The following is a 576,716-nucleotide window of genomic DNA, read 5'->3' on the forward strand; positions in this document are numbered from 1 at the left end:
CTCTGCTTGTTAGTGGTGGTTTTATGGTTTCATTTTGCTGGGCACATAAATATGTTATAATATAAACAACCAATGGTGTAATGAATCATTGCAGTCTTATTGTGTGTATGTTTTTACTACAAATCTTTGGGGGAAAAAGCTACTCATGCTTTGCATTTTTAAATTATGCTAATGTGATTAGTCATTATGATCCTACTTACTCTTCGTGATGGATGAATGACGTCTAAGAATCCAATGTACTTGTGAGGGACCTGATTAGTGTGCTTGAGACCCAATCAAGAAGCTGATGATGGATTCACATAACACATTAAAAAGTTACTTAAGACAGAGAATTTGATAATTGCTTATATAAGATTGTATAGAGGAATAAAATAAGTATAAATTGTCCAAACATACATTTTTTAATTTAAAAAAATTTTATGAAGTATATCTGATTTTCTTTTTTAAATTTTTTAATTTATTTTTTATATAAATTTATTTCTTTTCATTAGAGGTTACTTACTTTACAATATTGTATTGGTTTTGCCATACATCAGCATGAATCCACCACAGGTATACACGTGTTCCCCATCCTGAACCCCCCTCCCTCCTCCCTCCCTGTACCATCCCTCTGGGTCATCTCAGTGCACCAGCCTCAGGCATCCAGTATCATGATTTTCAATGTTCAGGTATACAGCAAAGTGCTTCAGATACACACACACATACACACACATTCTTTTTCAGAATTTTCCACTCTAGTTTATTACAAGATATTGAATTTAGTTCCTTGTTCTATACACTGGGCCCTTGTTGCTTATCTGTTTTATATATAGTAGTGTGTATCTGTTAATCTGAAACTAATTTATCCCCCAGCCTTTGCCCTTTGGTAGCTATAAGTTCTAATGTACATTTTTGTTCTTCCTTGAAAATATCAGCTGCTGCCATAACCTTTGAATATATTTTGCCAAGATATGTCCAGGCCACCTTTTTTTTTTTTTTTTGCAATCAAAGTGTGAAAATGACAGTAAGCTACTGCTATTGTTTAGTAGGAAAATTCACACATTCACATCTGTAAACAGGTGTTTGCAAAGCCCAGACTTAAAAATAATTCACCCATTCTTGCATTTTGATGTTGCAGTCAAGCAAAATGAAAAACAGAAGGGACACATTTTGGTTGATTATTATCCTGCCAAATCAGATTGTTTCTGTTATTGTTTTAACACAAATACAAAGCTCAGAGAGCAAAGTGGGGAACAGGGAGAAAAATATGGATGTGTGTGAGGAGAGAGAAATGGTGGGGTTAGAATTTTAAATGAGTCCAACACATTGAAGACTTGCTTAATGCTCTCAGAAATAAAAGTCACTAGAAAAAGAAGTAGTTTAGAAAAATAGAAAAGAAGCACTTTACTTTCAGTTTTTTAAAAGACTATTTTAGAAGTAGAACCCTCTTTTCAGAAGAAATCTTACGAAGAGTCACACAAATATATAAAATAGATAGGAAGAATATTTTTAGTAAATGTGTTAGTTCATATTTATCACATTTTTTTGAATTCACTGAAAAAACAAGACTGTTTTGATAATACCTAAAATTAAAATTAGGGGATTAGTAAAAATTATCATCTTACATGAACTTCAGCAACAAACTTATTTCTGTGATTTCTTCTTGTGTATTATCAAGATTCTTCTTGATCACAATGCTGAACTGTGGGAAACAGAGTTCTTAAACAAGTTACCTGGTGATCTCAGGTCGTCATTCCATTTCTGTAACAAGAAGGAGCTTCATATGTTCTGAGGGCTGCACCAAGAGATTTAACCTGAGGAGGCCATGAAGCATGTTTCTGGCCTCTATTGGGCTACCATTTTGTATGTGACACTTGAATGTGCCTATTTTTCAAAATATTGTTTTATGGAGGTTAAAAATTAAGTAAAATTCCAATGGAATGTTCGCTGACCCCTTGAGTCTCCTCAGGGCTTCCCTGGTTGCTCAAACAGTAAAGAATCCGCCTGCAATACAGGAGACCTGGGTTTGATCCCTGAGTTGGGAAGATCCTCTGGAGGAGGGCATGGCAACCCACTCCACTATTCTTGCCTGGAGAATCCCATGGACAGAGGAGCCTGACGGGCTGTAGTCCATGGGGTCGCAAAGAGCTGGACACGACTGAGAGTCTCCTCAAGGACATAGAGGGGTGGGGCGTGTGAGGACACTTCTGGCTGACTCTCTCTGAGTTGGAGACATTTCCACTCTACAAGGAGGATTTTAACAACAGATTTGCTGGCCTCACCTGCTACAGGCATAAATGCTGTAATCTTTTTCCAGTGTTTTCTCTCTCAGTCAATGGCATCACCATTTTAGGAGCTGAGGCCCCTTCAACTTTCCCTCTTCCTCATCCCTAACATTTAATACCTCATGAAAGTCTATTCATACCATCTCCAAAGTGTCTATGAAATCCATCCTCTCGTCTCCTTGCTCTCCTACGGCAATGACCTAAGACTTGAGCTTTACCCTACCTCTCACAGCCAGAGCTTCTGTTCTGAGACACAATTAGATCCGGTCATCCCCCTGGTTCAAAGCTCGTAATGCTGTCTTTCTCTTACCTGGTTGAGACCAAACCCCTCAGCATAGTACAGGAGGCCCTTCACTGTCTGACCCCACCATTCTCCAACCTCACAGGCCCTGAATGCATCACACTAGATGCACCTTATTCTTTGCATCTGTTTTCTTTGGGCCCAGAGAACTCTTGGTCACCCTTCAAGTTCCAATCCCAACATTACCCCTTTCCAAAGCATTTCTTGAGGCTTCCCAAGTGGCTCAGTGGTAAAGAATGTGCCTGCAAATGCAGGAGTTTCAGGAGATGTGGGTTTGATCCCTGGGTTGGGAAGATCCCCTGGAGTAGGAATGGCAACCCACTCCAGTATTCTTGCCTGGAAAATTCCAATGGCAGAGGATCCTGGTAGGCCACAGTGCAAGCGGTCATAAAGAGTTAGACGTGACTAGCGACTGAGTGCACACAGAACATTTCTTGATTTCTTCAGGCAAAGCAAATTGTCCCTCTTCAGCTTCCTTTACACTACTCACGCTTGTAGCATTTGCTCCATTTTCTATTATCTGTTTATGTCTCTCATTTCTCTGATATATGGTGAACTCTTAATGAGCAGACTGTCTCTCATCCATGTTTTTATCCCAAACACCTACCATCACACTTGACATGTGCCTGAGATACGGGAAACTCTCAGTGTGTATTTTCGAACTTTTCATTGCAGCGCTTCACATGGAGTTTGTTCCTGATCTGTCCAGTGATAAACTAGCAGAAACCACAGCGCATCCTGTAGACTCCCTCTGGTCGAAATTGTCAGTTTCTTTTCTCCTTCAAGCTCTCCATGCCTTTGGACACCTAAATCTTTATCTTCCTCCAAATGTATTAGCATATTTCCAACTTGAATTTCAGTTCAATTGAACTAAATTTCAAAACATCTTTTCTCGATGGTGTTTGCTTTCCCAAATTTATTTATTCTACTCTGTCCCACCTGATGTGATACTTCCCTGGTGTTTGGAATTTCAAAAAAGAACTGGTCTTTTAGCAGGTCAGACTTTTGGGGAAGGATCATTTATCCTGCTCCAGGTAACTTTGGTGTACAGACTCATTTTGTTTCCCCACTACATTTTATAATCCTTCCCAAGAGAGCTCACATGCAAGCTATCGCTGATTTGCAAATATTAGGTCCCCTGCCCGCATATTTCTTAGGCCTTGAAGATGCGGAAATGAGGTTGCGATCTGAATCAGTTTTTATATTCATGTGGATACGCACCTGTTAGATTCTTTTCCTTGTCTGTCTTCACAATTTAATAAAAATTCATCCCATGATATCGTTACTGCTTACAAACTCAGTTGTTATTCCTGGTCACTTGGATATTTTATAGGTTTTTTAAATCATCTTTTATTTGCTTCATGATTTTACTTGAAGAGAATTCAATAACACCTACCAGGATGGGTATTCTTTCTCAGACACTCAGTGGTATCTACCCCTTTTCAAGGCATAACATTTCCTATTTCCAATCCTCTCTGGGTTTGAAAAAAATAGCCTGGCAATGGTTGACTAAGAATTGTAATTTAATCCTTCGGAATAACAGCCTTTTCATCTGTGCTCCCTGCAATGATCCGAGATCTGCCACACAATCAGTTCCTTAGAAAAGAACGATGCTACTCAGAAGAAAAAAAAGTACTGGCAACATGGGAAAAAAAATATATAGCTGGTAAATATATATATATATATATAAGGCCATTTATAAAATTTATAAATTTAAATTAACCTTGAGAGTGAATGACATCAAATTATGAACTATCACTATTTTTCAGAAGAGGAATCAGAACATTTCTGACAGCAAATGAACTTGAATGAATGTCTATGCTTTTGATCCGGACTGTGTAAACACAGGCTCATAGCTAGGTAGTTTTGTGTTTATGTTGGTGGAGTCTCTAAAGTTATGCTTACAGTTCCAGGAACAATGTAATATTTAAGAAAAGACAAACACAGACCTAATTCTTACCTCTCATGGTCCTCGACCTCAAGAGTGTTTGTCCAGGTTGTTTGGTGTCCCTGTGTTTTCGGGAGCAGGTTACAGTAAAAAAAAAACAAACAAAAAACACAAAAACTGCACAGGTACAACCCTGTGCATCTATAACATTACATGTATATTTGTTTAAATGGGATAGGGCTGATGCCGTATCCTTTTGAGACAATCATAGGTCATCAGCAGTCTGCATAGTAATATATCACCTCGTTTTCAGTCATTATCACTGTTAGTCAACTGTGTGTTCTACAGCCTTCACATAACAGATAGTTCACTGGAATTAGATGTTTTAAGATTCATTAGCATCACCGTTATTACTACAAATCACACCATTTGTTTAGCACCAACAATGTGCTGAAGAAAGCAAGTTGGCACAATCTAAAGTGGATAAGAAACAATCCCGAGTGTAAAAGGAGCCTGGGCCTTGAGCTCTGGGCAAGGGTGAGGGAGGGCAGATGACTAGCAGACTCTCAGGAAAAAGGCTATTGGGTGTCACATTTTCATACCCAGAATGCAGCCTCCTAGAAGGACAAATACTTTGTAAAAATCCTTTTCTTTCTCCCAGTGGCCTGATAATCTATGGAAAGTAAAGACAGCTGACCAGAAGGCATATTTAAGATGAATTTGGGCAAACTGGTCATGTTTATGGCACATTATTATTTTTTTTCTGCAAAGCCTATTGGAACTAGAACTCTCTTGAGTCTTTCTGAGCTGAAGTTGGTGTCCGAATTCATGTGTCTCAGGCTCCCTCCTCTATCAACACAGGCTACCTGTGTGATGTCCAGAGAAGAAATCCACTCAGTTAGTTGAGGTGGGTTGTGAGAAGTTGAGTCTGAGTTTAACCCGCAGAATACCATATAATACAAAAGGAGGCATTTCCTTCTGATCTAATTATTATTGCAATCAATTTAAGGTTCTACTATGCCTTATTTGGCATATAAAGGACAAGTCTAATACTCATTTTCCTTTCTATAAAATATAAACATTCAGAGTTCGGTGACCCTAAATGTGATTATAAAGTTTGGCTTGGAAACTAAGTTAAAGAAAAAGCACAGAAAGAATTTTTTCTTGTCTTTCCTGGTATCAGCCCAAGCTTTGAACAATGCTTAAGAGTGAAAGAAATCACTTAGAGAGAATGTTTGTGTTCCTCTTTTATACATTTATTTAATACTTTTATAAACTTTGAGAGTGAAACTGTTAATTGCTCAGTCGAGTCTGACCCCTGGGCCCCCCATGAATTGTAGCCCACCAAGCTCCTTGATCCTTGGGATTTCCCAGGCAAGAATATGGAGTGGGTGGCCATTCCCTTCTCCAGGAGATCTTCCCAACCCAGGCATCGCACCCAGGGTTCCTGCATTGCAGGCAGATTCTTTACCATCTAAGCCACCAGGGAAGCCCCTAGTAAAATAATAATTCATATCAATAAAAATTCACTTTATTTTTATTGAGAATCAGCACATTTAAAGCCATCTTATATTTGATGAGTAAATCTGAATTATTAATGAAATTTTCAGTTTGTGTGAAAAATCATACATTTTTCTTTATAAGAGATGTGATATAATTTTTAACATTTTATAAAAAGTTATGGGATAAACTATTATTTCTATTTGATCTTTCATATATCCTTTTGACTTCTGGTTATAAAATTAAGGCTAAAGACACTCCATATTTTAATAGGCCCAGGTTTTCTATAATGTCTAAATGTTCATACTGCTGCTGCACATTTACTATACTCCAGTTAGCATCTGTGCACATAAGTGTAACTGAGAAAGAAGAAAAAATATCCTTTTCCACCTGAGTATTTCAGTTTGGTATTCTTGGTATGAGATGAGTACATTTTTATAGAAAATGACTGCAGAAGAAAAAATAATATTTGAGAAGATAGAGTCCAAGAATTCTTAAGTACCTGGGAAGATTTTTTTAAGTAAATAAAAAAGAAAAGAAAATGATGGGCTCTTTCAGAAAACAAAGTGAACCAATATATTTTACCACTTATGTATTGTTTTGGGGAAAAAAAAAAATCTACAAACCTGGACCAGCTAAAACACCCTTCCCACAATGACTGATGCCATTGGCAAGGTTGCTATGTGCAGAAAGAAGACTGAAAAAGATAGAGTACAAATATTGTGGGTTTTCATTGTCATGGTGAGAAACTAATGTTTTTAGACCTTGGATCTGAGAGGTAATTTACATGGCCGATTATGAGAACTCTCATGGAATGATTGTGCACCTGCATTTGGTCAAACAGAAAGAAAACTCTCTCACTGAGTAATGTACCATATGCAAATTGAGGGATCAAAGGATCACAACAGCTGGCATGCAAAGAATATTTTACAGATTCTTAGGGAGCACTAGTCTGGAGGCACTCAGACTTTCCACCAAGCTGGCAAAAGTGTAGCTTCGGTAACCTTAACTGGAGTCTGAATGAAAACGGCCTTTGGAGAAAGGGAGAAATGTTACGGCCAAAGTCCCAAACTCACTAGCATTGATAATAGCATCCAGAAAAGTGAGAAGAGCCGTTAACAAAGTCATTAATTAGAATGTTTTTTACATTCCTTCCATCAACTGAAAACATGTTTAATATGCACTTTCCTTAATTTTCTTTTTAGTCTTTTCTTTCCTATTTTTTAAAATTTATTTTAGTTGATTTACAGTGTTGTGTTAATTGCTGCTGTATAGCAAAGTGATTCAGTTATATGCATATATACATTCTTCTCAAATTATTCTTTTCCATTAGGGTTTATTACTGGATACTGAATACAATTCCCTGTGCTATAAGACCTTATTTTTATCCATTCTGTATATAATAGCTTTATCTGCTAGTCTCAAACTTCCCATCCCTCTCCCCCATGGCAACCAGAAGTCTGTTTTCTACGTGTTTTGTAGGTAAGTTCATTTTTGTCATATTTAAATTCCACATATAAGTGATATTATATGGTTTTTGTCTTTCTCTTTCTGACTTACTTCACTTAGTGTAATAATTTTTAGGTCTGTCCATGTTGCTGCAAATAGCATTATTTCATTCTTTTTTGTGGTTGAGTAGTATTCTGCTGTGTATGTGTATATTACATCTTCATTATCCATTCATGTGCAAATGGACATTTAGGTTGTTTCCATGTCCTGGCTCTTGTTAAAATATTGCTGCTATATTTCAATATTTATTGCTAGAAAAAGATAACCTGCCTGAATTTCATAAAGACACATTGGTGAATTTCATAAAGACATATTGATGAATATAATAAAGATATATCAGCACACTACTTATGTTTCCAGGGCAGAGTGGGCACATCTTGGGTCAACACATAGATTAAATGACAGTCGTGCTTGAAGGCTCAGCTGTTACTTTAGCAAAGAAGTTATTATTCATCAGAAACAGACTGCTATCAGGACTTGAGAGATGGTGTGGTCTATGGAAAGAGTTCTGGACCATCTGAAGCTTCAACTTGCTCATCTGTTAAGTGGGGATAATAACACTTGCCCTGTCCAGGTCATATTTGTTGTGAACATCAAACAAAGTCTTAAGAGGTGAACATACTCTGTGATGTATAATATGTAATGTACATAATGCAAGGGATTATTCTTAATGAATGAATTCACTAATAGCTATTTTATAGGGATTAGAGAAGTCCTAAATCTCCAAAGAGATTGATGCAATTATATCAATAATTATTTGACCCTTGTATTTATTTAGTTAATAATCACACGCATCTCTTATTTAGGGAAGAAAGCTGAATTTCCTGTGTGAGCCACCCTTCTGCCTATATTCCAATCTGCTTTCTTTGTGTTTGCATAACTCAGTGAACTCAGCCAAGATGTCAACAGGGAAGTCCTCTTTTTGATTCAAATGGGTTATTTTGGCATGTATGTCCTAACGCTAATCACTAAGACAAGACCAGCAAAAACCCCAATGTCCCATTCCATGTGATTCCAGAACCCTGGGCTTCCCTCATTCTTGGTCCACTGACCAAAAAAAGCTACCATTTTAGCAAAATTTACACACACCACTGCTCTTCTATGTAAGTTTTAGAACAGCACATTCATAATACTATATTAAGAAGCATCATCAGAAATAATCAAGGTTCAATTGTGCTCACAGAGCAGCCCTTTATTTTTCTCTTTCTAGAAAATTCACAACTTGGCATCTGGTCACAAAATTTTAGAAGCCCTTGGCCATGCCGGTAAGCTTTAAGTGCAGATGTGGATAAGCCCTGGGGATAGAACTTTCTGGACCTAAATTTTACATGCTTATCGTTTGGTAACTAATTTTTCTTGCTTTTTGTTGTTGTTGTTGTTTCCTTTGAAAGAGGAGAAGGCCTTGTAACTGAATGTATATTTTGCAAAGGATTGATAGCCTTTTTAATAATAAGCCTGAGTTATAATAGGGACTATGTATAATACTCTTTCTCTACCTCTCTGGAAGTGCCTCTAGACTTGCAGTTCTGGGAGGGCCCTCTTCTTTGCTGTTGTTCAGTCACTAAGTTGTGTCTGACTTTGCGACCCCATGGACTACAGCACATCAGGCTTCCCTGTCCTTCACTAACTGTTGGAGTTTGCTCAAATTCCTGTCCGCTGAGTCAATGAAGCCATCCAGCCATTTCATCCTCTGTCCCCCTTTTCTTCCTGCGCTCAATCATTCCCAGCATCAGGTCTTTTCCAATGAATCAGCTCTCCTTATCAGGTGGCCAAAGTATTGGGAGCTTCAGCATCAGTCCTCCCAATGAAACTTCAGGGTTGATTTCCTTTAGGATGGACTGGTTTCCTTGTTGCCTTCGGGTAGCTCGGCTCTCTTATTTCGTAACCTTAAGGCTCAAGGGCAACTCTGGGACCATTTTTTTCATTTGTAAAAAGCATTCCTGAGTTGAGGATCTCAAAGCCCCTTTCAGCTCTGAGCTACATCTTCAAAGATGACCCAGTTTAGTCAGTGTATAAGCCTGAAAAATGCACTCTTAATATTTGGGACCTACCCTCAACATCTCTCATGAAGACAATTCTTATCTCCTATATTAACTTGAGTTTTCATTCAGACTTCTACAACTGAGACCATCCATCAACAACAAAACCCCACAACTAAAATAATGTTGTTGTTTTCAAAAGACCATTCAATTTCAACTTATTGGATTCATTTGTCTACTCGATGGGGAAAACTGTATGGAGTATTTCACTGTGAACAATTATACTTTGAGTGACAAACATTTACTGTGAAGATCCCTGGAAAAGCAATGCTAATTATTGGTTAACCACCTTAGCTGGCTAATATCTAATCTACGCTCTGTCATTAACGGGCTAAGTGGCCTAGAATAAACTTCAGTTTCCTTATCTGCAAAGTGGGAACTGAGCCAGTGACCCAACTCTTGAAAAGTACTTGTAATCACTCTTGAGTCTCAGAGGGCAAACGATCATGGGCACCATCTGACACTCTTTGGAGGGTGCATTTACTCTTTGAGGCCATTAAGGGAACCATTTAGTACCGTAGCAGTGACTTACTGATGTTGCCCCAGTGGTCCCGAAGGCATAATGCACTGTCCGTATACCTCTTGCTTTCTTTGTGTGTATCAACTAATCTATCAGATGGTCCCTTTGATAGATCAATTTGCTAGACACAAGTGGGTGGGCATTTTACTCCCAAACAGTACTTGCCTCTCCCCTGCTCTTAAAAGAATCAGAGGCAAACCCAGACAGGCATCTACACAACACTCCTACAGAGAACTTCGGGGCTATTTATGAAACAGAGTTGCTAACTGCTGTAACCTCCCTGTGGCACTACTGTATTCTCTGGTGTTAAGAAGAACTACACTGAGTGGAAGCGTTGGAGGTACTTTTTTGATTTTAACATTATTAATGTTCTAGGGCATGAATGTCGCTCCACTCACATGTCCTCTTCTCTTTCCATCTGGATTCAGAGAAACAGGGACTTTGAAGAAGATAAATCTACTTAATTTCCAGATCCCTTCCTATCTGCTCTCTCTTCAAGTAGCATTTTGGTCAAATATTCATAGTCTCTCCTGAGTCATTAATTTTTCTTTGGCTACTCTTTTCTTTCAAACTCTGTAAAAAATCTCTAATTTAACTTATGTATACCCATGGCGGATTCATGTTGATGTATGGCAAAACCAATACAGTATTGTAAAGTAAAAAAATAAATAAATAAAAATTTTTTATTGGAGTATGGTTGATTTATAATATTGTGTTAGTTTCAGATGTACAACAAAGTAGCTCAGTTATACATATACTCACTCTTTTTCAGATTCTTTACTCACATAGGTTACTACAGAATATAGAATAAAGTTCCTTGTGCTACACAGTAGGTCATTGTTGGTTATCCATTTTATATACAGCAGTGTGTATATTAATCCCAAACTCCTGATTTATCCCTCCCCTCAGTGTTTCTCCTCTGGTAGCCATAAATTTGTGTTTTCAAAACCTGTGAGTCTCTTCCTGTTTTGTAAATAAGATCATTTATATCATTTTAAAAATCAGATCCCACATCTAAGTGATATGATATGATAAATTCGTCTTTCTCTTTCAGACTTACTTCACTTGGCATGGTAATCTCCAGGTCCATCCATGTTGCTGCAGATGGCACTACTTTGTTCTTTATGGCTGAGTAATGCTTGATTGTATATGTGTATCATATCTTCCTTATGCATTCTTCTGCCAATGGACATTGGCTTGCTTCTATAATTTGACTATTGTAAACAATGCTACATGAACATTGTGGTGCATGTATCTTTTCAAACTATGGTTTCTCTGGCAATATACTCAGGAGTGGTATTACCAGAGCAAATGGTAGTTCTACTTTTAGTTTTTTAAGGACCCTCCATACTGTTCTCCATAGTGGTTGTACTAATTTACATTTCCACCAACAGCATAGGTTGGTTCCTTTTCCTCCACATCAATTTCCAGCATTTACTATTGGTAGACTTTTTGATGATGCTTTTCTGATTGGGGTGATGTGATACCTTGTTGTAGTCTTGATTTGCATTTCTCTGATAATAAGTGATGTTGAGCAGAAAAGCTCTAATCTTCAATAAATCAGACCCTCCCTGGACTTTATACCCTTGTTTGCCTCTCGCCTGCTCTTTCGTTTCATTCCTAGTTATGCCTGTGAAAAGGAAATCCATTCACAGTACCCTCACTTCATCACTCACTCCATAACCCACCATAGCCTGTGAATGTGGTCATCACTGATAATGGTCTAGGTCCTCTGGGTTTTCAAGAACCTGTAAAATGTTTGTGATCTACAAAAAAGTTGATTGGCTTAAATACAAAAAAAAATTAACTAGTACTAACTTCAAAGGGAAAATTTTTATGAGAAGAATTTAATGTGGAATTTGGCATTTGATGGTGGCTCAAATGGTAAAGAATCTGCCCGCAATGCGGGAGACCTGGCCTTGGTCCCTGGGCCATGAAGATTTCCTGGAGAAGGAAATGGCAACCCACTCCAGTATCCTTGCCTGGAGAATTCCTTGGACAGAGGAGTTCATGGGGTCGCAAAGAGCCAGATACAACTGAGTAACACACTTACACTTTCACGCCAGAAATGAGTGTGTTTAGGATCTGGGAGAATTGTAAATGATGCGTCTGCTTTTTCTTTCATGTCCCTAGCTAAGTAAAGAGTACATATCCCTTCAACAGCTCAATCCAGAAATCTGGGAGATGTGTTATACCTTTTTTCCCTCACATCTTACATCCAGTCAGTCACCAGTTCATTCAGTTCCTTTACTTTCTTGCATATGTCCACTTCTCTACGTCTTTTAAAAACACAGTTCTGGTTTTGCTACCCTCATGCTTCATCCTTTCAGTGATTCCCATTAACTTGGGATGAAGCCCCCAATGCCACCACGACTCCTAAAGCCCACCATACTGGCCTCTGCCTGCTTCTCCAGCTCAATTCCAGTCGCGCCCCTCTTCCCTCTCAGTACATTAGCTGTAGCCAGAATGGTGTGCATCTTAAATCACTCTGGCAAGAATCCTCCCCCTTTTACAAGGTGTTTCTTATTTTAAAACATCTTTCTACCCAGTCCCTGAGCCTCCCGATTGTGTCAGCTGCTCCTGTGCCTGCCACCATCCACCACAATCACATTGTCATTGCAGTCTGGGCCTCACCTTCTGTAGCTCTCCAACACACTTTATTTTTTTTAATTTTATTGGTATATAGTTGATTTATAATATTGTGTTAGTTTCAGGTGTACAGCTTAGTAATTCAGTTATACACATATTCATTCTTTTTCAGATTCTTTTTCCATATAGGCTACTACAGAATATTGAGTTCTCTGTGCTATATAGTAGGTCCTTGTTGGTTATCTATTTTATATATATGGTGTGTGTGTATATTAATCCCAAGCTCTTAATGTTATCCCCTGCCCATGTTTCCCCTTTGGTAACCATAAGTTTGTTTTTGAATCTGTGAGTCTGTTTCAGGTTTTGTAAATAAGATCACTTTTATCATTTTTAAAAAAGTAGTTTCCACATATGAGTGCTATCATATGATATGTCTTTGTCTGACTTACTTCACTTATGATAATCTCTCAGTTCATCCGTGTTGCTGCAGATGACATTATTTTGTTCTTTCTTTATGGCTATATATTCCCTCATATATATGTACTACGTCTTCTTTGTCCATGCCTCTATTGATGGACATTTAGGTGGCTTTCACGCCCTGGCTATTGCAAATAGTGCTTCAGTGAACACTGGGGTGTGGGTGTGTGTATCTTTTTGAATTACGGTTCCAATAGACTTTAAATTCTTTGTTCAATGTGTTCAATGTTTTCTTTTTTTTCCCTAATACAAGTGCCTAGTATTTGTTAAGTACTTCCTATGTGTGAGGCATTTTTATATACACTATCTCACTTTAATCATGACAACAACTATGTGAAAGTGCTAGTCGCTCCGCTGCATCTTGATTCTTTGCAACCCCGTGGTCTGTCCGTGGAATTCTGCAGGCACGAATACTGGAGTGTGTAGCCATTCCATTCTCCAGGGGATCTTCCCAACCCAGGGATCGAACCTGGGTCTCCTGCACTGCAGGCAATTCTTTACCATCTGAGCCTATTCCCTGGTATATATGTACCACATTGTCCTTACCCATTCATGGGCATTTTGGGTGCTTCCATGTCCTGGCTTTTGCTAACAGTGCTGAAATGAGCATTGGGGAGTACATGTATCTATTTGAATTATGGTTTCAACACACTTTAAATTCTTTGTTCAATGTCTGTTTTCCCAATAAGAGTGCCTAATATTTATTAAGTACTTCCTATGTGTGAGGCCTCTTTATGTATACTATTTCATTTTAATCTTTACAACAACTATGAGGCAGGTTCTATTATTACTCTAGCTTTGTAAGTAAAGAAACAGAAGTTCTAAGAAGCTGAAGGCCACATAGCTAGTGAAGGATAAATTAAAACTGGAACCTAAGCAGTCTGTATCCAGAGCCCATGTGTGACCACGATTAATATGCTTCAGTGAAGCAATAAACTCCATAAGGGCAGAGGCCAGATCTTATACCCCCAGAGCCTAACACAGGATTGGCATATAGTAGGGGCCAGCAAGGACTTGTTGATATACTTATTGCAGTGCCAGCTCCTAGAGTGGTCTATGGTCCACCACATTCTTCCCCTCATCTACCTCGCTAGACTTTTCTCCCAGGGGGCCTGTCCCCTTTTCCCCATGCCCCATCTCCTAGCCATATAAGCAGTTCCCTGTACAGGCCATAGTGGTTCACACTTCTGCTTTTTGTCTGTTCATTATGTCATTTCCCTCGTTTGCTCATCCATTCGTTCACTCACTCACCATGCATCTGTTTACTGAATACCTCCTGAAGGCTCTGTGTGTGTGTGTTTGCACGTGTGTGTGTTTGTGCGTGTGTGTATTCAGTCACTTCAGTCCTGTCAGACTCTTTGCAACCCTATGGCCTGTAGCCCACCAGGCTCCTCTCTCCATGGCGATTCTCCAGGCAAGAATACTGGAGTGGGGTGCCATGCCCTCCTCCAGGGGATCTTCCGGACCCAGGGATCAAACCTGAGTTTCTTATGTCTCCTGCACTGGCAAATGGGTTCTTTATCACTAGCACCACCTGGGAAGCCCTAGGCAGCGAGAAAAGTCCTGCGATAGGCTATGGAACACTAAAAAGGATGTCTAAATAAGACTGGGGAGTCAAGAAAGGCTCCCAAGAGAGGTAACATTGATTGTGTAAAGGCTGCACGGCAGAGCTGCTCGGCAGGCTCCTGTTCACCTGTCAGGACTCTGCTCTCTCTATTCCATCGCTCTCTCCGTGGCAGAGCATTCAGGGATATTGTACCGCATGTCTTTAGAGGACTGCTTCTCCTGTCAGTGAGGTCCTTTACTCTCTTTGTGTATCATCTCAACACATGAGTTCCTGACACAGACGAGACCCCCAATAAAGCACTGATGAATGAGCAAGTAACATCATGGTTCTTTTAGTGACAACATTCCTCTGAGATTCATTGTACAACTCTGTGCATTTACCTGAAACCATAGAATCTGGGTTCATACAAAGCTATGATTTTTCCAGTAGTCATGTATGGATATGAGAGTTGTACCATAAAGAAGGCTGAGCGCCAAAGAACTGATGCTTTTGAACTGTGGTGTTGGAGAAGACTGTTGAGGGTCCCTTGGACAACAAGGAGATCAAACCAATCAATCCTAAAGGAAATTAACCCTGAATATTCATTGGAAGGACTGATGCTGAAACTGAAGCTCCAGTACTTTGGCCACCTGATGCAAAGAGCTGATTCATTGGAAAAGACCTTGATGCTGGGAAAGATTGAGGACAAGAGGATAAGGGGGCAACAGAGGATGAAATGGTTAGAAGGCACCCTTGACTCAATGGGCATGAGTTTGAGCAAGCTCTGGGAGATAGTGAAGGACAGGGAAGCCTGGCATGTTGCAGTCCACGGGGTGGCAACGCCACTGAACAACATGACTGAGCAACTGAACAACAGCAACAATAGAATAGATATTTTCTTAACAAACAAATAAAAGGGGTTTGGGGACCACTGACACCTAGCAACATGGTATCATTTTAGACACAGATAGGTGAACTCCATAAAAACACTTCGGTAAATTCACATATACACAGAGCCATACGGTTTTGTCAAATTTGTGAGTCTAATACCTTGAGGAGAGAATTCACACCGTCAGGCACACTCTCCTGAAAGCTCTGGATACTCGAGAATATTACATGACAGAATGTTAGTACATTTTATGGAAGGCAAGATGATCCTCATGATTCTCCCATGAACGAGAAGGACTTTCTCATTATTGAAATGGGCCTTAAATGTTAGGAAGTTAATGTGTTCTGTGCACGTGTGAAAAAAAAAACGATGCCATTATACATCCTGGACTAACATCAAAGCACACATATGTCACACTGTTCTTTTTGGGTTTGTGATATACAGGGCTCTTTAAACATTGTAATGAGATGCAAACTTACCCCAGTGTCCCCTTCTCTACTTAATGTATGAAGGACTGCTATGACTCTCTGGGGACAAAGCTCTTACAGGAACTGTTGAGGATGATGCCTGGCATTCTGCAGTCCTGTGTCTCTTTGAATGTATTACATTGAGCTACCACTTTCTCTCTCAGGACGAGCTATCTCACCTGCCAAATCAGTAGGCTGGACTAGAGCAGGGGTCAGCAAACCTTTTTGGAAAAGGGTGAAATAGTAAATATTTTTGCCCCTGAATCACATGGTCTGTGTTGCAACCCCTTAACTCCATCACTGTAGAGTGGAAGCAGTCATCCAAATATGTAAACAAGCAAGCATGCCCACTCGCCAATAAAATTTTATTTTAATGGTGGGCCAGAGTTGGCCAGCGGGTCAGAGTCACAGATGCCTGGACTAGTTGAATTCTAGCATCCCTTTTAAGCTTTTTTTCTGCCATGGTGTTTGGTTTCAGTCATCCTGGGAGAGATCAGAATTCAGGGACAGCTGAGAAAAAAAGAGAAGCACACTTTAAGAAATCATTGGCTGGATGAGATGACTCTATTTGACTTATCTTTTCACTTGAAATCTTTTAACTTTGTAGCATAATGCCCCTATTATATTTAGCAATTAGAGTGCCATCACAAAGTAAAATGTAAAACCATTATTCCTTGAAAAGAGAAAAGGCTTGTGGTATGAAATGATGCATGCAAGGAGTGTGGGTGATAATTTACTCATATAATCATTTCTATTTCAGTTCTATGGCAAGTATTTCTGGAGATGGCTCACACAGCAAGGAGATCTTTAAAGATGTGCACACCATAATTAACCTTTTTATATACTCTGATAGAAATATCAATAGTCTTTTCTCTGGTAGCACTTTTAACTTTACTTATGGTCTACGGAATGGTTTGAATTAAAGAATGATGATTATAAGGAAAAAAAAAAAACCTTTATATACTTTGAGCTTAAAACAAAACATGCATATTCTTCCCATTACTTTTATTTCATAGTAAAGTTCTAGACAATGAAAACTCTGTTTCCTTTTTCTCCCTGGCAGAGGAGATTAGACAACTTACTGGCTAGTACTTCTGAAGCACATAGATCAGTGATTCCCTAAGCATGGTCTCTGGACCAGCAGCAGCCTCACTAGGGACTTAGGAATGCAAATCCTCCAGCCCTCCCCCAGACCTACTGAGCGAGAAACTCTGAGGTTGGAGCCCAGGAGTCTGTATTTTAACAGACCCTCTAAGTGATTCTGATGCCCAATCAAGTTTAAGAACCACTGGCATAGATGATCACTTTCTAGAAACAAAAATTAAAGGGAAGACTTGACCTCAGGCAAACAGCAGAATGACCCTAGAGTAGGCACACTCAAAAAGTGCAGAATAAGGACAATAAGGCTAGCCTATATTACAGGCTTTCCCCCATGGCTCAGTGGGTAAAGAATTTGCCTGCAATGCAGGAGACACAAGAGACGCAGGTTTGATCCCGGGTCAGGAAGATCCCCTGGAGAAGGAAATGGCAACCCACTCCAGTATTCTTGCCTGGAGAATCCCATGGACAGAGGAGCCTGGCGGGCTACAGTCCATGGGGTCACAAAGAGTTAGACATGACTGAGTGAATAAGCACATATACAAATAAATTACAGAAAGAAAGAGGCTGGGAAAGAAAAACAATAGGTAAGAAGAGAGAACTTGGATGAGTAAGAACTAGAAAAATCTGAGGTTTCATTTGCAGCTGAGGCTGAGCTCATAGACATCACCATCCCTTCTGGTCTCACAGTCACCCATTCAACAACCCAGCCCATGATTGATGGGGGAGGACTATGCTAGGTGATGGGGACATGGGGATGAAGAAGATAACTGTTCCTGTCTGCAAAGAGGTCATGGTCTTAGAGTGAAAATGAAAAGCAGCAGCTCCCCCGAGAATTTACAAGTACCTAATAGTCAAAGTCAAAGGAGAAGCAGGATGGCAGGAGAGTAGAGACAAGGTGAAGAGAACGAAGATGAAAGAGGATAAATAAGAGGATGAAAAGAATGAGCATCAGATAGTTTTCTTTGTGTTAGGGCACTGAGGAAGCTGTCCTTCCAATCCCTCCCGTGACTCAATGGCAAGTTCTGCTGTGACTTGCAGATACGGATCTCTAACAATGCTTGATGCCTCACTGGTCCACTGATCAGAACTGCAAAACTGCAACCAAGAGCCTTCCCTTCTCTTCCTTTATGATGCTCACGTCTGGCAAAAAGCAAAAGTAACACAGACATGTAGGACATTAAGGTCATATGTCAAAAACAATATGATCTTATTGCAACATTACCTGGTCATTCTTCTAGTTCTGTGGCACAGTGTTGATAAACTTAGAGCCTCATCTTAATGTCACCTTTAGGTTCACGAGGCATGTTATTAGAAACTAACACCAAATCAAACATCATAGTGCTTTTAGATTTGGATAATTTCTAAACATCCCTTTGTCAAACAGACTCACATGTTCTAGAGAATGACTTTAGTGTTTTATAGAATAATGTCTATTATTGTTTTAAAAAATTCATGAAATACAGAAAGGTACAAAGGAAGAAGTAAATAATTTCCCAAAGTAAAGATTACTAAGTTTGGTGAACAAATATAAATGCAAATAGAATGACAGGTAATTTTAGATATGGTTTGAGAAAGAGGGATCACACAATACCTGTTATCATTTGAAACCAAGTTTTTACTTTGGTATAATTGTAGATTTACAGAAACGTTACAAGAATACTACAGAGTATTACCAGCTTCCTCTCCTTTTAGCATATTACGTTACTGTGGTACATTTAACACATTTAAAAACCAACACCGATACCTTATGATTACCTAAATTCAAGACTTGGTTTGAATTTTGCAGTTTTTCCACTAATCTCTCCTTCCTGTTCCAAGTTTCACATTGCAGTTACTTGTCAGGTATTCTATTAGTCAAGACTCTCCAGAGAAGCAGAACCAACAGGATGTGTGCACATGTTGTATAAGAAATAAATAATAATTAATTATTTTTTTAAGGAATTGGCTTGCTTGATTTTTTATTAATTTTTATTGGAGTACAGCTGCTTTACAATGTTGTGTTAGTTTTTGCTGTACAACAAAGTGAATCAGTTAGATGTTTACATATATCCCCCCTTTTGTGGATTTCCTTCCCATTTAGGTCACCACTGAGCACTGAGTAGAGTTCCCTGTGCTATACAGTAAGTTCTCGTTAGTTAGCTATTTTATACATATTAACAAGATCAGTAGGGTATACACATCAATCCCAATCTCCCAATTCATCCCATAGCCCCCTTCCTCCTTTGTTCTCTACATCTGTGTCTTCGTTTCTGCTTTATAAATAAGATCATCTATACCATTTTTCTAGGTTCTACAAATATGCATTAATATACAATATTTGTGTTTCCCTTTGACTTACTTCACCCTGTATGACAGTCTCAAGGTCCATCCACATCTCTGCAAATGGCACAATTTCATTCCTTTTTATGGCTGAGTAATAGGGACTGCAAGGAGATCCAACCAGTCCATTCTGAAGGAGATCAGCCCTGGGATTTCTTTGGAAGGAATGATGCTAAAGCTGAAACTCCAGTACTTTGGCCACCTCATGTGAAGAGTTGACTCATTGGAAAAGACTCTGATGCTGGGAGGGATTGGGGGCAGGAGGAGAAGGGGACGACAGAGGATGAGATGGCTGGATGGCATCACGGACTCGATGGACGTGAGTCTGAGTGAACTCCGGGAGTTGGTGATGGACAGGGAGGCCTGGCGTGCTGGGATTCATGGGGTCGCAAAGAGTCGGACAGGACTGAGTGACTGAACGGACCTGAACTGAATATTCCATTCCAGTGTATAGGTACCACATCTTCTTTATCCATTCATCTGTCGATGGACACTTAGATTATTTCCATATCATGGTTACTGTAAATAATGCCCCAGTGAACACTGGGGTGCATGAATCTTTTTGAATTATGGTTTTCTCTGGATATATGCCCAGGAGTGGATTGTTAGGTCATATGGTAGTTCTATTTTTAGTTTTTTACGGAACTTCCTTACTATTCTCCATGGAGACTTTATCAATGTACATTCCCACCAACAGGGTCAGAGGGTTCTTTTTTTCTCACAGTGTCTCCAGCATTTACTGTTTGTTCATTTTTTGATAATGGTCATTCTGACTGGTGTGACATAATACCTCATGTAGTTTTGGTTTGCATTTCCCTAACAATTAGTGATATCGAGCATCTTTTCATGCATTTGTTGGCCATCTGTGTGTCTTCTTTGAATAAATGTCTATTTAGGTCTTCCGCCCATTTTTTGATTGGATTGTTTTTTTCTTGATATTGAGCTCCATGAACTATTTATATATTTTGGAGATTAATCCCTTGTCAATTGCTTTTCTTTGCAAATATTATCTCCCATTCTGAGGGCTGTCCTTTCATCTTGTTTATGGTTTCCTTTATTGTGTAAAAGCTTTTAAACTTAAGTAGTTCAATTTGTTTATTTTTGTTTTATTTTCATTTCTCCAGGAATTGGGTTAAAAAATATCTTGCCATTATTTATATCAAAGAGTTTTCTGCCTGTAAATTTTCCTCTTTGAATTTTATAATGTCTGGCCTTACAGTTAGGTCTTTAATCCATTTTGAGTTTATTTTTCTGTATAATGTTGGGCAGTGTCCTAATTTCATTCTTTTAGATGTCCAGTTTTCCCAGTACCACTTATTGAATCTCTTGAATTTTTTATTCTAATTCTGTGAAAAATGCCATTGGTAATTTGATAGGGATTGCATTGAATCTGTAGATTGCTTTGGATTAGTATAGTCATTTTTACAATATTGATTCTTCCAATACAAGAATGTGGTACTGATATGAACATGGTACTGACATATCTCTTTATCTATTTGTGTCATCCTTGATTTCTATAGTTTTCTGAATACAGATTTTTTTGCTCCTTCAGTTCAGTTCAGTGCAGTTCAGTCACTCAGTTGTGTCTGATTCTTTGCACCCAGTGGGCTGCAGCATGCCAGGCTTCCCTGTCCATCACCAATTCTCGGAGCTTGCTCAAACTCATGTCCATTGAGTCAGTGATGCCATCCAACCATCTTACCCTCTGTCATCCCCCTTCCTCCTGCCTTCAATCTTTCCCAGCATCAGGATCTTTTTCAAAGAGTCAGTTCTTCACATCAAGTGGCCAAAGTATCGGAGTTTCAGCTTCAGCATCAGTCCTTCCAATGAATATTCAGGGCTGATTTCCTTTAGGATGGACTGGTTGGATCTCCTTGCAGTCCAAGGGACTCTCAAGAGTCTTCTCCAACACCACAGTTCAAAAGCATCAGTTCTTTGGCACTCAGCCTTCTTTATGACCCAACTCTCACAACCATACATAGTGACTGGATAAGCCATAGCCTTGACTAGACAGACCTTTGTTGGCAAAGTAATGTCTCTGCTTTTTAATATGATGTCTAGGTTGGTCATAAATTATCTTCCAAGGAGCAAGTGTCTTTTAATTTCATGGCTGCAGTCACCATCTGCAGTGATTTTGAAGCCACAAAAAATAAAGTCTCTCACTGTTCCATTGTTTCCCCATCTATTTGCCATGAAGTGATGGGACCAGATGCCATGATCTTAGTTTTCTGAATGTTGAGCTTTAAGCCAACTTTTCATCCTCCTCTTTCACTTTCATTGAGAGGCTCTTTAGTTCTTCGCTTTCTGCCATAAGGGTGGTGTCATCTGTGTATCCAAGGTTATTGATATTTCTCCTGGTAATCTTGATTCCAGCTTGTGCTTCATCCAGCCCAGCATTTCTCCTGATGTACTCTGCATATAAGTTAAATAAGAGGGTGAAAATATGCAGCCTTCACGTACTCCTTTTCCAATTTGGAACCATTCTGTTGTTCCATGTCCAGTTCTAACTGTTGCTTCTTGACCTGCATATAGGTTTCTCAGGAAGCAGGTAAGGTGGTCTGGTATTCCCATCTCTTTCAGAATTTCCCACAGTTTATTGTGATCCACACAAGTCAAGGCTTTGGCATAGTCCTCCTTAGGTGGGTTTATTCCTAGGTATTTTATTACTTTTGTTAGAAACAGTCCCAATGGTAAATGGGATTGTTTCCTTAATATCTCTTTCTGATCTTCTGTTGTTAGTGTATAGGAATGCAAGAGATTTCAGAGTATTAATTTTGTATCCTGCAACTTTACTAAATTCATTTGTCAGCTCTAGGAGTTTTCCAGTGGCCTCTTTAGGATTTTCTATGTGTAATATCATGTCATCTGAAAACAGTGACAGTTTTACTTCTTTTCCAACTTGGATTCCTTTTATTTCTTTTTCTTCTCTAATTGCCATGGCCAGTACTTCCAAAACTATGTTGAAAATTCAGGTGAGAGTAGATACACCCTTGTCTTGTTCCTGATCTTAGAGGAAATGCTTTCAGTTTTTCACTATTGAGAATGATGTTTGCTATGGGTTTCTCATGTGGCAGTAGTTTCCCTCATGCTTACTTTATGGAGAATTTTTATCTTGAATGGGTGCTGAATTTTTCAAAAGCATTTTTGCATCTATTGAGAAGGTTGTATGGTTTTTATTCTTCAATTTGTTAATATGGTGTATCACATTGATTTGCATGTATTGAAGAATCCTGCATCACTGAGATAAATCCTACTTGATTGCAATGTATTTAATGTGTTGTTGGATTCAGTTTGATAGTATTTTGTTGATTTCTACATCTATGTTCATCAGTGATACTAGTCTACAATTTTCTTTTTTTGTGATATCTTTGTCTAATTTTGGTATCAGGGTGATGGTGGCCTTGTAGAATGTTAAGACTGTTATTTCCTTTGCAATTTCTTGAAAAAATTTGAGAAGGATAGATGTTATATCTTCTCTAAATGTTTGATAGAATTTGCCTGGTCATTTGATAGAATGGTCAGAAGTCATCTGGTTCTGGACTTTTGTTTGTTCGAAGATTTTTAATCACAGTTTCAATTTTATTGCTTGTGATTTTCTATTTCTTCCTGGTTCAGTATTGGAAAAGTTTTATTTTTCTAAGAGTTTATCCATTTCTTACAATTTGTCGATGTTATTGGCACACAGTGGTTTGTAGTAGTATCTTAGGATCTTTTGTATTACTGTGGTGTCAGTTGTAACTTCTTTTTCATTTCTAATTTTATTGATCTGAGTTCTCTCCTTTTTTTCTTGATGAGTCTAGGTAAATGTTTCATCACTTTGTTTATCTTCTCAAAGAACCAGTTTTTAGTTTCATTGATGTTTGGTATTTTTCACTTCTTTCTGTTTCATTTATTTCTGCCCTGATCTTTCTTTCTTTCCTTCTAGTAACTTTGGGTTTGTTTACTCTTCTTTGTCGGGTTACTTTCTATGTACAGTTAGCTTGTTCATTTGAGAATTTTCTTGTTTCTTGAAGTAGGATTTTACTGCTCTGAACTGTCCTCTGAGAACTGCTTTTGCTGCGTCCGACAGGTTTTGTTTTCATTATCATTTGTTTCCAAGTTATTTTTTTAAATTTCCTTTTTGATTTCTTTAGTGACTCTTTGATATTTAGTAGCAATATTGTTTAGCCTCCATGTGTTTGCTTTTTTTTTTTTAAGTTTTTTTTTCCTGTAATTGATTTCAAATCTCATAGCATTTTGGTCAGAAAATAGGCTTGATATGATTTCAATTTCCTTAAATTTAGATGTTATCTGTCCTGGAGAATGTTCTGTGTACACTTGAAGAAAGTGTATTCTATTTTTTGCTTTTTTTTTTCTTTTTTTGGATGAAATGTCCTATAAATACCTACTAAGTCTATCTGGTATAATGTGTAATTAAAAGTTTGTGTTTCTTTATTAATTTTCCGTCTGGATGATCTATGCATTGGCTCACCCGTAAGTATGTAAGTAGTGTTCAAGTACCTCACTGTTATTGTGTTACTGTCAATTTCCCCTTTTATGGCTATTAGCATTTATGTTATGTATTGAGGTCCTCTTATGTTGGGTGCATAAATATTTACAATTTTTATATATTCTTGGATTGAATCTTTGATCATTATGTAGTGTCCTTCTCTGTCTCTCATAATAGTCTTTACTTTAAAGTTTAGTTTGTCTATGGCTCACTTGATTTTGGAGGCTAAGAAGTCCTAAGATTTGCATTTAGCTAGCTAGAGACTTAGGGTAACCAATGTGTAGTCTCACTCTGAAACCAATAAGCTGAAGCCCCAGGACAACCTGATGTTTCAGTTCAAGTCCAAAGGCTAGAGAACACAAAAACAAAAACGATGTTCCAGAGCTCAAATCAGTTAGGCAAAAGGAGTTCCTCCTTACTCAACTTTTTCGTTCTGTCGTGTTTTCAATTTATTGGATGAGGCCCTTCCACATTAGGAAGGGCAGGCTGCTTTGCTCAGTCTCACCATTGAAATGTTAATCACATTCAGTAATACCTTCACAAACATACCCAGAATAACGTTTGATCAAAAGTCTGGGCATCCTGTGACCCAGTCAAGTTGACACACATTAGCCATCACAGGTACACATACTATTGGTAATATATTAATTTTTATTATTAAAATTATTTAAACTTACTGTTAGATCATTTCTTAAAATGCTTATGGTAAACAGACAGCTCTCTAGCTTCCCCTACTCATTAGTTCAACTGGATACTTTCCTAGAGTCAACTGTATTTGAACCCAAACCTTTAAAATCATATAACTTCATTGAATTTTAAGAAAAAAATGATAAAAATACCAATGCAAAAAAGAATGAATCATTGTTTCATAAAGACTAGACTGAGCATTAAGAAGACTAGGTAAATGTAAGGTTATTCAAAACTTGCTTTAAGTTTAGCTGGTAACCTATTGGGAGGTAGCAGAGGACCTCAGGGGGGAGGACGCAGCGCTCAGATTCTCTCCCAATGTTTTTCGGTTCTTGTTTCATTTTAAAGAAATCGAAACTGAAAATCCTGGAGAGTTTGTTATTAGTGTAGTTCATGCAAAAAAGATGGCCAGGGGGAATTCCGATCAGGCAACTGCACTCAAAGATCTTGGCCCCAAATCAAAAGATTGGCAAATGGCTATATATATATGTTCTATAAATATGTTAAAATATGCATTTAGGGAAGATGAAATAGTTCCAAAGATGAAGAGTGTGATAGTTGTACAATGAATATGTTTGTGTCATAGAATTGTACACTTAAAAATGCATAATACATTAAATTTTATGTTATCCATATTTTATCACACTCAAATATTAAATATGAAAATTAGGTTTATTTTTTCATATTCTGTGTTTCAACAAGTTTTTTTAAACTTATAAATGATTATATTTGATAAGAGGGCTTATTCTGTATTAAGCTGACTTTTATTTTAATTCAGTAGAAGAAAAGGATAACAATATGAAATTGAATGATTTGACGTAAAGAATCCCTTCTGTGATTTTTCAGTAAGGAGACATTAAATCTCCAACATTGCTCTAAATCTGAAGAAAAAAGTGCTATTAAAAAACCTATATGAGGTGAGAGTAGTGTTTCTCAATCTAATGCAGTGCCAAGTTCTTAGGATACTTTTAGAAATGCAAGGACATGTTTTTGGCAGTCACGGTAACTGGCATTTAGTGACTGGGCTGCAGAGATGCCAAACATCTTACAGCGCACAGAACCTTCATAATATCAAAGACATGCCCCTCCCAAAAGTCCCTAGTTACGAGGTACAGTCAATGTAGTTTTAAAATTATGCTTCAGTTTTGCATCAAATCTGTTGACTTTCTTATGAAATTTGAAGAAAGAGACACTCATTTACTTTCTCTCACCTCGCTCCTTCTAACCTTACTTTTGATTAGTTTTACTATTCTGTACAGTGCTTGGGTTTATAACACTCATCTCCTGTTCTGAAACCATCATTCAAACAGTTGTTTACTCTTGATCCTCTTCTAAATAATTTGGTGCTCAACACCAGATCTTTCCATGCCCTGGCTTTTCTATTTCTGCACTCTTTACTTTGCTTCATCTACTAGGTTGCCTTGAGTCTGTCATACAATATATATTTTCTTTAATTGGAGTATCATTGATTTTTAATGTTGTGTTTCAGGTTACATATCATACAATAGTTTTAAATTTTTATTCCAAGAAAAGCTCATGGATTTTTATTTCTTTATGTTCTTTCATCTTATTATCTATTTGCATTTATTTTAGGAGGTAACTTGATTGGGTTTAAAACTTTCAAGTCATGCATTCATTTCCTCAGAGTTTTATAGACACTGCTGCACTGTCTTTGGTTTTCAGAGTCGGGTGGAAAAGCAAAATTTGAAATTTAGTCACTCAGTCACATCTGACTCTTTGCAACCCCGTGCACTGTAGCCCTTCAGGCTCCCCTGTTCATGGAATTCACCAGCCAAGAACACTGGAGTTGGTTGCCATTTCCTTCTCCAATACCTGTATTATCATTTTAAAGATTTTTAAATTTTCTTATAAATAGAACATTAGATTCAAATATTAAATATAAAATATGTAAATTATAAATAACCAAAATTAAACACTTCTAAATAGTCAGTCAAGAGCCAAAAGAATCACCAATATGCATCTGCCTATGGATTCCTTCTCTGTTCCATCTCCTTCTCTTCCCCCTGAGGGAGCAACTTTCCTGTATGTTTATCCTGCCTTTGCAATATTCCAAATAGTTTCATCATGGATGGGCATATCCATAAATAATAAGGGCTTCCCAGGTGGCCCTGGTGGTAAAGAACATGCCTGCCAATGCAGGAAATGCAAGAGGCTCGAGTTTGATCCCTGAGTTGGGAGATCCCCTGGAGGAGGAAATGGCAATCCACTCCAGCATTCTTGCCTGGAGAATCCCATGGACAGAGGAGCCTGGCGGGCTACAGACCATAGGGTCACAAAGAGTTGGAAGCGACTTAGCATGCATGCATAAATGATATATTATTTCACTATGCCTTTTAAAATTTCACATAATATTTCTAAAGATTCAGCTCTGTCACTTTGTGTTACTATAGAGCACTCTTTAATAGCATTATTGACAATTAATGTACACACTATAAAGTTCACCCATTTAAAGTTTATAGTTCAACAACTGGCAGTATATATACAGACTTGTACAACCATCATCATTTTCTAATTTTAGAGTCATCACTTCCCCAAAACACTTTATGCCCATTAGCGATCATCCCTAATCTCTTCCTTCCTTTTTCTTCCATACCCTGTCTCACCACCACTGATCTGTTATACCGTCTGTATTACATATAAAGTGTCCATGTAGTTTTGGGTTACTCTCTGCTTCATCCTGTCACTCTCCATTTGTCGACCTTTCTAACTCTCTGCCAAAATCACACTGTTTTCATTATTACAGCTTTACAGAGGATCTTCATAGCTGGTACAAATTGTTACACTCAAATTCTTTAGGAGATTCAGTTTGTCTTAGGTTTCTGTCTTTCCTTATATATTTTAGAATTAGCTTGCCCATTGCATGAAAAATTCTGCTAAGATTTTAAAACGATAGGCCAATTTGAGGGAGTACCCATCTTTAAAATATTAAGTATTGCTATCCATAATGTGGTACATCTTTTCATTTATTTAGGTCTCTAATGACTTTCAAGTTTTATTCTTTTCTCTAGGTAAACCTTGTATGCCTTTTGTTAGATTTATTCCTAGAGACCTTATGTTTTTGCTGGAATTATAAATTGTACCTTTTAATTATTACATTTTAAAATGTTGATGGCCACTGTTTGGAAAGGCAATGAACTTTTGCATGTTGGTCTTAGAGCTGTATACAATAGGAGTAACGTTGCTAAACTCTTCTTTTATTGCTAATACGTTGTTTTTAGATTCTCTGTGGTTTTCTGTGTATGTAATCATAGTAACTGCAACTAGTGTTGGGTTTGTTCCTTTCTAGCCTTTGAAGTCTTTATTTGCTTTTCTTATTGTCTGGCTAGAGTCTTCAGCTTTAGTGATGATCAAAATATGATAGCAAGCAAATGTCCTTTTTCTGATTTTAAATGGGATGCTTCTAACTTATCATCATTAAGAATGATGTTTACTGAAGCTTTAGTAGATATCTTCATTCAAGTAAAGTAAAAATCCTCTTCCACTCAAAGTCTGCAAAGACTTTTCATGCTGAATCAAAGCTTAACTTTATCCAATTTTTTGAGGGGGGGTGGTTTCTATTGAGATTATATATTGGTTTTTCTTTTTAATCTATTATGGTGGGTCACAATTCTAGATTTTCTAATGTTAAACTACTCTAGCATTTCTGGGATAAACCCAACTAAGTCATGATAAATAAACTAAAAAAAACCAACAAAACAGTAGATTTGATATTTTGTTTAGCTTGTTGAGTGAGATTGGTCTATAATTTCTATTCTCAGATTGTACTTGTCTATTTTGGGTACTCAGATTATGTAGAATGATTTATAGGGTAGTTCTTATTTTTCTACTTGCTGAGTAAATCCATAAAAGATAGAAATTACTGTTGAATGTTTAGTGATTTCCTAAATCCTATAAAATTTCCTGGAGCTGGTCTTTCCTTGTAGGAATATTTTAAATTATTGATTCAATTGCTTTAATGGTTTTAGGACTATTCAAGTTTTGTAATTCTTAAGTCAGTCTTTAAGTTATGTTTTTCTAAGAATTGTTTTATCTAGGTTTTTAAATTATTGGCATAAAATCGCTCATGGTATTTTCTTTCTGCACTCTATCTATATTTACATTCCCCTTTTAGTCCTTTTGTACTCTCTTTTTTCTTAATTGGTCTTGCAAAAGGATTGTCTCTTTCATTAGTCTTTTCAAAAATTTAAATTGTAACTTTAATGATGTTTCTATTATACTTTTGTTTTCAATTTCATGGAATTCTCTTATTTTCATTGTTTCTTTTGTTCTCTTTGTTTATTTCTTGTTCCTTGCTATTTTTTTTTAATTTTTATTTTTACTTTATTTTGCTTTACAATACTGTATTGGTTTTGCCATACATTGACATGAATCCACCACGGGTGTACATGCGTTCCCAAACATGAACCCCCCTCCCACCTCCCTCCCCATAACATCCCTCTGGGTCATCCCCGTGCACCAGCCCCAAGCATGCTGTATCCTGCATTGGACATAGACTGGCGATTCGATTCTTACATGATAGTATACATGTTTCAATGCCATTCTCCCAAATCATCCCAGCCTCTCCCTCTCCCTCTGAGTCCAAAAGTCCGCTATACACATCTGTGTCTTTTTTGCTGTCTTGCATACAGGGTCGTCATTGCCATCTTTCTAAATTCCATATATATGTGTTAGTATACTGTATTGGTGTTTTTCTTTCTGGCTTACTTCACTCTGTATAATCGGCTCCAGTTTCATCCATCTCATCAGAACTGATTCAAATGTATTCTTTTTAATGGCTGAGTAATACTCCATTGTGTATATGTACCACTGCTTTCTTATCCATTCATCTGCTGAGGGACATCTAGGCTGTTCCCATGTCCTGGCTATTATAAACAGTGCTGCGATGATCTTCTTCCTTTCTAAATACTTAATATGGATGCTTGGTTCATTTTCAGATTTTCCTATTGTAAGCATTATGGCTGACAGATATCACTCAAAAATAGTAGTCTTGACATGTTAATTTTCATTATAATTTAGCTATACTTAAAAAATTTTATCGGAGTACAGTTGATTTACAAAGTTGTGCTAGTTTCTGCTGTACAGCAAAGTGAATCAGTTATACATGTACATATATCCACTCTTTTTTAGATTCTTTTCCCATATGGGTCATTATAGAGTACTGAGTGGAGTTTCCTGTGCTTTATAACAGGTCTTTATTAGTTATCTATTATATATAGAAGTACGTATATGTCAATCCCAGTCTTCCAAATTATCCCTCCTCCACCTTCGTCTTTCTCTACTGGTAATCGTAAGATCGTTTTCTACATCTCTGACCCTAAATAAGTTCATTTGTACCATTTTACAAGATTCTACATATAAGCGATAATCACGTATTTGTCTTTCTCTGTCTGACTTCACTCAGTGTGGCAATCTCTAGATCCATGCATGTTGGTGCAAATGGCATTATTTCATTCTTTTTTAATGGCTGAGTAATATTCCATTGTATATATGTACTACATCTCTATTCATTCTTTGTCAGTGGATATTTAGGTTGCTTCTATTTCCTGGCTGTTGTAAACAACGCTGCAATGCATGCCTGGTGCATGTATCTTTTTGAATTATAGTTCTCTCTGGCGTGCTGAGGTTCATGGGGTCACAAAGAGTCGGACATGACTGAGTGCCTGAACTGAACTGAACTGGATATATGCCCAAGAGTGAGATTGCTGGATCACATGGTAACTTTTTTTCTTTCTTAAGGAAAATTTCACTGTTCTCCATAGTTGCTGTACCAATTTACATTCCCACCAACAGTGTAAGAGGGTTCCCTTTTCTTCACACCCTCTCCAGCATTTATTGTTTGTAGAATTTTTGACAATGGCCATTCTGACTAGTGTGAGGTGATACCTCATTGTAGTTGTAATTTGCATTTCTCTAATAATTAATGATATTGAGCATCTTTTCATGTGCTTTTTGGCTATCTAAAAAATGTCTTTGTTTCACTCTAAGATTTGATAATACCTATTTCCTCTCAACACTGAAAATATATACATATATATATGTATATATATGATTCTATTGCCTTCTATTTCCTGTTGTTATAGTGGAACAGTCTGCTGTCTATGAAATAATCATTTCTTTGTGATATCTGTTGGCTTTGGCCACTTTAAAAAAGTTTGTCTTTGTTGTTCTACAGAGTCACTAAGAGGTAACATCTAGGCATTGATTTTCTTGTCATTTCTCCTGCTTGGGAAACTGCTTTCCAAAAATGTAGATTAATAGCTTTCAGTATTTCTGGAACTCCTTAATTAGCTTTATTCTCTCTTGTTGTGACTCTTACTGACATATGTTTTACTCATTTTATCCTCAGTATTTTAAATTATTCTCTTATATTCCAGGCCTTTTTCTTTCTGAATTTTATTTTGATTAAATTATTAACTTCTTCCTTCAAGTTGATTAATTATTTCAAATGTGACTAATCTGCTCTTTAAAATACTTTGTTTGTTCTTTCACCATTCACATATTTTTGTTTAAATATTCCATTTAGTTATTTTTCAGAACTGCCTGATCATTCCTGATAGTTTTATGCTGCTTGTTCAGGCTTCTGATTCTATGCTTTATTTCTTGAAGTACTTCATAAGCAGCTATTCTGTATCTGACAGCTGTAACATAGATGGCTTACTTCCTTGTGTGCTTGGCGGCCTTAGCTGTGAACCAATATTTGCCCACTTATAAACTGTGGGAATCTGATGGGTTATTCTGTAGGATGTATCCCTAAGGAAATCTGGTTTGTTTCTGCTGGGACTGGGGCCATTTAAGCTCTCCTGGAGAGTCCTGGACTAATGCAGAATCTCAGGTTTAGTGCCCTTTCTTTGCTGTTAACTCTAGATTTAGTGTCAAAACTGCAGTATAAATAACTGGCATTTTCTCTCAGCATAACCCAGTTTCTCTCCTTTGCTTTTTGTTCAGCATATTTATCTGTTCATTGCTCCAAGCTCCACTTTTAACTCAGCTTTGTTCATTTGGGATGAGGGAGAGAGGAGGACTGGCCTTGGAGATGATTTTACCTATTTCTATGGAGTACAGCAGTGAACCAAAATGTCCTATTTAGGATCTAGTTGGTTTCCACCACACAGTAGCTTGTCTGTCATTGCTGCTGGATGTGGCAATTCTATTCTGAATCTAAGTTCAATAAATAAAACTCGTGTCCTGATCATTCTGTCTTCATTTTCCCAGCACAAGCTTCCCTATTATGACTTAAAGGATGGTATAATTATTTTTAAATTTTCAATTTACAAATAAGGGAATTGGGTAAGTAACCCAATTCATGATAAAGGGGGACTAGAAACTATTTTATGCCCAATCCAGTAGCCTTTTCAATAACTCCTACTACTCTTTAGACCTGATTTTAGAAGACATGTTTAATTAAATTCCACCTGTAAGTGTTTATATTATAACCTGGTCTATAACTTTATTTTTTATGTAGATACACATGTCCGTGTTTAATTTCATACATATATAAATCAAGCCTAAATAGAAACTATTATAAATACAATTTAATCTGTACAGAGGCATGACTATAAGGGAAACACCTTGGAGACCCAAAAGGAAACTACAGAATCCCAATCTTGTCTATCTGTAATAAGCATGGCCTTTAAGATCAAAATAATTGTACACACAGAACATTTGCTTTTACTTATGCACAAAAGCAAACAATTGCTGGTGAAGATGAGAATGACTTGGATTAACTATGTTAATCCACATTATGCTATGTCTCAAGTAGTTTTTTGAAATAATCTTTCCACTAATTCATAGGGTGAAATTATAAATTATATGAATACACCAATGAAGAAAAAAATGTGGGATTCCTTGTGGATACATCGTCTGTCCTCAGGAAATCTGTCAACATAAACAGTTGCTAGCATAGCACACAATTAATAATGATTAATAATCCCTCTCCCAGCCCAGGGAGAGCAAGGGTGAAACCCGGAGGCAATCAGTGAAGCAGTCCTTTCAATTTAGGGCAGTCTGCTATCAGAGAACCTGGGAGGAAAGGATTAGAAATACACCCTCTGATCTACCAGCATTCCAACAAAGTTATGAATAGCTGCCACAAGTGACCTTGGGATTTTTTAAATTCCATCCGATAGTTTCTATTTTACTAATTTTGTTTAGAAGTATTTTAAAAGTTAAAATAATAATGAGTTAATATCCTAAACTTCATCTTAGATATTTCGAGGATTAAGGGTGGAGAGATAATATTTTTTTAAGTACTTTTCAGGTGACTTGGCCATATTACTTATCCCTTTTCAAAAGTTTTCGGAGACTCTCCCTACCCCCCTGCCCCAGAGGTATTTAAGTGAATTATTTTTTATGTCCTTGTTGATAATGTACCTACAAGTCCCCCCCACCCCTGGCCCGCCGCCCCGCCAGCCTTTGGACTTTTCCATTCAAGTTTTAATTCTCCATCCCCTGCCCCCTACCAAAAAAAAAAAAAAAAAAAAGACGAATAAACCAACACCACCCTCTGGCATGTAGCTCCACTTGTCAAAACCAGGTATTGTTTTAGTCAAATGTGATACTAGTTTGAATATAGTTAGGCCGAGGCATTTTCTTTGGGGGTGGGACTGAAAACCTTTTAAAATCTGTGTTGCTAAGATTGTTCACAGCACAGTGCACATCTGCTATTACTCTTGAAAAACACTAACAGATGAAGATGTTTATTAATTCAATGGGTGGGAACTGAGGGATGGAGCTTGGAGTGGCAGGGCCTGTATCACCCCTTGAACGGTGGGAGGCACTGAGAGAAGTCAGTTTGGAGGGAAGGGGACACAGAAGAAGGTGGTTTCAACAAACCAAGTCTGTAACTGGCATCTCCAGAGTCAACTTCTAGTTTTTTTTCCTTCCAGTTTGAGATTTAATTGACCTACAGCACTGTATAAGGTGTAGAGGATAATGAATCAACTTACATGTACGTCACGAAATGATGACCACAATAAGTGTAGAGAACAGTCATCATCTCATATACATACATAATTTTGTATGCATATAAATAAATATACAAAATATTAAAAAATATTTTCCTTGTGATGGTAACTCACAGGATTTACTCTGTTAACAACTCTACTTCTAATGATTATTAATTGATTAATAATCTGTAAAGGATTATTAATTTAGTGAATTTTTCAGGGCTTTTGTTTCTTCTTTTCAACTTCTACCTTATATAGTAGCATGGAACTTCATAGGAGATACGTTTTTTCCCTACACCAGGGGATCTTCCCCACTCAGGGCTCAAACCTGTGTCTCTTTGCCTCTTGGATTGGCAGGCGTGTTCTTTACCACTAGCGCCACCTGGGAAGTCCATTTATATTACACATACTTTCAAATACAGGCTTCCAGGGTGGCTCAGTGGTAAAGAATGCCTACAATGCAGGAGACTCTGGGTCAGGAAGATCCCCTGGAGAAGGAAATGGCAACCCACTCCAGTATTCTTGCCTGGGAAATCCCATGGACAGAGGAGCCTAGCGGGCTGCTGTCCATGGGGTCACAAAACAGTGTAACAGGACTTAGTGACTAAATAACAACAATATCTTTCAAATCTGCTCTAAAGCTTAAGTGTGAAATTACTGATTTATTTTTACCTGAAAAATCTAACAAGCCCTCCCCGCTCCCAGGGGAGTGGTCCTTGTATGTGGGTGTGAAAGAGTACTCCAACCAATTCGCTGTGCCCGGAGGGTTTTAAAATGAGATACCATCAACTTAAACATCCTGTGTGTTATAAGTTGCCTTGTGTTACTATTATTTTTAATAGCAATGATAGTTTCACTTGTTAAGGAAATCAGCCAATTCTGACTTAACAATGAGAGTAGTTGGTATCTCGTAACACAAGTTGGAGAAGGAAATGGCAACCACTCCAGTATTCTTGCCTGGAGAATCCCAGGGACAGCGGAGCCTGGTGGGCTGCCATCTATGGGGTCGCATAGAGTCAGATTGAAGCAACTTAGCAGCAGCAGCATAGCACAATCATTTCTGATTGCCTGAGGAGATGTTAAATCCCTGGAGTCAGAAGTTAGGGCAGTGAGAGAAGCTGGTTACCCCTGGAGCCCAGTGGGAAGCAGGTGACAGTTGGCATTTTCTCAGGAGAGCCAGTTTACTCATTATTTCAGTGTTTGTGTGTGTGAACACCTTCAAGGCAAAATTAATTTCCCTTTTGGATTACTTAGGATATTATTTTTAATGCTGAAGTTTTCCACATCATCCTGAGCACCTTTTTTCCCCTCAGAATGATTAAGTAAAGAAAAAAGTCACATGATTGTTTCTAGCAGCACATAAAAAGTAAGATTTTGAGACATTTTATTTATTATTTCCTGTGATTTTGTGTAGATATTCTGTGATGCATGTTCTCCAGGGAGGACAAAAAATGAAACAAAAACATTTAGTGTTATGTACTAAAATGAAATTTGTTTTATTGGAATGAGGTGGTGAAGCTCTGCTCAAAATCTCCAAAAATGAAATTCCACCTACTTCTGTCTATAGCCGAGCTCTCCAGCCTCCGAGTGGCAGACCCATAAGTCCTGTCAAATCAGCAGTGACATTAGATCAGAAAGAAAGCGTGCAATAAATGGAAAGTACTTGAATCATTCCAAAACCATTCCCCGCCCCCACTCCTGGTCCATGGGAAAAATATCTCCCGAGAAATCAGTTCGTGGTGCCCAAAAGGTTGGGAACCACTGGTCTAAAAAAAAAATCCCAAACCACTAAAACCTAAATCTTGCTAATCAAGAATAAGCTCAGAATATCAAGGCCTCTCTGGACCTGCCTGAAGTCCTGTCTATTTCACGTCTGTCACCCCGTCTCTGGTCTGTGAACGGAATGGAGGGACGAAAGGCCTTTCTTCATCTATCCAGCCGCTCCCACTCCTGCCAGGGCATCTCTGGGCTGTGCCTAGGGGACAAGAGGCAGGTCAGAGGAGCATGAAATCAGCCCTGGTTTCCACTCCCTCTTCTTACCACCCCGCACCTATCCCATCAAGACCTCCAATTCCCAGTGGCTGGAGGAGCTTCATACCTGTCTAGGTCCCCTCGGCCAACTGCACATGGGCAGCCTCTCGAGAAGAACACATTCCGAGCTTCCAGACAGTTAGGGTCACTTCCTTTGCACTAAACTTTCAGATGATTTGCCAAGCTTTAGGCATGTTTGGGGAGAATTTTGCTGTCCCTTCCTTAGGAAGGGCTTACTAGAAATGGGCTTTTAATATCCTTACAAGCAGCTGTGTTTAAGATGAGCTTAATAAGTTATTATTAATACATAATTATTAAGTAATTAAATAAATTATTCAGTAACTCTAGATACGATGCACCATGACAGTAAAGGGTGGAAAATAATCTAATATTTCAACTTTATTTTTTTAATTTTATATTGGAGTATACTTAACAATGTTGTGTTTCAGGTGTACAGCAAAGTGATTTATTCATACATATACATGTATCTATTCCTTTTCAAGTTATTTTCCCATTTATGTTATTATAGAGTATTGAGCAGAGTTCCCTGTGCTATACAGGCGGTCCTTGTTGGTTATCTATTTTAAACATAGCAGAGTGTACATGTCAATCCCAACCTCCCAATCTATCCCTGACCCCAACCTTTCCCACCTGGTAACTATAAGTTCGTTCTCAAAGTCTGTGAGTCTGTTTCTGTTTTGTAAATAAGTTCGATTGTCTAATTTTTTAAATATTCCACACATAAGTGATATTACATGATATGTCATTCTGCGTCTGACTTCATGCAGTATGATAATCTCCAGGTATGTTGCTGCGAACGGCATTATCTCATTCTTTTTAATAGCTGGGTAATATTCCATTGTATATAGGTACCACATCTTCTTTATCCATTCAGCTGCTGATGGACATTTCAGTTGTTTTCATGTCTTAGGTATTGTAAATAGCACTGCTATGAACAAGAATGTATCCTTTTTAACCATGTTTTTCTCTGGATATATGCCCAGGAGTGGGATTGCTGGATCATACTGCTGTATTTTTAGTTTCTGAAGGAGCCTCCATACTAATATTTCAATACTATGTAAGGTTGTGTACGAGTGAATTCAAGAGAAAGGTTCTGATGAAACAGATTAATCTTAAAAATAAGGCACACTAAGGGCAAAGTACATACAGGGAAGTGGTATGGATTTGAGAAGGAGCAGTGAAATTCCTTTTGATGAGGTTTAGTGGTATGAGCTTCTTTTGAAATGTCTATGTTTTTAGGTTAGATGAGAAAGTAGCAACTTAGGAAAGCAAATGGATCTTTGCTCTTCAGTTCAGTTCAGTCGCCCAGTCATATCCAGCTCTTTGCGACCCCATGGACTGCGGCACGCCAGGCTTCCCTGTCCATCACCAACTCCGAGAGCTCTTAGAATGGCAAATAAGCTTTGCTCTTGGAATGGCAAATAAGCTTCTCCCCTCTTTTAAAGTGAGAACCAGCAGGCAAAGATCATTGTTCAGTTCAGTTCAGTTCAGTCGCTCAGTCATGTCTGACTCTTTGCGACCCCATGAATCGCGGCACGCCAGGCCTCCCTGTCCGTCACCAACTCCCGGAGTTCACTCAGACTCACGTCCATCAAGTCAGTGATGCCATCCGGCCATCTCATCCTCTGTCGTCCCCTTCTCCTCCTGCCCCCAATCCCTCCCAGCATCAGAGTATTTTCCGATGAGTCAACTCTTCGCATAAGGTGGCCAAAGTATTGGAGTTTCAGCTTTAACATCAGTCCTTCCAATGGACACCCAGGACTGATCTCCTTTAGGATGGACTGGTTGGATCTCCTTGCAGTCCAAGGGACTCTCAAGAGTCTTCTCCAACACCACGCTTCAAAAGCATCAATTCTTCGGCACTCAGCTTTCTTCACAGTCCAACTCTCACATCTATACATGACCACAGGAAAAATCATAGCCTTGACTAGATGGACCTTTGTTGGCAAAGTAATGTCTCTGCTTTTTAATGTGCTATCTAGGTTGGTCATAACTTTCCTTCCAAGGAGTAAGTGTCTTTTAATTTCATGGCTGCAATCACCATCTGCAGTGATTTTGGAGCCCCCCAGAATAAAGTCTGACATTGTTTCCACTGTTTCCCCATCTATTTCCCATGAAGTGATGGGACCAGATACCATGATCTTCGTTTTTGAATGTTGCGCTTTAAGCCAACTTTTCTACTCTCCTCTTTCACTTTCATCAAGAAGCTTTTTAGTTCCTCCTAAGTGCTACATGCAATATGCCAGCAAATTTGGAAAACTCAGCAGTGGCCACAGGACTGGAAAAGGTCAGCTTTCATTCCAATCCCAAAGAAAGGAAATGCCAAAGAATGCTCAAACTACTACACAATTGCACTCATCTCACACGCTAGTAAAGTAATGCTCAAAATTCTCCAAGCCAGACTTCAGCAATACGTGAATCGTGAACTTCCAGATGTCCAAGCTGGTTTTAGAAAAGGCAGAGGAACCAGAGATCAAATTGCCAACATCCGCTGAATCATAGAAAAAGCAAGAGAGTTCCAGAAAAACATCTATTTCTGCTTTATGGACTATGCCAAAGCCTTTGATTGTGTGGATCACAATAAGCTGTGGAAAATTCTGAAAGAGATGGGAATACCAGACCACCAGACCTGCCTCTTGATGAACCTATATGCAGGTCAGGAAGCAACAGTTAGAACTGGACATGGAACAATGGACTGGTTCCAAATAGGAAAAGGAGTACGTCAAGGCTGGATATTGTCACCCTGCTTGTTTAACTTCTATGCAGAGTACATCATGAGAAACGCTGGGCTGGAAGAAGCACAAGCTGGAATCAAGATTGCTGGGAGAAATATCAATAACCTCAGATATGCAGATGACACCACCCTTATGGCAGAAAGATCACTGTTACTAGAGAAAAACATAAGGTTTTATAGAAACTTCCGCAGAGAGCTTTGACGGACAAGTCCTGGAAAGCTCCATATTCAAACTGGGACCTACATATGCCCAGTGTGTGTGTGTGTGCTGTTACTTCAGGTGTGTCCTGCTCTGTGTGACCCTATGGACTGTAGCCCTCCAGGCTCCTCTGTCCATGGGATTCTCCAGGCAAGAGTACTAGAGAGGGTTGCCATGCCCTCCTCTGGGGGATCTTCCCGCACCGGGGATAGAACTCACGTCTTTTACATCTCCTGCCCTGGCAGGTGGATTCTTTACTGCTGAGCTACTGGGAAAGCCCCAGAGAGAGACTCAGTGACTGAGAAGAGCTAAATGTTAGTGAGGTACTTGTCTGTACCTGGACACATGTATTTCTTGAGTCCTAGCTTTATTAAAAGTATACTTAAAATGCAGTGTATGTTTTATTATATGGCTTTTAATAAAAGCGTGCTCCTTTATGTTTGTATTTACATGATACAATTAGGTTTTATTTTATAGGAGAAAATAATAATTGTTCTTTGGCGAGGTTCAAACATGCCATAAGAAGTCCTAACCAGAATCATACCACCCAGCATGGGCATCTACCAAGCAGAACTCAAACTTCCTGGTGTGTCAAATGATACAAGACATGGGAATAAAGTGAACAGTTTAAGGAGCATTTATTATTATATTTACTTAGGAGATATTTTCTGAGCATCTCTATTCATTCTGCTCCATCTCAAAGGCCAAGATTCCTTACCACATCCCAGAAACCAAAGGGGATGAATAAATCTAGACAAAACATTTCATCTAAGTCTAAAGAAATCCACCTCAAATGTTATGAAATTTTTGTGTGGGGCCCTGTATTTTTCTTCTTCAATATAAATCATTCTCAACCCCACTGAGACTTAGAATAAAGGAGATAAGGTAGAAAGAAAACAAAGAATCAGAAATTCCAAAGTAAAAGAATTGCTTGAAGACAATCAGGCAAAAACCAGGGAGCCAAAAATTAATGTTTTCCCATAAAGGATGTAGGATGACTTGTTGGGCTATTAAACGCATACAGGAGGATGCAGAAAGGGCCATAAGAAGGATTTATTGTTGTTGGGAGAGTTTTCACCTAGCATTTCCTGACTGTTGTGCTTTCAACTTTATAGTCAGATATTCCACTCTGGCAGTTAAAAAAAAAAGCTTATGTGATAAAAAGTTATGTGATAAAATTAATGCTATGAAGAAATGAGTTGTTCAGGCACTAAGTCACGTCTAACTCTTTGAAGCCCCATGAACTGCAGCATACTAGGCTTCCCTGTCCTTCTCTATCTCCCACAGTTTGCTCAAACTTATGTCCATTGAGTCGGTGATGCCATCCAACCATCTCATCCTCTGTCGTCCCCTTTTCCTCTTGTCCTCAAGCTCTACCAGCATCAGGGTCTTTTCCAGTGAGTTGGCTCTTCGCATCAGGTGGCCAAAGTACTGGAGTTTCAGCTTCACCATCAGATCTTCTAATGAATAGTCAGGGTTGATTTCCCTTAGGATTGACTTGTTTGATCTCCTTGCTGCCCAAGGACTCTCAAGAGTCTTCTCCAGCACCACAGTTTGAAAGCATCAATTCTTCAGCGCTCAGCCTTTTTAATGGTCCAACTCTCACATCTGCACATGACTACTGGAAAAACCATAGCTTTGACTATGTGGACCTTTCTCAGCAAAGTGATGTCTCTGTTTTTTAATATACTGTCTAGGTTTGTCATGGCGATTATTCCACGGAGCAAGTGTCTATTTTAATTTTGTGGCTGCAATCACCATCTACAGTTATTCTGGAGCCCAAGAAAATAAAAGGTCACTGTTTCCACTTTTCCCCCCATTTATTTGCCATGAAGTGATGGGACCAGATGCCATGATCTTTGTTTTTGAAATATTGAGTTTTAAGCCAGCATTTTCACTCTCCTCTTTAACTTTCATCAAGAGGCTCTTTAGTTCCTCTTTGCTTTCTGCCATAAGGGTAGTGTCATCCACATATCTGAGGTTGTTGATATTTCTCCCAGCAATCTTGATTCAAGCTTGTGAGTCTTCCAGCCCAATATTTCACATGATATACTCTGCATGTAAGTTAAATAAGCACAGTGACAATATACAGCCTTGATGTACTCCTTTCCTGATTTGGAACCAGTCTGTTGTTCCACGTCCAGGTCTAACAGTTGCTTCTTGTCCTGCTTACAGGTTTCTCAGAAGACAGGTAAGGTTGTCTGGTATTCCCATCTCTTTAAGAATTTTCCAGTTTGTTGTGATCCACGTAGTCAAAGACTTAGTGTAGTTAATAATGCAGATATAGATGTTTTTTGGAACTCTCTTGGTTTTTTTATGATCCAGTAGATGTTGGCAATTTGATCTCTGTTTCCTTTGCCTTTTCTAAATCTCGCTTGTACATCTGGAAGTTCTCGGTTCATGTACTCTTGAAGCCTAGCTTGAAGGTTTTTGAGCATAGCCTTACTAGCATGAAAGTGAAGTTGCTCAGTCATGTCTGACTCTTTGCGACCCCATGGACTGCAGCCTGCCAGGTTCCTCCATACATGAGATTTTCCAGACAAGAATACTGGCGTGGGTTGCCACTTCCTTCCCCAACTAGCATGTGAAATGAGTGCAATTGTGCGGTAGTTTGAACATTCTTTGGCATTGCCTTTCTTTGGGATTAGAATGAAAACTGACCTTTTCCGGTCCTGTGGCCACTGCTGAGTTTTCCAAATTTGCTGGCATATTGAGTGCAGTACTTTCACAGCACCATCTTTTAGGATTTGAAATAGCTTAGCTGGTTCCATCACCTCCACTAGCTTTCTTCATAGTAATGCTTTCTAAGGCCCAATTAGCTTCACACTCTAGGATGTCTGGCATGAGGAAATGAGAGAAGAGGTGAGTTAGGTTGATTTGAAGGAAAATGTTTCAGAAGAAAGGAATAAATACATTCAACTATGTTTTTGAGATGATGGCTAAAAGGCAGTAAGAGTTCCAAGCCCAATGGTTGGGACCAGCAATGATTTCAAGTCAGATACTGGGATGATTTATAACAGTAATCTCTAGGCAAGAGAATTTCTTGAAGGAATCTAGCACAGTGTCAAAGAAGATAAATCCAGTGCTTAGCTATTACCCTATGATTCATGTGATGGAATTAATAGCAGTTCCCTAAGCCAAGATTTAGTCTAGAATATGTGCCTCTCTAGCAAATAGAGTGGTTAGCAGTTGTTATAGTGATTCTAACTCTAAACTAGTGTGGTCAGTATAAAAAGTGACTGCTACAATCTGTGAGCCATTTGCTTTATAGTCAGATGAAGTCACAAACATAAAAGAAAGCTCTGGATTATTTCTTGTATCTTCTTCACATTAATATCTCACATATATTTTAACAACTTGAAAAAAGTGTCAGAAATATAGGGTTTAGAAAGAACTGCACAGAATCTCTCTCCCAACCCCGTCTACAGCTTTAGTAACCCTAAGAAGACATCCTGACTAAATAGTGAACTTATTTTCAGAAAAGAAATTTAAAAGATAGAAGCAATAGCTACTTTCCCAAGTCATCCTGTTTCCACCTCTACCTGCCCCATTATAAAAAGCATCTATCCTCTGAACACTTTATTATCCAAAGTCAATAGACAACTGAATTATGAACCCAGGAGCATTAGCCAGGTCTTCATACAAACCACCTACTTCAGACACGCAGGTAACAGTGAGCACCCATTTCCTTCAGGTCATCAGTCAGCATAATACTGCTAAGGTGCGTTTTAAATTGATAATGTTTTAGAGAATAACAAAACAGCAAATTTTTTTTTTTTTTTACGTTTTCCTATGTGTTAAACATTAAGTAAAGGGTTTATTTTTATTTGAAGGATAATAAGGATATTTATTTTATTTGAAGGATAATTTGAAGGCTTTACATTTTTACATTGGTTTCTGCCATACAATACCCTGGATGAGTCATAACCATATATATATATATATATATATATGTATGTATGTATGTATGTATGTATGTATGTGTGTATATATATATATATATATATATATATCCCCTCCCTCTTGGGCTCCCCCCATCCTGCCCCTCTAGGTTGTCACAGAGCACCAGGCTGGGTTCCTTGCCTACTTGCTAGCTGTTTTGCACATGGTAGTAGATACATGTCAATGCTCAATTTGCCCCTCTCCTCTTCTCCCGCTGTATCTACAAGTCCATTCTCTACATCTGTTTCCATTCATTCCCTGAAAATAGATTCATCAGTCCACTTTTCTAGATTCCATATATATGCTTTAATATATGATATTTGTTTTTCTCTTTCAACTTACTTCACTCTGTATAACAGGCTCTAGGCTCATCCACCTCACTAGAACTGATTCAAATGTGTTCCTTTTTATGGCTAATATTCCATTGTATATACATATCACAACTTCTTTATCCATTTATCTGTTGATGGACATCTGGGTTGCTTTCATGTCCTGCTTATTGTAAATATAAGCAAAGGGGTTTTAAAGAAATAAGACAACAAATGTAAAGTCTGAACAGGGACTGTGCCTTATGCTATCTTACAGGGAACAGATATGCATGAATGAGCTCGTTTACTCTCCACCATCTTATGAGGAAAGAAGGGCAGGTACCTTCCTCTTAATCATTAAAGGAGGATGCCGATAAACAGATATTACGTGACTTGCTGAGAGCGGTGGACAGCATCAGCTCTAGGGAGGTGTACCAGGGAGACAGGGTCCAGTGTGGCCCTTCTCCTGAGTGAACACTTGGCAGCTTGTCTTTATGCTTAGCAGGAACCATGATTAAGTTCAGAACAGGTAGACTCAACCCTGGCCGACTCTCCTGAGCCAACTACTGAGTGATGAGGAATCTCTTAGGTCACTTTGATCTGAATCAGTCCATTCTCATACTACCATCTATTTTTTCTGCCAGAAAGAATTGCTTTACTCAATATTATTTACAGACACTATTGCCAGTAGTTGCCACATATTTGCTATTCACTACTGGCTAGGCTCTCTGCTAAGCGGTTGACATATAATAGCTCCTTTAATTCTTATCTCAACACTATCTCAAACATCATGCCCATCTCAAAGATAAGAAAATGGAGGTTCAATGAGGTCATGTAACTTGTCTAACATCAAGGAATTAAAGCTAGAGCTGCCAAATTTCATGGTTCGTAAATGTGTCTTCCCCGCTATATTTACTAGCTATTCTATGATGTGAGTAATCAGCTGATGGTGCAGACACGTTTTAATACTGTGAGTGTATTTCTAGACACTTTTATTTCTTAAAGGAAACAGATGCCTCTTTGAATAATGGAGACTGAAGAAAAGGGAGGAAATCCACTTGTTGGGAGGCATGTTCCATCCAAACTAATGTGATAAAAAAGGGAGAAGATAAAAATGTATCACATTCATGAATAGAGAGCCACGAAACTGAATTAACTGGGATGACTACTGACTGAACCAGTAAAAGGACGTATCTAATGAAAACACCCAGCAGGACTCCTAAAATTCACTCACCGTTCACATTCTAGACATCCTATGTTATCTCATTTTAGGTAGTGATATTTCTCACCTTTTCAGAAAAAAACTGCTTGCTCCACCTAGTTCCTTAGGCTACAGCAATGTTTCTCAACCTTATTTATTAATTTTTTCATTATTGCTCCCTCAAAAAGAAGAAAATAATTTAAATATTCCTTTATAGAGAAATGAAATACTGGGATAAGATCTGTTGGGTAGGGCTGAGTTTTAATATCTAAGACATTTTTGCGCTGTTGAAAATGTTTGGGTTATAAAGCTACTTGAACCTTTCTCCATCATAAATACGTGCTATGACTTCTAAACTGCAAGGGATTATGTCTAAATAACAAGCACTCAGGAAATGCATGTGGATGGTTGGCAAAGCATTTCATGGGTGTCTCATTAACTCAGTGTACAGCAAGTTAGCCCACTTGATCTATAGCTCCTGTTAACTATAAGGCCGTTTGTTCAGTGGCACAGGCTGCTCAGATGGTGGCCATGAGGAATATAAATTCAGGTGTCTGGATTGAAATCTCAGCTCCACCACTTCTCAGCAATGAGACTTCATATTTTTTTAAAAAAAATTATTTATTTATTTATTTGGCTGTGCTGGGCCTTAGTTGTGGCATGTGGGATCTAGTTCCCTGATTAAGGAACAAACTCAGGCCTCCTACATTAGAAGGGCAGAGTCTTAGCCACGGGACCACCCGGGAAGTCCCAGCAATGAGATTCTGGCCAATCATCTAACCCAGTGGTCCTCAATTAGGGACAATGTCTGGAGACATTTTTGATGATCACAACTGGGGGCGGGGTGCAGGGTGGAAGACTGCTGTTATCTGATGGGTAGAGGCAAGGGATGGGGCTAAGCATCCCATAAAGTACATACCAACCCCTCACAACGGAGAATTATCCAGTCCAAAATGTCACCTGTCAGGTTTGTTTCCAGCAGAGGAAACTCTGCTTTAACCTCTCTGTTGCTCATTTTTGTCACTGTGCCAGGTGGTGTTCATTCCCTAACAGACATTTCCGTTCCATCTCCTTGCTGCCTCCTGGAAGAGGCTTGCGTGCTCTGTTGTGTCTGAGTCTTTGTGACCCCCAAGTACTACACAGCCCTCGGGGCTCCTCTGTTCATGGGACTGCCCAGGCAGGAATACTGGGCTGGGTTGCCATTTCCTCCTCCAGGGGATCTTTCTGACCCAGGGATCAAACCCACATCTCCTGCATTGGCAGGCCAATTCTTTACCACTGAGCCATCTGGGAAGCCCAGCGGAAGAGGCTGGAAACACTAATCACTTATTTAGCCAGGCTTCCTTGCCTTGCATCTAAGGACAGCCTGGGGGCACAGTTCTGCCCAGTCAGGTTCAAGTGGAAATGTATTAGAGGCAAAGGAAAAGCTTCTGTTTTTTCCTGATACAAGAAAAAGATTAGACAAGTGTCATCCCCTTCTTTCCACTTCCTACCTCAAACACGGAAGCAATATATAGAGTTGTAGCCATTTTCTTGCTATCATCAGGAAAAGGCAAGAGACTCAAAGTGGGGATGACCTCAATATCATTGAGGCCATGAACCAATGCTGTATCACCTCTTGTACTTCTTGTTTTTGTCAGAATATATAACTCATATTTGTTTAAACATTCCTGTTATATTCAAACTTAAAATTAGGCTAATAATAGGATTTTTTCTACTAATTTTTATTGAGGGGCTTTCCTCGTGGCTCAGACAGTAAAGAATTTGCCTGCAATGCAGGAGACCTGGGTATGATCCCTGGGTTGGAAAGACCCCCTGGGGAAGGGAATGGCACCCCACTACAGTATTCTTGCCTGGAGAATCCCATGGAAAGAGGAGCCTGGCAGGCTACAGTCCATGGGGTCAAAAAGAGTCGGACATGACTGAGTAACAAACTTGAATAACAGGGTTTTTCCCCACTAACATTTATTGAGGTAAAATATATAATAAAATATGTTGTTTTGACCATTTTAAATGTACAGTGGCGTGGCATCAGCTACATTCACAACATTATGGAACTGTCACATCTAGTTACAGTCTGTATCAACACCCCAGACAAAAACTCTGCTCACTAAGCAAGAACTGCCAGCCACCTTCTCCCCAGCCTCAAATACCTGCTAACCTCTCAGCCACTTGCTGTTTTTACGAAAGAATCTATTCTGGACAGTTCATATACGTGTAATAGTGCGATATTGTTCCACAAGGCTCATTTCACCTCAGATAAGGTTTACCCCGTTCATTCATGTTGTAGCAGATACCAGCACTTCATTCCTTTCACGGCTGGATGATATTCCAATGTTTTCATCATTTTGTTCAGCCATTCATCTGTTGATAGGAGCCTGAGTTGTTTCCATCTTTTGGCAATGATAAGGTTTTCAAAGATTCAATAAAATAATATACCTAAAGCACTTAGAACAGTGCTTGATACCTAAGAAGAACTTAGCAAATGTAAGCTAAAATTATATCTGCTATTTACCATATGCCATCAGGTTACATCCATTCTGTCAACTGTCTTTTTTCCAAGGGGGAATGGACAAGTATATATGCGCACTGGCATGAAACAATGATCAGAACCTACTGTACAATTCGAAGCAAATGATACTCTCATGGATCTATGACCATGTGCAGGTGTGATGGACAACAACCCACTTTCATTGATCCAGTCATCCTTCCCTTGTTATTCAGTCGATCAGTCGTGTCCAACTCTTTACAACCCAATAGACTGCAGCACACCAGGCTTCGCTGACCTTCACCATCTCCTGGAGCTTGCTCAAACTCATGTGCATTGAGTCAGTGATGCCATTCAACCATCTTGTCCTCTGTTGTCCCCTTTTCCTCCTGTCTTCAATCTTTCCCAGCATCAGGGTCTTTTTAAGTGAGTCATCTCTTTGCATCAGGTGGCCAAAGTATTGGAGTTTCAGCATCAATCCCTCCAATGAATATTGAGGATTGATTTCCTTTAGGATTGACTGGTTGGATCTCCTTGCAGTCCAAGGGACTCTCAAGAGTCTTCTCCAACACTACAGTTCAAAAGCACCAGTTCTTTGCTGTTCAGCTTTACTTATACTCCAACTCTCACATCCATCCAGTGGTAACTGGAAAAAACACAGCTTTTGACTATACAGACCTTTTTGGCAAAGCAATGTCTCTGCTTTTTAATATGCTGGGTAGGTTTGTCATAGCTTTTCTTCCAAGGAGCCAGCTTCTTAATTTCATGGCTGCAGTCATGCATCTGTCCATTCAGAATTTACTGAGCATCTCTTATGGGAGAAATTCTATGCTTCAAACCTAAGCTGAAGTGACGCATAATTGATTTATTTAAAAATACAAAGAAGAAAAAGACGTGCTTAATAAACATTTCTGGTAATGATAGAAGAGTTCTACACTCAATCATGAGCTTCAAAAACATCTCTAGGACTGGAATGTGTTATTTCTCTGGAGTTATCAATGAAATAGACACCTGCCTTATGAAGTCCTCATCCTGCTAAATACATTTTTTTAATGGATCTTATAACTTGTTGACTTTCATCCTTTGCACCTAATGTCTCATTTGAGAAGGTACAAAACAAAAACTCCATACAGTTACTGTCATGGGTGGTACCAGGGAGAGTGTTATTTCTTAAGTGAGAAAAACAAATTTCTGTCTCCAAGTAACATGGATAGGTAGGGAGCAGAGATGTGTGCAGAGCAGGCCAATGTTTTAGCTGGTGGGAGATATAGTTTGGGAAGAGGATCTGGGGTCAGGAGGGGGCTTACACTGAAGAGCACATGAAAACGAGGAGGAAAAAGTGCGGAGGAAGAAATGACAATCGGATGACAGTGGTGATAGCAGATCTTACTTGGGCAAAGCAGGGCTTTTGGATGACTGTGGATGGTTGACATTTGAGATGACCTACTGGAATGTTTGGAAGTGAGGCATTCAAGGAGCTCCTACTGTGTGTAATGTGTCCTATAAAGTGATTATCAGCCCTGGTGTAATTTACAATGTATTTAAGAGAGTCAGGATTCACCCCCACAATATCATCACAAAGCAAGTGGAAGAAATAGAAAATAAGAATGCCACTGAGGTTCTGAGATGTACGTGAACTCCATGCATAGAGAACGTTCAGGAGGGGGCTAGAAACTGAGCTGCACTGAGTAGCTGGGTTTTGTTTTTTTTTTTAATTATTTATTTTATATTGGCATATAGCTGATGAACAGTGTTGTGATAGTTTCAGGTCAACAGCAAAGGGAATCGGCTATACATATACGTGGATGCATTCTCCCCTCCCATTCAGGTGGCCACATAATACTGAGCAGAGTTCCCTGTGCTAGGTCCTTATTGGTTATCCATTTTAAAGATAGCAGGACATCCCAAACTCCCTGACTATCCCTTCCTCTCATCTTCCCCAACTGGGAACCGTGAGTTTGTTCTCTAAGTGTGTGAGTCTGCTTCTGTTTTGTAAATAAGTTCATTTGTATCATTTCGTTTTATTTATTTATTTTTTATTTTTTTAAATTTTTTTTTATTTTTTAAATTTTAAAATCTTTAATTCTTACATGCGTTCCCAAACATGAACAGATTCTGAATGTAAAGGGTGTCATATGATATTGCTCCTCCCTCTCGCCTTCTTCACTCACTATGATGCTCTCTAGGCCCACCCATGTTGCTGAAATGGCATTATCAGTGGGTGGCATGCTTACAGGCAGAAGAGAAGATGGAAAGGGAATGGCATCGATAGAGGACCGACAGGGCACTGGAGAGGAGGTGGGAGGCTGAACAGGCAGTGAAGAGGGAGGTCGGCCTTGCTGGACCCCCACAGGAAAGAGAGTGGTGCCCAGGAAGAGAGAGGCAGTGAAACTGGTTATTGTTAGGTCCCTCACGAGAGATCCAGGGGCCTCCCCGGTGGCTCAGACAGTAAAGAATCTGCCTGCAATGCCGAAGACACAGAAGATGTGGGTTGGATTGATCCCTGAGTTGGGAAGATCCCCTGGAGGAGGGCATGGCAACCCACTCCGGTACTCTTTCCTGGAGAACCCGCAAGGACAGAGGAGCCTGGTGGGCTACAATCTATAGGGTGGCAAAGAGTCACAACTGAGCGACTAAACACAGCACAAGAGAACGCAGCTTCATTTCTGCATGCTGGACACTCTCATTCTGTTCCACTACCCCCTTCCCTGCCTACTTCTCTCATGTCTTGTTGTGTTTCATCTTACACACTCTAGGCAAGGGGAAAATAAAAATAGCTCCCACCAAATTTTCCGGGGTTCCTCTGAATAACTCCCACACACCCTCCCAGTCGCTCTTTCCAGGAGTTCCACTTAAACTGGCTTACTTACCCGTCATTTGCTGATGACCTAACCTGTCACCGGCTCTTGAGGAGATGCTGCGGTTGCTGTCAGCTATGTTGCGTTCTGGAATGGAAAGTGGTGGCCTTCCAACCTCTTCTGTCTTTTGTTCTGTCGAGTGCTGGGTACATTTCTTGCACTTGGTGCCTAACAAGTGTGACAAAGCAGGCCTGGGCTGAGGGATCTGGCGTCAGATCCACAACAAAGGCAGCAAGCCCAGCGGTCTCCACCTGCGGGGTGGAGAGACTGCCCTGGGAAATGAGGCTCTTATCACAATCTATGTGAAAAAAGAAATTGTGCCTCCAGTGTACCTACATGAACACTCGAAAACCCAAATGGAAATAACCTACACCCTGGAGACTAGTGCTTTGCTTAATCAGGATTTTATTCCTACAAGCACTCTCCAATAGGTGTACACTGCTAAGCATAGAAACTTAAAGTCACGTAAAATTACTAGGGTGGTAAACCTAAGATGAGCAGAGAGAGTTTCGGGAGATAGTCTTTCAATTAGAGGGAAAAAAGAAACTGTTGACCCTTGATACTCATTTAACACAAGTTTTAGTCAAGAATAGGAAGGTAATAAAGATTAAGGACTTTGTTTCAAATTGAATTTGGGAGACTATTTTTGCCCAAAAGCTTGTCTAATGGAAGATTTTATTACTTCCTGATGTTATAAAGTTTTGCAAGTTGTTATTTAGACAACAGAAACATAGAATTGTGTTAACCAACATAACAGGGATTTTTGCCTTTTGCTTTTTATAAACTAAATGTAAGTTTTAAGAGATTGGCTACTATTATTTTCTCCATCTGTTGGAAATGATGTATGTCTTCATCTTTGCATCTAGGGAGAAGGGAGTATCCATAAAAATGAGGAACTTTAGAGACTGTAATAATTAATGTGGTGACCAGACTGGTTAGAAATGTAATTGATTAATAACATACAGTCATTATAATCCATTATAGAAATTAAGAAGGTGAATTTATGCAGTAAACTGGCTACCAAGTGAATGGACCAGTTGAAGAATATTTTAGAATTTGCTTTGATTACATGAAAAATCAACATAATGGTCTTTCCTCAGATAATCGTTTCTCTTCAAAACTAAAATGAGCTTGTCCTTCAAGAATGTGTAAGGGTTAATATTTCCAAAGTCTTCAGTGAGGTTAGGTTACATAAAAACAAAATGCCACAACCCATTAAAAAAGCAGGCATTCAATTTTTATGGTGTATGTTTCAATCTACACAGATCTATGATTTAAGAAGAGCCATGTAATTTAATTAGCAGTAATCAATGTTGATTTAATGGAAGACAGAAGAAAGTTCCAGCTCTGTGTACATTAAGGGAAACTGAAATATAAAACCCGAGTTATGACAGATGGACTCACAGTCACTTAAACTCCCCAAATTTAATCTAAAGACTTAATCAACAATGTCTAAAACAGGTGATAATAAACACAAAAAAATTCTTTTGGTATTTATTACAGTTTGTATCCAATACTAAGAAGTATTAGTACTCCTGATACAGCTAACCAAACCAAAGGTAGATTTCTACTTTCAAAAAATTTAAGAGCTAAATTACGTAGGATACAAGATAAGCTTAAGGCCATTAAGAAATTCAGCATATTCTAGTACAAACATCTAGAAGGATGCGCAAAGGCTTCCAAAAGACGCTCAAAGGCGAATTCTACTGTAGATGAAAACTAACATCATACATTTCCCTGGATCAATGGCGATTCCATCATGTGTCCATTCAACCAGCTTGCACTGACGGCACACACTATGTCAGCATCACGTTAGCCATGGTAGTACACGAATGCTAGCGTCCGCTCACAGAGCTATGCAGCAGACAGCGAAGAAACAATTATAATACTGTGGCTCAGGAACCTTGAGAGAAGGGTACACAGGAGAGGATGCTGTGATACGATCCATGGCAGGGCCGTGTCAGGAAATCCAGTCCCGCTTAGGAAGAATAAGGAAAGGCTCCCAGAGGAGGTGCTACCTGGTTGAAACCTTGTAAAAACATTTATCACATGCTGGGACACTTGAGATCATGGAATGAATACTTTCTGCAGGGTGCATAATACTTTAAAAAAATGTCTTCTTGTCCTCCATTACAGTGTGCTTTTCAAGGACAGGTTCTTTCTTTAACCCATTTTGTCAGCCCTCTTGTGCTTTTTTCTGGTGTTTTCTGAAGCTGACCACTAGTGACTAATGAAAGCAGCATGAATGCACTGTTGCTGCGTAAGTGTAATGTGATGTGGTTGGCACTTAACAGATACTCTTGTGAATGTTCACAAGCAGCCTCCTCTGTGACAAAGTGCTTTTAGTGAGTCTCACCAGTGGCTTTACATCTGCAGAGCATTGAGGGGCTGGGCTGAGTTTTGAGAGGAATGAAATTGCTTCATCTTGTGATCCTAAATTTTGTATTCTCTATATTCCATAAAGGAGAAGGCAATGGCACCCCACTCCAGTACTCTTGCCTGGAAAAGCCCATGGACGGAGGAGCCTGGTGGGCTGCAGTCCATGGGGTCGCCAAGACTCGGGCACGACTGAGAGACCACTTTCACTTTTCACTTTCATGCATTGGAGAAGGAAATGGCAACCCACTCCAGTGTTCTTGCCTGGAGAATATTCCATAAAGCATCACCTAAGAAATATTTTTGACTGGAAAACAAACAACAACAAAAAAAGAAGAAGGAAGGTCAGGGTGGTACCAGCAAAAAAGAAGGAAATGCAAGGATGGTGAGAGAAGGTAGGGCATGCCTGGGGACAGGGCATCGCTTACCAGGGCAAGGACGCAGAGGAGCTGAGTGAGAATAGCATTGGGTGAGGCTGGAAAGGCAGGGTTGGCTTCAGGAACCTGGAATTAATCAACAGTGATAAATCGCCACTAGGGAATTGAGATAAGGCCTTTGGCAGGTTGGAGGTGGCTCTCTTTTGAATCAGCTCTCTGGAAGTTCTAAACAGGGATGGGAAATCAGATTAATCAGAGGGTCAATGAAAGACCAGAAAGGAAGTGGAGGCACAAACTACTCTCTCAAGAAGCTGGACACTAAAGAGAAGGAAAAGGAGTTTATAGCTGGAGGTGGGGTGGAGAGATCTGAACATGTTTATATGAAGAGGGAAGAGCTGGCTGAGTAGGAAATGTCAGACAGACACTGACGAATCCCAAAAGAACGTGCAGTACTGCTTCTAGAAAACTGTTTTCCCCTAAAACTTGGTCGTTTAAAGAGACACAGATGTGTATAATGGACTTTTAGACTCAGAGGGAGGGAGAGGGTGGGATGATTTGGGAGAATGACATTCTAACATGTATACTATCATGTAAGAATTGAATCGCCAGTCTATGTCTGATGCAGGATACAGCATGCTTGGAGCTGGTGCATGGGGATGACCCAGAGAGATGTTATGGGGAGGGAGGTGGGAGGGGGGTTCATGTTTGGGAACGCATGTAAGAATTAAAGATTTTAAAATTTAAAAAATAAAAAAGTAAATTAAAAAAAAATAAAAAATAAAGAGAGATAAATGTTAAAAAAAAATAAATAAAATAAAATATCCAAGTGTGCTCAAAGGAAAATATATGAAAAAGGAAACCATTTCGAAGAACAGGTCAGACAGGATTAATAAACTCTGTGACATGAACACACACAAACAAAACCAAAAACACACAAGGGAAAGTAGGCTGCCAGAGAAAACCTCCAACGCGAATCCACAGCACCAAAATACACTGTGTTGTCTAGAATCAGGCCTCACTCATCGAGAGGATGTACACAGTTATTATGGGCAGAGGAAAACACAACCTGGAAAACAAGGAGAGCCCCCGAAACAGACAAAAGGCACAATTTGTAGACGCTTGGTAAACTCAGCATTACTTTCAGCTGTGTGAACACAGCATGATAATTTGGGGAACTTACTGGGGCCTGAAAAATGACAAAAGTTTTGAAATTCTATTCCTTTGCTTCTGGGAAGTCTCCCGTATAGATAATGTGGTGATTTATTATACTGGTTGACTCAGCCATTCAACAAATCCTGATCGAGGATGTATTGATGTGCTAAGCATAGACTGATAGAAAATCAACAAGAGCACATAGGTTCTTAAGGAAAATGGGAGTGGTGGCTGTGCTTGGAAAAAGCATATTCAACGGACCTGCTGTTTTTGGAATAGAAAATACACAATAAAACCTGTTAAAAATTTTCGTGGCTGGTGAAATACTTAGAAGACAGCATGGAAAACACTGTAGGGCACATTGGTTTTAAAAGATGGAGAACCCCTGGCCTTAGGATACAAGCATTTCTCTTTAGAAAAGACTCAGTAAGATGAAATCTGAAGGTTCATTCCTCCTCCATTAAATTCAGTGTCTAAATACAAGCTCCGAAGCAGGCAAACCAAGGGGAAAGTGTATGTTTAATTATGGAAATACAGATATAAATGCTCTTGACTATCAGCTCTTCATAGTTCTTACCAGTTTAGTTCCCTTCTCTTAATCATCCATTTCTGCCACTGCCTACATCATCTTTAGGGTTAGGACCTCAAATACCTAAGACAGAAACTTCTAGATTTACCTCAGAAACAGGAGCAAGGGGAAGAGGAGAGCTTGGTTTTACAGCTTTAAGTGTGTTAAGTGATGGGTATAGCTCATGCAGTGTGAAATTAAACCTGGATGCAGTCTGTCCCAGACTCAAAAACACATTGATGAGTACAAATTCTCATGAAGATCCAGAACAAGGATGGCAGGGGGATATAGGAAGAAAATAAATATTTAGGTTCTGTGTTTGCCTGTTGGCATTTCTGCATCCATTTCTGTTTTTTTTTTTTTTTTTTTTTTTTCTCCTGAGAAGACCTATTCAAAAGACTAAGCCAGCAACGCCACACACAGCCTGTCCGTGTTCGGCCTAACCTGTAGGTTTAAGAACTCGGCTTTGTTTTGCCCTTGTTCTTGAACAAAAGCTTCTAGGTTTCCCAATTCTTCCTTGCCATAATGCAGAACGACATTAATTTTGAAACAAACAAAAAATCATGTGCCTTTTGGAAAGCAAAATGAATGCACACACACTTACAAACACACGTCTGCGTGGTGAAGCTGACATTACTCCCTTACTCCTTCCATGGGTCTGAGAGTTACAGCCAACACCTGTGGCCACATAAGGGCAGGCTTGGCAGCTGCAGAACCCAGATGTCAGACACTGGACTGTAGGTCCCTGGCAGCAGTCCTAAGTGGGAGGCTGTCTCCTTAACTGACCTCTGAAACGGTCTATTGTCTGTCCCCCTCTCTGGCCTGGGTGGTAACTAACAAGCTGTCTGTGGGCCTGGGTCAGAGTTAACTTACTGATGGGTTGTTCTGGATGCAATTATCCTTGGCCTTACCTTTGATTATAAGGAATTTATTTCCTTTGTGGGGGTGAAAATTGGGACTGAGCAAATTCTTGACAAGGAACTATATTCAGCTTTCTCCCAAGGACAAATAAGATGCTTTTTTGCTTTGATTGATATTTTTCCTCGCAGAAATTGGATGAGATTAACCTTGTTTTCGCACACAGTGTTTTGATTAAGCAGAAGCAAAAATAAGAGTTTCTTGGGCACCTCCTCCCTCTGATAAAAGACTGAGTTTCCTTATACTGTTTCTTAAAATTATTTCCCAAAGGTTGAAAATGAACCATTTCTTTCTTTAGAAACTTAAGGAGCTATAACTTGTCTTTGCTGTGACTAACACAAACAAACAGACAAAAAATAGTATATACTAAAGAGAAGAGATCATGAATTCTCTTGGTTCTATAAAGAGGAAAATGGTTACACTATAACCTTGCCTCCACATCACTTGCGGAAGAAGGTCATTATGTGTGAGAAGCAATCGTCATGGGAATGAGGTGGGGAAAAGCCAAGTATCTTAGAGGGCTCCACTCAGAAGGCAACACTTACAGCCTTCAGGGAATGTCTAGGGTGAACATGGAGTCATGGCAAGTTAAGGAGAAATACATCTGATATTTATAGGAAGATGAAGTTGGAGAAATTATAGAATATATTATCATACCCAATGTCAAACAGTATTCATCAGCACCATGAAAAATGTTCCAACTTATCTTTATTAACTTTTATAAAAATGTAAACATGTCTCTTGGTCACCACTGATTTGTATTTGGGGGGAAAAGGGATTGAATACTCATGAGTTCCAACATAAAAAACAAAGTGATGGAGAAATAAATAGGAGAGAAAAGACATTTCTCTCATAAGCAAGAACTTAAGTTATGTGGGTCCTCACCCCACAAGGAGATGAAGCTTACTTCCTTGTCCCCTGAGTGTGGGCTGTGCTTTGTGATTTAACTCCAAAGAGTAGAGTGTGAAAAGTACAGGGAGAGAGTTCCTTTACCGTGGAGAAAACTGGCAAACACAACCTGGGCCAGAAGATAGTGGTTAACATCAGGCTGTCATGTGGATAGCAGGCATCCTTGCTATGACACGATCTCATCAAAGGGCACTTCACCTTTGCAGTCTTCCCCCCAAAGCCCATAACCATAGTCTCACCATTTGAACATATTAGATTAAATCCCAGTTGAGGCACATTCCACAAAACACCTGACCAGTACTCCACAAAACTGTCACGGCCACTGTAAACAAGAAACGTCTGAGAAGCTGTCACAGCCTAAAGGAGGCTCAGGAGACATGATAACTAAATGTAATGGCTTATGCTGGATGGAAAGCTGGAAGGGCAAAAAAACATTAGAAGAAAACAAGTCTGAGTAGAGTGGGGACTTTAGCTAATAGTAATATCTCAATAATTTAGTTACAGCAAATGTATCATAGTGATGTAAGATATTCAAAACAGTGAAACCTGGGTAAGAGGAATATAAGAATTCTGCATTATTTGTGTAGCTTTTTAATGAATCTGTAAATAAAACATTTCTTTAAAAATGATGATTAACACATAACTACATTGACTAGCAAGACTAGTAGCAGAGTTCCAATGCATCAATCATTACATGTTTCTTTTTTTCTTTTTCACCCCACCTATCCACTGAACTATATGGCATAAAGAGTCATTTTCCTGACACATAAGGGTTTTCTGTGTTTCAGACCAATGTACAAATGGTGTCAAACCTATTCTGAGAATTTTAGGTTTTCCAATAATATTTAGGTCATACCCTTAGTAACATGACACAAATACTCAAAAGATAATATCCACAAACCCATATTTCTCAGCAGCTTTAAAGGTGTAACATCCTTCAACCATGTATCCAATACACTGCATGGGAATGTTATTAATGACATTACTAAGACAAGGTATTAACCTCTGAAGGTAACATATTGTTAGACCATGGTGTTCATTTGTCAGTTGTTACCATGAGAGGTAAGAGGGTAGGCTCCTTATGCCGGTTTTAGAACATGGATGAGATTATTTCTTTGCTACTCCATTCTGTACTTTAGAATGAAAATAAGTCAGGTCTCTAGGAGTTTTAGAAGGCATTGCTTTCATTCTGTTTTCTTTCTATTCTTTTCTCCTGACTTTGCAAGACTGAAGTTGCATCAGCCAAATAGTTACTATCATAAGATGTTATAAGGGAGTGTTTTTTTTTTTTTTTTGGATGGTTAGCATTTTTTTAAGCAAGGTAGTATTTTTAATTATTTGGAAGGACTGATGCTAAAGCTGAAACTCCAATACTTTGGCCACCTCATGTGAAGAGTTGACTCATCGGAAAAGACTCTGATGCTGGGAGGAATTGGGGGCAGGAGGAGAAGGGGACGACAGAGAATGAGATGGCTGGATGGCATCACCGACTCGATGGACATGAGTTTGGGTGAACTCCAGGAGTTGGTGATGGACAGGGAGGCCTGGCGTGCTGCAATTCATGGGGTTGCAAAGAGCTGGACATGACTGAGCGACTGAACTGAACTTTCATTTTATATTGGAGAACAGTTGATTAACAATGTTGTGTTAGTTTCAGGTATATAGCAAAGTGATTCAGTTACAGATGTATCTATTCATTTTCAGATTCTTTTCCCAGTTAGATGACAATACTGAGTAGCGGTCTGTGTGCTAGGCAGTAGGTCCTTACTGTCTGTTGTATACACAGTAGTGTGTGCATGGTGATCCCAGTGTCCCGTTTACCCCTCTCCCCTCCCCTCCTGGTAACTGTAATTTGTTGTCTACATCTGTAACTCTATTTCTGTTTTGTAGGTAAGTTGATGTGGACCATTTTTCTTTAGATTCTACATATAAGTGCTATCACATATTTGTCTTTCTGTGTCTCCACTTAATACGATAATCTCTAGGTCCATCCATAGTACTACAAATGGCATTATGTCATTCTTTCTGAAACAGCTGAGTAATATTCCGTTACACACCCACACCCCCAGACCCTCCCCAACACAACTTCCTTATCTATTCCTCTGTTGAGGACATTTAGTTTGCTCCCACGTTTTGGCTGTTGTAAACACTGCTGCTATGAAAACTGGGGTACATGTGTCTTTTTGAATTAGTTTTCCATTTATACTGTTCCCAATTTATCATTTTACTTTGATAGAGAGAAAAAAAGTAGTATCAATGAATGTTTACTTAAAAAACTACTTGTGTTTCTAGAAATGTTAACAAAAAATGCTTTTTTGTTACATTTAATGGTACAATTTTTAAAGTTCAATCACAATTTAATTAACCACATTAATAAATTGGTCAGAATCACCTCTCTAAAGAATACAAATGTCAGTAAAGAAGCTGAAAAAGAAATATGCAACTTCCTGAATATATTTTAGGGTTAAAAATTCACTAAAGTTTCTTGTACATTCTGTATCAACAGTATTTTATAATGATTACTTATATTGAGGAAAGGGACCATGATGCATGATAAAGAGAGGAATAAAGAAAATGTTCCCTGTGGAAGTCTTAACTAAGGAATTACAGAGGAGTCAACCAACCTATTTCAGCAATGTTTTCCTTAGTGAGATATTTAATAGAAAAAAATAATGGGGTGGGAAGGCTCTACAATAAATGTAGGTAGCTATTTTTATAATACACTTTAAGCAGGTCAGTTAGTATGTATTTTGCATTTAATCAGACTGCTGTGTGTGTGTGGTTAGTAATAAGAATTATAAGAGCTCTGTTTCCGGAACACCTATGTTGTTTTCAAGCTTTCTGTTGTTAGGCATTTAACATACAGCATCTAAAACCCTAACACAACCCTGTAAAGTGGATACCATTATTATGGACTCTAGAAATTGGGGCACTAACTAACTCCAAATCTCACAGCTGTTTAAGTGTAAATCATTACAACCTCTGGCTGCCTCAAATAAACCAGAGCATACAAACTTTGTTATAATTTATATCAAAATTATTAACACTATTCAAGTAAATATTTATCACTAATGAGGTGACTTAAATCACTTCATCTTTCTAGGCTTCAAGTTTCTCTTGGGTAAAACGAAGTTGGATAGTTGATTTCTAATGTTTTTTCAGTTTTAGAAGAGTAACAATTGATTTATATATAGAGTAAGAAAATTAAAATGGCCATGTTTACAATGTTTTGTTAAAAACAGGACAGTAACACTGGCCTTTACTGAATTTTGTGATGATGGAGATCTACCTTGAGCTGTTAATGTGATTTCTCCCAAATCCCTGTAGTCTTAAGGATCGAGGACTAGTCATTTTACCTACATATCAGAGGAAATTTCATTTTTCTCTGCACTACAATAACTATGTACTTAAATCTTGGCCTCTCAAAGAATCAGTAACTTGCACTCAGATATGAATAACACAAAGAAAACTATTATTTCTGGATCTGAAAATATTAAAAAAAAATCAGTTTTTAAAATTAATGTTTATTTATCTTTTATAGACAAATTAAAATACTTGTAAGAATAATTAAACATGGTAGACATACATATAAATGAAATGTATAAGTACTTCAGACAAAATTTAACACATATCAGACAAATTGATGACATGCTTACCATTTGGTGTTAAGGTATATTCACATGAATATTGAAAAAAATGTTTTCACAAAAACTGCTATAAAATATTCACATTTGTCTTAGTAATAAATTAGATTTCCTAGACTGATGTTTTATGAAAACTATGTAAAGATCTGATTTAATCATTCACCTCAGATGGTACCATTATTTGTAAATAAAGCAAACTTTTATCAATATAAATGTACATTTAACTCTTAAATCATGTAACAGTTTATCAAGACCATGCCACATTTATTAAACAAACATGCATGCCACAGTAAAACTTAATTCATGTATTATTATGCACAGTGTTTAGTTTTGCTATGGCACTCTATCTTCATGAAAAATATAAGATTTGGCACAGAGTCAAAAAACTGTATTGCCACTAATCGGAACAGATGTAATTAAAATTTTCCAAGGCATAGAAAATACTCTATCGCATCTCTTCCCTTTATAGTTTATGGGCCAGTGGCAGCAATAATATCAGCAATAATACATATCATCACAAGCTTCTTTTCTCTGGGAGGCAGAGAGGCTGGAAAGGAATGCGGGTCTCTTCATAAACCAGAAATACAGGAGGTAAGGAGAGAAAATGCCAACTGAGGCAGAAGCAGGGGATGTTCTTGTAAAGCTGGTGAGAGAGCAAACCATGAAATAGCAAAAAATAAAGCCAGGAACCTGGGTCTCCATCAAGGTGGAGAAGACTGCCATGGGCTTAAGGAAAAGCTGTCATTCAAAAGAAACAAGTATCCGGAGCATTCTTCATACAGTGTTCTTGTCTCAGCAAACTACTGCTGCTTTCTAGGAAAAGTTGTAAATTTCCACATCAATGTCTCAATTAAGATTGAAGAAATTAAGCTAACTAGCAACTTTTTTTTTTTTTTTTGGTCTGAATTCATTCATAAACACAGTGGAAGGAGAAAGGGGATAACATTAAGTTTTCCTCCAAACCAGAGAAGTCACACTCTAAGTAGAGATTTCAGAGTTGTGCCAAAAAAAAAAAAATGCCTCAGTTCTTTTTCAGTTTTTCTAAGATACATGTGAGGTACTATATTTTGAGAGACTAGTTGACAATATCTTTCAAAAAACCTTGATAAATTAATCTTTGTATTTATTACTAGGGGAAAAGGAAGTAGATCTTAGGTTTAATTTTTATACAAATATGCTTTATTCTAAAAAATAGAGCAATGAATATATTATTATCTGCTTCATGATCCTTGCTTTCTGAGGACCTTTAAGGGCCTTTACAAAAAACATCAGACAAGTTAAATAAAATCGGCAAACTTTTGTTTCAAAGTTTGTTAAGGTGCACACAGACATAAAGATTATGAACCATAAAGTACTGAGTTTTCAAGAGTGAAATCATACCAAAACCTTGACAAGTTTTCGCTGACATCATAGGAGAGTAAGTGGTCAGGAAGATCACTGATGGTGCCCTGCACGGCCAGCACGTGTGGGGCCAAGGTGAAGGGTACGTCGCTCAGGAGCTCGGCCATTAGTGAGCTGTTCTCCAGGGTCTGGCCTGCCTTGTTTTCCGTCTCAGGCCCTGCTACAGTCACACTGGATGAGTTTTCTTTGCCAGTCTAAAAACACATATATATGTAAGTCATTTTGATCTTATGGACTTTGAGGTTATATGGCATTAATATATCAAAGCGTGGCATTAACGTATCAAGGTGATTGGGAAATGTGGAGTATATAAATAGTCCCAGGTTGTCATTGCTTAGCTGCTCAGTCCTGTCTACCTCTTTGTGACCCTATGGACTACAGCCTGTCAGGCTCCTCTGTCCATGAGATTCTCCAGGCAAGAATACTGCAGTGGGTTGTCATTTCTTTCTCGCTAGGATCTTCCCAACCCAGGGATTGAAGCCCCGTCTCCTGGAGCTCTCCTACATTGGCAGGCAGGTTCTTTACCGCTGAGCCACCAGGGAAGCCCATTCTCAGATTGGAGCGCTGCTATTTACTTACTTGAGAAACACATCCATCTATATATCTCCTAGGTGTTAAAATGAATCCGAAGCCCTACCCTTACTCAGATGAACCACCCACAGGCCCCTCTGATACAGATGGGCACTGTTGCCATTTCCCTAGCCCAGATCATGTCCACAAAGTCTCTCTCGCTGCTTTTCCAAGTCTGACGTCAGCTTTCAGGCTCCACAGAATCCCCAGCTTCTTTCTGAAATCTTCTATCAACACAGCCAAAGTGACCTTGCCCGCTTCAGCACGGTTACAGGGCAGCTTGCCCGGGCTAGTATTTGGCGTTTCCTTTATGCATCTTCGCTAGCTGTAGTTTCATGTGCTTACGTCTTAACCCCAAAGAGAATCTAGGGTCCTTGGGGGAACACAATCCATTGTACCCATCTCTGTATTCTCTGCCTTTCATACGTTTCTGCTTTGCCCTCATGTGTACTTGGGAACTGACTTCTAACATGCACCGAACTAGTGACTGATAAGCTGCCTTTGATGAAACTAAAATGCTATGTTATTATGTAAGTTATTCAAATAAGAATTGACATATTTTGTTCGACTTATTTAAAATTGGTGTCTCTTACAAGTTTACCAGAAGACATGCAGCACAAGCTCACAGCAGCACTCCGCGCAAGCCCTGAGCTGGCCCGGCAAGCTGGCATCCGGTCACCAGTAGCAGCATGGCCAATGAGCAGAAGTGGACCACAGCGATGAGAGTGAACAGCCTCTCACTGAAAGCAGCCCACACCTAACCCAAACCAGGTCAGGCAAAAATTTACTCCCCATTTCGCAAGCTCTCATCCAGGACCAAACTCCCGAGCCTTTACAAGGCCCACCACCGTGGGCCACAGGCATCTCCCTGACACCAGCCTGGCTGGTCTGTCCTTGTTCGGACTCCTCTAGTCCCACCACGGCTCTTGCACAGTCAGCCCATTTCTGCCTCAGGCTGGACCCTCCAGACCCTTCTCCCAGATACGCATGGGGCTCCTTCCATCCAATCCTTCCCAGTGTTGGCCCAAACGTCAATGCGGCCTTTCCTGGCTGTCTCATTAGACTGCGCCCTGAGCCCTCACCTCATCCCCTCCAGCATCCTCCACCCGCCTCTCCTGCTTCTGCCCTCCCTTGGCACCTGGTGGTCTGTTCTCTACTTTATTCTGATTATCATCCCTCAGAAGCTTAAGCAGTTTTTTTCTTTAATGTTCACCGCTGTATCCCAAATGCCAGATCCAGTGTCTAGTGCTCAGTAAGTATTTGGTGAATAAAAGAGAGTGGACAAGACTTTTGCCTGAGGAGGCCTTATACTATAATGGCTATAAATGCTGATAAATTCCTCTCTCTTAAGTCTAGAAACAAATGATTTTCTGTGTAAGAAATAACAATTTTATAAAACTTTTTATGGAAGTGCAAACTACAGAAAGGAGTACATCGTAAGTGCACAGCTGGTACATTTTAACCAGCGAAATACCAGAACCCAGATAAATAGAAATGGCCCTCGTGGTGTTCTCTTTCATTCACAGTCAACTGCCTACCCCCTCAGTCACCATCCCGACTTTTACTGTATAGACTGTTCACTTATTTTTTATGTTTTAAATGAGGGTAACCATACAGTATAAACTCTCTACGTTTGTGGCTTTTTTCATCCAGTGTGGTATTATGAGATTCATTTATATTGTTGTATGGGCTTCCCTGGTGCCTCAGAGGTTAAAGCGTCTGCCTCCAATGCGGGAGACCCGGGTTCGATCCCTGGGTCGGAAAGATCACCTGGAGAAGGAAATGGTAACCCACTCCAGTATTCTTGCCTGGAGAAGCCCATGGATGGAGAAGCCTGGTAGGCTACAGTCCACGGGGTCACAAAGAGTCGGACAAGACTCAGCGACTCCACTATACACTATATGTGGGATTATATTTTTTTAAGAACGTATTCTGCAGAGGAGATACTCTGTCAGGCATCTTAAAAGAACTGTTTTGTTTCCGTGTTGATAGCAGACAGTGAGGGGTATAAGGGTTGGGGAAGGAAGTAGGAAGACAAGCTGGGAAAGAGAGATGATGTGATGTAGATTAGGGCTGTGATAGTAAATGCGAGAGAAAGTGGTTGGGCTTTGGAGAGACCTAAAGGAGAAGGCAATGGCACCCCACTCCAGTACTCTTGCCTGGAAAATCCCATGGATGGAGGAGCCTGGTGGGCTGCGGTCCATGGGGGTCGCTATGAGTCAGATACAACTGAGCGTCTTCACTTTCACTTTTCACTTTCATGCACTGGAGAAGGCAATGGCAACCCACTCCAGTGTTCTTGCCTGGAGAATCCCAGGGATGGGGGAGCCTGGTGGGCTGCCGTCTATGGGGTCGCACAGAGTCGGACACGACTGAAGCGACTTAGCAGCAGCAGCAGCAGCAGCAGCAAAGGCTAAAGTCAGTAGGGTGTGCTGATGGAATGGATGGTGGCCTGTGAGAGCAAAAGTGGAGTCTGGGGTGAAACCAGGGTGGGCAGACATCTAAGGGGAGCAGTTAGAAGGCAGGGGGTGTGAGTCAAGCCTGGAGCTCGTGCGATCTGGTGGAGGAAGTCAGCTCGGTGTATGTTTAGAAGACAGAAGGAGGAGAGAAAGTGAAGACCAATACGAGAATAGGCTACTTTCTGAATAGTATGCTGCAAATGGGAAAGAGACATGGCCAGTAGCTGGAAAGGAAAGGAGGGCCAAGACAACTTTCTCTTGATTTTTCTTTTGGTTCTGGAAGTTGGGAGCAATAATGGTAGTTTATATGCTGAAGAGAAGAGGCCCCTAAGAAAGGAAAACTCCGTGGAGACTCTGCAGAGAAGGAACTGCTCTCTTCACTGGCATCCCCCCAACATCTAGAACAGAGGCTCTTAAGAAGTACTTGGGCAGTGAGTGAATGAATGAATGAAGGTACCAGACGCATCCCTATCAGGGTTGTTTCACAGCTTCCTGTGAAAATAAATCACCAGAGTACTTTCATAGGGTGGCAGCTAGAACAAATGTAACGCCACCCAGTGATGAATCCGATTAGACAGGTCCATGTATGCACTGACCGAGCAGAGTCTGCCTCCTGAAACCTAACTGGGACTTAAATAGTACGTGTCCTTGCGTCAGCCAAGAGCACAGGCATTGGTGAGTAACAATGCCAGGACTCTAGCCTCTTTAAAGGGCATCACTATACACTGGTTTCCTCAATATTATGCAAACACCAGGGCTTTGGTTACCATGGAGCAGCATGGCAGAGTGTTTAAGAACACATATTCTAGAGTCAGACTATTTGGGTTGGGTACAAATCCTGCTTAAAAATAAACAAATGGCCCAGGACAAGTTATTTAACTTCTCTGTGTCTTTCTCCTTAGCTGCTAGGAAATCAATATTAGTGCCTATTTTATAGAGTTGTTATGAAAATTGTATGAATAATCGTAAGTAAGTAGAATAATCCTGAGCACATGCTAAAGTGAGTGATAAATAAAAACTTAAGAAACGTCAGACCCCTTTTGGCTTTACGTAAAGTCCAGGATCCATCCAGTCCTTTTGTTTTTGACATTCATGGATGGTTCAAACAATCTTGCCTTCCCCTCTCCTCTCAGAGCTTGTCTTCTCTCTTAATCTCACAGGCAAATGTTCCTTAGGTCTGCTGATCACATCCCATACTTGAGCTTTCCTCTCTTTCTCCCTTGAGTACTGAACGTGTTCTTCAGTTTCATTAGCCGGATCATCTCCTTTCTTAAACAAAAGCATTCCTAAAATCTCACCTTCCCACTAAAAAAGGAGGCATGTGACCCAGAGCACTCTGTTTTCTAAACATACAAGCTTCTAAGGTTTACCTCGGGCAGCGCTATTTTTTCCTTTGTTCATGCTATTATTAATCCTCTTCCCTCTCCTTTACAAATCATTCTTGCTGTCAGAGCATAATTCCTTGAGGACGAGAGCGTATCTAGTATAATAAAGGAACTGAGACATGTGGCTTCTTGTTCAAATTCTTCTGATAAAACTGCCATCTGACCTGACGGAGGCTGCTTCATCCACCTGGGCCTCAGTTCTCTGTCTGTCAAATGAACAGTGAGGGCAAAATGATGGTGGTGGTGACGATGATAGCAACTAGCACGTATTAAACACTTAAGTATATAAGTCTTACAACAGCTCTGTAGGGCGTGTCCTATTACTACCCATATTGCCCTGTATGCACCCAATCTCATCTGATCTTGGAAGCTATGCAGAGTCAGGCCTGGTTAATACTTGGATGGGAGATGAGTTTCAAATTCAGTTACCATGAAAAAACTCTATATTCTAAGCACACTTCAGCCATGCTTTGGTAGACTGGCTAACTGAATGAACAGAGCCTCAAATATTTAGGGGAAAACATGATAGTTACTTGGCTTAGTAGCATCTCAGCTTAATTTAGAAGGAAAAAAAAAAAAGAGACCCTAATATCTCTTACCTTTAGGAAGAAAAGATTGAGAAAATCATTGAGGGGACAGATTTTAGATTGAAGAAGGATGGAAAAGAAAGCATAATTTAAGAAAGATTTCTCCCTGGAAACAAATCTCCCAGTAGCCTGGATAAACCATGGGGAAAACAGCATGCTCAGTGAAACAAGATGGTCTGTGTGTAGATGATGGGTGAAGAGGACAGAGAGAAAGGAACGTGGGCATGTATTACAGTATTCTTTCCTCCTCTGTATATGTTGGAAGGCTTTGCATAGTAAAAAGTTTCCAAAATTTAAATTAAAAAAATGCCATGCACACACTATTCCATTAAATGCCCCCTAGAAAGATCTGAGTATCAGCGGTCTGTATGTCTTGACTCCAGCATCTTGCTCTTAACAGTTGGCTAGAATGCACAGGACAGTCTCCAAGGAGGCTGCCTGCCCTCTTGGCAGCAGGGCAAGTGCCACGATGCAGCTGCTGCTGGCATGCTGAGAGTTGGAAGGGGAGAAATTAGACAGCGAAATAAGAGTAAGTCACAAAGGGAATGGGAGTCAAAACTCAAGGACCCCACACCTACTAACCCTGATCACCAAGTCCCGGACTTGGCAGCCAATGGCAGCAGCGGTGGGGGCTGAGGGCTGAAACAGGTGCATGAGTCCCCCAGCAAAAAGCAGCCTTCTCGCTCCGACACAAAGTCTTTCAGTTTTTTTCCATTTGCATAATAAAATGGGTCTTTAAAGGGAAGAATGAGTATGTCAACCACAATAGAGTGGGAAGAAAAGAATCAATTAACCTTGCGGTTTATAGCCAAATTTTTAAAAAATTACTTCAAATATTATGCTCATAAAGCATAGTCATTATTTTTGTGACTAATCTTGCTCACAGAATTACTGATATGATGATACTCTTGAATATAAGGTCCTTCCTATACTGTAGCTTTCATAATGCTTTTTCAAATTAAGTTTGCCCTTATAAGGGTAAGTGAGAGTATACCATGACAGAATCATTTTTTAATCTCAGGGAGAAAATAAATTTCCTTATCTACATCATTTACAAATAACCAGGTGTTTTCATGTCTGTAAAAAAATTACTTCTTGTTTGTCAGTTAACCTGTTAAAAATGGGCTAGCCAAGTGTATCTTGGGTTCCTTACATTCTCTTATCTTTGCTTTGAATGATTCAGAGTGGTTTATAGGCTCTATTCCTCCCTTTCTTGCAGAAGGGCTGTAAAAATTCATGAGGCTCAATCTGTAAAATCTTCGCAGAGCTTAAGGAAAAACACACTCTGAGAATACGAGGCACGTAACACTTTTTAGTCAAGGCTCAGAAAAATGAAGTCACCTCTCCAGAGCATCAGAAGGTTAGTGGCGTCCTTCTGAACTTCATTCTTGGGTGTGTGGAAGCAAGAAAATGCAGGTTTAAGAGCAGACTACTACTACATTTTTCCTGGCACAAAGGCCCCACTAACCACCAGGAAATCTATAAAGGGTTGCCGACTTTGCAAACCCATTGACAATTTGGAGACTTCATCTGCTTAGCCATACCTGACTTAAGTATAAATAAGTTTACTAATATGAATGGCACCTATATTTGGCATCTTTTAAAACCTCCTGCCTTTTTCAGTAACCTGTGCCTCAGATAAGTACAGATAAAATAGTGTCCTATAAAAGCAAAATACTGAAGCATTAAAATTTAGAAAGCAGCCTTAACCCCAACAGTAATAGAACGTATTAAAAGAACATGCAATCAGGTATAAAACACTCATCTAACACATTCAATTTACATACAAAGAAGGTAGCTATATCAAGTGTATTTCTAGGAAACGAGTTAGAGGAAGAAGAAGTAATACCAAGCTTTGGCTGTCTATGCCTTTAAATTTTATGTCTATAAATAAAAGACATATTCCTTTGAACAATAGCTTGAACAGGGAACACCGTACTCCTGTCGCTTTATCTCCCCAGATAACGATCCATTCTATTTTGGCTTCAGCTGGTATCTGCTTGCATCACATTGGTGTCTTGATTTGAGGGCAGGAAGGGGAGCAACTCTGAGTCAGAAGTATCAGGGGACGAGAGGTTAGAAAAAGGTGATACAAGCAGGGCACACTGCAGACAGGACCCAAACTTCTTATTTCTTCTAAAAAGCTACTTGCCAGTAACTGTCTGGCTAGCTGATAAAAGCCAGAGGATTGGGCTCTTCTACCTACCTGAGTCCTAAGCAGTGGTCTCCCTTCAGCTGGGAGAAATTATACCGCAAATGTAGAGACTACTTCCTATTTTTCTGCAAATCCCCACTACCCAGTACAATTGTACCTGAACATAACAAGCACCCATTAAATATTGTGAATGGCGTGGAATCTGGCCCCCTTGTTTCTCTGATTCCTTCGACCTGATTTTTAAATTAAGGGGTTGGTCCAAAGAAACAAAGAAAAGCCCAGAATACTTCATTGCTGATGCAAATAAATGAGGCAGAAGAGAGCTGAAGGCACGGAAATGGCTGTGTTCCATGCGACTTGGGCTCCCAGATCAAGGATGCTACATATTTTAGGAGCAAACTAAGATGCTGGGTTAGAAAGCAGGTATTTTCTTTGCTCCCTCTTCTCTCTGATCTAGGACATCATTTCAGTTTGCATTTTGGTTTGATACTCTTGTTTCAGTGTTTGCTCCCTTTTTCTTTTCTCCCCCTCAGTGTTTCCACCTGCCTGTGCTTCCTGCTTCTCCCATCTTTAAAAAAGAATAAAATTTTCTTGACTTCCTCTTTTCAGAACTCCAGCTGAACGTATACAAGTGAAGAAGGGGAAGCAAGCTGGCTGGCACTTGCCTCTGTAATCTGTTCCATGTATTCTTGGAAAAGTGGCTTGACTAAAGCCGGAAAATCTTTAGTACCAGCCAACTGGAGTGGGGGAGAAGTGGAAAGAGGGAAGAGGAGCATTTTAGGAAATGAACCAGCAAGAAACACAGTGTGCAGCGGGGGATCCTGTTTTATACTGGTTTTGAAAATATAAAGGGCTGTTTCAGTGATTCTTTTAAAAAAGACATTTAAACACTTCATATATTAAAAAAAATCGTGATCTTTAATCTTAAGCTGTCCAGAGATCTCCGATTTTCCCAGGACGTCCTCCCCACCCCTTGACAGCGTGGATTTCGCCCTTTCTCTTCTCTGGCCCAACATCATCACCTTCCTCCCTGCTGTCAGCACGTGGCCAGCCTCCTTATCATAGAGAAAACAGGAGCCATCTGCTGAGGATCCCCCCTACCTGCTACGTTCACAAGCCTCACCCGCCTTCGCACCCACCTGTGCCCCCCTCCTGCCATCGTGGGCAAGCTGCCCTCCTCCCACCCAAAGAGGACCCTTTCCTGGTGCTGCCCAGCCATTCTGTCCCCACTCTTCCATTAGAAGGTGGCTCCTAATTGCTCATCTTTCATACAGGCAGTTCTCCATTTACAGAAAATTCTCCCCGCGTCTCTACGGCCCCCTGGCACCTCCTCCGCTGACCTCCTCCGCTCCCCTCCCCACCACCGCTATCTTTCTACTTTGCCTCCCAGCCCGGCTGACACCACCGTTGACGCTCGCTATCTGCCTCATTCCTCACCCACTGCCATCTGCCTCTCTCTCTGCCCCTCTACTGCCACTGATTTCAAGGTTACTCATATAATCATTCTGTCACTACGTTCAGAAGATGACGACGTGCTAAAACTTCCAGAACCTCTTTGCTGCACTTAAGGCTGGTGACTCTGAGTTTTTATTTCTTGGCTTCTATAACACTCGTTAGGTTTGCCTTCTGTCTGGTTTTCTTGCCTGTTTCTGAAGTGGTATTTTCCAGGGCCTCATTTCTGTTCCTTTGTTCTTAGCCTCAACACACTTCCCTGGAGGAATTTATCCATACCTAAGGTGCCTCTCGCCCTACTCCTCCACCCAAAGTAAATATGTAGGCACATGCACGTGTACACACACACCCCAATCTCAAACCCAGATTTCTATCAAGACTCCCTAACCTGTATGTGCAAACCCTATTATACATCATTCTTTCGGACACTCAATAGGGATCTTAACTCCGTGTGTTCTAAACCTGGCTTTCAGCTTTCTCCCAAGTCTACCCCAAACCTAATGCTCTCAGGATATGTTCTTTATCGGTGATGGGTGCCAACACGGTTGCCTGACTCAGAAACCTGAATTACCTTTGACTTCTCTCTCCCTTTCACTCCCTCCATCCCGTAAATGACTGACTCCTACTGACTCTGATGTCTTAGATGCCTCCCCGTGTCCATCCCTGGCTCCTCAACTCCACTGTCCTCTCAGTGCAGGCCACCAAGGTCTCCTGGCGCGAATGTCACCAGGGCCTCCTGGGCTGGCGTCACTCCCCCATACTATTGCACATTCTCCCCATCGCTGGTGATGTCTAAGACTCGTGCTTGTCCCCGCTTACAGTGCCTCCACGTCTTCGGAGAAAAGCACAGACGCCTTATCGTAGCACATTCGGCATGAGCTGGCCTTGATCATCCCTAGCTTGCTTTCATTACCACCCTCTAAACTCTTTACTCCGTCTAAACCACTGTTATTATCCGAACACGCCGGGCTCTTTTTAGTGCCGAGCCTCGCCCTCTTCTTTTCAATGACTTTTGCCTACATCAAGACATCTTGCTCTCTTTTTCCACTCCCTTCACCTTGCCCTCGTGCTGCACATCAGGACTCTTTCAGGAGGACTGCCCCACCTAACTGCTCAGACCTCAGCCCCGGCCCTGTCCATGCGCTCCCCTAACAGTCCGTGCATACCCTTGTAAAACTGCGGAAAGCTCACAGCCAGGGCCAATAGAGTCCTCTCCGTTTCCTTAAATGAGAGCAATGTCTGGCTCATGAGAGATGATCATGTTTGTTGCTCTGCAGTGGCTCGGTTGTATCTGACATTTTGTGGCCCCATGGACTGTAGCCTGCCAGGCTCCTCTGTCCATGGGATTCTCCAGGCAAGAATACTAGAGTGGGTTGCCATTTCCTTCTCTAGGAGATCTTCCCGACCCAGGGATCAAAACCACATGTCCTACCAAGAAGTCCAAGTGAGTGACTAAGTAATTTAAATTTCTTCATATTATGTTGATTGTGGATTTCTGCATTTGTTTTTTTCCTAACAAGACTTGACCCACTCTTTTCCACATTATCACTGACATGTATCACATATCAGGTAGAATGTTAAATTCACTTGAGACCCCAGCTACATCTATTTCCTGAAGAAAGAGATGGGTTGTTCTTGACTTGCCAAGTAAACAACTTCACAGATACGTCTCCCAAAGGATGTTCAATGAGGTGCTGCTGCAAACTTTAGAGAGGAAACCTTTCGGGAAATATTTTCACCAGAGACCTACCTACCTACCTACCTTTCTTTCACTGAGAGAGCTACAGAAGCTAACCTCAGCTACTCCAAACTCCCCTTAATCAACTGTCTTAGTCTGCTCAAGCTGCTAGATGAGGCAGCCTATAAACAACCGAAGTTTACTTCACATGGTTCTGGAAGCTGCGAAGTCCAAGATCAAGGTGCTGGCAGAATCAGTGTGTGGTAAAGCCTGCTTTCCGGCTCACAGACTGCCCTCTTTTCACTGTAACATCACGTGGCAGAAGGGGCAGGGAGCTCCCTGGGGCCTCTTTGGTAAGGGCCCTAATCTCGTCCATGAAGTCTTTACCCTCATGACCTAATCACCTCCCAAAGGCCCTACCTCCAAATACTCTCACACTGGAGATCAGTTTCAACATGAGAACCTGGGGGGTGGGGGACACAGTCGGTCTGCAGCAGCAGCCTGCCTTGCCTGGGAGTCAGGATTTGTCTACAGCTATGCGGTCCAGTCTGACGGGGCTACAGGGGACCCTGTGCTTGGGGGTAGGGTTACGGGGTACAGGACGAGCAACAGGGTGACAGGACTAGGGACTCACTGTAAGAGGAGGAAAGCCTCAGAGATAAGAGCTGAGGAAGTGGGTAGGAGAGGGGATGGATAAGTATAAATATATTTATTTAGTTTCTATTCACCTCTGTTCAAGAGAAAAGCCCCTTTCTTCTTTGACTTCCATAAAAAGGGATTTTTCTTTAAGCACCCTGGCCTTCTGCCCACCCCCTACTCCCCACAGGAGGGAGAATGAGTTACCTAGTTGGTGAAAGATAGCCAAGGGTCCATGTTTCTAGATGGGGCACCTGAACTGCCCAAGATCCTGAGGCCTGGGGAGTCTTTCTCCTGACTCTACCTGGACTAGAGGAGACAAGAAACCAGGGTAGGAGTGTGTGCTGTGCTGACTTAACCCACGTCCAGACCAGTGGGGAAAGCTTATTGGAACGAGGAAGTCCATCTTCGCTGCTACTCTGAGCCCCCTCCAACCGAGGCTGTCAGTCTTAAGGGGGAGCACCCGTCTCGTTCCTCTGTCTCTGGGCTCTTCAGCCTTACTTCTCCATGGGCTCAGGATGCAGGTGAGGGAAAGGGGTGCCCTTTGTTAGGAGATTAGAACCCCACCAATTTCTACTTTCCAAAGCAACTCCATTTACAGTTAAAAAAAAAAAAAAAAAAAAGGGACGCATCTTAAACACACCAAAAAATCAAAGCAAATATAGCAAAATCATGCAGACACCACATGATCGGGAAATCTTAAACGTAACAAAGTAATGGTTTTTAAAACATATGTGTCCTACAGTGCTCTCTAAAAAAACTTATTGGATTGGTTTTATCAGTTTCACAATTCAGTTAAATCTAGGAGATCTGAAAAGTTCTGTTTAGAATCTTGGAAAAATGGCAACTACTATTTGTTTCGTGCTTTACAAGGCTTGTGAAGTTGTCTCACGTACGTTACTGCATTTGAATCCCACAACCCACTATATCTGATAGGGAAGCTGTTGTTCTTATTCTCATCTTCTGAGGCTCAAAGGGTAGTGATTATCTAAGGTCACACACTACGTTCCAGCAAAGACTTAGAACCCCAGGCTCCCTCTCTAACATAAAGGCCGTCATCAAGAGAAACAATTTTAAGGCTTACCTGTCTGGGTGTTTTATTTCTTAAAAGAACTTAAATTTAACAGTTTCTCTACAGACAAGTGTTATCTGGGGTAGAGGACGAAGTTCCTAAAATACAGACTGAGTGACTAAAGAAAACAGAGTTTAAACTAACAGTTCAACTAAGCGTCTTATTACCAGGTTAAACCTACCAAGCTGGATGAAATATGTAGCTTAGAAAACGATAGCGTCTGATCACAACCAAGGTTACACAGTAGCTTAGGCTTTTGTGTATGGATTCTTCAAGCTTGTTATGTATACCACAGTTCTGAAGAATCCGATATCCCTTGTTAGTCACACTGGAGTCCACTTCCCATTTACATAGCTTTATTTATTTTAAATATCTATTCAACTTCTTCAGAATGCAGTGCAACAAGATCATATTTTTTCTAGTCAATTTCAAAGGAACACAATGAAAACTGATCTTGCACATTTCCTCAGCACACTGAATATTAATTTCATCCTAATGATTTTTTTCATTTTGTAAAACAATAAAGTACTTCAACCGTCTGCATATATAATCAGAAAGCAAATGAAATACTCATTTATTTTTAAAGCTGATAAGAGAATATATCTGTTTTTATAGGACTAGATGTTTAAATGTATATCATTAGATGTTTATAATTAGATATAACAAATGTTTTATGTGATACTGATTGAATGGAAATACTACTATAATATACTAGTAGGAAATGCCTCCAAAAAAGTAAATCTAAAAATATTAAATGATAGCTATATGCTGGCTTTTTTGGAATGTGCTTTGATGAAATGAACATTTAGTAAATTCATAAACCTAAGATAATATACATTTTTAAGAACTGACATTAGGATTTTAATCAATTCATGTTAAAGTTGTTGTTTGAAGACAGCTAATGTGTTTTGCAGCTCTTTTAATTGCAAAATTTGTATTCTGTCATTGATTTACCATTATTATGTAAAAACATAAATACATAATTTTTAGGATGCACTTCAATTGTTATCTCCATAGTCAGAATTCAAAAACAATTGTCAGTAGGAGCTCATGTTCATACTGCATATAAACATCTTTCTAATCTCAGGAAACAAACAATATTTTGAGAAATAGGAAAATACTAGTTAAGAAAAGCCTTAGTTTCCTTGTAAATTGATGTGTGGAATGGTCCACACACTTGAAAATACTCTAGTTGGTGAATACACAATTGTATGCTTTCACATAAAGATGCAAGTGAGATAGAAACACATCATACCCAGTTGAGCACAGAAGTCATGAAGGCAGGCTAGGTAAATTCCATCAGAGGGCATCTGAGTGATAGTGTTACCTGGGTGCGCTGCACCTAACCAGAACTCCACTAGAACAACAGTAAACAGCGTTTGGAAAACTGAAGAGGGGAGCAGAAAGCTGTGTCACTTGACTTTGGCTCTCGTTTGCGAAAAGGTTGTATTTCAAAACAGAAGATGGGGTTGGAAAAGTAAACACAGCTGCGTTTTCTCTGCCCCAGTGTGAGAATGAAGAGGCTCTTAGGAGTGGCAGGAGGCAGGGTCCCTTCTCGGTGCACACTCAGAACCCCAAATATAGAGCTGTTGTTTCACTTCATGGCAAACTCAGGATAATAGTTTTTATTGTGGTAAAATATACACAACACAATGTTTATGACCCTCATCATTTATAAGTGTACAATTCAGTGGCATTAAATATAGTCACGTCATGCAATTAGCACCATTATCCATCTCTGGAACTTTTCTTGTCATCACAAATAGAAACTCTGTACCCATTAAGGAACTCTCCATTCCTCCCTTCTCCAGCCCCTGGTAACTTCTATCTATCATATCATATTCCATCAACTTGCCTGTTCCAAGTATCTCATATAGATGGAATCATACAGTGTTTGTCCTTCAGTGTTCGGCTTATTTCACTCAACGTAATGTTTTCAGAGGCCATATGCATATATGTTGCGTCATGTATCAGAATTTTTTACGGCTGACTAATACTCTATTGTATGTACATAGCATATTTTGTTTATCCATTCATCCACTGATACACATCTGGGTTGTTTCTACCTATTGCAGTGTACTGCAGCACCATATTTTAAGCTACAGTAAAATCAACCAGTGGAAATCTACAAATTAATGCTAAAAGGATTGTCAGGGGTCAATGAATATACGAATACTATTTAGGAATTTAGAGTTAGAACTTGAAGTAAGGGAAACTATGGTTCCCGCTTATTTTGAATTATAAATCTATTTAGGTATAATAAATTTGTATGCTTTACTATTATACACTTTGCTTGGCTTTAAAAATCATAATCAAAAGGAGCCTTGTCAATTTAATACTTTATGAAATAACATCTGAGTATAACCGATGTTATTTCAATTCTGTTTGAAACAGCTCCATAATTTCTCAAAGACCTTTCACCCACACTGGAACTCTATACTGTAATTCTTTTGTGTATTTTTGTAAGGGTGCAAGATGTCATTACCTGCTCTTGGGAAAAGTTTGCTCAACAAACTTGAGAGTGAGTAATGCTAAGAAATGATTAAAAATGAAAAGCCACAGTTGTATCCAAAAAAATCATCAGAGGAAAATCTGAAATTCATATAGCTTAATAAATTTAAATACAGTTTAAATGCCTCAGCAGAATAACAAACTTTATCCAAGTCATCTTGGAATTTCTCAAAGAACAGTACACTGTGTGGTTGAAAGATGCTTTCAAGATTGACATAAAAGTTGATTAATGTATAATCAATTCTTTGAGACATCCTTTTTTAGGATTCCTAAGTTTTTAAGGAAAATGAAGGTACTTGTCAGAATATACACTGTTTCTGGTACATCAAGTTGAAAATTAATCTGCAAGACTTGGTAGCAGCAGCACTAGGTCAAGTCCCAGTGACTCCTGCTTCTACCTAAACCATGAGACCTTGTGTAAATCATCTAGCCTCTCTGTGTTTCAGCCACCTCCTCTGAAATGAGGGGTAATTGGATCAGATGAGCCAGCTCTGGAGTGCCATGATTCTAAGTAGACTTAGGCCCTAACTCTTCTGTATTAGTAAACGTTCTTAGGGAAACACCACTGAAATCAATATAAATGATAACTGTAGAAAATACTGACAGTATCTTGAGAAGAAACTCAGAACTCCAGTGGTTATGAAAAGGATTCCTACCATGGAAGAATACTTAATTTCATCCTGCTTTTGATAATGAGAAACATTTAGGAATCAAGTACGAAAAATACAGGCAAGTACTAATCTTCTCATAATTCACCATTATTTTAAGAAAGCAGACTGTATTTTCTCAGGCCGGTGAGTCCATAATAGAGAGGAAGTCTTATATATATGAAATAAACAGATGTAGGAAAATTATTATATATTAGTATTGTCATTAGAATAATAATAAATTATTAATAGACAATAGGCTTCCCAGGTGGCTCAGTGGTAAAGAACATACCTACTAATGCAGGAGACATGGGTTTGATCCCTGGGTTGGGAAGATCCCCTGGAGAGAGAAATGGCAACCCACTCAAATGTTCTTGCTTGGGAAATCCCATGGACAGACGAGCCTGGCAAGCTATGGTCCATGGGATCACAAAGAGTCAGACATGACTGAGTGACTAAACAAATTAGATAAAATATATTAAAGTTATCTTAAATGTTAGTACTTGAAAAAGGCAAATTAAATTGTATGAACTGAACTTTGGTAGGAATCTGGAAGGTACTTCAGAGCACTCTCGAGATTGCTAACCTAGATTTGTAGTGGAGTATTTTAATTAGAAATGTCTCTAGGAAATTTGGAGCACTATGGACATTAAGATTTTTTTGTTTTACTCTCCTAAATAGTAAGGTGATGAGGTAGAGTTTCTCCTGAAGTTAAGTGGCAAAATCTGATAGAAGAGGGATAAGAACACTGTATGTGCATGAAAGAAGGTAATTCATTGGAAGTGAGAATGACTGGTCATCAGAGGTGAAAGTGAGCGTCCATTTTCAGAACACAATACAAATTTTCCTTTAGCCGTCTAAAAATAAGTGCTATGGCTTCAGTGCCAAACTGGCCTGGAAATGAACACCTGTAATTTCCAAAAGTGTTCTTAAATGTACAGACTCTACACTCAGAGTTCACCAGAGCTCTCTGTTTCCCTCCTGTGCTTTCTTTGCAGGTGGGATGATGGGAAGTCTCTGAAGAAACTAGATAATTTATGGCCTGCCTATGAGGATGGAAATAAGGGCTTAGATTATGAGTTCTGATAAATACTGAAAAGTAAATTATACTAGTTACTAGTGATTCTAATTGTATTAACTTCATTTTGGTTCAGTCCTAATGTTCTGATAGTGTACGTAAGTCCACTCCCAGAGATCGTGCACATTTCATGAGTGTTTACTTGCGAGTCTCTATTCTAAGATTTTTTTACCTGTATCATCTCAATGTTTCCATTTAAAAGGTGGAATACACTGAAACATAGAGACTTTGATCTAACTCTGGAAGCAGACTCTTAGCTGCTAGACTATTCTGCCTCGCAAATACAACCCAGTCTAAGGAAACTTCATTTTATGCCTTTAAAAATGTGCCGTGATTGCTTCTAATGACCAAAAGAGCATCTTCTCCTTGAGAAAGGGCTGTAGGATACTTTTCTAATAATCATACTTTCTTTTTTTCTCAAAACCAAAGCACAAGGAATGGTAAGATACCAACGTTAAAAAAAAAAAAAGGAAAAAACATTGGATGTTGTATTATGACTCATTTTTATATCCTGCTGGATATTGTTAATTTTATGTGAATTAGAAACTCTAAAATTATAGACTCTTTAGACTATTTTAATCTGTAAAAGCACCATTGTGAAGCCTCAGTGATATATTTTGAAAATAACCTTTTTACCTTAACCAAATATATTCCAGTTAAATTTAAGAACTTAAAGTAACCACATATTGTCTTTTGTTCAATGAAGAGGACTCTTCCTGAAATACACCCTCTGTGGTCAATTTTCCAGAGACACAGACAACTGACTGCATTCAGCTGCTCACATTTCCCAGCTCATGGCACTTGGTGAGCAATGGCAAAAAGGTGCCAAGCGGCTGGAACCTGGGTTGCAGTTTATTTTTAGGAAACCAAGAAGATACGTTGCCTTTAACAGGCCCAAACCACATGATCTGGGTCTACTTAACATTATTCCTGAACCAGCTATAAGAGGATATAAGAGGATTATATCACTGGCAAGACAAGAGAATGAGAACATTTCCGGGACTCAATATAGTTGCAAGCTTCTGGGTGGACTCTTACATGTAGGAAAAAAAGGGAAGTACATCATCACTGTTTATGCCCAAAGTAGCACAAACAAAAGTGGTGCTTTCATGCTCAAAGTGTATAGCTGATTTTAAAAAGGCTCACAAGTGCATTTTTACTTCCTATTTATTTAACGGCTTTGAACCAAAACCTAAACAAAAATTGATTAAAAGGACACTAAGCTTCAAAGCATACTATCATGAAAGTAAAACGGCAACCTGCAGAATGGGAGAAAATATTTGCAAATCATATCTGATAAGGGCTATGAATCTAGAATATATATACTCTTGTAACTCAGTAATAAAAAAGATAACCTATATGAAAAACAGGAGAAGGATTTGAATAGACATTTCTTCAAAGAAGATAAATGGCCAATACACACTGAAAAGATGCTTGACATCATTAGCTGTGAAGGAAATGCAAAAAGGGGAAAAAAACCCTTAAGATACCTACAATGAGATACTACACATCCATTAGGATGGCTATAATCAAAAAGTCAGACAACAACTGCTGGCTAAGATGTGGAGAAACTGGAACCATCACACATGGCTGGTGGGACTATCAAATGGTGCAAATACTCTGGGAAAACAGCTTGGCAGTTTCTCAGACATTTAAACAGAGAATTATCATAGTGCCAGCAATTTCACACCTAGATACATATTTTAAGAAAATTAAAAACAGGTATTCAAAAAAATACTTCTGTATTTATATAGTAGGGTTATTCACAATAGCCAAAAGGTAGAAACAACCCAACTGATGAATGGATAAACAAAATGTGGTATATCCATGTAATGGAATATTATTTAACAATTAAAACTATAAAAAGAAACGAAGTACTGATACATGTTTCAAATGCTTGAAAACATTATGCTAAGTGAAAAAAGTAAGTCACGAAGTGAAGTGAAGTGAAAGTCACTCAGTCGTGCCCGACTCTTTGTGACCCCATGGACTATACAGTCCATGGAATTCTCCAGGCCAGAATACTGGAGTGGGTAGCCTTTCCCTTCTTCAGGGGATCTTCCCAACCCAGGAATTGAACTCAGGTCTTCCGCACTGTAGGTGGATTCTTTACCAGCTGAACCACAAGGGAAGCCCAAGAATACCGGAGTGGGTAGCCTATCTCTTCCCTAGCAGATCTTCCCGACCCAGGAACCAAACCCGGGTCTCTTGCATTGCAGGCAGATTCTTTACCAATTGGAGCTATCAGGGAAGCCTGCATGTAATTCTACTTATACGAAATATTCAGGAGAGGCAAATCCATTGAGACAGAAAGTAGATTAATAGTGAAAAGTTCACCTTTACTTCCAATAGGTCAAAGCTACCTCTTCAAGTAAAAGGACGATGTATTGATCATAGTGTTTTTTATTTTCTTAAACACTCAACCAGACTCATAGAAGAAACATTTTCATTCTTTTGCCAACATATTTTTGAAAATCATAAATCTATGATGATTTTTAAATTTCATCTACACAGTATATAATATTTAGATAAACTTCAGAGGAACACTGTAGATTCTACTATACTAATGTGCTTAAAAAACACATATCTTTATAAGCTCTTCCCCTCCACTGTAATTACCATGGCCCAATCCTTCTCTTCATTTTACTGTTAGCTTTATTGCAGTAATAATCATCCTCAGACACATGAATTTACTGTAGGAAAAATTAAGCTCTTCTATTAAGAGATACCCTTCTACAAAAATTTTTAAGTAATTATAAAAATGTGTAATATATTTATATTGTTTTGGTTGATTATCTACTACAAATAAATAATTCAGAAGAAATTTCTAACACTTGGCCTGTGGTCATAGTGTGTGTGTATATATATAGAGAGAGGGCTTCCCTGGTGGCTCAGACGGTAAAAGCGTCTGCCTGCAATGCAGGAGAATGGGGTTCGATCCCTGGGTCAGGAAGATCCTCTGGAAAAGGAAATGGCAATCCACTCCAGTATTCTTGCCTGGAAAATCTCATGGATGGAGCCTGCTAGGCTACAGTCCACAGGGTCGCAAAGAGTTGGACATGACTGAGCGACTTCATACACACACATACATATGCATATATGCTGCTAAGTTGCTTTAGTCATTTCTGACTCTGTGTGACCCCATAGATGGAAGCCCACCAGGCTCCCCTGTCCCTGGGATTCTCCAGGCAAGAACACTGGAGCGGGTTGCCATTTCCTGCTCCAATGCATGAAAGTGAAAAGTGAAAGTGAAGTTGCTCACTCGTGTCCGACTCTTAGCAGCCCCCAGGACTGCAGCCTACCAGGCTCCTCCGTCCATGGGATTATATATATATATATATATATATATATATAATTCATACTAATATTTTTTTGTTGCCAAGAAATATGGTACAGTGATCAATAAAAGATCTTCATGGATAGAAATCTGAGTTCAAGTAGAAAAAGGAATGATGCAAAATTTCTGATTGGTAAGATGGCACCCCACTCCAGTACTCTTGCCTGGAAAATCCCATGGACAGAGAAGCCTGGTAGGCTGCAGTCCATGGGGTCGCTAGGAGTCAGACACGACTGAGCGACTTCACTTTCACTATTCACTTTCACTTTTCACTTTCATCCACTGGAGAAGGAAATGGCAACCCACTCCAGTGTTCTTGCCTGGAGAATCCCAGGGACGGCAGAGGAGCCTGGTGGGCTGCCGTCTCTGGGGTAGCACAGAGTCGGACACGACTGAAGCGACTTAGCAGCAGCAGCAGCAAAGAGCTTGTTCATGTATTTTTTTAGACAGATGATGTCATGTGTCAAACTGCTATGGGATTTCAATTTCATTGGATAAATATGAAAGAATGATGTCATAGTTTTATGTTTAAATGTCAATATTTACAATATGTGGGAAACTCCATCCTTTTAAACTGTTCAAGTTGTGACAGAAAATTTCCTATGACATCTTAGTATAAGAGGATACATTACTGGAGCATATATACACAATTGTCTACACATTTGAGAGATAATGCCAAATTGCTCGCTAGAGTACTTGTTTCTACTTATACTGGTTCTGAGGGCTTTCTTTTTCTCACATCACCACCAAAACTTGGTGATTTTCAGGTTTTTTAATCTTTCCCAATCCGAATGTGAAAAGGTATCATAGTTTAACTTCCTTTGATTCTCAGTTCTAACACTCTGCTTCAATTCAATGTCTCATCTTAAATACCATTTCCTCAGAGAGACTTACTCTGTTCACCCCATCTTAAAGTACATCCTCCCAAGTAAATTTACTTGCTCTCTATCTCATTCCATGTGTTATTTCCTTTACTAAACTTACCACACGGAGAAGGCAATGGCACCCCACTCCAGTTCTCCTGCCTGGGAAATCCCATGGGCAGAGGAGCCTGGTGGGCTGCAGTCCATGGGGTTGCAAAGAGTCAGACATGACTGAGCGCCTTCACTTTCACTTTTCACTTTCAGGCATTGGAGAAGGAAATGGCAACCCACTCCAGTGTTCTTGCCTGGAGAATCCCAGGGACGGGGGAGCCTGGTGGGCTGCCGTCTATGGGGTCGCACAGAGTCAGACATGACTGAAGCGACTTAGCAGCAAACTTACCACAACTTGATATAATTTTATATGTTTGTCTGTTTTATTTTAGACTTAGTTTTCAGTCTTTATCTCCTACTAAAATTCAAACTCTGTGAGGCAGGGTCCCTGTGTAGTAAATTGCACATGCAGTATGTAGCAGACACACAATGGACACAACACAACACTGAATGAACAAACGTGCTGAGCTGAGTAATCAAGTAGTCTTCATTTTCTAGTTTTCTTTTCTCTTTTGTTAGGTTTGATGACTGGATAATAAAAGAGCCAGTAGTAATTTTTTATAATTATTCCCTTGCTTCCAAACGCAAGTGGTATGGATCAAGGCAGCATTCCTGTCAAGATTTCACCAGTTTCTCCCCTTCCTTTCCTGTAACAATGCTCAGAGAAATAACTTCTAGCAAGCATTTCACTAATAGTAACTTTTATTCAGCATATTATCTATTGTCATTGTTGAGACCACCAGAAGTGTCACTTGACTCTGCCTTTCTTGATGAAAGTACTGCATTTGGTACTGAGTATAATTTTAACAAAACTGTGAACATTTTAGACACCAGACTAACTGCTGATGTTAGGATCAGAGACTTCCCGGAGGGAAAGCACACATTCAACCCAATTACCAAATTCATTGGGATGCATTAAAAATTGCCAAAATGCATTCTCTTTTTGAAAACATTAATTACTTGTCACTCTATCTTGAGATGGAAAACTGAAACACAGACTGGCCATGAGGTGTATTGTGATACATTTAGTAGCAAAACAGATTCTGTTAAATTCAGTTAAAGTCACTGTGGAGAAATAAATGACACCAAGACTTGTCAAGTTGCAAGAGGCATCAATTTATAATAATATTTTTAAAATGTTAAAAACAATCATTAAAAATTATATGCCAGATTGTATATCATTGATTTCAAACAGCTTTGAATGGTGCCTGAAATGTTTCAGAATTCTTTCCCTCATTTAGTAATATGTTAAAAAAAATTTCTAATTGGCTTAATTCATATTGGCTCGAATAGTCAAAGCATCAAAAGATGATTACCAATTAAAAACAGTTTAAGAATTTTGTAACTACATGTAAAGAAACCAAATGGCTTTAAGGAACTTGGCCAAAAGAATCTAAATAATGACCTGTACTTTTTCCATTAAAAATGCACATCCTAATTATAAAAATGACAAAGGTAATATAATACAGAAGAAAGAAATGAATTAGGAATCAGAAAATCAATTGCATTCATCTATTTAAAAAAAGTATTTGGGTCCCTATAGTGTGTCTGGCACAAGACTGGGCAACAGATAAAGTGGGGGATAAACAGCTGTGGTGCTACTTTGGTGAGGATTATAGTGCAGAGGGGAAATTGGGCAAAATGCAAGAAAAGCAACTGTGGGAGGTACTGGTTGCAAGGAAGGAACAGCTGGGAATGAAAAGAAATAGCATGGGTAGTGGGCACGAAGAAGGGCAAGATAACAAGTGCTGACTATACATACAAAGAACTAATTTTAAGTGAAAAACCTTTAAACTTATATTTGCCAAACTTTGCCAACCTTCAATGTTAAAATATTTGAAATTTGGGAACAATTATTATTGAATATTATTTGTTCCAATATTCTAACTCAATACATATCAAATTTTAAAATCGATTTCAATGTTATGACAGTGTCTGGTGTGGTTACTAAAACATAAACAAAGATTATAAACATTCCACCATGATTCTGAAAAGCCAGTTTTAGAAACCTCCACTATTTGGATGAGTGTTTTTTTGGGGAATAGATCAGTAGACAAATAAGTAGTGACCAGTAAGAGAAGGATATTGGCATGTCTGGTGCCTTTTTAAAAACTGAGATACAATTGACATATAATATTGTATTAATTTCAAGTATATAAGGAGTATTTGTATGTATTGCAAAATGGTCACCACAATAAGTCTAGTTAACATCCATTACCACAGAGTTGCAAAAATAACTTTTTTCTTATAAGATCTATTCTCTTAGCAACTTTCATACATACAGATAGAGCCTTATTAACTATATTCTCCATCCTGTACATCACCTCCCCAGGACTTACTTGTTTTATAACATAAAGTTTCTATCTTTTGACCACCTCCACTCATTTCTCCTGTTTGTGGCAACCCCCACACCTCTGGCAACCACCAATCTGTTTTTGTTTTAGATGCCACATGTACGTGAAATCATATGGTATTTGTCTTTCTCTGCCTGACTTATTCCCCTCAGCATAACACCCTCACGGTCCATCCATGTTGTTGCAAATAACATTTGATACATACATGAATACACACATATTGCACACACGCACACCTCTATATATAGATACAAATATGTCTCACTGTGGCTCTACCCATTCATTCACTGATGGACACTTAGTTGCTTCCATTTTTGGCTGTTAAAAATAATCCCACAATAAACACGGGGGCACATAAAACCTTCTGAGCTAGTGTTTTCATTTCCTTTAGATAAATAACCAAAAGTAGAATTGCTGGGTCACATGGTAGTTCTATTTTTAGTTTTTTGAGGAACCTCTAGACTGTTTTCCATAGTGGGTGCACCTACTTACACTCCCACCAAAAGGGCACAAGCGTTTCCTTTTCTCCATATTCTTACCGACACTTATCTCTTGTCTTTTTGATAATAGCCATTCTTTGGGTTTTAGGTGATATCTCATTGTGATTTTGACTTGCATTTCGCTGATGATAAGTAATGTTAAGCAGATTTTAATATATCTGTTGGCCATCTGTATGTCTTCTCTGGAAGAATATCTATTCAGGTTTCTGCCCATTTTTTAATCACATTGTTTTTGTGCCATTTAGTTGCATAAATTCTTCATATACTTTGGATATTAGCCCTTTATCAGATAAAAGGTTTGCAAACATTTTCTCCTACCCTGTAGGTTACTTTTTATTTTTGTTGAAGATTTCGTTTGCTGTTCAGGAGCATTTTAGTTTGGTCCCACATATTTATTTTCGCTTCTGTTGCCTTTGCTTTTTGGTGTCAAATCCTAAAATCATCACCATGACCCATGTCCATGAGCTTATCATCATCTATGTCTTCTTCTAGAGTTTTATGGTTTCTGGTTTGAGGTTCAAGTCTTTAATACACTTGGGCTTAATTCTTACATATTGTGTCAGATGGTGGTCCAGTTTCATTCTTTTGCATGTGGCTGTCTAGTTTCCCCAATACCATTTATTGAAAAGACTGTCCTTACCCTATAGTATGGTCTTGCCTCCTTGTCGAAAGTTAACTGACCTAAGTGTATGGGTTCACTTCTGAGCTCTCTATTCTGTTCCATTGGTCTACATGTCTGTTTTTGTGCCAATATCATACTCTTTTGATTTACTACAGATTTGTAAATTAGTTTGAAATCAGGGGGCATGATGCCTCCAGCTTTGTTCTTCTTTCTCAAGGCTGCCGTAATTATTCACAGTCTTGTGATTTCATACAATTTTTAGGATTTTTTTTTTTTTCTGTGTCTGTGGAAAATGCCACTGGAATTTTGGCAGGGGCTGTACTGAGTTTATAGACTGCTTTGGAAAAAGTTAATTCTTCCAGTCCACGAACACAGAATACCTTTCCATTTATTTGTGTCTTCAACATCCTATACTTTTCAGGGTACAAGACTTTTACCTCCTTAGTTAAATTTATTCCTAGGTATTTTATTATTTTGGTAAAGTTGGAAAAATATCACTATTTTTAAAAAATTTCCCTGGTGGCCTAGGGGCTAGACTCTGCACTCCCAATGCAGGGCACCTGGGTTCTATCCCTCCTCAGGGAACTAGATCCTGCATCCTACAGACTAAGACCCAAGCACAGTCAAATAATAATCTATATATGTGTGTGTGTGTTACTGTTTAGATAAGCTTTTTAATAAGGCTCATCTGGTTATATTTTGTATTCTGACTGTGATATTCTATGCCTATTGTATTTTCAATGGGAGTGTCTCCAGCTGTAAGTGTCGTGTGGAGTGTGATATCTATCAGAAATAACAATTAAAAATCTTTCTGTGAAAAAGAAGATGTCCCTGATAAGTAGGTTTGACCAAGAACGCTTACTTCAATGGGAAAGAGGAGGAAGAAGCTAAAGATTTTACAGATAAGAGCGAACACGTGCTCTTTCATCTTCCCTGTGTACTAAAGTAACATGGACAGTGTGAGGCATCATGGGACACCTTGCCGGGCGCGTGCGTCATCCGGACCTGCGCGGCCACCCCGTGGATGAGCAGTAGCGTCCCTAACGTACAGACAAGCAAAGTGAGGCAGAAACAGTAAAGAATGGGTCTGAGGCCACAGTGCACACGCTACAGAACACCACTCTACGCTGCTCTTCAAAACTGAACTCTGGATGACTTTCCTACACATGAGCAATTCTTTAGCTCAAATAAAGGCCGTTCTCACAATACTAACACAGAGAGTCCTAAAGCTTAGCAAGAGAAAGTAACTAGTTGCCTAGCAATGTACCAAGGAAATATATAGCGTGGAGGCCTCACTCTTACTAGCATCATTTCCCAGTAATATGCTTACATGATAGTGTGACTAGAGCATACCCAATAAAAATGTGAAATTTATGACGTATCTATATTACAAAAGTGCAATGAAAATTCTAGAGACTGAAAATTCTAATATGGTATTTACCGGCTCTTTTAAAATAACATTTCCAATGCCTAACGTGTTCTGTTTGTAAGATTTTCATAGGGAAAACTACCTCCATCTTAAGAAAAGCTAATAACTGAACATATTCATTTAAAAAAAAAACTAAAAGACTTTTTTACTTGCACTATAGGCAAAAATGAAAAAAAATCTTTGCTCTAACTAAAGGGTTCAGTGAAAAATTCTGAAAGGTAGACGTTTTCTCCTATATAAAAAGTATCAGTCTCAAAGTGCTGATATCACTGAAAAGGACACTGGCCTTAAGATTTGAGAGGAATTTCTAGTCACAAGCTTTACTACTATACTAAGATGCTTTGTGACTTACATAAAGTGAGTCATTTAACTTCTCTGAATTCTACTTGGCCTTCTTATCTCTAAAATGAAGGGGTGGGACTACAGGATCTTTATAGATCAGTCCTATTAAATAGAAATTAATAAGAACAGCCTGTGTAATTTAAAATTTTCCACTTGCCACAATAAAAGAAAAAAAAAAAGGAAAAGGTATAAATAATTTTATTGTTGTTGCTGTTCAGTTGCTAAATTGTGTCCAACTCTTTGGCAACCCCATGGATTGCAAGCAAGCCAGGCCTCCCTGTCCCTCGCTATCTCCCAGAGTTTATCCAAGGTCATGTCCATTGAATCGGTGATTCTATCCAACCATCTCATCCAAATAAGTAGTTTTAACAACATAGTTTTGTTTAACCCGTTATATCTAAAACATCAGTTCAAAAAAACAATATAATAAATTATGATTCTTCTTTCCAGACTAAGCCTAGTATGTATTTTACTAAATCTGGTATGTATTTTACTCTTAGAGTACACAACTCAGATTCAGTAGAATGCACATTTAACGTGCCCAAAAGCCACATGTGTGTAGAAGCAGTTACACAAATTCATTCTCCAATAATTCATGTAAAATGTTTCAGGAGTATTCTATTATTAAAAGTAAGGCACACTAGCAGAAATTAGGCTTAATGAAACTAGCTGTCCACACAGTGTGGTTGAACAGCAGCACCGTGAAGGTCCTCAACTACAGAGGCTCGAGAAGCTACCTAAAAAAAAAAAAAGAAAGAAAAAAGAAAAGAAAAGAAAAGCTACCTCAAGTGGGCACTGCTTTGGGGTAAACAGAAATCATCTGTGGTTTTCAGTGTTTTTAAAATATAAATCACAGAAGGACAACAAATTGACAAATTAAGTTTTTATGTAGTACAACTGAAAAACCTTTTTTAGAAGCAGATGGGTGGTAAACAGCACACTAAAGGGTCCTTACTACCTGATGTGGATGTGAGTTTTTCCTATCAGCTGGATCATCAGCATCTAACAGGACTTTGGGGGAGTAAGAATCAGAGACCTGCAGAAGGTAGACACCTAAGAAAAATTTTACCTACTTACAACTTAGCATTGCACTCTTGTAGTCTAACTTTAATGGGAACTTACAGTTCGAACTAAAATAGGGTAAAGACCAAAAGAAAATCTAGATCGTCATGTGCTAGACAGAATCATGCCCAAAGGAAGGCTGCTGTTTAAGCCTGCACATCAGTTAACGACAGCTGTGACTGAGTGACATCGGTGAAGAATTAACACCAGCAGTGTCGGAAAATGTCCCCAGGCTCCTCTAAGAAGATGTATTAACAAGACACACGAAAAGTTATTGATAGAAGCATAGTTAGGCAAGCCACTTTAAAACAAACGGGTGCTAAATGACAGATGAAATCTAAACCTCGAGTTGCACCTTGAGAGGAGAAATGGGAAGACTGTGGCACAGAGCTTGTTGAAGGCAAAAATCTAGACTATGTATAACCTGTGTCCTCTCATCAACCAGTTCCCAATTTGAGATTCACACGGAGATGCTACAGAAATCACATCTGCAGGATGACCACACAATAAATACGTGAGAAGGTCGTGCCAGCCTCCTGTGAAGAGGAAGAAGGAGAAGGAACCAGGGTGGTTACCAGCGCAACTTCAGCCATACATTTTTATTCAGTCAAGTGCATGGAGGCTCTGAATTTAGGACAAGGGTTCATGCATTACAAGAAATGTTTACTCCCTCTCACTAGCAAGGAGGAAAGTATGGCTTGATCATAAACCAAGAATTAGTGTCTCAGTTTATTCTTGTAAGCAAACCTCAATGCTGAACTTATGTTCATCATGTGTGACATTATGTGTGAGGGAGGAAGAGACTCCCTGTTAATTCTTGAGACTGGAGACACGAAGACTTTGGGGGGGGGATTACATAAGTGGGATGGTAACCTAGCTAAGACTGGCTCCAAACCTACAACTTCTTTCCTAGATAGAAAAGATTTTTAACTGAGAATCACAGGTGGCAAGAAATCCCCACTGCAGAAAATATAGCAAACAAGATGTATTAAATCGTCCTTCCATAGGCTCTTAAGTTTATCTCCAGCCTAGTCGTGTCATGCTTATGAACAGGTTTAAACTCAACTCAAATATACGGCACAGTACAAAGCTGGGTAATAGTAAACACCACAACTATCGGCAGTTTGCTCGATTCTCTTTTCGTTTGTTCTCTAAGAATAAGAAAATGACTCTTCATTGCCAGTCCATGCAGAGACTGGCTAAATGAAACTGGGGTGTGCACAAAGTTCTAGGAGCAATCAGAAGAAACGTCCGCTACATTTTGAGAAACTTTCATTTTAAAATAAGGTTTACCGTTCCTCATAGAAGACTCTGCCAGTTTTTAAGCAATCACTTTAGTTAGTTCTAGAAGCACCCAAGGAACAATTGACTGGGCCCAGAAAGAGGCTCATCTTGGCAGTGATCTCAGGAACAGACCAACTGTGAGCTGTGACAGGCACACCTCCATGCCAAAGCCACTGACCTTTGACAGACTTCGCAGTCAAGTGCTCAGAGCTTTAAAAGGGGCTTAATACAGCATCTTGTGTTTTTCTTTCTTAAAGTGGAAAAGGAGACTTTAATTTCTGCAAAGTAAGTGCACTAAATAGATTTTTAAATCTGTGCATCTGGACTGCTGTTTGGCGGGCTGGCAGTATGGGATGGGCCATCTTAGATAGAATCATATTTAAGAAATGGTGAGATTCCCCAGTTGGCAGGGATGGCTCATGGCGCCCACCCACCCCACCCCCTGCCTGCCTGCACTATCACAGAACAGACTGTGCAAGGTTTTTTGTGACTGCCTTCATACCCTAGGCTCTGGGAGGACATGGACCATGCATATCTGTTCATAATTGTACTCTATCTCCAACCCTGAGAAGCATGCCTGGCATGAGACAGGGGCTTAGGAAATATTTGTTGAATGGGGAAAACAAAAATTTTCTCAAGGAGGCTAAAAGAAACGACAGTGAAACTCCAGTGACCAAGATTTCTGAAGAGTATGTATCAAGTTAGAGATGTACTCTTTATTTTTTCCCCTAGGGTAATATTATTTTCTTCAGAGAGTGAACTTTGATCTCAATAAAATATTAATGGAATAGTAGTCCAAAATATCAAAAGGCAGTTAGATTTGCTTTGCTATAATTTACTCAGCACCGTCAGGAAAATGTCCACAGGTCATCAGAAAACATAAAACTATTTTTCTTTTAGACCGTAAGAAAGCATTCTAAATTTCTGATGGCTTACAATCAATGCTCTAAGTTCTTATGCTCATAATGGTGATGCCGAGTCAGGTTTTAAACCTCTTTAGGTCCTGGTCATGCTTATCAAAGTAACTTAAGGTCCATTTTTTAGATCAGAAATACAGCAGTGACAACAACAAGAACTGAATGACAATAATGACAAAAACCATTGTACGTAGCAATTTCTAACGTACAAAGTGGTCCACACTCATACCCTCGTTTGCTTTTAACAGCACCCCTGTGCAGAAGCCAGAAAGAGAGTTACCCTTGTTTTTACAGAGGAAGAAATGGCGCTCACAGAGCTAAGGCAGTGTCACACAGTCAGTAAATGAATAGTTGGGAATTTCAGGTGCGAGAGTCGGACAGAAACACAGGTGAAATATTTAAAAGATGACTATATTTAAAAGATGACTGATTTATAAAACAAACTTTACTGTCTTTTTTTTTTTAAATGTGGACCATTTTTAAAGTTTTTATTGAATTTGCTACAACATCGCTTCTTTGGATTTTCGGCGGTGAGGCATGTGGGATCTTGGCCCCCAACCAGGGACTGAACCCATGCCCCTGCACTGGGAGGTGAAGTCTTAGCCACTGGCCTGCCAAGGAAGTACCTGGTTTAACTATTTTTGCCTACCTAACATACCCAACAGAGACACTGCACAGAAATGACATTCTTTACTGAAAAGGATCATGATCCAGCCATGCCATCATTATTTTTGCTTTATACAGGGCCACAGAGGAAAGCGGATGTCTTCCTGTATCAAGTGATGGGCTTTAAATTAGCTCTTTCATTCACTTAGAACACAAGCTGATCAGAGCTGTCATGGAGGACAGAGAGCATGGGGGATAAAACATAAGAGGTTATGTCTCTTTACAGCAAACTAAAATCTGGTTGGGTATAAAGGGACAGATGTATCTTATTCTTCCTCAAACTAGAATAGAACGAATCTGGAATGTTCCAGTTGGGAGTATTTCCCAATCCTTTCTCTGACATTATCTTTTCTAACGTGTTTGCACGCCAGCTTTCCCGATGAGCCAGTGAATCTACATGAAAACATGCTTTCATGTGCAAACCTACAAAAATAAGATTATTTCTGTCACATTGTTCGTTTGTACCTAGCGGAATTCTTTGCATTCTTTACCGAGACTGCATCTTGAAGAGGCCCTAAAATGCCTGCAATACACACGGGCTGTAACAGTACTGCTCACGCTGGCTGGAAACACTCTTTCTTTGTGGGGGAAAGGACAAGATTGCAAAAGATACCCAGAAAGCAATCTGAAAATATAAAATATTAGTGTTAGGTGTTTAATGTCTGTCTCCTCTCCCCACTCTGTACTCTGCGGCAGGAGCCCTGGAACACAGCTAAGGCTTATAGGTCCCTGTCAGTAATCGGCTGTCTCAGCCTTTAGGTCTGACAAGAGAAAAGAAGGTCTACTAGGCAACTGTTTGGCTCCCAGGGCAGGAAGCTGCATCCAACTCCTGACCAGCTGGCTTTGGATGCCTGCAGACTGCCAAGTCAGCAGTGATGGGATGGAGTGCCTTCTTGCTTTAGTATTACTCTGGAAGATCAATTAACAATACTGCCAGCCTCCAAGGTTCTTTTTCCAAACTCTGTTAGGAACTCTCCTAGATGATCATCTAAAAATAAGTGGGCTTTAACCTTTGGAAGGACCCTTTGAGACTTTTAAGATCTGGACTCTTTTCCCTGGATAACACCATTGCTGTTGCCACTGTCAGTAATGATGAGGACTGTGGTAAGTAATAACAACAAAAATACCAGCAGATCCCATTTACTGAGTGCAAACACTACAAGAAATGACTTGAGCTCAATGCCTTTCAAGGAGATTCTTACCCTTGGAATCATCCTTCGTTCCTTCCCCAGCTCACAATTCTTTCCCCTCCCACTTCTCTTATGATCATTCTTGGCCAACATTCATACTCGTGGTTCTCAACCCTGAATGCCCATTATAATCATAAGAGGAGCTCTTAGGAAACGGCAGTTCAGTTCCCAAGAAACTACACATAGAGATGCTGATTTAATTCATCTGGGGAAGGGTCTGGGCATTGATTTTCTTTGAAAGCTCCTCAGATTATGTGGAGCCAGGACCGAAAACCATGAGTCCACAACCCAACCAATACTCCACTGTTTCCGTTCTATGACCTCCAAAATCCTTTCTGTTCAACCACAACAGCCAGGTACACGTCCACGGTCATCTTAGACCTTGAGGTTAATAATGAGCCAGAACTTTATTTCATGAATCACACACATTCACGTCCACCTCCTGACAATCTGCTTCACACACTCTGGAAGCTGTACTCTGGCAATTCAGTGACCCACGAAGATGGCCAAGCCACTTTCTCATTGTCCACGGTATCACTGTATCTTTTCCTTCTCTCTCCAGCCTGGATTCTGTGTTTCATCACTGTAATTATTTCACTGCACACACCTTCAGCTCCAGCGCCTTGTTTGGTCTATGTGGTGTTTTCATTCAGTAAATCCTCAAGCCCAGGAAAACTCAATTCTATGCCAACCGCAAACCTGCACGCACTTGAGTTGTTACCTGGGTGCGGGTTGAAGCAAAGCACAGAATCACGCTGACTAGTTTTATTTTACATTTGTGACCAAACATCTCTAGAGGTCATCTTTGTTTCCCACCAACAAGTTTACCAACCTACTTTTAAGTGCACCGTATAATTTCCCTCACTCCCCATTAAACTGGATAAACTGTCCCAAAGACCAAACCATCTGTACACCGCGTCATTTCTCAAGGACTTGGTACTTGAAATTACCCTGTCTTCCTCATTTTGATATTTCATCTCTTTTCCAGATCACTCCTATTAGTTTCCAACATGGTATAGCATCTGCTTGTTTCTTTCTTTCTCTTTTTTTTTTTTAATTCATTTCTCTCCTCCTATCATTCCATTGCTCTGTTCTGTGTGGTAGAATGCCTGGAAGAAGTCTCCATCCTCGTTGTTTGCACACTTCCTTCCCCCATATTCCTCTGTGTATTGTATTTCATTTCTTAAACAATGAGGAGATAATACGTTAAAAGTATCTGTCAGGCACAGAGGATTTGTATTTTATCACTTAGTTTAAGGAACAGAACATTACTAGGAACTCTGAAACCTACTGTCTCTCCTGCCCACCCGCATTCTTTCCCCTCCCTCACCATGAAGTAAAGGCTATTCCTATTTTTCCAGCTGTATTAAAATATAACTGACATATACCATTATGTAAGTTTAAGGTATACAATGTGATCATTTGATATATATTGTGAAATGATTATCAGAATGATACGTCGCTCAGTCGTGTCCGACTCTTTGCGGCCCCATGAACAGCAGCACGCCAGGCCTCCCTGTCCATCACCAACTCCCGGAGTTTACCCAAACCCATGTCCACTGAGTTGGTGATGCCATCCAGCCATCTCATCCTCTGTCGTCCCCTTCTCCTCCTGCCCCCAATCCCTCCCAGCATCAGAGTCTTCTCCAACGAGTCAGCTCTTCCCAACAGGTGCCCAAAGTACTTGAGTTTCATCTTCAGCATCAGTCTTTCCAATGAACACCCAGGACTGATCTCCTTTAGGATGGACTGGCTGGATCTCCTCGCAGTCCAAGGGACTCTCAAGAGTCTTCTCCAACACCACAGTTCAAAAGTGTCAATTCTTCAGCACTCAGCTTTCTTCACAGTCCAACTCTCACATCCATACATGACTACTGGAAAAACCATAGCCTTGACTAGACGGACCTTTGTTGGCAAAGGAATGTCTCTGCTTTTCAATATGCTATCTAGGTTGGTCATAACTTTCCTCCCAAGGAGTAAGCATCTTTTAATTTCATGGCTGCAGTCACCATCTGCAGTGATTTTGGAGCCCCCCAAAATAAAGTCAGCCACTATTTCCCCATCTATTTGCCATGAGTGAGGTTACATCACCTCACATTATTACTATGTCTGTGTATAGGGTGGGGGATGTGGGTGTGTGTGCTGAGAATATTTAAGATCTACTCTCCTGGTTATGTTAAGGTATGCAATATAGTACTGTTACCTTTAGTCACCACACTATAGTTGAGAGCCCCCAAACTTATTCATCTTCTAACTAGAAGACTGTACCTCCGGATAACATCTCCCCCTTCCCCTACTCCACTGGCAACCACCAATCTACTCTATTTCAGTTCATTTTTTAAGAAGAGTTTTTTAGATTCCACATATACGAGAGATCACAGTATGTTCTTCTCTGACCTACTTTACTTACTATAAATGTCCTCAAGTTTCAGCCACGTTGTTGCCAGTGGCAGGTTTGCCTTCTTTTTTATGGTGGAGTAATCATACATCATCCATAGTGTTGACCCTTGAACAAGATGGGTTTGAACTGCATGGGTCCACTACTAGATTTTTTTCATCAGTAAATACGATAGTGCTACAAGATCCAAGGGTGGCTGCATCACGCACACTGAGGGCCCACTATAGGTTACAAGCAGATTTTTGACTTTGCAGTGGGTCAGCTGTTCAAGGCTCAACGGCATGTGTGTATTTTTATTTACAAAAGTTGTATTTTCTTTATCCATTCCTCCATCAGTAGACAGTTGGGTTGTTTCCATGCCTTGGCTGTTGTAAACAATGCCACAATAAACACAGGGGTGCAAACATGTCTTCAAGATATTGATTTCATTTCCTTCAAGTATATACCCAGAAGTGGGATTGCTGGATCATATGGTAGTTCTGTTTTTAATTAAAAAATAAAAACTCCATAAAGTTTCCTATAATAGCCATGCCAATTTTTATTTTTTATTTTTTTATTTTTTGGAGAATTACCATTCTTTATTTTTAAATTGCCTCTGAAAGACTACACGATCTTATTTTTAAATATATTCCACAGATTATTATAAAATGTAATACAGAGAAGCAACTATTTGTTATGATCTATCCCAATGTTCTTTACTTGGGGATTATTTTGCTCACTGGGACACTTGTTGCAATGTCTAGAGATGTGTTTTATTTTCAGAACTGGTGAGGAAGGCAGGAGCTGCTGATGTTTAGTGGGTAGAGGTCAGGGATGCTACTAAACCCCTCTATAAGGCACAGGACACTGCCACATAACAAAAAACTATGCACCCCAAAATGCCAATAATGCCAAGTTTGAAAAACCCTTATCTAGACAAATAGCCAGTATGACTAAATTATTCCTCTCTGAAAGATTCATCATTTGAATAATTGGACTAATCATTAAAGGTGTCTCTGTATAGAATGCCTTGGCTTCAGACCACTGCATTAATTTCATTGAAGGATAATGTAACAGCAAGATTTTGTTACCTTACACATATTTAATGACTTATCTGCACTTACTCTACTGTCATATGTGTGTCCTTTCTCCTCTTTTACTTTCTCATGGGTTGACTGAATGTTTTTATTCCTTTTAAAATCTCCACTATATTTAGAAGTTACACCATATCTTTTTAGTGATTACCCTAGAAATGTTAACATGCCCTGAGCAGAGAATGTCAGTAATTTTACCATCCTCCTACATAAATCAAGGACCTTAGAATACTTTAATTTCAGCTACTTCCTTCCTACGTTATTTGCTATAAGCCATTACTATTTTGGTGTTATAAATCAATTTTAGCTTAGATTTATTCTCATGTGAACTTTCTGAGTTTATCATTCCTTTCTGCAGCTAAGGTCTTCCATCTGGGATCATTTTCCTTTTGCCTAACGTACATCAATTAGAATTTCCTTTAGAGATGGTCTCTTGGCACATATTCTCCCAGGTTCTATCTATCTGGAAAGAACTTTATCTACACTTATTCTTAAAATTTTGCTGACTCTAGGCTGGCAATTATATGGTCTCCCCACTTTGAAGATATTGTTTCACAGCCTTCTGGTTCCATGGTTGTTACCAGCAGTCAGTTTTGAGTCTGCTTTCCTTTGAAGTGATCTTTTAAGATATCTTATTTGTCTTTGGTGTTGTGTAGGTTCACTATGATATGTCTAATGTGCATTTATTTTTATTCATTCTTTTTGGAACTATGAGAGGCTTGCTAAATCTGAAGATTGATGTCTTTCACCAGTTTGGGAGAGTTATTAGCTCCTATCTTTTCATTCTCCCATTCTCTGATTCTGACTCCTCTACTTCTGGAATTCCAGTTAAGATGCATGTTAGACCTCCTCACTTCATTATATTATAACTTTCTGTATTATATACTAACATAGTATATGTTATGATAATTACTTATAATATTTATATTACTGTTATGTATATATACACTATATATTAGTATATATTATGCTTTAGTATTTAATTACAGCCCTCTCTATGGGCTTTCCAGGTGACTCAGATAGTAAAGAATCCCCCTGCAATGCAGGAGACCCAGGTTCAATCCCTGGGTTGGGAAGATCCCCTGGAGAAGGGTATGGCAGCCCACTCCAGTGTTCTTGCCTGGGTAACGCCATGGACAGAGGAGCCTGGCAGGCTACCACCCACGGGGCCACAAAGAATCGGACGCAACTGAGTGACCAACACTTTCACTTTCTACATAATACTAGCACCTCCCATACAACAGTTATATTTCTGTATCTCTCTGTGGTGCATTATGAGTAACTCCTCTGGATGTCTTTTAACCCATGAGATCGCTCTTCATTTACGTATAGTATGCTAAATGTCAGCCTGTGCGTTGCATGACTATTTTTAATTTAAGTCTCTTGATCCTTATATTTTCAAGCCTGTCCCTTACTCTTTAAATACATAAACATAATTATTTTACATTATGAGATATACCAGTATCTGAAATCTCTAGATATCTGATTCTTCTATTTTTTGTTAACTCTCACTCTTTCAGCCTTGTTTCCTTATGTATTTTATGATTTCTGACTGAAGAATTAACATTCCTTGGAACTCTATCTGTGAGAATCTTTTGGCTTGATGAAAGGGGATTCCTCCAGAAGGGATTTATGTTTGCTTCCACCTGAGCCTGAGGACACTAATAACTCAGCTTAAATTGCCCAAAGTTCTAGACTTGGGGTTCTCTGAACCTTTTATTACCAAGTAACTGAAAAATGTAATGACAAAATTTAAAAAGAGACCAAATGACAAAGAGTAAAAAGGGAAGAGAACTGAGATCTAAACTACTATACTAAAGGATATTTTTGAAAAAGAAATGCTTGAGACCCAGACATTATGCTGCTGCTGCTAAGCTGCTTCAGTCGTGTCCGACTCTGTGCAACCCCATAGATGGCAGCCCACCAGGCTCCTCTGTCCACAGGATTCTCCAGGCAAGAACACTGGAGTGAGTTGCCATTTCCTTCTCCATATATTATACTATATATGATAAACATTTAAATTTCAAAGATAAGGAAAATAAACTGAAGGATGAAACAGAAAAAATTTACCTAAGCAGAAGACAGTGGAGTGATATACATAATCTTGAGCAAATCCTAGATTGTGACACAGGAATTTTATAGTCAGTAAAAGTACTGTTCATGTATAAAAACAGAAAAACAGTATTAAATATGCAACAGCTTAAACCTATATTCAAACCATTCTTAAAGCAATTTTCTAAAGACGCTTAACATCATAATTAAGAAATTTAGGAAGATAAAATTTTGTATAAAGATTGACGGTAAGCATGAAAAACCATTAAATATGGACATGTCACTGTATTTGCTATAGATACGAAACCAAATAGAGAATAGTTTTTTAATACAATTAATAAAATTTAACCCTTAAGATTAAGGGGACGACAGAGGATGAGGTTGGATGGTATCACTGACTCAATGGACATGAGTTTGAGCAGGCTCCAGGAGCTGGTGATGGACAGAGAAGCCTGGAGTGCTGCAGTCCATGGAGTCTCAAAGAGGCAAAATCAACTGGGTGACTGAACTGAACCTTTAGGATTATGTTAATAAAGACTATTAAGTAAGAGTGTGAAAGATTACATTTTACATGTTGCAAAGGGGAAAAGGGACAATTCTTAGATTTGACAGGCAAACTTTAGAGAATGTTCTGAGGGTCAATGAAAATAACCACTTACGTAAGTAAGAACAATAACATCTTCTATATCATTAGAGAAAAAAAACAAAGCCAAGATATTATCCACAGGAATGAAAAAGATATAAACTACAAGGAGGCAAGAAACTCCAGGAAGCCTAAAATAAAATCTAATGAATTTAAGATCAGACATATCAGCTATTTTGATAAATGAGTTTTACATCCCTTTATTGAAGGACAAATATTCCCCTCCATTAACCAAAATATAAGACTTGTACTTTGTCATGCTGCCTATCATGCTAGCACAAAATTCGATTTTATTTTCTTCACAGCACTTACTACAGTTAGAATTATTTCACTTGTTAATTGCCCAGTTCTCTGCACTAGAATATAAGCTGCATAAGGAAGGACCACGGCTGTCATGTCCATGCGTATATTGTTAGGCGGCTCCATAAATATGCGTTGAACCAATCAGTGAATGAGTGAATGACTAGACATCACAAAAAAAGTTAAATATGAAAAGTCAAAGAAAAAGAAAATAGAGGTTACAATTAAAATGTCATGTATAAAGTAATAGCAAAATGCTTTTAAAATAAGTAGAAGAAACATACTGTAGGGAGAAAAGGGTTATTATGGGATTATACAATATGTGTGTAAAACTTCTGAAAATTGTGAAGCACTGTAGAATTCAAAGAATCTTTCATTCAACGGTAAATATATTGTTGAATGAAAAATAAGAAAGATTCTCTCATATATATATATATACACACACACACATATATATATATATAGAGAGAGAGAGAGAAAATATTTTTGTTTTTAATGAAAAACAAAATCAATAAGGAATTTAAGTCCCCAAATCTTGATATTTCAAATTCTCGGATTTACATACATACAAAACAAAATAAAAACAGAGAGATTCAGACAGAAAATGATAGAATTATAATGACTATGAGTGACTAACAGTCACAAATACACTTCTAATAGTCTAAGAGTCTTTGATAGATTCAGTTCAGTTCAGTCGCTCAGTCGTGTCCGACTCTTTGCGACCCCATGAATCACAGCATGCCAGGCCTCCCTGTCCATCACCAACTCCTGGAGTTCACTCAGACTCACATCCATTGACTCGGTGATGCCATCCAGCCATCTCATCCTCTGTCGTCCCCTTCTCCTCCTGCCCCCAATCCCTCCCAGCATCAGGGTCTTTTCCAATGAGTCAACTCTTTGCATGAGGTGGCCAAAGTACTGGAGTTTCAGCTTTAGCATCATTCCTTCCAAAGAAATCCCGGGCTGATCTCCTTCAGAATGGACTGGTTGGATCTCCTTGCAGTCCAAGGGACTCTCAAGAGTCTTCTCCAGCACCACAGTTCAAATAGATTAGGTAGATGAAACATAAAAATATAGTCTATCTGAATAATTTACCCCTATGAATGTATACGTGTGTGTGTACTTTATATGCACATAAATAGTTTTCTAAGTGTACATAAGAACTTCCCTGATAATGCAGTAGTAAAGAATCTACTTGCCAATGCAGGAGACATAGATTCAATCCCTGGGTCGGGAAGATCCCCTAGAGGAGGAACTGGCAACCCACTCCAGGACCCTTCCTGGGAAATCTCATAGACAGAGGAACCTAGTGGGTTATATAGTATGCAGGGTCGCAAACAACTTAGCGACTAAACAACAACAACAAGGATACATATACTATTTAAATTAGCAAATAATCATTACTAAAGTACTCGCTAGATTCCATCCGGAAAGTTTTTGACAAGCTTTTCTTACCCAAAAGCTATTAGAAAAATAATTCATGGGATTTAAATAAACATTTATAATAAATGTAAATTTTTCTAGATGGAAAAAAATTTAAGTCTAAGTGTATGGAAACCATTACTGCAACTGGTCTATCATTTTTGTAAATGTTGTATTAACTAATACTTTCTAAGTAATACGATCTCAAACACATAGGTGCAGGAAGATCTCATAAGCCTGAATGGGTGGAGAGAAAAACTGAAGAAGGCTTTCTAAAGACATGAGTGCAGTACAGTTCTAGAGTCCCAAGTAATGACTTTTCTGCATGAAAACTATGTTAAATTTGGTTTCAGAATGCTGTGTGCGATTCCATATACTATGCCTTGAGAAATGAAAGGGAAAGAGTGAAGGTAACATTTATTGAGCAAGTATGTGTTGTTCTGAGGTATAACTGCATATAATAATTGGTGCCTAAAAGTATGGCTGTTTTCATCCATTCAACAAGTACCTCCATGGATAAGGAAATGGTGACCCATTCCAGTATTCTTGCCTGGAGAATCCCATGGACAGAGGAGCCTGGCGGGCTACAGTCCATGAGGTCGCAGGAGGTGGACAGGACTTAGTGACTAAACTGCCACCAGTGTGACGAGAAGCCTGCACACCACGAGGAAGAGTAGCCCATGCTCACTGCAACTAGAGAAGACCCACACGCAGCAACAAAGACCTAGCATCAGTTCAGTTCAGTTCAGTTCAGTCGCTCAGTCGTGTCCGACTCTTTGCGACCCCGTGAACCGCAGCACGCCAGGCCTCCCTGTCCATCACCAGCTCCCGGAGTTCACTCAGACTCGCGGCCATCCAGTCAGTGACGCCATCCAGCCATCTCATAGCCAAGAATAAAAATTAACTTTTAGAAATCCTGAAAAAAAAAATAGTAAGTGCCTCCTGAGTCCGTCCCTCTGCTACGCACTGGCAGGAACGCAGGATACAATGACGTGAAGCGGGTCAGCCAATAGCAGACGGTCAAACCAACATGAGAAAGACAAAGCAGAAAGGGGAAATGGAGAGACTCGGGGAGTTACAACTTTAAACGGTCAGGAAAGGCTTTCCTGAGAAGATGTTAACTGAACGAACACTTACAGGAGATGAGGGAAGTGTGTTCCAGGCCAGAACAGCCAAAGCCTGGAGACACAAGGCAATGAGGCTGGAGCAGCCTGGAAAAGGACTCTGAGAGTGGGAGAGCAGCTACTGGGAGACCAAACTGTGTGGGCCCTTAAGTTTATGGTCAAAGACTTTGGCCTGTAATTGAAAGTGATCTGCCTTACGCTTGAAAAGAATCACGATGTCCTTTGGATAGCTGAGAACAGAGCACCGAGGATGGAACAGAGAATGAAGAAGCTACAGTAGTAATCTAGATAGCAGATGCTGGTTGCTTGGCCAGAGGTGGCAGGGAAGGGACAAGAAGTATAGATTCTGGATGTAATTGAAGGTGAACCCACAGGAATTTGCCCGTGGGTTAGACGGACGCACGAGCAGTAAGAGGAGTCGACAGAACTCCAAAGATTTAGTCTGAACAGACAGAAGGATAAAGTTTCATCATTTGCATTAGTTATGGAAAAGGCGACTAGCATTACTCCAAAGCTCACAGTCTTTCCATAATGCCTCAGTACTAGAGAAAAAAGGCAACCAAAATTATGTGCATAGAGCATCTACCATATGGATTATAGACTTTTTCATTTTACAAATGAAGGTTGAGAAGACTTTCTCTCAAAATAATTGGTTATTTCTCATAATAATTAGTTTCCTGAATTATGAGATTTCTTGTTCAATGACATGGTGAAACCTGAAAATGTTGAAAGACTGAAAAAGGACAGGAAATTTATGGATGACAGAATCGTATCAGGTTATCCAGGGACGTTAGGGGTATTTGGGTAAATCTCCATATTCTTGAGGCTGATAGTAAGATAAATGATCCACAGGACCTCCTTAAAAACAGTGTTTGACAGAATAAGATGGAGCACAGACTTTCCGAAGATTAGATATGAGAATACTATTTTGCTCTGGCTTCTTCATGCCAAGTGTTTCAAACAGAAACTTGGGAAACTAACCACCAATGTCCTAAGCTGCTTTTCAGCGACTCAAGATATTCTTTGAGCATACACACAGAGCTATGTTTTGGACATTTATCATGTATGTATAGCTTTCCAATTCGTTTTTCATAGGATAAAGGTTAATAGGCTCCAAGAAATGTACTTGTTTAATTTCTTCAAGCTTTCTGTTTATATTCTCTCATTGGCCATGTTCATAGGTTGCCTCAGCAATACAAGCTGATTCTGTTGTTGAGATAAAATATAATTATTTTCCACTAGTCTTAGTGGAAACATTACACTGGATATCTAGAATTAATCTTCTTCTGTCCCGCTATCTTTGTCTATTTGTATAAACATGCCATCCTGTGATAATTCCCAAGAGTGAGTTCTCTTCAATCTCCCCCACTGCTGACATCACTATTTCAATGAAAGCTACTTCCTTCTTTCTTTCCAGTCATCTTGACCTAGCTCCTTCCTGTGTTTCAACTCCGTGTCAGGACAGCTGCCAACATCAAGAAATACTAACCCATGCCTCATGTATATAATAATTGTCTCTTTCAGTCCCAGTGCTAAACCTCCAGAGATGACTCTGGTCTTAATTTTGGCGACACCTCTGAATGCATCTCCTCTCCTTTAGTCTGTCCCAGCTGTGCTTTGTCTAGCATGCTGGGACTGGGTTAATTTTAAACCATGGCTCTAGTAATTTCACTATCAAGACCATGCAATGGCTTCATGTTGACAGCTGAATTCTATGTAACTTTTTGTACCTACCTTTCAGGGCCCTCCACAATATGGCTCCAGCTGTCTTTCCAGTTTGGTATCGTTACTATTTCCCTTACAAGATCACTATAGCTCTAGCAAAATCAACCCTTCTTCCCTGAACCTGGCTCCACTTTACCAGCTTGGTGCTGGGCTTCCCAGATGGCTCAGCAGTAAAAAAACAAAACAAACAAAAAAACCTGCCTGCTGACGCAGGAGATGTGGGTTTGATCCCTGGGTCGGGAAGATCTCCTGAGGGAGGGAATGGCAACTCACTCTAGTATTCTTGCCTGGAAAATCCTATGGAGAGAGCACGCAGGCAGGCTACAGTCCATGGGGTCGCAAAAGAGCCACTAAACAACAACAAATCTCTGTTTATACAAAAACTTCCCCTATTGTCTATCAAAAGTTGACCTGTCCTTCAAGTCCCAGCCCAAATATGGCTCCTAAGAAGCATGTGCTGATGCCCCGGGCCTGATCAGTGTGATCACCACCTCCCTGGCAACTCCATCCCCAAACCCTGTACAGTGCTGACTGCAGTGTGCAGACCTGATCACCTTTCGTATCTTCAACACTTAATTCTAAGCTCCTAGAAGATAGCAAGTGTCTTGCTTATCTCTGAATCTCCCATGGTGGTAGGATCCTGCCTTACATAATTTTGAGTTCAAGGATTATCAGTGACAAGAAGTGTGAAAGAGTAGATATCTTTTTAAAGGCTGTTCTTAAACTTACCGTTAAAAGCTGTGAACACTCCCCTCTCACTTAATAACAGGGGATCAGTGGAGACAAACAGATATAAGAGTATCTCCTTGGTCTCTTGAGTAGTCTTTCTACTCTCCTGTATAAATAGAATTTACATTACAGTGATTAAAAGTCCCCTGTAAAATGCTGTCACGAGGCCATATCTGGGAAGAGAGGATGAGTGCTAATCTGTTCCTAACTCACTCTTTAGTGAGTAGGGACAATATGAGATGATCTGTCTGGATTAAAGACAGAAAAAAAAAAAAAAATTAACCCCCTGACCCCAAAAAAAAGCTGTGTCATAAAATGTAGTCTGTGGAGAATCTTTCAGCTGAATGACAAGATTAAGAAAAATCAATAAAACCTTTGAAACCTGAACTATGTGAAAGGCTTTTTAGGCTTGATGGCAAAAGACAAAGGTATGGCTTCAAGAACACAAAATCTTTCTCTAGCAACCGCAAAAGCAATTCTTCAATATTCAGAAGCCTTCATGGCCCCAAAATATGCTTAGCACAAATTGCTTATTACACAGATAGGGACAGTCGAGATTCAAAGGGCCTGCGTTTCCAAAAGGACTTTTACCAAGGCTGTAATTAGTTGTTCTGGCAAAAACGGCATACAAGTCTAATTGCACACACAATTTGCTAATTGTATCTTCAAAAATAAAGGGTGAAGGGTTAATTGTATCCACATCTGGCCACAAAGAAAGAGATCGTCCTTTGAAAATATGACCCTACACTCAGATGAAAATTTGCATTAAACAACCATCCCCATTACTACTAATAATTATAATAATATCACATGCTTACAAATTGATACCTTTCATCCTGATCCTGAAAACACTTTACAAACATTAATTAATGTCACAATACTCTTATGAGGTACGAAAGGCAATTATCCCAACGGTGTCAAGAAGGAAATACAGGAAAGTTAGGTAATTGTCAGACAGACACAAAGGGAACTGGAATTCTCAGTCTCTGGCTCTGAACACTGACCCTGGTCACCAGGGAGGTTCCATGGGTCACATAAATCAGCAAAACTGAGCCTGAAACCAAAGGCAAAACTAGGTAACCACATTTCAGAATAGTGAAACAGGTCTTTGATTTAGGCTCCACTTTGACCTCTTTTTTAACCAAAGGAAAATAGAGAGCATCTAGAATGGAGCCAACAAGGAGAACTTTTTGGTTTTATAATCATGTATTTCAGATAATCAAAACAGAGCCCAGATAATCATATGATGCGTCCCTAATGAATGATACATTCAAAGCTATGTAAGAGGAAAAAGTTCCCACAGGGGATGGGTACTTAGAATGTTCTGGTTGTAGTAGCTGTGAGATGAGGACATGCTGGACCTAATAAATACATGGGGTGAGGGACTAAAACAGAGTAAAATTAACATTACCTTAATTCTAACTGTTGTGAATTTACATCAAATTACTCGTTAGGAGCATTCAATTTATACCAGCCTGAGTACAAATAAATTTCCTTAAAAATGTGTATCGTTAGTATTTGTGTATCATTAATAATATCTTCTTTAAGAATTAGAGAGATATGAAGATTCATTTTTAACAGCCAGAAAACATATATTTTAAGGACTGATTTATAATTCATAATTATTTTTATAAATAATATAGCACGGGGGATGAAAATACAAGTTTTTCTTTGTTTCCTTTTTATTTTTTAAATATAAAGCTCTGACACTGTGTAAGGAACAGACCAGGAAGGTGAAAATCAGGAGGCAGAAAGATCTGTCAGGAGGCTTTGTAATACATCGGCTGAGGGACGATGAGGGTCTGATCTCTGATCTTGGCATAGGAGAGGTAAAGAGAGGACCAACAAGACATCTCTGACAGCACCTAGTGAAGAATCAAACGTGAGGAAAAGGATGCACTGCACATGACTCAAAACCCTAAATGCTACCGACCAAGGGCAACCAGAAGGCTCATACTGCATATTTGCTCTAATGTCATATTAGCACAAGTATCAACAGGGTTAACATACCATAAATATTGTTCATAAATGTCAATCGTATGTTGCATGTGTGCACGCTCAGTTGCTCAACTGTGTCCGACTCTTTGCGACCCCATGGCTGCTGCTGCTGCTAAGTCGCTTTAGTCGTGTCCGACTCTGTGTGACCCCATAGACGGTAGCCCACCAGGCTCCCCCATCCCTGGGATTCTCCAGGCAAGAACACTGGAGTGGGTTGCCATTTCCTTCTCCAATGCATGAAAGTGAAAAGTGAAAGTGAAGTCGCTCAGTTGTGTCTGACTCTTAGCGACCCCATGGACCGCAGCCCACCAGGCTCCTCCGTCCATGGGATTTGCCAGGCAAGAGTACTAGAGTGGGGTGCCATTGCCTCCTCCAGGGGATCTTCCCAAACCAGGGTTCGAACCCTCATCTCTTGCATGTCCTGCATTGGCAGGTGGGTTGGGGAGCCTAAATATTTTTCATCAGTAAATACTGTATCACAAATATTTTTCATCAATGAAAAGCATAAAACATTGTTTTTTAAAGTAATATCATAACATGAAATGTATCTTTTTTAAAATAAAAATAAAACGTATTTTTTTAGCCAGACTCCGGATATGAGAGTAAGATTATGTCTGTAGCTCAGGTTTCTGCATTCTCTTTGCTCTGTTCATTCACATTTATAAAAAGGAAAACAAGCTTTAGTTTTTTCTTTCCCAGATATTCAAAGGATCTGTACCCACTAAGGTCTTTATATCTCCCTTCCACACTGCCAAAGATAATGTAAAACTCTGACAAAAATAGATGCTTAAAAATTACTGATTAAATGAATAAATTTAAAAATTAAACAAAAATTTAAGTCAAATATAAATCCCCCAAATATGGAGAGAGTTATTGCTGTTAGTATTAGACTGCCTGTTAAATGGTACGTTAGTGATGGCTATTGTTTATTAAATGACAGCTTAAACATTTCACCAGGAAAAATCCATTTCCCAAATAATTTACACTGATCACCACACTTATTATAAAAAATTGCTAGCCACTATATCCAAAGACAAATCCTCATTAGCACTAGCGCTGAGAACTGCTATTGACAGAAAAAAAAAAAAACAAAACAAGAAAATGTTTGGGAGACATTACAATGCACTTAAAATGTTTCCTTAGGAAATGACATGACTATATAGTCAATGGTATATAATTAGAAATTTCTCCCCTTGTAACAATGTTCCATCTTTGTGTTCTGAAGAGAAACCACTGATTTTTATCTACCCTAATTTAAAGATAACATTATTGTTAGTGACATCCTAGTCACATACAAAATTGAGGTCAAGATTTCAGATTTGACATCCAAAGGCCTGGATGATATGGACCAATGGACTTCTACTCATAATTCCCTCTGATATGGTCAGTGATTGCTGAGGAATGAGGATTTGTACCACTGGCTGTGCAAGTGCTAGGAGGAGGGCGCCTAGAGCTGGGGTTCATGGGCAAGAAGACAGGCAGAGTGGAGGGCAGGGCAAGTCAAGGGCTATCTCCTTTGTTTCCTGGATCTAAGCCTTTAGCGGCAGCCCCTGAGCTCCCACCTGTGCGAGCATATGCGTACACACAGGTCAGCATGAGCAGAGTCCCCGGGGAGTGGCCTGGCTGCCGTGAGCTCAGAGCCAGGGGCTCTGGGACAGCTCAGGCAGAGCTGCAGCCCCAGCGGCGACTTAGTGACAGTGACTCGGAACCTAAGTGTTTGACCTGAGTCAATCTGAATTCAAGTTGGAGCCACATACCAGCCACATAAGTGACCTGCATAAGACATTTCACTTTCTTAAGTGTCAGTTTTCTCAACTGTAAAAACAGGGAGAATTAAATGATACATACTGCTCAGCACAGCACCTAAGCATAGGAGAAAAGCAATAAATAAAAGCTTTTACCATTAGGACTGAATGTGAATCTACACCACCAGAGCTCTAGGCAGCAGTCTTCCAATCTCATCCATCCATTTAATCAAACAGCAACTATCAAAAACCCCTATGCTTCTTAAAACACTAGGTTGAAAATTCTAATGTAGAATTCAGTGAAAATATTTTGAATTTGGTAAAGGGTTTTCAAAAGTACTTTCCCCAAAAGATGGCAGTTCAGTTCAGTTCAGTCACTCAGTTGTGTCCCACTCTTTGCAACCCCATGAATCGCAGCACGCCAGGCCTCCCTGTCCATCACCAACTCCCGGAGTTCACTCAGACTCAAGTCCATCGAGTCGGTGATGCCATCCAGCCATCTCATCCTCTGTCGTTCCCTTCTCCTCCTGCCCCCAGTCCCTCCCAGCATCAGAGTCTTTTCCAGTGAGTCAACTCTTCCCATGAGGTGGCCAAAGTACTGGAGTTTCAGCTTCAGCATCATTCCTTCCAAAGAAATCCCAGGGCTGATCTCCTTCAGAATGGACTGGTTGGATCTCCTTGCAGTCCAAGGGACTCTCAAGAGTCTTCTCCAACACCACAGTTCAAAAGCATCAATTCTTCGGTGCTCAGCCTTCTTCACAGTCCAATTCTCACATCCATACATGACCACAGGAAAAACCATAGCCTTGACTAGACGGACCTTTGTTGCCAAAGTAATGTCTCTGCTTTTCAACATGCTATCTAGGTTGGTCATAACTTGTCTTCCAAGGAGTAAGTGTCTTTTAATTTCATGGCTGCAGTCACCATCTGCAGTGATTTTGGAGTGGTGGATGCAAAGAAACACGTTTTTTATTCCACCACTTTCAGAATGTTATTCAATAATCTGACGCATTCAAAAGAAGAGGACAACAGCAGAAATGGCCACACAGCTTCCTGAAACAAATGCTTGTCAGAAGAGTCATCTATACCATTTTGCTTAAAAACTAGTTCTATGTATTTTATATACTTATTTAAATATTTTTAATTTAAATATTTATAGTTTTAAAATTGACCTATGTTTTTAACTTGATACATATACTTGAAGAGAAAATTTCACACCAGTATCATAAATGTAAAACCAACTTTCCTTGCCAGCTAAAAGATAACTTAAGAAAATGGTGATATTAATGTTTTGCGAGCAGTGAGCAGTGAAGGGATATTTGGCTCAATGGATTTGGTGTTTCAGACAGACTGGAGGTTCTACATCCAGTAAGATAATTGGCTTTTAGTTACTAAGTCTGGTTTTTAGTGTTATTGTGAGCAAGCAGGAAAAACTTCAGTCCACATGTGTATCAAGTTCTGATCCCAGAACATTGCATTTTCCCTCTGAAAAACTTAATCTGATTTGGACTTTTCTACTTCATTATGGATTTTAAAATTTTAGTATCACCCTTTCCTTAAGTTACCTTTTAGTTGGCAAGGAAAGCTGGTTTGACATTTATGATACTAGCATGAAATTTTCTCTTTAAATACATATATATATCGAGTTAAAACTTGCATCAATTTAAAAGACTAAAAATATTTTAATATGCATATAAAATAGATTAATGTAAGTGCCCTAAGAACAGCAGGTGGTACGGGTTGGGGGTGGGCAGGTGCTGTCTCCACCATTCTTGTTGGCCTGGCCCATTCTATCCATCTCCCACTTTTTGCAGAAGGTCCTCCTTGGACCCTGCAGCCATGGTCTGGACTCTCTGAAATGTGAACGTCTCTAGAATTTAGTCTGTATGATATGATTTCATCTTTACTGTATGATTAGCACATAATCATAAGCTCTGCTGCTGCTAAGTCACTTCAGTCGTGTCCGACTCTGTGCAACCCCACAGATGGCAGCCCACCAGGCTCCGCCGTCCCTGGGATTCTCCAGGCAACAACACTGGAGTGGGTAATCATAAGCTCTAATACACCATTACTTAATTGCACATGTCTGTGTCCTGGACTATTAGACTGATAAACGACTTGTGGGCAAAAAGCACTCATTCATCTCTGGGGTACTGAGCAAACAGGGGGCATGCTGATAAATATTTCCTGAATAGTCTTATAATTCCTTATGTTTATATTTAAGTACCTGTACTTCAAAGGCAATTCTATTATAATATTAACTAAAATAAACCAATTTTTAGTTCTATGTACCTATCTGAATGATCCTATAAAGGCAAGAACTAACAGATTATCTGCCCTAATCTGGACCAGTGTAAGGTTACTAGTTACATACCTTTCTTCCTTAGTTACAGACAATACATCATGGCAATGTGCCCAGCTTCCAACATTTCCCCACCATTCCTGCTGGTAGAGATGGTCAAGGAGATGCTGTTGGATGAGGCTTTTGGAAAAGCCATTTAAAAGGAGCTCGTGTTTGCTTCAGTCCCCTCCTTCTGTGGTTGGAGATGCATGGCCACACTATAATCAGGAGGCAACCTGGGTTATGGAAGCCACACACTAAAGGTGGTGGAGTAGAAAGAGAGAGAGTCTAGGATACTGACAGTGTCATGCAGTCATTGTATTGGCTCTCAATGGCCTAATTTAGGATCACAGCCCTAGGGAATACTATCTGGTGGTGGGTGGGTGGTTTAGTCGCTAAGCTGTGTCCAACTCTTGTGACCCCACAGTTTGTAGCCTGCCAGGCTCCTCTCCTCTATCCATGGGATTTTCCAGGCAAGAATACTGGAGTGGGATGGCATGTCCTTCTCCAGGGGATCTTCCCAATCCAGGGATTGAACCCGTGTCTCCTGCATTGCAGGTGGACTCTTTTACCACTGAGTCACCAGGGAAGTCCCTGTACTATCTGAGGGGTGATTAGAAGGTCTCCTGCTTTCTCAAAAACACCTTTTCCTTGGTACTATAAAGTACAGACTTCCAATAAAGTATATCATGTCAGTGTTATTCATTCTTTGGTGTTAGGAGCTGAAAGCATCTGTTAAAATGAAAATATTGTCGGACAAGAGTTACTCTTTAGGCTATCAATATAACTGACAATCTCATTGTGAATTAATTTATGAATTAACTTTCATGATTTGTTAGGCCCTGAGGGGACAGAACACAAGATAGGTGAATTTTCCTATAGGGAGACCAGTCAAGAAAGGAGCAACATCTGGCTACTACCTTTAGCATCTCTTCTTCCCTCTCCTGGCCCCTGGAGCCATCCTTATCCTCTGACTGCAGTCGCACCCCAAAGACATGGACAGGCATTGGGGGTGGGGGGTACAAGAAATGAGAGATACAGGACCTAATGGGAAAGGGTCCCAAAGGCAAACTCATGTTTACTACACAAGGCTGCTGATAACCTCCCCTTTCTATGGGAGTACTTTATTTATAAGAAAATTCCATAGCTAGTAAATAGCATTGGTAGATTAGCTATTCATTTGAAAATTAAGAATCACTCTTCTTTTCACCAACTGATGTCAAAGAAAGGACAAAACTGTGGTAGTGAGCAGCTAAAGCACAGACCAGTACATGCGACCAGCTCTACCCATAGCGTTTACCACGCAGGCAGCAGATCCAGTCAGGCGCGCAAACACCCGTCAGGTACCTGCTATTTCCTAGGCACTGTGCGAGAAACTGGAGATTTGGAGATGCTGATGATGATGAGTTATCTTCAAAAAAACTTGCAAACTTCTCCAGGAGACAGACAAGTAAATAAACCATTGCAACACATTGGCACACATCAGTGTACATAAGAGACGAAGTAGGAGGAGAGAATCTACTTTAAGGACAGTGATGCTGGTGAGGGAAAGTCTCACAAAGCAAATGATGTCTGTTCTGGGCTTTCAAGCACGAATGGGGCTTTGCTAGGGAGATAAGAGGGGCTGTGCATTCTAGTCAGAAGGAAGTGTGCATGCAAGGCTGGAATGAATTAGCATGGTACGTTCGAGGACCACAAATATTTGTTACTGCTAGCATCAAGTGCTGAGACAGAGGTAGAAGAAGTGGAAGAAGGTAGAGCCCACGCTCATCAGTGTGGACTTTATATGATGTTAGGCACTGGAGTTAAGCCAGCAGTACGGCAAGATTCATATCTCACAAAAATCACTGCTAGTTGTCAGCTTAGAAAAGAGCAAGGCTGGAGGGAGGAATATCACCTAGGAAACTTTCATAATTATGCAGATGACAAGAGATGAGGTTGTGCCTGGTAAGGGTTCGTCTCTGGTTCTCCAGTGTGGAAGGTGAGGGTGGGGGAAGAGAAGGAAGGGAACACCTTTCACCCGGACCGCAGTGTCCATTCTGGAAGAGTCACTTTTCATCCACCTGCCCACTCTCTTTACAAAGCACAAAGGAAATTATGTTCTCTCTGAATTCACTCTTTTGAAGTTTTTTTTCTTTAGCTGTAATTATACTGCTAGAGATTTCACACTAAATGAACCAAAAATAGAGGCAGGTTAGAAGGAGAATCAAATTCTGCTTTAGGTGTCCTCTTAGCTTTCAGAATTGTATTACCACTTTTTAAGAGACCATTTTCTTCTTTTTAAAAATTAAAAGGAGGAGAGCTGAGAACAGAGGATACCCCTTCCTGTCTTCCCCCAAATATACGGATGAATGAGAAAACAAACTTGAAATACTTTGCGTCTCAAGGAGCCACAGCTTATCCTGATATTGCTAAGGTCCAGGGGGAGCAGGATGACCAGCAAACAGCAAAAGGACCAAGCACAGACAGACCTCACCCAGATCAGAAGGTCTCTGAGTTAATAAGAGAGTTGAGTTATGGTTATAGTTGCCAGAGTAAATATAGGCGATTTCTTTAAAAGTCTAAGTATGATACAAATATTACATAGCACAATTCCCTTTTGCAGAGGATCTTCCCGACCTAGAGACTAAACCTGGGTCTCCTGCACTGCAGGTGGAGTCTTTATGCCGTCTGAGCCCCCAGGGAAATACAAAGGACAAACATACTGAAAATTCTGTTATCTGAAATTCAAATTTATTTCAGCATTAAGTATTGTTATTTGCTAAATCTGGCAGTTCTAGTTATGGTAGTACTTTAAGGGGAGAAAGATGGCTCAGTTATGGTTTATGCATCTTATTTGTGGCATTCTGCTTCCTTTTATGTAACAGGAATAGCTACATGTAAGGGAATTCTGAAATACAACAATATAAAAACGTGAGCATAAATGGCCAACAACTTACAAACACCTGACCAACAATATTGGAATCTCATCTTGGTTGTTTAAAACAGCAAAGGCGGAGGACTTCTAACTAATGAAACAGTACATTACCATTTTTAAAGAGAGAATAAGTAATAGTCACTGACATAAATATTGCAACTTCAAAGACAAGTATTTCTAAAAAGCAAACCCACAAGAATACAGAGGCATAAAAACTTTTCAAAAGAGATAACATTGAGGGGAAAAAAAGTATGCTAACAAAGCATACTTTCATGATAAATGACAGAAAAGAGATCCACCCCCGAAAAAGTTTTTCATGTTCAGGGAGGTCTTACTAATATGTCCTCAATTGACTGCCAGGAAAAGAGTGACAGGGCCATCTTTGGAATCCAGGGCAAGGTGGAGAAGCCCTAAATGTCCAAACTGGGAATCTTGGAGCACTGCACTAAGGCATTGTGGCTTTTTTTTTTTTTTTTTCAATGCACTCTAAGCTCACTTTTATTACTTCCAGACCTCCTTCCTCATTAAGGCACAGATATAAAAACTGGGAGCTACTTATAGAGTAGATACCAAATAGTCTGTCTGCTGGTGAGATACAGACCGCCACCTTGCATGCAGAACAGCTGGAGGAAAAAAGAGCCCTTATTCATCAAATTTAAAAAGCACTCTCTCATTTCATGCTAATTGTATGGCCTTTTGCATGATATACAAAAGATTGCCTCAGATGAAAGGAATTGAAAAGAAAACTACCAGTCTCAGAGGTTTTTTGGGGGAACAAGATTAACTTATTACTTTTTGAGAGAAAGTAAATGACTGAGTAATTTAAGTATTACATTTATTTTCACAGAATGACCTTTACAGGTTTTATTATTATCAACATCTATCCAACTGCCGCTTCCTGCCTAACATAATGTGACTTCACTTTACTAATCTCAGTGCTCCCAAACCCTTCAGGTTAGTATCAAACAGTTCATAAATTAGAGAATTTAAAATAAAATGCATACAGATTTTTTACGATTTTTTTTTCACAAAGGAAAAAGGCTGATTATTCATAAATGTTTGCTTCCCAGATCCTGCAACATGTAGGCTCTGCTTCAACTGGTTTCTTACAAAAGAGTGATCACAAAAACTCATTTGTTGTTATCGATATTTCTGATCAATAATAACATGATAATAAGTGACAATATTACTCAAAGGCTATAAATAAGATGATGGGGTGTGACGATTTATGGCATATCGTAAATTATGGTATAAGGTGATATATGAGCTGGGTCTTTGAAAACCTGCATGAATTTAGATCCATGTTACTATAAATATCAGTCTGTTATGAAAAACCATGTAAAAGCCATCAGGGGAAAAGGTGTAAAGCAGAGAAACAGTAGGTGCAGTTCATTCATTTGGACACAAAGCAGCACTTATTCCTTCTAGAACTATCTACCAATTGCTATCAGTCAACTGAATCAGGGTTGGCAACTGCAAAGAACAGCGGCTTCAATGTGCAGCCCTTGAAAAAAGCAAAAGAAATGATCGGGCTTCCCAGACTTCCAAAAGCATTGACTATTCAAGAGGTTAAAAACTGAACTAAACATACTAATAATTAATATTTACTATACAGACTAAGCCTTTTTTAGTCTATTAGACTGGCACCGTCCAGTAAAACTATAAGGCAAACCACATTTGTATTCTAAACGTTTCTAGTAGCCACAGTAAGAAAGTTAAAAGAAACAGGCGAAATTCCTTTTAATACTTCCCCCCCCCGCCCCCAATGCAATATATCCAGAATGTTATCATGGCAACATGAAATCCACAGAAAATATCATTGAAATATTTAACAATCTTTCTTTCATACCATGTTTCTGAAACCCAGTGTGTAATTTACACTTACAGCACATCTCAGACTACTAGTCACATTTCAAGTGCTCAACAGCTACGTGTGGCAAGTAGAGACCACGTATGGCAGTGCACTTAAAGTTTCACAACTTTGGGGGGGAAAAGGCCGTGTTCTTAATTACTACCTAAAGTTTTCCTGTGAGGCAAATCTCTAGCCACTAGTGAGCTTACTTACCCTTTGTGTTAATGAACACAGCAAAAACACAAAAAAGCTATACCATTAGAAACAGGGATTGTAGTCTAAGAGGCTATGCTTAATTTTCATTAAAAACAAGTATTTCTTAAACTACTCGCTTTCTCTGGCCACATTTCTATTCCTGCCACAAATTTCACGAGTCTGGTTTTTCTCTGAGGATCAGCCATATCACCAAAGATGAAGTGAAAATTTGCCATCTTTACATATGCCACTTGAAGTGTTCCCAAAAGGTAAATTATATAATTCCTAACTGGTTTATGACTAATTGTTAAGAACCATGGAGTTTCCTCATGAAAAGAGTTCCAAAAAATCAAGAAAAGAAAAACTGAAAACAAATAAGTACTAAAACACACTAAATTCCAGACTAACAAGCATTTCAGCTCTTGTGAAACTACAAAGGACCGCTTAAGGGCTTGCACGCAAAACTGAAACTCAACAAGCCATTTTCAAGAGCTGAGGCAGGGATGATCGTTAGTAGAAAAATAAGCGACGGAGAGGTACCAGTATTTAGTCCTCAAAAATGAATATTCAAGATGTAAAATAATTAATATCTTTTTAAAACAATGAATGTCAATTTATACTTTTCTTCTTTTCACTTTTTTTAAACTGATTTACGTTTTATTGAAGGATAATTACAGAATTTTGCTGTTTTCTGTCAAACCTCAACATGAATCAGCCATAGGTATACATATAACCCCTCCCTTTTGAAACTCCCTCCCATCTCCCTCTAGCTTGATACATAGCTCCTGTTTGAGTTTCCTGAGCCATACAACCCTCTAGGTTGATACAGAGCCCCCGAGTTTCCTGAGCCATACAGCAAATGCCCGTCGGCTATCTATTTTACACGTAACTCTTTCCATACCTCTTACCTCCCCTCCCCTCTCCCCATGTCCATAAGTCTATTCTCTCTTTCTCCACTGCTGCTCTGCAAGTAAATTCAATACCATTTTACCAGATTCCATATATATGTGTTAGAATACAGTGTTTATCTTTCTCTTTCTGATTCACTTCACTCTGTACAATAGGTTCAGGGTTCATCCGCCTCATTAGAACTGACTCAAATGTGTTCCTTTTTATGGCTGAGTAATATTTCATGTGTATTTATACCACAACTTCTTTATCCATTCATCTGTTGATAGACATTGAGGTTGCTTCCATGTTCTAACTATTGTAAATAGTGCTACAATGAACAATGGGATACATGTGTCTTTTTCAATTTTGGTTTCCTCGGGGTATATGCTTAGGAGTGGGATTGCTGGGTCATATGGTGCTTTTATTCCTAGGTTTTTAAGGACTCTACATACCGTTCTCCATAGTGGCTGCATCAATTTACATTCCCACTAACAGTGCAAAAGTGTTCCCTTTTTTCCATACCCTCCCCAGCATTTACTGTTTGTAGACTTTTCGATGAGGGCCATTCTGACTGGTGTGAGGTGATATCTCATTGTGTTTTTGATTTGCATTTCTCTACTAATGAGCTATGTTGAGCATCTTTTCATGTGTTTGTTAGCCATCTGTATGTCTTCTTTGGAGAAATGTCTGTTTAGGTCTTTTTCCACTTTTTGATCAGGTTGTTTGTTTTTCTGGTATTGAATTTTATGAGCTGCTTGTATATTTTGGAAATTAATCCTTTGTCAGTTGTTTCACTTGCTATTATTTTCTCCCATTCTGAGGGTTGTCTTATCACCATACTTATAGTTTCCTTTTCTGTGCAAAAGCTTTTAAGTTTAATCAGGTACACTTCTTTACTTTTGTTTTTATTTCTGTTACTCTAGGAGGTGGGTCATAGGGGATCTTACTTGGATTGATGTCATCAAGTGTTCTGCCTATGTTTTCCTCTAAGAATTTTATAGTTTCTGGTCTTACATGTAGGTCTTTAATCCATTTTGAGTTTATCTTTGTGTATGGTGGTAGGAAGTATTCTAATTTCATTCCTTTATATAAATCTGTCCAGTTTTCCCAGCACCATTTATTGAAGAGGCTGTCTATGCCCCATGGTATATTCTTGCCTTCTTTGTCAAAAATAAGGTGCATGGGTTTATTTCTGGGCTCTCTATCTTGTTCCATTGGTCTATATTTCTGTTTTTGTGCCAGTACCATACTGTCTTGATGACTGTAGCTTTGTAGTATAACCTGAAGTCAGGAAGCTTGATTCCTCCAGCTCCATTCTTCTTTCTCAAGACTGCTTTGGCTATTCAGGGTCTTTTGTGTTTCCATATGAATTGTGACATTTTTTTGTTCTAGTTCTGTGAAAAATGTCATTGGTAATTTGATAGGGATCACATTGAATCTGTAGATGGCATTTGATAGTATAGTCATTTTCACAATATTGATTCCTCCTACCCAGGAACGTGGAATAGCTCTCCATCTGTTTATGTCATCTTTGATTTCTTTCATTAGTGTCTTATAATTTTCTGTGTACAGTTCTTTTGTCTCCTTAGGCAAGTATATTCCTATATATTTAATTCTTTTTGTTGCAGTGGTGAATGGGATCGATTCTTTAATTTCTCCTTATTTTTCATTGTTAGTATATAGAAAAGCAAGTGATTTCTCTGTATTGATTTTGTATCCTACAACTTTGTTAAATTTGCTGATTAGCTCTGAACTGAACTGAAAGTCACTCAGTCGTGTCCAACTCTTTGTAACCCCATGGACAGTCCATGGAATTCTCTAGGCCAGAATACTGGTGTGGGTTGCCATTTCCTTCTCCAGAGGATCTTCCCAACCCAGGGACCAAACACAGGTCTCCAGCATTGCAGGCAGATTCTTTACTAGCTGAGCCCCAAGGGAAGCCCTGATTAGCTCTAGTAACTTTCTAATACTATCTTTAGGGTTTTCTATGTACAGTATCATGACATCTGCAAACAGTGAGAGCTTTACTTCATTTCCAAACTGGATTCCTTTTCTTTCTTTTCTTCTCTGACTACTGTAGCTAGGACGTCCAGAACTATGTTTAATAAAAGGGTTTTTTATGTACAATATCATGTCATCTGCAAACAGTGAGAGCTTTACTTCATTTCCAATCTGGATTCCTTTTCTTTCTTTTTCTTCTCTGACTGCTGTAGCTAGCACTTCCAGAACTATGTTTAATAATAGTAGCAAAAGTGGACACCTTTACCTTTTTCCTGATCTTAGGGGGAATGCTTTCAGTTTTTCACCATTGAGAAAACTGTTTGCTGTAGGCTTATTATATATGGCCTTTGCTATGTTGAGGTAGGTTTCCTTCTATGCCCATTTTTTGAAGAGTTTTAATCATAAATAGGTGCTGAATTTTGTCAAAGGCTTTTTCTGCATCTATTGAGATGATCATATGGTTTTTATCTTTCAGTTTGTTAATGTGTATCACATTGATTGATTTCCGTATACTGAAGAATCCTTGTATCCCTGTAATAAACCCAACTTGATCATGGTGTCTGAGCTTTTTGATGTGTTGCTGAATTCTGTCTTCTTTCACATTTACTGTTAGGACATTTTAAGACTGGGTTTTGACTTGACTAATAGTTATAGGCAATGTATTAGAAACCAGAAAGTTACTGGAATTATACATTTTATAACCAAATCCAAATGTTCTGGAAATAGAAATAAAATATTCCTCTTAGTCACTTATAATGAGATTAGGTAAGATATGTCAGAAAAACTAAGCATTCTCATATGTTGCTCTTATCCACAGTTCATCCATAATTTAGCCTATATTTCTCATATTTTCTTCAGATTTCACATTTTCCTGTAGCTCTTTCTTTATTAATAAAACTCCTTAATACTTACTTAAGGAAAGCCATAAGTGGCATGGCTAACTGATTCAATTGGCTACTTGATAGTTAGCTCTGTGATGCCCTGAAATTTGCTTGAGGGAAGACTGTCTCTGAGAGACAGAATTATAGCTTCTAATCCTGGAATTCAACTATGGCCAACCATCTTGCATGATCTTGCAATGATGAGCTTTTAGGTGTGTAACACACGTTCTTTTAACCACAAATCTTCCACAAAATAATATCTCCAACATTTTTAGACATAGAGAATAATGTTTAACAGTGTCTTGCTCCAAATAAATGTTTAAGAAGTATTTAAACAAATAAATAGTTTAAAATGAACTAGGGAATTATCTATTAATCAGGATAACCAGGTTTTAGTTAGACAATGATAAAAATGAAAAGTTACTCACAGGATCTTTTGAGGACTAAAGAGTGTTATACCAGAAACTGAGTCCATTTTTCTTTCAGAGCAAAACTACAACTACTGAAGTTGAAGGCATAGAATCTGATTTTGGTTCTCAGTGTCAACAGGCATGAGGCAGAAGTTGAAAACAATAAGTAACACTCTTGGAGATTTATCCAATTACCAACGGTGCACCTGCTTCTGTTTGATTCACTGGCCCTTTTCACAAGTATGATTTCAGAAGGTCTTCATTGGTCTGGTGTACAAATGTGGAAATTCTCTTTCACTGACTCTGGACTTGGACATTCACCCTAGTGCAGGTTTCCCAGGCACTGGTTAACTGGGATGCTACTGCCACGGCTTCTTTCCTTCCTTCCACAAATATTTGACACTTATTATTTGTAAGTATTGTTTTTAGGCATTAGAGAACAACGGACTGGGTTCAAAACTGGGAAAGGAGTATGTCAAGGCTGTATATTGTCAGCCTGCTTATTTAACTCATATACATCATGTGAAATGCCAGGCTGGATGACTCACAAGCTGGAATCAAGACTGCCTGAAGAAATAACAACCTCAGATATGCAGATGATACTACTCTAAGGCGAAGAGGAACTAGAGCTTCTTGATGAGGGTTAAAGAGAAGAGTGAAAAGCTGGTTTAAAATTCATCATTCAAAAAACTAAGATCATGGCATCTGATCCCATCACTTCATGGCAAATAGATGGGGAAGAAGTGCAAACAGTGACAGGTTTTCTTCTTTGGGGCTTCAAAATCACTGAGAATGGTGACTTCAGCCATGTAATTAATAGACACTTGCTCCTAGGAAGAAAAGCTATGACAAAAATAGATATTACATTAAAAAGCAGACATTACTTCGCTGACAAAGGTCTGTCTAGCCAAAGCTATGGTTTTTCTAGTAGTCCCACATATGGATATGAAAGCTGGACCATAAAGAAGACTGAGTGCCACAGAATTAATGCTTTCAAACTGTGGTGCTGGAAAAGACTCCTGAGAGTCCCTTGGACTGCAAGGAAATCAAACCAGTCAATCCTAAAGGAAATCAACCCTGAATATGCATTGGAAGGACTGATGCTGAAGCTGAAACTCCAATACTTTGGCCACCTGATGCAAAAAGCTGACTCACTGGAAAAGATCCTGATGCTGGGGAAGATTGAGGGCAGGAGGAGAAGGGGACGACAGAAGATGAGATGGTTGGATGGCATCACCGACTCAATGGACATGAGTTTGAGCAAACTCTGGGATACAGTGAAGGACAGGAAGTCTGGTGCGCTGCAGTCCATGGAGTTGCAAAGAGTTGGACACGACTGAGTGGACTGAACAACAACGACAACAATAATAATAAGAGAAGATGCAGCTTTTAACAATCTCAGATTCTTTCCGTTACTATTTGCAACTTGTCAGATATAGCACAATGTAAGGAATTTTTGAATGTTAACAGTATTTGATATATAATATTACAAACTGGGAATTACAATTTTAAGGAGTAGCAATAATACCTATGGTTTGAAGAAAAATTTCAGATGCTTATCACTTACTCATTTTGCTAACTTCTTAATTCCTGTGCAAGAAGGTCCTGTACTATTTTAAATGGCTAAAGAAGGCAACAAACATACCAAAAACCACTTAGGAGTCAGTATTTTAAAAAAATTTTTTAATCATTTTAAAATTACCATTTAAAATGTATCTTCAGTCAGGAATGGATGCTGAAACAGCCAATACAAAGGAGAAACATCCGAAACACAATTGAGTTTTGGGGAAAGAAAGACATAAAACATAACAGAACTGATACCCTCTTCAGGATCTGGGAATCAGAAGCACTGCTGAGCTGGCCTAATGGGATTAAGACAACCTGAAAAACTAACAGAAACTATGGCAGAACCTGATGTATATAATACAATTTGGAGAGATGGAATGCTTTTACACATATACTCCTGTTAATCCAGCATTAAAAAAATAAGGACTTTGTCCAAAGTTAGGCTGTTCCAGTCCTTAGGTAATAAGGTGAACAAGTCATTCTGCCTTTGGTCTAATCCAAGCACTCATTCCTGCAAGCAACTAACATTATACATTTACTGAGTGCCTGACACCTGCCATGCACGATGCCAGGCAGAGAGAACACAATGCAGAAGCAGCCAGGACCCCCCTAGTCAAGATGCTTCCCGTCATGACACAGGGAGCCAGACACTGGCATGGAACGGCGCTGAGCGAGCAGAAGAGGGGTCTTTACACTGCCTAAGAAGAAGAGGGTGACAGAGGATGAGATGGCTGGATGCGCCACCACTGCAATGGACATGAACTTGGGCAAACTCTGGCATGCTGCAGTCTATGGGGCTGTGAAGAATCAGATACCAGTTGGTGACTGAACAACAGCAACAACAAGCAAGAGAGACAAAGATGGCACCCAAGAGGCCAAATATTTGAGCAGGAGTTTGAAGGGTGAATGGCAACACTCTAACTGTTCAAAAGCAGGAAGGGATAAAGAAAGCATTCCAGAGTCCCACTGCTGTCCACCCAAAACTATCACAGCATTGTTAATTAGCTATACTCAAAATAAAAAGTTGAAATTTTTTTTTTTAATGGAAAAAAAGCACTCCAGGAAAAAAGAGAATTGCACATATAAACTCCAGGAGAAAGGAAGATGTTCACAGCATGGTCAGAAACTCTGTGTAGTGACATAGGACAGACCTGGAGGTTTATACACATGGCAGGGCCAGATCATGAAGAGACACACACACCAGACAAAAGTTACTCGATTTTATCCTGCAAGAAGTGAAGAGGCCCAGATGTGATCAAATAAGGCAAGTACATGCTCAGATCTGTGGAGAATGGGCTGAATGAAAGTAAGACTAGGGTGCAGAAGGCTCTTTCAGAAACTCTGCAATAGTCCACATGAGTGGATCGCTCACGGGACCACTGGAGGTGGAGTGGGGAGAGAGAGGACAGGACAGATAAGTGAGGCAAAAACACAGTGACGTGGTGATCAGCTGGGTTGAGCGTGGGTAAAAGGGAAGAAAGCAAAGATGATGCCCTGGCTTCTGACTTGAGAAGATATCTGTCTTCAAGCCAAGCCTTCTGTCCGCTTTTTGGATTCTGATCTCTTGATATTGGTCACTGCTGCTCTACCTCCTGAAGAATGTGCTCCTGACTCCAGAGGCAGAAATCCAGAGATGGCCGCCAGCCCCTCTGAGAGGGAAGCACCACCGCCTGTTCCTCTCCGCCTGGTCTGGGCAACCTTCAGCAGCCACAGCAGAGATCCTTTTTATGGTGCTCATTTTAATTTTGTTCACAAATAATTAGGTCAAAATATAGTTATTGTGGGCCCCAGGAGTATAACGCACTACAGAAAATAAGAGCAATGTGCAATAACAGGTTTCTCCCGAGTTATGCAGGAAAGCAATACAGTGCAAAGCAAAGGTTTTGTGGTCACTCGGGTGCAAGCCTGAATTCCAGCTCCATTACTGTTACGGGTGATAGGACTTTGGGAAATTGATGTTCTTGACCCTTGGTTGCTTGATCTATAAAACCTAGATAGTACAGTCTATCTCACTGGTTAAAGTTAATGAGGTGATAAATGTAAATTTCCTACCAGTACCATGCCTAACTTACTATAGGTTCAAAAAATAATAAGTAAATCCTTATTTTTCCACCCCCCCTTTGACTACTCAAAGGCTTTCTACCTCCAAACAGATCCTGTTATCACCAATGGGTATTTCCCTCTACTTCTCCACGTCTGTTGTTGGAAAAATGAAGCTTCTAAAATCGAAGCAGGATGGTATCTGTATCAAAGACTGCTTGCAGCCTATCCAGTATTCATCTTCCCTTTCTTCCTTATTACTGGACCCTGATTTTGCTGAGGGTACTACACAAAAAACATCTCCCAGGATCCCCTGCCACCAGGGATAGCCTAGTGTGTGACACAACAGAGCCAGTAAAACTCTGTTAGAGACTATTTGGAAAGTTTCTGGATATAGGTATTTTTATTCTCCCTCAGCTATCTTCCTTTTTCCAACTTTCTGGAAGTGAGGTATGATGGCTGGAGTTGCAGTAGCTATGTTGCAACTATGAGGAAAAGATCAAGACTCATAAAACATCAGCCTGGCCATACTTGAGCTCCGGAAACAATGCTCCCACCACCTTCCACCAGTCTTCTCGTCACATGGGAAAAATAAAAGTCCTAAATTTAAGCCACTACCTTCCATGTCTCTGTGACTCTTTTCTGAGCCCAATTCCTAACTGATTCAATCCCTTCAATCCTACTTGGGTATGAGTGGGAATCATCCACCATGATTTCCTTCCAATTTAAAAAGAAACTCTTATTTGAGTATCTGGTATGTCAGATACTGTGTGTACACACTGCAAAGTAGATAGTATCATCATGTTACAGCAAAGGCGCTTGAAGTTCTGAAAGCCTAAGTACTTCATCAGAGGTACCACAGTGATGCACAGAGAGCCAGGACTGGAGCTCCACGTCTGTCTGAGGATGAAGCTCACACCCTGGCAGCTACTGACGCCACTGCAGGGCTTCTGTGAACCGTGACTCCCAAGACAGTGTCTCTCTAGGTCCTCCTACTGACACCTCAAATTCAACAGGGAAACCACCTAAAGCGTATCTAGAGCATGGAAAAGCAGTGTGCGAAGTAGGGGACCTCGGAGCAGGAAACGTGCAAGGCTGAGGGTAGCGTGTGCCCAAGGCACACGGCCTGACTGCAGCTGGACAGAGCTGAGTGTCTCCAGTGAACAAGGACCTGAAGAAACCATGTTAAACTGGAAACCAGCATATGAGCCTGAGGCATGGCAGAGGGAAAGCAAGGTGCCCAGCATCACACACATTCTCGCAGGTAAAAGAGCTCACGCTTTCGGCACATGTAATTTTTTAAAAGAAGAGTGAGAGAATTAACATTGGGAATTGTGTATGTATCTTGCGCTTCCCTGGTGTCGCAGACGGTAAAGAATCTGCTTGCAATATGGGAGACCCAGGTTCGATCCCTGGGTCTGGAAGATTCCCTGGAGAAGGGAATGGCAACCCTCTCCAGTATTCCTGCCTGGAGAATTGCATGGAGAGAGGAGGCTGGTGGGCTACAGTCCATGGGGTCACATACATCTGTGTGTGTGTATATATATATACACACATATATATATCTTGTAACTTGTATCTCTTATAACCTATTAAAAAACAATTTAAATATATACTTGTTTATATAAGTAATACATAAATATACAGAGAAATGTATATGTTAACTCTTTCCTCTTTACAATGAATTTGAAGCAGCCAATAGAAGATTCACAATAAATTTAAAAATCATAACCAGGAAAAATATAGGAGCATCAGATAAGAAAATAAAGAAAGCCAATGTATATTCTACACGGTTCTAAATATTTACTAAAACTGAGCTACAAATTTAGGTCTGAGCTACCTCCTGCCAAAGCACGATGGAAAAAAAGTGACTAGGTACCAAATTCACAGTGGCCATGAGAAAGAGTATTACCACCTCAGGAGAAACAAAATATTTTCTGTTAGCATAAAAGCAGCAAGAAGCCAGAAGACCTAAGTGGGACTTCACACAGGGGCAGCTACAGAAGAGGGCAGACAATGTCTCAGTAATTCCTCCATAATAAATGTCACAGTGTATTCCGCACAACAGTTTCTCACAAAGTTATTCAATCAAGCTGAAAAACAGCTCAGGGAAGGCAATCTGTGCTGCACCGAGGCAATGAGATAGGAATATACAGCTCTCCAATGGGCCAGCTTGATCTAGTAATAAATCCCAGAATATCTACGTGAACAAAGAGACAGCATGTTCTTCAAATTATTCTCCAACCGAAACCAACTTGAGAAGTAGGATTATGCAACAGTTTACTGATTCTTTTCAGTTCAGAAGTTCTGAGAAAGTTTTCAGGGGCATTTTATTATTATGTAAATTGTACTCAGTCCACTGGCATTGGGCTCTTAGGTATAGTACTTATATGCCAATCTTTTCTCCTTCTCCAAGGACAAAAAGGCATAAAAAGGCAGAGAAAAGTTGGGTTGCATTTCCCTAAAAAAAATTATGGCCTTTTGCTTTTATATTAGGAGGCTCTAGTCCACACACTTTCTATTACATAACTAGTATTAGAGAAAATTTAGGAATTCAAACCCATAATGATTTCTTAACTAATTTAAAAGGTAACGTGTGAAAGGCATATACCTAACAATATGACATTCCAAAAGTGGATATTAAACAGTCCTTGAATGGGTAGACATTAATACCAATTATTTAACAAGACAAGATGAACACAGGAGTTCATTTTTTAAAAAACCTGATATACAGTAAGAAATGGGGCCTGTTAGGTCTGGGAAAAAAACGTACCATCTATGTAAACTTAGCTGAGCTTAGTTAAGGTGTGATTTTTTTCCCCCTATGTATTCATGTTGGTGCACTCTCATAAGCATATTCACAAGAATCCTCAGTAAGGTACAAAGTGGAATATTCAGAAAATGCCAATTAGGCCAAGTACATACCTGCAGGCCAGTTTTTCCACTGCATAAAGAGTCAGGTGAAATTTATCCTTCTGAAAAAGAATCTCTAGTTGTGTGTGCAGACAACATAAATAGGGCTGTGCTTTAATCTGAACTCCCTATAGAGTGACCAGGTACAATTGTAACCGGAGCCAGAGGAGGAAAAAATAAGGACCATTTGTTACTAATTAAAAAAACAGGGGATTAGAAAAAAAAGATGGCTCTGGGAAATAGGGAACAGTTGTTCTCGCAACATGGACCTCCCACCCTGCTGATTCTGTGGTTTTTTAAAACTACAAAAGTGAAAACTGGAAAAATGACAACCAAATGACTACCGACAGACAGATACACAGAATAGCCTCTGTGGTTTTGAAAATAATTCCTAAACTGGAGATAGCAAATCTGGTTTTCTCAGCAGAAAGCCAGCATTTCCACATTTCAGTTCCTCCTTCGAAACATACTCAATACAGACACATATTGGATCTGACGTAGCTCTGTGCAATGCAATTACAGGTTCCGGTTCTTTGATTCTAATTGCAATCAATTGTGAAGAATCAACAGAGGAGGCAGGTGGTTACAGTTACATAACGTTTAACAAACTAAGACTGCTCAAGTTGAACAAATAGCACTGTGGTCACTTTAAGCTTACCTTAGCTTCGTCAAGTGGAGCTACAAAAGCAGCAGGTTAGCAGGTTTCTGGCAAGGAGTAACTGGTGCTGAGCAACAGACTGTGTACATGAGCTGAGACGCTGCGTAAAACTCCCATTGCCGGCTTACCCACACCATATGTGCATTCTGGATGGAAGAGGGGCACCGCTCATGCACCTCACATAGTTTGGCCTTTTCTGGCCAGGATGAATGAACATAATGTTTCAGTGCTTGTTAACCCAACGGAAGCCAGAAAGTACCAGAATTATGACCTCTCCATTCTAATTTTTTCCAGCAAAACTGCAACTAGGACTGAGACGCAGTGGTAACAAAAACAAGTCTGAAGTGATGGAAAAGATCTTCACAAACTCCGAGGAGCACGCCTCAAGCTAATTCATCTTGCCAGTGTTTCGAGCAATCAACAACCCATGCTAATCTGGCAAATATGAAAGTACAAAGTTTATAGTTTTAAAGACATAATCATGAGGTATTTTAATTGTTCTTTACCAGTGGCCAAATTTATCATTTTCCCAAACATACTCTGCAAGCAAGAGCAAGGATCTTGGAAATGGTTTTAGCAGTCTGACAATTTACCTGCAAGGACTTTTGGATAATTCCTTCCTAACCAGCACAAAAGCCTGATTAATCAATACCTAAAATCTTCATTATGCAGCAGGTTTCCCCCCACCCCCCTTTCCTCCACCCTCCAATCAAAGAAGCAGTATAAAGGTTGGCATTTGGTGGCAAAATTCCAGTTCACTTTCCAAAGAGGTAAAGAGCCAGGACTTCTGGGGAGGAAAAGATCTCAGACACTGCATCTAATCCCTCGACTTCATTGACTAAGAATTGAAGTTGAAGAGAAGCTTAGCAACTTGTCCAAGATCAAACACTTGGTGAGCAGAGGAATCCAGTAAAAAATGTACTTTCTACTGTATTATATGGCCCACTAATTCAAGTGAAAACAAAGATTGGAGAGATGCACGCTAGAAAATCTTTTCCCAAAAGGTAACTTGCATAGGAGGATAAACACATCAAAGAATTAAATTTACCATTTAAATGACATAAGCACTGCAGTAATCCAACTGTGCTTCATTTCCCAGTAAATAAAAAATGTGAAATAGGTCTATATGAGGAAAACAAAACACAAAGATCCTCTCACTCATCCTGGATAAAGTTATATTCCCAGAAACTGTTATAAAGGGAGAAATTAATATCTTCAAACTAAGAGTCTCAGAGTCATAGATAAGAGGAAAAATCAAGATCTGTAGGTAAATACATGTTCAGACAAGTAACCCACAATCTCTAAGAGGGGGAATATGACTTTATAACCGATACAGCAAATTAGACAGTCAAGTAGATCAGCGAGAAAAGTCTGGGCCCTGTGATTACCAATGATAGGTGAAAAATAACCTTTCAGTCACTCACTCTTCTCCCTGCTGGGAAGACCCCTAGGTGAGAGGACAGGTGTTTTGACAAACCGTGATCAGATGTGATCAACTAACTAAGACTTCGTAAATAGGCCAAGGAAGCAAAGTGCCTACATATCTCCCAAAGGTCATCATCAGTAGACTGCTCCGTAGCCTCAGCTGCCATCCAAAAAGGTTCTTCTGTTAGGCAAAATCCTCACCATCAAACTTACTATCATTTAAAATTAAGATACATTCACAGACAAACAGGAAAATGTGAGCACTGGAGAGTGTGCTTTAACCCATTTATCTAACATTCCCAAGGCAATTACTCTTAATGTTTTTATGTATTACATCATCTTTTTCTGCACCGTTTTAAATATAATTTTGTACCTCAAATTTTCTAACTGATTATGAAACCAAGAGTCTTTCTATTTTATTGAAAACTAAAAAGTATTCCATTAAGTGGATTGCCATCTTTGTGCACATACAACCTCTTGTGGATTTAAGAGTATTTTCTTAGAATCCTAAAAGTGGAATTACTGTCAAAATATGTTAATGTCTTTATGGTTCTTGACACTTGTTGCCAAAATGTTTTCAAAAATGGGTGTACCAATTTAAACTGCCTTCAATACCAATTCCCACTGTACCTGTATTTGGATTATGAATATCTTGTGAGAATAGTTTCATAATCATCATTATAACCCCCATAATGTAAATTTACAAACTTATTAACATGTATCATGTTATACTTAAAAAAATCTTAAAACCAAAATTGTGAGAACCAGGGGATGAATATTTGCTATTCCTGAGAATCACTCAAGTTTCCTTTTTGCTGTAGTACCCAGTCTTAATTTTTTTCTACACAGAATTCAGTCTTTAATAAGATACTCTTATACCCCTTTTTAAAGAGTGGTAACCAAAGTCTACATCATATGGAATTGACAAACGTCAAGGATATTTCCATTCATTTTAATGACTATCTAAAAAAAAAAAAAAAAAGAACAAGAAAATTCATCCCTACAGAATCTGAAGGCCTATAGCTTTGGCAAAAGACATAAAGCAAAATATAAAAACCCATTAAAAAAAGAGTGAACATTTCATTAATACATGTGCATTCTGTGCCTTTTTCAGAAGATCAATTTTTGTTCTCTAAATCACTGAACTATGAATTTCACAGGTAACTCAACAACCTATAAAAATGCAAGTAAGAAAATACAAAAAACTGCACACACTGCACTAGACTGAGATGCCACCTCGAATGACGTGAACCAACAGAGTCCCCCAAGCCCTCACCTTGCTCTCCAGGGAGCCCACTGTTAGGCACGTAACCATCTTAGCAAATGTTTGGCTGTTGTGGTTGCTAATCTTACTGGTTTTACAACTGCTGTCTATTAAATTCCCTAGTACAAACTGGCTGTATGATTAGTTGAGGTCTTCATTAAAAAATTTATATTAAATATGCGGTAAGCTACTTTGGTTAACAGAAGTTGGGGGGATATTAGTGTCACAGTTTATTATTATAAGCAATTTTTGTGTCTTCTGTCAGTATAACCACAGTAGTATCTCAGCACCACCAGCTGATAATAATCTTTATAAATCCTACTCTGCAGCTATACCATCTGTTAGTGATTATTTTATATGTGTCTCCATATGCATATGTGAATTAGTTGTCACTCAAGACAAACACACAAACGGAACTGTGGTTTTGTGGGGACTTTTTATTGGCTTGTTTTTGTATTTTGTTATCTTTAGGTTAGCGAAGTAAATAAATAAACATATTCTTCAGTCTTGGAGACCAAAACGAAATGCAAATTGCAGTTATAGAAATACAGACTCTCAGTTATAAGTCATGAGGATGTAATGTATAGCATGGGGAGTACAGTCAATAATACTGTATTAACTTTGCATAGTGGCAGATGGTAACTAGACTTACTGAGCTGATCATTTTGCAATGCATACAAATGTTGGAGCACTATGTTGTACACATGAAACTAATATAACAGTGTATATCAAATGTACTTCAATAAGATAAAGAGGATAAAGAAGGCAAATTAAAAAATAATATTTGTAGTACAAATAAATTTAAGTTCAACAAACACAATCTAAAAGTTTCTTCTAAAGCTGATTAAAATTAATAGTCACCAAAACTGATGCAATTCTATTTAAAAAACTGATATTTCTATATTCACAGCTCTCAGAATATACCTACAGACCAAAAAACAATCAGTAGTAAATCAGTTACTAATATTGTTCTAGTTTTCACAATATGAAACACTTTCCACAACTGAAGATTAGAAAAGTGACTAATTTCTTACTTATATTGTTAATTCATCAGAGATGAATCATGACAAAAATTCAAAACCAGTTCCCCATTGATCTGTGGGTTTATCCCCCTGAGCTGTAAATACCCTGGCTCCTACAGCAGCAGCAAACCGAAAGCTGTGATGTCATTACAACTCACCACCAAAATTTACCCAGAGAGGCAGCTACAAAAAAAGGAGCAGAAGGAGGCAGATAAACTTCCAACTGGATAATCAGTTCCAAATTATCACTTTTTCCTCGAGTACTACAGTCTAGTGACTTGATTTTAATAAGCTCAAATACGGGTTTACAGGAGCTTATACGCTACACACCAAAAACATGTGAATTCTGTAAAGAGTTACTAACGGGAATTAAGACACAGACTAAAGCACAACCTGGGAGAAACCACATTTGATAACTAGATAGTTCACTGTCTCCTTCAGTTATCCTATTTTAGGGAACAATGCTTTAGGATTATATTAAGCGAAAGCTAAAGTACAAACAGTAGTAAATAAAGTCATAATTAAGAGAAACCTAAAATATTTACACAGGGGGAGTAAAGAAGAGACAAACATACTGGAGAAAGTATGATTTCCTGGAACGAATGCTACATTATTTTCAGTTTCATGAAGTAAAAAATCCCACTAATGATTTAATACAAATAAACATGCTGCTTTTCATAGGATCTTCTGTGCATTAAAATAAGTCCTACTCCAACTTTGTAAAATGTAGCTTATTTGATGCCCAAACCAGATCTCCTTTTTTCAAATATATTTCATCTAGAATTTCCATGATGTCTGTGGGAAAGCTGTACTTGGAGAGGCAACACAGGGTTTGAAGTTTACTTGGGCTATAAAGTGTAAGGGAAAATAACACAGACTACTTAACAAAATATTGTAACTGCCGTTAAAACTACATACGGTATAGCACAGGCCAAGTTCCATTCGTTGTTTTTTTTAAAATACTTTATTATCTGTCATTGAGATCCATGTGTGGAAAGTAGTTTCAACCCATGATTTGCTTCTGTATGTCTAAAATGTTAATGAGGAATTTCATTTCACAGGAATTTGTATTAATATATAAAATTGCATAAACTGTAAAGAAATTTTTTTTTCATAGTTCAAAGCTCACCTAATACATGAAGCCTTTCTTGATTCTCACTAATGATGTTTCTTCCTTCACTGAAATCTCAGTTATCTTTGTAGTTACGGAGTTTAAGACATGTGTTTATTCCACCTTATATTATAATGACTTGTGGAGTTGTCTTACGTTCATGAATAGACTGAGAATTAAGTAAGAATCATGAAGTCTTACACAGTTTTATATCCTCTTTGCCCCATGTCCAACCAAATTCCTTGAGAATAGTAGTCAATCTACATATTTATTTGAATTCACTGAAAAATTCATTTGGGGACACTAAAATATACCTTCTCCAAAGGGTTCTTAGAAAAACATCATATATTTTGGTAACTAAGAGTGTTATTTTTAAGCTCTAGGGAATCTATACTAACTGATCAAATATGTTTTCATTATAAACAATATTTCAACATTTGTTGTATAGCCATTAAAAAGGAAAATAATGAGAATCTTTCTTGCTAGGTACAATAGTTACATTTTAATCAGATGTATATCTTTCAAAAACCCAACTGAAATCATAATACTTCATCCTGCTAATGTAATTGAATGTCAAAAATAATCTAAATTAATAGATTTATGATAACTTCTAGGGCTTCCCAGGTGGCGCCAGTGGTAAAGAATCCACCTGCCAATGCAGGAGACGCAAGAGATGTGGGTTTGATCCCTGGGTTGGGAAAATCCTCTGGAGTAGGAAAGGGCAACCCACTCCAGTATTCTTGCCAGGAGAATCCCATGGACAGAGGTACCTGTAGGCTACAGTCCATGGGGTAGCAAAAAGTTGGATACAACTGAGCAAATGAGTCCACACAGTGGGTTGTCAGTGAGCTTGAAGTCAAGGAGTGATGTGATCTGATTCAATTTCTGTCTGCTGTGAAGAGAACAGACTTAAGGGGGAAGAATGGAAGCAGAGAGTCCAGGTGAAATTGGTAGCTTAGGATTCTAGCAGTGCCCACATTGAGAAGTGGTTAGAGTCTGGATGTACCGGGAAGGAGAGGAAACAGGCCTTAACTGGTGGAAATGCATGTAAAGTGTGAGGGAAACAAAGAAGCCAGGGGTACCCCAGGGGTGTGATTCTAAACCACTCTTCAGAGGGTGACGCTATTTAACACTGATGGTGAAAACTTGAGCAGAGAGAAGCCTCAGGGTGGCAGGACCAGGGATCAATAGTTCTTTGCTTAAGTAAAGGCTGAACTGTTTAGAAACTTGTAAGTGAAGTAGCTTCAATAATGAGCTAGTTTCAAATCTCAGAGGATCTATTCTCAAAAGCTTCTTTCCTTCAAAATTAATCTTGGAATTCTTCCTATCAATAAATTGACTTTTAAAAATAACTGAGTTTGGCAGACATTTCCACTGAGTCACATACATACCTAAGCAGTAAAACTGAAGTAATCATGGATGATTTCTAAACCATTTTGGTGGTTCTTTCCTAAAGCTCAAATACATCAACCTTTATTTCCTATCAAAGACGCTACTACCTAAGGTGGAAGGGAGATCTGAAAGGGAGGGGATATATGTATACATATAACTGATTCACTTCACTGTACAACAGAAACGAACTCGATTAACCCCCAATTAAAAAAACAAAAAGATGCTACTTATGTTCAGTATTCACTAAATATCTGAGTAAACAAAAGAGATCAAGATGCTTCAACACATATACTGCAGATTTTTCTTTGTCCTTCTATCTTTTTTTCCACCACTATATACTCACCCCCTTGCACAGTCATTGCTTAATGAATACCACTTGCATGCATTAATAGAAAAAAAACACATGCACAGTTTTATTGGAAATATGGCTCTTTTTCTTTTTCTACATCAATTTTACTTCCCAAGTAACTGCTTTTAAGTTTCTCTCTTGATTATAAAATATTTACTCACTGTGGAAAATCTAAACCCCAAAACCTTTCTTCTTAAGACGAATATTACTCTCTACTTATAACTCATGATTGTATTCATTCATTTAACAAATACTTTTGACTTCCTTTTCTGTGCTAGGCTTTGTGGATACAGTAATGAATCAAACAGGCCAAGTGCCCTGACCTCACTCCAGTTGTATGCAATGCCCTCACTTCCTACAGAAAGTAGAGGTGTGTCACCATGCAGACCGTTTCAAAACCCATGGATATCTCTTCCACTCCCGTCGTTAGCATTCTCTCAGTCTTAAAAATGATTATTTCAGTGATTCAATAAGGTCAGCATGTTTCCACACAGACTATGAAACATGTAGGAAATAAACTACACTCTCAGTACTCACAAGGAGCAAATAATTTTCTCACGTGGAAAAAGAATAAAAACTATAGTCTTTTTAAAAACTCTAGTCTGAACAATGTCAAGGAGTGTACTATGGTGGTGGAAATGCGAATGTAAGACAGTTCTGAAGAAGTTACGCTCAAATCTTTCTCTCTAGGTTCATATATTACCTATTTATTCAAATGTATTAGAAAATAATCACTCAACAAAAATAATTTCAATGTTTTAACTTCGGTGTTCTATGCCTCTGTTTCCAACAGGAAGCTTCCACTTCCGGCACTAGGGAAAGCTTAGTACTTGGGAAGTCACTGCTGCCCACCATACCTTGACTTCTGGCCGCTCACCTGTTCTCCTGGTACGTGGGCGCCTGTCTGCATGGCCAGAATGGAAGTGACTGTTTATCCTCAGAGGACTGTATTATCACAGGGACTGGTCTGGATTTACTCAAAAGGGCTCACTGAGCCCCACTTACCCCCAAAGGCTGGTTGTCTTCTGCATCTGAAGTTTCGCCTCTTGCTGCCACTCTTTGCTCATGTGCTGTATCTCCTGTTAGACAAAGAAAAAAACACAAAACTTTACCACGCCACTGAGGCCAAACTGTCTATTACTTGTCTGAAATATCTTCTGTTACTTAACAATGAACGCTGGAGAGGGTTTGGAGAAAAAGGAACCTTCTTGCGCTGTGGTGGAAATGTAAATTGGTGCAGCTACTGTGGAGAAGAGCACGGAGGGTCCTTAAAAAGCACTAGGAATAAAACCACCACATGGCCCAGCAACGCCACTAATGGGCATATACCCTGAGAAAACCCTAACTCAAAACGACACGTGTACCCCAGCGTTCACTGCAGCACTATTTACAACAGCCAGGACATGGAAGCAGCCTAGCTGTCCATCAACGGATAGTGGATAAGGAAGCTGCGGTACACATAAACGATGGACGTTACCCATCCACAGAAAGGCCTGTCATACAGAGTGAAGTCAGTCAGGAAGAGAAAAGCAAATACTGTATATTAACACACATATATGGAATCTAGCAAAATGGTACTGATGAACCTATTTGCGGGGCAGGAATAGAGACACAGACATAGAGAATGGGCTTGTGCACATAGCGGGAGAGGGAAGGGGGATGAACTGAGAGAGCAGCACTGCAATACATACAACACTGCGTGTACAGCAAGTAGCTAGCAGGAAGCTGCAGCGTAGCACAGGCAGCTCAGCCTGGGCTCTGTGGTGACCTAGAGGGGTGGGACGGGGTGGGAGGAGGCTTGGGAGGGAGGGGGTGCATGTATACTTATGGCTGATTCATCGTGTTGTACAGCAGAAACCAACACAACATTGTAAAGCAATTATCCTCCAATTAAAAAGAAATTTAAAATAAAGAATTTATAGGTATACAGGTATTTTTACCCATAAATTTTCACTGAAAATTCAGGATTTTCACTGAAGGACTAATTTTAATAGAAGAAGATGGGACATTTTTATTATAATTGAATACAGAATGAAAAATTTTCAAATAACTCAGAAAATGAGATTTAAATAAAATTTTGATGTACCCCCAAAAAATGAGATATCTTCTGCTATTGTATGTTCACACTGTGGAGTAAACAAATTAATATTTAAGAATAGTAATTTTATAGAGGTCACAAAAATCATATACAGAGACATACAATCTGAACCAGAAATGTATCCTGCTTTATACAGGGTTGCTCTGGAAAAATCAAGTGAATTTATATTTTGTAAATCAAGTCATATTTCAAATAAACTAGGAAAGCTTATAACTTAAAGAGATAAAGCAAATTACTTTCAAACATTAGACATCTAACATGAATAACTGTCCTCTAAATGTGTCTTTTAAGAAGTTTTACTCTTTATAAGGGTTTATTTGTGTCTCTGTAGATCTGCCTCAGAGTATGTATGTTTGTATGTAATAATTAACCATATGTCAAACCATTTTTACAACAGGAAAGAACAATGAACAAATTCATAAATTAGCATTTAGTTAATAGCCTAATTCCTAAAGGTGGTGCCTGGGTGGGTTATATTTACTAAACCAAGCTGGTCACTAGATTGCCTCTAAGGACACAGGACAGACAGAAATATAGTTAAGTCAGTACAAGCATAATTTAATGTATTAATAGTCTATGTTAATTTATTGACTAACACTAATCATCTGTGATTAACACATGGTAGGTAAAGAAACAATTAGTCTACTTGTTAAAAGCATAATGAGAAGTTAATCTAGTAATCTGCTCTTCCATAAAGTTAGGCCAGCCCAGGAATGTCCACAAGAGGGAAGATTACAAAATCCACACACGATGACTTGGCTGACACTTAGGAATTTGTTAACATAGGGAAGGTCACAGTCTTCACTGGAGGTAACAAAGTATGGAAGTCTGGGCTGGGTTTAATTTTTCCATAGTGAAACACAGAAGTTTACCAATGGCTATAATCAAGAAAGAGCCCTATAAAACTTTAAAGAATTACTTAAAATTCTGTTAAATTCTAAAACTATTAAGCAAGAATTAAGTTGGTAGTTTACTGACATAAGAGAAAGCAAACCACTAAATGTTTAAAATCCAAGCACATCATGCAATTCCAGCCTACAAGCTGTGTTCTCAAAGCCAAGTATGGCATTCGTACTGTTGGTCAGAACCCAGCATATGGCAGGCGTTCCATAAATACTAGCTGAGTAAATTATTGAACTTCTATCTATAGTCTCTAGTCTATAAAACTGTGATAATACTGTGCATGCGTGCTTAGTCACACAGTCGGGTCCAACTCTGCAACCCCATGGACTATATAGCCCACCAGGCTCCTCTGTTCGTGAATACTAGAGTGGGTTTCCATTTCCTCCTCCAGGGAATTCTCCTGACTCAGGGATCAAACCCACATCTTCTTCACTGACAGGCAGATTTTTTACCACTAAGCCACCTGGGAAGCCCATGACAATACTAACTAGTATGTGATAAAAGCTTTATTTGAGCATATAATTAGTCTTTTTCCTCTAAAACATATTTGTGAAACTTAAAAAGCAAATTTATTAAATACCATTCTGATATATTGTTACCAGTGGTTGGTAATTGGGGCATAACTTGATAGATTTTAAAAAGTTAATGACTTTTTAAAAATCATGCTGGAACAAAAGCATTAGGAACTTAAATTACATCTATAGGATAATAAAGTTAATAGTCATTAAGTGAAAAATTATGTCAACTTACTTTTATTACTAATTTTGATTGATTTTTTAAAAGTTATTATCTAAACTGACCATTTATTTGCACATCGGGAAGAGTCTTATTCTCAGAAATCCACCTTCTCTCTGAAAGTTAGGGATAAGCAAATCAACCCCCAGTTCATGGATGGCAAAACCAGCCACAAGTTGTTTAATTTGCTTGGGTAAAGGGAATGAGACCACGAAGACCCCAGCAGCATAAGCAGCCAAGGTAATGCAAGTCCCTGTACAGAGTCAGGTGTTTAATAACTCACATGCCTGAGGTTTAGAAGAAAGTATATGTCATCCAATATGAAAGGTCATTTACTCTTAAGTTTTTTTTTTTTTTAACCTTTTAAAATGATTATAGGGCCATCTCCTAGCCATACAAAGACTGTATTTGGGTGAAATCATTCAAGTCTATGCTTCCTTTGCCAATTTCTGATTTCAAGGCAAGTATCTGTGAGATGCACTCATCTCACATGCTAGTAAAGTAATGCTCAAAATTCTCCAAGCCAGGCTTCAGCAATACGTGAACAGTGATGTTCCTGATATTCTAGCTGGTTTTAGAAAAGGCAGAGGAACCAGAGATCAAATTGCCAACATCCGCTGGATCATGGAAAAAGCAAGACAGTTTCAGAAAAACATCTATTTCTGCTTTATGGACTATGCCAAAGCCTTTGACTATGTGGATCACAATAAACTGTGGAAAATTCTGAAAGAGATGGGAATACCAGACCACCTAACCTGCCTCTTGAGAAATCTGTATGCAGGTCAGGAAGCAACAGTTAGAACTGGACATGGAACAACAGACTGGTTCCAAATAGGAAAAGGAGGACGTCAAGGCTGTATATTGTCACCCTGCTTATTTAACTTCTATGCAGAGTACATCATGAGAAACGCTAGACTGGAAGAATCATAAGCTGGAATCAAGATTGCTGGGAGACATATCAATAATCTCAGATATGCAGATGACACCACCCTTTTGGCAGAAAGTGAAGAGGAGCTAAAAAGCCTCTTGATGAAAGTGAAAGTGGAGAGTGAAAAAGTTGGCTTAAAGCTCAACATTCAGAAAACGAAGATCATGGCATCTGGTCCCATCACTTCATGGGAAATAGATGGGGAAACAGTGGAAACAGTGTCAGACTTTATTTTTGGGGGCTCCAAAATCACTGCAGATGGTGATTGCAGCCATGAAATTAAAAGATGGTTACTCCTTGGAAGGAAAGTTAGGACCAACCTAGATACCATATTCAAAAGCAGAGACATTACTTTGCTGACTAAGGTCCGTCTAGTCAAGGCTATGGTTTTTCCTGTGGTCATGTATGGATGTGAGAGTTGGACTGTGAGGAAGGCTGAGCGCTGAAGAATTGATGTTTTTGAACTGTGGTGTTGGAGAAGACTCTTGAGAGTCCCTTGGACTGCAAGGAGATCCAACCAGTCCATTCTGAAGGAGATCAGCCCTGGGATTTCTTTGGAAAGAATTATGCTAAAGCTGAAACTCCAGTACTTTGGCCACCTCATGCGAAGAGTTGACTCACTGGAAAAGACTCTAATGCTGGGAGGGATTGGGGGCAGGAGGAGAAGGGGACGACGGAGAATGAGATGGCTGGATGGCATCACTGACTCAATGGACGTGAGTCTGAGTGAACTCCGGGAGATGGTGATGGACAGGGAGGCCTGGCGTGCTGCGATTCATGGGGTCGCGAAGAGTCGGACACGACTGAGCGACTGAACTAAACTGATCTGATCTGCACCAAACATTTTATTTATGTATGTATTTAGTTGTGGTGGCTCTGGGTCTTCACCGCTGTGGGGCTCTTCTCTGGCTGCGGCGGGCAGGGGCCACTCTCCCTCTGTGATGCGTGGGCTCCTTTGCAGTGGCTTCTCTTTTGCAGAGTGCAGGCTCAGCAGTTGTGGTGCGTGGGCTTAGCTGCCCTGGGGTATGTGGAATCTCAGTTCCCGGGGTCCGGGACTGAACCCACATTCCCTGCACTGTCAGGTGGATTCGTAACCACTGGGCTGGCAGGGAAGTCCCAGACCTTCCCAACACCTCCCTACAGCTTGAATAACCAGGAAGGCTGTCAGCCAGCGTTCTTGACACCACACAACACATCTGCTTGGGAGCACCTGTACAATCACCGGTTACTGAAACGCCACATTTGGCGATACCTCAAGACGATAACTGATCACTAGGGAAAATGCGACCTGCAAGGATTTTCTCTATAAACAAAGACACAAAATGAAAACTATACAAACAGCAAACAGAAAAGAACAGGTCACAGTGAAACAGGACCATTTTCTTCTCACTGAAGAAGTATCTTATCATGATAAAAATTCAATTAGTTCCTCTAACTTGTTATAACCCATCTGAAAGTAAGACACTTCAACAATAAAAACAAAGATGCATGAGATGAAAGTGAAATGATGCTTCAGCTTTCAGCCACGAGTTAGTTCTAATTTCTGTGCTGTGTAGACTCAGCAGGGCTTCCCAGGCGGCTCAGTGGTAAAGGATCTATGTGCTAATGTAGGAGACACAGGTTTGATCCCTGGATCTGGAAGCTCCCTTGGAAAAGGAAACAGCATCCCACTCCAGGATTCTTGCCTGGAAAACACCACGGACAGAGAAAGGAGCCTAGCGGGCTCACAGGATCGCAGAGAGTCAGACATGACTGACCGAGCATGCACCCATAGATTCAAAACTTTCATTTGCAACTCAGCTATTTAAAAGGAAAAAGACAACAAAAACAGACCCAAACTATTACATGTAGAATGGATATACGCCAAGGTCCTACTGCATAGCACAGGGAACCATATCTAATCTCCTGGGATAAACCATAATGGAAAAGATTATTGAAGCAGAATGTGTATGTGTATATAACTGGGTCACTTTTCTGTACAGCAGAGACAGGCACAATACTGTAAAGCAACTATACTTCAATAAAAAAAAAGGAAAAAATTCATAGTATTAACATTTCATAGATTTATAACGCCACAATTGATTCTTATCCCCACTTCCCTCCTCCCCGACTTTACACTGTGGGCTTTCCTGACGGCTCAGACGTTTAAGAATCCATCTGCAATGCAAGAGACCCAGGTTCGATCCCTGAGTCAGGAAGATTCCCCTGGAGAAGGGAATGGCTACCCACTCCAGTATTCTTGTCTGGATAATTCCATGGACAGAGGAGCCTGGCAATTTAAAGGAGAAAGGCTTTATGCATATTAACGAAGCTCTTTCAGAACTTAAAGGACTGAAGTGAAATTTCATGTGTATTTCAGCCTAGTGAGGCTAGACAGGAAACATTTTAGGTTTCTCTGTCAAAACTTCTCCAGTCTACCACTGTAGCTGGGAACAGCCACAGATGTATAAACTGCTGAGTGGAGCTGTGTTTCGATGAAATTTTACTTACAAAGGTGGGTTGAGTCAGGCTGTAGTTTCCAGATCTCTATTTTAGAGCCTACCTCTTCCAGGATAAAAAGCTGAATTATGCTATATAAGGAGGTGAGAAAGGGCTGGTGATGAGCATGTCTTCATGAGCTCATTCTACTGGGTGACCCGGGTGGAGGGAGAGGAGAGATGTGATGAAGAATGAGCACCAGGCACAAGGGAAAAGGAAAGAGGAGCCGCTGCCAGCGATGCCAGGGGAACCTGAATGCCTCTCTGGATCACCCAGACGAGCTCTCTTTCGGGGAGGGGGTGGTGGGTGAGTCAGGGAGTACTCTCACTCTTTAGGCCCCCTTCGTGTGGAGGAAACCGTAGTTACTAACATCCCCCCAGTCTCTCCCTGCATTCTTGTCACAGGGCTGGTGATGTGGGAGGGCAAAGCTAACGGGGTTCTTGTCTCACTCCCCTCCCCACTCCCCTCTGCTCTGACCCTGCCCAGGGGCCCTCCCACTGGAGCAGGGCTGCCCCAGCCCAGCACACTCTGTGATAGGGTGGAGGTCAACCTAATGGGGTTCAGAACAGGAAACCCATTTGCTTCTTGACAGAAGCCACGTTCTTCAACACCAGCTTTATAGGCAATAAAGATGAGACTCTGTTCTTCATCTGTCTTTATTTATTTTAACTAAACTGTCCAGATCTTATCTGGGTAAGGAGGGTGGTATTACTGGAACACCCTAGAATCCAGGACAGGGAATGGCCTGGTGTGGACAGCACTGGAGCCTGCCTACAGATGAAAAACTCTGAACACAGAAACCTGTTTTCTCTCTTTCCTTTTATTATAGAGGGATTATCTAGAGCTTCATATCTGAGAATGCAGTCTTCAAAACACTAGTTTCAAGGGGTTCCCATGGAAAACGTGGCTCTCTGATCAAAAGTATGAGGAAAAACCTACCAAATGCATTCCCTTCTGATTGATTTTCAATGTACTCTGACATAGTAAAGGCTCTGAAAAATTCAGTAAAGAAACTAAAAAGAAATTTTCACCATGTTCTTGACTAGAAAACCACTTTATTCACTCTATTAAAATCCTGCAGCGTGTCAACACTACAGGAAATGCTACTATAACATTTCTGAAGTTAAAATTGAATATGAAATATTTTTACTGACTTTTAAGATCCTCCACATTGTCAAATTTGTTATTTAGTTCCTGAGCGTTCATTTTATGCAATGTTAACTCACACTTCTTTTCCTTTAGAGGGTTCTTTTTACAATTCCCTGTTAATTCATTCAGTTGCATTTGGGGCAGACTAGCAGGTTGTGACTGCATTCTACCACATGATTCTGATTCCAGAATAGCTGATCGTCTACAGAGGAGAAAAGGATAGCCAGACACCTTGAAGACACAGGAGAAAGCCCCAGTGCTCAGAAACATCCCCCCCACAATTCTACCAATTAGAGATTCATTAGGGTTAATGAGCTCCTCTTTTAAAATGCAAATACCCTGTGGGAGTGTTTGCTTATTAGTCATTCACAGAGTGAAGTAGTGGAAAGAACAGTGGAATGGCCTCTCCATTAACTCCTTTTCATTCCTCAGTCACACACTCATTACCCAAGGAGGCCTGGCACGGTGGCAACAGAATGGCTTTGGAACTGACAGAACTCAACCCAACGCCTTTGCCAAATCCATGACCTTGGGCACATTACTGAATTTCTCAGAGCCTCAATTTCCTCATCTGAAAAATGGGAATCATGACATATAATAAGGCATTATGGTGACATTAGTGGTAAAGAATCCGTCTGCCAATTCAGGAGATGCAAGACACACAGGTTTCGATCCCTGGGTGGGGAAGGTCTCCTGGAGGAGGGCATGGTAACCCACTCTGGTATTATCACCCAGAGAATTTCATAGACAAGACAGCCTGGCGGGCTACAGTCCATGGGGCTGCAAAGAGTCAGACACAACTGAGTGACTGCATGTGCACACACAGATTAAATGAGGAAACATGCTAAACACTAACGGCAGAGAGGAAGATGGGAGAGGAGCTGGGGCAAAGACAAACGTGAATAGCTGTTGCCATGATCTTCAGCACAGGAGAGGTGAGAGAAGCGCTCTCCTATAAACTCATTTAGTGCCCCCATGCAGTGTGGCGAGGTCCGCTTTGTAATAGCCATTTAAGGATGGCAGACCTGGTGTTGGAATCCAAGTCTGCTGACAGCACCAAGTCATCATGTACCACCACGCAGCTTCTCATTACTCAAGACAAGTTATCCAACTCGGTTTCATACACATTATATTTAAGTCTCCTCCAGTTCCGTTCTGTTTTGAGAATATTGCCCACACGCTCCCTGTTTTCCACTATAATGAAGAAAGGAAGGAAAGAGAGAAAGCAGAGGGACTAACTGCCAAAGCTGTGCCTTGCCCAGGAGCCTGCTGCTGTCAGGCCAGGACTCTTGACGACGACAGTGACCCCACAGGAAGCCCAGAATAAGAGCACCTAAGCCATGGAGAGGGGACCGCAGTCAGCAAACACGCAGAGGGAAAGGTTCAAGCCAGCGAGGAATTAAAGAAAAGCAAATGAAAATGGCACCAAGAATATATTAAATGTGCATACCAAGATTATGACACCCAAATTAGCTACGGATGCTGACAACTAACACACTGGCATCATTCTGATAAATGCAGTTAACACTGTTGATTCAACTGTATGTGAGAGGGGAATAGTTTAAAGAAAATTCTAAACACACACGAAGAGCTCCTGAAAAGAATTATAAATGACTGTTAAAATATGGAGAAAAATTAAAATTAAGGGTTCAGTAGAACACGCAATGCGTTTTATAAGATATTAGTGTGACTCTCAGTGGTAAAGAATCCACCTGCTAATGCAGGAGACTCGGGTATGATCCCTGGGTTAGGAAGATCCCCCAGAGAAGGAAATGGCAACCCACTCCAGTATTATTGTCTGGCAAATTCCATGGACAGAGGAACTAGGCAGGCTACAGTCCATGGGGTCACAAAGAGTCAGACACGACTGAACAACGGAGCATGCACGCACACACACAGTGTGAATCTTAATTTTAACACATATTTATATACAACTTTTAGGCAACATAACGGGTTTTAATATATGACTGCTATTAAAATCATACAGCTAAAATTTTGCTTACTGCACTGCAAGCTGAAGGTCACAATGGACACTTAAGGACATCTATTCAAGGAAGTAAGAATACCCGAAAATCCAACAGAAGTCAGACTCAATGATCAGTCCTCCCGGCCTGCTCTTAATTCATCCTGTGATTACAGATTTCTTTAGTTCTGAGTCTTGTTACTATGTAGCTATGGGTAAAAATTTTTCTGAAAGATTTCAAGCAATCCAAAACATCAATTAAGTATTTAACACTACGTTAAGCACATAAGCCCAGGCATTTCTTTAGATTGGAAGACTAGATACTCAAAAGGCCAAAGTAATTTTGTGCTTCTCCATTTGTAGAATATTGTATCACGCTATACAAATATGCCTTCAAAAGTGGGTTTTTTTTTTTTGATAGCTTTCCTAAATCAGAGTAAATTTATACCCTGCAAGAGTATGTTGGGCGGCTCATCATTCCTGACCCTGGATCCCAAGATGCTGCTGAAAGAACCCACTATACAAAGGTTAGCTCTGAGCAGGCCGCTGACTACACATCTCCAGGCCCCGCTGCAAACAAACAGGACTGATAGAAGGATTTTCAATGTGTAGGGCTTGAAACCTAAATCTATAAACAGAAAAAAAAAAAAAAAAAGGCTCACTCTACCAGTTTATCTGGTATCCTGAAACAAAGACTCAAATGTGCTGCCTGTTGTTGGGGAAAAATGATGGCGCTGATCCATCACCAACAATGCAACCGAGGCAGAGCTCACTGGCACCAAGTCACTCACGCGCGGGAGTGTCTTGCCTCCTTTCCAACCAACAGAATAAACTTGCAGAGTTACTGGCTGGGGTCAGAAGTTCTGCTCAGTCAGTTCTCCACATAGAAATAAGGGATACCATGAGATCAAATGTGTGTTTCCACCTACAGCATCCATTGGTCCAATCAGAGATAGTAGGTAGATAAGCTGTCAGTGTCTTGAAACTGAGTTCTGATAAGGACCAAAGAGTTGTGGTGTAAGAAGTAAAGCTGCTCAGTCGTGTGCAACTTTGCAATCCAACGGACTGTAGCCTACCAGAGTCCTCCGTTCATGGAATTTTCCAGGCAAGATTACTGGGGTGGGTTGCCATTTCCTTCTCCAGGAGATCTTCCCAACCCAGGGATCTAACCCAGGTCTCCCTGTAAGTAGTGTATGAGAACAGTGCAAAGAAAATTTCCAGCAGAAACAATAAAAGCAGTGCATGAAACACACTGCAATCAGCTTCATGTTGTTTCATTCATTCAACAAATATTTGCTGAATACCTATTATGTTAGATAGCATCACTGACTCAGTGGACATGAATCTGGGCAAATTCCAGCAGAGAGTGGAGGGCAGAGGAGTCTGGCGGGCTATAGTCCATGGCAAAGAGTCGGACATGACTCAGTGACTGAACATAACAACAATCTATTACGTGCCACATATCACACTGGGTACCACGTGAACTATAGCGATATCATCCCTGCCCTCAGAGGATTTACGTCCTCAGTTCAGTCACTCAGTCGTGTCCGACTCTTTGTGACCCCATGAATCGCAGCACGCCAGGCTTCCCTGTCCATCACCAACTCCCGGAGCTTACTCAAACTCATGTCCATTGATTCAGTAATGCCATCCAGCCATCTCATCCTCTGTTGTCCCCTTCTCCTCCCACCTTCAATCAGTTTGCATCCTAGAGGAGATTTTTCAGCCAACAAGATGTAATCACAAAAGCTGGTTGTAGAAATTAGCCCCAAACTGAAAATTATGGGAGTATCAAATCAATTAAGGAATAGAAATTTCATTCAAAGCACACCGCGGGAAAAGTGGCCAGTCATAACAAGAGCAAGCTTCGTATTAGGGCTTTGTTTCCACCTCAGCTCCTTTCACCAAAAATAAAGGATATATTTTGTCAGCATCATTACTTTAAAAGGAAGAGAGCATTTCTGAAAATATACCATATTATTTGAAGAAAAGCTGATATTAAAAATGAATCACTTGCAAACCACAGATCACAACTTAGAAGCAAAGCCACATGTGACAGATGCGATGAGGTGGTGTGACGTTATCCCAGATGAAGAACAGGAGTTTGATTTCAAAATGCAAAGAAGCTGGCCTGCTTTACTGAAGACGTCACACTTCTCATTTGATTATATGATATGAGCCTGTGACACTGCTGTCCTGAGGATCACCGCATGTCACATTTAAAATGTTCATGTGGGGGCTCCCCTGGTGGCTTAGTGGTAAAGCAGCGGCCTGACACTGCAGGAGATATGGGTTTGATCCCTGGTCAGGGAAGATCCCACGTAACATGGAGCAACTAAGCCCGTGTGCCCCCACTACTTAGCCTGTGCTCCAGAGTCCGAGAGCTGCAAGTACGGAAGCCTATGTGCCTCAAGCCCAAGCTCTCCAATAGGAAAAGCCCCTGCAATGAGAAACCCACAACTAGAGAGCAGCGCCCGCTCACCAAAGCTAGAGAGAGGCTTGCACAGCAATGAAGACTCAGCACAGCCAAGAAATTAAAAATAGTTTTAATGCTCATAGAAAGAGGGAGGGGACATATGTATACCCATGGCTGATTCATCCTAATGCATGCCAGAAACCAACAACGTATTGTAAAGCAATTATCCTTCCATTAAAAATAAATACTTTTTAAAAAATGCTCATATAAGACAAGTGGTTTGGCCCCTTTAGGAACTCAGGTAAAACTCAACACCACAAGGTCTGAGGGAGAAAGTTCTAACCTGTACACCTATCTGCTAACTAGAAGCAGGTAAAGAGCCACAGTGAATCGCCCATTAGCCTCCTGAGGAAGGAGGAGCCCGACTGGGAGGCGATCAAAGTTTAGGACTGTAAACTCGGGCCTGGCCATCCTCTTATATTTATGGAACTTCTAGTTGGACTATAATATACAGACAGGATGGAAAAGAAAGTGTATCATGGGCGAGCCTGGGACAAACGTGCACTAAGGGAAAGCAGGGGCTAAGAGCAGCAGAGAGCAGGACCTTCAAATGCATCCACATCTCCTACATGGCCTGGTGGGGCACTGCATCTCACATCAGAGTGTGGGACAATCACCAGGGGTACAAATTCCCGAGTCTCATGGGAGATGCAGACTTGCTCAGTTCAGTGAACAGTCAAAGAATCTAAATTTTTAGCTAGCATTCTGCTGCTGCTGCTGCTAAGTTGCTATAGTCGTGTCCAACTCTATGTGACCCCATAGACGGCAGCCCACCAGGCTCCCCCGTCCCTGGGATTCTCCAGGCAAGAACACTGGAGTGGGTTGCCATTTCCTCCTCCAATGCATGAAAGTGAAAAGTGAAAGGGAAGTCACTCAGTCGTGTCCAACTCTTCGCGACCCCATGGACTGCAGCCTACCAGGCTCCTCTGTCCATGGGATTTTCCAGGCAAGAGTGCTGGAGTGGGGTGCCATTGCCTTCTCTGAGCTAGCATTCTAGGAGACTCTAATAGAGCTGACTCACAAACAATACTTCACAGACACAATGAAGCTGAGATAACCTTCCAGGGCTGACAGAGTATCATCTGCCTGATTTTGGGAGTGGCTGTCCCCTCCTTCATTTCTCCTTCCTGCCCATATTGTTTAAATGTTTAGAGAGTACGTACGTAGCTCTGTGCATAGCTGTAAGTCATGGCCCAAAAATTCCCCAAAGAACTGAAAGCAGGGAGGGTCTTGAAGAAATATTTGCATATCCATGTTCACAGCAGCATGATTCATAAGAGTCAAAAAGCTGAAGAAACCCAACTATCCATCAACAGATGAATGGATAGATAAAGTATGGTATATACATAGAAGGAAGTATTATTCAGCCTCTCAGGGAAGAAAATTCTGACATATGTTATGACACGGATAAATCCTGGCGACATCGTGCCAAGTAAAACGTCAGTCATGAAAAGATACATGCTATGTGATTACTCTTATATGCGATGCCTAGAAGAGTCTAATTCATAGAGATAGAAAGTAGAATGGTGGTTGCCAGGGGCTGGAGGAAGGAAGGCAGAAAGCTGCTGTTTGATTGGTAGGTAGAGAGTTTGAGTTTTGCAATATGAGTTCTAGAGACTGATTTACAACTTTGTGAATGTACTTAAGGGAACTGTACATGTAAAACTGGTTAGGACGGTAAAACTTACAGGTACTTTACTACAATTAAATATAAAAATTTAAGATGTGTTATTGTCTATTTAGAATAACATGGTAGAAGTTAAAGGTAAGTCTACTGCTGATCAATACTGTACTTTACAACTTATTTTAGCTTTGTCCTAATAAGTGTTTCCCTAGTGGCTCAGATGGTAAAGAATCTGCCTGCAATACAGGAGACCCGGATTCAATCCCTGGGTTGGGAAGATCCCCTGGAGGAGGGCATGGCAACCCACTCCAGTACTCTTGCCTGCAGAATCCCCATGGACAAAGGAGCTTGGCAGGCTACAGTCCATGGGGTTGCAAAGAATCAGACATGACTGAGCGACTAAGCATAGCACAATAAGTGTTTACATACAAATGCTATAATTGGTATTTATTCTATGTTCATGTTGAGATATATATATATAAAAAGAAAAAAAATGGAGAAGGCAATGGCAACCCACTCCAGTACTCTTGCCTGGAAAATCCCACGGATGGAGGAGCCTGGAAGGCTGCAGTCCATGGTGTCGCTGAGAGTTGGACACAACTTAGTGACTTCACTTTCACTTTTCAGTTTCATGCATTGGAGAAGGAAATGGCAACCCACTCCAGTGTTCTTGCCTGGAGGATCCCAGGGACGGGGGAGCCTGGTGGGCTGCTGTCCATGGGGTCACACAGAGTCGGACATGACTGAAGTGACTTAGCAATAGCAACATGTACCCCAATGTTCATCGCAGCACTGTTTATAATAGCCAGGACATGGAAACAACCTAGATGTCCATCAGCAGATGAATGGATAAGAAAGCTGTGGTACATATACACAATGGAGTATTACTCAGCCATTAAAAAGAATTCATTTGAATCAGTTCTGATGAGATGGATGAAACTGGAGCCGATTATACAGAGTGAAGTAAGCCAGAAAGAAAAACATCAATACAGTATACTAACACATATATATGAAATTTAGAAGGATGGCAATGACGACCCTGTATGCAAGACAGCAAAACAGACACAGATGTGTATAACGGACTTTTGGACTCAGAGGGATAGGGAGAGGGTGGGATGATTTGGGAGAATGGCATTCTAACATGTATACTATCATGTAAGAATTGAATCGCCAGTCTATGTCTGACGCAGGATACAGCATGCTTGGGGCTGGTGCATGGGGATAACCCAGAGAGATGTTATGGGGAGGGAGGTGGGAGAGGGGTTCATGTTTGGGAACGTATGTAAGAATTAAAGATTTTAAAATTTAAAAAATAAAAAACTAAAAAAAAAAAAAGAAAAAAAAGAGGAAAAAAATCAAGTGAAGCAAAATGTGTGTTTTCTTTCTGTTACAGGATTGTTTATGACTCAATTAAAGGGCCAAGCTATAAGAAACAGTTTGCCCAATCAGAGAAGAAAAAGAAATAAAAGGAATACAGATGAGAAAAGAAGAAGTAAAACTCTTACTGTTTGCAGCCAACATGATACTGTACATAGAAAACCTTAAAGACACTATCAGAAAGTTGCTAGAGCTAATCAGTGAATTTAGCAAAATTGCAGGATACAAAATCAATACACAGAAATCACTTGCACTTCTCTACACTAACAATGAAATATCAGAAAGAGAAATTAAGAATCAATCCCATTCATCATTGCAACAAAAGAATAAAATACGTAGGAATAAACCTACCTAAGGAGACAAATGAGCTGTACAGAGAAAACTGTAAGACACTGATGAAAGAAATCAAAGACAACACAAACAGATGGAGAGATATCCCATGATCCTGGGTAGGGAGAATCAATACTGTGAAAATGACAATACCACCAAATGCAATCTACAGATTTAACGTGACCCCTACCAAATTACCAACAGCATTTTCCACAGAATTAGAACCAAAAAACCTCACAATTCATATGGAAACACAAAAGATCCCAAACAGCCAAAGCAATCTTGAGGAAGAAGGATGAAACTGGAGGAATCAGTCTTTCTGACTTCAGACTACACTACAAAGCTACAGCCACCAAGACAGTACTGACACAAAAACAGAAATACAGACCAATGGAAGGAAGCAGAAAGCCCAGAGATATACCCATGCACCGTCAGTACCTTCTATTTGACAAAGGAGGCAAGAATATACAATGGTATAGCGTAATCTCTTTAATAAGTGCTGCTGAGAAAACTGGACAGCTATGTGTAAAAGAAAGAAATTAGAACAACTCCCAACTCCCCACACAGAGATAAACTCAAAATGGATTAAAGAGCTAAATGTAAGACCTGAAACTATAAAACTCTGTGAGGAAAACATAGGCAGAACACTCTATGACATAAATCAAGCAAGATCCTCTATAACCCACCTTCTACACTAATGGAAATAAAAACAAAAAATAAACAAGTGGGACCTAATTAAACTTCAAAAGCTTTTGCACAGCAAAGGAAACTATAAGCAAGGTGACAAGACAAGCCTCAGAATGGAAGAAAATAACAGCAAATGAAACAACTGGCAAAGAATTAATTTCAAACATATATAAGCAACTCATACAAATCAAGACCAGAAAAACAAGCAATCCAATCAAAAGGTGGGCAAAAGACCTAAACAGACATTTCTCCAAAGAAGACATACAGGTGTAATAAACATGTGAAAAGATATTCAACATCACTCATTATTAGAGAAATGCAAATCAAAAGTACAATGAGATATCATCTCACACCAGTCAGAATGGCCATCATCAAAAAATCTACAAACAATAAATCCTGGAGAAGGTGTGGAGACAAGGGAACCCTCTTGCACTATTGGTGGGAATGTAAATTGATACAGCCACTATGGAAGACAGTATGCAGATTCCCTAAAAAACTAGGAATAAAAACACCATACGACTCAGCAATCCCACTCCTAGCACATATGTTGAGGAAACCAAAATTGAAAAAGACACTGTACTTGAAAAAGACATGTATCCCAATGTTCACTGCAGAACTATTTACAATAGCTAGGACATGAAGCAACGCAGATGTACACCAACAGATGAATGGATAAAGAAGTTCTGGTACACGCACACAATGGAATAATACTCGGCCATAAAAAGGAACGCGTCTGAGTCAGTACTAATGAGGTGGATGAACCTAGAACTATTACACAGAGTGAAGTGAGTAAGAGTCATGTACTAAGGTATACATATGGAATGCAGAAAGACAGTGCTGATGAACCTATTTGCAGGGCAGCAAGGAAGACAGAGAACAGCCTTATGGACGTGGCGGGAGGAAGGAGAGGGTGGGATACATGGAGAATAACATGGAGACATACATTAGCATATGTGAAACTGACAGCCAATGGGAATCTGCTGTATAACTCAGGGAACTCAAACGGGGCTCAGTAACAATGCAGAGGGGCGGGATGGGGAGGGAGGGCCCCGAGGGAGGGGACACAAGAATATGACTGATTCATGCTGATGTTTGGCGGAAACCCACACAATACTGTGAAGTAATTCTCCTTCCACTCATATACACCCGTGGCAGACACATGTTGATGTATGGCAAAACCAACACAGTATTGTAAAGTAAAATAAATAAATAAATAAGTTTAATTAAAAAATAAAACAGATAAGCAACAGGGACCTACTGTGCAGCACAGCTGCTCAGCGCTCTTGCTCAGTGGCACATGGCAGCCTGGCTGGGTGAGGAGTCTGCGGGAGATGGACATGTGCACATGCATGATCAAGACCTTTTGCTTTCCACCTGAAACTGTCACACAGTTGTCAACTAGCCATACTATAATACAATAGAAAAAGTTGAATAGAAAAAAGAAATAGCTTGCCCAACTGCACAGTTACAATGCATTGCATTAATTACTAATAACATCAGAACACATTTTGGTCACTTGGTACTAGTATAGTCATGTTGTTATAATGTTTCTGTAGGTGTACATCTCCATACAGGTTTGTAGAAACATAACAAGGTAACAACACAGTGTTAATAATACTGAGCATCAACATGCTATACTTTAAAAACATCTTAATCGCTGGTCATAAAAATTGAAATTTTCTAATAACTTGAACCAAGAAATCTACAATGTAAAGTACTAGATAAATAAAGCACAAGTATAAATCATGTAAAATTTCAGAGCTAATATTCCTATCTTTTCATTATTTAATGCAAAACACCTAAACGTCTTCTTAGGAAGAGAGTTTTCAAGCCCCTAAGCCTTAATGTCACTAGGATGGGGAGAGGAGGTGGCGGACAATGAAATCCAGGTTTGTTGGAAGAGATCACTATCAATAAATTAATTGTAAAGTCCCCAACAAGTGGCTTGAATTTCCCACAGAAATCCCTCCCAATATGAGAGATTAAGGGAAGAAAAAGAAGAAACTAAGAGGGTAGGCGTCAGTGGACAAATCAGACTTGGGGAGCCCACTACTGGTAGGTCCTCAGGTAACAACGAGGGGACACTGACCTCTGGAGCTCCAAGATGGACACAAATCCGAAAGGTGAAAGGGCAGAAACTCCTTAAGGAAGAAGTCCCCGGTTAGAAGGGGAAACTCACACGGCTGAAGTATGAGAATTTACTTGATGACAAGGTAAAAAGTGATGACAGGCAGAGGGCCACTCTTGGCCTGCGGTGCTCCTCAGCCTAGACCCCACCAGCTGAAATGTACGCCCTCCTCCCATCTCAGCCTCCAGACCCAGGAGAGCCCACGCCGCCACCACATGCTCCCATCCATGCCCATCCTCCAAAGTGCTCCCCACGTCCACAGTCACTCAGTGACTTGAGAGCCCACGCCGCCACCACACGCTCCCATTCATGCCCATCCTCCAAAGTGCTCTCCACGTCCACAGTCACTCAGTGACTTGAGAGCCCATGCCGCCACCACACGCTCCCATCCATGCCCATCCTCCAAAGTGCTCTCCATGTCCATAATCACTCAGTGACTTGAGAGCCCATGCCCCCACCACACGCTCTCATCCATGCCCATCCTCCAAAGTGCTCTCCATGTCCATAATCACTCAGTGACTTGAGAGCCCATGCCCCCACCACACGCTCTCATCCATGCCCATCCTCCAAAGGGCTCTCCATGTCCATAATCACTCAGTGACTTGAGAGCCCATGCCCCCACCACACGCTCTCATCCATGCCCATCCTCCAAAGTGCTCTCCACGTCCACAGTCACTCAGTGACTTGAGAGCCCACGCCGCCACCACACGCTCCCATCCATGCCCATCCTCCAAAGTGCTCTCCACGTCCACAGTCACTCAGTGACTTGCACTCACTCGTTTAGTGGCTTTTGTTCCCACTAGTCTGTCAGCTCCACCGGGACAAGGGTGTGTTTCTTCACCACAGTATTTCCAGCACCTACTACAGCAGACGGCAACCAGTATACACCGGGTAGACCCTGATGGGATAACTCTGTTTGTTACATTACAGCAAAAGTGGCCTTGTCATGAGGAGGGTCACACACAGTCTCAGAAACCCAAGTTTCTGATGAAATGATGGGGTAAACAAAGAAAGCTAAAGAGGAGGCACTCTGATTGGTAAAAGGAAATACGTTTATTCAGGGCACTCAGAAGTGAGTGGAGGGCAGAGTCTGGACAAAAAGGCTTTGGGAGAGATCAATAATCACAGCTCTGTCATCAAGTTTGGACAGGATTTCAGCAATAAGGAAGGTCAGCGTAGACCAGCTATAAGACACTTAGAAACACTTCCCAGAAAGTTGTTAAGGGTAGATGAAAAACGCCAAAGAGGCAACAGTGACTCTGAAATCAGAGAAGAGATCTCACTGGGTTCTCTGTCGTTACAGTGAGTTTGAGGTAACTGCATGAAACAGAAGACATGGCTAAGATTGCGAAGGAATTCTGACAAAGTATTTTATTTTATTGAATTTAAGGCTGCATTTTTAAGTTTACTACTAACATCTATTTGGCAAATTTTAAATGCCTTATTTAAAAAACATAGAAACATTAGAAATATGTACTAACATTTGTAATTTTTTCAAAAATTTCTCTTATCACTTAAAGTTATAAAAAGTATATAATGCTTCTGTAGTTAAAATTCCTATTACCACTGAATTCCACAGTATTGCTCCACCTCATGAATTAGATATTTTTGAAATTAGAATTTGTTGCTTAAATCCCTATTATATACTTCATGACACAGCAATTTCAAATAAATTCAGTAGTCTCCTAGGGGCTGGCTCAGTGAAATTAGAATTCATCTAGACATGTGCTAGAACATTAGAACATGTTAAAAAAAAAAAAAAGAATTCCAATCTTCAGTAACATTTTTCCTAAGGCTTAAATCCAATCTTCAGTAACATTTTTCCTAAGGCTTAAAGGATGAGGACAGAAAAGATGCACATATTAAGCCACCAGTTCTGTTACGGTAAGTTTTGTAAGAATAGTTGCTTCATTCAAATCAACCCATCTCAATCAAATGTGTCCTCTTCTCCACTTATCACTTTAACCACCTTCAGACCTCATGAAGCAAACCTGCAGCTACCAGATTCCCCCTCTTCACCCTGAAAGAAAGCACATCAACCTACTGAGGGCAAGGCCTCTGCAACCGAGCCCAGCGGCAATGGGCAGAGCACCTCCATCTAAGAAACGAACAGGTGGCTCTCCCCACGCAGCTTCCTAAGGGAGAAATGCTAAACGCTGACTTCTCTCACAGTGCTGACTGATCCGTAGACCACGCATCTACCAACTCATCTCTTTGCCAAAGAAGCTGGGAAGAAGAGCCTAGAGAATATTTTGTTGTTGTTGTTAAGACTGAGTCTAAGATGACAGCAAATAGTGTGCTTAAGATGTTGTTTCTCAGACTGGGAGACAGTATGTAGGAGTGGGATAAAGAGCTGGAGCACTTAGATTTAGGCCATGAGTTCTCAAAACCATAAACAGACTCACTCATATTCAAATATCAGTAGAAGAGAAAAACATTGTGGCTCAGTTGGTAAAGAATCTGCCTGCAATGCAGGATACCCCAGTTTGATTCCTGGGTCAGAAAGAGGGCAACTCACTCCATTATTCTTGCCTGGAGAATCCCATGGACAGAGGAGCCTGGCGGGCTACAGTCCATGGGGTCACAAAGAGTCAGACACGACTGAAGTGTCTTAGCATGCATGCACACACATTCATTAGCTACTGAGTCTCTGATAATTTGTCATAGCAGGTGCAACGGACTAAGACACATTCTAAAATCAAAATAAATACATTATTTGGGGCTTAGCCATCAATTCTGATTATCCAAATATCTGTTTCCTTACAAGATGGGTGAACTTGTCTTTTTATCCCAAATTTCTACGGGCAGATTTTTAAGTCAGTCATCTAGCTAACTAGCTATCTGGGTCTTTCTTCCTTTTTCTCTCTCTTCTGAAGTAACTGAGTCCCAGAAAGGTAAGCAGTGGCAAGAAGATACAGAGCAAGTGAGGAAAGCAGGATATAGGGGAGGCCAAGGCAGCATGGCCTCGTTCAGGCTGTTGAAGATAGGCCTAGACCATCTCACTGTGACATAAAGCACTCAAAGAACGAGGAGGACATTTGCAGGGGCTCCCACGGGCCAAAACTAGGACATTTCAAGCAGCAAAATAAGTGACACTAACAGATTATAATCCATTAAAATATCCGTAAATAATAAAATCATTTAAAAAATCCATGAACTCACATTAATATACAAAAAAAGAATGAATACATAGAGAGGAGGATGCTTTGCTTTGCACTGGAATGCCAACTGATGAATGGGGGAGGAGTGAAGGAATCAGAAAAATCACCATTTGGCAACTACTATCATAATAATTCAGCCAAAAGACACAGATAGATGCTAAAGCTATCTAAGTTTAGGTGGTTGATAAGGAAAAGTATATTACATAATCTCAAAATGCTGTGCGGTGCTTAGTCATGCCTGACTCTTTGCAACTCCATGGACTGTAGCCCGCCAGGCTCCTCTGTCCATGGAGATTATCCAGGCAAGAATACTGGAGTGGGGTGCCGTGACCTCCTCCAGGGCATCTTCCCAGCCCAGGGATCGAGCCCAGTCTCCCACATCGCAGGTGGATTCTATTCCCAAATACTGATTTTAAAGGGAGAATGAGCAGTTCATGGCGGAGAAATCTGGTAGATACAGCCTTAAGAAATGATGATTAATCGCCCTGGTGGCTCAGTGGTAAAAAATCCACCTGCCAATGCAGGAGATGTGGGTTCCCTGGAGAAGGAAGCGTCCACTCCAGTGCTCTTGCCTGGGAAATATCATGGACAGAGGAGCCTGGCAGGCTGCAGTCCACGTGGTCACAAAGAGTCAGACACGACTGAGTGACTGAACAACAACAAAAATGTAACAAAGGAGAACTGTGTCCTACCCAACATGGTACATCATTTATGTGACATTCCTGAGAAAAATGCACAATCCAAGTCTAATTTTGAGGACATGTCAGCCAAAGCCAAGTGTTAGTCACCCACTCATGTCTGACACTTTCAGACCCCATGGACTATAGCCCACCAGGCTCCTCTGTCTGTGGAATTCCTCAGGCAAGAATACTGGAGTAGGTTGATATGCCCTCCTCCAAGGGAATCTTCCTGACCTGGGGATCAGACTCAGGTCTTCTGCATGGCAGGTGAATTCTTTACTGCCTGAGCCACCAGAGAAGTCCCATCACACAAACTCAAACTGAGGGATATTTTACAAAATAATTGGCCTGTAATCTTCAAAAGCGTCTAGCTATTGAAAGTCAAGGAAAGACCAAGGAGCTATTCCAGACTAAAGGGAATTAAAGAGACAAGACAACTAAATGTAACATGCGATACTGACCTGGATCCTTTTGTTATAAAGCGCATCGTTTGGACAAAACAGAAATGAAGGATCTGTGGCTTTGATGGTTAGTGCCCTGATTTTGATCACTGAGGTAGGATATATCCTTGCACACTCAAGTATTTGGAAGTAATGATACATAATATTGCCAATTTACTATCACGTGGTAAAACAAAGAGATCTCCGTATATTTTTGCAAACTTTCTGTAAATTCAAAATTATTTCAAAATAAACAGAAAATAAAAGAGAGAGGAATAGTTAGGAAGGTTAGAGTACAGAGATATGGTTTAAAGATAAAGACAGAGACTGTGGTAGAGATTTCAAAGGTCCCTTTAACTCATCAACCAAAAGAGAACTAACTAATCCTTTATCCTTTTCACCATTTTTACTCACAAGTGAGTGAATGCAGTATGTGCAGTCACCCAGGGATGTTTTTATGTAGCAACAAAAACTCTTAACACAGTTTAGATGAATGAGGAATCTCTCTAAGGAGGAGGAGCAGGAACAAACTTAAAAATACACTCAGAGAATACAATAATGTGTCACCAGGCTAATCTCGCTTATTTTCTTATATAGAACTTTTCCTCAAAAAATTTTAAGCAAATGTGATTTTCCTACTTTTCAATAAAGCTATGACACTTTCATGAATGGCAAGGCAAACTTCTTCACAACAGCTTTAAGAAGAAGGGATAATTTTGCTTATTTAACAGGAGACAAAAATAATGAAAAAGATATTTCAAAGTTCTGAGCATCACAAAATGCCTAAGTGGTAGGACCAGTATTCAAACTAAACTCTGGGTTCAAGACCCACAACCCTACTCCAGACCAGTATTCCTACTCCAGACCCATGCCCCTTCACACAGAATTATAAAAAGAAAGAGTTAATTCTGAATTCTCTCCATGAACAATATCCACCTTTAGAATGGCGTACTCTCACAGGCAGATAAGATCCATTTATCATCTTAAATTTCTTCTTTATTTAGCCCCCTTTGTGTGAATGTATTGAACGAGGACAGAGTACAATGTCTATTTCTGGCTTCATTCTGCTCAACCAGAAGTCCTGACCGTGTTATAACACTGTGCAAAACAAAGTGAGTACCGCGGGGCGCCTGCCCGTTCGAGCAGTTTTGTTACCAGTTTTTAAGCAGATGTTTGGTGTGACTGTTTCTGGTTCTGATGTTTCATTTCTATTTTCTCCTTCAGGACTGAGAACCAGTTTTACATCTTTCTAATGGAAGCACATCACTTTACTTCTACAATTTACAAGAGTTCATCTTTCAAACTAAGATCTGGTAGTTAAGATGTGAGAGCAACCTTTGGGACTGTCTCGGCTACTGCCTTCCATCTCTGCCTTCGATTCAATTTTATAAGTGGGACCAGGAATATGATGTCCTTATCGTCCACTCTATTCTCACCTCCCAGCCCCAACGCTTAAAAAACACTCACAGAAACACCCCAACAGAATTTTGCCTTTTTAAAAAGATCATTAATTTTTACAAAAGGTCGGGATTCTTACTTCTTCATGTTCCAATTCTACTATCATACAGAGAGGGTGAATTTTTTTTGACAAAGGAAGTATGTCTTCCGATAATAACACCAGCCTTGGCTTACAGGCCACTTAGAGAGTGTTGTAACTATCTGTTTAACCGACCTGACCTAGTTTCATCTTATAAATAAGACAAGATACCACAACCAGCTTCTCTCTTACAAGGGTGAAATGAGACTCTAACATGGTCTCTTCCTACATATCAGCAAAACTACCATCTCAAAAGAGGACAGTTCATTTCTAGATTAGGCTTTGCCCATGAGTCCGTGTCCACACAAGAGATTATACGCCAGATATCCTGCTATTGTTGCTGATACAGGCACAGGAGGACAATAATGTGAATTAACTAGGATTAATGTGTTATTTTCTGATTACATTGTAGCTCAAGTTTCAACTATTCTTAAGAGTAAACAAAAACCCTACAGTTTAAACTAATAAAAAAGAAAATAAAACAAATAAAAAGGTTTTAAAAATTCAAAGTAAACTATTCAACTGAGAAATTTCTATTTTCATTGTATATGCAATAGCTTCTATATAACATGACCTAGACATACTGTCCTACCTCTGAGGAGGAAGTGATACATAAGATCCAGTATTCAGGGGATCTTCCTGACCCAGGGATCAAACCCAGGTCTCTTGCATTGCAGGCAGATTCTTGACTACCTGAGCTCCACTGGAAGCCCAGACATACTGTCTTACCTCTGAGAAGGAAGTGATATAAAAGACAGCCTGGGACATAAATATGTGTGTCACACATGGACACGTGTGAAAGGTGTCAGATAGATAAACGGTATAAGGAGACAGAGGATCGTGAGAATCACCCAGAAGAACAGAAAGGTATTGAGAAAAACACATGGGAAAAATACATGAGAAAAGTACACAGGAAAAATCTGAAAGCGAAACTGAAATTTTTCCTTTTTCCCTTGTTTATGCCCTAGTTTATTTTCCATTAGGGTTAAAAAAGATTTCTTCCCTTCTTCCCAAACTACTATATATCTAAAAAGAAACAGAGAAGCAAAACAAAGAACAGATAAGGGGAAATTCTAAAAATGAAAGAATGGAAATAAATTCAGAGTAACACAAATGGTAAATGATGTGGTTTTCATCATACAAGTAATGTGCCTAAATGAGAGATTTTCATGTTTAAATTTTTTTCATTAATTTTATGTTTAACTTTGTAATCTGCTTCTTCATTCAAAAATGTAAGCTTGAGATAATGGTTTCAATTTGACAAAGACAATACCTCAATGCATGAAAAAAAAAATGGGAGTTTTCCAAATGACCAGAGTTCTACGATTCTATTTTAAAAACAGTTTTCCAGATTACTGTTTCTATTTCTTTATTCCAGGTATCAACTTCTCTTTTTCTGAATTTAGAAATCAAATGGCCCCAATCCCCAAAGCATTTATGGTCCTAAACTCAAACAAAAACTGTTAGTATTAATAAGAGCTCAGTAAAGAGGAAAAAGACAAAATGAATATATAAACTGAATAACTTTCAAATAACTAGTTATAAAATAAAACGTAAAGAAATTATTTAATCCCAGAAAGTCACAAGATATAAAGTATTTGAAAGTAACTTAAGAAAAGAGATCCTGTAAGAATAAACCTATAAATTTTACTGAGTGACATTTAATAAAAATACTTGAATAAATAAAGAATCATTCCTAGGTAGACTATACACACATAAACGTGTCGGTTCTTCCCAGATAAGTGTATAGAAATACCAATGAGGTAATTCCATGAAATATCTACTGAGTTCAGCAACGTATTTTAAAGTTCTACCAGTAAACATTAAAGAAGAAAAATCAGATAATTTCTGGGAAAAAAAAAATAAGAAGGGGAGGAGGATTTGTGCCCTATACACTGTTAAATTGTTAAAATCTAAATTAATTAAAACAACATTGAAATGTAAAGACCAACCAATGACAAAGAAAACTCAGAAATAGATCCTGGGATATAAAAGAATTCAGTGAATTTAGTTCAGGTCAACAAAATTTTATTGAATACCTATGTGTCAATACTGTGTTAGTACGAAAGGAAACCAGTAAAATTTTTCTTGAAAGCTATTTGGCAATATGTATCAAGAACATTTAAAAGAGTTTACATTCTTTTAGGCAGCAAGTGCACTGGTAGAATTTATTCCAAAGAATGGTTATTTATACAAAAATATTTTGTATAAACAGTTATTTATACAAAAATATTCATTATAGACATTTCTAATAGTGAAAAACTAGCCAAAATAATAGAATTTATAAACAATATTCATACAATGGAATAATATATAACTCCAAACATTGTTTTAAAACTTATTAATATATATTCACACAATAGAAAATTTCATAACAAGAATAATGAACTACAACTGTATGTAATATGGATGAATTCACGAACATAGTAATTTTTACTGAAGGAGCAAGACACGAAATGTACACACCGTATGATTCACTGACACACATTTCATACACACGAAACAATCTGTGCTGTTACATGTCAGGATAGTTTGGGGGAGCAGGGTGAAGTGACTGAAAGGAGTTAGTTGGGAGGGGGGAGATTCTAGGACTTCATCATTTCTATTTCTTGATGTGGATGCTAACAGCATTTTATGAAGTCACTGAACTCATCATTTGTATATGTCTCTGTAAGTTATTCATCAATAAGAAACTCTTCAAAATTAATGACATGAGAAAAAGTCTATTAAAGAGGAAAAATCAGGGAACAATACCGTATATAAAATAGTGTCTCAGTTTTGGGAATAAAAGAATAGCAAAGAACAACTGCTAGAAGGAAACCAGGTTGGGGTAAGTTAGGGGCTTGGGAGGATTTGAGGAGCTAGTAAGAGACAGGAAAAGACACCTCCCTGTGGTGTCCTGGTGGCTCAGATGGTGAAGCGTCTGTCTACAATGCAGGAGACCGAGGTTCGATCTCTGGGTTGGGAAGATCCCCTGGAGAAGGAAATGGCAATCTACTCCAGTACTATTGCCTGGAAAATCCCATGGACAGAGGAGCCTGGTAAGCTACAGTCCATGGGGTCGCAAAGAGTCGGACACGACAGAGCGACTTCACTTCACCTTCACTTATAGTGTCTTATAAGAGTCATGTGTTAGGAAAGCCTGGGGTGAAGATATGGTGGGGGGCAGGGTGTATGTGGAGTAAAGGGGAATGAATGGTCTCAAGACAGGAAAAGCCTAAACCTGTTTAATCTCTGATGGAAAAAGAGTCAGTAGAGGGAAAGGTACAGAAAACATACGGAAAACAAGCAGTAATGTCCCTCAGAAGTCTGCTAAGTATACACAGAAGAGGCAAACCCAGAAAAGGAGTGGGAAGGTTTTGACTGCTAATATGTACACAAAGCTCTTCTTTTTCATAGCGCTCTGCAAAGTACTGTGTCAAGAAGGAGCTCAATTTCCCTCTCCATGTTTCCCCATTTGTAGCCTGTCATGAGGCCTTCAGATTATCATGCTATCTGGATCAGTCAACGGTAAGAGTTTCAGCCAGAGGACAACCTATCTCTCACTTCAAAATACTTCAGGCCAAAATAAAGAGCGACTGGGTCAAGGGAGGTCCAGGTCAAGTATAATGATGGCTGGTCTGGTTGCAAGGAGCGTTTCTATCACAGGCTAGCTGTGTGACTGGAGGCAAGTGATTTAATCATACAGGCCCTGAGTGGCCTGATATGAAAAATGAAGAAGATAATAACAGATTGATAAGAGGCTTACATGAGCTGGGCCACATAAAATGCTGGGTCCAACATGAGACACAGAGGAAACCCTCAATAACTATAAACTGCTAATGTCACTATGTTTGAAGTCTAGGGGTGGAGTTTCTAAGACGTTTTCAGATCCAGAAACAGCAAAACAAAAACAGGATGTAACAGGGAATGAAGCAGTCTCTCCTGATTCACAGTAAACAATCTCAGCAAAGAATATGCTTGCTCCCAACTTTTCTATTTTCAAAAATATTAAATCTTCAGAAATTCTGAAAGAACAGCACCACGAACATCTTTGTTTATCCACCTTCATCTGTTTTTACCAGTTGCTAAATTTTGCCATGTTTACTATCTTCTGTCCCCGGGCTACCCTGGTTGCCCAGTCGGTAAAGAATCAGCCTGCCAACGCAGGAGATGTGGGTCAGGAAGATCCCCTGAAGAAGGAAATGGCAACCCACTCCAGTATTCTTGCCTGGGGAATTCCATGGACAGAGGAGCCTGGAGGGCGACAGTCCATGGGGTCCCAAAGAGTCGGACACGACTCAGCAACTAAACCACCACTACCACCATCTCCTGCTCACGCACAAAAACTCACAATCAGTGTCAGAGAATCCAAGACTCTAACTGGCTGACTCACTGTGTAGAAGGACATACTTGCCATGCGTACAAAGAAAACCACCTTTTTTCAGACAACATGATGTCAAAACCTAATGTCATGATACTTAAGCTGCAATAATTACAAAGAACAATGGAGGCTAACTACCACTGATCGCAGATGAAAAGGTATTTTTTGCAGTGCCCCTTAGGGCAAGAAAAAGGGTTTCAGAGCTCTGTTCTTAGGCCATTAGTAAGGAGAGAGCAAAAGCTTTCAGTTAGAGGCAAAGAAGCCTGACACAGCTGGATCAGGGTTAGACATGTTACTTAATGAAGTTACTGCACAGGGCTTACAGAAGTTTTGCCCTTCGGTATACTGAATGACATTTAAGTGAAGGTTCTCCACTCCCTTTTTTAAGCATCCAATAATCATGCATATCTGGCAGTGGATCCAAAAACCAAAAGGACACTAGACACCTCATCTCAAATAATTACACACCTAAGAGTGTATTCGGCAGATTTTAGGTTAAACCACATAAGTTTTTTTTTTTTCCCCCCCCCAGGTAAAGGAGTCAATACTGGAAATTTCATATATTCGTATATATTTGTTCTAGAGGGAAATGACACACATATAAGGATATTCACTATAGTATTGTTTACAAAAGTGGAAGTCTGGGAATAATCTAAAGGTCAACATGCCAACAGGTAGAGGATCAGTACATGAAGTATAGCATGGCCACGTAATGGAATATTATGCAACTGTCAAAAGAAGAAGAAGATATGTACCAAATGGAAACTTTCCAAAGACATGACTGTTAAGCAAAAAAATGTATGGTGCAAAACACTGAGTAAACTTCCTTCTATGTAAAAGCAGGGAGAAAGGTTAAAAAAAGATATATTTACATTTACTTACATGGACAAAAGGAAATTCTGAAAGAATATGCAAGAAGTTAATAGTATACAGTTGTTTAATTTGGGGGGAGCATGAGCTGTGTGGATGGGAGACAGATGTTGGAGAAGACTTCTCAGTGTATCCCTTTTTCTGTATGTTTGAACCATCTGTATTTATTATCTAGTCAGAGAAATATAAATAAGAATCTCTGAGAAAGAAAATTAAGGCATTGAATATTCAGATAGGGAACCAGAAATTGAAAGTGATTCTTGCTATGTCTTCTATCTGCAATGATGCAATGTTAAGCTGCCATCATTTCCATAAAAGCATAGTTTCTAGTGTTTGCATGGTAAACATTATTAAGATCTAAAAAACTGATCACTTTTGGCATGTTATTTTTGTTTTATGTTAGGGAACACAATAATATCCAAAAGATTTTTTCAAAGAAACTCTTTAATTTTCTGATAATTATAGATTCATTAATTATATATTATATAGCAGCAGAAATAGCACTGAAAATTCCTGTGTAACTTGCACCTATCTTCCTCCATGGTTTCCAACCCTAAACCCTGTCAAGCACTAATCTGTCTTCCATCTCTGTAACTTTGTCACTTAAGGATATTATCTACATGGAATCATACAGTATGCAACCTTTCAAGATTAGCTTTTAAAAGTATTTTGCAGCTTTAAATCCCCATATTTCATTTTCCCATATTTTTTTTTTCTTTTTTAAGTCAGGGATACTGAGGGATAATTTACATGCTGTAATATTCATCCTTTTTAGTATGAGGTTCTATTAAATGTGTTATTGTTTTATTGTGATATAAGTAATGTATTACAAACTCACATTTTCAAGCACCAGGTCTGATGAGTTCTGACATATGTATGCATTTGTTAAAGCAGCATCACATTCAGCACCATGAACACATCCTCCACCTCACGGTTCCTCGTGCCCCTCGGTAATCCATTGCTTCCCCACTACACTCCCATCCCCAGACATCACCACAGGTTTCAGTTTTTAGATTTTTATATAAATGGAAACAAACAGCACCTTCTTTCATTTCTCTTGGGTAGAAAACCTAGTCCAATGACTGGGTCATGTAGTAGATGCATGATTAACTTTTTAAGAAACTGACAGAACGGCTGTACCATTTCCCTTCATCACTACCAACACAAGCAATTCCAATTCTTCCACACCCTTGCCACCTCTGGCATCGTAATTTTAGCCATTCTAATGGGTATAGTGGTAGCTCATTGTGGTTTTATTTTCCATTTCCCTATTAACTAATGATATTGAGCATCTTTCATGTGCTTGTCATCCATATATCCCCTTTAATGAATGTCCATTCAAATCTTTTGCTCACTGCTTAAAATGAGGCTGTATCTTACTATTAAACTTGGAGTTCTTTATATTTCAGATACAAGTTCTTTATCAGATAAGTTGTGTAAATATTTCCTCCTAATCTGAGGCTTTTCTAATCTTAACAATACCTTTCTAAAAACAGAATATATAATTTTGATGAAATATAATTTATCAACTTTTTCTTTCATGGAGCATGCTTTTTATATCTAAGAAATCTTCATCCAAGGTCACAAAGACTTTTCCCCTATCTTTTAATTAATCAGTTTTATAGATTTTTATTTTATATTTAGGCCTATCACCCAGCTTGAATTAATTTTTGTATATTGTGAGGATAGCATGGAATCCTAGGGAGTATCTATTCTTAGGGGTGGAAGCAAAAAGGAAAGCAGTCAGTGACAGAGAATGAGCAAGGTACTGACGCACAAGGCCAAAGAGGAAGAGGGCTGCAATTAAAGGAGAGTTAAGGCCATCAACATCTACATGGAACTTTGTACAGAAACCAACAAATACAGAGCAGTGGTCACTGGATTTGACAATGACATCAGTGGCGGCCTTCAAGACAGGAGTTTCAATACAATGAAATAGAAGTCATACTGAAATGGATCAAAAGAAGGTATGGATGGTGAAGAGGGAAAGGGCTCAAATCACTCTTAAAGATTTTAGGAATGAAAATGAAAAGAAAAAAAAAAAAAACACAGGACACTGAACTCCAAGAGTTTCCTAGCCATGGAGAAAGACCAGATAGTGTTAGTTACTCAGTCTCCAACTCTTTGCGATCCCATGGACTTTGCCGACCAGGCTCCTCTGTCCATGGAATTCTCCAGGCAAGAATTACTGCAATGGGTACCATTCCCTTCTCTAGGGGATCTTCCCCGCCCAGGGATTGAACCTGGGTCTCCTGCATTGGGCCACCAGGGAAGGCCTTCTGGCAAAGCAGGGGAGGAGTTTATCTACTGAGACTGAGAAAGGAGGGGCAGAGGCTGGGTCTTGAGAAGGTGAAAGGGTTTGGAACTGGTGTTGCAGGGGGTACTGATTGGTCAAGAATCAAAGAGAGAGAAGTAATAGGATCATCCAGGAGCTCTGAGAACACTCACAGATAAAGGACCCATGTTTGTAATAAGATTTAATCCTTGCTGCATTCCCATTTCTTGGCTGCCAAGATCTCAAAAAAAAAAAAAAAAAAAAGACAAAAATGGGTCTGGGTCAAGTGGTTCCACAACTACACACGGGAGATACAATTCTCACTCTGTTTTTTTTTTCTCTAAGATTCACAACCTGTTGGGTACATAGAACAGGTGTCCCAGTTCCACGTTACACATGAAGAAATAGAAGCTGGGAGAACAACTTTCCCAAAATACTTGGCTAGTTGGGACTTGAATTCAGATCTTTTAATTCCAGTAATTAAGAGATTACAAAAGATTAGAATTTCCAGTAATTCCCTCTCTGCACCATGCTGCTCTCTTTTCTCCGATGCTCTTCATCATCATTCTTGTCTTAAAACTTGGCCCCAGACATTCCTTGATAGCTCTTCTACCTGTCCAGCCCACTCTTCGCCCCTTTGCATTCACTTTCCCCAACTCAGCTTCTCTCAGGTTCATCAGAGGCAGGAGCCGCCAGAAGAGTTCGGTGCACACGAGGGTGCAGGGTGCAAACAGAACCACCAACTCCCAGCTGCAGTCATGGTTTGCCAATATTTAGAATGAACTCACGCCTGGTTCTCAGTGTTTTCTTAGGGCCTCTGGGGAGGAAAGACACAAGGAATCAGGAGAGAGCAGTCACCAGGGAGTGGGGGGAATGACAGTGGGGTTTCTTCTTGAAAACACCCAGTGTAGAGTCCTCCTCTTAAATTAATCCCCACGATGACAGCTGTAAAACCGGAAACAGGCTTTAGGGTAGTAACTCCTTGCCAATCTTGGACTGCAAATAAAGCCCTAGAGTCTCCACTAGAAAATCATCAATACAGGATAAACTCTTAGAGCAAAACCTGATCCTGGCACTCTTGTTTTGTTTAGGGTGAAAATTTTGTTTCAGTATGTTGGGCAATTAGCATAAAAACTTAGAAATGGATGAGTGTCTAGTACAATCTCGGTTATTTGTGAACACAATTGCTTCTTTTTTTTTTTTAATTAATCTCCCTCTGACCTTGCAACAGTTATTTTCCTACTGTAGACTGTGACGCAAATTAAGGCACTTCTATTCTTATTTCAGAGTCTGCTGTATAAAATAAGTGTTTGCTTTTCAAAGCTAACTGACAGTCTAATGTTCCACATTTAACTATAACAAGTCAACATGTTGCCAGATTATTTCATCAGTATAATGACTAATTCATTAAAAAATTTATCAAGAAAAATGTAATTTTCACCTCTCGTAGCTTCTGGTCTTAAAAAAGAGATTTTCTTCCTTACGTTGCAACTTGTATATAAAATGAGTTTTGAAAATGGCCTTAATTTTTTCCTACAAAAGTAAATTACTAACTCTTTTAATGCATTAGGGTTGACATAAATAAAACTGTACAATCTCTTATTAAACATTATTTGAAAAGCAAATCTTTGATGAGCTAAATCATCCCTAAAACCCATACCTTTTAGCTTGTATCTGTTATAAAAACAACTAGCTTATAGTAGAATGCCTTATATTTCCAAGAGCTAAATGATATTGTGAAACAGCAAAATCTTACAGAGCAGTACAGGGACATTTCAGCTTTTAAGCATTGAAGAAAAAAAAAGAATAAATTTAAGGTGAACCCCCCTTTAAAAAAAAAAAAGGCTTCTTCTGTTATATTTAATCCATTTTCACACAGTTTTTCTTAATTACACTACAGCTGTCTGGTACGGCACAACTGACCACTTCCATCATGAAAACAAACTGTACCCCACCATCCAAAGTTCTTGATTAAAAAGCAAATGTTTTTGTGAGCCTGCAGAAAACGGGTGCAGCTGCTGCGTTTCACGAGGCAGGCACCTCTCCTCCATTCAGCTGTGAAGAATGGCGATGACTGTAAATTGTTCTTCCCGATCGGTTCCACAATAAAAACAAACCACCCTACTTTCAATTTTTCAAAGCCAATTTTTGTAAGCCTCTACTACGCTGGAAACAAGAGTTGTGTTCTTCTGATTCATGGCCTTTGATTTCTACAGAAACGTCCCTGTATGCATGTAAAAACAGGTCCCGGCAGGATACTCACGGAGACTGTATAGATTAACTTACCAGATGTACCAGAAGATAGAAACGCCATCAGCCTACCTTTTAAAGCGAGCTACTATTTAACAGCTTCAACTGCCTGTGACTAAAGGGGGACTGTAAAGAACACACTGTATGTGGAAGGGCACTGGGCAGTTTCTGAGAAAGCAGCAATGTGTTCACACAACGTGCAACCAACGGTTTTGAGCTTGCGTTTTCATGTGCTCAGTTAAAATCCAAACAGTGGAAGGGAGGCTTAGTTACACATCTGCATTTGTGCCTCAAACGCTGGGACTCTAGATCACAGCTAGAGTCCTTAACAAATTGTGATAAGAAACCTCTAAATGTTCCTAGTTTACTCATGACGCCCAAACAGTTACCTATGCTTTCAACTTGAGGTCTCCAAAGTATATTCTCAAACAAGCACTTAATCAATTAAAAAATGTTTGCACATGCCTCCCCTGCATATAAAAACAGAATTTACTTACAAACATGGAGCACTGTACTAACACCTAATGCACATTCGAAAACATACACAAAGACAGACCGCTGTTTGTTAAGGAGGGGAATAAACATAATTCATAAATGTAAGTTTTAAAACTGTCTTTGCACATCTCCAAAGGCCCCTGCTGGACAGCTCTCGGGGGAATGTCCACCTCCTCCCCCACCTCCATGGAGACCCTAAGGGGGCCAGGGCTAGTGTGAGGCCAGGCTAACTTGTTAGTAACTTTGGACAAATTAATTGCTGTAAACTTCAACTCCTGTTCCCATGAAGATTCTCCATGGAAACAAAAGTATATACTCTAGAGTTTCCATGTGCAGGCTCAGTAGCTCAGCTGTGTCCACCTCTTTGGGACCCCGTGGACTGTAGCTATCTCTGTGCGTGCAGGCTCCTCTGTGCATGAGATTCCCCAGGCAAGAATACTGGAATGGACTGTCATGACCTCTTCCAGGGGATCTTCCCGACCCGGGGACTGAACCCACATCACCTGCATTACAAGCAAATTCTTCACTGCTGAGCCTCTGGGGATGCGTATGAACTAGTTCAGACAGCTTGAAATTCCGACTCACGACCAGAGGGCTGCAATGGAGCGTTAATGTGACCAGAGAGAAAACAGGAAAATGCTTAGATTCCGGAGCTTCCACTTTGGTGGCAAAGCTGCTGGCATGTTATCAGTGATTCCTAACACAGGACAGCAATCAATACCACCTACACTGACAAATGGTTTCTACTGAAAGTAACACCTTGGGCTGCTGCAATGACTGAATCGCCTAACCATGCTAGTCACCCAACCTCTCCACGTGCCTCCTATCAACGCTTCGCCTTTTCAAACTGTCTGCTTTACAAACCTGGTCCTTCCGAATCCCTAGCAATATGTGATTTCAGGCAAAGGAAGTTCCACCAAGAGATGATTGTTTTCAATGAGCCCTGTCAATAAAAGCATGTCTTAGACTCGACAGTCTACATACTTTTGCCAGGTTTTTCTGGAAGCTGGTAATACAAATATCCTTGTCTTCTTGGAGGTTAAAAAAAAAAAAAGTAACAAAAATTGCATGCACACGCACGCATACACATACACACACACCCCCCTCATGCATGCCTGCCTCCTCTCTGGCCATTTGCTCTCAGTTTCCTTCACAGGTTCTCTATTCTATCTCTTCTGTTATTCCCCAAGGTACTTCTCTTCCCATTCCATTCTTGGGGATCTTATTCCCAGGATACACCAATAATATAACGTGAAGCACACCAAAGTGTCTTTGACTAACAACATTATTTCTAAAGAATGTTTTTCTTGAGCTACAGCCCATACTTCCAACTACTTACTTGACTTCTCCCAACTGAATGCCCCAAGAGCAGTTCACTTCAACACTTCCAATAGGGAGCTCATCACTTTCTCCCTGACACTTGCTCTTCCTCCTGCATTTACTCCCTCAATTCACAGGAATCATTATGGATCTCCCCCTCTCCCTCAAATCTCATATCCATTCAATTTCAAGTCTGGTCAGTTCTACCCCCTCTACGCTTCTCAAACTTGTCTACTCCTCTCCACGGCCACGGCTTCAGCTCAACACACTCCTAACTGATCCTCCCTTCAAACTCCTGTCCTCCTTGACTTCTTCTTCCGCCTCCACACCACAGCCAGTGTAGTCTTTCTAAAAATACTCTGACCATCTTCCTTTCTTATATAAGGAGAAATGAGGGACATCTTAAGGAACAAAAAAAAAAAAAAAAAGAAAGCAAAGAATGAAGTTTTTAGCACACAAGAGATCTGAGGATGCATATTAGCTGAAAAGTAAGCCCCACTCCAGTACTCTTGCCTGGAAAATCCCATGGACAGAGGAGCATGGCAGGCTGCAGTCCATGCGGTCGCTAAGAGTTGGACACGACTGAGTGACTTCACTTTCACTTTTGACTTTCATGCATTGGAGAAGGAAATGGCAACCCACTCCAGTGTTCTTGCCTGGAGAATCCCAGGGACGGGGAACCTGGTGGGCTGCTGTCTATGGGGTCGCACAGAGTCGGACACAACTGAAGTGACTTAGCAGCAGCAGCAAGAGCCTCTATTAAGGAAGAAATGAAAAAGTAGATGATAAATAGATCAAGGTCCCAGAGTGCAAGGTAAGCTTGAGAACCCTGGAGGAGATATACAGGAAGAAAGATTATAAGGATAGCTGGGGATGGAGGTAAGTCTTGGTGTGGAGGGGAGGCAAGCTGAGTGGGTAGATGCCAGGTATTTACTTCTTTGGGAAAATGACCAGGGAGGAAGACCTTTACTTCAAAATGAGACAGTCGTGAGAGGTGAGTTCCTGAGAAAAGCTGTTCTAGTTTAGAACAGTCACTATGGATAATGGGAAATGCAGTTGATTAGGAATAGGTTGGAAAAAACTAGAAAAGAGTGTGCTGATCTAAGACTGGCGATCGTAAATCTGAAAGGAAACCAATAAGAAGAATGCCTGGTGCAAAGGTGATGGGCAGGAGAGGGGGAAGAGTGGGGTTATAGCACTGACAGGTTTTAAAGCACCATCAGCTCTCAGCGTCTACTCTCATCCGTTTAGCTCAGCTCCCCCTGGGCTGATGCCATCTCATTCGTCTTCCTCTCCTGGAGCCTATGTTCCGATTATGATGAGCAAACGCCACCGTTTCTAGAACATGCCCTGTTGTCAGAGCTCTGTCTTCGGACCTGTGCTCCCTCTACATAGACGTACTTCCCACTACCCTTCTTCACCTCCCTCTACTCTTTATGGAACAAGAAAGGAACACTCCAGAATAAATCTGAATGGCCAAGGGTAGCAGGCCGTCAAGCGAGTCAGCTCGGCACTCACGGAGCACTCTACAAGCACTGGGTCGGCTGAAGGCATCATACGATGTGGAGTGAGGCAGCGTTTCTAAGGCATGTAAAGAGAAGGGGAAAATGGGTTCCTCATCATTAGGTATCCCACCCCAAAGGTATAATAAACCTAGATATTACTCCTCAGGCCCATGTTTCTATACTCATTGACTTTTAAACGTAAGGCTTAAATAAAATACATAATAAATACAATAAACAATTTTAGTATTGTTTAAATACAACAAATAAATAATTAAAGTTCTCTATGTCTTAAAAAAAAAAGTTGACAATGGAGGGCACTTTTTTTCTTTTGAGATTTCTGTGGAAGGTAATGCCACTTAAGTCCCCCTAACTGACAGAGTAGATTTATAGAGTTTTCATGCCTATCTCTAGAACTATTTTCCTTACCATTTTACCCTGAAAGACAAATGAGTATCTGGGAATTAATTTTGACTGATATGTCCAAATATGCAAATGACAGACACGAAGAAACTGAACCTCTGGACAGAAGAATAAAAGGGGACATCTGTTCTTGGTGTTTCTGCACCTCCTTTCTTAATTCAGGGTCAAAAATTCTTAATGCACCAGTCCTTTCGGTCAGTACCCATCCTTGCCCCTCTTTAATCATCTCCACCCAGTAGCACAGAGGTGTAAAGATATTAGTCATTCATTCATTCGATAAACGCTTACTGACTACCTATTTTGCAATATAAACATGGAGGAAAATACAAATACAAAATGTGAAGCTTACAGTCAGTTGAAGGAGAAAAATGTATAAAACAATCAAATACAATATAACGAGTGCTATAATAGAGGTATGCATCCATTCAATGCATGAAGTGAAGTGAAGCAAAAGTCACTCAGTCGTGTCCGACTCTGCGACCCCGCTGACTACACAGTCCATGGAATTCTCCAGGCCAGAATACTGGAGTGGGTAGTCTTTCCCTTCTCCAGGGGATCTTCCCAAACCAGGGATCAAACCCAGGTCTCCCGCAACTGCAGGTGGATTCTTTACCAGCTGAGCCACCAGGGAAGAGCATTCAACGCATATCAAATACCTAACATACAACTGGCATGATGATGCTGAGAAGCCAGCATGAAAGAGAGAAAGAACAAACCAAAAACACCTGCTGTCCTCAAGGAGATTAATTAATAAACAAATGAGCAAAGAAAACGAAGGCAACACTCTGAAGAAGACAACTCCTCCAGATCGAGGGGGGAGCACAGCCTTGTCAGAGAGGCTGCCGCCAGCGGACATACGAGGATGAGCAGGAGAGGCTGGTGGAAGAAGCAAACACTGCACGCGTGGAAGAGAACAGAGTGTGCAGTTAGAACGGCAGGAATGCCCGCTCCAGCCAAAACCCACCGGGGGCCAAGCAACTCAAAATACTGCGCAAGAGAAGAGGAAGTTTCTCTCCAAACCTGGGCTCTTTCTCTTCAAGGGAAAACCCAACCTGCTTTTCTGTTTCCATTGTTTTCCAGAGGTGCAAAAAATTTTGTATGCAATGAATTTGACTAAATTTTCATTTTACATCCGATAAATCTGTCAGGGAACCGGGCTTCCCAGGTGGTGCTGGAGGAAATGAACTTGCCTGCCAATGCAGGAGACCCAAGAGGTGGGCGTTCGACCCCTGGGTGGGGAAGATCCTCTGGAATGGGGCATGGCAACCCATTCCAGTATTCTTGCCTGGAGAATCCCACGGACAGAAAAGCCTGGTGGGCTACAGTCTGCAGGGTCGGACACAACTGAAGCGACCTAGCTCACCGCACAGTCAGGGTACTAGGCATCAGGAAAATAAATATTTGAATTAATCAACAGATCAGCAAGCAAACGCAACTAAGAACAAAAACAAATGAACTTCCAGGTTACCATCTGCTGAACTCACAATAAATGATAAACAAAATGATTTCAAGATAGGATGGTGATGAGTATGAGGAAAAAATAATACAGAATGCTCACTTTCATATTCAGAGTACACTGTGTGCGCTAGACAAATTCATATTTACATATTTCAGAGAAAGCAGATCACTAGAACACAAAAAACAGGCAAGAAGGGTCATAAGAAAGCATAGCGTACAAGCTGCAGCAGAGCACAGAGGCTGGGCGCCAGGCTGCCTGGGATTCCTTCTTGGCCTCGCTTCTAGCTAGCTTTGTAACCTTGGCCAAGTTACTCCTCTCTGAGCTTCTGCAGACGCCACACAGAGATTACAGTATGGTATCGACCTCAAATAACTATTTTGAGGGTTAGACTAGTAAATTTATGTAAAATTCTTAAAATGTCACTTGGTACCTAAATATCAACCGTTATCATCAATGTGTGTGTGTGTGTGTGTGTGTGTGTGTGTGTGAGGGTGGGCGGGGGGAGGGTATTTTTATTATGATGACCTGGAGCTGTGCACTTTACTGTAGGATTCATATTAGCCTAACACTGATGAACTCTTGAAAAAATGTTTATCATCTTACTAAACTGTGTGAAATTACTGCTTCATTAATGAAATAATTCCAGTCACTAATACTCTGGAGTTGAAACTTGAATAAACATGCTTAACAATGGAAACTGTTTAGTCTTAATTTTGGTTGAGAGCTTAATTTCTTGAAATGTTCACTATTCACCATGAATAGTTAACGGCTATCTAAAGAAACGTGTTCATGCCATCTTTTTAAGGTGAAAGGGTTTTAAAAGACAGAACTTGAAACAGTTGCCTAGTTTCCACTGGACCAGGGGTGTGAATAAATGGACATGGTTAAACATGAACTGTTCAAGAATGGCTATCATTACAAACTCTATGAATAAAAGCTGGAGAGGATGTGGAGAAAACAGAACCCTCCTACATTGTCGGTGGGAATGTAAGTTGGTACAGTCACGATGGAAAACAGTAAGGAGATTCCTCAGAAAACCAAAAACAGAATTACCAAATGACCCAGCAATTCTAGTCCTGGGCGTGTATGCAGATAAAACTAATTCAAGAAGAGACATGCATCTCTATGTTCGTGGCAGCACGATCACAACAGCCAAGACGTGGGAACAATCTAAAGGCCGCTCGAAAGCTGGAAGGATAAAGAAATTGTGGTGTATGTACACACAATCTTGCCTTGAGAACCCAGGACGGGTATGAAAAGGCAGTGGAATACTGCTTAGCCAAAAAAAGAATGAAACAATACCATTTACAGCAACATGGACTCCCCTAGAGAACACCATCCTAAGTGAAATAAATCAGAGAGAGACAAACACCACATGACATCACTTACACGTGGAATCTAAAACATGACACCAACAAGCCTACCTATGAATCCAAAACAGACACACGGGCCTTGAGAGCGGGGAGGGAGGGAGGCGAGGGATGGAGCGGGAGGCTGGGGCTAGCAGATGTAAGCTACTATTTACAGAACGGATGAACAGCAAGGTCCTACTGTACAGCACAGAGAACTAAATTCAATATCCTATGATAACCCATAATAGAAAAGAATATAAAAAATGTATATATAGATACATATATATATAACTGAATCACTCTGCTATATAGCAGAAATTAACGACACTGTAAATCAACCACAATTAAAAGAATAAAAATAAAAATGAACTGTCCAAATCTTAAGTAAACGATCAATTATACATCTGTAGGAAATTACATCCATATTTAAATCATGAAAAAAGGGAGTACTAGGTAAGCCTTAAAACAATCACACCTTTGAGCTTTAAATGAAGCACTGAGCTTATCCTCACCACTAACCAGTTCACAAGATACAGGAAGAAATTAAGCACCTCAGAGTACCCGTAGTTTGCCTAAAGAGGTTTGTATGTTTTAAACCAAAGCAGCACCTGCACCATTTAGAAGAATAAATTCAACAAGAAGTGGTTATGAATCTATAAATTATAATGTTTTGGTGGTTCTTTTACTATGTGATCAACAGCAAGTGTTTTCTGGACTTGCAGCTGGTACACTATTTTTAAATGGCATGAGACCCTATTTTATTCAGGACAGAGTTTGAGACCAGAGGCAATATCAGTTTATTAATCAGATTAATGTTAAACAGTAAAAGTTTTACTTCTTAGCATAAATTGTTGGCCTGCAGATATAAGTAACAAGTAGTATGTCATTGGATTTGCCTGTGATCAGCTATAACTTGTAGCAAAAAAAAATTAAATTGTATTTAACTACATATGTATTCTGGAAGAATAAATAGAGAAGTAAAGTTCGCTGCTTACAGGCAAGGAGGCACTATTATAACCTGGTGAGCTGGTGTAATCAAAGTTTTATTACAATGAGAAAATTACTACATTTGGGTTCTTGCACATCTGGGTTGTAACATAAGATTCTACGCCGAACAAATGATCAGAGGGCTAATTCTGATTAAAATTATTATTCCATTATTAAAGTAACTTGCAACTGAGGAGAACTGTTCTACCACTTACACACACCCACACACAACACATGCTACCCTGGCTAGGCATTTAACGTAGAAGGAAGATAATTATTTCTAAAATCTTGTATAGGCCATCTTATTTCTACACCTTCAGCTGGACTTGTGTGCTTATTAGATAAGCCTGTAAGAGTCTCAGGTGTTCCTCTAGCTACTGGCCCTCTTCTCTCCTCTAACAGTCAGGCTCACCGGTTCCCAGCTCCATCTACGCTAAATTGACAGCACCCCTCTTCCAATTCTACAAGCCCCTATGCTCTGCAATATTCTTCCCCAGAGTCACCCCCGACCATCCTTCTAGTCCTCCTCAAACACCTGTTATGTTAAGCATGCCTGCGTAGACAGCGCCTCTCAACCTCCCACTGTATTTAACTTTTTGATGGTCTGCCTCCCCAGCTGACTGAAACCCATGCAGGCAGGGATCTTATGTGTCCTGCTTCCTATATTGCATCCTCAGACCCTAGCGGAGGGTCAGAGCTCCATAAATATGTATTAAACATGTGAACTAAACCAATCAACTGAGGCTGGTTCCTCAGTCCACCAACCAAAACTACTGTCCATAACAAGAGTGTGAGCCTTTTAAGACCACAGAGCGCAGATCAGCCACCATCTTCTGTGCACGCCCAACTCAATCCTGACACAGAGATGGAACTCAAGACATGACTGATGGTTTGATGAAAGTTAACAGATTCAACGACCGAACAACCTGCCATTTTGAAAGGCAACTTTTAGGGCTTTAGTACTAAGCTACAAAAATTTTTAAGTTGACTAAAAATTAATTCCCTTTTCATAAGATCTAAAGTAAGAAAATATAGAAACTTAAAAGGTTTTTTATATGTCACCAATAGTTTTTTGAGGCAGTGGTGTAATTTTATTAAATATCATTTATTAAGTATCATATATATATTATCATTATTATTAAGCATTAATATGTTATGCTACAAACAGAAGGAATCTTTTTAGAGAAAGATCTCAAAGCCAGAGTAAGAATTTGGTTATTGGAGGAAAAGGAACGGATACATAGAGAGTAAAGTGGGGAGAGACAGGATATGAGCGAGGGTTAGAAAGAGTTCGAGCGTTTTGAGCACTGAGATGCTGTCCTCACCAGCCTACGTGGAAAGCAGTGTAGCTGCAGGATTTGGGAAGGGAAGACAAGGAACAGGGCTTCAATAACTGAAGTGTGACAAGCCAAGACAACATCTGATTTGATGTGCTTATAATGATAGTAAGAATGAGAGCAAAGAGGTGCCACCAGTGGTAGACAGTGGCGGCTGAAACACACATATGATCAGAGCTAAGACAGGATAGCAGGTATATTTAGGGAAGGAAGTGCTTTCAAAATGGCAGAGATAAAGGTACCCAATCAAAGAAATTCAAAACCAGGATCAAAAAGGGTGCTAAGAGAAAGGACAGGGTACCCTGGCAAGAACATCTGAATGGTCCTACAGCATAAACACTGAACCACAGATTGTAAACAGTGAGGCAGAGTTATCTGACCGGTAGAGACAACTGTAGAAATATGATCTCCCTGTTAAAGCACGCTGCTTCCAGTCGGTCCTGGCACTGTTCCTTAATGGAGTTCTTCGTGAACTCCAAACTCACCTCAAGTGATCCAGCTCCCACCACTGTCTTAAGGTGCATCTTTTAAGATACTGAGAAGTGCCTATAAAAGTGTTCACGTTATTTCCAGATGTCCGTGGGCTCAGACTAATCCAAACACATCTGTCTTCCAGCAAGGTGCTTATATCCATTCTCTCACTTCATATTGTTTTATTACTTGACCAAAGAGAAGGTATTTTATTTTAAAAAGTCATATTTACTAAGCACATTCTTCCCTATCCTAAGCGCTATAGTTTTTATTTTCCAAATTATTTGAAATACTGGGAGCTACTGGCTTGGCTGTTAGTGGGTTGTACTGTAGGTTGGTGGGAGCTTTCTGCTTCCCTTTAATGAGTCTGCAAAATGATTCCAAATGGCAATGGTTCTTTGCGCCTGTCACAGCCCACTGCAACCTCACACCCATTTTGTTGTCTATCACCCAGGCTGCTTCTCAGCATTACTAAGCATTTTCTCCCATTGAGTGTCTATTTCAGATGATCTGCTCTTAGATGTATTAGCTTGCATTTCACTATTTCCTGGGATATTTCCAAACCTTTTCAGGTATCTTGGTGCCACTTCTCTTATTTTGCTATTTGAGATGCTTCCCAATTTACTATCTTATGTAAATTTGGTTGACATAGTATTCATTTATGATTTTATATTTTTAATGAAAATGCACAGGAAAATTAGGCAATATGCCTCCATGAGAAAGCTGTATTTCATCTTTTAAGAAGAGTGAATTTAGGTAAAAGTTGTCAGTCATCATGTTATTAAGGAGAAGGCAATGGCACCCCACTCCAGTACTCTTGCCTGGAAAATCCCATGGACAGAGGAGCCTGGTGGGCTACAGTCCATGGGGTCACGAACAGTTGGACACAACTAAGTGACTTCACTTTCACTTTTCACTTTCATGCATTGCAGAAGGAAATGGCAACCCACTCCAGTGTTCTTGCCTGGAGAATCCCAGGGATGGGGGAGCCTGGTGGGCTGCCGTCTATGGGGTTGCACAGAGTCGGACACGACTGAAGCGACTTAGCAGCAGCAGCAGCAGCATCATGTTATTAAATCAGTAAACCTAAATTGTTTACTTTTACACAAGTCATATACTTAATTTTACGACCAATTAAACAAAAGTTAAAATGATTTTTAGTAGCATTTATTTTTGTACCTTATGTATATGTGGTTCAATTTCACCCAAACATTTTTTTTTTGAGAGTGAAGCAACAATTATTTAAGAGAGAAAAGGAACATTTGTTTAAATTTCAAATCTTAAATGTATTTACATTTAAAAAATCCAAATGTCTTTGGTTCCCTAATAATTATAAAAATGTCCTCACTTTTAATAAAAGACACCTTAAATAGTAATGATCCATTCAATATTTGAAATACTACCTCATTATATTTATGAGAGTTGTATTTATCCTCTTTATTTTATTTATTTATGCTGTTTTATAACTTCTTCCTTGGGTTCAAACCATATTTTAAAATATAACTTGACTAGTGAATTTCAGGATATTTATTTCCTAAATGCTAGGCTTACATAAACACAGAACTCCTGTTTTATATCCTTGTTTATCTGTCTAGTTCTGTCTAGCTTCTTTTGACAGTGCCGACAAATGCATTTAAAAAGTCTTCTAAAATTGTTACTCAAATGTATTTTCAGTTAGCCTAATTATCGTAGTGCAGTTTTGACTCCAGAATCTTCCAAGAAACACATTCCAATCCAACCCAGGAGAGCTAAGAGTTAAATGTGCAGTTTAGAAAAGAAATATGGCAAGTCCGTGTATGTGGCTCGGACTTAGAGCGATGTTTACACAGGGAATCCTGGCTCTGTCTGCACTACATTAAGACCCTTGTCATCATCTGCCCTGGAGCAGTTACACATGCGTCTCCTTCGCCCATTAAGCCAGGCTCTCCTGAAGGGCAGAAGCAATCTGAAACCTCTGTATCTTCTGTGAGGTCGCCCATAGCACTTTGCACAAAGCAGCTCCACAATAAATGTGTGCGAGGCTGTACCAAAAAAAAGGCAAAGTTCTTGGGTTTTCCTTGATACACACACCCTGTGAAAAATGAAAGCAAAAGAAACCCAGGTGAATGGGTGGGGAGAGGTAATGGCGGTGGTGGTAAGAATGTTGGCAAGTAACTGCAAGTGAAAATATTTAAATGTGATCTTACTTAGTGCTTCACTTCTGTACTTAAAAAAAAAAATCTCAATTCATGTTTAAGTAACTTTTTATCCTTCCCAAGCTAAAAGCTGGGAAAGCTTATTTTATTTGAAAGTATAGTCTGAGTTAGACACACCCTTATGAGACAGCCAGTATAAATAATTTGTTCTCCTGGTATGCCACTGCTAAACAATGATGAACAGATCAACAGTACAGGAATTCCCCAATAAAGAGTGACCCATTGTGTAGAAAATGGATCCTAAAACAAGGAAGTATATTTAGGGTAGGTTTCTACATTCCAAATTCTGGCACACCCTTAGTCCCTGGTGCCTATGACTCAGTCCCCTGGTCAACCTGAAACTGAAATTCCAAAGACCATGTAATTCAAGAAATAGCATGCCCCCACTGTACACAAAGGTACAAGAACGGAAACCTGAGAAAAGAGGGCGTGCAAAGGAGGCTGAGGGCTTCCAAGGCAGTGCTAGCGGTAAAGAACCTTCCTGCCAGTGCAGAAGATGCAAGAGACTTGGGCTCGATTCCTGGGGCGGGAAGATCCCCCGGAGGAAGGCATGGCAACCCACTCCAGGATTCTTGCCTGGAGAATCCCATGGACAGAGGAGCCTGGCGGACTACAGTCCATAGAATTGCAAAGAGTCAGACATGACTGAAGCGACTCAGCACAAAGAACAGAGGAAATCTGAGAAAAATCATTGATCAGGGAAGAAGGGAAAGACACAGGAGAGAGGGACTTAACAGAACCCTAAAGGTAAGACAGATAGGAACCCAAAAAGAAAGACGAATTTGTCGACATTCTCAGATGTCACAAAACGTTGGAAAGCTGAGACTCTAGAAGATAATAAAATTCTTACTGAATAAATGCAAAGTACTGGGATCAATGAACAAAATTATTAACATCTTGAATTATTTGTGTTTAGAATAATTTTGCTTTGTGAACATATTTGCTAAGAGTAAGTTTCGGTTCTATTAATTGTATTACCAACTCCCCTAAAATCCAGAGTTGATTTTTTTCTTTTTCCTTCTGGAAAATAATATAATAATTTACCAAGTCCAACTGCTCATGATTGTCATAGGCATGGTTGCACAGGTCGTGTACTGCACAAGAGTGTCACAGCTAGCGGGAGGAGCATTCACACTGGGGATGCACAGACTTCAGTTCCCAGTAGGTGGCAGTCAAGGGTCTTATTCCAACTAAATAAACACATCACAACAATTTTCTACGAGATGGAAATAAAAGGTCTTAAAGAAGGAGCAACTTTTAAATTCCCAGAATGCACTGAGTGGGTCAATGGAAGCCCCAAACGTCTTTCATCTACTTTCCAGGTTTCACAAATCAGACTCACGTAACATCTTGCTACAGTAGCTTCCAAACGGATCCCTAATTTCTCCACATTTGAGTCCAGAAGTTGAGTCCTACTAATACGACTTCTCTTTCCAAAAATTCTTCAGGGGCTCTATGTCATACAGTCTTTTCAACCTCACATCAAAGCCCTTTGTGACCACACCCGAACCTTCTTTCCTACTCTCCCCTAATCCACAAGAGGTCCTCCACACCCAGGGCTGCGCTTGACATACATCCCGTCCTTCCTTCCCTCCCCTGCTATCTCAGCTCATTTCTTCTGCTCGGAATTCTCTCCAAACTCAGTCCTCCTGCTAGAAGTTCTAAATTACACTAAGCATTATATTTGGGGGAGAGGTTTTACATGACTAAGTATTGTCTTCAGCAAGCATCCAAAAAAAAAAGGATTCCCCCTTCTTGGCTTTGGTTGCTTTTCTCTTATTTATTGGTGTATAACAAGCTACCCGAAACTTATGAGTTGAAAAATGACTATTTGTTTTCACACCTCTGGCTCAGCAGATAAAGAATCTGACTGCAATGCGGATCTCAGACCTGGGTTTGATCACTGGGTTGGGAAGATCCCCCGAAGGGAAAGGCTACCCACTCCAGTGCTCTGGCCTGGGGAATTCCATGAACTGTACAGTCCATGGGGTCACAAGAGTTGGACATGATTGAGCGACTTTCACTTTTCCCACCTCACATGCTTGAGGGCCAGAAATCTGGGCAGAGAGGAGTGGTTATTCTGTTCTGTGTGCTCACGTTGGAGGCTTCGGTGTTGGTAACCGGTGATCACTAACTGGGCTAATCCAGAGGGTTCTCATTCCTCCTCCTTGTCACGGACCTTTAAGGTCTTCACTCTTTAAGGCCCAGCTTGAATTCCCCTTCCTTCTAAGAATCCATTCCAGGTCTTTCAGTCATGCTTAATCTCTCACTGTTTCAGATTCTCTGGTACTTTTCTCCTCATTACAGTACTTTACCTACTAATTACCTTACATTAGGCTTTCATTTAAGTAAGACGAAAAAGACAGAGAAAGCCAAAGGGAGCAAGAAAATGCTGTGACCCTATAAATTTCAACCAAACTTAAACAACAGACACAAAATGCTCAATGTGACTGGAACTCTTTGTAGAATAAGTGGAGAAACAGAGTTTTAACCTAGACTGAGGCCAGAAGAGACTGATCGAGCAGAAGTAGACAGCCTACTTCACACAGGTATATAAGTATGCTTATTCTAATTATGGACTTCTCGGGTGGTGCAGTGGTAAAGAATCTGCCTGCAATGCAGGAGACATGGGTTCAATCCCTGGGTTGGGAAGATCCCCTGGAGAAGGAAATGGCAACCCACTTCAGTAGTCTTGCCTGGAGAATCTCATGGACAGAGGAGCCTGGCAGGCTGCAGTCTGTGGGGTGACCGTCAGACAGGCCTGAGAGACTGAGCAAGCACACGCAGTTACTTCTAAGAAAGACAAGCAAAATCAGGGGGAACAAGTTTAGTGTTTTCTGTCATTATACTTAATGAACAGTTCTAATACTGCATGTATTTTTGTCCTCAAAAATGCACAAAATGGGAAAGTAAAATCCACATCTTGCAGAATGACTTGAAGAGATACACTACCGGAACTGTGACATTATCCTAAGAACAAAACCCAGTAATTCATACTACCCAGGTCACACAGCCTATATACAAATGAAATTTTGAGCTAGAAACGATATAAAAGATAAGTCTTCCTCAACTTACAATGGGGCTAATGAAAAACTCTCCTAAGTCATAAATGCATTTAATACACTTAACCTACGGAACATCATAGCTCAGCATAGCCCAACTTAAATGTGCTCAGAACACTTATTTTGCCTACAGTTGGGCAAAATTCTCTAACACAAATTCTATTTGATAATAAAGTGTTGAATATCTTCTGTCATTTACTGAAGACTGTACTGAAAGTTAAAAACAGAATGGTTCTCAGTGCATCAGCTGTTTACCCTAATGATCATAGTGTATATTGCTCGCCCAGGAAAAGATCAAAATTCAATATTCAAAGCATTGTTCCTTTGAATACATATCTCACCATTGTAAAGTTGAAAAATCTTAAGTTGAACCATCATAAGTTAGCAGTTAGTGTCTGTAGTTCAATCTTACTATCTTTATGATGAAAAAACTGAGACCCAAAAATGTGGCTAAAAAGAATTCATCTCTTGTATAAAAATCAACAAAACTAAACTAAAGGTGCAAAGTTCTGTGAAGCAAAACCTGTACAGAAACGTTGATGGCAGCACTGTCTGTGAGAGAGGCTGTAAATACCTGCTGTGAAGAGAAGGGGTAAATGAATTATGGTATCTTCAAGCAAAGAAATACTATACAGTGGTTAAAATGAATGGGTCAAATAAATATCAACAAGGACGAATCTGACAAATACAACACTGACTAGTAAAAGCAAATTGCAGCAGAATACAAATAAAATGACAGTACTTCTATAAACTTTCAAAACAAGCAAAGCAATACAACATATAATTTGGAAGTACATAGCATATGGGTAGAAGTATACGACAGGGGACTGAGTGGTGACTTCTATGGGGGTTGCCAGGTACACAGGCAGCTTTCACAGTAGCCATCCATTATGTTTTGCTTCTAAAAGCTGGTGGCAGACCCATGGATGCTCATATTATGCTTCATAATTTTCGTCAAGCTTCAGTTCAGTTCAGTTCAATTGCTGAGTCATGTCCAACTCTTTGTGACCCCATGGACTGCAGCATGCCAGGCTCCCCTGTCCATCATCAACTCTTGGAGCTTACTCAAACACATGTCCATTGAGTCGGTGATGCCATCCAACCATCTCATCCTCTGTCAGCCCCTTCTCCTCCCGCCTTCAATCCTTCCAAGCATCAGGGTCTTTTCAAATGAGTTAGCTCTTCGCATCAGGTGGCTAAAGTATTGGAGTTTCGGCTTGAACATCAGTCCTTCCAATGAACACCCAGGACTGATCTCCTTTATAACGGACTGGTTGGATCTCCTGGCAGTCCAAGCGACACTCAAGAGTCTTCTCCAACACCACAGTTCAAAAGCATCAATTCTCTGGTGCTCAGCTTTCTTTATCATCTAACTCTCACATCCATACACGACTACTGGTAGAACCAAAGCTTTGACCAGACGGACCTTTGCTTAATTTAACATAATAAAATTTCAAGATAGGAAAAGATGCATTAGGATATCTCTTACACGTTCATCATTTGAGATATTCACTATTAAAATGCAGCACAGAGATATAAAAACTAGGCAGATGTTGAGGAGCTCAAGACCACTGACATAAGCTATGTGAGACCAAGGAAGAGAAGTCATCTCTGGTTCTCAAAATAAGATAACAAAAACCACCACAACAAAAATCCAACGACTCAAACATACTTAAAAAAATTTTTTTTGTACATAATTCACACTCCAGATCCTCCCCTCAACTTTTGTGTGTTGATTTTAGAGTGCCCCTCCCCAATTCTCCCACAGTGAGGGGCCATGAGCAAAGAGGATAAAACATAACAGACTGCTGCAGTCTTTGCAAGGGTGACGGAGGCAGAACCAAGGGAATAATGACGATTTAGTGAGCATGTACTATACCCCAGGCATCGAGAGCTTTGAGCTTCATCTGCATTTTCTACATTTTCTGTTTAACCCACACAATGCCTATGAGGTAAAGATGACCGTCATCTTCATTTCAAAAAGGTTAAAGGACTTTAGCAAGCGGTGGAGGGAGGATTCTAGCCAGAGCCAGACACATAATCACTGTGTTGCTCCCTTCCTGTCAATCCAAAATTAAAATTAGCAAATACCTGTAAAATAAACTGGAGTAGGAAATGGCAACCCACTCCAGTATTCTTGCCTGCAAAGTTCCGTGGACAGGAGAGCCGGGAAGGCTACAATCCATGAGGTCACAAAGAGTCAGACGACTAAGCAACTGAGCACACAGCATCTGTAATTAAAGCACCTTCCAAAAAATGTTACCTAAGTTACATCTGGCTCCAAACCATGTTTCATTCCTTTTAAAGCAGTTTGCTTTGGTAGTGGGTATTTCCCCTTCTCGCACAGTGCAAAGAACTTTAGAGCTCACTCTCACAAAAGCACCTGTACTATGTCCACATGGTTGCCAAGGTTCAGATAGGAATACAAATAATAACAGAAGCAACTCCAAGGGGAATTTTTCTTTGGGGGAAAGGATTAGATGGAAACATTTTAAAAAGTGAATACGGAGCACCATCTGAAATAACTTCTCACGCATCTTGGATACCTCCTTATATGTGCAACGATGTCCAAATCAAAGGCTCAAGGAGTCCTGCAGTGTCTCAAGGTCTCAGAATCCAAGATGGCACACTGAAGAGACCACTGACTGTCCTTTACTTGCTAACCATAGACACATCCCCATCGCCCACGTCTTAGCAAAAGTAGCAACTCACCTCTCAGAGAAAGGCAAAATCCTGTTTGTTTAAAACAAAAAGATTTCATGCATATTTAGGTTGCCACAAAATAGATCAACATGGATGTTCCATCAAACTGGTCATCTCTTCTGGGTGAGCAGGGACCCCACTCTGTGGCTGCATCCAGGAGTTTTGGGAAGACTCTTAGCATCATTCAAGCCAGTGATCCTAAACCCTGGCCACACCGTAGAATCATCCAGAAACTTTAAAAACATTCTGAGCAGACTATTGCTCTGTATTATCATGATTAGTAAAACAACAGTGACTAAAAGAGAACGTAAAGAGAATGCTACTTTGATGTTAAAGGAGGCAAAGATTACTTGCACAGATCCAGAAAGCGTTAAGCAAAAGGGGAAGAGATTGATCAATTCAACACTAACATGAACAATTAGTTCACTAAAAGACACCCTGAGGAGTGGGAAGGCAACCCTTAGGATGGAGATAAGGGTGACCAAAACACGTGTCAGGAAACAGGCGTCAGACAGCTGGGGACATCCTGCCACTAGAGGAGGGACAGCCAGCCAGAAGGCCAGGCTCTGGGTCAGGAAGATCCCCTGGAGAAGGAAATGGCTATCCACTGCAGTATTCTTGCCTGAGAATTCCATGGACAGAGGAGCCTGGCAGGCTATAGTCCATGGGGTTGCAGAGTCACACATGACTGAGCGACTCACACTTTCACACATAAGGGGGACATGCAAAGACAAAGATCCTGGGCCCTCTTTGGCACCTGAATCAGGGCACACCTAAGGTCAGCCTAACTCATCACCATCTGCACAGAAGAGCCGAAGAACGTCCCTTTTCCTGTAAGCCAGGAAAAGCCAGATCTTCTGTCACTTCCTTCATCAACAGTCTCCAATAACACTCACTTCAGATCCATTTTCACTGTGATTCTCAACTTCTCTGAGCAGCTCATTTTTGGGCCATCCACCACAGAGAAGGCCAACAACACCAAATCGGGGTGGTCACCTCCCTAGTCTCGGGCACAAAAGGCCACTGTTCCATTTCTCAGTAATCACCTTCACCCTTTAGTGACTTACTTCAGGGCATCCTCAGTTTTAGAATTTATTAAAGCTTCTCAGCCAGCTCTTCAGATTTTTTTCTTTTTGCTTATTTTGCCCCTGATTTCTTCAGTCCCACGGCCTGGACACAGTGCTCTAACAAACACCACTTATTGAGAGCAACACGGTCCTCCTGTTCACTCACTATGCCCATCCAACACATTTATCAGTGATAAATGTGCGGCAGTCCATGGATTTACAGCCATCACCATACCATGCTTTCTAATCTCTTCAGCTGTCAATGATCACAAGTCCTCCAAAATTTTGCACTCTTAAATGTAAAGTTTAAACCAATCACAGGAGCCTGCCTTATACTAATGGCACTAGAAGACAAACATTATGTACACACAGAACCAACAAGTTTTCACATTTCATTCTTTAATTAAAACAAAAAAGAGTTTCACATTGTACCACTCCACCTTAAAAAAAAAAAAAATCTTACATTTTACTGCAAAACTCTTCCTTTACTTTCCATAAGCTTAGAAACCATTTTGGTGTATCCTTGCCAAGGCAAAAGGCTTTTCCTTAAAGCCTGGCATAGGCTGGACTGTAGTGACAAGCATAGAGACACGGCAGACAGATTTTTCTCTTTTTGCACACTGATTTTTAAAAAGTGCCACCAGATGTGAAAGGGAAAATTTAGACTCTAAATTCTGAAATTTAACCTAACAATAAATAAGCACCCATGTCTGAAGACACAGTGTACGTCAGCTATCTTCCATTGTACCACTTCCTCTTTCAAACTCCATAAAGTGTGCTCTTGATTACAGCGAGCCTGCAATAATTTTTACTTGGTCTAACAAGGCTTCTTTTACTTTAGCAAGTACTACTGGTGCAGCAACACGGGATTTCTTTGCTTTAAAAGGAGATGGTGGTGCTCAGATAAGTGAGAAACTCCGATTTGCAAATAGAGAGCTTTTTACTTTACTAGTGATATTTCTGACGGAATTATTTATTTTTCTATTGAAGGATAATTGCTTTACAGAATTTTGTTGTTTTCTGTCAAACCTCAACCTGAATTAGCCACACATATCCCCTCCTTTTTGAACTTCTCTCCCATCTCCCTCCCCACCCCACCCCTCGCAGTTGATAGTGAGTCCCTGTTTGAGTTTCTTAGCCATATAGGAAATTCCCATTGCCTATCTACTTTACATGTGGTAATGTTAAGTTTCCATGTTACTCTCTCCATACATCGCACCCTCTCCTCTCCTCTCCCATGTCCATAAGTCTATTCTCTATGTCTGCTTCTCGACTGCTGTCCTAAGTAAACTCTTCAGGACCATTTTTCTAGAATCCGTGTATACGTGTTAGAATATGGTATTTAGCTTTCTCTTTCTGACTTATTTCACTCTGTATAATAGGTTCTAGGTTCATCCACCTCATTAGAACTGACTCAAAGGCGTTCCTTTTTACGGCTGAGTAATATTCCATGTGTATATGGGCTACAGCTTCTTTATCCATTCATCTGCTGGTGGACGTCTAGGCTGCTTCCATGTTCCAGCTATTGTCAATAGTGCAGCAGTGAACAATGGAATGCATGTGTCTCTTTCAATTTTGGTTTCCTCAGGGTATATGCCCAGGAGTGGGATTGCTGAGTCACATGGTGGTTTTATTTCTTGCTTTTTAAGGAATCTCATACCATCTCCCACAGTGGCTGTATCAATTTACATTCCCAACAACAGTGCAAGAGTGTTCCCTTTTCTCCACACCTTCTCCAGCATTTATTGTTTGCAGACTTTTTGATGATGGCCATTCTGACTGGTGTGAGATGATATCTCATTGTAGTTTTGATTTGCATTTCTTTAATAATGAGTGATGGTGAGCATCTTTTCATGTGTTTGTTAGCCATCTGTATGTTTTCTTTGGAAAAATGTCTGTTTAGGTCTCTTTCCCACTTTTTGATATGGCTGTTTTTCTGGCCTTGAGTTGTTTGAGCTGCTTGTATATTGTGGAAATCAATCTTTTGTCAGTTGTTTCATTTGCTATTATTTTCTCCCATTCTGAGGGTTGCCTTTTCACCTTGCTTATAGTTTCCTTTGTTGTACAAAAGCTTTTAAGTTTAATCAGGTCCTACTTGTTTACTGTTGGTTTTATTTCCATTAATCTAGGAGGTGGGTCAGAGACGATCTTGCTTTACGTCATCGAGTGTTCTGCCTATGTTTTCCTCTAAGAGTTTTATAGTTTCTAGACTTACATTTAGGTCTTTAATCCATTTTGAGTTTATCTTTGTGTATGGTGTCAGGAAGTGTTCTAATTTCATTCTTTTACATGTAGGTATCCAGTTTTCCCAGCACCATTTATTGAAGAGGCTATCTTTGCCCCATTGTATATTTTTGCCTCATTTGTCAAATATAAGGTAGCCATAGGTGCATGGGTTTATTTCTATCTTTCTATTTTATTTCTAACAAGACTTTCTATCTTGTTCCATTGGTCTGTATTTCTGTTTTTGTGCAAGCACCATACTGTCTTGATGACTGTAGCTTTGTACTATAATCTGAAGTCAGGAAGGTTGATTCCTCCAGCTCCATTCTTCTTTCTCAAGACTGCTTTGGTATTCGGGATCTTTTGTGTTTCCATATGAATTGTGAACTTTTTTGTTCTAGCTCTGTGAAAGATGTCATTGGTAATTTGATGGGGATCACATTGAATCTGAAGATGGCATTTGATAGTATAGTCATCACTTCATGGGAAATAGATGGGGAAACAGTGGAAACAGTGTCAGACTTTATTTTTCTGGGCTCCAAAATCACTGCAGATGGTGACTGCAGCCATGAAATTTAAAGACGCTTACTCCTTGGAAGGAAAGTTATGACCAACCTAGGTAGCATATTCAAAAGCAGAGACATTACTTTGCCAACAAAGGTCCGTCTAGTCAAGGCTATGGTTTTTCCAGTGGTCATGTATGGATGTGAGAGTTGGACTGTGAAGACACCTGAGCACCAAAGAATTGATGCTTTTGAACTGTGGTGTTGGAGAAGACAAGGAGATCCAACCAGTCCATTCTGAAGGAGATCAGCCTTGGGTGTTCTTTGGAAGGAATAATGCTAAAGCTGAAACTCCAGTACTTTGGCCACCTCATGCAAAGAGTTGACTCATTGGAAAAGACTCTGATGCTGGGAGGGATTAGGGCAGGAGGAAAAGGGGACAACAGAGGATGAGATAGCTGGATGGCACCACGGACTCGATGGATGTGAGTCTGAGTGAACTCCAGGAGTTGGTGATGGACAGGGAGGCCTGGCATGCTGAGATTCATGGGGTTGCAAAGAGTCGGACATGACTAAGCGACTGAACTGAACTGAACCCAGAAACATGGACTACGTCTCCATCTGTTTATGTCATCTTTGATTTCTTTCATTAGTGGCTTATAATTTTCTGTACACAGTTCTTTTGTCTCCTTAGGTAAGTATATTCCTAGATATTTAACTCTCTTTGTTGCAATGGTGAATGGGATTGATTCCTTAATTTCTCTAATTTTTTCACTGTTAGTATATAGAAATGCAAGTGATTTCTGTGTATTGATTTGTATCCTGCAACTCTGCTAAATTCACTGACTAGCTCTGGTAATTTTCTGATACTATCTTTAGGGTTTTCTATGTACAGAATCATGTCATCTGAAAACAGTGAGAACTCTACTTATTTTCCAATCTGGATTCCTTTTATTTTTTTCTTCTTCTCTGACTGCTATAGCTAGAACTTCCAGAACTATGCTGAATAACAGTGGGGAAAGTGTTGCTTTCTTGTCTTGCTCCTGATCTTAGAGGGAATGTTGTCAGGTTTTCACCATCAAGAATAATGTTTGCTGTAGTCTTATCTTATATGGCCTTTACTATGTTGAGGTAGGTTCCTTCTATGCCCATTTTTGAAGAGTTTCAATCATACATCGGTGCTGAATTTTGTCAAAGGCTTTTTCTGCATCTGTTGAGATGATCATATGGTTTACATTGATTGATTTGCATATATTGAAAAATCCTTGCATCCCTGGAATAAACCCAACTTGATCATGGTGTATGAGATTTTTGATGTGTTGCTAAATTGTTTGCTAAAATTTTGTTCAGGATTTTTTTCTTCTATGTTCGTCAGTGATACTGGCTTGTAGTTTTCTTTTTCTGTGTTGTCTTTGTCTGGTTTTGGTATCAGGGTGATGGTGGCCCCAAATAATGAGTTTGGAAGTGTTCCTTCCTCCACAATTTTTTCAAAGAGTTTTAGAAGGACAGGCATTCAGTTCAGTTCAGTTCAGTCACTTAGTCATGTCTGACTCTTTGTGACCCCATGAATCGCAGCATGCCAGGCCTCCCTGTCCATCACCAACTCCCAGAGTTCACTGACTCACATCCATCGAGTCCATGATGCCATCCAGCCATCTCATCCTCTGTCGTCCCCTTCTCCTCCTGCCCCCAATCCCTCCCAGCATCAGAGTCTTTTCCAATGAGTCAACTCTTCGTATGAGGTGGCCAAAGTACTGGAGTTTCATTAGCTCTTCTCTAAATGTTTGATAGAATCTGGTCCTGGGCTTTTGTTTTTGGGAGATTTTTGATCACAGCTTCAATGTCAGTGCTTGTAACTGGGTTGTTCATAATTTCTGTGTCTTCCTGGTTCAGTTCTGGAAGAGTGAACTTTTCTAAGAATCTGACCATTTCTTCCAGATTATCCACTTTATTGCCATATAGTTGTTTATAATAGTCTCTTATAATCCTTCGTATTTCTGCATGGTCTGTTGTAACCTCTTTCATTTCTAATTTCATTTGATTCTTCTCTCATTTTTCCTTGATGAGTCTGGCCAAAGGTTTGTCAATGTTGTTGATTGTCTCAAAGAACCAGCTTTTAGTTTTATTAATCTTTTTATTATTGCTTCTTTTCTATAATTTTTAAAAAAATTTTTAAAACTTATTATGTTTTTTCCTACATTTATTCCTTTGTGTGCCTTCCCTACTGTTATTTTCCCCTTGCAGTTAAGCTTTAATGTATATAAATCTCCAGCTACCTCTATTTAATTTGCATATCTGTTCTTTCTTTCTTTCCTTTCCTCTCAACATATTTGTTAGTTTTGTTTTCATTGCTTTATTCTCCACTTGGCACCTTGCTTTAGTGTGTTTTCTAGTTTGTGCTTTAGTTAGTTTTTTTCTTAACTGGTAAATATTATTTTTTACTTCCTTTGTTTGCCAGGTCAATCTACTGTACTTTATTTTAGCTGGACTGTTTTGACTTTGCTTATGGGTATATATGTATATGTGTAGATTCCATTATTTGCCTGATTTAGTAACACCAATTGTCTACGGTTCATTGTTGGTTTTTCATTTTTGGGTATTTGTTTTAATCTTAATACCATAACAAACCACTTGTGGAATCTTCATTCCTGACCAGAGATCAAGCCCTGAGCCTTTGGAGTGGGAGCACTGGCTCCAAGACCCTAGACCACCAGAGAACTAACCCTAGGGAGGATCAGATAGTGAGAACTCACAGAAAGGAAACCACTTGAATACAAGACCTGGCATCACCCGACCACCAGTAGCACCCTGTGCAGGATGCCTCATCTAAACAACAAAGGAAACAAAAATACAAACCCAATCATCAGCAGACAGGATTACCACCTCACTCAGCCTTGCCCCTCAGAGGAGAAACAAGCGGGAAAAAAAACCCTCAGCACAGATCTTGCCTTTTACAAAACATACACACACCACTGGACCAGTCTTAGTAGGGGAGAAACCAAAAAGAAGAAAGAATTCAATCTTGAAGCCTGGGAAAAGGAGGCCTCAAACACAATAAGTTAAAAAATAAAACAAAACCCATATATATAATGAGAAGGCACAGAAATACTACACAAATGAAGGAACAAATCAGAAACACAGAAGTCCAAATAAATGAAGAGGAAATAGGAAAACTACCTGAAAAAGAAGTCAGAATAGTGATAGTAAAGATGATGCGAACCTTGAAAACATCATGGAGAACATGCAAGAATCAATTAACAAGGACCCAGAAGAATTAAAGAATAAACATGCAAACAACACAGTTACTGAGCTTAAAAATGCTCTGGAAGGAATCAATAGCAGAATATCTGAAGCAGAAGAACAAATCAGTGAGCTGGAAGATAAAATGGTGGAGATAACTTCTGAAGAGCAGAATAAAATAAAAAGAATGAAAAGAACTGAGGATAGTCTCAGAGACCTCTGGGACAATATCAGATGCACCAACATTCAAATTATGGGGGTCCCGGTCCATGGGGTCGCTAAGGGTCAGACACAACTGAGCGACTTCACTTTCCCTTTTCACTTGCATGCATTGGAGAAGGAAATGGCAGCCCACTCCAGTGTCCTTGCCTGGAGAATCCCAGGGACGGGGGAGCCTGGTGGGCTGCCGTCTATGCGGTCGCACAGAGTCGGACTCGACTGAAGTGACTTAGCAGCAGCAGCAGTTAAGAACAAAACTAACTAAAGCACAAACTGGAAAACAAAACTAAAGCACGGTGCTAACTGGGGAATAAAGCAATGAAAATAAAACTAAGAAATCTGTTGAGAGGAAAGGAAAGAAAGAAAGAATAGATACGCAAAGTCAAATAGAAGCAGATAAAGAAGGTTTATACATTAAAGGTTAACTGCAAGGGGAAAAGAACAGTGGGAAAAGCAAACTAAGGGAAAATGTAGCAAAAATAATAATAGATGTAAAAAAATGAAAATAAAAAGAGAGAGAGAGAGAAAAGAAAACTCCACAGATCTGCAAAAGCCCAACATAGAAGCAGCGGTTTCTCACAATAAAAAATGTGACTGAATAAAAAAGAAAAGCTAAAAAGCTTAATTAGATTCCATAGTGCCAATAAAAATGACAACTACAACAGAGGGGGTAAAAAAAGGAAAAAAAAGTCTAAAAGAATCAATAGAATAAGTCAAAACATAATAATAATACATGTTTTTCTTGAGTCACTGCTGTTCAAGTCCTTTCCCTCGCTGGGAATCACAGTCCATCTCACCTCCCTCAGATGCCCTTCAGCCCTGGGCTGATCTCTGGACCTGCTGTGGGGGCAGCTCAGATTCTAATCTGGTCCTACTCCTGTGTGGTCTTGCCTCCAATGTCCACAACTATCAGAACTAGTAGTGTTTTGTTTTGTATTGTTTTGTTTTGCGGGAGCTCTCAGTGTCCTTTTTTATATGTTCCATAGACAGAGAGGCTGCCTAGTTGATCATGTGGATTTAATGTGCAGCTTGTACAGCTGGTGGGAAGGCTTTGGGTCTTCTTTCTTAGCCACACTGCCCCTGGGTTTCAATTGTGGCTTTATTCCCACCTCTGCACGTGGGTCGTCCACTGGGGTTTGCTCCTGAGGCTGCCCTGGAGGACTTGGGTTTGCCCCTGTGAGGGCCAGGCGTGGAGGTGGTGCGGCTGCTTGGGTCACAGGGGTTCTGGCACAGGGGAGTTGGTAGCTAGGGCAGCAGGAATTATAGTGCTCTAGAAGGGCATGGCGACCAGTATTGTCTAGTGCGTTCCAGTATTCTTGCATGGAGAGCCCCCCTGACAGAGAAGCCTGGCAGGCCACAGTCTACAGGGCCGCAAAGAGCTGGATGTGACCGAAGTGACCCTGCACGCATAGATGGAAGATTCTTTTTGCCTGTGGCAGCTCTGGCCCCATGAGAGTTGAGTGTGAAGGTGGCACAGCTGCTTGGCTTGCGGAGACCTTGGCGGCACCAAGTGTGCAGGGACACGAACTGCCTCCGCCACAGGAGTTATGACCCCATCAGAGTCTTTTTTTGAGCCTCTTGTAGCTGGCGATCAGAAGGCATCTTTGACCAGACTTTCTCCTTAGCTTCCCCTTCAGGCACTTAAAGGCTCCCTTGCCTGGGGTCCTTCTCTGTTGTTCCGCGCATCAGGCACATAGAGGGGGCCCCCCTGGCTGGGGTCCTACTCTGTAGGTCAGCGCGACAAGTACTTAAAGAGGCACCCTGGATGGGGTTCTACTCTGCAGTTCAGTGCCTCAGGCCTTTGATGGCCCGGCCTCTCTGTTGTTCAGCTGCCCATGCTGGTGTGTGCGGAGAGAGGCGCTATGGTGATGGCTCCACCCCCTACACGTGACTCAGCACTATCGCCTCGCTTCCGTGGCTGCCCAGCTTTCCTCCACAGGCATCTCCCACCACCATCTCCTCCCTCACATTCCCTCGATCCATCTCTCCGCAGTCAACAGCAGCCCTCACCCTGGGATTGCTCCACAATCCCTAAACTCCAGCTCCTGGGCACTGCGCCTTCCAGGGGACCTGCGTCCCTGTCTGAGGTATGTATGGCCGCAGCAAGGACTGTCTGCTGCTCATTCCATTTAGCTGCCACAGATCAGCTGTTTCCCTCTCAGCCTTACATGTTTCTCCTCTGACTCAGCAAGTTGCCCTGATGTGGGGATTGCTTCAGTTCCTGCTTCAGTTGCCTCACCCCTGAGGGCAGGTCCAATCCTACTAACACTCCCGTTTTTCCCCCAGTTCCCTCCTCCCACCGAGTTTTGCGTGCTTCTGTATATTCTTTCCTGCTGGGCAGGTCCTCCTGTCCGTTCTCGGCTGGTGTTCCGCATGCACTTCTGTGTCTGATGTAGCGTGGAGAGAGATGTACTCCACTTCAACCTATTCCTCCACCCTCTTCACTTTTTCTGACGGAAATTTTTAAAAGAAAGAAGTACCTGTGCTTAATCCTCACATTACAGATGCATAGATGGAGAGCCTACATGGGGATGAAGGGAAGAGCAGTGAGGGAACAGGTCAAATCAGGCCGCCTTCAATGCAGACTAAAGATTTCGGATTTTATTTTGAGATGGATTTCAAGCCACTGGGGGTTCTGAACACAGGAGTGATATGATCCCACTTATACTTAAAAAAAAAATCACTTCAGCAACTGGGTAAAAAAGGATTTACAAATAAAACATTAACCTGCTAATAAATGAATGAGATAAGCCTATAAGTTGCTAGGGAAAGATGTGCAAAACATATAGTTCATTTAAAAGTTAAGATGCAGAACCGTATATGCATAGTATGACCCTCTTTACGGAAACGTGTATGTATACACACACACACACACACACACACACACACACACACACACACACACACACACACACACACACACACACACACACACACACAGAAGCATGCATACATGCACCAGATTTTCCCAGATTTAAGCTGAAGTAAATTTTCATACTCAAGTTGTTCTGAACATATTGAAAATTTTTCTAATAAATGAATATCTGTTTTAAATTTAGGTTCACTGAAATCACGTTTTAAAGGAATTAAACAAAATTTAAATGCAGTTAAAAAATTCAGTTCAATTCAGTCACTCAGTCATGTCCGACTCTGTGACCCCATGAACTGCAGCATGCCAGGCTTCCCTGTCCATGACCAACTCTTGGAACTTGCTCAAACTCATCATGTCCATCGAGTTTGTGATGCCATCCAACCATCTCATCCTTTGTCATCCCCTTCTCCTCCTGCCTTCAATCTTTCCCAGCACCAGGGTCTTTTCCAATGAGTCAGTTCTTTGCATCAGGTGGCCAAAATATTGGAGTTTCAACTTCAAGCATCAGTCCTTCCAAATGAATACTCAGGACTAAGTTCCTTTAGGATGGACTGGTTTGATCTCCTTGCAGTCTAAGCGACTCTCGAGTCTTCTCCAACACCACAGTTCAAAAGCATCAATTCTTCAGTGCTCAGCTTTCTTTATAATCCAACTCTCACATCCATACATGACGACTGGAAAAACCATAGCCTTGACTAGACGGACCTTTGCTGGCAAAGTAATGTCTCTGCTTTTTAATATGTTGTCTGGGTTTGTCATAGCTTTTCTTCCAAGGAGCAAACGTCTTTTAATTTCATGGCTGCAGTCACCATCTGCAGTGATCATGGTGCCCAAGAAAATAAAGGCAGCCACTGTTTCCATGGTTTCCCCATCTATTTGCCATGAAGTGATGGGACCAGATGCCATGATCTTCGTTTTTTGAATGCTGAGTTTGAAGCCAATTTTTTCACTCTCCTCTTTCACTTTCATCAAGAGGCTTTTTAGTTCTTCTTCACTTTCTGCCATAAGTGTGGTGTCATCTGCATAGCCAAGGTTATTGATATTTCTCCCTGCAATCTTGATTCCAGCTTGTGCTTCATCCAGCCTGGCATTTTGCATGATGTACTCTGCATATAAGTTAAATAAGCAGGGTGACAATATACAGCCTTGATGTACTCCTTTCCCAATTTGGAACCAGTCTGTTGTTCCATATTTGGTTCTAACTGTTGCTCCTTGACCTGCATATAGATTTCTCAAGAGGCAGGTAAGGTGCTCTGGTATTCCCATCTCTTGAGGAATTTTTCCACAGTTTATTGTGATCCACACAGTCAAAAGCTTTCGTGTAGTCAATAAAGAGGAAGTAAAAATTCAATACCTGCCACATGTCAAGGACTCCATAGCCCCATGTGGCTAGCGACTACCTTATCAGACAAAACTGATCAAAACAAGTCTAGAAAACACACAGGGAAGTTCTGGAACTTAGAACTGAGGGCAAGGGAAGGGCTTTCTACCTCTCATGTGATGCCTTCTGGGATATATATACCAAATATAAACATTTTTTTTTTCAAATTAAGAAGTATTAAGTATGGGGCAGATCCAACCTGTAAGGGATCTATCTGAAGCTTATACAACTTTTAAAGTTCTTCCAAAGAAGTCAAATACAACATTATGAAATATAAAATCATATAAAAAAAGTGAAAATGCATTTAAGAAGTGACCAAATTCACAAATTTTGTAAACACCTGAAAATACTACAAACATGATAAAATCCAGAATATCATCCTATCTTTATTAATCACTTAGCAAAATTCTATAAATCTTTCTCTAAAATTTTTGACTACCACATTGTGACAAATGACAATTTTATAGTTTCCGTATACACATAAAATTAAAGAATGAACTAATCTTCCTTCTAATTATGGTATAGCAACATAGTTGTTTAGAAATATATGTCTAGGAAAGGTTCATTTAACTTCACAACTCATGTTGAGTCAACTTTTAGGATCATTGCTGAGTTTGGGAAAACTTCTACAGACTTTCTTTCATACGTAAGCTGCAAAATGTCAGGGCTTTCCAGTTTCTCATGTGATGACTAACCCCAAATACCTTTCAAACTGCAGGCATTTTTTAACTATAAAGCTCATTGCAGCATCATATTAAGAAGTTCTTTTGTTCTTTCTCCATGTTACTATACTGTGGTCAAACCAGCAAGAAACATAACTTTTTTCCCAACGTATTTCTGTCATTCATCGCTTTTCATTAACTGGATTTTCAAACAATCTCATGCCTATTTATTCTATTTGAAATTTTGCTCTTCTCAAATGAATTACAGCTTTGAGGATAATCTGAAATTTCTTTTACAATACACTTTGTGTCATCAGAATCATTTTTCATCACTTATTTTTATTTCTTTAGTTTTACGCTTCATTATCTGAATTTACTCAGTTCTTTAATAAATACAGGTAGTAGTGGTGAAAAAAGAAGTGACCCTCCATATATGTTTACTTTGGGAATCTAATTTCTCAGTTGTCTTACTGAAATGCTCTTGAAACATCTTTCAAACTGTACTTAAAGCTCTATATTCCCAGCTCAACTTTCCTCTAAGCCAGGTCCTCAAAAAAATGCCTGTCATTAGTCCAGAGCAATCTAACATGTGAGGAAATGTGACGGAAGGAGGGTCAGGGCAGAAAAGAGACAGCAGTCTTAACTAACTGTGGCTTAAATATCTTAAAATTCTTCAAATCTTGTAAAACCATGCAGCCCTGTGAACACTAAGCTGGGGGTCTTCTCAGGGCCTTGGAGGGGGGTCTGTGCAAGGAACAGGCCCTGAAACCTAAACCCCCATCAATTTAGCTCCTGGTAAACTTGCCTCTGATTACAGGTAAACAGAGGAGTCAGAAGACCCAGCTTAAGCCAAAGGTCCTTAGCTTAAGGAGTTAGGCATTTCTCTCCACCTGTTCCTCCACCTTCAGAGCGAATATTCTATTTTAGGCTGAAGTACACTTCTAGGAGGTCAGAGAGCAAATTCTAACCTTCTTCCCCACTTGACACAGCTACAATCACTTCATCTGAGTTTTTGCCAAACTTGAGGTTCATACAAGCTGAAATTTTAAAGGACCAAAATTTTCTATTTTTCAGAACCTTCCTCAGTTTCAGTTTCCCCTATCCATTGTTTGGACAGATGCATTCAGCCTCTCTTTCTGAAAAACTCTGGAAAAGCTCTCTAAAAGGCTCTCTAAAGCCCTATTTTAACATAACAGCTCTGAAAGTCTCATTTGCCCCATAGGTCACTGAAATAAAAACAAAAACAAACTCCATCATAAGGGCTAAAGCCAGGACACAGTACAGTTAGGGTGGGCAAGAGTCATCACAGAGATCAATACTTCATTACTGGAAGTAACGAAACTAGTGGCAGAACACAGGCCACAGTAATGATGGCGCTATAGTCACACTGCTCAGCTACACGCACAGGGCGAAGCCTGCACAACGTCGTGCGTGGACGTGCGCGTTCAGTCGTGTCTGTGACCCCGCAGGCTGTAGCTCGCCAGGCTCCCCGGTCCATGTGATTCTCCAGGCAAGAACACTGGAATGGGTAGCCTTTCCCTTTCTCCAGGGGATCTTTCCAACCTAGGGATCGAACCCCTGTCTCTTATGTCTCCTGCAGTGGCAGGAGGTCCTTCACCACTGCACCTCCCAGGAAGCCCCTTGAACATATCTATAAAGCAGGAATCGCAGCTGGCTTTTAACACAAAAGAAACTGTTTTCAGTTTCTCTTTATGACTCATCTTTTATTTTTAATAAAGAGTCCCAAGGTCTTATTATGTTATGTGAGTCACTCAGTCACGTCTGACTCTTTGTGACCCTGTGGACTGTAGCCCGACAGGCTCCTCTGTTCATGGGATTCTCCAGGCGAGAATACTAGGTGGGTTGCCATTTCCTTCCCCAGGGAATCTTCCCAACTCAAGGATGGAACCCAGGTCTCCCACACTTCAGGCAGATTCTTTACTATCTGAGCCACCAGGGAAGCCCAAGATCTTATTGGGGGTCATTATTTCTTAAATACTTTATTGACATGATTTATTATCTAAATTTACTCTCTCTCTTGGAAATCCAGCAATAGGTTTCAGCTACTGCTTTCATCAAATTCTGTCAAATCTGAAAAATATAAATACTTAAGAGCACAAACTCATAGCCAAACTGAATGTGTTCAAAACCCAGCTTAGCCACTTTCTACTTGTAGTTTTGAGCAAGTCATTTAACTTCCTTGTGCCTCAATTATCTTATCTCTAAAACAGGGATAAAATGAGAGAGAGATGCTATGAACATTAAATGAAAATTTGTGTTTATAAATACTGAGAACAGCATGTGATACACACTAGGGCTGTATACATGTTTGTTAAATATAAGAAAAATATGAACCCATGTGTAATATGAAATGGGAGTGATCAGAGAAGCTAAAATCAAGATATTCATACTAGTCCGAGTGGAGTTTTACTATCTTCCATCATGTTGTAAATTTCAAACTGCCAAAGACAGTTAATTCAAAAGAAAACAAACACAATTCTGAGCCAAATAAACAACTTATACACTATCAGTCCTTTATCTATCCCTGATCACAAGGTAATCAAACATGGATAAGCAGCTTGGGGTAACAGAGTCTGAGGTATATGAAATGGCCTCTAGCTGGGAAGGTGGAAAGTAAAGTGTTAGTCACTCAGTCATGTCTGAACCCCATGGACTGTAGCCTGCTAGGTTTCTCTGTCCATGGAGATTCTCCAGGCAAGAATACTGGAGTGAGTAGCCATTCCCTTCTCCAGTAGATCTTCCCAGTCCAGGAATCAAACCCGGGTCTCCTGCATTACAGGCAGATTTTTTACCATCTGAATCACCAGGGAAGCTGTAGGTACATCATTTAATTTCTTAGAACTTCGTTTTCTGTATTTGGGCAATGGGTATAATGCTGTCTGAATTTAAGATATATGCTAAAATCACATTATATAAAACATACATAAAGAGCTATTATGTAGTCCAGCCATCTAGCAGATGCTCAATAAATAGGTTATTATTACTATTGCAATCAACCATTATGCTGTTCATTAACATACCTCTTTCTATATTATACTATGTATTAAAGATCATTGCCCCTCACCATTCTAGCAATATAATTAAGAAAATCTATCTTCCCTATTCACTTTTGTTAAAACTGTCAAACATAATCAATGTCTGACCTTGTCCTGGACTAAGATTGAATAACATGGGTGAAAGAGATCCTTCATGGGTATTTATGAATGCAAATGGGACACACAAGGTCCTTTCATTAGTACTTAACGTTATTAAAGTTTTTACAGAACTTAGATAAACTATCACAGAAAAGAATAATTGTATCTTAGATTTCTTCATAATAGCAGTTTCAGTTTATGCCACCTTTTGTGAGAACTTTCAGAATCTTAATATATGCCACTCTGAATCTTTTCATTATATCTGCATATTAGATCAGAGCAAATATCAATGCCTGGTTTTATTTTAGAAAAATACGAGGCTAAAGATTTATGACTTGCCCTCCTAAACATACCAAGAAGGGAGTTCACATAATTCCTCACTATTTCTGGAGGAAGTCTTTGCCGCCAGTACTGAGAATGTTATAAAATTAAATATAAAAGGCTCAGATTGCTAAATATTCTGTAAGCTATGAAAAAAATACTTAACCCACTCCCATTTCTGGAAAATGAATTAACTAATGTCCCTCAAATATTTTCCCTTGCATTAGATGGAAACAGTTCAAACCCAAAGAAGACACATAGCTTTGACTTGGAATGTTGGCTGTTAGTGTGTGCACCACTGGAAACTAATTAAATTGCCTTGCATGCTCATTTAAGTGAGATTATAAAAAATCAGAAAAGAGTCCTTCAAGGAAAAAAGAATGTCAGAATAATTTAAATGAATTTAACACATTAAATCTCACTGCATTTATTGTGGAATTGTTAGAGCATGCATGTTAACTTCAGAAAAAGTAACCGATAAATATTTTCCTTGGACTCCCACAAAATTTTGCCTCAAGTCTGTTATAAAACACCAACACCAAGAGTGGAAAAGCTATAGGCTAGAACTTTTAGAAGCACTGGCAAGGGCAATTTTTGAAAAAAAAAAAAAAAAGAAGAAGAAGTGTAAAATGAATGCAATCACGATGAATTAAGGGAAGAGGAGACGAGGGCAGAGGAAAATCCTGCATGATGGGGCTTTTTCAGCACAGCAACAGAACGGGGTGCAGGGCCTTCCCTGGTGCTCCAGGGGCTAAGGACCCGCCTGCCAAGGCAGAGGGTGTGGGTTCCATCCCTGGTCCTGGGACATCCCATGTGCCGTGGGGCCACTAAGCTCTGTGCCACAACTACTGAACCAATGGGTCCTAGAGTCCAAGCTCTACAACAAGATAAGCCACAGCAGCGAGAAGTCTGTGCACCACAAGCAAGAGTAGCCCCTGCTCGCTGCACCTAGAGAACACCCGCGTGCAGCAACGAAGGCCCAGCATCACCAAAGATAATGAACTACATTTTAAAGAGGTTTTAAAAAATGGGATGCAAAGGGCTATCTGGAGTATATGAAGGTGGGGGTTAGACTCATTGATGACCACGTCTGGTTCGAGGCTGACAGAGTTTAATTCCAAAGTATTACTGTACTAAGTGTTACATTCTTTCCCCTACATTTTTCATCTTGAAAATAACAGGAGAAAAAACTTAAAACTTATATATTAAAATGTACTACTATTTTTAGAAGAGCAACATGATATACAGCATTTAAACAGTTTTGAAAAAGTAAAACATATTTCACAAACCTTGGTAAACAGGTGCATCAGCATGATGACTGTTTCAATACACATCACAGCACAATGCTGATTGTGTGTGCGTGCTAAGTTGCTTCAGTCGTGTCTGACTCTTTGAGACCCTATGGACTGCAGCCCACCTGGCTCTGCTGTCCATGGGATTTTCCAGACAAGAATACTGGAGCAGGTTGCCATGCCCTCCTCCAGGGGGTCTTCCCCACCCAGGGATGCAACCAGAGGCTCTTATGTCTCCTGCACTGGCAGGTGGGTTCTAGGGCCACCTGGGAAGCTATAATCAATGCTGATTACTTTGCTGTAAATGTAAATCCAAGGCAAAGATAAGTCCTGTCTCACGTGCTTCTTAAAAAAAAAAAAATTACAGCCTCTCTAATAAGAGGATTGAGTGATTAATTCACATCCTAATTCTGGGATTGGTCATCCAGTTCTGTAGAATCAGCAATTTCAAAATCCCATCATTAGCTCCATAATATTTCTATAAATCTTTATTTTATGAATAGGTACTGAATTTATATTATGCCCTAATCCATGGAACAGAGTTTGGTTTCACCTCATGACAGACAATTTCATATTAAAAGATAAACATTAACAATAAATAAAATATTAATTTTATATGTAAAATAAAACAATGCATACAAGAAAACATATAATGCCCCAGAAGATTATACCTTGTTCCCCTATTTTTTGACCCAGAAACAGCACATTTTCTAGTAATTTAATGGTGCAGATTTAATTTCTGTACTTTCTACCAAGAATTCAGGCAAAGTATCCTTTTCCTTCAAGGGAAGTTACTGGTTAAACTGAAAATAATGACAGCCAAATTTTCAGTTATAGAGAAAAATAGTTACAAAGAGAAACTCGGCAAACAGCAATGAAGATTTTCCCATTTCACAAAACCTTGACCGAGTGGGACTCTGTGTTTCAGATGAAAGGACCAAACCCTTCCATCTCTGCTCTGTTTTGAGTTACTACTCTTACAGACTTTCTGGCAGTTTCAATTGGTTAAAAGATTTTTTTTTTAATTTCTGGGCAAAAATGTATTTCATAATTGTTAACTATCACAATAACCCAAGATTTGAAGATCTCTGAGTAGCACAGCAAAGCAGCGGAGAAACAAAAGAAAACATTCTCTGTTACCTGGTGACCTTCCCAACTCACTGGATATTTCTGAGCCTCAGCTTTCCTCATCTACAAACCGGGATAAAAGCATCTGCTCTGCCTTGTTCTAGAGGTTTCTGAAAGGACTGAATAAAGTAGCAGGCATGAATGCTCTCTAAGACAAAGTGTTCAACAAATGCAGCAGTATTAATAATAGTAGCAAAAAAAAGTGATTATTAATGAAATGAAACATTTAACTGTAATTGGGCTTTCTAGGACTAGGATGTTTTCAAAGAATTTTAAAAATTATAAAGGAAAAAGGGTGAGTGACTTTCTAAAAGGTAACTTCAAAAACAAAAAACACCAAAAATTCTGAGCAAAACAAGCCTAGAGTTGTCCTCTACCCAGGGACAGACATCAAAACATCACTACGTAATATCCTCCCATGGCAGTGCCAAAACAATAGTAGAATTTATCAACCTCTTGCATCTCTATTATTTAGGAAAAAAGTCCTCATGGCCTAGAGGCTAATGAAGGTATCTCATTACTAATTCTCACTGTGCAGTTGAAGGCCACTTTGCCTACTGAACAATCAACAAAGCCATTTCTAATTCAATATATGAAGTATCAAAAACATGGTAATAACTTCCAGTAACAATTTATACACACACAACACACATAAACAGACTCCATTTTTTAAAAGGAATATAAACATCTTAAAGCATTCTTTTAAATCTACAGGACCTTAATCCCTGAAGATAGCAATAAAAAGGGGGATTGTTTGTGTAAATTGTACCAAAATAATGAGAGATTTCCAAGTTTGTGTTTGAAGTTCTTTAAACAAGGTGGTCTTTTTAGGGAGTCGAGAGATAAAGGCTTAAAACACTTTTAGGGACAGAGCATTTGGTTGGCATTCTGCCACTTTCTACACCAGATAATTTCAGTTGCTGCTGTTTGTCTCATATGTTTTTTATTCTCCCTCTAGGGAAGTCAAGGCCTTTTCACTTGCAGGCAAATTTCACTGTACTTCTGCTAACTGCTTTACAAGGTGATAAGCATTCACAAGAGGCTTTTATTAGACCAGTAGCAAAAGAAAAAGCTATGTGCACATATTTAGACAACATCTGTGAAATGGAAAACTTTAAACGTATGAGAGTTCCATGTTAACCTACTAAAACTGCATATCCCATGAAAAATCTGGGGTAGAAAAAAGAAACAATAGCCTCAAATATAAACTGACTGTGTATTTTCCTTGCCTTCAACTCAACATAAGAGCTTGTTTAATTAACCATGTCAACTCCTGCATCTGCTAACCCACTGCCATCTGATTTTGCCCAGAGTATATTCCACCGCCTCTCCCATATCACTTTTCCAAATGAGTTTTACAAAGCTAGAACAGAAACCCTTGCTTTTATCATGTTTCTTCCATTTGGTTCCACAAGTACTGTCCCAAAGAAATAAATGGTCTGAACTCAATGGTACACTCAAACTATAAGGGCAACTAAGCATTCAAATATGAGACCATTAGTTAAGATACAACTAAAGTTCAAAAGTATTATAGCCTATCCCTTCTCCAGCAGATTTTCCCAACCCAGGAATTGAACTGGGGTCTCCTGCATTGCAGGCAGATTCTTTACCAACTGAGCTATGAGTGATGCCCTAATCTAAGAAGGAAAAGAGTTATTATAAAGGCACCAGTCATGAAGGTACCCAGTCATGGAGGTTTTGAGGTAGGCCCTGGATTCCAGATAAGACGAATAAGAGGAGAAAAGAAACGGTCTGGGAAATGACAATACTGATCCAACATGACCAGCTTCCAGGGCTCAAAGGGACTGAAAAAGAGCTCTCTGACAAGGGGCGATGGCAAGTGGGGGGACACAGAGTATCTGTTAGAAATCACTGCACCAGACTAGCTTTCACACGTCATGAAGCCAAATAGACTCAGAGATGTTCAAGTCTGCTTCCTTTACTTGCAAGTTTATATCATAAATCTAAAAAAATAAACTCTGCTTGTTTTGTGAAGATACAGTGCTTTTCCTGACAGTGTAACTTTTCCCGACCTGTCCACTAGACTGTACGCTTACTGAGACTGAGTTCCATGTTATGGCCCCCAGAGGTTGGTTCCAGTGTCCAGGACAACAGCAGGATCCAAAATAAACACTTCCTGAATGCTGTGGCACAGAGTGGAGGACTAGGAAATGGACTTTGTTGGCACAGAGTGATGAATGTATAACCTCTGTCGGCTTGTCACTGACAGGGACATCCCATAAGGAGACCAGAACTTCTCAAAATAACATCACAATGTAATGAGAAATCAGAAAGAAACAACAGACATGAGTCTGAGTAAGCTGCGGGAGTTGGAAGCTGCGGGACAGGGAAGCCTGGTGTGCTGCAGTCCATGGGGTCGCAAAGAGTCGGACACAACTGAGGAACTGAACTGAACTGAAGAAGCAACACACTCTCAAAAAAACAGACTTATGAAAAGCAAGCTGCTGCTGCTGCTAAGTCGCTTCAGTCGTGTCCGACTCTGTGCGACCCCATAGATGGCAGCCCCCCAAGCTCCCCTGTCCCTGGGATTCTCCAGGCAAGAACACTGGAGTAGGTTGCCATTTCCTTCTCCAATGCATGAAAGTGAAAAGTGAAAGTGAAGTTGCTCAGTCATGTCCGACTCTTCGAGACCCCATGGACTGTAGCCCACCAAGCTCCTCCATCCATGGGATTTTCCAGGCAAGAGTACTGGAGTGGGGTGCTGTTGCCTGCTCCGATGAAAGGCAAGCTACAGAATGGGAAGAAATGACTGCAAATCATATATCTGATAGACTTGTATCTAGAATATATAAAGAACTCATAACTCAATAATAAAAAGATAAATACCTACGTTAAAAACAAGGAAAATATCTGAATAATCACTGGTCCAATGAAAAGAATAAACAAATGGTCAATAAGCACATGAAAAAAATGCTCAACATCATTAGCCATCAGTTAAGTGCAAATCAAGCCATAATGAGCTACAACTTCCTATCCACTAGGATGAGTACAATCAAAAGGATGGATATTAACAATTAATACTGACCAGGATAATTGAGAAACTGGAACTTGCACGCTGCAGTTAGAATTGTAAAATGAGCCAGTCCCTTTGCAAAACAGTCTCAGTGAGTGAGTGAAATCGCTCAGTCGTGTCTGACTCTTTGCAACCCCATGGACTGTAGCCGACCAGGCTCCTCCATCCATGGGATTTTCCAGGCAAGAATACTGGAGTGGGTTTCCATTTCCTTCTCCAGGAGATCTTCCCAACCTAGGGATTGAACCCGGGTCTCTGGCATTGTAGGCAGATGCCTGAGCCATCAGGGAAGTCCAGAAACAGTAAAACAACAACAACAACAACAACAACAGTCTGGAGTTTTTTCAAATGGTTAAACACAGAGTTACCATATGACCCAGCAAATCCACTGCTGGGTGTATACCCAAGAGAAATGAAGACATATCTACTCAAAAACCTGTACACAGACATTCAAAGCAGCAGTATTAATATTAGCCAAAAAGTAGAAATAACTCAAATGTCTATCAACTGATGAATGAATAAACAAAATGTGGTATAGTCATAAGATAGAATATTATTCAGTAATAAAAACGAATGGAATCACCATACACGTCCCAACTTGGACGAACCTTGAAAAGTAGAAGCAAAGGAACCAACCATGGTAAAAGAAGCCAGTCAGAACAGATCAGACAGACTGCACGACTTCCCACAAAACAGAACCCTACAGGGACAGAAAGCATGGGGGAAGTGAAAAGCAGCTGCTACTGGGTAGAGAGTTTCTTTTTAGAGTGATGAAAAGTTTCTAGAATTGATTGTGTAACTACACAACAACTGCTCAACTCTGCGACCATATCAGCCAGTTAATGTTATAGTATGTGAATTATATCTCAATAAAGACTTCATTCAAAAAATATAGTTTCTGTTTCAGGTGATGAAAGAGTTCTGGAAATAGTGGTATTGGTTTCACATTATAAATGTAATTAATAACACTAAATTGTACATTTTAAATGGCTAAAATGGAAATTTTTCTGTCATATGTATTTTACCACAATAATTTTAAGAAAACACTGCAGAATGGAAAAAAATAACTTTCTTTCTCCAGTTTTAATTATGAGTAGCTTCTTTCTTCAGTATAATCACTTTGTTCAAAGTAGGAAAATCCCACACATCTAAAATATTTTATCAGCCCATATATAGAGAGAGGGAAACTACTAACATGATTTTGGTGATTTTATTGAAATAAATCAATCAGCGTAACATTAAAATATTGTAAAAGATATCAAAATCAAATGCATTCTTTTCAATTTTATAATTTATGAACTTTTTATTTGTGGTTCTTAAACCTTTAACACTTTTTGACAGATGATGCTTGCTATAACTGCCTTACTATTTTCTGTTATGGGGAAATAACTGACTATTACACTTCAGGTTTTAAAAGACAGGCATTTCTACTAACTATCCTTTGCTAATTATGTTGTGCTGGATTTTGCATATCATTTCACACTACATTTATCCTCCTACTTGGATTTTAGAGCAACTTATTTGTATATATTTCATTTTGACTCACCAGCGAAATCTGATTAAGTTGCTCCTAATCAATTCTATTATAGATAGATAAACAGAAATGCACACTGATGTGAGTAAACTAAAGATAATACTTCAGCACCTCTTTCAGATCTCAACAGGTATGTATCAACACATACACATACATGCAGACAGACTAAGGAAAAACAGCCTAGTGCATCCACTGTAAAAGTCATGTGAAAGGGAAGTGAGAGTCACGTCCGACTCTGCGGCCCCATGGACTATACAGTTCACAGAGTTCTCCAGGACAGAATACTGGAGTGGGTAGCCTTTCCTTTCTCAGGGATCGAACCCAGGTCTCCTGCACTGCAGGTGGATTCTTTACCAGCTGAGCCACCAGGAAAGCCCAAGAAAAATGGAGTGGGTAGCCTATCCCTTCTCCAGGGGATCTTCCTGACCCAGGAATCGAACTGGGGTCACCTGCATTGCAACCAGATTCTTTACCAACTGAGCTATCAGGGAAGCCCTTTACAATAAATATTTCTCTGCAAGTCTTTTCCAATACACTGAGAATTATTGTTTTAACATGACTGATTTTGAATGTAGAGTACTTTGATGGGTTTAGTTTCAAAACAAGCCTATGATGACAGAAAGAAGAGTAAATATTCTATCACCATATCGTTTTAAACAAAATAAAGCATCAATATCAGAGCTGGAAAAATTAAAGCACCAAACAACAGTAACTTTGTCACCAATCAAGCTTATTTTGGATAAATGAATACAGAACTTCAAATTTGTGATCATTCATATCTATATTCTTTTCACCTGACAATCTTGAAAACCACTTTACCTAAAAATTTGGGTCCCTAATGTTTGGCTCATTTATTAAAAGAATTAATCAATTAATCCTTTTTGTAAGTTGCAACTTATAAAAAGCACCTTGAGAAACAGTAAAAATACTGATATAAATTATGCCTTGATTAAAAAATGTCATATTTATGAACATTTAAACAATATTATATATGATTTTTCAAAATCTCAATTTCTGTGATGAAAAAGAAATGCTAGTCTTTTTCAGATAAGGAAAAAAAAGACTGATAAACACTGGATGTAAGGGCCAGGAGACTCTATAAATAACATTTGTAGTAAATTTTTAAGAAATGTATGTATTAAGTGCACACTCTATAAAAGATATTTTCTTAATCATTTTACATACCATTTACATCATTTCATTTAATCCCAACAAAAAATTTGTGCAGCAGGTATTCATTATGTACAGCCATTTCAAACATGGGAAATCTAAGGAAGAAGAGATTAAGGAGCTTGAACAATTGGGCAGGAGTAAGAAATAGAACTGGGACTGAATCCAAGTCCATGCTCTTTCCATTACACCATTCTTTCTTCCACTGGTAACACTCTATCATTTACCAAGATAATTCAGGAGCATCAGCTATTACAACTGCAAACAGGCTCAGGGAATACCGCACATTTTCCTGAAGTCTAATGGGCTCATCTATATTTACCCAGCTAGGAAGGGGAAATCACACTTTGGCACAGCAAGCCTACTGTTTCAAGTTGGACGCATCAGAACAAAGAAGTAAACAAAACTAAATCAAACTCAACCTTTTTAAAATTATTTTATTTTTTTACTTTACAATATTGTATTGGTTTTGCCATACATCAACATGAATCCGCCGCGGGTGTACATGTGTTCCCAGTCCTGTATCCCCCTCCCACCTCCCTCCCCATACCATCCCTCTGGGTCATAATTGGAGGATAATTACTTTACAATATTGTGATGGTTTTTGCCATCATGGTTTTGCCATTCAGCCAACATGAATCAGCCACAGGTATACATAAACTCAACCTTAATATTCACATTTCTTCAGTTCAGTTCAGTCGCTCAGTCGTGTCCAACTCTTTGTGACCCCATGAATCGCAGCACGCCAGGCCTCCCTGTCCACCATCATCTCCAGGAGTTCACTCAAACTCACGTCCATCGAGTCAGTGATGCCATCCAGCCATCTCATCCTCTGTTGTCCCCTTCTCCTCCTGCCCCCAATCCCTCCCAGCATCAGAGTCTTTTCCAATGAGTCAACTCTTTGCATATTTCTTTATGTCCTACTAATCCAACCAGCAGAGGCAACTTAATAACAACACATGGAAAACAGGATGCCAATTTTATAAAAATAATTTCTACTTGGATTTTGCATGTTGTATATTTCCCATTCTGTGTGTATTTTGTACACATTTTTGAACAGGTCTTTTATTAGGTGTTTGTTTAAAAAACTGACTCCAAAAGGTCATCTCATTGGTTAATTTCATTTTTAAGTTATAGTGAGATTTATTTTTTGGATACAATATATTAAGAAGGCATTTTCTAGAGGAAAAAAAATATATGTACATTCATATATAATGGGGCTTCCCAGGTGGCTCTAGTGGTAAAGAACCCACCTGTCGATGCAAGAGACATGGATTCAATCCCTGGGTCAGGAAGATCCCCTGGAGAAGGAAATGGCAATCCACTTCAGTATTCCTGTCTGGAGAATCCCATGGATGGAGGAGCCTGGTGGGCTACAGTCCATGGGGTCACAAAGGGTTGGACATGACTGAAGCAAATTAGCAGGAACACATGCACAAGTGTATACCCCAACTATACAAGCATGGGCCTAATTCTTACTGAAACATTTTTTGCTTTCACAACACCTATTCTCCTCAGTATCTTCTCTTGACGCTGGCTGTTCTTTCTTGGTCCCTTCTGTGAGTGTCTTCTATTATAGTAAAGTGGGAATTATTAGAGCTTGCTCGAGTCAGGCGCTGGGTTCTGTTTCTCAACATTTCCTCTGTAGGTGATCACATTCATTCACAAAGATGTAAACACCATCCAAACCCCGATAATCCCCAGATTTATACTATAAACCCAAACCTCCACCACTATATAAAAGTTACTTTGTCCAAAAGCTGATTTCTTGATCTTTACCCCAAACCTGCTCCTTTCTCTAGACTTCTGTATTCTCTACCCTGAGGCTCATGTCATCAGACACTGGTTTAATCTAGGAACCTCCTGGTCCCCATATATAATTCATCACCCTTTTCCCAGGGCAGTTCAGTCGCTCAGTCATGTCTGACTCTATGCAACCCCATGGACTGCAGCTTGCTAGGCCTCCCTGTCCACCAACTCGCGGAAATTTTGCATTTTCCCAAATACATTCTAAATGTGTCCGCTTCTCTCCGTATCTACTGTCACTGCCCAAGTCACCACTGTCTCTCACTTGGGCCTTTTATTACTCCTCTAGGTTCAGGTGGCAGTAAAGAATCCAAGAATCCGCCTGCCATTGAGAGATGCAAGAGACGGGTTCAATCCCTGGGTCGGGAAGAAACCCCAGAAGAGGAAATAGCAACCCACTCCAGTATTCTAGTCTGGGAATCCCAAGGACAGAGGAGCTTCAAGGGCTACAGTCCACGGGGTCACAAAGAGTCAGACATGACTTAGTGACTGAGCATGCACGCGCACACACATATCCAACGGATTCTCCTCTCCAACAACTATGAGGTCTTTAAGTTAAGGCAAACAAAAAATCAGATACTATCATTCCTCTGATTAAAAATCCTTCAGTGATTTCCCCTTGCACTTTAGAATAAAATTCAAAAGACCAAGCCGTGTATATTCTGACCTGCCTATTCCTCTCCGTCTTCATCCCAGTTCTTTGTTCCTATCTGTCCTCCAGGATATACTAGTCTTCTTTCCGTTCTTCCAGTAAGCCAAAATCCTTCTTGCCTCAGGGCTTTTGTACACACTGGTTCCTCTGCCTGGAACCCTTTCCTCCACTTCTTGCCCAGCTAACTGACTTATCTTTCAAATTTCAGCAAAAATATCACTCTCCCTGAACTGCCTTCCATCCAAATTAAATTAGTTCTCCCTAGTGAATTCTCTCCCATAGCATCCTTTTCTTTTGTATATCATTCATTACAATTTTTAAGTAATAAATCTGTATGTGTATGAAAGTGAAAGTGAAGATGCTCAGTCATGCCCGACTCTTTGTGACCCCATGGACTGTAGCCTACCACGTTCCTCCATCCATGGGATTTTCCAGGCAAGAGTACCGGAGTGGGTGGCCATTTCCTTCTACAGAAGATCTTTCCAACCCAGGAACTGAACCCGGGTCTCTGGCATTGTAGGCAGACGCTTTACTGTCTGAGCCGCCAGGAAAGTATGTGTATGAACATATGTGTCTGAACACATGTGTGTGTGTGTATGTGCATATTAAATGCCTGCCTCTTCCACTAGGTTTCAAAATTCATGAAGGCAGGGACCATGTCTATCTTGGTCACCTCTGCATAGCCAACACTTTGCATGGTACCGGCACATAATGGGTGCTTTATAAATATTTGCCGAATTAATTACTAAGTCTCCTTCTCTGCCAATACTCTGTTCCTGAAAGGAACCATTTTAAGAGTTTCTTTTTTATCTTTCCAGATATGAAAAAGTGAAAGTTACTCAGTCATCCCCAACTCTTTGTGACCCCATGGACTGTACAGTCCATGGAATTCTCCAGACCAGAATACTGCAGTGGGTAGCCGTTCCCTTCACCAGGAGATCTTCCCACCTCAGGTATTGAAACCAGATTTCCTGCATTACAGGCAGATTCTTTACTAGCTGAGCCACCAGGGAAGCCCTCAGATATGAAAACACATGATTAAAGGGCAAAGAGTTCAAACATGAACGCATTTTAGTATGTTTTTCCTAGTACGAATTTTTACACTTGCATTCAGTTCAGTTCAGTCGCTCGGCCGCGTCCAACTCTGTGACCCCGTGAACCGCAGCACACCAGGCCTCCCTGTCCATCACCAACTCCTGGAGTTTACCCAAACCCATGTCCACTGAGTCGGTGATGCCATCCAACCATCTCATCCTCTGTCATCCCGTTCTCCTGCCCTCAATGTTTCCCAGCATCAGGGTCTTTTCAAATGAGTCAGCTCTTTGCATCAGGTCATCAAAGTACTGGAGTTTCAGCTTCAACATCAGTTCTTTCAATGAACACTCAGGACTGATCTCCTTTAGGATGGACTGGTTGGATCTCCTTGTAGTCCAAGGGACTCTCAAGAGTCTTCTCCAACACCACAGTTCAAAAGCATCAATTCTTCAGTGCTCAGCTTTCTTTATAGTCCAACTCTCACATCCATACATGACCACTGGAAAAACCATAGCCTTGATTAGATGGACCTTTGTTGGCAAAGTAATGTCTCTGCTTTTGAATATGCTATCTAGGTTGGTCATAACTTTCCTTCCAAGGAGTAAGCGTCTTTTAATTTCATGGCTGCAATCACCATCTGCAGTGATTTTGGAGCCCAGAAAACACTTGAATTAAATCTAATAAAAATAGTTCTAGAAAGATAATTAAAGAGAAGTCGGAGAAGGCAGTGGCAACCCACTCTAGTGTTCTTGCCTGGAGAATGCCAGGGACGGGGGAGCCTGGTGGGCTGCCGTCTATGGGGTCGCACAGAGTCGGACACACCTGAAGTGACTTAGCAGCAGCAGCAGCAGCAGGGCCTATATAATAATTAAAAGATAGTGTAAAACAAAAAAAAAGAAAAAGTTGAGATTTGAGTACAAAAAGTACATGCTACATAGAAAGAAGCCATTACCATGTAGACGTTCCACACAGCAATAAAATTTTGCTGAGCATCTATTATTATGTACCAGGTCATGTGGCTCGTGTCCATAATGGTTTACCAGCAGCATTTTATCACTAAGTTTTGTTTCTTTAATTTTAAATTTATTCACTTCTTTAATTGAAGGATAAATGCTTTACAGATATCACTAAAAGTTTTAAAAGGAAGGTGGTAAGAAAGATTTCTTCAATAAAACTGTATTATTAAGTGGTTAATTGTATGACAATAAAAAGAAAATATTTTATTTAGGAGTAGAAAAAAATAATTTTGCCATTTCACAAAGGTGTTGAATTTCTAACAAGTTGATTTTACAGCCTTATACGTAGTAGTCCCACTTTCAGAAGAGATGCATGTTTTACTCAGTCCTTATATCAAAGATAATTAACTGAAAAATCCAAAATTGTTTTTTAGCAAGCCAACAGTTTCACATTTATTCAAGTTAGCACGGTCCCACAGGCACAGAGAATCTGAACTGCCATTCTTACGTGTTTTGTTTAATTGAAGTATACTCTAATTGTGTTTTAATTCGCTGCATTAAAGAATCTTTTCAAAAAAAACAGAGGAAAACCTCCCGCTTTATTTGTCCTTGCACTTAAAAGGAATTCAAAGTTCTCCTACCAAGTTCAACACCTGGGGAAACTTCATTAAGCGCTTTTCCCTGAAATTACCACTTCATGGTGCAAAATAGAGGCTTTATAACCTGAAGAAGTTAATGTAATGTGCACCGCTGCTCAGGGACTCACAGTGCACTGGGAAACGCTGCTGTGCTATTAGGTTAATTAATGTTTCCATCAAATGAATGGAGTGCAAAAAAAAAAAGAATCCTGCCCGAAAGTCCGTGTTTAAACGAGGAGAAACAATGAATTCTTGATTCGGTATTACCTGAGGAAGGCTTTTGATTTCTACTTTCAAACTGTCTTTAATTCTGACAGCTACATGTCAAAACACAAATGGGCGCTGGATAACATCCAAAGATACTAAAATGATTAAGAAATCTGTTGGATGCTACATACCGTCAACTGTGAAAACTGTTACGACACTTGAGGGTGGAAGGGAAATGTAAAAGGCAGGCTATAAGAGTATATGATGTCATGAGCTGTCATGAAGGGTATGTCCTACTTGAACTTGGTCACCAAATTTCAAAATTCTAGAATTTAAGATCTTTACAACAAGGAAAATACCAACTTACATTTTGAAATAATTTAAGACACAGTATTATTTTAAGCTGTGGGGAGAAATCATCAATCTTGTAAGAACTGGTATAAAACTATATTTATAATAGTTTGAAGGAAGAGTTGGGTGATTTTTATACATTTTGTGGACTTAAAAGTAATCTTGAACTGTTAAAGGTTGTTATTACAAACAGTAGTCATAAATTCACACAAAACATCCTTTGAGGTGAATGCAAAAATATATAGGTTTGGACCAGGCTCCCCCGTCCCTGGGATTCTCCAGGCAAGAACACTGGAGTGGGTGGCCATTTCCTTCTCCAATGCATGAAAGTGAAAGGTGAAAGTGAAGTCGCTCAGTCGTGTCCGACTCTTAGCGACCCCATGGACTGTAGCCCACCAGGCTCCTCTGCCCATGGGATTTCCCAGGCAAGAGTACTGGAGTGGGGTGCCATTGCCTTCTCCAAGGGGCTGATGACCAATTTTCAAATGAAAGTTTTAGCCTCCTGCTCAGAACTTCAAATCTGCCTTCTGCCTTGAAAGTAGGAGCAATTCTAGGTTTCAAGAATTTTTGGCAATCAAGGGCTTTTTTTTTAAGCAAAAAAGGGGGTTCACTGTATAATAATGAGATGCTAAACAGCCTCGACTTATTTAAGCTGCCGGCCTATTTTTCCCATTGACACAGGAACTAAGAAGTTTACTCAGATTTCTCCTGGGGCAAGTCCTGGCTAACCTTTGCTGCTTCCCTTTGTAGAGAGAAATGTATAGAATATGAACTTAACTAAGTTTCTCCAATCAATCAGTGGCAAGCTGGATCATTTCTTCTACTTTTCATGAATTCACCATCAATCCAGAGTGGCAATTTTAAAAGTTCTATAATTTCTCTGAATATATAGACATATCTTGATTCATACAGAATGACAGTTTTCCTTTGTTAAGTATAATTTTTAAGAAAAACTAAGTGGTTTTTAATCCTACTGTAAATATCTAGGTTTCCTAAAGGTACTGCTTGACTCGCTATGTCATTAGGAATACCAATCTGCTTCTTTGGCAAAACTGATCTTGAAGAGTCTAAGTTTTGACAATATTTCTGACTGTTTTTAGACAGCAAAGCTGCCAAGGTCAAACCACACAGCCTAGGAGTCAATAATCAGTTACTTCAAAGAAGTATTTGTTGAGCTACTGATGCTTGCTAGAAAGAACTGTCTCATTTTTTTGAGCACAATATGAAAGGGCAGGTATTAAGAATGAGGATAAATGCCAAATCTCACTTGGGGTTACAGCAGCTGACTGACAATATGGTGAATGTCACAGGGACCAGGCAAAGCAATGATCATGAGATACAAACTGACTATATGATTTAAACCCTAAATGCCTGCTGAGACAGCAATTTATTGCTAAGTATTTACAGGGTCTCACCTGTGGTCTATAAAATTAGAAGTTTGATATTTTAACAAACCACACTAACTTTATATTTTAAAAACACATTAATCTAAGCTATTACTATAAGTTATTACCTAGGTATTCCTATTAACTATGTAATAACTTTAGGTATGCCTTAATACCTATGTAATAAACAATACCTAATTCATTTTAAAAGTTTATGATTTGCTCAGATATTGTGCCTGAATAATGGTGCTTAGAAGTAAAAATAATTTATTAGCCTTTCCCCTAAAAGTTCTGCCAGTTATTTTAGGAATCCAAACAATAAGATTTTATTTTCTGTACCCTGTCTCCTCCTTTTTAGTTGCTTTCTGTCCTCTATCTCACCTGGGAATGTCGACCCTGAAGCCAACAGCTTGACCTTTGGCAGCTACCACCTAATTCCAAATGCATCATATCAGGGCAACTGCCCACAGCAGGTGTACGAGAAACACCAGCACTGTACATCAAGGGTAAAGACAGAATCATTGTTAAGCATTAGCACCATCCCAGGGTAGATTAAGAGCCAGTGGTTCTGACCTGCAGAAAAATAGGAAAGCAGGAAAAACACATAAAGAAATGCCTATGTGCTTTGTTGCTAAGTAGCTACAGCTCTAAGAGTCACTCAGAAAAAGGGCAATTGATTGCTAAAGCTAAAGCAAGGAAATTTTCTTGATGCAGAGCATTTGGTTACATAACCATAAACCATAGCATATTTGGTTACAAGGACAAACAGAGTTCATTCATATTCAATGCTTAATGGAAGTTTTTATATATCCATATCATTGTGTAATACTTTAATATAGATGCAACAGCCCAGTGTTGATTGACCTTGAACAACAATCCATTAAATATCACCAGGTCCTGCTTGAACCAGTGGTTAGCGTCAAATACTACCCTGGGGTGTCCAAGTCAAACAGAGATGATTTAAACTTTACGGCTTGATGAATACAGCAATGGTTTATTTTTTGGCACTAAGGGCACATGGAGAACAAGCTTCTGTTTTGTTTGTTTCAAATTCAGCAAGTCAGATCCCCTACTGGAAAAGTTTCAAAAAGTGTATTAAATTCTTCCAATGCTTATACTTGGCCTTGGTCAGATGTTAAACATCTTCAAGAAACCAGATTGATCATTTCAATAGCTAACTACTATTTAACATTCTATAGACCCTTTTATCAATTCAGATAACTGTAATCTTGTATGTTGCAAATACATTTTTTCTATTAGTTTGGCTTTAGAATCCATTATCTCAATTGATAACAAGAAAAACTGGGTAACACTGTCGCTGTGTCTTAAAGTGACAAATTAAGACAAACTTTTATTAACACTGGATTTTCCATCACTTAAGTTCCTTAAAGACTCAGTATATGCAAGTGCTAGTCTGTTTTTAACATTTATTATCTCACTCAATCTTTATGACAATCTGATGAACTACGCATTGCTATTTCACTTGACAGACAGGAAAACTGAGGTATAATGATAGTAAGTGACTTGCTTAGCTAAGAACTAATTAATGTTATGTGAACTAGATCTGGACTCAGGTCTAATGAGCTCCAGAGGTCGAGATCCTGGTCATTAGGGTAGACTGTTTTTACTCGGCTCTCCCAACCACAATTCACCACAGAGAACTGCAGGAAATTTCAATTAGCCAAAAGGATTACTCAGGTTAGGTCTCTACCCAGCATGAAGGACCATTCACTAAGGAAAGCCTGGATTGAACCGCAAGATGAGTTCTGTAAGTCAAACTCATAGATGTTTACTGAGCGTGTACAAAAGAGGCAGAACCAAAGAAACAGATCTCATTTCAAGACAAAGAAAATATTCAGGATTAGTTTAAAAACAGCAGATGTACTAATCTTATTAGCATGTTTCTACATTTTATCTTAAAATCTGGCTACTATCAAATGATGCTCCCTGTCCACATTCCTCATTCTAAAGTTACTATATAGAAAGAGACAATGACCAGCTTTAAAGAGACCAATTCAGCAAAAACTTGCAAGTCAACAAAGCGAAAGCAATTATTTTCTGACAGATGAAAATTTAGGCTAATGAAAACTTAATAGATCTGAGTGTGCACATTCAAATAAAGGTACAACCATTGGTGTGTCATCAAAAAAAATAAGTAAAACCGTCACAGGAGAAATCAAATAATACTGAGTATTTCCTACTGATTTTATTTTTCATCTATACTGGGGTGGTGGTTGTTTGCTCCAGGCTTTTGAGCCCACAGCATGACTTGAACATTATTTGCTCTGGAGATTAAGTCATGGACAAAACAAAGGCCAGGTTCAAGAACTGGCAGTGGGCTTGGGCAGAAACCTTGGCTGTTGGCTGGAGGGAAGCAGAAATTGTGACTGAATGAGCACCCATTCTGTGCCCAGTGCTGGGCTTAGTACTTTACATTAAGTTATTGGGTCTAAATATCTCAGCAGCCCTTCTGAGACCACGTCATCCTCCTCCTTTCACAGCCAAGGAAACTGAAGCCCAGAGAGGTTCATTATCTCACCACTGTCCAAGTGGGCAAACAGCTGAGATGCGACTTCAGATGTTTGACTCACTAAAGAATGGGGTTCCCCCCAGGTGAACATACAAAAATTATATATATATTTCAATAGAGTCCCTTGGACAGCAAAGAGATCAAACTAGCCAATCCTAAAGGACATCAACCCTGAATATTCATTGGAAGGGCTGATGCTGAAGCTCTAATACTTTGGCCACCTGATGCAAAGAGCAGACTTATTAGAAAAGACCCTGATGCTGGGAAAGATTGAAAGCAAGAGGAGAAGACGGCGACAGAAGATGAGATGGTTGGATGGCATCAATGACTCAATGGACATGAGTGTGAGCAAACTCAGGGAGACAGTGAAGGACAGGGAAGCCTGGAGTGCTATAGTCCATAGGGCTGCAAAGAGTCAGACACAACTTAGTGACTAAACAACAACAGTATATATATACATTTTGTAAACTTAACTCCTTTTTCTCCAAAAATGAGAAGATTCTGCTTTATAGAAACTAGAGGGCAGGGGCAGGACCCAGCTCACGGAAAGAAACGCCCTCAGGAACGAGGCAGCTACCACGGCTGGATAAGCAGTGGGGTCTGCCGGGAAACTAGCGACCTGACCATCTCCAGCCACCCTAACTGATCTCAGTTAGTTTCCTACCTCCAGGGAATGAAAAGTTACCAGGGCTGTGGGCGGCCACTGAAGCCAGGGTCCAACAGTCCTGGGCGCTCTGGTGGAGGATGACCTTTGCCTTCTGAATTGTGGGACAGCTCAGAGACGCCGTGACTCCCACCTTAACACAACGAGGGATGCGTCTACTGCTTCCCGTTTCGCCCTGTCACTCTACATGAAGACATTAAGAATTTTCGATTCTGAGGAAGAACTCTTCAAAAAATATATATATATATTTGGAAGAGACATTGACAGGAACCAGATTCGATGAGGAAAAGCATCTTCTGTGAAATGAAAACAAGTAAACGAGAGCTATCACGCACATTGATAAGATAATTCGAAAAGCAAAATGGAATAAAATAAAGACAACCAGATGTTTGGAAGTACTGAGTGAATGTATGCCATGTAAATAAGCAGAACTCCTCCATCCAAGGATATTTAGAAACTCAGCAAATCAAGAACCATTTAAATCCACCTCCATCAAACTGGGAGGTGGGAAAACTGGAGGCATAAGCCAGAGACCCATGGTTTAGCACAACAGTTGGAACTTACGAGGAAGAACCGTAGCAATACTACAACTGAACCACAAAATTCCAAAGCGATCGGTCTCAGAAAGAAGATGGAACCAGAAGACATGGCTTCAAAGAGCAAATTTTTCACCTCAGAGTGAGCTGGGTTCACCTGGGAGAGATGACTAACTGATATCAGGACTTAAGTGCAGCCTGAACTACTAACAACACTGAAAACTCCAACTGCAATCAGGAGAACCTTCAGCCCAAGAGAAGGCACTGAAGTCACTGGGACGCAATGCTCAGAAGACAATCCTCTCTCACTCAGGGACAGAGCACTTGGTAATAAGGGTCACAGCTTCACCTTTCCCAGAAGACACAAAGGTTTTATCTGAGGCAGCAATTCTCCAATCATGCAAAGATAATGAGAGAGTTACTCCTAATGACCAGTACAAACTCGCAGGAACATGACTCCTAGGGCAAAAATTCCACGGGAGCTAATTCATGGGCATTACCATGTCGTCCTAAACCAAGTGAGACGAGGCTTTAGGGAGACTAGGAGCAAGACTTCTGGGGTCATCAAAACCAAAACTGACTTTGTAAGAATTAATTCTGAAGACATTCATATACGATTCATATCAGATTCAATTCTGGAGATTCATATCTGCAAGATCTTCCCTACTTGCTCTCTAAGAAACGTGTACAACAAAGTGGACTTGGACTAAAAATGTGTTGAAATCTTTAGTCTTCAGTACAGATTATATATTTTTATTATATATTTTAAGGTACAATAGGTACAAATATATTGTCCCTTGAAAAACTACCTTTACCCTATACTATTCTTTCCTTCCAATCTGATGCCTTGATAGGTTATTTCCAGCTATAACATCTGTGCCCAAGAGTGGTATGCTACCAACCACCCAAAATCAACTCTCCTCTGTGACTGACCCTGCAACAAGATTCATTTAAGGTACAATCTCTCTTCACGGACAAATCATTGTCTATCAAACTGTAATTTATTTGATGTATTCCTGGAAAATTTTTTTTACATTATTGGTCTTATGAAACCCAAGTGTTCTATGAAAGAAACTACAAAAATAACACCACCCTATTCACAACATACTCATTAAGCATACTTTTTATGAATATAAGTACAACATTTCATAATCTTATATTTACTATGTAACACAATTCAAACTAAATTCAAACACTTTTTGATATCAGAGTCTTAGGTCTGGGGGGACAGCATGGGGTAGAGCATTTGACAGTAGATTCTTAGGTCTTAGCTATCTCCTAAACACTGTGGGAGACTGCAAAGCATTTTTAATTCATGCATTTGGGATTCAAACTATTGTTTTTTGGATGAAAAAATAAACTGGCCTATTTTGCTTTAATAACCAAAAGATTTATCATAAGGTGTGTGTGTGCATGCTCAGTTGCTCACGTCATGTATGACTCTTTGTGACCTCATGGACTGTAGCCCACTAGGCTCCTCTGTCCGCGGAATTCTCCAGGCAACAATATTGGAATGCGTTGCATTTTCTTCTCCAGGGGACCCAGGGATTGAAATCGTGTCTCCTACACTGGCAGGTAGATTCTTTTACCACTGAGCTATCTGCTGCTGCTGCTACTAAGTCGCTTCAGTCATGTCCAACTCTGTGTGACCCCACAGACGGCAGCCCTCCAGGCTCCTCTGTCCACAGGAGGCAAGAATACTGGAGTGGGTTGCCATTTCCTTCTCCAACGCATGCATGCATGCTAAGTCGCTTCAGACGTGTCAGACTCTGTGTGACCCTATGGACAGCAGCCCACCAGGCTCCTCTGTCCACGGGATTCTCTAGGCAAGAACACTGGAGTGTGTTGCCACTTCCTTCTCTGACTGGGAAGCCCCATATCATGAGGATTAATGGAAAAACTAAAAAGCCTGACATTGAAGAAGTAATAGGTAACTCTTGTGTTTTTAATGAGGGAGAATGGAAAAATAACAATCATTAAATCCTTTAAGGCTAGGCATTTGGTTTCAGCACGCTGTGGTGCCTGCTAAGTTGCCTCAGTCTCATCCAACTCTGTGTGACCCCATGAATGTAGCCCACCAGGCTCCTCTGTCCATGGGATTCTCCAGGCAAAAACACTGGAATGGGCTGCCATTTCCTTCTCCAGAGGATCTTCCTGACCCAAGGATCGAACCTGTGTCTCTTACGTATCCTGTACTGGGAGGCAGGTTTTTTTTTTTACCAAGAGTGACACCTGGAAGCCCCAATGCTCTGATGAAGAGCTTCAATTTAACCATATTCCTCATGCTTTTGAGTATTTATGCTGAAACTTCAAATATATGGTAATGTTTATATATGTTTAAATATAATGAAGAATAACAAATCTTTTGACTTTTCTTAGATGAAAGCCAATTAGGAGAGAGATTTAACTCTGGAAAGTAAAAGCACAGAAATGTAGCTTAGTTGAATAGGGAAGGTAATTTTCAAAGCATAATCTTCCTACTTTCATGAACTTCTTAAAGGTTCACCTCTAAAGGCCTTAAGTTAAAATTAAAAAAAAAAAATTCTTAATGATAATTAAGGCTACCTACAACTCCAATCTACAGGAACCAGAGAATTTCTTGGAACTGAGAGGAGATTCACATCCACACTTGGGTAAATCTAATGGTTCAGTTTTACTCCACCTTCCCCAGATCTCACAAATGCAGACTTGGCTCAGAGACTCCACGAGCTAACAACAGAGGTACCCTAGGATTACACGGCAGGGGACAGTATCTCAAAAGGAACGCTGTGCTCTGCTCAGTAGTGTCTGACTCTTTGAGACCCCATGGACTATAGCCCACCAGGCTACTGTGTCCATGGGATTTTTCAACCTACTGGAGTAGGTTGCTATGCCCTCCTCCAGGGGATCTTCCTGACCAGGGACTGAACTCATGTCTCCTGCACGGCAGGCAGATTCTTTACCACTGTGCCACCTGGGAAGCCCCTCAAAAAGGGGCTTAACTGTAAGTTAAGCCAACAGTTCTACAGTTACTTTATAATAACGTTGATAATAACAACGTGGATCAAAAGATTTTTTTAAGGTAGAGAAGAACAACCCTATCCTTCAGAAATAAAGCAGAAACTGCAAGATCTTAACTAGTAATATAGCAAAAAAGAAAGAAAGAAAAAGGCAATTATAACTCTTAGAAAATGCAAGGAAATGAAAAGCTCAGAGCTATCTAAAAGAACCAGAAATTACACTCACATTTTCTTTTCTAAAGAGAGATATTCATATTATGGATGATGGAAATTTCTATTTTTATCAAAAAGCGGGAAATCTCCTTGGTCTGTTATATCTGAATTTAAGATAGTTTCAAGCTACTCACACAAATGAAATATATTAAGCACATAAAATACATAAGTATAAACAATTCATATACTTTTATAAAGATTTTTAAGAAAGGTTCAGAGACAGAGTTGAAAATTATGACGGTGTTACAGCAGAATATCTAACTTCAACTGGCATGAATGGCTAGTAGCAAAAACTGCGCTGGGATTAATTCTGCACAGGGGGTGGTGACAATCCAGCCTATGTATGCACAATCACCACACATTGCTCTGTTTTCTGTGTAGCATCTATTTCGTGTGACCACCTTAATCTCAAAACATGAGCAATGTCTATTACGAACCACAACTCTAATTGAGGAATATGAAGTTTAAACTGGTGTGCTCTGTTTTCCATAATAGCAATTGTCATGACTAGGGGAAAGATGTCCTCACTAAACCAATAAATAAAATCAGCAAAGGAAATGCATCAGTGAAGCAACCAAAATGTCATCCCACATATAGCTTAGAAATGTCTTCAAAACTCAACAGCAAGACCAATGACGTTCTTTCTGAGGTTTAACTTGGCATTGGGCTGATTACCCAGGGACTGGAGTTTCCTGCCAGATGAAGGACAAACATACCAACTGGGTATGGTGTGCTACTTGCTGCTGTTTGTTAAAAAACAATGCCGGATTGCAACATTCTTTGTCTCCCCCCACCAAATGCCTGACATTTCTGGCTTAAGACCTTTTGGGTCTAATAAATAACTCCATTTCTAACGACAGAGGTTTCTTTCACTGATGGATTTATTAAATAAATAAGCAGTTCATCGGTTTACAGAATGTGTTATTTCACACAATTTAATATGAAAGAACTGGCAGGTGGTACTATAAGAACCATCAGTAGTAGGAACTGTTTCATAGATGACCAACTTAATCTACATCTGGAACACTGCCACCCTTTATGAGGTTTTTTCCATATAACACATTCAGAGTTTTAGTGATCGTCTACTCAGGGTGTTTATGAAATCCTTGTGCAACTTTCGGCGTGACCTATCCCACTGAACTATATTTTATGGGACTGTGTTAAAACTGCTGTGTATTCATCCGGACCACATTCTTTAAAGGAACTTCAAGCCAGGATCATGAGTGCAATTTATGAAATCACTCAGCAGCAGCTGGAGAATGTTTTCAATGAGGTGGAAAATCAGACTGAAGGTTGATCACCAAAAAATGGTGGCTATGTTGAAGTCTATAAATTTAAACGGCAGAGTTAAAGTCTTATTCACACTGATTTAAGTACTTTTTATTTTTTTTTCTGACACAAATACAACAAAGATAAAAGTTTAATGTTAACGTGGAATTTTTTTTTAAATACCCAATATGGCTATGATGTTATACATTTCTATTAGAAATTTTATTATTTTTCCCATGTCAGAAGACTAACAGCAACTCATTAGAAAATGTTTTACAGCATCCTAAAGAGCTAAAGTATATTTTAGAGATCATTGGTTCTCCAACTGACCTAGACCTTATCTGTAAAAGTGTACTATTTATAAAGATGCAATTTTATAAGCAAACCATTTCCTAATGGGTTGTGAAAGGAGAAAAATCAATGCAAGAGAGAGATTGGTTAACATGTTAAAATATGGCTGGATGCAACTAAGAAAACTGGATTTGATCCTGGAACAAAAAAAGGACATTAGGGGACAAACTGGTAAAATCCAGATAAAGTCTGTGGTTTAGTTACTAGTTTTATACCAATGTTAACTTGGGGCTTCCCTGGTGGGTTAGTCACTAAGGAGACTGCCTGCAGTGCAGGAGACCTGGGTTCAATCCCTGGGTTGGGAAGATCCACTGGAGAAGGAAACGGCAACCCACTCTAGTATTCTTGCCTGAAGAATCCCAAGGACAGAGGAGCCTGGTGGGCTACAGTCCATGGGGTTGAAGAGTCAGACAAATCCAATTTGTATCCACAGTTCAAATCCTTCTACCACACTTTTCCTGATTTTGATATTTTTATCCCTAAGACTTCTTTCATACAGTCTAACAGACCATTAAGAAATATTCTGAATCACTAATCAAATAGTATACTTTAAACTTGGTCTAACATGCCACTCCATAGAAGATAAATAGTCTTAAAAAATTTTTTTCCTGAGAAGTCTTTTTTATATTGGGCCAGTTGCTACAAGCCATGCAGGACAATGGTAATTTTGTTGTAGTGCTAGCATGGACTAAAACAAGTAGCTTATAAACAGGCAATTGAGCAGAATTCTGGGTTCAATTACTATGACCAAATTAAACACAGTACCTATGGGTCTTGACATAATACTCTAAAATGTAAAATGACATGATCCTCTTGGTTCCACCTCTATCAGTATCTCTAGCAGCAGTTTCTTCTCCTTTCACCTTTGTTGTTCCTAGGCTCAGCCTGATTCATCACTGCCTGATTAGATCACTGCAAATGGCTCCCAAAAATCCTTCGTGTCTTGAACCTATTTCCTCTACAGACCATGTCCTATACGGCGACCATAATGCTACCTTAAAACATACTTGGGACTTCCCTGGTAGTCCAGGGGCTAAGACTCCACACTTCCAATGCAGGGGGCCAGGGTTTGATCCCTGGTCAGAGAACTAGATCCCACATGCTACAACTAAGACCTGGGGCATCCAAATAAACTAAAAACAAACAAAAACATGTATTTGATCATTTCACTCTGTGCACACAGGAAGAAAAGACTAAGTATTTGAAAATCAAAAGTTCAACAACGTTAGTAAAATATTCAGAGACCGAACGCCCTCTCCCACTGCTGCCCTTTGTCTGGTCCCAACCACCTTTCAGGTAGCACTTCTCAGTACATTTCATCATTTGCTCTGAAAAGCATCACCTTTCACTTATCTGCTTAATATTTCTTAAGCTTGGAACTGATTGCTTTCTCACCCAGTTTTGTTTTCAAGAGAAAATTCATGCTTGACAGGATGACAATGGTCCCGTCACTTCATGGCAAATAGGTGGGGAAACAGTGACAGACTTTATTTTCCTGGGCTCCAAAATCAGTGCAGATGGTGACTACAGCCATGAAATTAAGACATGCTTGCCCCTTGGAAGAAACGCTATGGCCAATCTAGATAGCACATTAAAAAGCAGAGACATTACATTGCCAACAAAGGTCTGCCTAGTCAAAGCTATGGGTTTTTTAGCAGTCATGTATGGATATGAGAGTTGGACCATAAGGAAAGCTGACAGCTGAAGAATTGATGCTTTTGCATTGTGGTGCTGGAGAAAATGCTTGAGAGTCCCTTGAAATGCAAGGAGATCAAACCATTCAATTATAAAGGAAATCAGTCCTGAAGATTCACTGGAAGGACTGATGCTGAAACTCCAATACTTTGGCCACCTGATGCAAAGAACTGACTCGTGGGAAAAGACCTTGATGCTGGGAAAGACTGAAGGCAGGAGAAGGGGACAACAGAGGATGAGATGGTTGGATGGCGTCACTGACTGGAAGGACATGAGCTTGAGCAAGCTCCGGCAGTTAGTGATGGACAGGGAAGCCTGGTGTCCTGCAGTCCACAGGTCACAAAGCCTTGGACACAACTGAGAGACTGAACTGAACTGATGATGACAGCACGTCTACTTTTTAAGCCCAATCAGAACAGGTTACTCAGCTCTGATCAGGACTGGAGGAGGAGGAGGAGAGAGACTGACATCCAGTGCACCTCTGAAGAGGTCAAATATGACAACGTAGGCAATTTTTTTCTCTATAACAGGAATGAACTAGCTGAGTATGGATGCCATTAAAAATAAGTAGGTCTAAAGGTAGAGAAGGGAAGAGAAGTTGGGATGAGACAAGATCGTCTGCTTAGCAAGAGGGCTAGGAGAAAGCTCAAGAAGAGGTGAATCAGTCCGTCAGTCTCTGAGGGCACATTAGCTCAGTGGTTCTAACCTTGGCTGAACACTGGAATCACCTGGGAAGTGTCTCACCAAGTGAAATGTACTCTAGGACAATCACATCAGAACCTTTAGAGGTGGAATGCCGGTGGGAGCGTTCCCTCCTCTGCAGTTTTTTAGAAGAGTTCCAGAAGGAGAGGTGTCAACTCTTCTCTAAATATTTGATTCAATTCACTGTGAAGTCATCTGGTCCTGGACTTTTGTCGCTGGAGACCATATGGCCAAGTAATCCCAGTCCTGGGCATATATCCAGAGAAAACTAACATGCATGCCAATGTTCACTGCAGATTTCTTTACAACAGCCAAGACAGGGAGGCAACCCAAAGGTCCACTGACAGGTGAATGGATAAAGACGCTGTGGTACATATACATACAATGGAATATTACTCAGCCATATAAAAGAATGCCATTTGCAGCAACATGGATGGACCCAGAGATGATCACACTAAGAGGAGGAGGTCAGACAAAGACAAATGCTATATGATATCACGTATATGTAGAATCTATTTAAAAATGATACAAAAAACATCTACAAAACAGAAACAGAGCCACAAATGTAGAAAATAAACTTACAGTTATCAGAGGAAAACGGAGAAGAGATAAACTGGGAGACTGAGAGTGACATACACACACTGCTATATATAAAACAGACGACTAGGAAGGACGTACTGGATAACACAGGGAACTCCACTCAAGACTCTGTAATGACCTACGTGGGAAAAGAATCTAAAAAAGAGCAGATATATGTGTATGTACAACTGATTCATTTTGCTGCACATCTGAAATTAACACTGTAAATTAACTATATTCTAATAAAAAAGAACATTTATCTTCAAAAAAAAAAAAAAACCCACTCTTTATGGGTGGAACCAAGGCAGTGGTACATTTAAGAACACGTTCAGGTAACTCCAGCATATAGTCAAGGCTGACATACACTCTGTTAACACAAAGCTGATGAGAAAGGACCAAAAAATAGAGATGACATTTCAGACAATTAGAAAGCAACAATGCATTATAGTTCCCATACACGTAGCTAGAATTTTCTTCCAGTACTCTTAGTAGCCTGAGAGTGGGGGCAGATAAAGGGAAAGGTTGACTTTATCCAGAGCTAAAAACAGACAGAGATCAAAATAACTGGGAGACTTAATCTCACAAGACTGCAGTGATTGACCACAGGGTTCAAGCTAGATAAGTCAGGAAGGCACTGAAGCAAAGCTTTCAACCAGTTAGATGAGCAAGCAGGAACAGTGGCGTGAAACAGGGACACACGACATCAAAGAAGAGAATTCCGGGGTTTAAGATTTAAGATTTCTGAGGATGCATCACTCTGAGTAATCATAAAAGAGCAAGGCCACAAGAGAGAACTACTGAAGTAGAAAAGGAAGGTCATCAGCATAAAAAGTCTTTGGAGGACAAGGGACTGAGGTGAGGGTGTTAGCTGGGGCATCACCATGACCATTAGACTTGCCTAAGAGAGGTAATGGCACCCCATTCCAGTACTCTTGCCTGAAGGATCCCATGGGCGGAGGAGCCTGGTGGGCTTCAGCCCATGGGGTCGCTGAGAGTTGGACACAACTGGGCGACTTCACTTTCATTTTTCACTTTCATGCATTGGAGAAGGACATGGCAACCCACTCCAGTGTTCTTGCCTGGAGAATCCCAGGGACGGGGGAGCCTGGTGGGCTGCCGTCTATCGGGTAGCACACAGTCGGACTTGACTGAAGCGACTTAGCAGCAGCAGCAGCAGTGCATTTGATACCACTCTTACGGCAGAAAGCCAAGAACTAAAAAGCCTCCTGATGAAGGTGAAAGAGGAGAGTGAAAAAGCTGACTTAAAACTCAGCATTCAAAAAACAAAGATCATGGCATCCAGTCCCATCACTTAATGGCATATAGATGCGGAAACAATAGAAACAGTAAAAGACTTTATTTTCTTGGGCTCCAAAAATCACTGTGGATGGTGATTGCAGCCATGAAATTAAAAGACCCTTGCTCCTTGGAAGAGAAGCTATGACCAACCTAGACAGCATATTAAAAAGCAGAGATGCTACTTTGCAACAAAGGTCCATATATTCAAAGCTATGGTTTTTCCAGTTGTCATGTATGGATGTAAGAGTTGTACCGTAACAAAGGCTGAGTGTCAAAGAATTGATGTTTTTGAACTGTGGTGTTGGAGAAGACTCTTGAGAGTCCTTTGGAATGCAAGGAGATCCAACCAGTCAATCCTAAAGGAAATCAATCATTTATATTCATTGAGGACTGATGCTGAAGCTCTAATACTCTGACCAAACCTGATGCGATGAGCCAACTCACTGAAAAAGACCCTGATGCTGGGAAAGGTTGAAGGCAGGAGGAGAAGGGGACAAAAGAGGACAAGATGGTTGAATGGCATCAGCGACTTGATGGACATGACTTTGCGCAAACTCTGGGACTTGGTGGAGGACAGGGAAGCCTGGCGTGCTGCGTCCATGGGGTTGCAAAGAGTCAGACATGACTGAGTGACGCAACAGCAACACAGTCTAGAACCCTCCCCAACCAGCTGACCTGTACACATGCTTTCACCTTCTTTGAGGGAAGACTTCCTCAAACTTCCTCACTTGGTCATCTGTTACAGTACTTATTGATGCTATAGTTTTACACTTAATCAGCTGATCATACAATTAACATTTATCTCTCCAACTGCACTGTCCCTTCTGTGAGGGCACAGCCTGTTTTCTATCATAATCACCATTTATTCCTAAAGTCTAGCACTGTGGATGCTATCTATCAAATTAGTAAGTGAATAAATATATGAATGAATACATAAATGAACATAGTGAAAAAGTCGATGGGATTTTGCTACTATTCTTATACAGCCTGAAATATCATTTTTCAAGGGCTTCCTATATGCCGGATATGGCTACTCATTTCATCCATGTGTCAACCTCAAAGATAGGTTTTATCACCTCAGTTTTATAAATAAGGAGATCAACCCTCAAAGAGATTAAATGACTTACCTCCTGTCCCCACCAGAGAAGTACCAGAGCCAAAATATTCTTAGGCAGAGGTACTCTATCTGCATGTAGAGCTGACCTTAGGGGTGGATACCTTCAGTTCAGGCCAAATTATTCTTCAAAAAAAGCAACTTCAGATGTGCACACATATCTGACTATATATCGGTTTGACTGGCTTTGAGCTGGTGCTCTTCACCCTGACATTTTACAACAGAATAAAGGCCCTGAGAGCTGGACACTGGGTTGACAGAAGAGAACAGATTTCAGTGGAGAGCTCGATAAAGATCACAGTGAGGACAGTAACGAAAATGCTGGTGGGCAGTCACAGAAGGTCAGAGAGAGGAGGAAGCAGCGGCACCAAAGGCTGATTCACTCACTCTGCAGAGATCTTCCCTTAAGTGGAAGGGGATTTTCATTCCAGGGGAGACCAGTTCTTGCTAATGATAAAAGTCTTCCTTCTCCTCTGGGAAAAAATTCCTACATTGACATTTAGTACTTAAATACATGGGGCTTCCCAGGTGGCGCTAATGGTAAAGAACCCGTCTACCAATGCAGGAGGTGAAAGATACGCAACTTCGACCCCCGGGTCAGGAAGATCCCCTGGAAGAGGGCATGGCAACCCACTCCAGCATTTTTGTCTGGAGAATCCCATGGACAGAGGAGCCTGGAGGGCTACAGTCACAGAGTCCAACACAACTGAAGCGACTTAGCACACACACACGTTCAAATACATGAGCATCTTTTTAAGGAAAAGCTGGGTTCTAACGACAGGAAGCCCTATGGCTCACAGTCCTGCACGAGCAGAGTGGTTGTTATCTGGTAACGTGACTTGACTATCTCCTTGACCTTGCAAACAGAATCCCAGCTTGCCACAATGGCAGGTTCAAAGCACATGAGCCTCTATATACATGCAGAATACATGAGAAAAGAACTTTCACATTTTTCTTCTATCTACTTTTGATCAAAACTCTAAATAAGAGAAGAGCTATCCATGTGCTATCTTAGTTTCCTAGAGCTGCCATTAAAAAAGTGCCCCAAACTTAGTGGGTCAAAATAATGGAAATTTATTCTCTAACAAGAATCCACTTGCCAGTACCGGAGATATGGGTGTGATCCCTGGGTCAGGAAGATCCCCTGCAGAAGGAGGTGGCAACCCACTCCAGTATTCTTGGCTGGAGAATTCCATGGACAGAGGAGCCTAGTGGGCTATCGTCCATTGGGCTGCAAAGAGTTGGCCGTCATGACTGAGCACGCACACACACACACTTCTCAAACAGTTCTGGAAGTCTGAAGTCTGAAATCAAGTGTCAGCAGGGCCCTGCTCTCTCTGGAGTCTCTAGGGAATGACCCTGTCTTTCTTCTTCCCAGCTTAGAGTAGTTGCTGGCAATCCCTTGGGGTTCCTGCATTGCTCCAATCTCTGCTTTCATCATCACATGACGTTTTTCTCTCTGTGTCTCTGTGTTCAGATTTCCCTCTTTTTTTTTTTTAAGGACACCGGTCACTGGAGGAAGACTCACTCTAATGAGTATGAGCTCATCTTAACTTGATAGCGTGATTACATCTGCAAAGACTCGATTTTCAAATCAGATCACATTCAGAGATACCAGATGTTAGGTCATATCATTTGGGGGGACACTAGAATGAGACTTTATTTTTGGGGGCTCCAAAATCACTGCAGATGGTGACTACAGCCATGAAATTAAAAGACGCTAACTCCTTGGAAGAAAAGTTATGACCAACCTAGACAGCATATTCAAAAGCAGAGACGTTACTTTGCCAACAAAGGTCCGTCTAGTCAAGGCTATGGTTTTTCCAGTGGTCATGTATGGATGTGAGAATTGGACTGTGAAGAAAGCTGAGCACATAAGAATTAATGCTTTTGAACTGTGGTGTTGGAGAAGACTCTTGAGAGTCCCTTGGACTGCAAGGAGATCCAACCAGTCCATTCTAAAGGAGATCAGTCTTGGGATTTCTTTGAAAGGAATGATGCTAAAGCTGAAACTCCAGTACTTTGGCCACCTCATGTGAAGAGTTGACTCATTGGAAAAGACCCTGATGCTGGGAGGGATTGGGGGCCGGAGGAGAAGGGGACGACAGAGGATGAGATGGCTGGATGGCGTCACCGTCTCGATGGACATGAGTTGAGTGAACTCCAGGAGATGGTGATGGACAGGGAGGCCTGGTGTGCTGTGATTCATGGGGTCGCAAAGAGTCGGACACGACTGAGCAACTGAACTGAACTGAGTCAAGCCACAACATATGCTAACCATTAGTTCTTTCAGAGTTTATTTATTTATTTATTTATTTTTATAACATCTCTCTGGATCATCACCGTGCACCAGCCCCAAGCATGCTGTATCCTGCATCAGACATAGACTGGCGATTCAATTCTTACATGATAGTATACCTGTTATAATGCCATTCTCCCAAATCATCCCACCCTCTCCCTCTCCCTCTGAGTCCAAAAGTCCGTTATACACATCTGTGTCTTTTTTGCTGTCTTGCATACAGGGTCATCATTGCCATCTTTCTAAATTCCATATATATGTGTCAGTATACTGTATTGGTGTTTTTCTTTCTGGCTTACTTCACTCTGTATAATCAGCTCCAGTTTCATCCATCTCATTAGAACTGATTCAAATGTATTCTTTTTAATGGCTGAGTAATACTCCATTGTATATGTACCACAGCTTTCTTATCCATTCATCTGCTGATGGACATCTAGGTTGTTTCCATGTCCTGGCTATTATAAACAGTGCTGCAATGAACATTGGGGTACATGTGTCTCTTTCAATTTTGGTTTCCTCGGTGCGTATGCCCAGCAGTGGGATTGCTGGGTCATAAGGTAGTTCTATTTGCAATTTTTTAAGGAATCTCCACACTGTTCTCCAAAGTAGCTGTACCAGTTTGCATTCCCACCAACAGTGTAGGAGGGTTCCCTTTTCTCCACATCCTCTCCAGCATTTATTGCTTGCAGATTTTTGGATCGCAGACATTCTGACTGGTGTGAAGTGGTACCTCATTGTGGTTTTGATTTGCATTTCTCTAACAATGAGTGGTGTTGAGCATCTTTTCATGTGTTTGTTAGCCATCCGTATGTCTTCTTTGGAGAAATGTCTATTTAGTTCTTTGGCCCATTTTTTGACTGGGTCGTTTATTTTTCTGGAATTGAGCTGCATAAGTTGCTTGTATATTTTTGAGATTAGTTGTTTGTCAGTTGCTTCATTTGCTATTATTTTCTCCCATTCAGAAGGCTGTCTTTTCACTTTGCTTATATTTTCCTTTGTTGTGCAGAAGCTTTTAATTTTAATTAGGTCCCATTTGTTTATTTTTGCTTTTATTTCCACTATTCTGGGAGGTGGATCATAGAGGATCCTGCTGTGATTTATGTCAGAGAGTGTTTTGCCTATATTCTCCTCTAGGTCTTGCAGAGTTTAAATGGTATTTTTCCACAAACTGGAGAAGGCAATGGCACCCCACTCCAGTACTCTTGCCTGGAAAATCCCATGGATGGAGAAGCCTGGAAGGCTGCAGTCCATGGGGTCGCTGAGGGTCAGACACGACTAAGCGACTTCACTTTCATTTTTCACTTTCATGCATTGGAGAAGGGAATGGCAACCCACTCCAGTGTTCTTGCCTGGAGAATCCAAGGGACGGGGGAGCCTGGTGGGCTGCCGTCTGTGGGGTCGCACAGAGTCAGACTTGACTGAAGCGACTTAGCAGCAGCAGCAGTTTCCACAAACAGAGATTACTAGAAGGCAGCATACCTGCACCCAATCCACTCAATTTACTTTAGTGAAGGCTTTTAGTCTTTCGGTAAAATTTCCTTTATTTATATCAAAAGTTTAAATAAATACATGAAAAATAACAGCAGCTTCTACAAAATCACAACTGAACACAACAAACATTATATTTTTCCAAAAAACCTTTTAACAATTACCATGAGAACAGTCTATTTCTCCTGATGACAATGAAGAGTTTTCTTTTGTTCGCAAGTTAGGAAGCTTAGCAGTCTGCCTTCTAGCGGTCTGCTTATAATCGGTGTGTGTGTGTGCTTAGTTGCTCAGTCATGTCAGAATACTACTATAGTCTGGGGCAGTATTTCTCAAATATTGCTGTGTGTCAAAAACCACTGGGTGAAAGGGTTAGGGAGGGAGATGAATAAAACCCCAGGTGCCTGGACCCCACTCCAAACCAACAAAATCAGAACTCGTGGGGATGAGACTCAGGCATGTGTGCTGGTGACAAGCGTCCAGAGCGAATCTGAGGGACACTAATCTTGGGTACTACCAGGTAGGGCTTTCACACTCCCTTTCCCCCTTTATTCTCAGGGGTGAGTTCCTGTCCTTTATTGCAAGCTATTATAGATCCTATGTTTGCATTTAAATTTAAGGTTAACAAGCAATTTCTAAGCATTCTACTTTTGAACTACTCATTTTGAAATGGTACGTATGACTAGGTATACGTACCATGGTACGTATTTTAGGTCCTGCAGCACTATTCTCGAAAAAGATGGCTCTATCTATTTCATCCTCGCCATGTCCCTCTGTGGTACACTGGAGGAAGAAACCATTTCTGCATTCAAAGATGAAAAATAAAGGCTCAGGTCCAAGTCAAACTGAGTATTTATTAAACACCTTTAGTATGCAAGATACTGTTAGATGTCACCTCATCAGGACACACTAGGATGCCTGGGAGGTGGATCCCTGAATCCAGAGAGGTGAGGGCAGCACTAGAGCACTTCCCAGCCCACTGATTCACCATCTCCTGTTTGCACAGAATTAAACAGTCTAGACAGCTTAATTATTTTAATTGATCAGTATAAGTTGTCATGAACAATTCTGAAAAGGAGGTCCCAGTTCAAGTACTTTCTTCTTTCCACATTATTTTTCTCATCTTCATTGCATATGTAAAAATTAACTGAAACCTCTCAATTTGAAGATAAGAAGGCATTATAAGGTACTACAGTCACTAAAGGAAAAAAAATTAATATATATTAGTTCCTACGGCCTTCTATAATTGAAACTATCTGAAAAAACCCTAGAGTTGGTTTGAAGCCTTTTGTGAAATCCCTTGTGAGACTCAACTGTTGACTGTGGTTAGAATACATTCAAAAGTATAATCAGATTGCGTCACCAGCATCACCTGCTGGAGGCGCGCTGAAGGCACATGTGCTTGGGAGGCTAAAGCTGGTTCATTGTACTGTACTCTCATGTGGGCTTGCCAGAGAGATTAGTCACCATTTCGCAGCTGGTTTCAAACTCAGTTGCTGCGATACAAGTGCAGATGCAATGGCTCACCCTAATTATGTTGCTCCAGTTTAATCTTTCCATTTGTAGTATACATACTATCTGCTGGATCAAATTCAAGACTCTGAAAATTGGTTTCAAACAGAAGAGGCTTCAAAATCACACATTCGTGACCCTCCCCTCCAGCTTGTTAATCACATTGCATCACCGTATCTTTTGGATCCTCTGAATCCATCCCAAAGGTGTTTTCAGCTAAGCCATTACTGAATCTTGCTAGCAAAAAGGCAGGAAAAACTCTTCTTAAAAAACATTTGTTTTAATAAAAGTTATGTTATCTCCAAAGACACTCTTTGATGTTAAAAAGTTCTCTCTGCTTGGAACTAACATACTAGCAAATCCTAAGGTAGTTCACCTTAATCAGTGGTTTATAAATGTGACTGATAATCAAAGACATCCTACAAGATTTAGGAGAAAAACAGATTTCTCGGCTTCATCAACCTACTGAGTCATGACTTAAAGAGAGTTAAAATTATCTATAAGCTAAATAAAGATTATGCTGGTACTGCTTCTGAGAATCACACTGAAAGAAAGATGAACAAGCTTCTGCCTGTTTCAGGCAGGTCTTTTTGCTGCTTATTACCTATAACTAGTAAATGCCTTGCGTCAAGAATAATATCTAGACACAATATAAACAAATTAGAAATTTGGGAGTAACATTTACACACTACTACATATATAAAACAGATAAACAAGGACCTACTCTATAGAGCAGAGAACTGTGCTCAGCATTTTCTACTGAATATAATAATCTAAATGGAAAAAGAATCTGAAAAAGTATACATACAAACATATGTATAAATGCATGTATGACCAAATCACTTTGCTGTACACCTGAAATTGACAGGCTGTAAATCAACTATACTTCAATTTTTAAAAATTAAAGAATAAAGAATATCTATACAAAGAAATGAGGTCAATTGGAACCTTCAAAACAAAATATTAATAAAATACTAGAATCATTAGATCCACAGAAGATAATCAGACAAGAGGCACCAAGAGGATATTTCTGGAAAGTGAACAATAATGATGAAGAATAAGATACCTATTTCCAAATAGTCTTAATTTCCTAGACATCTGTTCCACTTTGCTGGATGCATATAGTTTTTTATCAAGGTAACTTAAAAGTATGACTTTGAAGGTATACATTTTTAATTTTAGACTATTCATTTCTACTCTCCTGTTTCTTGGTAATTCATTCATTTCACACTAGCACTGTCAAGGAAGTGCTAAACAAGAATAAACAAATTATGTGCATATCATGTGTACCATACCACATATGACATTATAAAAAAATTAAAAGTTTTATAATTAAAATAATAGTTTTAATAGTTATATAATAATAGTTATAATAGTTTTATAATTATTTTATAATTAAAATAAAGTGTAAGAAATTCATATCAATGTATTTCAAAATCCATTAGCAGGCTTTCCCACTGGCTCAGTAATAATGAACCTGCCTGCCAATGCAGGAGACCCTGGTTCAATCCCTGGGTCAGGAAGATTCCCCTGGAGAAGGAAATGGCACCTCACTCTAATATTCTTGCCTGGAGAATCCATAGACAGAGGAGCCTGGCAGGCTAGAGTCCATGGAATGGCAAAAGAGTCAGACAAGACCTAGTAACTAAAACAACAAAATACTATTAGGGATAAAGATAATACACTCAAGTTAGAATGGACACATTATTTGGAAAATTCACTCAAGTTCCATATATTTCTCTTCCCCAAATGAATGATGCCAGTTTTACTTCATTATTTGATCTAAAATTTATAATTATGCAAAAATATGAACTTATTAATAAATGTTCTGCTACAACAGGTTAGTTAACACACTGCTTAAGTAATGAAACAGTGTTAATTCTAAAAACTGGATTTCCCCGAAGACTAAAAGCTATACAACTATGCTAAACAGAACCTATAGTACTTTTAGTTCCTCTGCTTAATTTTCTAAAATTAAATAATTAAACAAGTTTAATTAATACAGTTTTCCTAAACAGACTTTCATATGAATGACAAAATGTTAATCTGATAATTATTTATGACCAGTTATAAATTTATGCATACACAGAAGTGGTAGAATTTTTAAAAAATCCTGAGGTCAAAATTTTAATTCACCCTCTCATCTAGATCACAGTTCCTGATCCATACAACTACAAATTAATATACAAATGTTACTTAACATTTTATTTGTTCAAACTACAAATTATTTTACAAACATGTCATATTGTTTATATCCTATAGTGGGAAAAATAAATGAATTTAATACAGCAGAGGCTGTCTTATCCAGTGATTGGAACTATTTCATTTAATACAAATCTAGATAAATAGGAAATCATTTTTTTTAAAAAAGCACACTTTAGATACTACATTTTTCTTTAAAATAAATAAATTTATAAATAATTTATTTATTTAATTAATTTAACAAAGTGGATAATCTGAATTTCTTTAGAAGAAATACAATTTTCCTGGCACTGATCCTTCCTATATATTAATATTGAATGCTGTTGTTCAATACAACATAGAGCTATGTCTAGGGTCTCTCTATGATATGAGTAATCTTTGGCTATGGATTGCTCATATGTCCTCCTCATCATCATACTGAATACATCCTTCTCCGTCACAACCTTTGTGGTTTCTGCATCATCCACAATTTTATCTAAAATATCTGTGACTACTGGACAATCTGTCTCTTACCAATTGACAAAAGTCTTCAGTTTGAGATAATTAAAAACATACACAGAGCAACTAACTATGTCCTTCAGAATCTCCTTTAATTCAGGATATTATTAGGTTACAGTTTTAACTAAGGTTCTAGAAATGCTTACATGGAAATTTCGCCCTCTATCACTATACTATGTCTCAAATGTTTGATGTCACCTACTTTATATGACTGCTTACTCTGTCTTATACTTTTTTCAAAATTCTTTTTACCATATATACTCTTTAAACAATCCAAAAATCTGATTCAAAGGTCAGAGGAAGAACATTACACTGAATGGCAAAACTATGGTTTTTAGGTCACTTTCTGTAAGGTCCTCCCCAGGACAGGGATGAGAAGTAACTTAATGTGTCATTTCAGGTAAGTTTATTTACAAGTGTTTCTATGCCAATGGTACATATTAATGGGGAAAATTCTATAACTAATTTAGAATCCATCCGGCTGAAAAACTAAAACAAAAGTATAATGCATATTTTTCTAAAGTTTTAGCACTTGTGAACTTGCCTATAAAAAGAAGCTTTAGCTTGTTAATTCTAGTTGCTCCGCCTACAGAACTGTAATTCCCTTTCAATGTTTTTACTCTATTGCCGCATGCTCCGCTTTTTTGTCATTTTGGAGAACGGTTTCAACTATCTGGTACAATGAGCCTGCAATAAAACTGTCCCTATCAATAAGAAGGAAAATAATTTGAAAGGTTTTGAACAACAGATTGATTAGAAGAAAATTTCTCCATGCAAGTGCCCAACACCCCAACAACTGACTTTCCCCCAACTTTCACGTATCTGGTAGTTGACTTAACCTTCCCACAGGGGGAAGATTGGAAGCTAAGGCCTTCATTGCACGAGAGCCACACTTTTGAGTTCTGAGACTTCCTTAGTAAGCCCATCATACAATTCATTACACACAGTATCCAACTGTTTTTAAGCAGCTGAGAACTTAAGAGACATTTGCAAATCAGTCTGATGTAGATTCCTAGACTCTTTTAACTCAGCCACACCTAAGTTGACAGTATCTTTTTTTTTATTTTAGCAATTAAACTATAATGATTATTTTCAAAATATTTAGCAGTGTTTTTGTAGAAACAATTACTCCTTTTTTATACTCACATATTTTTAATTCAATTGTGCAACTGTAGTAACAAACACTCATATTTAGGAGCAAAGAGGGTGACATCTGGACAGGACACCACTCTGAAGGAGTGATGAAGGAGAAAGGAAAAATCATTTCTGAGTTTACAAATCTTTGTTAAGGACCAATCCTATATTTCCGATTCTTATTTCAAAGATATACTTCTATCACAATTTTTTGAAATAAAGGTTTCCAAAGAAATCTGGCAAGTACTGATCTTTTTTGACTTATGATGGGGTTATGGCCCAACAAACTCCTTGCAAATTGAGAACATCATTAAGTCAGAAACACATTTATAATACATCTAACCTACTGAACATCACAGCTTAGCCCAGCCTACCTTAAATGTGCTCAGCACACATTTAGCCTATAGTTGGGCAAAATCACCTAACACAAAGTCTGCTTTATAATAAAGTACTGAATTTCTCATATAATTTATTGAATACTATACTATACTAAAGTAAAAAGCAGACTGGCTGTATGAACACAGGATGGCTGTATGTGGTTGTTCGCCCTCATGATCACTTTGCTGACTGGAAGCTGAACTGCTCACAGTTGCCCAGGATCAAGGAAGAGTATCATGTTGCAGTTCTTAGTCCAAGAAAAGGCAAAAATTCAAAATCTGAAGTTCTGTTTCTACTGATTGCCTATCACTTCCACACCATTGTAAAGTCTAAAAACCCTGTTAGGGACTGAATCTGTGTACGATAAGAAAAGTCAACAATGGAATTTTTAAATATAATTTTTACATAGTGAAACAAAACTCATTTTTCAAATAAGTTATGAATGCAATTTTTTCCATCCAGATACAGATAATATTGTTTCATTAATAATTAAAACCGACAATCTGAGCTCTATCAGTTTAAACTAAAATAACTAATGCTGACCACCCACAAAACTATAAGCAGGGTAGGAGAACCTGGAAATGCTAACATAAACAGGTAAAAAAAAAAATTTCCAGTTTAATTGGATTACTGCTTTTTCTTTGATGACAACAATAGGTTTCATCTAATGTGTTACTTCAATTAATCAACAATGAAGATGGAAAGAATTTAAACAATAAAGTTAAGAATCCCCAATGGAATTTCTAGCAGCATTTATATAACAGGCATATTTAACTCCAGGCTTCACTGAACCACAAGGACTCACTCAAGCAGCCAACCCATAACTGTACAAGGCTGTTCTGAAGACAGAACAATACCAAATAGGTCACTGTGCTCTGAAATCCTTAAAGCACCAAACGTATTAGGCATTCTTACTAATATGTATTAATTCTAATGTAAACCTTCTTCATTAAAGATCTCATAATTTCTATTCCCAGGATTTTTCCCAAATTCTTAATGACCAATGATAACTTTCTGAAAAGTATTCTAAGTAGTATTTCAATAAATGTGGGTTCAATAAAATATTCACTTTTGTAAACTCCTCCATGAAAAAAGGAGTTTTAAGCCAATCTGCTGCTGCTACTGCTGCTAAGTCGCTTCAGTCGTGTCTGACTCTGTGCGACCCCATAGACGGCAGCTCATCAGACTCCGCCGCCCCTGGGATTCTCCAGGCAAGAACACTGGAGTGGGTTGCCATTTCCTTCTCCAATGCATGAAAGTCGTGTCCGACTCTTCGCGACCCCCATGGACGGCAGCCCATCAGGTTCCTCCGTCCATGGGATTTGCCAGGCAAGAGTGCTGGAATGGGGTGCCACTGCCTTCTCCGTTAAGCCAATCTAGAAAACGTTAAAAAGTAGTAATCTAAATTAGATATTTTCTAGACACAGTAATATATTAAAGACTAAAACACTCTTATGAAATGTTCTCAATCATTTAAGCCAAGCATTTCCCATACTTAATTTAAACATGATTCTCCTTTATTACCAACTACTAACATCTAAAAAAATTAGTAAATGCTAATGTTTCCAATTTAACTTAAATACTAAGTTGTCTCTTATGCTGTCCTAACATGAAAATTTTACAACAATTTTACATTTTGTGACCCTTTGTCTTCCATGTTATACGTAACATGCTCTCACTGCTAATTCTGGGTAAACCTATATTAAGCTACATGGTAAACAACCAGCAATGGAGTCATCTAAAAACCAATTAAATAAACACAAGAAGGTAATGCTCAAGTGTCTGAAAGAAATGAAAACCAAACACATCAAAATTAATAGGATTCATAACAATAAAAGTTTTCATACAAAATATTTGAGAAAGGTCACAAAAATGTTAACACAGGATTATGAAACAAAAACAACACAAAGCAATTACTGTGTCCTTGTGTTAAAAACTAATAATTTAGATCTTGAAATGGAAGTATGCAAGACAACAAATGTGGCCAGGACTTACAAAGCTTGAGATGCTGAAAACATAGCTTTTGTAACATAAATGTGGGTTCAGCAAAATATTCACTTTTGTAATAGTGAATACAATAGTGAATCTATTGTGAATTGAATAGTGAATACAATAGTGAATCTGAAAACAGCAGATTTTCTTAACAGCTGCCAATTTTCTAAAGTACAATGAATGTAAGTAGAGTATAGAAATCTACCAAAACAGAATTTATTTTCAAAAAACTTAAAAATTATCTCTCACCTACAAATATTCCAATAGGTCCATCTAGTCAAAGCTATGGTTTTTCCAGTAGTCACGTATGGATGTGAGAGTTGGACTATAAAGAAAGCTGAGCACCGAAGAATTGATGCTTTTGAACTGCAGTGTTGGAGAAGACTCTTGAGAGTCCCTTGGATTGCAAGGAGATCCAACCAGTCCATTCTAAAGGATATCAGTCCTGAATATCCATTGGAACAACTGATGCTGAAGCTGAAACTCCAATACTTTGGCCACTTCATGCAAAGAACCGACTCATTAGAAAAGACCCTGATGCTGGGAAAGATTGAAGGCAGGAGGAGAAGAGGACGACAGAGGATGAGGTAGTTGGATGGCATCACCGACTCAATGAACATGGCTTTGGGTGCACTCCGGGAGTTGTTGATGGACAGGGAGGCCTGGTGTGCTGCGGTTCATGGGGTCGCAAAGAGTCGGACACGACTGAGTGACTGAACTGAACTGAGGCTGTGAATGACATCTCAACAAATGTAAAGATTATCATTTGGGCCATACTCTCTGACCACAAGGTATTAAATTAAAAATCTTCACCAAAAAGATAACCAAATCAAAACATTTCAGAAATCTTAAGATATTTTTAAATAACTCAACAAACGATTACAAATTGAAAAATTTTAAACCAAGAGCTAATGGAAATAACACAAACTAAAAACTGGAAACTGATAATTAGCAGCAAATATGAAATAGAGAAATTTTAATAAATATATTAGAATATTAAGAAGTTTAAAAATTGATGAGCCAAAGTCAACAACCAACTTAAGAATCTAAAGGTGAATGATTAGCAATAAAAACTCTGTAAAGACGGCTGCTACAAAAATCAACTACATGTTTTTATAGTAGCAACAAAATAGAAAATGCAGTCTTTGAAAACATTTTCAGGATGACTGTGCAGTGAACACCTCTGTTCCCACCACTCAATCTAAAAGACAGAATTTACGGTTAACCTTGAAGTCCCTTGATCTCACACTTCCTTACTCCCTCCCCAAAGGTGAATTCCACTCCCTAAATTCCATGTTTCCCATCTCTTTTTAATGTATTATTATAATCATTTTAGCTTAATACATTTTAGAATCATATATATATATGGAATGACAATCACAACATACATACAAATATTCTGCAACAATTTGACTTTTTCATTCGACAACGTGTATCCGGGATATTGCTGCACATACCTTTAGCTCTTTGTTTTTATTTGGCATTCCATTTTGTAAATATACCACAGTTTACATGACGATGAATATCTGGGGCTGTTTTTATGTTTTATCATTAGAAGCAATACTGTTAATACGCTTAAAGGCAGAAAAAGAAAAAACAATAACCTTGACCTAACACTTTGCACAAAACTTACTCAAAATGGGGCTTCCCTGGTGGCTCAGTGGTAAAGAATCCACCTGCCAATGCAGGAGATACGGTCCAGAAATATCCCACATGCCTTGGAGCAACTAAGCCTGTATGCCACAACTACTGAACCTGGGCTCTGAAACCTAGGAGCTGCAACTACTGAACCCACATGCTGCAACCAGCGAAGCCTGTGAGCCTAGAGACTGTGCTCAGTAACAAGAGAAGCCACAGCAATGCGAAGGCCTCGCACATCTAGAGAGCTGCCCCTGCTTGCCGCTACTGGACAAAAGCCCGTGCAGCAGTGAAGACCCAGCAGAGATACAAATCAGTAATTTTTTAAAAATTACTCACAACGGACCACCTAATTTATGGTATTTTTGTTACAGCACCCCAAAGGGGCTAAGACAGCAGCACAGGAAGGGCAGAAACAACATTCGGTAAGACACGTCACTTTTATGACCTAAGCAGGACGTATCAAACAGACCCTTGTTAGGAACAGATGGCTTCTGAGCAAATCCTACTCATCCCACAAGCCTCGCTTAAACCCTGACTTTCCTTTCAATTGCAAGCTTCCCAGCGGTTCACTTTCTCTAGTTTCTTCTGCTTTGTTTTACAGTATTCTGTCCTCCGAGCTGGCACTCCGTCACATGATCACCAACATCTAACCTGTGCGGTTTATCCTCCGGACTCATCCTTACAAAAAATGGTGAGCTAAGAGAGCGTGAGACTTCGTGACTCTTACTGGTGAAGATCCACAACTGAGCAAGTTTCTAATGTCCACATGTGCCAAAACTGACCTAGCATCTCACTTAAATCTACATTGGACATAACCGCGCACATTATATAACCATTCACACACACATACACACACGTGTCTGTGTGTATATATGCGTATATACATATGTATGTAATTCAGATAATTTGAGAATAAAGATGGAAGAAGAGATGAAAGTTCATTTCAGATGAAGAGGAAATAAAATTCCTTAATGGTGACAAGAAATTTGAAAATATGTAAGAAACTATTAATGTGCAAGGCACCAAAAGACTAGGTATTGAATAATTAGCATTTCTGATGGTTAGGACCCCTTCTCCTCCCTTCCCTACCCCTCCTCTCCCTCTTCATTTCCTCCACACACACTCACACACTCTCACACACACAGTTTTTGTTGATAGGCAATTCTTAAAATAAATCCATACAACATAGCTGCTTGTATTTATACAGACACAATACACACATGTGTATTTGCTATTTTGTGCTGTTTTTCCTTTAACTTATAAATTATTGGCAAAAAAAAGTTCTAATATTTACGTCCACTCTATCTGTTCACTTTGTCTCTAGAAACCACAGTGGCTCATTTCAGTCAAACCAGCTTAGTTAATACTGATTATAAAATGTAATTTTAAGGTGGCCAAAACAGGTTAGTTAGAAAAGTACATTAGTGCTTAATTAACAGAATTTGCTTCAATTTTGAATTCTATTCTAACAAAGGACAAATATACTGACTCATTTTAAAAGGTTTCCTTTAAATGTTTCAAGTTATAAAGCACTGCTGCTTTTGTAAAAGATGCTATTAATTTCTTAATAAAGTGTTAAACCTGGTCCCATTTTATCCAAAATGGTAAATGCTGTCTAACAAGTATACGGGTGATTAAATCAGGGTCACTGTCACCTGGCTAACTATTTAATACATAAACAACTCATAATATATATATCTCTACAAAACTAAAACTGAGCAATCAATCATTTTGTCTTCCTTCGTCTCCAAGTAGCTTATCCAACATTAACTAGTAAATTAAGAATGAAAGGGAGGGTTTTAAACCACAAAGAAAAGATTCATTTCATTCTTCATTCCCACTTGAATCTATGTAAAATGTTAAGTTACAGACAGCTAAGGAGACGCTGTTGTTTTGGAATATGTAATTGCTATTTAGATGATAATGGCATGGATGTCGCAGTAGAACCATGATCCAAATTTGAATAAGGTCTTAATGAAGGGGGCTAAAGAGAAGAATGAGGAATGAAACACAACAGTGTCAGCAACAGACCTCAATGAAGCAAATTACTTTCAGCACCTTTGTAATTCAGGAGGAGCTGCATTTTTTTTAAAAAAGTGACAATTAAAGGATGAAAAGCAGGACCTTTGCAAACTAAACATGCTTACAACATGACATCACTGTCTGGGCAACAAGGCATTGTGGAAGGCAGCCTCAATGTTTGGGTTTTACAGTTCACATCACAAAATAACTACATTATAAGATCTGGCGGGGCAACCTAGTTTCCTCAGAAAGCATCTTTATATTTCAAGTTAATGACATTTCGGAACAGAAAAAGAATTTAAATGTCCAAAGATACATTAATGGGCTTTTATAAAGCACTAGATATTAACACTAAGAACAGTTAGAAGGTAAAATTAAGCTAGATTATGGATCAAACAAAACTAAAGGGGTCTTTTTTTAGAAAAAATTCTAAAATAGCATCCATTTTAAAATTGTTATTTATGAAGCATATAATGCATACTACTTAATAAGTGAAATCACTTTACATATTCATATTTTAAAATCAATTTCACTTTTGCAGAGTTGCACTGAGGCAATATGAGAGCATATGGCATTCTCACTGCCAAATGGAACATACGTTTAACATGCTCAAACGATTTACTGGAGGTAACATTGACGACGGTGCTAGAAATGGGACACAAGGCTCCCAGCTTCCTAGGAAGCCATTCAAGGCAAGGAAAAGTGCCATGGTTACAAGTTTAATTTGACGCCCTTAAGGACATTATCTTAAGTCTTCTCAGTCATAATAAAGTAATGGTAAAACTCATTCCTTAATATTTTAGACATGTCAGCAAGCTTACTGCCACGATGGATACACTTTTCGCTGCACACACCAGGCAGTACTCACAACCACAGAAACTGATTCTTGCCGATTTATCTCAACATATAAGTAATTCTATTATCCAAATAATGCTAGTACAATCGTTATGTGTTTATAATGAGGAAATAACTCCTCAACATTAATTAGTGAGGGCCCTGACACACTGCTTCTAGGGACTGACTTCAGCTGTTTTTTGATAAGAATGGGACAAGATTGTAAACCTGGTGTTAAGAAAGATTCATGGGTGGTGGTAAGGAATAGTTTGGGAGTTTGAGATCGACATGCACACACTGCTATATTTAGAATGGATAACCAACAAGGACCTACTGTATAGCACATGAAACTTTGCTCAATGTCATGTGGCAGCCTGGATGGGAGGGGAGTCTTGGGGGAGAATGGATACATGTTTATGTATGGCTGAGTCCCTTCACTGTTCATCTGAAATTATCACAACATTGTTAATCAGTTATACTCTGATATAAAATAAAAAGTTAAAAAAAATTTTGCCATTACCCTTCCAGGTCACTATTAGGATCTTAGGCATCACTGTAAATGTTTTCCTATATTGGATTATTTTTAAAATCTATGTGAAGATGGTCTATCCAAAAATAACAGAAACAACTGATAGAAAGTATAACATACTGGTTAAGAGCACAGACTCCATTCGAGTTTAAAATCCCAGCTCTGGCACTTATTAACTGTGCAATCTTGGACAAGTTATCCAACTTCTCTCACAATTAGCCTCCCCATCTGTGAGCTGGGGATAACAGTGCTAAGTTCTTGGAGCTGCTGTGAGGATTAAATAAGTTAATATTAACTTTCAACACTAATATTTTTCCTACTTACTGGGGTGCATCTTTGAGTGGATTACTTAAGTAATAGTGTACTTCATTTCCCCCAGCTCTAAAAAGATAATAGTATCTGAAGCTTTTAGTCATAATATAAATGGAGCATCATGCTCAGTCATGCCTGACTCCTTGAGGCTCTTTGGACCGTAGCCCACCAGGTTCCTCTGCCTTTGGGTTTTTCCAGGCAAGAATACTGGAGTGGGTTACCATTTCCTCCTCCAGGGGATCTTCCTGACCCAGGGATCAAACCTGTGTCTCCTGTGTCTCCTGCACAGCAGGTGGATTCTTTACCTGCTGAACCATCAGGGATAATTCAAATGAAGCTTTGGAAAGAGCTAAAAAAAAAAGACCGAAAATATTAAATATGCTGTTAGCATATTGTTCATATGCTGTTAGCATAGTGTTCACAATAAACTGTGGAAAATTCTGAAAGAGATGGGAATACCAGACCACCTGACCTGTCTCTTGAGAAACCTATATGCAGGTCAGGAAGCAACAGTTAGAACTGGACATGGAACAACAGACTGGTTCCAAATAGGAAAAGGAGTGCGTCAGGGCCGCATATTGTCACCCTGTTTGTTTAACTTCTATGCAGAGTACATCATGAGAAACGCTGGGCTGGAAGAAACACAAGCTGGAATCAAGACTGCCAGGAGAAATATCAATAACCTCAGATATGCAGATGACACCACCCTTATGGCAGAAAGTGAAGAGGAACTCAAAAACCTCTTGATGAAAGTGAAAGAGGAGAGTGAAAAAGTTGGCTTAAAGCTCAACATTCAGAAAACGAAGATCATGGCATCTGGTCCCATCACTTCATGGGAAATAGAGAAACAGTGGCTGACTTTATTTTTTGGAACTCCAAAATCACTGCTGATGGTGATTGCAGCCATGAAATTAAAAGACGCTTTCTCCTTGAAAGGAAAGTTATGACCAACCTAGATAGCATATTGAAAAGCAGAGATATTACTCTGCCAACCATGGTCCATCTAGTCAAGGCTATGGTTTTTCCAGTGGTCATGTATGGATGTGAGGGTTGGACTGTAAAGAAAGCTGAACACCAAAGAATTTATGCTTTTGAACTGTGGTGTTGGAGAAGACTCTTGAGAGTCCCTTGGACTGCAAGGAGATCCAACCAGTCCATCCTAAAGGAGATCAGTCCTGGATGTTCACTGGAAGGACTGATACTTAAGCTGAAACTCCAATACTTTGACCACCTCATGCGAAGAGTTGACTCATTGGAAAAGACCCTGATGCTGGGACGGACTGGGGGCAGGAGGAGAAGGGGACGACAGAGGATGAGATGGCTGGATGGCATCACCGTCTCGATGGACATGAGTTGAGTGAACTCCGGGAGATGGTGATGGACAGGGAGGCCTGGCGTGCTGCAAAGAGTCGGACACGACTGAGCAACTGAACTGAGCACTGTGGTATTAGTTCCCATTTTCCCTATGAGAATCATTGTGGCTATTTCCTGCCCTTGCCTGCCCTCCTCCTCCAATCACACAGCCTCAGACCAGCAAACACAGACTCATGTGGTAGCACTCACTGTCTACTTCTTTTCCAGGCTTTTCTCAACCCTACACCAAGAACTAATTTTTTTAGGCTTTCTAAATTTTTTTCTTCTCAGAAGGTGATTATCCATTTTGTTCTGCTTGAACACAGATTTCACATATTTTCACTAACCTCTACTCTTTTTCTTCACTAAATAACCCAACATACACAAATACCACTGAGTGTCACCTTGTGTCTTGTCAACAACCAGACTCCATGATAACTTTGAGGACTTTCACAGCTTCTTCTAGAAAACAGTGATTTCATCCACATTTTCCTCCATGCAAAAATACAAACCGTGATTTCTAATAAAGATTTCTAATACAAGGCTGTAGATCACATACACTTTTCTGTTTTTAAATAATTGCAAAATTTCAACCTGAATTATAATTCATTACCTTATAATAGAAATATTCAACTATCAAAATAAAGGATTAAGTAAATTAACACTTAGAGCCAGATGATTATATAAGATATGTACTTTGTGATAAAACAATGAATAGGAAGGCAGGGTGTAGGTTACACAGAGCATGTGACCCAATTCCATTATATTTACTTAATCCTACCTAATTTTAGTATGCGTACATCATGACCTGAGTGAGTACTTTCCAAGACCATTTAAAATTACTTCTGGCTCATTTCATTCTTTGGGATATATGTACTTCAAAACACTCTAATAATGTAAGTGGTTATTATGATTAAAAACTGTGAAAATTCTAGTTTGTATAAGCCAGTTATAACCCTAAACACAATCTCAATAATGACAAAAACTAAACTGCTGTGCATCAGTTATCCAAACTTCATTACAATCATCTCAGAAGTTTATAAGCTCATTTCCAATTCTATGCAGTTAGGCAAGAGTTGATTTAAGCTGAGATCTCTTCTACCACCATTGCATAAAAGGTTTTAAAAAACAAAAACTGGTGTACAACATGTGAGAATAGGAGCTCTGTTCAATTTAGAAGAATAGGCACGTACGAAGGAATATCCACCATCTTCTATTTAATGGATGTAAGCAGCGCCCTGGTTCCTGGGGTGTCATTTCTCTCTGGGACATGCCCCCATGTGCTGAGTTCACTCAGAAGCTCTTTCCATTCAGTAGAGTACTTTTAGGATCTTCCCATCTTCCCTGCCTTTTTCACTTCTACCCCCAAATTTCTTTTTTCAATTCATGACTCTTTTATGATTAAGAACTCTAAGTTAAACAATATTTTGGTACAGAAGCAAGTCTCTAAGGCAGCAAGTCTTAAACTCGGTGACCCCAAGATCTCTTTACACTCTTAAAAATTGAAGACCTCAAAGGATTTTTATTTATGTCACTTATATCTCTTGAGGAGCTTCCTGAGTGGCTACTGGTATAGAATCTGCCTGCCAATGCAGGAGACGCAGAAGATGTGAGTTAGAACCCTGGGATGGGAAGAGCCCCTGGAGGGGAAAATTGCAACCCCTCCAGTATTCTTGCCTGGGAAATCCCATGGACAGAGGAGCCTGGCAGGCTACAGTCCATGGGGTCACCAAGAGTCGGACACAACTGAATAACAAACAGCATGGCAGCACATATCTCTTGAGGTTTTAGCATAAATTGAAAATTTTTTCACTTACTAATTCATGGAAAATTACATTTTACATGTTAACCTACATAACATGCTTTAATAAAAAATAGCTATATGAAAAACACAAAAATGTAGTAAAAAGAGAGACCCTGTCTTGTATTTTTACAAATATCCTTCAGTTTTTGGCTTAAGAATGGGCATCTGGGTTCACCTATCTGCTGCTGCCTTTAGGCTGCTGTGATATATTGCTTCACTGAAGAAAAAAAAAAAAAAAACAAGATCGCACATATATAGTTGGAAAAGGGAACACTTCATGGATCCCGTGAAAGTATTTCTTTGAGGCCTGCCACTCTAAAGTATGTCTGTTTCATCATTAAAACACCTCATTGGCCAAAGAAACAACTAGAAGTGAAAACACTTCCTAGGGCTTCAAGCTCAGCCTCTGAACTGGTTGGACAGTTGACAAATTGATGGCAGCCCTGGGGGTGGTATGCACATGTCCCCTGGGGTAGTTTAAACCTGAATCAGGACCTCTGGGATTCAACACAGGTTAGGAAAGATGTTTTTTAAATTAATGTTTCTGCCATGTGTGTTTTATATCCATATAATGGACAAAGTTTATTTTTCTTTTTATTTATTAAAAGAAAAATTAGACTACTAATACAATGGTATTTCACATTAAAAAGTTAAAAATTCTAAAGGTAAAATAAATTGGAGTGCTGACTTACTAGTCTAAATTTTGATAAAGGATCATTTAAACAGCACCCTGGAAAGAGACAAATTCAATTAATTTGAGGCACTGATGGAAGTCTTATTTCAGAAGCCTCAATTTAAGCATATTTTCAAAATCTTAGCAAAAAGGGTTACAAACATCGAGGAGAGTTTCATCGCCATTTTACTACGTAAAAGGAATTATTTTTGGCAAATAAAATAAATTATAGCGGTACTCAATTATATGAAGAGTCATTCAGTGAAAGTCTGGCAAGCAAGAATTTTAAAAGCAGGCAGTAAATTCAGTGCAGTGCTACTAGAGGACTGGCCGATGGCATTCTCCTGAAATTCTGCTGTGGCCGGTCTCATGGCTTCAAAGAACACATAATAAATTTATATTGCAACAGGGCTGAAGAATGATGTAAGTAAAAATCAAGTGCTCTTCCCCTGCAGCTAGGACTGTGCAGTTGAACAGGTGGACATAGCAACTGTTCATCAATACACAAACTAGTTGGCTTGTATCTCAGCATTTTTTAGAAAAGAGCCAACCAGGTACTCACACTCAGGTCAGAGGAATAGTCTAGTAGCTCTACTATGGATGAAATTTTACTCATGGGAGCGCATTTCAGAGATTACAATAGATATGAGTGGAAAAGTAAGATTCAGTGGCTTAAAAGTCACTGAAAATAATTTATGTGCCCAGTCGTGTCTGACTCTTTGCAGCCCCGTGGACTGCAGACCGCCAGGCTCCTCTGCCTATGAAATTTTCCAGGCAAGAACACTGGAGTGACGTGTCATTCCCTCCCCCAAGGGATCTTCCCTACCCAGGGGCTGAACCCACATCTCTTCCATCTCCTGCAGTGGCAGGAGGATTCTTTACCTAGGAACTGGAAAGCATTTGTTTAATACATTAAGAAACATTTGCATCTTCATCCTTGAGGGTTGTTTTATATATTTATACATACTCTCATATATATATATATAAAAAAGCATCAGGAAAAATATAGGGACTAGGAATTAAAATGGGAATAGCTGTTTCAAGCATAATATTAGAGAAGAATACTCGAGTTATAGATAAGAGCCATTTGAGTGTGGCTGAAACTCAGACCAGAATTCTATCTTACTTCATAAATAAAATACCACATTTTAAAAATAAACTCTAATAAAATATATATAACATTAAAGCTGTCTGAACTATTTTCTATCTTCCTTTAAAAGTCAGTTTGGGAAGCATAGGAACACCAGGCCCTGAAGAAGAATCTGAATTATATTACAAAGTTGTGAAAGAGCTAGTTAACAGAAATTTAGACTTGTAAAATGTGAAACACTCTATTACTATACATTATCAAATGCCATATTTTTAAAGCCAAAGTATGAAATAACTTATCCTGTAAAATTAATCCCTGGTGGGGAAGATCCCCTGGAGGAAGAAATGGCAACCCACTCCAGTATTCTGACCCAGAGAATCCCATGGACAGAGGAGCCTGGAGGGCTATAGTCCACGGTGTTACAAAGAGTTGGACATGACTGAAGCGACTTAATACTCACATTAAATCTAGCTTTCAATCACAAAAATAATGGAAGGAGACGACCAGACATCTCTATATTAATTACTTCTTTCGTTTGAGATCCCTTCCATAAAGCCCAACTGGGTGTAAATCTACTTCTTGCCCACCTTTTCTGCCTGAACTTCAGTGTGAATCTCACTTCTCTGTTTTAAAAATCATGACCTTCTCTTGTTGGAGAAATTCATAAAAGAAGAGAGATCAGAAATAGAAAAGGGAAGCGGAGTGGAGGGCAAAGAAATAGCAGACACGGTTACAGTGGTAACCGTGAGAAGATAAAGGGAGGTGGCAGGCAGGAGAGTGAGGGAGCAGGCACGTGGGTAAGAGGGTCTGTGGTGAAGTAATCCTGGGGACATCAATCCTGGGGACATCAACAGCTGTACCCTAGATACAACCAAGGGGGCTGATAGGCAGACAGGGGGTAAGTACAGGTAAGCACAGACACGGTCCATTATCACCCTAATCAGCCTCTGAATCACGCTTCTCTCAGGCAGGCACTAGAAGGCAGGACACAAAGGCCAACTGTGAACCAGAAAAGCAGGAAGACAAGAACACTTCAGTGGAGGGGAGGCTCAGAAAAATGCTTCCTTTATAAATATTTTATGTTCAGCAAAGCAACACAAATCCACAATCATGGGACATAGCAAGGGAAGTCCTTGGCAAACGAGGGATGGTACATGGAATCGAGCAGTAAAGTGTCTAAAAAATCAAGCAGTGGCCCTAATCCAAGGTATATAAAACATCATGTAGATTGCTGCTAGCATGCTTTACTTTCTTCATTCGGAAAATGTAAAAACTGACACAGATACACCTCCAACTTAAGTTCCCCAACCTAGGTTTCCTTTGAAGGTTTTAAGTTGCTGGCCACAACTTCATTTTCACAAGTTTGGGGGTCCCTGAGTCCTACAGGGAGGAAACTCAATAGTTCCTTTAAAGCTGTATGTGTGTTTTAAAAAGGTACAATAGGTTCCATTCGACCTCACACATTTTTCTCTATAAGAATACAGAACATGTTTATTAAATGCCTGATACACAGGTGATGTTTTTGAACTGTGGTGCTGAAGAAGACTCTTGAGAGTCCCATGGACTGCAAGGAGATCAAATCAGTCAATCCCAAAGGAAATCAACTCTGAATATCCATTGGAAGGACTGATGCTGAAGCTCCAATACTTTGGCCATCTGATGTGAAGAGCCAACTCAATGGAAAAGACCTTGATGCTGGGAAAGACTGAGGGCAGAAGAAGGGAATGACAGAGGATGAGATGGTTGAATGGCATTACTGATTCGATGGACATGAGTTTGAGCAAACTCCAAGAGACAGTGATGGACAGGGAAGCCTGGCTTGCTGTAGTTCATGGGGTTGAGTTGGACACGACTCAGAGACTGAACACCAACAACACAAATTTTAACCAAATCTCTGCAGAGATCCAAGTGTGAATTATATGATTTTTTTTCTTAGTATAAACTTTCAAACTTGGGGGTTTGCCCCCCACCAAAGAATGAGTTAGTTAACTGAGTGAGCACCTTCCAAATATTTAAATGGCTTATTAAGTGGGTAAAATATCACTTTGAGAAAAAATACTTTACTTATATTTGGAACTTTTCCTATCTTTAAATATAGTTTTCTAGATGTAGAAAGCAAACTAGAAGCAAACAAAAGACTGATTTCCACTTATGTAAATCATTTTATTTATAACACAAAGCTCAGTTTAGAGGTTTTGCCATGCAAATTCACCAACTCCCCTTCACTCAACTCAAAATACTTATTGAACACCCAATAACACTTGTAAGGTATTGCACGAGCTCTGGCTTCCCAAGTGACTCAGTGCTAAAGAATCAGCCTGCCAGTGTAGGAGATGCAGGAGACACGGGTTCGAAGCCTGGGAAGGGAAGATCCCCAGGAGCAGGAAATGGCACCCACTCCAGTGTTCTTCTTTCCCCTTCTTTCTTTCTTTTTAACTGAAGGATAATTGCTTTACAATACTGTGTCACCTTCTGCCATTACATCAACATGAATCAGCCCTATGGAGAGAGGAGCCTCGGGGGCTACAGTCCATGGCTTTGCAAAGCATCAGACGCAACTGAGCTCGCACGCATATGAACACGAAGGTCATAGTGACTCACAAGTTATGGTTCTCAAGAAGTGGTGGAATTGAAAAACAGATCTGCCCTCATTCAATACATCTTCTGGGCTAAATGTGAAGAGCCTAGAGGAAGGAAGTAGTCTTTCTGGTCCTAAACTTAGAATTGAATCTATTTCCAAGATGACCTTACAGATGGGAACATCATATCCACTGACCACCCTAGGGATTCAGAGAGTTTCTAAAGTGAAACTTTCCAGTGCTCCTGTTTAGTTCAGCCTGGTGCCACTATTTTTAAACAGTTTAATGATTTCCCTATTTTTATGGAAGTAAAAATAAAACAGATCTGTCCAATTCATAAATTCCTGTAAAATTCTAAGGAAACCAACATTTTGACTTGAGGCGCAACTTTACAAATGGGTAAAGCATAAACAGCTTTAACTTTTAACTCATCACTTGGAGAAAGAATCTAAAGAAACGTAAAAACTCATTCTATTACCTTTTAAAAAAATTAGTTTGATAAGAAGGAAAAACACAAAACCGTTCTAAGAAAGGCTGATGCTCTTGTAAATCGATGGAGCCAGTGCCCCTCAGGGTTTGGGGAACCTGTATGCCCAGAAGCCAGCATTACTTTGCTACAGGAAAAACCAAGGGCTACTTTTCAGCTCCAAATCACCTTGAGATGAGCTGATTTTAAGACAAAATTGCCACTCCCTTTACCACTGAATAACCACAGAGGAAGAGGGGAGCTAACAAAACAGAGGGCTGGAGAAGGAGAGTGAAAGGGGTCACTGCAAAAAAGAACTTGAAATGCTAAGGCCGCAGCGCTCACCCAGAAAACTAGGCTATTTGATAGGCAAAAGAGTGGACTGAACTGCCCAGACAGGATCTCTGGTTATATGATACACCACAAAACAGGAAAAATATTCGGGCAGAATGAAACCTGCAATGGTTCCATCTCAAACACTTTGTAAGTCAGGTGGGTCTGGTTCATGAAGTGATTTCAAAGGAAAAGGCTAAGTTCTAAACACATTGCAAATAGACTTACAGCCACTTCTCACTAAAATTTCTACAAATTGGGTTGAAATTGATAGCAGAGATGGAGTGGGAAATGCACTCACATAATACTTCTAAAAATACACTGAAGAAGTAAGTCTTTGTAGTTGCTTAAAAAATAAAAATTGTTGTATTTTTTTACCTTTTCACAGAAATAGATCTGACCTATCTTTAATTCATTAATTTCACCAAAAGACCTGATAAAGTATATGTAACTCATAATAAATAAAATCTCTTCAGAAACAGAGATAACTGTTTTTCTTCATGCCTACCAGCATGCGGTCTAGACCTTGGGCATAAGTATTTGAGTAGGCACTCAGTGTTTACTGAATTTATTGACTAAATGAGTAACTTACTAGAAATCCATGAACGGTTTACCAGGATTCTATGACTCTCCTGAAACTGTACATGAAATAGTGGGCCCATGGGTACATGGGCGTTTTTCATCCGATTCTCACACAGTTCATACCCATAAAAGGGTAGGACTTATTTTGAGTAATGGAAGAATTATTTCTCTTTCAGGCAATCCACTATTAAGACTGCTTGTTATTGAAGTGTGATAAGAACTTGACAACAAAGAAGATCCAGATAACACACTTCCTGGCTAGAATCTGTAGTGCAGAAATTCTCTACTTCTAATTAAAAGAAGAGTTATATGCTCTGACAGTCAAATGAACAGAGGGTCAGACTGATAAGGAATCCACTCCAAGCAACTCCCCAAAGCAAAGGCCATTTTACAACCCCTTATGACATGGCCTGGAGAAATATCAAAATTTTCCTTCCAAACACTTCTGGTCTCTTTAAACTGAGTCACTCAAGCAACTGAGGAACTCTGATTTATACTTCTCAAAGTGGGAGATGAGTCCCCAGGAAGACACACAATGACAGAGGAGGAACACAGCAAGTCCCTAGCATCTGAGTCACTGCCCGATGCTGCTGCTGCTACGTCGCTCCAGTTGCTAAGGCTCTTAGCGACCCCATGGACTGCAGCCCACCAGGCTCCCCTGTCCCTGGGATTCTCCAGGCAAGAACACCGGAGTGGGTGGCCATTTCCTTCTCCAATGCATGAAAGTGAAAAGTGAAATGGAAGTCGCTCAGTCGTGTCCGACTCTTAGTGACCCCATGGACTGCAGCCCACCAGGCTCCTCCATCCATGGGATTTTCCAGGCAAGACTTCTGTTTTAAAATGCTACACAGTTTTAAAGCATTTTATGTTAAAATAACCGTCGCTATGTTTTGCACTGAGGGCAATATTCACATGAGTTTGAGATAACACTAGCTCGGAGGGGGCACACATTCATGCCCCCCGTCACTGGGGTACTTCTGGAAAAAAAAGTATGAGCAGAACTGCCACAGAGAGAGGCCACAATAAATTTTCAAACTGAATTTTCCATTATTCTTTTAAATCTCTAAAAGTTACCCATAAAATACCTGTTTTAAGCAGATAACTTTAAACTCCTCAAGATGAAATGGGTAAGTTATTTTCTTCTTAAGTCTTTCAGAGATAAGCAAGTTAAATATTGTAAACTGCCTGGAAAACTTGATGACTCTGATGTTAAAGCAATAAATATTAAGCAGTTCTGTTGGACAAAAAATTAGACAGCAAAAGTACTATACAGTGAGAGACCTGTCCAAAATATATATATATATATATATCTGTGTATATATATATTTAAAACCCTATACCATCAGCATTGTTGTAGAAGATGTTACTCTCTCTAGAGCCCAGCAAAGGGTCAAGTACATACTTCATGGAGAAGAGGAATGTGTTCATCAAGATTTCAATGGGTGAAAAAAGTAATTTTTAAAAATAAGAAGAAGAGCAAAACAATCTAATTCACCCTTGCTGAACATTATCTGATCTACCCCCGACCATTCCTCCTGACTCCGCTTGGAACACACACCAAGACTGAAGATCTATCTGCAGAACTTGGAATAGACGGAGGGTGTTTACTGAGCTTGCAAAGCTTAGGTCATAGATGATTCTGCTTCCCATAGTCCAGTGCCCAGGAAAAATCAATAAATCTGTGACGGGTCTTATGTTGTTCTTAACAGATTTCAGAAGGAATGTCTGAAAAGGGCAGTCTTTAAAAAAGAAAAAAAAAGGAAAAAAGGGAGTGTCTACATCTGAGTCTGGGCTGACAGGGCTCTAGCCATGGAGTTATTAAAGGTAAGCCAGTTGGCAAGGATCACTGCCCACTATTCAAAGGCAACTTTGAGCAGTTTGACAGGGAGAAAATCTTTACAGTGTTTCATTTAGCTTGAGCTTGTGAGTCACTTGTTCTGTATGAGGGAGAGTAACTGGCAACAAATGAGGAAGAGCCTTGAGATTGATAAATTTCAAGCAGTTGACACTGGTTAATGGCTGGGGAAAATATGCTTCCCCACGATCAACTGAGATCTGAATTTCCATAATTTAACTTCCAAATTCATACCACAAGTTATTCTATTTCCAAATCAGACCTCGTGGCCATTTCTAGTAGCTAAGCTCATGTCTTCTAATAAGTTTTTCTTTCCTGGAAAATTAAAATTTTATACTAAGACATATCTAAGATTCCACATTGTTTTTCCAAGTTATCTTTATTTTATGTGCCTCACAAATCAAACCATGTTTGTTTAACGTACCCAACTGCACGCAACATACCCAACTCTTCTAATCAATGCTGACTTGAACAGAGTAAGTCTCATAAGAGCTCAAGCAGAAAACAGATCACAGTGGTAACAGTGTTGTCAGAAACCCATGTGTTTAAAGAGCCTAGTATTGATAAGATGGACAATCTACCTCACTCCTTCACACTCTTGCCTTACTAAATCCAACTGTGAGTGCATAAAATGAAATGTGAATAATGCCGCTTAATTTATAGATATCATTTATGATCATGTGAGAAGACAGATGTGGAAAAAATAAAGAACCTAGATACCTGAATGATAATCACAATATACACAGATAAAAGATGCGAGGTCTGCTCAGAAGAAGAGGGGAAGGGCCTTGCTTAGGGACACAGGCCCAGAAGCAAGCCTTCTTTATTCAGGGCCATGGAGCAAGGGGTCAGATTCTGTCTGTGAAAATTCCACTGCCAGAAATTCAAGGGGACAGCCGCTGATGCCAGAGAACATGAAAAGCAGGAGTGTTCTTGCTCTGAGACTAAACACTCAGGAAGTTCTGTGCCTAAAAGCAACAAGGAAGGGCCATGGTTGAGAAACACGTAACCAAAATTAAGTGGGCAAAATCAGGGTGAAAATCCACTTTCTACGTCTAGAAAAAGACGAAGGGACAAAGTTAGCAGATCTTTTTCTCTTTTCACATCCTTTCTCACCTAATAGAACATAACCATTCTTTGTTACAAATAAAACCCTAAATTGGTGAGGTCTGAAAATCCTGCCTGAGACAAACTGTGGTGAAGCAAATGTAGAAGACTAGTAAATAAACTATTGTATGATTACCAGGTGAGAGGCAAGGGGGGTTTCTCTACTTGGAAAATATGCTTAACTCCTTCTTCAGGATGTTGAAATATGACTCAGAGGTCAACCTCCAACTACTTAATAATGCTCCTCTATAGGTATGGAAAAAAGATAAGATTTTTTTTTAATGAAAGGTTCTTATGTATTTGTTCCAAGTGCCTAATGACTCAATTGAAATTTTAAAAAATCCAGTTGCTTTCAGTCAGTGAATCATTAACAAGACATTCCAAATCACCTGAAAATAATGACAACTAAAAAGAAAGATCGTATTCTTCAGAGAGAAAAACCTTTTTAACATCAGTCATGCAATTATTAACTAAACAATCAATACAACAACCCACTGTAAAGAAAAATTATTATATATATATATATTCATGGTATGATTAGAGTTTAAAAGTCTAAACTTCAAATTTCAGAGATATATTATGCAAAATAACATATGAAGATATATATAAAACTTCACATTAATATTATGAAGATTTCCAAGTACAGAAAAATAAAAACAGAATTACAATTATGAATTAGAATTATGATCTGGCAACCCACTCCTGGGCATATAACCAGACCAAATCCTCATTCAAAAAGACACGTGCACCCCTGCAGTCACAGCAAAACTGTTCGCAATACTCAAGACATGGAAACAGTCGGAAAGTCCATCAATAGATGAATGGATAAAGAAAATGTGGTACATATATACAATGGAATATTACTCAGCCAAAAAAAAAACCAGAATGAAATAATGCCATCTGCAGCAACACGGATAAGTCAGAAAGAGAAAGACAAACACCATATGACATTGCTTATATGTGGAATCTAAAATATGGCGCAAATGAATCCATCTACAAAACGGAAAACAGGCTCACAGAACAGACTTGTGGTTGCCAAGGCGGAAGAGGATGGGAGAAGGATGGCGTGGGAGGCTGGGGTTAGCAGACGCAAGCTTTTATATACGGAATGGGTAAACAGCAAGGTCCTACTGTATAACACAGAGAACTACGTTCAATATCCTATGATATACCATAATGGAAAAGAATATTTTTTAAAAAGAATACATATGTGTCTAACTGAACCAGTATGTGGTAGAGCAGAAATTAACACAGCACTGAAAATCAACTATACTTCAATTTTTGGAAAAACTGCCAAGAATCAGACTATACAAAATTAAACAGGGTCCAAGTTTGTGAAATCCACTAAAAATTACATAGTTTACATAAGTTATTTATAAAATACACTGAAATTTCACCTTAAAATTGACTTCAAAGTTTAAAGGATGTCTCTTGATACACTGCAAATTCTGGTTGCATAAAGGTATTTAGGGAATAAAAGGATTATCTACATTCAGGAACAGAGGTGACAGAAATTCAAATAACAAGTGGGTGACTATCTTTTCCCTATATGTTGTTTCCTCTAAGAAATGCAATAAATTATTAAGTTATTGAAAAATAAACACTAAGATAATAATATACTCTGGCCTAAAGTCTGTTAAAATAATATTGATAATTATTTATTTAAATATGTTAATAGAAACTAACAGTATTTGTATTTACTCAACTGATATTTGGTGAACTGGAAACAAGAGGCACAATGAAATTACAGTAGTAACAGGAAAAGGTACTTCTGCTTTTCGGAGAACGTCAGTTTTCATTAAAGAATCCAGGATTCAGGGACATACATCTTTGGGGCTTTCTTTCACTTTGGGGGTTGACAAGTAATATGTTTGTTGCAATAAATGTAAGTAACCAAAATATGCAAAGATAAACAGTCAAAAGGAAGAAAAAATTAAATAACCTGTAATCATAAGGTCCACAGATAAACATTTTTCTTTCCAAAGAATTTTTAATCACACAAAACATGTAATTATATAACAAAAAGGTTATATACATACCATTGTGTAAACTCCATTTGTTTACATGTTGATGACAAATTGGAAAAGAAAATGGCGACTCACTCCAGTATTCTTGCCTGGAGAATCCCCATGGATGGAGAATCCTGGCGGGCTGCAGTCCATGGGGTCACGGGGAGTCGGACACTACTGAAGTGACTTAGTATCAGTTCAGTTCAGTTCAGTCACTCAGTCGTGTCCGACTCTGCGACCCCATGAGTCACAGCACGCCAGGCCTTCCTGTCCATCACCACCTCCCAGAGTTCACTCAAACTCATGTCCATCGAGTCAGTGAGGCCATCCAGCCATCTCATCCTCTGTCGTCCCCTTCTCCTCCTGCCCCTAATCCCTCCCAGCATCAGAGTCAACTCTGATGAGTCAACTCTTCGCATGAGGTGGCCAAAGTACTGGAGTTTCAGCTTTAGCATCATTCCTTTCAAAGAAATCCCAGGGCTGATCTCCTTCAGAAGGGACTGGTTGGATCTCCTTGCAATCCAAGGGACTCTCAAGAGTCTTCTCCAACACCACAGTTCAAAAGCATCAATTCTTTGGCACTCAGCTTTCTTCACAGTCCAACTCTCCCATCCATACATGACCACTGGAAAAACCATAGCCTTGACTAGATGGAGCTTAGTCGGCAAAGTAATGTCTCTGCTTTTCAATATGCTATCTAGGTTGGTCATAACTTTTCTTCCAAGGAGTAAGCGTCTTTTAATTTCATGGCTGCAGCCACCATCTGCAGTGATTTTGGAGCCCAAAAAAATAAAGTCTGACACTGTTTCCACTGTTTCCCCATCTATTTCCCATGAAGTGATTGGACCAGATGCCATGATCTTTGTTTTCTGAATGTTGAGCTGTAAGCCAACTTTTTCACTCTCCTCTTTCACTTTCATCAAGAGGCTTTTGAGTTCCTCTTCACTTTCTGCCATAAGGGTGGTGTCATCTGCATATTTGAGGTTACTGATATTTCTCCTGGCAATCTTGATTCCAGCTTGTGCTTCCTCCAGCCCAGTGTTTCTCATGATGTACTCTGCATAGAAGTTAAATAAGCAGGGTGACAATATACAGCCTTGATGTACTCCTTTTCCTATTTGGAACCAGTCTGTTGTTCCATGTCCAGTTCTAACTGTTGCTTCCTGACTTAGTATAACACAGTATAAAGTAAAGAGAATCTACTTGTTTAAAGCTTCTGATACTGCCGCTGCTGCTGTTCAATTAATAAGTCACGTTCGACTCTTTGCAACTTCATGGACTGTAGCCTGCTAGGTTCCTCTGTCCATGGGATTTTCGACATGAGAATACTGGACTGGGTAACCTTTCCCTTCTCCAGGGGATCTTCCTAACCCAGGGATTGAACCCAGGTCTCCTGCACTGGCATGGGGATTCAGTGGGAGTGTCTGATATACATTGCCAATCTGTCTTCCATAAAGATTGTTCAAAGATAAATTCTCACCAGCTGGAGGCAGGCCAGTACACACATCTATCTGCATCTTTTTCCTAGGCTTTCTCTCAGTGTAACTCTTCTCTCTTGGAATGTCCTTTTCCTCCTATTGCTACCTCTTGGTCCTTATAAGGACATTAAAAGAATAAAAATAAAAATTTCATCTCTGTTCTTGCCTCCGTTGTTTTACTGGTGCAAACTCTACCCCCTGGTAGGTCTCCATCATCACAGTGCCTCTTATGCTTGCTGACCAGCTGTTTTCTGGAATGAAGAAAGACAGTGACGTGTGGGAGGGACGTGCAGAAAAGGAACAAAGTCCTAGCTTCCTTCACAGAACAGAATCCCAGGGATTGAGTAGGATGACCGCCAAGCTCTATGTACTTAAGATGTAGGACTCAACATACTGTGCCATGTGTAGGAGATTAGCTAGTTTTTTCTCAGTCTAACTGCACCCCAGATTCTGGCATTAAGCCGTCACCTTTGCATCTTGGTATGATTATAAGACGTTCCTTCTGTTTTCAGGACTATTTTAATAAAAGATGAGTCAGGCTAAATTGGGGCTATTAGGTACATAAAATTTCAGCCAAAAAAACTTCACACTGACTTTTGATTGGCAGCTGGTGGACTGATTTCTTGCCCTCCCAAGAGAGAACTCAAAGTATCAGAAAACACTTGAGTACCAACAATTTACTCCAACAGAGATGAGAAGAACTTGAGGGATCTGTCAGTCACTTTCAATACAGAGAACCCAGAAGGTATCACTACACTAACAAGCTATTAAAAACAAAACACAACTTCAGAGATAAAAACCTAGTTGCCTTGCTCATTCACCACACGAAGAACCCGTGCCCCAGTAAAGTGATCTGACTTGCATGTGATGAGGAAGAAAATCAGGAGCAGAGTTGCCTTCTCCTTGGAAATCTTTTCCATAGCGAAGGCCATGAAATGTCTGGAAGTCTAAATACTCTTTGGACACAATGAAATATTGATATTTCAAATTCTACCACATAAACTATAATTTTAGACAAAATTTTATACTTAATTAGTCTAAGTTTAAATTGCCATTAGGTGATGCTAGTGGTAAAGTACCCGCCTGCCAGTGCAAGAGACATAAGAGACACGAGTCAGATCCCTGGGTTGGGAAGATCCCCTGGAGGAGGGCACGGCAACCCCCTCCAGTATTCTTGCCTGGAGAATTCCATGGACAGAGCAGCCTGGAGAGCTACAGTCCATGGGGTTGCACAGAGTTGGACATGACTGAAGCGACTTAGCACACACACAGTGTTCAATTTAATTTAGGCTATAAAATAAAATATAAAACCATGACTATGACTACAAATGTTCAAAGAATAAAACAGCTACAGAAGTAAATCAGAGAAGGCAATGGCACCCCACTCCAGTACTCTTGCCTGGAAAATCCATGAATGGAAGAGCCTGGTGGGCTGCAGTCCATGGGGTCGCGAAGAGTCAGACACGACTGAGCGACTTCACTTTCACTTTTTACTTTCATGCATTGGAGAAGGAAATGGCAACCCGCTCCAGGTTCTTGCCTAGAGAATCCCAGGGATGGGGGAGCCTGGTGGGCTGCCGTCTCTGGGGTCGCACAGAGTCGGACATGACTGAAGCGACTCAGCAGCAGCAGCAGCATAAGTAAATATGATTTTTTGTTGGCAAGTCCTTCCTTTAATAACCCTTTGCGCCTTCTTCATACGTGTTACCTGCCCACCTTAATGTTGGCTCTCTCTTGAATTTAAGAAAAATTTCAGAATGAAAAAACTGAAATTCCACCAGCTTCTTTTTTCCCACTAACTGTGAAGAGAACACTCTTATCCAGCGTTGGGGGGGTGGGTGGGTACAGCACCTCTGCCCAGGAAGGTGCACAGGGAACGTAACTTGAGAAATAACAACACACTTGGGCCACATGCTTCAAGGTCCCGTAATTTTGGAGACATAAAAGGAGCTGAAAGAAACTGCTCTCCCTTAGGGAACTGAAACGTTTATCTGAACCCAGAACATTAAAATATATTTGGATGCATTCATTTATTTTTCTAAGAGGTAGAAATCATAACTGAATTTTTGTGGTGGTAAATTTAACCCAACTTTAGCAATAAAAAGATGCCCAGAGGCTAGAAAGGCATTTATATCTCACTGTGAAGGGAATGCTTTTACAATAATTGGTTCCTATGATAATTTGGTATTTTCTATAAGAGAGCTTCTATATACTATTTACCTTTCTATCTCTCCCCCTCACCAAAAAAACGAATGTACATATCTCAAAGTATTCTGAATATACAACTTTTAGTCAAAAATACTTACATATGTGGCTATATAAAACTATCTTTAAGATCTCCTTCCAGCACTAAAAATTATATGCTGCCTCACTCCCACTCTTTAATAGCAGAATGTTATAAATTATAAACCAGAGCTCAATTTATAATTTCAAAATGTAAACATTTAAAAATAAGATTAATGAACGTTCTACCACTGCCTTTAAAAACTCTTCTTTAAAATCTGATGTACTGAACATAATTAATGTGCAACTGAAGTAAAAATATAATAGATATTGGTTTTTAAGCTTTAAAAAATGACTTTAGAATTATTGAAGATGATCAAAGGAAACATATACATTTCAATTTTTCTCCCAATGTTACAAGTTTAAAAAAAGAATTATGACTTCACTTAACATCTTCAGCATTTTTGGAAATAGTACATTCTAAATCTGTAACACACAAAGCTATATGAGTTCTAGAGGTGAGTTGCTTTAAGTTTATATTAAGTTTAAGACCATATTATCAGTAGCAGGACTGTTGACTTAATAAAACAGATGGTTCATATTAGAAAGGAATTGCCTAAGTAATGTCAATAATCCATTCCTGAAAACTGGACACGTAGGAAAGTGCACCAGGGAGCCTATTCCTCATTACTTTAGATGGGACAAATTACAATGTGTTGCACACCAATCTAGACCTCCCAACCAATTTCTTAAAATATAACTAAGACACAGTAGATTGCATATGTATGTTAGCTAGTGATGATGTTAGTATGTTGAACTCCTTTCCTGATCTCCCAACAACTAACATGATTGTTCACCAGTTGCTGTGTAGCAGAGGCCTGGCCTCCCTGGTCACCAGCAAAATCAAGATACAGATCCTTCTGATGCAGACCTTTTGAAATATTTACATGTGACTCCGGCATCCGGTCCCATCACTTCATGGCAAATAGATGGGGAAACAGTGGAAACAGTGGCTGACTTTATTTTGGGGGGCTCCAAAATCACTGCAGATGGTGATTGCAGCCATGAAATTAAAAGATGCTTATTCCTTGGAAGGAAAGTTATGACCAACCTAGACAGCATATTAAAAAGCAGAGACATTACTTTGTCAACAAAGGTCCGTCTAGTCAAGGCTATGGTTTTTCCAGTGGTCATGTATGGATATGAGAGTTGGACTATAAAGAAAGCTGAGCACCGAAGAATTGATGCTTTTGAACTGTGGTGTTGGAGAAGACTCTTGAGAGTCCTTTGGACTGCAAGGAGATCCAACCAGTCCATCCTAAAGGAGATCAGTCCTGGGTGCTCATTGGAAGGATTGATGTTGAAGCTGAAACTCCAATACTTTGGCTGCCTCATGCAAAGAGCTGACTCATTTAAAAAGATCCTGATGCTGGGAAAGATTGAGGGCAGGAGGAGAAGGGGACGACAGAGGATGAGATGGTTGGATGGCATCACCGACTCAATGGACATGCGTTTTGGTGAACTCCAGGAGATGGTGATGGACAGGGAGGCCTGGCGTGCTGCGGTTTACAGGGTCACAAAGAGTCGGACACGACTGAGTGACTAAACTGAACTGAACTGGCAGTCTAGTCCTTTCACTTGAAATATAGCTCAAGATTATTTTCACACACTGGTCTGTTAACAACTGAGTCCTGCAGGACGTAGATACAAACCTTGCCTATATGTAAATCAACTGAATCACCTGAGTGAAACATCCATGCATTCCACAACGTCTGGACAACAAACACTAAGAGGGGCTGTGCCAACAAAGACTGACCCAGGAGGATGCATCATTGCAAGCACACCTGTCAAACATCAGTCCAGACATTTTCAGCTGCAAGTAACAGAAGTCAATCCCAAAGTGGCTTAAACTTTAACCAAGGAACTTATTATCTCATCTAACAAGAAACCCAGAGGTTGACAACTGCCAAGCTGGTAAACAGCAGTGTCATCATGGACCAGGTGAAAGTGTGAAAGTGTTCGTCGCTCAGTCGGGTCCGACTCTTTGCGACTCCATGAACTGTAGCCCACCAGGCTCCTCTGCCCGTGAGATTCTGCCCGTGGCAAGAACACTGGAGTGGGTTGCCATTCCCTTCTCCAGATCTTCCCAACCCAGGGACTGAACCTGGGTCTCCTGCCTTGCTGGCAGATTCTTCACCATCTGAGCCGCAGGGAAGCTCATCAGTGAATAGATTAGTTCAGCAGTGTCACTGCGGACCAGGTGGCTTGCACATTTTATTCTGCCAACATGTTTCCTCTGTCTCAGGCTACCCCTCCTCAGCAAAGATAGCAACAATGGACATAAACGCATCAGGCATTTCATCGAGATAAAACAGCTGCCAGGGGAAGGGTGGCTATCTCTGCAGGGTCTGCCTATGAGCCGTTCAGGTCCAACTAGTGAGAATGGTCACAGGTGCCCAGGCTGGCAAGGTGGACAGGACCACCCTGACTGGCAGAGACAAATCGGAACTGCCCTCCCATGGCTGGAAGGAAGGCCAGACTCTCTTGAAACACATGGCCACACAGAGGAAGGAGCATCCTTTGAGGTGTGGAAGAAGGGGGCATGGATTTGAGGCAGGCGAAACTGCTCTGAATACTTACTTTATTTTGCATTAATAACTAAAATTTGTAAAATTTAAGTCCAGGAGATGGGTGACAGAAGCCAAACAAAGGTATATTTTCGGTGGAAAATACCTTAATAGAAGTCATTACCAAGTTTTCTAACCAAATACTAAGTGATTTAGAAGTTATTCCAAAACCTGTTTTGGGGTTTCCTTGGTGGCAGACAGTAAAGAATCTGCCTGCAATGCAGGAGACCCGCGTGTGATTCCTGGGTTGGGAAGATCCCCTGGAGAAGGTAACGGCAACCCACTCCAGTACTCTTGCCTGGAGAATCCCATGGACAGAGGAGCCTGGTGGGCTACAGTCCATGGGGTCCCAAAGAGTGAGACATGACTGAGCGCCTAATACTTTCAAAACCTGTTAACAAGTTATGGATGGAGGATTTATTTTATGGAAATCCTCATGCTGACTATCATGTAAGATACACAGCAGACAAGGGATCTGTATGGCTACCATCTAAGTGGCAAAACATTAAAAAGTTTAAATAACATTATAAAACAATGATATCGGAGCTGCTATGTGATTAAGAAGCAAATAAATGATGGGAGAAAATGTACACCATGAGATCAAAGACAGAGCTCTCTAGAGACCAAAAGGCAAGATTTCATGTGGGATCTGACTGTAACAGGATACGGACAAAGTGGACCAGGCCGGGCGCTCTGCACAAAGGGGACACTGGGCCCTGAGCCTGGCAGCAGAAAAACATCCTGGTTCAAATAATGAGAGGTCCACGTAGAGGTAAACCAAGAGCAACCTGTCATTACTAGTTATGAATTATATGTTTAAGATAACAAGTAAAAACATTCCCCAACCACAGTTTGGGATCTATACATATCCATTATCATTTGCCTATTTTTTTAGTTCTTTGAATGAGAAAAACCTAATTACAGCACCATGTCCTGGAAGCATCCCTGGAAAAGTAAATATACTCACACTGAGTATAACTGACAGCATAAGGCAGAGAAAGAATGTCAAACTAACGCACTGTCTGAGACCACCATGGTAAAAGCCATTCTATCAGTTTTTTAAGTGTTTGATGTTACTGCTTTGTAATGTTACTTGACTTTCATTTTTGCACCCCTTGTGATATAGATTGTAACCTCCTTACAGACAGCTCTTATCTGCTATATATCTTACTAGTAGTAATTATTCTCTAATTTTTATTTAGCTGCTCAAAACTCATTCTATTTTCTGAACCCAAATTAGTAAAAGCGGCCAATAGGATGTAACCTGTCTCTGACATAAAAAAATCCCCAACATACCACGGCCCAAGTGGCTAGTAAACACTGGTATACCTAGCCATAGATAGAAAAGTCACTATTTAACCTTTTTAGGGTCACAGATCTTTGAGAAACTGGTAATATTCAGAGACCCTTCTCATCCAAAAAATGCAAACACAGTATTCTGCTTGCAATTTCAGGAGGCTTCCAGAGCACTCCACTCAGGCCTTCAAACTCATCATGGCTAAGACCCCCTAACACAGTGATAGCAACAAGGACAATCACTGATTGTCACAGTTATCAATTCCTTTAAGCAATCCATCGAACTATTTTAAGGGTTACAGTTTTCCTCCGGCACTGCCAAGCATATTTTCAGCTTGTGCATCAGGAAATAAAAGATGCCAGAAATAAAAATAAGTCATTTCATAAGTTTAGGTCTGAGCTATTTGACTTTGAATACTAAAAAAATCTCAGAACAATGATGCTTTTAAGTCATTAATACTACCATGTAAAGCTTTAGTACGGCATACTTAATACTTCTCATTAAAAATATCATACACACACATATATGCATGGCCAGAAAAGTACATGCCATTTTTGATGAAAATACTGATAGCAGGGAGTGAGTCCGTTTCTAACTTACTGATAACCAGAGTGTGGCGACATTTCTCAATTCTTTAATAACGTCCCACTAGTTAACGCACACTAAACATTTCGGCGCTTGGTGGATATGAATGGACTACCTGCTGGACTCCTCGCACAAGCGTGCAGTGGCCTTCCAGGCTGAGTGGAGGAGAGAGCTGTGGGTCACAGGGTGCTTACCATTCCCTTGCCTACAATCTACGGTAGTAATGATCACTGCATTCTCTCCAGCTGAGCCCAGAGAGGCTGGCTTGGAATCATTCTCCCTAGCCTGTCGCTGAGCTCATCAGGATTAGCAAGTGAACTTCTTATTCTCACTTCTGTAAGTGAAGAAATCGGCGTGAAGTTTCCTCTCATTCCTCTTCTCTAACAACGTCGTGAGGAAGCCATAATGCTATTAACTTTTTCTACGGAAGGAAAATGAGGCTGAAAGGCTAAGGAGCCTGCTTGATCCACAGCAAGAAAATGATGGAACTTGGAATCTGAATATTATGGTTTCCAGTTCAGTACCTGGGTTTGGTCATCTGCAGATGACAAGATGAAATAGTGACTCACACAGAAGTTTATCCTGCCTCGCATAAAAGCAGTTCAAAGGCAAGCATAATGGGGCTGTTGCGGCTACTCCCTGGTCTTTTTAAGGACCCAGGCTCTCCCCCACTTATTCTTCATTTATCCTCACAATGCACTCTACTCTTCAGGATCCAAGATGGTGGCTTGTCCACCATCAAACCATCATATCCGTACTCCAGGGTGCGAAAAGTTAGGGGCAGGGGAGAGATGGAAGGTACACACCAGCTGTGCTTTTAAAAGGTTCCATAAAACCTGCAGTACAACGTTCCTTCTTATATCACGTGGCCCAGAAATTTCATCAAAATTCCACATCAAACCACAAAATGGCCACGTGGCCAGATAAAACGCCACTAGCAAAGAAGTGGAGAGAAGCAGATACAGAAGGAGAACTAGCAGCTTCTATTCCTATCTATTCCTACACTATGTTGAAACTAACACATGTGGAGAAGGCGCAACTGGAAGTGTCTGAGAGAGTGACTGCAGCGTGGCGGCCCCACACAGTTCACTGGCTTATTCTCTCCTTGTCATATCCTGTCCACCCGGCATGAGCGTGTGTGCACACTGCCTCAGCGATGCATTCAAGAGGTGATCACTCTTTCCATTCAAAAACAATTCTCAACTGGATGAAATTATTAAATTAGCTCCATTTTTTAAAATTAACACATTTCCAATAAAATAGAAACCCAAACAATACTTCACTGTGTTAAAATGGTCAGATATCTGATAGTTCACTACTGACAACAGGAGAGAATTCTAATGTCCCAGAATGGCACACAGGCCCATTGCAAATCCCAGTTCTAGACTCGCTCCTCACCAGTGGCCCTGACATACCCTCTCTCCTGAAGAATTGCTTACTGGCCCTGAATATGTTCCAGATTCTTCTGAATGCACATACGTTACAGCCTTTCCCACCACCTGAAAATGTTCTGCTCTCCTGCCACACTTTATAAAAGAATTATTACAGTGATTCTCAATATTAGCCTGCATAAAAATCACCTGCAATGCTTTTTTTAAAAAAATGCTGATTCTTAGGCTATAGTTACAAAGATTCTGTTTTACCAGCTATGGGTCAAGCCCATAAATCTGCCTTCTTTTTTAAACAAGGAGCAGAGTGTCCAGGACAGAAAAGTGCTCCAGAATGTTCACCTGATGACTACCACAACAAGAAAAGACCATCTTATACTAATTTAAGATATTTTTCTTGTAGTATGAGTTTTAGTAACTTTATCAGATCTCCCAGGCTCCTGGGAGAATCAAAGTGAAGTATATTCTTGAGAGAACTCAATTCAGTGACTGAACAATATATAATGTAATATAGTGTTATTAACCAACAGATACGCTCTAAATTTATGTTCTAAATATGAAAAACAAAAACAACAGTTAAAAAAAAGCTTTTCTTCTGGCTTAGTTTACTAGAGAATTCTATTTTGAGGTCCCACCATAATTCTATCATGATATAATGAAAGAAGACACATTCTCAGAAATTCACGTTTGGAAAGATTAATGTGTGACCTCAATAAGAACTCTTCCTTTCATAATATGCTTTGGCTGCATACAATGGGAAAAAAACAGATACTGAATAAGACAACCACTTAAATATAAAACAATATTGCAGCATTATTAAAATTACTAGCAAGACAATATTTAGGTCTTCCAACCCTATCTAAATTACTAGTACAAATTACAATGCTCATAAGTGTGCATTCTACTTAGATTCTCATCCCCATTATTTCCTTAACAGAATGAAATAAGAATAAACTTGAAGTGAAACTATCAAAGCTATTCATCACAATTTTTCAGTTAAAGCGGTCTCAGATGTGGAAGATATAACATTATGAAAGCCTCTGAGTAAATGCTAGAGGAGACCCATTTATGGACTATGGTGAGCACACATGAATTTTTCTGCCTACTGAAGTTGTGCTGAAAAAGTGTCTTCCAGGAAATAGTACCACAGTAAACCAGTCAACTACCCCAAAGAGTGGACTAAAAATCTGACTGCCTGATGGCTTCAGTTCAAAGATAAACTATATCAGAGTGGCTCTGAAGAGTTCACAGATGTTAATTTGTCAAATAAATTTACCTAAAGTTACTCTAGATTAGATACCCTATGGCCAAAGACAGTTACAAGCCACCTGGAATTCATATTTGTATAATTAAGTTGACAAAATGCTTCTCAACTGTTTTACTGATAAAAAAAGGTTTTAAGTTTCTAAACATATTTAAGAAACCAATTTCATTCCTTAGAAATCTGAATCTTTCTATTCTTTATTTAATGTTTGAAAAGATGTTCTACCTAGAATTTTTGTCATTTTGTTTGTTTATGGCTCAACTACAGTGGAAGAGAAACTGTAACTTTTATATTTTTATGAGGTCTTTTTCAAAGTGTTTTAACACATGATTTGATAGTGTCCATAACTAAATTATGAAGAGTGAACTGCAGCAGTTCTCAGCCTTGCACGCACACAAGAACTATCTGGGGAAACTCTGGAAAAAAAAGTCAGTGTCTGGACCAAACCCCACGTGTGTCTAATCAGAATGGAGGGATGAAGCCCCAGCACCAGGACTTTTGCAAACGGCCCCCTAATTCCAAAGAAGGTTAGACTCACTGAGTTAGGGAGACAGATCCCTAACTCGTATCTGAGTCAGCTGAGTCTTCTGAGCCCTTTCTCACAACTCACAGCCGACTGTGTGCCACAGAGGGGCCTGTGCTGGGTAGACATCTCTGCCCCGCCTTGAAGCCCCCTCTCATCCTGCACCCTTCAGGAGACATGGCAGGGTGGTACATCCCACAGGGGTCAGCCTGGCCCCAACAGTTTCACCTCTGAATGCCACGAGATGAGCCAGAATCAGGAACCAACGAATGTGTAAATTCTGTTCATCCTTATCCATTATACACACGACTCACCATTTCTCAATGGGAAAATAAACAATTGCGTTATGAGTTCAGTTGAAAATCCTGGCATACTTCCTTTAGAATTGAAAGGTCAAGAGAAAAAACCAGAAAGACTGCCAAGTAAATTCACTGCAATTTGACTTTTTCTGAATAGCACAATACGTGGGTAAGCAGATATTAATAGGGTCGGCTGCCTTTTTTACCCATAAACACTTTTTTTGAAGATGTTATACTTCTCTTGGAAGGATGGGGAAACACAGGGTGAAAATCTGTGCAGTTTCCGTCACTGTTGTTTTCATTAAAGCCTTCAGTCCTACACAGAATCGAAGTGACTTACTGTCCCTTATTCTCTGGAATGCCAATTTTTAGCATACACCACTAGACTTCCACTTCTAAATAAAGCCAAGGGTACAGAGAGGAAGACACTACCTAAAAAGTTCCACATAAGAATGTGACAGTTTAACTTTAGTGCGTATACATGGTTTCAGTGATTCCCACCATGGGGAACTCAGTAGGAGACAACCTTAGAACTAACGCACTATTTCCCAAAACCTGATTTACCATTTAAACTGGCAAACAGAGGTGAGACTCAAGTACACACTTCAGTGTCAGTACTTAAAAGATGAAATCCAAGCTGGGGTGAATTACTAAACTGATTCTAAATTCAATCAGTTTTACAAAATAATTAGCTTAATGGAAGCTAGAAGTTCTTCTGCTATAGTTTTAAGAAGCACCTGCATATTCGGAAAAACACGATGAACTTCAGTTTTACTGTAACCCAAGCCCTTTAATCTCTTTAATGGTGTTTGCCCAATTTCATTTTGACTGCTCCAAAGTTACATTCACTATTTGGTCACCAGTGTTGGTGAACAGACAATAATCCTTTCCACTTTATTTTCTGTGACTTTTCTTGGTTGCTGTTATTTTTCTTTTTTTCTAGAATATGATAAGCTAATTCATGCCTCTGTCTTCGTTTTGGAAGGATTTTATGCCAACATCTAGGCAAGAGATACTCTTTTTCTTAATTTAAAATAAGTGGTTGCATACTACAGTGGTAAATTTGTAATCAACCTAAAGATAATGTCTTAAAAGCACAATTAAACATGTCATAACAGAAGAAAACCCTGGTAATTACAAACAGTACCAGGCTTGCTGGGGTTTTAAACAGTAGTGTAAGACTAAGAAAAACCGCCACCCAGTGGTACAAAAGAAAACTGCAGTTTGTTTTGTGTAAAATGAGTACCCTAGAGGATTACTTCGATTTCATTACTGAATGAACGAATAGTTATTACCTCCTTATGAGAAAAGGAACTAGTTAAAGCGAAAGGATGTTTTTCCACCGGGCCTTTTTGTTTTTAATTTCCTTATTATTATTTAGCACACTCGATATTTTACAAAGGCTAAAAGCTTTGGAAACCCTAACAGGGAAAAAGCTTTCTGTCCAAAAGTGAGCTAATTCTGTACAAGCAGCCCAAATATCCCTATTATCAATAACAGAGCGTCAGCTCTGCTTGGACCCTGAGTTTCAAGTCATGGGGTGTTGACTTCAGCAACACCATCTAATAATTGTGACCTCAAACCTATTTGTATTAAGTTGGAAGGCATGTTTAGAGGGAAAGGTATTGTCAAGGGGGGAAATACAGATAACTTATACCCTTAACAACATAATTTACTCTAACCTCTAACCTTTTTAGAAATACGTTATAAAGGCCAAGTAAGATAACAGTCTAACAAATTCTACAGAATCCATACTGATAAGAAGTTGTTGAGAAATCTGTATTCAGATCAAGAAGCAAGAGTTAGAACCAGACATGGAACAACAGACTGATTCCAAATTGGGAAAGGAGCACGTCAAGGTTGTATATTGTCACCCTGCTTATTTAACATATATGCAGAGTACATCATGTGAAATGCTGGGCTGGATGAAGCACAAGCTGGGATCAAGATTGCCTGGAGAAATATCAATAACCTCAGATATGCAGATGACACCACCCTTATGGCAGAAAGTGAAGAAGAACTAAAAAGCCTCTTGATGAAAGTGAAAAAGGAGAGTGAAAAAGTTGGCTTAAAGCTCAACATTCAAAAAACTAAGATCATAGCATCTGGTCCCATCACTTCATGGCAAATAGATGGGGAAACAGTGGAAACAGTGTCAGACTTTATTTTCTTGGGTTCCAAAATCACGGCAGACAGTGCTGCAGCCATGGAATTAAAAGTTGCTTGCTTCTTCGAAGAAAAACTGTGACCAACCTAGACAGCATATTAAAAAGCAGAGACGTTAGTTTGCCAACAAAGGTCTGTCTAGTCAAAGCCATGGTTTTTCCAGTAGTCATGTATAGATGTGAGAGTTGGACTATAAAGAAAGTTGAGCAGCGAAGAATCGATGCTTTTGAACTGTGGTGTTGGAGAAGACTCTTGAGAGTCCCTTGGACTGCAAGCAGATCCAACCAGTCCATCCTAAAGGAGATCAGTCCTGGGTGCTCATTGGAAGGACTGATGTTGAAGCTGAAACTCCAATACTCTGGCCACCCGATGCGAAGAACTGACTCATCTGAAAAGACTCTAATGCTGAGAAAGATTGAGGGCAGGAGAAGGGAACGACAGAGGATGAGATGGTTGGATGGCATCACCGACTCAATGGACATGGGTCTGGGAGTTGGTGATGGACAGGGAGGCCTGGCGTGCTGTGGTTCATGGGGTTGCATAGAGTCGGACACAACTGAGCGACTAAAATGAACTGAAGAAGCTGGTATAGATATAATCTAAGTCTTCACTTAGTTGTATCATTTATAAGTTAATAAACACACAAGAACACGTACATACAATTATTTTCCTGCAATGTATCTACTACACAAAAGGACCAAGAAAGACGTGTGGACACATGATAACCAAAACACATATGCCAAAGGCCAGAGTCATGTTGATAAAAGCAGTTCATAGCTATCATTTGACCTATGTGATATTTTTCAAACTTTTTACACATACATAGAGCAGGCTCTGAGAGTAAAAGTAGATACTATATAAGTTAATGTAGAACCATATGATAAAAAGAACTTAGACCAGTTTCTAAAAACAGTTTTCCATCCTATTTTTTAAGATAATTAACTATATTCCAAATAATCTATCCTGACTTTTACTGGTCAATTCTCAGTTAAGGCTTTAACTGCGGAAGGATATTTCACTAACTCAACAGTGTATAGTTGTCCCTCGGTTTCTGCAGGACCCTTACTAAAATCTGCAGCGGCTCACCAAGTTCCTCAAATAAAACAGTGCGGTATTTGCATATAACCTACGCATACCCTCCCGTATACTTTAAATTACTTATCACACCTGATACAATATAAATGCCATGTAAACAGTTGCTAGACATGTGGCAAATTTAAGTTGTGCTTTTGCTGGATCACTCTGGATTTTTTTCTTTCAATATTTTCAATCTGCAGTTGGTTGAATTCATTGATGCAGAACTTTGTGGACATAGAGGGCTGACTGTATCTTCCAATCTCAACTTCATTAAGGAGAGTATAGTTTACTGTAATATTTTTAAGTATTTACAATATTAAATAGTGGAGAGTCTGAGGCAGCCAAAATTAAAGCCAAATTTATGTATAATACAAGCAACCCTCTTTTACTTAAAAAAAAAAAAAGAAAACAAAAAAGCATAGCACTTTGTCTTTTAAAAATTAATTGTCTAGGGAACTCAGGGAAAGTTAAACTGACAGACATATTTATACTTCTCTGGCATTTAATCCTGTTCTCCTTTGTACTATTTTTTAATCCCATTCAATAATAAAGTTAGTTAAGGAATATTTTAAAATTATTGAACACAATTTAAATTTTTAAAAAGAGCTTAAAATGTCACTACTGTCTGAAAATTTAAAATGATAATAAAACTTAAAAAAAAATAAAGATGGATAGCTTAGTGGTTAAGAGGACAGGCTCTGAAGCTAGAAGGCCTGGGCTAATTCCAGATGTGGCCCATGTAAGCTGGTGAGCTTTTTCAAGTCCTCTTCTGTATATGGGGGCTTCCCAGGTGGCGCTAGTGGTAAAGAACCAGCCTGCCAATGCAGGAGACATAAGAGATACGGGTTTGATCCCTGGGTTTGATCCACCAGAGAAGGCATAGCAACCCACTCCAATATTCTTGCCTGGGAAATCTCATGGACAGAGCGCCTGGCAGGCCACAGTCCATAGCATTGCAGAGAGCTGGACATGACTGAAGCGACTTAGCATGCACTGTATATGGAGATAACATGACCACCTCACTCAAAGTGCTCTCCTAAGCATATTACACACATTAACTCATTTAATCCCCTCAACAACCCTATTGTTATCATGCTCATTTTCTAAATAAGCTAAACGATACCTGGGAGGTTTTGTAACTTCCCCAAATGGTGAAGGGTGGCAGATATACCAGCCCAAAATATGCCACTTTAGCATAAAGATTATTCTGAGCTAAACTTGAACAAACACCAGGTGCAAGAAGAGCACTCTGTCCTCTCCTTTTCTTCCTGAAAGCAGGAGATTAAAAAGAAAACAAACAAAAAAAAAACTTTCTGGAAGATTCTAGGAGGAAAAAAAATCACAGAAGAGTAGTAACCCAAGGATTTTTCATGGAAAATGGTGGAGAAGTTGGAGCTTTACACCTGGGGGAAAAAATGGCACTAAACCGAGATAAGCATCAGTAGACATGGCAGCTGAAGGACCAGGAGGCCTCAGTCAGCATGTGGGGGTCTGCTCTTGCTTGGATCATTTGAACAAGGGTGTGGGGTCCAGCCGCACCTGAAACTAAATTGCAGTCCTGAGCCTGGGGCAGGGTGGTGCCTCCCTGTGACTGCTCAACCATAGGACAAGCGGTACAGGAGCTAAATCCCACTCAGTCCAAGATGGCCCTGCAAAAGCTCCCTCAACATACAGCGTGTCAGCTTATGGGAAAAGGCACCGTGAGAGCTGAGAGGCATCAGATGGGGCAGCTGGTCTGTGAAACCATACTGGGGAAGTAATGGCTGGAGATTCCCTCAAGAAGCAGTAAATCTTGGCATTTCTGTCTTCTGAGCCTCAGTTAAAGGCCACTACTTAAACTACTCTTTCTTAGAAAGGCAGGGTCCACAACAGAAGCTTCACCAGCTGGGGACAGAAACCCCTGCTGGGCTAGTTATAAGACAGGCAGTGAAATATCTTCAAGCTACCAGCTACCAGACACTGGAGGAGATTTTAGAAACAGCAGCCCCAGCAGCTTTTTCAGCTGTGGTTAAATCTTGTCTCGGCGATGCTGCAAGTGGCAGGCCACAGAAGAAGGCAAGACGGATCAAGGTTCTCCAAGCACAGCTGCAGAAGCTGTGTGTGCTCGCAGACACGTCAGCGCACTATTTCTAATCATGAGACAACAGGAAAACACAGCTCTCTGCATGTGCATTAAAGCCGTGTGCTAAGTGACTTCGGTTGTGTCACTCCATGGGACCTCACGGACTGTAGCCCACCAGGCACCTCTGTCCATGGGGGTTCTCCAGGCAAGAATGCTAGAGTGGGTTGCATGCCTTTCTCCGGGCTACAGAAGTGTTCTAAAACAAGAAATACAGAGCAGAGTTTGGAGAACCAGGCATTGCTAGAGCAAAGTTGGAAAGAACTGATTGTGAAACTCCTGAAGAGGCAGAAACATCACAGGAGACCAGAGGCACCCCTGAAGTTTCTTCCGTTACTTGGGCTAATTCGGCAGGTTAGAGAGAAGCAATGCTGGAAGCATTGGAAACAGAAGCGGGGGATGACAGAGCCGGTTCTGTCTTGGAAGACAAAGCACAATTTCCTGACACTGTAAGAAGGGCCAGAGAAGCAGCTGGGTTGGTGGCACCCCACTTCACCCCTGTCAGGAGGCTCCCCAGAAAAACCACCAACCCTGGTCAGACTATGCCCCACTGCTCTGCCTCAGACACAGCGGATCTGGTCAGAGAGAAACCAGCTCTCACCACTCTCACCTACGGCCCCTGTTCCAGGCCCCAGGAAGCAGGTCCAGGAAACCCACAGGCCTATCAGAACATGACTGTGGAAAAGATAGGATATTTTATGGTAGCATTTAACTACAAGGAAAACGCTCCTCTGGTTTCCCACAGATTAAGGCCAAGAAGCAGAAGAGGGCCAGAGGGGTAAAACCCCCGTGTCCTTACTGCAAGAGACCAGGTCCTGAAGAGAAGCGCTGAAGAGGCAGAGATCCACCCACCCATTCTGGATGTGTGGGTCAGAGGCGTGGGGTGAGCCTGGCTCTTAGAAGGCCTAACCTAAAAGTTCAACATAACCTGCAAACCCAAAAAGCCATCTTCCACTTGTCAAGACACACAGAGCCTCTCCCAATGCCAGGGGACCTCGGGCTGACTAGGCCAAGATATAGAGAGAAGAGGTAGGGCTGATAGGGAACCAGGATCTACAGAGGGAGACCCTGAGAAATACTGTCAAGAGCAAACACTCTGAGTTCATGCAAATCCTCAGATACGGAGCTGACTCTGGCAGAAGGAAATCCAGGTAGAAGAGGACGGGTGTCCCAAGGGGACACTGGGTTTTAGCTCCTCCTCAATGCCCTATGAGAAGACAACTACTGGGAAGAATTAGCCAAAGACTGCCAGTCTCTTCTTTGGGATTGGCAAATGACATGAAGGAAATGTCATGTTTCAGAACTCCCCTTGGGAAGAGCATAATATCTGGTTGAAAGGAATATTTTTTGAAGCCACTAAAATGTTAATAACTAGCAGGTATTAATTTTATAATAGAAAATAAACTAGTCTTAAGATTCAGGAGTCACTAGTTAACATATTTAGATTTTAAAGTGTACTTCAAAACTCCTGATGGGAACGTAAACTGGTGTAGCCACTATGCAAAACAGTAAGGAGGTTCCTTAAAACACTGAAAATGAGCTGCCATATGATCCAGCAATCCCACTGCTGGGTATATAGCTGCAAAAAAATGAGAACACTAATTCAGAAAGATACATGTACCCAAGAGAAAACCCAAGTACTTATCAACACACGACTGGATTAAGAAGATGCAATGCGCGTGCGTGGCGCACACACACGCATACACACACACACACACACACAAGATGCAATGCGCGTGCGTGGCGCGCGCACACACACACACACACACACACACACACACCACACACATACACACACACACACACGAATAAAAAGCCATAAAAAAGAATGAAATTCTGCAACAACATGGATGGACCCAGAGAGCATTATGTTTAGTGAAATAAACCACAGAAAGACAAATATTGTACGACATCACTTACATGTGGAATCACAAAAATAATACAAGTGAAGCAGTTGCAAAATAGGAAAAAACTCACAGACACAGAAAACAAACTAGCGGTTACCAAAAGGGAGAGGGAAGGGCAAGTTAGGGGTATGGGATTAAGAGATACAGGCTACAATATATAAAAAGAGATGAGCAACAAGGATGTACTGTACAGCTCAATTATAGCCATTACATTATAATAGTGCTTATTTTATGATAATTTTTATTGGTACTTAATCTATGAAAATATTCAATCACTATGTTGTACCCCTGAAAGTTAATATTGTAAATCAACTCTACTTAAATAAAAAAATAAATGTACCTCATTTGGCAACTATTTACTGGATGCCTAATTTAATTTCAGAAGCTGATTTATAAGCAGCACTAAGCCCTGCTTCTTCAAACAGAATTTGAATTTATCAAGAATTCTTCAAGACTTCTGGCTTTTCATAATTAAAAAGACTGACTCGCTTCTGGATAGAAAAAATGGGATGATTTTATAAATGGAACCTGAAGGACACATCTAAACTGATATACAAGAGAAGTCTGACTTGATGACAATATTTCAAGTGATCAATGGTCCACATTTTTATAGATTTCATATACATCAACTAATTCTGGAATTAGTAGAAAAATATTTTAAAATCAATTGTATAACTTTTCAAGTAATCTTTTAAAGCAAAAGTCATTCATTTAATAATGTGGCTTCAATCCCTGGGCGAGGAAGATCCCCTGGAGAAGGGAACGGCCACCCACTCCAGCATTCTCGCCTGAAGAATCCCATGGACAGAGGAGCCTGGTGGGCTACAGTCCACGGGGTCGCAGGGAGTCAGACACGACTGAGCCACTAAACAACAAAGTCAGAAAACACTCACCTAAAAGGACAAAGCCGTCTGCCTCTGTCTCGGGTACTGACGGCTTCTTAGATTCCAGAGGCTTTCTGAACAAGTTAAACATTGCTGCTTCTGCCGTTACCTGAAAGAGAAGCAAACATCGTATTATGTGAAACTCAGATGAAAATTTCACCCTTCTTACTAAAAAGCCAAATGTAAAGAGATCACAATAAGTACTTTTAGGAATTCTATCCCCAAACTTAAGAACATGAGCCCTCTTTAGGTAACAGAAGTATCAGAAGACAAAACCTGAATATCAGGAGCATGGACTTCCAGTTTGACATCCTGTGTGCCTTGAATCCTGCAACCTCTCTCGACTTCTGAACATGTAGGAAAAAATCCAAGAAATCACTACAAGTAAAACTAAAATCAACAGATAACACCAAGTCTAAAAGGATCCCAGTAACCATTAACTGGACACTGGATTGAGGAAAGAAAAAAAAAACACACCTCTCCAGATTTCTTATCATGCCACGTGACACTGAGGGCAGCTGAAAAAAGAAGGCACTACACACACCCTCCAGAGCTGGTTATCTGATTCAGACACTCAAGGCTCTATTCATGGAAAAACTGCAGCCAGATTTAAATCCCTATCAGGCAAATATCTGTACTGGTGAGATTATTGTACACTGCCCCCTACACACACACACACACGCCCTCTCTCCTCTTTGTCCTTCCATCTTTGGACATTCCAATCCCAAAGAAAGGCAATGCCAAAGAATGCTCAAACTACCACACAATTACACTCATCTCACACGCTAGTAATGTTTAAAATTCTCCAAGCCAGGCTTCACCAATATGTGAACCATGAACTTCCAGATGTCCAAGCTGGTTTTAGAAAAGGCAGAGGAACCAGAGATCAAATTGCCAACATTCGCTGGATCATCCAAAAATCAAGAGAGTTCCAGAAAAACATCTATTTCTGCTTTATGGACTATGCCAAAGCATTTGACTGTGTAGATCACAATAAACTGTGGAAAATTCTGAAAGAGATGGGAATACCAGACCACCTGACCTGCCTCCTGAGAAACCTGTATGCAGGTCAGGATGCAACAGTTAGAACTGGACATGGAACAACAGACTGGTTCCAAATAGGAAAAGGAGTACGTCAAGGCTGTATATTGTCACCCTGCTTATTTAACTTCTATGCAGAGTACATCATGAGAAATGCTGGGCTGGAGGAAGTACAAGCTGGAATCAAGATTGTCGGGAGAAATATTAATAACCTCAGATATGCAGATGACACCACCCTATGGCAGAAAGTAAAGAAGAAATAAAGAGCTTCTTGAAGAAAGTGAAAGAGCAGAGTGAAAAAGTTGGCTTAAAGCTCAACACTCAGAAAACTAAGATCATGGTATCTGGTCCCATCACTTCATGGCAAATAGATGGGGAAACAGTGGCTGACTTTATTTTTCTGGGCTCCAAAATCACTGCAGATGGCAATTGCAGCCATGAAATCAAAAGATGCTTATTGCTTGGAAGGAAAGTTATGACCAACCTAGACAGCATACTTAAAAGCAGAGACATTACTTTGCCAACAAAGGTCCGTCTAGTCAAGGCTATGGTTTTTCCAGTGGTCATGTATGGATGTGAGAGTTGGACTATAAAGAAAGCTGATCACCGAAGAATTGATGCTTTTGAACTGTGGTGTTGGAGAAGACTCTTGAGGGTCCCCTGGACTGCAAGCAGACCCAACCAGTCCATCCTAAAGGAGATTAGTCCTGGGTGTTCACTGGAAGGACTGATGCGAAGAGCTGACTATCTGAAAAGACCCTGATGCTGGGAAAGATTGAAGGCAGGAGGAAAAGGGGATGACAGAGGATGAGATGGTTGGATGGCATCACCGACTCAATGGACATGGGTTTGGGTTAACTCCAGGAGCTGGTGATGGACAGGGAGGACTGGCGTGCTGCGGTTCATGGGGTCGCAAGGAGTTGGACATGGCTGAGTGACTGAACTGAACTGAACTTTGTACATTCAGCTTTATGTATTTGGGTAGGGCAACAACGCCTAGAAAACAACTGGGAAGGAAGCTAAAGGGAGTTGGGGAGAACATGTCCCATTCTGAGGACAGTCCCTACTAGCAAAGCAACACAAGAGACAGCAAAGCAGAATTCCTGGTGGCATCAAGTGCCCCACATTTCAGTTTCGTATATTCTGGCCATATCAGAATATCCTAGTGTAACAGGCAAGGTCGGCTTGGAGTACAAAATGAAGCAGGGCAAAGGCTAACAGAGTTTTGCCAAGAGAATGAACTGGTCATAGCAAACACTCTCTTCCAGTAACACAAGAGATGACTCTACACATAAACATCACCGATGGTCAATACTGAAATCAGATTGATTATATTCTTTGCAGCCAAAGATGGAGAGGCTCTATACAAAGAGCAAAGACAAGACCAGGAACTGACTGTGGCTTGGATCATAAGCTCCTTATTGCCACATTCAGACCTAAATTGAAGAAAGCAGGGAAAACCACTAGGCCATTTAAGTATGACCTAAATCAAATCTCTTATGATTATACACTGGAAGTGACAAATAGATTCAAGGGATTAGATCTGATACAGTGCCTGAAGAACTATATGAGGTTCGTAAGACTGTGCAGGAGACAGTGATCAAAACATTCCCAAAAAAAGAAATGCAAAAAAGCAAAATGGTTGTCTGAGGAGGCCTTACAAATAGCTGAGAAAAGACGAGAAGCGAAAGGCAAAGGAGAAAAAGGAAAAATATACCCACTGAATGCAGAGTTCCAAAGAACAGCAAGGAGAGATAAGAAAGCCTTCCTAAGTGATCAATGCAAAGAAATAGAGGAAAACTATATAATGAAAACAACAGAGGAAAACAATGGGAAAGAATAGAGAGCTCTTCAAGAAGGAGATACTCAGGGAACATTTCATCCAAAGATGGGCACAATAAAGGACAGAATGGACCTAACAGAAGAAGAAGATATTAAGAAGTGGCAAGAATACACAGAAGAACTATACAAAAAAGATCTTAATGACCTGGATAACCACAATGGTGTGCTCACTCACCTAGAGCCAGGCATCCAAGACTGCAAAGCCAAGTGGGCCTTAGGAAGCATCACTATGAACAAAGCTAGTGGAGGTGACGGAATTCCAGTGGAGTTATTTCAACTCAAAGATGATGCTGTGAAAGTGCTGCACTCAATATGCCAGCAAATTTGGAAAACTCAGCAGTGGCCACAGGACTGGAAAAGGTCAGTCTGCATCCTAATCTCTGAGAAGGGCAATACCAAAGAATGTTCAAACTGCTGCACAAATGCACTCATTTCACATGCTAGCAAGACCATGCTCAAAATACTCCAAGCTAGGCTTCAACAGTACATGAACTGAGAACCTCCAGATGTACAAGCTGGATTTAGAAAAGGCAGAGGAAGCAGTGATTAAATTGCCAATATCCTCTGGATTATAGAAAAAGCAAGGGAAATCCAGAGAAACATCTACTTCTGCTTCATTGATTACCCTAAAGCCTTTGACTATGTGGATCACAACAAGCTTTGGAAAATTCTTCAAGAGATGGGAATACCAGAACACTTTACCTGCCTCCTGAGAAACCTGTATGCAGGACAAGAAGCAACATTAGAAGCCGACATGGAACAATGGATTGGTTCAAAATTGTGAAAAGATTACATAGAGGCTGTATACTGTCACTCTGCTTATTAACTTATATGCAGAGTACATCATGAGAAATGCCAGGCTGGATGAAGCACAAGCTGGAATCAAGATTGCTGGGAGAAATATCAATCACTTCACATATGCAGATGACATCACCCTTACGAGAGAAAGCGAAGAACTAAAGAGCCTTTCAATGAAGGTAAAAGAGAGTGAAAAAGCTGGCTTAAAATTCAACATTCAAAAAATGAAGAACGTGGTATCTGATCCCATCACTTCATCATAAATAGATGGGGAAACAGTGACAGACTTTATTTTCTTGGGCTTCAAAATCACTGCAGATGGTGACTGCAGCCATGAAATTAAAAGACACTTGCTCCTTGGAAGAAAAGCTATGACCAACCTAGAAAATGCATTTAAAAGCAGAGACATTACTTTGCCAACAAAGGTCTGTCTTGTCAAAGCTATGGTTTTTCCAGTATTCATGTATGGATGTGAGAGTTGGACCATCAAGAAGGATGAACGCCAAAGAACTGACGCTTTTGAACTGTGGTGTTGGAGACGACTCTTGAGAGACCCTTGGACTGCAAGGAGATTCAACCAGTCCATCCTAAAGGAAATCAGTCCTGAATATTCATTAGAAGGGCTGATGTGGAAGCTCCAATACTTGGGCCACCTGATGTGAAGAACTGACTCCCTGGAAAAGACCCTGATGCTGGGAAAGATTAAAGGTAGGAGGAGACGGGGATGACAGAGGATGAGATGGTTGGATGATACCATTGACTTGAAGGACATGAGTTTGAGCAAACTCAGGGAGACAGTGAAGGGCAGGGCAGCCTGGCGTGCTGCAGTCCATGGGGTCACAGAGACTGGGTGACTGAACAGCAACAAGACCAGAACAGCGAGCAGGGAGGGTAGGTCAAGATTTTGTCTGGTCAAAAGCCTTCTAGAAACGGAGATTGGTTTGGGTACTTCTGAGTTGTAGATCAGAGTAGATGGTAAAGGAGTCAGTTTGTTGGAAACATATCTGGCAGGTTTCACTTTCTAAAATTTAAAAAAAAAATGGAGAAGAAGAACACAAGCTGTGTGAAAAAGAAAATATTTCAGTAAAGGAAAAGGAAGAGCCTATGAAATCTGCAAAGACAGAGCTTACTGGATATAATGATGGAGCGATAAAAGTCTGGAAAAAGTTTGGCATCCTCAAAACAGTATAAGGAGAAATGGCCTTTAAATCTGGCAAAAAGAAAGTGAAGTTGCTCAGTCGTGTCCAACTCTTTGCAAGCCCATGGACTGTATAGCCGACCAGGCTTCTCAGTCCATGGAATTTTCCAGGCAAGAATACTGGAGTGGGTTGCCATTTCCTTCTCCAAGAGATCTTCCCAATCCAGGGATCGAACCAGGGTCTCCCGCACTGCAGGCAGACGCTTTACCGTCTGAGCCACCAGGGAAGCCCCAAAAAGAAAAAACAAGATTAAATGGAAAAGCAACAGGAAAAGATGAAAAGACGAGGAATGAGATAAAAGAAAAAAAAACTGAATAAGATAAAAAAGAAACTGATTCAAGAAAGAAATGATATCAGAAAAGAACTGGCTGGCTTACAGGCAGGAATGTAAGAAAATAAAGTTCATTCAAAGACTTAAAAGGTTGGAAGAAGCAACTAAGTTCTCAACCCTAACAGCTAAGACTGAAACAGAGAACGCCTCTGAAGGAAGAGCAGATAACTAAAACTCAGTCTTGGTAAGTGACAAATCAAGGATATAATCATCAATCTGACACTAAAGCCTCAGCTGGCATGAATATGTGTGCGTGTGTGTTAGCTGCTCGGTTGTGTCTGATTCTGAGACCCCATGGACTGCAGCCCACCAGGCTCCTCTGTCCATGGGATTCTCCAGGCAGAATGCTGGAGTGGATTGCCATGCCCTTCTCCAAGAGATCTTCCCGATGCATGGGTAGAACCCGAGTCTGCTGAACTGGCGGGCTGATTCTTTATCACTGAGCCACAAGGGTAGCCCGTCACTTAGGACACAAAGGGTGAAGGCATAGAGACGAAGCAGGCTGGTGTCCAACTGGAGCCTCACAGAGAAAAGACACCTTTGAATAAATAAAGGGGGGCACATTTAAGGGGGAAAGATGAGAAATGCTGCAGATCTAAGAGTTACAGTTACAGTTATATAACTATAGTCATATTTATATATATTAACTATATAGTTACAGTTAGCCAAAATTGTATATCTAGCTACAGATACATGAAGCTGACTACAATCAAATAGATAAGTAACCAATACGATTTTGGAGAGCTGCGCTGCCAAAGTGACTACCAGTCTGGATTAAAGGAGGGCTATGACTACTGGATACTTACAGCAACGCTGCAGACAGAAAGCTGCCAGAGCAAACTGCTAATCCGCCAAGGACGGTCTCCTCTCCAGGGCTTACTTCAGTGGTAGCCAAGGAAGTTACTGGAAGAGGACGGAACTCCAAGAGGGTGGAGCCAGTGGGGCTGGAGACTGCTGGGGAGGTGGGGTGGCCTCCCGGGAAGCAGAATCGGGGCATAATTAGTTAACATTCTCCAACCCAAGGCGGGGCTCCCCCACGATGCCTGCTCAGTGGGATGCCAGAACTGCCCTCCTCTGCACCTGCCGTCAATCCCCCAGCCCCTCCTTTCTGGGTGGGAGCGGTTTGGGCATTACCTTTCCCAGTTACAGGATGGGACAGGACAGACCGCGGGTCTCTTTGGTTCACAAAGTCGCCACCCAAGAGCGCCACATCTGAACCTGAAGAAGACATACTGACCTTAGAGCATGTTGCTATGAATGAATGGGACAAAAGGTTCAAGCAGCTCCTCGGGACGGGGTGAGTTACTTGGCCTACAGCAGGGAGAGAGACCTGACTACACAGTGACCATAGATGAGAACCATGGAACCATCAGGCTCTCAACGTTCTATCAGGAGCCATATAAGGACTGCAGTCTTCTACCCGCCTTGGAGGCCAATGCGGCAATGTCCCTTGTTAGTAGAGTTCTAGAACAAGGAGCTTTGTGGACAGAGAGAGGTGTTTCAAAAAGTGGTTCCTGATTTTAGCAAACAGAATTCAGCAACACATCAAAAAGCTCATACATCATTATCAAATTGGATTTATTCCAGGGGAGCAAGGATTCTTCAAAATATGCAAATCAATCAATGTGATACACCATATTAACAAATCGAAAGATTAAAACCATATGATCATCTCAATAGGTGCAGAAAAAGCCTTTGACAAAATTCAGCACCCATTTATGATTAAAACTCTTCAAAAAATGGGCATAAAAGGAACCTACCTCAACATAGTAAAGGCCATATAAGATAAGCCTATAGCAAACATTATTCTTGATGGTGAAAAATGGAAAGCATTCCCTCTAAGATCAGGAACAAGACAAGGGTGCCCATTTTCACCACTATTATTCAACATAGTTCTGGAAGTCCAAGCTACAGCAATCAGAGAAGAAAAAGAAAGAAAAGGAACTTAGATCAAAAAAGAAGAAGTAAAGCTCTCACTGTTTGCAGATGACATGATACTGTACATAGAAAACCCTAAAGATAGTATCAGAAAATCACTAGAGCTAATCACTGAATTTAGCAAAGTTTCAGGATACATATCAATACACAGAAATCACTTGCATTTCTATATACTAACAATGAAAAATCAGAAAGAGAAATTAAGGAATCAATCCCATTCCCCATTCCAACAAAAAGAATTAAATATCTAGTAATAAACTTACCTAAAGAGACAAAAGAACCATACACAGAAAACTGTAAGACAGTAATGAAAGAAATCAAAGGTGATATAAATAGATGGAAAGATAGTCCATGTTCCTGGCTAGGAAGGACCAATATTGTGAAAATGACGATACGACCAACTGCCATCCACAGATTCAGTGCGATCCCTATCAAATTACCAATGGCATTTTTCACAGAACTAGAACAAAAAAATTCACAATTCATATAGAAACACAAAAGATCCCCAACAGCCAAAGCAGTCTTGAGAAAGGAGAATGGAGCTGGAGGAATCAACCTTCCTAACTTCAGATTATAGTACAAAACTACAGTCACCAACACAGTATGGTACTGGCACAAAAACAGAAATATAGACCAATGGAATGAGATAGAAAGCCCAGAAATAAACCCATGCATCTATGGGTACCTTATTTTTGACAAAGGAGGCAAGAATATACAATGGGGCAAAGATAGCTTCTTCAATAAATGGTGCTGGAAAAACTGGACAGCTACATGTAAAAGAATGAAATTAGAACGCTTCCTAACACCATACATAAAATGGATTAAATGGATCAAAATGGATTAAAGACCTAAATGTAAGACTAGAAAACTATATAATTCTTAGAGGAACAGAACATTTGATGACATAAATCAAAGCAAAATCTTCTATGATCCACCTCCTAGAGTAATGGAAATAAGAACAAAAGTAAACACGTGGGACCTGATTAAACTTAAAAGGCTTTTGCACAGCAAAGGAAACTATAAGCAAGGTGGAAAGACAACCCTCAGAATGAGAGAAAATAATAGCAAATGAAACAACTGACAAAGGATTAATTTCCAAAATATACAAGCAGCTCATACAACTCAATGCCAGAAAAACAAACAGCCCAATCAAACAGTGGGGAAAAGATCTAAACAGACATTTATCCAAAGAAGACATACAGGTGGCTAACAAACACATGAAAAGATGTTCAACATCGCTCATTATTAGAGAAATGCAAATCAAAACCACAATGAGATATCACCTCACACCAGGCAAGATGGCCTCATCAAAAAGTCTACAAACAATAAATGCTGGAGAGGGTGTGGAGAAAAGGGAACCTTCTTGCACTGTTGGTGGGAGTGTAAATTGATACAACCACTATGGAAGATGGTATGGAGACTCCTTCAAAAACTAGGAATAATACCACCATATGACCCAGCAATCCCACTCCTAGGCATATAACCTGAGGAAATCAAACTTGAAAAAGATACATGTATCCCATCGTTCTTTGCAGCATTGTTTACAATAGCTAGAACAAAGAAGCAACCTAGATGTTCATCCATAGATGAATGGATAAATAAGTTGTGGTACACAGTGGAATATTACTCAGCCATAAAACGGATGCATTTGAGTCAGTTCTAATGAGGTGGATAAACCTAGAGCTTATTCCACAGAGTGACATTAAGTCAGAAAGAGAAAGGTAAATATCATATTCTAATGCATATATACAGAATCTAGAAAAATGGTACTAAAGAATTTATTTACAGGGCAGCAATGAAGTCCTAAATGCAAAACTTGGATGTGATCTCAAAAATGACAGAATGATCTGTTTGTTTCCACAGCAAACCATTCAATATCACGGTAATCCAAGTCTATGCCCCGACCAGTAATGCTGAAGAAGCTGAAGGTGAACGGTCCTATGAAGACCTCCAAGACCTTTAGAACTAACATGCAAAAATGATGTCCTTTTCATTATAGGGGACTGGAATGCTAAAGTACGAAGTCAATAAACACCTGGAGTAACAGGCAAATTTGGCCTTGGAGTACAGAATGAAGCAGAGCAAAGGCTAATAGAGTTTTGCCAAGAGAACACACTGGTCATAGCAAACACCCTCTTCCAACAACACAAGAGAAGACTCTACACGTGGACATCACTAGATAGTCAACACCGAAATCAGATTGATCATATTCTTTTCAGCCAAAGATGGAGAAGCTCTAAACAGACAGCAAAAACAAGACTGGGAGCTGACTGTGGCTCAGATCATGAACTCCTTACTGCCAAATTCAGACTTAAATTGAAAAAAGTCTAGATCATTCAGGTATGAACTAAATCAAATCCCTTATAATTATACAGTTGAAGTAAGAAATAGATTTAAGGGACTAGATCTGATAGATAGAGTGCCTGATGAACAATGGACAGAGGTCGTGATAGTGTACAGGAGACAGGAATCAAGACCATCTCCAAGAAAAAGAAATGCAAAAAAGCAAAATGGCTGTCTGAGGAGGCCTTACAAATAGCTGTGCAAAGAAGAGAAGCAAAAAGCAAAGGAGAAAAGGAAAGATGTACCCACTGAATGCAGCATTCCAAAGAATAGCAAGGAGAGATAAGAAAGCCTTCCTCAGCAATCAAAGCAAAGAAATAGAGGAAAACAACAGAACAGGAAAAACTAGAGATCTCTTCAAGAAAATTAGAGATACCAAGGGAACATTTCATGCAAAGATGGGCTCGATAAAGGACAGAAATGGTATGGACCTAACAGAAGCAGAAGATATTAAGAAGAGGTGGCAAGAATACACAGAAGAACTACACAAAACAGATCTTCATGACCCACATAATCACAATGGTGTGATCACTCACCTAGAACCAGACATTCTGGAATGTGAAGTCAAGAAGGCCTTAGAAAGCATCACTATGAACAAAGCTAGTGGAGGTGATGGAATTCCAGTTGAGCTATTTGAAATCCTGAAAGATGATGCTATGAAAGTGCTGCACTCAATATGCCAGCAAATTTGGAAAACTAAGCAGTGGCAACAGGACTGGAAAAGGTCAGTTTTCATTCCAATCCCAAAGAAAGGCAATGCCAAAGAATGCTCAAACTACCGCACAACTGCACTCATCTCACACGCTAGTAAAGTAATGCTTAAAATTCTCCAAGCCAGGCTTCACCAATACGTGACCCATGAACTTCCAGATGTTCAAGCTGGTTTAAGAAAAGGCAGAGGAACCAGAGATCAAATTTCCAGCATCCGCTGGATCATCAAAAAAGCAAGAGAGTTCCAGAAAAACATCTATTTCTGCTTTATGGACTAGGCCAAAGCCTTTGATTGTGTGGATCACAATAAACTGTGGAAAATTCTGAAAGAGATGGGAATACCAGACTACCTGACCTGCCTCTTGAGAAACCTATATGCAGGTCAGGAAGCAACAGTTAGAACTGGACATGGAACAACAGACTGGTTCCAAATAGGAAAAGGAGTACATCAAGGCTGTATATTGTCACCCTGCTTATTTAACTTCTATGCAGAGTACATCATAAGAAATGCTGGGCTGGAGGAAGTACAAGCTGGAATCAAGATTGTTGGGAGAAATATCAACAACCTCAGATATGCAGATGACACCACTCTTACGGCAGAAAGTGAAGAAGAACTAAAGAGCCTCTTGATGAAAGTGAAAGAGGAGAGTGGAAAAGTTGGCTTTTTCTGAAGCTCAACATTCAGAAAACTAAGATCATGGCATCTGGTCCCATCACTTCATGGGAAATAGATGGGGAAACAGTGGCTTTATTTTTCTGGGCTCCAAAATCACTGTAGATGGTAATCGCAGCCATGAAATTAAAAAATGCTTACTCCTTGGAAGGAAAGTCATGACCAACCTAGACGGCATATTGAAAAGTAGAGACATTACTTTTCCAACTAAGGTTCGTCTAGTCAAGGCTATGGTTTTTCCAGTAGTCATGTATGGATGTGAGAGTTGGACTATAAAGAAAGCTGAACACCGAAGAATTGATGCTTTTGAACTGTGGTGTTGGAGAAGACTCTTGAGAGTCCCTTGGACTGCAAGGAGATCCAACCAGTCCATTCTGAAGGAGATCAGTCCTGGGTGTTCACTGGAAGGACTGATGCTAAAGCTGAAACTCCAGTACTTTGGCCACCTCATGCGAACAGTTGACTCATTGGAAAAGACTCTGATGCTGTGAAAGATTGAAGGCGGGAGGAGAAGGGGACGACAGAGGATGAGATGGTTAGATGGCATCAACAATTCAATGGACATGAGTTTGTGTAAATTCCAGGAGCTAGTGATGGACAGGGAGGCCTGGCGTGCTGCGGTTCATGGGGTCGCAAGGAGTCGGACACGACTGAGCAACTGAACTGAACTGAATGAAGAAACAGAGATAGAGAAAAGACTTATGGACATGGGGAGAGAGGAGGAGAGAGTGAGATATATATATAGAGTAACATGGAAACTTATATTACCATATGTAAAATAGATAGCCAACGGGAATTTGCTTTATGGCTCAGGAAACTCAAACAGGGGCTCTGTATCCACCTAGAGGGATGGCATGGGGAGGAAGATGGGAGGGAGTTTCAAAAGGGAGGGGTTATATGTATACCTATGGCTGGTTCATGTTGAGGTTTGACAGAAAACAGCAAAATTCTGTAAAGCAATTATCCTTCAATAGAAAAATAAATTAATCGTTAAAAAAAAGAAGGTAGGGAACAAAATAAGTAAACTTTAGAGCTAGAAAAGAAAAAAAAAAAAGGAAAGTGGTTCCTGTTCTAACAAACAAAGGAAAAGCCTTTAAGGGAAGGACTCAAACTTCAATACATTTTCATGTCTGGCCATAAGACCAAAATGGAACAAACATAAAAACCAGAAAACCAGTTCTCATGAGTCATACTCAAGCCCCCAAAGTTTAGATACATTGTTATAAAACTCAGAGCAAATTCAGCAGTAGTATAAGAATCTTTTTAAATTCAAGTATTTTGTACAGAACTTATAATTCAAAGAATTAATTGAAGCATTTAAGCTCTCCATAACCTATAAAGAAAAGTTAAAACAATACACAGGCTTAAACAGGCTGCAGCAGGTTGTCAACAGTACGACAACTTCTGCGGCAATGGATAGTATCACAGTTTGTCACTCTAGAACATTAGAAAATCCCAAACATTTCAGAGAAGGAGAGAGAACTTAGCTTCCAAGAAGTCAAGAACCATCCAGGCTTGGAAGAAATAGGTCAGGAAAAGGGTAGTAGAGACAGCATAAAAGAACTCAGAATAGCAGCAAAGTTTGCTACAAACATCCACCGGAAATTGCTCTAAAATTGCTACAAAAGTATCCATCACCCTCACCCCTGTCTTAACTCCTTCAAGATGGGAGGGAGTTTCACACATGACCACGGTCTTAACTCCTTCAAGATGTTTTCCCATGGGAACATGGTGCCAATTTCACAATCCAACTCTTGGGATTCCCTTGTTCCGTCAACGCTGCTGACATTAGTGATTCATTCGTTCCACTAGGTACCTAATTCAGTCTAACTATATAGCTTAACAGCAATCACTCTGTGCATGTAAAGGCTATGTCCTGAGACACTAAAATCTACAACAAATTATCTTTATCCCATGGTATTTTTCGTGTCATTAAAAACACAAAGTGGTATAAAAATTTATCCTAGCAGAGCTGGCAGTACCATTCTGCCATCTTCCCTCTACAGGCTAGTCCCACAGCAGGAAAGTTACACGGCTAGGTCACCACTCCAGCAGCCAGATTTTCTGACCCCCCTAAGACTAGAAACTGGGCAAGAGAAAGGGAGTAACTACTACCCCAGTAACACCTGCCAGGCTTCTACAATGTGTCAAGCACAGTACCAAAATGCCTTAAAGACTCTATCTCCTGTAATCTTACCATCACCCACCAGGCACACATAATTAGGCACATCATGTAAATGAAAGAACTGAAGTTAGTTACATATGGATGCAAATGTATATGGCTGGTCAACAGCAGAGCTAGAATTTTAAACCAAGTCTCTTGGGCACCACAACTGAACGTTTTTCATCAACAAAGCACCAAAGACAAAGCATTTGTGTTGGACTTCAATAGAATATTTCCTAGTATTAGCAAAATACATTTGATCAGTTTCACGCTCGTCCTTCTAAATCCCTACTTTTCTAAACCACGCTCAGCTCTGTGTTCTGAAGACACTTGCTAATTCCACAACATCCATGTTCAAGGCTTTCGCTTGAGAAACAGTCATAAAATATAAAGTAAGTGCTTAGGCCAGATACTAACCGGGCACTAAAAATGCAGCTGCTGCTTCTGCTGCTAAGTCACTTCAGTCATGTCCGACTCTGTGCGACCCCAGAGACGGCAGCCCACCAGGCTCCCCCGTCCCTGGGATTCTCCAGGCAAGAGTACTGGAGTGGGTTGCCATTTCCTTCTCCAATGCATGAAAGTGAAAAGTGAAAGTGAAGTTGATCAGTCATATCCGACCCTTAGCGACCCCATGGACTGCAGCCTACCAGGCTCCTCCATCCATGGGGTTTTCCAGGCAAGAGTACTGGACTGGGGTGCCATTGCCTTCCCCGAAAAATCCAGGTTACAAACAGTAACCTGAACCTACCTGATTTCGAAGGCAATCCTGAGCAAAACTAAGAGGGATTTAGGAGCGCCACCCACAAAGCGCAGAAGGCCTGTAGCAGCCCCGGTGCCCCCGGCTAAGCAGATGGGAAGCCCCAAGCATGCGTGCTTCTGACATACATGGCTTTGACGGTGGCCTTCTTCTGCTTGTTCCAGCATGTTCCAGCCTCATTTCCTTAGACATGATGTCAGCATTATAAAAATTGTCAACAGTGAGCAAATTTTACACTTACAGATGGGAGAAACATCAAAATTTATTCTTAAAAAGCCATTATCCCCGGCAGCAACACTATGGCCTGGCTGAGCTGGGACCCAGCCCAGAAGGCCTCCTAATCCCCAGACGCTGGGATCCTGGAGCTGCCTCCACACAGGGGGGGATGAAGTGTTTGTTCACTGTCCAAGACACAGGTTGGGAGAAAATCCTTGCAAATCACAGATCTGAAATAGGATGCATGTTTAGAACATATAAAGAACTCTTAAAATTCAATCATGAGAAAAAAAAGTCAATAAAAACTGGGCAAGCAGACTTTTTCCCAAAGATGATACATGGTGGCAAAGAACCACATTAAATGATACTCAACATCATTAGTCAACAGGCAAATGCAAATTAAAATCTCAGTGGGTTAACACTATATATCCTTATTAACACTGTAAAAGGCGTGCCATGCCAACTCTTGACAAAACCATGGACCAACGGGAACTCTTGCACACTGTGGTACAGCCTCTCTGGATAACGGTGTGGCAGTTTCTTAAGAAAAAGCTAACATATACACCTACCATATGACCCAGACCTTCTCCTTTAAGTATTTACCTAAGAAAAACAACAGTGTATGTCCATATTTATATGCAAACTTTATATAGCTTTTTAGGTAACAGCTCCAAACTGGAAACAACCCACATGTTCAACAATAAATCAAAGAAGAAACAAACTGCAGCATACCCATCGGAGAAGGCAGTGGCACCCCACTCCAGTACTCTTGCCTGGAGAATCCCATGGACGGGGAGGAGCCTGGTGGGCTGCCGTCTATGGGGTCGCAGAGTCAGGCACGACTGAAGCGACTTAGCAGTAGCAGCAGCAGGAGCACACCCATAATACTATTCAGCAACAAAAAGGCATGAAGGCCTAAGGCATGCTACAACACGCACGAATCTTGGCAGGGGAAAAAGAAAAAAAAACAGGCTGAGTGAAAGAAGCCAGACCACAAAAAAACTTCTAGAAAATGCAAACTAACATCAAGTGACAGAAAGCAGATGAGGGCCTGCCTAGGGAATGGGAGGTACTGGGAGGGAGAGTGGGAGGGAGGAATTACCACGATCACAAGGAAACTTTTGAGGGTGACAGATAGATTCATAACCTCAATTGGAGTGACGGTCTCAGGAGACATGCACATACGCATGCCAAAGCTCACCAACCTGCACACCTGCAACGTGTGCACTTCACCCTACGTTGATAATACCCCAAGAAAGCGATTTTTAAATTATCAGCATGATACTCTAGGCGTTATATAAATGCAGCGTGCTGGGCTTAGTCGCTCAGTTGTGTCCGACTCCTTGAGACCCCATGGACTATAGTCCCCCAGGCCCCTCTGTCCATGGGATTCTCCAGGCCAGGATACTGGAGTGGGCTGCCATGCCCTCCTCCAGGGGACCTTCCCAACCCAGGGATGGAACCCGGGTCTCCCGCATTGCAGGCAGATTCTTTACCATCTGAGCCACCAGGGAAGCCCATGAACACTGTGGTTCACAGTTACCCATTGTCTCAAATCTCTTAAACCACTTTGTGTGGTTACAGGTGCAGCCTTCATATGCAAAGCAAGATGCTCCTTTCTCTATGCATTCACATAAAACTGGAAAATGAAAGGACAGTGTCTTCACTCTTAATGATACACAGACTGCATGTAGAAGGCTACTCTGATCACTACGCAGGGCAGATTTTACTGCTCTGAAGGAAAGCGGGTAGCACAAGTAACGTATTTATTTTTCCTATTATTCTAAGATTTACCTTTTAAATAATATTACCCATGACAAAAGGACTAAAGGTAACCTGATTTTCACAATCTGATCATCTTGTTTCAATAGACTTCTTGATAATGTAAATACATTAAGATAATGTAAATATACTAAGATGCCTATGTAGGACTGATATAAATCAATCCAGGAAATTCTATACTGCTGAAAAACTAAAATCCTGAACCATGTTTAATCTTCCTCTTCTGTAGGATGAGTTGTGAATTGCATGGTTACACAAAAGTAATAAAATCTAAATAACAAGTTTTCTAATTTATTCCAAGAGAGGCCAAAAAAGACAAAAGTCCGTGCTTTGGACAGTTTAATCATAAAAGATTATATTACCCCTAATAGCATTAAACAGTACAAAACATTTCAGAAGGCTCAATGAGAATAAAGAGCCCTGTTACATTTGGCCAACAGGCAGCCTTGAGTTTAACTTCATTTGACGGGCACAGATGTAAACCAGGAAGAAAAGGGAGGACTCTCCTGTGAGAAGGGTCAGCAGGAACAAAGAGCACAGCCTGCTGAAGGGATAGCAGAGGGATCTCAGCTCACTGGAAGCACAGAGGTAAACAACAGAAGACTACAGAAGCAAAGCAGAGGGGCTTCCCTGGTGCTCAGGTGGTTAGGAATTCAACTTCCAAGACTGGCAGTGTGGCTTCAATCCCTGTTCAGGGAGCTAAGACCCCACATGCCATGTAGCCAAAACACCAGAACAAGAAACAGAAGCAACACTGTAACGCATTCAACAAAGTCTTTAAAAATGGTCCACATTCAAAAAAAAAAAAAAATTCTTAAAAACAAAGTATTGAAAGGGCTACAAAATCAAGAAAATGTTAGAATATCCAGAGCGGCTTACCAAGGTTTGTTGAATCCTATTGGCGTGCTGCAGTCCATGGGGTCGCAAAGAGTTGGACACGACGGAGCGACTGAACTGAACTGATTTGTGTAGTCTAGGCTCTTGCAGAAAGTAGTGTTTCAGAAAAACTTAAAATAATAGTCTGGACCTAGAGAGGTTACATACTAAGTGAAGCCAGAGAAACACAAATATTAATATAATATCACTTACATGTATATTGTCACCCTGCTTATTTAACTTATATGCAGAGTACATCATGAGAAACGCTGGACTGGAAGAAACACAAGCTGGAATCAAGAATGCCGGGAGAAATATCAATAACCTCAGATATGCAGATGACACCACCCTTATGGCAGAAAGTGAAAGAGGAGAGTAAAAAAGTTGGCTTAAAGCTCAACATTCAGAAAACAAAGATCATGGCATCCGATCCCATCACTCCATGGGAAGTAGATGGAGAAACAGTGGAAACAGTGTCAGACTATTTTGGGGGGCTCCAAAATCACTGCAGATGGTGACTGCAGCCATGAAATTAAAAGACGCTTACTCCTTGGAAGAAAAGTTATGACCAACCTAGATAGCATATTCATTACTTTGCAGACTAAGGTTCATCTAGTCAAGGCTTTGGTTTTTCCATTAGTCATGTATGGATGTGAGAGTTGGACTGTGAAGAAGGCTGAGCACCAAAGAATTGATGCGTTTGAACTGTGGTGTTGGAGAAGACTCTTGAGAGTCCCTTGGGCTGCAAGGAGATCCAACCAGTCCATTCTGAAGGAGATCAACTCTGGGATTTCTTTGGAAGGAATGATGCTAAAGCTGAAACTCCAGTACTTTGGCCACCTCATGCGAAGAGTTGACTCACTGGAAAAGACTCCGATGCTGGGAGGGACTGGGGGCAGGAGGAGAAGGGGACGACAGAGGATGAGATGGCTGGATGGCATCACTGACTCGATGGCCGCGAGTCTGAGTGAACTCCGGGAGTTGGTGATGGACAGGGAGGCCTGGCGTGCTGCGATTCATGGGGTCACAAAGAGTCAGACACGACTGAGCGACCGAACTGAACTGAAGGTTGCCTCTGTCTGAAGATCCCACCCTTTGGGACCATGGGCCTTGGACTCAGAACTGCTGCTCTGTCACCCAGGCCTCTTGGAGAGACAACCTTTTAGCTGAAGTATCTGTTTTATACTATTTCATCCTTTCTGGTACTTTTTCTAATTTGGCTTTTCAAATTGAAACTAGCAGGCTTTTATTATAAAATTATTTTCTGTTTTATATGTGCAGTTAAGTTTTGTACATTCTTAAGAAAGAAATCAGAGAAGGCAATGGCACCCTACTCCGGTACTCTTGCCTGGAAAACCGCATGAACGGAGGAGCCTGGTGGGCTGCAGTCCATACGGTCGCTAAGAGTCGGACATGACTGAGCGACTTCACTTTCACTTTTTACTTTCATGCACTGGAGAAGGAAATGGCAACCCACTCCAGTGTTCTTGCCTGGAGAATCCCAGCGATGGGAGAGCCTGGTGGGCTGCTATCTATGGGGTTGCACAGAGTCGGACACAACTGAAGCGACTTAGCAGCAGCAGCAGGAAAGAAATACGGAAAGATATACACCAAACCTAACAGCTGTCATTACCAGGAAGCACGAGCAATTTATATTTATGTTATGATTCTTTTATAGTATTTGCTTTTTCCCTAAGCCAAATATCATATGAAATCAAATAAAAACCTTTTTCAATTTTTAATTGAAGTATATCTGATTTATGGTAGAATTCTTCAGAATCTTTTCCACTACAAGACAGTGAATATAGCTCTCTGTGCTATATATACCAGGGCTTCCCTAGTAGCTCAGTCCATAAAGAATCTGCCTAAAGTGCAAAAGACCCGGGTTCAATCCCTGGGTCGGGAAGATCCCCTGGAGAAGGAAATGGTAAACCACTCCAGTATCCTTGCCTGGAAAATCCCATGGACTGAAGCCCACCAGGCTCCTCTGTCCATGGACTGCAAAGAGTCGGGCACTACTGAGCAACTAACACACTGTGCTATATATTGGTCCTTGTTATTTATTTTACATACAGTAGTGTGTATATTAATTTCATACTCCTAATTTATCCCTCATCATCCCTCTTCTAACTTTTAATAAATACTTAATACCTATTACTTAATAATATTAAATAATATTAATTTAATAATAATTGACATTAAATTAATATTAAATAATACTTGTTTACTTAAAACTTAATACTTTTAATTTAAAAGTCCTTTTAACAAATACTTCTCACTGCAGTGGCTTCTCTGCAATGAGAGCTCGGGCTCTAGACACACGGCTCTAGGAACATGGGCCCGAGGTGCACCAACTCAGTAGCTGTGGCATACGGGCTTTGTTTTCCATGGCCTGTGAAATCTTCAAACCCAGGGACTGAACCCATGTCCCCTTCACTGACAGGTGGATTCTTATCCACTGTACCACCAGGGAAGTCCCTCCCTTCCCCTGTGGTACCCATGATTCTTTCCTATGTCTGTGAGTCTTTCTGTTTTGTAAATAAGTTCACTTGTATCATTTTCTTAGATTTCATAAATAAGTGATGTCATATGATATTTGTCTTTCTCTAATTTATTTCATGTAAAGGTATGACAATATTTAGGTCCATCCATGATGCTGCAATGGAGAAGGCAACGGCACCCCACTCCAGTACTCTTGCCTGGAAAATCCCATGGACAGAGGAGCCTGGTAGGCTGCAGTCCATGGGGTCGCTAAGAGTCAGACACGACTGAGTGACTTCACTTGCACTTTTCACTTTCATGCATTGGAGGAGGAAATGGCAACCCACTCCAGTGTTCTTGCCTGGAGAATCCCAGGGACGGGGGAGCCTGGTGGGCTGCCGTCTCTGGGGTCGCACAGAGTCGGACACGACTGAAGCGACTTAGCAGCATGATGCTGCAAATGGCATTATTTTACTTTTTTTTTTTTTTATGGCTGAATACTCCATTGTACCCATATACCACATTTTCTTTATCCACTCATTTAGTTTGCTTCCATGTCTTAACTACTATAAATATCGCTCCTATGAACATTGGAAACCACCTGCAGTGCAGGAGACCCCGGTTCGATTCCTGGGTCGGGAAGATCCCTGGAGGAGGTCATGATAACCCACTCCAGTATTCTTGCCTGGAGACTCCCATGGACGGAGGGGCCTGGTGGGCTACAGTCCACGGGGTCGCAAAGAGTCAGACACGACTGAGTGACTAAGCACAGCACAGCGCTGGTCTGTAAACATCACCCACCAAAGTCTCTATCAGAATTGGAGACTTCTGTCTAGCTTTGCTGCTGCTGTTCAATGTGGGGGCGTGAGGGGTTTTGTTTTCCTTTCAACTCATTACTCTTACTTGATTTTCAGAAGTCACACTTGATTTTCAGAATCAACAATCGCAGCCTTGTCAGCTACAAAGGGGCACTTGCCATCGACCTCCACAAGGGTTAAATCATGCGCTGCTGCACTTGCTGACCTTTAACATTCCCTGAAAGCAGTTCAGGGTAGAGAGCAGAAATGAGGCACTCTGTGCTCTGGAAACACTGGCAGAACAAGTCTTCTGAGAGTTAAATATTCTCAGGAGCTGATTTTACAAGCCCAATTCTTGCATCTCCTCACATCTAGAAAAGCACTAAATTCCTTCATGGTGACCACTACCCCTCATGACTTACAGAAACCTGCAAAAATACATGTTTGATTGCATGTACTCCCCTTTCACCAAGATCACATATACACGGATCCGGCCCCTACCTCTTTGGAGCAGTTTCTCAGAGTATCTGAAATGCCATCTCCTGGGTTCTAGTCCTCATTTTGTCGCAAATAAACCTTAACTTGCAAATCACATTGTGCATTTTTTTTTAAGTCAGCAACCTGACAATGACAAAGATTGACTGCTTTTCTCCTCTACTGTCTCTTACTGATAAAATGAAAAATAGGACAGCATTAAAAAAAAAAAAAAAAAAGCCATCACTGATTCTACTAATTTAGGGGGGAGGGAATCACCCATTACATTAGATTACATTAGACCACAATTTCTCAGTCTTTTCACTGTTAGTATTTTAGACCAGACAGTTCTTTATTGTAATATATTCCTCTGTGGACGGGTGTGATCACTTAGCATGTGATGCATTTTAGCCATAAGATATCTTAATTTAAAGAGGTGTTATTAAAACAAACAAAAACTTTCCTCTTTTTAATGCAGGACATGTAAAAGCCGTATCTTTCTTTTCCTAAGGAAGGATACTAAATAGTGTGAAGAGACACAAAAATTTAAAAGATAAAGTTGCTGCCTTTGAGAGGCTTATAACAAGTTGCACTCAAAATTTGTATCATTTTGGTCTCAGTCATTGACCAAGAATGTAACTGAAGCTTTGGTGTTATCCTGACTCTTGTAAGTTAATTATACAATGATGTACTTTTATGTTTTATAAAAGTTACAAGCATAATTCTAAATAACTAACACAAAAATTTCTGATTTTAGATTAAATAACACCGATACCTACTAAGAAAACACGAATTTCTAACCACTGCATTTGATGGTACAACTCTGAAATGAAAGCACCACCTGGAAAAGACCCCACAACAACTCTAACAAAAGCATCTCTTCACATGAAACAAGTATTTTGGTGATTGATTTAAATAGGTGATTTATTTAATAGTGTCCTAAGGGAGAATGAAGTCGACCAATGTGAGGTCACCCCTCTTTACAACTCTATAGCATAGAAAACTGAGAATGAATGAAATAAATAAAACATTATTCAGTGTGGGTCTTTAAATGTTTCTAATTTGCTTACATCTACCACACAACAGGAATCATTATATACAACTTCCAAAAACTCAACTGCCCATTATAATATCTACATCATTTGACTTCCAATACAATCTAACTGCATTATCATAAGTATTTTCTCCCTAAACAAAAACAAACTTCTAAAATTCAGTCGTTTGTTCATTTGCTCACTTTTCATTCAACCAACAAGTGCTGAAGGCCAGATACTGGCCAGGCACACTGCTGTGAAAGCCCAGTCGCTCAATCATGTCCGACTCTGCGCAACCCCATGGACTGTAGCCCACCAGGCTCCTCTGCCCATGAGATCATCGCAGCAAGAACACTGGAATGGGTTGCCGTTTCCTTCTCCAGGGGATCTTCCCAACCCAGGGATCAAACCCAGGTCTCCTCCTACACTGCAGGCGAATTCCTTACCGTCTGAGAGCCACCAGGGGAGCCCACTGGTGGGCCCTAGAAAATCAAACCAAACAAGGCACTTTCTCCAAATTCAAGGAACTACCCATATATATGCTGTCTCTGGGCTGCCTCTCTACCACCTCTCACAGGACCAGCGGGCACAAAGCATGCTGCCGAGCCCTGTTAAAACCAGCACCAGCCAAGCAAGTGGCTGACAGGTGGCTAACAGTCTAGTCAAACACTGCTATCTGTCTGAAGTCTTGCTTCACACTCCTGAGTACGTAAGAAAGCTGACTGTTTTACCTCCTCCCAGTGTTTCATCAAAATGCACAGAAAGAAACACAAGACAAAATCTGGCAATAACTCTATCAACCATATGCCAAAGTCTATTCACCATATGCCACAGTCTGAGTCAAAGGTCCATGAACTGCACAACCAAGAAGCTCAACTGACCCAAGAGTTCATCACCATACTTACTGTCTTGTGGTACATCTTCCGAAAAGTTATCCACGGATGAATGAGTGAAGAGACAAGCAACAACAAGAGGAGAGTGAATCACAAAGACGGGGAGAACACGCCAACCATCCCCACCGCCTGAACTTAGTTCTGAAACACAGGAGCTCTACCTGCCAGAAAAAGACAGGCTGCCGGACAGGTCACTGCACGGGAACTCCTTCCAAAGTTTGGCAAAGTTGCCCTTTCTTAACCCTCCCCCTCTCCTGGGAGATCTACTTCATTCCAAGATGGTTATTATTGGCCTGGGCAAGCAACAGGGAAAATTAAGGAGGGCAATGGTTCATAACTGCCCAAGGACGACTCTGTAAAACAGGGTCCCAGAGAGAAAAAGCTCCATGAGCAGAACACAGGAAAATAACAGATATTACTTTCATGGCTGAAGCATTATGTGTGTGCATGCTAAGTCGCTTCAGTCATATATGACTCTCTGGGACCCTATGAGCTGTAGCCCGCAGGGCTCCTCTGTCCATGAGATTCTCCAGGCAAACTGCTCCTAATTCTCTAATTCATTCAGAGACCTGGATAGTCTGTGCCATGGAAATTTCCATCTTAGCCTGGCAGAGCCACACGATGATGAGTGCCTGTTAGTCCCTGGGAACAGAACAAGCCAAGGAACACGTGCAACCATATATCTTCCATGACTAGACACAGAAACAAGAAGCTGCCTGCAATAGAAAGTTCAGTGAGGAAGACGGAAGAAGCCGCCCTCACCCACTTCAGTGAAATCAAAAGAAGGAAGGGAAAATACAGACCCAAGGATCAAGAGGAAGAGTATCTTTCTGATGAAAATTCTCTTGAAGCTCTTGAACAGTACAGATAGTATCCTGGCAACCTTCAAAATGTTCTAGCTCCATCCTGGCTGCCGAGCGGAGTTGGGCAAAACATACCATCACCCAGATGGTTCATGATCTCAGCTCTCAGACAAGCCTACATACTTCCCTCCTTTGGGGAAGCCCCCAGGGGTTTTCATCCCCCTTCATTATCTTACTTTTCATCATCATTAAGATGTCCAACAGATACTTTAGGACAATTTGGTCACGCTATTAACACTTAAGTCACAATTTGTTATTTAAATACTTAGTGTAACAAGACACTGTGCTCAGGGCTTTACATATGCAAATCTTACTTAATGCTTAAAATAACCACATGAAGCTTTTTTATCTCCCATGTTTATGTCCACGATTTTATCTCCCATGTTTACAGAAATTGCAGCTCTGGAACGGATGAATAATTTTTCCAAAAGTCACTTAGGTATCAATATCAAGATTTAATCCAGGTCTGTATCCTTCACTCTGTGCTGTATTGCTTCAGTGTTCAAGCCTGAGTCATCTTCCCGGCACACATAGCTCAGCTGGTAAAGAATTCACCTGCAAGGCAGGAGACCCCGGTAGCATAACAGTCAGCCACGACTTGGCCACTAAACAACAGCCTGCCAAAGTCACTGTGTGTCAGTGAAGTATCCTACTTCATTAGATGTTTGCTGAGCACCTGTACGGGTCAAGTGCCATCTTGGGGTAATGGGAAATAAACCTGCTTTGAAATGTTTAGAATCTTAAAACTGTAAAACAGATGTTACTTAGCCTTACTATGATACTACCTCCACAAGCATGTAAGATTTGTAAGGGGGTGGGGGGTTGCTTATTTTTGTTTATTCCACAAATTAACAGCATTCTTGGACCACTGTTGACTATTTTAAAAGTTTACAAGATGTGCACTCCTTAAATATAGTCTCTAGTTTAAAATTAGCAAGAAACAATCTATAACAGCAACTGAGAGGCAATATGTTCATGGCCTTTTAATAATTCACATTAAACATTTATTCTTATGTATCAGTGTATTTACCATTTCAGATAATTGTACACCAAAAATAAGACATGTGAAGTGCACAATCTTTAAGTATAAAGCTTGATAAATTTTTGCAAAATGATCATATATATGTATCAGTCAGGGTCCAGTCAGGAAATAGAAACCACACCAGTTGTTCGAGCAGGGAAAATGTAATACAATGAATTGTTAACTGGTAGGAAGTAAATACTCAAAGAAATAAAAGAAGATTTCAAAGAAAAATAGCAGTGCAAACTCTGCTCCCCCCGCCCCCCCAAAAATTAGCCACTATCTCCAGGCTGAAGAAGAGTGGACGTGAGGTAGTTAAGCACCCCACCCCCACAAGATGAAGATTCAGACCTCCTTGGAGGGACAGAAACTGTATCAGGAGCAGCGGAGGAACTCGCCAGAGAGCAGGCTGGAGCTGGGCCGTGGGCAGGGCGAGGCCTTAGCATCACAGCCTGACCTCTGAATAGGCAGTGGGGCTCCCGCTGAAAGGTCATAAAGGGGGCTGGAGCCTGGGAGGGAGGCGTCTTCCCGACACAACAGCCTTGCAGTGTTCCTTCAGGGCCCTCTGCTGGGAATGCCTAATATTCCAAAGGAAAATGGTTTACGGAGTCCAGCTTCATGCCACACCGCTGGGCAAGCAAGACTCAGTGTGGAGCTGAGAGAGGATCAGTCGGCGCTGGGTTTCGCTGGTGGTCCAGCGGCTACGCACCAACCTGCCACTGCAGGCCACGTGGGCTCAACCCCTGATCCAGGGGGACCCCACGTGGCACAGGGCGACTGAGCCTCAGGCCACAACTCCCGAGGCCTGTGCGCCCTGGAGCCGCGGCCCACGCCATCCCAGTGAGCAGCCGTGCGCCGCAAGTAGAGAGCAGCCCCAGCTCGGCGCAGCATGAGAAGGACTGGGCAGCAACGAAGACCTAGCACAGCCACAGGTCGGTAAATTGATTAAATTTTTTTTAAAAAGAGAAAGAAGACAGCCTGGATTCTGAAAGCTTTCCTACTCATGGTTCCGGTCCTTTGTCAGGCTATTAATTTTAGGCCAGTCAAGCTAACCCGAAAAAGTTCTAATCAGTTTCCTTTTGATAAATGTAGCCCAAAAGAAGACAGGGGAAACAAAATGTAGTATTCACTACATACAATTCAGCATTAAAAGGAATGAAACTCTGATACCTACTACAATATAGAAGAACCTTGAAGACATCAAATGAAATAAGCCAGATAGGAAAGTCCTGTGTCATTCTACTTAAAGGAGGTACCTGGAGTAATCAAATTCACCAGTGGTTAACTGGGCAAGGAACTGCAGTCTGCGATGATGACAAAGTTCAGAAGCTGGATGACAGCAATGGTTGCACACGACGTGAATACACCGAATGCCACTGCGCCATCCAATTAAAAATGGTTAAAATGTAAAATCTGGTTACGTACATTTTACCACAATTAATCAAAGAAAAGAGTTTAAGTATTTACTTCCTACCAGTTAACAATTCATTGTATTACATTTTCCCTGCTCAAACATCTGGTGTGGTTTCTATTTCCTGACTGGACCCTGACTGATACATATATATGATCATTTTGCAAAAATTTATCAAGCTTTATATTTAAAGAGGTCATATTACTTGTACCAAAAGCACCTTGATTACTATATTTCAACCCATTCATCATCATGAACCCAGAATACTCTACCTAAAATGTCAAACTTCACCCCTTGATCCGCCAGCCTCACTACTAAGCTAAACTCCTCCACATGGCATATGAGGAAGACATTCCAAGTTCTTGGTTCTACTTACCTTTGTTAGGTAGTTAAAGTAGGGAAGGAGGAGTCCAAAATGGTGGTTAAAGAAAAATAGTGACTAGAAAAAGCCCCCGAAAGGGTGAGAGAAAGGGAAAGGCCCACAGAAAGGGGAAGCCTCAGACTGGAGCGAGAAAACTCTGGTGAGAAAACACCCTAACATGGCCCCTTCCCTGTCTGGCCTTCAACACTCGCCCTATTTGGTTGCAGATAAAAGCCCTACTTTGCACTGGCAAAACCAATCAGGCTACATGGACTATAAAGGGTCAAAGACAAAAGATATAAAAAAGGAAGCCAAAAGGATTCGAGAACACTCCTATGGGAGTTGGCCCCTCTCACATCTAGAGACGAGAGAGCTCTAACTGAGCTGTAGGTGGTCTGCCCTTCCAAGTCTCTGTTACAAGACAAAAACCTCAAGAAAATAACACTGCTGCCTGCCTAATAAACCATGCCTGTTTGAGCTGTAAGTAGTCTGTCGTTTCAATTCTCTGCAACGACGAGACAAGATCAAGACCGAGGGAGAAAAACCAACCCCAGACCTTCATCCTGAATTCTTGCTGCCCCTTGGCGCACTGCTCTGCTTTCACTAACACTTTGTCATCCTTAACAACTAACAGAATCCCCACAGTGGCTCTCTAAAAGGGCACTTGTGGTAATGTTTCAAATATAAATATCTATTTTTAATGTATGGCTAACCCAAAAAAAGAATAAAGAAAATCTACAGAACCCAGAAAACACAAGAATCTATAAATCCACAAGGTTATATACAAGGACTATAAGTAACATTTTCCTTGCAGGCATTACTGATTGCTAATGGCTAAAAGCCTGGGTTTTAATTATCCAGGTCCCACAGGGAGAATCCCGTGGACAGAGGAGCCTGGTGGGCTACAGTGCACGGAGTCACAAAAGCTGGACACGACTTAGCGACTAAACCACCACTGCCACCACAGGGAACAAGGACAAAGTCTGGGAGCCAACAACCTTGGAAGGAGGAAACACAGAGCTTCTCTGGAGGACAACACCTTCAAACTAAACCTCAAAAAAGTCAACAAAACAGTTCCAAGAAACATGAATTCATAATAAAAAAAAAACTGTAAAAATAAAGATACAAGCCACAGTAAGGAAGAGTCAAACAGAATCAAAAACCTCTACAGAATCAGACCTATAAAGACTGTGGGTATCAAAACTAGACTCTGAACAGACTCGCCTTACACTCTGTGAAATATGAAGAAATAAAGGGAGACCTGAAACTATGACAAATAACAACTAAGATGTGTATAAAGAACCAAACAGAACTTCTAGGGAAAAAATTAGTATTGAAATTATAGCAGATGAGTCACAACTGCATAAAGAATTAGTAAACTGGAAGATCTGAGAAAGTTATCCAGAATTCAAAGAATCAAAACCACTGAATCATAAAACAAAGGTCAAGAGCACACCCTTACTTCTTACTTCTAACTGGAATTACAGAGAGAGTTAGAGAATAAGAGAGAAACAATATTCAAAAATATAATGGTTGAAAATGTCCCAGTGCTGATCAAGACAAGATTATCAGATTCACAAAGCACAACATATTCACCACAAAACTAAAAGAACTCTTCATCAGTACACATTACAAACTGAAGATCAAGCAGATACAGACATGAAAGCTTATAACAAAATCACAATTTAAATGAAAAGTAAATTAACAGTAAAATAGTACCAGAGTAGCCTTAAGAGAAATTAATTGTCCACTTAGAATTTTAAATAGATAATAAACCTGCCTATTGAAAACAAAGATGAAATCAGCATATTCAGAGAAACACAAACTGATGTCCACACTACCAATGATTCTCACTGAAGGAACTTCCAAAGCAGGTACCTCAAAGAAAGGTGGGGGGAAACAACAGAAAGAGAGGTGAGATGTAAAAATAAAAAGTAAAGACAGATTCTTTGTTGTAAAAATAAAAAGAAAATGATATATATGAAAATTCCAAACAAATATTAACTGCATAAGATAATGTGTTCATGCTCAGTTGCTCAGTCATGTCTCTTTGTGACCCCATGGACTGTAGCCCACCAGGCCCCTCTGTCCACCGGATTTCCCAGGCGAGAATACTGGAGAGGGTTGCCATTTCCTTCTCCAGGGGATCTTTTCAAACCAGGGACTGAACCTGCATCTCCTGCATTGCAGGCAGATTCTTTGCCACTATAATAATGCCTAATTTGTGGAGCTAAAAAGAAATTAAAGTAGAATTAAAACTGTAGACAACTGTATGCAATTGAAAAAAGGGCCATGGAGTTACAGGTTCTCATCTTGACACAGAGAAAAGTTTGGGCTTTAATGTGCTTGTTAAAGGGTGACCATGAACAAAGCTTTTTTTAAAGAATGTATAACAATATATAATACAGAGGAATAAAACAGAATTACAGAAAAAATTTTAAAAGTCAAATCTAAAGAAAAGAGGAGAAAACAACAACAAAGAGCAGAACACACAAGAAGTGCAAAAATGACTGCCAAAATGCATCCGAAAACATCAGTGACGACAATCAGTGTAAGCGGACAAAAGACATAAAAACTAAACCTCGAGGCATAGGCACTATCTACAAAAGATACACGTAAAACATAAGGACACGGAAAAGCTGAAAGTTATCAGGCCAATACCGACACAAATACCACAAGGTCACAGAGCATAAATTTATCAGACAAAGTATATTGGAAAAACCATAACAAGCAAAGCGGCAAAGAACTTGTGATCCACCAAACACTAGTGTTCTCAGAAAAAAGGAATCCAGCTTCCACATAACCTCTCTGCCACTGCTGCTGCTAAGTCGCTTCAGTCGTGTCCGACTCTGTGCAACCCCATAGATGGCAGCCCACCAGGTCCCCCCGTCCTTGGGATTCTCCAGGCAAGAACACTGGAGCGGGTTGCCATTTCCTTCGCCAATGCATGAAAGTGAGAAGTGAATGTGAGGTCACTCAGTCGTGTCCAACTCTGTGCGACCCCGTGCGACCCCATGGACTGCAGTCCACCAGCCTCCCCAGTCCCTGGGATTCTCCAGGCAAGAACACTGGAGTGGGTTGCCATTTCCTTTTCCAATGCATGAAAGTGAAGAGTGAAAGCGAAGTCGCTCAGTCGTGTCTGACTCTTAGCGACCCCATGGACTGCAGCCCATCAGGCTCCTCCGTCCATGGGATTTTCCAGGCAAGAGTGCTGGAGTGGGGTGCCATTGCCTTCTCCAACATAACCTTTCTAGACTGTATTATACGACAAAGCTACAGTAATCAAAACAGCATGGTATTGGCACAAAAACAGACATGGAGATCACTGGAACAGAACAGAGCGCCCAGAAATAAACCCACGTCTACAATCAACTCATCTTCAATAAAGGAGGCAAGTCAATGAAATCAGAAAACTCCCTCACACCATATACAAAAATAAGCTCTAAAAGGTTTAAAGACCTTAATATGACATGATACCATAAAACCCCTAGAACAGAACATACGTGAAACATTCTCTTATATAAATTGCACCAGTATTTTCTTAGATCAGTTTTCTAAGGCATAAGAAATAGGGAACGCATGTAAGAATTAAAGATTTTAAAATTTAAAAAATAAAAAAATAAAAAAAAAAAGAAGAGAAGAAATAAAAGCAAAAATAAACAAATGGGGCCTAATCAAACTTAAGAACGTTTGCACAGCAAAGGAAACCATAAACAAAACTACAACATATGGAATAGGAGAAGATATTCACAAACAATCTGACAAACAAGGAGTCAATATCCAAGATATACAAACAGGTCATACAACTCATACTGAAAAGACAAACCTCCCAACCAATAAATGGACAGAAGACCTAAATATATATTTTTCTAAAGAAGACATACAGATGGCCAGAAGACACATGAAAAGATGCTCAACATAGCTAATGTTTAGAGAAATGCAATTCAAAACCACAAGGAGGTATCACCTTACACCAGTCGGAACGGCCATCATCAAAAAATCGACCAAAAAAAAAAAAAAAAAAACGCTGGGGAGGGTGTGGAGAACACAGTTGGTGGGAACGTAAACTGGTGCAGCCACTATGAAAAACAGTACAGAGGGTCCAAATTAAAATTATCGTATGTTCCAGCAATCCCACTCCTGAGCAGATATCCAGAAAAGACGAAAACTTTAATTGGAAAAGATACATGCACAGCAATGTTCACAGCACCACTATTTACAATAGGAAAGGCATGGAAACAACCCCAGGGCCCATCAACAGATGACCGGCTTAAAAAGAGGTGGTGTGCGTACGCACGTGTACACATAGTCGACTATCACTCGGTCATGGAAAAAGAATGAAATATTGCCACTAGAAGCAACAGAGACGGACCTAAAGAATGTCACACTCAGCGAAGTCAGACGGAGAAAGACAAACACTATATGACATCACTCACGTGCCAACTAAAAAATAATCCAAAGTTATATACACAGAACAGAAACAGACTCACAGGCATAGAAATGATCTTACAGTTAACAAGGGGGTGAAGGGAGTGAGTCGGGATAAATTAGAAATATGGGATGAACAGGCGCAACAGAGATTTACTGTATAGCACAGGGAACTATGGGCTTCTCTGGTGGTTCAGACAGTAAAGAATTCGCCTGAAATGCAGGAGAGGGTTTGATCCCTGGGCTGGGAAGATCCCCTGGAGGAGGGAATGGCAACCCACCCCATTTTCTTGCCTGGAGACTCCCATGGACGGAGGAGCCTGGCGGGCTACTATCCATAGCATTGCAGAGTCGGACACAACTGAGTGACTAAGCACACATACACAGAGGGAACTACATTTAATATCTTGCAATAACTTACAACGGAAAAGATTCTGAAAAGAATATAAAACCGAGTCACTTTGTACATCTGAAACTAACTATACTGTAAATCAAGTATACAACCACAATTTGAAAAAAAATAAAAAGAATCCAACCTCCACACATTTGGGAAATTCTGTCCAAAGGAAGCCTACTGGTTAACAAAGCACACTGTTAGGGAGGAACTACTGGAGCTCACAGGCTGGCATCAAGTTATTGACCAGAGACATTAATATGCCTTTTGTTACCTGAATATTATTGACTGGAGATGTTTCAATATTTACTGACATAAATTGCCAGCCACAGACATTAGTTTCTACAAAAATCCCCTTGTCAGTTACATGCAATCAACCTGCTCCCTCTTTGAGCTAAGACTTACCAGGTCAGCACTCCAATAAGCCACCAAAGAGATGAGGAAATGAACACTAAAGTTCAAAAGTCTTGCCTCCCTTAGGTGAAGTATAGGACAGAAAAAGAGACAACAAAGAAAATTTAACCAAAAGAAAGCCAGTGTATCAACAGTATTAGCAACAAAATTAACTTTAAGGCAAAAAGCATGATTGGAAATAGTCACTACTTCGCTGCACCATTTTCCTTCATAATCTTCATCTGTGTGTACTGAAAAACACATCTTCAAAAACATATAACACAAGTTGTCAGAAGTTCAAGCAGAAATTGCCAATGCTACCATCTGCAATTATCTCTAAAATTGAGACATTAATCAAACAAAAGTAGAAACAGCTGAACACTGCAATTAACAAGCTTGATCCAGTAACTGGAAAACACAAATTTTTCCCAAGAATACATGAATCATTTACAAAAAGCTGCCCATATACTTCATAAGTCTTAAAGCAAGCCTCACACTTTCACAGTATCAGACCATACCATTTGAGGATAATGCAATTTACACTATAAATTACCAACAAAGTGACTTTAATAAGTAAAATCTTTATGTGCGTGTTCAACTGTTCAGTTGTGTCGAGCTCTTTGAGACCCTATGGCCTGCAGCCCGGCAGGCTCCTCTGTCCATGGAATTCTTCAGGCAAGAATACTGGAGTGGGTTGCCATTTCCTCCTTCAGGGAACCTTCCCCACCTAGGGATGGAATCCAAGTCTCCCTCACTGGAAGCACATTCTTTACCACTGAGCCACCAAGGAAGCCCAAAATCTATACATTTGGAAACAAAAACAACCCTTGAATCAGAGAGTATGTAAGACACTAGAAAATACTTAGAACTTATTTAAATCTACTTAGGAACATTTGTGGGCTATGCCCAAGGCAGCAGGTACAGTTAATTATGGGCTCCCTGGTGACTCAATGATAAAGAATCCACCTGTCAGCGTTAAGATAACATGGGTTAGATCCCTCGGTCAGGAGATTCCCTGGAGGGGAAATGGCAACCCACTCCAGGATTCTTGCCTGGAAAACCCCATTGACAGAAAAGCCTGGTGGGCTACAGCCCATGGGGTCACAAAAGAGTCAGACATAAAAACTAAGCAATAGAAGATAACTATATGGAAAAGACTCTGATGCTGGGAGGGATTGGGGGCAGGAGGAGAAGGGGACGATAGAGGATGAGAGGGCTGGACGGCATCACTGACTCCATGGACGTGAGTCTGAGTGAACTCCGGGAGTTGGTGATGGACAGGGAGGCCTGGCGTGCTGCGATTCATGGGGTCGCAAAGAGTCGGACACGACTGAGCGACTGAACTGAACTAATACCAAACCCAGGATGTTTTACAGGTGAGTTCTGCCTAACACCAAAAAACAGGTGTCTCCAGTTTTACATAAAACCCTAGAATACAGAAAACATTCCACAACTTATTTCATGAGACTACTGCAATGCTAACATTAAATAATACCAAAATCTCGCAAAGACTACATGAGAAAGAAAAACTACAGGCCAATCTCATTCATGAACATGAATGCAAAAATTGTTTCAAACAAAACAATAGCAAATCAAACCCAAGAATACAGAATAAAAGATAACGTATCATAACCAAGTTATATTTTTTCCAGGAATGTGAATGTTATTCAACACTGAAAATATATTCAATCATCTCAATGCAAAAAAATTCATTTGATCAAATTTCATAACCACTCAATTAAAACTTTTATCAAACTAGGAATAAAAGGGAAAGTCCCTAACCTAGTAAGTAGAAAGTCAAGTTGTGAAGGACTTCCAGGAAGGCTTTTTAAAAGGGAGCTGAGTCCATGAAGACAGACCTTTTGTGTGTCCACTTCTTTGGATTTGGAATGGGGACTACATGGCTGATTTCCCAACATCTACTCTGGCCTATGAGGTGACGTCGATCAACTGGAATTCTCCTACTCTCCTGACAGGAGGATAAATTGGCACCACACCATTTAGAAACAGCTACATATATGTTAAAATTATATAGAAAAAAAGGGTGCTTGATACAAATTTCAAGATAGTGTTTATTTCTAGCTGGGTTGAGAGGACTTCAACTGAGGAAGTGACAACCCCTAACTGGTAAAGTTCCATTTCTTTAGCTAAATGAGAGGTCCAACTGGGTTCATTTCATTTCTCTGGAAACTATACATATCAGTTGGATATACTCTTCTCTGTGCATGAGGTATTACACAATAAATTTTAAGTGAATGAAAAAATATCCAAGAAGCTATTTGAAAATATCTTCTTGCTCATCTCCCTATTTAAAAGAAAAAAAAAAAAAAGCTCTTGGTAGGTAAAAGTGGTTTTTTTCATTGCTATAAAATTGCTATTGAGACCTGGCACTTTAGGGGCTGCTCTTAAAAAAAAAAAAAAATTGCTATTAAAGACATTCACGTGTACTCCTCCCTGTATAACGCAATCAACTTGGTTTCCAAACATCTCTGAAGTGCAAAAGATGTGAAGGCTTTGCACAGACTCTACTGATTTGCAACCGCTTTCTTATATACCAACTGACATTCACCCTATTTCTGCTAATGAAATCCTTTAAACTTGTCTTAGTGACAGCAACATTAAAGGGTAAGAATTTGTACATAGATACTAAGTTGCTAAATAAACAGAGAGGCAACTAAGCTTTAATTAAGATATCCCATTTACATCTTAAAGTGCTGTGTGGTATCTCAAACAGGATCTTCTTAGCTTAAGGCAACTGTGGGACTAAACCCCAGAGGCTAGATAGGTACCCAAATGGTTTTAGGCTAATTTATGGATTTCGTTTCCTAGAAAATAATAATATCCCAATTAAAAAAACTTCTCCAACTTCTGGAGCATCCTTCGCAGGTATTTTTATGAGCACTCATTCTGGAATATCCCTGGCAAGGCAGGTACCAAATCCCGTAGGATAAAGGCCCGAAAATTAACAGCGACATAACCCAACAACAGATTCAAGAATTATCCCGCCCTGTCACCGCCCCCCACATCTCCTGGAAACAGGTTGTCTTTCACATGTGATCTCCCCTCCAGAATCCTGAGGTGTGAAAAGCAATAGGGAAAATTACTGGGAAATGAGAAGGGTCCCTGAATCATATAGACAAAACTTAAATCAGCTGGGACCTTGCAATTAAAGTTACCTGACTTCACTTTCACTTTTCACTTTCCTGCATTGGAGAAGGAAATGGCAACCCACTCCAGTGTTCTTGCCTGGAGAATCCCAGGGACGGGGGAGCCTGGTGGGCTGCCGTCTATGGGGTCGCACAGAGTCGGACACTACTGAAGCGACTTAGCAGCAGCAGCAGCAACCTCATTCCTAGATGTTCTTTGGAAGGAATGATGGTAAAGCTGAAATTCCAGTACTTTGGCCACCTCATGCGAAGAGTTGACTCACTGGAAAAGACTCTGATGCTGGGAGGGATTGGGGCAGGAGAAGGGGACGACCGAGGATGAGATGGCTGGATGGCATCACTGACTCGATGGACCATGAGTATGAGTGAACTCCAGGAGTTGGTGATGGACAGGGAGGCCTGGCGAGCTGCAATTCATGGGGTCGCAAAGAGTCGGACACCACTGAGCGACTGAACTGAACCTCATTCTGCGGAGAAGGCAATAGCAACCCACTCCAGTGCTCTTGCCTGGCAAATCCCTTGGACAGAGGAGCCTGGTAGGCTGCAGTCCATGGGGTCGCTAGGAGTCGGACACTACTGAGCGACTTCAGTTTCACTTTTCACTTTCATGCATTGGAGAGGGAAATGGCAACCCATTCCAGTGTTCTTGCCTGGAGGATCCCAGGGATGGGGGAGCCTGGTGGGCTGCCGTCTACGGGGTCGCACAGAGTCGGACACGACTGAAGCGACTTAGCAGCAGCAGCAGCAACCTCATTCTGCGGAGAGGGAAATCGTGTCTCGGGAAGAAGCGCACCTTCTAAGGATCTAAGAGTCATTTGAATCCATCTCCTCTCTCAGTCCAGTGATCGTTCCCTCACCCACTCCCAAACGCTTCAATTCGCTCCTGACACGGAGGTGAGGTGAGAAAACCCGCACCTCCAGTGTAGCCAGAATGTCGGGACCAGAAAGGGTCGCGGCCCCTCCTCTCACAGGTGGTGAAACTGACGTCGGAAAGTGACGCAGCTAGGGCAGAAAATCAACGACCCTCGGCCACCGAGCTGCAGGAGCTTCCCGAAGGCGATGAAGATCACCGGGGACCCCACTTCCTAGCTCTAGGAGAGAGAGGGTCAAAATGAGACCGGCTCCCTATATTTCAGCATGAACCCCGAGTTTCCCTTGCAGGAGAACTGGGGAAGCACAGACAGCTAGTGGCGCAGGGCCGAAACCGATTCCCGCCTCTCCCGCATACATGTCCGTGGAGAAATGGCAACCGTGAGGATGCGGCGACTCCCGCGAGAAGAGATACCTTATGCTCGCGCCGCAGTCCCCCGTCGTACCGGCACCGGAGCCCGCCACCTTGCTTCCGGGATTCAGCCGCAGCAAGGACCGAGGTCTCAGGAGGAGGGAGCCTCAGCCCCGCCCCATTCAAGCCCCGCCCCTAAGCGCGCCTCGCCGAGGACCCGGGTAACTTCCGGGACGCCGCGCGTCACTAAGCAGCCGGTCCCCACTTCCGGACGCATCCTTGCCTTCCTCGCTGTCCCAGACTGCTCGAGTGCTGTCGAGATATCGGCACGTTTGATTGGCGGAGCGAGAACGCTGGTCTCCGCCGATTGGATCTGGGGGAATCCGCCCCGTAGACGTCAGCTGGGAGACAGTCTCAGTGGTCTGCTGGTTTCCCGCCGGCTGCCTGTCTTGAGTTGCAATCATGGTGGACGTGATGGAGTTGCCCAAGGCGCGTATCAACGCCAGCATGCTAGCTCAGTTCATCGACCAGCCGGTCTGCTTCGTAGGGAGGCTGGAGAAGGTGCGCGCGCTCACCGCCCTGGGCTTTTTGGGTGGACGGGCCCCTTGGCCGTCGGGCTGGCGGAGGGTGGAAGAGAGAAAGCATCACTGCGCCCCGAATTGCTTTATTTTCTCGCAACGGAACTTTTTGCACACTTTTTGACCACTGCAGCCCAATTTTTGGCTCTTAGCGCGCGGAATCCCGAAGTTTTCGAACGCGCTCCGTTCTAGTGTCCCGCCCTCGTTTTTTACTTGAAATTATAAACAAAATTCCATCTGTTTTCTGTTGGCCGGCCTTGACAGCTAGTCCAGTTTTCTTGTTTCCTTTTCTGCTGTTTCCTCTTTTCTCAATCCTCGTTTTATCGTTGAAGTCGCTTTTCTGTGAAACATTGCTTGATTGTATTTTACTGATCCAGTGCCCGTTTGTTACCTTACCCAAGTGTTAAGAGCGCAGCCCCTCATCCTACTGGTGAGAAACAGGCCCAAAGGCTCAGGATCAGGAAACCGAGAAAACTTTTATATGAAAGTTTTTTGCTAGTTTATTTCAGTCACATTATCTTCTTGCAATAGGTGTATTTGGACTTAACAGTTATGGAAATTGGGTAGGAGTGGCATCTGGTTAAAAAGTGCTTAAGGCTACAGCAAGTAGCAAAGCTGGCATTCAAACCAGATCTGACTGCACTCTTTGCAGCTGTCTCGCGGGAGTAGAGCCCAGATGTTATAATAACCAGTTTCTCTTTACTTCCTCATGTCTAATTTTTTAAAACATACCCTCTGTGGGATATACACTGTTTAAATCATGGATGCCAGTAGATCTCACTTTTAGATAATATGAACCCTCCTTAATTTGTTCTTATTTCTAATTTGTTCTTAGATCTTAATTTGTTCTTAGATCTAAATCTGGGTTGCCAGATTTAGCAAATAAAAATAACGGGACACATTTGCTCTAAAAAGGTAATTGGTGTTTATCTAAAGTTCGAATTTAGGCATCGTTTGATCAGGTATAGTAACACCAGACAATGTGAACTAGTTAAACTGCTCAAAAGAATTGCTTTGTGTGCACTGACTGTGGGTCAGTCTGCTCATCTTTTGTCAGACTTCTAGTCTTTTAAAGAGGTTTATATGGACTTTAAAAAAAAATTACGTGTTTCTTTTTCAGATTCATCCCACTGGGAAAATGTTTATTCTTTCAGATGGTGAAGGAAAAAATGGAACTATTGAGTTGATGGAGCCTGTATGTTTAAGTATTAATTCTGTTTATAATTAATTCTTCCATCTTATTTGGTTTATTGCTGATGTTTCTTATTCTCGGAGTGGACATATAAAGGACCAGCTCATCAAACTTCTCTCAAATAAAATTTGTATCCTGCTTTTACATTTGCCTTTACTTTTCTAACCAATGATTTTTGGGGCTCTGTCATTTTTAAATGAATGCTGACAACTCTCATTCCTTATGAAAGACCAGAAAATCACTTAAGAAAAAAATTATGTTTAAATCACTTTTCCCTTCCTCAGTAGTTTCACATTTTTTAAATTCAGTTCTCTATTTTTGTTTACATTTATTTTCAGTTGTCACTTGCTTTTATGGTTTATGTTTGCGGTACACTTTCTTCGTCTTTTATGAAGACAGATGTGTGTGCTGTTTGGTTAATGCATACAGAACTCACTGTACAAATATACATAATAGAAAGTTCCTTTCAATGAGTCCTTTTAAACAAATTACATCTTGTGGAAATACTGGACAGTCTCAGTATCTTTAAGTGATTTTTGTCTTCAACTTAAACATTTAACTGTAGCTTTAGACCTGAAGCCACTACTAAAGGTGACTGGACTGGTGACATGCTGACAGTAATAAGTACTCGAACATTTTTAACAAGTTACAATTCTATTTTTGCATTGATAAATCTTAAAATTATTTTGCTACATGAAATGAAAGATTAGTAAAATCTAGAACAATTTTCCAAGGTAATTTATCAGCTGAAAATGTGATAACACCAAGTTGGCATTTTGTTCTTTGTGTTAGCTTGATGAAGAAATCTCTGGAATCGTGGAAGTAGTTGGAAGAGTAACGGCCAAGGCAACCATTATGTGTGCATCTTATGTCCAGTTTAAAGAAGATAATCATCCTTTTGGTAAATAAAACATTCTGTAATTCATGTAATTAGGAGGAAAACAACTTTATTTTTAACTTGCTATGTCTTGGTCTTGAGTTTCAGTCCTGCTACAGTTTGAATTTCTGTATTACTTTCTGATCCCAAAGGAAAATGCTAGGACATTTTAGCCTACTTATAAATAATACTTCTGTATGTAAGAAACACAATGAAGATGAATATTTGTGGAAAGAGAATTTTTTAAAACAAAGTAAACAAAACAAAAATACTGTTAATAGTTTTTTTATTTGATTTTAATATAGAAAGGCATCAAATAATGTACAAAACCTAAATCACAACCAGGCAAGAATGGTGCCTATACGATGGAAGTCAAAATGGAAGTTATACTCCATGAGTTTTGGAAATCATGGCAGTTCTACTGCATGACTTTTATTTTTGGGAACTGTACTTAAATAAATATGACCCATATCACAGTTTTACCAAATGGATTGTGAAAATAAGTTCTCTCCTCTAAAAGGGAGAAAAAAGAGAAACCGGTAGAACTCCTTAAATAATAATTGATGTTACAGCTTTCCGCTGTAGATTAAATGTTTGCCAACCTATTTCTTTCAGATCTTGGACTTTACAATGAGGCCGTGAAGATCACCCATGAGTTCCCTCAGTTTTTCCCTTTGGGAGTTGTGCAGCATGGTTGAACTATTTTGATGGCTGCCCGTGAGCTACTGAAGACTATTAAAGGAGGCCCCTGATATTTGAAGGAGCAATTCCTGTGATTTTTAATATTTAATTTGTTCTCTGAATTTCATTTACCTAACTTTATTAGATATTCCAGTGTGCCATTTTTGACAGAACTGGCTTATTGACAGTTCTCACCTAAATTCTCATGAAGAATAATTTCTCTGGCATATGGTCAGATTAAATGCACACACAAAAAAATTTGGTTGAACTCAGTTTTCTGCTTTATTAATAAAAGCTTATGTGCTGTTGGTCATATCGTTCTTCTTCTTTCAGTCACCTGTCCAAGCACAAACTTGGAATTTAATAGCTGTCAGGTCAGGACTTAAGATTTCCCAATGGAACCCTGGGCCAACCGTGTTAAGAACGTACTGCCACCTCATGAACTACACCATGTTCATCACTTCCTGGACACTGAAAAAACGATGATATTAAAAGCAAACAGAATCCAACATCTGTAATTTTTGAATACTTGTATTAGGGCAATCTACAGAATCAGAACCAACAGGATATATGTGGATATGTATATGTAAATGAACTGTTACACAAGTTGGTTTACATGGTTATGGAGGTGGAGAAGTCACCTGATCTGCAGTCTAGAGAACCAAGATCTGCAAAACTGGAGAACCAAGAAAGTCGGTGGTGTACAGTGCGAGTCTAAAGCCTGAGTCACATGCAGCCCACGTTCGAAGACCTGAGAACAGAGAAGATGCTGCTGTAAGTCCAACAGTCTAAAGGCCCAAAAACCAGGAGCTCCAGTGTGAGAGGGCAGTTGAAAATAAACATTCCGGCTTAAGAAGAGAGCAAATGTGCCCTACCTCTGCCTTTTTGGTGTATTTTAACTCTATGAACGGATTGAATGATGCCCACCTACTTTGGCAAGGGCCGTCTTTACTCAATCTACTGATTTAGATGCTAATCTGTTCCAGAAGCACCCTCACAGATATACTCAGAAATAATGTTTTACCAGCTATCTGGGTATCCTTTAGCCCAGTCATAACTGACACATAAAAAGTAACCATCATAGCATCTCTTTCTCAGGATTTTATTAATAACAACTGTCCATATTTGAAATTTCTCTCTTCTTGCACTTCATACCACCAACCCGGGTGACATGTTGCAAGTGTACAACAGTAACAGTAATTGGTGACCTATATGGCCACAAGATTTATGGGTTGACCCATTTTCTTCAGTGAGGAAATAAATTCTAAATCTATTCAGGTTGCAGATCATGCCAAGAATATTTAAACTGGTAACATCTTGAATTTCATCCCCAAATATTTTACAAATTACTTAAGCAACGGAGCTACTCATGGTAAAGCATTTTATTACAGTAAGGAAAGACAATTTTGGTCTTCCCAGGTGGTGCCAGTGGTAAAGAATCTGCCTGCCAATGCAGGAGAGGCAGGTTCGATCCCTGGGTCAGGAAGATTCTTTGAGATCCCTTGGAGCAGGAAATAGCAATTCACTCCAGTATTCTTACCAGGAAAATCCCATGGACGGAGCCTGGCAGGCTACAGTCCATGGGGTTGCAAAGAATCAGACACAAGTGAACACACACATACATACATAAAGACAACTGTAACTGAAATTCAGGTGTAGGAGGGACATCAGCCAATCCCAGTAACACAGTGTTGTCTTCAATGCCAGAGAAGGGGTCAGCCTGCAATTGTGTTAACCTCGGAAAACACTAAATGTTAAAGGTGTCCTGTTTGAAACCCCTGAACAACTACGTTTAGTAAACTGGACTAAATGACTAGGGTACTTCTGACAAGTGAGCCCTTTATACTAATGATTTATGGTGCCATTTCTCTAGCCCCAGTGTTACCTATGAACTTTGGCTTGAAAGAGTGTAGTTTGAACAGATGCAGCTCCCCTGCCATGTGTTGCCTGACATTTAGTGATAATTTTTAAATATGATACACCTATTTCAAATGTACAGTTCAGTGACTTTTAGTACACTGAAAGAGTTGTACATCCATGACTACAGTCAATTTTAGAACATTTTCATCATGACTTACCTGTCATGGCCCAATCCCTACACCACCACCTTGCCCTTAAGAAGGAACTAGTCGACTTTTCTGTCTCTGTAGATTTACCTGTCTGGGATATTTCATCTAAATGGAATCATATATGGCCTTTCGTCACTGACTCATTTACCATGTTTTCAAGGTTCATCTGTGCTATCAGTGCTTCATCCCTTTGTATGGACAAAAAATACTCCACTGTATGGATATACCACTTTTTTCATCCATTCATCAGCTGCTCTACATTTGGATGTTTTCCACCATTTAGCTATAACGAACTATGAATATTCGTGTATGAACATTAATAACCTCATTCATGAACTATGAACATTAATTTCTGTGTCAGTTCAGTTCAGTCGCTCAGTCATGTCCGACTTTGCAACCCCATGAATCGCAGCACGCCAGGCCTCCCTGTCCATCACCAACTCCCAGAGTTCACTCAAACTCACGTCCATTGAGTCAGTGATGCCATCCAGCCATCTCATCCTCTGTTGTCCCCTTCTCCTCCTGCCCCCAGTCCTTCCCAGCATCAGAGTCTTTTCCAATGAGTCAATGCTTCACACAAGGTGGCCAAAGTACTGGAGTTTCAGCTTTAGCATCATTCCTTCCAAAGAACACCCAGTGCTGATCTCCTTTAGAATGGACTGGTTGGATCTCCTTGCAGTCCAAGGGACTCTCAAGAGTCTTCTCCAACACCACAGTTCAAAAGCATCAATTCTTCGGTGCTCAGCTTTCTTTATAGTCCAACTCTCACATCCATACATGACCACTGGAAAAACCATAGCCTTGACTAGACGGACCTTAGTCGGCAAAGTAATGTCTCTGCTTTTCAATATGCTATATGCTATCTAGGTTGGTCATAACTTTCCTTCCAAGGAGAAAGCGTCTTTTAATTTCATGGCTGCAGTCACCATCTGCAGTTATTTTGGAGCCCAAAAAATAAAGTCTGACACTGTTTCCACTGTTTATGCTATCTAGGTTGGTCATAACTTTCCTTCTAAGGAGAAAGCGTCTTTTAATTTCATGGCTGCAGTCACCATCTGCAGTTATTTTGGAGCCCAAAAAATAAAGTCTGACACTGTTTCCACTGTTTCCCCATCTATTTGCCATGAAGTGATGGGACCAGATACCATGATCTTCGTTTTCTGAATGTTGAGCTTTAAGCCAACTTTTTCACTCTCCACTTTCACTTTCATCAAGAGGCTTTTTAGTTCCTCTTCACTTTCTGCCATAAGGGTGGTGTCATCTGCATATCTGAGGTTATTGATATTTCTCCCGACAATCTTGATTCCAGCTTGTGCTTCTTCCAGCCCAGCGTTTCTCATGATGTACTCTGCATGTAAGTGTTTTTATTTCTCTTTATATACTTAGGAGAAGAATTGCTGTATCAAATGGTAAGTATGTTTAACTTTCTGAGGAACTGCCAGACTATTCCAAAGTGGCTATACCATTTTACATTCCCAGCAGCAGTGTTTGAGGATTCCAATTTCTCCACATCCTCAACACTTAATATCTAACTTTTTGTTCAGAGTTATCCTAATGGGTGTGAAGTGATCTTGACTTGTCTTCTTTCAAAGGCACCATAAGCCACTCTGTTGGCCAGAAAAGCTTGAACGCCTCTCCTCCTTTTCACTGTCACTGCCCCTGTAAGTTCAGATCGCTGTCATTTCTCACTTTGAGCTACTCCAACAGCCCTAAATACATGACTGGCCTTACTGCTTCCAGTCTCTTCCTATCACCCAGCCAGCAGAGTTGCATTAGACATTAACTATAATCAACATACTACAAAGTTCAACAACCAGAGAAGTGTGAAAACGGGAAAATGTCCTGGGAAGCTTAACAGAGGAGAAACCTGGCCAATATGACCTTAATGAAGTGAACAAGGTTAACATCACCAGTGAGACATGTGGATAATCATGTGCCCACAAATAATGGGAAAACAAAGGCACTTCACCTTTGTGCTATTTTTTCAAAAACGGGTTATGCCAGTCTGACCATGAGTGACTATCAAACATACTCAAATTGAAGGACATTCTACAAACTGATCGGTTCCCCTCAAAACTGTCAAAGTAAGGAGGAAGGAATATCACAGAGCACGAAGGAGACATGACAACTAAGTGCGATGTGGGATCACAGACTGACTCCTGGAACACAGGAAGGATGTTGACGGGCAAACAGGTGAAATCTGAATAAACCTGGAGCTAAAGTATTGGTTTCTTAGTTTGGACGAATGTACCAGGAAACTATAAGGTAACATAAAAGGAGACACCCAGGGTGAGGGGAGGAATTCTTTCTAACTTGTCTATAAATTTAAAATTACTCCAAAATAAAAAATGCACTCAATACAAAATCAACAACCTCCAGAGGCTCCCCAGGGACTAGTCAAGTCCCCAGCTCTAATTAGTAGTCCAGACCTTCCCACATCTCACCTCAGACTCAAATCCTACTCTACCCTGAAGCAAACCCCCAGCACTGCTCTGCTGTTGCCAGAACACACTAGACCCTTTAAGATCCAGATGTTGTTGAGTTTGCTCTTGGCTCTGATTGGAATGTCTGTTCCTATGCCCAAAGGAAAACATTCTCTAAGCTTTCCCAAACATGAGCAAGCAGAGTTAGTTACATTATGTTATATTCCTCTCATCACACTTCACTTTCTCATAATCTATTTTTTTGATTAAAAAGTTATATATATATATATATGTAGTTTTATTATATTTTTAACACTATAAAAATCAGAAAGTAAATTTCCCACTGTCTCCCCAAAGATGCTACTGTGGATTGGTATGCTGCTTTCCAGAACTTCCTCTGCATAAACTGTCTACTGCCCTACAACATGCATTTTTTTTTAATAAGTCTTGGAAATTGAGATATTGAGCTATCTCATCCTTTTTAATGGATGAAAAATATCCACGTGCCAAGTGTTTCTTAATTTATTAAGTCAGTCCTTTACTAGTCACAGAGTCAGATACAACTGAGCAACTAACACACACATTCTACTAGCCTTCCCCACCAAGAGGCACTCACAGATGGAAGAACTGGTAGTTTAAAAACCTGTCTTCTCCGTATTTCCCAATGACTAACATTTGTTGTTATTCAGTCACTAAGTCGTGTCTGACTCTTGCGACCACATGGACTACAGGACACCAGGATCCTCTGTCCTCCACTATTACCTGGACTTTGCTCAAATTCATGTCCATTGAATTGGTGATGCTATCTAGTATATAAATAAATTAGTCCATGAACCCTGGTTTGAGAAGCCACAAAGTTGAGAAGAGAGGTAATGAAGGCCTGAACCATAATTCAGTGAAGTGACAAGGGACAGCAGGCCAAGAGTTGAGGATATATTAGAATGGATTCCACAGGACTCAGTGAGTGATGATGCTAGGGCTTAAACAAGGTAAGAACCAAGGATGAGATCAAAAGGTGAGGAGGCAATATTTTCACTTCAATACAAATTTAAGTATTTAATAGGCCCTTGTGTGAAGATGTCCACAAGATATTTGGAAAAGTAGGACCAGACAGAGATTTGAGTTGCAACCTGCCTAATATTTAGAGTTTAAGAGATCTACCAATCCCTTGGAGAAGGAAATGGCAACCCATCCCAGTACTCTTGCCTGGAAAACCCCATGGGCAGAGAAGCCTGGTAGGCTGCAGTCCATGGGGTCGCTATGAGTCGGACATGACTGAGCGACTTCACTTTCACTTTTCACTTTCCTGCATTGGAGAAGGAAATGGCAACCCACTCCAGTGTTCTTGCCTGGAGACTCCCAGGGATGGAGGAGCCTGGTGGGCTGCTGTCTATGGGGTCTCACAGAGTCCGACACGACTGAAGCGACTTAGCAGCAGCAACCAACCCCTTATCTGCAATTTCAAAATCTCTAACAGTTTGAAACCCCCTTTTCCTAAATTGGGGGCTAAATGCATTTGGCAACAAAACCTGGTAAGAACGGTAGTGAGGCTACTTCATAGTCTTTATCCCACTTCCTGGAAATATTCCTATGCTTCACTGCAGAAATATTACCATGTTTGATTAGAGACTACTGCCGCTCTGGGAAGGATGTTTCATAACATATAGTAAATATACCCTCTTTGACTTTTCTAAAATAAAAAAGCTCTGAATCCTGAAGCACATCTGGCCCCAACAGTTTCAAGTAGGGGAATGTGTTCCTAAATCAGGGACAGCATCCTGAGGAAGAAAATTACAGAACCCGTGACAAAACCTGGAGGGAACGTGCACTTATGGAACAGCACTGTGAGTCAGGAGAAGGACCCCAATAGTGCCTGACACCTAGTAAGCACTCGCGAAATATTTATTCCCTGAAGGAATATCATGGACTGCAAGGAAAGAGAGTTTCAAAGAGAAGTCAATGATGCTGAAAACTCAAAGAACTGAAGATGAAGACTGAGGATAAAAGACTGATATTACTAACATATATCACACATTTCAAAAAAGGACGAGGCTACAAAAATAAAAAGGGAAAACATATCAAAAAAAGGAGGTAACAACTATAAAAACACTCAACAGGAAATAAAATTAGACTTTAAACTTAGCTCCAAGTGTTCCTGAGAAGCCAGGAAGAGTGAGAAATAGGCCACAGAATTTTGATAACCTTAAATTCATCACGACAACCAAACTTTTCTCTAAAAGGAATATCACCCAGAATCTACCGTGAGGAATAATGAGCTATAAAAAGGTTGTCATCAGTTATAATCTTACAGATGTTTTTCAGATGATTTTTTTATTTTCATCCGACAAAGAAAATTAAAACAACTCTGACTTCTCTTCACTGGATGAGCTAAGCACTTTCAGTGATAAACTATTATACTGACTTTAAAGAATTTTGAGGTTGTCTTTTAAGGTATTAACTTAATAAGCATTAAGTCACTCAACAATTAAACTTAATAAGCATTAAGCCACTCAATAATTATTTTAGTCTTGGGCTAATTGCTGGAGATACAAAGTACTTGCCTTCTGAAATTTCAATCCATGGCAGTTTAGCATAATTTCCAAAGATGTCTCAACTCAGAACTATTTAATATTTAACTGGCCTAAGGTTTTAAAGAAATCTACTTACGATTAAGATCAAATTCTGTAGTTTCTATTTAGTGAAACTCCAATTTGGTTTCCTCTTAATTAATTCACATGGAATTTGATTCTGATCAATTCCATGAAAGAAAGAAAATTAAGAATCCCAGTACCACAGGTTCTCATTCATAAAAAGATGCTAAATCTAGAATATTTAATAAAGCATATGTTTTGAGTTACTTTCTAATTGTGATGTTGGTTTAAGTTAAGCCTCTTATGTTATTTATGACCTCAGTTGACCTACAGTATAGGGTTTTGAGATGGCTAATTAAGACCAGAGGTGTAGGCTATGAAAAATTTATGGTGTAATATATTCATCTTGGGGGAAAGGATTAAATTTGTTATTAGCATGCCATTGTTTCTTCTTTACCTATTACCAAGTGTCAGAAGCGGGTCTTATATTCTAGTATTTCCTCATGGTTAAGATTTGGACTGAAGAACCCGCCTGCCAATGCAGGAGACATAAGCAACATGGGTTCGATCCCTGAGCCTGGAAGATCTCCTGGAGGAGGGCATCGCAACCCACTCCAGTGTTCTTGCCTGGAGATTCCTATGGACAGAGGAGCCTGGTGGGTTATAGCCCACGGGGTCAGGTTGCAAAAAGTCAGACATGACTGAAGCAACAGCACACGCGTATGCCGTGCTTTCACATATGGAAAATTATTTTTAAACCAGATTATTTCTGTAGGTGGGTGAGTAAAGAACAACAATCCCTGCGGACTCTATGTAATACATTAGTTAAGATGCAAAACTGAGAAGGCTTTGAGCCAGTTCTCAAACTCTTGAGCACTGTGCTGTGCTTAGTCGCTCAGTCGTACCCAACTCCTTGTGACCCCATGGACTGTGGCCCACCAGGCTCCTCTGTCTATGGGGATTCTCCAGGCAAGAATACTGGAGTGGGTTGCCATTCCCTCCTCCAGGAAATCTTCCCAATCCAGGGATCGAACCCAGGTCTCCCGCATTGTGGGCAGATTCTTTACTGTCTGAGCCACCAGGGAAGGCCAAGTTTCATAAGCTGGAAGGAAAATAAGTAAGCAGTGTAAAAAGTTTTGGGCAATGCCATTGATGACACTGTGACTTAAGTAGCCCCCTTTTTAAAAAGACTCTTCACTTTTCACACAACGTTAAAATATTCCCCAGGAAAATAAGGCAATTATCTTGGCTGGTAAGAAGAATCTCTCACCAGAAAATGTTATATTGAGGCAATAAAATTTAGTAATTATAGGTTTTAAAAAATGGTTTCAATGAAAGATCTTGGTATCTTGTCACCCTGAATCTTGAGGTATAATCAGTAAGGAGAAATTCTTCTACTGAATAAATGCTAGTTAAAAAGCTAGATAATTTAACATTATTTTTACCTTAGATATTCATTTTGGAAATTAATATTATTTAGATCTTAACATTTATTTTCATTAATTCACTTAATATACAATGATTATTTAAAGCCAAACTGCATTAAATGACTTTAGCATATCTCTATAGAAAATCAAAAATACTATTGCATTTCTCTTAAATATTTTAATATTTTTGTTTAGCTTTTGAGGAAGCTTAAGTGTTATGAAAACATTAGACCTGACGAGAAAATATATTTCTTTCAAGAGATTCATCTTTTAAGTGATCAGGGTTCTGGTGAGCCGATTGTTCTTTTCATTTGGCTCAGAGATATTATGCCTTAGTCAGTCATGTATTTGACCATTTATGAAAGGCAGACAGTGGACTAGGAGCTGCCTCATCTTGAAATCTCCTCAGAAATTATTAAATGTTTTCCAGATGAACATATTATGGATCAAGGGAGGACCTAGGAATTAGAATCACGGCCTCCAAGTCAGGGGAATTTGTTGACTTCTCTTTCTTTTAGAACTCAGTGACCTAGTGGAATTGACCCACTGGGCAATTTCCTTCACTCTCAGTGGTATGATTAAGTCACGAAAACAACTCAAGATGAGATATGGTACGTATATATTTTTACCCCACTTGTTTCCAAAAAAAAGAATTTAAGACAACTGCAAAGCCTTCTGTTCTTTCCTGTGTTCTCATCATGAACTTGTACAATGCGACTTTCCTAAATGTAAACCTCAGTGGAGGTAGAATGGGACAGTCATCGATTACCATTATTTGTCACAGGAATATTAACCTGCTAAAAATGGCATTAATATCCTACTTTATCCTTTGCAGAGAAAACGTTAAAATGTCATTTCAAGATGAATAAAATACGTTGTGTTGCTTTCTTCCTTCTGTTTTATAATATAAACCTATTTGACGTACAAATTTAAGAACTTATTTTACGCCAAAAAAAAAAAAAAAAAAAAAAAGAGCAGGGAAAATACAACTGCCAGTACATTTGAACTCAAAAACTGTACCTAAGATAGCTTAAACAAAAATAATGTTTCCCTGTTTGCTTCTTTCAGTGCTTAACATTTGTTAACTTCATCTGCAATAATTGGTAAAAGAACCAGTTATATTTACATCTATGATTCCTTAATCAAGGGGCTAGAAAGGATTATAAAGCACGATATGGTTCTAGGTGTGGACTCCTTACAAAGTCTGTTACCCATGACATTTGGCTTCTATAATTTTAAAAACAGAATCTAGAGATAAGCAGTCTGATAAACTGTCTCACTGGAAGCATTAGGAAACTGCAGAGACTTGGAAAAATAAACTAATGCATAGACAACCATTTGCAACAACAGAACACTGCCGAATTTATTTAAAGTACATTTCAGAAATGAATAATTTGGATTCATGCATTTGAACTTTAAAATTTTTTATGAGTTAAAATCATTAAATCAATGACATTTAGAAGCAGTCATGCCGCCTTCTGTGTTCTCAACAGATTCTAAATTCAGCTACGTGTGTCTTGCGATCACAAGATCTGGTTACAAACAGCAATAACTGTTGCAAAGCAAATTACACGGTGGCACAGAATACATTCCCCTTTCCAGTAAAGGAGAAAGTGGCTGCCTCACTCACAACCTGCAGGTTATATGTGATGCAGATTACAGACTTCAAAACTGACGTGTGCTAAAATAGAAAAACTACGTCATGAAAAAGACAAAGACTGCTTTGTTTAGGGAAAAACTTCTAGAGCACTGATGAGAAATACTTAAGTGTTCATGAGCTACGGAAACTTGTTCCTAGGAAACAAATTTATTCATTTCCATTCATAAGAATGCAGGCATGCAAATAAGAGTTTTATTCATATAGGGTTTGAATATATTACAACGATATTAAAATACACAATGTAAAATAATATTTTATAACAAACACTGTACATTTATACAATATTATTTATTTACAATGTATTACATTTGTGTATTATACATTTAACTAACAACATGCTACAATTATATATACTATGTATAATACTACAACGTGGAAATAGGTAATTTCTACTTAGCTGGACTCAGTACACAGACAAAAATGACTCATGAAATATTTAAAATCATGAATTGTTAGTTTTAACCCACACATTTGAATAAAAATTGGTCAGAGCATACCAAATTTTGGAGCTAAAAATGGCAAACCAGTGAATGACCAGTCCGTAGTTGCTGCCTCCAAAACAAAGCAGAAAAAGTTTCTGAAAAAAAGAGGGTAATTGATGAGCAACTTGTGTCAGGGTGAAGAAGGGTGTGGTCACTCACCAAACTCCAGCTCACTTGAGCCTAATCTGTTCATCTCATGGTAACTGAGAAGTCACTTGTCAATTGTGAATGTTAACATATAAAGGAAGTTTTGTTATTGGTCCACTTGCATAATTCATGTTCCCACGTTTTTTCATATCACAAAATCGCTTCCTCTTATTGTAACCATATTCTGCCCACTTTCCAAAATACAAGTCTCATTTATGTCAATCTCGTTAGGTAAAACTGTCCTCTACTTAGCAGTACTCAAAGCTGTCTTTTCTAGCTTCTTAAAATACACACAAACCAGAAAAAAGATGAAAACCCACAATACCATCACCCACAGCCGAACTAATAGAATCTTAATCAATGCAGGCTGAAGGCAGACGGACTGAGAAAAACCAGTGATGGCTACATTTCATTGTATAGCCAGTTTCAGCTGTAAAGAAAATGGACACTTTGATTGGGTGACCAATATAATTTCAAGAAGTTGTCTTAATCCAGTAGATTAAACAGCTGGTCTCATGAAAATCAGGAGAGAGCAGAGACAGGAAACAGTGGGAAAATATAGGGGAATGACGAGAGTCATGTGCTGGAAGACAAAAGTAGCTGAGGGGGAAGTTTAAATTCAGTAATACGGAGAACTCTCAGGCGGTTATTCCAGGAGTGGGTGGAGACGCTAAACTAGAAGTTCTGAGGTCCAGCTGTTTTCTTTGGGTATCACTTTACCAAAACTATAATCTGTCACTTTTTCTCTAGGCCTCTACAGACCTTCATGCTCTGCCATCTGTTTTAGAAATGAAGACGTCATCAAGACACCTGAATTACGATGCTCTTATCTCCTCATTCTCACATCTGCTTGCTGAAAAATTAGAAAAGTCTCACTTCACTGTATCTGAGTATCATCTGTCTGTCTCAATCCTCCAACTTTTTTCTTTGGACGAATTCTGGCCTTTCAAAAATGTCTTTACCCCCTCACTTCTCTAAACACAATACTTTGGCAAGTTTATTGTTCATCACTGCATGCAAGTTGCATAATTTCATAAATGTTATTTCATACAACATGACAATGACTAATAGAGAGTGAAAAGTGTGGAAATCTTACTGCGATGCACTCAAAACAAGAACAACTCTATGCCTTTTTCCATCCTTCTTTGCTCAATCTAAGGTTTTACGATGGTGGCTGATCACAAAACAGAACCACCTTACCAGGTGTGACAGAGTGACTCTGAAAGGATTCTTTATTTTTAATGCCATAAGTTAATTCTTTATTTAAATGCTAATCTACTGGTCTAGTATAACCCTCTCAAGGCACAGTCAATTTCAGTAATGATGCTGATGGCTGCAATATGATCAAGGGAAGCCTCTACCACTTGGTACAAAGCAGTGGAAATGATAGACAGCTCATTAATCATTCACCCCGGAGATGAACACATTCAGTTCCTGACAGGGGGCTGTAGGTGAATGCTGCCAAAATGAGAAATGTCAATTGTCAGGCCTCATACATAATAACAGGGTAGCTATTTTTAAGCTTTATTGAAAATTAGAGTTGGGCTCTTTTTCCCTACAGTTTCATCACATATGCTTGGCAAGTTTTGTTCTATGAGAATTCATTCTCACTCTGCTCAGACATCTCTGTTTGAGAAAATATACACTCCTCAAACTTTAACGTAAGATATCGGAAAGGTTATTTAGAAATCTGTAGAATCCTGCATATTGGGAGTGAACTCTAAAAGAACTGCGAAATAAAAGAGGCAAAGCAGAAAAGGTATTAATTACTTTTTGGTTCATTTATCTGCACAGTATATGTTTTATCAGCAGTAAGGATAAAACACATTTTAAGCTCCTCAGATCTCTAGAAGGAACAGATGTATTCTATAATTCATGCAAGTATTTTCTGAAGACAGAGGTAAACAGAATTCAATGAAATAGACTTAAAAATATTGTATGTTCACCAAATTAGGTGAACAATGTTACCAAAAGAAATGACCTTCAGAATCTGCCCCAGCTTATCTATAGTTTATGTATTATGTTTCCAGTGGAAAATAATGTTCCCAGCCTGAAGAAATTCTCTTCTGGAAGCTAGCAGTATCTTATAATTCACCGGGAGAATTATATACACTTTTTCAAAAAGAATTCTACGTATTTCAGAAACTATCTTTTAAAAATGGTGTGTTTGTCCTAAGAGTCACAACTGACCTTGCATTCCATTTTTGAAGAATGGAAGGAGAAGATCAGAATATTTAAGATGAGAAAACATACTAACTTCCCCACACTTATCAAGTTGCTGAATATTTTGCTCCATAAATTAAATATCTTCATCGTCCTTGGGGGACATTTATGTGCCATAAAGCTACACGCTCATATTATACAAATATCAAGTATACCTGCTTAATGAATAATACAAATTCCAAAATTGGTAAGGAAAGTACTTCTCCTTTGATATAACTAACACGTGTAGCAGAGGAACTCTGCAGCAAATTTTTACTATAAAATAATCAGCTATCAAATTACTTGATACTAAGAAGGATACTTAGCTTTACCTACCACGTTTGGTAGTGGCAACTTCTTAAACTGTCATCAACCAAGTATCTGGCTGCAATGTAATAAAATGTGAACAAACATGAATTTTGACATTTGCCTTCTCAAGCTCCAGACTTTCTTGCAAACACATCCCCACACACTCCCACTTACCCTCTCTCCCATGTGTGTATATGTAAGTGGAGCTAATATTACTCATGTAAAAAGATGTAAGACTAACAATTTGCATGGTTTCCTATGAAAATGTCTCTTTCAAATTTATGATACATTGCTGCTACTGCTAAGTCGCTTCAGTCGTGTCCAACTCTGTGTGATCCCAGAGACGGCAGCCCACCACGCTCCCCTGTCCCTGGGATTCTCCAGGCAAGAACACTGGAGTGGGTTGCCATTTCCTTCTCCAATGCAGGAAAATGAAAAGTGAAAGTGAAGTCGCTCAGTGGTGTTCGACTCTTCGAGATCCCATGGACTGCAGCCTGCCAGGCTCCTCTGTCCATGGGATTTTCCAGGCAAGAGTACTGGAGTGGGGTGCCATTGCCTTCTCCGTTATGATACATTACTCCCTTCAAATGCTCTTTAGACTACTCTTGTCTTTATGACTTTATATTTTAAGAGTCTAACTAGATTCCTATATCAATTTCCAGTCATGAAATTAAGTTATGGCAACATGCTTTTCACAAATTGAATGATGAAAGAACTGTATTCACTGAATTACTATTATTGCTGCTATTTCTGACATTACATAAATTATCCTTTAATCCTAGTTACCTTCTTAGCAAAACATTTAAAAATACTATACTATTAATAGATCAGCAAGAAAATTGCATTTTTGAAAAATGTAATGGACCTCTACTTCCTCAAATTATTTCTAATTAGAAAATAAGTTTGAAAGTCTAAAATTAGAAAATTAAATAAAATAAACTGACATTTATTTTGGCCTACCGAGAGAGACAAGATGCTATTATGATACTCTTTCTAGCAATTACAAATATTAATCTGAGTGAATTTGAGTCTGCTGAAAACAATGCTCATGTCTACCTCTTCCATTAGACAGCTCCTCCAAGGCAACGGCGGTGCCATCAACCCTTTGAAATCATAACCTTTGAGTGTCCAGCACATTTAAGCATGCTAATGCCTGGTTGTTTGCTGGAAGCACAGACATGCAGGAATGTTCAGAATTCAACACTTAAATATCAGCATCTTCTTAAATTACTGGAAATGAGTTGAGTAAAATGCAGTCTAACCTGGATTGGACAATAATCATCTGATTTCTAAATACAAAGGACAGATGTACAGCCACAGGCCCAGAGCCAAAACACAGGAGTCAGAAAACATCATGAGGAACAATGAGGAGAGAGAAGATTGAAATAAAGTCATTAATGATATAGCACTACCTCAGCAACAGTTACAACAGACTGGTTCCAAACAGGAAAAGGAGTATGTCCAAGCTGTATATCGTCACCCTGCTTATTTTATTTATATGCAGAGTATATCATGAGAAACGCTGGACTGGATGAAGCACAAGCTGGAATCAAGATTGCCAGGAGAAATATCAATAACCTCGGATATGCAGATGACACTACCCTTATGGCAGAAAGGGAAGAACTAAAGAGCCTCTTGATGAAAGTGAAAGAGGAGAGTGACAAAGTTGGCTTAAAGCTCAACATTCAGAAAACGAAGATTAAGGCATCCGGTCCCATGACTTCAGGGGAAATAGATGGGGAAACAGTGGAAACAGTGTCTGACTTTATTTTGGGGGGCTCCAAAATCACTGCAGATAGTGATCGCAGCCATGACATTAAAAGACGCTTACTCCTTGGAAGGAAAGTTATGACCAACCTAGACAGCATATTAAAAAGCAGAGACATTACTTTGTCAACAAAAGTCTAGCCAAGGCTATGGTTTTTCCAGTGGTCATGTATAAATGTGAGAATTGGACTGTAAAGAAAGCTGAGCACCGAAGAATTGATGCTTTTGAACTGTGGTGTTGGAGAAGACTCTTGCGAGTCCCTTGCACTGCAAGGAGATCCAACTAGTCCATCCTGAAGGAAATCAGTCCTGGGTGTTCATTGGAAGGACTGATGCTGAAGCTTAAACTCCCAATACTTTGGCCACCTGATGTGAAGAGCTGACTCATTTGAAAAGACCCTGATGCTGGGAAAGATTGAAGGCAGGAGAAGGAGGTGACAGAGGATGAGATGGTTGGATGGCATCACCGACTCAATGGACAAGTTTGGGTGGACTGCGGGAGTTGGTGATGGACAGGGAGGCCTGGCATGCTGCTATTCATAGGGTCACAAAGGGTCAGACACGACTGAGCGACTGAACCAAACTACCTCAGGAAAGTCAGAATTACCTTATGGATCCATTTTCCAATGTGTTAAATGGAGAACTAAATGCACTTTTTCCAAATGTGATGAAAGAGACGATTAAGAGAAAGAACTGCATCTGTTTATTATTCCTATATATTACTGTAGAATATGAAATCTAGAAAAATGCTTTCTAAACAATTAAATGTTTTGATTTTTCATAATAGCTTATAGCAAGTATCTTTAGGTCAGAGAATAATTTGATTGTTAATTATGGTAAAAACAAGATACCAGGTCATGGGTAATTTTTATAAAAGCCATTAAGGTGTGTGTGATGGGGTTTCCCAGGTGGCACTAGTGGTAAAGAACTGGCCTGCCAACACAGGAGACCCAAGAGATGCGGGCTTGATCCCCGCCTCGAGTCTTCCCAAAGGTGCCCTGATGCAGGGAAGGGTAACCCACTCCAGTATTCTTGCTTGGAAAATTCTATGGACAGAGGAGCCTGGCAGGTACGGTCCATGGGATGGCAATGAGTCAGACATGACTGAGAAACTGCTCACACAAAAGATGCTGTGATATACGTATTTGTTTATATATTCATCCTTATTGCAGAAAAACTAGAAGGTGCAGATAAGAAAAACGCCACTTAAAATCCTACTCTTGAAAGATGACCACTGTTAAAATTTTGTAAATACTCTCCTATAGTGTCCCATGCGAATATATTCTATATAGACTATCCTGTAACTTGCCTTTCCCTCCATTTATAAATATATCATGTCATTCTTTGTCAATAAAAACACCCATACTATTTGAATAGTTTGTGAGTATCCTGCACAAATAGCTTATATGTATGTGACAATTTCTTTACTCTTATTATTGAACACAAATTTCCAATTTATTATAAACGTGATTTCATAAAAACATAAACTTTTGTGCACTTATCCAATTAATCTCCCAGAAACTATTCCCAAATCCATCTGTCAAAGGGTATGAAGCTTTTTAAGACTTTTGTCCTCAGGAAAACGTGTACTAATAATATACTCTTACAAGTTATCTGAGAATGTTCCTTTCCCATAGCCATGAAAACGCATATTATTCTAATCTATACTGGCAAGTGAACAGTATCCTTTTGTCATTTTAATTAACATTACTTTATTACCATCTTAATGTTTATTGGCCATTTTGACTGTACAAATCCTTGAAAATATTATCCACTTGTGTCTTTTCCTTATGGACCTGAAAACACTCTTTGTCAGTTAAGGGTCTTATTCGTATGCATGTTGCAGCTTACCAGTTTGCTCACCTTCTCAGTTTATGGTATTTCTGCTACACCAAACCTTAAGGACTTGGAAAAGAGCAAAGCTGTGCCTTCACCCACTCTCCCCTTCTGCACTGCTGTGTGCAGAACCTGTGGGAACCACGTAATACTTGTTTTATGCTAGGCTGTAACAGGAAGGATTCTAGGATTTCCTCACTATGTTGATATTGGCTATTTGAGACAGACAATAAAATTGGGACAGGGAAAAATGGAGGAAAAATATTTCCTTTTCATGATTAAAAACAGAATGAAAGTACAGATCAGGAACCAATGTTTAGATTTTATCAACTGCCTTTTGTATCCCGAAAGCCACTGACATGTTTGTTTGCTTGCTTTTCTCTTTTGGTGTATAAATAGTAAATATAGTAAACCCTCCTTTGTCGTGGTGGATTATCCTCTGATACACAGCCCACAAAGTAGGACAGAGAAGTATGAAACATGAGAAGCGCAAACTGGGAAGTCACACTACTGGAGTCTAAGTCTTGGCTCTGCTGTAATTAGCTGTATAACCTAGCACAAGTGACCCAACGTCCCTACCCCTTAACCACCTCACGTGTAGAATGGGAACAGTAATAGCGAATCTGCCTCACAGGGCTACCGTGAGGCCTGAAACACGGTAATGTGCATGGTACCCGGCACGTAAGAAGCACCAATAGTAACTACTATTCTCAGTAACATACTGTGGGATTAGATATTCACTTCGTGGTTGCTGCTGTGTCACTGAGTTCTGTCCAACTCTTTAGTGACTCCATGGACGGCAGCCCGCCAGGCTCCTCTGTCCAGCAGATTCCCCAAGCAAGAACACTGGAGTGGGTTGCCATTTCCTTCCCCAGGGATCAAACCCGCATCTCCTGCATTAGTAAGCAGGTTCTTTACGACCGAGCCACCAGCCAAGCAGATATTCACTTTATTTATGAATTTATATAGCTATCCCAAGGGAAAATAGACTTCACAGTGTACTTCCTTTTTTATTACCACCACTACCCCAAAATTTTAACTTAAATGAACATCAAGTATAAAAGAATGGCAGGAAAGGAAGGACTACACTGAGAAAATCCTAGATATTTTCTCCTATGAAGGCCAGGATGTAAGAGTTGCACATAGATATGAAAACAACCTCAAGTTTTCACGAGTTGCCAGTCAGCTGTATACACTGATCCAAATTTTAATTTTCATCCCTGGGTTCCCTCTTCTGTCACACTAAAATCCTAGGTGGTTGTTCAGAGGACTTCTTCATATAGGGAAGAAGTAATAGTCAAAATACAGGATATACAAAAGTAGTGAAGTTTTATCTCAAAAGAAAGATTTGTATTGATTCAGATTTGGGAAAACAAGCCCTTGGGAAATGTTTACTACTGAGAGGAATTTATACTTTGTTTAAAGTATACCACATTTAATTAAAATGTACTGACACATGGGTAACCAATAAAGATTAGGTAACAATGACTGTTAAGCACTACTTTTACAGAGCATTCTGTGACAAAGATATAACACTCCATGTTTATTTCATAACCTAACACTCCCAATTACCCTATGAAGGAGAAACGTATTAGGAAATTGAAGCTCAAAAAGGTTAGGTCACTTAGCCAAGACATTGGGGCTAGGATTATAATTTGAATTTCAAAGCCCATACTTTGAGTATCTGTAAATGAGTGACTGAAATTACATTCAGCCATGCAATTAAACACAGAACTACACTGTTCCTAACTCTAATACTTACTGTGTGTAGCACTGACAATGGAAAGACACTTTTAAAATAAACCATTTTAAAGAATCATCATTCTGGAAAGCTGAAAAACAGAGTCGACAAAAAAAGTTACTTCTAATATTAAGTATCAGATTTGCCACCAAAGTAACAGATATTATCTTAACTGTATTATTTGCAGAGTGGTCATATACAATTTCTAGATTAGGTGTGTTGATGTCAATTTTTTTAATAATAAAAACATCTTTATTAAACACTTCTATTTAACATGTTTACGTAAAATCTCTCATTTTCTAAGCCCAAATATTAGTGAACTAGTAATAAAAATGAAAAATTAACCTATTTTCATGGTCCATATACAATGAGATGCAAAATAAGCATAATAAACATCTTACAGGAATATTTGAGATCACAGAAAATATTAGGAGACTGACACATTGGTTTAAACAATTATTTGTAAAAATGTCACCCTTTGGTTATAAACAAGCATATTATATAACAGACTTTATGTCCTATATAGTATTTCCAAAAATTACATATTTTAGATATAACCCTAACCTAAATGTCAACTCAAAAAATTTACCTTACTTTAGCTAAGGAGAAATAAAAATGTATATGACAGTTTGACCTTAAAGCCAATTTTTCATACAATGGACAGAGTAAATTTGAAAGAAACACTTCACCTGAAGCAACTTTAAGGGAAAAGGTTATATTTTAATAAAGTAAAATCAGGAAGACTTACTTAGAAGACTAGAAAAAGTCCCCTTAGTAACAATCTTTGTTTAAAAAACCCAAATACACACACACACACGACAACTATTTCCAGTTCTTTGATTTAAACAAAAGATCGTCTTGATGAGATGTTTACTGTAGATACGCAATTTTTTCCTAGAAAAGGACCTTTTGTAAAAAGACCTCAAAGCAAAAAATAAATTTAATCTGCCTTTGTTCAGGACTTAGGTCTTATCTCAAATTAATCTAATAGATCTTAGTTTTACCAGGTAAAATGGCTAAAATAAAAGCTTCTGAAATTCTATAAGATATTTCTTCTTCAAAATCTAAGTTTCAGGCTTACTATTTTTCTAAAAGTCAAACTTCAACTATGAAATTCAGTCCTCTGCATATGTCAGATGATGTTATAAATCTTTGTATTTCTCTTTTAACTATTTAGCTGTGAAAAGGGAAAAAATAAAATTTTAAAATGAAATCCCTGTATTGGCCCAGATATACTTATTTTTAGAAATGTAAAAAGATGAAATTGTCTCCAAAGTGACTCTGTTTTCCTCAACATCTCCATCTACCTTTGAAAAAACAGAATATTCTACAAGAGGGGCTCTCACAGTAGGGACATACAGATTATGCTGAATGGTTGGTCACATAAAACCTTGTACAGACTCTGCATTCTGCACAGTGCTTCCAGAAGATGAGCATAAGTTGATGAATTAACAGGGAAAGAAACCCTGGAAGACAAATCAGGACACTGGGAAAGCAAAACGTGGAAATGGAAAATTTTATACACTTTTCCTTAAAATGGTGCATATTTTTCTCTTCATATGAGAAAAAGTCATAAGACACATTCTCAATTTTGACCTTTCTTAGGAAGACAGTAAATGTCAGTGCCAACAGATTTATCTTAAAATCAAAGTGTATGAGAGAAAAGACTCCTTAAAAAATATGTATCAATCATACACTGAGATATAATTCTCCAGTGTAGGGTAGGAGGAGTCTTTCTAATTCTAAAAGTAAAAACCCACAATATTATCTGAAAGGAAACTAACCACGGTTGAGCTTAAACTACTATCTCAACCACTAAATTATTCAAATTATTCTATTTCAAAGTGTGCAGATTTTACTGAAAGATATCCAATTTCAACGTAACAGGTATGGGCTCAAGGTCTGTTCTTAGTGATTCCAGAAGCTGCTTGCAGAGCACTCATAATTTCAACAAAACCCGAGGAAGTTCTTTCCAAAATGAACGTCTTCAACCTACTGAACAGAATTGATGCTCACACTCTGATGTTCATTTCAGCAGCATTTGTCTCTGTCAAGTATATCAAAATCACTCAAACATCAAATTGCTGATTTGATAGAATGATTTATTTTCCCATTATAGGAAAGTCATGAGTGGCTTGTTCTGAGGTACGCTTCTGAGCTACGAAGGACCTCTGTTAGGGAGCTCTGCACTTGAAGGTGCCTCTTCAGGTGACAGCATTTTATGGCTGGACAGTCTCTGCGGGTACCAGATTCCCTGTTGTGTCCAACTGCATACATTTACACGTGCATGCAGACACGGGACACTCGGTGTGATCCCTGAAACACAAGTCAAGTCACAGTTAAAAATCTAAACTACACGTACCTACACACATTTATCATATAGCCTATTCATATTTTTAATGCAAGTTTTCAAGATGGCATTTGGAAAGATACAGGAATTAAAAACCTGAAGACCAAAAGCATTAAACTAGAAATAAGCACCAAGCTGAATATGGGGCAAAGTTACTGAAAAATGAACAGCTTTCCTTTCTAAATGTATCTCATTTACAGTTATGACCATAACAGTCTGTGCTCAGAGTTTAGGTTTATGCCAGTGTGACAAACTGGGTGCAAAAGTTATAGCAATGAAGAGCGCAGGGCCACTGGCAGCACCCAAAGTGAGATGAAAGTCGCTCAGTTGTGTCCGACTCTTTGCGACCCCCACGGACTTTGGACCCCCGTACAGTCCGTGGAATTCTCCAGGACAGAATACTAGAGTGGGTAGCCTTTCCCTTCTCCAGGGGATCGTCCCAACCCAGGGATCTAAACCCAGATCTCCCACACTGCAGTCGGATTCTTTACCAGCTGAGCCACAAGGGAAGCCCAAGAATACTGGAGTGGGTAGCCTATCCCTTCTCCAGGGGGTCTTGCCGACCCACAGATCGAACCTGGATCTCCTGCATTGCAGGCGGATTCTTCACCAACCAAACTATAAGGGAAGCCCTCAAAGTAAGAGTTAAATATGATCTTGAGTCTCCTTTGTATGAAATGTTTATTTTCTACATAACAAGCTTATATAAAAGATAACTATTACAGGAGTTTGACATGAATTCTATCGTTTAACTCAGTTACATACTAGACCTTATATATGATGGGATATTCAGTCAGTTGTAAAAAACTGTAAATATATCCTTTCTCTAAATAAAGTTAAATAATGCTTTTCAAACATTTAACCCATACATTTATTAAAGTTTCTTAAACTGTAAGTATTAATTTTATAGTTTAAGATTATACAAACTAGTGATACAAATGTCTGCATCATCTGTGTTAAGTGGCAGTAAAAATCAAACCCATCCATCCCCTGGCTGTATAAACCTGAAGTGTTCAAAAGGCCCTCCGCTTTATCTCCTGCCACCCCAAGCCTACTAAAGAAGGAAAGTACTGATTACCTGAACCAGCTGAGCATGTGTCCAGCATGTCCACCGTGCCTGCAATTGTGACACCATGTAAACCAGTTGTTAAACTGAGCTAATTTTTTGTCCTTGCTCAAGTCTACTTTTTCATCTGATTTGGATCCTCCTATGGGTTAAAAACAATGATCTTCATTAACTATAGCATAATACTTGATTCAAAATTTCTTAAAAGGTAGATCTGAAATTATGTCAAAATACAAATCACACATCATACTGAAACAGCAGTTTTAATGTTAGAATACAGTTTAGATTGAAAAATAATAACCAGAATTTCTTGTATTTTTAACAGTCAATAATAAGTGGAAAAACAGACATTATCAAACCTACTAAGAAGTAACCCGAATTAACAATTTTAGAGAAATCATCAGTATAGTTTAAAAATCTTCTCATAAAGAAAATACCAAGTTTGGTTTACAGGTGAGTTCTACACAAACTTCAGGGCTTCCCAATTGGCACCAGAGGTAAAGAACCCACCTGCCAACACAGGAGACATAAGAGACGTGGGTTTGATCCCTGGGTTGGGAAGATCCCCTGGAAGATGAAATGGTAACCCACTCCAGTGCCTGGAGAATCCCATGGATGGAGGAAACTGGCAGGGTACAGTCCACAGGGCCGCAAAGAGTCAGACACAACTGAAGCGGCTCAGCACACACACACACTTTTCCAACGTATAGGAAAAGAGGGGAAATTCCCCAATGCCTTTCATAGGCAGGTATAACTTTGCTAACAAAACCAGACAAAGGTAACATAAAAAAGATTACAGGCCAATCTCCCTCCTGAACAGACATAAAATCCTAAATACAACATTAGCAAACAGTATGACTCAGCAACTCTCTGGCGATTTAGTCACTGTGTCGTGTCCGACTCTTAAGACCCCATGGACTATAGTCTGCCAGGCTCCTATACCCATATATTCTCCAGGCAAGAATACCGGGATGAGTTGCCATTTCCTTCTCCAGGGGGTCTTCCCAATCCAGGAACTGAACCCAGGTCTCCTGATCTGCAGGCAGATTCCTTATACTGAGTCATGAGGGAATCCCTTGGCTTCCATGAAAATGAACTAAAGAAACTTCTGTGCAGAAATGTTCATAATAATAAAAATCTGTAAAGAAACAAATGTCCCATGGAAGAATTTGTGTTACAGTCATAAATGGTAAGTAGTAATAAAAATGAATAAATCACAACTACACTCATCAGCACAACTGAAACTAAAATACAAAAACCTCTAAGGCTGAGTAAAAACGGCAAGTCAAAGGACATATGCCATTTGATTCATTTATAGAGTTTAAAACACAGGCAAAAGTAAATGTGTGATAAAACTACAGACAAGCAAGAGACGAAATTAATAGATGGTTTAGGACAGTAGTGACCTTTGAGGAGGAGCCCAAAGAGGTGTGAAGAGGCAGGGAGAAATGACCCAAGGCATTGGTATAGACAGTATTATCTTAAGCAGGATGGGAGACTCACTGACGACTGATTTATCACAGTACGTGATGTGTACATTTCTAGACATTTGTATTAGAGTCCACAAAAAATTGAAGAAAAATGTTATTTATACATTTACATTCACACACACACATTTATGTAACTTGCAATGCTTGAAAAATCCTCATTCTATTAATTTTGGCCACCTGAATATGTTTCATTTCGGTCTAAAACAGCAAATCAAAATATTTTATGACTGTATATAGAGAAAAGGATAGAAAGATAAGTAAAAATATTAAGCTTAAATAAGCAACTGTGTACCTATTAAGACATAATGCTATATTCAAAAGTTCACCTGGGTCATTGCTACACTACTGCTGGGACAGTCTTGCAAAACAGTTTTTTAATATACTTATATCATTTTGTAATGGTATGAAGATGAAAGGATATAAAGGTGGTTCAAGGATTTAAGATATATACACACTGAAACTCTTCCTAAAAGCTTAATAAAAACAATTAATAATGAAAGGAAGGAAAAGAGGGGAGAAAGAAAATATAGACCTTTTAAGGATAAAGCATTTTATACTTTTGTGTATAGTTCTCACTGGTGATTTCCTCTTTGTTTTTGTAACTTCTAATCCATAGAGAAAACAGACTGAATCCAGGACAGATTAAGTCTTAGGCTTCTGATAAAGCTTAAAATAACAACACTACCTCACTGCTATGTGAGAAGGCTTTTAAAGATCAAACAGCTTTAATTTTATTTTTCAATTTTTAAAAATAATTTTTGCTTTTAAATTTTATATATTTGGTCATGCCAAACAGCATGCACGATCTTAAGTCCCCACCAGGGGTGGAGCCTGCACCCCTGGCAGTGGAAGCACAGTCTTAACCACTCAATTGCCAGGAAAGTCCCTCAAACAGCTTTTAAAATTAAAACATTTATAGTGAATCATGAAGGTAAGTGCCACAGAATACGTAAGGGGAAACGAGAGTTTCACTTAGGCACTAACTAGAATAACAAAACAATAATGATGACAGTAAGAAGAAGAATAAACGAATATATAATCTAACTTACAAATCTATCACAGCGAAAAGTTAAGCTCTATAATGGCAGGGATTTTTGTCTGTTTTGTTTACTGCAACATTTCTAGTACTTAGCAAAACAGGCACTGTTAATTAGATAATGTTTATAATTTTTAATGTGAAATATTAGTTTATAATTTGTAAACATAACTAAATATGTATACTTATAAATTCAACGAGACACTTCAAAAGAGGTCCAACTTTGAAAGCACAACTCTGTATAAAAATTTGCAACCCTCAGTTAAATAAACTTATGGAAACTCTGGGCATTTGCATCACAAAGCATCATGGATGGATGCATCTCTAACTGCACACAGAGCTACAAGGAGGTTTGTACACCTGAATCTTTACACTGCCATGAGCCAATATTTGATTTCTATTAGGTCCTATTTTCGGAAAAGGCAATGGCACCCCACTCCAGTACTCTTGCCTGGAAACTCCCATGGACATGGGAGCCTGATGGGCTGCAGTCCATGGGGTTGCTGAGGGTTGGACATGACAGTGACTTCATGTTCACTTTTCACTTTCATGCACTGGAGAAGGAAATGGCAACCCACTCCAGTGTTCTTGCCTGGGGAATCCCAGGGACGGGGGAGCCTGGTGGGCTGCCATCTCTGGGATCGCACAGAGTTGGACATGACTGAAGCGACTTAGCAGCAGCAGCAGCAGGTACTATTTTAAGAATTCAAGAGTCTTCTGATTTTACAGAATAAAAAAGGAAAACGCTTACTGCTCCGTAATTAACTCAGTTCAATCTGCCTTTAAACATCAGAAGCAGGCTCCCCTGACTTCCCTACACTGTTCTCTAGACCCCGTCACACTCATCTACTCAGTGGTCTCTGCAGACTCGTGGTGATTACCATCGTTACCAATCTCTTTACTCTACTACACACTTTGTACTCTGCTATAACCTGGGCAGGCTTCTCTAAAATCTTCACATACTTAAATCTATCAAACTTTAGAGGACTAGCTTAAATGGCATCTTTATTTTGGTGGGGGGTGGGGGGGAAGTTTTTCAGACAGAAGCAATGTTATCTTCTTTCAAAATGCCTAATATTTTCTTTATAAAATATCTAAAATACCCCTTATTCACCTTAGAGAAGGCAATGGCACCCCACTCCAGTACTGTTGCCTGGAAAATCGGAGCCTGGTAGGCTGCAACCCATGGGGTCGCTAAGAGTCGGACATGACTGAGTGACTTCACTTTCTCTTTTCACCTTCATGCATTGGAGAAGGAAATGGCAACCCACTCCAGTATTCTTGCCTGGAGAATGCCAGGGACGAGGGAGCCTGGTGGGCTGCTGTCTATGGGGTCGCACAGAGCTGGACACAACTGAAGCGACTTAGCAGCATTCACCTTAGAGAGCCAAGTGTATTTCAGAATTTGAAATATTTAGGGATGTTAGAAAAATAATGAGCAAATATTAAATTACACCCCCTGGAAAACTCTGAGGCAGCATCCTGTAATTAAACACAACAGTATTTCTGTGATGAAATATATGAATGTTCACAAACAAGACAAATAAAAACTTTAATAACCTCATGTCAATCCTGAACAGATTTTTTTCTTTTGCCAAATGAGATTTTGAAAATTCAAAAAAACAAACAAACAAACAAAAAAACCCCCTAAACTTTGGCTTTTCAAATGTTATAGAGATTTGGGAATGACAGATAAAAGGACCCGTGGACAGGCATGCTCAGCTGCTCAGTCGTGTCCAACTGTTTCCAAGCCCATGGACTGTAGCCTGCCAGGTTCCTCTTGTCCATGGAATTCTCCAGGCAAGAATACTGGAGAGGGTTCCCATTTCCTATGCCAGGGGATCTTCCTGACTCAGGGTTTGAACCTGCATCTCTTGCATCTCCTGCACTGGCAGGCGGATTCTTTATCACTGGCACCAGCTGGGAAGCCCCAAAGATTCTGAACTAGTATTTATTTTCTAGAACATATAATTTATTTTATGCTAGCTATCCATGCTCATTTATACATTTATATATCATAAGCTCCATGAGGATCTTTGAGTCATCCTAGCAATCAGCCTTAACTTAGTGCATTAAACAAGTATTCAAATTTATATAGAGACATTATTTCTGCAGCAAATTAAAAAAAAAAATTTGAAGCAAATATGAGAAAGTTTTAAGACTTGATAAACCTGGGTGTTGACTTTTCATTAAATTAATAGCCTCTATAACAGAGCTTAAAATGCTTTATGGTTTAATTTTCTTCAAATTAAAACAGAAAACTGTTTTTATCTTTTCTTACCTATTTCAAAAATAGAAAAACCTGAAAAGCTAGTACCTAGCAAAAAGCAATAGCACTCTAGCCATTACAATTTGCTGAGACTTATGGTCCAAAAGACATATTAAGTTCAATTATTTCTCAGTATTTAAGTTCACATAGAACTTACTAGACACCATATTTTGCTTCCTTGTTCTCTCATTGTAGTAGATTTTTATCTCAAATTGTTATTTTCTATTTATTAGTAGTAACGCCTTCCGTGGTGGCTCAGATGGTAAAGAATCGGTCTGTAATCGGGGAGACTTGGGTTCAATCCCTGGGTCAGAAAGATGGAAAAGGATATGGCAACTCACTCCAGTCCTCTTGCCTGAAGAATTCTATGGACAGAGGAACCTGGCGGGCTACAGTCCATGGAATCATAAAGAGCTGAACACAACTGAGGGACTAATGCGTTCTTTCAAGGCCATAAAAAAAGTGGTCAACATGCAATGTAAAAAGTGAAAGTCCTTGATTAAAGCAAGTCAAGACTAACGTGCATCTAAAACGTTACATACTACATTTGTTAAAAATAAAGGATGGGGCAGGGGCGGGGGGACTTCCCTGGGGCCCAGTGGTTAGGAATCAACCTGCCAACGCAAGCAACCTGAGTTCGGTCCCTGGCCCCAGGAACTAAGATTCCACGGGCCACGGGGCAACTAAGGCCATGCGCCACCAATACTAAGCCGCACGTCCTGGGGCCCGTGCTCTGCAGTAAGAGAAGTCGCCACAGGGAGAAGCCCGTGCGCCGCAACTAGAGAGCAGCACCTGCTCCCTGCAACTAGAGAAAGCCCGTGAGCAGCAGCCCTGCTAAAGATACGTAAGATAGACAAAAGAAATCCATGCTTTAGAAAAAGAATCTATTCTGAAAAACAGTAACAATACTACTAGCAAATCTCTTTCAGACGTTAAAGCAACAGTAAAACAGACTACTTACAAGAATAACCTACAGAACAGAATTATAAAGTTTCATAACTAGGAGGATCTCCCAGTCCAGCACTCCATTTATAAGTCGGTTAAAGTGACTCTCAATCTCGCAGACTAAACGTCACAGAGCCGGAACTGAAACAGGCATTCTGGTATCAGATGCAGTTCTTCATTCCTTATTCATTTACCACTATGCCAGATGTTCAAGTGTTTCTAGCTAAAATTTTTGCTTTAGTATGATTTTTAACTTATATAAATAGCTGAAATATTTCCAGCCACTAGGTACATTTATATTTGATTATCTACTGTTCTCAAAAATGTTCTCTATATGTTGATGTTAAGCAGTATACAATAATTCTAGTATTTTTAACCATTAAAAAACTACATATATTTACAAAATAGCTGACGGACATAGCAGAAACAACACCAAAACTTAGAAGGACAGGACTCTGAATGCTAGGTTAATACTTTCTGCATATATTTTCACAGGCAGATTTTGAAGATGAAATAAGAGAAAATGTCAAAGGGCTTTCAGACGATCAAAAGTTCTTTATGCACACAAGATATCTGTTACTCGATGAGGCCACAGTGACTTTTAAACATAAAATTTGAGGGAGCTCCTCTTAGAAAAAGTGGTAAGAAAACAGCATATAATTATTTAATATTTAAGCTCTTCTTACAAACTTTAAACTGGTAAGCATGTGTGATTAGAGATACTGTGGATAGAGAGTTTACTTTCAATGTACAGATTTTATAAATTATAGAACACAAAAACTGCCAAGCCAGCAAAGCGGCTTGCTCTTAGAAATAATATAAACCCAAGGTGGTATGTCTTTTATTTACAACATCATTAAATCAATTATGTAGAAACAATTTCAGCTCAAAAAAGTATACTGAATTATTACATGGAATTACGTCATACCAGGACAACTGGAGACAGGCGTTCCCATATTAATGAGGCAAAGTGCGCAGCGAGGGAGGGGCTTTCGACAGCCGGGGCAACTTGTCACTTTAGATTTCGTTGGTGAGCCACTGACACCATACTGGCTGAAACCTCGGCCCTGGTGGGGAACAGTGGAGCAGCTGTAGGAGATGGACTTTCCGCAAAAATTGCAGCTCACAAACACCTATGAAAGAGATGAAAGGAGAAATAAATAAAACGCAAACTTCATGAATAAAATTTAAAATAACTAAAGTTTGATCCTAACAAATTATCTTTCAATAATTTTTAAAATTTTATTGTATACTGTAAGTTATCTGCTAAGCCGGTTAGTTCTAAGACTTCTACTTAGCGGTTACATCATTTGAATACTTCTTGTTACTTTGTTTAGTTATATTCTTCCTAACATCACTGATAGGTACAGGAAAACTCAGAAGGATTAGATTCCAAATTTTAGGAATAACAAAGACTAAATAAGAGTTCACACTGGGACATAACAAAATATCTAAATGACTTTTGATACAAATTTCAATGATATAATATTCTGAACAAAATTTTCTTTTAAAGAAAATACTCATTTTCTAAGATTAAAAAGGAGTTAGGGAGCCTATAATAGTAAATAGCTAAAACTCAGGAATAATAGCAATATAAACTGTTCATTTTACGTTTATATTAAACTCCTAGACTCTCAAACACGTATAATACAGAGTAGTAGCAAATATCATGTAACACTACTTTATTAATATTCAGGGTGTTTTAATACAAACAGTAATTTCTCAACTTTCTAAAACAGGAAAACAGCACCATCCAGTGCTCACATCGAGGATATACCTGACTGCTAATGAGATTTAATACTTGGAATCAGATACGGTGATCTCATGTCAAGTGCTTATGTAACAATTGACCTCATGCTGCTTTTTTTAAGTCAAAGTACAGTCGATCTACAATAACATGTAATTTTAAGTGCACAGCAAAGTTAATTCAGTTTTAGAGTCTTTTCAAGAGTCTTTTAGGTTATAACAAGACAGTGTTACAGTAAATTCTTGTTTATTTTAAATAGTGCTTACTTCATGTTTTTTAAACTACTGTTTGAAAAAATAAATTTCTATGTGTAATTGGACATATAGATATATATTTATGTACTATTAAACAAATCCTGCCTTATTACATATAATAGTGCAGAAAAACACAATACCCAAGTGCAAAGTGTAAGAACATACAGTAGTTAAAATTTGAAAGGTCTTGGAATAGACCAGAAAGCCTCACTCAGACAGTCTGAGGACTGAGTTAGGTTTGCCTAAGATCCTCTCGGCCTGCTGCGGTTTGTTCTGTGTTAGATTAAAGTGCAAGACACTGAGAGGACTGTTAGAAAGTGTAGCATCGAAAAAACATGAAAACTAAACACAAAGTATAGTCTGGTTAGACAAAGACATTAATGGGAACTCAACGTGAGCAAAAGAACGAGTTTATTAATAGCGATTTATTAAACTGAACCCTCAACTGACCCTATATAACATGCTGTAAACACTTCTTTTTTTTGGCTGGGCTATTAGGTGCATGTTACAATTTGATTCTCTCCAAAACAGTGCACTTACCTGTGCTAAAGGCTTAGAACTGGGATCCAACTTACTCCTGTGAATATCAAATTCAGCTCGTTTGTGCCAAAACCTCCAGGCATCTAACAAATTTCTATAATTCTCAATCCAGTACTGAACTCTTTCATCTTTAAGAACATCTAAAGGAGAACCCTAAAAAGAAAACATGAATTATTTCAGTTTCTAAAATTTTCTTGGCGAAGCCTGAAGATTCTAGGCAACATGTGAGTGTGAGTCACAAGGGAAGAAACAGGCCACCTTTTTGCCAAAAGCTGGCTCCTAATGAGGATACAGATAAGTAGTTGATGGAAGCTCCATTAATTTAAACTGGCTTCTACCAGTGACATACATATGCACTGTGCATACTATTATGTCTGGCCAGGGAAGTGTAATTCTCTCTTACTTAAGTTTAAAGACCTAAGAGCAATCAATTCACCTCCCTGGTTGAATGCAGTAAAGTCAAAAAACAATGCAATTATTTTTTTCTCCCAACAATTAAACTTCTAGGTTGACAAAATATATTTACTCATTCCAAATACACACCAAAACTGCTCAATCACATTTAAAATAATACTGGGCTTGGTCCTTTCAATCTAGCACTGCACTGGGAATTCAGATGCCATTTTAGTATACCTATCTATTTGAAAATTAAAACTGCTTATTCTCTGCCTGGCCTTCAACTAAAACATGTATTTATCTCCTTATAAGTAAAAAAAAAAAAAAAAAAAAAGGCAAGAAAGAACCCACAACAAAAAATGCTTAGTTCTTTGACCCCTAAGCCATGGTGAAAAGGAATACTTTCTTTCCTTAAATTTACCTTAGATTCCTTCTCACTAACAACTTCAATTTCCTGCCAGTAAGACTTTTCCAAAAGCTGTACTTTCTCTGGCAGCTGTGACGTTCCACATTTCACCTATGCTTGCTCTGAGTTTTCACATATTGCTTTTAGCTCTGTTCAGGATACCATCCTTATCTTCACATGAACAAAGCAGAAAAAGCCTCTATCCTCAATGATCCAATGGGCATTAATCTGAAGCCAAGGTTTTCCAGTTTTGGGGCCACAGAGAAAAGAGAAATGTGAGAGCAGTCCGCATTCATCTTATGGAAAAAAGAAACCTGTAATAGCTAATAAAGACAATCAACCTTTAGACAGCTCATCAAGACAGAGAAGCACATCTTTCACCTAGTGAGTAAGTATTAGTTTCAATTACCAGAGTGAAATTTAGCTAAAAGAACACATGAAAAACTAATAGCTGACAATTTCACTTTTTAAAAAAGTAAACATCTATTGTACTCCTAATTATGACCAACTAGCCAGAACTAACAGAGAAGGCAACGGCACCCCCACTCCAGTACTCTTGCCTGGAAAATCCCATGGACGGAGGAGGCTGGTGGGCTGCAGTCCATGAGGTCGCTGAGAGTCGGACACGACTGAGCGACTGCACTTTCACTTTTCACTTTCATGCACTGGAGAAGGAAATGGTAACCCACTTCAGCATTCTTGCCTAGAGAATCCCAGGGACGGGGGAGCCTGGTGGGCTGCCATCTATGGGGTCACACAGAGTTGGACACGACTGAAGCGACTTAGTAGCAGCAGCAGCAGCCAGAACTAAATCCCTGATTCAAAAAGAAGACTCACAGAAAAATCAGAAATTTTTCTATCCCACTCTTTCCCATTCTGTGGCACTAAAGATAAACTAAGAAAGAATCTGGTCAATTCATATTTAGTAAGTCTTCTCTAGAACCATTTCAATAAAAGTTAAAATCAAATTCTGAAAATGTGTGCAGGAAAACAGTTCAGAGGTTAGGTCTGATCAAATTAGAAGGACTTGGGAAATATTATGGGCTTCCCACAATAGTAAAATTTAAGACCAAAGTGATCAGCAAGTAACCAAACTTCCAAAAGCATTAACCAATGTACTTCCACAGGAAAGAAACCAGATTTCTATAATGGACTGCAAACAATGTCCAGTACTGAACAATGAAAAAAACTAGACATATTAGAAACAGGTAAATTGTGGTTCAAAGTAAAGGAAAAAGAAAGTTAATAGAACTAAACATTAAACAGCCCTTATGTTAGAGTAAGCAAAGACCTCAATGCAACTATTAGACATGTATTCAGACTTAGAAGAAAGTGTTTTAATTATAAACGGATAGAGAACTGAACTGAAACATGTAAACAATAAAAAAAATTGAGACTCTAGAACTAAAAAGTACAATAACTGAAATTAAGTATTCCCTGGAAAAACTAACATCAGATAGAAGGTGAAAGAGTAGCCAATTAACACATCAATAGAATTTATCCAGTTTGAAGAAGTGGGACAAATGAAAGGAAAACGAACACAGTTTCAGATACCCGTGGGACAAAATCAAAAGGTTTAATACTTGTGCAATAATACTCCAAGAAAGGGAAGAGAATGAGACTGAGGCAAAAAAAGAAATACTTAAAAGAAATAAAGCCTGAAAACTTCCTAAATCTGATGAAAAACATTGACTTGCAGATCCAAAAACCTGAGTGAATCACAAGCAGGATAAAAAGAACCACAACTAGGTTCAAGGTTTAAACTGCTAAGAATCAAAAAGAAAATCTTGAAAGCAGCCCAGGGGAAACAAAGACAATAATATTTGATTTCTCATCAGAAAAAATGGAAGCCAGAAGACTGTGAAACCACATCTTTAAAGTGTTGAAAGAAAATGAACAAAACAGATATTTTCAATTAAAATTAAGCTATGAGAATCTGTCACCAGCAACTCTGAACTATAAGAAATGCTAAAGAAAAAGGCCAAAGGGAAATGACAAGAGATGAAACCTGAGTTTACTGTAAGGAACAGACAGTAAAAAAACAGCATGGCCAATAAACAAATATAAAAGCCCGGATCTTCATTCTTCACATAATTTACATAAAGACAAGCGACTGTTAAGAGCAAAAGTACTCAACTGTAAGCTGGGCTTTACGATGTGTGCAGAGACACAGCACACGACAGCAGGGCAGAGGAGGGGGTCTGTACATGGAGCTACACCGTGATCACCGTTTTGAAACATGAAACATGAAGCAAAAAGCGGAAAATGTCAGGAGGAGAAGGGTGAAGTAGGAAGCATGATGCACCAGGTGTGAAATGTAAACTGGTGCTGCTGCTAAGTCGCTTCAGTCGTGTCTGACTCTGTGCGACCCCATAGACGGCAGCCCACCAGGCTCCCCCGTCCCTGGGATTCTCCAGGCATGAACACCGGAGTGGGTTGCCATTTCCTTCTCCAATGCATAAAAAAGTGAAAAGTGAAAGTGAAGTCGCTCAGTTGTGTCCGACTCTCCGCGACCCCATGGACTGCAGCCCACCAGGCTCCTCCGTCCATGGGATTTTCCAGGCAGGAGTACTGGAGTGGGGTGCCATCGCCTTCTCTGAAATGTAAACTATGAGGAGTTAAATGGATGACTCATGAGTTAAGGACGCATATTGTTAGACCTGGAGCAACTACTTAAAAGAAGAAAATGAAGTATAACTAAAAAGCCAACCTATGAAATAAAGTAAAATACTAAAATACTCAATTAGGTCAAAAGAAGGCAGGAAAGGGACAGAAAAACAACACAGAAAACAAACAGCACGAGGGCAGACTAGATCTTGAGCATGTCCATATAAAGGGAGGAAACGCCTCAATTAAAAGGCAGCTGACTATAAGACTAGGTGTTTTAAAGCAAGATCCAATTATACACTGCATTTTAAATAGATTTTATAGACTTTGTCAAGAGGTTACCAACCATTTGTATTTCATAGCCATATATCTATACCGTGGTTTAACAGATGTAAGCTCATTCTGGTAACAAAACAACGATACCTTACGCTATAGAAGGACAGTAGCCTGATACCTTAAGGTAAGTGTACTTTGTGGTTTGTGGGCCAATATTTACATTTGTTCCTAAGAAGGGAGGGTTGGGGGAGGAAGCATTTTACTTTGTTTACCCAGTATGCAGCATGCTACTATACTGCATTAAAGGATACGAACAGGAAAGAGAATACCAGGAAAGGGTAAGTTCTGCTGGAGAGCTAAGGAAATCTCTGGAAAATGCTCTAAAATGCCACGATTTTTCCAACAAAAGCAAAGTTGTGGGGAATCTTTGCCAGGAATCCATTTTTAATCAGTGGGCAGTAAAAACTGAGAGAAAAATAGATGACTGGTTACTCCAAGTCATGCTCATTTAGTAAATGAGGAAATGAGAGAATAAAAGGGAATAATGAGAACGGAGAGCTGAGTGTAACTTGCCTCTGTACTTCAAGAAAGAGGTACTGTAATTCGGATCAGGGAAAGGCATCTCTTTGTAGACAGTGTTGTTCTGTCAACAATCAGAGAAATCAAAGAGAGGCTTTTCTGCTTCGTTTGAACTCTACGTAAACTCAAGACTGACACTTCTCAAAGGGAAAGGAAAAACTGGGTAATCCAATGCAGGAGGCTTAGGGACAATAAAATAAGGCAGAAGTCTTTTGTAGATCAAGTGATTAAATTAAAATTAAAGTTAAATGTCTCCTAAAGATCCTAAGTAAGCAAACGAGCATATCCACTCCATAAGGGAAGAAAATAGAAGCCTAAGCATTTTTTTTTTCTCCTTAATAAACTGCTGCTGCCACACTGCACTAACCTGTAACATGCAGTAACTTGCTGTTTGGACATCTCCAGTTCTGTCGACATAACTCTCCATTAAGTCCACTCCATCTTTAGTGAGGCCTGTAAGCAGTATTCCTTCCAAATTTCCAGCATCTTTCATTTCATTGGTCAACTTTTCGATGTACCTATTTAACTGGAAAATTCAAAGCTATTTTTCTAAAGCAATCCATTTCACTACTGGTATTTTCTGTTTCATAAATTCTACATTTGGAACAATTTTACTCTTAATGGAAAACATTTTAAACCAAAAACCCTTGTGAAAACCTAGATATGTGATCTCTAAGTGTGCATCTATTATAAATTACAATACAGCATCCATGATCATTTAAAATATTTCTTTAAAAAGGAAAGGTATTTACTATGTTTTGTTAATTGTTCTATAAAGATCCACAGACAATTTACTATTTTAAATTTAAAGAAAACTGTCCTTATTATTGAGCTTCCCAGGTGGCACTAGTGGTAAAGAATCTGCCTGCCAATGCAGGACACACAGACGACTGGGTCAAGAAGATCCCCTGGAGGAGGAAATGGCACCCCACTCCAGTATTCTTGCCCGGAGAACCCCATGGACAGAGGAGCCTGGAGGGCTGCAGCCCATGGGGTTGCTAAGAGTTGGAAAAGACTGAGCGTCTGAGCAACAACAGTCATTATTATGCAAAGTTCTTGATGGCTATCAGGATGTAATAGAGTCATGGAATCTGAATTGGAAGAGAAGTTCAAGATTACCAACAATAAACATTTCTTATACGTAGGATGGATAAACAAGAAGGTCCTACTGCATACCACAGAAAATTATATTCCATATCCTGTGATAAACTATAATGGGAAAGAATATGAAAAAGAATGTATATAAGCATGACTGAGTCACCTTGCTGCACAGCAGAAATTAACACAGCACTGTGAAACAACTATACTGCAATAAACTTAGAGCAAAAAACAAAAAAACAAAAAAACTTGAAAATCTCTTTTGGGATTTTGATCCAGTAAAGCTCACGAGTCCTTTATAATCTTATCCTAAACAAACAAAACACCAAACAATTTTTTATAAAGTCTCTCTGATTTTGCGCTGCATGCATGCTCAGTCTCTTAGTTGTGTCGAACTCTTTGCAACCCCATGACTTCATCCTACCCCAGACTCTAGCCAAGATTGCTTTATGTTCCCCTAGTACTGTCTCACACTGTATTATTAGCTGCTGCTGCTGTCAGTCGCTTCAGTCGTGTCCGACTCTGTGCGACCCCATAGACAGCAGCCCACCAGGCTCCCCCGTCCCTGGGATTCTCCAGGCAAGAACACTGGAGAGGGTTGCCATTTCCTTCTCCAATGCATGAAAGTGAAAAGTGAAAGTGGAGTCGCTCAGTCGTGTCTGACTCTTTGCGACCCCATGGACTGCAGCCTACAAGGCTCCTCCGTCCATGGGATTTTCCAGGCAAGAGTACTGGAGTGGGGTGCCATTGCCTTCTCCGATTACTAGCTAGTTATGTACATTTCTCTCTCACTATCTACACAGCATATTCATGAGAAAGTATCAGTTGCTAAGTCCTATCTGACTCTCTGCAACCACATGGACTTTGGCTCTTGGCTGCTCTGTCCATGGGTTTTCAGGCAAGAATACTGGAGTGGGGTGCCAAACCCTCATGTACTACCTGTTTACTGTATTAGAAAATGAAGAAATTCTTTAATGTAGCATCACTAACAGATGTTAAACTAAAAAGTTCAACATCTTTACCTACTGACTAATCTCACTCATCATGGCAGAAACAAACTATTAAGTCAGACTCCCTTTTTTTTAATTGAAGTATAGTTGGTTTATACTGGTTTTAGTTTCAGTCATGAATCACTTTGCTCTTTTATATATGCATATATTAATCACTTTGCTGTACATAAAATATATATACATATAGACAACATTCTTTTTCAGATTATTTTCCCTTACAGATATTATAAGACATTAAGTATAGTTTCCTGTGCTATACAGTAGGCTCTTGTTAAGTCAGCATTCCTAAATAAATACATTTAGGTATGATATATGTTTATGTCTCAATCTAAAAGAAATTACCTCATTTTTTACAAGAATTTTTATATAAACCTCACAGACACATATTTAAACATATTAGTTTTTAATCCACTGACAGTAAATGGTAATCAATTTTAATATCAAATTAAATTAGTTGTTACCTGACTATCACTAAGGAATTTACAAGCAAATGCCACTCTGTCACGTACGGCAACCTTGTTTTCATACTGAAAAGAAGAGAAGAAGCAAGGAGTTACTTTCTGGTGTTGTGAGTTTTAAATTTTTGCAGACTAGATATTTTATACCTAATATACAACTTGATTTTCAAATGTATTAATAAGTTATTGTGTATATACTGGCAGAGCCAAGACTAAGATGCCTTTCTTAATGTAATGCTCAGAAAACTCAGTGCTAAGGTTATTCATACAAAGATGACCAATTTACTTTAAAAAAACTAAAACTAGTTCAGTCTTATATAACTTTAACATAAAACAAAAGCAGTGGTGTACAGTTTATCAAATTTAAGATGCCAATAATCCTTTCATCACTGAAATTTATTCTGGTGAAACTGAGGAAACCTTTCCTTGGCTTCTACGTTAATCAGCAAGTTTAGGAAATCTGTGACTTATCAGTAAATATACTAGCACATTTAGAAACATCAATACATCTTTCTCAACTCAAAGTTTTAAAACATACTCTAATAACAGATACACTTTTGTGCCTATAGTAAAATACTGTCATATAGGTAGGTGGCTTGTAGCAAAACAAGAGGCATTATAATACATTCTTAAGTTTTTGTATACTTATCAATATTGTAAAATACTATTTTGAAGTGTTTACCATAAATGCAGAAAGTACAATTAATTTTGTGACAAGTAAAAATACAGTTTAAGGGTGGATAAAAGATCCTATTTCTACTGAAGTCAGTCCATGAAGTATGGTTTTCCTCTTTAAACATAGGAAACATTTATTAACATATTCATTAAGGTACCTCAATAAAATACATGTTTTTAGAAATTCTTATGACCTGACATTTAAATCAATTATCAATGTGTATTTTTAAAAGTGCTACAATGGCCAAGAAAAACAGAAATATGTTTCATATTTGGCAGCTCTTCTCAGTGCTAGAAAGAAGCCCAACAAATGCCAATAAAGTTGTGGTAATAAGGTGAAGCTTAAAACCCAATAATAAAACTGATGAATAACACTCACTTCTTTCTTTCTTTTCCCATTTTGTGATAAAGAACCTATTTAGTAATGTGGTCATAAGTGGTTAAAGCAGGAGAGAGAGGAAGAAAAAATAGCAATGAAAAGACCAAATAGTGAAAAAATAAAAATAAAATAGTCCACTATAAGTAGTGTGATCATTTATCTTCCAAACTGGAACATGTCTGCATGTCTGCAAAGGACAAACACTCAGACAAGATACTTGGACTTCCTGACCACCAGTGATTATGCACTGATTTACTTAACTAAAAAAAGAAAAAAAAGACAAAACAGTGTACGCACGTTTAAAAGATTATATTTCAATATAAAATGTATCTGGAGTTGTAGAGTTCCAGAGCTCAGTTCCTCAGCTAAAGTATAAAATCTTAATCCTTCTATGTCTCTAAATTTTATTATTAAAACCACTAAAAAATATCAAGTTCAGTTTGCTATCAACGAACTCCAAATTTTTAAGATACCTTGTTTTAAATAATATAAATACATCAAAATGGAATGTTACTTTATGCAAGTGACATTTGCAAATTTTAACAAAGTTATATTAAAAACTCCTATCTTAAAAGAGTCTCACGAAACAGAAATCAGCTTAGCTTACCAATACTCCGTCGTAAGATCCTGCTTCACTTGTCAGAAATGCGAACATGACGCACAGATACGGGTTGTTTAACTGTAATCGTAAAGTGCTGCACATTTCCCTCCAAAGGGAGTTCTTCTCATCCGTATAACCCGATAAAGCCATTGCTACCACATTAAGATTCAGATCGCCTGCGTATTAAAAAGAACTAGCTGATCAAAGTAATCACAAGCTTAATGTTTCCTTCTTCGAGTTCTTCAATCATAAACAAATAAAGATCAGAGGGTGACTTTTAGCCCTCGGAAAAATAAACCCATTAGAATAAGGGTTCTGACACATGCTAGATAATCTGGCAAGAACCACAAGCAAAAACTTCCACTCTTATAAAATTTCTACCCATATTGCAAACCTTGGGCAGGACAAGCACATCTTTTAATTCTTGAATTCTCATTCCAGGCAGATTCCTACACAGGATGTTACTGCTTAAGGACCTAAAGGCAGAGTAGCAAAGCACACTGCCAACTTCATCAACAAGGTCTTTCACGTAGAGATGTTTCAAAGTGTTGATAGTAAATATTATTGTATCTCAGCACTGAAATTTTCAAAATCATCTTGTTTTCCTATTTCTACATTTATAATACCCATGCTTATGTATGTGTTTTATAAGCAAAGTACTAAAAGTCAGTATTTCAGCATTCTTATTACAGTATTATACTTTTAATTTTTCTCTGGCAAAATTAATGACCAGAATGACCACAGAATTGTATTTAGACATACTTGCAACAAAGTATTTGTTACCAATAGTTATTTAAACATTTGTTCTCAATAGTTCATACAGGCTGCTGATGAGCGGCTAGGCTGGCAGTCAGTCCTATGGCTGCCTAGCCATCTAACCTAAGTTTAGTTTCAAAAGAGAACATTAAATTCACTATTAACTTTACTCTTAAGCGTCTTCTACGTTTATTATAGCAACTTTATTATGTTTCTTAATTCTAATCATTTACTTCTTTTCCAAATAAAACAGCATTTTCCACTGCATGTTCTATTAAGAACAGGCTATTAAGCCTGCTCCTCATTTCTAGAAACATTTTCTCCAAGCTATTTTGTGCCTGCTTCCTGTGCTACGACCACCACAACCAAGGAGTATCATCTTTGAATTCTGGTTAGAACAATCCCTCTCCAAACGGAAAGGACTATTTGATTCAGTGAAATTTTTTCTCCAGTCCTCAACAAGGTTATTCAAATCACTGAAGATACTTTTCCTCTATTGTTAAGACAGGTGTTTAACACCAAATTTTCCAGGTACAGATGACAAAAATTATCACGCTCTCAGGTCATGGTAGAATTATAATTAGAAATGGCTTTAAATATCAATTCTTTCTTCCATCACCACATATCTTCTACTGCACTCTCAAACGGGGCAGATTTATGTTAGAGTAAAAGTGAAGGAAAAGAGGCCAATCTAGGCAAAACATTCGCTTTTTCAACTTTTAGACTATATGCAAAATTAACATCGCAAATTTCAAGTGTTTTTCCTACGGTAAAACAAAACTGTAATAGTTTTTAAATGGACCACCAAATCCTGAATACTCATACATAATTTAGCAAGGTGTATTAAAAATTGGTGTATTGAAATGAAATAGTGCCAATAAGAAAAAAAACTGAATTCTTGGATTAAGATTCATTTCTCTGAGTTTTCTCTTGCAAAATGTCAGAGTGAAAATTTTATCACACTTACCTTTGTTTCTTCTTTTAAAAAAATATTAAATAGATATGATGTTCAAATAAGCAGACTCAAGCAGAAATACTTTTGCAGATCAAAGTATGATTTTTTATAAGAATCTATATTAGTCTAACTAAAAGTGTCATTCAGTTTCCAAAAAGTCAACCAAAAACCATAACAAAAAGCAAAGTGTAAACTAAAATACACTTAAATGTTTGCCATAAGAATGCTTGCGAACTAAAGTAGTTCTAGTCTCCAAGAAAAAATATCTTTAAACGTATGTGAACTACTGGGTTGGTCAAAATATATGTGAACATTGTATGGTTAGGTTATGTTTCTATGTATGAACTTTCTGGCCAACTTATTATCTTGAAAGAAGAAACACTGAAATAACATTTGTGTATTCTCTGTAATATTACAAAGACAATTAAGCCATTTTCTTTTTCATAAATGTAACCAAAAGTGATGGGGTAACATTTACTTTTATAGATACAGTTCTGTGCTAATTTTTCTTTCAAAAAAATTTACCAAAAATATTGAGTAGAGTTTTAAAAATCATCAGCATTTTTTCTTTCACAGATTCAGTGAATGGCACGTATCTTAGTATATAACCCTATACCTTTTCCTGAAGACGCCCCTTCATTCAGGATCTGGATGGCGCGCCGAATGTCCAGGTTGAACAATGCCACAGCAGCTGCTCTCTCCCATTCGCCTTCTTGTACAAGGGAGTTCAAAAATGGGCCCACATCCACATCCGTCCCTTTCTTTATCCACCCACAAAGCTGTAAAGCTAGGATTCTCTCTTCATTTAAATTCTGAATATCACTTTGCTTATCCAGCCCACTCCAATTATGTCTGCTGCTTTCCACCATTCCTAAAAAAGAAACACCTTTATAATGTTTATTTTTTAAACATATTAGGCAAAGAAGTCAGTTTTATACAGAAGTATTTCAACATTAGATTTTAAATATTCAACTTCTCAGCCACAATATTATGACAGACAGCATAAAGATAAAACATGCCACAAACAAAACACACTTTACATGTTGCTAAGTGCAACAGCTTCCTGAGCTACCAGGAAGAGCTGCGGGAGTAACAGTCAATGCTGAGGGCCACGCTGAGTCACTGTTTCAGAGAAGCCTCCCTGATCATCGAATGTAAAATAGGGTGCCACTTGTTATTATCCAATTGACCACTGGTCCCTCTACTTCCTTTACACTGACATACGGTCTCATATTTTATTTATTTCTCAGCCTTAGCACTTCTCTTACTAGAACATAAGTTCCAAAAGGGTAGGCGTCTTGTCTTTTATTTAAAAGGTATCCCAGTGCCTGAGAACCAACACTCACTCTCCCCCTCCTTCTGTCGCTCTATGAATATATCCATCCATATGAAAGAGTGAGATAAAAACATCAAAGCACTTTGGAAGGTTAAGTGCAAAGCTAAAATACAATAGGCATGGTCTAAAGGTTTTCTCTGCCTTACTAAGCCAGGAGACTTTATATTCTCATTCTCTTTTCGTAAGGAATTGTTTCATGGAAAAGTTTGAAGATGAGTCATTTGTAAAATTGTGGGAACTTTAAAAATAGTTAAATAATTACACTGGAAATTCTTTAATCTCACTGCTGGAAGTTCGCCAATTTAGATCAAGGAGTTAGAAAGAGACTTCTGAGAAAAGGTTTTCTTTGAGAGAACACCTGCCCACCAAAAAGGACTATGCTGCTCTACTTGCAGCCACGAGGGAAGCTGGTGAAGACAAAGTCACTTATAGTTTGCAAAAGTGAGATTTTAAGAATTTTGAGAAAACTCTGAATAATTAAATAAGGTCAATAAAACATGTTAAAAATTAAAGAAGACTTTTTTTCAGAACAACAAATTTGTTTATAGACAGTATGTAGTCTCTAAATTTCAGGTAGAACAAGCTGCAGATGTCCTGTAAGGTATTTACTTTCATATCTCCTGTGCAAATGTTGGATTCAGGGCTAATGATATTATCTACTGATTAAAAAATACAACTTTAAACAGGTGAACAAAAACCAATTTACTTTTCAGACAATTCCTCTCGGTTTAATAATATTCTAGCTTCTTAAGAGTTTTTTATTTTCCAGGAACCGTGTCATGGAATAGAGACCAACATGTGTGAATCCAAAGAATTCACTGCTAGGAGGTGGAAAAGTATTCTGTAAATGCATGGATGCTGTGCCACATTATTTTGGCTGCTGAGAGACATTCCCTCTGCTTAACAACTATGCTACAAGTAATTAAGGTTATCAAATAAGTAACGTGATACTGTGGCTTTTACGTACATAGTCATATCATGATTTTAACATGCATGAATTTTAAAATCTATGATTAATTAAAATCAATTTATACACAATGCATGTGTATTAAGTTGCTTCAGTGCTATCTGACTCTTTGCAACCCTATGGACTGTAGCTCGTCAGGTTCCTTAGTCCTTGGGGATTCTCTAGGCAAGAATACTGGAGAGGGTTGCCAGGCCCTCCCCTCCAGGGGATCTTCCCAATCCAGGGACTGAACCTGCATCTCTTATGTCTCCTGCTCTGCAGACGGGTTCTTTACCACTAGCATCACCTGGTAAAGTGACAAGATTGTATCCCCAAAATTTGAGATTCAGTTCAGTTCAGTCGCTCAGTCGTGTCTAACTCTTTGCGACCCCATGAATCGCAGCACGCCAGGCCTCCCTGTCCATCACCAACTCCCGGAGTTCACTCAGATTCATGTCCACTGAGTCAGTGTTGCCATCCAGCCATCTCATCCTCGGTCGTCCCCTTCTCCTCCTGCCCCCCATCCCTCCCAGCATCAGAGTCTTTTCCAATGAGTCAACTCTTCGCATGAGGTGGCCAAAGTACTGGAGTTTCAGCTTTAGCATCATTCCTTCCAAAGAAATCCCAGGGCTGATCTCCTTCAGAATGGACTGGTTGGATCTCCTTGCAGTCCAAGGGACTCTCAAGAGTCTTCTCCAACACCACAGTTCAAAAGCATCAATTCTTCAGCACTCAGCCTTCTTCACAGTCCAACTCCCACATCCATACATGAACACGGGAAAAACCATAGCCTTGACTAGACGGACCTTAGTTGGCAAAGTAATGTCTCTGCTTTTGAATATGCTATCTAGGTTGGTCATAACTTTTCTTCCAAGGAGTAAGCGTCTTTTAATTTCATGGCTGCAGATTGCCCATATATAAATAACAAAATCATCATTTTATGATGGCTGTGAGGGAAATAAGTGAATTGGGTTCACTTAAACATTAAAAAACATTAAAATTTTTGTTTCAAATACTACATCAGGAAATCAAATACTATTTGTAGATATAAAATTTTGCATTTTTACATCTATATAATAAAAGAACAATAAAATAATCCAATGTTTATAAGAGCATTTTGTTCTCAAAAATCTAAATCCCAGATATTCTGCCCCTTAAAGCAATTCCTCTTAATAGGCATGCTTTCTAGATCAGTTTGCCTTTCAAGTAAGAAAAATATTTTCATCATGTTGGATGGAAAGCTGACCGACATTATGTAATTTTCTGCCATCTTAAGAGGAAGGAATCATGCCTACTGACAACACTATACCCTGCTCCAGAAGGTGTACAAGGCCTTCCTCAGGGCACGCATTCTCTTCCTGACTGAATTCTACACTGGATCCATCCTGTAAACTTGCCTCTGCTTCTTTGCTTCCTTATCTCCAGTGGTCCACACCTCCAAGATTTCACCCACTCCTATCGTGGACATACTCCACATGATTCTTCCTCCAAAAGAGCCACTTTCTAACCACAACCTCACAGCCTTCCAGCTCACAATCCCAACCTCATGATCATCCTTTGGCCACTCGTATTTACTTGTCAGTGTTCTGTCATCTTCCTCCCTCTCCAACTTAGATCCCAAGGACCAACAAATGAATCAACCTCTTGCCAGGACCCTTAATTCCCTCGCTCCACCGTCCTTTATTCTTTCTTCTGGTCAGACAACATTGCCCCACAGTCTTCCCATTTCTCAAGACAACTCTCTCCTCTTCTCCATTTCCACAACGTCCCTGCTCTTCTCAACAAGCAAGCCTACTATTTTGAGAAAATAGGAGCCATCGGGTGGAAAACACATCAGCTTCTGATCACTGAACATTAAATAACCTGCATAAACACCTGGGCTTCTGAGGTGGCACAGTGGCAAAGAACCCGCCTGCCAATGCAGCAGACAAAAGCGACGCGGGCTTGATCCTTGGGCTGGGAAGATCCCCTGGAGCAGGAAATGGCAAGCCACTTCAATATTGTCGTGTGGAAAATTCCACGGGCAAAGGAGCCTGGTGAGTTACTGGCCAAGGGGTCACAAAGAATAGGATGCAACTGAGCACGCACATCCCTTTCCCCTTCCCTTTGCCTACTATGGGGTAGGTGTGCACTCTCCTGTCTAAAGCCAAGCTTTCACCTATGTGTTGGTTCCCGTTCCTAGGAATTTTGCTCTTCACGCTCTTTATTCTGCATCTTCCAACTGCTTTGTATGCATTGCTTCTCATCAGGATTTAAACATGCCTAAATCAATTCCATGCTAAAAACAAAACACAAAAGCTCCCCATGACCCCAAATTCGCCTGCTGCTATCACTGTGTATCTTCTTATCCTCCTTCATATAGTCAAATTTCTTTGAAGAATTAATTTAAATGGATGATCTCCTTTTTCCAATCTACATTTATCCATTGGACATCACTATCTAGCTATCTCAAATTTATCCCCAATAAACTCTTTTCTTGCTCTCAAACGCATTCTTCCTGTGCTAGTCCTATCTAATTAACTGCTATTAGTATTATCCCAGTTGCCTTAGCATGCTTCCATTTTTCCTTCCCCTCCACCTTCTTCATCCAATTAATTAAATCTGTCCCACTCTCTCACCTACCCACGTTTCTCTAGCTCTTCTGCCACTAACTTCGGTAAGAATTCCATCATATCTTGCCTGATTATTATGGCTTCGGGGGTCCCTGCTATCAATCGTAATCCTCTCCAATCCATTCCACACACAGACTGACAGTTCTAACACACAAATCTCACCTTGCTACTGCTCTCTAAAATCTTTTCTCGGGTTCCCTTTGTTAGAGATGATAACAAATAATTCACATATTTATACATAATTTATCATCCCTTTATTAGGGATGTTAATTTCCCTAACCCCACGTCCTCAGCTGCCCCACTGCCTCCGCTCTCTTCGGGTCCTGTCCCGCGCTATCCCCTCTCCTCTGGGCTCACAGAATCTGCTGCTCCCTGTTTGAACCCTGTCTTTGCCTTTACCTCCCGCAAGAAACCACCACTAGTCCCTACAACCAGATTATGAATTCTTCTATCCACAATTGTCTGTTCTTCCTTGTATTATAACTAACTTTACCTGTCCATATTCTGAATTATATGGACAATATAGTTTGAACTGCATGGGTCCACTTACACACAGAGTTTTCAATAAATACCTGTATTTTCATTTTACAGCTCTCTAAATGTGGGGGAAAGTTAGTGTTTGATTAAAGATCACAATATGTGGAATCAAAAGAACTAGGCTTTCAGTCCTAATTCTATCTAAACTGTTCTGGCTTCCTGTCCTTGAGTGAGTTACTTAGCAATTTCTTTGTTTTTGAGAAAGAAATATAAGTATGCAAATTTCTGACTGGGGGAGAGGGATCAGCGACCCTAACCACTCCCCCCACCTCCTCGTTCAAGGGTCAACTATAGACTGTAATCTTCCCAAGAGCAGGAATCCTATCTCATTCAGTCTCCATGACGAAAGAGATTTAGCTATCTTGTTGATAGTTATGCCTTCAATTTTAGAATTCTTGGCATATAGTGAGCAAGTAATAAATATCTGCCAAATGAATAAACTTACCTTATATTACAGTTGAAAGAATTAAATCAAGTAACAATGAGAAAGCAACTAGCATGTTATCTAATTCATAATCGGCACTCACTATATATTATTTGTCACCAAAGTTAAAATTTAGCTGTGCACTCTATAAACTTGTGCATTAGGTTACTGTGGGCAAGATGGCTCCCACGTTGACTTACTATGTGCTGAATTATTAGAGGTACAATTAGGAAAAAAGAAAAGATTGAAACCTAAGGACTGCCATCTTTGACAGTCATTTCTCTACTTTTTATTTTGGGGTTGCAGAAACAAAAATACCTAAACCAATCCAAACCAAGCAAAAAGCCAAAAGTCCAGCAACGAGGTAATCTTTCCAACAGTAGTCTTAATCAGTTTGGGTAAAGACTACTCTTAACTCATGATACTCAGGTTTGTTTCTACTGCACCAAAAACATATAAAGATACTCCATTATTCCCCTGCGCTTTACACGTACTTGGCTGGCTTTTCCCTGAAATATATCAAAATACAGCAAAAAACAATAAACCTCACAATACTGAGAACGCATGTGGTCTGACCTACTATATAGCTATACTTTTCATCAAGGTAACACAGTATTACTGACCTTTTACTTATATTAGTAAAAATGGAAGTCTCTAATTAAACTCTTCACTTTATTGTTTATAATAAAAGTTACTTTTTTGGGTCGGACCTACTAAGAGAACACCAAAATGAAATAGATGAAATAGTCTACTCAATCTTCAATAATGTGAATCAAAGTAATTTAAAAATCCTTAAAAAAAAATAATACAACCATTTAGTTGAAATGCTCAAACTACTCATTAAAAAATAGCATTTTATTTTGTATTTTTTGGTATAGTATTCATGAAAGTCCTATAAAAACAACAAGTTGGATTTATTACTTCTACTCCTATTTTCTGACTAAATCGTAAGAACTACTTTTCTAGCAGCTTGACTCAAGACCAAATTTGACAGCTATCTAAAGCTAGATATCAAATGCTAGGCTGAGAAAACAACTATAATTCATAATTCAACTCCAATAAAGACAATAGGAAGAACTGTTTAAAGAAGTCAGGGAACAGACAGTAAGCCTGGCTTTCTTGTCGTATTTCCTTTTTTTTAACTGCTAAATAGTCTATTAATTTCAATCCTACATTAATTCATACATTTTTCAATCATCAAGGACTGAAATAGTAAGGCACTTCAGGTAAATCCATACTTCATGTCATAGTTTTACAGGCCTTGCCATCAGACAGCTAAGTGGGAGGGTTTAGGCAGCAAAATAAAAAGGAGTCTCGTTCAATTAGAAACTTTTAAATTTATTTTTTAAAAAAGCAAATACTGTGATAAAATCTGAACTAACCACCAGGAAGAGTCTATAAATCCTCTAAGGTAATATCTTTCAAAGTGAGTCTTCAAAAAAAAAATAATAGTGAATAAACTAATGAATAGATTTAGAAAAGTCAACTATCCCTTCAAAGAACCAAGACTCCCTCCAAAAAGAATTTTACATATATAAACAATTATGCATTTAACTCAATTCCCTAAAATATCCAGTCAGAAACAATGCAATAAAAAAAATATGGCCAGATATTACAGTATCCTAAACTAAATATGGGGAAAAAATAAAGAGAACAAAAATTAAAAACATATTGCAAAAAATAAAAAACAGAATTTTCTTACCCAAAGATGATTTTACAATTGATTTAATTCCTGCATAAACCAATGATCCTTTGTTGCCTGGAGATTTCTGGTCCATATCTTCCGTATACTGCTTCATAAGTATTTAAATGCATAGGAAATACTAGTGATGAAGCATAATAAAGTATTTCAAAACTAAGTTTATTTTCATTTGGAGCCAACTTATAAAAGGCGTCAGTTCTACTCTGTTAGAGATCTACTTTTCTTCCTCCTACTCCATCTGCAAGGCAGTATCTCAAGTTCAACAGTTGTAAACAATTTTACTTTGTGATTTTAGTATTATGTGATTTGTATTTGCACACAAAACATTCAGCATGATATTTACAGACTGACCTTTCAACAAACTTCAAGAACATTTCTATCTGATTCATCTCACAGAACTCACCACACAAAGGATATAGTGCAGAGTGTACCAGAGTGACTTGAGCTGAGGATCCTCATTTCCAGCTAAAATATGATTTCTCCACACCTGCTCTGTATCAAGCCCATACCTTGATAAAGCCCGAAGGCGCATCTTTGTTGCTATATCTTTTTCTAAAGAATTATCATTTTCTTCTTCTGCACATTCATACAAATGACGACCACAAGCCCACATCAAAGATGTAATTGGGCTCCAGGCAAGAGAGATCCTTTCAAACACAGTGAAGTCAGACATTGTCCGGTTAGGAGTTACAACTATCATTCGATTTTGACTCGTCGGATGCCAAGCAAAGGAAGCAATGTAATTGTCACAAGGTTGCACACTTCTTTCAATTATTGTGGGTTCAGTTTCATCACCAATGGGAGTGGGTGTGTGCTGCATATCATATAATCTAATAATATTACTATCCCTTGTTAAAGTGGCAAGCAGACCAGTTCTAGTTGGACACCAGGCTACTTTTGTTAAGGGCTTTGGTTGCTCAGTCAAAGTCAAAACTGGCTTCTCAAATTTCCTAAGATCCCATATTGCCACCTGACCTTCATAGAAGGAAGCAACACGATCATGGAAGTATGGGTCTACTGTCACACCCTGAACAGCTTTCGTATTCACAAACATCTTCTGACTTGTATTCCGAAGATCAAAAATGGCCAGGTTACGATGCATACCAGCAAGCAGAAGTTTCTGGTCTCGTGGAAGCCAACAAAGAGAGAGACAAGCATCATTCTGTCCTAATTCATATAGTGGTTTTGTTACTAATAATGATGTTTCAGTTTCACCTACAGAGAGTCTTACTTTCTCCATGGGAACTATATCAGGGGTATATTTGCTGCAGATATCCCAAATCAGCACTGAAAAGTCAGCTCTATGTTTATCTAGACCAGCAGCAAGCCAGTTACTATCCAGTGGATTCCATGCAAGGGTATTGCATTGCCGTGCATGTTTTGGAACAAATTCTTTTCCTATCAAATCTCTGAACTTTGAGTTATGATCTTGACCAAGACTTGTCAGTACGACTCGACCATTTGCTTGTCCAACTGCTAGGAGACATTCAGGATCATAACTGAGATACCAGGCAACACATTTCATGTATGGGGTTTCTGAATTTATTGATAGTAATGTAGCTGCAGAGTCTTCAGATAAACGTAGAGATCCAGCTTTGAGTTCTGAATTCACAGTAGATTCCACATGGTAAAGACTAAGTTCGGAGTCACATACAACAAATCTATCAACCTGGTGTGGTGCCCACAATATATCAGGTTTGGTACCGCTCATGTTTATTGATGATCTCAGAGAGTCCAGTTAGGTCCATTCAGTGAAAATCTGCTGAAAAATAAAAAGTTTTAAAATGTTAATGAAATATAATTCTAAGCGGGATTTAGAAAGTCAGGAAATTTTCTATTAGAAATTTCTATTGAATTCAAGACAGTATTTATTAATAAAAAGAGGAAAAGAAGGACTTCTTTCAGTTAAGTTGAGCTGGTAGGAATCTGAGAACTTCATTCTGGCTTTATTTCCCATGATCAATTATCTTAATTGCACTATTAACAGTACCTTCAATTTAGTACCTTCAATCAGGGTTGAAATAATTTCAGGTGGTGAGTAAATTAGTAAGTATCGTCCCTTTGAAGGGGATAAAACATTAAAGGGTTACCGTACCTAAGTAATTACGTATCTAGGTAATAAAGTTGCTATCCAAAGAACCTTCTGCAATGACAGAAATGTTCTGTCTCTGAACTGTCCATTATGGTAACTATTAGCCACATTGACTACTGAGCACTAGAAAATACGGCAGTGCAAATTAAAAATTTTATTTAAATTAATTTTAATATAAATAGCCACATGAGGCCACCATAACGGACAATGCAGATTTGAAGTAAAAGCCACGAGTCTCCTCAAATTTCAATGGTAAGAAGCAGGAATGTACTCAGTTTTAGTCCTAGCTCTGACATATACTATACAGCTAGTACAGTAAAGGCTCAAAAAGTCTTTTGTGTTTGGGGGTCCTTTTGTTTTCTCATCTATACAGCTTAAGGCTTGGTTTAAGACTGCTGCTGCTGCTAAGTTGCTTCAGTCGTGTCTGACTCCTAGCGACCCATGGGCTGCAGCCCCCCAGGCTCCTCCGTCCCTGGGATTCTCCAGGCAAGAGCACTGGAGTGGGTTGCCATTTCCTTCTCCAATGCATGAAAGTGAAAAGCGAAAGTGAAGTCTCTCAGTCGTGTCTAACTCTTAGTGACCCATGGACTGCAGCCTACCAGACTCCTCCGTCCCTGGGATTCTCCAGGCAAGAGCACTGGAGCGGGGTGCCATTGAGACTAGTGTTTTCCAAACTTCTGTTATTCATCTACCACCTGTGCCCTTTTTAATGTTTTTCCTTAAACTGACTCATTCTTAAAATCTGAAAATCAGTTTTGCTTTCATCATAAGGTCCATGAATCATGAGTATGACATGCCAAATATATTTTCCTAACATACACTGAATAAATATGTAACTATTAAAAATGCAATTGGGTTACCTGAAATCATCCTGCTTATGACCAGCAGGATACACTGCACACTGCAAAACTGAATGAGCAATAGAGGCTTTTTCAATTTTCAATTCTATAACCTTTGAATAGGTATTGAAACAGGACTTTTGAAAAGATTAACTATTCTGGTAGAAGTTTAAGCACACTTAAGCACTAGAAATAGTTATGCTAAAAATGGTTAGTTTAAAAATACAAGATGCTTACAAAAATGTAAACTTTTGTTTTTCACTGAGTCTGGCTAGAGGTAGTTCAGTTCAGTCACTCAGTCGTGTCCAACTCTTTGCGACCCCATGAATCACAGCACGCCAGGCCTCCCTGTCCCTCACCAACTCCCGGAGTTCACTCAAACTCACATCCATTGAGTCGGTGATGCCATCCAGCCATCTCATCCTCTGTTGTCCCCTTTTCCTCCTGCCCCCAATCCCTCCCAGCATCAGAGTCTTTTCCAATGAGTCAACTCTTAACATGAGGTGGCCAAAGTACTGGAGTTTCAACTTAAGCATCATTCCTTCCAAAGAGGTAAGAGGTAAGGCTAGAGATTAAGTACGGATTAAAAAATGAACAAAGATACTCATAATCTTCATGGCGACTGGTATCTGTATACCCATGCTGTCAGTTCTTAAGGCACGAAGTCAGGGTTCATTCATTTATGTCCTGTACCAGATGCAGAGCCTGGCACAGAATCCTAATAAAGATATTCTAAATAAATTCAGCTCAAACATACTTAACTTTTTGATCTTGCAAAAGTTTCAGTCAGCAATTACCAGTCTAGAATTTCAACAGACTCACAAAATTTAGATGACTGGGAAAAGCCTTTAAGAATTCTAACACTGCCTTATTTCCTTCCTTAATAGGTCTGAAGCCCAAGATCGGTCACTTCAATTATATTCTTACTAGCAGCCTCAACTTCATTTCCCCGCCCCTCCGGGTTTGCCTCCCCTGACGCTAACTCAACTGAATTATTCACTGTCTTCTTTCCTCCACCCAGGCTGCCGAGTGTCAGGGCTCTGCATACTGACTCCATAAAAAAATAACAGACAACATGTCTGGCCTGTGGTGGTGTCTCGGCAATTCTTTCATTCATCTTCCTACTCTGGCCTGTATGAAATTCATCATTATATCAAAGTGATCTTAATAAAACACAAACTTATCCAGGTTATCCAACTCCTGCTTAAAACCCTCTCATGGTTTCCAACTGCTTCTTCGTACAGACTTCCACCTCTTCAATATAACCTACAACACCCTAAATGCTTTGGCCTATCTACTGCTCCAGCCTCCATGTACCCCACTTGTCTCCCTGCTAACTGAGCTCTAGCTTCCTAGGATGTGACCCTCCACCCCCACTGCCACACCTGTCTCCCCTCCCTTCTCGGCCAAGTTAAAACCTGCTCAGCCTGAAATCAACCACCCTCTATCCCCTCCCGAATCTAAAGCAGGTTACTTAGATATACACCCTCATCGAATCATACTCCTCCCTTCTAAATCACCCTCTCCATCTCTCCCACTAGTGTTACTTCCCTGGTGGCTCAGACGGTAAAGCGTCTTGCTTATGATGCGGGAGACCTGGGTTTGATCCCTGGGTCGGGAAGATCTTCTAGAGAAGGAAATGGCAACCCACTCCAGTACTCCTGCCTGGAAAATCCCATGGATGGAGAAGCTTGGTGGACTACAGTCCATGGGGTCGCAAAGAGTTGGACACGACTGAGCAACTTCACTTTCTATCTCTCCTACTAGATTATAAACTCCCTGAGAGTACGGAAAGTATCTTCTGCTCTCCATATGAACCTCCAGTACCCAGCAGAGTATGAGGCACGTAGTAGAGACTTAGTAACTACTTGTTAAATAAATGCATTTGTTAAATGCTCCCTCTGACACTTCTCACACTGCTTTCTCCAAGTTGTACCAATCTCCCCACGCTTGCACCCCTGCCCTTTCTAGTAGGCATTGGCTCCAGCCAAAAACTAAGTGGTCACTGTCATAACTGGTTCACCTGTTGGGTAAGGGCCCACAGCAAGCAGCCCTGAGAAGATCGCTCTAATACCCTGGCTTTCACTTATTCTATAGATATTTACTGGGCCTCTCCTATGTTCTAGATACTGTTCTAAATGCTGGGAACACAGCAGTTAACAGGGACAGATTTTTTTTTTTTTTTTTAATTTTAAATTTATTTATTTATTTATTTATTTTTAAAATCTTTAATTCTTTAGCAACCAGATATCCATCTTGGCAGAGAAGGCAATGGCATCCCCACTCCAGTACTCCTGCCTGGAAAATCCCATGGACGGAGGAGCCTGGTAGGCTGCAGTCCATGGGGTCACTGAGGGTCGAACACAACTGAGCAACTTCACTTTCACTTTTCACTATCATCCATTGGAGAAGGAAATGGCAACCCACTCCAGTGTTCTTGCCTGGAGAATCCCAGGGATGGGGGAGCCTGGTGGGCTGCCGTCTATGGGGTCGCACAGAGTCGGACACGACTGAAGCGACTTAGCAGCAGCAGTATCCACCTTGGCTGCTATGGACTGAACTGTGTCCTCCCAAAATCTGTATGTTGAAGCCCCAACTCCACATGACTGTCTTGGAGACAAGAGTCTTTAAGGAGGTAATTAAGCTTAAGGCTAAACAAAGTGATAAAGTGAAGCCCCGATCTGACAGAACTGGTGTCCTTAAAAGAAGACAAAGAGATACCAAAGCTCTCTCCCCAATATGAGTACATGGGGAGAAGGCAGCTGTCTGGAAGTATAGGTTTCACCAAAATCAAACCATCCTGGCACCCAAATTTGAGACTTACAGCATCCAGAACTATAAGAAAACAAATTTACATAGTTTAAGTCAACCAGCCTATATGGCATTTTTTTTTAACCAGTTGTGGGCGGTAAAGAATCTGACGGCCAAGGCAGGAGACATAAGAGACACAGGTTTGATCTCTCGGTGGGGAAGATCCCCTGGAGGAAGGCATGGCAACCCACTCCAGTAGTCTTGCCTGGAGAATCCCCATGGACAGAGGAGTCCGGCAGGTTACTGTTCATAGGGTCGCAGCTGCTGCTGCTGCTAAGTCACTTCAGTCGTGTCCGACTCTGTGCGACCCCATAGATGGCAGCCCACCAGGCTCCCCCGTCCCTGGGATTCTCGAGGCAAGAACACTGGAGTGGGTTGCCATTTCCTTCTCCTATTCATGAGTGAAAAGTGAAAGTGAAGTCACCCAGTCATGTCCGACTCTCAGCGACCCCATGGACTGTAGCCCACCAGGCTCCTCCATCTATGGGATTTTCCAGGCAAGAGTACTGGAGTGGGGTGCCACTGCCTTCTCCATAGGGTCGCAGTCAGACACAACTGAAGGGACTTAGTGTGTACGCACACACACATACGCACAAGCTAACTAACACACTAGTATAATAAAGCCTGTATCCTTGTGCTGAAGTTATGTCCAATCTTACAGACCATTTAAAAATTTGAAAAGAAGAAAAGGCACCTTGTGTAACAGGAAGTAGCTAAGAAAAACACAAAGAAGGAACAGATACTGCCAAATAAGGCTTCATTCATACTCATGCCCTTGTAAAGAGAGGAAACCTCTCAACTGTAGGTATCCTAAGATCTGGCCCATCTTCCTATCTCGCTGAAAGACAAATACTAAAATAAGCACATTTTTCATATAGGCTTCCATCCCATAGCTGTACTCTTTACATAAATGATCTATGGTAAGAAAACGTGGTGCCACATGGCAAAATCCAACTTAAAAAAACAAAAAAACAGAATGTACTACTATAATTCAAAAAACTATTTAATTTACATGACTCACAATTAAGAATCATCTGTAATTCTTCTCGTATGATGTATATATTTATATTACCATCCACAAATCTGACTACAGTAATTCATACAGAATCAGAATTCATACAGAATTTGAGAGTTGAGTCTAGCAAACCCTGCTTAATTCACATAGGCGTAGAGAGGACCAGATGTTTTCACTCTTTCCCAGCACCTCCCTACTCCCATCCTAGATCACTGCACAGAGAAAGGATCAACTCACGTGCAGGGCCCCCCGACCCCCGCCCCGCTTATTCAGAACATATTAAGAATTTCAAGACCATGGCAGAAGAGCACCATACCAAGTGCCAGGCCTTCTAAAGATGGGCCCTGACAATGTCTGCATAGGTCACAGACCGTAAAACTGGCCCTGAATATACAGGTACATCTATACCCTCAAAAAACATAGTTGACCCTTGAACAACCAGGCAGTTAGGTCACTAACCCTGCAGCACAGTCCACATGTAGCTGGTCCTCTGTACATGTTGTTTCTCTGTATCTGTGGTTCCACAACCTCAAATTCAACCAACTGTCGACCCTGTAGCACTGTGGTATTTACCATTGAAAGAAACCCACGTATAAGTGGACCTATGCAGCTCAAACCCCTGCTGTCGAAGAGCCAACTGTTTTTCTTTCCAGTCCAACATACAATATAGACAGATTCTGGCTCCTGAACAAAGACCACCAGGAATATGGTGAAGAGCAGAATATCTCCAGCCCCTTACTAGCTTGACCCTAAGTACCTTAAAACGCCAAGACTATAAAATAGAGATAGAACATCTCCTATCTCCATCGCACAGAGTAGTGACAAATTAAACGAGTTCTTTGCATCGAAAATATGTCAGTATCACTACGATTCCCTTAAACAGCACTGGAAATTAAGGCTTTCAAATGCTGGAGACACCAAGACACTGGGGGCAGAGGGGTGGAGCTTGCCGTAATTACAGCTTACATTTAGATCCTCACCTTCAAGTATAACAAGGGCTCACTTCCCAGTAATGGTTTCTGAGCAAAGGAAAGCCATGTCGATGATTTTGTGTTCCTCACCAGATGCTCATCTGTAACAGCATGGTCCAACAGAAGCACAGTGTTAGCCATATAACTTAGACTTTTCCAACAGTCACATTGAAAAATAAAAAGAAATCAATCAAGTCGAATTTAACAATATATTTAACCCGACATATCAAAAATATTATCCTTTCACCATGAATGAGACATCTACTTTTCTTCTGGTACCAAGTCTCAGGAATCCAATGTGTATTTTACACTTTCAGCACATCTCAACCCTGTATGGCTAGTGGACAGTGAAGACCTATATAATATTAAGTGTACAGGGTATCCAACCACCCTTTACATCTTGTTGTTCCCTTTTCTACTTGTCTCAGCACGGCAAGTAATAACAGCAGCAGTTTCAAGAAATTTCTACTATCACCATTTTCAAGGAGATGTTCTGCATAACCCCCAATTTCCATTAAAATATAGCTATAAAAAAGACTGCAAAGGCAGTCACTTTCTAAGTGATTTAGGAAGGCTCGTGGCACCTGTGAGAAGCTTTATCCTCTCACGGAATTTTCACGACTCCGTACAGGCAGCGAACAGCGCCACCCGGGTGACAGGCCCTTAAAGTATTCATCAGTACAAGGAGAGCAGGGCTGGTAGCAGAGCCGGGGGAGGCAGGAATCTGCGGGCGGCTCCCACGCTCCAGACACTGGCTGCGTCTCTCGTCCACGGCGAGGACGCGGTTCCGCACAAACCCGGCGCCGCGGAGGCTGCAGCGCCGGACCCAGCTCCGGGAGGAGGAAGCCGCGCGCCGCGGGCCGCTCGCAGCTCCGAGGCCGGGCCCGCCGCGGTTATCCTGCAGCGCGGAACGCGACTCCCCGCGTCTCGGCTCGGAGGAGGCCCCTCCGAGTCCGCACTCGCCCGGGCTTTTCAACTGGGCTTTCCCGAGCGACTCGAGACCGTCCCAGCGACCCCGAGCCCTGGACTCGAGCCTCCCGGAGCCGAGAGCGGAGCCCGGGCCGCACTCACCGACCTGGGAGGCAGCGCGCCCGTCGTACTGCCGCTTCCGGCCTAGTCACCGCCCCTCCCGCCGGGGGAGTCCACACACCGGCAAGATGGCGGCCGCGGCGGCGCGGCCAGTAACCTGGCTACCCGGCCGGAGTCCACTTCCCGACCACCCAGCCTCGCGGACGCGCGGACGCGCCTCGGCCTCGGAAGGGGAGTTCCCAACTGCGAGCCCCGCCCCCGGCGATCCCGGCAGTCGCCCCGCCCCGGGGCGTGGTCACTGCGCTGGAGCTCCCGGTAACCTGCAGGCCCCGCCTGCTGTCTGAGCGCTGCGGTCCGCCTCCGCAGGCCCCAGCCCCTGAACGCGCGGGCTGGATCCCGGGCACTTGGATCCAGGCCGCTTCACTGAGTTGTTTCAGGTTTCAAGCGCTTTAGACATTTTAGCTTATTTGCTGCTGCTGCTGCTGCTAAGTCGCTTCAGTCGTGTCCGATTCTGTGCGACCCCATAGATGGCAGCCCACCAGGCTCCCCCGTCCCTGGGATTCTCCAGGCAAGAACACTGGAGTGGGTTGCCATTTCCTTCTCCAGTGCATGAAAGTGAAAAGTGAAAGTGAAGTCACTCAGTCGTGTCTGACTCTTCGCGACCTCATGGACTGTAGCCTACTAGGCTCCTCCGTCCAAGGGATTTTCCAGGCAAGAGCACTGGAGTGGGTTGCCGTTTCCATCTCCTTAGCTTATTTAATCAGTCTAAATTTCCATTAAAAATTTATTTGCGGGCCATCGATGTAGCAGAAAATCCAGGGTACTTGGTTCACAATTTATTCAGTCATTTACTCCACAAAGACGTCCCGAGTGCCTACTGTGTACTTGCTCTAATGCTGGGGACAGTGGACGGAGCAATAAAGACGTGTGTTTGTGTGTGTCAGAAATGTTTCCTGGAGGACTGCTGGGCTGAGACAAGAAGGACGAGGAGATGTTAGGAAAGGGAACAGGGCAGAGGGGTTGGAAGAGAAGAGCCTTCTAGAGCAGAGGAAGAGAAAGTGCAGGGTCACGAGGGCACATATCAGTGGGGAAACAGTGGGAAGTGGGGACAGATTAAAATGATGTATTAGCGTTGGGAAACCAGCTAAGTGAGTCCGGCTGGACTTTTCCCTAAAGGCATTGGTACAGTCATGGAACGTTTTTAATGAGGAGAGTGGTGTAGTCAACTTTTACAGGAGAGAAGGGGAAGGAATAAGGTAAGTATCCAAGTAAGAGATGATGGTTACCCATACTACCAGCGGTAGGGAGGGTGCTGATGGAGAGAAGTGTATGGCCTGGGGAACATATAGAGGTTGGGATGATTATGGGAGTGAGGGAGAAAGACGGTTCTAGGTTTCTGGCTCCCATAGTTGAATGAATGATGCTGCCACAGGTGTTACAAAGCTGACACGGAGACTTTCTTCAGATGTCCCGCCATCTTTGCTTGTCTGTTCCTAGTTAAAAGGATGTGATTTGGGGCTTGTGGTGATTGATATAAACAGCATACTGAGCTTAGTCCTAATAATCTTCAAGGCAGATAATCTGGGTAAGAGGAAGTCTGCGGCAAGTGTTGCCTGTGGAGGTCTGAGGCTCCCTTTCACTCCTGCTGTTGCAGAAGTGGAGGCTAAAGAAAATGCTGAGCACTGAGGTGAGACACCACCGGATTCATCACTTCGAACACTATCTTGCCATTCTTGTCAATGGTGTTGGTCCTGGCTCCAAATCCCCACCCCTCAGATCAATACAAGTTCCCTCCTTCTTCACTCCTACCACACAAAGCTGCGGGGAACATCTCCCCACACACTCAGGAGGAGACCTTGTTTCCTACTTCAGAAAGGAAATTAAAACTGTTAAGAATTCCCACAGCTTTCATTCACTCCCATTTTTACCTCCTTATAGGAGAAGGCAGTGGCACCCCGCTCCAGTACTATTGCCTGGAAAATCCCATGGATGGAGAAGCCTGGTAGGCTGCAGTCCATGAGGTTGCTAAGAGTCGGACACGACTGAGTGACTTCACTTTCACTTCTCACTTGCATGCATTGGAGAAGGAAATGGCAACCCACTCCAGTGTTCTTGCCTGGAGATTCTCAGAGATGGGGGAGCCTGGTGGGCTGCCGTCTACGGGGTCGCACAGAGTCGGACACGACTGAAGCGACTTAGCAACAGCAGCTGACATATAGGAAAAGGAGGGGCCCTATATGCTGTTACTCCTGGGACCTTACACCATCAATTTTCTCCTTCCCCATGTGTCTTCAACATCCTCATTTCTACTACTTCTTTACCATTAGCGTACAGTACAGTCACTCCCACTTTTCTCCTCCAAGGAGAGGACCATACTCACTCTCTAATCCCACATCCTCCTGTTTCCCCTGAATTCAGCCCGCTCAGGCTTTCATGCCCACCATCCCATAACTCACCATCCCAGCACTAACTCAATAGATGTGAATATGAGCAAACTCTGGGAGACAGTGGAGGACAGAGGAGCCTCGTGTGTTGCAGTCCACAGCGTCTCAAAGAGTCGGACATGACTTAGCGACTGAACGACAATAACAACAATTCTGTAAAAATGGCTCTTTACTTGCCCATTGCTGTCATCCTCTTCTGGAATATATGTTCCACACCGTTAGGTTTTTTTCTGTTAAACCACCACCCACACGTATCAGCAAGGCACTTGGTGATCCAGTCAGGATTTCGGCTAGGCATGGCTTTATCAAAAAAGACTCACAGAGTTAGAGAATGAACTTAGGGTTACCAGAGGAGAAGGGGGAGAGGGAGAGTTAGGGAGGGAGGTTAGGATTGACATGTACACACTGCCATATTTAAAATAGAGAAGAGTCAGACACGTCTTATCAACTGAACAACCACCACTACCATCAACTAGGACCTACTGCATAGCATCAAGAACACTGCTCAATATTATGAAACAACCTAAATAAACAAAGAATTTGAAAAAGAACAGATTACATGCATCAGTTCAGTTCAGTCACTCAGTCATGTCCGACTCTTCGCAACCCCATGAACTGCAGCACGCCAGGCCTCCCTGTCCATCACCAACTCCCGGAGTTTACTAAAACTAATGTCCATTGAGTCAGTGATACCATCCAACCATCTCATCCTCTGTCGTCCCCTTCTCCTCCCACCCTCAATCTTTCCCAGCATCAGGGTCTTTTCAAATGAGTCAGTTCTTCACATCAGGTGGCCGAAATATTGGAGTTTCAGCTTCCACATCAGTCCTTCCAATACCCAGGACTGATCTCCTTTAGGATGGACTGGTTGCATCTCCTTTAGGATGGACTGGTTGCATCTCCTTGCAGTCCAAGAGACTCTCAAGAGTCTTCTCCAACATCACAGTTCAAAAGCATCAATTCTTTGGCACTCAGCTTTCTTTACAGTCCAACTCTCACATCCATACATGACTACTGAAAAACCAAAGCTTTGACTAGACACACCTTTGTTGGCAAAGTAATGTCTGCTTTTTAATATGCTATCTGCTGCTACTGCTGCTAAGTCGCTTCAGTCGTGTCCGACTCTGTGCAACCCCATAGAGGGCAGCCCACCAGGTTCTCCCGTCCCTGGGATTCTCCAGGCAAGAACACTGGAGTGGGTTGCCATTTCCTTTTCCAATGCATGAAAGTGAAAAGTGAAAGTGAAGTCGCTCAGTTGCGTCTGACTCTTTGCGATCCGATGGACTGCAGCCTACCAAGCTCCTCTATCCATGTGATTTTCCAGGCAAGAGTACCGGAGTGGGGTGAATATGCTGTCTAAGTTGGTCATAACTTTTCTTCCAAGGAATAAGTGTCTTTTAATTTCATGGCTGCAGTCACCATCTGTAGTGATTTTGGAGACCCCAAAAAATAAAGTCTCTCACTGTTTTCACTGTTTCCCCATCTATTTGCCATGAAGTGATGGGATCAAATGCCATGATCTTAGTTTTCTAAACGTTGAGTTTTAAGCCAACTTTTTCACTCTGCTTTCACTTTCATCAGGAGGCTCTTTAGTTCTTCACTTTCTTCCATAAGGGTGGTATGATCTGTGTATTTGAGGTTATTGATATTTCTCCCAGCAATCTTGATTCCAACTTGTGCTTCCTCTAGCCCAGCATTTCTCATGATGTACTCTGCAAACAAGTAAAATAAGCAGGGTGACAGCCTTGACGTACTCCTTTCCCAGTTTGGAACCAGTCTGTTGTTCCACGTCCAGTGCTAACTGTTGCTTCCTGACCTGCATATAGGTTTCTCAAGTGGCAGGACGGGTGGTCTGGTATTCCCATCTCTTTCAGAATTTTCCACAGTTTGTTGCGATCCACACAGTCAAAGGCTTTGGCATAGCCAATAAAGCAAAAGTAGATATTTTTCTGGAACTCTCTTGCTTTTTCGATGATCCAACAGATGTTGGCAATTTGATCTCTGGTTCCTCTGCCTTTTCTAAATCCAGCTTGAACATCTGGAAGTTCACAGCTCACATACTATTGAAGCCTGGCTTAGAGAATTTTGAGCATTATTTTACTAGCGTGTGAGATGAGTGCAATTGTGCGATAGTTCGAACATTCTTTGGCATTGCCTTTCTTTGGGATTGGAATGAAAACTGACCTTTTCCAGTCCTGTGGCCACTGCTGAGTTTTCCTAATTTGCTGACATATTGAGTGCAGCACTTTCACAGCATCATCTTTTAGGATTTGAAATAGCTCAACTGGGATTCCATCACCTCCACTACCTTTGTTCATAGTGATGCTTCCTAAGGCCCTCTTGACTTTGTATTCCATGATGTCTGGCTCTAGGTGAGTGATCACACCATTGTGGTTATCTGGGTCATGAAGATCTTTGTATAGTTCCTATGAAGACCTACAAGACCTTCTAGAACTAACACCCCAAAAAATGTCCTTTTCATTACAGGGGACTAGAATGCAAAAGTAGGAAATCAAGAAACACCTGGAGTAACAGGCAAATTTGGCCTTCGAGTACAGAATGAAGCAGGGCAAAGGCTAATAGAGTTTTGCCAAGAGAACACACTGGTCATGGCAAACACCCTCTTCCAACAACACAAGAGAAGACTCTACACATGGACATCACCAGATGGTCAACACCGAAATCAGATTGATTATATTCTTTTCAGCCAAAAATGGAGAAGCTCTATACAGTCAGCAAAAACAAGACTGGGAGCTGACTGTGGCTCAGATCATGAACTCCTTATTGCCAAATTCAGACTTAGAGAAAATAGGGAAAACCACTAGACCATTCAGTTCAGTTCAGTTCAGTTCCATCGCTCAGTTGTGTACGACTTTTTGCGACCCCATGAATCGCAGCACGCCAGGCCTTCCTGTCCATCACCAACTCCCGGAGTTCACTCAGACTCACATCCATCGAGTCAGTGATGCCATCCAGCCATCTCATCCTCTGTCATCCCCTTCTCCTCCTGCCCCCAATCCCTCCCAGCATCAGAGTCTTTTCTAATGAGTCAACTCTTCGCATGAGGTGGCCAAAGTACTGGAGTTTCAGCTTTAGCATCATTCCTTCCAAGAAATCCTAGGGCTGATCTCTTTCAGAATGGACTGGTTGGATCTCCTTGCAGTCCAAGGGACTCTCAAGAGGCTTCTCCAACACCACAGTTCAAAAGCATCAATTCTTTAGCGCTCAGCCTTCTTCAGAGTCCAACTCTCACATCCATACATGACCACAGGAAAAACCATAGCCTTGACTAGACGGATCTTAGTCAGCAACGTAATGTCTCTGCTTTTGAATATGCTATCTAGGTTGGTCATAACTTTTCTTCCAAGGAGTAAGCGTCTTTTAATTTCATGGCTGCAATCACCATCTGCAGTGATTTTAGAGCCCAAGAAAAATAAAGTCTGACACTGTTTCTACTGTTTCCCCATCTATTTGCCATGAAGTGATGGGACCAGATGCCATGAATCTTCGTTTTCTGAATGTTGAGCTTTAAGCGAACTTTTTCACTTTCATCAGGAGGCTTTTTAGTTCCTCTTCACTTTCTGCCATAAGGGTGGTGTCATCTGCATCTCTGAGGTTATTGATATTTCTCCCAGCAGGTATGACCTAAATCAGATTACATGCACATGAGTGAAAGTCACTCAGTTTTGTCCAACTCTTTGTGTTCCCATGGACTATACAGTGCATGGAGTTCTCCAGGCCAGAATGCTGGAGTTGGTATCCTTTTCCTTCTCCAGGTGATCTTCCCAACCCAGGGATCAAACCCAGGTCTCCCACAGTGCAGGCGGATTCTTTACCGGCTAAGCCACAATGGAAGCCCAATTACATGCATACGTATAACTGAATCACTTTGCTGTATACCTGAAATCAACATAACATTGTTAATCAACTGTACTCCAATATTAAAAAATATGTTAAAAAAAAAAAAGAACTGACCAGTAAGATGTGAGTAGAACTGGATCATGTCCCTCAAAAGAGAAGCTTCTCACTGTCTACTTCCTCTTCTTTCTTGGTCCCTGGAAAATAGCAAAAAGAAACGTGGACTAGGGAGGGAAGCCACGTATGAAGGAAGGCAAAACTGCTCCACCAGTCTACGTCCTAGGCCAGTTCGGGGAGCTGAGGTTCCCTCCTCCCTTGGGTCAGCCACAGAGTTCTGGACCATTACACAAGAGAAAATGAACTCTCTTCCATTAAAAACTACTGTTTGCTCAGAACTGTTTGTTACGGCGGCTTATCCTATTCCCTAGGTAACACACAGGGGTTCTATATGCTTTATTCTCTGCTTGATCTCCACGACCTGAAACAGTGCACAGCGCAGAGCATGTGCTCAGTAAACATGCTGAACAACTCCTAAAGTAGTATCTTTCTCTGATCCACGTTCCCTTCCTGCTAATACCTCTTTCTCTCCTTCTTTTTTCCATCCAAGCTTTTGTGAAAGTGCGTTCTTCTCATATTGCTGCCAGTTCCTTGTTCCCTAAAGTCCCTATGCGAATGTGACCCTTTTCTCATTATGCTTAAAATTGATTTTCCTCCACTAAACTGTGTTTCTTGCGAGCAAAACTGAAGAATGTCTCTTAGAAGCTGCCCACCATCCATTTCATCTTCTCCCTTCCTGCTGTCTGGAAAACGGCAGATGGTATTTTTCTCCTAGGTAGATGGTGCTAGAGGTCATCTACCTGCCAATGCAGGAGACATAAGGGATGTTGGTTCCATCCCTGGGTCAGGAACATTTTTTGGAGGAGGGCATGGCAACCCACTCCAGTATTCTTGCCTGGTGAATCCCATAGACAGAGGAGCCTGGTGGGCTACAGTCCACAGGGTCACAAAGAATCAGACACAAGTGAAGTGTCTTAGCATGCACTCAAGTGAACTTTTAGTATAGAACTTTGAATTTCCTAGAGTACCTGACTACATAATATGTATTCAAAAATATTTACAGACTGTGAGAATGCACTGTATTTGTTGGAAGTGGAAACTGTGTCAGGGAATTTAACAGACTGGTCTGAGGTTACACTACCTGCCTTCATCAAACATTTATTCTTACAGTGCCAGAGTTGCTGGTCTTCGTGTTTGTTTTGTTCATTTAAACTTGTGTAGCCCTAACAGGATGTTCTTCTTTTTAAGCTCTTTTATTTATGTTGTGGTGATCCAGCGCAGAATTTTTGGTTGTGGTTTTAAACCAATAAAGGAGAGCCGTTGAAGACTGCTAATTTCCTTCTAGTTTACTGCTGCCCTAGGCAGCAATTCAGCAACTATTGGGATATTCTGTGGAGCCTGTGACTGGATAATCCCAACTCTCCTTATTTCCGCATGCACAAAATCAGTCTATACTTGGGAGCAGCTTTTACTCTTTAGGCACCAAGTGAAAATTAAGGCCCTGTGAACATGCGATATAGTTTAGGTAATCTTTTTACAAAGGTTGAGGATGTGAAGATCTGAGACATCTTAAAATAGTGGTCTTTAAGAAGTATTCCGCTGCTGCTGCTAAGTCGCATCAGTCGTGTCCGACTCTGTGCGACCCCATAGACGGCACCCCACCAGGCTCCCCCGTCCCTTGGATTCTCCAGGCAAGAACACTGGAGTGGGTTGCCATGTCCTTCTCCAATGCATGAAAGTGAAAGGTGAAAGTGAAGTCACTCAGTGGTGTCTGACTCTTCGTGACCCCATGGACTGCAGCATACCAGGCTCCTTCGTCCATAGGATTTTCCAGGCAAGAGTATTGGAGTGGGGTGCCACTGCCTTCTCCAAGAAGTATTCTAGAACACTCTTAAATCAATTTTGTAAAACAATGCACTTATCATTTTTTTGGATTACATCTAATATTGTCATAATATATTTACAAAGTTGTCAAGGGTATGATTTTTAACATATTTCTAAAGTTTATGTTGTAAATAAAATGGTTATATCAAACTTTAATTTCCAGTGAAATTTAAATACCTTAATGAAAGTTTCTATCATTAATGTAAAAATTTAGTGAATAAACTATTAATTGCAGGAAATTTTATACCATTCTACTTTCTCTTCTTGAGCTTGTATTTCCATTTTATTGTCTCCCAGTAGATTATTCATGTGTTTGATAACAAACAATTATATAGCATATATTATGTGTCAGAAGGGCTTCCCAGGTGGCAGAGAGGTAAAAAATCCACTTGCCAGCGCAGGAGACACACGAGATGCAGGTTCCAATCTCTGGGTCGAGAAGATTCCCGGTAGTAGGAAATGACAACCCACTAAAATAGTCTTGTCTGGAAAACCCCGTGAACAGAGGAGCCTGGCAGGCTACAGTCCAATGGGTTGCAAAGAGTCAGATATGACTGAGCGACTGAGCACACACATGTACCAGAAGCTTCACAACACAGGCTCATTTAACACTGTCTCAGGTTGGGTGCTGTGGCAACCATATTCCAAGATGGAGATTAGGATGTAGGAGCTTACTAGGGAGTATTCTTGAGATAAACTCTTGTGAAAGAGAGGAAGAAAATGCAGAGTTGGGCAGAGGGAGAAGCTGAGCTGTGATTTAATACCAATGAAGGCCTCAGCCAACCTGTGGGAAACTTTGGAATTAGATTGGCCCTTCAGACTTGTTTCCAGTTGGAAGGAGGAATCCAGACCTTTCAGCATGACTTTGAATGAGGCAGTTTTCTTGGCAAGGCAGTCCTTAAAGAAGTCTGAGAGCGGTGGGCCAGCTTCTGGCAACACACCCAGCAGCTGAAGCAGCAAGTCACTCATTACTGAAGGCGGACTTCTGGGTGGTCCATCAGAGAATTCACCAGAGTTTCATGAGGATGAGACTGAAAATCAACCCAAGTGACAGATGAGAAAACTGAGGCACAGAGAAGTTCAATAAATTGCCCAAGATCTCTTAAGTCGTGGGACTAGGATATGAACCCAGACACTCTGGCTCTACCACTGTGCTTCTAACCTCTGGCCCGTGTGTATGCTCAATCGCTTCAGCTGTGTCTGACTGTTTACGACCCGATGGACCACAGCCCGCCAGGCTCCTCCATCCCTGCGATTCTCACATGAGAATACTGGAGTAGGTTGCCATTTCCTTCTCCAGGGGATCTTCCAGACTGGGTTAGTTTACTAACCTCTGTCTTAGGGGGAAAAAAATATGCAAAGATAGAGGATACACTCATGGTTTACTGTGATAGGAATAAAACAGTACCAGATGGAATAAACATAATGACCCTCACCTTATATTTTAAAGGCTAGAGGGAATTGTGCTAACATTTTAACAGTAGATTTCCCTGGGTGGTAGATTTAAAGGTGATCAATATTCTCTTTACTATTTTTTGTGTTTTCTGAAATAAAAAATGTAAAACATTTTTAATGAGAAAAAACTCAATGAATATTATTTTAAAGAGCATTGTTGGAGGGATTAGGATGCTAAATTCAGTAATGACAGAGGGGTACTTCACAAGCCATCCGATACTCACAGAGTTAAGTCAGAAATGATAAAGTTCAAGCAGCATGCAGAGCACTTTATCAACTGGGGTAGTTTTAGGATGATAACTGCAACACTGGTGATCTTAACATTTCCTCTTTGCAGGTTGTCTCTTCACAGGGTCTCTGTTCCATTTGTGGGTAACCTGGTTTTATGGATTGAATTTTATACTCCCTTCCAAACTGACATGGGGCTTCCCTGGTGGCTCAATGGGAAAGGCTCTGCCTGCATGTAGGAGATGTGGGTTCGATCCCTTGGTAGGAAAGGTCCCTGAAGAAGGAAATGGCAATCCACTCCAGTATTCTTACCTGGGAAATCCCATAGACAGAGGAGCTACACTTCATGGGGTCGCAAAGAGTTGGGCACGGCTTAGTGGCTAAATAACAACAAATTGATATATTGAAATTCTAACCCCCAGTGTGATGATATTAGAAGGTGGGGCCTTCCTGAGGTAATTGGGTCATGAGGGTGGAGCCCTCAAGAGTGGGAATAGTGCCCTTATAAAAGGGACCCCAGAGGGCTCTCTCCCCCTTTCTCTGCCATGTGAGGACATGATGAGAAGTTGGCATTGAAACCCAGAGGAGGACCCTTACCAGAACCCAACTGTGCTGACACCTCATCTCAGACTTTCAGCCTTCTAAACTGTGAGAAATAAATTTCTGTTGTTTAGAAGCCACCCAATCAATGGTAATTTGTTACAGCAGCCCCAATTGACTAAGAAACTGGGCTCGCCCCTTCTGATGAGCTGCTGCTACTGCTGCTAAGTCGCTTCAGTCGTGTCCTACTCTGTGCGACCCCATAGACGGGGACCCACTATCTCTGGGATTCTCCAGGCAAGAACACTGGAGTGGGTTGCCATTTTCCTTCTCCAATGCATAAAAGTGAAAAGCGAAAGTGAAGTCGCTCAGTCATCCTCGACCCTTAGCGACCCCATGGACTGCAGCCCTCCAGGCTCCTCCGTCCATGGGATTTTCCAGGCAAGAGTACTGGAGTGGGGTGCCTCTGCCTTCTCCGCTTCTGAGGAGCACTGAAGCGCTAATGTGGCAGCCATCAACATTACAATCAAATCCCAGGCCATCTCTCTGCCTGACCTCTTCTGCTCATTGGGCAGGATTTGAGTAAATCACATTAGTGCTTTTGGAACAGATAAGGTGTTCAAATTCTGTTAATTTTTATGCTCCCATGGCTACTGCCCTAGTTTATTTAGGTCTTAATTACTGCTTACCCAAACAATAGTCTCCAAACTGGTTTCTGGCTCCTCTGTTCTTACCCTTTTACTCTGAACCACTGATCTTTCTGAAGGACATCTCAAGTGTCTCTCTTATTAGAACACTTCATTGACTCATGATTCCTACAGACCAAGATCCAAACTCCTCAGTCTGGAGTTAAGATGTCAATATTGTAAGTCTTCATGGTGGATGAAGAAGAAAATTTGTATTTTCAACGGATCAAATTAATTTAGAATTACCTAAATACAATGATGTCCAAAGCACTTGTAATTGTAGGTTTCTCTTGGTAAAATGAGAAAAAGATGTCCAGAACCAACACTGAAAGTCAGACACATATCTAATTCTGAAGATAATGAGTTCAGAACCAGTGTCATTCTAAGGAAAAGACCAGGTCACTGAAAAATCAAAGCATATCTGATTGGTCTGAGTCAATAATTTGGACCGTTTCTGATGTAATGTACAATGTACGACTATAAATATCTTCAAATGGATAATGGACTTAATTTTCATGTTCAAAATTTGGACTATCAGTAGCATATTTGCAAAGCTAAGCCTGGCTTTCTTAGTTGAGTATAATTGTTACCCCAGGAAGAAATGGAAGAGGAAAGAAACCAGAAGCATAAGGAGAATCAGAATCAGGACAGAAAGGATGAGGAAGCAAATTTACATCCTAAGTTTTAGCCCTTTTGTAAATTTTTTATCAGTTTTGTAATTGCTGCAATGTTGAGTATATTTTGTCTTCTCTTAAAAATCATTTAAAAGAATCTGCTGATGTAAATTTTCAAAAAAGAGATTCAGTTTACAATGTTTATGAATTTGGGGAAATCTAATTTATTAAGTTAATATATTTCATGAATTATCTGTAAAAATAAGGTATCAGTACAGTTCAGTTCAGTTCCGTCGCTCAGTTGTGTATGACTCTTTGCGACCCCATCAATCGCAGCACGCCAGGCCTCCCTGTCTATCACCAACTCCTGGAGTTCACTCAGCCTCGCTTCCATCGAGTCAGTGATGTCATCTAGCCATCTCATCCTCTGTTGTCCCCTTCTCCTCCTGCCCTCAATCCCTCCAAGTATCAAAGTCTTTTCCAATGAGTCAACTCTTTGCATGAGGTGGCCAAAGTACTGGAGTTTCAGCTTTAGCATCATTCCTTCCAAAGAAATCCCGGGGTTGATCTCCTTCAGAATGGACTGGTTGGATCTCCTTGAAGGCCAAGGGACCCTCAAGAGTCTTCTCCAACACCACAGTTCAAAAGCATCAATTCTTTGGCGCTCAGCCTTCTTCACAGTCCAACTCTCACATCCATACATGACCACAGGAAAAACCATAGCCTTGACTAAACGGACCTTAGTTGGCAAAGTAATGTCTCTGCTTTTGAATATGCTATCTAGGTTGGTCATAACTTTTCTTCCAAGGAGTAACCGTCTTTTAATCTCATGGCTGCAATCACCATCTGCAGTGATTTTGGAGCCCCCAAAAACAAAGTCTGACACTGTTTCCACTGTTTCCCCATCTATTTCCCATGGAGTGATGGGACCGGATGCCATGACCTTCGTTTTCTGAATGTTGAGCTTTAAGCCAACCTTTTCACTCTCCTCTTTCACTTTCATCAGGAGGCTTTTTAGTTCCTCTTCACTTTCTGCCATAAGGGTGGTGTCATCTGCATATATTATTTTAAAATTAATTGTTTTGTTCAGTCACTCAGTCGTGTCTGACTGTTCACGACTATAATATCCAGGCTTCCCTGACCTTCAGCATCTCTCAGAGTTTGCTCAAACTTATGTTCATTGGGTCGATGATGCCATCCAATCAACTCATCCTCTGTCGCCCCCTTCTCCTGTTCTCAATCTTTCCCAGCATCAGGGTCTTTTCTAATGAGTAGGTTCTTTGCATCAGGTGGCCAAAGTATTGGAGCTTCAACTTCAGCATCAGTCCTTCCAATGAATATTCAATACTGGTTTCCTTTAGGATCTACTGGTTTGATCTCCTAATAAATGGTGAATATTCCTCTCTATGTAACATATACAAAAGCTTCTGGGATATTAAAAAAAATTATCAATATGAGGTTGTCCCCATTCTGGCCCAAAATATCTTTTCAGCTTAACCCTTTAATACGTTCTAGCTCCAGCCCTACTGAATTGTTCCCAGTTATTTTTACACAGCCATTTCCCTAAACATGCTTTTTTTCCACTTTCCCCTGGAATATCCTTCCCTGAGACATAGAAAAATTAAATTCTCTCCATTCCTCAAAATACATCCCTCAGCTTCTCAAAGTCTCCCACAACTGAAGTAATGTCTACTGTTCTGAACTCCTTGGCACTTGTAGCTGGGCCTTGTTTCACATCCTCAGTCTCTTTACATACACACACACGTGTGTGTGTGTGCACGCATGCACACATGCTTATATATAATTATGGATTATAATAATGCTATTGCAGATTATATTACAGTATACTCATATGATTTTATTGTGAATTCCTTGAGGGTAGGATACACATTACAATAATCACTATTCCCCTTATTATTTGTTGAATCAAAACAACAAATACAAGATGAAAAATTAAACAAACATAATGAATGCTTCCATTTCAACTCAAAATTTAAAAATGTTATTATGAAGACAATATTGAAGGGTAAGTTTTAAAATTCAGATATTTCTACCATGCACGACTTTTGTCATTTCCCTATTTCAGTTTAAGGATTTAGCCATGCTCATACAACATATTTGTTTATGTAACAGAATGTTAAAAATAGGATTTGTCATCTCTAGTTTTGGCTAAAGCCCCACTAGAGTGGAACAAAACAAGAGCTGATGAGTATTCCCACATTCCAAAAATGAGATGCTAACACTTAACACCTATTCAGACCCTACTTATCCTCTGCTCCCTGCACTTCCGACTTCTGTGTCACAATCTGGGCCAGGTGCCCTCTTTGCAGGTCTCTATTATGGATATTATCACTCTGTACTGCCGTTGCCTTTTTATCTAATATTTTATTATACAAGTTTCAAATATACTCAGAAGTTGACAGAATTATATAACAAACCCACTACCCACCATCTAGACTCTGCACTCAACATCTGATCTATAATATCTGACATATTTGCTTGATCATAATATTCATCCATCCCTCTATCCATCTGCTTTTCTTTTAAATGCATTCAAAGTTGCAGACACCAGTGCTCTTTGCTCTCAAACACTTCCGCACGGTACTGTTAGCTAGAGCTGGATATTTGACTACTTAAAAATACTTTCGGTAAAACGTGCCATTGCCTTTTACTCTATCGCTTCCATTAGGCTGAAGTGACTGGGTCTTTTTTGTTTTCTACCCAATGCCTCACACACAGAAGGAACTAGGTTAACATTTGTTAAATGAATGCATTTCAGTTTTCACCAGATGCTGGTTTCTTGATTCATACATAGAGTAATTTTGCCACTCCTTTGATTCATCTTCTTGTTACCCTTCCCAGAAAATCTGTAAGTGGCTACCTGCATTTTACCTGTTTAGCATCCGAGGAAGCTAAGAATTTTAATGTTAATGATTGTAGACACTCTCTCAAAGCGTCTTTCTACAAAGCCCCACAAGGTGGTGCCCAAATATCTTTTTTCAAACAATAGTCCAAGACCCATGGTCAGTCCTCACTCATTTCTGTTAGTATTTGGCATTTTTAATTGGGTTAATTAGCATAATAGAATATTTTATATTCATATATATAATTAATAAAGAAGTACTTACGTTGAATAAAACTATATATATGTATTTCAGAATCTGCAGTTCTGGAAATAAACAAAGAATAATGATTATATTAGGTATTTTACATTTGTCTTGGTTTGTATTGAATGAAGTATAAGTGGAATGGAGTATGAGTGGGAATGGTAATCCTCTCCAGTAGTCTTGCCTGGAAAATTCCATGGACAGAGGGGCCTGATGGCCTAGGTCCATGCGGTCACACGGCATCGGGCATGACTGAGCAACTGAGCATAGTATTGAAAGGTTTTTCATACCCTAAATAGTAAAACATGAATTCAAGTCCCTTTCACTGTAAACTTTGAATAATTTACCCTTGTACAAACTTAAAAGGACAGAGGAGGAAACAAACTATTGTATAGAAGGAGCTATATAATTTAGGTGTAACTCGGGGGAAAAAAAAAAAAAAGATGACTGCTACTTCAGTTGGGGACATTGCTGTGTGAACCAGAGCTGTAATGGATTGACATAATATGAGAAATAAGTTACTTAATGTTCTGAAGATACTTTAGTTCCACGAGTTTGGTTGATTTATTTAAAAAACTTGGTTGAATATTCTTATGGAACACCAAAATGGACCGACTAGAAAACTCACAAGGGTGTTGAGTTTCTATAACTTATTACTCATACAAGTGATGATATCTATCTCTAGTACTGGCTTTATTTCAATCGGGTATCAATAATATGCACCAAATCATTTTACTCAAATCATTGTAACAATCCAAGGCTACTCTGGCAACCTTGCCCAAACCAGGAGGAGAAAGTTCTTCAACTCTGAGCCCTCAGAAATGGTGTTCATTACCTTTGATGACCCAGGCATGAAGATTTACAGTGAGTGATGAGACTTGTTATTGTGCTGGAATTTAGTCCATGATAATTTCCCCTGAGCCAGTTTTTACTAAAGGAAATATCCACATTTATGAAACATAAATTGTTGGCCAAATAACAGCCTCCTTTTTCTCCTGCTCTGTACAAAGGCCTAGAGACCTGCTGGGGTATTTAGGGACAGTGAAAGATGGCTGGCTACTGTACAAAGATCTTAACTGTATTCCCTCACTATCTCAGGGGATGATCTCTGGATAAGTCTCAACACCCACCCTCTACCTTATCATCTGTGAAATGGAAGAATCAAATGAAAGTGGTCTCAAAGTTTCCCTCAGGTTCTGAGATTTGATGCTACTATCTGTCCCCAATATAAGAAAAGTCTAACTACCATCTAGTGGAGAAATGGAAGAATTTACCAAGATACAACACATTTGCTAACACCTGAAAATAAAACCAGCCAAATAAAAAACAGAAAATACTTTCCCCATTAAAAAAGCAGACTTTGGTCAAAGCTTAGTAAGTAGATCCTATATTTCTCTTTTTGGGTGGATTCTGCATGAAGAAGTTAAGACTTCTTTATTCACTGAAGGGAATAATTTTTTAAAAACTTGGACATTCAAACCTATGATAGAGGAAGACCTGTACACTTCCAGATATTTCTTAGAAAGGAAAATTGTAAAAAATTTCCAGATAGCACTCTGATTGTTTTTTCATAAGAAATCTGCTCTTACTAAAGAATAGTACAGAAAGAGAAAATATGAATGTTGAATGAAATTTTTAGAGAAAGATTTTCACAGTCATAAGATTGGTCGATGAGGATTTATGCTGCCGCTGGGTTCTAGGACCCTCTTGTTGTATATGAGACTCAAGCTGAGGATCAGGTGGCAAATAATAAAGCAAGATGATAGATAGATAGAGAGTAAATAATACAAGAAAAATTGTGGGGACTTCCCTAGTGGTCCAGAGTTAAGGAGTCACCTTCCAGTGAGGGTGATATGTGTTCCATCCCTGGCCGGGGAACTAAGACCCCACATGCCTCGGGGCACCTGGGCCCACGCACCACAGCTAGAAAGAAGCCCTGCACTGCAACAGGCAACTAAGACCTGACACAGCCAAATAAAAACAAATATATATATTTTTAATTGTGGACACAGCAGGGGAAGGAGAGGATGGGATCAACAGAGCATTGAAATATACACTATCACGTGCAAAATACATGGCTAGTGGGAAGTTGCTATATAAGACAGGGAGCCCAGCCTGGCACTCTGTGATGACCCAGAGGGGTAGGGTGAGGGGAGGGGAGGAAGAGGGAGGGGATATATGTATAATCATAGCTGATTCGAGTTGTTGTATGGCAGAAACCAACACAGCAGCATAAAGCAATTTCCCTCCAATTAAAAAATAAATTTTTTAAAAAAGAAAAAAAAATGTAGATGGATGTTAAGGAGCCATGCTGCTCCAGATGTAAGAGATGGCACAATTTCTACATTTTATTACCAAGGATAATGTTCACCTCCTTGTCATTGAATGCCTTGAATCCTTCCCTTAGTTGATAAGTAGACCAATACCATTTGGGCGTCTTTCTAATTTATGGTGAATGACATGAGAGAGTATCTGTCGGACTCAAGTTCAGTTCAGTTCAGTCGCTCAGTTGTGTCCGACACTTTGCGACCCCATGGACTGCAGCGTGCCAGGCTTCCCTGTCCATCAGCAGCTCCCAGAGCTTACTCAAACTCATGTCCATCGAGTTGGAGTCAAGAAAGATAACAAATCACAGAACCTCCAGAGCTTTGGGACCAGTGTTAGGTATTCTACTGTATCAACATTTTGTGCTGAAGAAAATAGACGGCTAAGGACTAACTTCTCCAAGCTGGGTGAGAAGGACACTGGTTTCTCCTTTTTCAGCGGAAAATGTTCTTTTCTACTGTGGATGAGGAGTCTGGGAGGTAGGTGAAATTAGAAGATTGTGAAACACTAAATTATACCTTGGTCTTGGTCCAGATATGCAACTATGAGACAAGTCTGTTCTGATATGTTACTAGCCCTTTTGGTGTTTCTGTAACCCCAGGCACATAACACCTTCCAATATTCACAAGTCATCTCAGGTTTTGGTTCCTTTTAAACGATCCTTGGACCCTAAAAAATCATCACTGTTGAAATGGAGACGTTGGCATTGGTACCAAGACAAACACAACCAACATAGGTTCTATATGGTTGAATATTTCAACAAATTAAAACATTTCAAAAAAGGATTTCCTGTCTAGCAGTGCTTTGAAGGAGAGCAATCTGTTGTATCTAGAGAAGGCAATGGCACCCCACTCCAGTACTCTTGCCTGGAATCCCATGGGCGGAGGAGCCTGGTAGGCTGCAGTCCATGGGGTCGCGAGGAGTCAGACACGACTGAGCGACTTCACTTTCACTTTTCACCTTCATGCATTGGAGAAGGAAATGGCAACCCACTCCAGTGTTCTTGCCTGGTGAATCCCAGGGACGGGGGAGCCTGGTGGGCTGCCATCTATGGGGTCACACAGAATCGGACACGACTGAAGTGGCTTAGCAGCAGCAGCAGCAGCAGCAGCAGCAGCAGCAGCAGCAATCTGTTGTATCATGATTCTCAAGTGATTGATGAACACTTGAAAACTACTAATTATCATTCATTCAACAAGTATTTACGGGGTGTTTACTTAGGCCACCTGCAGCAGTAATAGCAAAAATAGTGCGTTATCATTCTGTATAAAGCCTGCTGCAGACCAACGGTCAGAAGGGCGTGGACTCCAAGTTGCCTTGTTCTAGTCATACTGTTATCTCTGCTCCTTTATTTGGTCTGTGTGTGTACCAATTCAAGACCCTCCTTTAGGGTTAAGATTGCTTTATTAATGTTCCTTTGTGCATTGTTCTTCTGGTTACAAATCAAATTGCTTTATATAAATGAATAGAACACAAGATTTTTTTTTGAGTCATCTACCCAGTCAACTTAGTGGCGATTTCCACACTTGAGAGTGAAAGGCAGGAAATGTTAGGTTTGAGGTACCCTATCTGCCTTTGAGGTGGGCTTTCCTGGTGGCTCAGATGGTAAAGAATTTGCCTGCAATGTAGGAGATCCAGGCTTGATCCCTGGGTTGGGAAGATCCCCTGGAGAAGGGAATGGCTGCCCACTCTAATATTCTTCCCTGGAGAACCTCATAGATGAAGGAACCTGGTGGGATAGAGTCCATGGGATCACAAAGAGTTGGACATGACTGAGTAAGCACATCTGCCTTTGGGGGTACAGATGAGTACCCCAGTGAATGAGTAGGCAGGGTTCTGACCCCTCACTTATTTCAATCAGAAGAGTTCTAAAGCAGGAAGTCTTTAGTCCCATCTTTCACCTCAGGAGTCACCTGTTTGCAGCCTTGAGGTATTATTTTTCTGCAAGTTGTTAACCTACCCTAAGAAAAAGAGCTGATCTTCTGAAGAACTGCCACTTCCTTGATCCATGACTCTCATCTCACAAAAGTGAAATATGCGGCTAACATCTTCAGCCTATTTAAGACACATATGCGGTTGCTTCCTAGGTCATTCCGCTGTTACTTCTGTGATATATCCATTATTTCCTTTTTTCTATTACCAAAGTCCCACAAAACTTCCTTAGTTGCTCAAAACCTGCTACATGGTGAGGAGGCAAAGAAAATGTTCACATTTCACACGGATGTCAAACTTAATGGCGCAGCCTCAGGGATCAGAGTGATCTGAGTTAAGATCCTATTCTGGTATTCTCTAGCATTAGCAAGACCATGGGCAAATCAGTGAGCTCCTCTCTTTCTCAGCATCCTTTATCTGCAAAACAAACCCTCAGTCCTAACAATCAGCAGATGATTTGCTTTTGGAGGATTAAATCCCATAATGTGTGTGAAGAACTTAGCCCAGTGCCTGGCCACCTGGTAAAGAGTTCATGGAATGGAAGCTATTACTGTCACTATAAGCGGACATATAAATGCTAAAATGTCTTCCTGAGAAAGCTGATTCTAAATTATAACATGAACACTTCTACTGCTTTCTCTGACCATCTCGCTCTTCCTGATCCTTGAGGGAGTCTGTAGAGAAACCTGCTATAAATTGTGTAGGGGTCGAGTGGCTTCTTGGCAATATGTTTTGCAGTGACAAATATTGATTTATTAATAATATAGGCTGTAACCACAGGTAGAAAATAGGACAAAAGGAGAATGGAATGACTACAGTGATCACCTTTCCTGGACAGAGACCTCAGAATATTGACCTTGTCATGTAACTCTCCTCGTCATGTTACAGTTTAACAGAATCTTGATAAATAATCAAATTCCCTCCTTCACTTCATAAGTGGGAAACTGAGGTCCCCATGTGAGAGACAGAACCAGGACTAAATTCTATACAATAGTCTATATATTTGATTATGAAACTTCTTTAAAATCACAAATGTATAAAGACTAGAATCACAAATTTTTATGCTCATCACCTATCTTCAATAATTATCAACCCATTGCCTCTGTTGAAAAGCCAGATTTCCATCTGAGTCTGGGTTGGGAAGATCCCCTGGACAAAGAAATGGAAACTCACTGCAGTATTCTTGCCTGGGAAATCCCATGGACAGAGGAGCTTGGTGGGCTACAGTCCACGGGGTCACAAACATTTGGGACAACTTAATGACTAAACATCAACAACAAGACCTTATTTTCTTTGGAATCCTAACTCTATAATTATAGTCACTAAAATCCCCCTGCAATGCAGGAGATGCAGGTTTGACCCCTGGATTGGGAAGATCCCCTGGAGGAGTAAGTGGGAACCCACTTCAGTGCTCTTGCCTGGGAATCCCATGGACAGAGGAGCATGGTGGGCTACAGTCCATGGGGTCACAATGAGTCGGACACGATTGACGCGACTTAGCATACACACTCAAGCTGGTATGATTTATTCTCCTTCACAGAGCTCTTCAGCAATAGTATCTTACCGAGCAACTCCTGGGCAAAGGACCAGAAAGAGGACATGGCCTGACAAACAAAGGCAGGCTGTCAATAAATGTCTAAACTGTAGAAAATCTGCCCAGGTTATTTTTACAACAGCCTGGAAAGCACAGACTTATTATGAAAGGCACTGCTCCTTTAAATTACTCACTGATCCCACCCAGATCTTGCACCCTGGCCAAATGCCTAGCCACTCTTGCTTTAATTTAGTCTAAAAAACATGAGTAAAGAATTACAAAAGATCTAAAGGGAAAGACAATTCTTATTTCCCACTGAACAGAACAATATCAAATAGTCAGCTCCATCCTCAGCAATGGTCCTTGCTGTTGGCACTTGCTTAACCAGTCTCTAATCCCTGTTTGATAAACTTTATAAGGTAAGACATGACTGTTTTGTTTTAATCACTCGAAACTAGTTCAGACATCTAAGAACTGTGGAAGACTAAACAGTTTACATATTTATTATGTGAAGAAAGCTTATCAGATTTTTTTATCCTTTGTTATTACTTTAATTATATTATCAGGGAAATAATAATTGTTAAAATGTAGAAAAATGTAAATTTTAAAGCTATTTTAAAATTTATTTTTAATTTATAGCCTACTGTGTAGCATTGTTATACTGTTAATATCTTTTGGGACATCTTTTTCTTAATTTGGACACGTTTTTATAATTCAGTCGTCATTGCAGAATGCTTTATAACATGGTAAGTTTAGCGATTTGGATAAAGTATCCGATCACTTTATCTTCATGGCAAAACAAATGAGATGCAAACATTGTGAATAAAATTAGTAAACTTTGCTGAAAGATAATGTTATTTCCAAAAAGTCATAAAATATAAGTTCTCTTGGATTTATTGATCCTGATATTTACCCCAAATAAATTTCACACAAAAAAGCCAAAACTATGGCATTTGATTAAAGGCAACAGTTGTTTCTGCATTTATGAAATGCAAACTGTAGTAAGCACAGAGGTTTATATTTCCTTTATTTAACTAATGACTCTTTTTCCCTGAAACCTATTTTGCTTGTATATAACATCTAAATGAAAGAAAGGTGGGAAGTATTAAAAACCGAGGCAAAATAAAGCATGACAAAAGGGATCCAAAATGAGTGGGCTCTTAAGATATTAAACTAATAAGAGATTTCAGGATGATAGTAGAACTGAGAAACTAGAGAAAGTGTAAGGGTGTCCTCTGGCTAATATCGGAAAGAAACAGCATGACTTTGGTTTCAGAGAACTAGATAAAAAATGTTAGAACAAATAGTAGTAAAGTATGAGATATTGTGATTATTGCTAATGAATCAGTTGTGTTAGGGAACATTATATATATAGAAGGCTTCAGTTATGAATTCATAATTACACGTCAACAAACTGTCTGAGCAAGTACCTAGTGTAGGGGAAAGATATCTATTTAAAGCCAGCATTTCCGAAGCCCAAAATGATGCCTGCAAATAAGAGAAATAGTAGTTTTCATCTCAGGATCCTGCATGGGAATCTCCTCCTTTAGGTTTTTGAAGAGTTGTCTTGATCCATAAACTACAAGCTTGTAAAATCTCTCTTGTTCTCAATGAAATTAAATTTTCAGTCTCTTATTTCCAGAACTTCTGAGAACTTCTTTAAGTACAAGGGTCAACAAAAAAAAGAAGTCATATGTGATACCAGGGACATGATGTTATACATCTTCCCCCCTCTGAAAATTTAACAGTGGCTGCGTTTTGCTACACAGCTTTGAATGTGAAAATGTGAAAGTGTTAGTCGCTCAGTCATGTCTGACTCTTTGCGATCCCATGGACTGTAGCTCACCAGGCTCCTCTGTCTGTGAGATTCTCCAGGCAAGAATGCAGACGTGGGTAGCCATTCTCTTCTCCAGGCGATCTTCCCGATGCACGGATTGAACTGGGGTCTCCTGCATTGCAGGCAGATTCTTTACCATTTGAGCTGCCAGGGAAGTCCTTTTTAATACCTGCTACTGCCAAGTCACCAGTCATGTCCGACTCTGTGCAACCCCATAAAAGGCAGCCCACCAGGCTCCCCCATCCCTGGGATTCTCCAGGCAAAAACACTGGAGTGGGTTGCCATTTCCTTCTCCAATGCATGAAAGTGAAAAGTGAAAGTGAAGTCGCTGAGTCGTATCCGACTCTTAGCGACCCCATGGACTGCAGCCTTCCAGGCTCCTCTGTCCATAGGATTTTCCAGGCAAGAGTACTGGAGTGGGGTGCCATTAGTACCTAGTTGTCTCCAAATCTTAGCATACTGGGTCTGAAAAGCAGTTAACATTTAGTCAATTGCATTTGAGGCAAATGCCAAGAGATATGGGGCTTCCCTGGTGGCTCAGACAGTACAGAATCTGCCTGCAATACAGGACACATGATTTTGACCCCTGGGTTAGGAAGATCCCCTGGAGAAGGGAATGTCGACCCACTCCAATATTCTTGCCTGGAGAATTCCATGGGCAGAGGAGCCTGGTGGGCTACAGTCCATGTGGTCACAAAGAGCTGGACATGACTGAGCGACTCAGCACACACAGCACACACACTTGGTCATACTGATACAAAGTCAGCTTAGGAAGCTTCCTGCTAATCGAGGCTATTTGAGGAGCAGACTATGGCATGGAGCTCTCCACTGATTCATCCCCAGTCCGATAGCTTTGCTTCTCACTGGGGCTTCTCCATCTGGCATGTATGAAGAAATCAGTCTCCCATCTCATTCCTTACTGCCTTAGCATGTATTTCTGACTCCCTCCCCAACACCCCCACCCCGTTGAGAGTCTGGAAAAAATCATGCTCATGGTTTCCCAGATTACCATTCCCTGAAGGCAAGGTGCCAAAGAAGGAAAGCATGATTCTTTTCCCAGAACTTCTAAAGTCTATACACTTCAAGCTGGCAAGCATTTCCAAACCATGCAAAAGATGGGGTTCAAAATAAGCCTTCTTACTTCCATTCTCAGGTACACTGAGCTAGCCACACGTGAGTCTTATTTTGCCAGGGAAGTCTGTGGCTTTTAAAGGCATTTGGTACATAGCTGGGCTTACTGAGCGCTGAAAATTGCTGAGGATTTAAATACAGGATCATATTTTAATCTACCCAGGAAAATAGTTTTACAGGGCCTTTCAGAGGGGATCGCTTCCTGATTTCAAGTCCTATATCTGTCCCGTAGTTCTTCCAGCTAACACTTAGCAAATTTGTTTCCCTTTTTTTTTTTTTTTTGCTCTTATACTCTTTTGACTGACTGGATATGCAGCTGTAGGACAGCTTGAAACTCCAGCAGAGATGAAGTTAACAAAGTAAATGTAGAAAATGGGGTTCTGTGGAAACAGAAGGGCAATTCAATTTTTGACGACCTCCAAACTCATTGAAATTGTGCATGTAATATTAAGACTGAAATCGTGGTGGCTCTCTACAACCCTGTAAAAATGTTGGCATGGTCAGGAGTTATAATGAAAATGGGTAAAACAACCTTGCAGCAATCTGATACTACCTTGGAGAATGTGGATATGTCAAACAGACCCTGTGATTGAAACACAGTCATCATATAGAGTGGGACTGAAATGTTTTTAAATAGCTCTCCCTATAATAAAGCTGCTCCCCATAATATAATGGGAAATTCAGACTACTTGGATGTAATTCTTTGAATATACAAAAATATTCATTGCTAGAAATTTGGTTGTGTCGCCATGGTTTATTTAGATTAGAAACTTTAAAAATCTCCATGTGGATAATTCTCCATAAATACGAATGAAAAACCCTTTTCTCTTTCCACATGCTAGCTTTCAATTTTACGGGCTTGAAATTAAAAATAGCAAACTCTATATCTTATTAAAGTATTTATAACTGATTTTTTAAATTAAAGGTGCTACACGGCGGATGAATTTTCACCATCTATCATAATGTGGAACAGACATTTTGTCCTCTGTCTCCTGCTTTTGCCAGCTTTTATGAGTCAAGTAATATATGGACAAAGAAAGAAAGGCTCAAAGACCAATTTACTTGCAAGGAAAAATCTCCAGGGTAAAAAAAATGTTTTATCTTTGTTAGTTTTAGTTTCTTAAAACCCTAATATGAATTTTTCCAAATAGCACTTGGTATAAACAGCAAACCACATATTTATGTATATGTGTGATATTCTATTTTGATATGATCATAAGGCACCTTACATACTTACAGAGCATACTTCTATGGGTACTTACAGAGCATACTTGAATGGGCACAACAGAGAATGCCACTCGCATAGATAAAGAAACTGAGGCCCAGAAGGTGAAGTGGCATGCTTGAAGCTGCAGGCAAATTATCTAGCAAGTCACAGAGCTAGGATTCAACCTTCAGTTCTATTAGGTTTCTTTGTCCCTCAGCACTGCTGCAATGCGATGCGTCCAGTCATTTTCTCCCTAGATTTAAAAAATGTCAAAAAAAAAAAATTTGCACCCAAACAAGATGAGGCCTCACCAATATGTTACACAATCTGATAGTGAGGCAGAGTATTATTTACTTCTAGACAACTTTGCCTAGTGTTTGTTGAATTTTTTAAACTACAATGTACTTTCTTTTCCTCTCACTTTAAGTAAGTTTTACCTTGGGAAGATGCTCAGAATATATGGTATTTGCTTTCGATTTGCATTATTTTAGAAGAGGAAAAGAATTTGAAGACTTGGAAAAAGATTTAGTTATTTACTATGTCAGCCCAATCTCTAAGGTGCCTCTCTTTTTCACTTCCTTCTCCTCTTGGAAATCAGCTATTCAGACCACACACCTCAGGGCTTTCTTTATGCAAAGCTGTTTTACAAGTGGGGACAAGGATGCTGCCTAACCTATTTCCTCTATTTCAGACGCCATGTGCTTCATAGATCTTGTCTTTATCGTGGACAGCTCGGAAAGTTCCAAAATTTTTCTCTTTGACAAACAAAAAGATTTTGTGGGTAGCTTGAGTGACAAGATATTTCAGTTGACCCCAGTTGGCTCCTTGAAATATGACATCAAATTGGCAGCCCTTCAGTTCAGCAGCTCTGTCCAAATTGATCCACCTTTTTCCTCCTGGAAGGATCTACAGACTTTTAAACAGAGGGTCAAGTCTATGAATTTCATTGGGCAAGGTACTTTCTCTTATTATGCCATTGCCAATGCAACGAGGCTACTTAAGAGAGAAGGGCGTAAGGATGGCGTGAAAGTGGCTGTGCTGATGACTGATGGCATTGACCATCCAAAGAATCCAGATGTTCAAAGTATCTCTGAAGATGCCAGAACTGCAGGAATATTATTTATCACCATTGGCCTTTCTACTGTAGTCAATGAAACCAAACTGCGCTTGATATCTGGGGATTTACCCAGCGTACCCATTCTCCTGTTGAATGATTCAACCCTTGTCGACAAAATTCAGGATCGCCTGGTAGGTACCTAATGTGTTGATTTTATATATATTTCTTATTATAATGCTGATAATTTGTTCACAAATTCTGAAAGGATAATACGTCAAAAAGATGAAAGGGAAAAAAAAATCTACCTTTGAAATGGAAAGAAGAATCTTTCTGATGTGTCTCTATATTCTTGACAGTTTGCACCAGGTAAACTGGGGAGGTACCAGGCTAATTCTCTGTAATTGCATTCCTAACTTTACTATCAGCCGATGCTGAAGATTTTGGAAGGATTCACTTCCCGTCATCCATCCGGGACTCCTGTTTGTGCATCGTGGGCTCAGGGAACACTGCTGACTTGCATTCGACTTGCGGTCAAATTGCAATCTGCCATATTTGTCTTAAGTTCTTTTTTTCCTGTTCCACTTGTGCAGATATTTTTTGACCCTTTGTCTCACCATTTGCCATATTATGCTCAAGTGCTTCCATTTTGAAAATTTATCTCCTTGCTTCTTAGGTGTTAACAAGGTCATCTAATTTTAAGTCACAATTGGCGGTATCACTGCTTTTCTTTATTGATTGTAAGAACCCTTCCTCACTGCTAGGGAAAACACAAGCCAAAGCAATCAAAACAAAATTCCTCTTCACCACATTTCTCAAGGAGGAACTCCTGGAGATGAGGCCATTGCTTTGTTAAGAGTCAAAAATTAATTTTCTTAAAAATGCTGATTAAAAAAAAATTCTTGATAGGAGGGCTAGGCTCATGTGTCCTTTAGGTCCTGAGTACTTCATATGGCTCTTTGCTATCGGTTGAAAAAACCTCAGGCCCTCTTTCAGAGATTGTCTTGCTCCTTTTGCCCCTTCTCTCAATTCTTTTTCCCAACATTACTTTGATTTTGTTACTCTCAGGTGCTTTTAGCACAAGATGCTGAGTTTTTCATGCCTAAATGACAGTGATTATGTCTTGAGTGCTGTGTATTAGGCATTGCTCTGAGTGCTTTATAGATTTTATTTTATTCAATGTTTACAACAATCTTATGATGTAGGTACTTTTATTATCTCCATTTTATAGTTGAAAATTTAAGGCCAGGCAAAGACCCCAGAGTCTGCATGCTTGACCCTTTAAAGTTACACTGGGAGAGAAGAGAGTAATTTTTTTAAAGGTTTTCTCAGGCAAAAATTCCTTGAAACAGTTAAGAAACATCCCTCCTCCAAAATCTACTGCTGTTTTTGGCCTTTTGAAGTTTAGGCATTAAGGGAAGACGAGGGGGCAGTTCTGCCTAGACCTCGGACTATGGGCTCAGTCCCAGGTGCCTGGGGTGAATGCTTACGTGAGCATCTCTTCTGCAGGAAAATGAACGTGCAGGGGGTTCAGGCTAACTGCCTAGCCCTGCCTCTACCTAATTTGAGTCCTCACCACTGAATGGGACAGAAGTTCCCAGCATGTGCAGGAAAGAACCCTGGGGTTGTGATAATGAGTCACCTGCTGCTGCCTGGGGAAGACCCAGGACAGGCAGCTCCTTGTTTGGCCAGCTGTGTCAGCTCAGGAGGTTCCTACTCCCTCCAGACACACCCTGGCTAAGAACTCCTGCCTAACTGAGAGCGCAGGCTCTTGGCAGTACATCCTAAGCCAAACTGTTTCTGGGGAAACCGAAAAATGACCAAGCATCCTAACGACTCTGCTCTTCCGTAGCATCCTCTGGTTTCGGCTTGTTTGTTCAGATGGAAGCTCTGAGAACAAGCCATTTCTTAGAAGGAGGTGCTGCTTTCCAAACAAATTGCAGGATCCAAACAGCTCATGGGGGTTTTCAAAGAGATATATACTAAGTATCAATGTTTCAAATGGCCACTGTCTAGGAAGCAAAACTGGACTTTTGCTCAGACTATTTGAAAAAGTCCTTACCTAATCTGTTTCTATTACATCTGTAGTTCAATTTTTTAAACTTTTTATTATGAAATAATCATGAACTTGACTTAAAAGAATGTTACTTATGTATTAAGCACAAAACTTCATCTACTTTAAGTGCAAAATTCTGTGAGTTTTTCTAGATGTATTCGCCCATGAAACCACCAACACAAATAGGATACAGAACGTTTCCGTCATCTCTAAAAGTTTCCTTACGCCTCTTTGCAATACATGCATCCCTTGTTCCTGGGGTACTACTGACCTGACTTGTCAACCTAAATTAGTGTCCATCTTCTAGAATCTTATATAAACAAGCTCACATCATGTGTCAGGTTCATACTCCCAGTGTAATGATTCTGAAATTCATCTGGGTGGTTTTTTGTATTGTCAGTTTATTCTTTCCATTGCAGAGTAGATTTTAGTTGAATTTATGGACAAGAGTATACACAGTGAATAGATTTTGCAGGAGCTCAGACAAATCAAGGAATCACTGCGTATTCCTTGGCGCCTCTATCAGGGAGTACCATGTAAGAACCCCTGAAAACAATGGTTCTAAATTACCCAAGAGAGACCTGATGACTCCAAGAAGAAAATATTCGTGTTTCTGTCTTATTATGATTTACAGAACAGTACTGAACCCTAGAGAAACACATTCAAACCAACCATCTGGATATATTACATGGTCCTTTAAAACAGCATGAGAGAGTATGTGGGTATTAAAAAAAATTGTTTATTACCTCCGACATTAAACTCTTAAAAAACTCTTTATGGGAATAATGATTATAACAAATTGGTCTCTTTATTTGGAGAGTACTAAGAAAAACATTAATTTAGTGCATCTTCTCCCTCACAGAGCAAGAAGGGATCAACTTCATCATTTCTGTATCATCTTTAGAATCCTAGGCTTCATTGATTTATTAGCATGGTCCACTTCCTGGTTTTTCAAGGCCTCCTCTGTTTAGAGCCTTATTTCTGTTCTCTGAGATTTGATAATGGCTCTTCTTCTGCTATATTAAGTTGCAAATATTATTTTTGTCGTGGGATTTGTAATCATTGCCTACTAAGTTCTGTATTCTCACCCCACTTGCTGTCATGCTGGTAACTTTGGCAGCTTCCTCACATTTCCTGTTCCCTTCTGAGAGCATTGACCTCATGGTCACTCACAAAATTGGCAATTCCAGTCTAGACTTCTTTTTCCCCACATATCTACCATCATAAAACTCTGACTCTGTTAATAAAATGCCCCTCCTTTTTGCTCTGATGAGGTCCTTTCTCTATTTATACTTTTTCATTTAAAGCACAGTATTCACCTAGACTTTCACTGAACACGCCCTTCCCTCTGGCTTTGACCACGTTTTCCCAACTGTTCTCCACATGGCCTGCCTCTCTGCTTAAGCAAAATGCCTTACTACTCTCCAAGCCTCCAGCTCTGTCCACTTTTTAAAAATGTCCCTCCTCGGTGCTTCCTTTGTCTGATTGCCCACATTGGTCTTTATGCCTTTTATCCTTATCAACTTTGACATATAGAACAACATTCCACTAATGAGTTGGTCCTTCGCATTCCTTTATTCAAAATCATCCAGAAGGCCAACCATTTCCAAACAACCATCCTATTCCTCTTTCTCTGCCCGCCAAGTCTAGGCTCTCCTTCCCACGCAGCTTGCTGTGCGGTATTCTGTATCACTGGGGTTTATGGACTACAAGTGTCCTTAGGGAATGCAGCTTTGTTCTTGCTTGAAACAGTCTTAACTATTGTGCGGTTTGGATCCATTTTTGTTTCCACGGAAATATAAATTCAAGCAAACAGAAAAGCCAGTGGGTTCCAAAAATAATTCGTTGCATTGTTATGGCTTTTAAGCCTCATGGCACATACATTTAAAGGTAATGTGGCAAAACAGAAATTGAATTTTCAAAGGAAAAGCTAAAAAAGTGTAAAATCACACATCTGCCACACTAACGGCTAAATTCATGAGTTGAAGATCTGTAAGGACATTGCTTAGTATAAAAAGGTGATAAAGGGACACAACTTTGCATTTTTCTTTATTTCAGTAGCTATTTTACAGCCTGACTGGATTTATTACTTGCTTTACTGCCTCTCTTTCAGATTTCTTTTCCTTCTCTCCCTCTCAGAGAAAACCAAGTTTCTGGTGTATATTTTCAATATTTTCACAATTTGGATCATGATCTAGGCATTCATCTTCTACCAACTTTTTAGGAAATTTATCTGTTAAAATATATAAATTCAATACATTGATTTTCCATTATTGGTGGATATTTTATTTCAAATTTTTCACTATTAAAAAACAATGAATGCTGAACTATACAAGAATTTCTCTAAGGTATGTCTGGAAAGTATGTCAGGATCACAGGTGGAAGCCAGGACTTATCCTGGGCAGCCTAGAGATAAAGTATATAAATTTCAACTTAATAGGCACAGCCAAATATTCTGGAGAGGGTAATGCTGTTTTACACTAAAATTGTCAGTTTAGCTGAGTTTCCATTGTCCACATCACCTACTAGTTCTTAAAGACACAAGTATCCCATCTGCTTTCAGCCTGGGTTTACTTTGCCTAGTAATTTAAAATCACTGGGGTAGGGCAAGAGAACAAGAGCATAGTTGAGATGCTGATTTTGGTAGATACGGAATGTGGCCAGAGTTGGACCGCTCCCAAGACCACGGGGTCAAGCGTCTTAGTTTTATAGGCATGGAAAATGAACTGCAGGGATTATATGACTTGCCCATGGTCAGGGGCCTAGACAATGGTGGAAACAGGATGAAAATCCTAGATGACACTTAATTCCTAGTCTAAATTTTTCTCTGATTAAATCACCAGAACTACTTAAAGCATGTTGCTATATCTTCTCTAAATAATTCATTTGTATCAAAACAAACATAGAGTAAAAACAAAACTAAAAGGATGCAGAGTCTTCTGTAAAGGTACAGCTCTGACTTATCTTTAGCTTCCTCATTACATTCTTTATTTTTAACAACTTACAACAAATATTCTAGTGCTTTTTGCTTCCATTTTCTATTTTATCATGTGTGATCTACCCCTCAGATTCAGTCATAAGGTGTTAATTTGACACATAAATTCTACCTTCAGAGAGTAATAAATTCTATCTGCAAACATAGCTTGTGTCCACTGACGCAGACATGATCTTCAGTATACTTTTCGGGTAATAATAGCCCGCTGAACTGGAGTGGAGTAGTGAGGCCTAAAGGTCTGACAAAAACCACGTTGCGAATTTCTCTAAACTTATGAATTGAAAGTAGTTTTGAAAAATATTCTGGCTAATTCATCTCTGTGTGGTTAAGTAGGAAATAGTGCTGAGCTTGGTCAGGTAGCTCAGCCCAAGAGTGTGACCTTGGGCAAGCCACAGCATTGTGTCTCAAATTTCTTTATGACAGAAGGAGCCACTGGACCACACTGACTTCTAAGGCTCATTAATAGTTCATGAAGTTATCACCCTAAAATTAATGTTCTAATGCTAAACAATAAATGCACATCTGTGTAGGGATAAAATAGCTTCCCTGATAGCTCAGATGGTAAAGAATCCGCCTGCAGTGCCGAACAACCCCATTCAACTCCTGGGTCGGGAAGATCCCTGGAGAAGGGATAGGCTACACACTCCAGTATTCTGTCTTCCCTCGTGGCTTAGATGTTAAAGAATCAGATCCGCTTGCAATGCGGGAGACCTGGATTCGATCCCTGGGTTGGGAAGATCCCCTGGAGGAGGGCATGGCAACCTACTCCAGTATTCTTACCTGGAGAAACCCCATGTACAGAGGAGCCTGGTGGGCTACAGTCCTTGGGGGTTGTAAAGAGTTGGACACGACTAAACGACTAAGCATAGCACAGCACATAGGGATAGAAAAATAGAGAAGAGAAAATACACAATTACATGCTGCTGCTGCTGCTGCTAAGTCGATCAGTCATGTCCAACTCTGTGCAACCCCATAGACGACAGCCCACCAGGCTCCGCCGTCCCTGGGATTCTCCAGGCAAGAACATTGGAGTGGGTTGCCATTTCTTTCTCCAATGCATGAAAATGAAAAGTGAAAGTGAGGTCGCTCAGTCGTGTCCGACTCTTCGCGACCCCACGGACTATAGCCTACCAGGCTTTTCCGTCGATGGGATATTCCAGGCAAGAGTACTGGAGTGGGATGCCATTCCCTTCTCCAACACAATTACATAAGTCTTTGTAAATAAAAGAAAGAAAATTCTCATTATGGCTTATTGAGCTTGTAGCCAAACTATGGAGATTTTAGAGCTGATAAAAAGGAACAAGAGAGAAAACATGGGATGCAATAGGATGAAGTTTCCAGAAAAAAATATTTTTAATGAATGTTAGTATCCTTCATGTCTTCTATTAGTATATGGCTCAGAGTGCTCCTTGGGTGGTTGGCTGGGGCTTTACTGCTTTTATAAGATTAAAAAGGCTGAATTGCTATTCTTCTTGGAAACTGCATATCCCATTGGGAATAATTAAGGCTAATAAGAAGCTGGAAGCAGAATCATGAATTGAGTTAATGTTTCATTCTTTTTTCCCTCCTAGGATATCTTATTTGAAAAGAAGGTAAGCACCACATGCTTTGATTACTATGAATTACTCTAAAACGCTCACATAATCAAATCAGCATTATCATTCACATTAGAAGGTAAGGTGTGACTAAATAAAAATCCTTACTTTTAAAAAATGAGCTGCTCTATTTTGAGGCAGCCACTTAATTTCTTTTATGTTGCCATATCCATTGCAGGTTGGAAATTTTAGAAAAAGTAGGAAATATTTAAATGATTTTAGAGAGTGGTTTTAGGAATCAGTGATAATGCACATGGAACAGTTTTGCTTCCTTTGATATTGCTTCCTTCATCCTAACTGGGTCTCAATACCCACTGCTCATGAGGGTCCTCCACTCTAGTATGCCTTGAGTTGGCCAGGATGAAGTAGTGTTCCTGGCTAATGGACAGGGCTCAGAGTCACCCCTGCTGCCTGATGACTGACTAAGCTCATTCTCCTCCCTGATGGTGCCCACCAGATCAATTGGTGAAGGAAGCTGGCCAATATTGGTTGGACAGTACTCAGCACAATTGATGATCATCAGCTTGCTGAGGACTGCTGTACTGGACGTATATTTCTGCGTAGAGGGTTTAGAACATCTGAACATCGTTCGAGAAATTGCTTCTTTAACATGAGGACACTTATAAGTAGTATCACATAAAATACTTTGGAGCCAACCAAAGCTTGTAGAGAACCATGCTTCACTGAACCATACATGGTCAGATACATCACTATTTTATGTGCCGTTTAGAGAGATTTTTAAAAAGCTCTCTGCCACTTAAAATATGATACAGTGCCTTCTTATGAGTCACAACTTTTAATTTTGTACTTAAGGCAAGAGTCCTTTTAGATGTACTTAGATATAGATTTTTAAATCCTGTATCACTTTTGCGCATACTTAAGAGAGAAAATATAAGCAAACAAAATTGGTTATTTCTGCAACTTCTTTGCATTCAGAGTCGAAATCTTCTGAATCACTTTCTGTCTCAGAGTCATTGCTGCCCTGGCTTTTGCACACAATACTGGCCCCTGTGCCACACAAAGTATAGATGACACGGCATTTCTTCAAGTGCTCTGGTTGTGCCTTTGGAGTTTTCTTCCATCTCATTCTGGAAGAGTGGGAGGGCATGTGCAGAAAACATCCGTTTCATCCTGGTCAAGCCTGACTCATAGAATACTTCTTCTGATTTCAAAGATGTGAAAATAAGAAAAAAGATGCATTTCAGAATTGATAAACTATGGTTTAAATAAAAAATTTTTCCTTTGTTGAGTAAAGCAGTATTTGATATTTGTATTTTATTGAACCTGGATGTGTTATACAGAAGAAAAATAGCAGAAATTCCAAGTCCACCGAAAATGTTTGTTTTCTCGTTTTAACTTACAAGTAGATGTTATATTAATACATCCATTTTTAATGGAGGTCTATTTTATTTAACCATGCCAACATTTAATACTTTATTAGCTGGCTCATCCTAGCTCAGAGTTTTCTTAGAAGAATTTAACAGAGAGAGCAAAAGCTCCATAAATTTTCAAGGTAAAGTTTCTTCAAGGGAGTGCTCCATTTCATTATATGTTGAATGAGATTTAATATGCTGTATTTCACTGTGTGTTAACGTTGTGTTTCATTGTTGATTTAGTGTGAACGCAAGATTTGTGAATGTGAGAAGGGGGATCCCGGCGATCCAGGGCCTCCTGTGAGTATATTTCTGCTTTGAACTTAGGGTCAGCTCAGGAAGTCCTAGCCATGATACTCTATCCTGAAAACACTGGGCTCCTTTGTGCTGTTGAAAAGCAAATTGCAGCAAAAACGGAAATGTTGTGTCTTTCTTTTATTCCTAAAGGGATACATTCTGTCCTAAGAAATAAGCTTGGGATTTTACTGACCTGAACTGAGGGCAGATTTGCCTTAAAATCAGATGTTCTTCCCACAAAGGATATTTCAGCATCTCTTCTGATGCGACAATTTAAGCCAGAGTTTCTCAATACTGAAGTGAAAATATAGAGAAAGGGTTCATATAGGTCCTCAGTGAGCTAGGCAAAGCTTCGTCCTACTTCCAACTACAAACAAGTGACTGCTCCAGAAGTTAACTGTGTCTTCACAGTTAACCAAGAGCAACCCCAAAAATGCCTAGTGGGGAGGAAGCTTGTTAGGGAGCTCTAGATGTTAGTGAATTGTGTGAAATGGAAGACACCACTTGGCAACTGGAGATAAATGGCAGGATTTGCTAACATGGTTCAGCACTTGAAATGATAATCCCCAAAGACACGCGCTTCCCTTATATTCTGCCCTAATACCTGGTAGGTGCCATGTCTGTTCTGGGAAGGTGCTGGAAACGACATCACAATGACTGGAAATGCTAGACATTCCTCTAACACACGCTTTTAGACACAAGAGCGAAAGAGTCGGCTTAAAGCTCAGCATTCAGAAAACGAGGATCACGGCATCTGGTCCCATCACTTCATGGGAAATAGATGGGGAAACAGTGGAAACAGTGTCAGACTTTGTTTTTTTGGGCTCCAAAATCGCTGCAGATGGTGACTGCAGCCATGAAATTAAGACGCTTACTCCTTGGAAGGAAAGTTATGACCAACCTAGGTAGCATATTGAAAAGCAGAGACATTACTTTGCTGACTAAGGTCCGTCTAGTCAAGGCCATGGTTTTTCCTGTGGTCATGTATGGATGTGAGAGTTGGACTGTGAAGAAGGCTGAGCGCTGAAAAATTGATGCATTTGAACTGTGATGTTCGAGAAGACTCTTGAGGGTCCCTTGGACTGCAAGGAGATCCAACCAGTCCATTCTGAAGGAGATCAGCCCTGGGATTTCTTTGGAGGGAGTGATGCTAAAGCTGAAACTCCAATACTTTGGCCACCTCATGTGAAGAGTTGACTCATTGGAAAAGACTCTGATGCTGGGAGGGATTGAGGGCAGGAGGAGAAGGGGACGACCGAGGATGAGATGGCTGGATGGCATCACAGACTCGATGGACGTGAGTCTGAGTGAACTCTGGGAGATGGTGATGGACAGGGAGGCCTGGTGTGCTGCGATTCATGGGGTTGCGAAGAGTCAGACACGACTGAGCGACGGAACTGAATTGATGATGCCCCTTCAGTTTTTCATTTTCTTCTGTGATTTCAAACTTTAGCAGTCAAGAGCCCAGAGGAGACATTTCACAAAAATGCATGAATAATGTTTTTGAACTGATGCTTGCATTTGGGGGCAAGGAGGGAAATGTGCACAGTGAATTTCTTAGACTCGGACACATTTTCTTCTGAGTCTTGGGTCTAAAACCTATACATTTTCAAATCATTCTACCAATCAAGGCATCAGAAAGAGAGAACGTTTGTCTTAATTTTTTTCTTCAAAATATACACTAGATACATCACACGAAAATGTGGCAGTCAGTAGAATCTGATTTTGGTCAGAGTAGAGGTTTAACTTCTCCTTCCTATGCAGTCTTAGTTTATACTTGTTACACCAAGAAATGGGCAGGAAAGGTTTGCTTGGGATATTCAATCATGTTTTAGAATAAACAGAAAACTTACGATTGCTAAGCTAATCTGACAATTTCAGTCACTCAATAGTGTTAGAAGAGATTACTGTACCATGTTTTTATAGGGATAGCCATATGTGTACATGTGTGCATAGTCACTCAGCTGTGTCTGACTCTTTGGAACCCTCTAGACTGTGGCCTGTCAGTCCACAGTCATAGAACTATGTCATTTGGCATTTATTGAGTGTTCCCAAAACTGGTTCACAGAAGAGTGAGATTTTTGGTGATTTGAGAACAGGAAAATAAAATGCCTTTCTGGAACAAATCTGAAGAACTCTTTTATCCTATCTTTTGAAACTCTCCCTTGGATATCAGGGAGAGAGAGACATTATCTTTTTTTGAGCAAATCTAGAGAATCTGCCTATTAGAGACTGCCATCTTCCTGGTGTGTAGTAAGGGAAAGCAGAGTTGAATCTTTGCTTGGTAGGCAACGTTTTGTTTTTATAATCTTCTCTCATTTTATGGGATGAAGCTGATAAGAAATTACTGTAAGGTGTAGGAAACGAATAGAATGGCTGTTCCATATAATCTTTTTCCCCTTTGCCTTCAGGGTACGCATGGAAACCCAGGTATCAAAGGTGAGCGAGGACCAAAAGGAAACACGGTAAATGACTAAACAGCTTTTCTTTAAAGCAATGTACTCCTTCTAGTTCTACTTAAAGAACAAAAATTAAGAAAACAAAGCATTGTACTTTATGCCTATGCCAAAAAAAATCTGATGATTCCTGTGAAGAATACAGGCTGTTTGCCTCCTGCATTATCTGTCTGGCTTGTATAAGCTTATATTTACAAATTCAGAGAAGCATATGGCCATTTCGGTCAATAGATTCAGGAAACCTAGGGAGCTGAATAAAGAGAAACTCATTCTTAAATAATGGTGGCCTAAACTGAATACTACAACGTTTCATGAATCATTAATACATATTCCAAAACACATTGTGGTTGGCACTTGAGTTTTAAGAATTAAAACTCCTTTATGAATTCCTTAATTCTTTTCTTTGTGTGCCATCCAAAAAAGCAAATCTTTGATTTAAAAAATTATATCAAATTATATATCCCAGGAGACAGATTAACAAGTGTAACCATGTGAAAATTTAAAGAAAAATTGTATTCAATGAAAAACAATAATTAAAGAGGAAGACATATATGGAAATGTTTATGTAAAATACAATGGACATTGAGGTAATTGCTATAACACATCCGTCTGATGTCCTAAGTCACTTCAGGTGTGTCTGACTCTTTGTGACCCTATGAACTGTAGCCTACCAGGCTCCTCTGTTCATGGGATTCTCCAGGCAAGAATACTGGAGTGGGTTGCCATTTCCTTCTCTAGGGGATCTTCCTGACCCAGGAATCGAACCCGTGTCTCTTAGTCTCCTGCATTGGCAGGAGGATTCTTTACCACAAGCACCACCTGGGAAGCCCTGCCATAATGCATAACAACTTTATAAAAATAGGTGAGAAATGAATAATTAAATGGTCAAAAGACACAAACAGTTTTCAAGAGAGGAAAAAACTCCAGTGAATAAAGAAATAGAAAAATGTCTAATTTCACTGGATAATGGATGAAATTTAAAGACTGACAATGAGGAGCCCTTTAATACTAATTATTCACATTTTAGAAACTTTGGACTCCAAGGCTCTTGGGGCATTTTGGAGGGGGCGGTGGAGGGAAGTTCACATAGTTCATATCTAGTTCACACTGTTTTTTCTGTATTTTAAATTTTAAAAAGTTTCTTAAAGTAACTAACATAGCAATATTAAAACAATAATAACTAGCAATATGGTGGTGAAACTACTTTCTTTTTCATTGCAAGGGTAACTTGGCACAAACACAAACATTTTGGGAAGCAATTAGGCACTACATAAGAAGCATTCAAATATTCAAAATTTTAATCCCAATAACTCCATTCCTGAGAATAGGTTTAAGGAGTTAATGAAAAATATAAGTTAGAAGCATGAAAGCATTTTGCAAATTGCCTGCTTGCCAAAGAGAGGGAACGTAAAGTATTCTTGGGTGGCTTTACAACACACACAAAGTCACACTCACACCCCTACACTCACCCACTTTCTACGGATCTGAACTAATGCCATCACGTCTTCTTTTTGTTTTGTTAAATACCTGTTGTAAGTCTTTGTGAACATTTCATTTATTTGGCTTGTAATTGTGTGCCACATAATATATTTTCCTAAGTCTTGCTGAAATCAAGCAATCACTCTTAAGGACATTTTGGAAAACATTCCAAAGCCCCTTGGAGAAAAGCCAGAGTGGCTGGCTCTGAGAGAGGCCACAATGGTCTATTTGAGAACAACGGCCGTGTTGTTAAACCAGCATGCGAGTCTCGGCCTGAGCTGTGAAAACACACCTGCATTCTGCACCCTATACATCTGGCTTCACTTCAAAGGGCAAAGGCTATCTGAACTGCTGTTTTCGTCCTTAGACTGCATGGTGAGAATTGTCAGTCAGTGGTCAAGGTCAAAGATACTTTTCCCACCGGGTTGACCTATTAATCTGGGAATTCTGAGGAGCGCATTTTATTGAGCAATCACTTGCTCTGCAGGGCTGTGGAATTTTGACTGAATTTTTTCTTGTCACAGGGTGATGCTCAAAAAGGGGAACCTGGAGAAAGAGGCCCAGGGGTATGTACTTGACTGAAATGCCTTCCTAAGAAAGTAATCCCAGGATGCTAAGATTCGGTAATGGATCATTTTGACCCCTGCAGTGCAAGTGCAAAAATGATTTATGTCTGTCTACCTGTGCTCTGGATGGCTCAGACAGGCAATCAGACAGATTATGATCTCAGAAGCTGAAATGTGAGGAGAAAATACTCTGTCCAAAAGGAGTGAGGACGGGACGGAGTGCTCCACCACATGACGCCCCTTGATGCTCAGGTTGAGATTTGTGAAAGGCTCAAATGAGAAAAATATTTTGCTCTGCTTCTTGTGCTTTTTATAAAAAATTAAAAGATTAATTTAAAGATCCGGGGAGCCTAGGAATGACATCATCTCAACTATGGTTTTGTAAATCCAATTCTACAGGCAAAAGAAGAGATCATTCTGGTTGATTTATCATCCCTAAAATTAGATGATGTCAGAGACTGAACGACTGAGAAATAATTACAATACATTTCTTCTTTTGCATTTTCCTGGAGAACTGCAGTGGTGTAGCAAATAGCAGAGAGGTATACAGGAACTTGAAAGGAAGCTGTATTATGTTTCTCTCTCAGCTTATCCCCTTGGATGAAAAAGCCCAGGACCCAGACCCAGAGGTTTAAAAAACACTTCTCTTGGCGTTTGTCATCAATGTCATGGAAAATCTGATAGAAAGCTTGATAAGCTCAATGGAAATTCCTTCAGAAATTTGTGTTATTCATTCAGGAAAGACTTCATTTTAGGTGTGTTCTATGTATAAAGCATACTGTTAGTGAAAATAAAATTAAGACAAAGTACTTATTTTCAGGAACATCCATTATCTCAGAGGAGAGCTAAAACAGCTATAATATGAAGCAGAATGTCAAAACAGTATGAAAATTTCATGTGTCAAATATTATGTATAAAGGGCATTCAGAGAAGACTAGAGCTGTCAGAGTGGGTTCTATGGGATGAGCCCTCACAAGTGAAGAGTGAAGGGACAGGTCAGATCAAGATGGACTGGAAGGTGGAGGGGCAGGCATTGCAGCTGGAGAGCGCTGTGAGCAGCAACCAAGGGGAGGACAGAGAGTGAGGAATGGTAAAATGGGGCCTCGGGAGGAGTGCTGGCAGATACAGCCTGAGGGGCCGAGTGGCTGGCCCCTGATGCCTGGAAGGCTGGGCTTTGCTGGGTGATGGACTCCCCTTGAGATTTTAGATGAGGCGCATGGCCCCAGAGCTGTGGTTTTGGATTAATTGGGCCTGGCTCTGAAAGCAAAACTGAAGTGGGGATAAGCAGAGAGTGTACTTTGAAGAGGTCTGTTGCTACAGGCTGCATGAGAAGTAACAGGGACATTAATTAGCCAGAGCTGCTCTGGCCAATGTGAGCCTCTGGCCACATCTGCTCAACTGGCGGTCAGGACAGGCAGGCCGGAGGGGTGGCGTGCTGGTGGAACGGACTGCACACTGGATTTTGATGAAGTGAAATGAAGTGAAGTTGCTCAGTTGTGTCCGACTCTTTGCAACCCCATGGACTGTAGATGACTCAGTATCAAAAAAAAAAAAACCACAAAATATCTCACTGATAATTTTTTAATATTGATCATGTGTTAAAATGACAGAATTTTGACCTGTTAGGAGACATAAAACATATGATTAAAAATTAATTTCACCTGTTAATTCTTACATTTTTTAAGTGGCTATGAAGGAATTGAAAATGATATGTGGCTCACGTTATATTGGACAGAACTGAGCTACAGTGATGACAAAACAGAAAGGAGGGGAACACTGTGAGAACCACGAAGGTGCAGAAATGCAGGGATGTGGTGACTCACTCTGCCTCAGCTGGTCAGCAAGATTTACTGAGCACTTGCTATGTGCTGGGCCCTATATTGCATGCCGGGGAAAGGGAGGTGAGCAAGGTAAAGAGACCATGTTTCACGAAGTGTTCACGCAGCAGGAGGCAATCAATAGGTGAATCAGTGAATAAGAATTCCAGTCAGTGAGAAGGTTCCGTTAGGTCACTTAGTCACGTCTGACTCTTTGTGACCACATGGACTGCAGCACACCAGGCCTCCCTGTCCATCACCAACTCCTGCAGCGTGCTCAAACTCATGTCCATTGAGTTGGTGATGAAAACAAAACAAGGTCACATGGGCTCCTAGGCAGAAAGAGCAGTAGGTACAAAGGCACCAAGGCGGAAGAAGCTTGGTGGGCGCAGGAAATGGGAAGAGAGCCAGAGCTTGAGGAAGAGTGGGGGTAGGAGATGAGGCTGGGAGGTAGGCAGGGGCTGGATTGCATGGGCCTTGATTTGTAACTAAGGGCCCTGGGACCTACATGCAGGTCCCGTGGTGGAGACTCTGTACTTCCATTGCATGAGGCATGTGTTCGATCCCTGGCCAAGAAAAGTTCCTGTGGTGTGGCCAAAAAAAAAAAAACCAAAACAACATTGATTATACACATAGGTGTAATTACCAAAAAACAAGAAGCTCTGTATGAAACCAAGTGCCCTGGAAGCTGTTGGAGAATTTTAATTCGTTGGATTAAAAGAATGGAAGGGGTAAGTAGAGAGAAAAGATGATTATAAACTTTTGATTTCTGTATGATTTGAAATATGATGGTACCGTTAATAGAAATAGGAAAGTCAGAAACAAATTTTGCAGAGACCAATGAGCACAGTGTTGACTGTCTTAAATTTGAGTATTTTAAAACTAGTAAGTAAAACCAGAGATCTCAGGGAAAAAACTAAAAAGAAAACAAACAAACGAAAAAGGAAGAAAATAAAACAGGAAAAAAATTATGCTATAAAAAAATAACATTCCTTTATTTTTGTAAACTGTATTGGCTCCTTCCTAAATACAATCTCACATTTCTGAACATAAAATAATGACAGGATTTTAAATATGATGGTGGGTTAGAGGGAATGCAGATCACCCAGGATTCCTGAGATAGGAAGTCCAGCTTTTTTTTAGTGCTGCAAACATGAATTGTTTTTATAAAGAACACCAGTTTAACTATGGCCTTCAACTTTAAGCACTATACTAAACCTTAAACCATTTACGTGGGTAAGTGTTTCCAACATGGATTAAATTGTACCGTAACATTTCCTTCTTTTTACTAGTTTCACTCTTCAATTTCTCAGTGACTGCACATTTGGAGAGAAGTGTTATTTGTTTCCTAAAGTTTTCCTTTTTATCTTTTGTAAAAAAAAGTCCTACACAACAAAATTTTGTACTCTGATTCACACGTAACTACACTCACATCCTGTTTATTCCACTGGTTTCTCCAGCTCACTTAAAAATATATCTTACAATTCTATTTTTACACTTGGAAACTATAGTTGTGTGAAAAAGACACTCGATCCAGTTAAAGACTTGGTGTTGCTTAAAGCTGGTAATTTCCCAATCAGGTTAAAATTCAGTATCGTGCTACTTAAAGGACTGTGGGCAGTGACACAACGGAGAAGGCTGTGCAGCGTTCCCAAGAGTGACACACAAGAGCTGCAGAATTGCCGGCCCCTTATTTAGCGTGGGATAAAATATAGTAACTTAAAGGTCACTGTCTCACCAGGGTTGATAAAGGAACCATTCATTTCCTTGATGCTCTATATTCAAGATCGAATTTGAAAGGAGGACCTGAATGGATATAAGTATTTACGGGCATTTTAAAGGTCATTCTCTCAGCTCGTTTTCAAAGCCAGTTTCTCTAACAGTCTCCATGGAACATCCTCAGCTGTGAGAGTTCATAGTTTAAAAGTCAATATAACAATTTTGAAAGGAGTGTTATAGGTTGTCACTGCTACAGTGAGTTTCAGTGTATATAGTCTCTCCTTTAGCTTTGGGCCAAAGGGTAAGAAATTGGGTTTGAAAAAAAATATGTGGAACTAAGAATAGAATATAATAAAAGGAAACATGGGTTCTTTTCTTCCCTCTACTATATGCACATTCCCTAAGAGCAAAGATAAGTGAACGAGCTTATCTTTACATGGTCTTACTTTCCAAGACTGTACAAATGTGCTTTGTTATACTTTATAAATGAAAAACATCAGATACTTCCTCCAACTATGCCTTCTAATATCGTATTCTACTTTTCTGTTTTAATTAGGGAATCCCTGGGTACAAGGGTGAGAAGGTAAGTTGGTAACAACAAATAGAATTTTATAAAGAAAAATAGAAATGTAACTATTTATATACTCATGTATATGTGTTAGTCACTTAGTCATGTTGGACTCTTTGTAACTCCATGAACTGTAGCCCACCAGGCTCCTCCATCCATGGGATTCTCCAGGCAAGAATACTGGAGTGGGTTGCCATTTCCTTCTCCAGGGGATCTTCCCAACCCAGGGAGCGAACCTGGGACTCCTGTATTGCAAGCAGCTACTGTCTGTGCTACTAGGGAAGCCCGTTTAAATACTTAATAAAAGTTATTTTACCTTATTTTTGGAAGTCTGGATTCTCAAATTTCTAAGTACATTTTAAACTCTGTTAACATAAAATAATAATAGAACTTAAGATATGGGTATATGCTATAAAGAATAGAAGGTGGCCCAAGATTCCTGAGATCAGAATTTAGTCTCTCTTAGTCCTGCAAATATGAATTGTTTTTAATACAGAATCCTGACTTTTACAGCCATGCATCACAAGGATCCAGCCCAAAAGTTTCTATATACAAAAGAATACAGCAATACTGCAATTAGGCTAGTCCCCTGGCACTTAGCTTCCCATGAAACGTAGACATAAGACCGTCTACTGGGGGAAAGAGGATGGGTCATCCTGCTTAAGCAGTAAAGAACTACTTATTTCATTTAGTCAATCATTTAGGTAGAACTTGCAGGAGAAGTGAATTTGACAAACAAAGGTTATGAGTTGTTATTTTATGATTATTTGAAAATTACAAATTATGACATCAAACTGATTCAAAAGAAATGAATGTGTTAGACTAGAGTTCAGGAATCTTTGAGAGTGTTCAGTTGTTCATTCCTAAGTTTATGCTGCTATTATTATATGCTCTCTATGGTCAGATAAGCTATTTAAAATCAGAACATGTCGCTATCATTCATTCTGTCCTAAAACCCTCAGACCTGGGCAAGTGAAAGTGTTAGTTGCTCAGTCGTGTCTGACTCTCTGCGACCCCATGACTATTGCCCACCAGGCTCCTTTGTTCAAGGAATTCTCCAGGCAAGGATACTAGAGTGGGTAGCCAGGGGATCTTCTGTAGCCAGGGGATCTTGCCGATCCAAGGATTGAACCTGGGTGCCCACATTGCAGGTAGGTTCTTGACCATCTGAGTCACCAGGGAAGTCCAAGGCCTGCATTACAGGGTCCTGTTCTGGGTCCCCTCCGACCTCTTCACTCATGATGGAGCCAGGAGTCTGCAGGGTGAGAGGCCCATGGCCCCTTCTCCTGGATCATCCTTTGGGTACTAACACCCTAGAAGACCCTGCCAAATGGCTTGAGCCCGCTTCAAAGGCTCACACAAACCTCTCTCCCATGTCCATCGTCTTCCTAGCCCTGAGGGAAACCAAATGGAAGCTTTGCTGGGGCAGGAGGGGCCAGGGAGGGGGCTTTGTTATGCTGCTAGGGGCACCTTCACAGACACACACCCATAGATTCTTTTGCTGTGGAAGGAGCTGGAGATGGGAAGTGAGGTGGGAGCTGGGCTGTAGGTCGGTTGCAAAGGTCTGCCACAGGACCTCTGAGGAATTCCAAAACTCCTTTAACTTTTTACTCCTTTTGTAGGTTCATTTGTCAAGAAAGGAAGTTAAAACAGTACTAGTTTATTAGCTTGACTTGTAACTTTCAGCTACTTAGATATATGGTATGTGGGCCTCTGCTTGCACTCTTGCCCCAGGGCCCTTGTAAACATTAGAGTTAAACCTACATACAAGCAAATAAATATATTCCTAAACTGGAAATGTTAGGTCTTAAAGGGGAAGAGTGCAAGAAATGCCATGATTCTGTACTTGGCCGTAGGAACATGGACAACTCAATATCTTAGAATGTCTGTTTCTTCATCTGTAAAGAACTGGATCAATGCAGGCCTCCTCAATTTATCAGGCTTTCTCGGTGGTTCAGTGGTAAAAAAAAAAAATCCACCTGCCAATGCAGGGGATGTGGGTTCAATTCCTGAGTCAGGAAGAACTCCTGGAGGACATGGCAAGCCGCTCCACTATTATTGCCTGGGAAATCCCATGGACAGAGGAGTCTGGTAGGCTACAGTCCATGGGGTTTCAAAAGAGTCAGGCATGGCTTATGACTAAACAAACAATTTACAGGGTGGTTGGAAAGTGAGATAGAATAATGGATGTGAAAATGTACTGTAAATTATTAGCTGGTCTATAAATATATGGTTCTATTATAAAGAGACAGGGAACAGATGAAAGTATGGGAAAGTTAAGAAAGTTTCATGATTGTAAATAATTGTGCTAAATGGGCTTCCCTGGTGGCTCAGATGATAAAGAACCTGTCTGCCAATGCAGGAGGTGCAAGAAATGTGGGTTGGATACCCGGGTTGGGAAGATCCCCTGGAATAGGAACTGGCAACCCACTCCAGTATTCTCGCCTGGAAAATCCCATGGACAGAGGAACCTGGCGGGTTACAGTTCATGGGGTCAGAAAGAGTCAGATATGACTGAGTGAGCAACACTAACTAAATTGTCCCAAATACATAGAGCCGAAGAAAATTCTCCATGGTGCCATCTTGATTTATACAATATGTTAATTATCAACACCAGGAAACTCTCTGTATATATATATTTAAAAGATTCACTTAAACTTCTGGAGAACAATAAGTTTACTGAAGGGGCCCTTGTTTGGAAAACACAAGATATCAGAGTGAAAGGACCCTGAACTATCCACATTCAAGCCAGAATTTCACCAGAAGTGGCATCAGAAATTAGAGGCTGGGAACAGAGCTAATCTGTTCAGAGTTTTCTGAAGTGCTTGCTCTCAGGAACTTTGTAACTGTGACCATTCCACAGGGATTACTGAGCCCACCAAAGAATTTTGAGCATATTTACAGTACTTTTCTGTTTTATATTTTGGTGGTTGGCTCATTTTATTTCCACTCATATTTATTTCCATTCATTTTACTCCACAACAATAAATTAATTGCTTTCTAATTGATTCTTCAAGAGTGATTTTCCATTTGCATTGAGAAATAAAGGTTCAGCTTGTTTTCAGGGAAAGCTCAGTTTTTCCTGGGTCAGGCTGACTCACAATATGATGGGGAGAGAGGACAGATTGCTTCTGAATAGAGGCATAGTTGGATCTAAAAATTGTACCTTCCTCTTGCCTGCTGCAGATGCCAGCAATATCCCAGGCAGGACCCCAGGCAGAATGTCAGGTTAGTGAAGAGTAACTTGCAGACCATGCCCTGTTCAGCTCTGGGTGGCTGAGGAAGAACACAGACTTGGTGTCTAACAGACTCAAGATTGTGGTCATGAACAAGCTGCTTAATCTGTCTGAGCCTCATTTTCCTTGTGATGAATGGAGACATATATGCCTTGCAAGGCTGTTGAGGGGATCAGCAATAACATCAAGACATTTTGGCACCCACTCTGCATCCATAATTGGTGGTCACAATTATCATTTCCCTTCTTAGAGCAAAGTGTGGTCGGCAGGTTGGCTGTCAGTCTGCAAACTGTTGCTATTTTGTGTGGAGCTGAAGCTTGCAGCAGAGTATAAATCCACTGTATCACTAAACGTCCTGTTTAGCTTAGCTGACATTTTTCATAGCAAGATTTCCTTAATGAAGGAAGCAGGGCAGTGACGTTCGTGCTAACATAAGTTACTTACGTCATTGTGTATTAGTGGTTCAAGACGCACGGTCTAGAGCAGCACAGAGATAATAGAACAGCAGCAGAAATAGAAACTCGTAGTGACGGCACTGGATTAAGAGTCACTGGCTGGCATGGACGTTGATGTAAATCATCTACCCTCCCCAACAGAACTGCCTTCTCTTAAAAATATGAATTGCTTGGAGGCTCAGAACAAACAAATATATATGTGAACACACTCTGAAAATTCGAACTTTAGTTGTTTTTCTAATTGACTTTGTTACTTTGAAATACTAATTATTAGAAGTCTTAGAAGTCTGATAAAATGGATTAGTATTCAGAGGCCCCAGTTCTCATTCTATCTGAGCAAGTCACATTTAAATCACAAATTTTCGTTCTGTGAGACTGAGCTAATACTATCTACCTCAGACGTGATTTACATCATTAAATGATTAAAGATTTACATCAGTGATTTAAATGATTTACATCGATGTCAGATTAACTGAGATAGTGTCTATAAAATAACGCTAATAATAAACAGTAAAGCATCATTTAAAGGTTAATTTTTCCCCCATTAATATTCCAGGAGAGGCAGGACCGTAGGCTGAGGTGATGGAAAATACACAGCACGCTTGCCGCCACGCCTGACCCTCTCTCTCACTGCAGACCTTGCTCATTCATCGTGGCTCCCTTCTCTGTCAAGTCAGAACATGCTCTCAGAACCTCTTCCTCACAGATTTCTAGGCAAACGCTACTAATTGATCAAAGTTGGTGCTCAGGCCAGAGCATGCGGTGTTGTGGAAAGAACAAGGTCTCTGACTCTGAGTAGACCTGGTTTCAGACCTTGACTGCTCTTTACTAGCTCATTGATGGAGTGAAGTTATCTTATTGAGCCTCAATTTCCTCACGTATAAAATAAGATGAAAGTGAAGGGGATTAGGAGGTACAAACTGCCAGTTATAAAATAAATAAGTCACATGGATGTAATATCCAGCACAAGGAATATAGTCAATATTTTAGAATAACTTTGGATGGTGTGTAATCTATAAAAATGTTGAGTCACTATCTTGTACAATTGAAACTAATCTAATATTGCAAGTCTACTATACGTCAATAAAAAAAGACATCTAAGGACCAAATTGCAAAAAAAAAAAAAAGGAATGGCAAAACTGATCTCACTGGGCTGTAATGTGGATTCAATTAAATCACATATACGCAAAGGGCATACACTATATCGTAGATGCTTATTAAGCCTTAGTTTCTTTCCTCTTAATTTCATCCATGTCTCAAAAATGGGAAGCCTCATTAGGTGGTATTACTAATTTGATTCTGTTAAGTTAGGAATGACTCAAGGATAAAATTTTTCAGAGTTCAATATGCAAACAACCCACAGTATTGAGGATAAAATTGTGTTTAATTCATCAGACTGCTAATGTCATAAGATTCTGCTGGGAATCTTATAAAAAGAATCCTAACACTGAATGACCGTCTTCTTTGTCTTGTGTATTTATTTTTCAGGGTGAACGTGGAGAATGTGGTAAACCCGGCATAAAGGGTGACAAAGTAAGGAACATGCTTTTTAAAATGCTAACAGCTGTGATCTCTTTGGGGCTGAGTTTCCTTAAGAGGAAATCCTGGGAAGCATAATGTTGCTCTCACTACTGGAATTAGAGAGTCACCGTTCAATTTTCACATCTGTGAAACATGAAGCCGAAAACAAAGCCACCCCTAACTTTAGTTAATGGAGCCCTCACACGCCTCTGCGGCACCCTAACCTTTGGGACCAGGCCCACTAAATGTTAATGGTGAAAGAGTAACTTAACTGGCAAAGTCAGTTTAAGATCCAACTGGATCAAAGTGGAATAGTTTTCCAGATGTAAATTAAACCCTGAGAACAAGCACCTTCCAAAACAGAATGAAGAACTCTATGAAATACGTTAATGAGCTACTTTTCAATAATAGGAAAGAGCTAGACATAGATAGGGGGTTTGAAACTGAAAATGCAGCCAACCACAGATAACTAAGTAGTTATTTACCTTTCATTAGAAAATAAATATGAATAAAATATGTAAACTGAAGACAATATTAAAATGTTAAGGAGTTCCTTAATGGACCAGAAATACACAGAGTGTATTTGAAACATGATAAAGGATCCAAAATAGTACAGAGTGAAAGTAAATAGTTTTGTTAACTGTTAACAGCATGCCACCAACATAATAAAGTGTTTCAGTGTCCATCTTTTAATTATGGGAGGAGTCCAGGAGAGAAAATGAGGCAGAAGGTCAGAAGAAAAGGAGAAAATAGTGACCCTGGCTTGTTAGCTAAACGCTTTAAATAGCTTGAGACTTTCTGAACGCTTTTAAACTACTGTAGAGTTAAAGGACAGGTGAATCTGAAAAATGTATTCAGAGAATAACTGAAAACGGGAGATGACATGGACTTGAAAACAACTGAAGAAGGGACACACAGAACAGAAATGAAAGTTAAACAATAACTGGAAAAACTATGTGAAATAAAAATGGCTGACAAAGATTTAAAGTAGTTCATTGACTAAGATGCCAGGGATTGCTAAATGCCCTATTATTTTCAGTGCTAGAAAGAAGAAAAGAACTGACAATTATAAATGTAAGATGGGGTTGATTGTATAATGTATTCCGATATCAGAGATGTAAACATCTGAAAAAAGGCATGTCTAAAGTCAAAGAAATGTAGTGTCCTTGACATGATGAGTTCATGTAAGTTTACATGTAAAATGTACAAAGAACAGGAAAATACATAAAACAGAAAATATAAATGGATAATAAATGAACATATAAGCAGTCAGAGAAGTAAAATTTAAAACATTAAAGTATTTTAGCAATAAAATATTAAAAATATAAAGCAATACATAATACTCAGTATTGATGGGGGTTCTAAACCAATACAGTATTGTAAAGTAAAATAAAGTAAAAAAAAAAAAATGAAGATGTATTCTCTCTGCTTAGGTAGTGAGAATGGAGATCGGAGCACATTTATGGAGGAAACGTTCCTTTATCCTTCCATATGGAAAGATAAGAGAGACAAGAGAGAGTGAGAGAGAGCCTTAAATGTGCTTACAGGCTCTTTGCCAATCATCATCTTCTAGGAAATTATCCTTAGGGATAGATCAGAAGTTGAACAAAGATTTATACACACAGATATTCACTATAATATCGCTAACAATAGAAATCATAGGAAACAACTTAAACGTCAAAACTAGGGAAATGAGTAATTATAATTATGATAGATTCACATTCTTAGATATTATTCCATTTACTGAGTTTATAATGACATGCAAAATATTTTTGATCAAATGGAAAACCAGATAAGTAGGACATAAAATTGGATATACATTTTGATCAAATTATTTAAAGAAAAAAATCTATTGGGAACAATATTATGTGAAAATATGCCTAAAATGTTAACAGCAGTTGCCTCTGTGTGATTGTTGTCCATTAATTTAGTTTTTTCTATAACTGTCATGGTATAAATATTATAAATAGGTTACATTTTGGTAATAAAAAAAGAAATTTGAGAAAAGAGAGACTAGATTATACTCTTATAGAAAGAAACTTTAAAGGGCTTCCTAGTTAACAGACATATTGAAATATTTTGTTAGAAGAGTATTGAGTATAAACTCTGTTTTGCCAAGTTCCATGTCCTGAAGATGGGGAAGAGAGTGATGTATACATTGCGGAAACTCACTTAATTTAACTGATATTGCCTTGTTGGAAGAATACAGTATTCCACAAAGTATACTGCTTTCTAAGAATTCTTAAGAAATACATTTTTAAAATTCTGATCAAAATGTCAAATATATATAGGCAAAGAATTAATCAAAAATTGTAGTTTCATGGATTTTCTTACTAAAGAAAAGCTGGAACCCAAGGTGGCTTGTTAATAAGGATCATTTTGTTAACAATGAATCTGATGTTTGGATGAGCTGGGAAGACTGGCCATTACTGAGAATAAAGTCCCTTCTTTGCCGCCTAAGATCACTGCAAACTAAATAGATATTTAGAGTATCTTACTACTAATTTTATTTCACAGGGATCCCCAGGGCCAAATGGACCAAAAGGACCCAGAGGAATTCAGGTAAGGGAGTGAAAACCAAATCTAAGTCTGTATTAGAATCATCTAGGAAGCTTTTTAAATCCCTTTGCCCACTTGTACCCTCTACCAATTCAGTCAGAAGATTCCCAGGTAATTACAGTGTGAAACAAAGCTTGAAAACTGATGCTCTAATATTTTGAATAACTAATCCAGGCTCCCTCAAGATAGTTACCAGCAGGTGAGTCTACTTAGTGAGTAGCTAAAGAATAAAAGTTAGAAAAAAAAAATAGAGTCTAGGAAGATAAAAGCATAATGTCAAAACAATTGAAAACAAAATGTACCTATGTCTGCACTGCTGCTGGGAAAGCTATGCATTTTATCTAAATTACAGCATTTGTATTGTTCCATCATAAGTAGTCACTGCTCAATAACATGCAATGATTCTTCCAGAAAATGATTTGAATCAGTTTTTTCCAGTCTGGGGACTTGCCTTGTCTAAACTTGTAATGCGAGGAGTGTGTGTATGCGTGAAGTGCTAATTTCAGCATTTCAAAAAGTCTACTGAAAATTATACCTTTACCCCAATTTCCTAGACGGCATCTTGTTAACCATCATCTTCTTTGTTCTGGTCTGGAATTGTGTCAGGGCAGGGCAGTAACTGATTATTATCAAAGGGTCATTGGACACTCCAATTTTCAGTTATATGCCTTAGATATTAATACATATTTTTAACAGCTGTTTAATCAAAATCTTTCCAGAAAGTGGTCCTGCACAGGAATAACGGTGGAAGCACAGGTTTAGGAAATGAACAGCTCATCAATAAATATTTGCTCCCAGCTTTAGGTACTATTTTAGAAGCTGTGTGTTTGACACAGGGAATTTTGTCTCATCCCATTTCTCCATGTGTGTAACCTTCACTTAACTCTGAGTCAGACAGTCTTGACTTCCAACTCCAGGATCTCTAGGGACCCTTATGAATGATTCATTCCTCATTGGCCTTTTGTACGCAGAACTAATTCTTCGTTTTCATCCTGGAGCAGGGCATTGCTGGACCTCCTGGGGATCCAGGCCCGAAGGGATTTCAAGGCAATAAGGTAATCATACTCATCGGTTATAGACAGGCAGAGTGCCTTTCCCCTATTGACGTATGGTGATACATGTTTTTATTAAGCAGGAGTCTGTGGATTCTTTGGGGACGAATCTTTGGGAAAACGTAATAATCTCCAGATGTCACACACAGAATCATGTTTAAGTCTATGTAGGAAGCTAGTATCATAGTTTTTCATTGATTATTATTATATTACTCAAAGGGGCATTATTAAATGTAACCATTATCCAGAATTTCTGCAGAGTTTCCGTCTTACTCCTGTGAGTTAGTCATTTTATGACTCACTAGAAATTGAAAAGCAGTAATAAATAACACAATTGAAATCACTCTATTGCCCACAGGTAATGTCAGCTCAGTATAAAATTGATAAGTGAAAGGGATTTATAACTTTCATATTGACAAAAATTAAGCTTTTTAATTGAAAGAGTGTAACCCTGTGGCTCAGATAGTAAAGAATCTGCCTGCAATGTAGGAGACCAGGGTTTAATCCCTGGGTTGGGATTGAAGGGAATGGCTACCCACTCCTTCATGGACAGAGGAGCCTGGTGGGCTCCATGGGGTTGCAAAGAGTCGGACTTGACTGAGCAACTAACACTTTCAATCTCAACTCTCAGTATCAGCCTTGTAATGTCATTCCACAGATAACCAGGCAAGACAGCCAGGGTGCAGTTGAATAAGTCAGATAGAACCAAAAGACGAGATAGGAGGGATCTTTAAAAGACGAGTTTATAAGATCCTGTTTTCCAATGAGAGTTACCATTAATTTGCAGAAATCAGGCGTTTTAGTGCCTTTTTAACTCTTCTAAATGCTTAGAAAATTTCAGATACAGTAAATACCCAGTAAACATTTTGAGTTAGTGATTGGAGTTCCATAGAACTTATGGTAGTAATAAGAGGAGACGATGCTGTCCCCAGAGGACCCTAGGTGAAGCCAGTCTTTTAAGGGTGCTCTTAAATTTAACTTGTGGGGAGCCGGTGGGCTACTTGAATGTTCTTTTTTCAGAGAGAGGTAAGGGAAGGACACACATAGCATTTTAAATGAGATAATGACAATGTGTGATTTCCCAGGGCGGTTTTAATTGGCAAATTAAAACAGAATGAGCTTCTCAGCAGGTATGTGCTTAAGCTTCCTCTGGGGAAACTGTCTTTTCCAGTCCTTGCTGCTGCTGCTAAGTCGCTTCAGTCGTGTCCGACTCTGTGCGACCCCATAGATGGCAGCCCACCAGGCTCTCCCGTCCCTGGGATTTGCCAGGCAAGAGTACTGGAGTAGGGTGCCATTAGGGAAAGAAATGGCTCTTTTGAATACTGAGTAGAAGTTTTTTACAAAATTGCTTTGGCCGTAGGTAAAAATCCTGCAGCCAGAAAAAAATATATATATATATTTTGACATCCATACTTATTTCCTGGATTCTTCAGTCACCTAAGATGATAATTTTCACCTGTTCATGAAAAAGAGGCTTAAAATCAGGTATCAGATTTGAAGTTTGCAACAGTGATATAATTATAGATATTTTGAGTCACGAGGCATATTAGAAATCATACCAGCCCAAAGTTGTCATTTTGGAAAATGAGAAATGAAGTCTGGAAGTCAGGGCATCTGTGGAGATGCTGGGCTGGGAGCTGGACATGCAGCTTCAGGAGATGGCTGATGGCAGTTCATGTAAGAACGTGATTGCTTGATCATGTCTCTTCATGTCTCATACAATTACTACTTAGAGTTTTCTTTTAAAATGAGTTTATTTCCACTGAATTTAGCTTTTAATTCTAACAAGGCATTAATTCTTAGAAAGAAAATATAATGAGTCAAGTATTTTGAGGCAGGCTGTAGTTTTCTAACATAACACTTCATTCTTGACTTTCACAACTTTGCCATAAGAGGAGTCATTTTTCCAAAAGTAGCTGAGGACTTCAACTTTTCAAGAGCCCCTCTTTTAAAAATCTCCTTTTCCCCCCCAAAAACTGTGGTGAAGACGTTTAATGTAAAATTATCACAGGTTTAAAATCACAAACTTTACTGCCAATTGAAAAGATATCAATATCTAGAGAATACTGAGGGTTGTTGGAAGAGAGCGAGATGGGAGTGAGTTTCTCGTTTTTCTCCTAGTTATATTTTTGGCTTAGGGTCACAGATATAATGGTTTCTTGACTATTACTTGGAGACTATTAGTAATTTCTACTCCTCTTTCGATCTGCCAACCAGAGATGCATGCATATTCATTAACTGTCTTAGGTTTTATACATTTATTCTTGTCTTAAAAGTCAGATTTCAGGGAGTGATTTCATCTTGCATCCCAGAATGTACTTCTAAATCTTAAAAACTTGATAAACTATTTTTTCCCAATTTGGAAACAAAGTTTTATAGTGACATTTCTTTTCATTCATTACCATTTTATTACAAAATGGTTTTATGAAATTGCTATTGCAATTTGTGCCCCTACAAAATCTCTAAAATGCAGTAAATCTGTATTTTCCAGTGGACACAGGGATGACCATTACTGTGAAGTTTCTATAATTATAGCATTATGGAGTATATATTTACTACATGCAGATGCCGTTCTAAATACCCATTTAACACCGCCTTCTGAGGCATGACCTAGTCTTACCCCTATAGTACAGAGTAGGGCTACTATGGCACAGAGTGTAAGCAGTGAATTCAAGCCTGCACAGCAATGAAGGGACAGAACCAGGATACCAACCCAGTCAATCTGCTCTTTACCCCCATATTTTATATTTATTATATCTCCTTAGGAAAACTGCTGAATTTCCTAGATAGCCAACCTGAGATAAATGTCTTTCTTTTGGACAGCATGGAAACTGCATGTCTCCCCTTCTAGCATACTCTGGCTAGAAACAATACTCTGTTGGGGCTTCCCTAGTAGCTCAGTCAGTAAAGAATCTGCCTGCAGTGCAGGTGACCTGGGTTTGACCCCTGGGTCGGGAAGATCCCCTGGAGATGGAAATGGCAACCCACTCCAGTATACTTGCCTGAAAAATTACATGGACAGAGGAGCCTGGTGGGCTATAGTTGGACATGACTTGGTGACTAAACCACCACACCACAATAGTCTGTTGAGTTATAGTCTACTTGGTTATAATGTTCATCTGAAAATGCAAGGAAAGGAGAAGACTCTCATGGGAAAAAGAAGGCAGTAATGTGCGTCTTCAAATATTTTGTCTCCTATGAGACCTTAAAATAGAAACCTTTGGACTTGTAACATTTGCCAAGATTCCATGGGAGTTTCTAGACGAGGCCTGTCTAAGAATGTGAAATTATGAATAGTCTCTCTCATGAATGACAATCCCGTTCTGTTGCTCCAGTGGGTGGGTTTCTTCATCAAAGGCTCTGCAGAAAAGGTGGCCAAAGAATAAAAGGAAAAAATAGCATGTGTGAAATCAAAGAAAAATGTGATTCTTGCCCAGTTTCATACATCATTTCTGTCACTAATAGTTTCCATATGTAAAGTACCTCCTATTCTGCCCTAAATGACCTTGTTACCTTAGAAACAAAACATAGATCTTTCTCAGAATGAAGACTTTGAGGCTACCTCAGCCTCTCCCAGACATGAGATGAGGGTCAAGAGTGGTATTCATAAGAAGATCATCCCATTGGTCTCTAAAATCAATTAGAACTATCATCACACAAATGTCTGAGAAGCCATATCCTTAGGCCCAAAATGACACCACGTTCTTTTTCTGTAAAAACTGAAGGCCTCCGAACCCTACACCACCTCCCAAGGGCTGATGTGGGTCAGCCAGCCACTCCATCTGGTCATAGAGTGGGCCTTCCAATAACTAGAAAGAATGGCTCAAGACTGGCAGGCCTTTCAAATCACAGAGAACAAGTCACCAAAATTAGTTTGGAACAAATAAACATAGTAGAATGCTGGGTGTGCCAAGCCCACACTGGGTAATTTTTGCCATTTCTTGATGTCCTTCTGAGGTTATTTCTGAAGGATGTTTTCATCTCCAATCTCACCCAAATCTGCTCCTTCCAAGAAGACCCTCTTTGTGCTCTGGGAGGAGGGACTGCTCACTGTGGTCTGAGCAGGAAATAGCCTGTGACTTGCTGAAATATCCTAGCATGAGAGCTCAGTGCTAGGGCCAAAAGGGCTTTAGGAATTATCCCTGATGTATTCCCTTGTGTCAAAGTAGCACAGGCTAATCCTCAAACAATTTAAAACTGCTGTGATATTTATATTATATATTGATTCCTTTCAATAGATGGATTGCCTCCCTTCTTTTAACTTCTTTCATTGTTCTACTTGAGGCTGTTCATACATTTTTCTTTAGGGATCCACTCCCCCGCCCCGCCCCTCGCCACACTCCCACACAAGTGTCTTCTTGTGTGGTACTCAAGTGTAAGAAACTCAAAGTTCTCTTACTTTATGTTCAGTTTAGCTTCTGAGATGTTACAAAAACTCAGAGGCAGCGCCAGTCTGCTCCAGTTTAATAAATGGATATGGTCAGAGTAAATAATCTCTGGTGAATCAAACATCCATCTACGCACCCAAAATGAACAACGGACCTAGTATTAATGAATAAGTGAGACTTAGGTTTTAGTGGGATTGGGGGCAAATGAAGCATTTAGCCCACTGTACATGATTCTTGGACAGCCTGCTCCTCCTTATTTACCTCTGTCATAGTTCCATCTCATTTTTTTGAGGTTCCCAAGCACAACAGATACTTCTTTAAGTCGCTGATGTTCTTATAAGGAAATTAAGTAAATGAAAGCTAAATGTACAGATCTTGAAATTAAAATTGTAAGGCTAGTAAACATCCCTACACAACGACCCGTTTTCTTCAAAATGCTCTACAAAAAGAGGTTAGTTTTTAAAACAGGAGTGGTTATCTTGACACAGCTACTAGGAATGCGTATGCACGTTGTAGCTGGAAGTTTAGCTAAAGAAACTAATCAAGTTTCTTTATAGCTTTCATGCACTATACCTTTAAACATGGTCAGTCCTCTTTCAGATATGAACCACTGGCAGAAGAATTAGACAGATGTGTACAGGTCCACTACGGTTTTGAAAAAATCCAAAGTAGAAAATCTAGAGACAACGGTTCAGGAGTACCACTATCATATCTGAGAGAGAAAAAAATTATGATATCTACACTCATGTTTAAGATAAGCAGAAAATAAGCATTTGTTGAATGAAAGAATGAGGAAGTGGTCTTACATGGAATGAGCTGTCAACAGTATCGTACTGCAGACAGGTCAAACAGGTTGGACCTATGGAATCACTTAGATTGTCGAGTGATCAATCGACAATTAAAGGTCGAGGGTTTTGGAGGGTTTTGGAAATGTTTGGGAGATTGGGGGAAGGGCGGTGACAAGGGATTGTAGAGGAATCAGAGAGAAGGGTGCAAAAGTCAGGAATTCTGACCATTCTTCCAAGATATTAGGATAATATATAGAAACAGGACAGTATTAACATAACCCATCAAAAGCTTCTTGTGCATTCAATGACTTGATACCTTATTTATAATTCCACTTACTTCTGAGTCAGGCATGGAACTTAATTGTTTTTTCCCCCACAGTTTCAGATATATAAACTTGGAATCTTATGTTTTTTATGTCACTATTTTCACTAGAATATATATATCATAAATGATGATTTGTTGTTGTTGTTTAGTTGTTAAGTAGTGTCCGACTCGTTGTGACCCCATGGACTGCAGCATACCAGGCTCCTCTGTCCATGGGATTTCCCAGGCAAGAATACCAGAATGGGTCGCCATTTCATTCTCTAGGGGATCTTGCCAACCTAGGGATTGAACTCGTGTCTCCTGCATTAGCAGGTGGATTCTTTACCACTGAGCCACCAGGGAAGCCCCGTGAAGATTTAGTAATTTTAAAAATACATTCTGGGACTTCCCTGGGGGATCCAGTGATTAAGACTCTACACTCCCACTGCAGGGGTGAAGGTTTGATTTCTAGTCAGGGAAGTAGGATCCCTCATGCCCTGTGGCAAGACCAAAACCAAAAATTCTTAGTTTTGCTGCTGGAGAGGGTGTGGAGAAAAGGGAACCCTCTTACACTGTTGTTGGGAATGCAAACTAGTACAGCCACTATGGAGAACAGTGTGGAGATTCCTTAAAAAACTGGAAATAGAACTGCCTTATGACCCAGCAATCCCACTGCCGGGCATACACACCAAGGAACCAGAATTGAAAGAGACACGTGTACCCCAGTGTTCATCACAGCACTGTTTATAATAGCCAGGACATAGAAGCAACCTAGATGTCCATCAGCAGATGAATGGATAAGAAAGCTGTGGTACATATACACAATGGAGCATTACTCAGCCATAAAAAGAATACATTTGAATCAGTTCTAATGAGGTGGATGAAACTGGAGCAGATTATACAGAGTGAAATAAGCCAGAAAGAAAAACACCAATACAGTATACTAACACATATATATGGAATTTAGAAAGATGGTAATGATAACCCTGTATGCGAGACAGCAAAAGAGACACAGATGTATAGAACAGTCTTTTGGACTCTGTGGGAGAGGGCGAGGGTGGGATGATTTGGGAGAATGACATTGAAACATGTATAATATCATATAAGAAACGAATCGCCAGTCTAGGTTCGATGCAGGGTGCAGGATGCTTGGGGCTGGTGCACTCAGATGACCCGGAGGGATGGTGTTGCAGGGGAGGTGGGAAGGGAGTTTGGGATTGGGAACACGTGTACACCCGTGGCGGATTCATGTTGATGTGTGGCAAAACCAATACAATATTGTAAAATAAAATAATAATAATAAATTAAAAATTAAAAATATTAAATAAATAAATATATAGTATTAATATTTAAATACTTGTTTTGACTTAAAGTTAGCTTAATAGCTTTAGTAGATTGACCTACTGAACATCACTAATATTTTAGCTATGGTTTGGAAATAGTTCAAATACCACATATATGTACAACTATGAAGAAGCTGAAACTTTCTCCTTATACTAGAACTTTGGATAGTTTTATTTCAGCTCTCACACAACTCAAAGGCCTAAAAATACCCTAACATCATGATATTGCTTTCAACCACTGAAAAATGCTGATTTCTAATAGGATATAATTCTTTATAACTTGATGGGAAGGAAATCAGGTGAAACATGTAGACCTCAACAGTTGCCAGTACAGAATAATTAACCAAACAGAAAATGTTTTTTTAAGTCCACAGATCTCTTAATAACAGAATGAGAGATGTTATGGGGAGGGAAGTGGGAGGGGGGTTCATGTTTGGGAATGCATGTAAGAATTAAAGATTTTAAAATTAAAAAAACAAAAAACTAAAAAAAAATAAATAAATAACAGAATGACTACATTTTTGGCTTCATGTAAATAAAGCATTTTAAGTCCAAGGTACTCAAACATGTCAGCTTTTCCAGTTGTCCAAAACCAATAATAGGCCTTCTGGTTCTCCTGGCAGGCTCACACCTTTGAACAAAGTTGTGACTGCTTGGTGCATAGCAGTGTAAAGAGAAGAATCACTTTACAATTTTAATGACAAGTATCTGTCTATTGGATAATCAGAGCCGAGCTGCCAAACTGTGTGACTGTCTTTTTCTTCAGGGATGTCAAACTCTAAATACTATTGCTGTCTGGGCCTGGGAAAGAATCCTTAGTAGTCCAGCGATACTTGTGGAAAGGGCTTTGACCTCCATGCCTATGTGCCCACCAGGATTCTAAATGAACACGTTAACTCATTTGATGTGAGACAACTGATATTGACAACTTCAAGTGGCTGCCAGAACATGTGGTGTGTCAGCCATTGGCTTCAAGACATGATTTTCCTCCCCAAATATCTGACGCATATGGTCCTCAGCAGATGGGGCGTGTCGTGTGCGCGTGTGAATGAACGCATGCGTGTGCCGAGGCTGCCAAGATGAAAGCTCTGATGGATCAAGGAAGCCAAATGCTGCCCGTGTTTCCCATAAAAGGGTGCTGAGTCTAACCCACATGCCCAGTCAGGTGGGGCACCAATGTGGGACAGAGTCAGTTACTGCAATGTCTTCAGAAGGATGTCAGAGGTTTTTATTTTTATTTTTTAATTGTATCAGTGTTCTTAATTAATTCAAGTAAGTTTGAATTACCAGCAACACTGCAGCAGGGAAAATCAAGTTTATTCTAAGAGTGAGTTTTTTTTAAATTATGGTAAAATATATATACTATTTATCATTTTAACCATTCGTAAGCATACAATTCAGTGGTATGAAATACATGTACAGTCTTGTGTAATCATCATCACTTTACAACACTTTTTCATCATTTTAATATAAACTTTGTACTCTTTCAACAATAACTCTTGTCACTTTCCTCTGCCCCCAGTCTCCAAGAGTAAGTTTTTAGGAAACATATCACACTGTTATGAACCTGTCATCTCTCTGTACATTGACGTCCTTCTCAGATTTATGGAGAGGGTTCACCCTGAGTAGTTTCTAGCAACTCCTTTTGTGCTGGAGGAGTCCTAAGAGTGTCCACCAAAGCTGAGTTTCTCAAAAGCTCTACTGATGGACTGTGGAGCAGTCCCTCCTTTTAGGGAAAATGACACACAATCCCTTAGATTTTACCATATATAATGAAATATGACTTTCCTAATAGATTGAAACATATGAATCATCCTTTTGGTAAGTCAAACATAGTTGAATATTGACAGTGCCATGTGATTTAACCTAGTAGTAACTAAGAAAAGGAACTGAGTTACTAAAATCTGCTACAGCGCTACAGTTTTCATCACATTCTCCACCATTTCTTCATTGCTATGGGTTTTTTGCTTGTTTGAAAAGCATAAGTAGGTGGAGAATATGGACAGTGGTCTTTTTTCTTATCCAACTAGATATTATTCAAAAAAGATTGCAACTGGAGATTTTAAATAATCATAGTCCAAATTCAGTGCAGTTGGTTAACAATTGCTTTATATGTAGAGTTACACTGTGTGATCATAGTATTGTCAAATATAATTTAGATGGACTTTACCACTGACTCAGTGACAACACTAATCCAAGTCAACTTTATGTGCCTGAAGTGGCATATATGTTAGCTTGCAAAAGTATACTTTCTCTGGGCTTATTTTTATGTTAGATTCTTTGTCTTCATATGATGAATCTTCAACTATGGGGAGACTGTAACTATCTGACTTGTGTGTTTTTCATACTAAAATAAAGATATAAATTTAGTCTGCAAGCAAATGATTTTTTAATTACTTTAAGAATTGAGACGCCCTAAGAGGCACTTTTGCATGGTGGTTATTAGCACTGGCTCTAAAGCTAGACCCCTGGGGTTCAGATCCAGCCTTATACTGTGTTAGCTCTGTGATCTGGGGAACTTACTTTTCCTTCTCATGCCTCAGTTTTGTCATCCACGTAATGGGTCAATAGTAGAGTTGTTCTGAGTATCACATGAGTTAATACATGAAAAGCACTTAGAACAGCACCTGTTACATAGTAAGTGCCATATGTGTTGGCAATAATTAGGCAGCTAAGTATTTTGACAACCTTTTTTTTCATTAATGTAGAACAGAGCTGGCCTGATACATTTTCTAAAAATAAGCCCCTTATTAAATAACACTTCTCTGAAAGAAAAATTAGGAACTAAAAATAGAGCTTGACTTAACAAGAGCTGATAAATGTTAGTTTCCTGTCTCCACCATTCCCCTGCTTTTTTCATTCCTTTCTGAAAAAGGGCCTTTCTTTATTTTTTTACCAAGCCTTTTAATATAGTAATCACATCATTGAGTTTCAGGTAAGACTGAATTTTGTGTATGCGTGCATGCTAAGTGCCTCAGTCGTAGCCAACTCTTTGTGATCCTATGGACTGTAGCCTGCCAGGCTCCTCTGTCCATGGGATTCTCCAGGCAAGAATACTGGAGTAGGTTGCCATGCCCTCCTCCAGGGGATCTTCCCGACCCAGGGATCGAATCCACGTCTCTTACATTTCCTCCATTAGCAGGCAGGTTCTTTACCACCAGCGCCACTGGGAAGCCCAATTTGTGCATACTTGAACCATTTTTGCACCTTACAAAATACTCATTCATCATTTCCTTCCACTGGGAAAGTATGAGCATACTTGTCACAAGACATAAAGTATTAAAGTTGGTGTTATCCATATCTGGGAAATGATAACAAGAAGTTGCTAAATATCTGCCTAATGTTAAGAGTTCAAGGTATGACTAAATGATCCATAATTGTATTGTTTTAGAAAAAGTAAAGTTCTGCTCTCAAACAATCCAGTCTTGGACAACCACTCATTATTTATTATTTTAGGGATATGAAAGATATTGACTTAGGTTAGAGCCAGTTCCAGGAATGAGGAGTGCTGGATTTCTGAACTGAACTTTCCATACAGTGTAACCTTATACCATCTATTTGGGTTTCATTATGACTTCAACTGAAAAAAATGATTAACTGTGTCTGGGTAAGTTTGCAGGAGAAAATGTGATAAGGACTTGATATCACTATGTAATGTATGCACAGTTGCTCTCAGCTGAAAATCTAAGTAAACCAATGGGAATGCAGAGGAACAATTCCAATCCCCCGACACCCCCTGCCTAGACCAAGTTTCTTGTTTTGCTCACCCCTAGCAGCTGGCACAATACCTGCTCTTTAGTTGCTGTTCAGTAAATGTTTGAGGCCTGGATGGTTGAGTAGATAATATCAATTAGGCAAATACTGAGAATGGAAAGCTGAGCAGAATCATGGCACCCTCCTCACAGTCTATGGGAAGACATATTAACACACGTAAAAATGCAAACCTGCAACTGTAACGAATGCTCAGAACAAGGAGAAACGATGCAATCGGTGTCTCTAGAAGAGGGATTTCACCTGACCAGAGAGGGCCTCCCTGAAGCCAAGCTGCTTAAAATGCTATCTGAGGGATTAATAAAGACTAACTAGGAAAAGAGAGAGGTAACCACATCCCAGATAGAGACAATAGCACATGCAGAGGTCCTGGGGCAGGGGCGAGCATGGCAAGTACAGAGACCTGAACAAAGGCCAGTGATGCTAGGGTGGCTAGGGAGAAGTTTTGCACACCACAGCACCACACCATGCAGGGGCTCACAAGCCTTGGAAGGAGCTCTGTCCTTACCCTAAGAGCAAAGGTTTTTACTCAGATTACTAGCAGAAGATTGCCCTGGCAGCAATGGGTGGGTGGGAGAATAAATTAGAGTGTGCTAGAATGGATGCATGTAGAGTATTAACGTTGTTGTAATCTGAGCAGGAGATGATATTACTTTGGAGTAGACTACAGAGGCATGGTAAAGGACACAGAGGTGGAAGACTTGAGAGTTAGGAGAATATTGCTAGGTGTTGATGATGCATTGCATTCGATGGGTAAGGAAGTGAGAGATGTTAAGAATGACTTGTAGGCTCTCACTTGACATATGGGAGGGGCCCTTCCCTGAGACAGAGAATGCTGAAAGATGATCAGGTTTGCAAGTGGAAGATTATCACTTTATCTTTGGAAACAATGAGTGCCTTTTGAAACTCTCTTTTTCCTGACTTCTTTTATACTGGCTTTGTCAGCAAACACAGCCCCCCACCCAATTTTTCTTGACCCCTGTCTTCCGCAGATCCCAAGACACTGTCTTCTCTCACTCCCACCTGACTTAAGTGTCGGTACTCTCCATGGTTCTGACCTGAGCCTCCAGCCTCTTTAATCACTCTAAATCTGTGCTGTTCAGGAAAGGAGAGGTGGGATGAATAGAGAGAGTAGTACTGAAACGTATATATTGCCATATGTAAAACTGATAGCTGGTACAAATCTGCTGTATGATGTAGGGAGTTCAAACCTGATGCTCTGTGAATACCTAGAGGGGTGGGATGAGGTGCGAGGTGGGAGGAAGTTTCAAGAGGGAGGGGACACATATATGCCTATGGCTGATTCGTGTTAATGTATGGCAGAAACCAACACAATACTGTAAAGCAATTATCCTCCAGGCAGGCAGGCTAAGTCACTTCAATTGTATCTGACTCTGTGAGACCCTATGGACTGTAGTTCTCTGTCCATGGGATTCTCCAGGCAAGAATACTGGAGGAGGGTGCCAGGGGAATCTTCCTCCAGGCGAATCTTCCTCCAGGGGAACCTTCCTCCAATTAAAAATAAATTAAAAATATAGAGTAGCCACACATGACTTCTGAGCACTTGAAATGTGGCTAGTCCGAACTGAGATGTGCCATAAGTATTAAATACGCATAGGATTTTGAAGACGTCACATTAAAAATAATGAAAAATAAAATTATTATTCAGAGTTTTATATTGCTTATGCCGAAATGATAACATTTTGGATACACTGGGTTAAGTAAAATCTATTATTACTTTCTGGAAAATTAAAAGTTTTAAATGTGTTTCTTCGTATATTTCTCATGGGCAGTGCAGCTCCGCACAGTGACCCTACCGTCACCTTCATTCCTGTCTGTGTGAGCCCACAGAGCTGCTCACTGTGCCCAGAACATTTCACATCATACTCGCTCCTTTTCCTGGAACTTTGTCCCCTTTTCCTACCAGATGAGATATGATTCATACTTTTTTTGTGTTCAGAGCAAATATCTTCACTACTGTATAAAACTTTCCCAATTCCTTAAGGTAGAATTAAACATTTCTGCCTTAGAGTCTCGTGTGCTGCGCTAATACCCTTGTTATAGCTAATTCACATGCTTGTATTTTGTTTTATATTCATTTATCTCTCCAGCCAGATTGTAAGTGTCTGCAAAGTACAGGTGCAACCTGATTTACGTCTATAATTATGTAAGGAGGTTCTGGGTACCAGGCTGGTGCTCAGCGAAAGTCTAGTGAGCAAAAATTGCTCTACAAATGTTATACAGCCAACCACGTGACTGGTTATGACTCAGACATTTTAAGATGGTATTTAGAATCCTTTCAACAATGCTGCAGGGTAAATATAATGACCCTCATTTTGCATATGGGGATCTTGCAAAAGCTCGAACTGGTTATAAATTATAGAACCAGAATTCAGCTAGACTGGCTGAAAGAAAAAGCCATGTTTTTCCCCCTGTGATACCATGCATACTTAAAAATGAATTTAAAAATAGAGATGATATGCCTACGGCATAAAATGGGAAAAAATACCAATTTCCTAAGATGGTTAGAAGATTAAGTGAGATAATCTATATAAAGTTAGGGCAGTTCTACTTGAAAATAGTAGGTTTTATTAAACACTGACTTTCTTCCATCTTGAGGCCCATGGTATCAGTTCAGTTCATTTCAGTCGCTCAGTCATGTCCAACTCTTTGTGATCCCATGGACTGCAGCACGCCAGGCCTCCCTGTCCATCACCAACTCCCAGAGCTTACTCAGATTCATGTCCATTGAGTCGGTGATGCCATCCAGCCATCTCATCCTATGTTGTCCCCTTCTCCCCATCCTCAATCTTGCCCAGAATCATGGTCTTTTCCAATGAGTCAGCTCTTCACATCAGGTGGCCAAAGTATTGGAGTTTCAGCTTCAGCATCAGTCTTTCCAATGAATATCAGGACTGATTTCCTTTAGAATGGACTAGTTGGATCTCCTTACAGTCCAAGGGACTCTCAAGAGTCTTCTCCAACACCACAGTTCAAAAGCATCAATTCTTCGGTGCTCAGCTTTGTTTATGGTCCAGCTCTCACATCCATACATGACTACTGGAAAAACCATAGCTTTGACTAGATGGACCTTTGTTGGTAAAGTAATGTCTCTGCTTTTTAACCAGACTATGCTGTCTAGGATGGTTATAACTTTTCTTCCAAGGAGCAAGCGTCTTTAATTTCATGGCTACAGTCACCATCTGCAGTAATTTTGGAGCCCCCCAAAATAAAGTTTCTCACTGTTTTTATTGTTTTTATTGAAGTGATGGGACCTGATGCCATGATCTTAATTTTATGAATGTTGAGTTTTAAGTCAACTTTTTCATTCTCCTCTTTCACTTTCATCAAGCGGCTCTTTAGTTCTTTGCTTTCTGTAATAATTGTGGTATTATCTGCATATCTGAGGTTATTGATATTTCTCTTGCCAATCTTGATTCCAGCTTGTGCTTCATCCAGCCCAGCATTTCACATGATGTACTCTGCATATCCTGGAGAAGGAAATGGCAACCCACTCCAGTACTCATGCCTGGAAAATTCCATGGATGGAGAAGCCTGGTGGGCTACAGTCCATGGGGTCGCAAAGAGTCGGACACAACTGAGCAACTTCACTCTGCATATAAGTTAAATAAGCAGGGTGACAATATACAGCCTTGACTCTACTCCTTTTCCTATTTGGGACCAGTCTGTTGTTCCATGTCCAATTCTAACTGTTGCTTCCTGACCTGCATACAGATTTCTCAGGAGACAGGTCAGGTGGTTTGGTATTCCCAACTCTTTAAGAATTTTCCACAGTTTGTTGGGATCCACATGGGGATTACAGGCTTTGGTCAAAGGCTTTGGCATAGTCGAGAAAGCAAAAGTAGATGTTTTTTTTGAACTCTTTTGCCTTTTCAATGATCCAATGGATGTTGGAAATTTGATCTCTGGTTCCTCTACCTTTTCTAAATCCAGCTTGAACATCTGGAAGTTCACGGTTCACGTACTGTTGAAGCCTGGCTTGGAGAATTTTGAGCATTACTTTGCTATAGTGTGAGATGAGTGCAATTGTGCAGTAGTTTGAGCATTCTTTGGCATTGCCTTATTTTGGGATTGGAATGAAAACTGACCTTTTCCAGTCTTCTGGCCACTGCTGAGTTTTCCAAAATTTGCTGGCATATTGAGTGCAGCACTTTCACAGCATAATCTTTTAGGATTTGAAATAGCTCAGCTGGAATTCCATCATCTCCACTAGCTTTGTTTGTAGTGATGCTTCCTAAGGTCCACTTGACTTCGCGTTTCAGGATGTCTGGTTCTAGGTGAGTTATCACACCATGGTGGTTATCTGGGTCATGAAGATCTTTTTTGTATAGTTCTTCTATGTATTCTTGCTACCTCTTCTTAATATCTTCAGCTTATTTTGACAGCAAGATCAAGTATTGTGAATTTTGAGTATCAGTTGACTACCTTGTTTCTTGCAGCTGGTATAAAATTTAAAATTGATCTCATGAAATGTCTAGGAGTCAGATTTTCATAAGCGACCACAGATCTCCCCACTGTGCTCTCTGGCTGGCATCTGAGCATATGAACTCCCTGAGTGTGAGAATAAGACTTCATAATTAAACTCATGTTGGTGTCAATAAATAAAGACACATTATTTTGTTAAACAGAAGAAATTAGCATTATAAAAAAGAAATGGCAATCCACAGCCACTGTCCTTTTCTCTGCCAACATGACGGGACCAGAAGCCTGAAAGACCCGAGGACCCATATCCCTGTGGGTGATACCGAGGTGTGTTTGTGCAGGCCAGATAATCCCTCCGGGACTCCGCTTCCTCACCGGTGAAACGCAGGAGTTTGAGTGCCGTGGTCACGTTCAGTTGTATAGCGCCCAAGCTCCACGATGGGCCTGCCACCTCGTAGACTGTATTAACTGAACTGCTTCTGCTATCTAGTAACAAATATCTTGACTAACAGCAGCTCAAATTGTAAGAATGCTTCTTGTTGAGTGAACTGAGTGTTTGAAGGTGGGTAGTCAGGACCGGATCAGGAGCTCAGAGAGGCTGTCCAGCAGCCAGGCTCTTCTAAACTTCTTCTGCCTCACCCTCATCAACTGTTGACATTCATCTGGGAGACTGGTGCCTCATGGTTATAAGACGAGCTATTACCTCTCCAAGGAACAAAAGAAGCAGAAGCAAAATTCCCCTTTGCATCCCATAAGGTCCCCACATCTCATTTCTCGGAACTGAGCCAAAGGATTAACGTAGACTCATCAGTGGCAATGAGAAAGAAGAGTCTCCCCTTATTTTAGACTGATTCTCATTCATCTTACGCCTCCAAGGGTGAAGAATACCTGCCCACTGACCTGAACAGATCAGATTCATAACAGCAGGGAAGAGAGAAGGAAGAGGATGATCACTGGGTAGGAAACAAATGTGTCTGCCAGAAGCACTTAATAAAGATGTTCTGAACAAATGAATGAAGGCCAAATTATGACTTTTCACAGATCCTAAAACCTTTTGTGCTTCTGGGGAATTTTCCTCCATAAAAATGTTTAAAATTACAGATTTTAACTGAGTTGGTATGAAGAAAATGTGGTCCAGACTGGATTCACTATTATAATCAATATTAAGTTTTTTAAAAAAATTCTGATTTTAAAAATTTAAATGGAGACATTTTCATGAACCCTAGAATCTGGGTCTACTGTGTCTTATGGCTAATTCCACCCTGGGTCTGTGTTGTCTGTCCAATTGGATGGTAAACACTTGAGGGTGGAAACCGTGAGACTGTGTGTTAGGTTGTATTGATGCCCTCAAAACCCCTATCACAGCACTGTACATCTAAGAACTGCCCAACAAATATGCTAGAGTTGACCTAACATCTCACTGTTTCTTCCTCCAGGGTGAACCTGGCCCTCCTGGTCCCTATGGTCCTCCAGGAGCCCCTGGTATTGGACAGCAAGGTGTTAAGGTAACGATACTTGCCTCTCTGCCCACTGATGATTTCTGAATTTATTGTAAGGCTGGGAAGACTGTGACTTGTGCTCAGTCTTACCCTCAGAGACACAAGGAGTCTGCCTGTAGATGAGTTACTTACAGTCTGGATGCTTGGACACTCACAATGCCCCAGTTTGGGCCAGTTACCCCAAGAATAATCTATGTATTTTTTGATTGTTTGGAATGAAAATTACTCTTGGCTCCAAATACCCACCCTCTCGCCAATGTACATTTGGTTCTATTGAATCTTCATGGACTCTAAATGTTATCACACAAAAATGTCATTAGGGTGTGAAATACCTTAACACATCAACTATCACCTGCTCACATCAAATAAGCATAGAGGGGCAGAAGTCGGAAGAACCCTGACAGTGAGTAAGTAAAAGCTGACAGGTTTGCTGGAAACTAGGAAGGGCTGAATCTTCCCAATCCAAGGACTGAATCCGTGTCTCTTATGCTTCCTGCATTGGCAGGTGGGTTCTTTACCACTAGCGCCACCTGGGAAGCCCAGAAAGGACTGGAACACCCTATACTCGGATGCTCTGCATCAGGCAGGGTGTACTAGAGCAAAAGTGCTTATTTTAAATGGCTTTTCTATGTCACTGGGACAATAAGACTTCAACGTGGGGCTTAAACAGAGAGCAGTACAGAAAAGTGCACTTCGAAAGTAACCAGGTGTCCCCATGGATGGCATTTAGACAATAAGCACATTGAGACTCCAGGGAATGTGGAGTTTATACTGGCAGAGTTATTGGAGAAGGGTTCTGAGGGAGATGAAAGGTGAAGCACGGATGGCGAGGTGATAGAACAGGACAGGGCAGGGAAGGGAGGGGACAGGCGGCGTCCCAGGACAGTGGTGGCCGGCAGGGAACAGCACAATCACTGTCGGGTGGTCTCCTCAGTAATCAGGACGAGTTGCACACAGTCTGTTCTGCCAATTGCTAATCATTTCTGAAAACTAAAATTGCATTTACATAGGAAGGAATGAGGAACATTTGGGGGTAATTTGTTCACTTAAATTCACGGCGTTTTTCAGGCTCTGTTGTTTAGTCACTGAGTCGTGTCTGACTCTGCGACCCCATGGATGGTAGCCCACCAGGCTCTTCTGTCCATGGAACTCTCCAGGCAAGAATATTGGAGTGGGTTGCCATTTCCTTCTCCAGGGGATCTTCCTGACTCAGGGATCTAACCCATGTCTCCTGTATTGGCAGGTGGATTCTTTACCTCTGAGCCACCAGGGAAGCCCTTTCCTTCTTTAGATTTTTTTTTTTTAACCTTTAGGAATTTGAAAAGTTTCACATTTTTGCTATCTATCTTTGTTGAAATCTCCAGAGTACTTTGTGCTATGTGTGTTCTGTATTTAAAATCTCAAGCTTGCATTCAATTATTTCTTCCTCGTAGGGGCAAAGAGGCCAGGAAGGAAGAACTGGGCCTCCAGGACCTACTGGTGTTGGTGAACCGGGTCAGACAGTGAGTAGCAGAAAATTCTAGGTGGAATTAAAAGGATAAATTCTTATGTGCTCCTTTGGATTAGACTATGGTTAAACTAAGCTATCTTTATCTTTTTGAACAACAAAAGTCAATAAATATATAAAGGTCAGATCCAAGTGTTAGTCTTCATAATACTTGAAAAATGGATAATTATATAAAGGATATGTACATAGTCTCTCTCTTAATATAATCTCTTATGAAATTAATCAGCTTGTCCTTGAAGAAAAGCGTTCTCATATGTCAAAATTTCTCAGGAGATAGGAGATCTAGGTTCAGACTTAATATCTATAATTTGTACTTGACTTTCCTATAGTCATAAGAAAAATCACTAAGAATAATCCCCCAATCCTGCGTATACTCTAAAGTTAGAATTAATAATGGTAGATGGGTAATACATGTGCTATTTGCAGATTCTACCTTATGTAGCTTTGATATTCACTGTTGTTGGAAAGGAAAAAGTTTTCTATCAAAAGACAGCTGGAGAGGAAATGAATAAAACATGACTTCTGGAATAAGAAGGTTTTAAACTTTTCAAGTAATCATTATCCTTCTAGAAAAGAACAGTAGCTGACTTGCTGGGCTACAAATAAAAACAACCGACTGAATAGTTGGTCTCTCAATTGGGTTTTGTAGTTTCTCACACGTAAATATTAAGACAAATGTGTGCTTCCTTGCTATACTCTGGGAATGAAATGGCAGCATGCTGTTTGAGGGTTAGACTTTTCACCAATGTCTGAATACACAGATTAAAAAAACAGAACATCAAATAGAGGGAAAATATACTGGTTTACAGAGAAGGCAATGGCAACCCACTCCAGTACTCTTGCCTGGAAAATTCCATGGGCAGAGGAGCTTGATAAGGCTACAGTCCATGGGGCCGCGAAGAGTTGGACATGACTGAGCGACTTCACTTTCACTTTTCACTTTCTTGCACTGGAGAAGGAAATGGCACCCCACTCCAGTGTTCTTGCCTGGAGAATCCCAGGGATGGGGGAGCCTGGTGGGCTGCCGTCTATGGGGTTGCACAGAGTCGGACACGACTGAAGCGACTTAACAGCAGCAGCAGCAGCAGCAGCATACTGGTTTAATTATCTGCTATTTCCACTAACTAGATAGTACTCTTAAAACTTAACTACTGAGAAAGAATATGAGTTCTCTGCAGACGCTGCTCATTCTACACTAGAGGAGACTGGAAACCTAGAAAAGCAAAATGACATCAGCTAGAAGGAGGCAGGCCCACACATGCTGCCATGTGTGGAGGGAGTACAGCAGAGAATTTGGGAAGTTTTTGACAGAAATGAAAAAATCTTCTCACAATGTTCTGAATAAGTGGGAATAAAAATGAGGTTCATGTTTCAATGTCAAATCTTTATGAGCTGTCCAAAAGAAACCTAGATTTTTGAAACAAACATAAGACTTTTTCTCCCACATGCCTACTTTTAAAAAATTAATTTATTTCTCTCTGATGACCCACAGAGATGTTATGGGGAGGGAGATGGGAGGGGGGTTCATGTTTGGGAATACATGTAAGAATTAAAGATTTTAAAATTAAAAAAATAAAAAATAAAAAATAAAATAAAAATTAAAAAATAAATAAAAAATAAAAAATTAATTTATTTTTAACTGAAGGATAATTGATTTACAGTATTGTGTTGGTTTCTACCAAACATCAACATGAATCAGCCATAGGCTTACCACCTACTTTTAACTTAATAAACAGCTCTGCCTTGCCATGCTGAATCCTAAAAGAGACTGCATGGCTAACCAAGGGACAATCCGTGACCATACATGTTGCATTATTCATCATGAACTGGGTGTTACGTAAGACGTCTAGGCTGCATGCAGCGGAAATCCAGCGTCAATTCTTGAAGATGCAAATAGTCTCATGAGTAATTGACTTGGAGATTCTGATGGCATCTTCTCCATTGTTACTCTTCCCACAAGCTACACCTATAGCCTCATATGAACAGACAAGGAGAACAAAACTGAGCATGTTAGGCTGGCCTAGCTGGAAGTGGACTCCTGTTCTCTTCATGAGCACAGAGTATGAAAATATTTGTGTCCTAGGTGAATGCTCACCAAACCACATCCATTTCAAAGATGGTTCTAAATAAGCAAATAGACAGAATGTCAATCAGTCTCATTTCCTAGTTCTACTACTATCCACACAGTTTTACTGAGTGGCTGGGATGGAGACTATACCCAGGAGCAACATCAACTTCCTTTTAACAAAGCTAACTTGGATGTTGCCACTGCTGACTATGCCCAATCTGCAAAAGGTACATGGAAGCTTGATGTCACCTTTCTCTGGAAAGGGCCAGTTACATTTCTGGTAGTATGTTGACTACCATGGAGCTCTTCATAATGGAGGGGGCCATGATGATGGCCATAATTGGTGGGGGGTGGGGGCAAGCAATTAATCAATAATCAAGTGAGGATTTGCCATTACTATCCACCATTGAAGGTCTTACTGTCTCCATAGATTTACTATGATGCAAACACATATGGATATATTTTCATTTATATTGCTTCAAATTCATGAGTTTCCTATCTCTGAGAAATCAACAATTTTGCAGGTTATTAGTTATGATCTCTTCAGAAATTTTCTTTTTTACATTATTTATTTAAGAATTCTATTATTTAGTTGCATTTTGCGGTGATTTCCTAAAATCTAACATAATGCACACATTTATTTTTCTCTACTTAGAAAATGTCCTTAAATCATCCCTTGTGTTTTTAACTTAATAAGTATTTTTTAAAGTTCTTGAAGTTATTTTTAAAAATCTACCTCTTTTTATTAATATATTTTTGCTACACTGTCCTCTTCGCTTCTTGTATTTCTATTCTTAGGACCATTAATCATTTAAAGTCTACCTTCCCTTTTTTTGGTATCTATTGATTCACTTTTACTCACTGAGAATTAATTTCTTGTATGTTTTGTACCCTGGCATCTGAATTTAGTGTCAGCCAGGTTTAACTGTGAAATCCCAAGTGTTCTATGTCGGAGCATGTTTGAGAGAATGTGCATTTATTTGCATCTCTTATGTATTCCAGGCACATACTTGATGTTAATGCCTTGACTAAGGTGCCCCAGGACCACCAACGTGGTGTCGCTTGAAACTACAAACCCGTAGGCAGCGTAAGACCCAGTTAGGAGTTGTCAGGTCCATTTAGAGCCCAAGTGAAGTAGACACAATTCTTGTCATTCATAACACTGTGTTGATGGGAACATTGTGTTCACCCCACCCTTTCATTGAAGATACATAACTTAGAAGGTCCTAGTTTTATGGGGGGATTTCAGTTCTGATTTCCTCCTCGTTTTCCACTGATTGAGCCTGTCTTTGTTCTCATTTCTTCCTCCTAGACTCCTAGACTTTGCCCTAGTACACAGCCACACTTTTCACCCAGAGCAGTTACAGTGTTAGCTTATAGGCATACCTCTAGTGTTCAGCTCTCTTTTTGTTTTGAAACCCTGTAACTTCCCTTAATTATTGATTTTTGGGGGCCTTCATTTTCAAGAAAATTTTGTATTATTTGCTTTTCTCTTTGTAGCTAGAGGGTTTTCACAGTATTGGCAGAACATGAAATTCTTGTTTGTTTTCTTGAGATCTAAGCCACAATTACACAAATTAGAGTGATACCGTGTAGTCTGTGAAATAATTGGGAACTAAAATCATAACAAAGAAAGGATAAATCTCAAGAAATATATGAAAATACTGTCTCAAAATATCATAATAAAAATCAATAATGAGCTTTTGAATTATTTCAAAGTAACATAAGGGCTTAGGACTGACAAAGCTTCTGCTGAAAGTTCTTTACATTTGTTTCTTTGCCTGAATCATTTCAAGCGGTTTCTAGTTTAGTACTAACTACTCTTTTTATATAATAGTAATATAAATCTGATCAAATGAATTAATATTCCAGCACCTTGACTGAACTATTAACTGACAGCTACCATCTTTAATTATATGATTATCACTAGTTGTGTGTTGGTCTGACAGATGACTGATTAAAGAATAATAAATTGGTTCAACACTCTTAGGGTGCTTAGTTTGGTTTTTTGGGAGCACTTTCAGTAAGAAAAATCCCCTGAAGTAAAACTAATTATTTTGAAGTTAAAAATAAATTTCACTTAATATTAAGGATAATTTTTAATATTACTTAGCATATTTATCTTTAATGTTTACCATGTATATTGAAACCACTTTTATTGACTATCCACAGTATTGAGATTATTAAGGAAGATAATGATAATGGACAATTACACTTTATCTTGTTTATGTCTCATATAAAGCATTTCTGGTCAGACTCTGTTAATTGATAATTAGTTTCTCCCACTAGATATCTGGACACCTTAATTAAAGGTGTTCATTAGAAGCCAAATAAGAATGTCAGAGTTATAACTAGATCTGGTAGCCTTTGAAAAAGATACTTTTTTACTGAGCATTTTTGTCTTTTAAAAAATAATCTGTTGGTACCATCTTAATAAATTGAAAGTATAGTTCATCTAATCCAAGTACCTGCTCTTTCTCTTCTCTGGTTAGCAGCCATCATTCACCTTGACTGTTTGACTAGAAAACTTGAGAATATACTGATGGTGCAGAATATTACTCGGACAGTTTCCAGGTTTCCAGTAATTAAACCTTGAATCACTGTTTTTTTTAAATGCCCCTAAGTGATTGTTCACAAGCATTAACTCTCTGTTCTTAGCAGCTTGGAAAATGTGACTCCTCAAAGTCTTCCTTATTCTCATTTTCACCTTGGCTAATGCCTTTCAGAAATGCAGAGATGGACGCAAGTGTCAGTGCTCACTCTATGTGGCATGCGTCTCTCCACATTGCTTAACATAGACCATACTCTGAGACTACTGTATTTGTAAAAACTTCATAAAAGGATTTTCTTAGCAATTGAAGGATCCAGGGAAAACACTTTTGATAGTGATAGCAAGCAGATATTTATTGAGTGCTTAATATGTAAGAGCTTTACATCTCTCTGAGCTAGTCCTTATATTAATACGTGTGGTTGAGGTAGGTACCATTGTTACCACTATTCTGATGAGAATGCTGAACTTAGAGAGATGGAATTATTTAAGATCACACTCCTGATATGTAGCAAGAGGTGGCTTGAACATCGGTCCAAATGACTCCCAAACATGCTTCTAGTGTACCATGCAAGACTGTAAACTCTATGAGACAAGGAGTGGGGCTGTCTGCTGTGTTCAGATGCTAGCACAGTGACTTGCACCTACCAGGCATTTGGTAAACATTTGTTGAATGAATGGGAAAAAAAAAATTGAATGTGCTGGAAAAAGACTCCTTTGCATTCCATGAAAACTGAGTTATTTTCATTTGAGGAAGAGGAATAACTTGTTAATATTTTTTTGTACAGTGTGTAATATTAGCTAGGGCTTCTCTGTCTAGTTTGCAATCTAGTTTTCACACCATATTTCTTTTGCTCCTAGTTAATTGCCCTAACATTAGATTACTCTGTCATGGATATTAGGACTTTGATTAAGCCCTTGGATGGTTAAAAGCTAGTTTTCCCATAGGCACAGCAATTTAAATTGAATTAAATGCTAGTTTTTTACTTTAATTAAAGCCTTTACTAAATTGGCTATGCATAAATACTAAAGAAGGCTGTCTTTTAAAATATATGATTTTAAGGAAAGCCCCCCAAAATTAGATATGGGGTACAATTAGTTTTCTCTCTCACAAATCTGTGGTTGTGATCGGCCACTGATGCGCATAATGCTGTATCCTAGTTCTGCTCCCAGGCTTGAGTAGAAAACATCTCTGAAATCACCCTAGATTACTACAGACTAAGCTCCAAGATCACTCGGAGTGTCTACAGTGGGGGACTTCCTTTGGGGCTCTGGGCAACTCAGTCTTGTTCCATCACAGATTTACTTCCCTGCCGAGAGAGTCCTAATTATCTTTCTATGTCCACTAGAGGAAAAGCTCCAGTTCATGCATCTACCATTCTTGTTATTAGTCCCCTTTCTACCTTTTTTTTTTGGCTTCTGGTCAAGAAGAAAGAGAGAACAAATTTATAACTTTTAAAATTCCTGGTTTAAGTGAATATTTTGTCGTTGTCTTTTTCAACTAGCATGCTGCCTGTTCATCCATTTCAAACCCTGAGACTGTACTGTGTTTCTTTCCTTAGGTGAGAAGTCCTCACCTTACTGAGTGCCTTTCTGAGCAAGAGTCACGCGGACTTCTTAATTTTAATCATTGAGATCAAAAGTCTTGTTACCTCTTAAAAGATTCTAGCAAGATTTCTATTTGCACATAAACCTCCAAGGGATTCAACCAGGTCCAGAAAGAATTCAAGTCTGAATCCAAATTTATCAGGATGGAAATTAAAACAGCATGTAAACAGAATTCAGTGCTTTAAAACAGCTGTGTGGTGATTTCTTCCCCTGGTGCCTAATTAAATTATTTCATCACTTTGCATCCTTTTTTGGGCCACACAGTCCTAGATTTTTAGCCTTTCCTCATAGGATTGATTTCCTCATCCTTAGTCTGAAGTATCACTTCACTTCCATTTTCTGCCAATTTGAGAACATCAGAATAGAACATCTCATGCTAATCAAATAGAACCAGTATTTAATACAATGAGAATATTATTCTTCACAACCATATGATTCTACTTATCAGCATGGTATGTACTAGGAGGATCGATTCTCATTAATCATGTGAATAGGACTATATTATTGCATGCCCCTGTGAACTGAAATGTGACCGTTATCTTTCTTCCTCTCTCCTCCCTTCCCTCTCCTGTCTCCTATTTTCTCTCTCTCTTCTTTTGCTCCTCACTCTCTTGTATCCTAACCAGGGTCCCCGTGGGCCTGAGGGGCCACCAGGAGAGAGAGGCTTACCAGGAGAAGGACTTCCAGGACCAAAGGTAACAGCACCTTCTACATGGAAGAGAAATGCATTCTATTGCATGATCATGAATTATAAATTCAAAAACTGTGTCCTAGCCAATTATCCCAGGTCAAGTATTTTCCTGATCATCTTCACCCTATTAAATGAATTTGTATGTAAATTTTCCCTTAACATGAAGCTGTAGTGACATTTGCAATTATAAATAAGTAATTGCAAGGCTGCTGCTTCATGCAATTACTGCATATGAAATTAGAAAATCTCTTAAAGTCATTCATAGTCATTAAAACCACAGGGATAAATAGCATCTTTATGCCCCAAAATTAAGTTATTGAGCATAGATATATACCAAGTTTTGGAGAAGGAAATGGCAACCCACTGCAGTATTCTTGCCTCGAGAATTTCATGGACAGAGGAGCCTGGTGGGCTGTGGTCCATGGGGTCTCAAAGAGTCGGACACGACTGAGTGACTAACACACGCACACAAGATATACCAAGTTTTACCCACAGCTTTGTTCTGTGAAATAGACAAGAAACAATCTAATAAACCAATTTATCATACTATTGCCATTAATATAAGAAAGGTAACGTGGGTGGATGGAGGGAATCGAATTTGCCTTACTTCCAGAAGGAGCAAAATGTTACGCAAGACCTACCTCTCACCTGGCAGTTGAGATGTTAAATGTTTCCACCACCTCCCACATGTAATTCTTGTAGTTCAAGTTCCTCTAGACCAGGGCTTGGCAAACTTTCTGTAAAGAACCAGACAGTAACTATTTCAGAGTTTGTGAGCCATGTGGTTTCTGTTGCAACTACTTAAATTCTGTTGCTAAAGCATGAAGGCAACCCTAAACAATGGGTGATCTTGGCTGGGCCTCAGTAAAGCTGTATTTACAAAAAGCATGCAGTGGGCTGGGATTGGCCAGTGGGTTGCTGATCCCTGGTCTAGACTCTTTACCCATAATATATGGCTCACTTGATAAAGGCCACACAGGAAATGATTTTCTGAGATACTTTGTGCAGCAACAACAGAATTTCAGGGTAGGTAAGTTCCCTGGGTTGGGAAGATCCCCTAGAGAAGGGAACGGCTACCCACTCCAGTATTCTGGCCTGGAGAATTCCATACAATCCATGGGGGTCACAAAGAGTCAGACACGACTGGGCAATTTTCAACAGACTGAAAGTGAACGTTCACAAGGATAAATTGGGGGTCCTTTTTCCTTCTTTCCTAAAATGTTTCCCCCAGACATACACGCATGCACACACACTACCCAGAGAAGCATGTGCTGTTTTCTAAGTGTTTAAGACCTTCCACTTCATTCAGTTGAGTCACTGAGATCTGACCTTCTCAGTACGGTCTTACACTCTAAAATTGCTTCTCATTTTCAGCCTCTTCCACCATGATCAATATTCAATTATCTATGAGAAACCTAAATCTCAACTGAAGGGAAATCACTTAGGTAAAACAAATATATCACACCAAGTTGTGAGTGACTGCTGGGTTAAATTTTAAAAGAAGCCCTTGTTAACCAACAAATTTTAATTTGTTATAGTAAATGGAAATAATATGCTGGAAAAGGGGATATTACTAATGCCCTTGCCTAACTGAAATATCATCACAAGAAGGCAGAGGTCAGCAATTTGGCACATTTCAGAAAGTTTTATCATACATAATTTAATTTTTTTGGCACATAGTAAATTTCTAATTATGTATAGCCCAAACAACCTGGAAAATTCAAACAGCCAGAATTATTTCTCCTTATAATCTGTGGGGTTTAAAGAAATAAATAAATGAGAACAGAGTAAATAAAACACTGAGAAGCATATTTCAGGGCACATTTTACTGGCAGTTTCAATGGCATGGTATAACGTTACATTCCTTCATAATAACCCAGAGCATTGCATTGCCCTCTGACTCATCAAAGAAAGAACTCTTTATATTCAGTGTTGTTTTAGGACTGACTGTACACAGATGTACTCTGTGGTAACAATCAGAACTCATTAGACAGAATTCTTCACTCCTCAACTAGCAAGACCAATGGGAGTTCTCTGTATGTACTTCTTGGGGCTACTCTGCAATGACGTGGGGCTTAAGTGAATAAATAATGACTACAGAAAGACATAAAGGTATATTTTCCTAGGTTTCTTGCAAATGTTCTTTGATTTTACTCTTGGTTCAAATGAATTTATGAAATGTGTGCTATTTCTGGTCAATTCTGTGGTTTGTTTTTCATACAAATGAAAAAAGTGTTACGACTTCATTGACATGACATTACAACCAGAGTGATTCACAGAGGCCGTGTGACTCTAGAAGCATACCTCAAAAGATTTTCCATAAATTCTTTTAAAACTAAGTTTTCCATAAATGTTTATAAATTTTGGTATAAAACACTTACTAAATAATTCCATCTTAGCAAATGTTATTCCACATACTGAGAGACAGATTTTCATTATGTAATGGATACAGTTACAGAAATGGTGAGGAAACAGAAGACTGATTCAGTTGGTTGTAGTACATGATTGATTAGATCTCCCACTTTCAGATATTTCTGATTATATTAGGAATGGGGCTCTTTTCCCACTTCAGTGATGCTGTGTAAATTTTCTGCTTGAACAGATTCTTTTTTATTTATGAAATGTTGATGCTATTTTTTTTTCAATTTGCAAATCTTAGAGTTACAATTACCCATTTGTAGTTAGCAGTGAATTTTGATGTTTTGAATGCTCTACCTGTTTTAAAATCCTGAATTTTATGACTGCATTGATAGCTCTCCCATATACTTTCAGGGTGAAAAAGGTTCTCAAGGACCAATTGGCCCACAAGGAGAAGCGGGCCCATCAATAAAAGGGGACAAGGTACTGCATGTAGGGTGGATAACAGAAAATATGCCAATAAAATGACTTTTCATTGTTCTTTATGTATGCACATTTATGAACTATGTACAACCTGACAACCATACCACACAGGTATCCAGTTAACTATAAACGTTTTAAAGACCAGTAGGAAGGGAAAGCTGCCAGAGAGGGAAGGGATATAAGAAATGCGTGAAAAACCCAGATGCCAATTAGTTTGGAGTCATACATATATGTCAATATCTAAACACATTATATTAGAATAACAATTGACATGGATGCTTATCTTGGGTATTATATATCCACTTGAATTACTTATTTCTTTTGTTTACTATTTACTGGTAGCTGTCTCTTCTAGGTGTCTGTATTTAAGTAGCAGAGACAGTAGTAAATGGTTAATTATACAAATTTCAGACATCATACAATTCTTGGTTCAAATAGTTGAGCTCTGGTGGTGTAACTCCAGTTCCAAAACACTCTAAAAATACACGAGATGCTCTTTCTTCCTTTGGAGTAGTGACTACTGAGTACCACACAAATGCTGCGTTATAAGTTCAGTGAACTAACTTTTCCAGGTGTTGTTGACATGGCATTTGTGGTTTCATATCTGGAGCTCATGCAGAGAAGACACTGAAATATCAGGACAAAGCTTTTATCTGATTTTCATTCCCTTTCCCGTCTCCTTTCTTCTTTCCCTGCTCTTTCATATTCTTGGATTCAAGTGATTAAACACTTCTGTGATAAGGACTCTCAAAAATACACCATTTTACAGAACAAGGAAGTAGCTTTAATACAGATATTTAAATGTAATGTAATTGCCCAAAGAGGTCTGTTATATGAGTTGTTGAATATTTGCAGAACAGTGATTATGAGTTGGGTTTGGAGTTGGGAGGGAGAGGACCTGAATCTATCAGTTGTGTGACTGGGATTTGAAAGCAGTAAAGCGTTAGCTGCTCAGTCACGTCTGACTCTTTGTGATCCCAGAGACTGCAGCCAGGCTCCTCTGTCCACGGAATTCTCCAGACAAGACTACTGCAGTGGGTAGCCATTTCCTTCTCCACGGGGGCCTTCCTAACTTAACTTCATCTGGAAAATGGGGGTGCTTACTTTCAGAGGGTTTCTGTGAGGATTAAATGAGATAAAGCATGAAAAGCATTTGGCACAATGAATGCCTCATGATAAGCAATCAAGTTCTGAATCAGAATAACCCAGCTTTGAATTAGAACTTCAGTCTATTACCTGTTTCCTTCTATGGACATTTATTTAGACTTGGGGGTGACACATAGTGAACCACCAAGAGGCATATGCCAGGTTCAGGTTTTTAATATTATATAAACTATGATCTAATCATGTGCTTTTGTTCACAAAAGCATATTTATTTAGCCCTGCTGCTGCTGAGTTGCTTCAGTCGTGTCCGACTCTGTGCGACCCCATAGACGGCAGCCCACCAGGCTCCCCCGTCCCTGGGATTCTCCAGACACCCCAGGCATTGGCAAACTATAGGGTGGGCTGCCTGTTTTTGTAAATAAAGTATTAAACAGACACACCTATTCATTTAACTACTGTCTGGTCGCTTTCATACGATTGAAGCAGCATTCACTGGTTTTGCAAGAGACCTTATTATGACTCTCAAGCATCAAATATTTCCTATCCAACTGTTCAAGAACAAGTTTGCAGATCCTGATGTAGTCTAAATACAACTGGCATTAAAATAAGTGCATTGGGCTTCCCTGGTGGCTCAGTGGTAAAGAATTCACCTGTCCATGAGGGAGACACAGGTTCGATTCCTGATCTGGGAAGATCCCACGTGCTGCAGAGCAACTAAGCCTGTGCGCCACAACTATTGAGCCTGTGCTCTAGGGCCGGGAACTGCAACCACAAGAGAAGCCACTGCGGTGAGAAGCCCATGCACTGCAGCGAAGAGTAGCCCCTGCCTGCGGCAACTAGAGAAAACCCATACAAAGCAATGAAGACCCAGCACATATAGATAAATAAATAAAGCGTATTTACCCATACCCACCACATAGTCCAGTGGTCAACTCTTGGTTGTCAATTTACTGGGCCTATCAGTAGCATCATCCACTAGGATCCTCAGCTTCTTGAAAGAATATCTTCACCTGATCTCTCTGGCTGCATACTTTTTGGCCTCCACTGCTGGTTCTTCTTCAACTCTCTGACCTCTAATACTTGCAGCACCCAAAGGGCTCAGTACTTGAACCTTCGCTCTTCTCTTCCTACTTGATAACTCACCGAGTCTTGGCTTCAAACACCATCTATATCATGAGAGCTCCCAAATTGACATCTCCAGCTCACACCCCTTTCATCTACTTGATATCTCTGTTTGGATGTTTATTTTAGGTATCTTAAACTTAACATATCCAAAACTGAGCTACTGGTGTTACACCCTTCCCCAGCCTTGCTTCATCTCAGTCTTTTCCCTGTCAATAAGTGACAAGTATGTTTTCCCAAGTATGTTATCTGGTCCCATCACTTCATGGGAAATAGATGGGGAAACAGTGAGAGACTTTATTTTCGGGGGCTCCAAAATCACTGCGGATGGTGATTGCAGCCATGAAATTAAAAGACGCTTATTCCTCGGAAGAAAGTTATGACCAACCTAGACAGCATATTGAAAAGCAGAGACATTACTTTGTCAACAAAGGTCCATCTAGTCAGGGCTATGGTTTTTTCAGTGGTCATGTATGGATGTGAGAGTTGGACTGTGAAGAAAGCTGAGCGCCGAAGAATTGATGCTTTTGAACTGTGGTGTTGGAGAAGACTCTTGAGAGTCCCTTGGACTGCAAGGAGATCCAACCAGTCCATTCTAAAGGAGATCAGTCCTGGGTATTCATTGGAAGGAATGATGCTAAAGGTGAAACTCCAATACTCTGGCCACCTCATGTGAAGAGCTGACTCATTTGAAAAGACCCTGATGTTGGGAAAGATTGAAGGCAGGGGGAGAAGGGGACGACAGAGGATGAGATGGTTAGATGGCATCACTGACTCAATGGACATGAGTTTGGGTGAACTCTGGGATTTGGTGATGGACAGGGAGGCCTGGCGTGCTGCAGTTCATGGGGTCACAGAGTCAGACATGACTGAGCGACTGAACTGAACTGATGTTTTCCCACAAACCTCAAAGATATCCTCAATCTGTAGCAAATCCTGATGGCTTTACTTGCAAAATCTGTCTAGGATTGAGCACTCCCCACCACCTTCACTCAACAGCCTGGTCCAGGCCACAATCATCTCTCATAATAACATCTCTTTCGTTTGTTCTCAATGAGGCTTGCAGAGTGAACATCTGAAGACTAAGCCAGATGTTTTACTTCTCTGCTCAAAATCCTCTAGTGGCTTCTCAGCTCACTTAGAGAACAGGCAAAGCCCTCACAATGGCCTAAAAGGCCCTAGCAATTGCTCTGCCTGAGCCCACTGACACACATCCCTGACTTCATCTTCCACCACTTTCCCTCATGCTCACTAGCTCCAGCCACATTGTCTCCCTGCTGTTTCTGGAATGTTCTAGGAATCTTCCTTGCATGGATGGTTGCTTTGCCTGGAATGCTTTTCCTCCAAGTTTCTACTTGGTTTATCCCTCTCATCCATGAGACCATCCCGAATCACCTTTCCCCAGATTGCAGCTATCTTTCCATTCCTCCATTTATTTTTCTCCTTAGCACTTATCATCATTCAGCATACTATTATTTCTTCTGTCTTGTTTATTATCTTCTGTGTTCCCCAAGAAAATGAAAGATCTATGAGGAAAGAGAGTTTTGTCTGTTTTGGTCACTGCTATTTCTCCATGTTTGGAGCAATTCCTGGCACATAATAAACACTCAACAAATATTTGTGGAAATACATAGAGAAAGGATGAATGATATTGTTCTCACTGATAACTCCCACTTTATTTCTCAAAATTATTCATGGAATAAGAAGGTGAAGTTCTTTCATTTTGCTGCACTTACCTTAGATAATTTCTTAAGTTTTAAAATGCATTTTCATTAAGATTTGGAGGAAAAAGGTATTTAGAAATTAAAAAAATATTATTCTTTAATTCCCTTCTCAAATACTGATCTTCTTGCATCCTATTAATTTTTTGCTTTTAAATATTTCTATGATCCTAACAAGAAGTATTTGTGTCATTATAAAAACAATTAAAAAAATTTTGGTTTCTCTATGGAAAAATGATTGATGAATATAAGCTGGTGCAAACATACACCATTTTTGACCAAACAGTGAAAACATTATTTGCTGTTTTGGCAAATTTGAACCACACACTATTTAAAAGCAATGGTGTTTTGTAACTTTCCATGTTGAACTTCTTTACGGTTTAAAAGATAGACTTTAATCCGTCATATTGCCAGATTAGCAAAGTGTGAAAGAATGAGGTTAGCTGTATTGTTATATTTCTGACTTATTTCTACACAGGGGGATATGGGACCTGTGGGACCCCAAGGACTGATGGGCATCCCTGGAATTGGGAGTCAAGGGGAACAGGTAATTGATGCCTTTTCTCTTTCCCTTTCATACAGAACATTCTGGCCTAAACCTGGTGTTCACTGAAGGCCAGTCCGGCAAACAGCTATGAGTACATTCGATAGTGGAACTGCAATGGTATATCCAAATGGGTATGTAGGAAGGGATAAGATGGTTCCACAAGATTCTAGTTTTGAGAACTTACAAAGACTTAAAAAATAAATCGTGTGTTTCTTGGTGCTGTGACTGTTAACATTAAAGCCTAATTTACAGGATAAGGGTTTTGCAGTTTTTAGTTTCCCAAGGGAAACTAAATATTTTATTTACCTGGTGGGTTGTGTTTGTTTTTCCCCTTGAATCTTTATGACTGATGAATTCCCATGCTGTTCTGATACCAGTAAGTAGTACTTCCCATTTTCTAGTCACATAGCAATCTGGGAAAAAAAAAAAAAAAAAACAAACCTAAACAAGGACCAGCATTAGAGGCACTCACTTTACTGAAGGGGCACCGTTCCTGAAAGAAGCAGACTACAGAGCAGGTTTCTAAATGACTCTTGGTCCCTCTTGGTCAGAAGAAAGGAAAGATCCGTAAGGCTGTCTCTACATTCATGGCTGCAACTTCTTCCAAATTCTTCTCATCATAACTTTTCAAAAAGCGAGGCAATTTTGTTTAACTGAAGGAATATGAATTAACATTACTGTCTACCTATATAATCTCATTTAATCAAAGTGACCAACAAATCCAAATTTATTTTGAATGTCCTCTTGTGTAGAAAGTGGCAAAAAGTTTAAAATTTATGATTTTGGTTTGAATTATTCCATTGCCTCGTGAACAAATAGTACTTCCTTTATCTAGAATGGGTGGCTCAAACGGTAAAGAATCCGCCTGCAATGTGGGAGACCTGGGTTTTATCGCTGGATTGGGAAGATCTGGAGAACAGAATGGCTACCCACTCCAGTATTCTTGCCTGGAGAATTTCATGGATAGAGGAACCTGGTGGGCTATAGTCCATGGGGTCGCTGAGTTGGACACAACTGAACAACTAACACTTATCTAGAATAGGGAGAGAAGGATAAAACAAAGAGATAATTGAGAATCTCATTGTTGACATAAACTCTTGAGTTTATTTTTAATTATATGCTAATTAATGAGTATTTTTTGTTGTTAATTCAAGCAACAGCCAAGTTGGATATTACTCCTTTTTCTATTTCCTTCCCCTTGGTACCGGTCCTAGTAATCAGGAGGATTAAGGTGCAGGAGAAGCCAAGATAAATCTGTGTATAAATATTTAGATAATAATTAAGAGCTGTTGTTTTTGGACTACACAAGGATCATGGTTTGACTATGCCACCAGGCATTCTCCAGCTTTGTAGTTTTCTTCGCTAGTTTCAGCAAAGTAGTTTCAGCTAGTTCCTGATCTTGGAAGTGACAGTGCTGTCAAATCCTGGGTTTTGTGCTGTTCCTGGCGCTGAGTCACCATTGTGGGGCTGAAAATGAGGTTCAAAGAAAGCCAAGCCTTTTCAGATGCTGTTTCTCAGTGAAGTTGTTCTACAGCTTGAAAAGAAAAAAAAAAAAAACCAACACACCTCTTTGACTTCTTTTGCTTTCTCACCCTCTTTTTTTTTTCAAGAGTAAAAACCTTTCAAGGTGTATGTGACCATATGGAGCTGACTCCTACTGGGTAGGAAATTGAATGCAATATGTCATTTGTAAACTGAACGAGAAAAAAACTTGTTTACCCTTTTAATACAAAGGATTTATATTCTATTTAAATTTAACCTCTGCACAGGCGGTTACCCATTTTTCTTCTTATCCTTACTATAACATGCTTACCCGTTGAGTTACTGTTATTGTTAAATCTTCCCATTTCTCTTATAGACATCAATTTTCCCATTCATCTGTTTCTGGGGGAACTTCTGTTTCCAACAACATGTTTACAATCTCTCTCAAGTGGCCACTGCAGATATTCATTAAATATCTAGAGGCTTGACTACTTCAAATATCTTATAAAATAAAGTGAAATATAAGTAACCACATATACATATGTACATGCCTATATGTGCATATCTTTTTAATTTTTTGGATTCTCACGTGGTACTTGTAGACTGTTGTAAAAGTCAGGAAGGATTCCCTTCTTATAATGGTTCAATGTAAATACTGAACCTTAGCTTCCTTAAATTGTTCAAAATGCTTCATCTTCATCAACCTGAGAAAAAGGGAATGGTATCTGCACTTAAAAAATGAACAAGCAGATATATCATCTAGCTGGAGAAAATAGTATCACATTTGTAATAATATTATCATGTATTTGCAACCATTATTTGCATAATCGTGACCTGTGGGGGATAAATAAAACAAAGTCTTAGTTTTTCTTTCATCATCCCTTTAAATTTTTTATCAGTGGGGAAAGCTTTTTCTTTTTCCTACCACAGGAAAAAAAAATACCATCAGGCTACAGACTTTCCTATCACTTTTAGGTAACAGTAGGTTATAGGATCACCTCTAGGGGCTTCCATGGTGGTTCAGGGATAAAAGAATCTGCCTCCAGTGAAGGAGATGTGGCAGGAGCTGCGGGTTTGACCCCTGGGTCGGGAAGATTCCCTGAAGCAGGAAATGACTAACCAGTATTCTTGCCTGGAAAATCCCATGGACAGAGGAGACTGGTGGGCTACAGTCCTTGGGGTCCCAAAAGAGTCAGACATGACTGAGTGACTAAACATACATAGGATTACCTCTAAATTTCAAGTCAGTTTTAATTGTGTAATACAAACTATTTAGTCAATGTAGGAATTTTCCTTTTAATCTTCATTCATTTTGTGCGAGCTTGTGGTCCATGGGGTAGAATGTACTTCTGATCCCTCCCTGGCTGAATCAAGGATGGGAGGATGGAAGCAGGTGGGAAGGGCATGGAGATTCTTTCTTGGCTGGTCTATTGTCAGACGGCTTTGGGTCTTCTGGTCTTGACAGATGTTTGATGCTGACATTCTTCCTGGTGGGGTTCCTGCACTGCCCCTCCTGGGACACTGACAAAGGACTCTCTTCCTCCAGCTGTTTCTCCCCATCAGCCTCTGCTTTTCTGGGAATATATTTACTCTATGTGGACTCTCTCAGTGGGAGTTCCATTATTCTTCCAGGTCCTCTTGGACAGAAATCAAAGCAGTTCCAGGCCAACTCCAGGAATCTAGAGTACATCTGGTCCACAGGGAAGAAAAACTTGCATGGCCTTTCCCCTGACAAACTCTGGATGCACAGGCTTACCCCAGCCCAGCCCTCTCTTGGCTATCACAGCATCGTTTAGCTTTCTTCAGAATGAGTCAGACACTGGTCCAATGTGTTCCCAAAACAAAAATCAAGGTCTCCGAGTGGTTTCACTGATGTTCCCTTTCTATAATGTGGCAAACTTCTCCCCATGTGCTTCAGAGAAAACACTTTAGGAGGTTGTGTTCTCTGGAGAAGACCTCATTAAATCCCATATCTTCTTTTTTCTACCCACAGTGTGAATGAGAGGCAAGTATTAGAACATTCTTCAGTTTGGTGTTTGCAGGCTTTTGCTTCTTAGAGCCTAGGTCAAATTTTCAATTTCACATCCTGATAGATATCCCTTGGTACAGGTTTGCCTGTATGTGACTGAGAGGTGAAATAGGTTAATAAGATGAAACTGTATTTCTCCTGTTTAAAACTCCAAGCTGGTGTGTTGCCTTGTTCATTAGGGTCTTCAGAGATTCTGGCTTCTTCATTCTTGTCAGTCTGACATTCCAAAAGTGCTTTCCCCATCCACCTGATCCAGAATAGGCAGGCTCCGTGTCTTCACTTCAGCAAGGGGGAGGGGAACAGGGAAGGAGCGATATATCCTTCCTTTAGCGTGAACCAGAAATCGCACAAATCCCCTCATTCACATCCCACTGGACAGAATCCAAGCAATACCCGCTGCAACAGGGATTAGGAAAGGTGGTTTTTACTCTAAGCAGAAATGCAGGCCTGTTAAAATTACTCTTACTATGGAAAAATGGTAGAATTGCATATTATGGTTCCACTAGCAGCCTCGGCCACCCATTCAATAAGTATTAATTGAAGTACAAGTAATCAACTATGGGATGTGAACTGAACTTTTACTTTAGAGGATTTGAAACTTCTCTTGTTTAAATTCCTTCTTAATTTCGCTAATATTATTCTTCAAATTTTATTTTAAAGGGACTCCAAGGTCCCATTGGCCCACCTGGTCCACAAGGGCCCCCAGGACAAGGCTCACCTGGTCCCAAGGTAACTTTCTAAATGAGAGAAGAGTTTAATCTATTTTCTAACTGTTGTTTTCTGGTCAGTGGCTAATGCTTTTGGAAGGCAGCAGAGGGGATGAACTTCAAAATCAGAGATCTCTATTTAATGCAAAATGCTACTGACATTCCTGATGGTTTAGAAAATGTAATGTGCATTCTTTATGCTCTTAGCAGCTTCCGCATTTGTCCCCTGGCATCCGCTGGAAGGTTGATTCTAGGATTCCCACTCCCTTCCCCATACCAAAATCTTAGGATGAACTAGTTCCTTAATTTAGTCCTGCTGCTGCTGCTGCTGCTGAGTCGCTTCAGTCGTGTCCGACTCTGTGCGACCCCAGAGACCGCAGCCCACCAGGCTCCCCCGTCCCTGGGATTCTCCAGGCAAGAACACTGGAGTGGGTTGCCATTTCCTTCTCCAATGCATGAAAGCGAAAAGTGAAAGTGAAGTCACTCAGTCGTGTCCAACTCCTAGTGACCCCATGGACTGCAGCCCACCAGGCTCCTCTGTCCATGGGATTCTCCAGGCAAGAGTACTGGAGTGGGGTGCCATTGCCTTCTCCAATTTAGTCCTATCTCCCTGTATTTTAAAAATCATCTCTAGATAACTTCTAATACCAAATACATTGTAAACGTTACAAAGCATTTAGTTGGTGGCACGTGGCAAATTCAGGTTTTGCTTTTGGAAATTTTTGGAATTTCTTTCCTGAGTATTTTCCAACCAAGGTTGGTTAAACTGTAGCAGAGTCCAAGCTCATACTACTTGCTGCATGAAGGGCCAGTAAGTTGAGATGCACGGCGTTGGGGAGAGGAAAACCAACTTTTTTCAGAAAGCCAACAAACTGAGAAGATGGTGCGCTAATGCTCTAAAGAACCATCCTAATTTGGGATAGAATTCAAGCTTCTTTATTGCTAGGGAAGGAGGAAGCTGGAAGGGGTTAAGATCAAGAAGAGAGGGACGACCACAGTGAGGGTCCGAGGAGGGTTGTGATAACATTTTGTTCTTGGTCAGCTGACCTGAGTCTGGTCCTGATGTTCCAATAAATCTTGACAAGACAATCATTATTTTTGTTCAAACTTTCTTATCTCCTCATGTGAGGTAAGTTTGCATAACCTGTAATCTGCAAGCAGAACCCCTTTAGTGATTAACAAGTCTATATGCAGACCTGAGCAGAGGCTCATGACTCAGCAATTGAAGCAGCAGAACCGATAGGTACAATATGGAGTCAGAGACGCTAAGCTTCTACAAACAAGAGGCAGGCGGTGGAGGCGGATCTTAGTTCTTAAAGAACAACTCAGAGATATCCATCAGCTTGTTACATAGGTCCCTAAGACCTAAAGTGCCTAAAGAGAAGGAACTGCTTTATCACTGAAATTTCGTCCCTACTTTTCTTGTTTCACTGGTTTTGTTTTGTTTTGTTTCTGCATTCCTTCACTTCCCTAATTAGTAACTGCCTGTGGCTACTCTTTGGAACTCCGGCCCAGGAGACTCAAGTCTTTATCTACAAACAAGAAGTAGGGGAAATGGAGGAGCTTTTGAACCAGGCGGGGTCCACAGGGTCCTGCTCAGTTTCAATCCCCCCTTTTCTTAGATACTTCTTAATCCTAATGGGAACAGGGCAGACAAGAAAGGGAATAATAAAGTTTTGAATGGAGAGGTTAATCACAAACTCAGCAGAGGGACTTAATTTTATGGGGACTCTTTCAAATCCACAAATGTGAAACCAGTGGCTACCAAGGAGGCAGATTATACTTACACATCTTAATTTGTTGTTTTTATTACTTTTACTTGTGAGACCCTATTCGAGCAACTCAAGCAGTAGTATCAGTAGAGGTTACTGTGAGTTGGCTAGTTTTTATTTTCACCAATGATCCCACAGTAGGTCCAACAGCCAAAATGTTTAAAGATACAGAATCGGAAATAACCTAGCCAATAAAAGTTTTCTATGAACTTGGAGGCAATTTATGTTCTAATTTAGAAGATAAATTATTTATCCTTATTTATCCTTTGGGGAGAAGCATGACACTGTTTAACCAGCTGTCCTCAATGTTGCTCCAAAGAATCACTAAGCATTATTAAATAAACACCTCTCTTGAGTGTTTCCCTTGTGGCTTCCCTTGTGGCTCAGCTGGTAAAGAATCTGCCTGCAATGCAGACCCGAGTTCAATCCCTGGGTTGGGAAGATCCCCTGGAGAAGGGAAAGGCTACCCACTCTAGTATTCTGGCCTGGAGAACCCATGGACTGTATAGCCCATGGGGTCGCAAACAGTCGGACACGACTGAGTGACTTTCACTTCACTTCTCTGAGAGTACCTTCCTTTCAGTAGATTGCTTTGAGAGTCGCCTGTGAGAAGTAGCTCAACAGAATACAGTTACTGTCCTTGAAATTTCTGCTTTGAGCTCAATGGTGAAAGCTCAGGTTGTTCTCTCTGGTTATGATACTGCTTTGGATCAGCTGTAATCTTGGTGTCTCATATGTCAATTATAGCTGCTGTGGATTGTAACTGCTGATCTTTTCCACGTGCCCTTCTTGGGGACTCAAAGTCAATTCTGAGTATTACACACAGCCTGTCTTTTAAATCAGCCCATATATACATAGATTTGCCTGAAATATATCTATATTTGAATAGATAAATGCATAGACACACATATGTGAATGGAGCATATGAAACTCAGTTTTATCTTATTTTGCTGATATGTTTTGCTCTTAGGAGATCAAAGGTAGGTATATGTTATTTTTATTTTGGTGCTAGAGTCAAATACTCTTCAAATACTCTTTCCTCACTAGGGAGAAGTTGGCCAGATGGGCCCTACAGGCCCTAGAGGACCAGTGGGACTCGGAGTACAAGGTCCAAAGGTGAGTTGTCTAAGCTGCTGCTGCTGCTGGTAAGTCGCTTCAGTTGTGTCCGACTCTGTGCGACCCCATAGACGGCAGCCCGCCAGGCTCCCCCGCCCCTGGGATTCTCCAGGCAAGAGCACTGGAGTGGGTTGCCATTTCCTTCTCCAATGCATGAAAGCGAAAAGTGAAAGTGAAGGCGCTCAGTTGTGTCCGACTCTTAGCTACCCCATGGACTGCAGCCTACCAGGCTCCTCCAGCCATGGGATTTTCCAGGCAAGAGTACTGGAGTGGGGTGTCATTGCCTTCTCCTGTCTAAGCTCGTTGGAGGCATTTATGTCATATTATGTAAAGCTTCATTTATATCCAGAGGAGAATATTTATTCAGAGGAGAGTCTGATGCTTAACTGATATGGTTTAAGAAGAACCAAAATATTACTTTATTTTAATGATGCCTGTGTTTCTATTATTAATTCATTAGCATTAGAGGTCCTCTTTCACCTCTTTCCGAGTGATTCTTTAAGAACATTATTGCTTTCCATATTATAAAAGTTTAGTAGAATTTCAGTAAAGCTTACTTCCCTTTTCTTATTTTGCGGCTGGCTCCTTCTCATCCTTAGGTCTCAGCTCAAAAGATACTTCCTCAAAATTCATTTACTAAACCTAAAATATGTCCACCCCACTATTGTTACCCAGTTATTTAAAAGCACACTGTTTGTTCCCCTTGATTTTACCACTTAACTTGCCTGTTTTTTGAATTACTCTTCATTGTACTACACCCTCTAGAAATGCACTGCCCTCTAGAAATGGCAGGCACCTGCCACATGGCGTTACTGAATACTTGACATGTGGCTGGTATGAACTAAGGGGTGCTATAAAGGTACTATTCACTCTGGATTACAAAGCTTGGTACAAAAAATGAGTGTAAACTACATGATTAATATATTTGTATATGGCGTACATGTTGAAATGACAAAGTTTCAGATGTATTAAGTAAAATACATAATTAGAATTGTCTTGAGGGCTGTGCCGCCGCTGCCGCGCTGCGCGCCCCACGCGGGTGTGCGAGCGTGCGTCATGTGACCCTCGGTGGTGCCCCTGGAGCGCTCCAGGTCATCCCTCAGCGTGGCTATTAATAAAACTATAATCACACATATGGCTTGCTTTATATCTCCATTGAACAGTGCTACTCCACTGGGGCAGGCAGAATAACAAAGAACACCCATGTATTCCACAACCCAGCTTTATCAGATGTCAACATTTTGTCACATGTGTTCTAAAATGTTTTAAAGAAGTATTGCGGATATAGCTGAAGGTCTCTGTCTGTGCTCCCCAGTTCTGCTGTCTCCCCTTCCCTTCCCAGACATAATCATGAATTTAGTGTTTATCATTCTTTCAAAGTTTATGTGATTTTCCCACAATTTTACTCATAAGCCATATATTGCTTGTTTGTATTCTTGAACTTTACATAATGTATCATTCAACAATACATTTATACTCAGCCTTAGGTCTTGTGTTTTTATATGCCTTTGACTCAGTTTAATTGCTTTATGATACTACACTGTATGAGAATACTTCATTACTGATGGACATTTAAATTGCCTTATATTTTGTGCATTTGCCGATAACATTTGCCATAAACATTCTCTGGGTTTCGTCTTGTGTAAGGATAGAAATTTCTCCTATCAGTAGATGACAGATTGCTGTGAATTGGAAGATCACAGAGTATACAAGTTTTCAATTTTCATATTGTGAAAATTCTGCCCCAAATAATCAATGGGTACAGTGTTCGGACCAGTTTACCCTCCTTCCAGCAACAGATAGCAATGCCCTTTTCACTACATTCTTGCCAGTGTGAACTGTGTAAAAAAATACATCTCATTGGTTCAGTTCTTATTCCCTGATAAATAACTGAACAGTTTTTGACTGCTTAATGGACCTCGGTTTTTCTTTTTTATAAATTCCTGTGCTGCTAAGTCGCTTCAGTCATGTCCGACTCTGTGTGACCCCATAGACAGCAGCCCACCAGGCTCCCCCGTCCCTGGGATTCTCCAGGCAAGAACACTGGAGTGGGTTGCCATTTCCTTCTCCAATGCATGAAAGTGAAAAGAGAAAGTAAAGTCGCTCAGTCGTATCTGACTCTTAGTGACCCCATGGACTGCAGCCTACCAGGCTCCTCCATCCATGGGATTTTCCAGGCAAGAGTGCTGGAGTGAGGTGCCATTGCCTTCTCCATAAACTCCTGTAGATACTCATTTTTTTGGATACTGAGTATTCCTCTCCAAGCTTAAGATACGGCTTGTCTTTTTCACTTAGAGTGCTTTTCAGTGCATAGAAGTTTTCGATTTTGAGGTATTTCTATCCCTTTATGGTTTGAGTTTTTGGAATATTATTTTAAAACATTTCTTGACCCCAAAGTCATAATATATTTTTACATATTTTCTTTTGAAAATGGTGGTGTTTTACTTTTTAAAAATTTACATCTTTAATACACTTGGAATTTATTTTTGTGGCTAGGGCAAGGTAGGGAGTCTGTTTTTCCCTATATGATAATCAAATATCCTCGCGTCAATTATTAAATTGCCACACTGTCTCATAATACCTCCAGTGTTATGTATCAAGTTTCTGTATGTGTGAATATCAGTGCCTGAGTTCTTTATGCCACTCCATTTGCCTATTAATATCTCTCAGTGCTACTATCTTTCTGTCTGGATTAGGATAGATTTATAATGTTTTATCATCCATAGGGAAAATACTATCATCTTCTTCCCTGGCTATTCTTGGTTCTAACATATACATTTTAGAAATAGCTTGCCAAATTTGACAAAATATTCCATTGGAGTTTTTGAAATTGCACTGAATCTTTAGATTAAACATTGAGTCTTTCAAACCACAGAGTAAAACTCTCTACTTTTTCACAAAAATAGTTTTCATTTTATCCATAAACATCTACTTTTTTTAGTTAAAAAGGTCCCTTGGGTACATTTTTATGATTATGAATTGTTTCCTTTTTTTGTGCTTTTCAATTAACTATAATGTGTCTATAGGGAAAGTACTGTCTTATTATTGTCTTATTTTGCTATATTGATTTTGGTATCCACCCATCTGATATAACCTTTTATTTCTAATTGTAAAGTCTCTTGCGTCTTTAATTCTTGTGAACATAGGCATATTGTCTAAAAATAAAAACAATTATGCTTATTCCTTTTCAGTTCTTTTTCTATTTCACTTTTTACCATTTTATGCTGCTAGGATCCTCAGAGCAATATTTAAAGGAAGTGGATGTGCTCCTAAAGTTTCACTTTTAAATGTGACATTTGCATAGGTTTTTGACAGATACTATTAGGTTAAGGCGATTCTCTATTTCAATTGTACCAAAATTTGCTTATTAATCATAAGTGAGTATTGGATTTTACCAGATTTTACATCTACTAAGATAATCATATTACTTTTCTCTTTTAATTTGTTAATACTACATTTCCAGATATTTGAGATGTTGAAACATCCTGAGATTCTTTGAGATAAACTCAACTGATTGTGATATATATTTTTAATAACAATAATTCAATTAATTAATCTTTTATTCAGGATTTGTGCATCCACTTTAAATAATTCTGTTTATTGCATGACTGACATAAAATAAAAGTGTACAATTTGGTAAGTTTTGACGTGTGTGTGTGTGTGTATACACGCATGTTCTTGAGAATCATAAAAGCATCTATCGCCCTCCAAATTATTATGTATTTCTTTGTAATATCATCCTTTTACCTCTCCCTAATTTCTCCAATCTTTATTGATCTGTTTTCTGTAGATCTGCTTTCATATCATCTGATAATCACTGATTTCTGCTTTTTGTTATCAGAGATTATATCACATTTCCTAGAATTTCCTATAAGTAGCATAATTTACTATATACTTTTTTCCAGTCTTTTTTCACTCAGGAAGTTATTTTGAAATCTATGTTTAACATATTTAATAATTTGTTATTATTTACTGCTGAATAGAACTCCATTGTATGCAGATAGTGAAATTTGGTCATCCATTCACCTCTTAGTGGCAATTTGGTTTTCTCCAGCTTTTTAATATTATAGATAAAGCTCTTATGAATATTTATGTACATATCTTTGAATAGACATATGTTTTCCTTTTTTAGGGGTAAAAACCTAGGAGTGAAATAGCTGGGTCATATGATAAGTATCTGTTTAGCTTTTCAAGCAATTGTTAAATTGGTTTCCAAAAGAGTCTGCATTCTGTCTATATTTTCACTGGGTAGAGAATTCTATATTGATGACTTTTACTTCTTAAAAAAAAATTATATATTGATTTATTTTATTTGGTCTTAGTTGCAGCATCTGGGATCTAGTTTCCTGACCAGGAGTTAAGCCCAGGTCTTTGCCACTGGACCACCAGGAAAGTCTCTCTTTTCTTCCCCCCAGTACTTTCATAATGTTGGTCCACTGTCTTCTCACTCGCAGTATTTCTGATGAGAAATCTGTTATATACATCTTTTTCACTACATAATGTCTATTTTCTCTGGTTACTTTTGGGATTTTCTCTGTATCACTGGCTTTGAGCCATGAGATTCTAATGTGCCTTAATTCAATTTTCTTTATATTTCTCATGTTTGAATTCCATTGTTCTTCTTGGATCTATGAATTATTGAATTCATCACATTTGGAAAATATTAGGTTAACATTTCTTGAAATATTTCCCACCCTCAGCCTTTAACCCAGAAAACTCCCGCTTAATTTAAAGGCTTGAAGTTTTCTCACAGTTCTCTGATGCTCTGCTTATTCTTATTCAGTCCATTTTCTTTGTATTTCTTTTTTCTAATTAATTAATTTACTTTAATTGGAGGCTAATTACAGTATTGTGGTGGTTTTTATTGTACATTGACAGGAATCAGCCACGGGTGTACATGTGTCCCCCTGCCCCAAACCTGTCTGCCACCGTTTCATTTTGAGTAGAGTTTATTGCTGTATCTTTCCATCTGCTAATCTTTTCTTCTGAGATGTCTAATCTGCTTTGAATTCTATCCAGTGTATGTTTATCTCATTCTCTGCAGTTTTCAGCTCTAGAAGTTCACGTTGTATCCTTCAATGTCTTTCATGCCTATTCAGCTCACGGGTCACGTATTGCTGAAGCCTGGCTTGGAGAATTTTGAGCATTACTTTACTAGCATGAGAGATGAGTGCAATTGTGCGGTAATTTGAGCATTCTTTGGCATTGCCTTTCTTTGGGATTGGAATGAAAACTGACCTTTTCCAGTCCTGTGACCACTGCTGAGTTTTTCAAATTTGCTGGCATATTGAGTGCAGCACTTTCACATCATCATCTTTCAGGATTTGAAATAACTCAACTGGAATTCCATCACCTCCACTAGTTTTGTTCATAGTGATGGTTTCTAAGCATCAGATTGATTATATTCTTTGCAGCCAAAGATGGAGAAGCTCTATACAGTCAGCAAAAACAAGACCAGGAGCTGACTGTGGCTCAGATCATGAACTCCTTACTGCCAAATTCAGACTTAAATTGAAGAAAGTAGGGAAAACCACTAGACCATTCAGGTATGACCTAAATCAAATCCCTTATGATTATATAGTGGAAGTGAGAAATAGATTTGAGGGACTAAATCTGATAGACAGAGTGCCTGATGAACTATGGACGGAGGTTCGTGACATTGTTCAGGAGACAGGGATCAAGACCATCCCCATGGAAAAGAAATGCAAAAAAGCAAAATGGTTGTCTGAGGAGGCCTTACAAATAGCTGTGAAAAGAAGAGAAGCGAAAAGCCAAGGAGAAAAGGAAAGATATAAGCATCTGAATGCAGAGTTCCAACGAATAGCAAGGAGAGATAAGAAAGCCTTCCTCAGTGATCAGTGCAAAGAAATAGAGGAAAAGAACAGAATGGGAAAGACTAGAGATCTCTTCAAGAAAATGAGAGACACCCAAGGGAACATTTCATGCAAAGATGGGCTCGATAAAGGACAGAAATGGTATGGACCCAACAGAAGCAGAAGATATTAAGAAGAGGTGGTAAGAATACACAGAAGAACTGTACAAAAAAGAGCTTCATGACCCAGATAATCACGATGGTGTGATCACTCACCTAGAGCCAGACATCCTGGAATGTGAAGGCAAGTGGGCCTTAGAAAGCATCATGTCTGTTAACAAGTTTTAATTTTCCTTTGGTTTCTTGAACATACAGAGTACAGTGTAATAACTGTCCTAATGTTATTCATAAATTCTATCCCCTGTGTCATGTTTCTGCAGCTTTTCTGAATCCTCAATAGCTTTTGATTAGCTGCCAAACATTGTGAATTTTACCTTTCTAGGTGCTAGATATTTTTTGTATTCTTATAAATATTTTTGAGCTTTTTTTCTTAGATGCTTCTACATTACTTGAAAACAGTTTGAGCATTCTGATCTTGCTTTTAAGATTTGTTAGGTAGGACAGGAACAGCATCTAGTCTGGGGCTATTTTCCCCCCACTACTAAGGCAATACTCTTTTAAGCTCTCATCTATGCCCTCAGCACTGTGAAGTTTTTTCCTGCCACTGGGAGCAGGCACCGTATCTCTCCTGCCTCAGTTCTCTGATCCTTTCAAGGCGTTGTTTTCATGGCCTGGGGTAATTTCTTCACTCTGTGCTGAACAGTATTCACCTAAATACTCAAGGGGGATGCTCAGTAGATCTTCATAGTTCTCTTCATGTTGCGCCTTCCTCTCTAGTAATCTATTTTGTGAATTTTTGATATCTTGGCTTACCCAGACTCTCACCTTTGTCGCCTTAAATTAGAGAGACTTCTGGACTTGCCCTGGATTCTCTCTCCCTGAACAATGGCCTGGAAACTTTATCCAGATAGTAAACTTGGGAAACTGTAGCATGAATGTCATTGTTTCATATATTTTGTCTGCTTTTTTCGTTGCATCAGGTGGGAAGTTAAATCTAGTTCCTATTCCTCCAAGGCTTCCCTGGTAGCTTAGATGGTAAAGTATACGCTGGCAATGCAGGAGACCTGGGTTCAACCCCTGAGTCGGAAAGATTCCCTGGAGAAGAGAATGGCAACCCACTCCAGTGTTCTTGCCTGGAGAATCCATGGACAGAGGAGCCTGGGAGGCTACCGTCCATGGGGTCACAAACAGATGGACATGACTGAGCAACTAACACACACACACACACACACACACACACACACACACATTCTTCCATTAACATGAGAACTTTAAGTTGGAATCTTTTTCTTAGGTAGGGTCTATAATTTAGTTTTTTTTAACTTGTATGGTTTTTTAAATCAAAGTTTTACTAGCCTCATAAAATAAATTGGATAGAGTTCCCTCTTTTTCTATGTTTTAGAAACAAGAGAGGGGATATCTGTTGTTCAGATGTTTAAAAATTTGTTAAGGTTTGACTGGAAAGTCAACTAAGCCTGTCATCCTGGAGGGAGAGGAAGTTCCAGACTTGCAATTACTGCCTGAATTTATTTAATTGCATTGGCTTAATTACTTTTCCATACCTTCTTATGTCATTTATGTAATTTATATTTTTCTTGAAGACTATCCATGTATTAATGTTTCCAATATATTTGTTTGAGATTATCACAGAAATTTTCTATAATCAAAATTTTTACTATGTATATAGATTTACCTTTTATTCCTAATACTGTTTTTTTAGTGCCTTTTATTTTACAAATATTTATCATTACAGTTAGATGTTTATTTATTTTCTTAGTATTTTTAAGTTTTTATTACCTTTTAATTTTGTTATTCTTGATTTTTGCTAGCAAGTTTATGATTTTCTCTCATTTTTATTATATCCTACTATTTACTTTTGGAGAAGGAAATGGCCACCCACTTCAGTATTCTTGCCTGAAGAACTCCATGGCAGACGGGCCTGGTAGGCTACAAAGAGTTGCAAAGAGTTGGAGATGACTGAGCGACTAATACTACTATCACTACTACTTACTTTTAGGTTCACTGTACTTTTTTCACTAGTTTTTAAAGTTGAGTTTAGTTGAAATGATTTTCCATTTTTTCAATATTTTTTGCTGTTAATAAATGCAGTAAGGACACATTTCCCTGGAGGAGGAAATGGCAACCCACTCCAGTGTTCTTGCCTGGAGAATCCCATGGACAGAGGAGCCTGGTGGGCTAAAGTCCACGGGGTCGCTAAGAATAGAACACGACTGAGTGATTAAGCACATACATAAACTCCAGCTGCAAAAGAGTCAGACACGACTAAAGAACAACAAAGGACAGCGCTATACTGCTTCATAATAGCGTGTGTTTTCTCAGAACATTTTAAAGGACTTAAATTATAAATTGACTTCAAAGAGGGTATAATAATTGAATTTTACAATTGGAAGCAATGTTTAGGTCCCAATTGTTCCATCTCATTTTTATATTAGCTTTTTTAGGGTTGCTGTCACAAATTACCACAAACTCTGTGGCTTAACATAACAGAAATTTATTTTCTCACAATTCTAAAGGCTAAAAGTAAAAAATCAAGGTGTCTGCAGGGCCACACTTCCTCCAAAACCTATCAGGAACAGTTTTCCTCTGCCTCTTAGCTTCCGGTGGTGGCCAATCCCTGGCATTCCTTGGCTTGTAGCCACGTTACTCTAATCTTGGCTCTCTTGCCACACGGGGTTCTCCCTACGTGTCTGTCTTCACATTATATTTTCCTCTTATAAGGACACCAGTCACACTGGATTAGGACCCACAACAATGACTTCATCTCAACTTTGTTACCAAATACGGTCCATTCACTGGTGCCAAGGTTTAGGACTTCAACACATCTTTTGTGGGAGGGAGCTGGTCACAGTTCAACCGATAATAAACAACATAATCCAAAACTGAGATCCAGAGATGTTAAGTAACTCGCCCAAGGTCAAGCAGCTTAATGACTGTTAATTACTATTCAGATTTCCCTGCTCCTAGACTTTTCTCAGATATTATAATAAGATGCATCCCACTGCAAGTATCTTAAAATGAAGTTCAGGATAAATGTGAGCTTCTGGGAAATAAAAATTTCTCCTCATCCACCAGGGGGAGCCAGGCTCAATAGGGCTCCCAGGACAGCCAGGAGTACCAGGAGAAGATGGAGCTGCAGGGAAGAAGGTAACACTGTTTTCCATATTATTGGAATAAAACTGTTAAACCACATACATCTTGGTCCTGCAAGAGCTCAAATGAAACCATTCAAGACAAACTTAGTCTCTTTAAGAAAATAAAATCCCACAACTCTAAATTTCCTTTTTCACTTAGTCCAGATAAAAGAGCACCAATTCAAAGTCCAATTATCTTACGACCTCTGCCTTTTCTCTGGTGTTTTGGCCACGGTGTTCCAGTGACCTACTCCCTTTGGGATTCCTAGAAAGCACTGTTGTTTAAACGTTGAGAAAAAGGCTTTTTTCCTCCCCTCCAAAAAGGAAAAGTCTGTAAATGTATTCAGGAAGTAAGGCCATTATAAAGATTTCCTGAAATATTTTGAGTTGACATTTGAAATACTCATTTTTCAATATAAGTAGAGAAAAACAGCAGATGGTAAGGCTGAAGGTCTTTCTTGTTTTTTCAAAAAACAAACCACCAAATGTGAATGAAGAGCCAAAAGAAAGTGAGCTTATTGCTTTGGCAACTGGCTGGGAAATTGGGCTTTTTCACGATATTTCAGCTGCTCTGAGCTAAACTGAAGTTTGATATTAATTTATTCATGTTGGTGAACTTCCAAATGAATTTTGAGACTAGAGTGAAGGTCTTTTCTGTACTGGAGGATCCAAGCAGAGACTCTGTCGGCTGTAAGATGAGACAAGGTGGGTGTATTCATATTGGCTATGCAGGGTCAACTAAGACCTTGGTGTCATTTTCTCTAGGGAGAAGCAGGGCTTCCGGGGGCAAGAGGCCCTGAAGGACCACCTGGGAAAGGACAGCCTGGCCTCAAGGTATGGAATCCACAGTGGTGGAGCAAGGGAAGCAGACTGCTGAGTTCTGGTCTTGATAATAAGAAGCCAACTTAGGAGAAACTTGATGTTATTCTTGCTATGTCAAAGATGTTTACTTCTGGCTTAACATTATGGACTCTAGCTTTTGAGCTTTGGTAGACAGCAAGTATGTATTATTTATCTCCATTTTCCTAACATCTGTCACAAAACCAAGCTTATAGGAAGAGTTCAACACATGTTTTCTTAATAAACAGCCAAGTTGACATTTAAAAAACAAACACACAGTGAGGGAAAAGAAGACTTGAGATACATCCTGAGACATCAAAGTCCATAATTTTTTTTTCAAATATTTATACAATCTCATAGAGTAGTAAGAAATATAACCTTATGAAGTGGCACTTTTACAACATGGCATAGATTTATTCAACACATTTTAGAAATGCTTGTTGAATAATATCTTTATATGTCAAGAGGAAAATACCCAAATTCATCAATAAGACCATAACCTACAACCTCTAAGGTGTCAGATATTACTACAGTTCTTAGGTGCAGTCAACAATGCCTATATAAATATTCTGAAGAATTATATATGAGCAAAGTAAAAATAAAGTCCATATACTTACTAGTGTTCTATTTTTAATTCTATTAAAATAGCAATTGATAGCTTACATGTCTATGTATTATAAAAAATACTGGCTAAAATTGAGTCATCAGCCTTAAATGTGAGAATTTGAAATATAAATGTATTTGTAGCATTTAAAACATTTTAAATTTTAAAATTTAAAACTGACTAACCAGACTATGAGATCTGTTTTTTTTTTTTTTTTTTCCGCAGGGGGGCGGGCATGGTGGGCAGCAGGGAGTGGAAACATGTACAGAGAATTCCTTTTTAACATCAGGCAAAAAGTACTTTTAGAGATGATTGCCTATTAACATTCAGGAGAACTAATGTTTCCCTGAATATCCTTTTGGAAAATAGCCCCTCTGAGTTAATAATTGAAGCTGTGGGGATGAAAGACAGCTCGGAGAAAGAGAGCTAAGGTTGAAGTCCTGCTTTTACAGCAGCTGGAGAAAGAGAGCATTCCGTACAGCAGGAAGACAGGCTGAATACAGAGTACCATGTTAGGGGAACCACGGAGAAAGGGCTTCAAGAAGAAAGCAATGGGTGGTGTCAAATACACCAGCAGAGCAAGGAAAATGTACGCAAACTGGATTTCTGGCATCGATGGGATATGGGGCTTGTAGAAAGCTATTGCAGAAGAGTGGTAGGTAGGAATAAGTTATATATCAAAGTAGTCAGTGCGCGGTGCTGGCACTTTACTACATTTAGGTGGATCTGGGCTTCCCTGGTGGCTAAGATGGTCAAGAATCCGCCTGCAATGTGGGAGACCTGGGTTTGATCCCTGGGTTGGCAAGATCCCCTGGAGGAGGGCATGGTAACCCACTCCAGGATCCTGGCCTGGAGAATCTGCATGGACGGAGGAGCCTGGCTATATAGTCCATGAGGTCGCAGAGTCAGACATGACCGAGTGACTAAACACACACATACCACTGTTGGTTTCTGGGATCATTTAGGTCAGTAAGTTAAACATGGTACTGAAGAGGAGAACACAAACAGTTGGGGTAGATTTCGATGCTATTGGCAGATGATACTGACATGGTAAGTGATATCTGGATATTCAACAGTTTTTTTAATTAGCTGCCATCACTGCCCTCCATTAGTACGGGTACTAGGGAGTTGTCTGCATGTCTGTGGATTCTATAGGTCTCTCTTCTTTTTAGTGGAGTGTCTGCACTGCTGATGACCTCAGTATAGGCCAGTGGTTCTCAGGGCACAGCCCCGGGAACAGCAGTGTCAGCATCCCCTGGGAATGTGTCAGAATGTAAATTATTGGGCTCTACTATAGACCTGGTAAATAAGAAACTCTGGATGGGGGGCCCAGAAATCTCCAGGTGATTCTTATGCATGTTTAGGTTTGAAAACAGTGGTTTAGTCACTTATGTCATAAATATTGGACAGCCTCATGGTAAAGAATCTGCCGGCAATGCAGAAGACCCAGATTCAATTCCTGGGTCTGGAAGATTCCCTGGAGATGGGAATAGCTACCCACTCCAGTATTCTTGCCTGAAAAATCCCTTGGATAGAGGAATCTGGTGGGCTACAGCCCATGGGTTCACAAAGAGTCGGACACAATTGGGTGACTAACACTTTCAACTACACACCCCAAGAATTCTTTTGTTGAGCTGGGCACATGCTCAGCTATGGTGCCTTGGAGTTGAACCCTAGGGTAAGGATAGTTCTGAGATGGTCTGAGGCTTATGGTTGAAGTTAACAAAGTTCTTCAGTGGGGAGCACTGGTGTACACAACCCTGCTGGGGAACACGAGGCAATTTGCAGCTCTGCGCCAGGTTAATGCTCACTCATCTTTCTACCGATTGAATTACTGGCCTCCTTGGGGAGAAAGAATTAAACTCCAAGGAGGAAGAACCAAGGCTGATTTTTAAAATGTCTCGTTTTATGTTTCAAAACTGAAATAGCACAGAACCTGAAAAACAGCATGGAAAAGCATAGATGGCTTTCTTCTTTGAAACTGTGACTGTCTCAGAGCCACTACTTAAATAGACCAAGAGGGCAAAAGAACTGTAAACTCAAATCAAAGCCTCCAAGGAAAGATACTGAACACAGAGTTTAGGAAGTGTTAAATCATACTGAGTAAATGGTGCAGTCTGGACGGTTTTGAAGCCACGTAATCTGCTCAAGAACATCGACAGACCCTGTGCAACTGAGCTGGGCTTGGGGAACATGACTGTGAAGTTGGTATGCACTGAGAGTCTGGCCATGATGTAGTTGCTGTAAGATGGAGGTGGATATATTATAAAACAACTGTATTTTTATAATTCTTTTTGTCAGGGAGATGAAGGAAAGAAAGGCAGCAAAGGAAATCAAGGACAGAAGGGGTCTCAGGGGCCCGGAGGGCCAAAGGTATGTACCTTAAGTTCTCATTTATGCTTTGGGGAGATTGTTCTTGTGTCGAGTTTTAATGGAATCTTAGATCGCCACTGTTTCCTTCTTAAGAAATACAAAACCAAAGTCTCCAAAATGAAAAAGGCTTTAGAAAACATACTATTCCAGACCATTACAAAATGGGATAGAGACTGTATAAAATGTGTGATCTTCATTGGAATATTGATGCTGCTAGGAGAGAATCTGTGTGTTAGTGCTCTTTATTAACAAACAAATATTCCATAGTTGGGACACATTAAGACTATCAGTTCAGTTCAGTTCAGTCGCTCAGTTGTGTCCGACTCTTTGCGACCCCATGAATCTCAGCACGCCAGGCCTCCCCGTCCATCACCAACTCCTGGAGTTCACTCACACTCACGTCCATCGAGTCAGTGATGCCATCCAGCCATCTCATCCTCGGTGGTCCCCTTCTCCTCCTGCCCCCAATCCCTCCCAGCATCAAGTCTTTTCCAATGAGTCAACTCTTCCCATGAGGTGGCCAAAGTATTGGAATTTCAGCTTTAGCATCATTCCTTCCAAAGAAATCCCAGGACTGATCTCCTTCAGAATGGACTGGTTGGATCTCCTTTTGCAGTCCAAGGGACTCTCAAGAATCTTCTCCAACACCACAGTTCAAAAGCATCAATTCTTCGGCGCTCAGCCTTCTTCACAGTAAAACTCTCACATCCATACATGACCACTGGAAAAACCATAGCCCTGACTAGATGGACATAGGAATTGATATTTCCTATGACTAGACGGACATAGGAGATATCAATTCTCTGTCATCTTGCTTTGCTGAACAAGAGCAAAAAAGTCCCAGACTGAGAGGCAATACGGGGAGGATGTAGAGTGGGGCTTCAGAATGCATGAGAGGGGGATTCTCACCCTGCTGCACCCCAAAACATTTGGAGGTCAGTCACTTTAATCGTGGAAATAATCATGGTAATAGTGTCTATTTCACAGGGTTGTTGTGATGACTTTAACGAGTGACTAAAGCACTTATCATGGCTCCAGGTACATTGTTGGTGTTCAACGCATGGAGTTATTCAGAGAGGAAAAAAAATCAGTACAATGAAATGGAAAGTAGGGCATCTATTTCCTGATAAACTGCCTGAGACAGGGTGCTGAGGAAAAAGTAAGGAAAATGCGAAGCAAGCAAATAGGCACGTGTCCTGACTTAGCAGGAGAGAATATTGAGGTCATCTGGATGTGTCAGGAAACAAAAATCGCACACCTGAGAGAGTTCAGGGCTCCAGGAAGATGCTAGTTATAGGAACAAAACAAGGACCAGAGGATTAAAGATCAACTTTAAAACAAACAGGCCCCCAAAAAGATACATGCAGATACAAAGCAAAGGATCCCCTACCTGCCAGTGATTCTTAAACTTCCATGTCATCATTATTGCCTGGGAGCTTGTTACAAAGTCATATTTCATGGAACCACGACAAGAAATCTGGATTGAGTATGTAGGTGGGACCCAAGAATCTGCATTTCCTAAATAACTACTTCCTGCTGCAGGAAGTGCAAGGAGCACACAATGAGAAAAGCCATTATATAGGAAATGTATTATATTAACAACAGTGATTAATTCTTCATGTCTTAGTTATACTGACTCAATGTGAATATTTTCTTGCATTTTGAAATAAGGCTTTTCCTGATAAAGAATTGCCATATTGTAAAACATACTCACACTTTAATAAGGGTCTTTTAAAAAATTTGTATACTTTCTATGTATACAATTTTATCTTTAAAAGTAATTGGCTTATTTAGACATATTAGACGACTAGCAGGCACTTGAAAAGATGCTCAACATTACTAATTATTAGAGATATGCAAATCAAAACTATACTGAGGTACCACATCACACCAGTCAGAATGGTCATCATAAAAAGTCTACAAATAACAAATGCTGGAGAGGGTGAAGAAAAGGGAACCTTCATACACTCTCAGTGGAAATGAAGTTGCTGCAGTCACTACGGAAAACAGGGCAGAAGTTCCTCAGAAAACTAAAAACAGAACTGCCATATGATCCAGCAATCCCATTTCTGGGCATATACCTGAACAAAACTATGATTCAAAAAGATACATGCACCCCTATGTTCATAGCACCACTATTCACAATAGACCAGACATGGAAATAGTCTAAATGTCCATCAACAGACTGATGGAAGAAGAAGAAGTGGTATAAATATACAATGGAATACTACTCAGCCATAAAAAACAATGAAATAAGGCCATTTGCAGCAACATGGATGGATCTAGAGATTATCATACTAAGGGAATTAAGTCAGGAAGATAAATACCATATATCACTTATATGTTAAATCTAAAATATGGCACAAATGAACCTATCTATAAAACAGAAACAGACTCACAGAATAGAGGACAGGCATGGTTGCTAAGGGGGAGAGGGGTGGTGAGGGATAGACTGAGAGTTTGGGATTAGCAGATGAAAACTATTACATATACAATGGATAAACAACAAGGTCCTACTTTATAGTTCAGGGAGCTATTAATATATTCAATATCCTGTGATAAACCATAATGGAAAAGGATATAAGAAAAGAACATCTATATGGGTGTAAGTGAGTCACTTTGCTGTACGGCAGAGATTGGCACAACACTGTAAATCAAGTATACTTCAGTAAAAAATTAAACAAATTTAAAAGTAATTGTCTTTTTATTAAAAAAAATAGAATAAATTAAATCTAGACGCATAATTTCACTTAACCTGGTTTCAGTGAAAATTTTAACAGGTTAATGCTTTATCCCTTTGCTACGGGACTGAATAGGGTGGTTATCTGTTGCCAGAATCCTGGCCATGTCCTGTGCCACTGACATACAGGTTTGGATTAAGGACTGACCTTGGCATCATCTGGCCCCAGCAGACCAGTGTGTTCAGCCCATTGGTCATATGGGTAACCAGAACAGCAGGAGGCCTCAGCTGTGAAGATGGACCTGGCTCAGGGCAGGAGTCCCTACCAGTGAGTCCAAGTGATGGGGTCCTTCCTGGAGGCAGGAGGATTACACAGTTCATTCTCTAAGACATGCTATGGACTGTAGCCTGCCAGGCCCCTCTGTCCATGGGATTCTCCAGGCATGAATACTGGAGTGGGTTGCCATGCCCTCCTCCAGGGGACCTGCCCAACCCAGGGGTCAAATCCATGTCTCTTATGTCTTCTGCATTGGCAGGTGAGTTCTTTACCACTAGCACCACCTAGGCGGAGAAGGCAGTGGCACCCCACTCCAGTACTCTTGCCTGGAAAATCCCATGGAGGGAGGAGCCTGGTGGGCTGCAGTCCACAGGGTCGCGAAGAGTCAGACACGACTGAGCAACTTCACTTTCACTTTTCACTTTCATGTATTGGAGGAGGAAATGGCAACCCACTCCAGTGTTCTTGCCTGAGAATCCCAGGGAAGGGGGAGCCTGGTGGGCTGCTGTCTATGGGGTCGCACAGAGTGGGACATGACTGAAGCGACTTAGCAGCAGCAGCACCACCACCACGTAGGAAGCCCTCTCTAAAGGAAAGAGGAGGCGAATTTTTTGGTAAAGGTGCAGGGAGCAAATCTTTTAGGCTTTTTGGTTCAAGAAGCAAATTGAGGATATTATGGAGGCACCTATATAGCAATCATTTAAAAACGTGAAAGCTATTTTCAGTCCTGCGGGTACAAAAGCAGGCAAAAGGCAGGCTCTGGCACTTACTCTAGATCAGTAGTTTCTAAACTGCTTGATTACAAATCCTTACTAATTAAAAAAAATTTGAACATGTTGCAATCTATGTTTGCTTATTGGGTTTTCAATAGTAATTTTTGTTCAAAAACTATTATATGAACATACATTATGAGATTTACATAAATGATTGAAATTTTCAAAGATGAGATAAAAGTACAGAGTGTAGCCCTGATAAATTTTTCTAATATCCCAAATGTGTTATTTTGAACACCTCACGGGGTGTGTGACCCTCTTTTAAAGATAATCGCTTTACCAGAGATTATCAGACTAAGAAAAGCCAGAAAGAGAAAGACAAATGCCGTATGATATCACTTACATGTGAAAGTGAAAGTGAAAGTGAAGTCGCTCAGTCGTGTCTGACTCTTTGCGACCCCATGGACTGTAGCCCACCAGGCTCCTCCGTCCATGGGATTTTCCAGGCAAGAGTGCTGGAGTGGATGGGGATCTTTCCGACCCAGGAATCGAACCCCGGTCTCCCACATTGCAGGCGGATTCTTAACCCTCTGAGCCACCAAAGCACAGGGAACTATATTCAATATCCTGTGATAAACCATAATGGAAAAGAACACGAGCATTTATATATGTATAATATATGTATAATATAATTCATGTATAATATGTATACATGAATCATATATACATGTTATACATGGTTCAGCTATACATGAATCACTTCTCTGTATAGTAAAAATTAACACAACATTAAAATATACCTCAATAAAATAAGTTAAAAAGACAATTGCTTTGCATAGTGTTTCAAAGTACAGTAGTAGTACCTATATCAGAATCACCAGAGGTGCCTTACAAAAATTCATATTACATTTTTTTAACCATAAACTAACGACTTCTAAAAAGGGACATGAGATACCATACAATGGAAGACTGATATACTGTGGAGCATAAAACAACAAAGGAAGAAGCTGTAAACTAGAAAGAACATTATTTGCCTATCACATGTACCTTAAAACTTACACTAAAGGTATTTGCTATAACTGAATAAATATTTCCCTCTGAGCTTCCTGGCATACAAACACAAAACTGAATCACCATGCATTGCATGATTTTTGTTACCTAATAAAAGGATGCACAAGAGAGAGAAATTTCCTATTACTAAGGAATTAATTTATTTATTATAGGGAGTGAAATCTTAATTATTAATAACTTTAGTAGTGGTTTAATAAAGATGCTCAAATATTTTCATGTGATTTGTGAAACAGGTCACAATACTTTAAAATGCTGGAAATATATTTCTATATTTTTCATAATATAATTCCATATATCATTTCCTTGTTTGAAATGTAATGAGTATTTTGTTCTGTTTTTAGGGTGATCCAGGAATTATGGGCCCTGTTGGGATGCCTGGAATATCAATTCCTGGACCACCTGGACCAAAAGTATGCATTCCTGGGAATATTTTTTTCTTTTACTTGGATTTTTTGGAAGTTGGAGTAGGGAAAAGATTCATAAAATCAGTGAAAGAATTTTAGCTTTGGAAAAACCTAAAGATATTATATAGCTCAACTCTGCCATTTCATGATTAAGCAGATGGAGGGCCAGCAGCAAATTTAAAACTAGAAACCAGGTTTTCTGCTCCTGGTCTTGACCTTATCACTCTACTTTGAACTACCTTCCTTAAATGCTAGCCTTAATGCATGTAAGAATTTATTGCATTTGTTCAGAATAATCTGCTAATCAGAAAGTCTGGCAGAAAAGAAATCTACTCAGATGTAAGAGCATTCCCAGACATTTTCACAGTCTAAATATTTGTGTCTAGAGAGCCACTTATTATTTCAGCTATTCTCCGAAAAGCTTAGTAGTCTTTACTGACAGTTTTTATTTGCTTAAGATTTGAAACTCTTCTCAAATATATTAGAAGGATGTACTCTCTCTGAATCTGATTCTAAGAGATTAAGCTCTTTATAATTGGCCAATGGCTTTTTATGCCCTGTGCCATGATGGTTTCTCATAAAATCTAAAGCCTGAAACTGAAAATTATTTAACACGTGCAGGGAGACAGAGGGGGACCTGGGATGCCTGGATTTAAAGGAGAACCTGGAATTGCTATTCGAGGGCCAAAGGTATTCTTTATTCATCTTCTTTTATTTATTGAAATAAAAAATGAAAGTAGATTTAATGCATCATAAGTTATGACTGAGATTGTTCTACTTAGAGTCTCTACACCGATGAACGGAGATATAAGAATGAATATATTATTCCCCTTTTAAAAAATCAAGCCAGCAGATCATTTATTTTTCATAAATGTGGAGGATGATAGCTCCTCTGGTAAAATGTTTGCTGACTAAACAGCTGACTGAAAATGCTGTTTTTCTTTTTGTAATGTCTGTAATATGATATTATATGGCCTCTGGCCTCCTTCATTTACATATTAATGGCCAATGCATCTCTTCTGCAAAACACTGTCCAAAGAGTTCATGTTTAGAAACTTTATTGAATTAGATTTCCCTGCTTGTTGTCCATCTTTCAGAGTTATTTTAAATGAAAATGCAAATAATGATGGGAGAAGACAGTTTTAAGTAATCATCACTATTTTTCCCATGACAACAAAGTACCATTTCCCTCCTCACATAAAACTAGCCTTACAGAGAAATGCTACTTTCCAAATGTCAACAAGCACATCCCTGTTTATGAGGACAGGCTTCAGGGCTCCATAATCAGCGCTCATTAAATTAGTAGCATGTTGTTATGTAGCTTTGAAGCTGGCTTATTTTATCAAATTGTCTGTGCTCAATGAAAGGGTTCAAGTACTGACACCAGTGACTTTCAAACTTCAAAAAAGATAACTTAGAACCGTCTTTGCGTATAATTCAAAGCCTATTATATACTAACATAAGTTGCAGTGATTCCTCTTAAAGCAAGAGGTAGGATCCTGACCTCTGCTGTTCTTAATCACTTTGAGAGTTGTCCTTGCTAGAGTGCTATCTTCTGGCTTACTGGGGACAGAAGAAGTTTCTGGGCTATTTCCAAGCTAAAACTGAGAATGTCCTGGGAAAATCATAACAAGATGGTCACCCTACTGCCCAGACTCTGAGGCACATAGGAACCCAAGCTATGTAAAAGACTCTACAGAAATCCAAGTTATGCATGACTCAAGGAGAAAATTCCAAACTTTCGAATGCTTAAACTACAGGCATGGCCTTAGTCAAGAACATTTGGGTGACAATTTTCGTATTGTTTGATAGCTTCCTGAATCTATGCATCCCTAGGTCCATGATGCAAGGTTATTTCTCTCTACTTACACTGTTCTTTACAAGAGAAGCACCATCTAAATGTATAGTTGATGTTTATAAGCTCTGACTGTTTTCTACTGATCGTTATTGGTGATGGTATTTAGAGTTATTTGCCTTTTCACTCCAGTCATTTTTCTAATCCCTTGGTCTCTGATGATTACTCGTTTTGCCATTTTTCCCTAAAGGATTGTTTTTAAGTTCACGGAGGGTTAGTTGATAAAAATTTTGGCGCATTAATTCAGTTTTATGTATTTCTTCAGGGACCTCCCAGATTTTTTTTTTAAAGCTCATTTTGAAACACCTGATTAAGATTTCTACCCTAATTTCTGTTGAATGAGAGAGCCACTTCAAAGAGAATCACTCTGCAAAAGATTTTCTTGAATCCAGTGCAGAAAAGCCAAGTGGCAGTATTCCATCCATGAAACTATCAAGAGGCATCCAAAATAAAAATCTGAGCAAGAACACTATCCTTTCCCTACCCCCTGTTAGCATAAGAAGTAACAAGTTAACCGAAATTTCTGCAGGAGACAGGATACAGATCTCTAGGAAAAAAATGTTCCTAAACTATGGATGTTTCAATGGCATTCCCTGCAGTGTGGGGGCCAGAGGATAAACAATAACGGCTGCTGATAATTTGTTACAGGCTTGGAATTTAGGAATGAAAATGGAAAGTGAATTTTGATTCCAATTTCTTTTTAAATTTCAACTTAACCAGGGGGAAGTTACTGCTTTGTTTTGTGGCTGGCCTGCTCCTTGTGTAAGCACACAGAGAAATAGGCATCTTACTTGGGGACCTGTCCCCATAGGAAATGCTTAGCACTTCAACCTTGCACATAATTGGAATAGTATAATAAACTACTTCTCAGACATGACCAGTTCCTTAGTGGGGGATCCACCAGAATTCAGTGCTCCTGAATAATTTGTTTTTTGCTTTGTCATACATCTTTAAGAGATCATTTTGGATTTCTGTTGATGTACATTAAGTACATAGTGCATTCTAAATAGTGCATTAATAGTGCATTTTTATAAGTGGCCGCATGTTTTCTGAAGACCATTCTTAAGATGGTTAACCATACAAGGCCAGTCTCTTTGTCTTAATAGGAAATGACAGCTGTTGTAGTCATGATTTTCAAAATCAATTTAATTTTCTTATGGCATAAAAAGTTTTTTCCCCAGTTATTTATTTATAGGAGTAAAATCAGAAACCGTTTTTGGGAATTAGGTTTGGGGCAACACTTTGGCTTGGAATAACGCAGCTTGATTTCAGCGTTTGCTTACATATAAGACAAATATTAAGAATCTGGCTACTTTTTCCAATCTTGGAAAACACATGTCTATTATTAACGTTTCTTCTAATGATGTAGAAAACATAAATATTTTTATTTTTTAAAATTATTTTTTAAAATTTATTTATTGTAATTGGAGGCTATTACTTTACAATATTGTAGTGGTTTTTGCCACACATTGACGTGAATCAGCCATGGGTATACATGTGTTCCCCATCCTGAACCCCCTTCCCACCTCCCTCCTGGTCCCATCCCTCAGGGTCATCCCAGTGCACCAGCCCTGAGCACCCTGTCTCATGCATTGAACCTGGACTGGTGATCTATTTCACATATGACAATATACAAAACATAAATATTTTAAATCATGAACAGCTCTTTATCAAAATAATTGATGTGTATTGACAAAGGCCACTGTAAGAGTCATCACAGCAACAGAATGGGATGTGGGATGTAAATAAATGTTTAAAATATAAGTGCAATAGGCTTACAATGAGTAAATCTTCTTTGGTAAGAGTCTTCTTCATTTTTCTTTCTTTCCGTTTTATTCTGGCCAGAAATTTCTCTGAGTTTCACTGGTACAGAGAACTCTTGTTTGAAGGGCATATTTCCTCCTTGATTCCTTATCCTCTATATAAGAGGCCAGTATTACTACTAAGTTTCTGACACCCAAAGTCATCATGGTAAAGCAATATCTATCACTTCCTCCTAGTTCTCAGGATATGAATCACTAACTCTGTGTCCTATTCTTTTATAAAGTGTTTTTTAAAAATTAATCTGTTTTTAATTTTTATTTGAGCTTTTTTCCTCACTTAATTTGGGCCTCACTGAGGAAGATAATAGATGTAACATAATAATAGGTAACACATACTATCTTATTTTATACATAAAATTTTGTTCATATTCTTCTCTACTCTTCTCACATGGTGCTTACTAAATTTTCTCATTTTATATTTCCCCTTATTTTAAGATGCACTAAAGTTTTGCAATTTTTAAAATTAAAATATCAGCAACTAGCTCTTTTCTAACCCCCATGAAGTGTTTCCTGTGGAGGACTTTGCAGTAGTTCATATATATTCCTTACACTCATTCCACTCATCATTTGCTTCCCATAACAGAAATGGGAAAGACTTACAAGGAGATAAGAAGTTTCCATATTTCCTTCTAAAAATTCTCAGACCATTTCTCTGCCCTTATCAAATCTGCCTTTGGTGTGCTGAGTTGGTACTGATCTTAAGTTTTGCCAGCTGTTTCATAGTTTAGGCTTATGATATCTCCTGTGTTGGAATTCACCCAGGGTGCCCAAGGCCCTCAGGGACCAGTGGGCGCTCCAGGACTCAAAGGTGACGGCTATCCTGGTGTGCCCGTAAGTGTGGACGCTGCTGCTATCCCCTCCCTCCCTCCCTCTCTTCCTCCGGTCTCTTTCCTTTCCTTCCTCTCGTCCCTCCCTCCTTTTCTTCCTTTCCCCTCCCTCCCTTCTTTTCCTTTCTCTTTTCTCCTCCCTGCCTCCCTTCTCGCTTCCCTTCCTGAACCCTGCACACAGCAAGGTTGCTCCCTCTCCTTTTCAGGGCCCTCGAGGAATCCCAGGACCTCCTGGATCAAGGGGATTACCTGGAGTTGGAGACACTGGAGCAAAGGTAGGCGGCAGTAGCTTTTAAAAATGTACCTGTAGTTAAGAGGTTTGGTAAAAGTGAACATCTTTACCGGACCTGAGAGAAGAGAAGAAGCGTCTAAAGAACTGATTAAGTATTTATCCTCATCTATGGACTCGCCAGAGCCTTGCACTCACTTGAACATGCAGATCAACCTCGTGGTTCTTGTCTTCTGTTTCCTTGCTAGCAACCCTTGCACTCGTTTGCTGCTTTGTCTTCTGGTCGCAAGAATAGACTTCGGTTCAGGCCCCTGCCCTCTCTGGTCACGCTCCTGCCTAGGTGCTCTCATACCATCCTTATGGCACTAACCAGTGTCCACGCACTGATGGCCTCCAAATGTCTATCTTTCCTCCTGGAAGCCCTGGTCTCACACACTTAGTTTCTTACCAGACGTCTCCTCTTAGATCTCTCACAGACATCTCTAACCTAATATCCCAAATAAAGCCTTTGATTTTCCCTCCGTCAGCCTGGAAGTGGTGCTACCCACACTCCTTGCTAATGCCACGATACCTAAATAGTTCTTGGTCCTCCTTCCCCTCCCTTCCCTCCACATCTAGTCCTGTGGCAGACCTGCCAGTTCTACCTTCAAAATTATCTCACCTCTGGCTACTTGTCTCCTGCTGCATCTCCCAAGGAGATCACCACTATCTCTCACCCGGGCTGTGAAAACAACTTCTCCATTGGCCTTCTCTCCTCCACCTCTGCCCTTCTATTACCTAGCAGGCAAGTTGATCTTTTAGAGCCAGAGATCAGATCACACCCTTTTCCTTCTGAAGAAAATGCTCTGCTGGCTTCTCTTTGTACAGAGAGCAAGCTGCACCCACTTCCCATGTTATCTGGGACCCTTTGTAACCTGGGCTGCAGCTCCTGTCCTTTGCTCCCTTGCTGCCTGCCTCCCGCCACACTGACTTGGCCTCCTTCAGCTCACTCCTGCTTCCAGACCTTGACTTTGTCAGGCTGGCTCATTCTTAAGGTCTCAAGTCTGACTTCCTTCTCCACCTATACGAAAGGCAATTCTCTCCTCTCCCTCCCTCCCCTACCACTATCATATCCCCTGGTGTATTTCCTCCAAGGCAGGCATCGTTCCTGAAATCAACTTCCTTATCTCCTGCTCTGCATATTTTCACAAGGGTTTCAATTTTCCTGAAGGCCAGCTCTTTGTTGTACTAAATTCTTGATTCCAGAACTAGGCTTGCCACCCAAAAGGAACTCTTTAATGTGTTGAATGAATGAAAAAATGAGTGAATGATCAATATTATCCCACAGAGAGAAATTCTCCTTAGAAATAGATCTACACGTTTAGTTTTTCAGATGCTGCCAGGTCATTAAAGAAAGAGGTTAAAGTGCCTAATGTCAACTTTTTGTCTTGAATTTTTGGTCTCTGCCATGGCGCCTGTGAGTGCCGCCACCTTGATGCTGCTTCTGTACTGTGGGGCAAGTACCCTTTCATCCTGTCTCTTGTAGAATGAAAGACTGGAGGCCCAAGGCATTCAATTCACCCCTAAAGGAGCTCTTGAGTCCTGCCCGTCCCTGTCTCTCAGGGTAATTAGGAAAGTCAGGGAGATGTGTCTGAAAGCACTCAGGAGACTGTGCAGGGAAGAGACACCCTACGTGCTTTTGTCAAGCTTCTGATTCAGCACTGAATCTGATCTTTATTCGAACTGGGGCATTGAAATATTCTTTTTTTCTTTAAGACAAAGTACCTGTTAAAATTTAAAAATACAGGAACTTTAATATGTAAACCTTGTTATTTTCTGCTGAGTGAAACATTGGTAAGAACTTTTGTTTTTACACTGAATATTCCTTTAGTTAGGGAACTAGGAGCTTATTCCTATTTAAAATATGGTGTGTGTGAAATAAAATGTGTTAAATATACTAGACTGTTTGTATTCCAATGGAAACACATAACCATTTACATTTCCATAGAGTAATTATAAATATTTTATATAAGTATACATTGTGTTATATTGAATTATACTATTGTATTACTGCTTCACATTTAGCAGTAATAATATAGGTGGACACTTCTGTACAGATAGCACTTAAAAATTTTTATTCTTGTGAATGTTCCACCATGTCAGATTATTTAACATATAGACTAAAACATTTACTAAACGGTTTCATCGATCATTTCTCTCTCAAAGTCCCTTGTGTTTTTTCATATACATTGTAAGGGGGAAAGAAGGTGTTCTTTCAGAAGTTTATCCTGCCTATTTTTGGTTGTTATTAATAGTCAGCATGTTGCCAAAAGATGTGTCTCAAGTGAAACTCATATTCATTTACGTGCGTGCATGCTCAGTCATGTCCAACTCTGTGCAACCCCAAGGACTGTAGCCCGCCGGGCTCCTCTGTCCATGGGATTCTCCAGGCAAGAATACTGGAATGGGTTGCCATTTCCTTCTCCAGGGGATCTTCCTACCTCAGGGACTGAACCCAGGTCTCCTGTGTCTTCTACATTGCAGGCGAATGCTCTACCACTGAGCCACCAGGGAAGCCCAAAACTCATATTGTGTCTATTATTCACACAGGAAGCCGAACAGAGGTGGTATCCTCCAGCTCACTTCTACCGAGGGGAGGAGGGAATGTTGGTCAGGACCTGCCTCTGTTCACACCTCCCTCCAAGCTGCGTTTTCCTTCTTCCTGTCTCCCCTTCCTGTCTCCACAAGAGAGACACATCTTTTGTGGATGTGGGGGAGGTGTGTTATCCTGCCCACCTCTAGCCCTGGAAGGAAATATCAGGAGTGCATGCTCTTCTTAAAATCAAAGAACTTGGATCATGAATTTCAAAATCAAGGACATTCCAAAAGCAAACAGCAGCTTCTAATAACTTCCAAAATCACCTCTCTTCTTTTATAGATGCCTTAGAGTCTTTATGTGTCTTTTTTATTTCCTAAAGAAAACTTTTGGCTACCCACACAGCCCAACAGAAGCTGGTAAAGAAGAGGACATTTTCAGAAAAGTCTAATTCCACTTAATTTTGCCCTTTTGGTTTAGTAAGGTGGAGTTGAGACTCTCAAAACACCTAAGGTTGCCAATGGTAGCAAAAGCATAGGACTCAAATGTCTGCAAAATTCTTCTCCTTCTATTTTGTCTTAAAATGGCAGAGAAATTGTGTGTGGAAATGTGTGGGTTTGTGTGCATGGACGCACATGTGTATATAATTGTATAGACATATATATTGGATATGTTTTTTACTTAAATTCTGTGTTGTCACCTTAAAATATTGGCCTTAGGGCATTAACTTACAAAAGAAATGTGTTTTGAAATGAGGAAGCCATTAAGGTTGACGATTAATTTATGGTGGGCTTTGCGATATTTAGTTAAGGTCACATGTGTTTAGCATATGACACAGACATTAGAATCAAAGTGCCTATGTTTCAAAACGTATAAAAAGCAGTCCCTGACATCTTGCAGCCTTGTGGTGCTCCGTGGCTTTTTTCCAAGGGAAGGAATTCCATCTGACATCAGTGGTTATAGTACTTCTCCATACACTTCCCTTGAAGGTACTCCAAATTTTGACAAGGGCTTCTGAGAGATTTCTAAAATTCTTATAAAAACTACAAGTTTCCAAGGAGATAGTAGATATGGTTTTAAAACCTACTTTGGAACATGCCATAAAGAGGAACTGACAATTGGATTTTGCCCAGTAGGAAGCGCTCATCCAGTGCCCTGGTCCCTGGACCCAAACTGTCAGCTCACTGATAGGGAGGGCAAGTGCAAAGATCCTGCATGACACTGCCTGAATTTCTTGACTGGACCCCAAGAGACTAGGCTTCCCTGGTGGCTCAGTGGTAAAGAATCTGCCTACCAATCCAAGAGATGTGGGTTCAAACTCTGGGTCAGGAAGACCCCCCTGGAGAAGGGTATGGCAACCCACTCCAGTATTCTTGCCTGGAAAATCCCATGGATGGGCTACAGTCAATGGGGTCATAAAGAGTTGGACATGACTAAGCATGCACGCAAGGCTTCCCTTGTAGCTCAGCTAGTAAAGAATCTGCCTGCAATACAGGAGACCCTGGTTTGATTCCTGGGTTGGGAAGATCCACTGGAGAAGGGATAAGCTACCCATTCCAGTATTCCTGGGCTTTCCTGGTGGCTTAACCGGTAAAGAATCCACCTGCAATGTGGGAGACCTGGGTTCGATCCCTGGGTTGAGAAGATCCCCTGGAGAAGGGAAAGGCTACCCACTCCAGTATTCTGGTCTGGAGAATTCCATGAACTGTATAATCATGGGGTCACAAAGAGTCAAACACCACTGAGCGACTTTTCACTCACTCCTCAAGCACGCACACCAGAGACAAAGAGGACCCTTTGTGATTTGGGGACTATCAGTCTATAAACTGTATTACCTTTTGAGAAGCCCAGATAATTCTTTGCTTTTGTATGTTTCACCCCCGTAGGCTGGTGAATCACCCAGGGCTGAGGCTGAGGCCGAGGCCTCAGATGTCAGTCTCTGAGGGTGGGAGTTTGTTCTTGGCCTCCTGGAAGAGAACCATGAGGAGTGGCTCTCCGGGGGTCAGAAGGGCAGGGGCATCCCACCAGGCACCTCTCTCAGCCCCCATCACTATGCCAGTTCATCACAGAGAAAGCCATGGCCTTCCCCAAAGCTTCAGGGGCAGTGGAACTGAGGCCAGTTCTTGCAAAGAGAACCTTTAACCTGGTTTGGGGGGTTCTTAAGGATTCCTGGTAGCTCAGATGGTAAAGTGTCTGCCTGCAATGCGGGAGACCCGGGTTCAATCCCTGGGTCAGAAAGATCCCCTGGAGAAGGAAATGGCAACCCACTCCAGTACTCATGCCTGGAAAATTCCATGGATGGAGAAGCCTGGTGGGCTACGGTTCATGGGGTCGCAAAGAGTCGGACACGACTGAGTGACTTCACTTTCACTTTAAGGAACCTTTTAACCATTAAGTGGTTGGAATCAAGTCTGGGCAGAAAAAACTTGTTGGGTGGTTGTTGTTATATGTTATAACTGTATACTACCTAAATATTATGTGTGACCTAAATATTTCCAGACTATCAAGGAATTTTAAAGAACTCTCTTATTTTATAGGAAAGGAAATCAAGAGCCAAAGAGGTTGGATGACTTGCCCCTTTACAATCTGAACAGTGTTGATGCTATTTTGTTTGAGTGTCAGAGGGAGACTATAAATATGGATGAGTGAATGGAAAACTAGGTGAATTAATAAGTCAGAGCCGGTGGAATGACTTGTCCCAATCTACAGACGCTCAATCTTCAATACTGTCCATTTTCCGACGACCTCGGCACTGTTTAGGGTACAGTTAGGTGGTCTCTCTTTCCATTCTAGCTTTTCCATGGTCAAAACATAAATCACGTAAACATTCAGCAGAGGCATAAGCCCAAACCCCAAAGAGTTCAACATTTTCCAGAGCTTTAAATGTTTGAATATTGTAAACACATGCTTTCTTTGACAAAAGTGACCCATACTCATAAATTAAAGTGCAAGTCTATGTGGAATCCCTCTGAGTATCATTATTCTGAAAACGCTCCCAGCATCTGAATCGCCTCTCTGTTCTCTGCAATGGCTCACATATGCGCACGCCAGCAGTAGGCAGAGGTGGAACAGAGGAGTGATTCACAGAGATGCATGAGGAATTTGCGGATTCTGTCAGCGGACGTGGGCTGGACAAGGAGCTCCACGTTGAACCTTGTCTGTCAAGGAGGACTGACCTGGGATACAGACTTAATGATAGTGATATTAAGGGTCCATGATTCCAAATTGGAGTGGAAGACACCCACCGTTTTTAATATGACTGCAAAATTGCTACAGGCAGGGCAATCAGCTCAAAAACGGGACTAATTAAAGCCAGAGCCATATCAAGTTTAAATACCAGGCAGTTTGACCTCTAGATGTCAGAAAAGGTCACTTGACTAGGTGACTTTTCAAGGTTACTCCTCGATGCAGTTCTATGCATGATCTGTGCAATCAGAGCCATAATCGCGTCTACCTTATCATTTTCAGTATAACTTGCGTTTTCCCTCACTCTTTCCCTCGCTCTGCATCTCTCTTCCCAGGAGTGCATACATATTTTCCCTTCAGCCTCAAGGACGCACATTTTATCCTCTTAACATTCAACACCCATGTCACCATCAACACATTTTTTATTTTGAATCATGCGAGGATTTCCCCCCAGTGGAAAATTATATTGAATATCAACATGAGACAGCCTTCTCTCTGACATTAAAGGCACTGTCAACATTTCTATTTTTAAGGTTTTGAACTTAACTAATCAGAAGGCTCTCCCTCTCCAATGAGATTCTTGGCACAGGGAAATAATTTGCTCATCTTTGATGAGTTGATTTTGAGAAAACGAAGAAACCATCAACAACAAATCCCCACTAAATCCTACAGCAAGTTTTTAAGTTATCACGGACTTTACAATGCTGTTGCTTTGTGGGGAATACCGAAATTCTAGGGGTGGGGAAGTGGGAGGAAGGCTGGAGAGGGAGGGGTGTGTGTATACATACAGTTGATTCACTTTGTTGTACAGCAGAAACTGACATAACATTGTAAACCAGTTATACTGTAATAAAAGAAAGTTCTAGGAGAGAAACTGATTTGAGAGAATTGAAATTATTTTAAATGCTTTGAAATGTGAAGCTGGGAAAGGACACTAAAGGAAATGTTATAGTGACTTGAATCTCGTTTTCTAACACCTTCTTGTTTCCCCATCCACTTGAGAATTGTGCTGGTCATTGTTACTGTCTCCCTTTTCGTCATTAAAGGGTGTCAGGGAAAAGTGATTGAGTTGTATGACAATGGCCCAGTCAATAATCAATATACATTATCAATAACTGGGTTGTCTGTCCATAAACTTAGGAGAACGCCTCTAAAACTTCCATTGACATCCTGGCCACCATAAGTGAGGTATTTAGGAGTCACAAACTCATTACATAATTCGTTCCAGAGTGTTGCTTATGTTTGTGGTAATTGGAGCCTTAGTAGGTATATCTTGATTTTCTTTAAAAGCCGTATAAAAAGAAACATTAAGCAACTCTAATCATCACTTTGATTCCTACCTTATTTTAAAACTCAATCATTCCTTGTTTTCATCATATAGTGGACTCTTCAGAGTATCATTTTGGGGGGAAAAATCCTTGAGAGGCTAATTCTTTTCATAGTGAATTCAATTTTCTTTTTATTGCCCCCAAAGTAAAAAAGCACGAAATCACTTTAAGAACAACCTTAATCTACTTCCACAGCCTCTCAAAGAGTGACAGAGAATTAAATTGGCACAAACAATTTAGATTAGAGCTTTATTAATATGTGAAGGTGGAGACAGTCTAATGGGCTGTTTTGTCTCTAAGATTGTCTCTAAATCTCAGATATTGTACTTAAATCCTATGGAACATAAAAGATATAGCCAATGTCTCCTTATCACTCTTCCACATGAAATCCTTGCCACTTATGAACTCTGTGACCTCAGCAAGTTATTTAATCTCCCTCAGACTTAGCTTCCTCATCTATCACTTGGGAATATAAGCCTACTTCACAGGGTTATTCTGCAAAGTGAATGGAATCATGTCTATAAGATGTTTTTATGAATTCTAACACACTAAAGTATTCGTAGAAATAGTAGTCGTCAGAGTACACATTACTCTGCCAAATGAAGTGTATTGCCGTATAGATAAACAGAGAGTAAGCGTTTGTGTAAGTAGGGGATCTGGAAAGAGACCAACTGAAATACTGGGGAAAACCACAAACCTAAGGAATGGCAAAGAGGGCGAGGGAAAGGGAAGCCCGAGACAGCAGGGTGCTTGTGTGGGCTGTGTGGACCTCTTGGAAATCTTAAAATCAAGATTTTTTTTCTTCTTTTTGAGAGAGTATGACTGACTCAGTATAGGCAAAGCACTTTCACAGCCACACAGCCATAACCTTTGCATTAAATGCCAGCTGGAAACAAGTCTGGGGAGAAGTCAGCACCTTGCCTCTGGCTCTAGTCACCATCGTTTAGGAGATGGACTCTGGAGTCAGACCTGGGTTGGAATTGCTTCCAGCTGCATGGTTTTTAGCAAATCCTATATTCTCTTTAGCCTCAGTTTCTTTATGTGTAAAATACAGTAATGATGTTCAGATAAGATTGAATAAAAAGTACATGACACATGAGAAAAACTAAACTTTAATTATTATTGATTTTATTTAAAAGTAATTATAATTGTTTGAATATTAACCAAAGAAAATATTTGCCAAAGAGAAAATGAATGTGATAGTGCCTTCGCTTTCTTTTTCTTCTTTTTCTTTCTTTTAAAATGTAAAAGGTTTAATGAATGACTACTAGGACCATCATAAAATTATGCATGATTTTAAAGAGCCTGAAATTAACCACTCTGCAAGGTTATGGTCTAGGTGAAACCTTTACTAAATCATTTGCTAAGTTCACACTTGGAAGCACCGCAGAAAGTCCTAAATTTGACCATTTTCTATGAAATTGAAAGGAGTATCTCCCATCTAGAATCCTTTTGTGGGCCAAGATGAAGCTGAGGACATTCTAAATAGTTATTCTTCTTTGAGGGAGTGGAGATGACAGGGGAGGGGTAGGACTTGTAAGACTTATGAAATTGATGGCTGTAGTCACAAATGGCAACTCCGGGATTAGCTTTCAGGTCTGTTCATTATCTCCTAATGCAAGGGCTCCCTCTGCAGGCTCCAATAACCTCTGCTCCCACGTGGGAAGCTAAATCGGGCTCTGCAAGTACCTGTTGTTGAGTCTTCTTACTTGTGGATATCAGCCTATCCACTGACAATAAAACTGCGTATCTAAAAACATCATAGTAAATGCACCTCTTGGGTACCTCTGGGGCTCTCCAGGAGTGAAATGGGTCCTGACCACAGTCCTCTTAGGCCCTTTCACCTGGTGTTGTAGGCTAGCATGGACAGATGCTGTGGAACAAAAGACAGGACACATTTTTAGGACCCCACCAGAGTGGAGAGACATGGTCTATGTGGATTTACACAGCTCATTAAGGGCTTGTTATTCCCATCTACTGAAAAGTTTGGTCCATGAACATCAAAGAACTACCCTAAAACATGTTATTGACCAATGCTAATACCTGCAGAATGTGTTAAGACTTGATTTAAAGTCTATCAGATTCATAAAAGCATAGATCAAGTATACTTACATAGATCTAGAGATTACAAAAGACTACTTTGATAGATAAACATAGCTATATGTAAACAGCTATACAGAAAAAAAGACAGACAGCTTGTTTGAGGTAAACACTGGAGTGCCACAGATGACATGGGTCCCACTGTTACAGTTCACTGGCGAAGGCTCAGACATACAGAGGGCAGGAAGGTGTCCTCAGGGCAGCTGTCCTATCGCATGTAACCATCAGACGTTTCTAAAGGGTGAAGGCCATGGGAACTGAATGAAAGAAAATGGAGCAAGTGTGTGAATTGGTCGGGTATAACTGGAGACCCTTATGGGTGAATTTATAGATATCCCTTTTAAAGGTATTTCAGAGGTACACAAGAAAAAAGATAATAGAAGTGTGTATAATATAGGACAAGGTCATGTTCTCTACTTGGAGCTCTTGATGACAGGCATGATCATTTAAGCTGGGAGAAACGCCAGGTCATTAAAAGTTGGGAATCAGAAGTAGAGAGGTGTCAAAGAGAGAATTAGTATCTGTGGTCTCAAAAGCAGCTAAGGACTAAGTGGAAGAGATGGAGGTAGAAGACAAGAATCACAAAAGTTGCCTGCCAGCAAAAGGGAAATGTGTAATTAAGAAGTAGGGGATAAAAGAACGAACTCAGTAGTAAAGCTTAAAGGTTTTCCCCATTTTTTAGGCCTTGTTTTCTATAGAAGTATTTTAAGGTTTGTAAGTCGAAAGCGAAGCTAAATAAAAGATGGGATGTTTTTCTAGATAAACAATGTAAACATTTCTTATAATCAATGATTTTTGAATTGTTGAAAAGCTAGTTATTTAGCTCCTAATTAGGACGTGGACAAAACAGAACCTAGGGCAAAGAGCTTGGGAGTCTAGGTTCAAAGATTGGTTCTAGGCTTTCTTTCTTTATAACTTTATTGAGGCATATTTTATATGTCATAGGATTCACCTACTTTAAGTGTATGATTTAGTGATTTTTTTTAGTATATTTACCAAGTTATATAGACATCATCACAAATCAGTTTTAGGACATCTTCATCCCCCAATAAGATCTCTCACGTCCATTTATAGTTAATCCTCCTTACGTGCTCCTATTCTTGGCCCCAGGAAACCACTGACTCACTTTCTGTCTCTATAGATATGCCTTTTCTGGACATTTCATATACATGGACTCAAACAATATGTAGTCTCACGTATTTGATTTCTTCCATTAGGAATAGTTTTTGAGGCTCATCTACTGTTGTGTGCAGCTAGCGTTCACTCCTTTTAACTGCCGATTATATCACATTTTGTCTATCCATTTGCCAGTTGATGGACATTCTGGTTGTTCCCAGTTTGGGGCTATTATGAATAATTCTGCTAAGAGCATTCATATGTTAAGCCTCTGTGTAGACATATGTTTTCACTTTCTTTGGGTATATACCTAGGAGTGAGACTACTAGATCAAATGGTAAAATTATGTTGAACTTTTAAAGAAACTGCCAAACTATTTTCCAAAGCAGCTGTACCAGCCACAAACACGGACGCTGTTTCTCCACATCCTCCCAGCCCTGCCTCTCAATAGCTGTGCAGCTTTGGGCAACCTTTAGTTTCTTCTTCAAAAAAAAACAGGTGGGGTGGGGAGTTATCAATTACCAAGTGCCTGCTGTGTGCTAGACAAGATGATAGAAGCACGGCATTCTGTGTCTGCCTTCACCGTCATTTCCATGAAAGGTAGACACGATTTTCTATGTGTCTGATGGATTTACGAAGGTTCAGAGATGTGAGGGAAGTTAGTCGTCAAAAAGATTTTTGTGAATACGAAGTTATACCAAGTATCATATAAAAACGTGCAGAACATACTACTGGGGACACTGACAGTGATTAACGAAGAGATTTTAATTTCTCCCCTTCTTCCATTGTTCACATCTCAAATAGATCTAACCACAGGGCCTGCCCCACCCCAATCAGACCCCACCACCTTTCTGGTGATTGTTGTTGCTGTTTAGTCACTCAGTTGTGTCTGACTCTTTGTGAACCCCATGGACTGTAGCCTGCCAGGCTCCTCTCTCTATGGGATTTCCCAGGCAAGAATACTGGAGTGGGTTGCCATGCCCTCCTTCAGGGCATCTTCCCGGCCCAGAGACTGAACCCAGGTCTGCCGCACTGGTGGGCAGATTCTTTACCACTGAGCCACGAGGGAAGCCTGTTTCTGGTGGTGGTTTCCTATTATGAAACTGCGATGCTTTGATGAATCTGTAACCTTGAGAGAACCCACTGTGTACTCACAACCCCTCTAGAGGCAGGAGTAGCCTAAATCCAATCTCGAGCCCAAGTAGCATAATCACTGTTGCATAAAAATGTAAGAGCAACTCGTTCAGAAAGGTTATATCTTTTAATGCTTTTTAAAAAATTATTATTCTTGTCTCTTCTTTCTCCCTGTCTTCACAATGGCAGTAATTACTTCTCCAAAGTCCCAAGAAGTGAGCTCCATAAAGTATATATTAAGGTTTCCAAGAAGCTAATTAACTTGATTGCTTTGAAATGAACCCATATCAGTTGGTTTGATAAATGGCAATAAGAAATGAAAACAGAGATAATACTGTTGATCAAATATAGAAAAATGATCTGGAAAAAAAGATTATTATCTTAGTCAAATTCAAGGGCTTGGGATTTTAAAGTATATTTCTGAATATGAAAATTCATAGGAAATATTATATGAAATTTTATGTAAAATATGATACACAGCATTTTCTTAAATCAACAACTTGTCATTCATTGTGTTTTTTCAGGGAGATCCTGGCATCAGAGGCCCTCCAGGCCCCCCTGGGCCTCGGGGTGTCGGAACCCCAGGGCCAAAGGTGAGTCCTCAGGTCTGTGCTCTGGGTGAGGGTCAGGTGGCATCAAGATGACCAGGGGAACATTCAATGCACAGGAAGTGCTCATATCACGTTGACTTATTTTTTCTTGATACGGATGAAGAGCCTTTCATTTTCATTATCATGTGAACTCTCAGTAAAATAGACCATTTGAGTGTATAAAGTCATTTGCTTCCTCCCAAAGAAATTAGAAAGTAAACACCTCTTTGAAAAGTGATTGCAGAGGGCTCAAAATATTCCCAGGTTCCTTAGAGGCTGCGCTCACATCAAGAAGCCCGTGCTTACTTTGGCCAGAGGTGCCTCAGGCCACCTGGTAACAGGTGGTGGGTCTGCTGCGTCCCGGCACACAGTCTGCTGTGTCAGGGCCCCGTGCGAGAGTCTAGTTTATCGTCCCCGGAGAAGCCGCGAGGAACTTCCTTTGGCTCCCTTTGCTCTCATTCTACTTCTCTTCCTTTTGTCACCTCCAATTTGGTGATTATTTACCCTTCTATTCTTTCAACCCACTGTTTTTCAATGAAGGAGATTTTGTCCTCCCCTCTCCACCCAGGGGGACCTTTGGCAGTGTCCGGAATCATTCTGGGCATCAAGTCCCACTGGGGAAAAAGGGCTACTGGCATCTAGTGGGTTGACGGCTGGGAGGCACAGGACATCCATCCGTAGTGAAGAATCATCGCAGCTCAAAATTTTAATTATGCTAGGGTCAATTGCTCATTCATTTGCTCAACAAATATTGCTTTGATTTGTTCAAAGAGGCGGGTAAGGAAATACCACTTCCCGGGTGGCTCAGCAGTAAAGAATCCGCCTGCCAATGCAGGAGACACGGGTTTGATCCCTGGGTCAGACAGATCCCCTTGAGAAGAGAATGGCAACCCACTCTAGTATTCTTGCCTGGGAAATCCCATGGACAGAGGAGCCTGGCAGGCTACAGTCCACGGGGTTGCAAGGAGTTGGACATGACTTAATGACTTAAAACAACAAAGAAATATCAGGCATATTCATAGAGAAAACAGGTTTCAGTGAGCCACCCATCACAAATTCAAACTACAGACAGGTATATTCATAGCCCAAATGCACAGAAGTGAATTAGAATCCTATTATCAGAGAGGAAAGAGAGAGAGCTTTGTGAATCAAAGATTTGACTAAGGATCCTACAATTACCAAGGTTCTTCATTTATCCTTTTTTGTCCATCAACTCCATTGTGACAGGGGGCTATTTCTTAACCATACAGATCCCTTTAAATGGATGGAGATCCCTCTGAGATGTTAGTAGTTGTTGTCACTGGGTGATGGAATGATGGGTTGATTTTTTTTTTCATTGTAATTTTCACTTCTATTTTTACTTTTTTTCCAATAAGTTCTTCTTATAATCAGAAGAAAGTAAAGTTTTTCCCCATAGTGGAAAGGAAAAGACTGACCTACACAGTAACTTTGATTAACTCAGGATTCCTGAAAGTTTGTTTCATCGAAATGTTAATTAGAGAACTTCTGGGGTCAGCAAAATTAAACTGACCTTTCTATTGTGGGATTTCTTAGAGGCTTTAATATATTCACCTGCCCCAGGAATCTATAAGGAGAGGCATATCCATGGTGTAAACATTTCCCAATCTTACTTGACCACAGAAGTCTTTCCTCCAGAAACATGGGGTCCCATTATGCTGTAAGGAACATATACTGGGAACTACATACTTTTTGCTTCATTGACATATTTTCTTAACAATTCAGCTCTGATCCATGTCAATAGGTGCTCAGTCTTTAACTGCAAACTCTGTGAATTAAGGTGCTATATTGAAATTGTGTGACATAGTACAGTGAAAGTGATAGTCACTCAGTCGTGTCCAACCTTTTGTGACCCTATGGACTGTATAGCCCACCAGGCTCCTCTGTCCATGGGATTCTCCAGGCAAGAATACTGGAGTGGGTTGCCATCCCCTTTTCCAGGGGTTCTTCCCGACCCAGGGATCTTCCTGCATTGGCAGGCAGACTCCACCCCTGAGCCAGCAAGGAAACCTGCTGAATCTTTAACTTCAACCCACATGAATTAATATGCTGTATTAAAATGGTGCAACACAGTAAAGGCTACCTAGAATTATGTGTGAGCCGTGTTTGAACGCCTGGTGTTTAGGGCAGCAAGAGGAGCCCAAGCGGGCAAGGCTATGGGGCCAACACTTCTGCTTACATCCAGCAGTTCTCCCTTATCGCTTTACAGCTGGATTACATGTAAAAATGTTTGAAAGGATTGTGCGGTTTAAAACTTTTGGAAAAACCCTGCTTTATATCACTATGGAAAGACTGAAGTGAGAATGCAGCTAAGAGCAGTAATCTGTCGCTCGTTTCTAAATCTCCTTACCCTTCTCTCCGACTTCTCTGTGTCTTCTAATAGGGTGACATCGGGCAGAAAGGCTTGCCTGGCCCTCCTGGCTCCCCTGGCTATGGATTACAAGGCATCAAAGTAAGTGAATGGAACTGTGCTAGGGTCGCCTCTCAACGCACTAGGGTGAGGGGGAGAAGAGGCTGTGGATAATACAAAATACGGCTATTAAGAAATGGACTTAATGTAAGCTTAGCAGTTAAAATCGCATCTGGTATTCAGAGGCATCGTCCAAAAGTGGAAACATGCTATAAGTATACTTGCTTCACAAATGCTTAACGTTCTGTAAGTAGCTTGGAGAGCAACTGAACGGTTACGGCGGTTGGCAGTTCTGTCGGTTTCTGAGCTGAACAGGGAGTCTGTGCCCCCAACTGCATGCGCTCCCTTCACCTTCCTCACCTGCAGCCTCCATTCTTAGCCCAGGGATGCCCGAGTTTCCAGTTTTAGCTCACAGTGGCATCACCCGGAGAAGCTTTTGAATAATGCTGCTGTCTTACCCCAGAAGAAGGACATCTGAATCTCGGGGGGGGCAGAGTTTGAGTCCTGTGGGTTTAAGAGCCGCCCATGTGATTCTCCTGAGCATCCAGGTGAGAAGCCCGACTCTGTGCAACTAGAAGCAACCACTGCATTCTGCTTGATTTCTGTCTCAGCCACAACAGGCCTATCTAGTGAGATGGGACTCCCAGGGTCTCCCCGCCTCGGTAGACAGAGTTTGGCATCCACAGGCTACTGTGTAATTTAAACAGTTCCCTCTTCTAATGTGATGATTTATGTATTTATTTTTTACTGGCTCACTCTCATTCTATTTGTTTTCCCCCAAATAAACTACAGTGGTTATGCTTCAAAACAGAGTAATTCCCTCGTGGGTAACTGACATTGACTCTAAAAAAGTGGAAGCATTCAAAATAAACTCATTGTCAGATGGCAGAATTTCTTAGTAAGTGGGAGACAGTAGGAGATGAAGATAATACATATGAAAAATCCTGTGTTGAAATTAAGCCACCTACTCCTGTGTTAAGAGTGAGTTCTGTCAAGAGCAAAACTCATTTGAATCTGTGTTAAACCTTCCAATCTATCAGGCAACATCTAGGGCTTCCACTGAAGGTCTTTTAAGTAATAGTTGTTCATCTGTAGGGCGGAGTACCCAAGCAAAGGCCAGCTAACATTAGCGTGGCCAGCTAACCAGTAGCGTGCAAGCACTGGGAAACCCTGCAGAAACCTACTTCCTTGTAAACAGCTTCTCTCACACTTTATCTTTTAAGCTCTACAGTTAAAAGATGCTTTTGAATTTATGAGTTTGCTTGAGCAATGAACCCATGATTGGCTCAGTTCACGTGTGCTGTTAATTCGCTATCACTACCGTGTTAAATTCTCTGCCAGCTTTTCCCTTTTGTTATCTTGGAATTATTTCCTTATTAACAAAGGGGCCTCTTGAGTTGTGCTTAACTAATCCTCATCAGTTCTGAGTCACCTGGTATCCTGCCCGTCCTTGCACCCTCCAGGTTAGGCCATGGTCAAAGTCCCTCCTGAGTGAAACTATGGTGGGAAAACTACCATCATAAGGAAAGAACCAAAATGAACACTGCCACGCATCCAGTCCTATCAGAAGCGAGGGAAGTTTTTCCTCCACTGAGGGTTGGGGCCTGATGCTGTTGGCAGTGAGCCTGGACCAAGGCTGCCTCACAAGCCTCCTCTAGACATACTGCCATCCTGCTGGCAGCAGGGCAAACATTTCTCTCAGGATGCCCACCTCATTTTTCTGACCCTGGCTCACCATCCCTCCAAAAGGGAGAGAACTGAGAAATCAAATTGGTGGTATTCCTCCGAGTCATTTTAAGGCTTAGCGAAATTTCATTTCTTATGTTCATTTGTTGAATCTATTTTATACCCCTTTCTAAAAAACTATTTGAATCCGTAAAATCTGCTTTAGCTGGCCTGTCTGTTCATGAGTCTCTGATGGAAGCCCTTGTTTTTAAACTTTCATGTCAGGGCCCAATTTGTACCCTGTCTCTCGATGTCATCCCAACCATGGGGAAAATAGGGGCTCAGGCTGCAATCACAGAAGTGATTTGCTCCACCTTAGTTCCTAGGATATTGGATTTACATTCAATTATTCAACCAACCTGGGGCTCCCCACTGGCGTGAGTGGCAAAGAACTCATCTGCCAGTGAAGGAGACGTAGGAGACGTGGGTTTGATCCTTGGGTTGGGAAGATCCCTTGGAGGAGGGCACACATGGCAACCTACTCCAGTATTGTTGCCTGGAGAATCCCATGGACAGAGGAGTCTGGCAGGCTGCAGTGCATGGGGAAACACAGAGTTGGACACAACTGAGCAACTGAGCGCATGTGCATTCAACCAACCAACACTGCTTGAGCACCATCTATGTCAGGCCAATAGGCTAAGTGCAGTATAAAATGATGAGTGAAAAGATGTGAACTTTGTCCTCATGGGGTTTAGAGACAGCAGACGATCACTTTTTGAGCTGCAGAGTCTAGAGGGGGTGGCACAGTGAAGTGAAGGGGTTTACAGGTTAGGCAAGAGTCCTGGAGGCCACAGTAATGAGTCTGGTCTCAGGCCTACAGTGACTGAAAGTCAGAGCAGGGTGACATGATCAGGCAGGGATTTATCCAAGACCCCCTCTTGTCTACCGTCTACAGAAGGGATGGGCATGACTAGAAGAGTGTGGGGGTGCCCCTCCCATACCCCTGTGTAACCTTCTGATTCTCAGTGTGGGAAACATGAGCTTCTGGGCACCCTCTCCTCCTGCCCCCCGCCCCCCCCCCCAGGGCTCTAGGACCACCCAGCCTGCTGCTGTGGGAACCCCGGAAAACATGATGGGCTCACTCCCCAGGGCACCACAGTCACCTCCCACCATTGCTCTGCAGTCCCTGCTGTGGCCTGGCTGGCTCCATACTGCAGGTGAGCTCCAGCTCCTTCAGGGGCCCCAGTGCTTTCTCTCAACCACAAACGTCTACTGACGTATGAATGAATACGAGACACTGGCTCTCTGTTTCCTCAGTGGCCTTGGCCTTTCAGGTTCACGGCATGGGTCGGAGGTTGCACAATGCCACTGTGCTGTCCCACCATGAGCCCCCAGCACTGATCATTTTCTCCCATTATGTCAGTAGCAGTAGTAGTCCTCAGATTAAGTCAGGAGGGAGAAAGGATGGGGCTTGGTCTTGAGGAATGGCTTGATGTGTCAACCAGCCCTGGAGGGACCAAGAGAGAGATTGAGAGGGTGGGTCATCAAGGTTAAAACACGAAGTATGAGGACACACAGAAATGACCGACTTCCCCTCTGCATTTCTACACAGGAGTCATGCCCTCTCTCCACCTTTGTTCAAGTTAGTTCTTGTGTCCCAATCAGCCTTGACATTCCCAGAGTATTTTTTTCTCAGAGGATCAGGAGGTCTTTGTAAAAATAGGATTCCTGGTGGCCCTCTATGACTTTAGGAGTTTCCAAGACAGAGGTGTGGACTAGACTATGACTCCAGCTGTGCGTAAACCGTTTATTCATTAAATGAATGGGCCTTCATCCCACCGGTTTCCATTTTCTGCTGAGGCCTGAACATGACTGATCTCTCACTGACTGAGGAAATACTCCCTGTAGTTAGGCTGTGGCCAAGGATGGGCTGACTAATATTTCAGGCCTCGCAAGTTTGTTATCAGTGTGAGCAAACAGTCTTGATGACGTGCTGGGGGAATCTGGTGAACACTACGGGGTGGAAATCCCAGTATCTCCAAAGCTGACAACGCATGATGACTTGGTCACAGAGCTAACAGATCTGAAGTGGAGGGAAACTGAGTCCCAGTGACCTCACCACTCTATCTAGATTCTGACCTTAAGGGTGTGACAGAAAGAGAATGAGCTTGAGAGCCAAATAAGACCTTGGCCTGAATCTGTCTAGTTGTATAAGGTATTTATGTTTGAGGAACTTTAAAGCTTCCTCATCTTTAAAATGGGGATAATAAAGCTATTTTGCAAGGTGTTGTGAAGAAAAAATTATACTAAATGCCTAGTATGCAGTAGTGGTTACTCAACCAGAGCCTGGGCTATGGAATCTACTGATCTGAATCGTGGTTTCCTAAGTACTACACCTCTTGCCTCAGTTTCCACATCTGAATAATGGGGATAATAATAGTACTGTTTTCTAAAGTTGTTACAGGAAATAAATGAGACAGTATGTGTAATGTGTTTAAAACAAGGTTCAATGCATGGTTACATATGCAGTAAATGGTTGGAGTTATTCACATTATCACAGAAAATTAGTCAATCTAATCACACTAGGACCACAGCTAGGTCTAACTCAATGAAACTAAGCCATGCCTGTGGAGCCACCCAAGATGGGTGGGTCATGGTGGAGAGGTCTGACAGAATGTGGTCCACTGGAGAAGGGAATGGCAAGCCACTTCAGTATTCTTGCCTTGAGAACCCTATGAACACTATGAAAAGGCAAAATGATAGGATACTGAAAGAGGAACTCCCCAGGTCAGTAGGTGCCCAATATGCTACTGGAGATCAGTGGAGAAATAACTCAAGAAAGAATGACGGGATGGAGCCAAAGCAAAAACAATACCCAGTTGTGGATGTGACTGGTGATAGAAGCAAGGTCCAATGCTGTAAAGAGCAATATTGCATAGAAACCTGGAATGTCAGGTCCATGAATCAAGGCAAATTGGAAGTGGTCAAACAAGAGATGGCAAGAGTGAACGTCGACATTCTAGGAATCAGCGAACTAAAACGGACTGGAATGGGTGAATTTAACTCATATGACCATTATATCTACTACTGTGGGCAGGAATCCCTTAAAAGAAATGGAGTAGCCATCATGGTCAACAAAAGAGTCCAAAATGCAGTAGTTGGATGCAATCTCAAAAACAACAGAATGATCTCTGTTTGTTTCCAAGACAAAACATTCAATATCACAGTAATCCAAGTCTATGCCCCAACCAGTAACACTGAAGAAGCTGAAGTTGAACGGTTCTATGAAGACCTATAAGACCTTTTAGAACTAACACCCAAAAAAGATATCCTTTTCATTATAGGAGACTGGAATGCAAAAGTAGGATGTCAAGAAACACCTGGAGTAACAGGCAAATTTGGCCTTGGAATACGGAATGAAGCAGGGCAAAGACTAAAAGAGTTTTGCCAAGAAAATGCACTGGTCATAGCAAACACCCTCTTCCAACAACACAAGAGAAGACTCTACACATGGACATCACCAGATGGTCAACACCGAAATCAGATTGATTGTATTCTTTGCAGTCAAAGATGGAGAAGCTCTATACAGTCAACAAAAACAAGACCAGGAGCTGACTGTGGCTCAGATCATGAACTCCTTATTGCCAAATTCAGACTTAAATTGAAGAAAGTAGGGAAAACCACTAGACCATTCAGGTATGACCTAAATCAAACCTCTGACTCTACAGTGGAAGTGAGAAATAGATTTAAGGGACAGATCTGACAGAGTGCCTGATGAACTATGGACGGAGGTTTGTGACATTGTTCAGGAGACAGGGATCAAGACCATCCCCATGGAAAAGAAATCCAAAAAAGCAAAATGGCTGTCTGGGGAGGCCTTACAAATAGCTGTGAAAAGAAGTGAAGCAAAAAGCCAAGAAGAAAAGAAAAGATATAAGCATCTGAATGCAGAGTTCCAAAGAATAGCAAGAAGAGATAAGAAAGCCTTCCCCAGTGATCAATGCAAAGAAAGAGAGGAAAACAACAGAATGGGAAAGACTAGAGATCTCTTCAAGAAAGTTAGAGATACCAAGGGAACATCTCATGCAAAGATGATCTTGATAAAGGACAGAAATGGTATGGACCTAACAGAAACAGAAGATATTAAGAAGAGGTGGCAAGAATACACAGAGGAACTGTACAAAATAGATCTTCACCAACAAGATAATCACAATGGTGTGATCACTCACCTAGAGCCAGACACCCTGGAATGTGAAGTCAAGTGGGCCTTAGAAAGCATCACTATGAACAAAGCTAGTGGAGGTGATGGAATTCCAGTTGAGCTATTTCAAATCCTAAAAGATGATGCTGTGAAAGTTCTGCACTCAATATGCCAGCAAATTTGGAAAACTCAGCAGTGGCCACAGGACTGGAAAAGGTCAGTTTTCATTCCAATTCCAAAGAAAGGCAATGCCAAGGAATGCTCAAACTACCGCACAATTGCACTCATCTCACACACTAGTAAAGTAATGCTCAAAATTCTCCAAGCCAGGCTTCAGCAGTACGTGAACCATGAACTTCCAGATGTTCAAGATGATTTTAGAAAAGGCAGAGCAACCAAGATCAAATTGCCAACATCCACTGGATCATCGAAAAAGCAAGAGAGTTCCAGGAAAACATCTATTTCTGCTTTATTGACTATGCCAAAGCCTTTGACTGTGTGGATCACAAGAAACTGTGGAAAATTCTGAAAGAGATGGGAATACCAGACCACCTGACCTGCCTCTTGAGAAACCTATATGCAGGTCAGGAAGCAACAGTTAGAACTGGACATGGAACAACAGACTGGTTCCAAATAGGAAAAGGAGGACGTCACGGCTGTATATTGTCACCCTGCTTATTTTACTTCTATGCAGAGTACATCATGAGAAACGCTGGGCTGGAAGAAGCACAAACTGGAATCAAGGTTGCCGGGAGAAATATCAATAACCTCAGAGATGCAGATGACACCACCCTTATAGCAGAAAGTGAAGAGGAACTAAAAGCCTCTTGATGAAAGTGGAGAGTGAAAATTTGGGGTTAAAGCTCAACATTCAGAAAACTAAGATCATGGCATCTGGTCCCATCAGTTCATGGGAAATAGATGGGGAAACAGTGGAAACAGTGTCAGACTTTATTTTTTGGGGTTCCAAAATCACTGCAGATGGTGACTGCAGCCATGAAATTAAAAGACGCTTACTCCTTGAAAGGAAAGTTATGACCAACCTAGATAGCATATTCAAAGGCAGAGACATTACTTTGCCAAAAAGGTTCATCAAGTCAAGGCTATGGTTTTTCCCGTGTTCATGTATGGATGTGATAGTTGGACTGTGAAGAAGGCTGAGCACCGAAGAATTGATGCTTTTGAACTGTGGTGTTGGAGAAGACTCTTGAGAGTCCCTTGGACTGCAAGGAGATCCAACCAGTCCATTCTGAAGGAGATCAGCCCTGGGTGTTCTTTGGAAGGAATGATGCTAAAGCTGAAACTCCAGTACTTTGGCCCCCTCATGGGAAGTGTTGAATCATTGGAGAAGACTCTGATGCTGGGAGGTCTTGGGGGCAGGAGGAGAAGGGGATGACGGAGGATGAGATGGCTGGATGGCATCACAGACTCGATGGATGTGAGTCTGAGTGAACTCCGGGAGTTGGTGATGGACAGGGAGGCCTGGTGTGCTGCGATTCATGGGGTCGCAAAGAGTTGGACACGACTGAGCGACTGAACTGAACTGAACTGAACTGAATTCACATTGTAATTTCTTCTTGCTTTCCCTCCCTTTCGACTAGTCCTTCTTGTATTTTCCAGGATGAAGGCCCAGAGTCTGACATTCATATGATTTAATGTTCTTAAACCTGAAATATTGATTGCATTAATTAGTGTAGGCCTGACATGTGTACCAAAAAGACTGCCACAAACATAATGGCTGAATCACAATAGAGGTTTTCATTCATGTGGCACGCGAGAGGGAGTCTTCCTCATTGGTGGACAATTTCCTTCCGCATAGAATTTCAGAGAATCTTCACTTCCATTTATGTTTTCTCCATCGGAGGGGTCTCTTTACCACTTACCCTCAGCAAGCAGAAAGGGGAGGGTATGGAAGAGGCACACCCGCTTCCTAAAAGTCTGGGCCAAGAGGCGACACACAGCACCTCTGCCCACGTTTCATCAGCAAGAGCTAGTATCACACAGAAAGGTGGTGTAAACTGTGTGCCCACGAAGAAGAGGAACCCAGGGTTCATTAAAGAGCTGGCAATTGCTGCCAGACAAAATGTACCCAGCTTCTAGGAAAGACGGGAAATGTAAAGTTACACATTATTCTGAAGTGTGCTGGTGCTTCAGGAAGAAAACAGAAAGCAAGAGCGGTCTCCATGGCAACTTCCAGAATGCCTGTCACTCTCCTGATACTGTGGGGCGCAGTCACCTGGCTTACAAGGACTGGGTTCAGCTTTATCATTCCTTTTATCCTATGTTCCCCACCCCACTCTCGCACAAAAAAACCAAAGCAAAACCCTCAGAGTCTTGCTGTCTTCTCACTCATTTCAAGCAGCAGCAGAAGTACCAGTGGATAATTTAGAAACTGCCTTGAGTAGACGTGCTGAGAACTAGCCAAAAAGCTGGAGGAGGCTCGGGGGTGTAGTGGGACCAGGGAACAAACGGGAAATGCTCGTTCCTGTCTTTGGCAGAGCCAGGGACAAAGTATGAGGGCCGCCTGAAACCCGGCAGGAGAGCTGTGGTTCCAAGGCTGGTGAGAGATGGGGATGGCAAGAGAGGCAGGAAGCAGAGCTGGTGCAATGAGCTCCCACATTGGGAGATGGAGGAGCCGGTGGGTGATCAGGCTCCTGTGGAGAATAAGGGAAGGGTTAGAGTCCCAGGGCATTAAATGGGAAGCCAGCAGCGATGGAAATCAGCAGGGGTGTGATGGTGGGTGAGTCAGCCCAGCTTGCACAGGAACAGCCAGAAAGAAAACAGCCTTCTCCCACCAAAGCTTTCTGATTAGCAATTCAAAGTAGAACCCAGAACTTTGTAAGGTTCTTGGCTTAGTGTTTAAGCTTAATGTCATTTCTCAGGTAGATTTTTTTTTTGGTCTTTAGTCTTTCCAACTATATGGAAGCAACTGTGGTTCTGTAAATTCCATGCATCAGGTATGTGGGCCACCTTCTGATGTCCGTTCACCAGAAAGGCTAAAGCTCGACAGATGTCAGCGTGCTGTGGTGGGAATCTCACAGGGAACCTGCCAGCTTTCCATTTGCCTCCCCCTACCCGCCCCTGTGACTCTGATCACGTTGAAAGTGCCTTCAGAATCCATTTGACTAGATATTTTATTAGAGTGGACTTGTTACAGCATGGGAAATGGCCCTCTTTAAAGGTGAAATAGAAATGATTCATTCATTGAAATGAAACTGACTTAAGGGGGAAAAATTCTCACTCATAAGAAGTCAGGGATAGGTTCAATGTACACTAAGTTGCAAATACCTGGGACATCGCCCACAGCTCAGTGGTAAAGAGTGGACTTGCAATGCAGGAGACGCAGGAGACATGAGTTCTATCCCTGGGTCCAGAATATCCCTGGAGTGGGGCATGGCAACCCACTCCAGTATTCTTGCCTGGAGAATCCCATGGACAGAGGAGCCTGGTGGGCTACAGTCCATGGGGTCGCAAAGAGTTGGACACTTAGACTGAAGCGACGAAGCACACACACCCACAAAGAAAGGCTAAGGTATGCTGACACACAGAAGTTGTTCTAGTCTTGTAAGCTCAGAACCTCAGAACCGTGCGTCTGATGGTGTTACTATTACTAAGGGAGCAACTCACACACTCACACATATTTTAACATGATGACTTTCTGTTATTTCAGTTTAAATTTTTCTTTCCTCCTCCTGACCACAATCTAACAGCAGCATCAAAAATAGAACGTAAAACCAACCGTGGTAACAGTATGCTGACTGTATTCAACCTGAGCACAACTTAGAAATTAAGCTGAAACAATAAGGGATATAGTTGACAGCATAACTTAGGGTATCTTTATGCCAGAAACCATCTGTGAAATAACATCTAATGCTTTCCTGTATTGCAATTTTCAAATTCCTATAATGATTCCTCTATGTAGAAAGGAGAGATTGGAGCTACCTGAGAGTTTAAACCTTAAAACAGTTTATTCTTTTGGGATGACACCTGCCAAAGTGCCTGTGGCAGAGGGGAGGGCTGTGGCTAAAAATTGAGTCTGGTCATCAAAGTCCACAAATCTATTTTCAGACACTGAAGTCATCCTCATACCTTTAAACTTTTTTTTTTAACTATTACTTTTTAAAACCAAATTAAAAACAATTGCATGGTTAGGAACAAAAGCCTAAAGAACAGATCCTATAATACTCTCTACACTGTAGGTTGCTTAGGTCAGGGGCAGTTTGCATTTATTAACTGGGGGGGTTGGCTCTGAGCTTAGCTGTATATCTCACTTATTGGTTCTCACTTTCATTTCCCTCCTGGGCCAAGTGGCTCTCATTTCTTCAAACCAATTAAGATACAGCATAGCATCTTTTTTTTTTTTTAATTCCCGAATCTGAATCTGAGCATATGGTATGACATTGGGGTCAACCAAAAAGTTCATTCAGGATTTTCTATAACATCTTATGGAGACATTCAAATGAACTTTGTGGCCAACCCAATATTTTCCTATGTTAATCGCATTATTGAAATTTCCTTTTTAAATAGCCTATTTCCCAAATCAGACTTTGAATAAAAATATTAAGCTCTCAATTTAGCGGGGCTTGAATCATCATTACCAGTTTCTTTCTACTGTCTAGTTACCATGAACAAGGCCCTGTGCAGTGACTAGTGACCATCACAGAAGACTGTTTTATATCTACCAGCTTCCTTGCACTACTATGAACCTAAAGGAAACACTAATTTCCAAGTCATTTTTCCCAAAGTATGTATTGTATCCTGCCCCAAGATTTACTATAGTTTCCCTAATTCCAACAGAAAAGTCAAAAGGACTAAAATCTTGGTAATAACGATAGTATCCAATTCCATATTTTGGTGATGAATATTAAAAAAAAATTTTAATTAGCACCAAAAGTTGAAAATTATATGAAAGATTTCATTTGAGCAGTTACATACTAAAGCTACTACATAATTCATAATTATACATGCTGCCATTTCGTGTGCATGCTATAGTCAGGCATGTCTGACTTTTGCAACCCCACGGACTGCAGCCCACCAGGCTCCCCCGTCCATGGGATTCTCCAGGCAAGAACACTGGAGTGGGTTGCCATTTCCTTCTCCAATGCATGAAAGGAAAAGTGAAAGTGAAGTTGCTCAGTCGTGTCTGACTCTTCGTGACCCCACGGACTGTAGCCCACCAGGCTCCCCCGTCCCTGGGATTCTCCAGGCAAGAACACTGGAGTGGGTTGCCATTTCCTTCTCCATGCTGCCATTTTAGATTGTTCTTTTTCTTTCTCCTCCCGCCCTCTGTGCCTCTGGCCCATCCAATCATATTTATCCAATATACAAAGATAAAAATACTATATATGTATTCCTTTTCATTCTTGTAACAGATTGTCCGTATAAAACCAAGCTGAGTAAAGGACATGGAGAGACTACCCTTAGGTGCTGCTACCATCTTGATAGCCCATGAATTTCACTGTTGAAAATTAATAAAATATATTTTATCTTTTTCCCACCTTTCAATGCTTGGTTAGAAGTAAGATACTAGTATATATGTTTCCCCTTTTCTGTTCAGTGAGGTCAGAGGCACCTTTACTACTCAGAGCTTGGAGGGGCAATCTAGAGCCATACTCTAATCTCTAAATTTCACATGTTATCTTATTCCAGCTTCACCAGCCTGTGACGTAGGCTTTCAGAAACCTAGGCACAGGTATGTTAAGTCATGTTCCAAGGTCACTCACAGCTCTAGATGGCTTTCCTGAAATAACTATGTGTTGGGTAGTAATCAAAGTCAAGGTAGATGTCAGAGAAAGGAAAAGTCCGTTTAAGACTTTCAAAATTGCAATTTCTTAAGGAATCTCCACACTGTTCTCCATAGTGGCTGTACTAGTTTGCATTCCCATCAACAGTGTATGAGGGTTCCCTTTTCTCCACACCCTCTCCAGCATTTATTGCTTGCAGACTTTTGGACTGCAGCCATTCTGACTGGTATGAAGTGGTACCTCATTGTGGTCTTGATTTGCATTTCTCTGATAATGAGTGATGTTGAGCATCTTTTCATGCGTTTGTTAGCCATCCATATGTTTTCTTTGGAGAAATGTCTGTTTAGTTCTTTGGCCCATTTTTTGATTGGGTCGTTTATTTTTCTGGAATTGAGCTGCAGGAGTTGCTTGTATATTTTTGAGATTAGTTGTTTGTCAGTTGCTTCATTTGCTATTATTTTCTCCCATTCCGAAGGCTGTCTCTTCACCTTGCTTATAGTTTCCTTTGTTGTGCAGAAGCTTTTAAGTTTAATTAAGTCCCATTTGTTTATTTTTGCTTTTATTTCCAATATTCTGGGAGGTGGGTCATAGAGGATCCTGCTGTGATGTATGTCGGAGACTGTTCTGCCTATGTTCTCCTCTAGGAGTTTTATAGTTTCTGGTCTTACGTTTAGATCTTTAATCCATTTTTTTTAATCCATTTTGAGTTTATTTTTGTGTGTGGTGTTAGAAGGTGATCTAGTTTCATTCTTTTACAAGTGGTTGACCAGTTTTCCCAGCACCACTTGTTAAAGAGATTGTCTTTACTCCATTGTATATTCTTGCCTCCTTTGTCGAAGATCAGGTGTCCATATGTGTGTGGATTTATCTCTGGGCTTTCTATTTTGTTCCATTGATCTATATGTCTGTCTTTGTGCCAGTACCATACTGTCTTGATGACTGCGGCTTTGTAGTAGAGCCTGAAGTCAGGCAAGTTGATTCCTCCAGTTCCATTCTTCTTTCTCAAGATTGCTTTGGCTATTCAAGGTTTTTTGTATTTCCATACAAATCTTGAAATTATTTGTTCTAGTTCTGTGAAAAATACCGCTGGTAGCTTGATAGGGATTGCATTGAATCTGTAGATTGCTTTGGGTAGTATACTCATTTTCACTATATTGGTTCTTCTGATATTCCTTAAAAAGTTTCAAATAGAACTGCCTTATGACCCAGCAATCCCACTGCTGGGCATACACACCAAGGAAACCAGAATTGAAAGAGACACATGTACCCCAATGTTCATCACAGCACTGTTTATAATAGCCAGGACATGGAAACAACCTAGATGTCCATCAGCAGACAAATGGATAAGAAAGCTGTGGTACATATACACAATGGTGTATTTCTCAGCCATTAAAAAGAATACATTTGAATCAGTTCTAATGAGATGGATGAAACTGGAGCTGATTATACAGAGTGAAGTAAGCCAGAAAGAAAAACACCAATACAGTATACTAACACATATATATGGAATTTAGAAAGATGGTAATGATGACCCTGTATGCAAGACAGCAAAAGAGACACAGATGTGTAGAACAGACTTTTGGACTCTGAGGGAGAGGGAGAGAGAGAGGGTGGGATGATTTGGGAGAATGGCATTGAAACATGTATACTATCATGTAAGAAACGAATTGCCAGTCTATGTTCGATACAGGATACAGGATGCTTGGGGCTGGTGCATGGGGATGATACAGAGAGATGATATGGGGTGGGGGGTGGGAGGTGTGTGGGGGGTTCATGATTGGGAACTCATGTACATCCGTGGCAGATTCATGTCAATGTATGGCAAAACCAATACAGTATTATAAAGTAAGATAAAGTAAAACAAAAAAAAAAAAAGACTTTCAAAATTAAATTTGGAAAAGTCAAAAATATTTTTGTACCTGGTGATGTAAACTTGGCCCTTGGAGATGTGAGATATATTAATACACAGTGAGGTTTCTTTTTTCTTGATAATAGAAATTTTAAAAAAGAAAGTAGCATAAAAGTACTACTTTTTCCCCAAGCACAGTTGTGTCCCAATCAGGAGCTTTGTTACCTTTTAAATCCATCACCAGCCACAAGGCTAGGAATTACAGCAAGATTTAGGCTGATGTGTGTAGCTGCCTTGCAGTGAGGCTATTATAACCAAGAAACTAGTCACACATTCCAAAGCTTATCAAGTCCTTTCTGATTTGGGTGGTAGAAGGACATACTCTTTTGTACTGCAAACCTCTATGACAAGTCAGTGGTAGCCAACCAGTCTATAATCTAAACTTTTTATTGCCTTTATAGATATCTTTACTTTACAGTGATTGGCTTTTTGTTATCAGCATCTCTGCTTATCTAGTTGACTTCTTATTTTAAATATAACAAGCAAAGGGAAAGGAAGTTACCTTCCCTGTTCAAGGTCACTCACAAATCCCTCACAAAGCAAAGATTGTGGAGTTTTATGGGTATCGGTGGTTCAAACCGACAGCTAACCTCAGGATAATCTCCCTTTCATCCTATGAAAGGTTCTTCAAGCAATAATTCTTCTGAATTATTAGGAACTGCTTCTCACATGATCACAACGAGACTCAGAGGTCCACGAGGTGTGGACTCTGTCCTGGGAGACCAAGTGAGAAGAGCAAAGAATATGGAAATGGAGAAAAACAGGCAACAAAACTGTCTGCTTCTAAGTCAGAGATGCGGGATTAGGAGGAAGAAGGAGAAAGGCAAAGAAAGAAAAGAGGAAACTGGTCATGCTGACTTCTTTAGGATTCTATGCTTAATAATGCTTTTGACCTTAAAGTTTCAACTACCCGAGATTAATGGAGTTACTGTCTTTTGGTTAAATTTCCTGGTATTCCACTGTCATCCTTTTACTTCCGCCTTTTTGTACCCTCTTACTTTACATGTTTCTTTTCAACAACAAATACGTGGATTTTTAAAACACCAATCTGACAATGTATGTATTTTGCATGAATTCATTTACATTTAATGCATAGTGAACTTTTAAAGTTTATTTTTACCTTCTAATTTTGAACTATTTGTCCCACTTACTCCATTTCTTTTTTTAAAAAAATATTTTCTTTCCCTTTTAAAGATGTATTAATTTTTAACTGTTGCATTTTTTCCTTTACTAGTTAGGAATTTATACATTTTTCTTCCTCTTTTTTCAATACCTATTCTTAATTACCCTGTTGTGGAATCTGGAGTCGCAGAAAACACCTCAGAGGACACTCAAGATAGTGGAGTGCAGTTTATTACCACTCTCCCTCCCCACCCCCGCCAGGTGACTGGTTACATGTTAGCAACCTCTTTGTTGTATATGACTGAGTTTTACAATAAGCAGGTGCTAGGAGAACAAACAAGGTTAAACTGTGGGGGGCAACAATGATTATACATCAAGGGGGGATGTCTCCATGGTTAATCCAACAGGGGCAGCCTGACCTCAACTACAATCTCCGTTTGCCGTCTGTAGGGAGAGAAGTCTCCAGGAGACCTGGTTCTCATTAGCAATGGTTTCCTCACTTGGGCAGGGCTCAGGCCCAGTTTACATCCAGTCTTCAAGATGGATGACAGGCCACAAAATGGAGTCTCTCCTGCTTCCCTCACACTGGCCCCAACAACCCCTACCCTAATATTATTCTTGTGCTCTTATATTTTAACTTATTTTAAATCCCTCGACATATTTTTATACGATCCTTATTTACATTTATTCACATACTAGTCTGTTTCTCTTTAATCCATCTTGCATCTCATCCTGGAACCAGTCTCCTTCTGCCTGACTTGGATTTTTCAGAATATCCTTTAGAGGAAATTTTTACTGGCACAACCTCTCTCTATTTTTGCTTGAGTGAAACTGTATTTATTTTCTGTAACGTCATCTTACAACATACTTTTCTGAGTATAGAACTCTAGGCACACAGTTTTTCCTCTCAGTGCACAGGAGATTCTCCCATCATTTGGCCTCCACTATTGCTCTTGAAAAGTTGCCTGGTGGGCTAGCTTTTCTTTTGATGGTAATTTGTCCTTTTCTCTGTGATTTTTAAAGGCTTTCTGTCTCTTTTTATGCGGTCTTGGGTCTATGATGTACTTAGATGTAGATTTCTTTTTATTTATTTTGCTTAAGAGTTGTTAGAATTCCTGATTTTTGTGAACAAACATTTTAAAAATTATTTCTGGAATTCTCTGCCTTATCTTTCATTGCTGAAGTAATCCAATCCAGTCTTCCCATCCCCACACTCTCTCCATCTTTCTGGAACTATAATTAGTTAAATCTTTTCATTCCTTCTTCCTCTGTATCTGTCCTTGTATGTTCTCAATCTTGTCTTTCTGAGATACATTATGGCTGATATTTTTCTAGTCTATTTTCCAGTTCACTAAATCTTTCTTTAGCTGTGCTGAATTTGTTGTTTAAACAGTTCGTTGAGTTTTTAGCTTCAGTTGTAGCTTCAATTATTTCTAGATGTTCTAGTTGAGTTTTTTAACTCCACACAGTCATGCTATAAAGACATTCTTTTAGAAAAAAAAATTAGACTATATACCTTTCTTGCTTAAAAAGCCTTTAAAGTCTTCCTACAATATTTTAAAAGTTGAAAGGAAGAAGAAGAGAAAGGCAAGAAGAGAAAGAAAGGAAAGAAGACTCTCTCCAAGGCTGAATATGATCTGGAGGCTGCCCGTCTCTCTGATTTTATCTTGCATCTTCCTTTACTTCACTCAATACAATCAAGGCCCTCTGGTTTCCTTTCTGTTTTCCAAAAGCAAAGTTCCTTCCTTCTGCACTTTTGTTTCTCCTATGTTGGCCTTTGACATGGTTGAATCCTTCCCTTCATGCTATCTCCTTAGTGAGACCATGTCTGACCACACCATCTGATCCCTACTCCCTTCTCAATCGCTCTATATTCTCCCATTTTGTTTTCATAACACTATTACCATCTGAAAATGTTTGTTTCTTGGTTTACTTATTGTCTGTCTTCTCTTGGGAAAAAGAAACTCTTTGAGAGCAAAGATTTTGTATCTCTAATTTCCACCTGGCAGAGTGTCTGGCATATAGTAATCCCTTAACAAATGTTTATTTAATTAATCAACAAAGCAGTGAATAATTGAATGTATGTATTAAGGTTCTTCAGTAGATGATGGTAAAGTTCCACCTGTAACCACATTGTCAACACAGAAAACACTTCATTTGCATACACTTTAGTTCAATAAACCATTCTCGAATTCCATCATTAAGAGAACTCTGAACTTGTGAAATGATAAATTCTTTTCTAAATCTTAGAGCTTAATAGTGGAAGTACCTTGCTCTTACAGATTGTGTACTTGGTATATTTGGTTGGCAGAACAGGTAGAAGTTTAGTCAGAAAATGCTGGATTCCACTTTCTTCAAAGTATATCTTTGTGATCCAAGTATCTATTACTGCAATGCAACATGGAGAAGGCAATGGCACCCCACTCCAATACTCTTGTCTGGAAAATCCCATGGATGGAGGAGCCTGGTAGGCTGCAGTCCATGGGGTCACTAAGAGTCGGGCACGACTGAGCGACTTCACCTTCACTTTTCACTTTCATGCACTGGAGAAGGAAATGACAACCCACTCCAGTGTTCTTGCCTGGAGAATCCCAGGGACGGAGGAGCCTGGTGGGCTGCCGTCTATGGGGTCGCAGAGTCAGACATGACTGAAGCGACTTAGCAGCAGCAGCAGCAATGCAACAGGACCAAAATGAATGCTATAAAAGTAAAGGTACTTGTTTTATATGAATAAACCTGAGAGTATTGTATCTGGTGGTTCTTTTGTATTCATACTGGGTTCTGCCCACAATAACTAAAGTGTAAAGTGAAAGTGAAGTCGCCCAGTCGTGTCCGACTCTTTGCGACCCCATGGGCTGTAGTCTACCAGGCTCCTCTGTCCACGGGATTTTTCCAGGCAAGAGTACTGGAGTGGGGTGCTATTTCCTTCTCCTGGGGATCTTCCCCACCCGGGGATTGAACCCAGGTCTCCCGCATTGCAGACAGACGCTTTAACATCTGAGCCACCAGGGAAGCTATATTCAGTAAATTCTTGATTGATTGGATCTAAATCTAATACTTTTAAAGACCAATGCTAATAAATTAAAGAGCTAAGGAGCAGAAACTTTACCTGCCATTTCCTGTCATCAGACAGGCCAACTATTATGCAATATCATTACATTTTCCATGTTCCTCTTAAGTTAATAATTAAGTTAGAAATAAAAGAGAGACCCAGTGCTATTTAGTTGTTAGATTTTCACAACTTTTTAGCTTTTGTCAGGAAGTATAAGACTTGGATATGGACAGATTTTCCTGTGAGTTCATATTTGTAGAGATGACATTTAAAGAGTAGTACCAAAGCATTCATTATTGATTCCTATTCATTGGTGTAAAGACAGTAAGCTTTTACAAGACTTCTTTTTGGCGTATGCAATTGTGCTTTTAAATAGTGGTTCTTAAATTTCAAAGGAGAAAATAAATTTTTAATCTATTAGAATACTAGTCTTCTGAAAGTTCTCCAGCTGGCTCCTGTTGGTTTTAAGTCAATAGTTCCTATTATTATTATGCTAGTTTTAGAAAGAAATAAGTCTTCCACAATCTGCCCTTCCCTTTTACATTACCTTACTGTGATGATTCTGTAAAGCAAACACATTTGCTCTGTTTTCTTGCTAAGTATATACTTAAATAATAGTGCACGTATACTCTCTGCCAGGATTGTGAAATGAATAACACTAATATGCCTTTCAAATGCATGCACTGTCGCTCAGATGGTAAAGAATCTGCCTGCCATGCGGGAGACACGGGTTGGATCCCTGGGGCAGGAAGATGCCCTGGAGAAAAAGGAATGGCAACCCACTCTAGTATTCTTGTCTGGAGAATTCCATGGACAGAGGAGCATGGTGGGCTACAGTCTATGGGGTCACAAAGAGTCAGACATGACTGAGTGACTAACACACACAATATGCCCTCCAAAATAGAATGCTTTTGTTCTGCATATAAGGAAAATAAGTTTATATACCAATTTTAAAATCAGATCATCTTCCTGCTCAAAATTAGGGACACTGACTCTAATACTCAGTCTTGGCTAATTGTACAAAATTTTTATTCCAGTGACTCATTCAATAAGTATTTATTGAGTATATGTAAATATGTAGGCTCTGTTCTAGGTGCTTGGGATATACTATGAGCAAAAGAGACAAAGATTCCTGCCTTTATAGAAACTGCATTCTATTGACAATACATATAAATCAGTTATATATGTACCACAGCCTTCTTATCCATTCATCTGCTGATGGACATCTAGGTTGCTTCCATGTCCTGGCTATTATAAACAGTGCTGTGATGAACATTGGGGTACACGTGTCTCTTTCAATTCTGGTTTCCTCGGTGTGTATGCCCAGCAGTGGGATTGCTGGGTCATAAGGCAGTTCTATTTCCAGTTTTTTAAGGAATCTCCACACTGTTCTCCATAGTGGCTGTACTAGTTTGCATTCCCATCAATAGTGTAAGAGGGTTCCCTTTTCTCCACATCCTCTCCAGCATTTATTGCTTGTAGACTTTTGGATCACAGCCATTCTGACTGGCGTGAAATGGTACCTCATTGTGGTTTTGATTTGCATTTCTCTCATAATGAGTGACGCTGAGCATCTTTTCATGTGTTTGTTAGCCATTTGTATCTCTTCTTTGAAGAAATGTCTGTTTAGTTCTTTGGCCCATTTTTTGATTGGGTTGTTTATTTTTCTGGAATTGAGCTGCAGGAGTTGCTTGTATATTTTTGAGATGAGTTGTTTGTCAGTTGCTTCATTTGCTATTATTTTCTCCCATTCTGAAGGCTGTCTTTTCACCTTGCTTATAGTTTCCTTTGTTGTGCAGAAGCTTTTAAGTTTAATTAGCTCCCATTTGTTTATTTTTGCTTTTATTTCCAATATTCTGGGAGGTGGGTCATAGAGGATCCTGCTGTGATGTATGTCGGAGAGTGTTTTGCCTATGTTCTCCTCTAGGAGTTTTATAGTTTCTGGTCTTACATTTAGATCTTTAATCCATTTTGAGTTTATTTTTGTGTATGGTGTTAGAAAGTGTTCTAGTTTCATTCTTTTACAAATGGTTGACCAGTTTTCCCAGCACCACTTGTTAAAGAGATTGTCTTTAATCCATTGTGTTTTCTTGCCTCCTTTGTCAAAGATAAGGTGTCCATAGGTGCGTAGATTTATCTCTGGGCTTTCTATTTTGTTCCATTGATCTATATTTCTGTCTTTGATGAGGTGGATGAAACTGGAGCCTATTATACAGAGTGAAGTAAGCCAGAAAGAAAAACACCAATACAGTATACTAACGCATATATGTGGAATTTAGAAAGATGGTAATGATAACCCTGTATGCGAGACAGCAAAAGAGACACAGATGTATAGAACAGTCTTTTGGACTCTGTGGGAGAGGGCGAGGGTGGGATGACTTGGGAAAATGGCACTGAAACATGTATAATATATATGAAATGAATAGCCAGTCCAGGTTCGATGCATGATACTGGATGCTTGGGGCTCACTGAGATGACCCAGAGGGTACGGGGAGGGAGGAGGGAGTGGGTTCAGGATGGGGAACACGTGTATACCTGTGGCAGATTCATGTTGATGTACGGCAAAACCAATACAATATTGTAAAGTAATTAACCTCCAATTAAAATAAATAAATTGATATTTTTTAAAAAACCAATATTTTCAATTAAAAAATAAGTTATATAGTATACTTGAAGATTTAAACTATTATGCAATAAAGGAGAGAGCAAGGTAAGGAGGATAGAGAGCTTTGATGATGTTTTAAGTGTATGGCCTCATGAGAAGATAACGTTTGAGCAGAGACCTGAAGGAGATGAGGGAGGCAGGCTTGTGGATTTCTGAGAAAAGCACACCCCAGGCAGAGAGAGTTCATGGAAAGGCTCTGTGGTAGCAGGAAGGCTCCTGGCTTGTTTAAAGAAGAGTGGAGACAGTTGTGTGGCTGGAGATGAGGTCAGAAAAGTAACATCAGTGAAGTTGAAGGTGGGTCTGATCACATATAGCCATACAGGCCCTTGTAAGGACTTTGGGTAATACCCAGAATGAAGTGAGTAGCAATTTTCTGGGTTTTGACCCACAGCATGATATGACTTTCAAAAAGAATAATGGTGACTGCTGGTCTGAGAATAGACGTAGTAGGACAAGGATTAAACTAAGAAGGTTATTTAGGAATTGAGGCAATTATGAATGGCACTTAAAAATCTAAGTTTTATAATCTAGTTTACATAAATTTTATTCTCTAGGAAAGGGTTTATACCTAGTGGCCTGTCTGACAAAATTGATGCCAGATAGATAAATCTGACTGCAAATCTACCAACTGAATCTTGAACTATTGAACCATATTGAACTATATTTTATATCTGGACTTTGGCACAAAAATAAAACATCCTAACCCTAGACATATGGTCTCATCATGCATCTGAAGAGAACAAAGGTGGAATTTTCCCCTCTGCATTATTGGCCTGTTTCCCTTTCAGCCCTTTCTCTCTCCGCAATCTGTGATAATTATATGCTCATACACATAGGTGAAATTGTTAGGTTTATCACATACATGTGACAGAAGTACCATTTGTTTTGACCTGACTTCTCTGCCAAAGTCCAGTAAAAGAGGTATCTGTCTTCTATTGACCATTAGAAAGCACATGATCTTTTTAATAAACTAAACCTTCATCCATGGTAAAGATATGGATGCAAATATATTATCCAAAATCTATTTTATAATTTTTAAAACCTGTATGTATTTATATATCAAGAAAATAAATCTAAAGCATTTTTAACATGTACCCAAAGAGATAAGGCTTCCCAGTTGGCTCAGGCAGTAAAGAATCTACCTGCAGTACAGGAGACCCGGGTTCGATCCCTGGATCAGAAAGATCTCCTGGAGAAGAGAATGGCAACCCACTCCAGTATTCTTGCCTGGAGAATTCCATGGAGAGAGGAGCCTGGTGGGCTACAGTCTACGGGGTCACAAAGAGTCAGACATGACTGAGCAGCTAACACACATATGCAAAGAGATCAGTTAAAAAATTAGCCATAGTCTGTATGATCTAGGCACCCAATCTTCAGTCTTCTCAACCCCTTAGCTTCCAAAGATCTAATCACGCTGAAAGCCTTTTCGTTTCCAGTGAAAGCTGTGTTCCCTGGCCCCAGGGCTTTCGCATATACTGCTCCCTTTTCTTGGGGAGATCCCTTTTGCCCCTTACTTCAGCAGGCTCTCTCTTACTCATTTGTCAGGGCGCACACGAGACAGCACTGCCAGCAGAAGCTCTCCCTGTCATCTTAATCCTGCGCATCCATGGTCCACTGGATAACCCCCACCACAGTGCTTTTCACATTCTACCAAAGGTGCTTGTTTTCTTACCTAACCACCAGACCATGAGCTTTGCGAGATGGCAGATGTCTTGTATTTTTGTTTTCATATCCTGAGCAGCTAACACATGCCTGGCACATCAGTTCAGTTATTCAGTCGTGTCCTACTCTTTGTGACCCCATGGACTGCAGCATGCCAGGCTTCCCTGTCCATCACCAACTCGTGGAGCTTGCTCAAGCTTATGTCCATTGAGTTGGTGATACCATCTAACCAACTCATCTGGTACATACAGGTATCTAATAAAAAGTGCACCCTGTCTATAGCTTTCCTCAATATTTAGCATCTTGCCTATTTCCAGAGCATTCATTCAACAAATATCAGTCAGTGTCTGCCATGTGGTGGGCACTGACCTGAATGTAGGGGACAGCAGTGACTGTGAGGTTCAGTAAAACACCTATACGTGGAGATTAGATGCTACAGGGTTTCCATATACCAAAAAAATGTTTTAATTAAAAAAGAGATCAAGGCTTCCCTGGTGGCTAAGGGTGGCTAACGCAGGAGACATGGGTCCGAGCCCTGATCTGGGAAGATCCCATATGCCAGGAAATAACAAAGCCCGTGGGCCACAACTCCTGAACCAGCGCTCCAGAGCCCGTGAGCCACAACTACTGAGCCCACGTGTAGCAACTGCTGAAACCCACGCACCCTAGAGCTTGTGCTCTGCAACAACAGAAGCCAACACAGCGAGAAGCCCGCACGCCTCAACTAGAGAGCAGCCCCCTGCTCTCTGCAACCAGCGAAAAGCCGGGGCAGCGGTGAAGACGCAGCACAGACAAAAAATAAAATCAATTACTTTTTCAGAAGGTCATGCCATGCAGTGGAGAAGAAAATAGGGAGGGTTTGCGGGCTCTTTACCTTACAAAAGATTAGGTGATTCTGTTTAAGATTTTGACTTGATATTTATTTCACCCACAGTGAAAACTACAAGTCTACAGAGTCTGATTCTATAAACATCTTTATAAAGCAAATTTCTTTCCATCTGAGACATCTGCTACAAGCATTCTCTCACATGCTGAGTAAAGACTGGTGTAGGAGATGGGACTGGCAACTCATGAGACTGAAGCGTAGTCCACACGTCTAGAAGAGTCTGTGTTTTCTGAGCCATAAAATACTTGTATTTATGATTTACCACTTCTCATTGCATAAAATGGTGGCATTGTGAACAGCCTTGACCAGAAGCAAAATGTCCTCAAATTTAACCCTGGTTGCTGTGCTGATGAATCATGAACTGGAACTAAATCCTAATAACATCAGCCAATGTGGGTAACAAACAGCCGCCCAGAGTTTACAGCTGCACTGATAGTGGAGGCGAAAGTGTGAATTAAAGGAACAAAAGACTCAGCGCAACGCTGCTCCGGTTGGGAGGGAGATTCCCTTTACCACCTGCTTTTGCTTCTTTTGCCAGAACGCTTCCTCGTTGGCCATTTTCTTTGTCCTTCTTTGTTCTGCATCCCCGGCCCTTGACATTCAGGGTTGCATGTTGAAAAACAGGGTAGAAGCTCAAGTAGTGGGTAGGAAGAATTCTGAGGCTTCTTAAAGAGGGATTTGGGGTAAGAACCCATGCCTGGCAGCACTTGAAGAGCATCAGGACAGGCTGACTGGCATGCAGGGAGTCATGAGGTGTGATGAGAAACCAGTGGGGAGCTTTGGTAGAGGAGTGACCTGACATCCGTCATGTCCTGGCAGCATGTGGGAAGTAGAAAGTTAAATTCAAAGTTATTGTAGGAAGATACTGCCAAAGTGCAGGGAAGAGGTGGTGGTGGTTTAGCCCAGGGTGGTAGTGGTGGAAGCAGGGAGGGGTTCTGCCCCTGGAGCTGGTCAGCTGGATTCTGGGTTGTATGTGGGGGATGTAAGATAAAGGAGTTAAGGATGGCAAAGATTTGTGGCCCAAACAATGGGAAGGACGGAGTTGCCACTTTCCCAGATGGGAGAAACTACAGGAAAATGGGGATGGGTTAATAGGGAAAAAATAGCTCACAAAGTCTAAAATTTTGATTTGGACACAAAAAGCTAAACCTCCATTAGCGCTATTAAGTAGGTATTTGGGGACAGGAATCTAGAGTGTGGAGGAGAGATCAAGACAGGAGATACACATTTGATTTAACAATATACAGACAATATTTAATGTCTTGAGAGTGGATGAGAACATGCGGGGAGTGAATACACATTGGAAAAAGAAGTGAGCCCTGGGTCCTTAGCATCAGGAGGCTTTTATAGTGAAAAGGACACCGCAAAGGAAACTGAGAAATAGCCAGCAGTAGAGAACCAAGAGGAGGTGGTTCCGGGAAGCCAGGTGATGTGTTTTAAGGAGGATATTGTCAACTATACACACACGTTCATGCATGAACACACGCACACAGAATAAAACATAGGGGAAAATCTGAACAACTGTTGATAAATCTGGTTGAACATGGGAAATATCTGTGTTATTGTTGCAATTTTTCTGTAAGTTTGAAATTATTTTAAAATAAAAAGTTGTAAAAAGAGATCATGGTGGGAAAGGAAGTGGAGACAGCATACAGGCAACACTTTTGAAAAGGGAAACACAGGAATGGCTGATAGAGGGAGTGCAATGTGTGCGTAAGGAAGGGTTGATTTTCTTAAGGTGGGAGATGAGGTATGCTGTGGGCTTCCCTGATGGCTCAGTGGTAAAGAATCTGCCTACAATGCAGGAGACCCAAGTTCAATTCCTAAGTTGGGAAGATCCCCTGGATAAGGACATGGCTACCCACGCCAGTACTCTTGCCTGGAGAATCCCATGGACAGAGGAGCCTGGTGGGCTACAGTCCCTGGGGTCACACAGAATTGGACACGACTGAAGCAGCTAAGCAGCAGCAGCAGTAAGGTACGCTGTATGCTGATGGCAAAGCTCGAGTGAACAAGGAAATATTCATGATGCCAGAGAGAAGGAAGTTGCTAGAGGCCTGCCCTTGATCTTCTGAATTATAAGGGCGTCTCCTCATCCACTTCTCATCCATCACAAGAATATTCTATGACATTCTCAAGGGTATCTAGCCTTCCAGACCCTGGGTATGCTAGGGAATAGAAGCTTCTCTCCTTTCTTGCATGTTTCCCAAAGATCTTGTAACAAATTTAAAAAAGCTCTGTTATCTCTTAAAATGAAAATTATGCATACTTGTATCAAATCCAAATACCTCATAATCACACAAAATTGTCAAAGTTTCTCTCTTTCCCCTTTAGTCCTAGCCTGTAAAGCGTGCCTCTGTTTGCAGTCAGGTGTGTGGCTTCCATATGTTCCACTGGACGCATAAACACACACATATACAGCACCTTTAAAAATCATTTTATACATAATTCCCCCAACCGCCTCACCCTACCCACCTCCCCGTTATCTGAGCAAGAATGGCCCTTCAAATCAATGCATAAAGATTTACTATATTTTTTAAACATCTACATAGTAATCAGTACATGGATATAATTTATTTATACGTTCCTCTTAAGATCGTTCTTGTATTTTCCCATACTTGTATGTTCATTTCATTGTATTTCTAAAGGCTTATGCTATATCTACCATTGGTAGACTTTCTTTCCTTATATTGAACTGAGCTCTGCCTACTTGTGAATTTTTCTGCTGCTGCTAATCCTTTGATGTGGTTTTCAACTTCACTGAGACCATGAGCGAAGGCTTACAAAAATCTGTGAGTCTAATTTCATTATCCCTATACCTGTCTCTTTTACTGTTAAACTGTGACTCAGGGGCTTTCTTGCTTTATCCTTTAAGCAAGCATGCCGTGATTAAAGCCTGAGTTAACTTTGTTAATAAGAGAATTTTCTTAAAAGATATGCTTTTATAGGAAGCTGTGACTTTGTTTTCAAATTGTTCCATTTGCCTTCATTGTTTCTGGGCCTCAGATATGCCACCCACATCTGTGTGTTCTGTGGTATAGCAAGGGCACCTCGTAGGTTGTCATTAAGCAGCTTTTGCAGACAGTCTAGAAATTTTTGCAGGGAAAAATTATAAGAAAACTTTTCATGTGAGTAAGTTCTGCTCCTCTGAAACTGGTATTCGGATTGTCCGGAATAGTTACTATCACAAGTTAAAAGCAACGAGAAAGGAAAACAGGGCATATAAATGAATGGGGTTGGAGAGAGCCTAAAGGAAGTATGCATTAACCATAAGCTTCCAGTGTACTTTTTCAACTTTTAACAATTAATATAATTGTCTTTATTTAATAAAAACAGATGACTATATTTATCATTTCCATTCTTAAAACAAATTCATTATTTTTTGATGAAAAAAATTTTTCAATAAAAATTCATTGAAAATAATGAATTTTCAGCTATTTCAGTTTTAAATTTTTTGGTGAGAACACTCAATATGAGATCTATTCAGATTTTTCAGTGTATGACAGCATGCAGTATAGGAGGTCTCTAGAGCTTATTGATCTTGCATAACTGAAACTTTTACCCATTATCTCATTTCCCTGAGCCTTTGGCAACTACCCTTCTACCCTGCTTCTGTGAGTTTGACTGTTTTAGTTGCTTCATACAAGTGCACACTGTCACCTCAGTCGTGTCCGACTCTTTGCAGCCCCATGAACGGTAGCTCGCCGGGCTCCTCTGTCCATGGGATTTCCCAGGCAGGAATACTGGAGAGGGTTGCCATTTCCTCCTCCAGGGATCTTCCTGGCCCGGGGATCACACTCCCATCTCCTGCATTGGCAGGCGGGTCCTTTACCACTAGTGCTGCCTCAGAAGCCCACGTAAGTACAGTCATGCAGCATTTGTCCTTCTGTGACTAGCTGATCTCCGTCTTCCTATGTTCACTGCAGCGCTATTTGCAATAACCAAAATACAGGAAGAACCTAAATGCCCAATGAGCGATGAACGAAGAAGATGTGGCATAAACACACCATAGGTTACTATCCACTGCCCCTGCAAAAGAAGGAAATTCTGCCTGTGTGACAACAAGGATCAACCTGGAGGACATCATGCTAAATGAAATAAGCCTCTAACACTCTTGTGTAAGGGCCTCATTAGGACTTTATGACTATTACGTGTTTAATTCCCATACGGTATCCAGAAAGAGACACGTAGAAGAGCTAATACTTTGAATCCTCTTGTGAAAGACATATTCTCAGAGGGCAGCTACGTATTAACCCTTCCTGTACTTTTAATTCCTGGTACAGAGTAACCAGCTTATAGAACGCGACTGTCTTTCAGTAACTGGCATGCTTGGTGACAGGCAATAAAACTAGAACAAGGCAGAGGCATCTGTCCCATAACCTGCATCTCAGATACAAGCGTTTGAAAGCAATGCATTTCCATGGTGGCTTTTCGATGCCAGTGTCAACAGTGCCTCCAGAATTTCTAGGTGGGAAGGGCAGCGATTTAAGTATCAGGAGGGCCAGGGGCCTGATCTGGGAGAGTGTTGACAAGGCAGGCATTCTGCTTCCATGGGAGGTCATCAGATTGGCTGACGGAGGTCCTGGGGTGACATGTGGCTGTAATCCACCCCTGGCTCTGTTTTTTCCGACGCACCCCACAAGTTATTAGGTCTCAGCAAACCTACCGACAGGAAGTAACTTTGACCTAATGGAAGGTCTGGCTTGATGTCACATTGGCATATTATTTTTTTATTTTATGTATTTACTGTTGGCTGTGCTGGGTCCTCATCGCTGTACAGACTTGTGCTAGTTGCAGAGAGCAGGGGCTACTCAAGTTGCAGTGTGTGGGCATTTCATCGGGGTGGCTTGTCTTGTTGCTGAGCACGGGCTGTAGGGCACACAGGCTTCACTAGTTGCGACTCCCGGGCTCTAGAGCACGGGCTCAGGGGTTACGGTGCTTGGGCTTAGTTGCTCCATGGCATGGGGGGTCTTCCTAGTCAAGTGAAGTGAAGTGGCTCAGTCGTCCCCAATTCTTTGCGACCCCAAGGACTGTAGCCTACCAGGCTCCTCAGTCCATGGAATTTTCCAGGAAAGAATACTGGAGTGGGTTGCCTTTTCCTTTCCAGCGTGATCTTCCCAACCCAGGGATCAAACCCGGGTCTCCTGCACTGCAGGCAGACGCTTTACCATCTGAGCCACCAGGGAAGCCACTGGGATCTTCCTGGATCAGGGCTCAAACCCGTGTCTCCTGCATTGGGAGGTGGATTCTTATCCACTGAGCCACCAGGGAAGCCCGCTATATTCTTTTCAATACAATCAAACATGTAATATATAGTCTAAACACATTTCCCTCTCCCCAGACTCATCTGGTGAGGATGTAAAGATCACTTTTCACCAGGTTTCACACCTGGAAGCACAACAGTACAGACACATTCACTGTGATCCTGGAGCTGCTGCCTTCTGCTCGTGTATAAAGCTGCCTGCTGTACTTTTCTGTTCAACTCAACAGAAAAGACTCTCACCACACATTTCCTTTTGATGTTTCTGAAGTCTGTGCACACTGAGCTTCAGTTCAGTTCAGTCCAGTCGCTCAGTTGCCCGACTCTTTGCGACCTCATGAATCGCAGCACGCCAGGCCTCCCTGTCCATCACCAACTCAGCGGAGTTCACCCAAACTCATGTGCATTGAGTCAGTGATGCCATCCAGCCATCTCATCCTCTGTCATCCCCTTCTCCTCCTTCCCCTAATCCCTCTAATCATCAGAGTCTTTTCCAATGAGCCAACTCTTCACATGAGGGGGGCAAAGTATTGGAGTTTCAGCCTCAGCATCAGTCCTTCCAATGAACACCCAGGACTGGTTTCCTTTAGGATGGACTAGTTGGATCTCCTCGCAGTCCAAGGGACTCTCAAGAGTCTTCTCCAATACCACAGTTCAAAAGCATCAATTCTTTGGTGCTCAGCTTTCTTCACAGTCCAACTCTCACATCCATAGATGACCACTGGAAAAACCATAGCCTTGACTAGATGGACCTTTGTTGGCAAAGTAATGTCTCTGCTTTTCAATATGCTATCTAGGTTGGTCACAACTTTCCTTTCAAGGAGTAAACGTCTTTTAATTTCATGGCTGCAGTCACCATCTGCAGTGATTTTGGAGCCCCCCAAAATAAAATCTGACACTGTTTCCACTGTTTCCCCATCTATTTCCCTTGAAGTGATGGGACCAGATGCCATGATCTTCGTTTTCTGAATGTTGAGCTTTAAGCCAACTTTTTCACTCTCCTCTTTCACTTTCATCAAGAGGCTTTTTAGTTCCTCTTCACTTTCTGCCATAAGGGTGGTGTCATCTGCATATCTGAGGTTATTGATATGTCTCCCGGCAATCTTGATTCCAGCTTATGCTTCTTCCAGCCCAGCGTTTCTCATGATGTACTCTGCATAGAAGTTAAATAAGCAGGGTGACAATATACAGCCTTTGGAACCAGTCTGTTGTTCCATGTCCAGTTCTAACTGCTGCTTCCTGACCTGCATATTAGTTTTCTCAAGAGGCAGGTCAGGTGGTCTGGTATTCCCATCTCTTTCAGAATTTTCCACAGTTTATTGTGATCCACACAGTCAAAGCTTAGGTGACTCTAATTAGAATCTTCTCTCTGGCTATACGCTCAAGGATGCATGGCCTTATACAGTTTGGTAAACCTGGAATTTCTAGGTTTATGCTTCATGAAGACTGGTTGGCTCTTTCATTCCCTTTTCTTGAAGGCCCCTATCCCAGGGGATTGGGACAAGTGGCTAGTACCAGCTCTAAGGAGGCAGTAGTTACCTGTTGGTGTGAGATTTAGAGTGCTGGGGTGATCTGGGTAGAATCAATGGTCCAAACACATTAACTGAGTATCTGCTTTGCACCACAGCAGACACAAGGGGTGTAAAATGACATCCAACATAAGGCCAGAAAATATGAGGGAACCAGAAACAGACCTGTATGAATCAAGGCTGAGCCGAAGCTTGTGAAAAAAACAAAACAAAACAAAACAGTTAACAAACAGTGGGGCCCAGACTGTGAAGGGCCTTCATGGCCAAGCTGAAGAGCTTTAGTTGGCACCTGTGAATCAGTGACCCTCAAAGCATGGCCACCAACCAGCTTGGTCAGCATCACCTAGTAACCTATTAGAAATGCAAGTTCTCGGGCTTCATCTAGACCTATGGCACCAGCAACTCTGAGGACAGAGCCCAATAGCCCCTGTGTTACGCTCAGCATGTATTTCTGATACACCAAATTTTGAGAACCACTGCTCTGATGATAGAAAGGCCTGGTGCTTATGCTCAGTCATGTCCCACTCCCTGCAGTCCTTTGGACTGTAGCCCGCAGTGTACTCTGTCCCTGGTATTTTTCAGGCAAGAACACTAGAGTGGGTTGCCATTTCTTTTTCTAAGAAAGGCCAGGTAGGGTTTATTTTTTTAAAAAAACTTTTATGGTGATATAATTCACATGCTATGCAAGTCACTTGCTTAAAATATACAGTTTAATGATTTTTACTATTTTCACAGAATTGGGCATCTAGCAATGCAACCTAATGTTAGGACATTGTCATCATCCCCAAAAGAAAGCCCATCCTTCACAGCGGTCACTCTTCATTTCCTTCCCACTCAACCTCTAGCCTCAGGCAACCACTACGCTACTCTCTGTCTCTGTGGATTTGCCTGTTGCAGACATTTCACATAAATGGAATCACACAGTTCAGTCTTTCGTGGCTGGCTTCTTCTACTCAGCATAATAGGTCACCCATGCTGTATCAGAGCTTCCTTTTTCATGGCCAAATAATACTCCATTGTATAGATATGTCACATTTTGTTTATCCATTTGTCCACTGGGGAACATCTGTGTTGTTCCTACTCTTTGGCTATTCTAAGTAATGCTGTTGTGAAATCTGTGGGCACATTTTTATGTTTTCATTTCCCTTGGGTATATAATCTGGAAGAGCTTTAAGAACAGGAGTGACACAGCCGGGCTCCCCAGGTGACACTGGTGGTAAAGAACCTGCCTGCCAACGCAGGAGGCATAAGAGATGTGGGATCCATCCCTGGGTCGGGAAGATCCCCTGGAGAGGGCATGGCCACCCACTTCAGTGTTCTTGTCTGCAGAATCCCATGGACAGAGGAGTCTGACAAGACTGAAGTGGCTTAGCACGTGGCGTGGCCAGCTGAGTGTTTTCATGCATTTGTTTTCTAGTTTGGGACAATGTTCCTTATTCTTTTGTTTCCATACCATTCCAGAGCACTCCGTCAGCCACTCTTTTCACTTTTCCCTTTTTAGGTAGTGGTGTTGGGATAGAAGATGGGAAATACTGGAAATATTCTCCTCCCCTTGTATCCTGAGGGTCTCCTGAGCCATCCTCTTCCTCCTGCCTACAGTTGAGAATCCCTGGCATAGAGGCATACGAGCGGAAGGAAAGACACGGATTATGAAGCTATTGTAACAAATTAGCTCACAGATGATGTATACTGGAGCCAGGGCAAGTTTAGAAGGGATGGACTTGTTGATTCTGAGCCATTATGCTTAGTGACTCAGAGCCTTCTTTGGCCAGTTTCCAACTAGGCTGCAAAGGCAAAGTCATATATATTGCATAGCCTTCCCTTTGGAGTGAAATATTTTTCAGCACTGCTTTCTCTCCTGGAGGGAGAACAGCATCACTTCTCAGGGAACTGTCTTTGCCTGCAGGACCCAAAGCCACCTTGGGCACTGCTCACAGTCTCTGTGCGTTAATGTTAGAATTTTCCCTTGATGATACTTGAAATACAAATGATTTCTGAGCCATATTAGTTTTTGGTAATTTGTTGCAAAATGCTCTGTGTTGTGAACTGATCTGTTAAAGGTGGGAAGAACTATATAACACGCTAGTCTCATATGATTGCTGTAACAAATGACTAGAAATGCAGTGATTTAATACAGCACCAATTTATTCTTTTGCAGTTCTGGAACACAGAAGTCTAAAATGAATCTTACGGGGCCACAGTTAAGACATTGACAGGGAGTCCAGAGGCTCGGGGGTGAGGTGGGAGCAGGGAATTCTATTACTTTGGCTTTTCCAGAATCTGGAGCCACCTTCTTTGTATTCCTTGTTTTATGGCCCCTTTCTCTATTTCCAGAACCAGTGGCTTACATCTTTTCTCTCCATCTCTGTTTTGCTGTTTCAATCACAAGGACTTCTTTTATGCCAGCTAAGTCTCTTCTTGCATTTCTTTTATAAGACTATTTGCGATGGCATTTAGGACTCACCCAGGTAGTCCAGGGACTCCCCTGGTGGCTCAGACGGTGAAGCGTCTGCCTACAATGCGGGAGACTGGGGTTCAGTCCCTGGGCTGGGAAGATCCCCTGGAGAAGGCACTGGCGACCCACTCCAGTACTCTTGCCTGGAAAATCCCATGGAGGGAGGAGCCTGGTAGGCTACAGTCCATGGGGTTGCAAAGAGTCGGACACGACTGAGCGACCTCACTTTCACTTTCAGGTAATCCAAGACAATCTCCCCACCCAAGACCCTTAACTTAATCACATCTGCCAAAATCCCTTTTTCCCTGCATAGGGCAATACTCACAGGTTCCAGGCATCACAATCCACATATCTTTGGGGGCCCTTATTCAGCCTACCTGAGCATTAAATCAGCACAGTGCTGCTTCTGGGTCTGTTCTTACCTGTTAATGAAGTGATATATTGAAAAAAGAAGAGTAATTTGAAAGCATATGACATTTCCTGGAATCCTTTCACTCAACAAGCTTATTCACAGGGACTGAACACTGGGCTAGGGGCCCCAAAGCGGAGGCCCCATTTCCTGCTGCTGTGGTGGCCTTTGTGGTTTCCCAGGTCAGCAGCTCCCACCAAGCTCGCACCCTGGTGGCACGGCTGCAGTGGCCTGTGCAGTCAGCAGAATGCTTCTGAAATGAGTCACTGTGCCTTTTCTGACTGGTGGCAAACTCCTCACCTGCTTTGTTCAGCTGTCTCCAAGGCCAGTGCCACAGGAGCTATTAATAAAGTCAGCCTACTTATAGACACGTTCTTAGGTTGACCCCCATCAGGAAATCTCTGCTGGCACATTTCCATGCATCTCAATTTTGTTATCTCTTTTCCACATGGATCCCTTAATGCCTATCATGAATTTTACCGAGATATCAATGGGAGTTTGTGAGGCTCAGTAAGACAGTGTTCAGGATGCATGGTTTCTAGGCAACTTCTACCAAAAAGATGGTTCGTCCCCACACCCACTGTCTCTAGCTTGGGGCAATATGCAGGGCCCTGGAATAGGTACCTCAAAGGGCAGAAGGATAAATAAGATGAAGTGCTTCAATTGTGGGAGTTTAAGATAGGTGGGGGTTTCCCAGGTGGCACTAGCGATAAAGAACCTGCCTGCCAATTTCAGAGACATAAGAGATGTGAATTTGATTCCTGGGTTGCAAAGATCCCCTGGAGGAGGGCATGGCAACCCACTCCAGTATCTTGCCTGGAGAATCCCATGGACAGAAGAGCCTGGTGGGCTACAGTCCATGGGGTCTCAAAGAGTCAGACATGAGTGAGCAACCAAGCACACACACGCACGCAAGACAGGTAGGGCAGAAAGGATGTGAGCATCTAAAGATGTTCGGAGACAGGCTACAGGACAGGTGTGGGTAGACCAGGGGGAGCTACTTTTTGACTGGGCCTGGGGACGGTGAATCAGAGAAGACTCCTTGGATGTGTTTGATGGACTAGAATCTACCCAGTGATCCAGTGATGGGATGAGTATATTCAGGGAGCATAGATAAGGTCAGAACACAAAAAGAATTGCAAGCCTGGAAGACTGAGAGATGAGTGAAAGAGAGAGGCCAGGAAGGAAGCAGGTATCGTGTTATGCCTGGAGCTTAGAGATGGGAGTAAGACTGAGGATGAGAGAATTGGGGGTTAGCCCCAGAGGGTCACCATGTAAGGATTAAGGGTCCAAGGTAGACCTTGAGGGCACAGAGAGGACCGAGAGAGACATCAGAGTTCTCAACACAAAGTGATCATAAGAAACTCAGAAGGGAAACCAGGAGGCTGAACCATGCAGATGGCCAACAAAGGGAACAATTAGAGTCCCCCAGAGTGCCTAGCCAAGGAACTGCGATAAAGCTGACCTTGTCATTTTGTGTTTATCATCTGTGGTACAAGTACATTCAAATGCCAGACAAGACATTCATGAAATCTGGCAGGCTTTACAGAAGGCTATTTAGTTGGGAGAGCAGGATAAGTCAATTTATGCAACTGAATTTGGCCGATAAACCCCTCAAAGCTATGATGCTCTGTGCCAGGGGTCCCAGGATATAATACCTGATGATCTGAGGTGGAGCTGATGTAATAATAATAATAGAAGTAAAGGGCACAGTAAATGTAATGTGCTTGAATCATTCCAAACCCACCACCACCACCTGCCCCCCCCCCACCGCCCCGCCACCATTGGTGGAAAAATTTTCTCCCATGAAACCACTCTCTGGTGCCAAAAAGTTTGGGGACTGCTTCTCTATGCACTGTGACCTATTAATGTACTTAATTCTAGATTTTATACTAAGAACCATTTTATTCATGGAAAATATGAACTGGATAGAAGATTCTAATAGTGAACTCATGTGTCTATAAAGCAATAAAGAGTCCATGCAGTGGTCTGGCTATCGCAGAGAGTATTTTCAGATATTCATGTGCTGCTTGTTCAGGTACTTTATCACCTGCTAGTAGAGAAAAGGGCTTCACTGGTGGCCCAGACGGTCAAGAATCTGCCTGCAATGCAGGAGAGCCAGGTGCGTACCTGAGTCAGAAAGATACCCTGGAGAAGGGAATGACAACCCACTCCAGTTTTCTTGCCTGGAAAATTCCATGGACAGGGGAGCCTAATGGGCTGTAGTCTGTGGGGTCACGAAGAGTCAGGCATGACTGAGTGACTAATACTTTCACTTTCAGTATATATAAACAGAAAAATGGAAGCAGGGACTGAAAGTTTAACAAAAATGATTAGGGGGAAATACAGCCAAATTGAGCACCTTTGGCTATGACTGTTGTGAGCTGGACTGGGTCAATTTCAGTTCAGTTCAGTTCAGTCGCTCAGCCGTGTCCGCCTCTTTGCGACCCCATGAATAGCAGCACGCCAGGCCTCCCTGTCCATTACCATCTTCCGGAGTTCACTCAGACCCACGTCCATCGAGTTGGTGATGCCATCCAGCCATCTCATCCTCTGTCATCCCCGTCTCCTCTTGCCCCTAATCCCTCCCAGCATCAGAATCTTTTTCAACGAGTCAACTCTTCGCATGAGGTGGCCAAAGTACTGGAGTTTCAGCTTCAGCATCATTCCCTCCAAAGAAATCCCAATTTAGGGAGTCACAATTTGTCAGACTCTTTTTGATGACTGCCGGCAGCAGCCTCTGGAGATTAGAAGTTGGCAGGCGTGATCTGGCCTCTAGACAACCTTGCTATTGGGTGCTATGTTTCAATTAAAGCAAGTTTCAGACAGAATTCTACCCTATGTTCAGCTACGTATTAACAGGTAGGCATATAAACATGTATTGAAAACTGGGTCCAAATTCCAGTTCTGTCTCTCTAAGTACTTTGACAAGTACTTTGCATAAAATGATCACTCTGAGGCAAACACAACAATATTCTTGTGATGGGCCCAACTAACTTCTTAATAAGATTCCTTATTAAAGGGATTCCTTATGAGGGGATGAGGGTAAGAGTGAAAATTTCAGGTGAATAGTGAAAGGACTCAGCTACTCACCTGTCTTTGAAGTATGGACTACTGACTATGGTATTTCAAGGGTTAATTCAGCACCCATCAAGGTAACTTACATGTACACATATTTGTGTTACTGTTTAAACTGAAGTATCTTACAGTGAATTACAAAAAATATATAATAATTATCTTTCTTTTTGCATGAATATAGAAAAAGTCACTGTGGTAGGTTTAGTGATGACCCCTAAAAATGTTCTAATCCTTATAATTTGTGAATATTACCTTATATGATAGAAGGGACAGGTGTGATTTAGTTAGGCATTTTGAGTTGGGACGGTTATCCTGGATAATCTGTAGGCCCAACGTGTAATCATGAGTATCTTTATAAGAGGGAAGCAGAGGGAGAATAGACCACGGAAGAGGTGATGTGATGATGGAATCACAGATGATGAAGTGGAGGAAGATGGAGGAAAAGGCCACTGGCCGAAGAACTCAGGGGACCCCCAGGAGCTGAGAAAGTCAGGAAAACAACTGCTCCCCCAGAACATCCAAGGAAAGCCAGCCCAACCAACATCTTGTGCAGTGAAACTGATTTTGGACTTCTAACTTTCAGAACTGTCAGAGAAGACATTTACATTGTTTGAAGCCACTAAATTTGTGGCCATTCATTACAGTGGCAATAGGAAATGACCATAGTCATCAAGATTAATGTTAGCAGCATCTCGGTCCAGCTCATGGAAATTTCCAGAGGAGCTGTTTTGAAAACCCTTGCTATACATGGCTGACAGTTCTTGGGTTATTAAAACAAAGGCTGCACTGAGGGCCATAAAGAAAGGAGAGGAACAAATGGTGAGTTTTAAACTGTTGGTGGAAAAAAAAAAAAAACTGTTGGTGGGCTGCCGTCTGTGGCGTCCCACAGAGTCGGACATGACTGAAGTGACTTAGCAGCAGCAGCAGGAACAAAATCAAAATCAGCCCTGGGATCTGTGAAAAGTAAACTATTTCACTGCCTCTCACCAGACACAGTGGGTCTAAGTCAACATTTGAATGAAAATCAAATGCAAGGAAGCCATGATGTTTCATTAAATTCATTATGACTGTTTTCCTGGCCAGGTACCAGGTAAGCCAGGGCCACACTCCAGCCAAAGGGTCCCTGATGACAAGTAACTCACTCATTCATGCAGTACCCAAATGGGCTGCTTTACAGACTGAGCATTAGGCCATCTTCGTCCCACTAGAGAAGATTAACACAGCAAAATAACGTATCAAAGTGAAGTCAGAGGAAGCCAACCAGACAAAGGAAAGAGTTTTAAGAAACAGGATGCTCTTGATTTTCAGGTTAGAGATGGAGAAATGGCCTGGTTCCTACTTTATGCCAGGATAGAACTGAGGGATTGAAAATCAGAACTTTTTGTTTGAAGGAATGGTCAGCTGTGCATTGGGGAGAGAGAACTCCCATTCAAAGTGTTGCTGTGAAAGCAGGTTCAATCTGAGGTGACATGGAAGAACTGGAAAAGCCTTGGTGGCATCATTTATAGACTTGCTCCCAGGTTATTACGGAGATTAAGTGAGACCCTGCCTAAGTCTGTCATTACCTAGCTCAGTCTTTGCACATTGCCACACAGTCAATGGCAGCTGTTAGTTACAACAGCAGGTTGCTATGATCACAACTTCAGGGAGACGGAGAGAAATGCCAATGTGTTAGACCCTGAGTTGTTCTAGGGGCCTCTGGATAAGTGCCTTCTATATACACGGGGGCTTATATGCTCCATAAGTAACACTATCTAAACTGAACCAGCAGTTATATTCAAAATGGATAACCAACAAGGATCTACTGTATAGCACAGGGAACTCTGCTCAACATCCTGTGGCAGCCTGGATGGAAAGGAAGCTTGAGGGTGAATGCATCCATGTCTATGCATGGCTGAGTTTTTTCGCTGTTCACCTGAAACTATCACAACATTGTTATTTGGCTATTCCCCAGTACCAAATAAAAAGTTAAAAAAAAAAAAAAAAGTAAAGTGAACCAGCAGTAACCACAAAGGATAAGAAAACAACCCCTTTCAATAGAATGGTTCCTGGATTCCAGGCCAAATACTAGATGACTATTTGGGCAGGTCACTACATTTTGCTAACCATACAAGTTACCCACTAAGTCAACATCTTAATACAATACTGGCTTCTTTCTTCAAGCTGGCAGAAGGACTGCTGAATAACAAGCTTTTGCTCCCCGCTTTCAAAATTTACAATTCCCCTGGTTCCTAATTAGCAAGACTCTAATCACCACCAGAAAGAAGGAAAGGCAAACAGAAGGGGAGGCCGAGGGAAGAATGACAAGTTGACTTTCTCTAGGATCTTTGGGGGCCATTTCAGAACGATGGGGATGGGTTTAGGCTTGTAAGAGGGTTGCATGACTATGTCCTGGCAAAGAACATTCAGTACAAAAGTAGAACGCCTTCTCTTCCTGCAGCGTCTACAGCAAGGGCTCTTCTCCACCTAGAATGTTCCAGTTGGCCGCGACTGAAGGCTAGCCAGAGGTTTTTCTTCCTCTCAGTATGTAACTAGGCCTCTGCGATTTCTCAGACAGGACTGCAGATCTTGGTGGAGGAGAAACCCAAGCCTCTGACTGAGCTGGATATATTAGGGATTGGATAACTTGTAATCGGTGATTTCAGCCCTTTCCCTTTGAGCAAGAAATAGAAAGGGAGAAGGAAGAAAGCAGCGCAATAGTAAAATGAAAAGGATGTAAAGGGCAAAAATAAAGTGGTGAAGTGTTTCAACTGAAGTGAGCCTGCGTTGGGCCGAAATTCCATTCGGGTATATTGTAGCTAGGTTTTAGTCTGAGGTGATGGGCAAGTGCTAAAATTCTGGAACAATGAAAACACTTTTCCCCAGCCTTGGGCTTCCTAATACGCTTCTGTAAATGTGAACAAGCATCTTTAAGTCATTATCTTCATTATTGGTTACAAGACTTTAATAAAGGACTTCATCCTTTATTGGGGTATTAAATCCATCAGGAAGGGGACACGGTAACTGCAGGCTCCCTTTCTTGCAGTGCAGGGCTGAGTTCCACCTTCTCTAGCAGCATTTACGTCATTCCTATGCAGGAGCTGGGGTGGAGGAGGGGGTTGGTTCACAGCATGGTGGAGAAAATGAGCATCAGGCTTATAAACTGTCCAAGTGGGACAGTGGTATGGTTGGTTTAAAAGGCTGAACAGAGCTGGTATGGATGTTAAATCCTGAGGAAACAAGTTTCTGGTAACCAGGTAGGCCTCCTGAATGCAAAGAGCATCAGTCGTCTCTGGAGGGAGGCGTCCACAGTGCTGGCTTTGCTTTAAGCCTTTCAAGCGTTGTTTCGGCTTGTGGGCCCGCAAACTTTGGGTAATGTATCCTCATATGCTTCTGCGCCTATGGGAAGGCACAGACATCTTTCTGCAAACATTCAGTGTCTTCATTCGTTTGTTCTATATATTAATTTTTAACTTTTGAAGTAATTTCAGACTTTGGAAAAAGTTGCCAAGATACAGGAATTATGGGTAATGAGATATTAATTCCCACTGCCCTTTACCCAGACACCCTAAACATCTCCTTTATCGACGCTGTGTGTGTGACCCATACATTACTCATTTTCTGAAACATTTGAGCATAAGTTGCAGATATGCTATTCCTTTACCCATAATACATCAGTATCTTTCATACAAAAAAAAAAACAAACACCACTTTCTCTTATATAATACAGGAAAATTATAAACATTAAAAAATTATCACTGATACAGTATGATTTACTCTGTGTTGTTGTTTGAGTTGCTAGGTTGTGTCTGACTGTTTCAGACCCCATGGACTGTAACCGGCCTGGCTCCTCTGTCCATGGGATTTCCCAGGCAAGAATACTGGAGTGGGTTACCATTTCCTTCTCCAGGGGATCTTCCCGACCCAGGGATCAAATCCACATCTCCTGCATTGGCAGCTGGATTCTTTACCACTGAACTACCAGGGAAGCCCAACAACAATAGTATTACTTACTCTGTAGACCTAAGTTATTCTGCCAAGTGTTCCATTAATTCTTTTTAATTCACCCTTTAAAGCTCTATGTGGTCCAGTCAACACCCAGGAGGCCTCCAATGGTCTGGGCTGAGGATGGCTCCCTCACCCTCCCCAAGCAGTGGAGTCTCCCTAAGTGTCTGCACAGGATTCATTCCTGCAGACTCGAGTCTGCTGCTTTCCCTGAGCTGCCACAGTTCCATCGTCTGTGCTCTAAAGGTGACAGTGTTTGCTGCACTTCCGCCTGCAGTTAAGGTTTCTGTCCCAGGGGGCTTCATGCCTTTTCCTGCTGCCTCCCTTCCCTAGGTCTGCCTCCTCAGGGAAACTCTGGGACTTAGCCTGTCCCCAGTCTCTCTCTTGAGCTCTGGTGAGGCCCCTGCAGAGTCTGTGGGTGGGTGGCTATGAATCTCCTTCATGCCTGAAGCTCCCCAGGGTTCTGCCTCCTCACACTGGCCCACACTCAGCCTTGAACAGTGTTAAGAACTGTAGCTGAATTCTTCTTACTGGCAGGTATGATGTCTGTCATCTCCAGCAGGTGAGTATCCATGCCTTATCTCTCCCTGGAGGAGCCTGTGTTTCCTCGGGTTTTGTGTAAGCTGGTTGTTCTGCAACCACGGCTCTATGATAAATTCAAGGAAAGCAGTGACTTCAAAGATTAGCTTAGCATCTTTGGTGAGGTTTTAAGAATAAAAGCTGTCTTTTCTAGTTTTCTACATCCTAGGAGGAAGCCAGACATCCATTTTACATTTTTGGCTCATCTATGAATTGGATTTTTCCCTTCTAGCACCTGAGAAAACACTTGGAAAGAAACCCTGTTGTTGCCGTTTAGTCGCTGAGTTGTGTCTGTTTGTGACCTAAGGGACTGTAGCCCACCAGACTCCTCTGTCCATGGGATTCTCCAGGCAAGAACGCGGGAGTGGCTTGCCATTTCCTTTTCCAGGCGATCTTCCCGACCCAGGGATTGAACCTGTATCTCCTGTACTGGCAGGCAGATTCTTTGCCACTGACTTACCAAAAATATTCAGATAGTTGTACATTATCCTTGGAAACTCTTAGAGCATACAACTCTTAGAACGCTCTCTCGCAGAGAATAAGCAGTCATCTGAAAAGTTAAAAAGATCACGTCTTTAGCACAAAGGATCTAAGACTGAGATACAGTGGTTAAGAAGTTGGGTTTGAAATGTGGACTTAATTATACCTTCAGAGAGACAGGTTCTTTCTTGCAGGATGGCTTCGGACCCATGCTAAAAATCATTGCCTGTCATTTTCCTGAGCCTTGTAAGGGGGAAAAAGTCTGATTGGGGAGCATTCACCTCCTCCAAGCTAAGGCATGGACTTATTTGCTAAAGGCTTTCAGCCAGATAGTCTAATCTGAAAGTTATAAGGAGCCTTCAAGTATTTTGAAGGGAAACTGGTGATTAAAAAGGAAAAACAAAAAAAACCCCTGCCTTTATTATAAGAAACCCAGCTGCCTGGAATAAGTACAATGTTAACAATGACATATAAAATGTCTATGTTATGAAGTAACGCAAAATAAATTCCTGAATGTGGAGCTGATTCTAACATGATAATCGGCTAGTCTGAGGCTTTTCCCCCAGGGCATGGCAAAGAAGCCACAGTAGCTTTTAACTTCGCAAGGAAATGGTGTTATTTCTTAACAGCAGCTAGTCAGTCATAAACATTTATTGGACATGTTCTAGATTAGCTGCTGTAGGAATCTAAGAGTTTGTAAAATAATTATTCTGAATAATTGTCAGAAAGGTATCAAGTTCTTTCTGAACCTTCATTTTCTAAATATATAATTCCCAGTAATAATTCACCCTCACACCACAGTCCCAGCCCCTTTTTTCCCCACACTATTCTGTCTTTTGCCCTGTCTGGGGAATCCTATGGACAGAGAAGCCTGGAGAGCTACAGGGCATGGGGTCGCAAAGAGTGAGACACGACGAGTGACTGAGCATGCTCGCTGTCCCTTGGGGTTGGAACAAAGCCAGTCACAGCTTTCTCCCATGAACCTTTCATCTCCCGTACAGCTGGTTAGGAACCCAACTGACTCCCCAGATCAGCTCCCTGTGCTGTCAGGCATGTCCTTGACAACCCGAAACTACCTTGCAACCAAGGACCTGGTTAAATTAAAAATGTCCTCATTCCCCTGCTCCCCCCAAATCTGAGACCGCTAATTTATGCCAAAGTGTCATTTACTGATACATCTTTCTTCAGAGGATACCTTTCTTGTCCTTTTTGCTTGTAATTTTCTTTTTGATGAGAACAGAGAGTGGCAGCATCCCAGACAGGAATCTCCCCACTGTCCTTCACTTCACTCTAAGGGCTGGTCACTTAGTCTGCATAACAGACTAGCCTATACGCAGACAGACCTTCCGTCCTTCACAGTAAAGAAGATGCTGTAGCCCACTCTTGGTAGAGCATGTTTTCCAGTTTGTGTAATGACGTTGGGTTGTGTGATATATTCCTGCCTATACCTCTTCATCCACAACTGGGTGTTGTTTTCCACATCGGGAAAGGAGTACATCAAGGCTGCATATTGTCACCCTGCTTATTTAACTTATATGCAGAGTACATCATGAGAAACGCCGGGCTGGATGAAGCACAAGCTGGAATCAAGATTGCCGGGAGAAATATCAATAACCTCAAATATGCAGATGACACCACCTCATGGCAGAAAGTGAAGAATAACTAAAGAGCCTTTTGACGAAAGTGAAAGAGGAGAATGAAAAAATGAGCTTAAAACTCAACATTCAGAAAACTAAGATCATGGCATCCGGTCCCATCACTTCATAGCAAACAGATGGGGAAACGATGGAAACGGTGACAGACTTTATTTTTTGGGCCCCAAAATCACTGCAGATGGTGACTACAGCCATGAAAATAAAACTTACTCACTCCTTGGAAGGAAAGTTGTGATCAATCTAGACAGCATATTAAAAAGCAGAGACATTACTTTGCCAACAAAGGTCTGTCTAGTCAAAGCTATGGTTTTTCCAGTAGTCATGTATGGATGTGAGAGTTGGACGATAAAGAAAGGTGAGCACCAAAGAATTGATGTTTTTGAACTGTGGTGTTGGAGAAGACTCTTCAAAGTCCCCTGGACAGCAAGAAGATCCAACCAGTCCATCCTAAAGGAAATCTGTCTTGAATGTTCATTAGGACTGATGCTGAAGCTGAAACTCCAATACTTTGGCCATCTGATGTAAACTGACTTATTAGAAAAGACCCTGACGCTGGAAAAGATTGAAGGTGGGAGGAGAAAGGGATGACAGAGGATGAGATGTGCTATTGGATGGCATCACCGACTCAATGCACATGAGTTTGAGTAAACTCCAGAGTTGGTGATGGACAGGAAAGCCTGGCATGCTGCAGTCTATGGAGTCGCAAAGGGTCAGACATGACTGAGTGACTGAACTGAACTGAACTGATTCCTCTTCATCATACCTGTGTTGGCAGTGCAGTCTTTACAGAAAGGAGAGATTTTCCTACTCTCCCTTGTCCTGCTTGGATCTCCAGCTTGGAATCAGAGTGTTGGTTTACTGTTTGGGGCTTACTCAATAGGCTCCAATCCATATCCAAGGTTCTGGGTCTCCTAACACCACCAGGTTTCCTGGTGACTATTCTGTAAATTAAACAAAGAATGATCCCCGCCTGTTTCCTCTAACCAACTAAGCAACAAAGAGAAGGGGCACTCCTTACGGGGTGAGTCTCCTTGGATAGACCTGAGACATCTGTGCATAAATACTCCCTGCAAGCCCTCCATGCTAGAGCCCTGTGCTTGACTCAAGGGTTAACAGGGTAAAAGAAACATTTAGCGAATGAATTCTCTGCAATTTGACCACAGTAAGGAACTTGCTATCAGTCCTCTAGAGTTGAAAATCTATGACCCTCTCCCTGCCATCCATTTAGAAATTCTACATAAAAGAGATGAAAGGGCCTCAGTTCAGCCAAGCCAGCCTGCTACCAGGGGCTAGGGTGGGAGCAGAAAGAACTGAACACTTCACTTACCAACAAGAGATTCTCCACTTAGGGTCATTTTATTTTTACTCTTCTGTATAAGATTGGTCTCAATGAAGGAATTCTCTCCTAGGGAAGTGTGCAAAGATGTGTAAAAGACTATTTGTTGGAGGATTATTGTAATAGGGAAATACCGGAAACAACATAAATGTCCATCCAGAGGATAATGCGGTCTAGTTATTTAATGGAATACTGTAGAACAGACGAAATTAACTAGAACTACATATATGTACCAAGATAAATTTCAAAGAGTGTGGATATTTAAAATACAGATTAGAACATATATAGCTAACACAACATTGTCAAGGAACTATACTCCAATAAATATTTATTTAAAATAAAATATAAATTATATGCATAAATGTACAATTATTTGAAGTTTAAATACTAAGAGCAATATTATGCAAATTAGAGATACCAAGGGAACATTTCATGCAAAGATGGGCTCAATAAAGGACAGAAATGGTATGGACCTAACAGAAGCCGAAGATATTAAGAAGAGGTGGCAGGAATACATGGAAGAACTGTACAAAAAGGATCTTCATGACCCGGATAATCACGATGGTGTGATCACTCATCTAGAGCCAGACATCCTGGAATGTGAAGTCAAGCGAGCCTTAGAAAGTATCACTACGAACACAGCTAGTGGAGGTGATGGAATTCCAGTAGAGCTATTTCAAATCCTGAAAGATGATGCTGTGAAAGTGCTGCACTCAATATGCCAGCAAATTTGGAAAACCCAGCAGTGGCCACAGGACTGGAAAAGGTCAGTTTTCATTCCAATCCCAAAGAAAGGCAATGCCAAAGAATGTTCAAACTACCGCACAATTGCACTCATCTCACATGCTAGCAAAGTAATGCTCAAAATTCTCCAAGCCAGGCTTCAGCAATACGTGAACCGTGAACTCCCTGATGTTCAAGCTGGTTTTAGAAAAGGCAGAGGAACCAGAGATCAAATTGCCAACATCCGCTGGATCATGGAAAAAGCAAGAGAGTTCCAGAAAAACATCTATTTCTGCTTTATTGACTATGCCAAAGCCTTTCACTGTGTGGATCACAATAAACTGTGGAAAATTCTGAAAGAAATGGGAATACCAGACCACCTAACTTGCCTCTTGAGAAATCTGTATGCAGGTCAGGAAGCAACAGTTAGAACTGGACATGGAACAACAGACTGGTTCCAGATAGGAAAAGGAGTACGTCAAGGCTGTATACTGTCACCCTGCTTATTTAACTTATATGCAGAGTACATCATGAGAAACGCTGGACTGGAAGAAACACAAGCTGGAATCAAGATTGCCGGGAGAAATATCAATAACCTCAGATATGCAGATGACACCACCCTTATGGCAGAAAGTGAAGAGAAACTAAAAAGCCTCTTGATGAAAGTAAAAGAGGAGAGTGAAAAAGTTGGCTTAAAGCTCAACATTCAGAAAATGAAGATCATGGCATCCGGTCCCATCACTTCAAGGGAAATTGATGGGGAAACGGTGGAAACAGTTTCAGACTTTATTTTTTTGGGCTCCAAAGTCACTGCAGATGATGACTGCAGCCATGAAATTAAAAGACGCTTACTCCTTGGAAGAAAAGTTATGACCAACCTCGACAGCATATTCAAAAGCAGAGACATTACTTTGCTGACTAAGGTCCGTCTAGTCAAGGCTATCGTTTTTCCAGTGGTCATGTATGCATGTGAGAGTTGGACTGTGAAGAAGGCTGAGCACCGAAGAATTGATGCTTTTGAATTGTGGTGTTGGAGAAGACTCTTGAGAGTCCCTTGGACTGCAAGGAGATCCAACCAGTCCATTCTGAAGGAGATCAACCTGGGGATTTCTTTGGAAGGAATGATGCAAAAGCTGAAACTCCAGTACTTTGGCCACCTCATGCAAAGAGTTGACTCATTGGAGAAGACTTTGATGCTGGGAGGGATTGGGGGCAGGAGGAGAAGGGGACGACAGAGGATGAGATGGCTTGATGGCATCACTGACTCTATGGACGCGAGTCTGAGTGAACTCCGGGCGTTGGTGATGGACAGGGAGGCCTGACGTGCTGTGATTCACGGGGTCGCAAAGAGTTGGACATGACTGAGTGAATGAACTGAACTGAACTTAGAGCATACACGTGTGTAGTTAAAATATAAAAGCAGAGATATGAGTGATGTATATCAATTCAGAGAAATTTCCTCTCTCCTTCAGAGAACAGGATTGGGTACCTTGGGGGTTTCGAGCCTATCTGCACGATTTCATTTTCTAATATGGTGGTATAATCAGAGTTTGTGTTTCTTCATATAAAATGTTGTATCTGAAATATTTCATTATGACACTTGTAAAAAGAAAGGGTTCTGTGAATCTGAGTCAGGGGTAGTGAGGTGGGTAAACCTAGAGCTTGTTATACAAAGTGAAAAGTCAGAAAGAGAAAAGAACAAATATATATCGATGCCTATATGTGGAATAGAGAAAATCAGTACTGATGACCTTATTTGTAGGGAAGGAATGGAGACACAGAGAACAAACTTGGACATAGCAGGGAAAGAAGAAGGTGGGAGAAACCGAGAGAGTAGCGTGGACATATATACTCTATCGTGTGGAAAATAAGTGCTAGGAGGAAGCTTCTGTAGAGCACAGGGGGCCCAGCCGGTGCCCTGTGACAACCTAGAGGCGTAGGGTGGGAGGGTGGGAGGGAGGCTCGCGAGGGAGGGGAGATACATATAATTCTGGCTGATCTGTCTTGCTGTCTGGCAGAAATCAACACAACATTGTAAAGCAATTATCCTCCAACTGAAAAATAAAACTAATTAGTAACCACATCCAAAAAAGAAAAAAAAAAAAAAAACAACGGGGTGGGGGGTGGCGGTGGTTCAGCGTTTAAAAAGCTTGAAAGTCAATGAGCTAGGACAGGGGGCTCTGAAATGCTGATGATTCAAAGTTAGGGAAAATGGTCTCCAAGCAACCTTTTGTGGCCCCTTCCGGGACTGACCTCCTAAAGCCCATCCTGCCTTCTGGAGCCATGGCTCTCAAGCCTTCCTATGGCAAAAATGCACATTTTATCCCTACCCCCCTCTTGATTCTCGTTTAGTTGGTCTGAGGTTTTTATTGAGCATACCAGTGATTCTACCAATCATGGTCAGGATATCTTTGAGATAGATGCTGATGATAAGCAAACCAAATTCTGGGAGCCTGTGGTCTTTCAAACCTTTGCCACAGGCTTACAATGATCTGGAGTGAGGCAGCGGTTGCTGCAGTGTCCAAGCAGCATCAGTGCTACGAGTTGGTATACTTGTTAGTGATAACTCCTGGTTCACGTGCAGCATCATGAAAATCTTGTAAACCTGTGTGGTTTTGAAGATGGGGGTACAGGAACAGCAGACAATGGGAAGATATGATGGGGGAAGCTAACAACAAGTGTTGAAAGGAAAAGATGATTTTCTCTAAATTCAATTCCAAATTTAGGATGTATTCAATTTAGATTGAACAGGTTTATGTTACTACAAATGATCAGGGATGATCATTATATGGTGATCAGTGTATGATGAATTATATAAACACCCCTTGGCATTAACTGGGGAGAGATGCTGTTAAACCCTCTTTTATCCCATTATGAAGATAATACACAATTTCAACATATCAAAAATATATAAATTATAAAGAAGATTATAAAAATCACCAATAATATCACCACTGGAATAACAGTTGCTTATTACTTGTGATGTCAAGTTCATAGTTTGAAATTGGCAAAGGTGGGAGGGAGCATTTACACCACAGAAACAGACAAATGCCATAAGTCAACCCCTTTACTTCTATCCCAAAAAAGTAGTTAAATTTTTACTACATTGATCCCATTGAGCTCATCTTACTTACATGTGTATTTCCCCCAAAATGTAGATAATGCTATAATGCAGATAAAAAAATTATTTTTGATGTAGACTATTTTTAAAGTCTTTACTGAATTTGCTACAATATTGCTTTAGTTTTATGTTTTGGTTTTTTGACCTTGAGACATGTGGGATCTCACCTCCCCGACCAGGGATCACACCCACACCCCCTGCACTGGAGGGTGAAGTCTTAGCCCTGGGCCACCAGGGTGGTCTCCATAACGCGGTTTTGAAAGTACAAATGTGTATCTGACTAAAAAGTATATTCTGAGTTATTGTTGGAAACTAACAGGGCCATCCATCTCGCATATTTTGTGCAGGGGGAGCAAGGACCTCAGGGCTTCCCAGGGCCAAAGGGCATGACAGGCCATGGCCCCCCTGGCCAGAAGGTAAGTATTTCAGGACTGAAGGCAAATGCTCAGCTTTAGGATCTCAGCGGCTTAACCTGAACCCTGGAAGGGCTCTCATGAACTCCTCACTCCTCTCCTTTCAACGCCTGGAGAAAAAAACCCGCTTCAGAGTGAATCCTTATGCATTTCTTTTCCTAACTACAAACATGTTTACTTCGTGAAACCTCCTTTTCTTCAAACTCAAAAGCCAGCTGATGAGGAATAAATCCTTACAACCTACCCACATGGAAGATACCAGATAATTCAGGTGTTAACCTGTGTAGCTGGGGCAATGGCACCCCACTCCAGCACTCTTGCCTGGAAAATCCCATGGGCAGAGGAGCCTGGTGGGCTGCAGTCCATGGGGTCGCTAAGAGTCAGACACGACTGAGCGACTTCACTTTCGCTTTTCACTTTCATGCATTGGAGAAGGAAATGGCAACCCATTCCAGTGTTCTTGCCTGGAGAATCCCAGGGACGGGGGAGCCTGGTGGGCTGCTGTCTATGGGGTCACACAGTTGGACACGACTGAAGCGACTGACAGCAGCAGCAGCAGCAACCTGTGTAGCAGCTGGAGTTCCTAAAGTCAGTGAACGGATCAGATGGCCTCTCAGGGTCTCCTCACCTTGGGGTCTCTAGTTCATCATGAATTAGACAATGGTGCCTGTGCACGTGCGTCTCAGTCGCTTCAGTGACCGACTCCGTGTGACCCGTTGGACAGTAGCCCACCAGGCCCCTCCGTCCATGCAATTTTCCAGGCAACAATACTGGAGTGGGTTGCCATGCCCTCCTCCAGGGGATCTTCCCCACCGAGGGATTGAACCCGTGTCTCCTGCGGCTCCTGCACTGCAGCAGGATTCTTTACCAGCTGAGCCACGGGGGGAAGCCCCTTTGGGACCTGGGAGGATGTAAATAAAATGCCCCCTATTTTTTCATATAGTATATTCATACCAATAAGAACCAAGAGTCTTCAAGTGGTACCTCAGTTGCAAAGAAATGAAACTTCAGAGTTTTCCTTACTTGGCTTTGATTTTCACACTCTAAACCTATCTTTTCATTGCATTGTGAAGGGAGAGCATGGAGAACGGGGCGATGTGGGGAAGAAAGGTGATAAAGGGGAAATTGGAGATCCCGGACCCCAAGGAGAACAGGCAAGAAGTGATTTTTAACACCTTCCTGTCCCTGTGCACATTAACTGGTTGCAACCTCCACTGACTGTTACTCTTCTTTCACCAAGTAGGGGTTACCAGGACCAAAAGGAGACCAAGGACTTACAGTGAGTATCCATCCTAGAGGGCAACTGAGGGGTTTGTGCTCACATTTGTGTTTTCACCTTAGAAGCAGGACTTCCTTTGACACAGAATTACTGCTGGCTTCAATGCAGTGGGTGACTGAATCTGAATGTGAGGGGGACTTTACCCCGGCAGCCCTTATCCAGCCTCCCTGTAGACACGTAACTATCTACCCTGACCCCTGGTAGAAATGATAACAAAGAGCTGAGCCATTTAAAAGAAACCAAATGAACAAGGCACTCTTATTTTTTCAGAATAGGGGCCCCTTTTTTTCGGAACTAGTTCCTTTAAGTGCTCTGAGAAGAACAACAATCGCAACATTGGGATTACTTTCATGTACTGATTCACTTATTCAACAAACAGTTGTGATGATGCACAAACTTTCCCCTTTTGTTCTCTTTTGTTCTCTTTGCTCCATTGCAAACACAAAGCTGACCCCTGAAAGCCTCACAAGATGGGAAGGTTCTAGAATTTCTATAGCAAAGTCTAATTCTTCCTTTCTAGTATCTACCTTTCCTGGAGTTGAGGAGAAAACAGGGAACTTCTCTTGTTCCCTTTTCGGTGGGTCACAGTCTGGGGATGTTGACCTTATATGTGCAGTGTCAGGAAGCCCAGAGGTGAGAGTTCACGTGATGAAGGCGAGAGCTGGCATGTGACACACAGCACTGTGCGTGGTCTTCATGGCCCACCTGCCTTGTTCTCTTTGCTGTTCCACACATAGGTCAGACCCTCCCCGATACCTGTGGAGGATAACGCAGCTACATAAGCAGCAATCTCTCCCTCCATGTAGCAGAGGAGGGTGTAGGTTAAATGCCCAGAGGAATGTTCCCCATAGGTTTATACCCTCCCTCCCATCGCTCCGTGGAGAGGGGAATTGTCTTCTTTATCCATGCACTTGCTCATTCATTTCACCAACAATTATTGGGCACATGCCCTGGGTCAGGGTCTGAGACAGGCACAGGGGTAAGAGTTGAGAACAAGAGCCCGCATCTCTGGACTCAAGAAGCTCACAGTCTAACAGGAGAGAAAGGCAGGCAGAGGATGTTCACCTATAGTTTGATAAAGGCTGTGACAGAGGTGATGTGTGGGTTCAGAGCAGACAAAATGAGGTGTGATTTGATGCAAATTCTCTTTTCCTTCACTCTTCCCTTTGTCTAGCATTTAGAAAGCCATGGTCAGCATTAAATGAGACTCTAGTATGTGATAGGCTCCTTCATATCAGTACCACCCTGACCCAGTACTGCAGGGTGCCTGGGGGACCCAGGCAGAGTACGGCCCTGACTCTGGACTCCTGGACTTCTAGTCCTTCTCCTGGTACACCCTTTCCTCCAGGTGAGGAGCGACCACCCTGAGTACACACCGCCCTGCCCCTGCTCCACACTCTGGATACTCAGATCTCAGAATTGCCCCCAAATGGCCTCAAGTTTGGAAGTGGACAGCACTGGCCTGTATGCATGAGGTAGCCAAGGGGCAGGCGTTTGGGGGGTATCTGACAGAGCTTGGGTTCACCTCGCAAGTGCTGGCTAAGACCCGGTGCAGCATAGGACTGGTGAAGACAGGGGGGTGGCAGGGAGAAGGGGACAGGCAAGAGACTGCAGCCCTCTCTTGCTCAGGACACACATTAATGCACATAACAGCCCACGAGGCAGGGAGGAGTGTCTCCCTTTCAGATAAAGACCAGCCAAGTCTTGCAGAAAGCTTGAGCAACACGCCCCGAGTCACCTCGCTAACAAGGGGCAGAGCCCTTAGAGCTGGAGCTGGCTTGTTGGAAGCCAGAACCAGCCTGCTCCCTCATGGAGGCTGTTCTCAAAAGGCCTCCTTTTTCTCCCCACCCCTACTCTCTCCTATCCTCATACACTCTCAGGGGCAGATTTAGTCCAGACTAACAGACTCCTCCTTTAAAAAAAAATTTATTTTTAATTGGAGGGTAATTGCTTCACAATGTTGTGCTGGGTTCTGCCATACATCAACATGAATCATTACTAGGTATAAATCCATCCCCTCCCTCTTGAACTTCCCTCCCATTTCTCACACCCAACCCCACCCCTCTGGGTTGTCACAGAGCACCAGGCCGAACTCCTTGTCAAACTCCCCTTTCAAGAGGCAAAAACTATTGATGGGAGTTCAAGTTTTTAATCATTCTCACCCAAGCTACTTCAAAAAGACTTTCTCCAACTATGCCTGAAATGCTAGCGTTTCTCAGCATCTTCCCGCAATCATTTCTTCTTTGTCCTCAAACTCTCAAGGAGGGACAACTATTAAAGGTGCACAGTTCAAAAAGGTAGATTTAATATTACAGTAAAGTTGCATGGAGGATGGGAAAGCATTTTCGATTATAAACATAGAAAAACTATGCTTGCCAAAAGTGGGCATGGAGGGGTCTCCCAGGTTACACTCAAGCTCTGCTCCACACCATCTCACCTGCCACCCCTCTTTCAACAGCCAACTGTACACTGGCCTTTCTTAACTCTGCCTCCAGCTTGAGCCCCTCTCCCAAGCATCAGACCTTACCTCCTACTGCCTTGCCAGCTGGGTGTCCCATAGGTGCCTCGAACTCAGCCAGAATCAAGCTGAGCCCAGTTTACTCTTCATTAGCTCCACCCTGCCCCGTCCCTTCCCTCCCTCCCTCCCTCCAAGAGTAGCACTGCTATCGTTTACCTCCTAGACGCCTCCGTCCCCTCATCCTCTCTTCCAGTTACTCACCACCCGCTTCATCTCCTGCAATATCCCTCCAGGCCATCCCTTCCCATCCATCACTCCCACCACGGTTTTCTGGTGTTAATTTTCTTTGCCCGTACTATTTAGGAATCTCAGGCTGCTCCACTGGCCGCCCGAGTCAGTTTTCTTAAATAAAGGTGCACCCAATTCTCTTCTCTGCCAGGGACTACGGCTGTCCTCACTGCTCAGGCTAAGGCCACACTCTTCAACAAGACACAAAGGCGCTCTAGAGCCTGTCTGTGTTCACGCGTTTTCTGTGGTTCTTCCTGTCACATGCCCTGAGTCATAAGTTTACTCAAGTACTGTAATACACTGCGCTTTGTGTGTTTTGTCCCCTGCCTGGAAGGTTCTTCCTCTTCCTCTCTTCACCCCATTCCACCCTGGTCAGAGTCTACCCACCTCCCTGGACCACAGCACCAACTCCACGCTCCCACCCCTGGTATTCTGGCAGATCAACATGGTTCCTTGGCTCTGGTCCAACAGCACAGCACTTATAAAAAGTATTTGTTTCTTTGCCTACTTGCTACTAGACTCATGTTAACATGAGTCCTTTGAAGGATATAAATTTGATGCCTTCATCATTGGCACTGAGAAACCAAGGTTACTTAGCAATCTTAGCAGAAAGAGTGAAACCATTCATTCTGGTGACTTTAAAGCATAGATTACATGGAAAATGTTGATTATATATAAATATGACTACTTAAAGCATATTAGACCTGGTTATGCCATACAGCACAGTGAAAGGAACTAAATGCAACCTTGATATACAAATAGCTCTTATAAGTCAATACAAGACAAAGATTCGAATAGGAAAATTGGACCAAGGATACACAAAGACCACGCATAAGAGAATACAACTGGAAGCACACATTTAAAGTTTAGCCTCACAACCAGTGGATTAAGTGTAATTTAAAACTGAGATATTTTTCTCTATCAAATGGCAAAGATTATATAGTAATAATAACCAGTACTGTGTCTCTAAAACAAAACAGGTTTTCTTATATACTACAGTTAGAGCTGTCAGTTACCACAACTTTTCTGGAGGATAGTTAGGCAGTCTGCATCAAGAACCATAAAACGGCCATGCCTCTGACTCCAGAAATCAAGTTTTTCAGAATACTTGGTAATATGGGAAATTAATTATGATATATAATGTTAAGTGAAAAACTATAATCAGAAAACTTGCAGTATTTTCTCCACTTGTAAAAATTAAAAATAACTATATTAAATATGTAACATTTCCCCTGCCAGGATATACAATATAAATATATTAATATAGAAAGTTTCCTTTTTAGACATACTCTAGTTTCAGATTTATTAAATGTCTCTCTAAATGTGGAAAAAGTATGACAAAGCCTGAAAAAAAAAAGATAACTGTTGATTCCTTTATTTCATATAATTAAAGTATCTCGTACTGGGAGTAATTTTTGTATAGCCACTTGAAATCACTGGCTTTTACTCAATTTACAGTTTTAAAAAATCTAAATTAAGATGCCGTGAATATTCTCCATACATGCTTCTGTTAAGCCAGGCCACTGGCTGTCACCTGCGCCCTTGTTCTGTCATTATAGATCTTTTTCTTTAAAACTTTACTTTTGCAGCTGTTACATTTTATCTTCTGAGAAAAGGCCAGCTGCTTTTCCCCGCTGAGGTTTTCTGGGCTTCTGCTTCTCGCCTCTGTTAATCACCCCTGTCAGCGTCACGTCTTTGGCAGATGTAGAATCCTGACTTCTCCAGTTCCCATCCCAGTCATCTGTAAACATGCCATGCGGCACAGGCCACTGGCAGACTGGCTCCCGGTATTCAGCTCATCTCAGGCCCCTCTGATGGAGCTAGTGAGGAGCGGGGCCCAGAAGGAGCACCCAGGAGCCCAGGGACCTTTCATGGAGAAACCCAAGTGAGAGTATTAGGAAGCTAGGGAGGAGACTCGCACATCTGGGGACTGGTACGGAAAGAGGGGAGAGAATACAGTATAGAATGAATTCTCTTTAAAACCAGGTGCTTGTCCTGGTTGGCTAGCACATGTGGTTTAAATCATGTAACTAAAGCGTACGTTGCCCACGGCATTGTCGTCCTGGGTATCTGCAGGGGATTGGTTCTAGCACACGCCCCTCCACCCAGGAGGTACTGAAGCCCGTGGAGGCTCACGTCCCTCATATACAACGGCACAGTACTATCAGCCCTCTGTATCCATGGATGCAGAACTGTAGGGAGTACATCCTTTGGGGGCCATACCCTGTGCTACGAGCTGTGTGTGTTACCTCGTTTAATCTCACCGCAGCCCTGAGACACAGACCACTGATAGGTCACTTCATGCCCAAGGTCACACAGCTGGCAAACACCAAAGCTGCAATTGGAACTTCCAGTCTCAGCTATTACATCTTACAGCTCAGACACATTTCAGTTATAATATATCGTAGCCAACTTTTAACCTCTGTACTATGTATCTTATTTGCAGCAGAAGGATTAATCAAATAGCCCGATGCTGACTGTAGTAAGATGGTCCCTTTTATGTAGGGAAAGAATATTATGGTCACACAATTAATACATTTTCCTCTTTCCCTCCAGAAAGAAGAAATCATCAAGCTTATTTTTGAAATATGTGGTAAGATTTGATGATCAAGAAAGCAACCATCACTTTAAAGTACCAGTCCCACTATGTTCAAGATATTTGCATTTACTCAGAAGATGTATACTGTAGAGCTCATGGGAAAGTTTCACTTCATTTGCAAAGTTGATGGGAAACCAAAAGGAAGCAGTGTGAGGGGCTGTGGGAATCCTGATTTAAGGAAAGAAAATCATTTTCCCAGAGTGGTTAAGAAGCATGAAGACACCAGAGTCTGTGCAGCCAGGCCTTTTGTTAGCACTGAGCTCATTTGTATTCGGTGACATTTACCTGAGCCTGGGAAGGAAAGAACCACCAAGGAAACATGACTACAGGGGCCTCACTGGTGTTTGAGTCCAGCCCAGCTGGTGACAGTAATGTCTCTGTTCTTCCTGAAGCAAAAGGTCTTTCTAAATTGAGTTTTGAGATCTAGAGTGCCTGCCACTTCAAAAGCAAGAGGACAGAGTTCAGAGGTCACCTAGTGTCGCAACTCGGTCTAAATGCTTCCGTGGTGAAATGTGTGTGAGCTCAGTCGCTCAGTTGTGTCTGACTCTTTTGTGACCCCTTGGGCTGTAGCCCGCCAGGCTCCTCTATTCATGGGCTTTTCCAGGCAAGGACCCCTGGAGTGGGTGGCCATTTCCTCCTCCAGGGGATCTTCCCCACCCAGGGATCGAACCTGCATCTCTTGTGCCTCCTGCATTGGCAGGTGGATTCTTTACCGCTGAGACCCCTGGGAAGCCCCTATGGCAAAACAGGCTTAAAACAGAGTTATTAGAACAAGGAAGTAAAGCAAAAAGATTAGCCAAAAAGCAAGCAATTAATGGATTATGAAGATAAGAGAACCTTCTGTGTTTAAAATGGACAGAGGAAGGAATATCATTGTCCTCCCACATAGGGAACCCCAGAACTGTCTTGTCCCCCAAAAGACTTCTGGACCTTAAGCAGCCTGGGACTCTCTGTGGTGACAGGCTAATTTAGACGTTGCTTCTGAGTGCTAGACACCCTGTAAAAATAGCAGCCAGTTTCCTGATGATTTATTGTGGGAGTGTTATTGGGCAACATAAGGATACGAATACACCAATGGAGCCCTGATACTTTTTATTGCTTAGGGACTCTGGCAACTGCTTTGAATGATAAACCATAAATAGAAGTTGTTTATTGACCAGTGTTCCTAGATCACTCCTCTTGAACAGTTTCACAGGGTAAATGTTCTCCAGGCCTCCGTGATTAGATGGGGGCCACCGTAGGGTCACTGTGGGTGACTGGGGACATAAGCCAGATTAGCGGGGGGCTACTACGCTTATGCCCAGTTAAAGATCTAAATCTTTCCCTGACAATTAAAAAGTTTCATCCCATTACTTTACTCACTGGCCACTCCAATGAGCAAGTGTTCATTTTCACATAAGGATATGGTTGAAGACTGAAATATTAGTGTTCAGATTCAGATTAAATACATGTGGTGGGATGATAAAGGGCAAATTTAGGATGGCGGTTATCTCTTACAGACAAGGAGGGGGATGGGATCAGGAAGGCATGCAAAGGGATGCTGAATCTTTTAAAAAGACTTTTATATTTTAATCTGAGAAATTGGCTAGCTGTTCATTATGTTATCCTCTACAGCATTTTGATTTTTTGTGTGGGAGGTTCCCCCCCCCCCCGCAATGTATCGTTTTGAAAAGAGTCAGGCATAGAAGCTAGAAGGGAGACAACTGTCAGCTGTGTTCAAGGTCACAGAAATGGAAGGCTACAATCCAGGTCTCTCGTTCATCCCCGCCCCCTCCCCTCTCCCTGGGATGTTTTCATTTCCATTCTTGCTGTGTTTCTGTGTCCACATCCGTGTTTCAGGCTGTGGGCGTAAATGCAAAGAGACTCCGCTGGAGCTGCTGTTTGTGATTGACAGCTCAGAAAGCGTGGGGCTCAAGAACTTCCAAATCATCAAGAATTTTGTGAAGACCCTGACGGACCGGGTCGCCCTGGACCTGGCCACAACCCGCATAGGCATAATCAACTACAGCCATAAGGTGGAGGAGGTGGCGCACCTGACCCAGTTCTCCAGCAAGGATGATCTCAAGCGGGCTGTGGACAACATGCAGTATCTGGGGGAAGGCACGTACACGGCCACAGCGCTCCATGCCGCCAACCGCATGTTCGAAGCTGCCAAGCCCGGCGTGAAAAAGGTGGCCTTGGTCATCACTGATGGGCAGACAGATACCCGAGATGAGAAGAATCTCACTGAGGTGGTGAGGAATGCCAGGGACATCAATGTGGAGATATTTGTGATAGGGGTAGTGAAGAGAAATGACCCCAACTTCCACATTTTCCACCAAGAAATGAATCTGATTGCTACTGACCCAGATAGTGAGCACGTTTATCTATTTGATGACTTCATTACTCTTGAAGGTAAGGCAGTTCCAGGGGAAAAGAATTTATATTGCCTTTCCAAGAACCACATCGCTGGATGATCCTGACCAAAAATGGAAATCAGAAGGCTACTGAGGTTTACACCAGCATTAAATTGTAACACAAACTCTGAAGGAAAAGAGGTTTAGTATCATTCAGTTCAGAGAGGACAGTCCTTATCTTTATCCATTTGTAGTAAGTGCTGAGTTGGCCTTGGAGTTGTTTACCTGGGGCATATCTACAACTGAAGGGCTGAAAAGAAAGGCTAGGATTTGAGGCCATGGCTCAGATTAGCTTATGTTCTGAAAGTCGCCCAACTTGGGTAAGAGATGGGAAAAGCCCTCAGCAAGGCAGAAAATAACCATGGAATCAAAATGAATTAATAAGTCCAAGATGAGTGGGAAAAAGTTATGGTAATCTAAAGAGATGAGAGACATAGCAACTAGAATTATTCTCCTCTATTCCCTTTTCTGTTTTTATGAAAACAGATAATGAAGAGTGAACAAGTTGACATCAGGAGTTTATCTGAAAGAACATTTTGAATATACCTCACACACTCAGGGCTGATCTGATGGGTTTTCCTATGCTGCTTTACCCTTTCACAAGAACTGATATTTCCTAGTGAGGCATGCTAAGACACTGACTCACCTGTGATTCAAGTGTGATCAGTATCACTTTGCAATGAAACATTCCAGGTCACTGGAAACTCATAACACATTCTGGCAGAGCCCACACCCAGAAAGCTTATGAAATGAGTAAAATTTATACTTACTGTATTTGCAGGCTTCAGTTTGACCCAATCCTTCCTTCTCCACTTATCAGGAAGCAGAGCCTGACGTGGCTTGGCATGGGTCCTCCTGGACTCATTCTGCTCCTGGGGCTCCGGGTACCCACACAGCTGACCTTAGGGAGAGCAGACCACACTCAGAACCATCCCACTTTCCCTCATACTTCAGACCTCCCTAACCTGGGGTCTGGCTTCCTTAACACTGGATGACTGGAGGGTTTATCTGGTACATTCAGTCTCACTGGGCGGTTAAGGTGTTAGAAATGGCCAGAAATATTATGTATTTCAGAGACAAGTTATATTTTAATAACTGAAGAGCTTTGTCATCTTAACCAAAGAAGTTACTAATGTGAGGGGTATATTTTTGGACTGGTTTGTCTTTTGCAATCTCCAAAATCAGAGCTAATTGCCTGGTAAACTTATTATGGGTGAGACTCGGCCCTTCCACAGAGTAGTTCCCTCTGGATAAAATGAACTTAAGTCATCTGTTTGCCTGTTTGGACCATTTGTTGTTGTTCAGTCACTAAGTCATGTCTGACTCTTTGCAACCTCGTGGACTGCAGCACGCCAGGTGTCCCTGTCCTTCACAATCTCCTGGACTTTGTTCAAACTCATGTCCATTGAGTCAGTGATACCATCCAACCTTTTCATCCTCTGTTGTCCGCTTCTTCTCCTGCCTTCAATCTTTCCCAGCATCAGGGTTTTTCCCAAAGACCCAGTTCTTCATATCAGGTAGTCAAAGTATTGGAGCTTCAGCTTCAGTTTGGGCCATTCCATATTATTACATTAAATTATTTTAGATGGCCTTTTACAGATGATGTAAAAATGCTTTAAAAACTTGGCTCCCCTAGTGGTTGACTTCAAGTGCTGGGCAAGTGGAGAGTGCAGAAGATCTTTATAATAAACAGATTTGAGTAATGTTTCATTGCTCCTCCAAACCCTTTTCTACTTCTCTTTTTTAAAAGATACCCTGAAGCAAAAACTATTTACAAAAAGTTGTGAGGATTTCGAAGCCTACCTCTTTCATATTTTGGGTTCATCACCGCTTCAACCTGGATTTGGGATATCGGGGGAAGAACGCCATGAATCCACTCCAGAGCCCCAGAAAGAAATTTCTGAGTCTGTAAGTAACCATCTTGCTCAATTTGTGAGCCTAAAATGGTATATTCTGTCTGCTCTACACTGAAGACCATCTTGTCCTGAGCTGTCAAGAATCAACTGAGGTATGGATAGTTTCAGGTCCTTGGCTCTTAATAGTAGCCTTTTGTTTCTAGATTTCTAGTTCTGAAATAGCTCTGGGGCTTATGAGCATGAATATGAGACTGATAAACATTTCCATGTTTTATAATTATTTATTAAATGCTACAAATAATATTTTTATATTATACCCTGCCAGTGTCAAAAGTAATCATGTCCACTAGAACAGATCAATACGACACTATCCAAATCATGTTTCTGTACCGGGTTGCAAATCTCCCTGTCCGTCTGTGTACCCACTGTACACTTTGTACCCTTTCAAGTTTCTGGCAAGTGCACACATGCTCCGTCTGCTCTCTCCCTCCCTCTTGCCCACCCTCTTGCTCACTTAGCTTCCCCCGCCTGCACCCAGGGCAGGGACAGGGAGGGAGGCTATGCATGCATATGGCACAAGGCGGATGCTTCGTTTCAGAGCTCCCCAATCATGTGTGTACAAGAGAACTACCTCCTGAATGTATTGAGACAAAGGGGATGTCCTTAGAGCAAGCCTCTGAGCACTGACCTCAGCCAATCAGGTCACAAGCAACTCTTAGTTTCTTACAGGTGAGAACTGGAGAGCCTCTCATAATTGCCGGTGAGTGAGTGATGTAGTCTCTTTCCCACCAAGTCACAACTAAAGCTGGTGTGAACCTGTATCTATTACACGCACAGATGTGGTCTGGCAAGCAAGTACACAGCAGTGTCCATATTTTATAAGCTCAATGAACTCCCCCTGTGGTGTTCTTTTATGAAGTCTTCAAAGACATGCAAGATTTATTTTGAGCCAGTGCAACAATGTTCAAGTATTAGAGTTCCACTAACTGACTAGGAACTGAAGACTTGAGAAACCCCCCAGACCAACAGGTGAATGCAGGACCATTCAGGAGTCAGGCCTAGGATGCTATTCCTGTTGTTGTTTAGTCATTAAGTCACGTCCGACTCTTTGCCACCCCACAGCCTGTAGCACACTAGGTTTGCCTGCCCTCCACTATCTCCGGGAGTTTGCTCAAACTCATGTCCATTGAGTCGGTGATGCCATCCAACCACCTCATCCTTTGTTGTTGCCTTCTCCTCCTGCCCTCAATCTTTCCCAGAATCAGCCAACTTATTGAAAAAGACCCTGATGCTAAGAAAGAACCTGATGCCATTCTTATGGGGACAAATTACAGGACTCACAAGGTTTTTATATTATATCCCAAAAAAGGACAGAAAAGTCTGTAATCTATTTGATTAAATACTAACCAACTTCAATACAGGTAATTCTGATTAGCACAATATACTGCCCCTGGATTGTAGATTGAAATTAACACACACTTATACCACATGGTCTAGATCAGGGGGTCAATAAACCCTTTTGTGAAGGGCTATATGGACGTGAGTTTGGGTAGACTCCGAGAGTTGGTGATGGACATGGGGGCTTGGCATGCTGCAGTTCATGGGGTCGCAAAGAATCGGACATGCCTGAGTGACTGAACTGAAATAGGAAAGATTTGGGATTTTGCAGACCACTTGATCTCTGTTGCAGTGACTCAACTCTGCTTAGAAATGCAAAAGGAGCCATAGCCAGCACTCAGTGAATGAACATGGCTATGTTCAGATAAAACTTATTTCCCAAAACAGGTGAAGATTCACATTCAGTGCATAGGGGTTTGCCAACCCTGGTCTTTACTAAGCATTTGAAAGTAAATTATAGACAATAATGCACACAGTCTATTTCCTCCTTCTCCTGTGATTTCTCTCTTTGTTCTGGCCCTAATCAACCCATGTTCCTTTCTAAAAACTACCTATACAAGAACAAACTCAGGCTACATCCAGCAAGCAGTGTCTAAACAGACCTCGCCTCAAAATCAATGAGTTCCAGTGAGATGTACTGATCGTTTACTGCGGTGCTCAAGGGTGGGTCTTAAGGCACAGTTCCTGTCCAATAGAAGTCCATGGTCTCTCAGAGAATGGATGAGTGCAGGGAGTATTAAGAACTTTAGCAGAGCTATGGAGGAAGCTCAAGAGACGCTGCAGATTAATTTCAGGGCAGAGTAATGTAAGGCTTTACAGAGGAGCTGATGTTGAGCTAAGTTTTAAGACTATGTAAGAGTTCTTCAAGGCAAGAGCAGGGGGGAAGGTACTTCCAAGAAGAAGGAACATGTGGGGGCAAAGGGGGAATCCATAGGAAATAGAATTTTAAGAAATTAGGACAAGTTCAGTCTAACTGGATCCAAAGGTGTACCTGCAGAAGGGTGAGAGTTAAAATTGGACAAATAATTTGAGGGCTAATTATAAATGCGTCAAACTAAGGAGCTTGAACTTCCTCCATAGCCCAGGCAAACAGAAGAAAGCAGTTTTACAAACAAGGGTCATACAGTCACATTTGGTTGCAGGGTGAAAGATAAATAGAAGGAGGAGGAAGAGAGGAGACTGGAGGTTGGGATGTGAGGAGTAATGGTCCAGATGAGAGATAATGAAGCCTTAAACTAAGACGGGGGCCACCAGACTAAAAGGAAGCATGGATTGGAAAGCCATTTCTGGGTAGAAAGAACAGGAATTGGAGAGTGAATGGAGGTTAGGGAGAGGGCTTGGGGATGATGATTGGATTCTAGCTTGGAAATGGGGTGGACGGAAACATCCACTGAGATGGAGAATATAGCAGGCAGGGTAGGGTTCTCTGAAGGAAAATAATGGGCTTAATCTGTACCAAAGTGGAGATGGCAGAGGGACATTCAAGGCAATGGCACAGAATGAGGGACAGCAAGAAGACCCTGTGACTCTGGTGTTGTGACCCAGGAAGTCAGATGCCCTGAGAGACAAGTGACGTTAATAGATTATGGCAGAGGAAGCATTCTAGAAGCTGGGGAGGGGAAGGCATGAGAAGAGTACATCCAAAATAGTTTAGATGTACAGCACCAAGAGTTACATGGTGGGCATCAGTTGGATCTCCCTATGGGGCTTCTTACTGAGAGTGGGAGCTTGTAATGACCTTGAACTTGGATAGTCTCTCTTGAATCTATGCCTTCTCACCTGGCTCTCTTTGCAGAAGCACTGAAGTAAGACTGAATTTTTAAAAATGAATGATCCTAATAGATATTTAGTCTGAAGGCAAATAGATATTTAGTCTGAACAAACATACATGCATTTATGTTCACACTTAGATCTGTCATATGTGTATATAATGTATGTTCTTAGTTGCTCAGTCACGTCTGGCTCTTTGCAACCCCAGGGACTGTAGCCTACCAGGCTCCTCTGTCCATGGGGATTTTCCAGGCAACAGTACTGGAGTGGGTTGCCATTCCCTTCTCCAGGGGATCTTCCCAACCCAGGGATCAAACCCAGGTCTCCCGCATTGCAGGCAGATTCTTTACCATCTGAGCCACCAGGGAACACTCATAAATACAAACACATATTTATATATCCATGCATGCACACGCTTTATCTAAAAGTATAATTATAGTATAGAAACCTCCAAAGTAAAATGAATCGGTCAAAACTTTCCAATCTTCAGTTTGTTCCCAAGCCTACCCTAGGCAATACTGCAAAATAAATAATGTCAGAAGTGCTATTTCCCTTTTTGTGTTTCTAATTTCTTTCTCTGTTGTCTTCCTTTTATCAGTCCTTAAGATACCAAGCTCAGTATTCCTTCTTCCTCTCCTTTCTAGCAAAAATCTATTTTTTAGAGGGAAATCTGTTATCACTTTTTTACTCTTTTGTGAGTGGTGTAAGCCAATGGGTTGAATCAAGTCAAGAAAGATGTGCATTTCAACTATTTTATCTAATTGTGTAATGAACATGATGTATACTAAATACCTACAAACAGATGTGCTGTGAAATATAGAAAGCAGAAGGATCTCCAAGGTTCTGCTAAGTTCATAAAGCTTTGGCAGTTCCTGCTCTGCTGACCTTTTGGGCCAGTCTTAGGAAACGAGACATGTACATCATCCGTTCTATTCTGCCTCTCTTCTGAAATCTCAGGAAAGCTTATACTTTCTTCTGAAATCTATCACATTTTACATCGCTAATAATTATTTTTGTAGGTACCCTAACTTTTCTGATGGATTTGAATTCCTTGAGGACATTTGTATCTAATTAAACTTTGTGTCTCTTGGGACCTAGACTTGTGCTTCATCTTGCACACAGTAGATGCTCAATAAATATGTAAGGACCAAATGAAGGCTATACCAACTATTAGGCTAAAAAAGAAATCTGAAGATTTTCTTCAGGGAAAGTCATCAATTACACTGCAATTCAAAAGACTGTATACATAAGAAATCCTTATCTTTTATGGGACTAACAATGTTGGCACTTCATGTTCCTTCCTTGTTTCAGGGTGTGGCCAGCTGGAGAAAGATTTCCTGGATATAAACTGGAGCAGGGCAATCAAATCAAGTAAACATCATTTAATCAGACCAAGTGGCCATAAGCAGTAATGGCTCACTAGGCAAATAAGTATATGAATTTCCTGCATGAAGTCACTTTTTGTTATTCTAAATGTATTAATAAATAATGTCAATGCACAGGGCCAATTTGCTGGAGCCAGTTTCTTGTAACAAGATTTCAGATTTTTTTTCCCCTTGAAAGAGTAGAAAGGAAAGAAGCCCTGTCTACGCTTTCCACAAAACTCCTTTTTTGTAAGATGCAAAACTGTTCCCAGATTGCAAACAACTTAGGTAACTGGCAGCAAAGTTTTTTTTTTTTTTTTCTCTCTGTAGAAAGGAGCCTGTGGGATTCCTATGAAGAATGACTGATTCCATAGCAACCCAGGGAAGTCAGTCAAGCTGGTGTGGAAGAGTCCCTCTGAGTAGCTCCTGCATGGGGTGGACAGGGGATGGAGGCAGAGGGGGAGCCCCAAGTCCTCTCCTTTTATATGATGTGGTCCTGATGTATAGTCCAGGGCCAGCCTTAAGCTGAGCATACAGCTTCCTCATTTCCGTGGAAGTAATGGATGCTCTGTACTGAAGTCAATTACAAAAAGCTACTACAGCAGGCTGACCCCGCTAGCTGCCCACCCTCTCTGTGCATCCTGTTAGTGAGGCCCTATCGCTCGTCCCCATGCCACCGGCCTCCCCTTCTGTCGTGATCACGTATGCTGCTCAAAGATCTTCATCTCTATTTTCAGTCTGCCTCTTCGATCTCTTACTCTCCTTTACTTGTTCTAACTCCATCTCAAGATCCATTCTACAGAGGGCCACTTCTGTAAAGGGGAACAAAACTGGGTCATCTGTGGAAACGTGGATGGACCTAGAGACTGTCATTCAGAGCTAAGTTGGGCAGAGAAAAATAAATACCATATATCAACGCATATATGTGGAATCTAAAAATATGGTATAGGTGACCCTACGTGCAAAGCTGAAATAGAAACCCGGACGTAGAGAGCAAATGTATGGGTACCAACGGGGAAAGGGTGGATGTGAGGAATTGGAAGATTGGGATTGATAGATATATTCTATTGCTACTATGTATAAAAATAGATAACTAATGATCAATACTACATAGCACAGGGAACTCTATTAAATGCACTGTCGTGACCTGAATGGGGAGGAAATCCAAAAGGGAGTGGATATATGTCTTATGGATGATTCACTGTACTGTTCAGTAGAAACCAACACTGTGAAGCAACTATATGCCAGTAAAAATTAATTAAAAAATAAAGAGGGCCACTCTGAAACCAGGATTCCACGGACAGTTTTTCTGAGAACCGCAGCGCCAGGCAGCTTCTGCCTTGATATTGGAACTGGATATGTCCTTTCATTCTCAGACCTGACTGTGGACTCTAGCCTCAACTCTGATGTGACTCCCACCTGTCCCCTACTGTGCTCTGGGGCCTATCTATTCCCTTCTGTCTCTTCTGAAACCAGGACCTTCCTTCCCTGTGGTGTCCTTCCCTGGCAACACTTCCAGCTCCTTCCCCAGAAGCAGGAAACAGGCTTGAGACTCTCCCATCTAAAACCTTCCCTAATCCATAGCTCTTATGTCAGCTGTGCTTCTATCCTATCTCTATCTTTATATAATAAAGTTATTCCACAGGCCAATCTCTGCTACTCACATCCCCACCCACACCTTCACTCTCCTCCTCCCCGTCTCCCCCTGGCTTTTGCTCTGTTTCCTCACTTCCATTCACTCCATTCCTCTGGGAAGCCCTCCAAAGTAAGGTTGCTGCCTCGACTGTGTCGCTGACTGCTGCAAAAGTCACCACCAACCCTCTCATTGCTAGATCCTTATCATCCTGTTCTTAACCTGATTTCTCTTTTGCATATATCCGCCTGTCACTGCTGATTTTTTATTTTGCAAGTCCTGTTTCTCCCGGTCCTCCTTCTGAGCATTCTTTCTCAATAACTTTTGGGGTTTTTCTTTCTCTGTATTAAACTCAATTTTTCTGAGACCTGTTCTCTTATTCCATATTCTCTAGGTTTCAAAGCCATGTGCGCTAACGGTTCTCAAATCTGCCTCCCCACCCCAGGCCTTTCTCCTGGGTCCCAGATATACATTTTGATTGTCTGTGTACATCATCTTCTGGGTGTCCTGCAGGCACTCAACGTGAACCGTGTTCACCATGCTGCTCCTGTAGATTTCATTCTAGAATACGGTCCCTCCAACCAGCCGGGCATCCGGCAAGAAACCTGAGACACACCTGGAGCTCTGCTCTCGCTGTGTCTTTCACACTCATTGGTAGCGTCATCTCTGGTCAGTTCTTATCATCCCTCAACCTACGATCTCAACTCTTTTCTCCTCACTAACATTTCTACCGCCTAGATCAGGGCCTCATCATTTCTGATCAGGATTTAATAATATGGTCTCAAAACTCTTATCACGTCTCTCTTTTCTATATTCAGTTTATCCATCACTTGCTGATAGTCATTTTTTTTTTGCCCTTTTAAAAATAACATCATTGAATTGTTAATATTTCTCATACATATGATTCCATTTTGGCTGAATTTTCTTAAAAACCTGTCTGTGATGGCCTATATCTTAACTTGGTACTGAGCATACATAGCAGATTAGGAAAAATACATAAATATTTGCGTACATCTATATTTTCTCCTTATGTCCTATTCAAGTAAAATTGTATAGGTTGTTCAATCATACTATACTCACTATTGAATGAAGTAGCCTATTCAGGCATACTCGAAGGCCATAATCAATACTTTCAAAACAGAATAACTTTTTAAACTTTCAAAACACTTGAGACTAAGCCCAATATTAGTTTAGTTTCTCCACTGACATGAAAATTAAGTTGATTTCCTGAAATCAGACCTAATTTTTGTAAGTGGCCTTGATGAAGCCACATATACAGATATGGCTATATTGGTCAATACTATAATTTATTTGTTTATAAAGTAAAATGAATATTCCTGCAATGGCACCCCACTCCAGTACTCTTGCCTGGAAAATCCCATGGATGGAGGAGCCTGGAAGGCTGCAGTCCATGGGGTCACAAACAGTCAGACATGACTGAGCGACTTCACTTTCACTTTTCACTTTGATGCATTGGAGAAGGAAATGGCAACCCACTCCAGTGTTCTTGCCTGGAGAATCCCAGGGATAGGGGAGCCAGGTGGGCTGCTGTCTATGAGGTCGCACAGAGTTGGACACGACTGAAGCGACTTAGCAGCAGCAGCATTGTGGTAGTCAAAAACACTCAAACTGAATAAAATCTAATTATTAGAATTGCCAGGTTATGTGTCTGTGGAAACCTCATATATTGCTTATCATAGACTTATAAGCCTTAGTATGTAAGATGTTTCTCTCCTACAGAGAAGGAAAAAATAACATATTGCAAACCGATCTGGAAAATAATACCCCAGATCTGGAAGTCAGCAAACTCGACTGACTCAAGTTTCAATTCTGAACTTAAAACCTTGTCTCCAAAGTTTATACTTTTCCTACTTTGTTATTTCAGATATTGATATGCATCTACTTAGTAAGTTGTGGTCTTTTTCCAGACTTAAATTTTATAGTGTATTTCACAATGAATGATATCTTAGAAATGAGATCTGACAGCAGCCTGACATTGCATGAATCACCTATTTCTTACAGTTTCCTCATTTGTACAATAAGGCATTGTTACCAGAATATTCTTTTGTAAAATATGTCATTAGGAATAGTCAACAACTTTTCCTGGGCAATGCCAGAATGAAGGACATTATACTAATGTATGAGAAGCCTTTAACAGAATAAACCCCGGCAGTTTACCTCTAGGAAAGCTGCAGGCAATCCAGGGAGGCACAGCCCAAACTCAAGGTGCTCCTCACAATCCTCAACAACCTTAAATGCAGACAGAGAGTATTCAGTTTAAGTGCTGGAGTGTTGAGAGACCTGGCTAAGAAGCACTATTTTCTAGGAAGGGCCAGTCAAGGTCAGAACCTAGAAGCCAGATACCTTGAAGGCATGGGCAGTGGAGCCAGCTGGCAGGTGTAGGAGCGCCACAGCTCCCTGGGAGCAACGTGGCTCTGCGCTGCTGGGAAAACCTAAGTCTGAGCACATGAACCAACATACTTGATCATCGGCATCTGTCCAGGGGGGATAGGAGCTCAGGTTCAAAGAGCTTGTCTATAATACAAGCAAGGTTCAGGGTAATGAATTCCCAGGAAAATGTCTGGAAGTCAGAAACCAAAGGACGCTCTGGAATTGTGTGGCGCCTGGCTAGTAATCCTTTAGGTCACCCGCTCACGTTCTTGCATGCAGCTCGAAATCTGTTTTCTCCCCTTAAAGATCTGCACGGAGGCTGGAAGGGACTGATCGTACACATCTGCCTGTCCAGCTGCACGGAGCAGGCCCAGTGTCCAGGTGTCAGCCCTCACAGGCCCCAGATCCTCCACTGTGTTTTACTGTGTGTGCCCAGCTTGGTGCTGGGAATATCTGTCTCCTCCAAGGCAGGCCGGTGTGTGGCAGGAGCAGAAATGTGCAGAGCTGAGAGGCAGTTTGTTGCGTTTAGGGTTAAGATTTTTTTAAAAAAGAAAATAATAACAGAGAAGGCCAACATTGGCAAGCCCACCACCCAGATATAACTGGTGTTTCCCTTTGCTCATCACTCTTGCTTCAGATAAAGTCCTTGCTATCTTCCTTTAGAGTCTCTTTCTCCTCTTCTCTCCAGGAGCAGCCATTATCATGAGTTTGGTGTGTATTCTACCAGTAAGGTTTTGGGCTGCTCAGACCTCACTTTCAGAGTTGGAAGGTACTGCTGTTTAGTTGCTCACTTGTGTCTGACTCTTTGCAGCCCCATGAACTGCAGCATGCCAGGTTCCCTGTCCTTCACTACCCCGGAGTTCGCTCGAACTCATGTCCACTGAGTGGATGATAACCATCTCATCCTCTGTCGCCCCTTTCTCCTCCTGCCCTCAATCTTTCCCAGCATCAGGGTCTTTTTTCAATGAGTCGGCTCTTCACTCCAGGTGGCCAAAGTATTGGAGCTTTATGTTAGGGTCTAATCTTTCCCTATTTTAAAATGATGACATTAAAGCCTAGAGGAGGGAATTCCTGGGGGGTCCAGTGGTTAGGACTCTGCTCTGCTTCCACTACAGGGGCCACAGTTCAATCCCTAGTCTTGGAACTAAGATTTCACACACCACACAGCGCGCAGCCAAAAATAAAATAAACAGTAAAACCTGGAGGAATTGAATAATGAATCTAAAGTGTCCCCCAATCCCATGTCTCTCCCTTTTTGTCTCCCTCTCTTACCCATTCTGAACTTACCCAGTGGCAAATATTTACTCTTCCATGCTATGAAGATTTTAAATAAAGAAGCAAAGGCAGGAAGGAAGGAAAAAAAGAGAGAGAGAGAGAAATGTGGTTTGGCTTATCAGGGAAGTGATATTTACACATGTGAAATAAGCAATGATCGAGAGGACAGGATTAAAGGTTAACTTCTGCATGATCAGGGCCCAGTGTGGAGCCCTGGAAGGCACCGTGCACCTTCTGGACGGGGCGACTTTGTGCTGCCTGGCTTTTGCTGCTGGGGACAAACATGTCCTGCTGGGGCAGGCAAGCTGACTTTGAGAGCTTGAGGCAGAATGAGGAGGAGGGAGTGGAAGGTCAGAGCCAGATGTACTGGGGGTAGTGGGAGGCAGGGCCAACAGCTGCATACAGGCCGGCAGGGACCTCAGCTGAAGGACCTATCAAGCTTTATCTCTTTTTCCAATCAGAATTCTCATAAATGGTGATAGTTTAAGGACAGACACTTACTAGTGAGAGTACAAATTGGTAAAACTTTTTTGGAGGGAACTTTGTCTCAGAAGGCTCAAATATGTGTGTTCTTTGATCAGAGTGAGCCATGTAGCTTCTAACAGAAAAACAAAAAAAAGCAAATTAAATACTAAAAATTACCACTGTAGTTATGCATATTCTGTATTCAAAATGGTGTTATGGAGCCACGGTAAAATATATGGAAGCATAATATATTTAAAGAAAAAAAGAAAACCAAACATACAGTATATATTTTGTTAAAAAACACACATGCATATCAAAAAAAAAAAAAAAAGATAGGGTGGGGGATAAACCATCTGCCTGTCAACAACAGTTATTTCTGGGAGGTGGAATCACTTGTGATTTCTAGTTTCTTCCTGTTGCTTGTCCAGATTTTGCAAATTCCCTTCAATGAACACATTTGCTTTTATAATAAGAAAATTATAAAAATGACAAACAATTATATATTTATTTAAGTAAACTGAAATCCCCTGGAGCCAAAATATAAAATTATTCTCATTTATGAAAAAAAATTTCACTTGTTGTAGAACCTGAGGTATAATGCTCTAGTAGTCAAAATTCCCAAATGATGATGTAACTGAGAAAGAAGCACACTCCTAGACTTCCAAGAGGCAAAGAATAACTTATGAGGCCGTAAGACTTGAACAAGATGGCTATTTGGGCTGAGTTATTCCATTAAGAGAACTGAGCTGTCTAGTGAACTTCTTCAAAGGAACATTCTCATGCGACAGATAGTTTATCTCAAGTGTAGCCCTAAAGTCTGTTGTCTTCTTTATGTTCCATAAACTACTCCTCAGTCAAAGATTTTAACTTAGTTTGGCTTAACATGAAATATATGCAAGTTAAAAAAAAAACAAAACCCAAAAGCCTCAGTATTTCTTTCCTGAAAAAGGCATTTCTAATTTTGCCACTAGCTTTCCAATAATTTGGGGGAAGTTTTAGATCATTAATTATTAATTATTTGGTGCTTTAGATTCCCCCGTAGAAAATGAAGTACTGATAAAGGTTTCCCCTAATCTTAAAATTCTCTAGTTCTACGAATATAACCAAGTTCATATTCAAATTGTCATTGGTATATACAAGATCATTCTGAAAGAAAGAGGAATGCCAAGTGACCCACAGTTTTACCTCTTTTTGTACCAAAAGATGTGTCTGTGGTTAGTGAAATGCCACTACTGCATTTGAATTGAGTGCCCTTTACCTACACTGATGACCAGATCAGTCCTAATGGAAATATTTGCTCTGATAATCACTTAATTGCCATAAAAATATACATACATGAGTAATGAAGTTAACTAGCCCTTCCCCACTGTGTGTAAGAGTGTGTGTGTGTGTGTGTGTGTGTGTGTTGTTGTTGTTTTTCAGTTCCAAGTCACGTCCAGCTCTTTGTGACCCCCATGGACAGCAGTACGCCAGGCCTCTGTGTCTCTCACCATCTCCCAGAGTTTGCCAAAGTTCATGTCCATTGAACCGGTGGTACCATCCAACCAATTTCATCCTCTGTTGCCCTCTCCTTCTGCCTCCAATCTTTCTCAGCATCAGGGTCCTTTCCCATGAGCTGGCTGTTCACATCAGGTGGCCAAAGTATCGTATGTGCACACAGACTCGAAAGCAGTGAACATCTTAGATGGCAGAGAGCAGCTAATGATGACAGCTGGCTCTGGCCACAAGATGACAGGAACCACAGGTGAGAAAGCAGCAAAAATGACTTTACCTAGTTCACAGGTTTGCTTATTTAAATAAACAAATAAACACAAACAAACAAGAGAGGGCCTTGCAAGGATAAATGACCACACTGTGCTAGGACTGAAATAAATGATCCATTCAATTCCATGCAGCTGGGGTCCAAGAGAAAAAGAAAAATAACTTAATTGGACCCATAGAAGATTGTTCTAGCTGCTGGCAACTGTAGTCAGGAATAACTGGCGTGACTGTTTTTTTTTTTTTAAACTAAAACATATTTTCTTTCTTGTTTCATTGCATATCATAAATTTAGATGAAACTTAGAACTCTTAGTTCAGAAAACTTGCTTTTGAAATTATAATCCTTCATTCTTTAGCTAGCATACATTTCCCAGAACTTCATGGAAGCTAAGCATCCTGCAGCATTTGGCATTTGCTGGGGTCCAGATAACAGGATGAGATGAGAACTGATTGCTCTTGTTTTTATTTTAGCTGTATTATTGCCCTCTGTCACTCCAATTCCCAATCTCAACGTTGGTTGAGTTTGTGGTAGAGATTTTGGAATATATTGTTAAGTTCTCTAGTGTTAGAAAACAGAGAGGAAAAGGTCACTAAAAAAACCGTTAAAGAAATAGTGCTTATTTTCCCTCTTCATACAACTGACTAAGAAAAGGATGAAGATGAAACTCCTCTCAAACTCACATGCTTCGTGCCCTGCAGGTAGATCTCTCTGAAAGGCCCAGAAGAAAAGCATTTGTGCCTAGCAGCGGGACATGTGTGTGTGTGTGCGCAGGTGTGCGTACACACACTTACACCTGCATGAGGTGGTCAGAAAATCCATAACTCAGGTATTTGGGGATGCCTGACATAGAGGAGAGGCATCACTTCCTGAGCTTTTATTGAAATAACTAACATTGAAAAATGAGAGAAGCAGCAGTGCTGGACTTTAAATCTTCCCCAGAGCAAACTAGCTTTCTTGACTTGATATCACCAGGTTCAAAACTCTGGATTCTTTGTGCAGGTACGTGTCTCCGGGGCCCAGGACAGAGAGGACGAGCCTTCAGAGAGGACCTGGGCTGCCAGCCCGGCCACCACTCCTTCACCTGAGGCTGCCACCATCCCGGGGCCACTGCTCAGGCCTCCTGAGGATCAGACAAAGGGCCTGGAAACCAGAGCTCCAAGTTCCACTTTGAACTTAGAGCCAGAAAGTTTTGTGCACAAAGGTGAGAGAGTTCTGCCCATCAGCTGCTGTATCCATAATAATAATAAGGCAAGAAAGGATGGTCTCTAAAACCTCATCCAGAGGCAGAGGGAGCATGTTCTGATTCTAAGCAGGGAGGACAGAAGAAGCTTTTCAAATTGGAGAACAGGCTGGTTGTGGAACAAATTTGATCAAAAATTTTAAAGGTCTTATAGTGTTTTTTGTTATTGTTAAAATGTGAATGCCTTTAGAGAGGATGCTGGTCTGATGTTCACCACAGCTCCTACCATCCCCTCGTGCCTTACCTGGAAACTTTGCGACTATAGACATTTGAAGCTTTGAACCCTGGGTGGAAGAAAGAGAAAGAAGCTAGAATCTAGGTTCTGATTTTACTGTCCATGGTGTTAATGTCCATAAAAATTAATCACTACATACGTAGTTTCTAAAGAACAAGCAAGAGAGATAATTTTCTTGCCCCAAAGCAGCTTAGATTGGCTTGGAACAGATATTATTTAGTTCTTGTTTTTTAAGAGTGGAGGGAGATAGAATCCACTGCTCATTTCCATTTGGTCAAAGAGGCAAAGTTAGTGGTTAGTTTTAGAAAATAAATTAGCTGAGATATACTTCAAATCTGGGGAAATGATTATGGCAGATAGAGAAAGGGCTTGTTTTGCTATTGAGAAATGAAGTTTACGGCATGTAAACTATTGCACAGCAGCAAGCATCTATTTGGCCTTTTTGGGGAATTTTCCCACCTTGGCATTACTTTCTCAGTAAGAAATACTAACCAAGGGACTAAGGACAACCATGAAATAAAAAAGGGGATTTAACAAATGGCTTTCTTATTGTAGCTCTACTTAGCTTAATTTTTTATATTTTTTGGAGAAGTGGAAGTGTTTCCAAAACTTGTCAACTGACATTAGAATGTCATGTTTTTATTGTTCTGTAAAAGCTGATCTTTTTAAAAGAAAATTGTGATATAAAGAGAGCAGCCATTGTTGGCGTGTATTCAAGCAGCCCCCCAGAAGCAGCCCAGATTCTGACTGCAGCACAGCTGCTGGAATTCCCAGGACTACCTTGCTGCATGCCCCAGCCCAAGAAGAGGAGCATTCCAGCCCCACTCACTCCATGCTACAGCCGAGCACTGGATCTCGGGTGGCCACAGCAGCAGCAAAGACGAGATTGTGGCATGCCTTTGAGCCAAACTACAGACGCTTGAATGGTCAGAGTACATGAGCCCCACTTGCTTCAGTAATCTCTTCCTTTGAAACAAAAATCCCAGAGTAGGGAGAAGGAAAAACACACACTTCAAAGGGCGAAGAGTCAGCTCAAGCCTGACCCTCAGGGCTTCTACTCCAGCAACTGGGGAGCAGGCCCTGCCCCTGACAGGGCGGTGACAGCCACTGAGCAGAGAAGTACTCACAGCCAGCTCCAGTTCCAGCTTCTCCATCTCCAGCCTGGCTCCCTTACCAAAGTGGCAGCTGCCAGCACACCCTGAGGAGAGACGAGGCTGCAT

The 576,716-nt window shown here is 40.3% G+C and overlaps 4 protein-coding genes and 2 long non-coding RNA genes across 19 annotated transcripts in view; 2 read left to right on the forward strand and 4 right to left on the reverse strand.

Moving 5' to 3' along the window:
- On the reverse strand, positions 59,138–314,878 carry UMAD1 (UBAP1-MVB12-associated (UMA) domain containing 1). 2 transcript variants are annotated; one of them, XM_018047374.1, is made up of 5 exons: positions 314,762–314,878; positions 285,434–285,517; positions 279,098–279,197; positions 133,028–133,101; positions 59,138–60,872 (listed from the first exon to the last, which is right to left on the reverse strand). In XM_018047374.1, the coding sequence occupies exons 3-5, from the start codon at positions 279,177–279,179 to the stop codon at positions 60,615–60,617; spliced, it is 414 nt and encodes a 137-aa protein (XP_017902863.1). In that variant the 5' UTR covers positions 279,180–279,197; positions 285,434–285,517; positions 314,762–314,878; the 3' UTR covers positions 59,138–60,614. The 2 variants fall into 2 exon arrangements, with proteins under 2 accessions (XP_017902863.1, XP_013818606.2); XM_013963152.2 differs by lacking the exon at positions 285,434–285,517.
- RPA3 (replication protein A3) lies at positions 315,045–318,339 on the forward strand. Its single transcript, XM_005678964.3, has 4 exons — positions 315,045–315,259; positions 316,397–316,471; positions 317,261–317,369; positions 317,961–318,339. Exons 1-4 carry the CDS (start codon positions 315,161–315,163, stop codon positions 318,041–318,043), a joined length of 366 nt encoding a protein of 121 aa, XP_005679021.1. The 5' UTR covers positions 315,045–315,160; the 3' UTR covers positions 318,044–318,339.
- Positions 338,762–375,050, reverse strand: MIOS (meiosis regulator for oocyte development). Of its 6 annotated transcripts, none has more exons than XM_018047379.1 (12): positions 374,934–375,050; positions 373,868–373,959; positions 366,548–367,889; positions 366,131–366,229; positions 359,190–359,444; positions 356,869–357,038; positions 355,211–355,276; positions 353,009–353,167; positions 348,378–348,530; positions 346,765–346,969; positions 340,109–340,238; positions 338,762–338,996 (listed from the first exon to the last, which is right to left on the reverse strand). In XM_018047379.1, the coding sequence occupies exons 3-12, from the start codon at positions 367,839–367,841 to the stop codon at positions 338,900–338,902; spliced, it is 2,628 nt and encodes an 875-aa protein (XP_017902868.1). In that variant the 5' UTR covers positions 367,842–367,889; positions 373,868–373,959; positions 374,934–375,050; the 3' UTR covers positions 338,762–338,899. The 6 variants fall into 6 exon arrangements, with proteins under 6 accessions (XP_017902868.1, XP_017902865.1, XP_017902867.1 ...); XM_018047376.1 differs by having other exon boundaries at positions 366,548–367,892; XM_018047378.1 differs by having other exon boundaries at positions 366,548–367,892; positions 374,930–374,988.
- LOC108635921 lies at positions 377,513–389,826 on the reverse strand. 2 transcript variants are annotated; one of them, XR_001918017.1, is made up of 3 exons: positions 389,782–389,826; positions 381,307–381,386; positions 377,513–377,631 (listed from the first exon to the last, which is right to left on the reverse strand). It is a non-coding gene; the product is annotated as an uncharacterized LOC108635921 (long non-coding RNA). The 2 variants fall into 2 exon arrangements; XR_001918016.1 differs by lacking the exon at positions 389,782–389,826 and adding an exon at positions 383,982–384,155.
- COL28A1 (collagen type XXVIII alpha 1 chain) overlaps positions 395,880–576,716 on the forward strand; it is a 184,047-nt gene continuing 3,210 nt past the window's right edge. Inside the window, exons 1-34 of the mRNA XM_005678961.3 lie at positions 395,880–395,970; positions 399,445–399,602; positions 400,418–400,974; positions 407,403–407,423; positions 409,043–409,099; positions 411,508–411,561; positions 413,556–413,597; positions 417,690–417,716; positions 422,881–422,925; positions 425,431–425,475; positions 426,474–426,527; positions 442,998–443,066; positions 444,494–444,562; positions 451,418–451,486; positions 454,255–454,323; positions 458,749–458,817; positions 462,989–463,057; positions 465,855–465,923; positions 474,949–475,020; positions 475,773–475,841; positions 478,753–478,824; positions 483,907–483,975; positions 484,591–484,659; positions 488,410–488,478; positions 488,681–488,749; positions 500,667–500,735; positions 503,134–503,202; positions 551,023–551,091; positions 552,162–552,242; positions 552,332–552,367; positions 557,670–557,706; positions 559,552–560,106; positions 561,859–562,016; positions 575,021–575,222. Of these exons, the coding sequence (XP_005679018.1) occupies positions 399,482–399,602; positions 400,418–400,974; positions 407,403–407,423; positions 409,043–409,099; positions 411,508–411,561; positions 413,556–413,597; positions 417,690–417,716; positions 422,881–422,925; positions 425,431–425,475; positions 426,474–426,527; positions 442,998–443,066; positions 444,494–444,562; positions 451,418–451,486; positions 454,255–454,323; positions 458,749–458,817; positions 462,989–463,057; positions 465,855–465,923; positions 474,949–475,020; positions 475,773–475,841; positions 478,753–478,824; positions 483,907–483,975; positions 484,591–484,659; positions 488,410–488,478; positions 488,681–488,749; positions 500,667–500,735; positions 503,134–503,202; positions 551,023–551,091; positions 552,162–552,242; positions 552,332–552,367; positions 557,670–557,706; positions 559,552–560,106; positions 561,859–562,016; positions 575,021–575,222 (3,271 nt within the window). The 5' untranslated portion in view covers positions 395,880–395,970; positions 399,445–399,481. The remainder of the gene's footprint in view (positions 395,971–399,444; positions 399,603–400,417; positions 400,975–407,402; positions 407,424–409,042; positions 409,100–411,507; positions 411,562–413,555; positions 413,598–417,689; positions 417,717–422,880; positions 422,926–425,430; positions 425,476–426,473; positions 426,528–442,997; positions 443,067–444,493; positions 444,563–451,417; positions 451,487–454,254; positions 454,324–458,748; positions 458,818–462,988; positions 463,058–465,854; positions 465,924–474,948; positions 475,021–475,772; positions 475,842–478,752; positions 478,825–483,906; positions 483,976–484,590; positions 484,660–488,409; positions 488,479–488,680; positions 488,750–500,666; positions 500,736–503,133; positions 503,203–551,022; positions 551,092–552,161; positions 552,243–552,331; positions 552,368–557,669; positions 557,707–559,551; positions 560,107–561,858; positions 562,017–575,020; positions 575,223–576,716) is intronic.
- Positions 452,120–576,716, reverse strand: part of LOC108635857 — a 177,142-nt gene continuing 52,545 nt past the window's right edge. For 4 of the 7 annotated variants that reach the window (XR_001917990.1, XR_001917988.1, XR_001917986.1 and 1 more), the window contains 4 exons: positions 560,879–561,009; positions 543,821–543,910; positions 459,124–459,230; positions 452,120–452,219 (listed from right to left, as the gene is read on the reverse strand). This is a non-coding gene — a long non-coding RNA (uncharacterized LOC108635857). Of the gene's footprint in view, positions 452,220–459,123; positions 459,231–497,026; positions 498,150–505,918; positions 506,333–541,734; positions 542,176–543,820; positions 543,911–560,878; positions 561,010–576,716 lie in introns of those variants that run through there. The other 3 variants (XR_001917992.1, XR_001917987.1, XR_001917991.1) reach the window with 3 other exon arrangements.

This window comes from Capra hircus, chromosome 4, assembly GCF_001704415.2.
Source record: "Capra hircus breed San Clemente chromosome 4, ASM170441v1, whole genome shotgun sequence".
In the NCBI taxonomy this organism is placed as follows: domain Eukaryota; kingdom Metazoa; phylum Chordata; class Mammalia; order Artiodactyla; family Bovidae; genus Capra; species Capra hircus.

Bases quoted from the DNA above. Each gene is read 5' to 3' on its own strand.
- UMAD1 (XM_013963152.2), bottom strand. From the start codon at position 279,179: ATGTTTAACTTGTTCAGAAAGCCTCTGGAATCTAAGAAGCCGTCAGTA. The intron at 133,102-279,097 runs GTGAGTGTTTTC...TTTGTCTAACAG, and splicing joins AGACGGCTTTGTCCTTTTAG to GAGATACAGCACATGAGCAA. The intron at 60,873-133,027 runs GTAAGTGGGGCT...ATGTGTTTTTAG, and splicing joins AAGACAACCAGCCTTTGGGG to ACTGGCAAAGAAAACTCATC.
- RPA3 (XM_005678964.3), top strand. From the start codon at position 315,161: ATGGTGGACGTGATGGAGTTGCCCAAGGCGCGTATCAACGCCAGCATG. The intron at 315,260-316,396 runs GTGCGCGCGCTC...TTTCTTTTTCAG, and splicing joins TCGTAGGGAGGCTGGAGAAG to ATTCATCCCACTGGGAAAAT. The intron at 316,472-317,260 runs GTATGTTTAAGT...TCTTTGTGTTAG, and splicing joins CTATTGAGTTGATGGAGCCT to CTTGATGAAGAAATCTCTGG.
- MIOS (XM_018047379.1), bottom strand. From the start codon at position 367,841: ATGAGCGGTACCAAACCTGATATATTGTGGGCACCACACCAGGTTGAT. The intron at 366,230-366,547 runs ATATCCTTTGTG...GCATTTAAATAC, and splicing joins ACTCTGGTACACTCTGCACT to TTATGAAGCAGTATACGGAA. The intron at 340,239-346,764 runs GTATGACGTAAT...TTTAACCCATAG, and splicing joins GCCTGTCTCCAGTTGTCCTG to GAGGATCCAAATCAGATGAA.